Genomic DNA, 547057 nt, shown 5'->3' on the forward strand with positions numbered 1-547057 from the left:
AGGACATATGTGTAAACAGATCTTTTTGGATGGGTGTGTTGGGTTCCTTAGGATATAACCCCAAGATAGGAATTGCAGGATCATAGGGTAGGTCAATTTCTAGCATTCTGAGAATTCTCCAGACTGTTCTCCACAGAGGTTGGACCAATTCACATTCCCACCAGTGTGCAGGAGGGTTCCTTTGACCCCACAACCTCTCCAGCATTTGCTGCTGTTACCTTTTCTAATGTATGACATTCTCACAGGAGTGAAGTAGTAACTCATTGTTGTCTTTATTTGCATTTCTCTGACAATCAAAGACTTGGAGCATTTTTTCATGTGTTTCTTGGCCTTCTGGATCTCTTCTGTGGTAAATATTCTGTCCATATCCTCTTCTGATTTTTGGATGGGGTTGTTTTCTTATTGTTGAATTTGGCAAGCTCTTTATATATGTTGGTGATTAGCCTCTTGTCTGATGTATGGCATGTAAAGATCTTCTTAGCCCATTCTGTGAGGGGTCTCTTGGTTTGGGTAGTGGTTTCTTTTGTTGTGCAGAAGTTTTTTTATTGTATGGAGTTCCATAGGTTTATACTTGCCTCAGTCTTCTTTGTAATTGGATTCGTTTCATTGAAGATGTCTTTAAAATTGATGAGGAAAAGAGTTCTGCCAATATTTTCCTCTAAGTATCTGATAGTTTCTGGTCTAACATCTAAGTCCTTGATCCACTTGGAATTTACTTTTGTATTTGGTGAAATATAGTGGTTTAGTTTCATTCTTCTGCATGTTTCAACCCATTTTTTTCCAACACCATTTGTTGAAGAGACTTTGCTTTCCTCATTTAATAGTCTGGGCACCTTTGTCAAAGATGAGATATCCATAGGTGTGGGGGCTTATTTCCGGGCTCTCAATTCTATTCCACTGGTCAGTGTGTCTATTCATGTTCTGGTACCAAGCAGTTTTGATGACAATGGCCCTATAGTACAATTTGAGATCTCGGAGTGTGCTGCCTCCAGTTCTGTTCTTTCTTCTAAAGATTGTTTTGGCAATTCGAGGTCTTTTCTGGTTCTAGATAAATATTTGTAGCATTTGTTCTATTCTCCTAAAAATGTGGTGGGAATCTTGATGGGGATAGCATTAAATTTGTATATGGCTCTGGGTAGTATATTCATTTTGATGATGTTAATTCTTCCAACCCATGAACATGGAATATCTTTCCACTTCTTTGTATCTTTTTCAGTTTCCTTGAGTAGTGACTCATAATTTTCAGTATACAATCTTTCATTTCTTTGGTTAGGTTTATGCCTAGATATTTTAGTGTTTTTGTTGCTATAGTAAAAGGAATTGATTTACGGATTTCAACTTCTTCTAATTTAGTGTTTGCATTGAGGAATGCCACTGATTTTGAATGTTAACTTTGTCATCTGACACCTTATTATATTACCTGATGATTTCCAAAAACTTCTTGCTGGATTCCTTAGGTTTTTCTCTGTATACTATCATGTCATCTGCATGAGTTTGACTTCTTCTCTTCCAATCTGTATGCCTTTAATTCCTTGCTCCTCCCTGATTGCTATGGCAAGAACTTCTAACACTATTTTGAACAGTAATGATGATAGTGGGCAGCACTGTCTAATACCTGATCTGAGGGGAAATGCTTGAAGTTTTTCATCATTGAGTATGATGTTGCCTGTAGGTTTGCTATATATATATTCCACTATCTTCAGGAATTTTCCAACTATTCCCATTTTTGTAGTGTTTTGACCATAAAGGGATGTTGGATTTTGTCAAAGGCTTTCTCTGCATCTATTGTTATGATCATGCAGTTTTGGGGCTGGCTTTTATTGATGTGGTGGATCATGTTGATTGATTTTCCTATGTTAAAACAACCTTGCAGTCCTGGGATAAAGCCCACTTGGTCATGATGAACAATCTTTTTAATGTAGTGCTATATCTGGTTGGCTAGAACTTTGTTTAATATTTTAGCATCTATGTTCATCAGAGATATTGGTCTGTAGTTTACTTTTTTTGGTTGTGTCCCTGTTTGCTTTTGGTACCAAAGTGATGTTGGCTTCATAAAAGCTGGAATGGAGAATTCCACTGTCTTCAATCTTCTGGAAGACTTTTAAAAGTAGAGATATTAACTCTTCCTTGAAGGTTTTGTAGAATTCATTTGTAAAACCATCTGGTCCAGGACTTTTATTCTTGGGAAAGTTTTTGATAACTGTTTCAATTTCACTAGCTGTGATGGGCCTGTTCATGTTATCTAGTTCCTCTTTACTTAATTTTGGAAGTTTATAGGTATCTAGGAAATCATCCATTTCTTCCTGGTTCTCTAGCTTGGTGGCATATAGTTGTTCATAGAAGTTTCAGATGATATGTTGAATTTCTGCAGCGTCTGTTGTGATATTTCCTCTTTCATTTACAATCTGATTTACTTGGGTCTTCTCCCTTTTTTGTTTTGTGAGTCTGGCTAAAATTTTGTCGATTTTGTTCACTCTTTTGAATAACCAACATTTACTTTCGTTGATCTTTTGTATGGTTTTCTTATACTCAAAGTTTATTTCTCCCTAACTTTAGTTATTTTTGTTTTCCTGGTTGCGTTAGGGTTGCTTTGTTCTTCTTCTTCTAGGTCTTTAAGATGTGCAATCAGGCTGTTTATTTGTGCTTTTTCTTGTTTCCTAATGTGTGCTTGTATGGCTATGAACTTCCTTCTCAACACTGCCTTAGCTATGTCCCAAATATTTTGATAGCTTGTGTCTTCATTTTCATTGAATTCTTCAAACATTTTGATTTCTTCCTTGATTTCCTCTTTGACCCAGTAGTTGTTAAGGAGTGTACTGTTGAGCTTCCACATTTTTGGGACTATTACTAATCTTTTGTTGATTGTTAATTGTTATTTTAATTCCACTGTGGTCTGAGAAGATGCTTGGGATGATTTCAGTGCTCTTGAATTTGCTGATGCTATCTTTGTGGCCTTACATATGGTTTATCCTTGAGAATGACCCATGTGGACTTGAGTAAAATGTGTATTCCAGTTTCTTGGGGTGAATGACTCTGAAAATGTCCAATAGTTCTATTTTATCTATCTCCTCATTTAGCTCCCTCATGTCTTTATTGATTTTCTGCCTGGATGATCTGTCAAGTTGAGAGAGTGGGGTATTGAAGTTCCCTCCTATGACTGTGTTGCTGTTAATATATTGCTATAGCTCTTTCAGCAGATGTTTCATGTATTTAGATGGCTTCTCATTGGACCTAATAATTGTTAGGTCCTCTTGATTGACTGGTGGTGTCTCAACTGGTAAACTGCTGGACTGTTACCAGCCACTTAATCTCTCCCTAGCCTCCTCTCTGTCCATGAGCCACAAGTATTTGCACTCATGGGTGATTTGTTGGATTCTTGAAGTCCTTCTAGTCCTGTCTTGTTGCAGTCCCTGGTGGTCTCCTTTGGCATTCCTAGTTGACCGAGGAGAGGAGAGGAGATAAACCACATTCACCTTTTCTATCTTGCTATAGCAACCACTATTTTTTCTGCTTCTCTTAATGTGGATGGGTTACAAACTCCTGCATACACATCACCGTCTTTTTTGTTTGATTCCATGGCGTCATGTAGCCACAATAAACTGTACTATTGGGAAAGTTGGAAAATCCAAATTCCCAAATTTTTCTCCATAAAGAACTCTTTTAAACTACAAAATCCACAACAAGTTCCAGTACTTCTACTTGATTTGTGTAGCCCAGTCCCTGTAACATGAATTTTAGAACACTAGGATGTTTTATTTAAGAACATATCCTACTTGTACTTTATAGATGAAGACACTACATTTTGGAGACAGTGACGATACCCACAACACACAGCTATTCTAGGCAGAATCAAGATTGCAGCTGAATTGTGTTAACATTAAAAGTTTTTTATTTGTTATATTGCACCAAAGTAAAAGACTCTGGGGTAGGGTACGGGTTCAGATCCTGGGACATGATGGAAGAGGAGGACCCAGAGAGGATTGACTTGTTATGTGGAAAAATGAAAAATGTTACACATGTACAAACTATTGTATTTTACTATTTACTATAAACCATTAATCCCCAGTAAAGGAAATAAAATAAAAAGGTATTTTTATTGATACCTGCCACTTTCAATTTTATTTTGATAAATTCTGCTTATAAAATAACATAATTTTAAATTATTTATCTTTATAGTTGTTTTAAGGCTTCATGAGAAAAAAAATAAAATCTCACAACCATTTATAATTTTTGGTCAGGTTGAGTTACCTTGATGTTGACTTCTAATCCAGTTTTCAGTACACACACACACACACACACACACACACACACACACACACGCACATTAAAATACATGCTGAATGCTTATGAGCTGGATTGAACTTTTATTTATAAGAAAGAAACACTGACAAAAACAATAGGATAAGAGGAGTACAACTCCACAAAATTGCCAACACCAGAACTCCATATCCCATCCCCTCCCCTAATAGCTTTCCTATTTTTTATCCCTCTGGGAGCATGGACCCAGAGTCATTATGGGGTACAGAAGGTGGAAGGTCTGGCTTCTGTAATTGCTTCCCTGCTGAACATGGGTGTTGGCCAGGTCTATCCATACTCCCAGCCTGTCTCTCTCATTCCCTAGTGGGGTGGGCCTCTGGGGAAGTGGGGCTCCAGGAAACATTGGTGGAGTTGTTTGCCCAGAGAAGTCTGGTTGGCATAATGGTAGCATCTGGAACCTGGTAGCTGAAAAAAGAGTTAACATACAGAGCCAAACAGATTGTTGACTAACCATGAGCCTAAAGGCTGGAATAGTTCATATGAAGAGTTGGGGAGTCTCTATTTTGTAGATAGTTAGTAGTATGTTGTTCATCCTCCCTAGTTTTTCCATGTTGAGGGCAAGGTCCTATGCGGGGGGGGGTGGGGTGGTTATAAAGGAGTCTATTGTGTTTTTCCTGATAGAGATGACCAGTAACAATGGAGGCTAGGTCCATCATGTTTGTGTGGAAATCGCACGACTCCCTGACTAGGGCCCCAGCATCACAGCATCTTTGAAGAGCAACTCAAAAATCATTTTATATCATAAACAGGTCATGAGAACTACAAGCCAGAAAAAAAGGTATTCAAACCCAAGGATACATCAAAGTGTATTTGATGTGTAAGGCTACTATATTGACTTTCATAAAGAGAAAATCCTTATTTTTTCTCTGAAATTCTCCAGGAACCCATAGTACTGAAACTCAGTTCCAGAAGGCAAAGCAGAATAGAGACACCATGCCAAGACTATCAGAGATAAAATTCCAGACTGCCGGACTAAGGATTAAAAAAATGCATGCAGTCATTGGTTTATTTAATCTCTTTTATTACATACATTAAATAACAGAGCTTATTATTTTAATTTTCTCTTACTTCAGAGGCACAGTTAAAGCTGCAAAATTATCTACTTAGCAGATTTGTCTGCTTGCTGAAGATCTTTTGGCTGCAATAACATAAATGTCCAGTAATTGTATCTAATCCTTCCTTTTGTTCAAATGATTAGAAAGAATTATGTAGAGCCACAAAGAACCTTATTTCTATGATTTCCATTGACTAAAGTAAAAGACAGATTAAAAGCAAAGAGAATTATTAAAAAGTTGGTAGAAGGTGATATTTTATAAGTAGTCTTTGCTCAGAGTCTGATTTGGTGTCTGAGGAAGTGAAGCAAACAAGCTCAGTTGTGAACATCTGGCTACTATTCTAAAATATGTTTACCATCTACTCAACACTAAGTCACAGTCACTGAAGTGACAGCTAATTTTCACAATATATGAAAGCCACAATTAATGAAACTTGAAACCATAACTCAAATAGTTTAAAATGAATTAGCAACACGGATGCAATCATATTTGGCAAATACTTTTGTTCATCTCTCATCTCAAATTATCAGTGTCTAAAAGTTAGACATTACTTTTGCATATTTTGATATGTATATTTTATCTTAAATAGAGACACATGGCAGCACACTATAGAAAATATAATTCTAAATAAATCAGCAATCTGCTTTCTATGTCAAAATTTTCATTTTTACTTTATTTGAATTTTTTACAGATTTTTTTATTTCATTGAAGTCAAATTTCATTTAAATTGGTGTAATTTAACTTTCCTTTTTAGTTTTGTATGATTTGCAAGTTCTTCAGATTATTGCATTTTGCTGATATATCTATAACCTAACTTTATTCCCATTTAGGCAATAAACACCCGAGTTGAATATCTGAATATCAAGACATTACTACTTGAAATATTTTAACATAAGCTACTCATTTTCACATATTCATTGGAATATACATTTGCTTTACAAAATACATTTACAAAATCTTAAAACATTTTCAATCTTGCATTTACATTTCTGACATTCTAAAACTTCAATATATCTCAGAATTTCAGAATATATAGTAGAGGAAAGACTTTGAATAGAAAATGTTACTTTTGTTCTCTGTAATGTAAATGTATATTGTTTATGGTTTAGTCATTTATTTTTTATTGGAGCTCTAGTCATGCAATCAGTAAGGGCGCGGTAATTATACATTTATTTTTGATAGCGATAAACTGAAATTGAGAAGGAAGGGGAATAGATAAATGGAGAGAGACAGAGGGAGAGAGAGAGAGTAAGAGAGACAGAAGCAACTACAGAACTGTTTCACTGCCCATAACTTTGAGTCTTTCAGCACTGTAATGTGTGTGCTCAGCCAGGTGTATCACCACCTGGCCCCTCATGGTTTATGGATTTTATTATAATTTTTTAACAATTTCTTTTTTTATTTATAAAAAGGAAACATTGACAAAACCATAGGATAACAGGGGTACAACTTTGCAAAATTCCCACCACCAGAACTCTCTGTCCCATACCCTCCCCTGATAGCTTTCCTATTCTTTAACCCTCTGGGAGTATGGACCCAAGGTCATTGTGGGATGCAGAAGGCTGAAGGTCTGGCTTCTGTAATTGCTTCTCCACTGGACATGGGCATTGACAGGTCAATCCATACTCCCAGCCTGTCTCTCTCTTTCTCTAGTGGGGAAGGGCTCTAGGGAAACGATGCTCCAGGACACATTGGTGGGGTTGTCTGTCCAGGGAAGTCTGGTCAGCATCATGCGAGCATCTAGAACCTGGTGGTTGAGAAGAGAGTTAACATACAAAGCCAAACAAATGTTGACCAGTCATGGACCTAAAGGCTGGAATAGTGAAGATGAAGAGTTCAGGGGTGGGGGGTCCTCCATTTTGTAGATAACTAGTAGGCATATTTTAGTTAAATTCCAAAGGGCCTGTGGATATACTAGTTGTTTTTTTTTTTTTCCTTTTTCTTTTTGCCCCTGAGCCTGAAATCTGATATGCCAGTTGATATGCTGATGGATCCAAGTTATTGTCTGTGGAGATGATGTCATGGCTGGAAAAAGGACCAGAAAGCTGGATCAGGGAAGAGAGTAGCTTTCTAATACAGAAAAGGGGTATAAATATTATTGACTGTAAACCCCATTGAATTGATATGATCTGGGGCCCATAAGCAGCTTAGGAGCATATGTGACCTCTGCATCCCTGTAGATCTGAGCTCACATTCTGTGGTCATGAGTAGGAACATTCCATGCTGCCCCAATATCAACCTATCTTCCTCAGGTGTAGCATATAGTATGTTGTCTATCCTCCCTTCAGAGGATGGAACATTCTCTACTATGGTTGATCCAAGTTGAGGGTCAGATCCTATGGGGGCCCAAAAAGGGGTCTTTTGTGTTGTTCCTGATAGAAATGATCATTAACAATGGAGAGAGGGCTTTATTCGAGGTCTAGGCCCATCAAGTCTGTTTGGGAATCTCAGGACTCCACAATTAGGGCCCAAACTGATGGGATGGCCTGATAGTGACTAAAGAGTCATTTTTAAAATATGCCTGTCTCTTACTCTTATTCAGATTTTGCAGTCCTTGCTTTAATAAGGTTAGCTTTGGAGTGAGTGAGAGAACTGTAATAGGAAATAGGTGAGCAGGGCATCTAAATATAAGTAGACACTATTTCATTATGAACTTGATACTGACTCACTACAGACTATTGTGTATTTTTGCTTCCAGGTATATATTTTGCCCTAATTCATGGATGCATGTGAACATATGCCCTCTCTCATGGGACCTGGCCTATATCTAGGTTTTGGGACTTTGTTAGGAAGTGAACCTCCTGGAATGGAATTACAGAATACCATGAAAGGAAAGTTCTCACCTGAGTAATGAGGGTGAAGTTTTGACATTCCATGCCTGACGTCTCTGGACACAGTCTGAAGTGAAGCATGTTCAGGTGGTACTCATTGTATTGATTAGGTTGGGACTGGTGGATGCAATATCATTTAGTATGACTTAAGAAATGATGCAAGAAAGTGAGCCCCACCGCAGAGGTTCCAAGACTGGGGGAAATCCAGGCTCTATACAGGAAGTGGGAGGTTCCTGCTGTCTTAGGGTTTAAGAAGACAATAGATACTTATTGCTATAATCACATTGTTTGGCAGCTGGGTTAGCTTTGAAACATCTCTTTGTTAGGATCTGCTGTATCATGCACACTATCACTATATTTTATGTCCTTTGACAATTATTTGTATATAGCTATGCCACCAGTTGCTTCTGTTCTCCCTGGACTAATCTTTTAAGAAGGTCAGCATATCAAAGATTCAACCTCTGTATTAAAAAGACCCAGTCTGTGCTTAAAAAGTTTGAGACATTCAGTTTTTCCCCTCTCATATTACTTAAATAGTGATTTATATGACTACAAATTAATAGAAGTGTACATAAACACCATTCCCACCACCAAAAGACTGTGTTCCATCCCATCTCCCTTCCCTTCCCCCAACCCCCACCCCGAAGCTGAACATCCACCCTCACCCTCAACCCAGGGTTTTTAGTTTGGTGCCCTACTCCAAATTTAGTCAGATCCTGCTTTGAGTTTCCCTTTCTGTTATTCTTTCTCAATTTTGTTGATAAGTGGGATCATCCCATACTCATCTTTATCTTTCTGACTAAGCTCACCTAACATAGTTTCTTCTAGCTCCATCCAAGATGGGTCAGAGAAGGTGGGTTCATTGTTCTTTTTTTAAACTTTTAAAAAATTATTTAAAAAAGAAGACATTGGGGAGTCAGGCTGTAGCGCAGAGGGTTAAGCGCAGGTGGTGCAAAGCACAAGGACCGGCATAAGGGTCCCGGTTCGAACCCCGGCTCCCCACCTGCAGGGGAGTCGCTTCACAGGCGGTGAAGCAGGTCTGCAGGTGTCTATCTTTCTCTCCTCCTCTCTGTCTTCCCCTCCTCTCTCCATTTCTCTCTGTCCTATCCAACAACGACAACAACAATAATAACTACAACAATAAAACAACAAGGACAACAAAAGGGAATAAATAAATAAAATAAATATTTAAAAAAAAGACATTAACAAAACTGTAGGATAAGAGGGGTACAACTCCACACAATTCCCAACACCGGATCTCCGTATCCTATCTCCTCCCCTGATAGCTTTCATATTCTTTATCCCTATGGGAGTATGGACCCAAGGTCATTGTAGGATGCAGAAGGTTGAAGGTCTGGCTTCTGTAATTGCTTCTCCACTGGACATAGGCATTGACTGGTCGATCCATACTCCCAACCTGCCTCTCTCTTTCCCTAGTAGGTTGGGGCTCTGGGCAAGTGGAGCTCCAGGACACATTGGTGGGGTTGTCTGTCCAGGGAAGTCTGGTCAGCATCATGCTAGCATCTGGAACCTGGTGGCTGAAAAGAGAGTTAACATACAAAGCCAAACAAATTGTTGAACAGTCATGGACCTAACGACTGGAATAGTGCAGATGAAGTGTTGGGGGGTACTCACTGCAGACTATTGCGTACTTTTGCTTTCAGGTCTTTTTAATATAGGCTGAGTCTTTGATATGCTGACTCTCCCAAAAGCCTAGACCAGGGAGAACAGAAGCAACCAGTAGCACAGCTATATACAACATACTGGGTACTATACAGCAAATCCTAACAAAGGGATTTTTCAAAGTTAACCCAATTACCAAATAATGTGATTATAACAATAACTATCTATTACCTTCTTGAACCCTAAGATAGCAGGAACCTCACATTTCCACTATAGAGCCTATATTTCCCCCAGTCCTGGACCTTAGGGTGGGGCGCACTTTCCTGCCTGCTTCTCTCAATTCATATCATATAATATTGCATCCGCCGATCAAGGCAACGAGTACCACCTGAGCATGCTTCACTTCAGACTGTGTCCAGAGACTCCAGGTGTGGAATGACAACCCTTCAGCTTCACTACTCGGGGGAGACCTTTCCTTTCATGGTATTCTCTAATTCCATTCCAGGAGGTTCACTTCCTAACAAAGTCCCAAAACCTAGATATAGACCAGGTCCCGTGTGATAGTGCATATGTTCACACATATCCATAAACTAGGGTTCATTGTTCTTAATAGCTGCGTAGTATTCCATTGTTTATATGTACCACAACTTTAAATTTAAAAAACATTGATTAACTTTATTTATTGTATTGAGACAGACAGAGATGGGGGGGTACAGAAGGATAAAGAAAGAGTCACTTGCAAACCTTCTCCACCATTCACAAAGGTTTCCTCCTGCAGGTGGGGACTGAGGGCTCAGAACCTGGGTCTTTGTGCATTGTAACATGTGCACTCAACCAGGTGCATCACCACCCAGTGCCTTCATGGTTTAATTTTATTTTTAAAGTATATATATTGTTAAAATTGATTCTAAGCAGTGTCCATTGTGAAAAGGGAAATTTGTTATATGTAGAGATAGGAATAAGTCTCTTCATAAATTCAAGCATTTAATATTTTTTTGTATCTTATCACTGTATTTATTTATAAAAAGGGAGAGGACATGAACAGAATCTTCACCAGAGAAGATATCCAGATGGCCAACAGGCATGCAAAACGTAAGGACCAGCGTACGGATCCCGGTTCAAGCCCCCAGCTCCTCATCTGCAGGGGGTCGCTTCACAGGTGGTGAAGCAGATCTGTAGGTGTCTATCTTTCTCTCTCCCTTTCTCTCTTCCCCTCCTCTCTCCATTTCTCTCTGTCCTATCCAACAATGATGACATCAATAACAATAGCAATAATAACTACAACAATAAAAAAGGGCAACAAAAAGGGAATAAAATTTTTTAAAAAAGAAAAAATACTTAAAGTCACTGGTTATTAGAGAAATGCAAGTGAAAATGACAATAGGGTGCTACTTTAGGAGGCCAGACAGTGGTGTACCTGATAGTGTATACATTATCATATACAAGGGCTCAGGTTCAAGTCCCCAGTCCCCAACTGCATGGGGAAAGCTTCATGAGCTGTGAAACGGTGATGCACTTATCTTTTTCTCACTCCCTGTCTATCCATTTTTTTTAAAAAAATAAATCTTTTTAAATTGTCTTTATTTATTTATTGGATAGAGACAGCCAGAAATCGAAAGGAAGGGGGGAGATAGAGAGAGACAGAGAAACACCTGCAACCCTGCTTCATCACTTGTGAAGCTTTCACTGTGGGCTTGAACCTGGGTCCTTGTGCACTGTACCATGTGCTCTCAGCCAGGTGCTCCACCATCCCTCTTTTCCTTTCAATTTCCCTGTCTAAATAAGTAAATAAGGGGGAAAGAAAGGAGAAGAGAAAAACATGGCTGCCTAGAGGGTTGAATTTGTCTTCAAGTATTGAGACCCAGAAATAACCCTGGTAGCAATAATGGAAAGGGGGTGGTGGTGAGGTGATGGGTGGAGAGACTACTTCACATCTGTGAGGATATCATATCTCAGAAAAGATAGAAAAATGTACCAGCAAGGATATGGAGGGTAACAGCACCGTCTACACTACTTATAGGAATATAAATTGGTTCAACTCGAGAAAGAAAAAAAAAATCGAATACAGAAATGGGGGAGTAGGCAGAGGCCCGAGCGGGTCAGTTTGGCAGCCCGGCCCAGCTGAGAGCCTCTAGGGCTCCTAACTGAGGACTCTGCGCCTGCGCCCGCCCCACCGCCGCAGTCCCCCTTTTTTTTTTTTCATTGAGGAATTAATGTTTTACATTCAACAGTAAGTACATTGGTTTGTACCTGCATAACATTCCCCAGTTTCCCATATAACAATACAACCCCCACTAGGTCCTCTGAATCCTTCTTGGACCTGTATTTTCCTCACCCACCCACCCCAGAGTCTTTTACTTTGGTGCAATATGCCAATTCCATTTCAGGTTCTACTTGTGTTTTCTTTTCTGATCTTGTTTTTCAACTTCTGCCTGAGAGTGAGATCATCCCATATTCATCCTTCTGTTTCTGACTTATTTCACTCAACATGATGTTTTCAAGGTCCATCCAAGATAGGCTGAAAACAGTGAAGTCACCATTTTTTAAAGCTGAGTAGTATTCCATTGTGTATATATACCACAACTTGCTCAGCCACTCATCGGTTGTTGGACACCTGGGTTGCTTCCAGGTTTTGGCTATTACAAATTGTGCTGCCAAGAACATATGTGTACACAGATCTTTTTGGATGGATATGTTGGACTCCTTAGGATATATCCCCAAGAGAGGAATTGCAGGATCATAGGGTAGGTCCATGTCTAGCCTTCTGAGAGTTCTCCAGACTGTTCTCCACAGAGGTTGGACCAATTTACATTCCCACCAGCAGTGTAGGAGGGTTCCTTTGACCACACACCCTCTCCAGACAGCATTTGCTGCTGTTACCTTTTCTGATGTATGACAGTCTCACAGGAGTGAAGTGGTATATCGTTGTTGTCTTTATTTGCATTTCTCTGACAATCAAAGACTTGGAGCATTTTTTCATGTGTTTCTTGGCCTTTTGGATCTCTTCTGTGGTGAATATTCTGTCCATGTCCTCCCCCCATTTTTGGATGGGGTTATTGTCTTTTTGTTAAGTTTGGCAAGCTCTTTATATATGTTGGTTATTAACCTCTTGTCTAATATGTGGCATGTAAAGATCTTCTCTCATTCTGTGAGGGGTCTCTTGGTTTGGGTAGTGGTTTCTTTTGCTGTGAAGAAGCTTTTTAATTTGATGTAGTCCAATAGGTTTATACTTGCCTTAGTCTTCTTTGTAATTGGATTCGTTTCATTGAAGATGTCTTTAAAATTTATGCGGAAAAGAGTTCTGCCAATATTTTCTTCTAAGTATCTGATAGTTTGTGGTCTAACATCCAAGTCCTTGATCCACTTGGAATTTACTTTTGTATTTGGTGAAATACAGTGGTTCAGTTTCATTCTTCTGCATGTTTCAACCCATTGTTTCCAACACCATTTGTTGAAGAGACTCTGGCAAATGCTAGAAGAAGAAGAAGAGACTGCTTTCCCCATTTAATAGTCTGAGCCCCTTTGTCAAAGATTAGATGTCCATAGGTGTGGGGGCTCACTTCTGCAAAGTCCCTCTCTTGGCCAGATCTGCAGCAGAACGTGTTCCACGTTTCCAAGAGATCCATGGGCAGGAGCAAGGGCTGCAATGACAAATCACGGCGAGGAGCATCATAACGAACTGGAGGCTCTTGTAGTCCATCTACCCTGACTCCTTTACAGTATTATCAGAAAACCCACCCAGCTTCACCATTACTGTGACCTCTGAGGCTGGAGAAAAATAATGAAACTGTCAATATTACCCTCAAGTTTATGTACAGTGGAAAATACCCAGATGAAGCCCTGCTTTATGAAATATTCTCCCAGGAAAATCTAGATGACAGTGATATTTCTGACATTTTAAAATTATTACAGGCAGAAGAAAACCTTAGTATGGTGATGATCTTTACTTTAGTGACAGCTGTACAAGAAAAACTAAATGAAATAATAGATCAAATAAAAACTAGAAGAGAAGAAGAAAAGAAAGAAAAAGAAGCAGAAGCTGAAAAGCAATTATTTCATGGCACTCATGTTACAATTGAGAATTTCTTAAGTTGGAAGGTCAAATTTGATGCAAAACTCTTGGAAATTAAAAAGAAACAAATGAAAGAAGAAGAACAAACAGGGGAAAATAAATTAAGTGGGAAACAACAGTTGGAAATAGACCATAATCTGGACACATCTGATATATAATTCTTGGAAGACACAGGAAACAATGTGGAAGTAGAGGAGCCTTTGTTCCAGGAAACGGATGACTTGGAGCTAGAGGATGATGAGGATGATCCTGACTACAATCCTGCTGACAGAACTGATGGCCTCTTGTTCTTTTCAGCCTCCTTTCTCTTCTGGGATCTGCTACCCTTCTCTCTACCCAAAGGAATTAATCATTTGCCATCACTCATCATTCATTGAATACTAATCAAATTAAATGATTCCCTACATTTAAAACTCACATTTAGACTTGTATTACAATTCTGTTTTACAGATGAAGAAACTGGAACCCAGAGAAGTTATTTATACAAGGTAAAATCCAAAAAAAAAAAAAATCAAACACCAAAGAACATAATTTCATTATTCAGCTTTCTGTACAGATAGTACTCAGTGACCGGGAGGGATCAGAGCACCACCCCATAATCTTATTAGTTCTAGAAATAGAACCCCAGGCCTCACACATATAAGACGTGATTTACCACTGAGTCACCTTCTGAAAAACCAAAAGTCTGCACATTATCTTTTTTAAATTTTTTTGTTTTGTTTGTTATTGAGAGGGTAATGTGCAGTTATTGTTATTGGCACATGGGTACAATTTCTCATCTCACCAAAACAGTTGTTTGCAGAATACTCTCACTCCCCATTTAGGTCCATCATTGTGTACCAAGACCTCAAAGTCCCCACCCTACCAATTCCGTCTCTGCTCTTCTTCCCCATAGAGTGCTTTGCTTTGATGCAAATACACTAAACCCAGTATAAGTTTTACTTTGTGTTTTCCCTTTCTGCTCTTGTTTCTTAAGTTCTGCCCATGAGTGAGATCATCCTTATATTCATTTTTCTCTTTCTGACTTATTTCACTTAACATGACTTCTTCAAGCTCATGTAAGTTGCAGTGAAGAAGGTGACTTCATCAGTCTTAATAGCTGAGCTGTATTCCATTGTGCACCATAACTTTCTTAGCCACTCATCTCTTGTTGAACACCTACACATTATTTTTTACTCTCTTAAATCCCTTTAGTCTATAGATTCCCCTAATTCTTGGACTTTTATCTACTTTAAAATTTTTCTTATTATGGAAATGTGAAAGTAGAGAGTCCTTTGAAATAAATTAGGCACTTGACCTGGAGAATAATGCTTCTCATCTATTGATAAATTCCCAAGGATCCTAAATACATATTCTGATTTGTTAAGACTTGGGTAAGACCAGGGATATTGCTGTACGTCTATGTTCATAGCAGCACAATTTATAATAGCTAAAACCTGGAAGGAACCCAGGTGCCCAACAGCAGATGAGTGGCTGAGAAAGCTGTGGTACATATACACAATGGAATACTATGCAGCTATTAAGAACAATGAGCCACCTTATCTGACCCATCTTGGACAGAGCTAGAAGAAATTATGTTAAGTCAGCTAAGTAAGAAAGATAAAGATCAGTAATGGGATGTCCCCACTCATCAACAGAAGTTGAGAAAGAAGAACAGAAAGGGAAACTAAAAGCAGGATCTGATTAAATCAAGAGCAGGGCACCAATGTAAAAACCCTGTGGTGAAGGGGAGGGTGGCCATTGGGCTTCCCGGCACGGCAGGGGGTGGGGGGGCGGGGGTGAGTGGTGGGGACCGGGACACAGTCTTTTGTTGGTGGGAGTAGTGTTTATGTACAATCCTATTAAAGTGTGAACATATAAACCACTATTTAATTAATATGAGAGGTGAAAAACTGATATGTCTAGAACTTATTAAAACACAGACTGAGTCTTTTTAATACATAGGCTGTCTTTGATAGGTTGTCTCTCCCAAAAGCCTAGACCAGGGAGAACAGAAGCAACCGGTAGCACAGCTATATACAAGATGCTGGGTATTATACCCCAAACCCTATCAAAGGGACTTTCCAAAGTTAACCCTATCACCAAATAATGTGACGATAACAATAACTATCCATTGTCTTCTTGAACCCTAAGACAACAGGAATCTCACATTTCCACTATAGAGCCTATATTTCCCCCAGTCCTGGAACCTTAGGGTGGGGCCCACTTTTCTGCATGCTGCTCTCAATTCAAATCAAATAATATTGCATCTGTGGATCACAACCTAACCAGTGCAACGAGTGCCACCCCAGCATGCTTCACTTCAGACTGTGACCAGAGACTTCAGGTGTGGAATGACAACCCTTCAGCTTCATCACTTGGGTGAGACCTTTCCTTTCATAGTATTCTCTAATTCCATTCCAGGTGTTCCATTCCCCAATAAAGTCTCCAAACCTAGAAATAGTCCAGGTCCCCTGAGATAGAGCATAGGTTCACACATGCCCATAAACTAGGGGAAAAATATATACCTGAAAGCAGAAGTACACAGGAGCATGCAGGGTATACCCCCCCCCCCCCCAACACTTCATCTGCACTATTCCAGTTGTTAGGTCCATGATTGTTCAACAATTTGTTTGCCTTTGTATGTTAACTCTCTTTTCAGCCACCAGGTTCCGGATGCCAGCAAGATGCTGACCAGACTTCCCTGGACAGATGACCCCATCAATGTGTACTGGAGCTCCACTTCCTCAGAGCCCCACCCTACTAGGGAAAGAGAGAGGCAGACTGGGAGTATGGATCAACCAGTCAATGCCCATGTTCAGCGGGGAAGCAATTACAGAAGGCAGACCTTCCACCCTCTGCAACCCACAACGACCCTGGATCCATACTCCCAGAGAGACAGAGAATGGGAAGGCTATCAGGGGAGGGGATGGGATATGGGAATTGTGCGGAATTGTACCCCTCTTATTCTATGGCTTTGTTAATGTCTCCTTTCTTAAATTAAAAAAAAAAAATTTAAGTCACTGATACCATACTTGTATTTCAGATTAAGCAAATCATAGTATATTGGCTATAATCAAGGAAAAGAGAGTGAGACAGACAGACAGATGGGGGAAGTGGGGAGGGAGGGAGAGAGAGAGAGAGAGAGGATATGTTTTAAACCTTTCACTTGATTCTAACAGGCACCATCTAGGACTGAAAAATCACTTTTTTCTGATTTTCAAAATGGTTATATTCTCTCAATGTCTTCTTCCCTCCCATTCCCCTCCTCTTTCTCCTATTTTATTTTTCTCCATTAGGGTTGTTACTGAGGTTCAGTGCCTACATCATGCCACTACTCCTGGTGGCCTTTCTTTCTTTCATGACTTTTCTTTCTTCCTTTCCTTCTTTATTTCTTTCTCTCCTTCCTTATTTTCTGAAAATTGGTTATATTCTCAATATAGATCTTTTCTTGAAAAATTTTTCTGAACTTATATGAGTTCCAGGTGATAAGCTACAAAATGAATCAACTCCTGTTCATACCAGGAAACACTCACTCCTTTTATTCCTATGATCACTCTCCATCTACTATGTTTCCAGGGAAGCCCTTCCGGATACCTCAAACCATCTTTTGAATATTCTAAGCTTGTCACTTCACCATGTCTACTCCTTTGTGCTCTGGAAGTTTCTTAGGTTCTCTTGTGATAGTGGACATGGGCTTTTGATTGCTACAAAATTTTAACTTCTTTGAAACAATAGTGGGTTATACTTCTTTAAAAGGTATTCTCATTTTCAAAAGAAAAAGAAGTGTGAAAAGACTCGCTTTGCCAAACAGCAATTTTGCTGTAAATCTCCATGAGTCATGGAAAAGCCTCTTGAATGTTGTCTCTAGCCTTCAGGGGATGTCAGAATTGAACTATCAAAATTAATTAGGAAAATTAATAAAAAATTCAGCTTCCCTTCATCTTGCAAAGTTTTGCTCATCTGGGCTTGTCTTGATGGGTGGAGGCAGGAGAATCTGTATAAATAAAAAGAGTAGGATGTGCCAGACTTGTCACCTACCCAGGATGAAAGGCTGGTCAGATTTGTCTTCAAAGTTCTTCTACCCATCTGGCTTGCTCATTCTAATCTCTCCCCTTTTTAAAAGGTGAATTTTTTATTTAACTTAATTTTTGGTATACTCATATATTATGAATAAGGTCCATTTGTGGAAAAAAAAAAAACAACCCACAGATAAATGGGTAGACTTAAATCCAAGGGACCACATTCATTGTGGGCACAAGTTGTGACTTCACTATTTTTAGTTCAGGGTCATGCTGTCTTATAAGCTTGTAATTCCCCTCTGCCATCCCCACTGCCACACCACACACACACACACACACACACACACACACACACACACACACACACACACACACTGTCTTTTCTTTGCAGAAGAATCTTAATTTCTTTCCTTTGATTTTCAGAAATTCTAAAACATGGCAGGAAAGCCCAAGCTGCATTACTTCAATGGAAGAGGAAGAATGGAAACCATCCGGTGGCTCTTGGCTGCAGCAGGAGTAGAGGTAAAATCGTAGGCTTATTCATAGCATTTTCTTCTCAGGACCATTGAGACAATACTCAGGAAGCAATCATGGAAAATTATTTTTATTATTCCCAAACAAAAATTAGCTTAAGTATTGGACCTTGAGTGAAAGTATTTTTTAATTCCATTTATTTTGATAGGACAGTGAGTAAATGATAACTAAAGAAAAGACATCATGTTTAAAAAGAATTTCAGGCGGGAAATCTTTTCAGTGAAATCTGGTTAAATCCTATCTGTTCTACCAGAAAACAAATCCCTCCAATGGCATCTTGTCTGAAGAATTTTGATAAATTCCATGTTGCTCTTTATGTTCACCCAGAACTGTGGGCCCCTCGACAGTCTCACTGCTAGCTCCCCTCCTCCTTACCTTCAGGTGCCTAAAGAACCTAACTTGGAACACATTTGTCCAGATCTGAGATTGAGCTCACTTTGAGTTCTTGGAACTCTGGAGTTAACCTGGAGCTTCAGACACAAGAAATTTAGAGAATTGAAATCACAAACCTACCTATAGGACATTTTATAAAAGTCATAAGTAAGCTATAAATTTAGGATAAAATGTCTTTGGTAAAAGTTTATTCTTTATTTCATATAGAGACAGAGAAGCAGAGAGAATGAAAGAGACCACAACACTGAAGCCCCCCTTCTGTGTAGTGGGAGTCAGACTTAAATCTGGGTCATGCACATGGTAAAGGAGCACACTATCCACACGAATTATCTTGTTGCTTGAAGCTTTGTTTATATCTTATTATTATTATTTTGGATTTCTTATTAATGATTTAATATTGGTTTACAGAATTAGGGGTTAACAGAGGTATAATTCCATACCTTTCTCACCAGAGTTCTGTGTCCTCATTCCCTTCACTGGAAACTGTAGTAGTTCTCCCAAGGTCACAGATACAGGTTATTATTTCTATAAATATTTATCTATATTTGTATATATTTGCCATTTTTTCCTATAGTCTTGGCTTCTCCTCCCTTCCAAGTCACACCTATACCTTTATCTACTTCCAAATGTCCTTCCTCTCTTCCACTTCTCTAACCGATGTAATTGGAACTCAGAGCCCTCTGGTCATCTTTTCCTAACATTTCTCCCCCTCTGAGAATATGGACCAAAATTCTTTATGGGGTACAGAAGGTTGGGGTTCTGGCTTCTGTAATTGCTTCTCTGCAGGACATGGACATTGGCAGGTCAATCCATATACTTCAGTCTGTTTCTATCTTTTTTTAGTCAGGTAGGACTCTGAAGAGGTGAGGTTCCAGGTCACATTGGTGAGATCATCTCCCCAGAGAAGTCAAGAATGGAGTCATAGTAGCATCTGTAACTTGATGGCTGAAAGGTGGTAAGATATAAAGCAGGGCAAAATATTTAATAAACAGGAACCAAAAGGTACAAATAGAGCAGATGAGGCTAGAGGTCTTAGGGTGGAAAGATGTCAGGAAGTCTATTTTAGGTACGTTCCAAGGGGCCCCTTGACTTTAGTAATTTTTACTTGAGCTTGATAGCTAACAGGCAGGTAAAATTATAATAGCAACAAAATCTTACTTTCTTCAGTTTGAAGAAGAACTATTTGAGACACGTGAAGAATTTGAGAAATTAATTCAAGGTAAGACTTAAAAAATTTTGTTATTCTTTTTTAATTTTTCTCTAGTTTTATTTCTTACTTGCTTATCTTCAAATATATATATATATTTCTTTACTGTGGATTAATGTTTTAATTTAAAGTTGACAGTAAATACAATACTTTGTACATGCATAACATTTATTATTTTTCCACACAACAATACAGCCCCCACTAGGTCCTCTGCCATCCTGTTCCAGGACCTGAACACCCCCCCACCCCCACCCCAGAGTCTTTTACTTTGGTGCAATACACCACCTCCACTCCAAGCTCTGCTTAGTGTTCTCTCTTCTGATATTTTTCAACTTCTGCCGGTGAGTGAAATCATCCCATATTCATCCTTCTATTTCTGACTTATTTCACTTAACATGATTTCTTCAAGCTCCATCCAAGATGGGCTGAAAACAGTGAAATCACCATTTTTACTCTGAAAATGTCCAATAGTTCTAGTTTATCTATCTCTTCATTTAGTTCCTTCATTTCCTTGTTGATGTTCTGCCTGGATGATCTGCCAAGTTGAGAGAGTGGGGTGTTTAAGTTCCCTACTATTAACTGTGTTACTGTTAATATTATTGCTGTAAGTCTTTTTTTTTTACTGCTGGTTTGTTTTTCATTTTTTTATCTTTTATATTTTTTATAGTACAGAATTATATGTCAATAGGGGGTTGAATCTACACCATTCCCACCACCAATTCTGAATCTTCACTCTCCCCACTGTAATCCACCACAGTTCCCCTAACGTTGTAGACATGGGCCAACCATCTTCTCTACAACTGTCTTTCAACATTTATACATAGTTGCCTCTTCTTTTTCTGATTCAATCCTCTCTTTCCCTCTGAACCACTCATGACATCATAACTACCTCCATATGTCCCTCTCCTTTTCCTTCTCTCTCTCTGGGTGCTGATGGAGCTGGAGTACAGAGTCCTCTTATCTTCATCCTATCATTTCTCCCCCACTAAGGGTATGGATCAAGGTTATTTATGGGGAGTAGAAGGTAGGAGTTCTGACTTCTGTAGCTGCTTCTCCACTGAGTATGGGCATTGACAGGTCAATCCATACCCTCAGCCTGTTTCTATCTTTCCCTAGTGGACCAGAGCTCTGGAGATGCGAGGGTCCAGGACATATTGTGAGGTCATCTGCCCTGAGAAGTCATAGTGGAGTCATGGTAGCATCTGCAGCCTGGTGTCTGGAAGGTGGCATGACCTGAGACTATGGATTTTTTCCAGCTGTAGATTACGTGTCCAGTTCGATCTCTTGTGTACCATAGCTGTATCGGGGAGAGCAAAGGTCTGACTGCAGCTACTCCATAAACCATGCCTCCCAGAAGTCCTCTTGTGGTAGCTCTTTCAGCAGATGTCTGATGTATTTAGATGGCCTCTCCTTCAGTGTATAGATGTTGATAATCATTAAGTCCTCTTGATTGATTGATCCTCAGAGCACTAAGTAATGTCCATCCCTATCTTTTAAAATTTTATTTATTTTAAGGTCTGTCTTGTCAGATATGAGCTAGCTGTTCCTGCCCTTTTGTGTGGTCCACTGGCTTGTATGATACAGCCCCACTGCTAGACCACCAGGGTATAGATTTTCTCCTGAGTTTCCCGGCCAGCTCTCTGCCCCTCAATGTCAGCTCAGGGTCTCCTCCCTGCTGCTCCAGCCTCTGAGGGCAATAGCAAATAGTCACAGTTGTATTTAGTGAGTCTTAGGGGAATCCTCTCCTCCCTTCAGCAGTCTTTTTGTTGGTGAAACAGACTGGAGGTGGTTCCTCATCTGGCAAACTGCCAGACTGTTACCAGGCACTTGAAAGTAGATATGGGCTTCAGCCCCAGGAATCTCTCCTTAGGCTCACCAGTGACTTGGTCAGTTCCCAGAGTAGTCCCAGTCTCATCTTCTTGCAGTCTCAGATGATCTTTGATATTCTTTGTTTTTTAAAGAAGTTTTTCAACTGGGTAGAGTTGGAGGTCTAGGCAGAATTATGGTCTCTGGATGCTCTGGTGATTTGGTAGGTTCCCAAAGTAGTTCTAATCCTGTCTTGTTGCAGTCCCAGGTGGTCTCCTTTGATATTCCTAGCTGACAGAGGAGAGGAGAGAAACTCAGCTGCTGCTACTCTGTAGCTCTGCCGCCAGAAAAAAATCTTGGGAGTCAGGTGGTAGTGCAGCAGGTTAAGCACACGAAGATCAAAGACCAGCTGAAGGATCCTGGTTCAAGCCCCCAGCTCCCCACCTGCAAGGGGGTCACTTCACAGGCAGTGAAGCAGGTCTGCAGGTGTCTTTCTCTTTCCCTCTTTGTCTTCCACTCCTCTCTCCATTTCTCTTTGTCCTACCCAACAATGATGACATCAATAACAACAATAATAACTACAACAACAACAAAAATAAAAACAAGAGCAACAAAAGGGAAAATAAGTAAATATATATTTTTTTAAATCTTGTTATTCATAATGGTGCATTAGACCAAAGATGAGATGATCTCTTCACTACCACAAAACACACATATACATCTATACACAAATGTTTAAAATAAAAACAGTGGAAAGTTTATGGACAGTATCTACTATTATTATTTCTGTGTAAGGAAGGCAGCATTTGGGACTTGCATAAGAATGCAAGCTGGGGGAGTACTGCCTTCAGGTTTCCAACTTGTACTGATTCCAGTCTCACCCCTTTGCTTCCTCAGCCTTGAAGATGATGTCTATTTTCTGTAGATAATAACTCCATAGTCAAGCTGTTCTTTGTTGCCTGTTCATCCTTTAGGATCTGCTAACTTCTCTATACTAATTCTTTAGGCTAAAGTAGCTAGTCTTCACAGCTAATTTGGTAGCAAGGGCAGAAAAGACAAGATGGTTTTGTAAAGATTCAGTTCAAGAAATGAGAGACAGTGGAGAGGAAAACAGACTCAACCAGTTGTTAAGTGGGAAAAGTTCATGATCAGCTTTCAGCTTTTGTGTTGTTGCTCTTTTGAGGTAAAGCCAGACAAACTGACAGAGAAAGGTGAGTGTGTGTGTGTCTAAAAAAGAATTTGAACTGGATATAGAGTATTGCACCAAAGTAAGAGACTCAGGGGAAGGGAAGATTTTTCAGATCCATTGTAAAGAGCTGGGGGTAGGAACATAGCCCCCCAAAACAGAAAAATAAAAAGAAAAAGGTATATGTGTAGAGTGGAAGAAGGAGAAAATGAGAAAAGGAAAAGAGTGAGAATGAAATTCTTTGTAATGAACCATTCTTTCCAGTTAGTTTAGCTAATTTATTTATTGCCACTGGGCTTTTAGTTCATTTGTTGTTTTTGTGTGTGTGTGTGATTATGTTTCAAATTATCTTTATTTATTTATTAGATAGAAACAGCCAGAAATCAAGAGGGAAGGGGAAAAAGAGGGAGAGAGACAGAGAAACACCTGCAGCACTGCTTCATCACTCACAAAGCTTTCCCCCTGCAGGTGGGAACCACGGGCCTGAACTCAGATCCTTGCACATTGTGACTTGTGCTCAACCAGGTGCACCACCACCCGGTTCTTGTTTTTGTTTTTGATAGAGGGTGAGTGAAAGAAAGAGTGAGAGGTAAAGAGGAGAAACACCTGTAGCACTGCTTACTCCTCATGAAGCTTTTTCCTTTGGTAGTAAACTGGGGGCTTGAACCCATGTCCTTGCTTAGGGTAATGAGTTCACTCTACCAGGTGAGTTACCACCCACCGAGGCCCTCTAGTTTCTTTTTTAATGCAAAGATTTCTTTAAAGATTGGGAAAGGATGCCAAAACAAAGAGTTGTCATCCAGGTGGGAGATTACTGGGATTTTGGTTGAAGGAGAACAATGGGAAAGAACAGGAAATGTTTATACAGGATAGTGGGGGGAATAAAAGAATTCATAGAAGGAATATGGAGGGAGTTGGGCGGTAGAGCAGCGGGTTAAGCGCACTTGGCGCAAAGTGCCAGGATAGGCATAAGAAGCCGGGTTCAAGCCCCTGGCTCCCCACCTGCGGGGGGCGGGGGGGTGTCGCTTCACAGGCGGTGAAGCAGGTCTGCAGGTGTCTGTCTTTCTCTCCCCCTTTCTGTCTTCCTCTACTCTCTCCATTTCTCTCTGTCCTAACAACAATGACATCAATGACAACAACAACAATAACTACAACAATAAAAAACAAGGGCAACAAAAGGGAAAATAAATAAATACATAAAAATTTTGAAAAGCTTTTTAAAAAAGAAGGAATATGGGGAGTAGGGCTGTAGCGCAGCGGGTTAAGCGCAGGTGGCGCAAAGCACAAGGACCGGCATAAGGATCCCGGTTGGAACCCCGGCTCCCCACCTGCAGGGGAGTCGCTTCACAGGCGGTGAAGCAGGTCTGCAGGTGTCTATCTTTCTCTCCCCCTCTCTGTCTTCCCCTCCTCTCTCCGTTTCTCTCTGTCCTATCCAACAACGACGACAACAACAATAATAACTACAACAATAAAACAACAAGGGCAACAAAAGGGAATAAATAAATTAAATAAAATATTTTTAAAAAAAGAAGGAATATGGAGGGTAACTGCAAAGAATGCTTTAAATTGTAAGTTGAAGATAAATATCATTCCTTTGTAAGCAAAGAGTAGTAATGAAAAGGTTTTGAATCAAACCGTAAGACTCCAGGAAAAAATAATCAGGCAGTACCTAAGGGGGTAGGTAGAAGGGTCCTTTGGGCCTAATTAACAGTGTGTTTTTATAGTAGTTCAAAAATAAATATATTAAACTAATGCAGGTAGCCATAGGAATGGAGAATCAAGCCATGAAAAAGGGGTATCCTTGACCAGGAAAGGAAGTTTTGGCTCTTTCTTTCTTTCTCCCCCTCCAACTCCCTGCATTCTTTTGTAATCACAGAGGACTCACTATTGTGTCTTGCAACCTAAACTTATCTTTCTATGATTCAGTGCATAAACATTTCTCCTTTTTAGTCTTTAAAAACATTTCAATGTTTTTTTTTTTTTTTTCCTTTTTTGGTTCCATTTTGAAGCATCTTTAGGATCAAAGAGATTTTAGTTATGGGGCCAAGTGGTGGCACACCTGGTTGAGCAATAAATTACAATGCATAAGGACCCAGGTTCAAGCCCCCAGTCCCCACCTGCAGGGGAGAAGCTTCACAAGTGGTAAAACAGTGCTGCTGGTGTCTCTCTGTCTGTCTCCCATTTAATTTCACCCTCCCCTCTCAATTTTTCTCTGTCTGTATCCAAAGTAAATAAATAAATAAATACTGGCAAAAAAAGAAATTGGCATTTTAAAAAAGAGAGATTTTAGTTACCACTACCAAGGATTATCAATAATGCAACTTTCTTTTGTATGCTTTAAGGTGGAACTCTGATGTATGGACAAGTGCCCATGGTGGAAATTGATGGGATGAATTTGGTAGAAACTAGAGCCATCCTAAGATACATAGCTGCAAAATACAACTTGTATGGAAAGAACCTGAAGGAACAAGCCTGGTACATCAATCGCTTCTAATTTAGAATAAAATTAAGAAAATATAATATCTAGGTTTGTTAACAGTCATATGTAGTACAGTTCTTTAGAGGGTAACTGCAAATGTTTGTTTTTTAAACTTTTACAAGCATCTAACATACCAATGGTGAAAGAATAATATAATAAGCCCTAAATACACATCATTTACCTTTGGCGGTTACAATAACTACTGATAGCTTTTTGGCCAGTTATGCGGGATTTTTTTTCACTTTTGGATTCTATATTTAGTGCTAAGTAATTACCTTTCATGTGCAAAAATGCAAGGACAAAAAATAGGGAAGCTGCAACTTTTTTGTGAATCAACATTTGTCTCCACTAGGTGGCTGTAGCACCCAGAGGAAATCCCTGGCATGAAGTTGGGGGCAAGAGGGATCTAAGGAATTCTGAGACTATTATTGAAAGTGGTTGTTGGAAACCTCCTCATTATTCTCTGGAGATACTACATAACCTATCCAGGTTCCCAGGTGTTAATTCTCACATGCACACACCAGGCCTTTGGCAATGAACAGAGTTATTTCTACACAGTACAAACATATCTTACTGGGCAGGGGAGATAGCATAATGGTTATGCAAAGAGACTCTCACATCTGACCCTCCAACGTCTCAGGTTCAATCCCCCATACCATCATAAGCCAGAGCTGAGAAGTGCTCTGATAAAAAAAATAATATAAGACTTGGTTAAAAATAGTCTTAACTATAAACTTTTTAAATTCATTTTTTGGATAGAAACAGGAAGAAATTGACAGGAAAGGGGGAGATAGAGAAGGGGAGAGAGAGAGAAGAGACACCTGTAAGTACTGCTTTACTGGTTGTATAGCTTTCCTCCTTCTGGTGGGGACCTGGAACTTGAACCTGGGTTCTTCACATAGTTAACATGTATTCTCTATCATTAGGTATACCACTGCCTGGCCCCCTTGCCCATAGATTAAAAGATCAGCCCTAGCTCTGACAAGTTAGTTCACTTAGATAGTGTACCTGCTTTGTCATGTGTGCAACTCAGGTTCAAGTCCAGGCCCCAACTGCACTGGAAGAGGCTTCAGTGCTGTAGTATCTTTCCCTCTCTCTTCCTATCTGAAAAAGCTGACTCTGAGTAGAGAATCCTCAGTGATGACCAAATAAATAAATAAATAACCCAAAATGGTAAATTATTTACAGAATTAGAAAGCTAATAGTAGATAAACTATAAATAGTCCACTTTCACTCAGTGAAGTGTGTTCTGAATTTCTCATTCCTTAAACTATATTCCTCCAAAATACATTTATTTTTAGAAATATAGACTCAATTTTTTAAATACAGTAACATTTTAAAATTTGATATTTTATTTTTAAACCTGAAATAAGTTTTCACTTATTTTTCTGTGGCTCCTCACAGCTGTATTTGTGCATATTGCATCCTTTGAGTGCAATTTATTGGGCTTTCCTCTCTCTGTGTTTACTGTAAATTGATAGTTGTATTTGTAGACTTTATTTCACTGCTCTAGACCAGATTTTTCAGAGAGAGAGAGAGAGAGAGAGAGAGGAATTGGGATTGAACATGACACACATGACAGAAGAGATTCCCCTCCCAGGTATTTATCGACCCACATACACACTATATTATTGTTATCCTCACAATTGAACATGTTTGTGTGGCTTGTGAATGACAGTTTCCTTTACCTGGAACTCTTGATTTATCACCCTTTTTCTAGGATTGACATGTATGTAGAAGGATTGAAGGACCTGAGTGATATGATTATGTTTTTGCCACTCTCTCTGCCTGAGGAGAAAGATATGAATCTTGCATACATTCTTAAAAGAGCTACTATAAGATTTTTCCCTGTCTATGAGAAGGTAATAAATTTCTGTACTGCTTTAGCATTTGAATCAAGAGGCCAGAAAACCAACTGCATTGAATGCAAGAAGTTTAATTGGTGGATGAAAGATTATAAGATGTGTAGCAAAAACAAAATTTTTCCCCAGTGTATAATTATAAAGCAAATTTGTCTTTATTTCTCCCACGATATATATCCTAGTCACATGAATACATTTTTAACGAATTTCATTCCTAACTTCAGCACAATTTGTGGTTCTGGTGCTGCCTGCTTGATCTATTCAGGAGTGAAAGGGGATTTTTTTTTTTTTCCCTGCCACCAGGGTTATCATTGGGGCTTGGTGCCAGCACTACAAATCCACTGCTCTAAAAAGCCTTTTTTTTTTTTTTTAAATCAGATAGGACAAAGAGAAATTGAGATGGTGGGGATCTGCAGGCCTACTTCACCACTCATGAACTATAACATGTGCAAGTGGGGAGCAGGGATTTGTACCCCGGTCCTCATGCATAGTAACATGTGTACTAAACTGGATATACCACTACCTGCTCTCCATGAAAAAGGGCTTTATAAGTGAGCCAGTCTCTTGCCCTTATCCAGCTTTTGTAGTCCTTTCTATATCAGATGAGCTTAGACTTTCTCCCAGTTGTTAAAGGTCTAAGTTAACCTTAAGTTTTACTGCATTTATTTGTTTGATGTTTCTAGTAAAAGTTGTCATAAGGACAATAATTGCCCTTTAGTTGATATATATATATATTTTTTTCCCAGTACATTTCCTGGCCAGTTATATATAGCATTTCTTCTAAAGATTATCAGGGGGTGACAATAATGCTGATGCTGTCAGAAGAGATTAGGAGAAATACCTTATATACTTTCTTTTGGTAGTTATTTGAGTAGCTAGAGTGTTTGAGGTAAGTGAAGTAGGAAGTATGCTATGAGAGTGACTAGGCCTAAATAGTAAATATTTGATGAGACAATTTTGAATATATAATTTTTATTTATAAAAAGGAAACACTGACAGGAACCATCTGATAAGAGGGGTACAACTCCACACAATTCCCACCACTGGAATTCTGTATCCCATCCCCTTCCCTGATAGCTTTCCTATTCTTTATCCCACCGGGAGTATGGACCCAGGGTCATTATGGGGTGCAGAGGGTAGAAGGTCTGGCTTCTGTAATTGCTTCCCCACTGAACATGGGCATTGACAGGTCAATCAATACTCCCAGCCTGCCTCTCTCTTTCCCTATGGGGCAGGGCTCCAGGACACACTCTGGGGTCGTATGCCTAGGGAAGTCCGATTGGCATTATGGTAGCATCTGGAACCTATGATAAGACAATTTATGGTGCCTTCTATAGGCCTTTCTACTTGTTTGTCACACTTACTAGGTCTAAGTCTAATCACAGAGGCCTATTAAGCACTTATACTTTGAGGTATATAGTTGCTCCTGATTAAATGATACATGTATACATGAATCCAGTCCCCTAGGCACTAAACTATATCTAGGATCTGTAACTTTGCTAGGGAATGTGCCATTTGAAATGAAACTAGGTAGCCCCATGTGTTAAGAAAGGTCTCGCCAGACTATTGGGAGTTGGAAGGCTAAGATGTCAGTCCTGATATCTCTGGCTACAGTCTGAAGTGAAACATGGGGAAGTAGCACTGGTTGCATTGATTTAGTTGAGGTCAGCAGAGGCAGTATCACAGGGTTGAGGGTCAAGAGGAGAGGCATCAAGAAATACAAAGTCCCAGAGTTTCCAGCACACGAAGAAATGTGGATTTTAAAGAGAATGGGGAAGGTTTCTTGCAGTCTTAGAGCTTAAGAAGGAAATAGATAATTATTCTTATAACCTAGTTACTTGGGAGCTTGGTTTATTTTGAAGTCCTACAGTTAGATTTACCATACCATATCAGACCTCACCATGATTTATGTCAATTAATGCTATCTACATATATCTTAGATACTGACAGGACCATATTTGGTCTAACAATGTAAGTAACTTAAAATTTGGGGGGAAAAAGTTATTTTTAGAAATGCTTTAACAATTTAAGCCCAGTATCAGAATTCACTCAGTTTACAGACTTGAAGCACGAAGTAGACTAAATTAATATATACTCAGGCTGAAATCTAGGCAGTTACAGAACTTAAGATGTTCAGTCTATTTTTCCACTGACATATTGAATAGTGACTTACAAGTTTCTAAGTTAATAAGTGTATAGTTTAACACCATTTGTACCACCGAAGGTGCTGGGGAGTTAACCAGGATCCGGGGGGGGGGGGTTCTCATAAAAGTGAGTTAAATATGCTACCACTGTGAGAGCTGCCTAACCCTGCATGTTATTTCTATTTATTTATTTATTTATTTAGGAATTAATGTTTTACATTCAACAGTAAATACAATAGTTTGTACATGCATAACATTTCCCAGTTTTCCTTATAACAATACAACCCCCATTAGGTCCTCTGTCATTCTTCTTGGATCTGTATTCTCCCCACCCACCCACCCCAGAGTCTTTTACTTTGGTGCAATATGCTAATTCCAGTTCAGGTTCTACTTGTGTTTCCTCTTCTGATCTTGTTTTTCAACTTCTGCCTGAGAGTGAGATCATCCCATATTCATCCTTCTGTTTCTGACTTAATTCACTTAACACAAATGTTTCAAGATCCAACCAAGATTGGCAAAAATGAAAATGGTAAAGTCACCATTTTTTATAGCTGAGTAGTATTCCATTGTGTATATATACCACAACTTGATCAGACACTCATCTCTTGTTGGACACCTGGGTTGCTTCCAGGTTTTGGTTATTACAAACTGTGCTGCCAAGAACATATGTATAAACAGATCTTTTTGGATGGGTGTGTTGGGTTCCTTAGGATATCCCCAGGAAAGGAATTGCAGTATCATAGGGTAGGTCCATTTCTAGCCATCTGAGAGTTCTCCAAACTGTTCTCCACAGAGGCTGGTCCAAGTGACATCCCCACCAGCAATGCAGGAGGGTTTCTTTGACCCCACAACCTCTCTGGCATTTGCTGCTGTTACCTTTTCTGATGTATGACATTCTCACAGGAGTGAAGTGGCATCTCATTGTTGTCTTTATTTGCATTTCTCTGACAATCAAAGACTTGAAGCATTTTTTCATGTGTTTCTTGGCCTTTTGGATCTCTTCTGTGGTGAATATTCTGTCCATATCCTCTTCCGATTTTTGGATAGGGTTATTTGTTTTCTTGTTGTTGAGTTTGGCAAGCTCTTTATATATTTTAATCATTAGCCTCTTGTCTGATGTATGGCATGTAAAGATCTCCCATTCTGTGAGGGGTCTCTTGGTTTGGGTAGTGGTTTCTTTTGCTGTACAGAAGGTTTTTAATGTAGTCCCACAGGTTTAAGCTTGCCTTAGTCTTCTTTGTAATTGGATTTGTTTCATTGAAGATGTCTTTAAAATTGATGAGGAAAAGACTTCTGCCAATATTCTCCTCTAAGTATCTGATAGTTTGTGGTCTAACATCCAAGTCCTTGATCCACTTGGAATTTACTTTTGTATTTGGTGAAATATAGTGGTTCAGTTTCATTCTTCTGCATGTTTCAACCCATTGTTTCCAACACCGTTTGTTGGAAAGAGACTCTGCTATCCCCATTTAATAGTCTGGGTACCTTTGTCAAATATCAGATGTCCATAGGTGTGGGGGCTTACTTCTGGACTCTCAATTCTATTCCACTGGTCAGTGTGTCTATTCATGTTCCAGTACCAAGCAGTTTTGAAGACAATGGCCCTAAAATACAATTTGAGATCTGGGAGTGTGCTACCACCAGTTCTGTTCTTTTTCTCAATATTGTTTTGGCAATTTTAGGCCTTGTCTAGTTACAGATAAACATTTGTAGCATTTGTTCCATTCTCCTAAAAAACTATGTTTGGGATCTTGATGGGGATAGCATTAAATTTGCATATGGTTCTGGGTAGTTTATTCATTTTGATGATGTTAATTCTTCCAACCCATGAACATGGAATATCTTTCCACTTCTTTGTGTCTTTTTCAATTTCTTTGTGTAGTGATTCATAATTTTCAGTATACAAGTCTTTCACTTCTTTGGTTAGGTTTATTCCTAGATATTTTAGTGGTTTTGTTGCTATAGTAAAAGGAATTGATTTCTGGATTTCAACTTCTTGTACCTTAGTGTTTGCATAGAGGAATGCCACTGACTTTCGAATGTTAATTTTGTAGCCTGACACCTTACTGTATTACCTGATGATTTCCAAAAGTTTCTTGCTGGATTCCTTAGGTTTTTATATGTATATTATCATGTCATCTGCAAATAGGGAGAGTTTGACTTCTTCTCTTCCAATCTGTATCCCTTTAATACCTTGCTCCAGTCTGATTGCTGACAAGAACTTCCAACACTATGTTGAATAGTAATGGGCAGCCCTGTCTAGTACCTGTTCTGACGGGAAATGCTTCCAGTTTTTCACCATTGAGTATGATGTTGGCTGTAGGTTTGCTATATATAGACTCCACTATCTTCAGGAATTTTCCATCTATTCCCATTTTTTGTAGTGTTTTGATCATAAAGGATGTTGGATTTTGTCAAAGGCTTCCTCTGCATCTTTTGATTTTGATTTGTCTTGCTTTTATTGATGTTGTGGATCACGTTGATTGATTTACATATATTAAACCAACCTTCCACCCTGGGATAAAGCCCACTTGGTCATAATGAACAATCTTTTTAGTATACTGTTGTATCCAGTTGGCTATAATTTTGTTCAATATTTTAGCATCTATGTTCATCAGAGATATTGCTCTGTAGTTTTATTTTTTGGTTGTGTCCTTGTCTGCTTTTGGTATCAAAGTGATGTTGGCTTCATAGAAGCTGGAAGGGAGTATTCCAGTGTCTTCAGTCTTCTGGAAGACTTTTAAAAGTAGAAGTATTAGTTCTTCTTTGAAGTTTTTATAGAATTCATTTGTAAAATCATCAGGTCCAGGACTTTTATTCTTGGGAAGGTTTTTGATAACTGTTTCAATTTCATTAGCTGTGATAGGCCTGTTCATATTATCTAGTTCCTCTTTACTTAATTTTGGAAGTTCATAGGTATCTAGGAAATCATTCATTTATTCCAGGTTCTCAAGCTTGGTGGCATAGAGTTGTTCATAGAGGTCTTGCATGATATGCTGAATTTCTGAGGTGTCTGTTGTGATATCTCCTCTTTCATTTACAATCTGATTGGTTGGGTCTTCTCCCTTTTTTGTTTTGTGAATCTGGCTAAAGGTTTGTCGATTTCGTTCACTCTTTCGAAGAACTAACATTTACTTTCTTTAATCTTTTATATGGTTTTCTTATTTTCAATGTTATTGATTTCTGCCCTAACTTTAGTGATTTCTGTCCTTCTGGTTGCTTTAGGGTTCCTTTGTTCTTCTTCTTCTAGGTCTTTAAGATATGCAATCAGGCTGTTTATTTGTGCTTTTTCTTGTTTCCTAATGTGTGCTTGTATGGCTATGAACTTCCCTCTCAGAACTGCCTTAGTTGTGTCCCAAATATTTTGATAGTTTTTGTCTTCATTTTCTTTGAACTCTTCAAACATTTTGATTTCTTCCTTGATTTCCTCTTTGACCCAGTAGTTGTTAGGGAGTGTACTGTTGAGCTTCCATAGTTTGGGACTCTTACTAATCTTTTGCTGATTATTAAGTGTTATTTTAATTCCACTGTGGTCTGAGAAGATGTTTGGGGTGATTTCAATGCTCTTGAATTTGCTGATGCTGTCTTTGTGGCCTAACATATGGTCTGTCCTTGTGAATGACCCATGTGGGCTTGAGTAGAATGTGTATTCCAGTTTCTTGGGGTGAATGACTCTGAAAATGTCCAATAGTTCTATTTTATCTATCTCCTCATTTAGCTCCCTCATGTCTTTATTGATTTTCTGTCTGTTCTATCAAATCGAGAGAGTTGGGTGTTGAGGTCCCCTCCTATGACTGTGTTGTGGTTAATATATTGCTGTAGTTCTTTCAGTAGATGCTTGATGTATTTAGATGGCTTCTCATTGGGTGCATACATGTTAATAATTGTTAAGTCCTCTTGATTGACTGATGCTCAAAGCATTAAGTAGTGTCCATACCTATCTTTTAAAATTTTATTTATTTTAAAGTCTACCCTGACAGATATGAGAATAGTTGTTCCTGCCCTTTTTTGTAGCCATTGACTTGCATAGTAGTTTTCCATCCTTTCACTTTGAGTCTGTGTTTGTGTTGTTGATTTAGGTGGGTTTCCTGTAGACAGCATATTGTTGGGTTGCATTTTCTCAACCATCTTCCTCCTTTGTGCCTTTTAGTAGGTGAATTCAGGCCATTGATATTTATGCATATCAAAGATTAAAGATATTTTAATGCCATTCTTGTGGATTTTTAGAGTGTTCTGATAGGTGGCATATTTATGGTGGTCTGACTGTTTATAGGAGACCTTTCAGAACTTCTTTCAGGGCAGGCTTCGTGATAGTTGATTCTTTCAACTGTTGCTTGTCTGAGGTTTTGATGCCTCCATCTAGTCTGAATGACAGTCTAGCTGGATACAGTAGTCTTGGCTTAAAGCCTTTCTCGTTGAGCACTCAACAGATATTTTGCCATTCTCCTCTGGCCTGTAGTGTTTGTGTGGAGAATTCTTCTGTCAATCTTATGTGTTTTCCTCTGTAGGTGACTCTTTGTTTTTCTCTTACAGCCTTCAGGATCCTTTATCTTTATTCCTTTCCTTTCTAAATATTTTTGTTGGTGTCTTTAAGTCTGGGTTAATTCTGTTTGGGATCCTCTGGGCTTCTTGAACATTTATGTCTTTTATTTTGTCTAGACTAGAGAAGTTCTCAGCTATTATGTCCTAAAGAACACTTTGCTCCCTCCTTTCTCCCTCTGGCAAGCCAATAATGAGTATATTATTTCTTTTGAAGTCATCCCACAGGGCTCTGTTGTTGTTTTCAGTACCTCTTAATCTCTTTTTGAGATCTCCTACTTCTTTTTTAGTTGTCTCTAATTGATTCTTGAACTTGCTAATTCTGTCTTCAGCCTCACTTATTCTATTCTCTCTCCCTGGTACTGTTTTCTGGAGTTCATCTATTTTGTTACCCTGTTCTGATACTGTCATAGCTTGTTCAGTTAGTTGTGTTCTTAGCTCAGCTATTTCAGCTTTCAGAACTCTAATAACCTTGAGATAATTAGTGTTTTCTTCCAGAGTCTCATTTGTTGTTGCTGCATTTCTGATGACTATTCTTTCAATCTCTTTGCTCACTCCTGTGATTATTTCCTTAACTAGTGTTTGGATGTTGACCTCATTATTTTGTGCTTCAACTTTTGCAGGGCTTTCAGCTGGACTCTTGTCCTGGTTCATTTCTCCAATATTTCTTCTTGTTGTTTTAACCATTTTATATAGTACGTTATGAGGTCCCTCTCCCAGTACTTTTCAAATTACTGATTACTCTTGCCTGGAGTGACTTGTGTTTAAGTACGGTACTTACAGGGCTCATAGCTGTGGAAGTTGACGATTGTTTCAGTATTATTTTAATCCCTGATTTGGAGCACAGTGGCTTAAAAGCCTCTTTTGTTCTTTTTCTTCCCTGTAGGCTATGGGAGCCTGAGGACTTTTACACTATAAGTGGGCTTCTTAGCTTAATTAGTGACTCCTGACCAAGAGATAAAGCAAGGTGGGGCAGAGAAAATCCAGTGGTTATCCAAAGATACTCTCACAGCATTACTGCTAGGCCACCAAGGTATATATCTTCTCCTGAGTTTCCTCGTTAGTTCTCTGTCCCTTGGTTTCATCACAGGGCTTTCCCCCCCTCTGATTCAGATTTTGAGAGCAGTAGCAATGGAGACTCACATTTGCATTTGGTGAGTCTTAGGTGAGTCCACTCCTCTCCTCCCTTCTGCAGTCTTTTTGTTGGTGAAACAGACTGGAGGTGGTGTCTCAACTGGTGAACTGACGGACTGTTTCCAGCCACTTAATTTCTCCCTAGGCTCCTCTCTGTCCATGAGCCACACGTATTTGCACTCACCTGTGATTTCATGGGTTCCTGAAGTCATTCTAGTCCTGTTTTTTTGCAGTCCCAGGTTGTCTCCTTTGGTATTTCTAGTTGATCCAAAAGAGGAGAGGCTGTTCTTATATATTTGACATAGATTACTTATCCATAGTTTTATTTAGAGATTTACCAGGCCTTTGGTCCAAAATGGAAGATGGATAAAACTGTGAATGGTTTATACTTCAGGTATTCTCTAAACCAGTTCTTCAAAAAGTATGCAGAGATAATATATTCATTTGTAATTAGCATGTAATAGAGGAGACGTTTGCTTCACAAATTTACCAATACTGGCAATGGGATGGCTATTTAAAACTACTCCTCCCAGTAACTGAGGTTCATGTGAAATATTATGAAGTATTGATTTTCGTGGACAATAACATTGATAACAATGGTACTAATCATAATGCTCACCTCTTGAAAGTACTTGCTGTGTTCCAAACACTGAGTCATGCACTTTAACCCCATCAAAACTTCGTAGGTCCATGAAAGAGGTGCTACTGTGCTACTGTTATCCTCCCTTTACAAGTGGCACAGCCAGAGCTTAAAGTAGCAACCTAACTTCTCCTCTGTCATATAGCTAATAATAGACATGCACCCACACCCCCAACTCACAGGCACAAGTATCATATATCATAGTTTTAGGATTAGAAGAGATCTTAGTGATCTTCTATTTGTATTCAATAGATTTTTTTTTATATAAAAGTGACATTCCAGTCCCTGTGAGAATATTGTTCTTTCTCTAAAGAACAGCAAAACTAAGGGAGCTGCCTTGAGATAGTGGGAGGAGAGACTATCATTACAGACTGAGGAAAGCTACCAAACCAGGCTAACAGTAAAATCATCCTGTAAAGGTTCACAGGATTTCTTTCATTTCTTTTAGGTGAACAAACTATGTCCCTCTCCCCCACCAGAGAAAGGGAATTGATTTAAACTCATTCTGCCATCAGAGGCAAAAAGCGTATTAGGAGCCAGGTCTCTGAACTTCCAGAGAACTTCCTGCCAACTCATGCTGACTTTATACTAGATATGTTCATAAGTCTTCTACTTTCTCCTTCTCAACGATCATCCAGGCACTAAGGGACCATGGGCAAGATTATCTTGTGGGCAATCGACTGAGTTGGGCAGATATACAGCTCCTTGAAGTCATCTTAATGGTGGAAGAGTGTGAACCCAGTGTCCTCTCAGACTTCCCTCTGCTACAGGTACTATTAGCCAAGTAGTTCTCAACAACTACAAAGAGAATATACTTGTATCACTCGTTTATAGTACCACTCAGTCATTCAGTATCATTTAAGGACCTAATGACTCCCTTATGCTGAGACCTGCAGTAAAGATACAAAGGAACACACCTAGAAGGGCAGACAACCTCAATGTAGTGTGGTACATTTTAAAATTAAATGGGTAATCAAGTCAACCAGGTCCATATGGAGCAGACTTTTTGTTGGAATATTTTTTTACTGTTTTATTATGGAAGTCATGATTTACAAGCCAGTTGTCACATGGGTGCAACTTCTCCTTCTTGTCCTTAATAGGTGTCTGCACACCACTCCCACCACCAACCCAGGTCTGCCTCCACCATCATGCATTAGGACCCCACCCCCACCCCAAAGCTCTCTTAACCCCATTTCTCACCCCTCTACCTCCCCACCATGTCCTTGATCTTGCTGCAACAGCCCTAGGAATTTACCTAAAGAAAGCAAAAGCACCTACCCAAAGGGCTCTGTGTATGCCTTTGTTCATAGCAGCACTATACATAATAGCTCAAACATGGAAGCAAACAAGATGCCAAGCCACAGAGGTCAAGTTTTTTTTTTTAATATTTATTTTATCCCCTTTTGTTGCCCTTGTTTTATTGTTGTAGTTATTATTGTTATTGATGTTGTTGCTTTTAGATAGGACCAGAGAGAAATGGAGAGAGGAGGGGAAGACAGAGAGGGGAAGAGAAAGACAGACACCTGCAGACCTGCTTCACTACCTGTGAAGTGACCCTCTTGCAGATGGGGAGCTGGGGGCTCGAACCGGGATCCTTATGCAGGTCCTTGCACTTTGCGCCATGTGCGCTTAACCTGATGCACTACAGCCCGACTCCCTGAGAGGTTAAGTTTTAAAAGGTTAAGTTTTGCTGGAATGTACTAGAACTTTCATAAAAATGACTCTTGCATGTGTAATTTCACCTTGTTTGGTACATTTCTAATTCAAGGGGCCCGGGGGCGGGGGGGAGACATCAAGACCACAGTAGCAGAGCTTCCTTCCTGCTGTGTAACATGTTCCTTGTGCTAGCACTAGGCTCAGGGTCTCATTTAATATGGCTATGCAGGTATCCTACCTGGTGAGCTATCTCTCTGGTCTGCGTTATGTATATTCTAAAATTTTTCCAAGGTTAAATGAATTTTTGTTCAAAATGACCTTAGAAAGTGAAAATAATAGACAACTTAAATATCTAATAGCTGAGATTTGTCTACATAAATGAGGGTATATTTATCAGATAGAATTTTATATAGTCAGTTATGCTTTCAAGGGTAATTGTTTTATAATAAACAATATTCAAAGCAGTTATTAGAAAATGAGAACTTTCGTTTTTAACTTATGTCAAGACACCTTACAGTATTTGTTTTTATAAAAAGCATCTTGATAGGTATGACTTTTTACAACTAATATTATCAGGATACAAATCTTTAAGATGGGATCACCAGATCTATGTCTATGGGCATTTTTGTGGTTCTTGAGAAACTTTCTGCCATGTGCGCTTAACCTGCTGCGCTACCTCCTAGCCCCCTTCTTGAGAAACTTTCTAAAAGAGCACCATGACTTGACAAAGACACACAACATATAAAAACTCCAGTTTACCACAGTAGCAATGGGGAAAGTAAGTTTCAAATACTTTCTTATATGGAAAAGAATGCCTAATTTATAGTTTGTATTATTGGTTTTGCTGTTGTTTCTTCTTATGGATTGTATAAATGTGCATTTTTTAATTTTAGGAGTTCAAAGCAAAAATCAGTTACATCCCTACAATTAACAAATTTCTCAAAGCTGGAAGTCAGAGGAAGCCTCCACTAGATAAAGACGCCATCACAACTGTGAAGAATATATTCAAGTTTGAACAAGGAATGTTTCTTAAGAACATGTGTACTATCATAGCTGAATATTAACAAGTAAAGAGATTTAAATAACTCAATAAATATTTCACACTATATCTGTAGGACTTTCCAGAAAGTTGTAAGACCATCTTAATTAAACAATGGAGAAAACAAATAAACTACGTAATACTTGCCTTAAAGTCTGAAAACCTTTTCTGGTTTTCCTAAGACAATGAAACACTCATTAATCAGAATCTCCTAAATGAAAACTTATGAATTTTACTTACTACAAATGTGTAAAATAAGCATACAGGTAGATGTGAAGGATTTCTTCAAACAACAAAAAACCCCATACATCATCTTTGCCTTCTTCAACTACATTTTGTAAAAAGTCCAGGAAACAGCACAGTTTCAAAATAGTTTCATAAACTTTCAATCACTAGAGTACCTAACAGATTTAATTTCGATGATCAGTTTGACATTTATCTCTGCTCATATCATAATCATAGTTTGAGTATAAACTTTTACTAAGTTGAATCTGAAGATTCTTTCTCATCACTGTTGAGTGAGTAAGGTTATGTATGGAGTAGTCACTCATCATCAATGGCTACAGCCAGTCTGCTTGTGTTGAAAATCAAAAACGAATTAAAAAAATAAAACCCTCTAAAAACAACAACAAACAAACAAACATACCACCTCTTTGGCACCATCAGAATCTCTAAAACTGGGGCTGGGTGGTAGCCCACTTGGTTGAGCGCATGTTACAATGCGCAATGATCCGGGTTTGAGCCCCCAGGCCCCACCTGCAGGGGGAAAGCTTCACAAGTGGTGAAGCAGTGCTGCAGGTGTCTCTCTGTCTCTCCCCCTCTCTATCCCTCCCTTCCATCTCGATTTCTGTCTCTAACCAATAAAGATCATAAAAAATTTTAAAAATTAAAAAAAAAGAATCTCTAAAACTTAAAAAGAATTTGTTTTTATTAATATGAGAGAGAGAATACTAGAGCAGGTTGAGGATCAAACTTGGGGCCTTACACGTGCAAGTCTTTTTTTTTTTAATATTTATTTTATTTATTTATTGCCTTTTGTTGCCCTTGTTTTTTTTTTTTATTGTTGTTGTCGTTGTTGGATAGGACAGAGAGAAACGGAGAGAGGAGGGGAAGACAGAGAGGAGGAGAGAGAGATAGACACCTGCAGACCAGCTTCACCGCCTGTGAAGCGACTCCCCTGCAGGTGGGGAGCCGGGGTTCGAACCGGGATCCTTATGCCGGTCCTTGTGCTTTGCGCCACCTGCCCTTAACCCGCTGCGCTACAGCCCGACTCCCCTGCAAGTCTTTTTTTTTTAAGTAATTTTTCATTATTTAACATTGGTTTATAAAATTATAAGATTTATGGGGTATATTTTCACTTCTATATGTAAGACACCTGTAGACCTGCTTCACTGCTTGTAAAGTGACCCCCTGCGGGGGCTCAAACCGGGATCCTTGCTTTGCACTATGTGCACTTAACCTGGTGAGACCTGCCCCCCCCTTTGCAAGTTTATTTGCTTTTCATATTTCAAACATGAGTGAAACCTGGCAATTATTATTCATCTTATTTCATTTAGCATAATCACCTTCAGTTCATTCTGTCAGGATTTATTAAAATGAAAGTTTTTTTTAATTAATTAATTTTGTCTAGGTTTCCTATTTGAACTAGTTGGTTTCTAGCTCTTTTCTTTTTTTTTTTTTTTGACTCCAGGGTTATTGCTGGGGCTCGGTGCATGTACCACCAATCCACTGCTCCTGGAGGCTCATTTTTCCTTTTGTTGCCCTAGTTGTTTTATCGTTGTTGTGGTTATTATTGTTGTTGTTATTGCTGTTGTTGTTGTTGGATGACAGAGAGAAATGGAGAGAGGAGGGGAAGCCAGAGGTGGGGGGAGAAAGATAGACAGCTGCAGACCTGCTTTACCACTTGTGAAGCGACCCTCCTGCAGGTGGGAAGCCGGGGGCTCGAACCGGGATTCTTACGCTGGTTCCTGTGCTTTGCACCATGTGCACTCAACCCACTGCATTACCGCCCGGTCCCCACTCGTATCTTTCTGTCCTCTCTCCATTCTTTCTTTTTTTCCTTAATTGAATTATTTATCACTGAAAGTTAAACAAATTCTCTGAAAAGTCCATTGGGAAAGTTAATCAAATATATCAACTCAGATGTTAGTCGGGGGCTCTACCTGCCAATTCATTTACAAAGAATGGAAATTATATCTCTCCACAGAACCAACAGGATTGAAAATGTAGATTTTTATAATTCTAAGGGGTCTTACTGATCTTTTAATTCATATTCCTCAAGGATGAAAAACTCAGTCCTTGAGAAAGAAGATGATGTTCAGTCTGAGGCTTAAAATTAAGTGATCTGGAAATTGAAGTCTATACCTAAAAATGAAGTGGTGACTTGAGACACAATCATGGAGATAGAAAGATAGAGACCTCGGTTATGGCTTTAATGACCCTTTTCCCAGTGTTTTTCATTAATAACTGAACACTTAAATGTTAAATGGCTTGAATATATAAAGAAGATATTAAAATCAAACAAATGAGTTTAAAGCAGAACATCTTTTATTTGAATATTGCACATATTATTATTATTAGGACACAAAGCTTGCTGAGAACTGAATTTTTTTCAAGGAAAAGTAATGTTGGCAGGAATACAACTAGATGCAAAAAATATAATTTTTAATGTAATACAAATGGAATATAGATATGTTAGCATTCTCTAAAGTTTACGCCAGTCATTCCATTAATGGTTAATTGTAACTTAATTTAAATATACTTCACACAAGTATTTGAAATTGTAAAACAAAATGCCACACATAAAAAGTTAAACACAGAAACTGAAAGTGTGTATGTGTATGATTCATTAGATGCTTAAAGAGATGACTTTGACAACTGGAAAATAAAGTTTTTGGGTTTTGTTTCAAAAAAAAGGAAGAAAGAAAGAAGAACTAGGGCTTACATATAGAGGTGACAGTTTGCTTTGTTTCTAACTTAAATTAAGACACTAATATTTCATTTTGAAATTTATCTCTTAAAAACAAAGAGTATGCTCTGTCCCTTATAATGGACTGATGATGTAAATGTAGTTTGCAGGTCCTCCAGATTTTCAGAGCAGAAATAAGACAAGTCTCAGGATCATCATGAGGCTGCATTAAGATAAAAGGCACATGGAAGGTCATTTGCTTGTAGCATAAGACAGAAAAATTGGTACATGCCCACTATAACCTATATTTATACCTATTAATTCTGGTTTCCAGGGGTCTTTTTTTTTCTTTTCCCTTAAACAGTGTTGATCTTATCTATCTCTTATTCTACTGTTAATTCAGACATGACTGAATTAACCACTTTAAAAATATGTTCTGAGAGTCGGGCAGTAGTGCAGTGTGTATAAGCACACGTGGCGAGCACAAGGACTGGTGTAAAGATCCCAGTTCGAGCTCCCGGCACCCCACCTGCAGGGGAGTCACTTCACAGGCGGTGAGGCAGGTCTGCAGATGTTTCTCTTTCCCTTGTCTTTCCCTCCTCTCTTCATTTCTCTCTGTCCTATCCAACAACATTATCAATAATAACAACAATAATAACTACAACAATAAAAAATAAGGGCAACAAATGAAATAAACAAACATTAAAAAAAACCTAACTTTAAAAAAATATGTTCTGTAGTGAATGAGGAATATCAGAATTTGCTGGGGACCAGGTGGTGGCACGCCTGGTTAAGCATACCTATTACAGTGTGCAAGGACTTGGGTTCAAGACGCTGGTCCCCACCTGCAAGGGGAAAGCTTCACAAGAGGTGAAGCAGTATCTCTTTCCCTCTCTACCTTTCCCAACATCTCAATTTCTCTGTTTCTATCCAATAATAAATAAAAATAAAAATAATAAAAAAAGAACTTGCATGAAGATTTATATGAGAAACTTTGAAAAGTCAATAAATGAAAGCAACTTAATAGCAATAAGAAAGGTGACCCACTTACCCTACTTCAAATTTTTCCTAACATCAAGTATGATTTCTAGAACAGGGCTTAAACCTAGAAAATAGTCCTAAGTAGTCACCCTTCCTATCCCCAGATCAAACTACTAACATAATGCCTACAAACACATTAGAAAACACTATAGAAAGGCAGAACAAAGAAAAAACATGAATTGTACTATGATTCAGAGAAATGGACTATTAATAACTTAAAGCATTTCTTTCCACCCTGTTTTATACATATACCTTTAAAAATTGAGATTATACTGTAGTTGGTTTTTTTTTTTAATCCCATCTCTGTTTTCAAAAAAAAAAAAATACAAAACTTTATTTAGTAACCAGAAGAGAAGAGGATAAAAAGGATAAGAGAGCAAGTGAGAGAACCACAGCATTGCTCTGGCCTACATGACACTGGGGATTGAACTTGGAACTTACCTACGTGAGTCCTAGGCTCTACCACTGAGCCACCTCCCTAGCCACAATAGTTTTAAATCTCCTGCTATGTCATTAAGGTTTTACAGTGCCACTGATTTTTTTAATGTTTTTTTAAAAATTTTATTTTTTAATACTTATTTATTTTCCCTTTTGTTGCCCTTGTTTTTTATTGTTGTTGTAGTTATTGTTGTTGTTATTGATGTCATCATTATTAGATAGGACAGAGAAATGGAGAGAGGAGGGGAAGACAGAGAGGGGGAGAGAAAGACAGACACCTGCAGATCTGCTTCACCGCCTGTGAAGCATCACCCCTGCAGGTGGGGAGCCGGGGGCTCAAACTGGGATCCTTACGCTGGTCCTTGTGCTTTGCACCATGTGCACTTAACTGCTAACTGTGGCGTTACCGCCCAGCTCCTGCCGCTACTTTTTAAAAACATAATAAGTGATTATTATGCTCAATACTTTATTCAATAGACAGTCATTTATTGAAACATTTTCCTTCTGGCCAACTCTATACTATTTGTAATTTTTCAGTTTATCACAAGATATCCATTCTTACCACTATTAAACATTGTCCTGGATATTTGCTAGTGAAATCCGACAAGGAAGCATTTCAAAGGGGTCCACAATGGAAAGGAAGAAGTTAAAACTATCAATATTTGCAGATGACATAATATACCTAGAGAATTCTAAAGATTCCATGCCAAAACTGCTTGAAATTATCAATAAATGTATTAAGATAAGAGGATGCAAAATCAACACACAAATATGTGGCATTCAAATTCTCTACTTGAAATAAAGCTTCATTATTATTATTATTATTATTGGTATAGGCTTCTAAACCTAACACCTGCACAATTCCACTGTTCCTAAAAGATTATTTTTTTTCCACAGAGAGAGAGAGAGAGAGAGAGGAGGAGGAGGAGGAGAGGGAGGTGGAGGAGAAGGAGGGGTAGGAGGTGGTGGAGGAGGAGAATGAGGAGGAGAAGGAGAAGGAGGAGGAGGAGGAGAAGGAGAAAAAGATGAAGACACATTACTGAACTGCTCAAATGTTCACAGGGGGTAAATTAAGAGACCTTGAGAGCTGCTATATATCTTTTCAAAAACTATTACTTTTTTTCCTTAAAAACTGCAGCTGGTGGTCACTCTGTTCAACTTTCTCAAAATTGAGCTGCAAACTTAAATGAGCATACTTACTGACTTAGGTGAGAAAATCTTGAGAAATGTGACTGAATTTACTTCTTTAGTTTGAAATAAGACAAATGTATGTGAAATCAAGAGATACCGAGCAAATATGATAAAAAAAAATTCAGGTGCACATATATTTCAAAGACTGACTGAATGTCTAGTAGTTCAAGGCTTTTTCAGTCATGATTACTTTTGATCTTCCAGATTAAAATGGTCCAAAATTCAGTACTTCAAAGTGATGGCAGAAGCAAGTTTAGAACAAAACAGTTTTTCTTACCTTAAACCTGCAACCAGTCCAGCTGGCATTACCTTCTTGGATCTCTTAAATCTCACACCCATTATGGTGGCCAGGAAGAAAGCTGTAACTGAAAACCAAACCAGTGAATAAATCAGGGGTTCAAAAATGTTATCAAAGTTTATCTATTAAAAAAAATTTTTTTTTTTTTTAAAAAAAGGAGTCTGATGGTAGTGCAGCGGGTTAAGCACACATGGTGCGAAGCTCAAGGACAGGCATAAGGATCCCAGTTTGAGCCCCCGGCTCCCCACCTGCAGGGGAGTCGCTTCACAGGTGGTGAAGCAGGTCTGCAGGTGTCTATCTTCCTCTACCCTTCTCTGGCTTCCCCTCCTCTCTCCATTTCTGTCTGTCCTATCCAACAACAATGATATCAATAACAACAACAATAAAAAACAAGGGTAACAGTGGTCCGGGAGGTGGTGCAGTGGCTAAGGCACTAGACTCTCAAGCATGAGGTCCTGAGTTCGATCCCCGGCAGCACATGTACCAGAGTGATGGCTGGTTCTTTCTCTCTCCTCCTATCTTTCTCATGAATAAATAAATAAATAATTAAAAAATAATAAAGATAATTAATTTTAAAAAAACAAGGTTAACAAAAGGGAAAATAAATAAATATAATTTTTAAAAAATGTGTATCACTTAAGATTTTAAATACATATCAACTATTAAGCTGCCATTGAATTGTTCTTTTCATAAGAGGATAAAGCACTCTACCAAGCCACTTTATAGTTCAGCTTATCAAGATGGTTTTTAAGGAAACAAGCATGTTGGAATTCATTCCTGCTTCACAAATGGTAAAGCAGGTCTGTAGGTGTCTATCTTACTCTCCCCCTCTGTCTTCCCCTCCCCTCTCGATTTATCTCTGTCCTATCCAACAACAATGACAGCAATAACAACAATAATAACCACGAGAACAAAGATAAACAACAAGGGCAACAAAAGGGGAAAAAAATCCTCCAGGAGCAGTGGATTCGTAGTACAGGCACCGAGCCCCAGCAATAACCCTGGAGGCAATAAAATAAAATTTATTCCTGAAATACCTTCAAAAATAAAGTCTTTTACTTTAAAAAATGTATTTATTTATTATTAGATAGAGAGAAATTGAGATGGTTAGGAAGATAGAGAGAGAGACAGAGATACCTGTAGACATGTTTCACCACTCGTGAACCTTTCCCCCTGCAGGTGGGGACCAGGGGCTTGAGCCCGGGTCCTTGTGCACTGTAATATATGTGCTTAAGCAGGTGCACTACCACCTGGCCCCTAAGGTAAAGTCTTTTTCTAACTAAATTTCTACTTATCGAACCCACCTCTTGAAGGCTAACACTGTGTCTAACTCAAATTCCTTCAGGAGCACTTGGTCAAATACTTGGATCCTCATGAGGAGCCCAATTCAAGTTTAGTTAGCTGAATGTAAGGAAAATAACATGTTTTTTTTTTTTTTTTTAAGAAAGACCTAACTAATAAAATATTACTAGGAAAAAGGCTTCTGTACCATTCCATTTTGGAAAATTCTATGCCTAGAGACTAAATATCAGCAGCTTAAGTTGTATCAACAGCATTATATTGAGGAGTATCATACTAGCCTTTTAGGATCTCAAACAGTGGGAAGAGAGAAGTGACTTTAAGTAAAAGATGAAAACACTGGTGTCATAATCTTAGAATGATTTCAGTGGCTGGGAATGTAGTCCAGTGATACAGCCCATGCTTCAGATTTATGTGCTAGGTTTGATCCCTCAGACTGTTGCTTCCACAAATAAATAGCTTTCAAAGAAAACTCACTATACCTATGTTCACAGCAGCAAATTTGTAAAAGTCAAAACTTGGAAGCAACCCAAGTGTCCAACAACAAATGAGTGGCTGAGAAAGTGGTGGTCTATATACACAATGGGATAGCTATTAAAAATTATGAATTCATCTTCTTCACCTCATCTTGGTTGGAATTTGAAAGAATGAAGTTAAGTGAAATAAGCCAAAAAGAGAACAATGAATATGGGATGTTTTCACTCATAGAAGCTGAGAAATAACAACAGAGGGGGAAACATAAAGCAGAAGTTTGACTGGACTTGTTGTAGTGCACCAAAGTAAAGTACTAGGGGGTGGCGGTGGTGTTCAGGTACTGGAGCACAAGGGAGATATTTTGCAGAAAACTGAGAAATTTTACATCTGTACCAACAACTATTTGCTGTTGACTGTAAGCCATTAATCCCAATAAAAATGATTGGTAATAAATATATGTATATTGGAAGCATACATAGAAGTCTAGTGTATATTATCTTGCTTTACCTCCTGACACAATTATTTTAAATACCCTTAACTTCTATTAAAAATATATTTGTAGGGAGTTGGGCTGTAGCGCAGCGGGTTAAGCGCAAGTGGCACAAAGCACAAGGACTGGCATAAGGATCCCGGTTCGAACCCCGGCTCCCCACCTGCAGGGGAGTCGCTTCACAGGCAGTGAAGCAGGTCTGCAGGTGTCTATCTTTCTCTCTTCCTCTCTGTCTTCCCCTCCTCTTTCCATTTCTCTCTGTCCTATCCAACAACAACAACAATAAAACAACAAGGGCAACAAAAGGGAATAAATAAATAAAATAAATATTAAAAAAATTAAAAAAAAATAGATATATATATATTTGTAGACTTCCGGAGGCAGAGCTATGGAGCAGCAGCAGCTGTGTTTCTCTCCTCTACTTTCCCGGGACAACTAGAAATACCAAAGGAGACAACTTGGGACTGCAACAAGACAGGACTAGAATGACTTCAGAACCCACCAAATTACGTGTGGCTCGTGGACAGAGAGGAGCCTAGGGAGAGATTAAGTGCCTGGTAACGGTCCGTCAGTTCACCAGTTGAGACACCACTGTTTCACCAACAAAAAGACTGCAGAAGGGAGGAGAGGAGTGGACTTACTTAAGACTTACCAAATACAAATGTGAGTCTCCATTGCTACTGCTCTCAAAATCTGAATCAGAGGGGGGGAAAGCCCTGACACCAAGGGACAGAGAACTAATGAGGAAACTCAGGAGAAGATATATACCTCAGTGGCCTAGCAGTAATGCTGTGAAAGTATCTTTGGATAACCACTGGATTTTCTCTGCCCCACCTTGCTTTTATCTCTTGGTCAGGAGTCACTAATTAAGCTAAGAAGCCGTTTTAAAGTCCTCAGGCTCCTATAGCCTACAGGGAAGAAAAAGAACAAAAGAGGCTTTTAAGCCACTGTGCTCCAAATCAGGGATTAAAATAATATTGAAACAATCGTCAGCTTCCACAGCTGTGAGCCCTGTAAGTACCATACTTAAACACAAGTCACTCCAGGCAAGAGTGATCAGTAATTTGAAAAGTACTGGGAGAGGGACCTCATAACGTACTATATAAAATGGTTAAAACAACAAGAAGAAATACTGGAGAAATGAACCAAGACAAGAGTCCAGCTGAAAGCCCTGCAAAAGTTGAAGCACAAAATAATGAGGTCAACATCCAAACACTAGTTAAGGAAATAATCACAGGAGTGAGCAAAGAGATTAAAAGAATAGTCATCAGAAATGCAGCAACAACAAATGAGACTCTGGAAGAAAACACTAATTATCTCAAGGTTATTAGAGTTCTGAAAGCTGAAATAGCTGAGCTAAGAACACAACTAACTGAACAAGCTATGACAGTATCAGAACAGGGTAACAAAATAGATGAACTCCAGAAAACAGTACCAGGGAGAGAGAATAGAATAAGTTAGGCTGAAGATAGAATTAGTAAGTTCAAGAATCAATTAGAGACAACTAAAAAAGAAGTAGGAGATCTCAAAAAGAGATTAAGAGGTACTGAAAACAACAACAGAGCCCTGTGGGATGACTTCAAAAGAAATAATATACTCATTATTGGCTTGCCAGAGGAAGAAAGGAGGGAACAAAGTGTTCTTCAGGACATAATAGCTGAGAACTTCTCCAGTCTAGATAGCATAAAAGACAAACAGAATTAACGCAGCCTTAAAGACACTAAGACACATCATATCTAGAGTGGAAAGGAATAAGGATAAAGAAAGGATCCTGAAGGCTGCAAGAGAAAAACAAAGAGTCACCTACAGAGGAAAACATATAAGATTAGCAGCAGAATTCTCCACACAAACACTACAGGCCAGAGGAGAATGGCAAGATATCTGTCAAGTGCTCAATGAGAAAGGCTTTCAACCAAGACTACTGTATCCTGCTAAACTGTCATTCAGACTAGATGGAGGCATCAAAACCTCAGACAAGCAATAGTTGCAAGAATCAACTATCACCAAGCCTGCCCTGAAAGAAGTTCTGAAAGGTCTCCTATAAACAGTCAGACCACCATAAATATGATTAGAGAACACTCTAAAAATCCACAAGAACGGCACTAAAATATCTTTAATCTTTGATATAAATAAATGTCAATGGCCTGAATTCACCTATTAAAAGGCACAGAAGAGGAAGATGGATCATAAAACACAACCTAACAATATGCTGTCTACAGAAAACCCACCTAACTCAACAAGACAAACACGGACTCAAAATGAAAGGATAGAAAACTATCATACAAGCCGATGGCCCACAAAAAAAGGGCAGGAACAGCTATTCTCATATCTGAAACAATAGACTTTAATATAAATAAAATTGAAAAGAAGATAGGGATGGACACTACTTAATGCTTAGAGGATCAGTTAATCAGGAGGACCTAACAATTATTAATTATTAACATGTATGCACCCAATGAGAAGCCATCTAAATACATCAAATATCTACTAAAAGAACTACAGCAATATATTAACAGCAACATAGTCATAGGAGGGGACCTCAATACCCAACTCTCTTGATTTGATAGAACAGGCAGAAAATCAATAAAGACATGAGGGAGCTAAATGAGGAGATAGATAAAATAGAACTATTGGACATTTTCAGAATCATTCACCCCAAGAAACTGGAATACAAATTCTACTCAAGCCCACATGGGTCATTCACAAGGATAGACCATATGTTAGGCCACAAAGACAGCATCAGCAAATTCAAGAGCATTGAAATCACACCAAACATCTTCTCAGAACACAGTGGAATTAAAATAACACTTAATAATCAGCAAAAGATTAGTAAGAGTCCCAAACTGTGGAAGCTCAACAGTACACTCCCTAACAACTACTGAGTCAAAGAGGAAATCAAGGAAGAAATCAAAATGTTTGAAGAGTTCAAAGAAAATGAAGACAAAAACTATCAAAATATTTGGGACACAACTAAGGCAGTTCTGAGAGGGAAGTTCATAGCCATACAAGCACACATTAGGAAACAAGAAAAAGCACAAATAAGCAGCCTGATTGCACATCTTAAAGACCTAGAAGAAGAAGAACAAAGGAACCCTAAAGCAACTAGAAGGACAGAAATCACTAAAGTTAGGGTAAAAATAACATTGGAAATAAGAAAACCATATAAAAGATTAAAGAAAGCAAATGTTGGTTCTTCGAAAGAGTGAACAAAATCAACAAACCTTTAGCCAGAATCTCAAAACAAAAAAGGGAGAAGACCCAAATAAATCGGATTGTAAATGAAGATGAGATATCACAACAGACATCTCAGAAATTCAGCATATCATGGAGACTTCTATGAACAACCCTATGCCACCAAGCTTGAGAACCTGGAAGAAATGAATGATTTCCTAGATACCTATGAACTTCCAGAATTAAGTAAAGAGGGACTAGATAATATGAACAGGCCTATCACAGCTAATGAAATTGAAACAGTTATCAAAAACCTTTCCAAGAATAAAAGTCCTGAACCAGATGGTTTTACAAATGAATTCTACAAAACCTTCGAAGAAGAATTTATACCTCCACTTCAAAAGCCTTCCAGAAGAATGAAGACACTGGAATACTCCCTACTTCTATGAAGACAACCTCACTCTGATACCAAAAGCAGACAGGGACACAACCAAAAAAGAAATCTACTGACCAATATCTCTGATGAACACAGATGCTAAAATATTGAACAAAATTCTAGCCAACTGGATACAACAGTATACAAATGCTACAAAGGTTAATCTTGAACCAGAAAAGCCCTAGAATTGCCAAAACAATATTGAGAAGAAAGAACAGAACTGGTGGCAGCACACTCCCAGATCTCAAATTGTACTATAGGGCCATTGTCATCAAAACTGATTGGTACTGGAACATGAATAGACACACTGACCAGTGGAATAGAATGAGAGCCCAGAAGTAAGCCCCCACACCTATGGACATCTCATCTTTGACAAAGGTGCCCAGACTATTAAATGAAGAACACAGAGTCTCTTCAACAAATGGTGTTGGGAAAAAATGGGTTGAAACTTACAGAAGAATAAAACTGAACCACTATATTTCACCAAATACAAAAGTAAACTCCAAGTGGATCAAGGACATGGATGTTAGAACAGAAACTATCAGATATTAGAGGTATTGGCAGAACTTTTTTCTGCATCAATTTTAAAGACATCTTCAATGAAACGAATCCAATTACAAAGAAGACTAAGGCAAGCTTAAACCTATGGGACTGCATCCAATCAAAAAGCTTCTGCACAGCAAAAGAAACCACTACCCAAACCAAGAGACCCCTCACAGAATGGGAGAAGATCTTTTTATGCCATACATCAGACAAGAGGCTAATAACCAACATATATAAAGAGCTTGCCAAATTCAACAACAAGAAAACAAATAACCCCATCCAAAAATGGGGGGAGGACATGGACAGAATATTCACCAGAGAAGAGATCCAAAAGGCCTAGAAACACATGAAAAAATGCTCCAAATTTCTGATTGTCAGAGAAATGCAAATAAAGACAACAACGAGATACCACTTCACTCCTGTGAGAATGTCATACATCAGAAAAGGTAACAGCAGCAAATGCTGACTGGAGAGGGTGTGGGGTCAAAGGAACCCTCCTACACTGCTGGTGGCAATGTAAATTGGTCCAGCCTCTGTGGAGAATAGTTTGGAGATCTCTCAGAAGGCTAGAAATGGACCTACCCTATGATCCTGCAATTCCTTTCCTAGGGATATATCCTAAGGAACCCAACACACCCATCCAAAAACATCTGTTTACACATATATTCTTAGCAGCACAATTTGTAAAAGCTAAAACCTGGAAGCAATCCAGGTGTCCAACAACAGATGAATCGTTGATCAAGTTGTGATATATATACACAATGGAATACTACTCAGCTATAAAAAATGGTGTCTTCACCGTTTTCAGCCAGTCTTAGATGGACCTTGAAAAATTCTTAAGTGAAAGAAGTCAGAAACAGAAGGATGAATATGGGATGATCTCACTCTCAGGCACAAGTTGAAAAACAAGATCAGAAGAGAAAACAAAAGTAGAACCTGAACTGGAATTGGCGTATTGCACCAAAGTAAATGACTGTGGGGGTGTTTTGGGCGGGAGAATACAGGTCCAAAACAGATGACAGAGGACCTAGTGAGGGTTGTAGTGCTATATGGAAAACTGGGAAATTTTATAGATGTACAAATTATTGTATTTACTGTCTAATGTAAAACATTAATTCCCCAATAAAGAAATTAAATAAATAAAGAAAAAAGAAAAAATAAATCCTCCTAGCCATTGTCAGAGAAATGCAGATAAAGCAACAATGAAATATCATTTCACTCCTGTGAGAATGTCATATATCAGAAAAGGTAGCAGCAACAAATGCTGGAGAGATTGTGGGGACAAAAAAAATTATATATATATATATATATATATATATATATATATATATATCCAAAAGGCCAACAGACATGGAAAATGTTCCAAGTTATTGATTGTCAGAGAAATGCAAATAAAGATAATAATGAAATACTAATACTACTTCACCATTGTGAGAATATCATATATCAAACAGGATAATAGCAACAAATGTTAGATAGAGATTGTGGGATCAAAGGAACCCTCCTGCACTGCTGGTGGGAATGTCAATTTGTCCAACCCTTATGAAAAGCAGTCTTTAGAACTCTCAGAAGGATAGAAATAGACTCTAGAAATAGAATAGAAATAGAATAGAATAGAATAGAATAGAATAGAATAGAATAGAATAGAATAGAATAGAATAGAATAGAATAGAATAGAAATAGAATAGGAATAGAATAGAAATAGAAATAGAAATAGAATAGAAATAGAAATATCTCTATCAGGAAGAACACAATAGACCCCTTTGTGGGCCCCCATAGGACCTTGCCCTCAATGTGAATCAACAGCAGTAGAAAATGTTCCATCCAAAGGGAGGCTGCACAACCTACTCTATGCTTTATGCTACACCTGAGGAAGATGGGTCCTGATATTGGGGAAGCTTGGAACATTCCTATTCATGACCACAGAATTTGAGCTCAGATCCACATGGATGCAGAGGTCACATAGGTTCCTAAGCTGAACATGGGTCCCAGATCAGATCAAATTGATGGGGTTTACAGTCAACAATACTTATACACCTTTCCCATATTTGGGAGCTACTCTCTTCTCTGATCCAGCCTTTTGGTCTTTTCTCCAGCCATGACATCATCTCCCCGAAGACAATGACATCATCGAAAACAATAACTTCGATCCACCTGCATATCAGATGTCAGGCTTAGAAAAGAAAAAAAAAAAAACTAGTACAGTCATGGGCCCTTTGGAATATAACTAAATATAAGTAAAATCGGCCTATGATCTACAAAACAGAGACCCCAAATCTTCATCTGAACTATTCCAGCCTTTAGGTTCATGATTAGTCAACAATTTGTTTGGCTTTATATGTTAACTCTTTTTCCAGCCACCAAGTTCCAGATGCTACCATGATGCCAACCAGACTTCCCTGGGCAGACAACTCCACCATTGTGTACTAGAGCCCTACTTCCCCAGAGCCTTGCCCCACTAGGGAAAGAGAAAGACAGGCTGGGAGTATGGATTGACCTGTCAATACCCATATTTAGCAGGGAAGGAATTATAGAAGCCAGACCTTCCACTTTCTGCATCCCATAATGACCCTGGGTCCATACTCCCAGAGGAATAAATAATAGAAAAGCTATCAGGGGAGGGGATGGTATATGGAGTTCTGGTGGTGGGAACTGTGTGGAGTTGCACCCCTATGGTTTTTGTCAATGTTTCCTTTCTATAAATAAAAAGTAAAAAAAAAAAAGAACAGAAATAGACCTACTCTATGACCTAGCAATCCCTCTCCTGGGGCTATATCCTAAGGAAGCAAACCTATACATCCAAAAAGAAGTGTGTATTGTATGCCTATGTTCATAGTAGCACAATTTGTAATAATGAAAACCTAGCATATATACACAATGGAATATGAATCAGCTACTAAAAATAACATTCTTCTTCACTTTATCTTGGATGGAGCTTGAAGGAATCATGTTAAGTGAGATAAGCCAGAAAGTGAAGGATGAATATGGGAAAATTTCACTTACAGACAGAAGCTGAAAAATAAGAATACTAAGGGGAAACAGAATGTAGAACTTGGAACTAGGATTGGTGTATTTACCAAAGTAAAGGACTCTGAGGGGAGGGGGGCAGTTTCAGTCTCACCATGTGGGGGTTGAGGTAGGTCCTTTGATGATGGGAGCAGTGTGAAACTATACATTTATAACCTTATAAATAACTTTTAATATGACAGGGGAAAATATATTGAAATTTCAAGTTCTCTGCCTGTATTTTAGCCTGAGTATATATTTCTTTAGTCTAAGCATTTAATATAATCAAATTTATAAACTGATTGAATTCTGACTTTGGCCTTAAATCATTTAAGCAATTCTAAATGTAAATTTTTGTTTGTTTTATAAGAGCACTGCTCAGCTCTGTCTGGTGATTGGAGGATTGAACCTGAGACTTCAGGACACTGAAATGAGAGTCCTTTTGCATAATAACTGTTATGCAATCTACCCTCGTGCATAAGTTGTTTTCTTTATTATTGTTGTTTTAATATTAAGATGATATCTATAACCTTAGACCAGATAGACTGGGATCATAACATAAGATAATGTTATTAGTAGATATCATTAGGTCACATAAAGCACTGAGAGGTAAAGTATAGTAAGGCAGATCCCAACCCATGGGATTTTTCAAAGAAAAAGAAGCTCCCAACTAACTTGGTTATGATAATACTTATCTATTGCCTTTTCAAACCCTAAGACTAAAAGGAATCTTCCCCATTCTCTTTAATACTCCCAGTCCTGGAACCTTGGGGATTCTACTTGTATTTCTTGATGCTTCTCCCTCTAATTCCATACTCTGTTATACTGTCACTACTGACTTCAACTAAGCCAGTGCAACCAGTGCCACCATGTCACATTATGCCACCACTACCTTTCTGCTTTGGACTATATCCAGAGATGCCAAGCCGAAGATGTCAACCTTCCATCCCCAATAATCTGGTGAAACCCTTCCTAACACCTGGGACTACCGAGTTCCACTTCAGATGATGTTTTCTCAGCAAAGTTACAGATCCCAGATATAGGCTAGTGTCTACAGGACTTGGTGCATGTATACACATATCCATAAGCTAAGGGCAACTATATACCTCAAAGTAAAAGTGCTTCATAGTCCTTTGTGATTAGATGTAGAACTATTTAGCTGAGTAATCTTGGAGAAAGGCCTAAAGAAGGCACCATAAATTTTCTAATCAAACATTTATTACGTAGACACCTTCTTCTCTTACATTCTACTTCATTTCCCTCAATCACTCTGTCTACTCGACTATTAACATAAAAGTAAGAAAGATACATCTCTTAGTCTCTTCTGACAACATCAGCATTACTGTCACCCCTTGATAATCTTTAGAAGCTGAAGCAATTACAGAAGCCAGACCTTCTACCTTCTGCAACCCACAATGACCCTGGGTCCATGCTCCCAGAGGGATAGAGAATGGGAAAGCTATCAGGGGAGGGGGTGGGATATGGAGATTGGGTGGTGGGAATTGTGTGGAGTTGTACCCCTCCTACCCTATGGTTTTGTTAATTAAATTCCTTCTTAAATAAAAAATTAAAAAAAGAAGAAACACTGTATACAGTTGGCCAGGAGATATACTGGCAAAAAGTATTTATCAACTAAAGGACAATTATTGTTTCTATGAAAAACTTTTATCAGAATCACCAAACAAATAAATGCAGTAAAATTCAAGGTTAGCTTAGACCCCACTAAGATCCTAAGTGTATTTCCTCCCTAACTTAAGACCAGACCCAATAAATGTAACACCAGTTTGGATACAACAAATGACACTCAATGATGTAACAACTGGGAAAAAGCCCAAGCTTGTCAGATAAAGAAGGAACTACAAAAGATGGAAAAGGGCAAGAGACACAATTTGTAGTCTGTCAGGCCACTCCATCACCTTGGGCTTTAGTCAGGAAATCCTTGGATTCCCCCATAGATACAATGGGCCTAGACCTCTAATAGATCCCTCTCTCCACCATCACTGGTCACTTCCATCAGGAACTTCATCATAAGCCCACTTGAGAGCTTCTTCAGGATGTAGGCTCACTATGAACAGGCAACAGTAGGGACTGCCCCACTGTCCAAAGGGAGGCTGGGTCATCCTGCTCTGCTTCTTGAGAAAAACTGGCCCTGAAATGAGTACAGCCTAGAATGTTCCCATATATGACCATGGACTGGAAGCTCAGACTGATAGGGACTCAGAGGTTACACAGGCTCCTGTGTGAAATATGAATATATATGGCCCCTGGGTCAGCTCAATGAGGTAAACAGTTCATTCTATTTATATATTTTCTTCAAGTTTGGGAGCCACTCTCTGCCTTGATTTAGCTTTCTAGTCCTAGTCTCAACTCTGACAGCATCTTCCCAGACAATATTTTTAATTTATCTCCATGTTAGCTATCAAGCTCAAGCAAAAATTACCAAAGTCATGGGTCCCTAGGAACATACCTAAAATAAGACTTTCTACCTTCTTCTCACCCTAAAAATATTTATTCACATTTGCTCTATTCCTACTTTTGGGTTGCTGTTTATTAAACATTTTGTCCTCTTTTAGATCTTACAACATTCTAGCCACCAAGTTGCGGATGATGCCATGATTTCATCCTAAACTCCCTGGGCATATGACTTTACCAATGTGTCCTGGAACCTCACTCTCCAGAGCCCTACCCCACCATGGAAAGATAGAAACAGGCTGGGGGTATGGATCAATCTGTCAGTGTCCATGTCCAGTGGAGAAGCAACTATAGTAGACCTCCTACCTTCTGCTCCCCATAAAGATCTTTGGTCCATACTCCCAGAAGGATAAAGTATAAGGAAGCTTCCAATGGAGGGGATAGAATATGGAACTCTGGTTGTGAGAATTGTATGGAATTGTACCCCTCTTATCCCACAATCTTACTGATCATTTTTAAATCACTAAAACAAATAAATAACCTGTGAACTAAATGAAATAATGCAGGTCTATTTTTGTTTTGCTTTTTTTCCATAAAAACACAAACTGCCAAATACGCATTAAGGAGAGTTAGCAGAAAAACTGGATATAGCATCTTGACATTTCCAATTTTATCTTTTTAGTAACAAGTTCTTTATACACTTACTTTTGAGTTGGAAGATCTCATAGCAACATCATTCTTTTTGGGTATATTTAGAAAGGAACAAGAACTGTCATTAGTATTGACACATGCATTTAACCACTTATGACTGGATTAAATATCTTCTAATATACCTAGAGCAGGGTATAAAAAATTAACCCCTATAATTTGATTTTCCATAACTGGATAAATTGCCTTACTTACGCAATGACACTTTTACATCTCGCTTGTCATAAGAGACACGGTAAGCTCCATAGCCAGCCAAAACTCCAACAGAAAGACCAGCAATCAAGGATGGAACACCACCTGGAAGGAAAAGAGTGAATTCTCAAATAAAAGGAAATTTGTTTCCCATTACTTCAAGTTTAGCACATGCACTTTTAAGTGAATTTCTACTTGGGTAATGCAATTGAAGAAACACCTACTTAAAGTACAGGGTACTATATGTGGGTACTGTCTAAGAAATGGCTGTTTGATATTAGATCTCACATGTAAGTCAGGAAACCCAAATATACAGCAGCAGGAGGGTTAGCTCTGACCAGAATGAAGAAAAAAAAATTGTCCCTTACTAATGCTTTTGGATTGTATAATCTTGACTTCATTACAATCCCCTTTCCTTTTTTTTTTTTTTTTTCCTAGCTACCTTGTCTTGTTCCTCTTGTCTTTGCCTTTTTGATTTGGGATTGTGTAATGAAAACAAAATTCAATGACATTTTCTAGTAATAATACTTTAGAGAGGAGTTCTGTACATACCAGTAACTAATAAACCCTCTAGCCTCAAAGTCTCATGGCTCAACAGGGATGAAGAATGACTATACAGAGAATAGGGATAAGCCAGGGCATTGACACAGCTAGTCAGTCACCAACCTTCCCACTCACTCACCAGCATTTCCAGTCCTTGACCCATCCGTCCATCCACAGCATCAGCACTGCGACTAATACTGAGTACGTCTGTGCCAATGGGCAGTGGGCTACAGTATGCCACTGACATTGTAAGATGAGACACACACAAACTCATATAATTTTGAATCTATTTTATTTGACTCCATAAGGGTAGGATCAAGGCATCTCTATTTTAGAAATATCTCTAGGAAATTTAGATTGCAGCCAGGATTAGAATCACTGCAGGCAGGCAGGCACATACACACACACACAGTCGCACACTCCCACAGAATCACTGCAGGCAGGCAGGCACATACACACACACAGTCGCACACTCCCACACTGTGGTAGCAGCATCTTGAGCAAGAAGTTACAAAGTTATATATACTAGGTTTCAGTCCTAATTTTCTCACTGCCTATGGACTCTAACTAAATTATTTAGCTTCTGTGAATTTTATTAGTTGTTAAGCAGGTTGATTATTAACATCCACATCAAATATACAAGGGCTTATAATAATATAATTGGTGATTATATAAAACCTCTCATTACCCCCTCCTGAATTTATTCTCCAAACACATTGAAATAATCTTTTAAAAGCCCAGGCCTTCCTTCATTTCCCTTAGATATGCCAAAATATTTATTCCTTGAGGCTTCCAGACATGCTGCTCCTTGTCTGGATTGTTCTTCCTTGCAATGCTAACCCTACTAACTGTTGTTCAACTCTGCAAGTTTATGAAGTTTCAGTTCCTCAGATAATGTCAATGACCCACCATGAAGAACAAGGCCCTTTCTATCTCTGATCATATGGCATTATCTATTTATGTAATGCCTGTTCATGTCTGACACAGTGCAGGTTACACTCACCAAACTGGGTAAATACTGACCAAAAAACCTGTTTGGGTATTTTCTGTTATGAGTCACGTTCTAGAAGATTTCTGATAAGGGTACTGCAATTAAGGAGATTTAAACATTTTCTGGAATGCGTGACAGAGTTACCATTAAGTGTTTTGTTGCTTAGAGATATTATGGCTCTTTTCTAGGACCATGACCTGCCCATGGCTGCACTGCTGAGATGCACCTCATCTCAATTAAGTATGCACAGGGTGTGGTGGCATCTAACTTTGAGTCTTTGCAAGATCAGACAGCAAAGGGTGAGGATGAGGATAGGTTCAACCGAGATATGTATAGACTGGGAATGTTCTAGGAGACAATGAATTCATCCTACAGGAGGGAGAAACTGGGACAGTGGAGGCAACTTGACCAGAAAGCTAAAGATCCTGCCCCTTCCCTCCAAGTGCTGATGGGGTAGAATCTTGACAGGGAACAGACCAAAGGAAGTTAAAAGGTGAACATAAGAGCCTCCCTCACAAACATACTCTTGTGTTCTCTCAAAGCAAGAAACCTGCCTGCTCCTTTACTTCTTCTCTCTCTCCAGAGGCTGCCAAACTCAGACCTTGAACTGGAATAAAAAGGGATAAAGCTGGGGCCAGGTGGTGACACACCTGGTTGAGTGCATGTTACAATAAGCAAGGATCCAGGTTTGAGCCCCTGGTCCCCACTTGCAGGGGGAAAGCTTTGCGAGTGGTGAAGCAGAGCTGCAGGTGTCTCTCTCCCTCTCCCCTCGATTTCTGACTGTCTCTATCCAACAAATAAAGATAATTTTTAAAAAATTAATATTTATTTATTTCCCTTTTGTTGTCCTTGTTGTCTTTTTAATGTTGTTGTAGTTATTATTGTTGTTGTTGTCGTTGTTGAATACGCCAGAGAGAAATGGAGAGAGGAGGGAAAGACAGAGAGAGAGGAAGAAAAAGATAGATACCTGCAGACCTGCTTCACAGCCTGTGAAGCGACTCCCCTGCAGGTGGGGATCCAGAGGCTCAAACCAGGATCCTCACACCAGTCCTTGTGCTTCACACCACATGCACTTAACCCGCTGTGCTACCGCTCGACTCCCTAAAAAAAATCTTTAAAAAGGGCAATACTAAAAAAAAAAAAAAAATGTATAAGGTCAGGTTCAGCCATAGTGTTGAAGACAGAGTGAGTCTTCTAGCTAGGACACTGACTTCTTTTTTTCTTTTTTTTTTAAATTTTTTTTATATTTATTTTATTCCCTTTTGTTGCCCTTGTTGTTTTATTGTTGTAGTTATTATTGTTGTCATTGTTGGATAGGACAAAGAGAAATGGAGAGAGGGAGGGGAAGACAGAGAGGAGGGACAAAGATAGACACCTGCAGACCTGCTTCACCGCCTGTGAAGCGACTGCCCTGCAGGTGGGGAGCCGGGGTTCGAACCGGGATCCTTATGCCGGTCTTTGTGCTTTGCACCACCTGCGCTTAGCCCGCTGCACTACAGCCCGACTCCCCGGACTCTGACTTCTTGAACCAGAAAACACACATCAAAATCATAGCATCCTCTTGGTCCTACAACTCTTTAGAGACCAATGTGGGATATTGGTGAACCCTGAGCAGGCTCTGAGCTCAAATATCTTGTGTTCTGCCTCTCTCTCACTTCCTCTACCTCCAGCAAAGAAAATCTACTTACCAGATCTCTAACTCAACAACTATCAGGCTGTTACTCTAATTTAAGATTTGTAATTCTTTGCTTCACACCAAATATCACATTGGTATCACCTCTTTACCACCACTATTCCCAGTGGCTTTTCTCTAGAGGGTCTCCTGGCCTAAGTGCATGGAATTCGTGCCTAGAGAAGTGCTAAGTAAAAACTATCAGAGATGACTCACTTTCCCTAGAAACTTTAAGACAGAGATAACAGGCAGAGAGAAAGAGACAGAAACATCAAAGTTTCCTTCAATGTGGTGAAGGCCAGGCTATAATCTGGACTGTGCACATAGCAAAGCAACAAATAGTCTAAAAAGGTCTTTGTCCCCACTGACCCACAGACCCTCCCACTGACAGGGTAGTAGTAGCAGAAACAAATATATTATATCTCTACCCTGTTCCAGACACTGTGTAAAAGGTGTCTGTCAGAAGCTTCATTTTATTTAATCCCTAAAGATTAATTTACAAATGAGGCACTGAGGCACAGAAGTTAAAAACAGCTCACATGAGGATGCAAACTTAGCAATATGTCCTTTGCTTACACTGTATTATAAAAGTGAGCTCCTTGGTGAATTTGCAGGAACACTCAATGGGAGGGTCTTGCAGGAGGTCAAGAACTATATTGTGCAACTGGGAAACCAAGCCCTGAAATTAGAGACCTTATAGCTAATGTGTTTTCACTTTGTGGTTTGCTCATTTTATTGGAGAGAGCTGGGTTAGATTAGTACAGTAATTCACTTCTTCTATCCCTCCAGTCATCCCAACACACACGCACACACACACACACACACAGACACACACACACTTCTTCTTCCCATCATGTTAAAAAGCATTGGATCCGGATGCATTGGATTGACCTTCTCGTGGTGCATCCCGTGAGTACCCATTCATTGGGGAAACTGACGATCCTTCCTAGCCGACTGAATCCACATGGATCCCAGTCACTTTCAAAGCCAGCAACAAGCAGCTCCTGACAGCTTTCAACCTGACCTGTTGACTGGCTACGGAAGAAGGGCAAACGCTAGAAGAAGAAATAACAACCCCTATCAGAATTTTATTTTACTATTCTTTTTTTAAAGAGTTGTTATTTTATGAGGGAGAGGGAGAGAGGGAGAGAAAGGGAGAGGGACAGAGAGGGAGAGGGGGAGAGAGAGAGGGAGAGGGAGAGAGGGAGAGAGAGGGAGAGATACAGTGCTAGGAATTGAACCCAGGGCCTCACACATGCAAATTCTGTCCTCTATCCACTGAGGCATTTTCTCAGCTGTTCTAGCAGAATTTCAAACTGAGCCCTCTTTAAAGGAAATTATAAGAGGTCACTTATCTGGGGACAGGAGGATGGATCTGGATTAGAAAAGATGGGGAATGACCATCCTTTGAGTCACATGAATGTATCATCAAGTAGTACTTATTAAAAACTTCTCTTTAAACACAAGTAGAACCTCAACTGGAATTGGCATACTGCACCAAAATAAAAGACTCTGGGGTGGGTGGGTGGAGGGAGAGTACAGGTCCAAAAAAGATGACAGGGGACCTAGTGGGGGTTGTATTGTTATGTGGAAAACTGAGAAATGTTATGCATGTACAAACTATTTTATTTACTATCGAATGTAAAACATTAATCCCCCAATAAATAAACTTTAAAAAAACTTATCTTTGGGGTGCAGGCGTTGGTGGACACAGTAACACTCACATATTCCCATGTACAAGGACATGAGTTCAAATCCCTTGTCCCTATCTGTAAGGGGAAGCTTTAAAAACATCGAAGCAGGCTGCTAGTGTCTCTATTTTCCTCCTCTCTGACTCCCCTCCTTCTCTATTTTTCTTTGGCTCTATCAGATAAAACAAGGAACAACAACAACAACAACAACAAAAGACTGCTGAGAGTGGTAGGCTCATCATGCAGGCAATGATCCCCTGCAAAAAAGAGGGAAAAATATAAAAGAAAAATAAAAGATTATGAAGTATCAACTTCTGAGCAGTCACCTGCAGGTCTGTCTTTGATGTGATCATTTCCCCTCCCTCATCAAGGACATACCTACAAATGGTATACAACACTGAATGAGAAAATAAGTACAGACTTAAGATGAGCAGGAAATCTTGTAATACCGTCTATTCTGCCCCCTAGCTCCTCAAGTATTCTTCTAGTCCTGAACAGTTTATCTTTCCTTTTAAAAAAAAAATACTGTTTTTTAAGGAAATAATAATTCACAAGATAGCCGTTGTCACATGAGTCATTCCTCATCTTTCTGAGGTAGGCGGCTGCTTACCAATTCCATCATCAAGCTACAGTGCATTAGGTCTCCAAAGTCCACCTGATCCCCTCTCCTCCTACTTCCTCAGTTCTTGGTCTTACTACAACAGACTGGTGGGAAGGCAGTAATTCTGATAATCAGGAAAAACCATCTTCTTCACTCCACTTCAAACTCCCCAATGTCACAAATGTATAATTTCATGAAAATACAACACACAGGAATATGTCATACCATGAGTGAATAATTCTTTTTTTTAAAATATTTTATTTTTATTTATTTATTCCCTTTTGTTGCCCTTATTGTTTTATTGTTGTAGTTATTATTGTTGTTGTCGTTGTTGTTGGATAGGACAGAGAGAAATGGAGAGAGGAGGGGAAGACAGAGAGGAGGAGAGAAAGATAGACACCTGCAGACCTGCTTCACCGCCTGTGAAGCGACTCCCCTGCAGGTGGGGAGCCGGGGTTTGAACCGGGATCCTTATGCCGGTCCTTGTGCTTTGTGCCACCTGCGCTTAACCCGCTGCGCTACAGCCCGACTCCCATGAGTGAATAATTCTATTTTAAAACAAAGCTAAATGTAAAACTAAAACATTTGATTTTGTAGTGAAATCCCTTTATCAGCTGTTTTTTTTCTCCTTTCAAAAGGGATGAAGGGACAAGTTCAGATATAGCATCAAAGAATTTAACAACATTTCCTTTATATAATACAATATCAACATAATTCAGTTTTTTGATACTTAGGAGTATGTAAACAAACAAAATCCTCACTTGATAATAAGAAAAAATAGTTGTAAAGTGGTTAAACCATTCAATTACACAACTGATAGTGACATAATAGGAAGAAAGACCCAGAAGCTTCTTCCATGACACATCTAGAAAGTCCTTAATTAAAAAAACATATTTAAATTTACTTATCGGATACAGTCAGAGAGAAATCAAGAGCAAAGGAGGAGGCAGAAAGGGGGAGAGAATGTGAGACAGCTGCAACACTGATTCACCACTCGTGAAGCTTTCTTCCTGCAGGTGGAGAGCAGGAGCTGAACCCAGGCCCTGTGTATGGTAACGTGTGCTTAACCAGGTGTACTATTGCTTAGCCCTCTAAAATCCTTACATTTTAATTCAACTTACAGACCTGCAGATAATTCTAGCATAACCACCAGCCCCTTCTCCGCCCCCCCCCCCCCACCAAGTCTCTTTTGTGGAAAAACAAACAAACAAACATGGTTTGGACTTACCTCTTCGTTTATAATTAAAGATGCTTCCAAATGTCAGAAGCGCTGCATAACCAAAACCTATCAGGTCCATTGGCAATGTTGCGATTCCCAAGCAAGGGGGTTGGAATAAGATTTATAAACTAAAAAGAACACAGGGAGGGGGACAAATGTATATAAAAATGATATACACTCCACATCATTATAGAAATAAATTTTTCTAGCTTATTGGTAAAAAAAAAGTTCAGCTACTGTTCCTCCATCCTTATCACACTCAAGTACACCTCAGGTTGACTTTCCTTTCCTGTACTCTCAGCTGCTTATTTCCTTCAACTTCTCTAGGCAAGACTTCTGGTGTGCTTAGCTGGGTCTCCTCACTGGGCTAATAGCACAATCTCTTCCACATCTGCAATGTTTTCCCTCAGCTCTCTCTTGACTCAGCTGTGTGACCATGAGGTTATTGCTTTCCTGTGTGGTAGTAATTTGCCTCATTAGATTGTGGTGATAATTAAATGAACTGATAGAAGGCCTTAATAGTGCCTAGAAATCTCTCAGAAACACCATCCTCATTATTATTGTTTAGTCATTCACTCAATAGATTTTGGATACAGATATTTCATTATAAACAAGTATATATATTGTTAATAACATGGTTATGAAACAGTTCTGTGCTGGCAGAAACACTGATGCCTAATTAATGGTAATTGTGTGGGGGGGTGTCTTTAGGGTTATCACTGGTGCTCAGTGCCTGCATTATGACTCCATTGCTCTTGGAGGCCTTTTTTTTTTTCCCATTTTATTGCATAGGACAAAAAGAAATTAAGAGGGCAAGGGACAACAGAGAAGGGGAGAAATAGACACCTGCAGACCTGCTTCACCACTTGTGAAGCGACTCCCCTACAGGTGGGGAGCTGGGGGCTCAAAATTAATGGTAAATTATTAAAGAATATAAGGAAGCCCCTGGCTGGATGTTAGTTGCATGACCATACTATCCTCCTGTGCATCAAAGCAGCAGGTAAGAAACAAGTACAAGGGTGAGATAGTCTATGCAAACCCTGCCCAGGATTCTCTACAATGTAGGAGAAGGTATCCTGGGCATAGACTGGGGACATGGGACTGGTCACTAGATGGTTGTGACTCACCTCTAACACTGCTCCCTCCAAAGGGAGGCAAACAGATAATTCTAAAAAATTTCAACTTTCCAGAAACTTTAAAATTTTTGCAGCTTTTATTTTAAGATTCCAGGTGGAGATTTTATATCTTAACTTTTTTTGAACATCTTTTTAACAACCCAATTTCCTTCATAGGGAAAATTATAATAATCCACATATATAAACAGAACATTGTCTGAGATTTCTTTTCCAGTTTTACAGTTCTCTCACTGCTCATCAGTTAAATAGGCCTCTTAGTCTCTGTAACAGCTGATAACAAATTAACCCAGAAAAGTTTGGTGCTTATCTCATAATTAGCTACAATTTACTAGGAAGGATCCGAGGGAAGGGAACCCAAAGGATGAGAGGAGACGAAGAGATGGAATAGGAGGTAACATTGGAAGCTCCTCTGTGGGAAGAATAACAACAGACATATTCATCTGGGGTATGAGGAGACTGAACATACAGGAAAGACCTGTGTCCAGAAGTCATTTGTTGAGTGAATGATGAATAAACAAATAATAATAATGAGGATGATGGTCTTGCTGAGAGATTCCTAGGCACCATTTTAAAGCTTTCCATCAGTTCATTTAATCACCACCACCACAATCAGATGAGGTAAATTATTACACTACTATCACACAGGAAAGCAATAACCTAATGGTCACACAGCTGAGTCAAGAGTTTAGACTCTTAAAAGATCTCATTCCTAAGCACCGTCAAGCACTACAGTGGATAGATCATGGTACTTTGGGTGACAGCGAAGTGTGCTAACATGTTTTGAGAATATGTGAAATTGTAACCCTGGAATAAGACTTGTAAAAACAGCATTTTCTTAATCAAAAAATACTTTCGATGACTTAGTTGGCAGAAACATGAAAATCGCAAAATACAATCGGTGTTCTTCAGTTTCAAACTCTGAGCTAATCACTTCTGCTTATCCCCCTACACTGAACTCTCTTTCATCCTCTGATCTTTCAGTCCCAGGAGCATCTCAGGCTTTCTCAGAGCTAATAGCTTTCCACAGTGTTTGACTGGCTTCAAAGCCCACGCCATCACTAACTAGGCATGTGCCATAATCTATGTAACTCAGTTTCTCCAACTTTAAAAGAGATTAAAATGTCTCAAGAGTTGTGATATTTAAATGAGCTCATACTATAAAGCACTTTAACAGCCTGGTATACATTGAGAACAACAAAAATTCGCAGTTTTAGTCACTTTCATTCTTTTCACTCTTACATTCATTTTTTTCCCTTTATTGGGGGGATTAATGGTTTACAGTCAAGAGCAAAGTACAGTAGTTTGTACATGTGTGATAATTCTCAGTTTTCCACATAAAAATTCAATCCCCTCTAAGTCCTCCTCTGCCATCACGTTCCAGGACCTGAACTTTCCTCCCCACCCCAGAGTATTTTACTTCGGTGCAATACACCAACTCCAATACAAGTTCTGCTTTGTGTTTTCCCTTCTGTTCTTATTTTTCAACTTCTATCTATGAGTAAGATAATCCCATATTCATCCATTTGTTTCTGAGTTATCTCACTTAACATTATTGCTCCAGCTCCAGCCAAGATGAAGTGGATAAAGTGAAATCACCCTTTTTAATACCTGAGTAGTATTCCATTGTCTTACACCCATTTTTACGTTTGACACGTACAAGCCTAAAAAAAAGTATATAAATTCAGTACTTACTCCTCTCCTTAGAGTGATCTGTATCTTGTTCTAAGAAGCAAATTAGTCTATTCCTAAACCTTGTGAAAGGCTTCTGTACACACACACACACACACACACACACACACACAGAGAGAGAGAGAGAGAGAGAAACAGAGAGAGAGAGAGAGAAACAGAGAGAGAGAGAGAGAATTCAGATAACAATCATTCTTCTTGGGAGTCAGGGTTAAGTGCATGTGGTGCAAAGCGCAAGGACCCACATAAGGATCCCGGTTCGAGCCCCAGCTCCCCACCTGCAGAGGAGTCGCTTCACAGGCAGTGAAGCAGGTCTGCAAGTGTCTTGCTCTTCCCCTCTGTGTCTTCCCCTCCTCTCTCCATTTCTCTCTGTCCTATCCAACAACGACGACACCAAGAACAACAATAACTATAACAATAAAACAACAGGGCAACAAAAGGGAATAAATAAATCTTAAAAAAATAATAAATAATTCCTCTTGCTCATTCTCCAAGGTAGGGAGGGCCATTTCACCTGGTCAGAAGCTACCTTGATCGGGATGGGGACATGTGTGGGACTCAGAACATGCCCCTACTGTAAATGCAAAGTTCAGGACTTAAAAAGGCCAGGAGTCATCTTGGGTTCAATTCAGCTAAATGATTTATTGCAGCGCCTATCAAATCAGGCGATAGGACCCTGCTTTGCCCCAGTCCTGCCAAGTTTCAGAATTTTTCCATGAGCTACTATATAAAACACATTTCCACATGTTGAAGCTCAATAATTACCTACCTTCGAACTCCTCAGAACACATTTTGGAGTGAAGTCTGGGTGGTGGTGGCAAGAATTAAACCCGTGCTAAGCATTTTCAGTATTCTTTTTTCCTTTTTTAAAAAAATTTTATTTATAAAAAGGAAACACTGACAAAACCATAGGATAAGAGGGGTACAACTCCACACAACTCCCACCACCAGAACTTCGTATCCCATGAACACAATTCCCACCACCAGAACTCCGTGTCACGGGATACGGAGTTCTGATGGTGGGAATTGTGTGGAGTTGTACCTCTCAGTGTTCTAAGCGCCCCACCTCGCTCTCCCGCTCTCTCAGACTCCAGGAAGGTAAGAGGGAGCACGTGTGAGAGGTTCCAGAGCGTGGGAAGGAAGCAATCCAAGGAATTTTTAGGAGGAGAAAAGTGATCCCTACGGGAAAACACACCCCATCCCCAGGAAAATCTTCCCAAGGTCCTGGGCTCATGGTCTACTTATTTGTGTACGTTTGCAAGATGTTATGGTAAAGAAAGGTCGCAATCGCATAGTAGACAGCTCACCTGCAATTCCTAGAAGCTGGGGGAAAAAAAAAAAAATCGAGGGTTGGTTGCAGAATTTGGTCCCGGGCGTCCGGAAGCAATCCTCTGGGCAAGCGTCTTCCGACTCTGTACCTTACTTACTTCCCAACACTTTGCAGCGGCGGGCGGTTCCGGGCGGAGCCTTGCGGGTTGCACGCATGCGTCACATCCCTGCTGGCGGTTTCTGGGCTTCTCCTTCTGAGCAGAGCCGCTCTGCTCATTAGCCCCAGCGCCCACCCTGAGACCTGGAGGAGGGCGGGCCTGGCCTGTAGCTTTGCTTGCCTCACTTTCGGTCCTGGTCCTCAGCTTGACTCCAGGGTCTGCTGCCCCCTGCCGAATCGAGCGGGGCTGACAAGCATGCACAGGGAGTGGGCCCGGTTTTGTAACAGCCGTCTCAGAAAACCAAAGATCTTTTTGTTGTCTCCCCTCCTTTTTTTTTGCCTTAAAAAAAATTATTAGTGATGTAATATTGATTTACAAAATTATGAGATCACAAGGGTATAATTTTGCACCGCCCCCCCCCCACTAGAGTAGACATGTTGGGAATATCCTAGCTTTACAATCCAAACCTGGGATTTGCTAGAATTAAATATGTGAGGAGTAAGGCCTAGTGTGCCAGAACTGGAAAAAGCTTTAAATTTGCCGAGTTCCAAAATGACCCTTTTCCAGGTTAAAGCTGAAACTGACTTAGAATTATGCCTCCTGGCAATTTGTTCCAGTTTTGCCTTCTAGGATGCATTCAGTAACCCTTTTTATACAGTAACTATTGATAAATTTGAAGACGGTTGCCATGTAAGAGTCATCAGAAAGCATTTGAGCATTTGAGAGACATAGCAGAACTATGTCTCTCTGTCTCTCTTTCTTGCCCCCAGAGTTAATACCAGAGTACATTCCACCTTTTTCGAAGGTCTTTATTCTTTATATAGAAGATGAAAGAGAGAGGGGGAGAGAGGAGAGACACTTGCAGTACTGTTCCACTGCTAACTGAAGAGCTTCCCACACCCACTTGCAGGTGGGAACCTGAGATTTAAGCCCATGTCCTCACTCATAGATTGCTTCAGTACTTTTGACTGATGTGACCTCCAGTAAATAATACCTCTGCAGCTCTGTAACTGGGTTTAAAAGATGCTACTCAGATTAGTTACTTCCTGAGAGCCCCATTTCCACCCTGTAACTGAGGTATTAGAAACTGAAAACAGCCTTTTAAGATTTTTTACTCAAGATATTCTCACCTAAACCTAGCAGAATAATTCCTCTTATATTGTAAGAATTCAGTATTCTTTGGCACGTGGGAACAGGAAAGTTCTTAGGTAAATGAAGCCATCTTCCACCTCTCACACAATCAGCTGTTCCCAACTCCAGCTAATAATATGGTTAAATTATGAGGCAAAGGTGAATCAAAATCTCATTCACTTTCACCTGATTGTAACGCGTTTTATCCAAGATACAAGGCGGATCTCTTGACTTGTATGCATTTTCATCCAACTCTCTGTGTCACTGTTGAAACATATTATTTTGGTCAACTTTTCTACCAGTAGTGTTTTAGCAGAAACTCAAGGGGCTCAACCACTATTATCTACTAATGCTAATAATCTGACTCCCATCTTTTCTTTTTTTTAATGTATTTACTAATGAGAAAGATAAGAGAGGACGAAAGAACCAGATGTCACTCTGGTACATGTGCTGCTGGAGACTAAATTCAGGACTTCATGCTTGAGAGTCGGATGCTTTATCCACTGTGCCATCTCCTGGACCACAAAAGAGTAAGTTTCGTTTGTTTGTTTTACACTGGAGCACTGCTCAGCTTTGGTTTATAGTGGTGCAAGGGGATTAAACCTGGGACTTTGGAGCCTCAGGCATGAGAGTCTCTTTGCATAACCATTATGTTATCTACCCCCCTGACACTTATCTTTTCTGGAACTGACTCATTTTTTTTTAAGAATATGAGTTTGACTTTATTGCTGTTGGACAAATTCAATCTAGTCTTTTAAGCTACCCTTCAAATATGCAAACTGTGTTGTTGAGCAGAGTACAAGTGGATCTACCCCCTCAAATAGATCAACACAGTCTAGGAGATAACATCCAGAATCATTGGGGGTTTCTCACTTATAAACAAGTCCGCTGCTAGCCCTGTAGCTGTTATTAGGAAGTCATCAGATTATATATAAAGTGATGGAAGTGGCATTTCAAGGGTAATGTCCTGCCATTTTGATGCTGAAAATAATCCTCTCAGGAACTGAGTACAGCCTGTATTCTCCAAGTCTTAAGAACTGGAAAAATGGACTAGTCCTCAAGTAATGAGTAACATTCTGAAATCTGGGATTAGTGAGAGTGGAGCCTTAGCTCTGGAATCCGTTCACTTAGGTGACCTGCAGAAAAACTGATGTACTTTAGTTTCTCTTCAAAGACTATGAGATAGAAAATCAAAATCCTCTGACCTCTCCTACAAGCAATTAGGCTCTACTAAAGAACAAAGATACCAGGGAGGCCTACAAAGAAGTGATAGCTGTTTTGTTTTGTTTTGTTTTACCTGAGGGCTATTGTCTACCACAAGTCAGCCATTTTATATCCACACTAAAGAAATAGAATCTCTTTGGAATTTGCAGAAGCAAGATTCTGAAAGGATAATCACTTACAATGAAGACATTCCATGGTCCTAGCTAGGAATATTCTGGGCTGCACTCATTTCAGGACCAGCCTTCCTCAAGTAGCAGAGTATATTGACCCAGCCTCCCTTTGGAGAGTAGAGCAACCCCTAGCAACAACACTATCTTTTGTCTTTCTTAACTCAGTGATGGAATCATTATTGAATTTGTATAATAGTAACTGCAGTTTTTATTATCTGAACTCTTGGAAAGTAACCATGGTATTCACAACAAATTAAAAATTAACTAGCGTTGCCTTGATATAATACTAAAGCAAAGTTAATCCAAAGGTAAAGTCAAAGATGAATTATGAACTTTCACAATTATGATGCACTTAAAATCTCAGCATTCTAAGTGATGCAGAAATGTAGACCTGAGCCATTATTGTGAACTATAAATTATGGTTGCCAACATTAGTGGGCAACAGCAATAACGGAATGTAGATAATCCAGTTTTTTGTTTTTTGTTTTTTGTTTTACCAGAACACTGCTCAGCTCTAGTTTATGGTAGATATTGAACCTGGGTCTTTTGGTGCTTCAGGCATGAAAATCTTTCTGCATAATCATTGTATTATTTCCTCACTTTTGACAGTAAAGGCAATATTACCTTCAGTCACTCTTGGTAATATGTGCATTTAACTAGGTCAACTGCCACCGGGCTCCCAACACTTCCTCTTTAAGGACCACTGGATGAGTTTTGTGCTTTTCCTCCAGTGCTCCATATTCATTATCCAAAACTAGTGCCTTTAAGATTCCGGGGGTAGGGGGAGTGGCTCCCCACCTGCAGGGGAGTCGCTTCACAGGTGGCAAAGCAGGTCTGCAGGTGTCTATCTTCCTCTCCCCCTCTCTGTCTTCTCTTCCTCTCTCCATTTCTCTCTGTCCTATCCAACAACGACAACAACAATAACTACTACTACAATAAAACAACAAGGGCAACAAAAGGGAATAAATAAATGTTTAAAAAATTCCAGGGGTGGGGCTAGGTGGTAGTGTACCTGGTTGAGTGTACATGCTACAATGTGCAAGGACCTGGGTTTGAGCGTCCAGTCACCACTTGCAAGGGGAAAGCTTTGTGAGAGGTGAAGCAACGCTGCAGGTATCTCTCTTTCTCTCCCCTTACTCTCTTGATTTCTGACTGTTAACCCAATAAATACAGGAAATAAAAAGTTAAAAGCAATAACAACAAACTCAAGGCCCATTTTTACAGGGGTAAGAAAGCAAGCATATAGAGCTAGAGACCCCTGACCTTTCTATCACTGATATGTAGAACTTCTCCAGAGTATTTCTCACAGATTCCTCTTATCTAAAGGTGATGAAAACAGAACTCTGTCCCTGGTCAGCCTCAGGATCCACTGGAAAGCTCGATGGCCTTGATATCAAAATAGAGGCAAAGCTCATAACTGGTACCTTCTCTTGCTCAGCATCTAAGGGAAACTCGAAGGAGAAAAGGAACACAGAACTCAGAGAGCAGAAAGAAGTACCATCAAGAATGGCAGCCAGTCAAAGGAGAAGAAGCCAAATCATTACAAATGGCATATGGGCAGCACAGAGTATCCTTGTGGGTTATCTCCCCTGTGAGATGGGCACTCATCATAACTGGAAGTTACTTTTTGGTTTCATTTTAAAACCCACTTATCAAGCCTCTATCTCGGATGTGAGGGCGATCTGGCTGCGACATCTGTCACCCCATTGAGCGCCAGGGTTGATTCGGCTGATCTGGCTGGTTAGGCAGGTGTCCCCTTCCTCCCTCACTGCTCCATGTGCATCCCTTCCCAAGCTTTGCACTCCGTTGAAGAAGACGGCCTTCCCCAATAGAGACCAGTCTTCGGTCTGTCCAGGATACAAGAGTAGCTGCGTTCCCCTGCTAGAACCTCCAAACAAGCTCTCAAATCTCTATCTCCCCCATCACACTGACTGAGTCTCCTTCCCCTCAGCCCCCTAACACACACACACACCTTTTGCAAGCAGTATTTAACCTTTTATGGAAGTGAAAGAGTCAAGAGTAAAGCAAAACCAGCTTGAATACCAAACACAAAGTAGCCAAAATTGAAGAAGACAAATGCAAATAAAAAATATGTAATTCCTTGCAAAGGCAAAGCAAACAACTAAAATTCAAGAACATGAATTTAAAGATAAAATGTAAATCTCTCTATAGATCTTATTTTTATTTATTTGTTTATTTTTATTTCCTTTTTGTTGCCCTTGTTTTTATGGTTATTGATGTCGTCGTTGGATAAGATAGAGAGAAATGGAGAGAGGAGGAGGAGAAGACAGAGGGGGAGAGAAAGATATAGACACCTGCAGGCCTGCTCCATTGCTTGTAAAGCGACTCCCCTGCAGGTGGGGAGCCTGGGCTTGAACCGGAATCCTTACCGGTCCTTGTGCTTTGCACCACGTGAGCTTAACCTACTGCGTAACCACCCGACTCCCTTAATTTTTATTTATAAAAAAGAAACACTGACAAAAACCATAGGATAAGAGGGACACAGCTCTACACAGTTCCCACCACCAGAATTACGTATCCCATCCCCTCCCCTGATAGCTTTCCTATTCTTCATCCCTCTGGGAGTATGGACCCAGGGTCATTATGGGATGCAGACGGTGGAAGGTCTGGCTTCTGTAATTGCTTCCCTGATAAACATGAGCGTTGGCAGGTCGATCCATACTCCCAGCCTGCCTCTCTCTTTCCCTAGTAGGGTGGGGCTCTGGGGAATCTGAGCTCTGGGACACATTGGTGGGGATGTCTGTCCAGGGAAGTCTGGTTGGCATCATGCTAGCATCGGGAACCTGGTGGCTAAAAAGAGAGTTAACATACAAAGTCAAACAAGTTGTTGACCTAAAGGCTGGAATAGTGCAGATGAAGTGTTGGGGAGTCCTCCATTTTGTAGATAGCTAGTAGGCATATTTTAGTTATATTCCAAAGGGCCTGTGGCTATACTAGTGGTGTGTGTGTGTGTGTGTGTGTGTGTGTGTGTGTGTGTGTGTGTTTGCCTGAGCCTGAAATCTGATATGCAGGTGAATCCAAATTATTGTCTGAGGAGATGATAGCATGGCTGGAAAAGGGACAGAAAGCTGGATTAGGGAAGAGAGTAGCTCCCTAATATGGGAAAGGGGTATAAATATTGTTGACTGCAAACCCCATCGATTTGATGCGATCTGGGGCCCATATTCAGCTTAGGAGTCTATGTGACCTCTGCATCCCTGTAGATATGAGCTTGTAGATAATTAGTAGGCCTATTTTAGTTATATTCCAGAGAGCTCATGACTATACTAGTTTTTTTTTCCCCCTGAGTCTGACATCTGATATGCAAGTGGATTTAAGTTAATGTCTGGGGAGATGATGTCATGGCTGGAGAAAGGACCAGAAAGCTGGATCAGGGAAGAGAGTAGCTCCCAAATATAGGAAAGTTGTATAAATATTGTTGACTATAAACTCCATCGATTTATTTTAAAACCACTTCTATTTCTTTTTGAAGAAAGTGAAAATTGACTAACAGTGTACCATTATTCAGTTGCCTGTCCTGTGAAAAGGCAGCAGGGGGCACTAGATGACCTGATTTCCCTTAGTTATGCAAGCTATTTTAGTCTCATTTTCAAACAAAATTGTTTACTCTTAGGAAACAGGGATATTATGAATTTTAACAGTGAGAGCAAATGAAGATGTATTAGAAGATATACAAAAGTATACAATTTCTATACTAAAACCTGGTAACTAAAAGAATTTCCTGAAATATGTGTGGAGGAGGAGGTCAATTGTAGAAAATAAGGCTATTTTGCTAAGCACTGTGGAAGAGACAGGGCAATAGTAAGTGTCCACAAGGGACCACTGTCTCCTAGTCCTAGGTTTGCCATCTGGACCCATTTTAAGCACTGCTCATCTTGGATATAGGGTAGTGCCTCAGGCATGAAAGTCTTTTTGTATAACCATTATGCAATCTCCTGGCCCCTGGACCTATTTTTACCTTTGTACATGAAAAGGGACTTTCTGTACAAAAGCAGATTTGAGAGGTTACCAGAGATTTGGAATATTTCAATACACAATAATGACAACAATGAACATTTAATAACTACCTACTCTGTGTGTCTCTTAATGCTTACTTTCTAAGATTTCATAGGTGTCAGCTCTGTTAATCTTCACTGTAACCATCTGAGGTGGAGATATAATGCATCCTCATTTTAAAAGGATAAAACTGAGGCAACTTGTCAAAGGTTATATCAATAGCTGAGTCGTGTCAGATTCAGATACAGGAGTGTGCGTGCAGCCTATAAGGTCATCCTGCCTGATTTTAAAGAATGTTTTCATCATTTTATTATAAGGATAGAAATAAAGAAATTCCTACATTAAGGAAGTTTCACAAGTGGTAAAGCAGTGCTATAGGTGTCTCCTTCTCTCTTTCCCTATCTATCTTGCTCTTCCCTTTCAATATCCATCTTTCTCTATCCAAAATAATAAAATAAAAATAAATTTAGATAAACAAAGAAAGGAAGAAAGAAAAAAAGGAAGGAAGGAAGGAAGGAAGGGAGGGAGGGAGGCAGAGGGGAAGGAAGGAAGGAAGGAAGGGAGGAAGGAAGAGAGAAAATGACAGGAGGCTAGGTGATACCTCACCTAGTAGGGCACATACTTTACTATATTAAAGTAAAGTTGAAGTTCAAGCCCCTGGTCACTACATGGAGTCACTACACAAAAGAGAAGCTTCAAGAGCAATGAAGCATGATGGTGGTATCTCCTCCTCTTTGTCTCTCTCCCTCTGTCTTTAACCCTCAATTTGAAAACAAACAAACAAAAGCCATCAGAAGCAGTGGAATTGTGCATGCAAGAAGCCCCAGTGTAGCTCTGGTAGCAAAAATAAATAATAGGACCAGGAAAATAGTTCAGTTGGACAACCAGGTTCAAGCCTGACCCCCACCACAATGAAGGAAGCTTCAATGGCTGTGTTCTCTCTCTCTCTCTCTCTCTTTCTCTGTGTGTGTGTGTGTGTGTTTCTATATATGAAAAAGTCTGGAGTGGTGAAGCTCTGGTGATGACAAAAAATAAATAAATCGTGTGACATTATAGCTGGCACATAAGAAATAGCAATTGCTATTACTAATATTATTATTGATATTGTTATTATTTAGGAAATGGTCATTGCTTTCTAGGAGCTTTAACTCTAGTCAAAGAAGTTGGAAAGACTGATAAAGTATTAGAGAAGCTTATCTAATGGGAGAATGAGGAACAACAAATGATGTGTTAAAAGATGGGAACAGCACTGAACTAGAATAGGCAGGTCTGGGTTATTGTATCCCCTGACTAAAACTCTGTGTGAGCAACCTTCATGCCATTATTGAAGTCACTCTCTGCTAGAATCATGAGCCCAAAAATAAACTCACACATATACTACATTTAATCAGTGACCATACTATGGAGAAGAAAATCTCTTCAGCAAAAGACATTGGGGAAAGTGGACAACCATATGCAAAACACCAGAATAGGATTAATCTCCCTGAATATGGAAAACACATTCAGAGTGGATTAAAGATTTGTGTCTAAGATCCTACACCTTAAAATATATAGAAAACTACATAGGTGATATGATGTCTTTGGGGATTCCACTCCAACAAAAAGAAATAAACAGACTGGGATTACATGAAGTCAAAATTTCTACACACAGAGGAAATTATTGGCAAAAAATGAAAGATAGACTACTAAATGGGAGGACATGTTTGTACATCATATATCTGACAATTGATTAATATCCAAGGTTTAGGAAAATCTTCTGCAACTCACCTACAATAAAGCAATACAATTTGTAAAATGAGCAGATCTACCTGATTAGAATCTTCTCCAAAGAGAACCTACAGAAAGCCAACAATTACATGTAAAACTGTTCATCGCCACTGATTAGAGAAATGCTCAGCAAAACCATAATGAGATACCTGTGAGAATGGCTTCCATCAAAGATTGTTAACAAAAGTTTACTAGGGTCTGGAGAAAAAAGAATCCTCAAACACTATTGGTGAGAATATAAATAGGTGCAACCATTTTGAAAAACAGCATGAAGCATCCTCACAAATTTAAATAAAATGACCTCATGACCCTGTGTTGTTAAAATTCGGCGGCTCCAGCTGGCCAGGCTAGCTTCACGGGCGGGTAACAGAGATGACCAGAGACATACGGCTGGGCAGGGAAGCTGTATTTCTTTATTCAGGAACGATTCATAAACTAACCCAAACTAATCACCAAACAGAACTCTGCTTCCTCTTTGCCCCGCGACGGCGCCAAGCACTCTCGAACTCTGCAACTCTCCAACTCTCGAACTCTGGAACTCTGGAACCCTCCCGGGGTTCCTTGGGGCGGGGCCAAGCGGCCCGCAAAATTAGCAGGACTGATCCAATTTTCTTGGCGGGGGAGAGCTAGAACAAACCAATGTAAAACATACAACAACCCTGCAATTGCAACTTTGGGTATCATTTCAAATAATATGTAATTAGTAAGTTGAAAAGTTATATGGGCCAAGAGAGAGCATAATGGTTATGCAAAAGACTTTCATGTCTGAGGCCCAGTGTTCCCAGATTCAATTAATCTCTAGTACTACCATAAACCAGAGCTGAGTTATATGCACCCCAGTGTTTATTGAAGAATCATTTACAATAGCTAAAACATGGAAACAAGCAAAGTGTCTATCCAGAGTTTAATGGATAAAGAAATTGTATATGTACACAATGGAATACTATTCTGATATTAAAAATATTGGAGTCTTGGAGGTGGCTCACTGGATAAGTGTTTGACTTTGTTTTTTTTTAATTTTTTTATATTTATTTGTTCCCTTTTGTTGACCTTGTTTTATTGTAGCAGTTATTATTGTTGTTATTGATGTCATTGTTGGATAGGACAGAGAGAAATGGAGAGAGGAGGGAAAGACAGAGAGGGGGAGAAAAAGACACCTGCAGACCTGCTTCACCGCTTGTGAAGTGACTTCCCTGCAGGTGGGGAGCCGGGGGCTCGAATAGGGATCCTTATGCCGGTCCCTGCGCTTTGCACCACGTGCACTTAATCCGCTATGTTACCGCCCAACTCCCAAGTGTTCAACTTTCAAGCATGAGGTCTTGAATTCAGTCCCTAGCATCACAATATGCCCGAGTTATGCTCTGGATCTTTCTCTCATTGTCATAAATAGATTAATAAATCTTTATTAAAAAGAAAAGTTTAGGTTTTTCAATTTGCAGCAGAACATAAGGAGCTCAAGGAGGTTGTGTAAAGCAAAATAAGGCATTGGAGAGAGACAAATATAAATAGATGATTTCGCCTATGTGTGGAATATAAGGAAGCAAAGTACATGAGTGATCAAAATAAAATAATAATAAGCCAGTATTCATTAACAATGTAACTGAGATTGCCAGGAAGCAAGAGGCTGCTAATGAGAGGGTAAAGTGGGCCTAATGGATGGTGGTGGGTGTTTTAAAATTAACTGATTAATTAATAAAAGGTGGAAGATTGTGTTAAGCCAAAAAGAAAAAGTAGAGTGGAACTTTAATACACAAGGCTAATCCATTCATTTTCTTCAGATCACTTTGAGAAAGTTACCCTTAATGCAATAAAGTGGCATCTTTGAGGAAAAGTAGATTAGCTAGTCTGATAAGGCTATCTTTACTCATTACATTAGTGTTGCCCTGATAACACATTTGAACAATGTTTTTAATTTAAAAGGAAAAAAAGTTTCAAGAGATAGGTTAGTCCTGAAAAATAGACCATGATAGTATTTGGAAACATGCAATTGAGAAATTCAGTACCCTCAGCTGTGCAGTGGGACTCACTATAAAGTGAGGTTTTGTCCAAGTTTAATGAGAGGAAAGCATCTGCTTCCTCCCTCCCCCCCAATTTTCTTCATGTAGTTTGGTTTAAGAGGCTAATGTTGTGGCAAAATTAAATGGCATGTACAATGAGTATCTTTTCAAGAAGGGGCAAGTATATTAAGTTATTTGAAACTTAAGTCAGTGTGATAGAATATATGGGGATGGGTAGCATAATGGTTATGCAAATGGACTCTCAGGCCTAAAGGCTCCAAAGTCCCAGGTTCAATCCCCTGCACCACTATAATCCAGAGCGGAACAGTGCTCTGGTAACAAAACAAAACAAAAACAAATAAACAAACAAAACCAAAGAAACACATTTGTTTTACTGAGGGCAGATGCCTAATACCTGGTAGTATATGTATAATGTACCATCTCAGGATAGCTTTGAAAAAGTCCATTGGAATGAAAATGGAGAGAAGAGGGGGCCAGTGGTGGCAAATCCAGTTAAATTCACACATTACCATGGGCAAAGATCTGAGCTGGACCCCCCTGTTCCCTACCAGCTGGTGGGGGGAATTCTTGAGCAGTGAAACAGTGCTGCAGTTGTCTCTTTCCCTCTCTCCCTCTTTCCCTCCTTCTCCCATCTCCATTTATCTCTGTCCTATCAATTGAATTAGTAAAACGAACACAACAAAACAAAAAGGGAAAAATGGCTATAGGGAAGAGTGGAGTTGTAGTGCTGGTACTGAGCCTCAGCAGTAACTGGTGGCAATAAGAAGAAAAAGAAAAGAGAGAGATAAAAGAAAGGAAAAGAAAAACAGAGAAAAGAAAGTATTACTTAGACACTGGGGGTTGGAGAATTAGGTCTCAAATATGCGGTGCCAAGAATTGGACCTGGGTTCTTGTGTATGTGAGTCCTCTGTGCTACCACTGTGCTACCTACTCTGCCTCAGTAGGCTTTCTCACAAAGCAAAAGTTTTACATTTTTATGCAGTTAAATTTATTATTTTTCTTATATGTGCTTGACATTACTCATGGATTAATATTATGAACTGACAGTCATTACATCAAGAAAATGAAGCTCCTCATAAAAAAAAAAAAAACTATCCTATTAAAAACATTTCTAAGCAGATTTGGATGTTCACTTCTGGTGTGTGTGTGTGTGTGTGTGTGTGTGTGTGTGTGTGTGTGTTATAATTATGTTAACTTTCAGAAAATCTTAATAGTTACAGAGATGGTACCATAGATAGACAAATAAACTTAAAATTTACAAAGATATAGCGTCAAACTGCTTGGTTTATCAGACATGAGACATGCCCCTCTAAAGAAAAATCCCTCACTTATAGTTGCATGTAAATTATGTACATAGGGATTGTCTCTGAATTGTCATGTACAGGCCATAAACCTCACCAAAATAGTTTACTGAAAAAAAGGAAAAAAAAGAAAAGATAAGAAGAACTGTGATCATTATGGAAAGAGCATTGATGTCCCCATTCATTTGAATAGAATTGCAACTTTTCTACCTGAGAAATAAAAATGAGGAATTAAAAAAAAAATTTATTCCCTTTTGTTGCCCTTGTTTTATTGTTATAGTTATTATTATTGTTGTTATTGATGTGTCATTGTTGGATAGGACAGAGAGAAATGGAGAGAGGATAGGAAGACAGAGAGAAGGAGAGAAAGACAGACACCTGCAGACCTGCTGTTGTGAAGCAACTCCCCTGCAGGTGGGGAGCTGGAGGCTCGAACCGTGATCCTTACTCCAGTCCTTGCGCTTTGTGCCACATGCACTTAACCCGCTGCACTACAGCCCGACAAAAATGAGGAAATTTAAGCACAGGGCAGGAGGATTATGAGTTATGGATAGTGTGTTTCCTTATTTAGAATGGCTGGGAAGAAAGAACTTTTGTATAATCTGAGCAACAAATTTCCAGTTTTCTGGAGGTTTTCAGCCAGACCCTGTCCAACCACATAGCAGGGATGTTGGGAGAGGTAAGTCAGGCTCTAATTACATGAATTTTGAGATCTTATCCAATTATAAATGTAAACCTCTGACTTTATGACTCTTTTCCAAGGCAACCATAGAGAAGAGTAATAAAAGCAGAGTTGATCCCAAAATTTTTGGACAACTCACTAAAAGGAGTCAGATGACTGGGGATTTAATTAGTTCGATTTATAGAACTGTGAAAGACTTTGACTGGAAACTATCATGGTCTTGATAAGCTGATAATAAATTGTATTACATGAGTTGAACTATAATGCATTAATAAACTATGATGTCTCAGTGGCTGAACAAACCAGAAAATGTTTATTGCTTTCCTGTGCAAGTCCCTCTATGGAACATCCTTGTCAAACATACTTCTCCAAGTGATGGCTCAGCAATTTATGTCCTTTTATTTTGTTGAATGCCCTTTAAGGCATAACTTCTAGAGTCTATGTGGAAGACAAAGAGAGCTGAAGAAAGACATCCAAGCCCTGAGTGTTTCATGCATCACTTCAACTGATAGCCATTAGGCAGAATTGATCACACAGAAAACCCTGTTTTAAGGGACACTAAAAAATATAAGACAATATAAGACAGGCAAGATATCAGGAGATTTCAGAAGTTCCTGACACAGAGACTAACAGAAGCAAATCTACAGCCAACATCATACTCAATGGTGAGAAACTGAAAGCATTCCCCCTCAGATCAGGTACCAGACAGAGCTGCCCACTATCACCATTACTATTCAACATAGTGTTGGTAGTCCTTGCCATAGCCATCAGGCAAGAGCAAGAAAATAAAAGGATACAGACTGGGAAAGAAGTCAAACTCTTGGGAGTTGGTGGTAGTGCTGTGGATTAAGCGCACGTGGCCCAAAGCACAAGGACCTCATAAGGTTCCCCGTTCGAGCCCTCAGCTCCCTACCTGTACGGGAGTTGCTTCACAGGCAATGAAGCAGGTCTTCAGGTGTCTATCTTTCTCTCCCCTTCTTTGTCTTTCCCTCCTCTCTCTATTTCTCTTTGTCCTATCCAACAACGACAACATTAATAAAAACAACAATGAAAAAACAGCAAAGGCATCAAAAGGGAATAAATAAATATTTTTTTAAAAAAATAAGTCAAACTCTCACTATTTGCAGATTATATGATAGTATATGTAGAAAATCCTCAAGAGTCCAGCAAGAAGCTCTTAAAGATTATTAGCAACTGTAGTATGGTTGCAGGTTACAAAATTAATATACAAAAATCACTGGCATTTTTCCATATAAACACTAAGCCGAAGAAGATATCAACACATCAGTCTCATTCTCTATACTAGCAAAATCAATAAAATATCTAGGAATAAACCTAACAAAAGAAGTGAAAAACTTGTATACTGAAAATTATGGGAGTTGGGCGGTAGTGTAGAGTGAAGCAGAAGGACCAGAGTAAGGATCCTGGTTCAAGCCCTCAGCTCCCCACCTGCAGGGGAGTTGCTTCACAGGCAGTGAGACAGGTCTTTCAGGTGTCTTAAAAAAATTATTGCACCAAAGTAAAAGACTCTGGGGCTTGGGGGGGGATGTGGGGGATACAGGTCCAAAAAGGATAATAAAGGACCTAGTGGGGGTTGTATTGTTATATGGAAAACTGGCAGATGTTATGCATGTAGAAATTATTGTATTTACTGTTGAATGTAAAACAGTAATTCCCCAATAAAGAAATTTTTAAAAAAATTATGAGTCACTATTCAAGGAAATAGAAAAATGCACAAGGAAGTGTAAAGATAGTCCATGTTCATGGGTTGGAAGAATTAACATCATCAGAATGAATCTACTATCCAGAGCCATAGACAAATTTCATGCAATCCCCATCAAGGTTCTACCCATTTCTTTTTTTTAATATTGTATTTATTTATTAATGAGAAAGATAGGAGGAGAGAGAAATAACCAGACACCACTCTGGTACATGTGCTACCAGGGATTGAACTCAGGATCTCATCCTTGAGAGTCCAGTACTTTATCCACTGCGCCGCCTCCTGGACCACCCCACCCATTTCTTCAGAGAATAGGACAAAAGCTACAAAAGTTTATCTGGAACCATAAAATATCTAGACTAGCTAAAACAGTCTTGATAAAAGAGAACAGAGCTGGAGGCATCAGCAATCTAACTTCAAAACTGAAACAGACTCTTCATTCCAGGGACTAAGTGGAAGGAAAACAAAGAAGGAAAAAGTGACAGGCTTTGTGCCACTCTCAATCAGATGGGAAGGTTCCACTCCTTCAGAGTTTGAGGAACTTGTAGACTCTTAGAGGTTGGATTGTGTTTGAGGTTTAGGATAAGAAAAAAACTCTCTGAGTGTGAGGAGACTGTTTTGCACTTGTCAGGTCAGCACTAAAGGGTGCTTCTCCTATAACTGTTTCTGTCTTTGTCAATGCTCACTTCTAGCACTGGGGTTGCCTTGAGTCTAGATTAGGATATACCAGAGGAATAGAAGTAGTAAACTCATCACCAGTTTCGTAGCTCTTCAAATCCTGGTCTCCACCAGCCCCTAGTCTCCCTACTGATGTTTGCATTTCCTGATGAATGTCTACTCTTTATATTCTGTCCAGGCTTTATCTCTGTATTCTGTTACTCAACTATAGCTTATATAGAAGCACAATCTATCTTATTTCCTTTTATTCATCCTGTCCCTAGCACAGTGAAACAAAGAAGGGACCTGAGTGATGTTCATTGAATAAACAGAGTGAATATGAATGATTGAACCAATCAAAATAACGAGTTATTTATAAATATTTCATAAATGTTCATGTTACCAAATAACAAATTACTGATAACTAAGCCATAGTCAATTTTCCTCTCTTCTCTTTCTGGGAGGGTGAGGAATACCATATAAAGAGGCTTTAGTCTGCATTCTAATTTTTAATATAATCTTTAAATCAGATAGGTATATTTAAACACACAATGTCTCTTTATCCCTGGGAAGTATTTGGACTAAACAAGTTTAAATGAAATAGCTTAAACTCTGTTCATTCCTTATCCATTTTAGGATTAAAGTAAAATAAAAAACAAATGTGGCAAAGCTTCTTGACACCAGCAGTCTAGTTACCACCAAAATAGGCTGACCTGTATGTTTAAAAAGAATTCCGCAGAGCACGGTTGTTCATTCAGCTCCTTCATATAAATTATTGGATCCATTTACAATCTAATGTTAGAAACCCCACATAGTTAAATAGCAGCTCTTTCATTTCTGCTTCTTCATTCCTAAACTGCTCTGACCTCGGCCTGCAGCAGATCTTGGCAGATGCACCCCACATGAAATTGACCCAGCTCATCTTTTCCATTCTTGAAATTGGCTTTGACAGGGACCACAGGAGTCAATGGAACTTTTGTATATGGAAGATTCCCAGGAGGGCTAGGGAGGAATTGATGATTCATGATATAAAACATCCCATAGGGACTTTGCTTCCCTTTTAATTTTGTATCCGTGTGAGGAATATTGAAAACTGATGCTGGTGAGGACAAAATTCCCATCATGAGCTAAATAGGATCCCTAACAGAGAGGAAACACGAGCTTCTGAGAACCAGGATCCTTTCTCTTTACAGGGAAGTCACACCAATGGGGGGGAAAGGCATGTGGCCAAGTTAGGGTGCACACTCTAAAAAGTGTCAGGGACTTGACCCCTTCCAAAGAACATTTTTTTTCACTGTCTGATCTCAGAAGAACTAGTCAGCTACCTGCTCTGAGCTATCAAGTGCCGTTTCTGTCTGAGTCTACTCTACTCTGTTCAGTTTTTGTTTTCTCTGGATACTTGGGCTTTCTGAATGGTTTATTCTGTTACAGTTTATCATAGGTATGAATTGCATCCATATCTGAAGGTCTCTCTTATGGCAGGCTTGGCACCAAAAGGAGAAGTTAAAACCTTCCATAAGTCAAATCCAGTTCCAGAATGCTCCCGGGAAACATTCACATACTGTGGGCACAGTGGTTTGGGTTCCCCACTTTCGTAATCAGGGTTTTGTATTATTTACTGCAACCTGGAGTGTATTTGGTTATACAGGAATTTTTATCAACATGGGACTAGTCTGGACACAGAATTGACAACTTTCTCCTGCCAGCACACCCCCACAAGAATGGTAACATGCTGCGGCATAGTCTCTAGAATGTCTGTTAGACTGAGGTCCCTCCATGAAGTGGGCTCTTGAGGGACTGGAGCTTGCCCCCTTTGGGAACCCTCCCTGCATCTACTACTTTGTGGTAACTCTCTTAGTTCTTTTCATTTATGATTAAATTCAGCTAATGGAAAAGAGAATGTAAATACAGATTTTTCTTTTTTGTTTCTGTTTCTCCTTACTTTAGATAGAGATGGAGAAATTGGGAGACAGGCAGAAGAGGGAGGAGAAAGAGAGACAACTGCAACATGGCGTCACCTCTTGTCAAATGTTCCCTCTGCAGGTGAACCCGGGTCCTAGCACACAGCAATGTATGCACTCTACTGAATGTACCATGTCCTTGCCCCTTATAACCCAACTTTGTTTTACTGAAAACCTCTATTTCATCTGGTGACTGGATTTGAGTCTGTCTTTTTTTTTAAATTTTCTTAATTTTTATTTATAAAAAGGAAACAATGACAAAAACCATAGGATAAGAGAGGTACAATTCCACACAATTCCCACCACCGTAACTCCATATCCCATCCCCTCCCCTGATAGCTTTCCCATTCTTTATCTCTCTGGGAGTATGGATCCAGGGTCATTATGGGGTGCAGAAGGTGGAAGGTATGGCTTCTGTAATCGCTTTCCCGCTGAACATGGATGTTGGCAGCCTTTCTGTCTCTTTCCCTAGTGGTACAGGATTCTGAGGAAGTGAGGCTCCAGGACACATTGGTGGGGTCGTCTGCCAAGGGAAGTCAGTTCACATCATGTTAGTGTCTGGAACCTGGTGGCTGAAAAAAGAGTTAACATATAGAGCCAAACAAATAGTTGACTAATCATGAACTTAAAGGCTGAAATAGTGCAGATGAAGAGTTGGGGGGGGAGGGTCTCCATTTTGTAGATAGCTAGTAGTCCTATTTTAGTTATATTCCAAAGAGCCCATGACTATACTAGTTTTTTTTTCTTTTCCTGAGCCTGACATCTGATATACAGGTGGATCTAAGTTATTGTCTGGGGAGATGATGTCATGGCTGGAAAAAAGGGCTAGAAAACTGAGTCAGGGAAGAGTAGCTCCCAGATGTGGGAAAGTTGTATAAATATTGTTGATTGTAACCCTCATAGATTTTATCTGATCTGGGTCCCATATTCAGCTTAGGAGCCTATGTGACCTCTGCATCCCTATAGATCTGAGCTCACATTCTGTGGTCATGAGTAGGTATATTCCAAGCTGCCCCAATTTTAGGACCGGTCTTCCTCAGGTGTAGCATAGAGTATGTTGTCCAGCCTCCCTTCAGAGGATGGAACATTCTCTACCATTGTTGGTCCACATTGAGGGCAAGGTCCTATGTGGGCCCACAAAGGGGTCTACAGTGTTGTTCCTGATATAGATGACCAATAACAATGGAGAAAGGGATTGATTTGTGATCTAGGCCCAACATGTGTGTGTGGGGATCTCAGGACTCCCCGACTAGGGCCCCAGCTGATTGGGTGGCCTGATAGTGACTAAAGAGTTATTATTAAAGTATGCCAGTCTCTTGCCCCTATTCAGCTTTTGTAGTCCTTATTTTGATAAGGTTAGCTTTGGAGTGACTTAGGCAAGTGTAATAAGAAGTAGGTGAGGAGACCCTAGTTTTGAGTCCCAACACCACATAGAAGCATCATGGATAGCACTGGGAGAGATCAACAGCAGTGAAGCAGTACTCTAGTGCGCTTCTCTCTTTGTCTCTCTCCCCACAAAATAAATGAAAAAAAAATGACCAGAAGAAGTTCAGTTGTTATAACACACATATATGAGGTTCTGGGGGTTCATTCCCTGACAGTGCATTTAAAAAATGGAAGGATGATAAAACAGTTCCCCTGGATAACTTGTCTTCTTTGTCATGTGCATGTCCCTGATTCAAATCCAGTTGCCATTATACTGGAGGAAGCTTTGATGCTATGCGATCTCTCAGCCTCTCTGTCTCTCCATCTTTCTTTCTATTCAAAACAAGTCAGCTTGAGTAGTAAACCCTGGATACAACAGAAGTATTAGTTTGAATACATAAAAGTTGTATCTGTTACATTCATCTAAATGTGTTAATGTTATTGGTCAGATCCTGCTTACCATGGCTTAAAAAGGAAAGGGGAACAGCATAGAAAGGGGAAATAGCTGGACAAGGATAAACAATGCTTATGGGAGACATTTCTAGAACTTATAATGTCACTAGGATAAAAACAGTTACTTGAAGCAGATCCAATTATTTAAAAATAAAATAAGGGGGAGATTATGAAAAAGTGAGTTCAAGAGGGTATGTAGTAGGTGAAATCTTAGTTCATCTGCTACAACTGATTAGTAAGGTCTTAGATTAAATTGCTTAAGTTCAGTTTCCACAGACTTTGGTTATATATGTTCTCTGAAGACATTATATCAATTAGAATTCCATTGCAAGTGACAGAAAACTTAACTCTAACTAGATTAAACTGCTCAAGGAATAGGTGAGCTATTAGTTTTTGTAAATAGGAAGGTCTCAGGATAGTTCTGACTTCAAAAACAGCAAAATGCTCAAAAGATTCCACAAGAAGCCAGTTGTTTGTTATTTAACTCTCTGCTCTGTGTGTTGGCTTCATTTCAGGGCTATGCAAACTGGAAGAAGTCAGCCCTCACTCGATTCAATGTGTCTCCGTGGTTCAAGTTTGGATCTGAGGGTAAATCCAGCAGGTCAAACAAGCCTACCAAATGAGACTGATTAGCTTTGATTTGCCTCCCTTCAGTTAACTGCTAATCCCCGAACCAGTTACTGACCACAGGAGAAACTAATGCTCTGGGTAACACAACATCCCTAGGATGGAGTGGTGAGGTGCAAGCCAACACCACAAAACCACATAGGGATGGGCAGTGAGGAAGGATGCCCCCCCACACACACACACTAGACATTGTTACTGGAAACAGGGTAAATTAATAGGTACTGACCATGAAACACACACACACACACACACACACACACACACACACACACACGACACCAGGATCTCAGTTTCAGGATTCTTTGATTCTTTGAGGTCTATGGCCCAGAGTGCAGACAACGAAAGCCACAGCCTCCAGATTGCTCTCCAGGTGGAGTAACAGTTGGGTTTGGGGAGGAAGGAATCCCACTTTTATATGATGAGAAGACTGAGCTCCATTTCTTCAACAGCCCTAATTGGAAAGGATGTGCCTCCTAACAAAACAGTCTAGATTCTTATTACTCTATAAGAATACAATAAAACTTTCCACGCTCCTGCCTATCGTATCCCTCTACTCACCTCCAACTCTTTATTTGCCCCATCTGTCAATTGGGCTTCTTTCACCCAGCATACCTTATCTGAATTTAATTTGCTACCTTTCACTGTTTCACTCTTTCAATTACAGACTTGCCCACCCCCTTCTCTGTCTAGTTCTTTCTGAGCTTCTATCTCTGATTCTTTTTATTTTCTTTCTGTAATTCTCCCCTGTGGGAAGTGCAGATCCCCCAACCTAGGTAGAGGCCTGTCACTTCTACACTGAGTCTTGAGGAAGTAGACCCCAAGCCCGACTGGGCCTAAAGCCGTGTCCCTCCTTAACTCTGTACGCTGAGATGGCATGAGCTCAGGGCCAAGGGAACTTGCCTCCTTACACAACATACCCTAAAGGTTCCCATTTCCCATGCGTGACCTATACGTGATTTCCCTTTATAAGGCCATAACTTGGGTCTTTATAGGTTGGTAACTTGCCTTTGAGCCCAAGCTGGATATGAGAAGCAGGTATAACCTAAGAGCATGAATAAGGTGTACCTGGGGGTAATTAACATGGCGTGAGTGTCACGTGCTTTCCTCATTGGGTCCTATGTTACTATTGGATGGTGATCAGTATATCTAACCCTGTGTATGAACAATGAACGAGCTATCTCTCTGAAGCACTCCTGGAGGTTGGCCTAATTCCTCTGTACCTCACCCTCATTGCCGGTTCCTGGTTCCCTGTGTTGCTGCAGCCTCTCCGTTGGCTGGAGAATGCCCAGCAACACTCCTTATCTGCCTTATTCATTCACTTGCATTGTGTTTTGTTTTTGTTTTTACCAATCAGCAACTTGGAGCAGTTTTTCATGTTTGTTAGCCTTTTGGATCTCCTCTGAAGTGAACATTTTGTTCATATCCTCTGCCCATTTTTGGGTGGGGTCATTTGCTTTTTTGGTGCTAAGTTTGCTGAGCTCTTTGTGTATTTTGGTGATTAGTCTCTTGTCTGATGTATGGCATGTGAAGATCTTCTCCCATTCTGTGAGGGGTCTCTTTGTTTGGTAGTTTCTTTGGCTGTGCAGAAGCTTTTCAATTTGATGTAGTCCCATTGGTTTGTTTTTGCTTTAGTCTTCCTTGCAACTGGGTTTGTTTCATCAAAGATGTCCTTAAGGTTTAGGTGGGAAAGTGTTTTACCAATGTTTTCCTTTAAGTATTTGATTGGTTCTGGTCTAACATCCATGTCTTTGATCCATTTGGAGTTGATTTTTGTTTCTGGTGAGATAAGGTGGTTCAGTTTGATTCTTCTGCATGTTTCAACCCAGTTTTCCCAACACCATTTATTGAAGAGAGCCTCCTTCTTCCATTTAATACTTTGGGCACCCTTATCAAAGATTAGATATCCATAGGTGTGGGGATTTAGTTCTGGGCTTTCAATTCTGTTCCACTGGTTTTTGTGCCTATTTTTGTTCCAGTACCATGCTGTTTTGATGATGATGGCTTTATAATATAGTTTGAGATCTGGGGGTGTGATGCCTCCATTTCTGTTTCTTTTCCTCAAGATGGTTTTGGCAATTCTAGGTGTTTTCAGGTTCCAGATAAATGACTGTAGTTTTTGTTCTATTCTCTTAAAGAAGCTTGGTGGAACTTTGATAGGTATCGCATTAAATTTGGATATGGCTCTGGGGAGAATATTCATTTTGATGATATTTATTCTTCCAATCCATGAGCATGGGATGTCTTTCCATTTCTTGGTATCAGTTTCTATTTCCTTGAATGTTGACTCATAGTTTTCAGTATACAAGTCTTTCACTTCTTTGGTCAGCTTTATTCCTAGGTATTTTATTGATTTTGCTGCAACAGTGAATGGGAGTGATTTCTGGATGTCTTCTTCTTCAGATTTAGTGTTTGCATAAAGAAATGCCACTGATTTTTGTACACTGATTTTGTAGCCTGACACCTTGCTATATTGCCTAATAACTTCCAGTAATTTTCTACTGGATTCTTTAGGTTTTTCTATGTATACTATCATATCATCTGCAAATAGTGAGAGCTTGACTTCTTCCCTTCCAATCTGTATTCCTCTGATTTCTTTCTCTTGCCTGATTGCTATGGCAAGAACTTCCAATACTATGTTGAAGAGTAATGGTGACAGTGGACAGCCCTGTCTAGTCTCTGATCTGAGGGGAAATGCTTTCAGCTTCTGTCCATTGAGTATGATGTTGGCTGTAGGTTTGCTATATATGGATTCCACTATCTTGAGGAATTTCCCGTCTATTCCCATTTTTTGTAGAGTTTTGAGCACGAATGGGTATTGGATTTTGTCAAAAACACAGCTCAGTTCTGGCTTATGGTGGTGATACTAGGAATTGAACCTGAGGCCTCTAGTGCCTCAGGCATAAAAACATGTTGCATAAACCATCATGTTATTTCCTCACTGCTCATTCTTTGTTTTGTTTTTTTCTGTGCATTCAAACCTGCCTGTTTCACTTTTGTGTCACTTCCTTTCTCTTCTGCCTTGGTCTCTATTTTTCTAGAAAAGTTCTCACTGCTCTGGATAAGACTCTAAATGTTCACAGGTACTGCTTACTCCAGATATTACTCATTGAAGAGACCAACATTTTATAAGGAGAGAGAGGACTGGCTTTGAAAGGAGAGAAATTTAGAGGAAAAAAGAAGCACTGATGGGACATCTGAGGGTACAGCATTGTGAATAAAAAATTATTCAAGTTAAAAAAATACACATTACAGTACACACAGCAAATCAGAAGCTGCTTTCAGGCAAACACTGATATTTATTATATTTATAGTTGAGTTTGGTTGATGTTTTAAGTTTCTAACCTTAATTTTACTACCCTTCGTAGTTTCTTCTTGGATTTCTAAGCAATGTGGACATTTGTAAATAGTGTACAGCCTCAGTAGTATCACCTGCCAGTCTACAGCAGGGGCACTGAGTGAAATGAGTTTACCTTTGTGAGTCCCAGCTAGTAGACAATTCACTTCTATTTTCTACATGATGGCCAGGCCAGGGTTTGTTCCTCCATGGTTAAACACATCTCTGATGTCCATCTCAACAAAAGCTGACTTGGTGGGGCTGGCTGGTGGCACATTCAATTGAGCACACACATTACCATGGACCAATCTCCACCTGCAGGGGGAAGTTTCACACATGATAGAGTAATGCTGCAGGTGTCATTCTTTCTCCTTATCCTCTCCCCCTCTTAATTTATCTCCTATCATATATATATATATATATATGTATGTATATATATATATATATATATATATGTAAAAGTTGACTTAATAACATTTATCTGAAATTTCCAATTCAATCAAGACACCACCAGAATTTTTTTAAAAAAGTGAAACTGGGTGGAAATATCATCCTTAGAGGCTTTGTACTAGATTTCATTTTCATATGGATTTTAAAACTTGCTTAATATAACATCCAAAGAATACCCTTCCAATATTCAGTAGTTAATCTTTATTTAACTGTATCTCAATTTTCAAAGCATAATACATTGGCTTCTAAAGCCATCATTAGATTACCCCCCCTTTTAAAAATTTTATTTATAAAATGGAAACACTGACAAAACCATAGGATAAGAGGGGTAAAACTTCACACAATTCCCACCACCAGAACTCCATATCCCATCCCTTCCCCTGATAGCTTACCTAGTCTTTATCCCTCTGGGAGTATGGACCCAAGGTCATTATGGAGTACAGAAGGTGGAAGGTCTGTCTTCTGTAATTGCTTCCCCACTGAACATGGGCATTTGCCAGGAGCCATTTCTCTCCTTGATAGATGATAAGCTTTGAGACAATGGAACCCCTCAAGACAAGTGTTAATTCCCCCCTGGGCAGGCCATTTCCCCTCAGGTAAACCATTGAGTCAACTGAGTCAACACACTCAGTGGTAAACCACTGAGTCAACACACAGTTTGGTTTCCGCCATTTGTTGCAAGGAACATTCCGCTTTGAAGTTGCTCCCCCTCCCCCTCCTCCAGCATTCCCTCTCCTTCCCCAAAGCCTTATAATGCCTGTGAACACAATAAAATTTTGCAGCTTGATCAGAAACTTGTCTTGCTGTCGTTCTTTCGTGTCTCGTGTCTCTTTCATTCCAGGTCTTTTTGGGTTCCTAGCCCCTGCTCACCGCCCTGCTGGTCGGGGCAGGCACTGACATGTTGATCCATACTCCCAGCCTGCCTTTTAATTCAAATATCATTTCATTGAAGAAATGATGGGTTTATAAGATGTTTGATGTTTACAAGGGTACAATTCTACTTTTCCCCCAAAAAAAGGTTTATCGGTACATTTTGCCCTCAACCAAACTATCATCTTATTCCACCACAGGGACTTAGATTCCCAAGTTACCCTTTAGTAATCCTCACCCCCCAACCCCTTCTGAGTCCCTTGACTCTGCTGCATAGACTACAAGCCATTGAGAATTCAACTTATGGGCGGGGAGGTAGTACACCTGGTTGAACACACATTTTACAGTGCACAAGGACCCAGGTTTGAGCCCCCAGTCCCCACCTATAGGGGGAAAGCTTTGCAAGTGGTGAAGCAGTGTTGCAGATGTCTCTTTCTCCCTCTCTATCTCCCCCTACGCTCTCAATTTTTGGCTCTATCCAATAAATAAAGATAATAAAAATTTTAAAAAGAGAGAGAAAATTCAACTTATACTGTCCTTTATTTCCTATTTTAGAGGCCATCTGTGAGTGAGAGCATCCAGTATTCATCCTTTTCCTTCTGTTTTATCCTGCACAACATGGCTCCCTTTAGTTCTTTTCATATTGTAGCAATGAAGGTTATGTCATTATTTCTTACAACTTTGTAGTATTATATACATTGTGTATATATGCTAGGACTTCTTTAACCATTCATCAGATGCCCTGTACACTGAAAAATATTGTTTTAAGGTCATATAAACTTTTTTTTTTGCTTTAACACTGAATTGCTCTATGCTGGTTAGCAAGTAATATGAGTCCCAATATTCACATTCATTAAATAAAGAACAACAGGTGCCTGGCTTTGTATTTGGTACTTGGTAGGTACTTATTAAATGCATTTACTCATTTAAGACTGTGGCCCTCAGTCTTAGAAGCATATACTAGATTTTTTTTTTAAAAAAGGATTCATCCCAGATGTAGATTAGGCTTTAAAAAGTAGATTTTCTACATTTTATGTAGAAAATTCTGGGTCTGAGACCAAGCAGCAGTATTTTAAAGACAAAAAAAAAAAATTACCAAACATCCCATCTTCAGTGTGCAGCCAAGTCTGATAAACTGATTTAAAGGGTTATATTAGCTGTGTATTTTTTTATAACTAAAATAAAAACAAAAATGTCTGGTTTTTTATAGGTGTACCAGATACAGAATTAAAATGTGAGCCACAACTCCCCATAAATAATTCTCCCAATTCCCAAAAAGAACATATCTCTATATTCCAAAAATTACATGTTCCCCTAAGTTCATCAGAACTGAAAAAGTAACCCATAAAATGTTTTGTATTTGGCCAGTACAGCTCAATATGTACTGAATATTTTTCAAGTAGTGAACACCTTTGTAAATCAAAATGATTATGTCCAAAAAAAAAAAAAAATCCACAACTTCAAAAGACACACTGTAAGTAAATAAGACAATGCTTTGTAAATCAAAACAATGCTTTGTAAAACAAAATAAAAACTTCCTCCCCACGGAAGTTGGTGCCTTTAGGCACATACTCTGCCCAATTAATTCTGCTGAATGTCATCTCTCCTGTTGTCTTTATGTAAGGAAGAGTTGAAGAATCTGGAATATTGAATAGGAACAGGAAATCTGCAGTGATGTGGCAAGTTTACTGTAAAATTCTCTCCTAAAAAAGTAATTGTAGTGGTCAGCAATGCTAGCAAAAATATATGGGGCTAACAAAAAAAAAGTTAAACAAGCTTTGAAGTTGGTGGGATGTAGTATATTCAAGCTGAAAAAATATATATTTGATGTATTGGATGTTCATCAAAAACTTCTTTATTTTGATGATACTCTTGATACATACTGAAATAATATGTTGCTGTTTGTTGTTACTTGTTTGTTATCAGAATACTCTCAACTCTGACTTTAGGTGATATAAAGGATTGAACCTGAGACTTCAGAGACTCAGGTATGAAAAAACTTTTACATTACTATTATGCCATCTCCCCAGTCCTATTTTTTTTTAATTTCTTTATTGGGGGATTAATGTTTTAAAGTCGCCAGTAAATGCAATAGTTTGTACATGCATAACATTTCCCAGTTTTCCACATAACAATACAACCCCCACTAGGTCCTCTGCCATTGCGTTCCAGGACATGAACTCCCCCTTCCCCCCCAGTCCTATTTTTCTTTGTTCTTCATGCTTCACTGACTGTTCATCCTGGAAAAGGAATGCCAGTTCAGAAAAGAGATGTATGAAATGGGATCCAATTCAAGAAAGTCCACCCAAATGCCTCCTGTAATCTGTATTTTATTTTATGGTTAATGGTTTATACTATAGTGGTTGTCACATGGGAACAATTTCTCATATCACCAAGATAGGTATCTGCAAAACACTCTCACCCATAGCTTCTGTTCTTTTCCATCACTATGTACCGGGACCACCTTTCTCAGAGACCTTTGCTTTGGTGTAATATACCAAACCAGTCCAAGTTTTGCTTTGTTTCCCTTTTCTGTTCTTGTTTTTTAAGTTCTGCCCATAAGTGAGATCATCTCATATTCACCATTCTCTTTCTGCATTATCTAACTTAACATAATTCCTTCAAGCCCCATTCAAGATGAGGTGAAGAAGGTGACTTCATCATTCTTTTTTTTTTCTCTTTCCTTTTATATTGGGGGAATTAGTGGTTTATAGTCAACGGTTAAGTACAATAGTTAGAGTGGCACTGTGGAGCTCATGCACTCCAATACAGTAGTTGGTACATGTGTAAGATTTCTCAGTTTTCTGCATAACACTCTAACTCACCACCTAGGTCCTGCTTCACCAACCTGTTCCATGACTAAATACCCCAAACTCCAAAGTCTTTTACTTTGGTGCAATACAACAAACCCAGTCTAAGTTCTGCTTCATGTTTTCCCTCTGGTCGTCATCATTTTTTTTAAAGTTTTATTGTTGTAGTTATTATTGTTGTTGTCGTCGTTGTTGGATAGGACAGAGAGAAACGGAGAGAGGAGGGGAAGACACGGAGGGGGAGAGAAAGATAGACACCTGCAGACCTGCTTTACCACCTGTGAAGCGACTCCCCTGCAGGTGGGGAGCCGGGGTTCGAACCGGGATCCTTATGCCGGTCCTTGTGCTTTGCGCCACCTGCGCTTAACCCTCTGCGCTACAGCCCGACTCCCGGTCGTCATCATTTTAAATAGCTGAATGGCTTTCCATTGTGAAATAGGGAGTAAGTGAGGAGGGTATCTAGTTCTAAGTAGAAAATGCTTGATTAAGTACCTTATGGTGTCTTTTTTAGGTCTTTCTACTTGTTTGCTTCACTTACTAAGTCACTGTAGACTACCGTGTGCTTTTACCTTAAGGTATAAAAGGATACCTGTGACAACTGTACAATTCTTACTGTGGTGAAAGGAAAATTTTACAGTCTATACAAATATCACTTCCATCAATCACTCTAAGTTCAACCATGTCAGAAAAAGTAAGGACTACAAAAGCTGGATAAGAGCAAGAGACTGACACACTTCAGTGATGGCCCCTTTGGGTACTACCAGGCCACCCCATCATCCAGGGCCCTAGACAGGGACTCCTTGGATTCCCATATAAATATGATGGGCCTAGACCTCTAACAGACCCCTCTCTCTACTATCACTTGTCATCTCAGGAAAAACATCGTAACCCCTCTTGTGGGCCTCTATAGGACCTTGCCCTCAATGTAGTACAACAGTGGTAGAAATTTTCCTACTCTACGAAGGGAGATTGGGTTAGCATTCTCTACCACTCAAGGAAGACTGATCCTGAAGTAAGTGCAGCCTAGAATGTTCCTAGCTGTGACCATGGAACGCAAGCCCAGATGGACAGGGATGCAGAGGTTACACTGGCCCCCCTGTGCTAAATATGAATACATATAGGCCATAGGTCAGATTGAAGTAGTTTACAGTTAATGGTATTTATATACTTTTCCCATATTTGAGAACTTCTCTCTGTCTTGATCCAGCTTTCTAGTCCTATCCTCAACTCTGACACCATCTTCCCAGATAATACTTCTAGCCCACCTGCATGTTAGCTTTTGGGCTCAGTCAAGAATTAGTAAAGTCAGAGAAGGCTGGTAAAAACAAAAATTAGTAAAGTCATGGGCCCCCTGGAATATACCTAAAATAAACTTCCTAACTTCTTCCAACATGAAGACCCCTAATTTCATCTGCTATACTTTTACCTTTAGGTTCCTGATTATTGAACAAATTGCTACTTTATATCTTAATACTTTTCAGCTATCATGATGCCAACCTGACTTCCCTGGACAGAAAACTTCACCAATATCACCAATATATCCCACCAATAGAACCCCACATCTCCAGAGCCCTACCTCACTAAAGAAAGATAGAGGTAGGCTGGGAGTATAGATCAATCTGTCAACACCCATGTCCAGTGAAGAAGCAATTACAGAAGCCAGACCTTCCACCTTCTGCTCCCTATGATACTGTTTTTGTTGTTCATATGGAGAAGGAGATAGAACCCAGGTCCTCTCTCATGTAAAGCTGGTATTCTGATACTTTGCTTCTTATTTATTTATTTATTTGTTTTAATTTGTTTCAATGAATCCAGTGCTGATATCCCACTGAAATCCTTAGGAAGACTGAAAAATAATACCATTTTTTCAAACTATAAGACCTGTCAAGAGAGATAGAGGAGTGTTTTATTGCAAAGTAAACACGCAGTTGTTCTTAATCCTGACATGGGGGAATGAGTTATGACAGATATCATAAGTAGTTTATTGCCAGGAACTGATATTAGAAAATGGCCAGTCACAGCAAGGGAAGTGACTCAGTGGACAAAGTAAGTGTTAGATTCTCAGGCATGAGGTCCTGAGTTTCATTTCCAGCATTTCACATGCCAGAGAAATGCTCTGGTTCTCTTCCCCCCACCCACACACACACTCCAAATAAATAAATAATTAAAAATAAAGAAAATATCTACTCAAATACGGCAGCACGCTCCTTACTTTCTACTTTTTACATTTGAAATTTTATCTTAATAGAAAGATTTGTTTCCTTTCAAATATTTTTATTTAAAAATATTTTTTTTATTTATTTATTTTTAAAAATTTTTTTATTTAAGAAAGGATTAATGAACAAAAACATAAGGTAGGAGGGGTACAACTCCACACAATTCCCACCACCCAATCTCCATAACCCACCCCCTTCCATGGTAGCTTTCCCATTCTCTATCCCTCTGGGAGCATGGACCCAGGGTCGTTGAGGGTTGCAGAAGGTAGAAGGTCTGGCTTCTGTAATTGCTTCCCCGCTGAACATGGGCGTTGACTGGTCGGTCCGTACTCCCAGTCTGCCTCTCTCTTTCCCTAGTAGGGTGTGTCTCTGGGGAAGCTGAGCTCCAGGACACATTGGTGGGGTCTTCAATCCAGGGAAGCCTGGCCAGCATCCTGGTGGCATCTGGAACCTGGTGATTGAAAAGAGAGTTAACATACGAAGCCAAACAATTTGTTGAGCAATCATGGATCCCAAGCTTGGAATAGTGGAGAGGAAGTGTTAGGGAGGTACTCACTGCAAACTCTAGTGTACTGCTGCTTTCAGGTATATATTTTGCAGTAGTTTATGGATACGTGTGCACATAAGCTCTCTCTCACAGAAACTGGTGTATATCTAGGTTATGGGACTTTGTTAGAAAGTGAACTACCTGAGATGAAATTAGAGTGTACTATAAAAGGAAAGGTCTCACCCGAGTAATGAAGCTGAAGGGTTGTCATTCCACACGTGAAGTCTCTGGACACAGTCTGAGGTGAAGCATGTTGAGGTGGCAAGCGTTGCGTTGGTTAGGTTGTGATCGGCGGATGCAATATTATTTGGTTTGGATTGGGAGATGCATACAGGAAAGTGGGCCCTATCCAAGGGTTCCAGGACTGGGGAAGTAGGGGCTCTATAGTGGAGATGTGAGGTTCCTGCTGTCTTAGGGTTCAAAAAGACAATCGATAGTTAATATTATCATCACTTTATTTGTTAATTGGGTTAACTTTGAAAAGTCTTTTTGTTATGGTTTGCTGTACAGTATCCAGTATCTTGTATATAGCTGTGCTATTGGATGCTTCTAATCTACTTGGTCTAGGCTTTTGAGAGAGTCCGCATATCAAATACACAGCCTATATATTAAAAAGATTCAGTTTGTGTTTTGAGAAACTTTGAGACATACAATTGATTTTCCCCCTCTCATATTAATCAACTACTGATTTATATGTCTACATTTTGCTAGGAGTGTACATAAACACCATTCCCACCACCAAAGGACTGTGACCCATCCCTCCCGCCCACTCCCACTCCCCACTGGCCCAGGAAGCTGCATGTCTACCCCTCACCACTGGGTTTTTACTTTGGTGCCCTACTTACAATTTGATCAGGTCCTGCTTTTAGTTTCCCTTTCAGATCTTCTTAATCAACTTCTGTTGATGAGTGGGATCATCCCATACTCATCTTTATCTTTCTGACTTAGTTCACTTAACATAATTCCTTCTAGCTCTGTCCAAGATGGGTCAGAGAAGGTGGGTTCATTGTTTTTGATAGCTGCATAGTATTCCATTGTGTATATATACCACAGCTTTCTCAGCCACTCATCTGTTGTTAGGCACCTGGGTTACTTCCAGGTTTTAGCTATTATGAATTGTGCTGCTATGAACATAGGAGTACAAACCTCTTTTTGGTTGGGTGTTATGGAGTCCTTGGGGTATAACCCCAGGAGAGGAATTACTGGATCATATGGAAGGTCCATGTCTAGCCTTCTGAGAGTTTTCCAGACTGCTCTCCACAGAGGCTGTACCAATTTACATTCCCACCAGCAATGTAAAAGGGTTCCTCTGTCCCCACATCCTCCCCAGTATTTGTTGCTGCTGTCCTTTTTGATGTATACCATTCTTACAGGAGTGAGGTGGTATCTTAGTGTTGTCTTAATTTGCATTTCTCTGACAATCAGTGACCTAGAGCAGTTTTTCATATGTTTGTTAGCCTTTTGGATCTCCTCTGAGGTGAATGTTTTGTTCATATCCTCTGCCCATTTTTGGGTGGGGTCATTTGCTTTTTTGGTGCTAAGTTTGCTGAGCTCTTTATATATTTTGGTGATTAGTTTCTTGTCTGATGTCTGGCATGTGAAGATCTTCTCCCATTCTGTGAGGGGTCTCTCTGTTTGTTTAATAGTTTCTTTGGATGTGCAGAAGCTTTTCAATTTGGTGTAGTCCCATTGGTTTGTTTCTGCTTTGGTCTTCCCTGCAATTGGGTTTGATTCATCAAAGATGTCCTTGAGGTGTAGGTGGGAAAGTGTTTTACCAATGTTTTCCTCTAAGTATTTGATTGTTTCTGGTCTGACATCTAGGTCTTTGATCCATTTGGAGTTGATTTTTGTTTCTGGTGGGATAAAGTGGTTCAATTTCATTCTTCTGCATGTTTCAACCCAGTTTTCCCAGCACCATTTATTGAAGAGAGCCTCCTTTTTCCATTTAATCCTTTGGGCCCCCTTATCAAAGATTAGATGCCCATAGGTGTTGGGATTTATTTATTTATTAATGAGAGAGAGGGAAAAAGAGAAAGAGAACACTTGATCATCACTCTGGCATATGGGATCAAACTCTTTACCTTATACTTCCAAGTTCTGTGCTCTACCTCTATGCCACCTCCTGGGTCCCAAATCTTCCCAAATAAAAAAAAATTAAATCAAATATAATTTTTATACAGTGACATGACATATCTCAAGTACAACATATCTCAACTCATTAAGTATCCACAATTATGCTCATCTGTGTAATCCATACCTTATTACAATATAGGATATTGCTAAAATCTCCATAATACTGTTTATACCCAATGCCAGTCACTACCTATCCATAGAAACTCACATAGACAACCATTGCACTAGTTTATTCTGTCATAGACTGGTTTTTGCCAGTTGCATAACTTCATATAGATGAAAGGATACAGTTTTTACCTTTTGTACCTGACTTCTTTCAGGTACAAAGTGATTATAAATGTCATTCATCGATGTTGTGTGTATCCATTGTTCTATTGTTATGGTTGCTCTGAGTAGTATCATTTTGTATGAACATATTCATTTTGTTCATTCATGCTTCTACTGGTAGGCAATTGAATTTTCTTCTACTTAGTTGCTATTTTAAGTATTGAGGCTGAGAGTAAAAGCAAAGCAAAAAACAAAGTAAATATTATTGAAATCTGATTTTCCTCCTGGAGTATTTACTGTTAAGAATGAAGCTGCTATAACTATTCATGTACAGTTCTGTGTCTAGTGTTTTCATTCCTCTTGAGTAAATACTCCTAATAGTGTATTTGTTGGGTTATAGGGTGGAGTGCATGTTTAACTTTAAAAACAAACTGCCAGGCCAATTTTCAAAGTGATTGTACAATCTTGCCTTCCCACTAGTGACATATGAGAGTTCTCATTATTCTACATTCTTGCCCAAATACGGTGCTATCAGTAGTAGTATATCATTGTAGCTTTCATTTACATTTCCTTGATGACAAATGTTCAAGCATGTTTTTCTTACACTTACTGGCATAGCTTCTTTTGTGAAGTTCTTTCCTTTTTCCAGTATTTTGCCCAAATACTTTTTTGTCCAAATTTTTGTGTTTTTTTTTTTAGAAAACTGCTTTTATATATATATTAAATTATTTTCTCTTTTGTTGCCCTTGTTTTTCATTGTTGTAGTTATTGATGTCATCGTTGTTAGATAGGACAGAGAGAAATGGAGAGAGGAGGGGAAGACAGAAAGGGGGAGAGAAAGATAGACACCTGCAGACCTGCTTCATAGCCTGTGAAGCAACTCCCCTGAAGGTGGGGAGTCGGGGGCTTGAACCGGGATCCTTACACTGGTCTTTGTGCTTTGTGCCACCTGCGCTTAACCTGCTCCGCTACAGCCCAATTTCCCCTACTTGTTTTTGACTTTACATTATGTATTTTCAGAACCCAGAGCTAATCATCATTAACATTTTGAATATCATTTTTCTATATTTTTATTTATTTATGTAAACATGGTCTTCTGAAAGTGTAGTCATTGCCCCATTCTCCAAAGGGAAGCCAGGTCATCTAACACTGTCACTCTGGAAGACAGGTCCTGAATGAAAACAGCCTACAATGTTCTGAGCTGTGCCCATGGACTGCAAGCTCAAACCAACAGAGACTCAGAGGTTACACAGGCTCCTGTGCTAAATATTAGTAGATATGGGACCTGGGTCAGATTGATGTGGAAAAAAGTTCATTGTATTTATATATTTTTTTCAAGTTTGAGAGCTACTTTCTGCTCTGATGCAGCTTTCTAGTCCTATTCTCAACTCCGACACCAGGTTCCCAGACAATATTTTTAGTCCACCTGCATATTAGCTATCAAGCTCCAGCAAAAATTACCAAAGCCCTTAGGAACGTAACTTAAAATGGACTTCCTAGATTCTTTTTACCCTAAAATCCCTATTGCTATCTGCTTTATCCTACTTTTTGGCTCCTATTTATTAAACATTTTGTCCTGATTTATATATCTTATTGCCTTTCTACCACTGAGTTGTAGGTGCTGCTATGGTTCCATCCTGAACTCCCTGGGAAGATGAACTCACCAATGTGTCCTGGAGTCTCACCTCTCCAAAGCCCTGCCCCACTAGAGCAAAAAAAAAAAAAAAAAAAAAAAAAAAGGCTGGGGGTATAGATGAGCCTGCCAACACCCATGTCCAGTGGAAAAGCAATTACAGAAGTCAGAACTCTCACCTTCTGCACCCCATAAAGAATTTTGGTCCAGGAGTCGGGCAGTAGCTCAGTGGGTTAAGCTCACGTGGTGCAAAGCTCAAGGACCAGTGGAAGAATCCTGGTTCGAACCCCCGGCTCCCCACCTGCAGGGAAGTTGCTTCACAAGCCGTGAAGCAGGTCTGCAAGTGTCTTTCTCTCCCCCTCTCTGTCTTCCCCTCCTCTCTCCAGTTCTCTCTGTTCTATCCAACAACAATGACACCAATAACAACAACAATAATAACTACAACAATAAAACAACAAGGGCAACAAAAGGGAATAAATAAATATTTTTTAAAAAGGATTTTGGTCCATGTATCTTCACTATTAAATAGCGATGGTAGGGACTGCCCCACTCTCCAAAGGAATGCTGGGTCATCCTATTCTGCCACTCAAGGAAGACTAGCTCTGAAATGAGCACAGGCTAGAATGTTCCCAGCTGTGACTATGGATGGTGAGCTAAGTCAGACAGGGAGTTGGAGGCTGTAAAAAATTCCAGTGTTAAATATGAATAGATATGGGCCCTGAGTTAGATCATTATGGTAAACATCTAATTGCATTTACATATCTTCTTCAAGTGTGTTAGAAACTCTCTGCCCTCATCCTGCTTCCTAGTTCCACTGTCAACTGTGATACCATCTTTCCAGACAATATTTCTAGTCTACCCCCATGTTAGCTATAAAGCTCAAGCAAAGATTATTAAGACATATGCTCCTTGGAACATTCCTAAAATATACTTCCTAGCTTCCATCTACCTTAAATTCCCTACTTTTACCTGATCTATTCCTACTTTATGGTTCCTGTTTATTAAACATTTTCTCCTGTTTCAACCACCACATTCCTGATGTTACTATGATTTCATCCTGACTTCCCTGGGCAGATGACTTCACCAATGCTTCCTGGAGCCTCACCTCTCCAGAGCCCTACCCATTATGGAAAAATGGAAACAGGCTGGGGGGGGTGTGTGAATCGACCTGCCAACATTCATGGCCAGTATAGAAACAATTACAGAAGTCAGAACTCCCACCTTCTGACCCCAAAAAACATTTCAGTATATACTCCTAGAGGGATAAATAATAGGGAAGTTTCTAATGGAGGGGATAGGACACAGAATTCTGGTGGTGGGAACAGTGTGGAATTACACACTTATTACAATTAGACCACTTACCATCTTGTAAATCAATGTTAAATCACTAATAAAAAATAAAACATTAAAAAATGAATTTTGGTTCATAGTCCCAGGGTTAATGTTAAGAAAAGATGATCAGACGGCTCTGAACACCAATTCCATCAGAACCTGGAGAGAAAAGAGTGGGGGAAGGACACTTGGAAGTAGTTATTTGTGACTTGGAAAGGAAGGAAAGGAAAGATCATAGAAAAAAAAGAGGGTAGGGGTTCGGGTGGTAAGCACACATGGCGTGAAGCACAAGGACTGACATAAAGATCCCGGTTCAAGCCCTGGCTCCCCACCTGCAGGGAGTCCCTGCATTGAAGCACATCTGCAGGTGTCTTTCTCTCCCTCTCTCTGTCTTCCCCTCCTCTCTCCATTTTTCTCAGTCCTATCCAACAATAACACATCAATAACAGCAACAATAATAACCACAACAATGATTTTAAAAAAGGGCAACAAAAGAGAAAAAAATAGCCTCGAGGAGCAGTGGATTCATAGTGCAGACACCGAGCCCCAGCAATAACACTGGAAGCAAAAAAAAAAAAAGTGAGCAAACCCCATTATTTGGGGCCATAGTCAGGGAGTCCTGAGATTCCCACATAGACATTATGGGCCTAGACCTCAAATAGATCCCTCTCTCCATTGTTACTGGTCATCAAGAACATCACAAGGTCCTATGGGGGCCACCATAGGACCTTGTCCTCAATGTGGATCAACAATGGTAGAGAATGTTCCATGCTTCGAAGGGAGGCTGGACAACATACTCTATCTACCACCTGAGGAATCTGGGTCCTGAAATTGGGGCAACTTGGAACATTCCTACTCATCACCATAGAATGTGAGCTCAGACAACAGGGAAGCAGAGGTTACATAGGCTCCTAAACTGAATATAGGCCCTAGAACAAATTGATGGGGTTTACAATCAACAATATTTATATAGCTTTCCCATATTTGGGAGCTACTCTCTTCCCTGATCCAGCTTTCTGGTCCTTTTTCTAGCCATGACATCATCTCCCCAGACAACAACTTGGTTCCACCTGCATATCAGATATCACGCTCAGGAAAAAACTAGTATTGTTGTATGCTTTACATTGGGTTGTTCTAGCTCTCCCCCCGCCAAGAAAATTGGATCAGTCCTGCTAATTTTGCGGGCCCGCTTGGCCCCACCCCAAGGAACCCTGAGAGGGTTCCAGAGTTCCAGAGTTCGAGAGTTGGATAGTTGAAGAGTTGGAGAGTGCTTGGCGCCGTCGCGGGGGAAAGAGGCAGCAGAGTTCTGTTTGGTGATTAGTTTGGGTTAGTTTATGAATCGTTGTTCCTGAATAAAGAAATACAGCTTCCCTGCCCAGCCGTATGTGTCTGGTCGTCTCTGTTACCCGCCCATGAAGCTAGCCCGGCCAGCAGGAGCCTCCGAATTTTAACAACAAATGGCGCCCACGTGGATCTGACCTGCGCATCTCTCAGATAAGTGAAGACAATTTGGCTACCTATGTACTATGGCCTTCTCTTCTGCTTGTGAAGAGATCTCCAAAGGCCTCTGCTCTTTCTTCACGAGACTGTTTTGCTGTTTCTGGAACATTTATCTCTGGACCACTTTGTGGTTTCCACGTGCTCGGGCGCACTCAAAACAGCCAGATGAGTTGGGAAGAGCCAGTGGGCAAGAGGCGAGGCGCGGAGCTGCCTTTTCCACCTGGTGGAACAGCTAGCCAGCCGGCTGCGCCCAGACAACCCCGTGCACCACGCCCGCAGCCCTGCAGCCCCGCAGCCTGCAGGAGGCCGACGCCACCACACAGGAGCATGATGCCAACACGCAGGAGCCCGATGCCACCACACAGGAGCCCGATGCCAACACGCTGGAGCCCGATGCCAACACGCAGGAGCCTGATGCCACCACGCAGGAGCCCAATGCCAGCATGAAGGCCAGCCCCCAGGAGCCGGCTCTCCACCGCATGGCGCAGGCCACTGGACATGTGATCCCTCCATGCTGCTCGGCCACTGCGAGCAGGGCAGCAGACATGACAGGGCCATGGGGCAGGGCCGCGGCAGCCTATCATGGCCGCCACCCCTGGGCACCTAGGCCCACACCTTCTACAAGGCTGGCCCACCCGCCCTCGTGCTATGAATTCTGGAATGATCCCAGACCTCCCAGACCCCCGGGCTCCCTGCCGAAACTGGGCACACGAGATCTCCAGCTGCCGGTCTGGTCTGAAGGCAGACAAGCTGGAGTACGCAGAGATTTGTACAGAGATTGCAACCTGCAATTCCTAGAAGTGAAGTTGCCCAAGAGACCACCACTGGACAATGCACCCCCCCAACAACTAAGACAGTACATATCTAAATTCGTGTTTGAAATGACATGTCTTCGTAACAAAGGTTTCCCTCCTTGTGCATTAATGACCATGTTTATGTGTATGTTTAAAGTTTGGTAAACAGTAACTTTAAGGCTAAATTCTTACTAGACAAAGTTAAATGAAAAAGGTTTTCAACGTAATTCTCATAAAGATAAAATTAACTTACATTTAAAGTCTGAGGTAAAAATTAGTTAACAATCAATATATTTTAACTAAGTTGGTCTAAACAAAAGGTTAAATAGACTTGTTGATATGTAAAACTCTCGATTACCTTCTCTATTAGAAATGGTAGATTACACAATGGCTATGCTAATTATTCTCATGCCTGAGGTTTTCTTTCCTGTGCACACCTAGGGTGTGTCTCCATCTTGAATGGGTGTAACAAAAGGTTAAAAAGACGTTGTTGATATGTAAAAGTCTCAAATTCCTTCTCTATTATAAATTTTAGATTGTGCTGTGGTTATGCTAATAAGTTTTGTTTCATAGTAAGTAATTGCAGCCAGCTGCCTTTGGGACTCTAGGCCGTTCCCCACCCCCATGCAAATGCCTGTCGAGGCAAGTACGCCCCCCAGAGGCAAGAAATGTTTTTTTTAAGCTGATAAAGTTTTGCCCACAGAGGCAAAATATGGCCCCCTCAGGCCTTCCCTTGGCAGCACACTGGTTCTTGTTACTTGCTTACATGTTTCTCCATGTTTGTGCCAGTTTCTTTTTTAAAAAATGCCTGTACGATATAGGTTTCTGTTCACCCCACACCCTTGATACTGTAGTCATTTAGTTAAAAAGAAAAGGGGGAATTGTTGTATGCTTTACATTGGGTTGTTCTAGCTCTCCCCCCGCCAAGAAAATTGGATCAGTCCTGCTAATTTCGCGGGCCCACTTGGCCCCACCCCAAGGAACCCCGAGAGAGTCCCAGAGTTCCAGAGTTCGAGAGTTGGATAGTTGAAGAGTTGGAGAGTGCTTGGCGCCGTTGCGGGGGAAAGAGGCAGCAGAGTTCTGTTTGGTGATTAGTTTGGGTTAGTTTATGAATCGTTGTTCCTGAATAAAGAAATACAGCTTCCCTGCCCAGCCGTATGTGTCTGGTCGTCTCTGTTACCCGCCCGTGAAGCTAGCCCGGCCAGCAGGAGCCTCCAAATTTTAACAACATAGTATATTCATGGGCCCTTTGGAATATAACTAAAATAGGCCTACCAGCTATCTCCAAAACGGAGACCCCCAAATCTTCATCTGCAACATTACAGCCTTTAGATTCATGATGAGTCAACAATTTGTTTGGTTTTATTTGTTAACTCTTTTTCAGCCACCAGGTTCCAGATGCTACCATGATACCAACTGGACTTCCCTGGGCAGATGACCCCACCAATGTGTCCTGGAGCCCCACTTCCCCAGAGCCCCGCCCCACTAGGGAAAGAGAGAGACAGGCTGGGAGTATGGATCGACCTGCCAACACCCATGTTCAGTGGGGAACCAATTACAGAAGCCATACCTTCCACCATCTGCATCCCACAATGACCTTGGGCCCATACTCCCAGAGGGTTAAAGAATAGGAAAGCTATCAGGGGTGGGATACGGAATTCTGGTGGTAGGAATTGTGTGGAGTTGTACCCCTCTTATCCTACAATTTTGCCGGTGTTTCCTTTTTATAAATAAAAATAAAAATTTAAAATTAAAAAAAAGGAAAAAAAGGGGGTCAGGCAATAGTGCAGTGGGTTAAGTGCACATGGCACTAAGCACAAAAACCAGCCTAAGAATCTTGGTTCTAACCCCTGGCACTCTACCTGCAGTGTGGTCGCTTCACAAGCAATGAAGCAGGTCTTCAGGTGTCTGTCTTTCTCTCTCCCTGTCCATCTCCCCTCCTCTCTCAATTTCTCTCTGACCTATCCAACAACAACAGCAACAGGAATGACAACAATAATAATGACAACAACAAGGGTAAGCAACAAAATGGGAAAAATGGCATCCAGGAGCAGTGAATTCATAGTGCAGGCACCAAGCCCCAGCAATAACTCTGGAGGCAAATAAAATAAAATAAAAATAAAGAAAAAAATTAAAAAGTGGTCAAATAATATATATATGAATATAGATAGATAGTTATAAACATAATAGTCGATCCATATCTATGATCTTGGGAAAACTAGTTACCAATGGAGGGAATAGTAACAAAGAACTCTGGTGGTGAGAAAGGTGTGGAATTATACCCTTGTTATCTTATAATTTTGTGAATCAATATTAAGTCACTAGTAGGAAATTTTTAAGAAACAGTGTAGTCATACTGTAACTGTCCTGTAACTTTTTTTTACACTTAGCAATTGATCTCTATCAATAAGTACACATCGCAGCCATTACTCTTTTACATGAGTGAGTTTTATTCATTGTAACCCCAAAAGGGTACAAAACAAATAACTTTCAACTGTGAGTGGATGCAAAGTGTGAAGCAAACTTGTACATTAGATTACTTCTCAACAATATAAAAATATACATCATGATAATAACATGCAAAACCAATCATACTGTCTATACAAAAACAATATATACTATATAATTATCAATTATACTGAAAGAAGCCAGATGTAAGCACAAGTACAATCTATAATGAAAATATTAATATCGTATCAAAAATGAAATAAAATAAAAGAGATGCTGAGGTGCTGGTATAGAATGCCAAGAGGCAAGGTGGAACTTTTGAGGGTGATGAAAAATTTCTATTTGCTTTTCTGTAAGTCATAACTATAGTTTCACTAGGGTATATATGCCTGTGTCAGAACTTGTTGTTTTTCATTTGTCTTATTTAAAACATTTATTTAATACCAGCTCATTGAGGAAATGCTGATATCTGAGACCTGTTGTCACATTTCCCCAAGATAGGTGACAGTACACCTCACCTATCACCAAGTTATCATCCCCCTCCACTGTAGGACATTGGGGGCATTGGGCCTCAATCCCCTTTCAGTCTCATCCTGCAGGCGCCCCCCGTCCCCCACACATACCTTTTGTGTTCCTGGATCAGCTGAGGTATGCCACAGCTTATTAATGTTTTCCCCTGTCATTTTTGCCGGGCTGGCTTCGCAGGCGGGAGACAGAGACGATCAGAGACTCATGGCTGAGCTGAGAAGCAGTATTTCTTTATTCATGAGGGAGTGGGGATACGATTCAAAAAACTAATCTAATCTAATCACAACCCCATTCTGTCCTGCATCCTTCTCCGGTGGCAGCGTCAGGAACCAAGGGAGAATACTACATAGGATAGTAGGATAGGGGGCGTGGAGAAGGGAAGAGTGTGAACCAGCGAGGACTAAACCAAAATCTCCTGGAGGCAGGGGGAGCAAGACCAAACCAATGTAACAGAATGACCATGTAAATAGACCACAACGTCAAGCAATGTAACAGAAGGGGTCCCAGAAGCAGAACTAGAAGCATACCAACATTAACCCTTGCTTTATTTCTTAGTGGATGCATATTGCAAGCAAATTACAACCCAACAAAATTGATTTAGACAAAAAGCATTGCTGATTTTTTTTTTTTTAACTACAGGATATAGACCAGTCACAAAAAGAAATAAAAGCACTGGGGAAATAGTGCAGTGGTAATGCAAGGGGATGGGAATGTGAGAGGTCTCAGGTTCCAGATTTAATCCCTTGTACTACAATAGAAAAAACTAGAGTGGTGCCCTGGTTAAAAGAGCCATGTCTCACTAGGGAAAGATAGGGACAGGCTGGGAGTATGGATCCACCTGCCAATGTCCATAGTCATCAGAGAAGCAATTACAAAGTCAGACCTTCCATGTTCTGCACCTCATAGTGACCCTGGGTCCATGTTCCCAAAGGGATAAAGAATAGGAAAGCTTCCAATGGAGGGATGGGATATGGAATTCTGGTGGTGGAAATTGTATGGAATTGTACCCCTCTTATCCTATGGTCTTGTTGATGTTTTTTATTTTATAAATAAATATTTTAAAAGTTTCTGAAGGAAGAAAAGCAAGCATGACTGGCATAAAAAAGAGAACACTGAACAGTAAGAAACTTAGAAAAATATAAGTTAAGAGAGTATCAAGTAGTCCAGAAGGTGGCACAATGATAGGGTTTTGGACTCTCAAGCATGAGGTCCGAGTTCCATCCCCAGCAGCACATGTGCCAGAAGGGTATCTGGTTCTTTCTCTCTCCTATCTTTCTCATAAATAAATAAGATCTTTAAAAAGAGAGAGTATCAGTACTTTTAATCCACCTGCATATTAGCTATCAGGACCAGGCAAAAATTAGTAAAGTCATGGGCCCCTTGGAATATACCTAAAATAGACTTCCTAGCTTCTTCTGACATCAAGACCCCAAATCTCTTCTGCTATATTCTTACCTTTGGGTTCCTGATTATTAAACAATTTGTTCTGCTTTATATCTTAATGCTTTTCCGCCACCAAGTTACAGATGCTACCATGACTCCAACCTGACTTCCCTGGGCAGAGAACCTCACCAATGTGTCCTGGAACCCCACCTCCCCAGAGCTCTGTCCCACTAGGGAAAGATAGAAACAGGCTGGAAATATGGATCAACCTGTCAACACCCATGTCCAGTGGAGAGTCAATTAATTACAGAAGTCAGACCTTCCACTTTCTGCACCTTATAATGTTCCTGGGTCCATATCCCAGAGGGATAAAGAATAGGGAAACTTCCAATGGAGGGATGGAATACAGAGTTCTGGTGGTGGGAATCGTATAGAACTGTAACCCTTTTATACCACAATCTCACTGATCATCATTCAATCACTAATAAAAAATAAAAGAAAAAATAAAAAGAGGGTATCTAAAAATAAAATAAAATAATAAAAAGAGGGTATCTAAAGAAGCTGGAAAGGTGGCTCAGCAGGCATAGTGTCTGCCTTTTAGTGAGGAACCCTGTGTTCCTCTCCCCCACACACATGGCAGCAATAAGAACTCCATAGATGATTGAGTGGTGCCTTGCTCAGTGGTAGAGTACAAGTATGGGACTATGGACTCCATCTCCTGTGCCAAATTAAAAATAAAAGAGGGAGTGAATATGTAAAATTGGTGCACTTAGTAAATGTAGTTTGGGTCAAAGAAGTGACTCATTGCCTAATAGCTTACAAAATAAGGTTGAATAAATGGAATCAGAAAATCAAGTAAGGACAAGTGTGGAATCCTATGGGGGCAGGGATCCCATGTTGCTCTGTTCTCCTTTCTAGAGCTTAGTAATAAAACATTTTTTAAAAAAAGCAATTGAAGATTGAAATAGACACCAGATAAGTCTTTGTATCTTGGAGTATTTTTTTCTTTTTTTTATTTGGGAATTAATGTTTTACATTCAACAGTAAGTACAATAGTTTGTACATGCATAACATTCCCCAGTTTCCCATATAACAATACAACTCCCACAAGGTCCTCTGAATCCTTCTTGGACCTGTATTCTCCCCACCCACCCACCCCAGAGTCTTTTACTTTGGTGCAATACGCCAATTCCATTTCAGGTTCTACTTCTGTTTTCTTTTCTGACCTTGTTTTTCAGCTTCTGCCTGAGAGTGAGATCATCCCATATTCATCCTTCTGCTTCTGACTTATTTCACTCAACATGGTTTTTTCAAGGTCCATCCAAGATCGGCTGAAAATGGTGAAGTCACCATTTTTACAGCTGAGTAGTATTCCTCCATTGTGTATATATACCACAACTTGCTCAGCCACTCATCTGTTGTTGGACACCTGGGTTGCTTCCAGGTTTTGACTATTACAAATTGTGCTGCCAAGTACATATGTGTACACAGATCTTTTTGGATGGATATGTTGGGTTCCCTAGGATATATCCCCAGGAGAGGAATTACAGGGTCATAGGGTAGGTCCATTTCTACCCTTCTGAGTGTTCTCCAGACTATTCTCCACAGAGGTTGGACCAATTTACATTCCCACCAGCAGTGTAGGAGGGTTCCTTTGACCCCACACCCTCTCCAGCATTTGCTGCTGTTACCTTTTCTGATGTATGACATTCTCACAGGAGTGAAGTGGTATCTCATTGTTGTCTTTATTTGCATTTCTCTGACAATCAGAGACTTGGAGCATTTTTTCATGTGTTTCTCGGCCTTTTGGATCTCTTCTCTGGTGAATATTCTGTCCATGTCTTCCCCCATTATTGGATGGGGTTTTTTGTTGTCTTGTTGTTGAGTTTGGCAAGCTCTTTATATATGTTGGTTATTAAACTCTTGTCTGATGTATGGCATGTAAATATCTTCTCCCATTCTGTGTGGGTTCTCTTGGTATGGGTAGTGGTTTTTTTTTTGCTGTGAAGAAGCTTTTTAGTTTGATGTAGTCCCATAGGTGTATACTTGCCTTAGTCTTCTTTTTTAATTTGTTTCATTGAAAATGTCTTTAAAATTTATGTGGAAAAGAGTTCTGCCAATATTTTCTTCTTCTAAGTATTTGATAGTTTGTGGTCTAACATCCAAGTCCTTGATCCACTTGGAATTTACTTTTGTATTTGGTGAAATACAGTGGTTCAGTTTCATTCTTCTGCATGTTTCAACCCATTGTCTCCAACACCATTTGTTGAAGAGACTCTGCTTCCCCCATGTAATAGTCTAAGCCCCTTTGTCAAAGATTAGATGTCCATAGGTGTGGGGGCTCACTTCTGGGCTCTCAATTCTTTTCCACTGGTCAGTGTGTCTATTCATGTTCCAGTACCAAGCAGTTTTGATGACAATGGCCTTATAATATAGTTTGAGATCTGGGAGTGTGAAGCCTCCGGTTCTGTTATTTTTTCTAAATATAATTTTTAATAAAAATAAAATCTTTCAATTTAAAGGTACTTTCAAAAAGAAAAAATAAAATAAAATAAAAAAAAAAAGAAAATCAAGTAAGGCTAGAAATTTACTTCTTGTTCCATGAACTCTGACATCACTCTACATGGGAAGAAGTTTGGGAGTTTAATTATAATCTCATCAGGGTGAAAATCTGAGCTCCTTGTTTGGCCTTTGCTGGAAAAAAAAATGAGGGTGGGTTTGTCATTTTATTTTTTTCCTGTGGTGTCTGTCTGGTCTAGACTAGCTTATTTATTTTATTCTTTTTGCTTACTTTTAATTTTGTAGGACAGAAAAAATTGAGAGGGGAAGGGGAAGATAGGGAGAAAGGAAATCACCTGCAGCTTTGCTTCACAGCTTGTGAAGCTTTGCTCTTGCAGATGGCAGTTGGGGGCTTGAGTCCAGGCTTTTGTGCTTAATAACATGTGCACAACCACCAGGCACACCACCAAGGAGCTCTGATTAGTTTATTATTTTACAATTTTCTGTCTTCCCAGACTCTGTCTGTCTGTCACTCTCATCTCTATCTCTCTCTCTTCAATTCTAATGTTGATTTACAGGGTATTGTTGTCACAATAGTGCATTTCCCTCAGTAAGTATCAGTACATTTCAACCTCAACCAAACTATCACTTTATTCTACCACTGGGATTTAGATCCCCAACTTCCCCTTAGTAACCCTTCTTTTCTCCCTTTTGATTCTCCAAGTGTGTTGCAGCCCACTGAAGATTCATTCACCTTGTATTGTCCTTTGCTTTTTTCCTTAGAGCCTCCATGACTGAGGCCATCTGATTTATTTCACTCAACATGACTCCCCTGAGTTCCTACCGTGTTGTTCCAAGCTATCTCTTTTTTGGTGCTTTAGCTGAAGCCGGATACCTTCTAGGTGTGTGTGTGTGTGTGTGTGTGTGTGTGTGTGTGTGTGTGTGTGTACATGACTAGTATTTCCAAGTTGTTAACTTCTCCAGCATCTAGTCCAGGATAATGAAGCAGAGAAAACCAAAGGAAACCTTGACATCTTGAATTTCAGTTCCTGAGCTCTAAAAATGTTCTGCTTTCTCAGACCTTTCAGAGACTCTTTGTCTTAGTTTTATTCTGAATTTCCAGAGTTATTTTTTAGCTGTATTTATCAAGAAGCATATGGGGAAAGTACATCTATTCAATTTTTCTGAAATCAGAGCCATTTTTACTACTTTTCTTTTTTTTTAATTTTATTTATTTTCCCTTTTGTTTCCCTTGTTGTTTAACATTGTTGTGGTTACTGATGTCATTGTTGTTGGATAGGACAGAGAGAAATGAAGAGAGGAGGGGAATACAGAGAGAGGGAGAGAAAGTTAGACACCTGCAGACCTGCTTCACCGCCTATGAAGCGACTCCCCTGAAGGTGGGGAGCCGGGGGCTCGAACCAGGATCCTTACACCAGTCCTTGCACTTTGCGCCACCTGCACTTAACCCGCTGCGCCACCACCTGACTCCCACTACTTTCCTTTTTAAGTCATGCTAGATACCTTTCTTTTTATGATAGTTATAGGAGCTCATATATTCTAGATGCAAGTCAGATATGTGTTTGGATATTTTCTCCCACATATAGTTTGTTTATGTGATGTCTTAGCAGTAATTTTGATAAACAGAATACTCAGATTTCAATTAAGTCCATTTTATCAATTTTCTTCTTTTGTAATTAATGCTTTGTCAGACCTGACAAAGAAATATTTGTTGACCTCTAAAATACTAAAATAATTTATTTTGTATTTTTTCATTTTCAGAAAGTTTTTTATTTTAGTTTTCCACCTAAATTTACTGTTGTGTTTTACAAGATGTATGAATTACTATTAATCTTTTTCTTCATAGATCAATGACTGTTTCGGCACCATTTGATTAAAGCATTTCCTTTCCCTATTGAGTTTCTTTTCTACCTAGTCAAACATCGATATATGTGAGTCTACTCTTATTCTGTATTTTAGTCCAGTGATATATGTCTTTATTTCAACACCACAGTAAGATTTTTATCACCTTAGCACTACATAATCTTAAAAAAAGACTGTTACACCCTACAACTTGTGTTACACTGCTGATTTTTTTTAGAACCACTTTCTTTTTCAGGCATTCAAATTTCTTTAAAAATTCTTTATTTCAGTTGTTTTTTAGCTTTTATTTTTATTTATTATTATTATGAGTAGTAGTAGTATTTATTTACTGGATATAGAGAAAAAGTAAGGGGAAAGGTGGAGGCAGAGAGGGAGAAAGAGAGACACCTGCAGCCCTAGGTCCTTACACATTGTGTCATGTACACTCAACCAGAAATGGTGTGAGAAAAAGAGAAAGAGAAGAGAGAGAGGAGAAAGAGAGAGAGAGAGAGAATACAACTACACCCCTCATGTAGCTTCTCACCCTGCAGGTAGAGATTGAGAAACTGAACCAAGGTTCTCATGAATGGTAACATATAACAACCCCTAGGTGGTATTATTTTAGTTTTAAAATTTCAAAAGTTAATTTACTAATACATAGAATTACAATTACTTTTTCTATCACTACAGACTTAGGAATTCAGAAGGGAGAAGGGAAAACTAGTAAGGGGAGGCTGAGGGTAAAACATGCTTATCTGGAGAAAATGCACCCTTGTGACAACAAAAATGCTATAATGTCTTCAATAAAGTGATATTAAAATTGAAAAAATATTAATGACTTTTGTATACTAACCTTGTATACTTACACATTATTAAATTAATTTACTAGCTGTACTAGTTTTTGTTACATTGTCTAAGATCTTCTACAGATTTGGTCACTCCATCTGAAAATAACAGTTTTACTTTTTCCTGTATGATTTTTATGCCATTATTTCTTTCTGTTGTTTTGTTGCCTTCTGGTAAAAGTGTCTGAGACCTCTTCTGAAGTGGAGAGAGTAGACAGTTTTGATCCTGATCTTGACCATTAGGTAAAAAAAAAAAAAAAAATTAATACTTCACTACTACCTATGTTACTAGTTATAAACTTAGTATAGCTTTCCTTTATCAGATTGAGAAAGATTCCTCTTGCCCTTTGTTCAGTTGAAGGCTTTGTCATAAATGAGTGTTGAATTCTATCAAATGGTTTTGCAGCATCTATAACAATGACCATTTGGCTTTGCTTCTTTATTGCACTAAACTTTACCAGTTTGTATTCAAATATTAAACTACCATAACATTTCTGGTGTGAACCTCATTTGATTGTGAAGGCTATTCTTTTTCTAAGTTGCTGGGTTCTATCTGTTTAAAGTTTGTAAAGGACTTTAACATCTATGGTTAGTAGTAGTTTTTCTTTTCTGTGATGTCTTTCTTTCTGGTGTCCCCTCAGTTTTCTAAAATTAGCTGTATAAAATTTGTATAATTTCTTCCCTAAATATTTGAGCTAATTTATCAATGAAGGCGTGTGTGTGTGTGTGTGTGTGTGTGTGTGTGTGTGTATGTGTACACGTACTTGTTATGCTTGCTCCCCCTTTAGGAATTACAGTCTTACCTGGCTCTAGTTCAGTATCTAAACACAGTTATTTTATATAATTTTGTTTAGTGACGTGGTTATGTATAGTTGATGGGCTGTATGGTACCAGATACTCCATCCCAGTTAAGACAATATGTAGTAAGAAGTTTGCTTAAACTGATGTTATTACCAGGGTAACTGTTGATTCAATAGGTCCAATATCACTTCAGTATTGAACCCATTAGCACTTTAGCATATTGTACTAACCACATTTTTATTGAACCTATCTCAAAATTAAATACTAACATGCTTATTATAATTCAATTTTAATAAAGACTATTTAAGAATAGTCTTATTCCCACCACGTAGATTCAACAACTAGTAGTTTTACTCACTTTAAATGTGAAATATATCCCTGTATATGAAATCAAATGTAGGGAAGTAGTAATAAGTGTAGGTATGACTTAGTAATAAAAGGCAGGACCAGAGGGAAAAATGGGCATAATATATAAATGTAGACAGATAGTCATAGAAATAATAGTCAACCTACATCTGTCACCTTGGGAGAACTACACAGTTTCCAGTGGATGGAATGGGGACACAAAACTGGTAGTGAGAACTGTGTGGAATTATACCCCTGATATCTTATAATTTTAAAAATCAATATTATATCACTTCACTAATAATTTTTTAAGAAGTGGTAATGATATTTTATATAAATCTGTTGAGACAGAAATAGAGGGAGAGGTGAAAGAGACCACCAAAGCTTCCCTCAATGCAGTGGAGACTAGGCTTGACCTGGGTCACATTCATGCCAAAGCAGCAAACTATCCAAGTGAGCTATTTTGCCAGCTCCACACCTGACTTCCAGCTAATAAATTGCAACCTTACAGCTAGAAAGCTGCCCAAGGAAATCCCATGGCTTATCCTGCTAGCAAGGGGATCCCAGTGCATGTCCTTCAACCTTACTGACCCACTACCTACCAGACCCGTTATCCCACCAGCTCTGGTAATTTGTATTATCAATGTCTAACCTCCTTTCAGACTTAAGCTCATGCCCACAGCAATCTGTTGACTGCTGAGCACTTACAGTCTTGTAATCCTGGTCACCATTCAGGCTGGCTTGACTTCAGTGACATACTGTCTATCAAACACTTGCAACCCTGAACCCCGGGGCACTGCCCACACCCTTCAATCACAGATCTGTCACCTAGGTTTCACAGAGTACCAACTATGATGAGAAAACAGTTAAAGTAACCTGCACTGATGAATCAGGACAACTCCCTAAAAAAATTTCAAATGCAATAGAACTTTCTTAAAGACTTCAAAACAGTGGTCCTAAGGATGCTTGTTGCAATGATAATCTCAATGGAAGAAAATTTACAAAAATCAAAGAAAGTATGAGATAAAATATGAGAAATAAAAAGAACAAATTCCCTTGCCTGAAACACCAGAATTCCCAGGTTTAATTACTGGAATCACCAAAAGCCAGCACTGATCAGTGCTCTGATAAAAATTAAATTAAATTAAAATTTTAAAAACCACAAAGTTTATAAAGACTACAGGGGAGGGACACAATTGGTTAAGATTATATGTTGCAATGTGCTAGGACCCAGGTTCAAGCCCCCCGGATCTCCACCTACAGGGAGAAGTTTCACAAGCAATAAAACAGTTGTCTCCCTTCCTCTTTCCCTCCTTATCTCCCCTTCCCTCTCAACCTTTCTTTGTCTCTATCCAATAAGTAATAAATAAGTATAATTTTAAGACAAAAATCCCTAAAAGAAAACAAAGAGTATAGTAGCAAAACTAAACAAATAAAAGGGGATGGGGTGGGTAGATAGCATAATAATTATGCAAAAATGCTTTCATGGCTGAAGCACCAACAACCCCAGGTCCAATACCCAGCACCACCAAAACCCAGTGATGAACAGAGCTCTGATAAGAAATAAATAAATAGGGAGTCGGGCGGTAAAGCAGCAGGTTAAGCGTACGTGGCGTAAAGCGCAAGGACCAGCATTAAGGATGCTGGTTCGAGCCCCCGGCTCCCCACTTGCAGAGGAGTCACTTCACAGGCGGTGAAGCAGGTCTGCAGGTGTCTTTCTCTCCCCTTCTCTGTCTTCCCCTCCTCTCTCCATTTCTTTCTGTCCTATCCAACAACTATGACATCATCAATAACAATAACTACAACAGTAAAACAACAAGGGCAACAAAAGGAAATAAGTAATATTTTTTAAAAAATAAATAAAATAAAATGAGGGCACTACCAACAGAAAATAAGAAGTCAAAAGCTGGAGTGGTGAATTCAAAAATAGGGCAGACTGAACTAAGAACCATGTTGTAAAGCTAGTACTAAGCTTATCAGGTCTTCTCTGAACCTAAATTTACCTCCCTAGATGATCAAAATAGTTCAACTTCCTTATTGAAAGGAAGCAGAAGTATTAAACAAATGATAAAACAAAATTTTCAAGAAACTTTAGGAAGTTGTAGCTCTTACCTTTACTTAACGTAGGTTAAAAAGATTAACCACACTCACCACAGACTTTGGATGACTCAATCTGAAGGTCACTTCCCAATCTGAAGGAAATGGAGAAATACTCAGATCTTGGAGTTACCATGCACAACTATCGCAGCGTGGCCTTTGAAGAAGTAGATTTTTTTTAAATGGCATTCCAAATTGTAATAAAGACACTATAAGTAGAGGAAATAGTCTTAGGTATATTTATAATCAATATCTAAAGGCATATCCTCAGAGGAAAAATCAATGACATAAGTACAGTGAGTTTGAAAGAATGAACTGTTGTTTTCGACGGGTTATGTGGTTTTCGCCGGGCTGGCTTCATGGGCGGGTAACAGACGACCAGGGACTCATGGCTGGGTTGTATGCAGTATCTCTTTATTCATGCAGGACACAGCACAATCTAAGACGAGCCAAGCTGAACTCAAGGTACAGTACTATAAAACTCACAATGCTGTCTTTATATATACTTGCCAAGTAAGGTGGGAACAGGATGTGACATAGAGAGGGTGGAGAGAAAAGTGACTGGTAAAAATCAGAGTGTGACAAAGAGGGGGCAGATTAGGTGAGAATCCTATCACTGAACCACAAATGCCCTGGAGGGAGGGTGGAACTTGTTAACAGTGGTTATGTAAATAGAATGAAGTGGTTATGTAAATAGAATAGTGTTAAGCAGGGGGAATTTAAACCAAATGAAACAGAAGGGGTCTCATGCATACCAACAATGAACTAGCACTTGGAAAAAAGCTGTTACACACACACACACACACACACACACACACACACACACACACACACACACAATTTGGAAACGTGGCTACAGAATAGGAGCCATTTCAGACTGATTTCCTGATAAACTAGAAGAAAAAAAAAATCACCTGAAAACTCAACAAAATACATCCAGGATCTCTCCAGAAACTAAGTCATAGCTACCAAGTTGCAGATGCTACTACAATTTCATCCTGCTCACCGAACCAAACCTGTCTAGAGCCCTATTTCACTAAGAAAAGATAAAAGCAGGCTGGGGTATGAATCTACTTGCCAATGCCCATGTCCAGCAGAGAAGCAATTACAGAATCCAGAGCTTACACCTTTTACACACCATAAAGAATTTTGGTCTATATTCCAAGAGGGCTAAGTATTAAGGAAAAATCACCAGAGGGCTCTGAACTCCAATTCCATCAGGACCCAGAGAGAGAAGAGGGAAATAATAATAATGATGATAGTAATAATCTACTTGTGAAAGCTGATAAACTAGAAAACTATTACCTTGACATTAATAAAAGTAGATTTATCTACAAATAAAAAAATCAACTATTTCAAAAAGGAGTTGAACTGCAGGTTGTCTAGATGTTATAGAATGTGACAATTTTTTCCAAGTATAAGTATACATTTTTATGTTTTGACTCTAAAACACACTAAATGTTACAGATCATTTGTATGTATGATTAAAGCTCACCATAATAAAAATTACATGCAACAGGCTTTATACAATCCCCTCCCAAATATATCATAATGCAAATAAATAATGAATATGTTCATTTTGTTTATTACACCAATGAATTCTGTCACTGGCAAATTTTAGATATCATACTCTAAACTTTTTCCTAACATTCATCCACATCAAAATTAACTATTAGCAAACTGGAAGTCAAAGAATCCTGCTAATGATTACCAACAAATGCACAATAAAAAGATTAATGATATACTTTAATACAATGGATTACAAACCTTTAGTGTTTCAAAATTACTGGGAAGCCTTCAGAAATTCAAGTGCTTGAGGCACTGGGCTGCAGCATGGACCAGGACTCAGACTGACAGGGAGTTGCCCTCCCCCCAGCCCCTTCTAGGCTGCTGGTCAGGAGCTGAGGATGCAGGGACACCCACTGTGAAGGAGCTTGTGGGGGGGGAGGCACAACTCCTTCGCACATTCCCCTCTCTGCCAGGGCTCCCGCCTGAGGTCGGTTTTGCACACGTACTGACTCAGACTCAGACTCAGACTCAGACTTTCTAAGAAGTTTGCTGCAATGTGAATTAAAAAAAAAAAAAAATTCGGGAGTCGGCCAGTAGCGCAGCGGGTTAAGCGCAGGTGGTGCGAAGCACAAGGACCAGCATGAGGAGCCCAGTTCGAGCCCCGGGATCCCCACCTGCAGGGGAGTCGCTTCACAGGCGGTGAAGCAAGTCTGCAGGTGTCTTTCTCTCCCCCTCTCTGTCTTCCCCTCCTCTCTCCATTTCTCTCTGTCCTATCCAACAACGACGACATCAGTAACTACAACAATTTTAAAAAAAGAAATTGTACCCATATGTCAACAACTGTACTGTAAACCATTAATCCCCAACAAAAATGATTAAAAAAAAATTCAAGTGCTCCTCGGGCTTGACTTAATTTGCATGGAGCCAGTCATCAATATTTTTTATAGACTTTTAAACTAACTCACAAACATAAACTTGTGAGTTTTTAAAACCAGCAACTTGCTGGTTTTTACTGTTTTAAAAAAATTATGCAATCATTATCCCTATTCAATATTTTCATCTCTCTAGTAGAAACTATTAGTCAATCCCCATTTCTTACTCCTTCCTGTTCTTGGCAACTGCTAGTCTACCCTCTGTCTCTACTTTGTCTCTACTTCATATTTTATAAAAATGGACTCACGTGGGTTGAGGAAATAGCATACTGGTTATGCAAATGACTTTCATGCCTAAGGCTCTGAGGCCCCAGATTCAATCCTCAACACCACCATAAGCCAGAATTGATCAAGGCTCTGGTCATCTCTTTTACTAAAATAAACACAAATGCAAAAAAAATGAACTTATGCAATAGATGATCATTTGTAACGAATTTCTCCTGGTTAGTATAATATTTTCAAGGTCATACACATTGCATAGTAATCAGTACATCATTCATTCCTCGTTCATAACTGAATAATATTTCACTCTATAGCTATATCCTACTTTATCCATTCATCAGTAGATGAACTGTTGAACTGTTTTCTACTTGGTTATTACAAATATTTCAGCAATGAATATCCACAACAGCTTTTAGATACATGTATGTTTTTAATTATCTTGGTTATATATTTGAATTAAATTCATGGATCATCTGGTAACTGTTATTTTAACTTTATAAAAATATTTTATTTATCTTATGAGAGATAGACCAAGAAAGAGAGAGACAGAGGGTCGAAGACCAGTATATTGCTCTAGTCACATATGGTGGGGAATGTGACTTCCACTCTCATACATACAAACTATGTGCTCTACCTAGAGAATCATTTCACCTGCTGTTACTTTTAACATTTCAGGGAACTGTTATATGATTTTCAAAAAAAAGCTGCACCACTTCACATCCCCACTAGTCATATCTAAGTTCAATTTTTCTTCCTATATTTTCTGTCTTTTTTCCCCTCCGTCATTTATGCGGCTTCACCATCCAAGCTGACTTTTTCAGATAGAAGGAACAAGATAGAATGAAATAGAGAGAGACAGCAAGATGCCACAGCATCAAACCTTAACGCAGTGGGGGATGGACTTGACGGGCTCACATACATGGCAATACAGCACATTATTCTTACAACTGTTGGTCATTAGAGAAATGCAAATCAAAACTGTAGTGAGATACCTCTTTTCAGACCCATCAATAATTCTAAGTATTTTTTTGTATTCACTTGCAATTTATATCTTCTTTGAGGAAATAAATGTCTATTCAAATTATTTGCTCATTTTTAAAATATTTTATTTACAAAATTAAAAAAAAAATCAACAAGTCCATAGGATAAGAGGGGTAAAATTCCACACAATTCCCACCACCAGAGTCCCGTGCTACATCCCCTCCCTTGAAAACTTTCCTATTCTTTATCTCTCTGGGAACATGGACCCAGGATCATTTTAAAATTGTGTTCTTTCATATTAGTATTGATAAATGACATATAATTTAGAGATACATACTATTAAATATTTTCTTGGGGCCAGACAGTGGCACACCAGGTTAAGAGCACATAATAAAATATTTTCTCCATTCTGTAGATTCTCCTCTCCTTTTGAATAGAGTGCTTTGATGTACAAAATTTTGATGAAGTATACTCTGTTTACATTTGTGTTTTTGCTGTCTTTAGGATTAACTTTAAAAAAAAATTTATTCTGTTTTGTTGCCCTTGCTGTTTTATCATTGTTGTGGTTATTACTGTCATCGTTGTTGGATAGGAAAGAGAGAAATGGAGAGAAGAGGGGAAGACAGGGAGGGAGAGAGAAAGATAGACACTTGCAGACCTGTTGCACATCTGTGAAGCAACTCCCCTGCAGGTGGGGACCCGGGGTCTCAGATCGGGATCCTTATGCAGGTCCTTGCACTTTGTGCCATTTGCGCTTAACCTGCTGCACTAACGCCCGACTCCCAGTATTAACTTTTATATATGAAATTAGGAATCCAACTCCACGTTTTTTTATATTTGTTTATTTATTTTCCCTTTTATTGTCCTTGGTTTTTATTGTTGTTATAGTTATTATTGTTGCTGTTATTGATTTCGTTGTTAGTTAGGACAGAGAGAAATGGAGAGAGAAGGGGAAGATGGGGGGGGAAGATAGACACTTGCAGACCTCCTTCACCACTTGTGAAGTGACTCCCTTGCAGGTGGGGAGCCGGAGGCTCGAACCGGGATCCTTACACCGCCAACTTCACTTTTTTTTACTTTAATTCATTTTTTTTTGTATAGATGTCCAATAGTTCTTTTTTTTAAAAAAAAAAATTTTTTATTTATAAAAAGGAAACACTGACAAAAACCATAGGATAAGAGGGGTACAACTCCACACAGTTCTCACCACCAGAACTCAGTATCCCATCCCCTCCTATGATAGCTTTCCTATTCTTTATCCCTCTGGGAGTATGGACCCACGGTCATTATGAGATGCAGAAGGTGGAAGGTCTGTCTTCTGTAATTGCTTCCCTGCTAAATACATTAAGCATCATTAAAGTACAGTTGTTGACACATAGGTCCCTCTCATGATAACACAGAATGTAAAAACTTCTTAGAGGAAATAGTTTATAGAAAAATAAAAGCCTTTTGGTGGTGGGAATGGTGTTTATGTACACTCCTAGCAAAATGTAGACATATAAATCACTAGTTAATTAATATGAGAGGGGGAAAATCAATTGTATGTCTCAAAGTTTTTCAAAACACAAACTGAATCTTTTTAATATATATTGGCTGTGTATTTGATATGCGGACTCTCTCAAAAACCTAGACCAAGTAGATCAGAAGCATCCAATAGCACAGCTATATACAAGATACTGGGTACTGTACAGCAAACCCTAACAAAAGGACTTTTCAAAGTTAACCCAATTACCAAATAATGTGATGATAACATTAACTATCGATTGTCTTTTTGAACCCTAAGACAGCAGGAACCTCACATCTCCACTATAGAGCCCCTACTTCCCCCAGTCCTGGAACCCTTGGATAGGGCCCACTTTCCCGTATGCCTCTCCCAATCCATATCAAATAATATTGCATCCGCCGATCACAACCTAACCAACGCAACGCTTGCCACCTCAACATGCTTCACTTCAGACTGTGTCCAGAGATTTCACATGTGGAATGACAACCCTTCAGCTTCATTACTCGGGTGAGACCTTTCCTTTCATAGTATACTCTAATTTCATCTCAGGTGGTTCAATTTCTAACAAAGTCCCATAACCTAGATATACACCAGTTTCTGTGAGAGAGAGCATATGTCACACGTATCCATAAACTACTGCAAAATATATACCTGAAAGCAGAAGTACACTAGAGTTTGCAGTGAGTACCTCCCTAACACTTCCTCTCCACTATTCCAAGCTTTGGGTCCATGATTGCTCAACAAATTGTTTGGCTTCGTATGTTAACTCTCTTTTCAGTCACCAGGTTCCAGATGCCATCAGGATGCTGACCAGGCTTCCCTGGATTGAAGACCCCACCAATATGTCCTGGAGCTCAGCTTCCCCAGAGACACACCCTACTAGGGAAAGAGAGAGGCAGACTGGGAGTATGGACTGACCAGTCAACACCCATGTTCAGCAGAGAAGCAATTACAGAAGCCAGACCTTCTACCTTCTGCAACCCACAATGACCCTGGGTCCATGCTCCCAGAGGGATAGAGAATGGGAAAGCTATCAGGGTGGGATATGGAGATTGGGTGGTGGGAATTGTGTGGAGTTGTACCCCTCCTACCCTATGGTTTTGTTAATTAATCCTTTCTTAAATAAAAAAAAAAGAGAAAAAGAAATTGAAACCAAAAAAAAAAAAAAAAAGGATTTTGGAGCAATAAAAAAAAAAAAAAGCCAGGGAGATAGACTACAGATTTTTTTCCTTGATCTAATATTAATAACAATCATGCTTACTGATACAAAATTCATTAGAAATTTCAAAAATTAAATACATGGAAAAACACAGGGCTAATCTAGTTTTTATAATTTATCATTTTTTCTTTATTGGGAGATTAATATTTTATAGTCGACAGTAAATACAATAGTTTGTACATGCATAACTTTTATCAGTTTTCCACACAACAATACAAATCCCACTAGGTTCTCCTCTGCCATCATGTTCCAGGACCTGAACTCTTCCCCAGCCCCCCACCGCAGAGTCTTTTACTTTGGTACAATACACCACTCCAAGTTCTGCTTAGTGTTTTCTCTCCTGATCTTGTTTTTCAACTTCTGCCTGTGAATGAGATCATCCCATTTTCATCCTTCTGTTTCTGACTTATTTTACTTAACATGATTTCTTTAAGCTCCATCCAAGATGGGCTGAAAATGGTGAAATCACCATTTTTTACTCTGAAAATGTCCAATAGTTCTAGTTTATATATCTCTTCATTTAGTTCCCTTGTTTCTTTATTGATTTTCTGCCTGGATGATCTGTCAAATTGAGAGAGTGGGGTGTTTAAGTCCTCTACTACTACTGTGTTGCTATTAATATATTGCTGTAGCTCTTTCAGCAGATGTTTAATGTATTTAGATGGCCTCTTCTTGGGTGCATAGATGTTGATAATCATTAAGTTCTCTTGACTGATTGAACCTCTGAGAACAAAGTAATGTGCGTCACTCTCTTTTCAAGTTTTATTTATTTTAAGGTCTATCATGTCAGATATAAGCATAGCTATTCCTGCCTTTTTTTTTTTGTGGTCCATTGACTTGTATGGTAGTTTTCCATCCTTTCACTTTGAGTCTGTATTTTTCTTGTTGAGTTAGGTGGGTATCCTGTAGACAGCATACGGTTGGGTTATGTTTTCTGATCCATCTTCCTGTTTTCTGGAGTTCATCTATTTTGTTACCTTGTTCTGATACTGCTTTAGCTTGTTCAGCTAGTTGTGTTATTAGCTTAGCTATTTCAGCTTTCAACTCTCTAATAACCTTGAGATAGTTTTCTTCCAGGGTCTATTTGTTGTTTCTGCAAATTTCTGATGACAATTCTTCCAAACTCTTTACTCACTCCTGTAATTATTTCCTAAACTAGTGTTTGGATGTTGATCTCATTATTTTGTGCTTCAACCTTTGGGGGGGGGGCTTTTATCTGGACTGTTGTCCTGGTTCATTTCTCCAATATTTCTTCTTGTTGGTTTCACCATTTTATATATTATGTTATGAAGTCCCTCTCTCAGTACTTTTCAAATTACTGATCACCTCTTGCCTTGATTGACTTGTGTCTAAGTAGTGTAATTAAAGAGTTCACAGTTGTGGAAGTTGACAGTTGTTTCAATATTATTTTAATCCCTGAGTTGTAGCTCAGTGGCTTAAAAGCCTCTTTTGTTCTTTTTCTTCCCTGTAGGCTATAAGAACCTGAGGACTTTTTTTTTTTTTTTGTGAGGTAATTCAATTCTTTTTTTTTTTCTTCTTTCTCTTCTTCATTTTTTTTTTTAATTTATTTCTTTATTGGGGAATTAATGTTTTACATTCAACAGTAAATACAATAGTTTGTACATGCATAACATTCCCCAGTTTCCCATTTAACAATACAACCCCCACTATGTCATTTATCATCCTTCATGGACCTGTATTCTCTCCACCCACCCACCCCAGAGTCTTTTACTTTGGTGCAATATGCCAATTACATTTCAGGTTCTAGATCTTGTTTTTCAACTTCTGCCTGAGAGTGAGATCATCCCATATTCATCCTTCAGGAACCTGAGGACTTTTAAACTATAAGTGGCTTCTTATCTTAATCACTTACTCCTGACCAAGAGATAAAGCAGGATGGGGCAGAGATAATCCAGTGGTTATTCAAAGAGACTTTCACAGCCCCACTGCTAGGCTACCTAGGTATAGATCTTCTCCTGAGTTTCCTGGTTAGTTCTCTGTCCCTGGTGTCAGCACAGGGTCTCCCTGCCACAGCTTCAGACTGTGAGGACAGCAACAATGGAGACTCACAGTTGCATTTGGTGAGTCTCAGGGGAGTCCTTTCCTCCCTCCAGCTGTCCCCTTGTTGGTGAAACAGACTGGAGGTGGTGTCTTAACTGGTAAATCGCTGGACTGTTAGCAGCCACTTAATCTCTCCCTAGGCTCTTATTTGTCCAAGAGCCACACATGTGTGTTTGCATTCACCAGTTTGGTGGGTTCCTGAAATCATTCTAGTCAGGTCTTGTTGCAGTCCCAGGTGGTCTCCTTTGGTATTTCTAGTTGACCCTGGAGAGGAGAGGAGAGAAACATAGCTGCTGTTGCTCTATAGCCCCACCTCCAGAAGTCTCTTTTTTAAAATTTTTATTTATAAAAAGGAAACACTGACAAAAACCATAGGATAAGAGGGCTACAACTCCACATAATTCCCACCACCAGAACTCTGTATCCCATCTCCTCCCCTGATAGCTTTCCTTTTCATTTTTTTTAACTTTGACTTTTGTGGAATAAAATATATTTTTAAATATTGGAGAAATGAACCAGAACAAAAGTCCAGTAAAAGCCCCCCAAATGTAGGAATATTGAAGAATGAGATCAACATCCAAACATGAGCTCAGGAATTAGTCACAGGAGTGAGAGAAGAGTCTGAAAGTATTGTCATCAGAAATGCAGAAACAACAAATAAGTCTCTGAAAGAAAACACTAACTATTTCGAGGTAATTAGAGAGCTGAAAGAAGAAGTAACTGGGCTAAGAGCACAACTAGCTGAACAAGCTAATACAGTATCAGAACAGGGTAACAAAATAGCTGAGCTACAGAAAACAACAGAGGAGAGAGAATAGCATAAATGAGGCAGAAAACAAAATTAACAAGATCGAGGATGAATTAGAGAAAACTAGAAAGAAGTAAGAGATCTCAAAAAGAGACTAAGAGATACTGAAAACAAGAACAGAGACCTATGGAATGACTTCAAAATAATATGCATTATTGGCTTACCAGAGGAAAAAAGAGAGGGAGAGGAAGAAAGCATTCATCAGGACATAATAGCTGAGAACTTCTCTAGTCTAGACAACATCAACACATAAAGGTTCAAGAAGCCCAGAGGGTCCCAAACAGAATTAACACAGACTTAAAGACACCAACACACATTATATTTAGAAAGGAAAGGAATAAGGATAAAGAAAGGATCCTGAAGGCTGCCAAGAGAAAAACAAAGAGTCACCCACAGAGGAAAACCCATAAGAATAGTAGCAGACTTCTCCACACAAACACTACAGACCAGAGGAGAATGGCAAGAGATCTATCGAGCGCTTCATGAGAAAGGCTTTCAACCAAGAATACTGTATGCTGCTACACTGTCATTCAGACTAGATAGAGGCATCAAAACATTCTCAAACAAGCAACAGTTGAAAGAATCAACTATCACCAAGCCTGCCCTGAAAGAAGTTCTGAAAGGTCTCCTATAAACAGTCAAACCACCATAAATAGGCCATATATCAAAATACTCTGAAACTCTACAAGAATGACCTTAAAATATCTTCAATCTTTCTATCAATAAATGTCAGTGGCCTGAATTCACCTATTAAAAGGCATAGAGTAGGAAGATGGATCAGAAAACACAACCCAACCATATGCTGTCTACAGGATACCCTCCTAACTAAACAAGAAAAAACACAGACTCAAAGTGAAAGGATGGAAAACTACTATAAAAGCCCATGGCCCGCAAAAAAGGGCAGGAACAGCTAGTCTCATATCTGATATGATAGACTTTAAAATACATAAAATTTAAAAAAGATGGGGATGGACACTACTTAATGCTCAACAGATCAGTCAATGAAGAGGACTTAACAATTATTAACATCAATGCATCCAATGAGAAGCCATCTAAATACATCAAACATCTACTGAAAGAGCTACAACAATATATTAACAGCAACACAGTCATAGGAAGGGACTTCGACACCCCACTCTCTCAACTGGACAGATCATCTAGGCAGAAAATCAATAGAGACATGAGGGAGATAAATGAGGAGATAGACAAACTAGAACTATTGGACATTTTTAGAGTCATTCATCTCAAGAAACTGGAGTACACATTTTTTACTAATAAAAATAAAAAATACTTTGCTGTTTCTTTTATTTTCTTTTTTTTATCAGAGCCCTGCTCAGCTCTGGCTTATGGTGGTACAGGGGACTGAACCTGGGACTTCCAAGCTTCAGGTCTGAAAGTCTCTTTACATAACCATTATGCTATCTTTCCCTCTCTGCTGTTTCTTTTTATATCTTCCCCAAAATATTACACATTCCCAGAAATTCCAAGATACCATCAAATGTATCTACAGTCATTTCAAGTATGGAATATACATTTTACTCAAGTCCACATGGGCCATTCTCAAGGATAGACCATATGTTAGGCCACAAAGACAGCATCAGCAAATTCAAGAGCATTGAAATCATCCCAAATATCTTCACAGACCACAATGGAATTAAACTAACACTTAATAATCAACAAAAGATTAGTAAGAGTCCCAAAATGTGGAAGATCAACAGTACATTACTTAACAACTACTGGGTCAAAGAGGAAATCAAGGAAGAAATCAAAATGTTTCAAGAGTTCAATGAAAATGAAGACTCAAGTTATCAAAATATTTGGGACACAGCCAAGGCAGTTCTGAGAGGGAAGTTCATAGCCATACAAGCACACATTAGGAAACAAGAAAAAGCACAAATAAACAGCCTGATTGTACATCTTAAAGACCTAGAAGAAGAAGAACAAAGGAACCCTAAAGCAACCAGAAGGACAGAAATCACTAAACTTAGGGCAGAAATCAATAACATTGAAAATAAGAAAACTATACAAAAGATCAATGAAAGTTATTTTTTGGTTATTCAAAAGAGTGAATAAAATCAACAAACCTCAGGATCCCAAACACATTTTTGTAGAATAGAACAAATGCTACAAATGTTTACCTGGAAACAGAAAAGACCTGGAATTGCCAAAACAATCTTGAGAAGAAAGAACAAAACTGAGGCATCATACTCCCAGATCTCAAATTGAAGTATAGGTCCCTTGTCATCAAAACTGCTTGGTACTGGAACATGAATAGACACACTGACCAGTGGAATAGAATTGAGAGCCCAGAAGTAAGCCCCCACACCTATGGACATCTCATCTTTGACAAAGGTGCCCAGACTATTAAATGGGGAAAAGAGTCTCTTCAACAAATGGTGTTGGAAAAAATGAGTTGAAACATGCAGAAGAATGAAACTGAACCACTACATTTCACCAAATACAAAAGTAAACAAGTGGATCAAGGACTTGGGTGTTAGACCACAAACAATCAAATATTAGAGGAAAATATTGGCAGATCTCTTTTCTGCATAAATTTCAAAGACATCTTCAATGAAACAAATCCAATTACAAAGAAGACTAAGGCAAGCTTAAACCTATGGGACTCCATCCAATTAAAAAGCTTCTGCACAGCAAAAGAAACCACTACCCAAACCAAGAGACCCCACCACAGAATGGGAGATCTTTACATGTCATACATCAGACAAGAGGTAAATAACCAGAATATATAAAGAGCTTGCCAAACTCAACAACAAGAAAACAAATAACCCCATCCAAAAATGGGGAGAGGACATGGACAGAATATTCACCACAGAAGAGATCTGAAAGGCCAAGAAACACATGAAAAAATGCTCCAAGTCTTTGATTGTCAGAGAAATGCAAATAAAGACAACAATGAGGTACCACTCCACTCCTGTGAGAATGTCATACATCAGAAAAGGTTGCAGTAACAAATGCTGGAGAGGTTGTGAGGTCAAAGGAACCCTCCTACACAGCTGGTGGGAATGTAAATTGGTCCAGCCTCTGTGGAGAACAGTCTGGAGAACTCTCAGAAGGCTAGAAAAGGACCTACCCTATGATCCTGCAATTCCCCTCCTGGGGATATACCCTAAGGAACCCAACACACCCATCCAAAAATATCTGTGTACACATGTGTTGTTAGCAACACATTTTGTAATAGCCAAAACCTGGAAGCAACCCAGGTGTCCAACAACAGATGAGTGGCTGAGCAAGTTGTGATATATATACACAATGGAACACTACTTAGCTATTAAAAATGGTGACTTCACCGTTTTCAGCTAGCTGATCTTGGATGGACCTTGAAAAATTCACGTTAAGTGAAATAAGTCAGAAACAGAAGGATGAATATGGGACAATCTCACTCTCAGGCTGAAGTTGAAAAACAAGATCAGAAAAAGAAAACACAAGTAGAACCTGAATTGGAATTGGCGTATTGCACCAAAGTAAAAGACTCTGGGGTGGGTTGGGGGGAGAGAATACAGGTCCAAGAAGGATGACAGAGGATCTAGAGGGGGGTTTTATTGTTATAAGGAAAACTGATAAATGTTATGCATGTATAAACTATTGTATTTACTGTGGAATGTAAAACATTAATTCCCCAATAAAGAAATTTTTTAAAAATCTAAAAAAAAAAAAAAATGAAAAGACAATTCCCAGACAAGAAAACAGTTGCAAAAAAGCACATCTGATAAAAGACTATTATCTAAAATAAACAAAGAGAGCCTGCAGATAGTTGATCCAGTAGGTCACATATGTTCCATATATGTAGCCCTGGGTTTAAGCATTGTCACCATATGGAAGCACTGTCGACAGCACCAGGGGAGATCCATGGATGATGGAACAGTGCTGTGGTACTTCTCTGCCTGTTTTCTTGCCTCTCTATTACTCATTCAAAAGAAATGATGTGTGAAAAAAATTGAACAGAGAGGCTACTTGGATGTGGCACCACATGTGTGTGCGACAATTCATTATCCAGTGACACATTAAATAAATACACAAAAACTTTTTTCTTCCAGTCAGAATACTATCCACCTTTGGCATATGGTGATTCCAGGGATTTAAACAGGGACCTTGATGCCTCAGGCATGAAAGATTTTGTATAACTTCTAGGCATAACAACCACAAAGACTCTCTTTTTAAATTATTTGTTTGTTTTTTAGAGGAGAGGGGGAGAGAACCAGAGCCTGACTCTGCACATGTGATGTTGGTGGATCAAACCTCATACTTGAGAGTTCGACACTTTATCCACTGAATCACCTTCCAGATCACTATGTAAAACTCTTAAAATTCATCAACAAGATAACTTTTCAGAATACACCAATAACTAGAGCATATACCTCACCTAAGAAGCTATGCAGACAGAAAAGTATATCAAGGACCTGGAGGTGACTCACCCAGTAAAGTATTCATATTACCATGCGTGAGGACCTGAGTTCAAGCTTCTGGCCTCCACATGAGAGTGTCTGAATGGAGGAAGACTTACAAAACTGTGAACAGCACTGTGGATTCTCAATCTGTGTGGGTCTCTCTCTTTGCTATCTCTCTCTATGTCTTACTCTCTATCTAAAAATAAAAAAGATTCAACCCCACAGGCAAGTGAAACTAATGAAAGAATAAACAAATGGGACTACATCAGATTAAACGGCTTCTGCATATTGAAAGAGATTTCCACAAGGATATAAAGACAACGGAGCAATTCAGAGAATATATTTGCACATCACATAGCTGTGTATCTATACATGTACAAATATATCTAGGAGTGTGTAGGGGACTAGGTCAGGAGAGAAATGGTGGAAAACCTTTTAAAACAGCACTCAGAGACAAACCTCATAGGAGAACACTGAATAAGCTTCTAGAGGCAAATCCTCTGTGTTCTTACGTACTGAAAATCAGCTTTCAGAGTCTGACCTCCGTGGTGAACACATGCTGAAAAACACACAGCTCTCTGAAGTAACATGCAGGAAAAGCCTCCACTAACTGCTCCTGACCTTTTCTCAGACTAGATAATGGAAATAAATAGTCTCAAACCAAAAAGACAAATAATTACATAATTGGGTGAAGGATCCAAATTCATGGGGAAGTTTGCCAAAATTTCTGTATAACTATGCTCAAATAAATTTGTTCAGAGTTCTGTTCTGTTCTGTTGCTTGCCTCTGAGTGTTTCATTTCCCTGCCCTCATCAAACACTTGCAGAGCTGGACTCCTGCAGGGTGTGTGTGTGTGTGTGTGTGTGTGTGTGTGTGTGTGTGTGTGTGTGTGTGTGTGTGTGTGTGTGTGTGTAAACAAACACATAACATACAATTTGCCATCTTAAACATTTAAGTGTACAGTCTATTAGTGTTAATACATTCACATTGTTGTACAGCAGATACCTAGTAGGTTTTTCATTTTGCAAAACTGAAAACTCTGTATTTCCTGACACTCTCTTGTTCTCACCCCATCTCTCCCACTCTCACAGCTCCTGGTAACCACCATCTTACTTTATATAGAAAATCTATTGTATATACTTCATAAATGGAATAGTACAATATTTTATAATTATTTGTCCTTTTTTGTGACTAGGTTATTTCGCATAGTATAAGTTCTCAAAACTTATGTATGTTGTTGCATGTGACAGAACTTTTCAAGAATGAGTAATAGGGGCCAGGCAGTAGCACACATTTGGCCAAGGACTAGCTTAAGGACCCCACTTCCAGGCTCCTCCACCGCCCCCTCGAACTCAGCTCCTCACCTGCATGGAGGTCACTTCACAAGCGGTGTCTGTCTCTCTCTTTCTATGACTTCCCCTCCTCTCTCAATTTCTCTCTGTCTGTCTTTTCCAACAACAACAATAGCAACAACAACAACAAAATTAAAAAAAAAAAAAAAGGCCACCAGGAGCAGTGGATTCCTAGTGCAGGCAGCAAGCCCCATAGATAATGCTGGAGGAGAAAAGAAAAAGAGTAATATTCCATTGTATGTGTATATTCTAATGTGCATATATTATAGATGTTATTTAGATCAATGCAAATACCTCTTCAGGATACTGCTTTTAATAGTTTTAGGTATATATCCAGAAATCAGATTGCTGGGTCATATGGTGTCTCTCTCTTCTTCTCTATCTGAAATGAAGATAATGAAAAAAAGGTAGCCCAGGAACAGTGAAATTATGCACATGTGAAGTTCCAGTGCTACCAAAAAATACGTAAGTCTCAAGTTTCCACTTTGCTCACTCCCATCCTCTCCAGAATTAGTCAACACTTTTCAATTTATGCATCTTTCCAGAACTTGTTACGTTTATTCTCAGAAAAGATAAAGACTTGCGCACATTTAATTTTATTTTCTAGTTTCAATACATAAGTAGTGTCATTTAAGTAGTGTGATTTACTTCTTTGACTCAACTGCTCGACAGAGAGAAAGAGCCACTCTTGAGTACTTAGAAAATACCCACAAGAACTTTCTTTTTCTTATTGCACAGCATTCCAGAACATGACTACACTATTTTATTAACCTTCCTTCATTAATGGATGTGTAAGTTGTTGTTTATTTGCAGTTACAAGCCATGTTGCAGTAAGCATCTGTGTGCTTGCTTCCTGGGATAGAGAGTAAGTACTGGGATATTAACTGAATATTCTGATTTCTCATTGACTTTCTAATGTATATTCGAGGCCCTTGATCATTTTCATCATGAAATAGTAAAACAACAATGTGGTCCAGAATTATACTTTCTGACTTGAAATTGTTAACAAGCAGGCTCTGGCCGTTGTTTTCTCTGCTGGGCAGGGTGATTCCTGGAAACTTTATGTGAGGGAACAGCTGGTGTTTGTCTTTACCCTGAGCCATTTGACTTGGAACATGTACCAAATCATTCGGTTCCTGCACATCAAAATGAATGCCTGTTTCTTGGTACAGGTTAGTTGGTGGTTTTAAAAACTTGGACATGAGCCTCTGATTTTTGAGGGCTCAGTTCTATGTACTTGTGTTCCTTCATACAAGGGAGCTTTATGTAGGAAACCTTTCGTTACACCTTCCAAATAGGCCTCAGGAGAGAAGCAATTTCATCCAACCCACTAGTCATTACTATGAAAGCCTGAGTTGAAGTCAGTGAAACATACGTCCGACTCACTTTAAGTCTGCTCTCCCTTATCCCAGCAGTACAAATCACCTTTAAATATCCCTCACCCTTCCCCTTCGTTTACTCCTCATTTTTTAAAAACACTTTAATATTGTGTTTACTTCTTACATACTTATCACTCTAGGTCAGGGTTGGAAAATCTCATCTTACCACTGCAGCTAGAACATTTGTCACAGTAGCATTAAGTGCTAATTTTTAAATTGATAATTTTGTTTTATTTTATTATATATATATATATATATATTTTTTTTTTTTTTTTTTTTTTTTTTTTTTTTTGCCTTCAGAGTTATCGCTGGGGCTCGGAGCCTGCACCACGAATCCACTGTTCCTGGAGGCCATATTTTTCCCCTTTTGTTGCCTTTGTTGTTGTTGTTATTGTTGCTATTGATGTTATTGTTGTTGGATAGGACAGAGAGTAGGGGAAGACAGAGGGGGGAGAGAAAGATAGACACCTGAAGACCTACTTCACCACCTGTGAGGTGACCCCCCCTGCAGGTGGGGATCCGGGGGCTCAAACTGGGACCCTTACACTGGTCCTTGCACTATGTGCCATGTGCACTTAACCTGTTGTGTTACTGCCTGGCCTCCTTATTTTATTTATTTTATTTTATTTTATTTTATTTTATTTTATTTTATTTTATTACCAGAGCTTAAGAGATTGGGGGGGGGGACTTTGGAGGCTCAGGCATGAGATCTCTTTGAATAACTATATGCTATCTATCCCCTAAGTTGATAATTTTGTATGGCTCAAGAGTGATGTCATAAATATACAAATGACCCCTGGTAGAAAAAAAAAATCCCCCACTCTTGAGGTAGACAAAACACAGAGCAGCTTACAAATCTGGGTTTATGAGAAAGGATTACAGAAGACAAATCTTTTTCAATATTTTATTGATGAGTGTAGAGTAAATTTCAACTAAACAAAAATAAATAACATCTTATATTTTAGAGTCAGATAGTTCACTCTCAGATTTGATTGCTTTATAATAAAAATATTTACAATAAACTCTAGGATCTTGAGTCACATGCTCTGTCTGAGTCTAAGTTTTCTGTTCTCTAAAATGGGTATAACAATTACAATTGCACACAACACAAAGTCTTATGACTATGATCAGACAGTGACAGCTTTATTTTTTTATTATTATTTTTGTCATCACCAGGGTTTCTTTGCTCTAGCATGACATTATTTTTCAGATAGAGAAAGACAGAGACAGGGAGAGGGGGGAAAAAACACACAGCATCAGTATTTTCTCAAATGCAGTGGGTTGCAACCTCGAGCTTAAGTTGTATAACCCACTATTCAGGTGAGCTATTTTGTGAACCCTTGATAGTGGTTCTCTTCATGACAAAAATTGCATCTGAAATACCACTGAGTGGTATATTTTACTATGAGTTATTCATTTTTTTAAGTCCTACAAAAACTTGAATTCTGAAAAAAAAAAGTGACAGTTGAATTTCTCTTACTGTTAGGATTAATTCAGAAAAAAATGAACATTATTTTATTGAGTTATTTTTTTAATGAAAGAGAGAGAGAGAGAAAAAAAAAGATTATTACTCTGGCACATATATTGCCAGGGATCCAAGTCTGTACCTCTTGTTTGAAAGTCCAATGCTCTGGTCACTGTACCATCGATCAGGCCAGATTAACGTGATCTCAGTAGTAATAACGGAATAAAATATTACTTAACTCTCACAAGCACACCTTATTGATTGATGGGAAATGGGTGAAGCATCCTCTAGATGACAGCAAAATCTGGACATGACACTTGGCTACTTCAGATCTCAGCAGCAAAGAGTCCAGCAGTGGTGCAGTGGGTTAAGAGACATATGGGATGATCTCAAAAGAAGTAACATTCGTATACTTGGCCTGCCAGAGGAAGAAAGAAAGGGAGGGGAAGTAAACATTATAGAGGAAATAATGGAAGAAAACTTCCCAGACCTAAACAACTGAAAGGACATTAAGTTTCAAGAGGCCCACAGAGTCCCAAACAGAATCAACCCAGACCTGAAGACACCAAGACACATCATAGTTATAATGAAAAGAAGTAAGGATAAAGAAAGGATCCTAAAGGCTACAAGAGAAAAACAAAAAGTTACATACAGGGGAAAACCCTAAGACTATCAGCAGACTTCTCCACTCAAACTCTAAAAGCCAGAAGAGAATGGCAAGATATCTATGGAGCCCTCAATGAAATAGGGTTTCAACCAAGGATAATATATCCTGCTAGACTTTCATTAAAACTAGATGGAGGAATCAAAACCTTCTCAGACAGACAACAGTTAAAGGAGGCAACCATCACCAAGCCTGCCCTGAAAGAGGTTCTAAAATACCTCTTATAAACAAGAACATCACTATAATCCTTGCCATATATCAGAGAAAATAAAGAATTTTTGAATAATGGCACTACAACATATTCAAACCATAATATCAATAAATGTCAGTGGATTAAATTCACCCATTAAAAGGCACAGAGTGGGAGGATGGATCAGAAAACACAACCTAACCATATGCTGCTTGCAAGAATCCCATCTGATCCAACAAGACAAGCACAGACTTAAAGTGAAAGGATGAAAAACTATCATATAGGCTAATGGACCACAAAAAAGGGCAGGAACAGCCATTCTCATCTCTGACACAATAGACTTTAAATTAAATAAAGTAATTAAAGATAGGCAAGGCCATTACGTAATGATCAATCAACCAAGAAGATTCAACAATTATTAACATCTATGCACTCAATGAGGGACCATTTAAATACATCAAACACATACTGAAAGAACTACAAAAATACATCAATAGTAATACAATAATAGTGGGAGACTTCAACACCCCACTCTCACACTTATATCAGTGAAGCAGAGAATCAACAAAGAAACAAGAGATTAAATGAAGAGATGGATAGACTAGATCTCCTGGACATTTTCAGAGTCCTTCACCTCAAAAAACTGGAATACATATTCTTTTCAAATCCACACAGCACATCCTAAGGATAAATCACAAGTTAGGCCACAAAGACAGTATCAACAAATTCAAGAGTATTGAAATCATCCCAAGTATCTCTGACCACAGTGGAGTAAAGCTAACATTCAACAACAAACAGAAAATTACTAAGAGTCACAGAATTTCGAAACTCAACAACATACTGCTTAAGAACCGCTGGGTCAGAGAGACTCAAGCAAGAAATTCAAATGTTCCTGGAAACAAATGAAAATAAAGACACAAGTTATCAAAATATTTGGGACACAGCTAAAGCAGTACTGAGAGGGAAACTCATAGCCATAAAATCACATATTAAGGAACAAGAAAAAGCTCAAATAAACTACCTTACTGCACACCTTAAGGACTTAAAGGAAGAGGAACAAAGGGACTCTACAGCAACCAGAAGGACGGAAATCACTAAAATTAGAGCAGAAATAAACATCGAAAATAAGAGAACCATACGAAAGATCAATGAAGCCAAATGTTGTTTTTTTGAAAAATTAAACAAGATTAGCAATCCCCTAACCAGACTCACTAAAAATAAAAAAGGGAGAAGACCCAAATATTTGGAATTTATATTCCAAATATAAATATTTATATTTTATATAAAATATATAAATAAATATGCCTACTAGCTGTCTAGTAGGCATACTAAAATATGCCTACTAGCTGTCTACAAAATGGAGGACCTCCCAACTCTTCATATGCACTATTCCAGCCTTTAGGTCCATGATTGTTCAACAATTTGTTTGGCTTTGTATGTTAACTCTCTTTTCAGCCACCAGGTTCCAGATGCTAGCATGATGCCAACCAGACTTCCCTGGACAGACAACCCCACCAATGTGTCCTGGAGCTCCACTTCCCCAGAGCTCCACCCTACTAAGGAAAGAGAGAGGCAGGCTGGGAGTATGGACTGACCTGCCAATGCCCATGTTCAGCAGGGAAGCAATTACAGAAGCATACCATCAACCTTCTGCATCTCACAATGACCTTAGGTCCCTACTCCCAGAAGGATAAAGAATAAGAAAGCTATCAGGGGAGGGAATGGGATACAGAGTTCTGGTGGTGGGAATTGTGTGGAGTTGTACCCCTCTTATCCTATGGTTTTGTCAGTGTTTCCTTTTTATAAATAAAAAAAAAAAATCACACAGGAATCACACTGGTGGGAAACCCCTTTGATGTTCTAGTGGAAAAAAAAATACCATCTGAAGTCTGAGATGTGTAAGGTAAAGGAAGTAATTTCAGATGCAAAGGCAAATCCTCACACAGTGATAATCACCACGCTTCTTGTTCACCATCAAACACTGTTTCCCTCAAGTCTTGTTTACTCTTGAGGGCTTTCCTAACTCTCCACTGTCTTTCTAACAACTTCCTTTCTCCTGCTCATCTGGACTAGTTCTGCCTCAAGTCTGTACTGAAATGTCCCTGCTTGACAGGGACAACCTAGACCAGGATGGGTCCTTTTATTTCCTGGATTTCTAACTTAGTGTGTTGACCAAAATTATAATGATATATTAAATACCTTCTCCTAGATAGATTCAGAGCTCAGGAGAAGACATTAAATAGATCATTTATGAATTGTACTGCTAAGAACATAGATGTACCGAGATCTATTCAGATGGCTGTGTTACTTCCTTTGGAAAAATACCCAGGAGAGGAATTGCTGGGTAGAGAGATTTCTAGCATTTTGAGAAATCTTCAGACCATTTTTTCACGGGGGTTGGACCAGCTCTGTAATCATCAAAGTAATCATCAGCCTTAGTAATTTGCTATAAACCACAAAACATAGCAAAACTGATAATATGCCACTTTCTTTTCTAGATTACAAAAGACTACAATTTCTATTTGCTAGTTACCTTCTCTACCTACACGCTTTGATAAAGCAAGTCGCCATACTGGGAGATTTTTATGTGGCACGGTGACCTTACAAGGAGGTGAAGCCTTTGATATCAGCTAATATTTCTTTCATCTAGACTATTTTTTAAAAGTAGATTTTTTTTTAATCTTAACTATAGGCAGTTCATCAGACTCTGCTTTGTTGCTCTGCTGCAGGGAGGTCAAATTCCTATCAACTTAATAGTTAACATATAATTGTATGTAATCTCACATTGACTCACTCACCAAGCCCCACGCAAGTAGTTAAAATACTTAACTGTAATTAAAGAAAATAAATAAAAACACCTGTCCTCTACACTTTTCTTTTTGCCACCAGGATTATGACTTGGGCCTTGATATTGAGTGACTCTACCACTTCTAGCAGCCACTTTTTTTTTTTTGACAGATGGTGAAATAGAGGAAGATCAAAAGAAGTAGAGGCACTTGTTGCATTGCTTCACCAATCTTGAAGTTTCCCATCCCATCTGCGGGTGGGAGCCAGGGGCTTAGACTGTGTCCTTGTACTCAGTTAGATGCACCATTATCTACTAAGTATAGTACTCCTTCAAAAAAAAAAAGAAAGGAAGAAGAGAAAAAAGGAAGGAAAAAAAGAAAAAAGCCTCTTGTATTAAGTTGAGAAAATAGTTTTTAGGAGTACGGGCTATAGCCAAGTATTATTGCTGGTCTCCTAGAAAGCAAAACAATAAAGGTTTCCACAAAGTAAGAAATTTATTGTCCTAGATATCTGTCCAGGAGAACAATTAAGTTAGTACTCAGAAAACACTGTCTCCCAGACTGAAAGCAACTAAAGGTTGTTAAAAGGAGTTTTATAATGTGAAGACATGAAGGTTCAAAGCATTGGAAGCCAAGTTATTATCTAAAATAGTCCTCTGATGTCAACCTGATGAATAAATTAACATGTAGAAGGACAGGGTGAGTCCTTGTAAGGAACCCCCTGATGATGTCATTTTGGCAGATGATATTGTTTGGTATAACCATGAGAGAACAAGTTTCCTATAGTCTGTTTGATAGATGAGATTGTTTTCCAAGCCTTGGAAGAGTCAAGTGCTCAAATGGTACCTGCCTTTATGTTTTTAGAAAGGGTCTTGAGAAGAACGTTCTCAGGCTACCTGGTATACATATTATATTTGAGATATTTAACTGTATGTCTAGGGGTAAAGTGAACTGAATTAATGCAGTAATATATATGAGTATAGATTTAACTGTTCAGAAGTCAGAAATGTAGTGTATTTGGAACAGATTGTAAGGAAAAAAACAATATGTTGTTCTATGTCTGAGGAGGGTTAATTTAAAAGTAAGAAATATGCACTGCTCTGATAGACTCTATTGTTCTTCTGAACAAATATGTTTTTTCTATAATTGGCATCTTTTATTGACTGACTGTGCAATAAGCAAGATGACCCATTTTAAGTAATACCCTTAATTCAACAATAGAGAAGTGAATTCTATCACATGAGCTTGAGAGTAAGTGGTTCTCCAGTGAACCTTTAGATAAACTCACAGCTCTGGCCAACACCTTGATTATAATGTTATGAGAACACCTAAATCAAAGTACACATCTAAGCCATGCCCTGGCTTCTGATTCACAGAGATAGAGAAATAATAAATGTGTCAGTTTTTAAACCACTAAGTCATGGCATTTTTAACACTGCATGAAAATTAATATGGCAGACAAGGGGACAAAGGGATAAATGACTAAATGAGTATGAAACAAAAGAACTAAAGGGTAGTGAATTGGGACTCAGACAACTGTTAAGGCATTCATGCTTGATTATGTTTCTCTTAGCTACGGAATCTAAAGGTAAGATATTTAGGGAAAACTCTTCTGAATTTTTCAGATGAAAAATTGTGTCCATACCTATGGACATCTAATTTTTTACAAGGGGTCCCAAACTATCAAATAATGACAGAAGAGTCTCTTCAACAAATGGTATTGGAAAAATTGGGTTGAGACATGCCGAAGGATGAAACTGAACCACTAATTTCACCACACACAAAAGGAAACTCCAAATGGATATATAGCAAAACAATACATATTGGCAGAACAACACATCAGACAAGAGGCTAATAACCAAAATACATAAAGAGCTCACCAAACTCAGCAAAAAAAAAAAAAAAAAGGGACCGCATCCAAATATGGGGAGATAATATGAATATAATATTCACCAGAGATCCAAAAGCCCAAAAAAAATATGAAAAAATGCTCCAAGTCATTGATTGTCAGAGAAATGCAAAGAAAGATAACAATGAAATACCACTTCACTCTTGTAATGATGTTATACACCAGAAAGGACAGTAACAACAAATGCTGAAGAGGCTTTGAGGTAAAAGAACCCTCCTGCATTGCTGGTGGGAATGTAAACTGGTTCAATCCCTGTGGAGAGCAGTCTAGAAAACTCTCAGATGAACCCATCTATCCTATTACCCTACAATTCCTCTCCTGGTAGTATATCCTAAGGAAACAAGCACACCCATCTAAAAAGTGACCTCTATATACCTATGTTCACAGAAGCACAATTTGTAAAAGTCAAACCTGGAAGCAGCCCAATCAGCCAATAACAGATGAGTGGTTGAGAAAGTTGTGGTATATATACACAATGAAATACTATTCAGCTACTAAAAGTGATGAATTCACCTGTCACCTCATCTTCGGTGGAACTTGAAGTAGTCATGTTAAGTGCGATAAGCCAGAAAGGGGAGGATAAATATGTGATATTTCACTCATAGACAGAATTGGGAAATAAGAACAAAGAGGGAAACACAAAGCAGAACTTGGACTGGGTTTGGTGTATTGCACCAAAGTAAAGGACTCTGGGGAAGGTTGGAGGTAGATTTTCCTATCCTGGTGCATGATGGTAGAGGAGGGCCTAGGTGGAGGGTTAGTGTTTTGCAGAAAATTGAGAAATATTTCACATGTACCAACAGCTATATTTACTGTTAACTTAAGCTATTAATCCTCTCAATAAAAAAAACTAAGAGAATTGCCAGGTCAGAGCACCCATTTTTATACACAGGAAATATCTGGCATCATTTATAATGATTTGTGTTAGCAAATAAATATCAGAAATGCATTGTTCATGATGTCAATTCAGATCACATTTGTATCAAAATATACAGTGTTGCTTGAGAGGCTTTCATTTTAAATTGCTTTATTTTAAATCTTGGTCATAGTGACTCTCTTACAACAACTCTATCTCATATCTCACTTGCAATAGAATGAGAGAGTTTCATGTGATGTTGTAAATGGAAACAAACTTAATATATTGAAATGAGTTAATGAACTTTGATAATATCTACATTCCAGGTGTAAATTAAAAATCTCTGATAGTCACGGGCCCTTTGGAATACAACTAAAATATGCCTACTAGCTATCTACAAAATGAAGACCCCCCCCCCCCAACTCGTCCATCTGTACTATTCCAGCCTTTAGGTTCATGATTAGTCAACAACTTGGTTGGCTTTATATGTTAACTCTCTTTTTAGCCACCAGGTTCCAGATGCTAGCATGATGCAACCAGACTTCCCTAGACAAACAACTCCACCAATGTGTCCTGGAGACCTGCTTCCCCAGAGCCCTGCCCCACTAGGGAAAGAGAGAGAGGGTGAGAGTATGGATCAACCTGTCAACGCCCATGTTCAGTGGAGAAGCAATTACAGAAGCCAGACCTTCCACCTTCTGCACCCCATAATGACCCTGGGTCCATACTCCCAAAGGGATAAAGAACTGGAGAGCTATCAGGGGAGGGAATGGAATAAAGAGTTCTGATGGTGGGAATTGTGTGGAGTTGTATGCCTCTTATCCTATGGTTTTGTCAATGTTTCCTTTTTATAAATAAAAAAATCTCTGATAAATCTACAAATAATAACTTTATTAATAACATCTCAATTTATAATAACCCAATGTATTTTAAAGTGTCAACTCCCTCACAATTTTGTTAATTTCCCTGTTGTACAGTAATAAAAGGATGCCCCAAAATGTATATATTCCAGTGTGTATTTGTGTTTTAGAATCTAGTTTTAACAGACATCAGCAAGAATTTTATTTGCCTTCTTAAGTCTCAGTTTTGCTGCACTTGGGGAAATATAATTACTTCTGGAGTTTTCCTTAGGTGAAGCTTGTTTCAAGAGTAACAACTAAGTGCTTTATCAGAATGGCACTGTAACCTGCCCTAACATCTAATATTTATTTGTTCTCATATAAAAAAAAAACATTTGTTCTCCTTGATATTTATAACCATTTTAATCTACTCTTATCAGCCAGATTCTACTTCAATTGCTAGTTAAAAAATATCATGTATACTCTATGGAAATGCATAAATGGATGTGGCTCAGAGAGAAAGAGAGAGAGAGAGAGGCCCATTTGAAGAAATCTGGAGGGTGAGATCCTGAGCTTAAAGATGAGCTACTTTTACAAACTCAAAAATCATAATTTACAGATTAGTGAATTGCACTATTCCTTAAAATGCCCAACTTCTACAGAAGTTGCAGCACCAGCATTTTTAAAATTGTAATACTAGGGCAGTCAAGCAGTAGTAGATTAGAAATAAAAAAAATAAATAAACTGTGAGATTGTAATGGAAATGTAAAAAGACTGGAGTTTACACTGATACTCAGGTGTATTGAGAAAACCACTTGACCTTTTCACAGGCCCTTACCCACCGAAACACCTTAATCTACTGCAATACTACAATCTAACCCAATCAGTATTTGAGTGTAAATACTCAGATCTTCTAATTTCATTGTCTTTTTCTCTGCTTCTACATCATAGGATCAAGTTAGAAGAGTTCTAAAATAGCAGGCTAGCTCCTGGAAGCATCAAACCCCATCACTGCCCACTATCCTGCCTGCTGATCTTTGCATGCAGCAAAGTCGACCACAGGTGTTATTTAATAAACTTTGGTGGAGATCATAGTTGATTTACATGCACCAAGCATGGGCATGAAAATACTCCTGAAATCTGACAATTTTGTAAAACAATGTTAAATCTCTAATAAAAAGCTTTTTAAATACCCAGTCTCTTGGCCAAAGTTTGGAAATGATTCATATTTGCCTGGGCTCTGAAATATTTCTGTGTCATTAGTCTAGGTGATTAGCCCATGTTCTGTGGTTATCTCTGTCACACCAAGTTACTCTCAATTCATCTACCTTTTTAAAATTTTATTTTATTTTTCCTTTTGTTGCCCTTGTTTTGTTTTGTTGTTGTTTTAGTTATTACTGCTGTTGTTGTTGATGTCGTTTTTGGATGGGACAGAGAGAAATGGAAAGAGGAGGGGTAGAGAAAGATAGACACCGGCAGACCTACTTCATGGCTTGTGAAGCGACTCCCTTGCAGGTGGGGATCCAGGGGCTCAACCGGGATCCTTACGCTGGTCCTTGCGCTTCGCGGGATGTGCACTTAACCCACTGTGCCATCGCCTGACTCCCCATCAACTTTTTCTTATCTCACTGCATGAAGCAATTTCAGAGCCTGTTCTCCCCAAGGTCCCTGACATCCCCAACACTATATGGGAACTGAGACAGAAAGTTAGCTTGGGGGGGGGGGGTGTCAGATTGGTTAAGGGGTTAAGTGCACATGGCGTGAAACTTGAGGACCGGCTTAAGGATCCCAGTTGGAGGTGTGTGTCGTCCCCCCTTTCCGCTCCCCACCTGCAGGGGGGTTGCTTCACAAAAGGCAGGTCTGCAGGTGTCTATCTTTCTCTCCCCATCTCTGTCTTCCCCTCCTTTCTCCATTTCTCTCTGTCCTATCTGGCAACAACATCAATAACAACAATAATAATAACCACAACAATGATAAAAACAAGGGCAACAAAAAAGTAAATAAATAAATAAATAAATAAATAAAATATTTTTTAAAAGTTAGCTTAGGAGTGACAATCTCATCCAATGAGAATTCAATCCATGAATCAGAAAAACAAATAAATATAATGCCCTTGCCCTTGGTATGATCCTTCACAACACCTCCAGACCTACCTTAAAATGGGAAGTCATATAATTTTCTTCCCACAGCACATGACTATATATACTGCTCTCACAAGCTATTTATGTAAGAAAGGGAAATGTACTGATTATCTGAGAACCCTTGTTTGTCATAATCTCCTTCTTGCCAACCTTATGCTCAAGTTGAGAATTCATTGACACACAGTGTAAAGGAATGCACAAAAAAGACTTACGTCAAGATACATTTTAAAAATACTACATGTCTTCTACAAGTCCACAGGAAAGTTTTTATGTGATTTGGAATGATATTATGATTATATCTTGATTCTTTAATTCATTTAAATTGGATGCCAAATATATACTCTCATCTATAAAAAAAATGATGTGATTTCTACTGCAAATTGTAAGTATTATTTCATTTATAGGTTAATTAGGGAAAGGCAAAACTACAGGGATAAAAGCCAGATTGGCAAGTCCAGGCTGTGGTGCACTTGGCTGAGTACACAAGGACCCTGGTTCAAGCCCCCCTTCCCACCTGCAGAGGGAAAGCTTCATGAGTGGTGAAGTGGTCCAGGAGGTGTCTTCTTTCTCTCTTCCCTTCTGTCTCCCTTCTCCTCTAGATGACTTTCTGTCTTTATCCAATAAATAATAAAATAAAATAAACCAAACCAGATTGGTAGGTGCATGGGGCTATGTGTGAAGAGCAAGTTTTATGATACAGTGACCCGAAGGACCTGCTTGGAGTGGTGAAACTGTTCTGTATCTTGATTGTGATGGTGGTTACATGATTGTATCTATTAAAATTCACAGAAATATATACCAGAAGATGACGGATTTTATGATGCATAAATTAGAAGTAAATAAATCTTACTTCTATTTTAAAGAGTTCATATTCCCAAAATTATAGCTAATATTTATTGGACACTTACTAAATATTTTACTGTTCTATCACTTTAGTTGCATTTGCTTATTTGATATTCATAGTATTTGGAAGTTATTAATATTCCCCCTTTGTTAATGTTCTAGATAAGGAAATTGAGACTTAGAACAGCTAAGTGGTTTGCCCAAAACTGCACAACAAATACAGCTGGAATTTAGGCATAGATTGGTCTAAGGCCAAAGTCTGGGTTTCACCACTGCTATAGGGCCTTTAAGAATAAGCAAATTTCAAAGTTAACCCAATTAACAAATAAAGTGATGATAATATTAACTATCGATTGTCTTTTTGAACCCTAAGACAGCAGGAACCTCACATCTTTACTATAGAGCCCCTACTTCCCCCAGTCCTGGAACCCTTGGATAGGGCCCACTTTCCTGTATGCATCTCCCAATCCGAACCAAATAATATTGCATCCGCCGATCACAACCTAACCAAAGCAACGATTGCCACCTCAATATGCTTCACCTCAGACTGTATCCAGAGACTTCACGTGTGGAATGACAACCCTTCAACTTCATTACTCGGGTGAGACCTTTCCTTTTATAGTACACTCTAATTTCATCTCAGGTAGTTCACTTTCTAACAAAGTCCCATAATCTAGATATACACCAGTTTCTGTGAGAGAGAGCTTATGTGCACACGTATCCATAAACTACTGCAAAATATATACCTGAAAGCAGAAGTACACTAGAGTTTGCAGTGAGTACCTCCCTAACACTTCCTCTCCACTATTCCAAGCTTGGGATCCATGATTGCTCAACAAATTGTTTGGCCTCATATGTTAACTCTCTTTTCAATCACCAGGTTCCAGATGCCACCTGGATGCTGGCTAGGCTTCCCTGGATTGAAGACCCCACCAATATGTCCTGGAGCTCAGCTTCCCCAGAGACACACCTTACTAGGGAAAGAGAGAGGCAGACTGGGAGTATGGACGGACCAGTCAACACCCATGTTCAGCGGGGAAGCAATTACAGAAGCCAGACCTTCTACCTTCAGCAACCCTCAACGACCCTGGGTCCATGCTCCCAGAGGGCTAGAGAATGGGAAAGCTACCATGGGAGGGGGGGGATTATGGGGATTGGGTGGTGGGAATTGTGTGGAGTTGTACCCCTTCTACCTTATGTTTTTGTTCACTAATCCTTTCTTAAATAAAAAATTAAAAAAAAAAAAAAAGAATAAGCAAATTTAGACTGGCCAGTGTTTAAGCATCAAATCATCATTTATCTTTGCTATAGCTAACTCTTTTTGTAATCTTTGTTTTTGTTTGTTTGTTTGTTTGTTTCAGACATTTTTGCTGTCGGGTCAGAAAGTAAGTAGCAATTCACCTCCACACATCCCAGTGGTATATTTCTCCAACTGTCCTGATCCAATATCCTCCATGAGCATCAGAGGCCTATTTCTTCTTTTTCATTCTTTCTCTCTTCCTTCCTTTCTTTCTTTCTTTCTTTCTTTCTTTCTTTTTTTTTATTGATTTAATAATGATCAACAGGACCATAGGATAAGAGGGGTACAATTCTACACAGTTCCCACCACCAGAGTTCCATATCCCATTCCCTTCATTGGAAGCTTTTCTATTCTTTTTTTTTTTTCACCAAAGCACTGCTCAGCTCTGGCTGATAGTGCAGGAGATTGAAACTGAGGACTTTGTAGCCTTAGGCATGAGGCTGTTTGCATAACCATTATGTTTGCATAACAATTATGGTATCTATCCCCACCCAGTTTTCCTGTTCTTTATCCCTCTGGGAGTATGGACCCAGGATCATTATGGGGTACAGAAGATAGGAGGTCTGGCTTCTGTAATTGCCTTTCTGCTGGACATGAGCGTTGGCAGGTCGATCCATACTCCCAGCTTGTTTCTATCTTTCCCTAGTGGGGTAGAGCTCTTGAGAGGTGGGGTTCCAGGACATATTGGTGAGGTTGTCTGCCCAGGGAAGTCAGGTTGGTGTTAGGGTAGCATCTGCAACTTGATGGCTGAAAAGTGTTAAGATTAAAGCGGAAGAAATTGTTTAATAAACAGAAACCCAAATGTAAGTATATAGCAGATGAGATTTGAGGTTTCCATTTTGGAGAAAGCTAGGAAGTCTATTTTAGGTATATTTACTTTTTTTTTTTTTTTTTTTTTTTACTATTTTAGGTATATTTTACTTTTAACACACAGGTGGGCTAAAGGTATTAGCTGGGGAGATGGTGTCAGAGTTGGGGATAGAACTAAATAGAAAGCTGGATCAGAGCAAAGAGTAGCTCCCAAATATAGGAAAATCAAATAAATATTGCTAACTGTAAACCCCATCAATCTGATCTGGGGCCCATATTTAGCACAGGAGCCTGTGTAATCTCTGCATCTCTGTAGGTCTGAGCTGGCATTTGATCATAGCTAGGAACATTCTAGGCTGCATTAATTTCAGGACCCATCTTCCTCAAGTGGCAAAGTATTTTGACCCATCCTCCCTTTGGAGAGTGGGGCAGTTCCCTATCATTTTTCTTTCACATTGAAGGCAAGGTCCTGTAGAGGCCCACAAAAGGGTTTAAGATGTTGTTCCTGATGGAGATGATCAGCAGTGGTGGAGAGAAGGATCTGTTAGAGGTATAGGCTCATCATATCTATGTGGGAATCCCAGGATTCTCTGACTAGAGCCCAGATGATGGGCTGACCAGAGGCCTATTTCTATCCATGGTCTTCAGTAAATTAAGAATAAAGCACAGATCTGGGTGACTTGCTGGTTAGGCAAGCCCCTGAAGTATTCTGGGAGGTAGTGCCACCCACTCTAACTCAACTTCCTGATAGCCTCCCAATTTATATTCAGAAAACTGGAGAATTCACAATTCTAATCAAGATACCATGACAACCCTATATAAAAGATGGCAAAGAAGGAACAGGGAGACAGCACAGTAGGAGACTTTCATGTCTGAAGCACCAAAGGTCCCAGATTCAACTCCCAGCACCACCACAAGCAAGAGACGAGCAGCACTCTGGTCAAGAAAAGGGAGGTTATGTGGGCAGGTGGTAGTTGCACCTGGTTAAATACTCACATTATAGTGAGCAAGGACCCAGTTTCAAGCCCCTGGTACCCAACCTGTAGGGGGAAAGCTTACAAGTGGTAGAACAGGGCTGCAGGTATCTGTCTCCTTCCTTCTCTATTTCCTCCTCCCTTCTCAGCTTCTTTCTGTCTCTATCCAATAATAAATTTAAAAACAATATACCAGCTGGAGTTGGTGTACTGCACCAAAGTAAAAGACTTTGGGGTGTGGAAGGAGGGTTCAGGTCCTGGAACATGATGGTGGAGGAGGACCTAGAGGATGTTGAATTGTTTTGTGGAAAACTGAGTCATGTTACATATGTACAAATTACTGTATTTTACTGTCAACTATAAACAATTAATCCCCCTGTGAGAGATGGTTAGGTCTTCTCTTCAAAAGAACATGAATAGGGAGTCGGGCAGTAGTGTAGGAACTGAGCAAAAAGTAATAAATGTAAAATGGGATATAAACAGACAAATGAACCTAGACTCGGGCAACCCAAGGGTTAAGTAAGCAATTACAAGACAGGCCTGGGAGTCTGCAAGGCCTGAGATAAATACAAGGGCAGACTCTGAGAAAACAGCCTGGGAACCTGGAGTCAGGAAAAAGAGATAATTCCAAGGACAAAAAAGACCCCCTCCCCTTCCCTGCACCTGTGGGCTATAGATGTAAAACTGTCATGTAACCACATTGTGTAGCTGAACCTTGTCACATAGCCATGTAATCTGAAAGGTATATAAACCTTAATAGGACTTGGGTACGGGGTCGATTACCAGAGAGCTGGTGTGTCAGCCCCTCGGTAACTCGGCCCTAGCCAGCTAGAATATAATAAAGGCTCTCTGCTTTTACATCACCTTTGGTTCCTTGTGGATTTCTTTATATCACGGACCCAGGTACAAGAGTAGCGCAACGGGTTAAGCACAGGTCACGCAAAGTGCAAGAACCAGCTTAAGGATCCCGGTTCAAGCCCCCGGCTCCCCACCTGCAGGGGAGTTGCTTCACAGGTGATGAAGCAGGTTTGCAGGTGTCTTTCTCTCCCCCTCTCTGTCTTCCCCTCCTCTCTCCATTTCTCTCTGGCCTATCTAACAACGACATAAATAACAACAACAATAATAACTACAACAACAACAATTTAAAAAAAGGGGGCAACAAAAGGGAAAATAAAAGAAATTATGATTGTTAATTTAAAAAAAAAGAACATGAATAGAACAACTGTTTAGTACAAAAATTCTTTTTATAAATTATTATCTATGACCACCTGTGGCCAGTAGTTTTGTATTCTTTAGGTCAGCTCCTTGCAGTGCTTGCTAATCCTCCAGCAGACACCCTCAGACTCTCTTCCTCCTTTCCTTATTTAGGCAACAGGGAGACTGTGAGCTCTGAAGCCCAGCCCAGGGGTGAAGGAGACAGTTCTGCCTCAGGTATAAAAGATGGGAGAAGGGTGAAGGGTGAAGGGGTCGTGCTGCTGCCTAACAACCACTGTTGGCGGCATGCCCTTTTGCAAAAGAATAAATGCCTCACTTCAACTCCTTATTTTTTGCCTTGATAAGTAATTTTAATTGGACATCATTTACAACACCCCCAATAAAGGAAAAGGAGGAGGAGGAGGTGGTGGAGGGGGAGGGGGAAGGGAAGAGGGAGGAGAAGAAAGAAAGAAAATGGGAGTGAGAGGTACCAGACAGTGGCACACTGGGTTAAGTATACACATTATAATTTAAAGGAGAATTGAAATGTTTATATGAAAAAAGAAATATTTATATTAAAATTGACAGTCATCAGGTCACTTTAGAAATAAAATATGGTGGGAGTCGGGTGGTAGCATAGTGGGTTAAGTGCAGGTGGTGCAAAGCACAAGGACCAGCATAAGGATCCTGGTTTGAGCCCCCAGCTCCCCACCTGCAGGGGAGTCCCTTCACAAGCGATGAAGCAGGTCTGCAGGTGTCTATCTTTCCCTCACCCTCTCTGTCTTCCCCTCCTCTCTCCATTTCTCTCTGTCCTATTCAACAATGATGACATTAATAACTGCAACAGTAAAACAAGGGCAACAAAAGGGAATAAATAAATATTTTTTAAAAAACCAAAAAAAGAAAGAAAATATGGCAAACTTCTGCCAATTCTAGCTCATGCTTCCTCAAATAGCAAATGAATAAAGCACTATTTTTATTAGTTGACTGTGCTAGCACACCCCAGAAGGCAGGAAGTCTTCCCAACTGCTTTTCTCTACAATGGTCTGCTGTCTAGGGTCAACTATGGAGCTGGGTGTAAAACAGTGGTAAAATATGGCAACTTTGTGAGAACTCAGGACAAGGGATAGAAGCACCGGAATCTCATATGTGATATTCCCGTTCTCCAGAAGTGACTGCCAGAGAACTTATCACCAACAAAGCTATCAGGAATTGCATTTCACTATGGCAAAGGCTTTGGCCATATGCTGGATCCACTGCAAGAGAAATTTAAGTAGTCAAATCTCAATTTGTTCCTCCAGGGACCTTGACTCAGCAGATAATGCAAACATTCCCAGAGGGCAATGATCCACCCTAGCAAATACCACTTTGTGTTCTTATCCTAGGGAACAAGTTAGTTTTCCAGCACAAAGGGTGAGTCACAGAGGAAGGTGTAAGAGGGAGGTGCTCTGAATCCCAGGGAAGACCATCTGAGCCACAGTTCAACTCATCTGTCATTAACCTTTATTGGATGAGCCAGAGTGTAAAGAACCCTGCCCTGTAGCGAGAGAAAGGTTGCTCACATAAGGCAATTTAAAGGTCTATCTCATCAATCATCTCATCTCTGGCTGAGGAGATAGTATAATGGTTATGCAAAAAAAAAAAAAGTAGATGCCTGGGGCACCAAAGGTCTCCGGTTCAATCCCCAGCACCACCAAAAACCAGAGTTGAGAAGTACTCTGGTAATAAAATAATAATAATAATAATAAATAAATAAATAAAACTAAAAAGATCTAAACAAAGGTCTATCATCTCAAAAAATGTGCTGGTCCCTAATTCTCACTATAAAGGGCACCTGTTGGTACATTTGGTCAAGGTATGATAAAGATAACCAAGGCTGCAATAAGATTGGGTTTTAGATGGTGGGAGGGGTAGAGAGAGGTATGAGAGTTTGAACAAGGTTGCCAATAGGGAATGATAAACACCAAAGACAGAAAAAGCCAGTGTTGCTTTACAACCTAGAGCATGAAGGACAAAGGTTACTCAAAACTGAGTGGGACTCGTAAATAAACAACGAGATCAGCCAGGAGAGGGACAGATGAATTTTTACTACCAAACAGTAGGTGGAAAGACCTACAAAAAGATCCTTCCTGCAGTTTTGTTCCCTTAAACATTAAGAGCCACATGCTCAAAATGACGTGTGTAAATATGAAAGGTTATTGCTAAATTTAGAGCCGTGCCTTTCTCTGTTTCTTAGTAATTGTGTTGTTTCAACAATCTTTTATTCTGTTTAACAAATAGATGTTCGGTGACTGCACAAGTAAGCATAGTTCTTTGCAAAACATTTTGGTACCGGCCAAAAAGGCAGCAATTTTCTAAAATTGCTTTGTGCTCTCCATTCTTTGCTTAGAGCATTATAAAAGAAACTGTGCATTAAGAGGTAGAGAGACATACACAGAGAGACTAATATATACAAAGTGTGGTGTGGGTAAGAGAGAGCTGTTTATCTCAAGTTAGACTTCACTAACGACTCTGAAGACTGGGAATCTCTAATTTAAAGGAAAGCACCATGGGATGGAAAACCGAATTATAAAAGTCCCCTTTGCATGGTTTCTTCTATCCTTTCCAATCTCCCTCCTCCAACATGCCTTTTCTCATCTGTAAAATGTCAACACAGTTCACTGGCTCAGGTTGCCTGCTCATTGATTTGTAAATAAGAATCAAGATGGCAGAACATCATTTATGCAAACTGGACTTGCTCACAGACATAGAAATGAAAATAAATCAGACCTCAGGTATGATTCCAGGAAGCAGAGACTCACAGGTCTTCTCTAAACTTCCTTAAACGTCAAATAATGATTCAGAGTTGACTGCCCTGCTGGCTTGGTCTCTTTAACCTTCTTGTCTTCTCCCTAGTCCCCTAAGGTTTAGTAAACTGCAGGGTATATACCTGCTTCTGTAGCATCAGCCCTTAGATGCTACAGGTTCCATTCTGGTTCCGAGCACTAGGAAAAAGGAAAACCCTGCAGATTTGACAGTGGAGGATGTTTCTAAGTTGACCTTAAAAATAAAAAAAGTATATAAGATTAAGTTTCTCCATACTAGATTTTTTGGCTGGTTTTATAATATAATAAAGGTCATAAAAAAAGAGTGAACAAAAAGGGAGGGCATCAGAATAGTTCACTTGGGTAGTATGTGCTTTGTGAGCAACCCAGGTTCAAGCTCAGTGTCCACTGCATAAAAGGAAGTTTCAGGGTGTGTGTGTGTGTGTGTGTGTGTGTGTGTGTTTCTCTTCATTTCCACTTGTCTCTTTCTTTAAAAAAAGGAGGAGAAGGAGACAGGGAGGAGGAGGGGAAGGGGAAAGAGAAGGAGAAGAAGAAAGGAAAAATAACAAAAGAAACATACAATTTGGGAGTCAGGCGGTAAAGAAGCAGCGGGTTAAGCGCACATGGCACAAAGCACAAACACAGGCACAAGGATCCCAGTAAGAGCCCCCGGCTCCCCACCTGCAGGGGAGTCGCTTCACAGGTGGTGAAGCAGGTCTGCAGGTGTCTATCTTTCTCTCCCCCCCCCCCGCCCTGTCTTCCCCTCCTCTCTCCATTTCTCTCTGTCCTTCTTCTAGTCTTTGCCCTTCTTCCGTAGCCAGTCAACAGCGTCAGGTTGAGCCTGATGTAAAGTTTCGAGACCTCCTTTGAATCTGGAGAGGTGGCAGTCGTTGACTATGTGGGTCATAGTCTGTCTGTAGCCGCAGGGGCAGTTCGGGTCGTCTCTGGCTCCCCAGAGATGGAACATAGCGGCGCACCGGCCATGGCCTGTTCGATAGCGATTGAGGAGGGCCCAATCATAACGTGCTAGGTCAAAGCTGGGTTGACGCTTGCAGGGGTCTGTGATGAGGAGTTTGTTCTAAAGAACAAACTCTCTGTCCTATCCAATAACAACAACATTAATAACAACAACAGTAATACCTACAACAATAAAAAGGGGCAACAAAAGAGAATAAATAAATATTTTTTAAAAATAAGAAGAAGATAAATACAAAAAGAAACATACATTTTTTTCCCTACAAGTTCACTTGTAGAAAATTTGGGAAGGTGGTCCGGGAGATGGTACAGTGGATGAGGCATTGGACTCTGAAGCACAAAGTCCTGAGTTCTATCCTTGGCAGCACATGTAACAGAGTGATGTCTGGTGTTCTCCCTCCCTCTCTCTCTCTCTTCCTAGCTCTCTCATTAATACATAAATAAATAAGAACAAATAAAAATCGACCCCCCCCCTTTTTTTGCCTCCAAGGTTATTGCTGGGCTCTGTGGCTACATTACATATCTACTGGTCCTGGAGGCCATTTTTCCCCTTTTGTTGCTCTTGTTGCTTATCCTTGTTGTTGGATAGGACAGAGAGAAATCAAGAGAGCAAGGGAAGACAGAGAGGGGGAGAGAAAGACAGACAGACACCTGCAGACCTGCTCACCACTTGTGAAGTGATCCCCCTGCAGGTGGGGAGCCCGGGGCTCAAACCGTGTCCCCTATACCGGTCCTTGCTCTTTGTGCACTTAACCTTCTGCACGCTACTGCTCGGCCTCCAAAAATCAACATTAACAATGCTTTCTAATAATATTATGTATTCAGATCAAAGTCACCTATATGGATGTATGGAAAAATATAGCATAATACTATTGTTTCCATTTGTTCTATAATATTGCCCAAGGCTCTCTAGGGAATCTTCCTCCCTTTACTTTGCCCTCTGACCTAAACATAAGACTACTCTTGATGGGAGAGGAAGGGCAGGTAAAATAAAATAAAATAAAATAAAATAAAATAAAATAAAATAAAATAATAAATACAGTGTCACAATCCATTCTCAATTATTTGGAATCATATAAAACAATGCTAGAAAATGTATCTCTCTTAATTTTATTCTAATTAACAGTTTTGGTGGAGGAATGGGATGAGGCTGCCAAGAAAAACACAGAAACATTGCTTCTTCCAGAGTGACCCTCCATTCAGCAGTAGGAACCTTCTAGAAAACACAGACTCTGGGACCCCACCCCAGTCCTACTGATTGAATTGTCATGTTCATGAGATCATGAGATCCTGGATGCTTCCAAACTCTGCCTGTTAAGTTTATGAATTCACTGGTCTGTGGAGGCTTGGTCTAGCTCTCCTCAGGTGGTATTGATTGTTGGGATTTGTACATAATGTTCACACCTTCTTGATGTTGAAACTAGCTATAAAAATTTCACCTTCATGGAAGTAAACACCTTCTATTTAAGCTACAAGTATGCATTCTTTAGGGAAAACTCTTGAGTATTAATTTTTATCTTTTCCTTCTGTCATTCCTTCCTTTCTCTTCTCCTCTCCTCTCCTCCCCTTCCCTCTGCTCCTCTCCCTTCCTTCCTTCCTTCCTTCCTTCCTTCCTTCCTTTCTTTCTTCCCTTCTCCTCTTCTCTGCCCTGCCCTGCACCCCCCCCCCCTTTTCAGAGCGTAGGTTGGCTCTGGTTTATGGTGATACCTGAGACTGAACATGGAGCCTCAGAGCCTCAGGCATGAAGTTTGTTGTATAAACCTCTGTGCATTTTCTGAACATCTTGTGTGTGTGTTTTTTTTTTTACATGCCCTGTTAGTTGTTGGGTGCCACAAATGGAAGTCAAAGGAAGAGGCCAACCCATCACTTTCTTTTTTTGCCCACAAAATACATTCCAGGGGCAGAGCTATAGAATTTGCAGCCCCCTTGTGTTATAAATTACTCACTGAGTTTGAGACAAAAGAGTCTCACAACATAGATCTTTAAATTTTACTGGAACCAAAAAAAAACTATAGTCCTCTTCCCCCCACCCCACACACACATCCCTCTTGCTGTCTCACCCCTTCCACCAATGTGTATCTGCCTTTGTTTCCTTATCAAAAATATTGAAGAAATATTGATGAGTTTGTCCACCAGGGGGCCTTCATTGATTTCAACCCTGCTCAGACAGGACTTAAGATTGCAATATGCAGGGAGAAAAAGAAATGATAGAAGCCAAAACAGTTGTGTCTATCTGGGCTGCCAGCCACAACTATGTGTGCGCATCAGAATGTGTGTCATAGCAGCTCAGACAAAGGTCCCTAGAGGCCTGTTTCAGTTAGGTCTTCCCTGAAATTTCAAACCAGGAGGCGTTCCCAGCAGCCATCTGAAGCCAGCTGTGAAAAACAGCGTCACCCCTTTCTAGGACTAGCTGCACTTATGAAGTGTCACTTCTGTCTCTTCCTCTTCTTCTCCTCATTTTCCTTTCTTTCTTCTTCTTCTTCCTCTTCTTCTTCTTCTTTTGTATACTATATATTTTAATTACTGTTAATTTTCTTTCTTTAGTTTTATTAGGTGGTGCTTTTTAATTATTTATTAATTAGGGTATCACCTTTATTTTTAATAATGTTTTATAATAAATACAGTTGTTATTGGTATATGTATCCCACACTCAGGGAATGCTCAGTAAAAAGAAATTATTGCTTTTGTTAAAATATTTCATAAAAGTAGGTAGCAAGTTATGTCAGAAAACCTGGAAAGTCAGTGTAGAATCCCAAATGGTGTGGGTTGTAGTTCTGGGTGTGCCTTGAACCAACCTTGTGTAAGATTTATGAGCCTCACTTTTCTTCATCTGTAAAACATATGTGATACTATGAGGCTTTTTGTTCTTGTAGCTAGCAATTATGAAACACTAAAAGTGTTACTAAGCACTGTTATAATTTTCTCTTGCTTCTTTTCTTAGTTCACTTTATCTTTACTACGTCCCCATTTGACAGACGAGGAGGGTGAGGCACTGTCAAATCCAAGCAGCCTTGACCCAGAAACTTATCATTGGGATTCAGTGTCTGCATGATGAATTCATAGCTCCAGGCAGCCATCCTCCCGCTTTCTTTTCTTTGATAGGACAGGAGAAAATGAAGGGGAAGAGAGAAAGAGACACTTGCAGCACCGCTCCACCACTCATGAAGCTCCCCCTCTAATAGACAGGGACTGGAGTCTAGAATCCTGTGCTCACACATAGCAATTTATATGCTCTAATAGATATGCCATCGCCTGCCCTTTTTAAAAAATACTTCTTACTGTGAAGGATAACGTGGCATAATGATGATGATGACAATGATTATTATTATTATTGATTTTTATGTGAGCACTGCTCAGCTCTGGATTATTGTGGTACTGGGAACTGAACCTGGGACCTCTGATGCCTTTTTACATAACCATGATGCTATCTCCCAAGCCCAAAGATTATTATTTAACCAAATATTTTGGCATTTGGTCATTAGCTGGGATCTTTAACATGTCCTGGTAGGGCATGGGGTTTGGTGGTTGCATTAGATAGCTTTTATTTTATTTAATTTTTTAATTTCTTATTAGTGATTCAATAATGATTGATAAAAGATTGTAGTATAAGAGGGGTACAATTCCCACCACCAGAGTTCCATATCCTCTCCCCTCCATTGGAAGCTTACCTATTCTTTATCGTTCTGGGAATATGAACCAAAGATCTTTTGGAAGGCAGAGGGTAGAAGGTCTGGCTTCTGTAATTGATTCTCCACCGGACATGGGTGTTGACAGGTCGATCCAGCCTGTTTCTATCTTTCCCTAGTGGGGTTGGGCTCTAGGATGGTGGGGTTCCAGGATACACTGGTGAGGTCTTCTGCCCAGGGAAGTCAGGTTGGCATCATGGTAGCATCTGCAACTTGGTGGCTGAAAAGTATTAAGATATAAATCAGAACAAATTATTTAATAATCAGGAACCTAAAGGTAAGTGTATAGTAGGTAAAATTTGGGGTCTCCATTTTGGAAAAAGCTAAGAAGTCTATTTTAGGTATATTCCAAGGGGCCCATGACTTTACTAATTTTTTACCTGAACCTGACAGTTAACGTGCAGGTGGGCTAAAATTATTTTCTGGGGAGATGATGTCAGAGTTGGAAGTAAGTTGAATCAGAGTTGAGGATAGGACTAGAAAGCAGAGAGTAGCTCTCAAATATGGAAAAGTATTTCAGTACCATTAACTCTAAACCCCATCAGTCTGACCTAGGATCCATGTCTATTCATATTTAGCACAGGAACCTTTGTATCCTTGTCAGTCTGAGCTTGCATTCTGTGGTCATAGCTATGAAAACTCCAGGCTGCACTCATTTCAGGACCCGTCTTCTTCCAGTGGCAGAGTATGTTAACCCAGCCTCCCTTAGGAGAGTGGTGCAGTTTCTACCATTGTTGTTCCACATTGAGGGCAAGGTCCTATAGAGGCCCACAAGAGGGGTTATGATGTTGTTCCTGAGATGACCAGTGATGGTAGAGAGAAGGATCTGTTAGAGGTCTAGGCCTATCATATATGTATGGGAATCCCAGGATTCCCTGACTAGGGCCCAGGGTGATGGGGTGGTCTAGTAGTGAAAAAAAAGGCCATCATTAAAGTGTGTTGGTCTCTTGCCCTTATCCAGCTTTTGTTTTTCCATAAAACGGAAACATTGACAAAACCATAGGATAAAAGGGGTACAACTCCATACAATTCCCACCATAAGAACTGTGTATCCCATCCCCTCCCTGCCGGGAAAGCCTGAGGGTGCTTCTTCCCAAGCAAGCGTTCTCTGGGTTGGCGAGGACTCATCTGGAGCCAACCTAGGCTGCTGCGTGGGAGAGGGATCAGGAACTCGTGCCGGGCTAGTGTCACAGGAGATAGACTCTGGAACTCTTGGAGCTGGAAAGCAATCCCAAGTGTGTTAAAACAGAAGAGCAGCTGTATATAGTCACCAAGTAGGGTGGAAACAGGATGTGACGTAGAGAAGGTGGAGTGAAAAGAGACTGGTGGAAATCAGGGTGACTACGAGAGGGGGCGGAGCAAAAAGACATTGTGAACCAATGGGGATTAAACCAATGTCCTGGAGGCAGGGTGGTGCTTAGTTAACAGTGGTTTATGTAAATAGACCGCAGCTTTACATGGGATTAAACCAATGCCCTGCAGGCATGGCAGTGCTTAGTTAAGCAGGATTAGAGACAAAGACTTTAAGTGGGGGGGGAGGGCTGGCATACTACCCAACACCTCCCCTGATAGCTTTCCTATTCTTTATCCCTCTGGGAGTATGGACCCAGAGTCATTATGGGATGCAGAAGGTGGAAGGTCTGGCTTCTATAATTGCTTCCCTGCGGAACATGGGCATTGATGGGTCGATCCATACTCTCAGCCTCTCTCTCTCTCTCTTTCCCTAGTGGGGTGGGGCTCTAGGGAAGCAGAGCTCCAGGACATACTGGTGGGGTTGTCTGTCCAGGGAATTCTGATTGGCATCATGTTAGCATCTGGAACCTGGTGGCTGAAAAGAGATTTAACATATATAGCCAAACGAGTTGTTGACTAATCATGAACCTAAAGGCTGGACTAGTGCAGATGAAGAGTTGGGGGTCTCTGTTTTGTAGATAGCTAGTAGGCCTATTTTATAACTATTCCAAAGGTCCTGTGACTATATTAGTGTTGTTGTTGTTGTTTGTTTGTTTTTCCCCCTGAGCCTGAAATCTGATATGCAGGTGGATCCAAGTTATTGTCTGGGGAGATGGTATCATGGCTGGAAAAAGGACCAGAAAGCTGGATCAGGGAAGAGAGTAGCTCCCAAATATGGGAAAGATGTATAAATACTGTTGACTGTAAACCCCATCGATTTGATGTGATCTGGGTCCATATTCAGCTTAAGAGCCTATGTGACTTTTACATTCCTGTAGATCTGAGCTCACATTCTGTGGTCATGAGTAGGTTTCAGCTTCCCCAATATCAGGACCCATCTTCCTCAGGTGTAGCATAGAGTATGTTGTCCATCCTTCCTTCGGAGGATGGAACATTCTCTACTGTTGTTGGTCCATATTGAGGGCAAGATCCTATGGGGGCCCACAAAGGGGTCTATTGTGTTGTTCCTAATAGAGATGACCGGTAACAACGGAGAGAGGGATCTATTCAAGGTCTAGGCCTGTCGTGTCTATTGGGGAATCTGAGAACTCCCCGATTAGGGCCCCAGCTGATGAGGTGGCCTGATAGTGACTAAAGAGTCATTTTTAAAGTATGCCAGTCTCTTGCCCTTATTCAGCTTTTGCAGTCCTTGCTTTGGTAGCTTTGGGTGGTTTATGGAGTAGCTGCAATCAGACCTTTGCTCTCCCTGATAGAACTATTAAACACAAAAAGAGACCCAATTAGACACATAATCTACAGCTGAAAAAAATCCACAGCCTCAGGTGGTTGCCAGCATGGTTGAGGAAAGAAGAGTGGGTTGGAAGACACAATTGGTCAAAAGAAGAGCTCTGGGTTGATGGCAATCGGCACCAACCTATGCCATCTTGGACAGTGACACAGTTAGCAGACTACCCCAAAGAAAAGAAATTGGAGCTAAGGACCACTCAATCTTTGACTTGGGGTTCTGTTCACTTTTGTTTTTTCTCAGTCTGAGTTTATGACAAAGACAAAATTCAGTCCACAAAGTAGCCCAAAACACCCCTCCCCACCACCTACAACCGCAGATTCAAATAAGTGAAAAGCAAAGACCACAACAGCATCACCTGCTGGCCAACATAACCAACACCATACATGCAAAAGCAAAGAAGCAGAAAGTTAAATAGCATGTCACATCAAACAGAAAAGTAAATCAGATGAAATCCAAGAAATTCCAGATACAGAGAGTCTATCAGAGACAGACTATAGAAATCTTATGAGAACTTTACAAGAATATAAGCAAGAGTTGAAATAACATTTTTCTATGGAATTTGATAAGAAGCTACAAAGTGTGAAAGAAGAACTCAAAGCAGAGTTCACTAAGCAGTTAAACAGCATGGAGGAAAATTTTCAAACAGAACTGCAAGGACTGAAAGACATCTTTAGTGCAGTTCAATCTCACATAGGAAGCTTAGGTAATTTCATTGGGGAAGCAATTACAGAAGCCAGACCTTCCACCCTCTGCAACCCACAACGACCCTGGATCCATACTCCCAGAGATAGAGAATGGGAAGGCTATCAGGGGAGGGGATGGGATATGGAGATCAGGTTATGGGAATTGTGCGGAATTGTACCCCTCTTATTCTATGGTTTTGTTAATGTCTCCTTTCTTAAATAAATTTTTTTTAAAAAAGCTTAGGTAATAGACTCACACATGCAGAAGAATTTCCAATCTAGAAGACACAATTATCCCACTCTTTCAATTCAAAGATGAGGGACAGGAAAGGTTTAGAAAGAATGAAGCTACTCTCTCTGAAATTGCAAACTCCATAAAAAGGTTGAATATACGAGTTATAGGGATACCTGAGGAAGCAGACCAGGTCAAAGGTCCAGAGGTAATTTTCAGAGAAATTTTAGATGAAAATTTCCCTCACCTAGGCAATCCTCAGACTATAGCTATTTTGGAGGCAGATCAATCACCCAGGTTCACAAATCCAAAACAACCAACACCAAGGCACATTACTGTAAAATTATCAAAACTCAACAACAAGGAGAAAAAATTGCAGGCTTCTAGGGAAAGGAAAGAAGTTACATATAAAGGGAGAATTATCACACTCTCATCAGACTTTCCTTTACAAACCCTAGAGGCAAGGAGAGAGTGGAATGATATATTCAAGGCACTAAAGGAGAGGGAATTTCAGCCACGAATTTTTGTATACTGCGAAATTATCCTTCAAGTATGAGGGAGAAATAAAGATATTCACAAATACTCAAAAACTAAAGGAATTTACCACAATCAATCCCAACTTACAAGAAATACTGAATGGAGTATTTTCATTCTCAGTGAGGTGAACAGCAGTGGACTAGAAACAAAAACATAATAAAATAGAAAAGAACAACAAGCAAATAGGGGAGAGAATTAAAAGACAAAGAAGCCTTATCAAATATTTGTTAATCGAGATCAACTTAAAAAAGACTTTTCTAGATACACAATGCTAGTTATTATACACAGGGTAGCCACAAGACAAAACAGGAAACAGAGATTTACAGAGAACACAAGAAAAATTAGTGAAGAATTCACTACAGAAACTCATCCACACAATAGGTTAGATAGAAACAAATGGGCAAAGACTTAACAATTTAAAACAAACTTAAAACAAAAATTAGAATGGACATAAGTAAACCACATCAATAATCACCCTAAATGTGAATGGCCTAAATTCACTTGTCCAAAGACTCAGAGTAGCTAAATGGATTAAAGAACAGGATCCATCCATTATATGTCTTCAGGAAATACACATTCAAAGAAAAGACAGACAGAAACTGAATATAAGAGGTTGGAGCAAGATGTTCCAAGCTAATAACTCAAAAAGGGCGGGGGGGCAGGGACAGCTATTCTATTCTCTGATAAAATAGACTTTCAGGCAAAGAAAGTAATCAAAGATAGAGAAGGACATTACATAATGGTTAAAGTATCAATCCAACAAGAAGATATAACCATCATTAATATATATGCCCCCAACTTAGGAGCACCCAAATATATAAAACACTTACTGAATTCAAGGAAGACATTGATAGCAACACAATAATAGTAGGAGATTTCAATACACCACTCACAGCAAGAGACAGAACATCTGAACAAAAAATCAATAGAGAAATAGCGAACTTAAATGAAACCATAAATGAAATGGATCTAATAGATATATACAGAACTTTCCATCCTAAAAGTAATGAATACACATTTTTGTCAAGGACACATGGAACATTTACAAGTACTGACCATATGCTGGGCCACAAAAACAGTCTAAACAGACATGTAAATATTAAAATTATAAAATGCATCCTCTCAGACCATGAAGGCATGAAACTAGAAACCAACCAAAAAAGGAAATTTCCCCAAAGCCTAGAGATAAACTATATGCTGCTGAACAATAAATGGGTCATTGAAGAGATCAAAAAAGAAATTAAGTATTATCTTGATACTAATGTAAATGAAAAAACCAGTTACCAGACCCTGTGGGATGCAGCAAAAGCAGTGCTGAGAGGGAAGTTGATAACAACACAGGCCCACATTAATAAACAGGAAAAATCTCTAGTAAACAACCCACCTCAATCAACAAGTAGTGGAGCAACAAAAAAAACCTACCATCAGCAAGAGACAGGAAATAGTCAAAATCAGAACAGAAATCAACGAAATAGAAAATAAGAAGACCATTACGAAAACTAATGAAACCAAGAGCTGGTTCTTTGAAAGGATAAATAAAATAGATAAGCCATTAGCTACACTCACCAAGAGAGAATGATATGGTAAACTCACGCAAAAAATGAAGGAGGAGATAATACAACAGGTAAGGCAGAGATTCAGAAGATTATGCAAAATACTATGGACACCTGTATGGAACCAAATTTGACAACTTAGAAGAAATAGACATATTCCTAGAGCCATACCCACTACCAACCTTGACTCAAGAGGAAGTAGATAAACTTAACAGGCCAATCACTAGAAAAGAAATTGAAGCAGTAATCAAAAGCCTACCCAAGAACAAAAGCCCGGGTCTTGATGGCTATACTAATGAATTTTACAAAACATTTAAAGAAGAATTAACACTCATCCTCCTCAAACTCTTACAGAAAATAGAAGAGGGAACACTCCCAAATATATTCTATGAGGCTAACATCACCCTAATCCCCAAAGCAGGAAAGGACCCCACCAAAAAAAGAAAACTATAGATCTATATCCCTGATGAATATCTATGTGAAGATCTTCAACAAAATTTTGGCTAATTGAATACAACAATATATTAAGAGAATAATCCATCAAGATCAAGTGGGATTCATCACTGGGAAACAGGGACGGTATAATATCCATGTCAATAAAAGTAATCCACTACAATAGAGAACGGGAAAGCTATCAGGGGAGGGGGTGGGATATGGAGATTGGGTGGTGGGAATTGTGTGGAGTTGTACCCCTCCTACCCTATGGTTTTGTTAATTAATCCTTTCTTAAATAAAAAAAAATTTTTTAAAAAAGGAAACAATATTTCATCGATTTGAACAAAAGGATTATTTCCCTTGTCCTTAGCTGGTATACCAACTTCAGTCTCAGAAAGTACATAGACTTGTTTATGCATTGTCTGGTTGAGAAATGACTAAGATTTTATTCTGGACAGGGTCACTTGGAAGGCTTCTTGGCAGTGGTCAAATATTAATTATGATACTATTTGGGGCTATATGCTGGGATATTGAAAGCCCAGTTTGAATTGTTTTCAGCAGCTTACCGCATTGCCTCTGTGATGAGGTTTTCTTTTACACCTCAAATTTTCTATCACAATTCAAAGGGGAAATTTTTGATCAGAAAATATAATAAGCTGTAATAGTAAGAAAAAATAGAAGTCAGGAAAAGGGAAAATAAAAAAATGAGGGGCCAGGTGGTGGTATATGCTACCATCACGCAGTTTGAGTCAACCCTACCCCCTACTCCCGCCTGCACCCCACCTGTTGGGGGCAAGATTCACTAGTAGTGAAGCAGGTCTGCAGGTGTATATTATTATCTTTTGCTCTCTATTTCTCTATGTCCTATCAAGTAAAATGGAAAAAAAAAAATGCTGCCAGGAGCAGTGAATTTCTTGTATTGACCCACAACTCCAGTGACAATTTTGGTGGGTAAAGAAAGTCTTGGCAATTTTTTTTTTGCCATCTCAGAGCTGGGGGATCCAATGTAGCTATATTATAATGAGACAAGTGTGGCAGAATTGGTATCTTACAGTGTCGTTAAAAGAAGTCTGACTCTAGTGGTGAAGACTGGAATTATACCCCCGTTGTATGACAATCTTGCTAATCATCATTAAATCACTAATAAAAATCATTATCAAAATTTAAAAAAAAAGTAATCCACTATATCAACAAATGGAAAGATAAAAATCACATGATTCTATCAATCAATGAAGAAAAAGCATTCGACAAGGTATAGCATTCATTTATAATAAAGGCCCTTGAGAAACTGGGAGTGGAAGGAAAATTCCTTAACATAATAAAGGCTATATATGATAAACACACAGCTAATGTCATAGTCAATGGGGAAAATTTGAAAGCTTTTCCCCTAAAATCAGAACTAGACAAGGGTGCCCACTGTCACCATTTTCATCCAAAATAGTTCTAGAAATCCTTGCCATAGCAATCAGACAAGATATCAAAGGAATACAAACTGGAAAAGGATGAAGTTAAACTCTTATTATTCGCAGATGATATGTTGATATACCTAGAAGACCCCAGAAACTACTGGAAATCATCAATAAATTCAATAAAGTAGCAGGCTACAATATCAATACCTATAAATCTGTGGCATTTCTTTATTATGGAAAAGATAGGTCAGAAGAAATTAAACTGAAGGAAGCAATACCATTCACAACTGAACACAAGAAGATCAAATCCCTAGGAATAAGTCTAACAAAGGATGTAAAGGATCTTTTTAAGGAAAACTATAAGACACTGTTAAAAGAAATAGAGGATGACGATGATGCAAAGAAATGGAAGAATATCCCCTGTTCATGAATTGAGAGAATAAATATCATTAAAATGGCAGTTTTGCCAAAAGAAATCTATAGATTCAATGCACTATTAAAATCCCAATGATATATTTCAAGGAAGTTGAACAGATTATTCAAAAAATCATGTGGAATTCTAAAAAACCATGAAAAGCAAAAACACTCCTAAGGAAAAAGAAGAAAAATAAAGGCATCACAATACCTGACTTTAGGTTATACTACAAAGCAGTAGTAATCAAAACAGTGTGGTACTGGAACAAAAATGGTCATATGGACTAATGGAATAGGATAGAGAGCCCAGAACTTAATCCATACATATACAGATACCTTATATATGACAAAGGGACCAGATCTGCCCATTGGAGGAAAGAAAGTCTCTTTAACAAATGATGTTGGCAGAATTGGACAGCCACATGTAGATAAATGAAACAAAACCACGATTAACACAATACACCAAAATTAACTCAAAATGGATCAAAGATTTGGATATCAGACCTAAAAGTATAAAATACATAGAAGAACATATTAGTGAAACATTTCATGACATTAACACTAAAGACATATTTGGAGACTTCACCCCATAAGCAAAGGAAACAAAAGCAAGATTGAACAAGTGGGACTACGTCAAATTAAAAGGCTTCCATATATCAAAAGAAAACTCCATAAAGATAAACAGGAAACCCAGTAAATGAGAGAACATATTCACATATCATACTTCAGATAGACATGTGATATCAAACATCTATACAGAACTCATTCAGCTCTACAAAAAGAAAAAGAACAACCCAATAAAAAAGTGGGCAGAGGACATGCATAGACAGTTCTTCAAAGAAGAGATACGCATGGCCCACAGACATGTGCAGAAATTCTCTAATTCACTCATCACCAGAGAAATACAAATTAAAACCACACGTAGATACCACCTCACACCTATAAGAATGGCCTTCATCAACAAAACAGAAGAAAATAAATGTTGCATCTCCAGTGCTCTGGTCCACTAGGGAGAGATAGAAACAGGCTGGAGGTACGGGTCGATCTGTCAATGCCCATGCTCAGCGGAGAAGCAGCTACAGAAGCCAGAACTCCTACCTTCTGCTCCCCATACACAACCTTGATCCATACTCCCAGCGAGGGAGAAGTGATCGGATGAAGATAAGAGGGCTCTGAACTCCAGCTCCATCAGCACCCAGAGAGAGAGAAGGAAAAGGAGAGGGACATATGGAGGTAGCTATGATGTCATGAGTGGTTTAGAGGGAGAGGATTGAATCAGGAAAAAGGGGGTTAACTATATATAAATGTGGACAGATAGTTGTAGAGAAGATGGTTGGCCCATGTCTACAACTTTAGGGGAACTGTGGTGGATTGCAGTGGGGAGAGTGAAGATTCAGAACTCTGGTGGTGGGAATGGTGTGGATTCAAACCCCTGTTAACACGTAATTCTGCAATTTAAAAATATACAAAACAAAAAATTTTTTAAAAGTAAGGTTAGCTTTGGAGTGATTGAGGGAAGTGTAATAGGAAGTAGGTGAGGAGTGTATCTAAGTCTAAGTAGACACTATTTCATTATGAGCTTTATACTGACTCACTGCAGACTATTATGTACTTTTGTTTTCAGGTATATATTTTGCCCTAATTTATGGATACATATGAACATATGCTCTATCTCATCGGACCTGGTCTATATCTAGGTTTTGGGACTTTGTTAGGAAGTGAACCACCTGGAATGGAATTAGAGAATACTATGAAAGGAAAGGTCTCACCCAAGTAATGAGGGTGAACGGTTGACATTCCACACCTGACGTCTTTGGAAACAGTCTGAAGTGAAGCATGCTGGGGTGGTACTCATTGCGTTGATTAGGTTGGGATTGGCAGATGCAATATCATTTGGTATGACTTGAGAGAAGCATGCAGGAAAGTGAGCCCCACTCTAGAGGTTCCAGGACTGGGGGAAATATAGGCTCTATAGAGGAAGTGGGAGGCTCTTGCTGCCTAAGGGTTTAAGAAGCCAATAGATAGTTATTGCTATAATCACATTATTTGGTAATTGGGTCAACTTTGAAAAATCCCTTTGTTAGGATTTGCTGTATCATACTTATCCAGCTTTTGTAGTACTTACTTTATCTAACATGGATGGACTTAGAGTGATTGAGGGAAGTGAAATAGGAAGTAGGTGAGGAGGGTATCTAGGTCTAAGGAGAAAATACTTGATTAAGCGTGTTAGATACCTTTTAATAACTGAATATTATGCACTGATTTGTGTCCCACAGAATGATGGATGCTAGTCTTAACACTCAGAATGTGATTTTATGTGGAAATGGGGTCTCTACAGAGGTCATCAAATTGAAATGTAATAATTAGCGTGGGTCATAAACCAACATGACCAGTGTCATTATAAAAGTGAAAATTTGGACACAGAAGACCATGTGATGCTGCATAGGATGTATGCCATATGAAAAAGTGAAAGGTCATCTCTACCAAAGAGACACTTGGGACAATAAGAAACTGGGAGAGAGGCATGGAAAAGATCTTCCTCTGTGCCTTCAGTTGGAACATGATCCTGCCAGAGCCCTGATTTTAAACTTATCTCCAGAATTATGAGGTCAAAACATTCTGTTCTTCAAAGTCATCCAATTTGTGGTACGTTGTACAGCAGTCCTAAAGAAACAGATAAACATACTAAGATCAAAGAAAGTAGAGATGAGGTAAAGAAAGAAAAGATGAGTGGGAAAATCCAGGCTGATAGTGGGTGATAAGAGAATACTAAGAAGAAGGATCAAATCATCCTATGTGTGCAAGCATAGGTTTAACAGCATGAAAAGTGATCCATGAGTTTTCCAGTTTGGAGAGATTTCCTCTATATGAAGATCACACTAGAAGCAAATCAACTATTTTTCTTCTTCTTTTGTTGATCAGACCATTGTTCAGCTCTGGCTTATAGTAATGCCGGGGATTGAACCTGGGATAAAGCAAACGAACTCTAAATCATATTCATTCTCCACTGAAACAGGTAATAATGACGAATCTTCTCTCTGATTGCCGTACTGAATTCATAGCCTTTTTGCTCGATGGCAGAGAAAGTGAGATACAAGGAATTATATGTCCAAAATCCTTTCACCAGTGAATAACAAATGAGATTGGAATTGGGGTTTTCTGACTTTTAGCCTTGTGGTAGTGTGTTTTGTTCTACCAACTCTCAAAGGCTTATATATATTTTGAATCTAAAGATTCACTCTGTCACCAAAGATTTCATGAAATTGCGTTTTTGCTTTTATAAGATTACATTGTGAATACTTTTTTTCTAAGAGACTTTTGATTTAAATATAACATATATACATACATGTGCTCAGAGCATAAGCGTGTCTACAACCATGTAGGTGACACCAGACAAAGAAATGGTCTATCATTTGCACTCCTGAAGACCTCTCGTCCCTTCCAGTGACTGAGACCAACAAAGAAAACTCTATTCTGACTTTAAATCACAGATTGGTTTTGTCTGGTTTGGGGTTTTTTTTTGAGTTTGATATAAATGGGATTTCACAGTATTCTTTTATATAAGTACCGTGCGCTAACCAATTGCGCCACTAGAGCTCCCACAGTATTCTTTTGTGTCTGCCTTTTTCAGTTCTACAACATGTTTGTGAAATTTGTGTCTTGCATATAGAGCCGTTAATTCTCACTACTATAGAGTGTTTCATAGTCATGGATCCTCTGAACCAAATCAGGAAGTATACAGAGAAGCGAGGAATATTTTGAGATCACTCAAATCGGTCTTTAAAGAAAAAAAAAGTTTATATATACCATAACTTTCTTTTTTTAAATTTTTTTAAATCTTTTTTTTATTTGTTATTGGATAGAGACAGAGAAAAATTGAGAGAGATGGGGGATATATAGAGAAAGAGAGACAGAGAGATGCCTGCAGACCTGCTTCACTGCCCTTGAAGCGACTCCCCTGCATGTGGGGAGCTGGGGGCTTGAACCGGGATCCTAACTGGTCCTTGTGCTTTGCGCCACCTGCACTTAACCCACTTTGCTACCACCCAACTCCCTTACCATAACTTTCTTAACCAGTCATCTATCATTGGACATCTGGGTTACTTCCAGGTTTGTGTTTTGTGTTTTTTTTTTTTTGGTTTTGTTTTTTTGCCTTCAGACTTATTTCTAGGGCTTGGTGCCAGCACCACAAACTCACTGCTCCTGGAGGCTATTTTTCCCCCTTTTGTTGCCTTGATTGTTTTATCGTTGTTGTGGTTATTATCGTTGTTATGGTTATTATCGTTGTTGTTGGATAGAACAGAGAGAAACAGTGAGAGGAAAGGAAGACAGAGAGGGGGAGAGAAAGATAGACACCTGCAGACCTGCTTCACCACCAGTGAAGCGATTCCCCTGCAGGTGGGGAGCCAGTGGCTCAAACCAGCATCCTTATGCCGGTCCTTGTGCTTTGCGCCATGTGCACTTAACCCACTGTGCTATCGCCCGACCCTCGGTTTGGACTATTTCAAACTGAGCTGCTATAAATATAGGTCTTTATAGTCTTTGGATAGATTCCCTAGGAGAGAAATGGTGGCATCTACCCTAGTAGATCCATTTCTAGAGTTCTGAGGAACCTCCAGAATGTTATTACTCAGCTATAAGAAATGAAGAAATCTTCATTTTTCCCCCATATCTTAGATGGAAATTGAAAAGATAATATTAAGTGAGATAAGCCAGAAGAATAAGGACAAATATCAGATAATCTCACCTATAAGTGGTACTTGAGGTGGAAATTTGGACTGGGTCTGGTGTATTGCCCAAGGCAAAAGAATGAACTAGGGCAAGTGGAGGTGGGAGGGATTCAGGTCCCTTAGGTAACGAAGGTGAAGAGATACTTGAGTTGATGGTGGGTGTGGTATATAGAAATCATTCATGGGAGATTAGAAACTCTACTCATGTATCAACAACTGTCCTGTAAACCATTATTTCTCCAACAAAAATAGTTAAAAGATAATTAAATTTCTCCTCCAATAGTTGATATATATATGAAAAGTAAAGTAAATGTAAATGTTAAAACAAAAAGTAAGTTAATCTTTATAACCTGGATCCAATTTATTAGCCATTTGTTAAAAGCCATTTTCCTAGATCACTCCCTCAACATTTCTTTTCCTATTTGCCTGGATTTCCACACCTTTTGTCACACTGGGGTGACCCTCTCTGGATGGGTGAGACTGGACAGGTGGATGTTAACTAGCTGTGTTTTACCTGAGTGAACCTATCATATCCTTTGGAGAACTCAGAGCTGGGCCTGTCCCTTAGTTGATCAGGGCTCTGCCTATACCGGCAGCGGCATCATTGCTATCTTTACTTCGCAGTTAGATGTGTTGCCTTTCACATTTGAAATTTGGGAGGTAATCTCTCTAGTCTGAATCAGGACAGCTCCTGCAGTCTCAAGCCAGCCAGAAGCAGAACAGAACAGGCAGAAGTGAGCTGGTTCCCTGACCAACCTCTCCCCTTATGACCAGTGCTCAGTCACTCCCTCAGCTTTCTAAGGCTCTGGCCTTAGTTCCCAAGAGTAGATTGGCTGAAAAGGGGCTCCTTTTCTCCTCTCATTTTCTCTCTTTGCCAGACCACAATTGATCCTGATTTCTACACACTGATCAACCTTTCTGGGATTTTCTTTTTGCTGGTGTCACTGACTTAACCCTCCCAAATGCAATTATAGGGCAGCCCCAATACAAATCATCTGGCCAGTCATTCTGAGCCCAAGCCCATATATGGTACAGTCAAGGATAGCATAGCACTGAGGCTAATGCAACACAGCTGATTCACCAGCTGTCCCTCTCCCTCCCTTAGCTGGGCCTGCCCACTTCACTTTCCAGTGACATCAGCACTGATCCCAGAACAAAAGGTTAAGATAGCTAAAAGGCAAGACTTCTTTGTGGCTTTGGAAGGTTATGGGACAGTTTTGACTGGTAGGCTGTCCAATTTCTGGGAGGCTGTCTTTTCTGGAATGTAACAGAATGGTTAACATGATTGGTGCTTTTCTTCAATATTGCTCTCTTGTGGATGTGTTTGGGGTGGGAGTAGACAGTTATAAATCAAAGGCTTGCTCAAATGCAATCTCCAGGACAGTTTTGAGCTGGAAGAAGTATAGGGCCCCGCCCAGATTCTGGGCAGAGTTTTCAGTATTCACAGTCCTTAGTTGGAGCCTTGGCTCTTTGGTCTCCACCCTCAACTTTTCCTTTCTTTCTTTCTTTCTTCTTTCTTTCTTTCCTTCTTTCTTTCTTTCTTTCTTTCTTTCCTTTTTTGTTTCACATTAATTTTTTAGAAAATGCTTTTCTAAATTAAATTTTTCATTGGCTCCAATATTGTTGATTTGCAATTATATATAAATTTGAGAGTCATGGAGGTTGGGAGATAACTTACGCATAACACCAGCTTTCCATGCTCAAAAAGTTGGGATCAAGCTTCTGGTGCCACATGGAAACACTACACACAGCACCTGGGGAGGATTCTTTCTCTCTCCTTCTGTCTCCATCTAAAATTAGAAAGGGGGGGGAGTCGGTCGGTAGCACAGCAGGTTAAGCACATGTGGCGCAAAGCTCAAGGACCAGCGTAAGGTCCCAGTTTGAACCCCCAGCTCCCCAAATGAGTCAGCAGGTCTGCAGGTGTCTATCTTTCTCTCCCCCTCTCTGTCTTCCCCTCCTCTCTCCATTCCTCTCTGTACTATCTAACAACGACGACTTTAACAACAACAATAACAACAAGGGCAACAAAAGGGAAAATAAATATATATAATAAAAATAAAATTAGAAAGGGAGGCCTGGTGGTGGTGCACCTGGCTGAGTGCACATTTTACATTGTATAAGGACCAAGGTTCAAGCCCCCCAGTACCCACCTGCAGGCAGGAAGCTTCACGAGTGGTGAAACAGTGCTGCAGGTGTCTCTCTGTCTCCCTCTGTCATCCCTTTCCCTCTCATTTTCTGGCTGTCTCTATCCAATAAATAAATAATGATAATAAAAATTAAAAAATAAAATAAAATTAGAAAGGAAATTTAAAAACAAATAAAAAGACTGCCAAGTGTGGAAGAATTTCAGAAGGGCAAAGCCCTAGAGAAAAAAAAAAAAAGAAGGGGCCAGGTGGTGACTGCACGTTACTATGCCAAAGGACCCAGGCTCGAGTAGTACTTGCAAAGGGGGACAGCTTTGCAAGTGGTGAGGCAGTGCAGCAGGTGTCTCTGTCTCTCTCTCTCTACCATCCTCTCCCCTCTTGATTTTTGTCTGTCTCTATCTAATAAAGATAATATAAACATTTTTAAATGAAAAGAAAAAATATATAGTGGTTTCATATCTCTATCACTGTTTGATACGTCACTGTACCCACCATCAACACTCTAGTGCCATCACACTATCAGAATAACACCCTTTCCCCTTTCTCTCCCCCTCTGTTTTCCTCCTCCTTCCCCTGTGGTAACCACCATATTTTCTTTAGAGTATAAAAGTTGTTTTGAGTGTGATTTGTTAGTTAATTTTCTTTCACTATTTATATGCTGAAAACAAGAAAACCATCTGGGTAACTGTCTTTCATTTTCTAACTTCATTCATTTAGCATAGTTACCCCAAGTTCCACCCATTCTGCCCAGAAAGGCAAGATTTCAATATTTCTAGTAGCTGAATAGTATCCCTTTGAATAAATATTGCAATATATATTACATATGTATGTGTGTACACATTATTTTTCATTTTCCTAGGTATTTAAGTTTCTTTTCTTTTTTTAAAATTTTTATTTATAAAATGAGAAATACTGACAAAACCATAGGATAAAAAGGTCACAATTCCACACAGTTCCCACCACCAGAACTCCATATCCAATCCCCTCCCTTGATAGCTTTCTTATTCTTTATCCCTCTGGGAGTATGGACCCAGGATCACCATGGGGTGCAGAAGGTGGGAGCTCTGGCTTCTGTAATTGCTTCCCCACTGAACATGGACATTGGCAGGTTTATCCATACTCCCAGCCTGTCTCTCTCTTTCCCTAGTGGGGCAGGGCTCTGGGGAGGTGGGGCTCCAGGACATATTGGTGGGGTCATCTGTCTAGGGAAGTCAGCTTGGTATCATGGTAGCATCTGGAATCTGGTGGCTACAAAAGAGTTAAGATAGAAAGCAGAGAAAATTGTTGACTAATCATGAACCTAAAGCCAAGAATATTGCAGAGGAAGATTTGGGGTCTTCATTTGGAAAAAGCTAGTAAGTCTATTTTAAGAATATTCCAAGGGACCCATGACCATACTAGTTTTTGCCTGTGCCTGACATCTAATATGCAGGTGGACCCAAGTTATTGTCTGGGGAGATGGTGTCATAGTTGGAAAAGGAACTAGAAAGCTGGATCAGGGAAAAGAGTAGCTCCCAAATATGGGAAAGATGTATAAAAATTGTTAAGTGAGCTAAGTCAGAAAGATAAAGATGAGTGGTCCGGGAGGTGGCGCAGTGGCTAAGGCACAAGACTCTCAGGCATGAGGCTCTGAGTTCAATCCCTGGCAGCACATGTACCAGAGTGATGTCTGGTTCTCTCTCTCTCTCTCCTCCTATATTTCTCATTAATAAATAAAATATAAAAAAAAAGAAAGATAAAGATGAGTATGGGATGGTCCCACTCATCAACAGAAGTTGAGAAAGAAGAACAGAAAGGGAAACTAAAAGCAGGATTTGAATAAATCTGGAGTAGGGCACCAAAGTAAAAACCCTGGGGTCAGGGTGAGGGTGGATATTCTGCTTCCTGGGGCGGCGCGGGGGGGGAGGGGGGGGGGAGGGGAGGGGGGGTGGGATACAGTCTTTTGGTAGAGGGAATGGTGTTTATGTACACTCCTATTAATTTGTAGTCATATAAATCACTATTTAATTAATATGAGAGGGGAAAAATTTATTGAATGTCTCAAATTTTTAAAGCACAGACTGAATCATTTTAATACATAGGCTGAGTCTTTGATATGTTGACTCTCTCAAAAGCCTAGACCAGGGAGAACAGAAGCAACTGATGGCACAGCTATATACAATTAATGTCAGAGGATATAAAATATGGTGATGTTGGGTATTATACAACAAAGGGATTTTTCAAAGTTAACCCAATTACCAAATAATGTGATTATAATAGTAACTATCTGTTGTCTTTTTGAACCCTAAGACAGTAGGAACCTAATATTTCCTCTATAGAGCCTATATTTCCCCCAGTCCTGGAACCTCTAGAGTGGGACTCACTTTCCTGCATGCTTCTCTCAATTTATACCAAATAATATTGCATCCGCTGATCCCAACCTAATCAATGCAACGAGTACCACTTCAGCATGCTTCACTTCAGACTGTTTCCAGAGACTTCAGGTGTGGAATGACAACCTTTCAGCTTCATTACTCTGGTGAGACCTTTCCTTTCATAGTATTCTCTAATTCCATTCCAGGAGGTTCACTTCCTAACAAAGTCCCAAAACCTAGATATAGACTAGGTCCCATGAGATAGAGCATATGTTCACATGTATCCATAAACAAGGGCAAAATATATACCTGAAAGCAAAAGTACACAATAGTCTGCAGTGAGTACCCCCCCCCCAACACTTCGTCTGCACTATTCCAGCCTTTAGGTCCATGATTGTTCAACAATTTGTTTGGCTTTGTATGTTAACTCTCTTTTCAGCCACCAGGTTCCAGATGCCAGCATGATGCTGACCAGACTTCCCTGCACAGACAACACCACCAATGTGTCCTGGAGCTCTGCTTCCCCAAAGCCCCACCCTACTAGGGAAAGTGAAAGGCAGGCTGGTGGTATGGATCATCCAGTCAATGCCCATGTTCAGCAGGGAAGCAATTACAGAAGCCAGACCTTCCACCTTCTGCATCCCACAACGACCTTGGGTCCATACTCCCAGAGGGATAAAGAATAGGAAGCTATCAGGGAGGGGATGGGATACAGAGAGCTGGTGGTGGGAATTGTGTGGAGTTGTACCCCTCTTAATCCTATGGTTTTGTTAATGTCTCCTTTTTTAAATAAATTTAAAAAATGTTAACTGTATACCCCATCGATTTGATCTGGGGCCCACATTCAGCACAAAAGCCTATACATCCTTTGCATCCCTGTAAATCTGATCTTACATTCTTTGGTCATTGTTGGTATTTTCTAATTCTGCTTTTAAAAACCCCTTCTGTTTCATTTGGTTTAAATCCCCCCCTGCTTAACACTGCATTCTATTTTTTTTAATAATTTATTTCTTTATTGGGGAATTAATGCTTTACATTCAAAAGTAAATACAATAGTTTGTACATGCATAGCATTCCCCAGATTCCCATTTAACAATACAACCCCCACTATTTCATTCATCATTTTTCATGGACCTGTATTCTCCCCACCCACCCACCCCAGAGTCTTTTACTTTGGTGTAATACTCCAATTCCATTTCAGGTTCGACTTGTGTTTTTTTTTTCTAATCTTGTTTTTCAAATTCGGCCTGAGATTGAGATCATCCCATATTCATCCTTCTGTTTCTGACTTATTTCACTCAACATGATTTTTTCAAGGTCCATCCAAGATCGGCTGAAAACGGTGAAGTCACCATTTTTTACAGCTGAGTAGTATTCCTCCATTGTGTATATATACCACAACTTGCTCAGCCACTCATCTGCATTCTATTTACATAACCATTGTATTCTATTTACATAACCACTGCCATCTATTTACATAAATCACTTTTACATTTACATAAAGCACCACCTTCCCTCCAGGGCATTGGTGGTTTAGTGGTAGAGTTCTCACCTGCTCCACCCCCTCTCCTTGTCACACCCTGATCCTCTCCTTGTCACACCCTGATTTTCACCAGTCACTTTTCTCTCCACCCTCTCTGCATCACATCCTGTTCACACCCTACTTGGGAAGTATATATAAAGACAACATTGTTCATTTTAGTTAGTTGTTAGTTTAGTCTAGCTTGGTATAATTGCGCTGCGTCTTGCATGAATAAAGAGATACTGCGTACAGCTCAACCATGAGTCCCTGGTCGTCTGTCTCCCGTCAGTGAAGCTCAGCCCGACATATGGTGGCCAAACAGGGACTGAAATAAGCCCTGAAACATGGACCGGCATCAACGTGGGACCTAACCCACCCATCGCCCAGATAAGTAAACTTGGCTAACCATCCACCATGGGTTGCCTTTCTACTTATGAAGAGGTTTGCCAAAGCCTCTACTGTTTCATTATGAGACAGTTTCTCTGTCTCTGGAACATTTTACCCTGGGTCACACTTCGGTTCCCTGACTGGGAACTTTGGTTTCTTCTGACCCTAATCATAGAGCTTGGGAGATGCGCTGAGATTTCTCCTTGGACTTTCTGGATTCCCTCTCCCATGTTTCCTGAGGAAAAGGACTACATTTTGCTCCGGGCCACAATTTGGTTCTTTATGACCGTGATCGTAGACCTTGGGATATGCATGGGAATTTCCACTGGAACTTTCTGGACTTCTTCTCGCATGTTTCCCATGGAGAAGGACTACTCTAATTTGAGGAGCGTTCTCCAGTACCCTGGCAGTCCCCAAGAATGTAGACATGTGGTTAGGTCTACTCTCCTGATTGGATTCTGATGGGAAGACACTTTTAAAAGTAGATGCCTGAAGCAATCCAGCAGGAACAGTCAGAAGCACCCTAAATGGAATTTTGAAGAGCTTTTTGGACTAGGACGCCCTCCGGGGACTCTTAATGCTACATGGTGAGATCTGTTTCATAAGAGAGTGATTTGAATGACTGAATTTTTGTTTGACATTGACTTAAAAAAAAAATGCTAGATGCAGCCATGATTTCTAGAGACATCCAGAAACAATCCAAAAAATTGTTTTTTCCCTCCTTTGATTTCTTTTTTACGTCTTGGCATAAGTCTGAAACGTTTAATCCTGAAACGGTATGAGTTATGGGTGGGGCAGATAGTGCAATGATTATGTTAATTATTCTCATACCTGAGGCTTCTACCGTGGTTCTTCTGTTTACCTTTCCACATTTTATTGAGTTTAAACTGTTTAAACAACCTTAAAATCATACTAGAAAGGACTTCCAATTATAATGGAGTTATCAATTATAGTAAACTTCTAATCTGCTACAAGTTTTGTTTGACAAGTAAGTGAATTTCAGCTGTCAAGTCTTCACATGAAAAAGCATCTACTCAAATGAAAATTTCTGGAAATGCATTTGGACCCCTGTTCTCTGACATCGCCCACAAGATGGAATGACTACAACGCACCCCCGGAAACCAATGATGTGACCTGGCATGACCTGAAGAAACAGATTCACAGACTCCAAAGCTCACTCTCTACAGAAAAGCAGAATTCTGGTGGCCGACATTCCCCATTGAGACAGACATTCAGCGTTTCATCCCTTGGCATTTTCTTCCGTGGTCATCTACTTTGAACTGACACTTCCATCGGACTTACTGGTACACATTGCTGTGTTTCTCAAAGACTAACTTTAGCCAGAGCCTTGGGACTTCATAGGCCATGTCCCCTCGCCTGCAGGCTCTGTTCCCAGAGTCAGAAAACACTCCCTCCTTATTAGGTTATGCCCACAGAAGCAGGAAATGCCCTTTGAGGCAAGAGATGCCCACAGAGGCATGAAGCGCCCCCAGAGGCAAGAAATGCCCTTTCGCCTGCTAGGCCTTGCCCTTTGAGGCAGAAAATACCCCCTCAGGCCTCCCCTTGGCATCACATTGGTTATTGCTGCTTGCCTATTTTGTTTTCCATGTCTTATGCCAGTTCTTTTTAAAATGCCTGTATGATATAGGTTTCTGTTCACCCCTACACTGCTATTCCCCTGACAGAGATGAAGCCTTTTACAGACATTGACCCAGTTATATATGGCCATAAAGTAAGAGAGATGTTGGGGAATTGTGAGGATGTGGTTGAGCTTGGAAGGGCTTGAGCTTGAGGGGTGTGTCAATCCTGTTAGTCTCTCTCTCTATGGAGAGGTTGAGCAAGGAGGGACAGTAGAACCCCAAAAAGGTGTGCCTCTTATCAGTCTCCCTGCCTCACAAAGTGCCCCACAATCCCGATACTATGGTCATTAGTTAAAAAGAAAGGGGGAATTGTTGGTATCTCCTAATTCTGCTTTTAAAAACCCCTTCTGTTTCATTTGGTTTAAATCCCCCCTGCTTAACACTGCATTCTATTTACATAACCACTGTATTCTATTTACATAACCACTGCCATCTATTTACATAAATCACTTTTACATTTACATAAAGCACCACCTTCCCTCCAGGGCATTGGTGGCTTAGTGGTAGAGTTCTCACCTGCTCCACCCCCTCTCCTTGTCACACCCTGATTTTCACCAGTCACTTTTCTCTCCACCCTCTCTGCATCACATCCTGTTCACACCCTACTTGGGAAGTATATATAAAGACAACATTGTTCGTTCTAGTTAGTTGTTAGTTTAGTCTAGCTTGGTATAATTGCGCTGCGTCTTGCATGAATAAAGAGATACTGCGTACAGCTCAACCATGAGTCCCTGGTCGTCTGTCTCCTGTCAGTGAAGCTCAGCCCGACAGGTCATGGCTAGGAACATTCCAGGTTGCTCTAATTTCAGGACCTATCTTCCTCGGGTAGTGGGTAGAGTATGTTGTTGTCCAACCTTCCATTGGAGAATAGAACATTTCCTACTATTGTTGATCAGCAATGAGGGTCCTATAGGGGCCCACAATGGGGTCCATTTTGTTGTTCCTGATGGAGATGGCCAGTGACAGTTGAGAGAGGGATCTGTTAGAGGTCTAGGATCATCATGTATGTGTAGGAATCCTAGGACTCCCTGACTAGGGCCCCAGGTGATGGGGTGGCTTGGTAGTGACTAAAGAGTCATTGTTAAAGTATACCAGTCTCCTGCCCTTATTCAACTTTTGTAGTTCTTACTTTGACAAGGTTAGCTTTGGAGTGATTAAGGGACGTGTAATAGGAGGTATGTGAGGAGGGTATCTAGGTCTAAGTAGAAACTATTTCATTAGGTACTTTATGGTGTCATTTTGGGTCTTTATACTTTCTTGCTACATTTATTGACTTATTACTGCAAACTATTGTGCACCTTTGCTTTAAGGTATATGTTTCCCCCTAACTTATGTATATGTGTACAGATGCCTTATCTCATGGGCCCTGTTCTATATCTAGGTTTTAAGGTTTGTTAAGAGATATACCACCTGAACTGGATAGAATTAAGGAGTCCTATGAGCTAAGAAAGGTCCCAACAGAGTAATGGAGCTGAAGAGTTGACATTCCACGCCTGACATCTCTGGACACAGTCTGAAGTGAAACATGCCGAAGTGGTACTGGTTGCATTGATTGGGCTGGGATCAGCAGATGCAGTATCTATTGGTATGACTTGAAAGAAGCATGCAGGAAAGTAAGCCCCACCCTAGAGGTTCCAGGACTGGGAGAAATATGGGCTTTATAGAGAAAGGGGTAGGTTCCTGCTGTCCTAGGGTTTAAGAAGGCAATAGATAGTTATTGCTATAACCAGATTATTTGTCAATTGGGTTAACTTTGAAAACTCCACTGTTAGGATTTGCTGTATCATTCAAGACCTCATCATAATTTATGTCCTATTATGCTATTTACATATAGCTGTATCTTATAAAGGAACACCAACAGTTGCTTCTATTCTCCCTGGTCTAAGCTTTTAAGATATTTAATATTTCAAAGAACAAGTCATTATTAGAAATGTATTAACAATTTGAGCCTACTATTAAAATTCAATCTGATTACCAATTTGAAGTTTTAAATGCATAGATTGAAGGAACATATACTCAGAGCTATGGTCTATGCATCAAAATGAATATTCTATCCAGAGCCATATACAGATTTAATGTGATACGCATCAAAGTCCCACCAAGTTTCTTTAAGAAAATACAAAAAAAATTACAATCACTTATCTGGAACCAGAAAACATCTAGAATCACCAAAACAATATTGAGGAAAAGAAACAATGGAGGCATAACATTCCCAGACCTCAAACTATATATAAGACCATCATAATCAAAATAGCTTGGTACTGGAACAAAACACTACCAATAAAAACTTCCTTACTCACCCCTCCTGAGTAAGACATTTATTATTTATATTTTTCTGGCCCTTTATTTACCTTTTTAAGGTTTATTTATTTAGTTAGCTATTATGATGAAAAAAAGAGAGAGTAAGAGAGAGAACCAGAGCATCACTCTGGCATATATGATATCAGGATCTCATGTTTACAAATCCAGTGTTCTATTCACTATCGTTTCCTGAATTGTTTTTTGTTTGTTTGTTTGTTTTGTTTTGTTTTACTTGTTTGTTTTCCTGAATAGTTTGTTAATCTTTGTCAGCAAACCACTTACTCAAGGGGCTCATAAAGAGTGGCTCACTCCTTACTCTCAAGGTGGTTCTTGTGAAATAAAAGAGCTAAGTCGTGCAGACCTTATGTTGGACACCATCTTCTTTAAAATGCTAGGGACTGGACATTGAAATCATAGTGACTTTAATTAGCATCCCATGTCACTCTAAACAAGTTTATTAATGGCCTTTCATCATTTGCAACATCTCAGAAGAGTGTCACTAAAATTGAATGATTGGGAGGGAAACAGTTCACTAGAATAAGTACCTTATTGTACCTGGCATAATCCAATTTGGGATTGTTCTTTGAGATTGGGTGACAGGCTAAGTTTCCACAGTGTGCTGACAAGAATCCATAAAACATGGGAGGATGCAGATGGCTAAAGGGTTTGAAGCCAAAAAAAAAAAAAGGTGGGGAGAACTACACAGCAGAACAGAGAATCACAAAAGGTTAAGGGTATGAAAGTTGTATGCAGTCATTCTTGGTTCTAACTTGTCTGGTCATTAGACATTTTAAATGCCATCCCTGGTGACTAATAGGAGGCCTGACAGCCCACCAGAGATCACCCCCATTAAATTAGAATCCAGGCCTGAGAGGGAAAGACTCAGAGAATGGACATACAGGTTGCCAGCCTCTGGCTAAGCTTCTAGAGCTCCACTCTGAAAGAGGCTACTTAATTCATATTGTCAAACCTGAGATCTCTTTGGTTGTAAGACAGACCATTATTTCCCAAACCACTGTGAAAGAAAAAGAGCTGCTGAATAAACAAAGGCAAGACATTGATTGTAAGATCAATGCTAAATGATTAAGATGTTAAAATGAGAAGAGTACATCATAGAATCGACCAAATATGAAACCATAAATCTTCCAAAGGTAAAACATTAACTCTTAGATGCTAGCATCTCAGTCAGAATTGGCAGGAGAGAACCACATTAGTTTCCAGGGAAACAGGCACAGGTGAGAAGGTGACGTAGTCTGGGGTAGTGGGGCCTCCTTGAAGCCAAGGTAAAATATGTGGACTCACTCCTGCAGGCAACACACAGTTACAGAGTACAGATAGCAGGGAAGTACGATATCTCTGATCACATGAACCCTAGTACGTGAAACAGTATTTATGACTCTCTCTTATCGAAGCACTTTCCTCTAGCCCAAGAGAATTAACATGAAGCAAGGTCTGCTTCAGTAGTGCACACAACCCAGGTTTGAGGCCAGCCACCGCTGCACTGGACAAAGCAGGTGCACTCTCGTGGTGAGCTATCTTGCTGGCCCTGCATTCATTCACTTTTGTCAGTGGTCATCAGTGGATTTGTCTTTGTCATCTTTCTCTTAGTAAAGAGCTCAGTTTGCCAAGCATGATGTGCAAAATATATGAGTTCCTTGAGTCATTGGATGGTGGGAAAAAACCTCTTTGCACCCACCCTGGAACTCTGTCTTAGGGTCCCGGGGGGCAGCAGTAATTGCACTAATGGTCTGGTTTGGACCCAGGACAACCTTGCACAGATGGAGAATTTGGAAGTCATGGGGGGAGGGCTGGGGAAAGACAGTGTAGTGGTTATGTAAAATGTTTTTCATGCCTGAAGCACCAAAGGTCCCCAGTTTAACCCCAGCACCACCGTAAGTTAGATTACAGAAGTGATCTGGCAAAATAAAAAAGAGTCAACAATAATTTAACCTGCTTCATCCCTTTATGTGACGTCAGGTGAGTCTAATAGTTTTAGGCTTCTGAGGGGCTTTATAATTAGAGAAGGGAAAAAAACAGAGCATCACTATGTGGATTATAATATTTCAATCTACAAAATTTTTTTCTCTGATGAGAAAACAGATCCTCAGACAATGAGAGTGACTGGCCTAAAGTAACCTGCTTAAGGAGTGACCAAGGCAGGACGGAATTTAAATCTGCTGTCAACTCCGAAGCACAGCAGGAGAGGCAGCCTGGTACATTTGAGGTCTCCCTCTTACTAACCCCAAGGCTTTGCCTAAGTTACTTAACACTGGACTTGAATCTGTCTCCCCATCTGTAAAATTGAACCTGTTGGTAGTACCTACTTCAGAGACTTATGAGGAACAAATAAGTGTTAAAAATCCATACAAGGGCTCAGAAAATTGCCTGCCAGCTCGTAATGGCTGCTAAGCAGTTGCTGTTGCCATTATTCTGCCACGTGATCTCAGATTGCCTCTGTCAACTTCTCTCCTATAGAGCTGGAAGTCTGAACTTTGAGATTTAGGGACAGAGGCATCTGTGGAATTTGCTCCCCTTGCTAATCTGGCAAAGTCAATAAATCATTTTGGTTTAACCCCAGAAAAGCCTCTCTGGAGATGTTAAATCATGGTATGGGACAGTTGCATGAGAATGCAGAATGAAGGGAAAGCCAGAGGCCCAAATGGGGAAGAGAAGGAGTTTTCCAAGGTCTAGGGATCTAGCTGCACGTGAATGGGAAAGGAAGGGGTACTAGAGTCATAAGGCTCCTGGGTGGGTGCTCTTGGCATGTAAACAGTTTGTGGAAGGCCAGGACGTGGGATATGATGTGGGCCTTCCGTACTCAAAAGGAAGGGGACTCGGAGCTATGAAAAGAAGCATTTTCTGCAGAGCTCAGGAAGGGCCTCTCACAGGGGATTTCCTACCCAGGGCTCCAGGCTTTGGCTGCCTTCCCAGGGAAAGGTGGTGTTTGTTGTAGGGAACTTACACACTGCCAGGCTTCAGTTTAGTGATGAACGGTGCCCACTCCTGTCTCGGGCACTGCCGGTCTTCCCGCACCTTGTACAGCTGGAAACAAAATGCTCTTTGCTTGAACCTCACACTTTAGATATCTTCAGTGCAAGTTAGTAGGAGGGAACACTGAGATTGGGACAAGAGTGGAAGGGAGGGGATGGAGTGATAAGAATAATGCTGGAAGGAGGGGAGGTGAGCACTCTAAAGGGCCTGAAGAGTGGACAGAAGTAATTTACAATGAATGAGGATGGGGGCCTGAAAACAAAAGGGGACTCACTGGGTAGGATGAGTGCCCTGTCACAAACAACCCAGGTTTGAATGGCACCTCAAAGCAGAGCTTGATTCATTCTAATTCTCTTGGGCTAAAGCGGTCCTTTCTGCTTTAAGATGGAGCCATGAGTACTGTTTTGGATAATGGGGCCATATGATCAGAGATGAAGTCACACCTTCTTTCTGTCTTTCTCTTTTTCTGGATGAAAAACCAAGCCTGAAGTGAAAAAATGGCACATATGTGAGACCCTGCGTCTTCAAAAATAAATAGAATGATAACAGATAGATAGATAGACAGACAGAGGAACATGTTCCTCACAGGAAAACATTTGTGTGGCTCTAAGCTGCAGGTGATCTCAGACCTCTGGACACACTAGCATCATGAGTGAAGGTAGTCTAGTCTAGTCTAAGGGAAAATCTCCTTAAAGAAAATCATTTGAAACAGAAAAGGCACAATCAACTAATTCCCTTTTCCCCAGTCCCAAAGAGTACAGTCTACACTACTGAAAAATCACATCTCAAAAGCAGTGCACACTTTCTGACAGCATCTGCCAAGGTTTCTGATGAGACGGATAGGAGGAACGTGTTCAATTTTCATGTTGTATAACAAGCAGATGCGGTCCTTAAACATCTGTTTGGGCAAGATGACAATGACATTATTTCTAGAGGCATCAAGCTGCAAGTACAATCTATTTTTATTCTCTCATACTCTCTTCTCTATCTATACACAGTCTCATTTATTTTCCCTCTCCCCTCTCTTTACTCTCTGGCATCTCCCTCCATTCATGTTTATATACATACTCTCCCTTATGCTCTCCTCTTTTTCTTTTTCTTTTTTTTTTGTTTAAATATATTTATTTATTTACTTTCCCTTTTGTTGCCCTTGTTTTTTTATTGTTGTTGTAGTTATTATTGTTGTTGATGATGTCGTCGTTGTTAGATAGGACAGAAAGAAATGGAGAGAGGAGGGGAAGACAGAGAGGGAGCGAAAGATAGACACCTGCAGACCTGTTTCACCACCTGTGAAGCTACTCCCCTACAGGTGGGGAGCCTGGGACTCAAACTGGGATCCTTAAGCTTCGCTCCTGCCAAGTGCACTTAACCCGCTGTGCTACCACCCGACTCCCCTCTCTTCCTTCCTGTTATCAATCTCCTTCGTGCCCTGTGCAGCTTGCAGAAGCCTATAGGAATCACCATCCCATCAGGGGGAAGGGCTACTAAGAAGGCACCATGGCCAAGGGAGCGAGTTACTTGAGATCACTGGAAAGAAGAGCCCTTGGGTCTCCCTTCAGCTTTTGGCATGTGCAACTACAGTGGGATATCTTCCATTTGTCAGAAAGATTCTGTTAACCCTATCAGAGAAAACTCTGGCTCTTTCTCATGCCCAGCCTCACTGACAGAGAATCAGGAGAGACAGTAATGTGACCAGCTAAATCTCTGCCAAGGAAACAGCAGATGGAAAGGGTTTAATGGAGTTAACATCCAAGAACCTTGGCATCATAACTGGATATATAAGTGATTTATAGAGGAATGAAATTTTGATTTTTAGAATCTGAGCACAAAGAATCAAAATACACAGTTAAAGTTCAGAGGAAACCTTCCTTGTGTTTCTAGATTTATTCACTTAGTCAACAAATACTCATCTAGCACATACTGTGTAGCAGAGAATGAACTGGTTAGTAAAGCACATAGGTGGAAAGGTATGGTTGCTGTCTTTTGAAGCCTTGGTGTCTCCACTAAAGTAAAATTCTATGCAACTACAATTAGCTTTGATCTTGCGCATGTCCCTTGAATGGAAGGAAATTCCCTTTGAGGCTACTTCACTGTGGAATTACTGATTCAGCCCTCTATCTATCCTTTCATATATATATGAAAGGATAGATATAAAGAGTCTACCACTCCTGGCAGCCCTCTTTTCTTTCTCTTTCTTTCTTTTTTTATTTATTTATAAAATGGAAATATTGGAGGGGGTCAGGCGGTAGCGCAGCGGGCTAAGCACATGTGGGCAAAGCGCAAGGACTGACGTAAGGATCCTGGTTGGAGCCCCCAGTTCCCCACCAGCAGGGGAGTCGCTTCACAGGTAGTGAAGCAGGTCTGCAGGTGTCTATCTTTCTCTCCCCCTCTGTGTCTGCCCCTCTTCTCTCCGTTTCTCTCTGTCCTATCTAACAACAACAACAATAACTACAATAACAACAAAAAACAAGGGCAACAAAAGGGAAAATAAATAAATAAATATAAAAAAGAAAAATTTTAAAAATAGAAATATTGGAAAGACTATAGGATAAGAGGGGTACAATTCCACACAGTTCCCACTACCAGAAATCCATATCCCATCCCCTCCCTTGAAAGCTTTCCTAATTCTTTATCTCTCTGGGAATATGGACCCAGGATCATTATGGAGTGCAGAAGGTGGAAGGTCTGGCTTCTGTAATTGCTTCTCTGCTAAACATGGGCATTGGCAGGTCAATCCATCCTAAAATGTTTTCTCTCTTCTTTCTTCCTTTTTTCTTTCCTTCCTTCTTTTTCTTCTCCTCCTCCTCTTTAAATTTTTATTGCCACTAGGGTTATTACCTGGGGCTCAGTGCCAGCACTACAAATCAACCACTCCCAGCAGCCATTATTTCCCTTTAGACAGGACAGAGAGAAATTGAGAATGGACAGAGAGACAGCAAGGGGAAGAGAAAGATAGACATCTGCAAACCTATTTCATCACTCATGAATCAGACCTCCTGCAAGTGGGGAGCAGGGCCTCTATCCCAGGTCCTTGCACTTGGTAATGTATGCACATAACAGGATGTTCCAACACCTGCAACCCCCTTTTCTTAATTAAATAGGGGAGGAGAGGGGAAGGTAGAGAGAAAGAGAGAAGACCCACAGACCTGATTTACCACTTGTGAAGATTCCCACTACAGGTGGAGATCAAGGATTTGAACATAGGTTCATGTGAATAGTAAAGTGTGCAATCAAGGAGCCAGGTAGTGGTGCACCCAGTTGAGCACACGTTACAATATACAAGGACCTGGGCTTGAGCCCCCAGTCCCACTTGCTGAGGGAAAGCTTTGTGAGTGATGAAGCAGTGTTGCAGGTGTCTGTCTCTCTCCCTCTTTATCTCCCCTCCTCTTTCCATTCCTGGCTGTCTCTACCCAATAAATAAATAAATAAAATTAAAAAATTAAAATTAAAAAAATATTTATTTATTTAGTCTCTTTTGTTGCCCTTGTTGTTTTATTGTTGTAGTTATTTTTGTTGTTGTTACTGATGTCATTGCTGTTGGATAGGGCAGAGAGAAATGGAGAGAGGAGGGGAAGACAGAGAGGGGGAGAGAAACATAGACACCTGCAGACCTGCTTCACCATTTGTGAAGCAACTCCCCTGAAGGTGGGGAGCAGGGGGCTCGAACCAGGATCCTTAAGCTGGTCCTTGTGCTTTGCGCCACCTGTGCTTAACCTGCTGTGCTACCACTCGACTCCCTTAAAAAACTTTTAAGTGTGCACTCAGTTGGGTGCACCACAACCCAACCCCCTCTACCCACCCTTTCACACACCAATCAACCACCCTTCCAATCATCTATTCATCTATTTCCATACCCAACCACTCACCCTGCTACCCACCCACCATTCTGTCTCTCCCTTCATCCCCTTATCATCCTCCCAAGCATGCAGTAAGAGGTCAATTATTAGCTTGGTTGGGATCAGGGCACACCCAACCATTTATTGTACAAAGATAGAACACTGATAGGTGCATGGTGTGTACACTTGATAACTCACAAGTGAATGGCTCCTCTTCACTAGACTGTGGTCTGAGAAGTAGAGATGAGATGAATTTCAAAGACTTGTAACAACAAGGAAGTGCTTAAATTTAATCAAGTGTTTCCCTTTCTTTCTCTATATTCTAGAATAGAATTACTCAAAGCAGGCAGGCATGACAATTTCTAAAGTTCTCTTTCTACAGTTCTTGCCACTGAGTATTTCCTTAATGTGACAGCCACTGTGCCCAAAGGTGCCACTCTGATAATTACTTTTTTCTTCCTGAACACAGAATACTAAAAATAAGCATTGTTGTTGTTGGTTTAAGTTTCCAGTGTGCTTTCCATCAAAAGATGCTCCCCAACTTGCAGAACTGAGTAGAAATTAATGCCAGGAATTATCCCCTTTGGTTCACAAATATTCTATTTTGGTATTTTTCTGGTTGTGGGAACTTGGACTACAATAAACTCACTTCTAACGTAAATCTGAGTTGTTTCTCTTTTTCAAAATTTCCCTCTTTCCATCTGAGCATCTCTAATAATACATTTCTTAGTTAGCTGGAATTAATCAAATGGAAAAGAGGAAATAAGGGTCAGTGGTTAAAATGCTGAGCTGTCAGGAGTCCTGGTTCCCGAGTCTTGTATGGCAACTGACTCACAAGCAGACAGTGACAAGGGACTTGTTTTTTCTGAGTTACTGCTTGTCTGCTAAAGAAAGCAGGCATAGGATAAAGAGATAATGCTGGGGGGGTGGGGGGGGAGAGAGAGAGACACCTGTCCTAGTTCCAACATTTAATTCATTAACTGCAGCAAGTTCCTGGGTTTCCTTTTTCTAAAATGAGGGCAAAATCTATGATCACTGAGGTCACTGTTAATAGATGGCATATTTAATACCCAAAGTCAATAATTTTAAGGCCCTGTTACTCTATATAAAAATTTGGAAATAATCATCAAAACAGTAATAATAGCACTGAAACAGTAATAATAGCACATGAAACAGTAATAATAGCATGACATGAAACAGTAATAATAGCACTTTGTATAGGTCCACCGTTTGAAAAAATTTTTTAAAGTTTTTTTTAACTTTTATTTATTTATTTTATTCCCTTTTGTTGCCCTTGTTGTTTTATTGTTGTAGTAGTTATTGTTGTCATCGTTGTTGGATAGGACAGAGAGAAATGGAGAGAGGAGGGGAAGACAGAGAGGGTGTGAAGCAACTCCACTGCAGGTGGGGAGCCTGGGGCTCGAACCGGGATCCTTACCCAGTCCTTGCGCTCGGCATCACGTGTGCTTAACCCACTGCACTACCGCCTGACTCCCCCACCATTTGAAATTTTAAGAAACAGAAACTTCAAGTAGTCTGTCAGCATGACAGAATCAAAGTAACAAGTTCTGTTTCTTTGTCTTAAATCACTGCAATATCAGCTCATTTCTGGTTTGTGGCTCAAACATAAAAATATAAGAATCTGTCAAACAATGGGGTATAGGCTTAACTGTGCTGAAAACTTAAGTCCTCCTCCACTATCATGCCTACTCAAACTTCTCTAACTCCCCACTATTAGGGGTTGACTACATATATGGCATTCTTAGGATTAACTTGCATGTAGAACACAACAGTTATCAAAAAATAAAGACTTAATATATGTTATTATTATTAAAATTTCTATTTATTTATTTACTTATTTACTGGACATAGACAGAGAGAAATTGAGAGGGAAGGAGGAGACAGAGTGAGAGAAAGAGAGACACTTACAGCACTGTTTCACCACTCATGAAACTTTCCCCCTACAGGAAGGGACATGGGGTTTTGAATCTGGGTCCTTCCACACTGTAATGTGTGTGCTTTTACCAGAAAAGAAAAGTTACATCATTATGGAAAAGTTACATCATTATGGAGACACTCTGGTGCTGTGGTCTCTCCTCTCTGTTTCCCTCTCTTTCTCTTCACCTCTCTATCTGAATGAAAAAAATCAATCTGGGAACAGTGACATCACATGTGCAAGGCCATAGCTCTTCTAAAACAAAAACAAAAAATACAGCCCTTCCCTTCTCTTCCTTGTCTAAATCTTGGTGCTTATTACATGATAGATACCTAGAATTGTCACAGCTACTTTATAACCATGAGGGACAAGCCTGAGGTAAATGCAAAAACAGAGTGGCAATGCAGGAAGACAATAAGACTCATCTTTGATGAACCACTTACCTCCAAGAATGAACCAACTCAGGAGTTCTTGTTAAGTGAGAAAGACACTGTCCATTTGTTAGGGGTAGTAGTGACTTTCATACCAACTATAGTGATAAAATTTCTCATTCAAACATTCATTCAAACAATATTTGATGAAAACATTTTATGTGGGACTCTTGTCCTAGGTGCTGTTGGAATACGATGTTGAGTGGCTGAATTTCTGCCCAAGGTTGCACCACCCAAAGTGAAGACTGGAGAGGCAATAACACTTTGAAAAATATATTGATTATAGAAGAACTTGCTGCCATTTGAAAGGTATGTACAAGGTGTCTGCACATGCCTCCAGTCTAGTGTCTGGGAGACAGCTTGGAGAAGGGTGAAATATCTGTTATTTATCTTGAAGGATGGTTATCTTAAGGGCAAAATAGAGGGATCAAGGGCATTGTATGTGGAACATAGACACAGAAGTCAGAAATCACAAAGTCTGTCCTAGAAAAAAGGCTAGTCCTATTTAGTTGAGAGATGGTGTTGCAGAACCATTATCAGGCACATCTGGACAGGCAGAGAGGGGCAGTTGGTCAGTGTTATGCTCTAGAAACCCTGAAAGGCACCAGTGTGGTCCACTAAAAGGAACGCTAGGCTGACTTACTGGTCTGAGTTCTGGTTCAGCTACCTACTAATTATGTAGCCCTTGGTTATTCATGTGTCTGAGAACAGCTACAAGAAGAGGTTGGTAATAAGTGCCTTGTCTTCCTCAAAGAGTGACAGTAGAGTGCAATACAAACGTGAGAGATTATTATTTCCTCTCCCTTCCAGAAGTAACTATATATTCACCCATTCTGAGGTCCCTGCCCTAGGTCAGAGTCCTTCTGCCTGATGCTGGAGTTGCTCTTTAGTCTCCTTGATTTCATCAGTGATCTCTCTTATTTATATTTTTAGTATGTTCTTCTCTCTATAGTGTTTCGTTTTTAATTTTTAAAAAAATTTTATTGTATTTACTGGATAAAGACGGCAATAAATCAAGAGGGTAGGGGGAGATATAGAAGGAGAGAGACAGAAGCCCTGCTTCACCATTCACAAAGTTTTCCCCCTGCAGGGGATCAGGGGCTCAAACCTGGGTCCTTGCACACTGTAATATGTGCACTCAACCAGGTATGCCACCACCCTGCCCCTTTCTCTAAAGTGTTTCTTCTCTGTTTTTAAACACAATCCAATCTTAGGAGAGAGAAAGAAAGAAAAAAAATTGAAGATCCTTCTTTAGATTGTCTATATTCTCTAAGCACAATCCATTTATTTTTTTTTAATATTTATTTATTCATTTTCCCTTTTTGTTGCTCTTGTCTTTTTATTGTTGTAGTTATTATTGTTGTTGTTATTGATGTCTTCTTTGCTGGATAGGACAGAGAGAAATGGAGAGAGGAGGGGAGAGAAAGATAGACACCTGCAGACCTGCTTCACCACCTGTGAAGCTACTCCCCTGCAGGTGGGGATACCTAGAATTGTCACAGATACTTTATAACCATGAGGGACAAGCCTGAGGTAAATGCAAAAACAGAGTGGCAATGCAGGAAGACAGTAAGACTCATCTTTGATGAACCACTTACCTCCAAGAATGAACCAACTCAGGAGTTCTTGTTAAGTGAGAAAGACACTGTCCATTTGTTAGGGGTAGTAGTGACTTTCATACCAACTATAGTGATAAAATTTCTCATTCAAACATTCATTCAAACAATATTTAATGAAAACATTCTATGTGGGACTCTTGTCCTAGGTGCTGTTGGAATACGATGTTGACCCTTATGTGGGTCCTTGGGCTTTGCGCCACCTGCGCTTAACCACTGTGCTACCACCCAACTCCCAGCACAATCCATTTCTTATATCCTCACGATGCCTACCATGAAGCCCAATCCAATGTTCAATGAAAAGTGGGCTCTCCTCTGCAGGACCTTGTCCTCACTTCCCTGGGCAGAGGACCTCACCAGAGTGTATTGGAAACCCACCTCCCCAGAGGCCCACCCCACTAGGGAAAGATAGAAAAAGATTGGGGGTATGTATCAACCTGTCAGCAGAGAAGCAATTACAGAAGCCAGACCTTCCACATTCTTCTCTCCATAAAGATCTTTGGTTCATACTCCCTGAAGGATAAAGAATAGGGAAACTTCCAATGAAAGGGAGGGGATGTAAAACTCTGGTGGTGGGAATCGTATGGAATTGTACCCTCCTCTCATATTATAATCATGTCAATCATCATTAAATCACTGATAAAACATAAATAAATAAGTGGGCTCTCGAAAGCTGGGGGAGGGATTGACTGGAAAATGTCCATGCCCAGTGGAGAAGCAATTATAGATGCCAGAACTACTTTCTTCTGTATTCCAAAAAGAATTCTGGTCCATACTCCTAGGGGGGTAAATGTTGGGGAGATGACCAAAGAGCTCTGAACCACAATTCCACTGGGATTCAAAACATTTGTCACTAAGGAATCTTTGTTCTCATACCATCACTGAAAAGAAAGAGAATCTGAAAAACACCAGAGGAAGTCTGGCACTTAATTGATAGCAAAGAGGGGAAAAGAAAGGACACTTAGAAGTATTAGGTGACTTAGAAAGGAAGTGAAGGCTGTGACTTAAAAAGGAAGTCAAGGCAGGGTTGTAGAAGTGAATAAAAGTGGGCAAAAATATAGATAGATGATAGATAGATAGATAGATAGATACAGATACAGCTATAGATATGTAGATATATAGTCAACCCATATCTGTGACCTTAGAAGAATAACTGCAGTTTCTGCTGGAGCGGGGGTGGGGGCACAGAACTCTGGTCATGGGCATGGTGTGGAATTCTACTTCACTATTGGGGTTCCTTAGGATTCTGCTGACCTCCAGTGTTTTCTCACTCAGCATACCTAGAGAAGAACATTTACTGAACCTCCTAATTTTAACTGTCATATTGCACATGAACCCCAAACACCTTTAATCCTGCCCCCCCCCAAATCCAATTCAACAGTTTACAGCTGCCCAGTCTCATCATCACTTTGGATGTTCTATGACTCCTCAATCTGGGCCAGGTGGAGGCCATCTTTTTGACCTTTCTCATGTCTGCTTTTTCTCTGCTGCTATACACATCCTCCACTGCCAGTAGTGCAACCCATCACTTATGTCATCTTAGCCCAATATGTTTATGCCTCTAATTCTTGCATACTTTACATTAAAGCAGTCACCCAATCCAACCAGATAATCCTTGAAATGTGTAAAATAATTCATCTCTCTTTTATTCTTTTTTCTAACATAGATATTTATTATTTTCATGTGAGAGACGGAGAGTGAGAAAGGAGATAGATAGAGGTCTGTAGGTGGTACACTCAACTGAGTGTACATATTACCATGCACAAAGACCTGGGCATAAGCCCCTGCTCCCCACATGCAGTGGGGGGATGTTTCATGAATGACACAGTAGGTCTATAGGCATCTATCTTCCCCTCCCCTCACAATTTCTCTCTGTCTTATTAAATAAAACAGAAAAACAAAGATAGCTATATAGACAAACTGACTGACTGACCAGCTGAGCTCTGGCTTACGACAGTGTAGAAGATTGACTTCTAGCATGGAACTCTTGTCCTCTAACATTGAGCTATCTCCTGGGTCCACTTTATTCTTTGAGAAGTGGTCATTTCTTTACTGGACAGCTAAAATAATCCCTCCCTGACACCACTCTTTTTAAATGGCAATCATCTTCCCTATCTCTGATAGTTCTTTCTTTAAAGACAGACTTGGCTTCTGGGGAGACGGCTGAGCAGTAGAACGACTGGTATGTGTGAAGTCCTAGGTTCTCTTGGCATCACATGAAAAATAAGAAATAGAAAGCATGGAAGAAAAAAATCATTATCAATGATAGAGTGATGCTTTGAACTCTCACTAAAAAAAGAAAAAAGAGGGAGTTGGGCGGTAGCACAGCAGGTTAAGCGCAGGTGGCGCAAAGCGCAAGGACAAGTGGAAGAATCCTGGTTAGAGCCTCCAGCTCCCCACCTGCAGGGGAGTCGCTTCACAGTTGGTGAAGCAGGTCTGCAGATATCTTTCTCTTCCCTTCTCTGTTTTCCCCTCCTCTCTCCATTTCTCTTTGTCCTATCTAACAACAATGGCAACAATATTAACTACAACAACAACAACAAAAACAACAAGGGCAACAAAATGGAATAAATAAATACATAAATATTTAAAAAAAAAAAGAAAAAAGGGCAGATTTGGTCATGGCCATGCTAAAAATTTTTTCAAATCTTCCCATTCTTTGAAGAATAAAATCAAAAGTTTTAATTTTTTTCAGCTTCACTGATATATAACTGACAAAACAATAATATATTTAAAGTATATATCATGATTATACACACATACATACATACATATATACATTAAAAGTCATGTTTTTTTACATGTAATTCAAAAGTCAGCTTCACCTTAACTCACCAAAATTTATCTTCCATTTGTTTTCTGCATTCTTTGACAGTAAAATTATATTATACATAAGCTTAGTCTAAATGTCTTCTCAATACCTCAGAGAAAATGAAGTTACCTTTACTTAACTTTTATAACATATATATTTCAAGTTGTTCTTAGAGTCACTATGTCACATTGAACTGCAATAGTGTCTCTCTTCTAAAAGCATATAACCTCCAACAGGAATGTTGCTTCATAACAAATGACAACCAGATTCATAGACTTCCTAATAATGCATATGCTAGGGCTGAGTGGTGCTCTGATTTCTTTCTCTCGCTCAAAGAAAAAAAATGGAATAGACAGTTTTCTAAACAGATACACAGCCTGTAAACATTTGAGGAAATGCTCTGTTTCAGTCATTATTAGGGAAATGCAAATTAAAAACACACTGACACTCCACCTTACATCAGTAAGAATGGCCTTCATGAACAAAACAGAAAATGATATGTTGAAGGGGATGTGGAGAAAGAGGAACTGCTGGTGGAAATGCAAACTGGTTCAGTCATTATGGAGAATAGTAAGGAGAATCCTTAAACAAACAAAAAAATGAAAATAGCTTATAATTTAGCAATACCATTCTTAGGTATTTATCCAAAAGACAGGAGAACACTAATATGCACTCCTATGTTCATAGCTGCATCATTCACTATAGCCAAAATATGAAAGCAACCTAAATGTCCATCAACAGATGACCGGATAAAGAAGTTATGGAGCATACACTCAATGGAGTACTACTCAACAATTTAAAATAATGATATTTGGTATAAGAGTCCAGGTTCGAGCCCCAGGCTCCCCACCTGCAGGGGGGTTGCTTTGCAAGCGGTAAAACAGGTCTGCAGGTGTCTATCTTTCTCTCCCCCCCTGTCTTCCCCTCTTCTCTCAATTTCTCTGTCCTATCCAAAAACAAAAACAGCAATAACAACAATAACAACAGCAACAACAATAAACAACAAGGGCAACAAAAGGGGAAAAATAGCCTCCAGGAGAAGTGGATTCATAGTGTAGGCACCCAACCCCAGCAATAACTCTGGAGGCAAAAAAGAAAAAAAAAATGGTATTGTGCTCATTAGGACAAACAGAACTGGAAGTGACTATGCTTAGTGAAGCAAGAAAGTGAAAGGCAATGACTAATTTCACTTATATGTAGACTATAAAGCATCAAAACACATGCTCTTGCAACAAACAAAAAGTAGCCAATCCATCTCTAAGATTTTGGAAGACCTATAGTGGTTATCTTTGCTGGGTGGAACAAAGTTCTTTGTTCCAAAAAGAACTTTGGTGGTGGAAAGCTATGGAATTATGCCCCTGCTGTATTATAATTTTGTAAATTACTAATAAAAAATAAGAGTCTTCAAAAACAAAGAAACCAAAAAACATTTATTATTTCACAGATGCTGTGGGTCAGGAATTTGGGAGTAACTTACCTGGCTTATCTGCTGGTGCTGGGTCTCTGGTGAGATTGCAGTCATGAGGTCAACTGGGGCTGGAGGATCTGCTTCCAAGGTGGCTCACTCCCATGTTTGACAAGTTAGTACTGATTGCTGATGGAAGGCCGTGGTCCCTTGCCATGTAATTCTTTATATATGGCTGCTTGAGTACCCCTACATAGCTGATAACTCCCCAATGAGTAACTGATCTAAGACACAGAAAAAGTTTTCTCCTTTTTATGACCTAGACTCCAAAGTCACATAGCATCATGTATGCAATGTCCTAGTACTATGGTGTTAATTATACCTTAATAAATATCCTATTTATTAGAAGAAAGCTGTTAGTTTCAGTCTACACTCAAAGCAGGGACAAGGAAATTAATCCCCAGCTCTTGAAGGGTATTGTCTCCAATAACTAGCACAGTATTTAGTAAGTGTAATAGTTGCTTCAAGGTAATTGATAATGTTATAAGGAAAGATACTGGAAGAAGGAAAAACTATTTCCCCCCCATTTTATTAATGATTTAATAGTGTTTTTACAAAATTGTAGTATTTTAGGGGTATAATTTTACACACACACACACACACACACACACACACACACACACACACTTTCCACACAAATTCTGTGCTCCCTGCCCACTTGTACAGTTTTCAGAAATTCTAGCAGTTTGGTTACCTTTTATCCTTTTCTTCCTTTCTTTCTTTCTTGTTCTTTTCTTTCTTTTTTCTTTTTTTTTTTTTTTTTATCAGCACACTGCTCACCTCTGGCTTATGGTGGTGTGGGGAATTGAACCTGTGACTTTGGAGCCTCAGGCATGAGAGTCTCTTTACATAACCATTATGCTATCTACCCTCTGCCAGTTACCTTTTATTTCTAATAGAGATTATGAAGTAAGAATCCAAAAGGACTTCATGATTGGATTAAAAGGATTGGGAAGGATCTGAAGATGATGTTAAAAAACTAGTACTTGGAGATTGCTGTGAAATAAGCACCTAGTACTTCTTCCATGGACTCTTAAGGAGATAAAATATCAAACTATGCATTCAAGGATGCTGTATCTAATTGTTAAGTTTTATTTGAAAGTCAAGCTCTGGCAGTGAGCAAGATAAGCTTAATCTAAATCAATCTAACACAGAGGTTATAATACTTATCCCCCAGGATTTTAGTCTAGAAATATTTTTAAAATATGCTACTAACTTAATTTTGATGAGGTGGGGGAAATGCAAGAGAGGAAGTGACACCAGAGCATTCTTCAACTCTGGCTTTGTGGTAGTGCTGAAAATTAACCCTGGGAACTCAGAGCCTTAGACATACCAGTCTTTCACATGGCCATTATGTTATATCCCTAGCCAATTAGTCTACATATTTAATGTTGAGAGGTTGACATCTTTATTTTCCCACCACAGCAGCCTCTCTTTGGTGATGGTCATGTGGAAACAGGAGGGAGTGAACTATTTGGTTGAAATGAAATGCTGACATTCTGGTTTTGATTTACAAATAGTCCAATTTAATGGGGTTGAACCTAAGGGATGTAGCTGCAATTTTGAAAATTTGAATGACACGGCTGGGAGGTGGTATAGGGGGTAAAGCACTGGACTTATAATAATCATGAAGTCCTGAATTTAATTCCCTGCATTGCATACGCCAGAACAGTGCTCTGGATCCTCTACTATTTTTTTGGTGTGAACTGGAAGTTGGGACAATGACTAGAGTATTGGACTTGGAAGCGTAAGGCAACAAGTCCCATCCCCCACATTGTAAGTTCTGGTTCCTTCTCTTTCTCTTATGCCAATAAATAAGTCTTTTAAAAATTGAAATACATTTGCACAGGTGGAAAATTGAACTATTCATATTTTGATCCAATTATTCTTCTCAAAACTAAGGGCCAAAGTTTAAAGAGTTTAAGGCCAACCTTCAAGTTAATTGAAGTTTAGTCCCATATAGGCATTATTTTTCCATTTCTTGGGTCAAACAGAAGGTTTAAAGGCCAAAGTCTGTGTGCTAAGTTTTTGTATTCTAAGGCTGTATGGAGAAAGCTTAAGGTGTAAAATTTACCCAGGAACTAGATAAGTCCGGTCTCAATCACATTTCACATAGTGTGTGATTTTAGAAGAATATTATTTACTTAGAGGTCACATAGCTGAGGACTTAATAAAAAGGAACTAGGAATTTGTGTTTTTTTACCTCTAGATATGAGTTTTTCATTATTGGTGGAAGAAATTTAATATTTGCCGACATAGATTAATTTATTAAAAATATCTTTTGTCCTCCCTAGGAGTACTGTTAAAATTTGATATTAAATAGAAACTTTCAATGAGAAAGTTCCTTTTGTCCTTTTATTTCCCCCTTCAGTGTTTTTCTTCGTCAAATCAATTAATACTGAAGGTAAACTCTGAGTGAGACATTTATAAGAAATGACAAGGCTCTCAAAACGTTAGAGAACAAAATTGCATCCATCCATCCACTTCCCAGACTGGAATGCAAGCTCCCTAGGGCAATTCCCCCCACCCCCATATTCCCACCAATCTGAACCATGCCTGGATTGAATGCTCTCAATAAATACTCGATTAACTGGCCATTCATCTGTCATGTGTGCAGAGCGCGGTGGTCAGCGGGAAGGTCAGCCTGCAGTTTCCCTCCCTGCACGGAACCTGCGCCGCTCGCCACGCTTCAGCGCCGCAGCCCGCAAACCCGAGAATATCCGGCTGATCCACCCGCCCCGGGGACTGACCCGCGGCCTCCCGGGCCCTTCCCTTCCCTTTCCTTCCCTTCCCGCAGAGGAAGGAGCGGGCTCAGAGCAGTGGGAAATCCGGGCCCACTTCCTGTCCCGACAGGGCCCGGCCTCCGCGTGGCCCGCGGCCTTCTCCTTCCACGCAGGAGGCGCGCGCACAGGCGAGCCGGGGGCCCCGCGGCGGGCGCGCGGCTGCGGGGTGAGCACGACCTGGGTTGGCTCACGCTGCGCCGGCTCGCCTGCCCGCCGACCCCGCCTCCGAGCGACGCGGCGGCGAGAGGGTTAAGCGCGCGGGGGGCGGGGCCGCGGCAAGAGCCCGCCGCGCTGAGAGCCGCCGCGGGTGGGGAGGGGGCTGCGGCCGGGGGCGGTTCCGGGCGGCGGGGGCGGGGGCAGGGGGAGGAAGGGGGCGGGGCCCTGGAAGTTGCTGGGCGCTGGGCGCTGGGCGCTGGGCCGGCGGCGGGGCGCGAGGACTAGCGGCGAGCGGCGAGCGGCGAGCGGCGAGCGGGCTGCGGGCTAAGGGCTGCAGGCCGGTGGGCGGAGCGGGCCGGGGCTGGAGAAGTTTGCGCGGCGCCGGCGCTTGGGGAGCGCAGGGTGCGGGGCCCCGCCGGCCGCTGCGCGCCTGCTGCCATGGCTTTTCGTAGGAGGACGAAAAGTTACCCGCTCTTTAGCCAGGAGTTCGTCATCCACAACCATGCGGACATCGGCTTCTGCTTGGTGCTCTGCGTCCTCATCGGGCTTATGTTCGAGGTGAGCAGGACCCGGGATCCGGGACCTGGGAGGGGTGGTTGTGGTGGGGGCTGCTTCGTTTTAGTGATTCCTTGAGGTTTTGTCCCAGCAGGTCCACCAGGTCTCAGAGCCGGGGGCGCCTTGCTGCCATGGACGTTATCTGCACTCCCGGCTTTGTGCACTGGGTCGTCCCACCTAGTCTGTTAGCCCAGACACCACCCCTGCTCTGTGCCAGGCCATAGGTGCCTTGTTCGTTCCCCCTCCCCATACACACCTTCACCCAATCCCCCGTGGGCACCCACCATAGGCTGCGATTCTCTCTGCAACCCTGAATCCCAAGCCTGGCTTCGAACCAACTGTAGCGCTGCCACCCTGGCTTAATAAGCGGGATTTCCTCTTCAGTGACCAGGAGCCAAACCCGGAGACTCCCAGACCCGAACTCATTGCACAACTCCCTTTCCCCAGCACCGGCTGCCAACCCATCTGGGCTTTTCTAGTGGAAGAGACCCCTACCCTTTACCACCTCCCGCCTGATATGCTAAGTCTTTTGCATTATCAACACCGAAATATTCTCAGGCTGTTCACAGCCCCATCTCAGACTGTACGCCAACCCCATCCCCAGCAGTCTTCTGCCCCTCACCTCCTCTATCCCATCTTTTTTTTTTTTTTTTTTTTTAGTTTTCCCCTCTCATGCCTAAAAGTCCAGTGTTCATACACCCTCTTTCACTCTGTGAACTATTTAGATCTGTGGCAAACCCAGAATTCCCTTACAGGGCCATGGAGAGGAACAGGGATAATCCCACCTTTTAGGGAGAATGGCAGTCTCTAGGGGTGGGAGAAAGAAGATAAGATCCTTCCCCTAAAGCATTGTGCTGGTGTTGGCCTCAAGGAACAGAGTGTTTTAGTAGCCTCTTTGAGGTCAGAATGCAGAGGAAGGGGCTAGCTGATGGGGAAAATGCCCTACTCTAAGAGTTAGAAAAATATGATATTCAAAAGTGAAAAGTAGAGAAACTGGACCGAGGGTAGGGCTTGTTGGAGCATATCTTATCTCAAGAGTGAAATATATGCGTGATACTCCCCTCTCACCCTGGTCTCCTCCGGGTCTCCTCCAAGGCAGTTCTTGTTCTTCCTTCTGGGCAGGGTTGCTTATCTGTGTTCTCAGGAATGGGATACAAAGCTGGAATCACAAACTGCTTTGGAGATGAGGAATTGCTTTCCTGGCCAGTTTCTCGTCTTGTAGCCCCCTATCCCCAGGTTCCCTGTCTCTTGCTTCCTGTCTTCTCCTTAAAGATAAGAGTCCTTCTTTGCCAGTGAAGCTGCCCTCAGGTGGCCTTGTGGTCTTTAGGAAATAAACCTGAGACTTGCAGTCTGCAGTCACTGGAATGCAAGAGTATCAGCAGTACTCCTCTGCTTCAGTCTCTCCCCCACCCACCCCCACACTTCTTTCATGGCATATGGGACAGGGTTTTGACAGCCAGGGTCATCTTTGTGTCCTAGTCCCAGTTCTGTCACTAGTCTGACCAAACCCTGACTGCAGCCTCAGTCCAACACACAGTTAAAGAGGTTAATTGGACCCTTTTTGCTCTCAGGATTATTGTATGGTTTATTGGAGATAGACTCTACAAGTGTGAAACCCAAGTTACCAGCCCCTAAAAGCCCCATGATTATTGACAACGATAACCGTTTAAGGAAATAACGGAATTTGTCCCGGCAATACCCTCAATAGCTGTTTGCTGTCTTCCATTCTAAGCTTCCCGGTGCCATGTCACCAGTCTTGGAGGGAGTGGCTGGAAAGACACATGTGACAGTTATAGATCTCAGAGCCACACTCTCTGCAGCAGGCAGAGTCTCTTGCTTTCTCTGCTGTGTGTATGTGGTGTGTGTGTGTGTTTTGTTTTTGGCATTTGTTAAGGTGTGTGGTTCTGCCTGCTTCATCTTTGCTTAGAAAGAGTGTTCCAACTTGGTACCTCTTTTCCTTCTTGCCTCTTTCCTTGTAGAACTTCCTGTGTACTAACTCTGCAGCTCTGTGGCAGTTGCAAAGTCTAGGAGTCTTACTCCCTGTCTGTACCTGACATAAAAGACTTGAGGTGAAGAAGGGGGGAAAATAGCAAGTACCTTGTCCTCCCCTTCTTTAGCACTGGACTGGACAGTGTGGAAAGGGTTTTGGCTGAAATGTGTGCAGGCTTCTTCTTCCCTCAACAGCTACAATGTCTGGGTTACATGCAGGTTGCCTCCTTTCTTTTATTTTCAAGGCACTGGGGCTTCCTTCCAGTATACGTGATTCTACCACCTCCCATATTATTTTTATTTTTTTTCCATATTCCATTTCAGGTAGAGAGACATACAGAGGGAGGGTAGTGTAATGGTTATGCAAATAGACTCTCATGCCTGAGGCTCTCAGGTACCAGGTTCAGTCCTCCACACACCACCATAAGCCAAAGCTGAGCAGTGCTCTGGTAAAACAAACAAACAAACAAACACAAAGCAAAACAAACAAACAAAAAACCCAACAAAGTGTTCTGTTCTCTCAAGCATCCCATTTGGTCTAATTGAGCTCGGCTAACCTTTTCTCTTTGACAGAACAACTTTGAATCTGTGTCGTGAGGGAGCTCTATAAATATTTATTGAATAAAACACACACACAACAATAACACATACAGAAAGAGGGTGGAGAGGGAGAGAGAGAATGAGAATGAATGAGTGTGAGACACCACAGCCTTGCTTCAGTATTCTTGGAGCTTCCCCTGGTTCCATGATCTTCCCAGGTGGTGTTGGCACTTCAGTCCAAGGCTTCAGACATAATTAGGCCTGTGCTCTGCCTGGTGAACTCCTTGTCAACCCACAGTGTCTCCTTTTAAAGGTTGTAGGGACCCTGTATCTGCGCCAATATTGGAGAAAAAGGACCATGCCCAAACCTTATGAAGGATGTGTGTTATATTGTTAGACCTGTAGTAGGTTTCCATTGTCTCTGTGCACCCGCTGACTGACTCTTTAAAGAAATAGGCATATTTGGGGATTCCCCCACCCTGGAAACTCTGTTCTCCCTACCAAATAAGAGCAGAAACAGCCTGGTTTGCTTGTAGGGACTTTCAGAGTAAGTCACCTTCACATTTGGAGGAAAGACAGGGCAGGACTTCCTACATATTATTTAGGTGTTGAGGGTCCTTCCCTAGAGATGTAGTGTGTGTAAGGATGTATGTGTTAGGAGACCCTAGCACTTAACAAATGTGTTTCTCTGAAGTGAGAACAGAAGAAGGCAGGAAGAGAAGGAGGAGAAAGGAAGTGAATATTCGTTTCATGAGTTTCTACTGTGGGTAGGCTGGGATTCCTTTTAGAAGCTGATTGAGGAAAACTCAGTTCCCATTCTTCCTACAAAGAGCATCTCCTAGGCCCCTCCTTTTAATGGGGGTCCCTCGTTTAAACTCTGCCAATGAGTTTGGTCCTTCTCCCTCCTCCCCTGAGCCTTAGCATCCCAATGGGTCTCCACCTCTTTCTCTCTTCTACCCCACTCCTTCCTAGTCAGTACTCTAGTATCAGAGGCGCTGTTGTTTCCACTGGGGAATTGTACAGACTTAATATCTGTCCTTTGAGAGTTGATGACTCTAAACTCCTTCTCTTGGGATCACTTTCTTCCACATAAAAGGGTACCTGTCCCTCCTTCTGGTCTGGTTTTGGACTATCCTAAAAGACACCTTTTCTCATTTCCAAGGTGGGGGCAGCTTCTCCAGAACCCAGGTTTTCTTTCCCTTTTACAGGCTGTTTGGAATAGAGCTGTTCTGTGTAGCCACAGCACTTGGCTGAAAAAAATGTTAGGAATGTGGAGCTTTATTTTCCCCCTCCTTTCCTTCCAGCTTTCTCTTCCTTAACTCTGCTTTCTGGAGAGAGGGTGCAGGGTTGGGAGGAGTTCTATTCCACAGTGTGGCCCTTAGATCCTATCTGAGGTGGAGTGCAGCCTGCCTGGTGACTGCTGTCTGCCCTTTAAGGCAGCCACTTGAAGTGTGTGTGTGTGGGGGGGATATGAAAGCAGTCTTCCCCTCCCTTCCCCTTTTCCCTTGCTTTCCAATGTCCCCCGTTCAGTGCCACGTTTCAAACTGAGCCAGGCAGGAAAAAAGGAAAACTCTTTCATTAACGAGTGGAGCATGACAAAGGGGGTGGGGGGGCGGGAGGGGGAGTAGGAACAGAGAGAAAGCAATTTGTGCATTACCTCTAAAAGGCCATTTCAAGATAGAAACTTGAAAAAAAAATATGCGTTTGTTCCAAAGCTCCTTTGCAGGTGCTGGTACTAGGTGGGCAGTAGGGAAATACTGAAATTCTGGGCCTGTCATTTGTAGGATTTGGTTTCTGTTTGGTGTGTGGTGATTTAAGGGTTCAGAACCCCTCAGAGTTTTGGGGCAGCGACAGACTTTTGCTTTTTAATTGTCTGCTAGCTGGACAGCCACCCTCGTGCCTCCTTTCCCTTTTAAGAGTTGCGGTCGAGTTAACCTCTGCTCCAGGAACTACCAAGTCTTCCCTGTTCCTGACACCGTGACTGACTTTTCAGGATGATGTGTTTGTTCATTGCATCATAACCTGTTACTACACGGGTTCCATGGCACCAGTTCACATCCTCCTAGATATATTTAACAGCCGTGAAAGGAGACTGCTTTATCATGTCAGGGCAGCAATTGAAAACAGTTCGGTGCGTATGATAATGTAAAGAGATGTGCAAACGGTGCAGATTTATAGCTGTGGATATTTGTCCTCTTACTTTGATTAATTTCTAATGTGATTAGAGTTTACAGTGTGCCAGCTTATATAGTTCCTATCCAGCCTTTGACAGAGTCCATCCATGGCATGTTAGAGAAATCAGGAGAAACCGAGAAGGGTCACTTGTTCTCTTGGGTGCTTTTCTGTGGTTGAATTTCTACATGCATTGCTCCATGATCTGAGCAACAGAGCAGAAATCTGGAGCTGGTTTTCCTTCTGGTCAAGACCCAGGTATAACCCTGACCTCTGGGACATGAGGGCACAACATCCATCCCTGTTTCTCTCCTGAGCAGAAAGAAGGTAATATCCAAAATGGTAGCACTGATTCCTAAGTAAGCTTTTTAACCCTAACTGCAGGATGAAGACTGATACCTGTCAAAATATCCAGTACTGTGCTTTGCACTTAGGCACATAATGATCTCAGTGACCATGCTGACAACTATTGCTGTGGGCTTCATTGTTGGGTTTGTGAGTATACCATTCACCACCAGACCAGCTAGTGGGGAATCCTGGCTCTGTTTCACCTTAAATATGGCCTCCTTTATGTGAGGCCTTTGCCCAGGTTCTCTGCTGCTAGCAGTCTGTTCTCTAATCAGGACAGTCTCTCTATGCTGAGTTCCTCTTTCCCCCAGGGAATATGTATTTGCTATTCAAGAGAGGGCACCTGCTTTTTTTCTGACAACCCTCTTAACTAGAACAGGGGTTGTGGGTGCCTGAGAGTCATAGTGCTGCCACCACTAGTTTGTGGAGGACTGAAAACCATGAGGAGACTGTCCCACAAGCTAAATAGGTGCCACTTTTCTCTTGCTCGTTCTGTCTGAGCCCTCCATTGCTTGTTTTCCAGGGCCACAGCTCAGTCTGGTCACAACAGAGCTCCTTAGTCCTGACTGTTTGCAGAGGCACACGTGTTGCTATGGTGAAAACTTCACTCTGGCAGACACGAGCTCCTTTTTGATCTGCTGCTTCATGAACGGTGGGGTGGGGGTGGGGGATGTAGAAATCATTCTGAGGCATAGCTGATGTACCTCCTGTTCCCACCCTGATAAATGATGAAGCCAGAGGGTTGATAAGACTGGTTTAGAGTTTCCAAACTCCGGGAGTGCTTTCTAATCAGTGAGAGTGCTATTAGCAGACTTTGGTGGGAAACTTTACTGATACTATCTCTTAACCTTTTCATCCAGCACTGTGTATCTGGTATACATTGGTATAACCTAATGGTTAAAGAAAGGAGGAAGGGGGATGGGGGTAGGGAGCAGGAAACTACTAACATGGCTTCTGACACAGTCCTGATTTATTATTATTTTCTGCCAGGCCTTCACTTCTCTGGGCTAACTGTTACAAATAGAAAGAGAGAGGAGAGAGAGACAGAGAGACAGACAGAGAGAGACAGCACAAGACTGAAGCTTCCTCCAGTATAGTGGGGGTCAGGTTCGAACCTTGGTCCTGTGTATGACAAAGCAGACACACTATCCAGGTGAGCTGTTGGGTTGTCGGAAAAGTCATGATGCTTTTTAGCATAGAAAAACATGGGGGGAAAATATATGTCATGACTTTTCCGACAATGCCATATTTTGCCAGCCCCTGGCCCAACTTATCCAGTGAGCAAACCTTTACCTATTACCTAGCCTGTTACTAGCTTTTGTTTACCTCCCCTGTCTCAAATGCCCTTTGGTGGAAGCAAACCTAACCGAACAGCTGGTTAAGTAGAGGGTTAACTGTGTGGTTTAAAGAGCTTTACAGGCTGCTCCTCTGGACAGTGTAGATTTCACCCAGCTTTTCAGCAGAAGAGAAGGAACCATGTTGTGAGTGGGAGAGCTGAGAGCCCCCGAGAGCCCTCCTGTGCGTTTGTGGGAATCCAGGGTGAGGTGAGGCACTGCTCTGTGGCTCCCTGCCAGAGCCACGTTGCCTCTTGCTGGCTTCCCTTCATTCATCTTGAGTGGTTGGCAGCACTGTACATCTGTGAAATGCTTTACTAGCCTCACCCTGTAATCTGGATGGTTTATGGGGGTTGTCATACCCATCCAGAGCTTGGCTTCTATTGGAAAAACTTGGCCAAGGACCATCCCCTTCGAGTTTTAGAGTTGAGCCAAAATGAGAATCCAGCAGAGTCTGGTTTGCATTTAGAGCTCACTCAGCTCTGTTGTGTCCCTGAATGGGGCGTCTAAGGAATGTAGCCACAGGCTGCTTTATTTTTCTTTGTCTGAGAGGTTTCTGTTTATTACCTGGAAGCAAATCTGCAGGTCATTGTTCCACTTGCAGACTTTCCTGCTTGCTGTAGTCAGTTTTGTATTATCTCTCTAATAGAGACTTCAAGAGTATGACCCCAAAATGTGTATCACATGTAAACACAGGCAAATGGGCAGAGGCTTTGCCTACTGCTAAAGTTAATTCTGTCATTAGCCAACATCTTTTAAAGAAGAGCTGCCCAGGCAATTATATTTTAATGCCCTTATCATCAAATTAACATTGTGGCCATAGCTCTAGGATGCATCTTTTCTTCACATTTTATAAGTTTAAGGAACAAACTAGAGGGAAATTATTACCCCAGAGGCTTGGAGATTTGCCCAAGACAATAGAGGGACTATTCCACAGACCTGGAAATTTGAACTCAAATCTTCTTGATTCAAGTCCATTTTCTACACATCTGCTCACCAGAATTCTAGGTTTTGCTTTTAGATGCTGTGAATGTGCAGAAGGTTTGAAACGGTTCGGTCCTTCTTAAGAATGCTGCATTCATTTATTTGGTAACTGTTTATTGAGTGCCTGTGTTGAGCTCCAGGAGTATAGATTTATAAGGTTCAGTGCCTGTTCTCAAGCAGGTCACAGTATGGTAGCTTAAAGCTGAGAAACTATTGGTGGGTAGAAAAGTTCAGTCTTGAACTTGATGTAAGTAGCAGGTACGACTGCAAACCTACAGACTCTTGGACCTCAACATCTAACTGTTAATATTGGAGGAAGTGGGTGGTTTATTGAATGGAGACCCCCACACCCTTAGTGTGAGTTGTCAGTAGTCAGAGGACAAGATTCGTAGTGACTCCTGACAACTTGTGAGGCACAGCTGGTAGGTTCTCTTGTACGCTACAGTGGTTTGAGAGAGTGAGCAAGCAGTGAGTATGTATGTCTGCACAGGTGTGATGTTTAGTATGACGGGGCCTTTTATAATTGTAACCTTGGTTGTGGTTAGGAGAACTCTTGCACATGGCTTTTTAAGATTTACAACCTCAAACCCCAGCCTCATCTGTAATGCTTTTTTAGGTTGGTCAGGGTGACAGTCACACCTGGGGGGGAGAAGGGGGAACAGTCCTCTAAGCTTCAGTTGTCCTGCCTTAAAGAAGTGTTCTTAATAAAATTCCTGAATTTTGTTAAGAGTCACAGCTCTTTCTGTCATCTTTATTATAAAAGTATAAATACTCTTTTTTTTTTTTTTTTTAGAGAATTTTCAAAAAGAGACTGTTTTAGTGACCCACCACCACTGTGAAAACTTTTTTGTGGCTTTTGCAGCAGAGAGAAAGATGTACTCTACCACAGGGCAGAGTCAAGATGTAATTTCTACAAATGTACTTCAGTTTGCTCTTTTTAAAAAATATTTCATTTATTTGTTATTGGATAGAAACACAGAGAAATTGAGAGGGGACAGAGAGATAGAGAGGGAGAGAGACAAAGATACCTGCAGCCCTGCTTCACCACTCATGATGCTTTCCCCCTGCAGGTGGGGACCAGGGGCTTTGAACTTGGATCCTTGCACACTGTAATGTGTGAGCTTAACCAGGTGTGCCACCACCTGGCCTCCTTCACTTTTCTCTGTTGACCATCTCCTCCTTGCTTTGAGGAGTGCCTAGCATCATGCTAAGTAGTCAATAAATATTTATCTTCTGGTCTGTGTGCCTGGTGCAGTGCTGGAATCTACCAACAAGAGAGCATCAAGAACCAGTGAAACCTTGATTTCAAATTTAGAGGTACCAGGCATGTATTACCAGTACCTTTTCCAAAGATTGAGCTGTCTGGGTGCTCCTGACCTGGAGGGAAATCCAAGGGTAAATAGCCTTCCCTTCAGCAATTCCTGGAGTCCTGCAGGAAATCTCTGGGCCAGCTTCACAATGCCTGGTTTCCTGCTAAAAAGAATTCTTCAGTACTTGGAGCAGAATTGAACTTTTCAGACCCTATGTTTCTGGACTTTAGAGTGTATTTAGTTATGTAGCATGACTTTGTACTGGGTCAAGTTTTGACCTCAGTGGGCAAGGAATAACTTGTTACTATAGATTTTGTGATTGTTGTTTCCAAGAAGAGTAAAAAGAAACGAGTGATAGCTGTTAGGTAAAAGATTTATTTATTCATGAAAACCAAAGCATCACTCTGGTGTATATGACACAAAGCATCAAAAGTGAATTCAGGATTTTGAGTGTGTAAAACCTAGTGGAGCAATTGGTGAGAAGAGAAAACATCTGTACGGAAAGGAATCGGTCGGTCAGGATATAGGCGGAGGTAGGTTTGGTTTTGTGTCTTTCTTGTTAAAGGTCTTTAGGTCTTTCCAGGGGACTAGGGAAAAGCAAGAAAAGATCACTGCCTTGGTAGAATGGCCATTGTGGTCTGCTCTGCCAAGTCAGGTTGTATCACACTAATTCTTGCAATCAGTGGTTCAGGTCCCAGGTCTTGAGAGTGTTGTCACACTCTGTGATATACTCATCACAGAACATATATACAATTTTCTCTGGTTCTGTCTTTTTTTTCTTTTTCTTTTCACTTCAGTAGGATGAACACAATGCCTGAGTCCTCACCTGTGATTTGTCTCTTCATACCTCAGACCCTCCTGATGAGTTAATACCCTGATATTTATAAGCACCCACTTCATTTCAAAGACCTTTTCAAATACTTTGACCAAGCAGTGTGCTTTCTTCCCTGAAATTACAAGAATGGGTTAAAGGCATTCCAAGGGTGGAGAAAATGTTGTGAGAAGATACATTTGTATTTAATATTCTCCTGAAGCTGTAATTCAAGTGGGGATTATCCATTGCATTTAATGTTTGAAGTACCACAATTTTTTGACTCATCAAAAGCAGTGTCTGTCCTTGTACCATTCAGTATAGTAGTTGCTGCCCACATTTGCCCATTTAAAGGCAAACTCATTAAAATGAAATGACAAATCACTTATCCACACTAGCCACCTTTTCAAGAGTCCACTTGTGTAGAGAACATTCTGATCATCATGGAAATGTTTATAGGACAGCACTAGTCTCTACCTTGCTTTCTGAGTTTTTGTTTTTATAGAAATAGATCCACACAACTGTTGTATAGCTCTCTTAAGAGATGGTTAGAGACTGTGAAATCTAGTGGTCAGTCATGGCCTCCAAAACCAAACAGTTTCAATTCTAGTTTTTCTGTGTTCTAGCAGTGCCATCTTGATCAACACTTTAACCTTTGAATGCCAAGTTTTCTTATTAATAGAATGGGAATAATATATCATAGATCCATTAGGGGGATTAAAAGTATTAATACAGACATCACATTTAGAAGAAGATTGGCACACAAGAAAAAGCTCAAAACATGTTACCTGTTGTCCTTAGTATAGCCAAAAAGTGTTGGCATAATGAATAGCTCAACCTTGTGGAACTGTCCTTTGTGGCTGCTTCATCCATTAGGAACATAATTGAGGAACAGGATGTAAGAGGAGGTCCCAGATAAGCCTAATGGTGGCCCTAAACCAATGTACTTTGTGACTTGTGTACTTCACATCTTGCACACAGCCTTTTACACTTGTGTTACTTACAGTTATATAAAACTTAGTTGGTTCCTAAGACCACAGAAGAAAGAATAAACTCAAATGGGAGATGTGACTGGGGTAGTTAGACTGGTGATAGCTGACAGCTGTGAGGGCTGTGTTAAGTATTATTAAATACTGAGAAGTCAACAGGAGTGGGGGTAAAAAAGAAAACCCACAAATACCTGGTATTATTCAGTATATGAGCAAACAGTTTCAGCAGATGCTGAAGTTATTATGATAGCCTAGTACAGTACTATACGTGATCATAATGATTACCTTGTCATCATTTCATGCAAAATTAAGGGGTATGTACTAGCTTCAGAAAGCCTTTTAGAAAGATTTCTATCCATAATGATTAGTGTCAGAACTTCAATATCTGGATCTCAAATAATATAGAACATTTGGCTATCTAGAACGATTTAACCTAAGAAATTTCTGGTGAGACCCAGTTTATAGCCCTGAAGTAAAAAAGCAAAGAAACTTTTTTTTTTTTTGAGATTCTTTTTTTTTCTTTTTTTTATTTAAGAAAGGATTAATTAACAAAACCATAGGGTAGGAGGGGTACAACTCCACATAATTCCCACCACCCAATCTCCATATCCCACCCCCTCCCCTGATAGCTTTCCCTTTCTCTATCCCTCTGGGAGCATGGACCCAGGGTCATTGTGGGTTGTAGAAGGTGGAAGGTCTGGCTTCTGTAATTGCTTCCCCACTGAACATGGGTGTTGACTGGTCGGTCCATACTCCCAGTCTGCCTCTCTCTTTCCCTAGTAGGGTGGGTCTCTGGGGAAGCGGAGCTCCAGGACACATTGGTGGGGTCTTCAGTCTAGGGAAGTCTGGCCGACATCCTGATGACACCTGGAACCTGGTGACTGAAAAGAGAGTTAACATACAAAGCCAAACAAATTGTTGAGGAATCATGGACCCAAAGGTTGGAATAGTGGAGAGGAAGTGTTAGGGGGGTACTCACTGCAAACTCTAGTGTACTTCTGCTTTCAGGTATATATTTTGCAGTAGTTTACAGATACGTGTGAACATATGCTCTCTCTCACAGAAACTGGTGTATATCTAGGTTTTGGGACTTTGTTAGAAAGTGAACCACCTGAGATGGAATTAGAGTATACTATGAAAGGAAAGGTCTCACCTGAGTAATGAAGCTGAAGGGTTGTCATTCCACATGTGAAGTCTCTGGACACAGTCTGAAGTGAAGCATGTTGAGGTGGCAATCGTTGCGTTGGTTAGGTTGTGATCGGCAGATGCAACATTATTTGGTATGGATTGGGAGAGGCATTCGGGAAATTGGGCCCTATCCAAGGGTTCCAGGACTGGGGGAAGTAGGGGCTCTATAGTGGAGATGTGAGGTTCCTGCTGTCTTAGGGTTCAAAAAGACAATCGATAGTTAATGTTATCATCACATTATTTGGTAATTGGGTTAACTTTGAAAAGTACTTCTGTTAGGGTTTGTTCTACAGTACCCAGTATCTTGTATATAGCTGTGCTATTGGTTGCTTCTGATCTACTTGGTCTAGGCTTTTGAGTCTGCATATCAATTACACAGCCTATATGTTAAAAAGATTCAGTTTGTGTTTTGAAAAACTTTTTTTGAGATTCTTATCCAGCCTAGGAACTATCTTCATTCAACACCAGGCACTTACTCAGTCATTCAGTTGTCTTTAAAAAAAAAAAAAAAAATTTAGTAAGTACACTTACACTGAGTAAGACACTGAAATCTGAAATGGAAAACAATTAATGTAGTTTTTTTCATTTTTATTAGTAATTTAACAGTGTTTTGCAAAATTAGAAGATTTCAGTGGTATAATTTCACATCTACACTTGGTGTATGTAATTCACCACAGCCTCCACTAGAGTTTTGCAATCCTCTCCCCCTCTCCCCAGCCAACACAGTTCTCAGAAAGTCCAAGAGAAAGTTTGTTACATTTTTTTTTTCTAGTAAGCTCATTTGCTAAAGTCATCTGTATTCCATCTGGTAGTTTTCCTTCACTTCTTTACTTATTTTACTTAGCGTAACCACCTCCTGTTCTATTCATTTTGTTTCAAATGATACAGTCTCATCTTTTTTTAATTGCAGGTAGAATTCCATAGAATTTGTAACTTATGACTTCTTTAAAAATTTTTAAAAATATCACAACTATCTCCATATGTCCTTCTAAGCCACTCATAGCATCATAGCTACCTCCATATGAAGTCCCACTCCTTTTCCTTCTCTATCTCTGGGTGCTGATAGAGCTGGAGTTCAGAGCCCTCTTATCTTCATCCTATCACTTCTCCCCCGCTGAGGGCATGGATCAAGGTTGTTTATGGGGAGCAAAAAGTAGGGTAACTCATAACTTCTTTATCCAGTTATCTGTCCATGGGCATTTAGCTTGCTTCCATATTTGGCTATTGTAAATAGTGAAGCTATGAGTACAGAGGTGCAAATATCCTTTTGAATTAGTGTTTTCAGACCATGAGGCAAACGCTAGTAGTAGTAGTAGTAGTAGTAGTAGTAGTAGTAGTAGTAGTAGTAGTAGTAGAGCATGAGGCATATGCCAAAGTTTGGTGTTGCTGGATCATAGGATATTTCATTTTCATTTGCTGAAGAACTCTCCAAACTCTTTTTTCCATAGGTACCACACCAGTTTGCATTCCCACCAAAAAAAAAAAAAAATCCCCTGCTTTTTCCACAAGTGCTGTACCAGTTTGCATTCCCACCACAAGTGTAGCCAAGTCTCTTTTTTCCTCTACATCCTGGCCTACACTTGCCATCTCCTGTTCTGTTGATGTGGACCAAGCTAGTATAGATAGCTTGCTTTCTTTTGACCATTTTTGGAGCACAGTCTTTGTTCCTTGAGTTGCATGGGTCCAGATACTCCAGGAATGACAATTATGGCCTTGTCAGATGTTCACCAAGCACCTACCATACCTTTAGTCTGCAACTTTAGCTGTATTTAACTTCACCAGTATTGCTGGTCTCAGTCCCACTGGTTGGATTGTTGTTCACATGGCCCAAGGGGGGTGAGTCTAGATTGGACTGACTCTGATCTCTTGCCCCTTCATTCTGCAAATACTGACTAACCAGTGCTTTAGTACAAGGCATTGTTTTAGATGTTGAGAACACAGAGGAAAACACACTGAGGCACAGTCCCCACTTACAAGGAACAACCTTACCATCAAGCAAGGAAGACAAATGAGAGGAGTTAAGTATTCCAGTTGAGCTAACATATTGATTGGTCCTTTGTGTCTAGCACATAGTGATGTTCATTTACTAATTGTCTGTTAGAAGGGGAGTTGTAGGAACGCATTAAAGGGGCTCCTCTTCAGCAGAGGAGTGAAGGGATACTAGGTAGAGCTGAGAGAGAAAATTAGGGAGAACAGTACATAAGGAGTAGCCATCCTTGTGAATTCACAGTGATGAAGAGGGGATGGGCGGGTGTGAAGCATGGGTACTCAGCAGAAAAGTGTCAGGTATTCTGGATTTGGGAATTGGGGGAGAAGAAAGAAAGAAGGGAAGTGAGGCCACTTCACAGAAGGCCTGAGGGCTGTGCTGACTACTTGAGATGAGTTTGCTCTGGAGACTTCATGGAGGGTGAGACTGGAGATGAAGAATCTTGTCAAGAGACTGTGGCCCTGATTCATCTGAAAACTTCTCCTGTACCACCCCCAGTTTTGGGCTGGGCTTTCAATCAGGAAGTATTCGTGGAACCTACACATTTGAATTCTGTTGTTGACATTCAGAGACTCTTGAAACTGAAAGGTATCCTGACTCCCAGCTCTCTTTCCCCATATGGTTTATATGACCCAGGGAAGCAGAAAGAAAGTTGTGATGGGGCCAGCAAGAGCAGTTAGAGGTGCCAGAAAGAGGAATTTGGCAGGATAATTCACCTGGATAGTGTACCTGCTTTGTTATGCTCACAATCCAGGTTTAAGCCTGACCTTTGACATACTGGGTGAAGCTCTAGTTCTGGGTATCTTTCCCACTCTTCTTCTGGAAGGAGAGAGAGAGAGAGAGAGAGAGAGAGAGAGAGAGAGAGAGACTTGGAGCTGTGAAACCCTAGTAAAAAAGTTTCCTTAGATGTTAAACTGTAAGTTGCCCATTGATGAGGTGTTGCCCATGACCATTAATATCATTCTGTTTTACTATCTTTTTTTTTAATTCCTTTATTAGGGAATTAATGTTTCATATTCAACAGTAAATACAATAGTCTGTACATGCATAACATTTCCCAGTTTTCCATATAACAATACAACCCTCACGAGGTCCTCTGTCATCCTTCATGGATCTGTATTCTCCCCACACACCCACCCAAGAGTCTTTTTACTTTGGTGCAATACGCCAATTCTAGTTCAGGTTCTACTTGTGTTTTCTTTTCTGATCTTGTTTTTCAACTTCAGCCTGAGAGTGAGATTGTCCCATATTCATCCTTCTGTTTCTGACTTATTTCACTTAACATGAATTTTTCAAGGTCCATCCAAGATTGGCTGAAAACGGTGAAGTCACCGTTTTTAAAAGCTAAGTAGTGTTCCATTGTGTATATATATCACAACTTGCTCAGCCACTCATCTGTTGTTGGACACCTGGGTTGCTTCCAGGTTTTGGCTATTACAAATTGTGTTGCTAACAACATATGTGTACACAGATCTTTTTGGATGGGTGTGTTGGGTTCCTTAGGATATATCCCCAGGAGAGGAATTGCAGGATCATAGGGTAGGTCCATTTCTAGCCTTCTGAGAGTTCTCCAGACTGTTCTCCACAGAGGTTGGACCAATTTACATTCCAGCAGTGCAGGAGGGTTCCTTTGACCCCACAACTTCTACAGCATTTGCTGCTGTTATCTTTTCTGATGTATGACATTCTCACAGGAGTGAAGTGGTATCTCATGGTTGTCTTTTTTTGCATTTCTCTGACAATCAGAGACTTGGAGAATTTTTTCATGTGTTTCTTGGCCTTTTGGGTCTCCTCCATGGTGGATATTCTGTCCATTTCCTCCCCCCCATTTTTGGGTGGGTTATTTTTTTCTTATTGAGTTTGGCAAGTTCTTTATATATTCTGGTTATTAGCCTCTTGTCTGATGTATGGCATGTAAAGATCTTCTCCCATTCTGTAAGGGGTCTCTTGGTTTGGATATTGGTTTCTTTTGCTGTACAGAAACTTTTTAATTTGATGTAGTCCCATAGGTTTATGCTTGCCGTAGTCTTTTGTAATTGGATTTGTTTCATTGAAAATGTCTTTAAAATTGATGCGGAAAAGAGTTCTGCCAATATTTTCTTCTAAGTATCTGATAGTAGTGGTCTAACATCCAAGTCCTTGATCCACTTGGAATTTACTTTTGTATTTGGTGAAATATAGTAGTTCAGTTTCATTCTTCTGCATGTTTCAACTCATTGTTTCCAACACCATTTGTTGAAGAGACTTCTTACTATCTTATGTTGATTTTTTCATGACTTTATTACTGAAGTGTTTCTAGAATCCTTAAGAAAGGTAAATATTGGGAGTTGGGCTGTAGCACAGTGGTTAAGCGCAGGTGGCGCAAAGCACAAGGACCAGCATAAGGATCCCGGTTCAAGCCCCCGGCTCCCCACCTGCAGGGAAATTGCTTCACAGGTGGTGAAGCACGTTTACAGGTGTCTTTCTCTTCCATTCTCTGTATCCCCCTCCTCTCTCCATTTCTCTCTGTCCTATCCAACAACGAAGACATCAGTAACAACAACAACAATAATAAGTATAACAATAAAACAACAAGGGCAACAAAAAGAGAAAATGAATAAATAAATATATTTTTTTAAAAAGGTGAATATTGGGAGTTGGGTGATAGTGTAGCGGGTTAAGTGCAGGTGGGGCAAAGCGCAAGGACTGGTGTAAGGATCCCAGTTCGAGCTCCCAGCTCCCCAACTGCAGGGGGGTCGCTTCACAGGTGGTGAAGCAGGTCTGCAGGTGTCTATCTTTCTCTCCCCTCCTCTGTCTTCCCCTCCTCTCTCCATTTCTCTCTGTCCTATCCAACAACAACAATAACTACAACAATAAAACAACAAGGACAACAAAAGGGAATAAATAAACAAATAATAAAAATTAAATTTTTTTAAAAAGGTGAATATTTCTTTTATGCCTGCCTGTTTTTCTTCCTTCTTTCCTTTCTTTCTTGTTTGCCACTAGGGTTATTACTGTGGCTTGATGCCTGCACAACGAGTCCACAACTCCCAGTGGTGGCCTTTTCTCTCTCTCTCTCTCCCTTTCTTTCTTTCTTTCTTTCTTTCTTTCTTTCTTTCTTTCTTTCTTTCTTTCTTTTTCTCTATATAGAGACAGAGAGAAGATTGAGACTATATAGAGAAATAGAGAAGGACAGAAAGGGTGAGAAACACCTGTCGTATTGCCCCACTCCTCTTTGTGGAGAGGCACTAGGGGTTAAAACTCAGGTCACCTTGCACATGGGGAAGTACATACTGGTATACCACTACCCAGTTCCCAAAAGATGTTTTTTATCTAGTGTGATCTGTAATTGTAATTTTTTTTTTTAAAGTTGAACCTCAGCTTTCCCCATCACCTTTTATATTTTCAGCTAAAGCAGCCCTGAGGAAGCTCATGCTGAAGTACTGTGGCCTTACCTAGGGAAGCTACTGTAGTTTCAGTGCAGAGAAGGCTGAGGGAAGGCAGCTTCTCTGGAGAAGGCTTTTCTAGTTGGTATGAGAGGATTGGGAAGGGGGAGGTATGCTGACCTCTGTACAGCTGAGTACAGACACAACCTGTATATAACATTCATTTACAAAGTTACTGAACACTCACTGTGTACTGGAATCTACTTGGATTTTGTCAACAGTGTACCTGGCAGGGGTGTCAGTAAATAGTTTTTAGAAGTGTAGTTGACAGAATGAGAACTAGTTGACCTCCTGTGTTGCTTCCATCTTTAAACCTTTGCTAGGCCCCCTAGAAACAGATACAGCATTTTTCCTGCATCTGATTGCCAGTACCCTAGTCAGATACCTGGAAAGATCTTCTTACCAAGGCCTACTGGTAATCTCTCATAATTTTATTACATGCCCCTACCCCATTTTTTTTTCATTTAATTGCCACCAGAGCTATTGCTGGGGCTCTGTGCCAGCATGACAAATCTACTGCTCCCAGATTTTTTTTTTTTACCAGTAAGGCAGAGAGAAATTGAGAAGAGAGGGGGGAGATAAAGAGAGTGAAAGACAGAAACACCTGCAAGATGACATCTCCACTTATGAAGCTTCCCTCCTGCAGGTGGGGAGAGCCTTGAGCTTGGGTCCTTGTGTATGGTAATGTGAGTGCCGTGGTTTACATAGTTCCCAGAATCATGAACTAAAACAAGCATATGTGTCAGACCAAAAAAACCTGCAGAAACATCACTTCTCTTTTGTTGCTTCTCCTGGTGCCATGGCACTCTCCCATAATGCTGGCCTCCAGCTTGGGCTATGCACATGCAAGGCATATGCTTTACCAACTGAGCTATCTTCTGGTCTATTTTTACTGCTTTTTACATTTTTTTAAATATTTATTTTCCCTTTTGTTGCCCTTTTTATTGTTGTAGTTATTATTGTTATGGTTATTGATGTCATCGTTGTTAGATGGGACAGAGAGAAATGGAGAGAGAAGGGGAAGACAGTGGGGGAGAGGAAGATAGACACCTGCAGACCTGCTTCACTGCCTGTGAAGCTGCTCCCCTGCAGGTGAGGAGCTAGGGATCCTTACTCAGGTCCTTGTGCTTCACATCACGTGCGCTTAACCTGCTGCACTACCACCCGACTCCCTACATTTTTTAAAAAAAGATCTTTATTTACTTATTGGATAGAAATAGCCAGAAATTGAGAGGGAAGGAGTGATAGAGGGAGAGAGACAAAGAGACACCTGCAACACTGCTTCACCACTTGCAAAGCTTTCCCCCGAAGGTGGGGACCAAGGGCTCGAACCTGGGTCCTTGCACACTGTAACATGTGCACTCAGCCAGATGCTCACCCACCCCTCCAGCCCCCCACTCCCTTTTTTTTTTTTTTTATTGCTTTTTAACCCTTAGTTCAGACCCTTGACTCTCACTCAGAAAGTTATAGTATGACTTAACTTGGCTTTAGCCTTTCATCTAGTCTTTTCTCCTTCATTGTCAACATTGCTACCACTGACTGACTTCAAGCTCACAGTAAGTAATATCCTTCTCCATGGTGCCTCTGAAGTCTGGGCTGCTTGGCATGGCATCCAAGACCCTCCTGCAGTTTGGGCAGACTGTGTCCTTCATCTCTTCTGCTCCTTGCTCAGTTGCCCAACTTCTCACCACAAACTGTACTGCTAACTTTTGAGAATCATATTCAATAGACTGCAATCCAGTCATCATCATCTATGATTTAGAGGCAGATATCACAGAGCATGTGCCAATTTTCTTGAATTCTAACCATATCTTATGCTGACTGTATGGACACACTAAAATACATGTGACATAGCTCTTGCTCTGAAGCTATTACTTATTTGAAACAAGCTAAGGCTCCTTTTATACTGAATGGATTAATTAAAGGATAGTATAGCCACTCAGTGGACTACTCTATAGCTGCTTAAAAGAGCATAAGGTCTTATCTTCACATATGGACATGGACTGATGTCTGAGGGGAGAAAAGGTTATAGATTAGAAATATAGAATGAGCCATTTTAATAAAAAATTTATTTTTATATATGCTCAGGCAAAATCTGGAGACAGGAAATTATCAATATTACTTATATTTCTAAGCAGTAAGTTATAGCAGATGTCAGCAATCAACGTTACATGTTCTCTTTCAGATATTTTCACAGTAGGTGTGTGTAACTTTTTAACGCTCCTCTCAATTCCATTTGGCAATAAAGGAACTTGAAATAAGCATTGCATCTGAAACACTAGATATCATTATAGGATATAATACTGCATATCAGCATTCTGCTATGTGTCAGATAAATTTGTGGTTAATGTAGTAAGTAATACTACAAACTGTCTTAAGCCCAGAATTGAGAGATCCTTTATAGTCTGACCATCAGGCAAATTTTATGAAAGAGAGCGGGGTGTGGCTTGAGCCCTAAAGGCTGATAACATTTGTATAGCACTTAGCAGTACACTGAGTCAGAGATAACACATGTGTATTTGAGTGCTTGTGCCAGGCACTGTAGTAAGTACTTGACCTTTGTTCTTTCACTTAGTACTCACAGTCACTCTGTAGAGTGGATACTGTGGTTATTCCCATTGTACAGATGAGAGAATTAAGAATTAGAAAGACTTTTTAGCTTGACCAAGCTTTCCTTGCTCATAAATGCCAGAGCCAGAATTAAAAATACATCTCAGAGCCAGAGTCCTGTACTTTATTTATTTGTCTAAATATGTTTTATTTATTTTGGATAGAGACAGAAATTAAAAGGGAAGGAGGAGATAGGGAGAGAGAAAGAGAGACATCTGCAACACTGATCGACCACTTGTGAGGCTTTCCCTCTGCAGGTGGGGAACAGGGGCTTGAACCCAGTTCCCTGCACATGGTAACATGATCACTCTACTGGTTGCTCCACCACCTGACTCTGTTTTTCTTTATTTTTTTAATTGCTACCAGGCTGATCGCTAGGGCTTGGTGCCTGTATGATGAATCCACCACTCTTAGCAGCCATTTTTTCCCTTTCTTTTTTATTTGATATGACACAGAGAAATTGAGCTGGGGGAGGATAAAAAGGGAGAGAGAAAGAGAGCCGCTTGCATCACTGCTTTACCACTTATGAAGCTTTTCTCTTGCAGGTGAGGATAGGAGGCTTGAACCCAGGCCTTTGTGTGCTCAACCATGTGCGGCATTGCCTGCCCTCCCTTGGTCGTGTACTTTAATATAAAAAGAAAGAGACCAAATCTTAGAGACTTATGTTGCCCCAGAATATATAGATAGTAAATTGGGGGGTCAGAGTCTGGCCTCAGATATCCCAAATAACCTGTCACATCTGTTACCACTGATATTTACTGCTGTGAGTGAGTTATGTGCTGTGGAAATCCCTTGGGGTGAACATGGGAAGGGAAGTATGTGCAGTTCTCCTTTCTTGGAAATTCATATGTATAAACTTGCCCAAATAACATACAGTATTTCCCATATCTTCTGACCATATCTTTGTAAAGTAGTAAATGCAACTAAATAGTATTTTCAAAGCTACTAATTATAGGACTGGGTGATGGCTAGGTAGTAGGATTTACATGTTACCAGGTATAAGGACCCAGGTTCAAGCCCCAGGTCCCTACCTGCAGAGAGGAAGCTTCATGAGCAACAGTGTGGCAGGTATCTCTCCTTCTGTCTTTCTTTCTGCCTTTCCTTCTCCACCTCTCTTTGTCTTTTGCACTCTATAAAAAGAAACGAAGAAAGAAAGAAAGAAAGAAAGAAAGAAAGAAAGAAAGGGAAAAAAAGGAGAAGAGGGGTAGGAGGGAGAAAGAAAAAGTAGCCACTGGAAATTAGTAGAGTGGCCTTTCCTGGATGTATTTGGAACTGTTGTGTCTAACTACCTACATACTTTGATTGAGTCTTCTTGCTTTAGAATACCTGCCTGGGACAATCAGTGTCTTACTTGTTTTTTACTTCTGTCTCATTAAATCTTCATTCCGTGTTGATAAGTGATCCATTTAAACCCTCTGCCATACTTTTTGAAACTCAAATTATTCAACCTACCCATTTTATATACTGAGTATAGGAAGGACCTGAGTGTTGTCACCTTTTATTTTCTATTCTGGATGTTGGTAAAGTTCACATAGCACTAAAAAGTATCATTGCAATCAGTGAAGTGTTAAGTAGTGTTAAGCACATTCACATTACTGTATAATCAATTCTCTGGAACTCCTCAACTCAGCTCATTCCACAAACATTTATTGAGTGAGTACTTAGATCTTTGAAGATGCCCAGAATTGAGCAAGAAACACACTTTGGGCAGGGAAGATAGCTAATTGTGTTAGAGCACAGGATTTGCATTCTATAGGCCCCAGAAGTCCCGGGTTCAATCACTGGCACCACCATAAACGAGCTGATCAGTGCTTGTGCGTGTATAATATAAAATTAAATCTTTAAAAAATAAAAATAATTTAAAAATTCATAGAAACATATCTTGTGACAGCCCTGTATCTAGCTAGCCTGTGTGGCCCAGGATTGGAGAAGGCTTTTTGCAAACACCAGGACTTTGCCAAATCCTAAATCAATGTTTTGCTCAAATTCAATGACCTCAACCTTCCACCCATCCTGTTTAAACCAAATTCACATTTCCTGAGCTTGCAAAATCATCCTCCTCCAGGGAGAAGTAGTCTGTGATTATTCCTAAGCACCTTTTCACTGTTGTACATCTCCAAAATGACCATAGTGATGTGGCTCAAGTCCCAGACTAAGGGCATGTATAAAACTGAGCAGATTGGAGAGGATTGGCTCCAGGTTACTTTTGGTCTTGTGCATTTCCATGGAGACCTTTTAAGAGTGAAAGACAGTCGTGGCATTCTTGTCCTACAGTACAGAGAGCTCTTCATAGAAAAGGTTTATTGTGATGTTTAACTTGCAAACTCTCCTAAATACAGCTTGCAGGTTTGAGAGTCAGTTTTGCCTTGGTCATTTGAATATGTACCCTGATTCTCTGTTTCATATTGCCAGGTTGTTTGAGGCTTCTAAAAGAGTGAAGTGTTTTAGGAGTTGAAAATGCAGGCTTTAAATTCAAATTGCCCAATTTTTTTATCTCCCTTCCTTCACTAGCTACTTAACTGTGGCCCAGTTGTTTTGTCAGTAAAATGGGAATGAAAATAATTGTACCCCATCTCATTGAGCTTCAGAAAAGATGAAGTGAGCTAATTTTGCATGCACAGCACTTTCACAGAGCCTGGTATCAGCCACGATCCTGTTAGTCATTCATGAACAGTAATCAAGTCCATGACTATTGAAGTCATCATTGGGTAGCCATTTTTCTGCTCCTTTCATTTTCATACTGCAGTGCTGCTTAATCCAAGGGACATGCCCAGTTATAAAATACATGTATCACATTTGTGAGGCCCCAAGTTCAATACCTAGTGCTCAACAGACAAACAAGAACACTGCTGCAGTAATCTGTACATTCTAGTGCACTGATTTCAAAACACCATGTACATGGTCATACTCAATGCTCTTTGGGCCCTGAACCATTAAGAAATGTGCCGACTGGTCCTTTTGCTGAGAGTATTTCTTTCTAACAGGCTCTGAACTCTAATCCCAAGCCCATGGGGGTCCCCATGAATGCCCTCTGTCAAGTCCCCAAAGTTGCAGAACCACCCCCTCATGTTTTTCCTTTCTTTAAGTTTAAGACCATGTGGTTTTAGTACTGTTACTTCCCTAGTTGGAAGAAAATTTGTGAGGACAAAATTAAGTAGACATCAGCCTCTCAGGATATTTGATGTGGTAGCATTATCATAGCTTTTTTTTTTTTTTTTTTTTTTTTTTTTTTTTTTTTCCTTTTGCCTCTAAGGTTATTACTGGGCCTCAGTGCCTGCACTATGCTCGCTCCTCCTAGAGGCTATTTTTCCCGTTTCGTTGCCCTTGTTGTTACTGTTATTGTTGCCATTGCTGTTTTTGTTGTTGGATAGTACAGAGAAAAATCAAGAGAGGAGGGAAAGAAGACATGTTGGAAAGAAGCGGGGAGAAAGATAGCCATTTGTAGACCTGCCTCACTGCTAGTGAAGCAACCCTCCTGCAGGTGGGGAACTGGGGCTCAAACCGGGATCCTTATGCTGGTCCCTTTCAATTCACTCCATGTGCACTTAACCCACTCCACTACCGCCTGGCCCCCAGCATACATATTTTTTTAAATGATAAAATTTCTACATTTTGAGTGGCTTTTGTTGAAGGACTAGTGTTACTTCTTGAACACTACATTTATAAACAGTATTCCTCAGTTCTTCCTCTTGGCATAGCTGGTTTTATTTCTACTCTGTTCTTATGCCTGGGTGCTGTTATTCTTCGTGATTGTAATAAAAAAGGCAAAGACCAGCTGGGCATGGTGACATGCATGCCTGTAGTCACAGCTACTCAGGAGGCTGAGGCTGGAGGACTGCTTGAGCCCAGGAGTTCTGGGTTGTAGTGAGCTATGCCAATCGGATGTCCGCACTAAGTTTGTCATCAATATGGTGACCTCCCGAGAGCCGGGGGTGGGGAGGTGGGGGGGTTGGTCACCAGGTTGCCTAAAGAGGGGTAAACTGGCCCAGGTCAGAAAAAAGGCAAAGACCAAATGCAGACTTTTTTTCTGCTCAGTGTTATATCCAAATCTTGTGAGATGTTAGCATTTGTAAGAGATGAGGTGGTCCCTAAATGCCTATTAGTAAGGTGTCAGTTAGTTCAATTTATTGGGTTGGTAGAAAAGTCATATGTTTTTCTGTGCAAAAATGCATCATGATTTTTCCAACAACCCAATAGATGTTGACTTAATATCGATATAAAATGTAATGGAATGATGTCCAAAATATTTGATCGTGTTTTTTTTTTAAATAGATTTCAGGATACCATATTTGTGTGGGTCTTTTTATCTAAAAATTTAGATATAGGGCTGGCAAAATAGCTCACCTGGGTAGTGTGCCTGCTTTGCCATGTAGTTGACCCAGGTTCAAGCTTGAGCCCTACTGCATGGGAGAATGCTCAGTGCTGTGGTGTCATTTATTTATATTTATTTATGTTTCATAGTGGGTTAGAAGATTGTAAGATTACAGTGTATATAGGATACCAGTTCCACAGAGGTTGTAGTGTCTTTCCCTCTCTCTGTGTCTGTCTCTCCCTCTGTTTCTCTCTCTCTCAGTCTGCAAAAAGTCAACCTGGTGAAGCTCTAGTGAGAACCAAAATAAAATTTGAATTTATTTTATTTTTGTAAAAAAGATAAAAAAAAAAAAAACTATGTAGAATCAGTAACAGCACGCTAAATGGAATGGTTGCCTTGCCATGAATATGACCCAGATTTAGGCCTCGGTACTACATGGGAAGTTCTTTGGCACCAGAGGAAGATCGAGCACTGTGGTGTCTTTCTCTCTGTGTGTGTGCACCTCTGTCTGAATGAAAAAGTAGTCTGGAGCAGTAAAATCAAGCACGCACAAAGCCTTGATTCTACAAGACAGAGAGGGGGGTAGGGGGGGGAAGAATAAAATGAAAACAATCTTCCAAATATCATCATTGGTTTGCTTGATGTGATAGAATTTCTAGTAATTTTATTTTATTTTAACCCATGCTTGGACCTACTCATCCTCCTCCCCCTAGTGAAGGGTGTTATTTTGATGACCAGAAAAGGCACATTAAAGCTGTTTTCATTTCCATTTTTGAAGTGGAAAGTTTGAATTAGTGACAGAGCCTGTTGCTTAGAGATGAGGAAAGGTGACTGGAGAGAGGGGGTGGAGGTTGTTGTGTGTGTGGTGGGGGGTAGGAAGGGGAAGCTTGAAGCATTAGAAAGAGTAGGAGAAGGGGGTTCAGCAGAGCAGTTAGGGGATGCTGGAAAGATAAGCCTCTGCCCTTGAGCTGAGAGATGTCATTTCCACCTACAATAAATAAAAGCTCTGCTTTGTTCTGAAGTCTTTTGAAAAGTGGCTCAGAAGGAAGAGTGAGGTATTTTAAGTCATTGAGAGCAGTTCATACAGAAGCACCACAAATAAATAAATAAATACACAAGTCAGGATTGACTCTTAAGTGGAAATGAAACTCCTCACGTCCAGATATGAACTGAACAAGTCACATGAGTGAAATGGCCTGTGGTAAACATATAAACTGTAAAGAAAAAAAAAAAATCAATCGAAAATTTAAAGTTTAAACCCCAACACAGTAGTTCATTGTTGCCCAGTTAGCTGTTCAGGGCTGTGGAAATGAGCTACCTCGTCCACTTTGGGGTGAGACCTGTTCACTTTTGTGTATGGGGAGGTGGGATCCCCCACTTACCTTCAGGGTGGAGTCAACAAAGAGGAGGAGGGAGCAGGCACTGCAGTAAGGGTCAGTGAAGTTACAGGACTTAGGTACACTGAGGAATATTAAGACACTTTCTCTTTCTCTGTTGATAGGCAAAGGCTAATGCCTCTGCTTCCCTGCCTAGACTTATACATGAAGTTGGTGCCTGACCTTTCTAAGAAACTACTTGCTATTTGGTGGAAGGTGAGCTGGCTATCTTATCAATGTGTATTTATTAAAGCTGACTAATGTTGTAGGAAGAATGAGGCAAGGGACAGCTTTTAGCCATGGGGCACCAGTCGTTCCCCTCTAGAAGGCACATAGACAATGATAAATGATGGAGCAATGATGGAAAAAAAAGCAAGAAAGCCAAGTAATTGTTAAATGATTTCCTCAGCAATCCTCTTTAATTCTGTCCTCTCTGTCTACCCTGAGTGAGCTGAACAACTCCAACTCAAGAGTTAGTAAGGGCAGAATTGCAGAATAGGGATTTTTAACACAGCTCATTTTAAATTCAAAGTGCAGCCCCCCTTTTAGCAAGCCCCCCCTTTTCTTTTTATATGACAGAACAGAAAGAAACTGAGAAGCGGACAAGGCGATAGAAAAGGAGAGAGAGAGAGAGAGAGAGAGAAAGGGGCAACTTCAGCACTGCTTTATCGCTTGTGAAGCTTACTCCCTGCAGGTGGGGACCCGGGATTTGAACTGGAGGTCTTTGTATTTGGTAATGTGTGTACTCAGCTGGATGTACCACTGCCTAGTCCTAAAATCTAGGATATTAACTATTGTATTTTTCTGCCTTTCAGCAAGGAAACATGACTGCTTCATGTATGAGGATAGGAAGCAGCTGGGTGATGGTGGGGAGGATGGCTTCCAGAGGGTGTTCAGACAGAGGTAGCCCTCAAAAGATGGCCCAGGCAGTGACATAAATGGAATATAGAGTAGAAAGCTGGAATTCCAAGTAAGAAAAAGCATTCAGAGAATCAAGGAAAGCATAGAGATACAGTGCTATAAAAAGTTCCTGGACCAGATTGGTTTGGGAAATGTAATGTGACACAAGTTACTCTACTGCAGAATTTGTCAGCGCCTTAAGCATAGTAGTAATCAGTGTTGTATATCTGTGCCAAATGTTCATTGATCCTGGAGATTATGTGATGGAATACTGTTCTATACGACAGTTTAGGACACCCAGGGCTATCATTCTGAGTTTGGGAGGGTAATGATATCCAGGGGTGGAGAGGGAAGGCGTTCAGGAGTATTAAGTAAAAGGGCTAAACATTATATTGTAAACAGGGAGAGCCATGAAAATGAGTGTCTATAGTTTATATTATGTATAACCTCACTTCCATTTGAGATGGTGGGAGGGAATGAAGGAAGGTGGAGTACTGATGCTGACAGTCCTGTTAGAAGTCTCTTTTGCAGGCTAGTGAGAGGTGAAGTGAAGCTTTTCAGTAGCTCTGGAAGGAAAATGCTGGATTTAATGACACAATAAAAAACCAGCTCAACAGCCAACAGATTGTTAGGGAAGATGGGCAGCTCTTAAAAGCAGCCTGGAATGTGGGCAAAGTCAGGGATGTCTCCTGAGGTTTTTTTTTTTTTTTTGCCTTTCAATACATTAAAAAATTATTAGTGATCTAATAATCATCAATAAGATTGTGGAATAAGAGGGGTACAATTCCATATGATTCGCACCACAAGAGTCCTGTATCTCATCCCTTCCATTGGAAGGTTCCTTATTCTTTATCCCTTCTGGAGTATGGACCAAAGATTTATATGGGGTATGGAAGGTGGAAGGTCTGGCTTCTGTAATTGATTCTCCACTGGATGTGGGCATTGACAGGTCAATCCATATTCCCAGCCTGTTTCTATCTTTCCCTAGTGGGGTAGGACTCTGGGGAGGTGGGATTCCAGGACATATTTGTCCAGGGAAGTCAGATTGGCATCATGGGAGCATCTGCAATTTGATGGTTGAAAAGTATTAAGATATAAAGCAGAACAAATTGTTTAATAATCAGGAACCTAAAGGTAAGAATTTAGCCGATGAGATTGGGGTCTTCCTGTTGGAAGAAGCTAAGGAAGTCTATTTTAGGTATATTCCAAGCGGCTCATGACTTTACTAATTTTTGCCTGAGCCTGACAGCTAACATGCAGGTGGGCTGTTAGTATTGTCTGGCAAGATGGTGCCAGAGTTGGGAATAGGACTAGAAAGCTGGATAAGGGTAGAGAGTAGCTTCCAAATAATGGGAAAATTATTTAAGTAGCATTAACGGTAAACCTCATCAGTCTGACCTAGGGTCCATGTCTATTCATATTTAGCACAGGAGCCTGTGTAACCGGTACATCCCTGTTGGTCTAAGCTTGCATTTCATGGACATAGTTAGGAAAATTCTAGACTGCACTCATTGCGGGACCAGTCTTCCTCCAGTAGCAGAGTATGTTAATTTAGCTTCCCTTTGGAGAGTGGGGCGGTTTCTACCATTGTTGTTCTAGAGAGCACAAGTTTTTTAGAATATAAAAGTAAAGCTAATTTGCATGCTGAATGGGAAGTTGAGGATATGCTGCTTCAGTGAAGATGTAGGAGAAGCCTCTGGAGAAAGATATGAATATGAAAAGCAGATCTGAAAGCCACTGGAAAGGACAGCCAGTGTGGCAGGGACTCCCAAGGGAGCAGAGTCTGAAGTTTGAACTCTGCACTTGAATATATTACTCCCTGTCTTAGAAACATGTGAAAGAAGCCTGTAAAATATAAAAAATCCTGGGTTTGGGCAGTAGTGTACTTTGTAAGCAGGCACATGTTATAAAGTCAGGGATCTGGATTTAAGCCTCCAATACCACCTGCAGGAAGGAAGCTTCAGGAGTGGTAGATTAGTGCTGCTGGTGTCTCTCTGTCATCCTCTCTAGCTTCCCCTTCCCTCCCAATTTGTCTCTAACTCTATCCAAAATAAGTAAATAAAAATAAAATAAAATAAAATAAAATAAAATAAATATAAAAGTCCTGAGTCAGCAAGGCTTCACAGGAAGTTGATGGCTGATCTCTTTAAGACAGGTCTTTTTTCTGCTCTCCAGTGCTACCTACTTCCTCTTCTTAGTTATATCTATTATCTATCTATCTATCTGTCTATCTATCATCTATCTATCTATCGGGGACAGATATTTGCAGATGCTTCTGTAGGGCTGCAGGTGGCCTTTCTAGCAGGTGTAGCCACCCACACCCACTAGGACTTTTGACTTCAGAGTGTTTTCAGTACCCACACTCGCTACAGAGTAGCAAAAAGCCCTGAATGGCCTTGTCTGGCTGTTTCCTCCTAATTCCTGCCCTATGGGCTTTGCTTGGGGTATGGGGGGGAGCCTCAACTCTCTTAAGACTGAAAGCATGGCTATCCTGGATTGCTACTCTCTGTGCCCTCCCCCACGCCTGGTCTGGGGCTGAACATGGCCCAAGGCCTGCTTGTCAGCACGTGGCTTGGGTTTCCCTGTAACGTTCACAAATTGGGATCGAGAAGGATTGAGTGTCTGTGCTGTCTGCTCAGACTGAGCCTCTCTGGAGCAGCCAGCTGTGAACCTTTCAAAAGGCTGTGTGTAATTGGTTTGGGAGGTGGGGGGCGGGGAGACTGAGCTGGGGACAAAGAAGTCAGTTTTTTAAAAGGAGAGTAATAAATGAATCTAACAGCCTTGGGCCATGTGGGTGGGGCGTGGTTGTGGGGCACGGTGGACACCCCTGTCCTTTTCCCTTCATACTTTCCACTTCCAGAGCCCTCTTGGCCAGTGCCTCCTGACCCCTGCAGACCCCCTCTGTGTAAATACAGCCTCTGTCTCCCATCCCCTTGCTCATTACACATTCCTTTAATCTGACCCATCTCCAGGTCGCCAGCTGGCAGAGACTGAGCAGATTCCAAACCCCAGCTGGTGCCAGAGTGTTTACACGGACAGGCAGGAAGGCTTGGCAGACAGCTTGCCCCCAGGCTACTCAGCTCTAAGAAAAGGTAGAAAGACATCCCAGAGATAAGTGGCACATTTGTTTGCAGGCTTCACGCCTCACTCTACTCTCTCTTCTCCTCAGGCCCACCCTCACTCCAATTTCTGTTCTCTCATGAAAATAAATAAATAAGTAAATAAATGGGAAAAATACTCTCTTTGTGTCAGGGGAGATACTGGGATAGGGATTCCCTCGTTTATCTCTTTGGCTCAAGTAAGCCTTTTATGTAGTGCACCAAAGCTGAGAAACTTTGAGGTCCTCACTGGAGCAGGTCAGGTATTATTTAAAAAGCTTTATCTATTAGTATTCAAGTCAGTCCCCACTCACACTGAGTATGTTTTTCCAAATTCAATACTGAAAGGCAAGTGGTGGAATGTTCCTGAAACCAGGCCTCAAGACTCATTATATGTAGCCTGAGGTTGATGGTGTCCACACCCTCTCTGGTTCTCAGAAAAGGCCCTTGAGACACCTGGACAGATGGTCACAGATCCACAGTGTTGGTTTGTCTTGATCAGAGTTTGTGTGAAATCAGTTCCAGGGGGGTGTCCAGTGCCAAGAAAGCTGTTTCTGCTAATTTTCAACATCATTGCCACTAAGAACTTATTGGGCCCTTAGAGTATAGCTGTTTGTCTACTTGTGACTAGTTTCTCAAGGAGTGTTACCAGCATGTGTGTATGGGCTGGAAGTCAGATTTGCAGGGCCCAGTTGCATTTGCCAGTGGTTTTATCATTGATGTTATTATCACATGGTGTTAGTATCAAGATTTTTACTCTAGGAGCATAACTACCTCTGTCAGGGTCTCACAGGAAACAGAGTAATTAGAAAAAGGTTATGGAAGGCACTGTTAACAAGTGTTTGGATGAGATATAGGAAGACAGACAAGGGATGGCAGAGCACTCCAGGGTTTATAGAAGTGGGACAGTAGCCCTAAGGCTGAAGAGATTGGAGGTGATGTGGATACATCTTCTGAAGAGGTACGGCAAAGAGAGAACAACAGAGAGGTAATGGTAGAAAATGCTGTCGCTAGGGCAAGCAGCTAGACTTTTGATAGAGGAGTCAGTGCTACATCTGCCTGGCAGGGAGGGAGCCAGGTATGAATTACTCACCTAGTGCCCTCTAATCTCGTGTGGATTCAGCTGAAGCCAGAGTTCCAGAAGTTTGCTGATACACTTCCCAGAGGTCATCCTTTATTTATTTATTTATTTATTTATTTATTTATTTATTTTGTAGGATGAAAAACAGACCTAGAGGGGTAAGTGCAGACTTATCCAACTCAGCAGCACTACCAGATTCTGTTCTAACTCCTATTTGAATGCTGCATACTTAGGTCCAAAGGCAATCAGCAAGGATGGTAAAGTGAGAGTTTGAAATACTGTAAGCTCTGACAGCAATTTTGTTGGACAGATGTTTCCTAGTTGCATTAAGAGAAGTAGTGTCTACTTCTCAGATCTCCATTATGCTACTTACTGGCTTATCTCTAGTGAGATCAGGGCCATCCTTGCTTTTTAAAAGTGGCGGAACATTTAATGTCTTTATTTCCACCTTGTGCAGTTAGTTCATATAATACTCAAGTGTCACTTAAACTTTTTTTGTATGAAAATTGTTATTCATATTTGAAATTTTTTTTTTTTTTATAAAAAGGAGACATTGGCAAAACCATAGGATAAGAGGGGTATAACTACACACAGTTCCCACCACCAGAACTCTATATCCTATCCCCTCCCCTGATAGCTTTCCTTTTCTTTAATCCTCTGGGAGTAGTGACCCAAGGTCATTGTGGGATGCAGAAGGGGGAAGGTCTGGCCTCTGTAATTGCTTCCCCGCTGAACATGGGTGTTGACAGGTTGATCCATACTCCCAGCCTGCCTCTTTCTTTCCCTAGTGGGGAAGGGCTCTGGGGAATCGGAGGTCCAGAACACATTGGTGGGTTGTCTGTCCAGGGAAGTCTGTTTGGCATCATGCTAGCATCTGGGACCTGGTAGTTGACAAGAGAGTGAACATATAAAGCCAAACAAGTTGTTGAACAATCATGGACCTAAAGGCTGGAATAGTGCAGATGCAGATGAAGAGTTGGGGGGCCCTCCATTTTGTAGATAGCTTGTAGGTATATTTCAGTTATATTCCAAAGGGCCTGTGGCTATACTAGTTTTTTTTTTTTTCTTTCTTTTTCTTTATGCCCCTGAGCCTGAAATCTGATATGCAGGTGGATCCAAGTTATTGTCTGGGGAGATGATGTCATGGTTGGAAAAAGAACCAGAAAGCTGTGTCAGGGAAGAGAGTATCTCCATAATATGGGAAAGGGGTATAAATATGTTGACTGTAAACCCCATCGATTTGATGTGATCTGGGACCCATATTCAGCTTAGTAGCCTATGTGACCTCTGCATCCCTGTGGATCTGAGCTCACATTCTGTGGTCATGAGTAGGAACATTCCAAGCTGCTCCAATATCAGGACCCATCTTCCTCAGGTGTAGCATAGAATATGTTGTCTATCCTCCCTTCGGAGGATGGAACATTCTCTACCATGGTTGATCCAAGTTGAGGGCAAGGTCCTATGGGGGCCCACAAAGGGGTCTATTGTGTTGTTGCTGATAGAAATGACCGATAACAATGGAGAGAGGGCTTTATTTGAGGTCTAGGCCCACCATGTCGGTTTGGGAATCTCAGGACTCCCCAGTTAGGGCCCCAGCTGATGGGATGGCCTGATAGTGACTAAAGAGTCATTTTTAAAATATGCCAGTCTCTTACCCTTATTCAGATTTTGCAGTCCTTGCTTTGATAAGGTTAGCTTTGGAGTGAGTGAGAGAAATGTAATAGGAAGTAGGTGAGGAGTGTATCTAAGTCTTAAGTAGACACTATTTCATTATGAACTTTATACTGACTCACTACAGACTATTGTATATTTTTGCTTTCAGGTATATATTTTGCCCTAGTTTATGGATACATGTGAACATATACTCTGTCTCATGGGACCTAGTCTATATCTAGGTTTTGGGACTTTGTTAGGAAGTGAACCTCCTGGAATGGAATTAGAGAATACTATGAAAGGAAAGGTCTCACCCAAGTAATGAGGGTGAAGGGTTGACATTCTATGCCTGACATCTCTGGACACAGTCTGAAGTGAAGCCTGCTGAGTTGGTACTCCTGTTCCTTAGGTTGGGATTGGCAGATACAATATCATTTGGTATGACTTGAGAGAAGCATGCAGGAAAGTGAGCCCCACTCTAGAGGTTCCAGGACTAGGGAAATACAGGCTCTAACTTAAACCCATTTTCTTCTCTTATCCCATTGTTTTGCACACTTATCAATCAGAGACCAAGAGGGGTTTCTAGAGTATTGTAAGTAGAACTCTATTTACCATGTCCAGTTACTGTTAGTTTTTGTATATCTGTATCCAACAGGAAATTATTTACTTGACAGTTTCACACAGAGGAACTCAGAATCATTAGTTAATTAACATGATACTTTTTTTTTTTTTTTAAAAGAGTTTATTGGCTGGAAAAAGTTAAAGCATTATCTCCCTTACTTTGAGGGAAGCAGTTGTTTCTTAATCTTGACTAGAATCATTTTGGGAAGCAAGGTTTTGAAATTCCTATAGCACTAGAATAGATAACATCCTCATTGATGGACTTAGTAGACAAAGATAGCTGACTTTTGGGGCCTCAACTGCCTTTCAAGTAATTGGACAAATGAATGATGATACAGAGGAAGGATTCAAGGAAGGGAAGAAAGAAGGAAGGGAGAAAAGCAAGCAAACTTTAAGGAGACAGAGCTGGATTTCCTCGCCTGTTTCCTTTTCAGACTAGTTTGCTTGAATTGGGGACAGCTGAAATCTAAAGTCAGCTCACAATGTGTATGGTCCTTCAAGGTCTCTCTGTCTTCTATTAAGCTAGATGATTCTATTTTGAGGCCTTCCCTTGAACAATTTCAATATCATAATGATTCTTTTCGAACCCCCACCTCTCCTCTCTACTTCTCTACTCTCTGTATGTCTTTCTGGCTTAGCTTTCTCCCTCCCAGAGGTCTTCCTTGAGAGGATCCCCAAATTTCCAAATTCAGAACAGTTCCCTATAGTTATTGAATTCCATCTTTGTACCCAGGATCCTGGGGTGTAAAGGTAGATGAAGTCATAGTCTGTCTTGAGAAAGGAAAAGAGCTTCTACTTGTTATTTGCCTGATTGTGTCCTGATTCAGGACATTTTTTTCTTGTCTTAAGGCTAGCCCTGTGGTCAGGAGGAAATAGCTCAACTAGTAGAATACAGGTCATACATGCCTGGTTCAGTCCCCAGCACCCCATATGCTGCTGTGGTTCTCTGCCTTCTCTCCCTCTGAAATGACACATCCTCTCTCTATTACATGACTTTAATAATAAATCTTTAAAAAACTAACTACATATAATAAAGCCTTGCTTTGATCACTCGATTTCAGGGCAATTAAAAATACCGATTGTATCGTCCAATGGTCTTGGGTTCCAGTACTAGTTCTGTATGCCTTTTGGCAAGTTTGTTAAACTTTTGGAGTCTTGCTTATTCTGTACCTCAGAGCTTCAGGGAAGATTAAATGAGATAATGTCTAAGTGTTTTGAGTGTCCTTGGTCTATGGAAGGAGGTCAATAAACAGCATCAGCAATGGTGCAGTAGTTCATTCTAGTGTTGGAGGTTAAATGAGGTAATCCCTGCCTGCTTGGTGTTTAGCACTGCACAGTGCCTGGCATTTAATAAGAGCTCACACATTAGTTGTTGTTCCTCTTAGGGTTGTTGAGGTTCACATGAGGTAATCATGTAGTGACTTTAATGCTGCCTGAATTGCAGTAAAGAGTGATCAGTTTTATCATTTCTGAAATAAATACATTAACAGCCTTGTTCCTGACTGTGGTTTCTGAGACATGCCAGAAGGAAGTTGGCTTTATAGTTGTTTTATTGTTTTCATCTCCTAAGCATTGTGCTTTGCCTAGAGCACACACTAAAAAAAAAAAAAAAAAAAAAAAAAAAGTGTAGTTGAAAGATTAGCTTTATATTTTTAAGAATTTTATTTTTTCTAGAGACAGTACCAAACAAAAACATGTTTCTGGGGTATGAAACTATCTTCCCAGCCATTTTTTGCTTTTGCTATTTTGCCCACAAATGCTAATCATATGTATGTGTGTGTGCGTGCGCACACACACACACACGTACACACTTCTGTTATTTTCCTCTTTTTGGAGCCTGAGCCTCATACACATATATTTAATATATATTTCACATATATTTCACAACTCCCAGGTCTCTTTTTCTTTCAGATGGAGAGACAGAGAAGGACACTGGAGTGTTGGAGGTTTTTTTTTTTTTTTTTTTTTTTTTAGAATTTATTTATTCATGAGAGAGATAGGAGGAGAGAAAGAACCAGACATCACTCTGGTACATGTGCTTTCGGGGATAGAACTCAGGACCTCATGGTTGAGAATCCGATACTTTATCCACTGTACCACCTCCTGGACCACGGAGCTTCTGTCAGTGCCATAGCACCTTGTATGTGGTGCTGGGACTCAAACCAAGGTCACATACACAGAGAGCAAGGCATATGCCCTACCCAGTGAGCTATATCTCTGGTCCCCTCATGCTTTCCTTGATATATATTATATTATATTATATTATATTATATTATATTATATTATATTATATTATATTATATATATTCAGAATACCCATCATGGCTGTCATAACATCCAAGAGAAAGCCCTGGAATCAACCCTGTGGCTGTGGTAGTGATCTCTGCAGATCTTAGAATGTGGATCCTGGCCCACAGTAGGCATTTACCTGCACAGCTGTGGGTTTGACCAGACAGGCTGATAGACTGATAGAAAGCTGGAAGCCTCCTGATAGCTCTTCGGCCAGCTTGCTAGCAGTTCTTGGCCTTGAAACCCGCAGAACAACCATCTTCCCCAGAAATTCATCCAGGTAGCCCTGCCTTTCTCTATTGGGAAATGAATGACAGTAAAATAGTGGCTGCTGAGAGTAGTGATGTCCATGGAAAGGGCTGGTTAAATAACAGAGGCATCTCTTAGTTCTGTTGTGACTATCATGAGAGTGTACACGTTAATTTTCTCTGTGCCTCTCTCCCTACAAGTCTTTCACATTCCTCTTTAATTTCCTCCACCTTCTCTGAGTTACTTCAAATCAAGGTGTGATGACTGAACAGCCTCTCTATACTTAATGTCTGTATCTGGGCAAGTGCCAGAACTTCAGAGGGAGTAGGGATGTTGAGGAACTGAGAGGTGGTGTGTCCCCACAGGGGAGCAACCCAAGCCACTGCTGCCTTTGAGAGTCTCTCCTCACAGTTCTCATTTCCTAAGTAAATACTCTTTGAGTTGATATCTGCCTCTCCAGTCTCCCTCTCCCCTACTCCCTTTACTTTTTTACTTTTTTGCATATCCAACCACTTTTTTTTTTTTTACGGTCTTTTTCTTCATCATACTTAAGCTCTAGCTTTTCCCATTCCTCTCTGTCTATCCACCCCATTTACTTCGTGGCCACCCCAAGGAACAATCCAGATTTCCAACTCCACTCTTCCGTTTCCTGTTCACCCATGGCACAGCCAGCTTCTGCCACCCTCCTTTCTTCCAACATTGACTCACCAAGGCCCTGAGCAACCTCTTGTCCCCAAGTCTGATAGAATCTTCATGCATCCTTTCACTCTACAACTATTTATTGAGGCTGTACTGTGAGCTGAGTCATGTCAGAAAGACAAACAATGAAGGCTGCTGTCCTTGTTGTAGCCTCATTTCAGTCCCAGGTCAGTTTGACCTCCCTGGAAGTTCATCAGTGCTGAGCTCTGACTCCTTGCAATGTTCTCTCTTGGCTGCTGGGGCTTGTAGGTTTTTGGTGGCCTGACTTTACATCTCAGTCTCCACTTGCTTCCCCCTGCCCCTTTTTAGCCTGAACTACCATTGGTTTCCCTCAGATGCTGTTGGTGCTGCTATACCCTGATAGTCTGAGTAGCTATTGTGAACCTCGCATATTCTATTTAAATTACAGTTGACCCTGAACAACATGGGGCTTCGGGCACCAAACCCCTTGCAGTTGACTGACTGTGTGTAACTCTTGACTCTCCCCAAACTTAACTACTAGTAGCCTCCTGTATGCCCTAGCGATAACTGTTGATTGATACATATCGTATATGCTATATACATTCTATAGTGCACTCTTAAAATGAGCTAAAGAAAATCTTTTTTGTGTGTTTTTGCTCACTGCAAATATTTATTTTATTTTACTTAATTTTATTAGTGGTTTAATAATGATCAACAAGAGTGTAGGATAAGAGAGGTATAATTCCATACAATTCCCATCACCAGAGTTCCGTATCCCATCTCCTCCATTGGAAGTTTCCTATTTTTTTTATCCCTCTGGGAGTATGGACCAAAGATTTCTATGTGGTGCAGAAGGTGGGAGTTCTGATTTCTGTAATTGCTTCTCTGCTGGACATTGGCAGGTCGATCCATACTCCCAGCCTGTTTCTGTCTTTCCCTAGTGGAGTAGGGCTCTGGAGAGGCGGGGTTCCAGGACACATTGGTGAGGTCCTCTGTCCAGGGAAGTCAGGTTGGCATCATGGTAGTATCTGCAACTTGAACAAGAGTGGAGCACTCCTCTTGAGTATCCCCTCACTTCAATTCATTGTTCTGTCTAGCATTACCTTCACTCATATCTGCTATTGTAGCCCTTCTCCATCCCCACAGCTCCCCCTCCTCATTCTTTATCTTTTCTGAGTCAGCTCTTCACCCAGGCTTGATTTTACCACTCCCAGACTGAATTTGTCAGTTAGATAGGTGTGGGGAAAGAGACACACAGATATATAGAGAGAAACAAAGCATTAGAGCTTTTTTTCAGTGCATCGCACTCCCATATGGAACCAAGACTTGAACTTGAGTTGTGTGCATAATAGCAGGGCATGCACCCTGTGAGATGAGCTGTCTCTCCAGCCCTGACATAGACCTTAAAGCTCCTTCCTAACTGGCCCCTATGCTTCCTGGCTTCCCAGCCTTTCCTGGCCCATCCTCTAGTCTGTGAGCAGACTAAACTCTCTGCAGTAGCAATCTCATTGTACTGTCCTCCCTTTAGAAAACCTAAGTGGCAGAGGATGGTCAGTGTTACACCCAGTAGAACACATATATTACAATGAACAAGGGCCCAGGTTTAAACCCCCAGTCCCCACAAGCAGTGAAATGGTGTTCTCTTTTTCTCTCCCTCTCAATTTCCCCATTACCTCTCAATTCCTCTCTGTCTGTGTCCAAAATAAACAACATAAGATAAAATATTAAAAAGAAATAAAACCTAAGTGGCTCACAGGTTCAATCCCATGCACCTCCACAAGCCAGAGCTGAGCAGTACTATAGTAGAGGGAGAGGGAGAGGGAGAGGGAGAGGGAGAGGGAGAGGGAGAGGGAGAGGGAGAGGGAGAGGGAGAGGGAGAGGGAGAGGGAGAGGGAGAGGGAGACGTCACTAAGTGGTTACCTCCCACATGTAGGATGTAGTCCAACTTTTATACCTGCCTTAAGGTACTTCATAGGGACTTGGTTCCTGCCAGTCTTTCTGGGTTATCACCACCTTACACACAGCAGTCATAGGAATTATATTTTTTCTACTTTTCTCCTGTGGGCAACTCCTGCCCTGTATCCTTTTAGCCTGACTGTTCCTTCAGAATACAGATCAAGTACAGCGAACCTGTCTGGTGAAGTTCTTCATGTGGGGGCTAAGGGTTACATGGCCACAGTTCTTCTCTCAGTCAGCAGGTGTGGTTGTGGTGGGGAGCAGGGGTTGGTCTCAGCTGCCTATATATATATATATATATATATATATATATATATATATATACATATACATATATATATATATATGTATATATATATTCTAATAGTGATTTTGTTGTGCTATAGAGGAACTTTTGCATTCTGATTTATCTGGCTGGGATTTACATTTGACTGGTGTGTTCCTTGCCTGGGAGGCTATTCATGATGGGGACTAGGGGGCATTCTTTTATCTGGGAGTTGAGGGGGCAAAGATTGTAAAACTGCATGTGGTGACTGTGGAGTCTTGGGATTCAAGGAAGGGGTTCCAGATTTCCTCCTAGGTGCTCAGGATTCATGGAGGACTGTGGAACTATGGCATTTGAGGAGTCTGGATCTGTCTTCCTTCCCAGCACTTTGTTGGGACTGACTCTCAAAGGCCCTCCTTTAATCTTCCCTCCATAGGCCGTGGCCTTGTGTCCATCTCATTGTATATGTACAGTCAACAGACAGAGCTGTGGCTGAAGAGGAGAAGGAATAGAATTGCATTCTGCCCCCTCCACTTCGCATCCACAACAGGCTAGTCTGTCCTCTCTCCTTCCTTATGTGTGTATCTGTGAGCCTATGTGTCTGTGTCCTTCCCCTCCTGTACACACTGCTCCTGTGTGATCGTCTTGCATAAAAATCTGTGCTTCTTTCTGTAAGGTCACTGGTGTCCCAGACAGTTCTTGCTCCTTCTATCCCCTGAAAATACAGTTGTTGAAGGTGGTGTGTTGCACATTGTCCTTGGATCAGGGTACCATTAGCTGCCTGTTAGCCTATAGGGACCAACAGACTGAGCTCAGACCAGGGTTCAGCCCTTTTATTTTTTTCTTTCTGGGCCACATGTTTTGGGGTCACAGTCAGCCTCCTGGGGTGCTATGGGGTTGTGATGGAGACTGGCCTCCTAGGCTGAAAAGAAAAAAGAAAAACACTCTGCACTTCATAATATTATTGACAATAGCACTTTCAACTAGGAAATGAAATTCTGGTGGTAACCAAATGGCTGTGTCTGTACATGTCTGCATGAAAGAGATAAATCTTGGAAAATGGCATTTAACCTAAATGTTGACATTTGCTGGGACTTTTGCTTATTTGGTTTAGGAGTGTGGAGAAACTGGTTTGTAGAAAAGTTTGGGAAATGTTAACTTCAGACCATGCCTCTGGGTTTAGATCTTATTTTCTTACTGATCCACGTGTTCTAGCCACCCCTATTCTTTTTTTAAGTTATTGTTTTTCTTTGCTACTTTGAAGATGATTTTGAATATCCCCTGGTGGATATTATTTGCTGACAGACAAGGATATTTAAATGCTGGATGTTTTTTCATTAACCTCCTTGGTCTTGATCTAATTTGCTCGAATCAAATCATCATTGTTAAATTCTACAGATGAGATGCCCTTGTGCAGGTGTTCGTTTGCAAGACTTTGTAGACTCATGCAGAGTAGGCTAGAGGCCAACCCAGAATTTTGTCGTAATGCATGTTTCATGGGAGCAGGATGCTCTGTTGTAACAGGGTGTGTTTGTGGGGGTAGGGGGTAGGAAATAAAGGGGCTTTATATTCACCTGTGTACAAAGCCTATGCCTCATCTCGGTTTCTTAACCATCTGTGGAAGAGCAAGACTTTACTGATGCTGGAATGGTAGATACCACAATGAGCATGTTGCTGTTTTGAGTAGAGAGCATTCCCTTCTCAATTTCTCTCTGTCCTATCAAAAATAATGGAAGAAAAGAAAAAACAAAAAAATGGCCACTGTGCAGTGAATTTGTAGTATAGGCACCGAGCCCCAGCAATAACCCTGGTGGCAATTTAAAAAGGGGGGGGGGCAGGCGGTGGCACACCTAGTTAACTGCATACATTGCAGTGCGCAAGGTTGTAGGTTCAATCTCTTGGTCCCCACTTGCAGGGGGAAAGCTTCACAAGTGGTGGAGCAGGGCTGCAGGTGTCTCTCTGTCTCTCTCCCTCTGTCTCCTCCTCCCCTCTCAATGCTTCTCTGTCTCTATGCAATAAATAAAAACATTTTTTTAAAAGTTTAAAATACTGTTGTAAAAAATTCTTTTTTTTTAAAAAAAAAGTCATCTCTTTTTGGTCTGTTTTGATTTTTAGGATGATACTTCACCAGAGCAGGTGGTTTTTGTCCAAAAGGAAAAATATTTTGTGTGTGTTTTTACAATACCCACAGTGCAGTCTGAACTTTGCCATGTGATACAGGAGCAATACATCCTAAGTGATATTTTTAAAAATAGCTTTGAGTGAGCACCTCTCTGTTTACATTTAGCTTTTAGTTTCCAGGAGAAATAGTGAATACGTATCCTGTACTGCCCATATAAAGGGAACAAATTAGGGAGGTGAAGGAAAGTGAAGCATGAAATTAAATAATAGTACTAGAGTTACTGATCCAGAGTGCTCTTTTGAAGAGGAACAGTGGAAAAATGAGGTTATATATGTATATAATATATACTTTTTAAAGAAATGTAGGCAAATGTGTATATTTTATCCAAGTCTATCCATAAGCACATAGTATGTCAAGTTCGCTATAGAAGTACAGACTGCCTAAGTATGAAGTCTTATAATTATGGTGTGTGTAGAATGGAAGTAGGGAGCACTCTCCTTAAGTGAACTCCTGTTTTTAGTAGTTGAGATGAACAGCATGGTAGACTCAATCCTCATCTATATCTGTATCTTTTTTCTAAGTTCAACTTTAGTATCATGTTTTATAATCTGTTTTGTCGACCTCTGATTCATCACTGTGAGTTTAATCCACTTCATCTTATAGTAATTACCATTAAGGGCACTTCAGACATTTTAGTCTTTTGTTTTTATGGGTTTTATCTTTTTTTTTTTTTTTTTGTCACTCAGTTGATGTATTATTGCCTTCTGTGCTTATTTACTAGTGAAACATTTTGATTTTTTAAATTTCATTTTGTGGATACTCTATAACTATTTTTAAGGATTTCTACTATGAAAATTATATTTAGCACCCAACTAAATAATTTTCATTGCTGCATATTATTGAAAAAAATTTAAGTCCAACTTCACAGATTCTTAACAACTTCAGGTTTTCAAAGGACCCTTTCTAATCCTTCTAAATCCTTTTAAATTATCTTAATTTAAAATTCAGACTTTACTATTGATGAATGTAATTAAGCAGGTAATACAATTTTATTATAGCTCTCCTGATTTTGTTTTTGTCAAGCATGTGTTATCAGTTTTTAATCAAATATAAAACTTAGCATGGCTGTTAATACTGAATCTTTTCAACACATACTTGCCACTAGTCATCCAAAATGGAGAATCAAGAGTGAAAAGCATTTCTGTTTTGGCTGTATTTGCCTCTTACTGTGTCAGAGAGGAACCACAAACTCTTGTCTGTCCAGTTTGAGCCTTAAAAGAATGCATGCAGGTGATCCACTGAACAAGTGGGATGCCCCTGAAACAGAAACCTGGGAGCAGTCATTCCAGGGAAGAAAGACTAAAATATTCTCTTTTTTTAAAAAAGAAGATTCTTCTCCATCAAATTGGATGTGACTTTCTGATGTTTTCCTATCTGGCTGAAATTTTCCTAGTCACTCACTGCCTCAGCATAAAGATGCAAAATCAACTTTGGGAAAGTCTGAGCAGAGAGCATCTGGCATCCTGAGAGCAGGCAGAACTGGCCTGGTGGACACTTCACTGAGTTTTCCCTGTACCAATCTAAGGAAGCAGGAAATCAGAATCTTTGATGTCCTGGGGGCTATGGTTTGGCCACATGCTACTCTGTTGCAGCCTCTGTTGGGAGCAGTGGCTCTATGGGACAGACAGTTTGGAGTGGAGCTGCTTCTGGGAACACAAAGCCTAATACCCTCTCCCGTCCTCAGTGGTTCTCCTGCCAACACAGCTCCTTCTAGGTGGCAACGTGTATGTGTGTGTCTGCCAGAAAATTAACAGAATAAGCCAAATCAGAGAAGTGAATGCTGCCTAAAAGGAATGTGTAGAGACTAATTTTATCCTAACCTTATTTGTTTGTTTATTTATTTATTTTCCTTCTTTTATCTTTGGTGCTCAGTTACCAACTTGCAGTGAAGAGCAAACAGATTGGGGTACCTGGCAAACTGTGCTCAGAGTTGGGGGAGGCGGCTAAGCTGGTGGGTTAGCAGAAGAGTGAGTCCTTGCTCTCTCTCTGCGCCAGACATAACTGATAGCCAGACCTGGTCTTCACAAGGCGGAGAATCATTAACGTATTTCAGACTTTTGGGAACATCTCTCAGCAGATTGTCAGTATAAGTTTGTGTTTCTGATGTGACAGGTAAGTGGAATCTAGAAGTGATAAGTAACCTTTTGGAGTTGAGAGTGAGAAGGGCCTCTAAAATCCTCCTTACAAACATACATCATCATCATCATTATTAATTTGCTTTTTTGTTGGGCTGTATTGCATGTGTGATTTCATCTCTTGGGCCAATTCTTTTATTCAGATATAGAGACACCACAACACTGGAGATTCTCTTAGTGCTGCCAGGTACTCCCATGTGGTGCCAGGGCTTAAACCTATGCCATGATCATGGCAGGACATTCACCTTACCAGCTGAACTATGTCTTCATCCCTTCCATTTTTTAAAAAATAAAATGGGAATATTACTATCAATGGTATCTACAGTGTAGGATCATTGTGAGAATTACGTGAGATAATTTGGATAAAGCATTTAGAGGCCTGCCTGACACCGAGTTAGCACTTGATAAGACTAATTACCGTGGTCTGGGAGGTGGCACTGTGGCTAAGGCACTAGACTTTCAAGCATGAGGTCCTGAGTTCAATCCCCAGAAGCACATGTACCAGATTGATGTCTGGATCTTTCTTGCATCCTGTCTTTCTCATTGATAAATAAATAAAATCTTAAAAAAAAAAAAAAAAGACTGGGAGTTGGGCAGTAATGCAGCGGGTTAAGCGCACATGGCGCAAAGCGCAAGGACCAGCTTAAGGATCCCGGTTCGAGCCCCTAGCTCCGCACCTGCCGGGGAGTCGCTTCACAAGCGGTGAAGTAGGTCTGCAGGTGTCTATCGTTCTCTCCCCCTCTGGCTTCCCGTCCTCTCTCGATTTCTCTCTGTTCTATCCAACAACAACAACATCAATAACAACAACAATAAAAAACAACAAGGGCAACAAAAGGGAATAAATTAATTAAGTTAAATAAAAACAAAAGACTAACTACCATTATTGTTGATATTTTAATGAGTAAGAAAATTGGAGTCATAGAGGCAGACTATGTTGCCTGAGGTCACCCTGAACTGCCCCATAGTGGAACCAGGACAAGGATAATCTCCATTCGCTACACTTTACTGGAAGCAGTCCTTTCATCAACATTCTTGGTCTAATTGCAACTAAGAGCTCAGATTCATGTGCTCCTAATAGAACATGGCATGTGGAACGGTTTTGGTTTTGTTATGACTACACAAGCACACTCAATGTCACTGCCTTTGTGCCTGGTGATGCCCTGTTTTTAGTTAAAAGTTCAATGAAGCGCTCTTCTCTCTCTCTCTCTCTCTCTCTCTCTCTGTGTGTGTGTGTGTGTGTGTGTGTGTGAGGGTGACCCTTTCTACATAATTTAGTGTTCTCATTTTGCAGTAGTGTATTAGCACATTGTCACTTTTAACCTTTCACCCACTGAGCCTGGCCTTTAAAATGCTATTAAACTCAATAATGCTTCCTATAAACAGCCTTAAAGGGATGGGAAATAATTGGAATGACATTTTTTAATAGGCCTGTGTTTCTCAGCCTTCTGTGCTACATGAACCAGACCAGCACTTGAGGAGCAGAACTAGTGTATTGTTTCGTTCCTGGTCTAAGTTTGGGAGGGGGTTATGAAATGAAGTTTTGGTATCTCCAAGTCCAAATGCTTCTAAAATGCATAGTGAATTCTCTTTCTGTCTCTCTCTCTTTTTTTTTCTGCAGAAGTGAAATGGATTTTCTTTTAGTGTTATTTATTTATTTTTTAGTTACAGGATGTGCCTCCAGGAGCTGATGCTCCCTCCTTTGTCAAATAGCTCTAAAAAAAATCTTAGTCAAATTTCTGGCTACCTTTAGCTAGAGACAGACTTCACTGGAATGTACTTTTGTGATCTACCACATTCTTTTCTCCTTCTCTGCTTTCTGTATATTTGGGGGAGGGGATGGTATCTCTTGCTTCTATTTTACATTGTCATTATATTTTTATTATGTATTGTGTATAGCATTTGTTTGGGTAATACCTTTAAAAATTTATATTTTTATTTATGAGAGACAGACACCAGAACGCTGTTCCATCATAAGTAGTGCTGGGGACTGAACCCAAGGCCTTGTGTATATTAGTCCTATGTTCTACCTGCTGAGTCATCTCCCTACCCTTGGGAATAGATTCTTTTTATTTATTTATTTACTTATTTATTTAAAATCAGGTTGAATATTGCCTTTCTGCCTGTAAAGCTGTGAATTCCTAGGAGTCCACTTTATGCCTCTGTGCCTCATTGTTTAACTTCTTCCATAGAAAGAGGAACCTGCCATGATGTTGCTGTTACATATTTAAGTGGGAGCGAGCACTGTTGTCTCAGAAAAGATTAATATTTTGGGATCTGCTTCTTATGTGAAGGGACTGGGGATGGAAAAATACTGGAATCTGGTATTTTGCCTTAATCAGAGTTCTAGGTCCTATTCTTTCAGAATCATGTTCAGAAAACATTTGTTTAGCATTATATTATAACTGGTTACGGTATTGGTTCATCAAATGGGTACATATGAGCGAGTTTCTCCTCCTCCTTTTTTTTTTGTCACCAGGGTTACCACTGGATATCTGTGCCTACATGGTGACTCCACTTCTCTGGTAACCATTTTTTCCCTTTTTGGTTTTTCTTTTTTATTTGATACGACAAAGATAAATTGAGAGGGGAAGGGGAGATGGAAAGGAAGAGAGAAAGACACCTGAAACCCTATTTCACTACTGGTTCTTTGAAAGGATAAATAAAATAGATAAACCACTGGCTAAACTCACAAAAAGAAAAGAGAGAAAGCTATGATAAAAACAGATGGGGGGGCAGGCAGAAGTGCACCGGGTTAAGCGCACATAGGACGAAGTATTAAGGACTGGCGCAAGGATTTCAGTTCGAGCCCCGGGTCCCCACCTGCAGGGTGGTCACTTCACAAGTGGTGAGGCAGGTCTGAAGGTGTCTATCTTTCTCTCCTCCTCCCCTCTCAAATTCTCTCTCTTATCCAAAAAAAAAAAAAAAATTCAAAAATAGCCACAGGAGTAGTGGATTCCGTAGTGCAAGCACCGAGCCCCAGCAATAACCCTGGAGGCAAAAAAAAAAAAAAAAAATCAGAAATGAAAGAGATGAAATTACAAGTGAAGATGGGGAGATATAAATATCATATGTGAATATTATGAACATCTCTGTGGAAATAAATTGGACAACCTAAATGAAATGGATGCATTTATAGAATCATACCACCTACAGAGCCTAACTGAAGAGGAAGTAGTAGATAGCTTAAACAAGCCAATCACTAGTTTAGAAATTGAATCAGTCATCAGAAACCTTCCCAAGAATCAAAGTCTAAGTCCAGGCTGCTTTACAAACAAATTCTATCAGACTTTCAAAGAAGAACTAACACCTATTCTCCTCAAGCTATTCCAGAAAATTATAGAATATGCATTATTTTCAAGTGCACATGGAAAATTCTCAAGGGTTGACCATGTGTTGGGACACAAAGACAGCCTTAGTAAATGTGTGAATATTGAAATAATAAAAAAGTATCTTTTCTGACCATGCGGTGGTAAGGTTAGAAATCAATCACAAAAAGAAACAAAGAAATATACCCAAACTATGGAGATTGAACAATACATTTCTGAATAATAGCTGAGTCACTGAAGATATCAAAAGAGAAATTAAAAATTACTTGGAGAACAATGAAAATGAAGAGCTCATCCTGTGGGATGCAGCAAAAGGGAAATTTATAACAGTTTATAAGAGGGAAGTTTATAGCATAGCAATACAGGCCCATATTAACAAACAGCAAAGATCTTAAGTTAGCTTCCTAACATCACAACTGAGTCAGTTAGAACAGAAGCAATAAATATCAGCAGGAGATAGGAAATAATCAAGATTATAATTATAAAATAATTAGAAATTAACGAAATAGAATCCAGAAAGATGACCCAAAAGATTAGTGTAACCAAGAGTGGGATTATTCTTTTTTTTTTTTTTTTTTTTTTTTTTTAAAGTTCCAAACCAGTAATGGCTTTTATTGCATCTTTTAAGAGATCACACATCATCCATTATTTTGCTGCTTGTGTGGTTGGACACCATAGAGATTATTCATCAGCCTGCTGAACTGTTCCTTTTTCAGAAACATAGATACCATCCAAAAATTTCCGGATATCTTTGTTTTTAACAGTTGTAGCTTGCTGAATCAATGCAGCTGAATTTGATACAAGTTCGATGTCATTTCCTTCAAGAATTAATTCATCTTTCTGGGCTTGCGATAGTGAGCATGCAACACCTGACCTCATTCGAACCCTGCGTATGTATTTTTCTCCCAAGAAGTTTCTGATTTCAACAAGAGACCCATTCTCCTGAATAACAACGTTAATAGGGAAGTGAGCATACACGGACCTCATTTTGTATCGGAAGCCCAGTGTAACACCCTTGATCATGTTCTGTACATGGCTGCAGATAGTGCGGACAGTAGCCAGTTCCTTTCTATTTCCCCACCATTTGTCAACTCGGAGCCGCTTCTTTTTCTTTCCGAGGAGACTGAGCTCCACGTTGATGTGGTTGAAGTCCCTCCGCAGGGTGCCTCTGGGGCCCTTCACGATGACCGTGCGGCCCTTCAGAGAGATGTCGACATTCTCCGGAATGTCGACGGTCTGGTTGCTGAGAATAGTCTTCATTCTCGCAGTAGATGCGGCAAAGAAGCGGGATTATTCTTAACATTATTTAGATCAACAGACGATGCATTTCATTTTTGCCACCACTCCTATCACCAAAGGTCTGTGTCCCCATCCCCATCCCCACCCCCATAGATAACCCCTTCTTCTTCTAGCGTTTGCCCTTCTTCCGTAGCCAGTCAACAGCGTCAGGTTGAGCCTGATGTAAAGTTTCGAGACCTCCTTTGAATCTGGAGAGGTGGCAGTCGTTGACTATGTGGGTCATAGATAACCCCTATAGTTCCCCTACAGGTGGACTATATACATTTACATGTACACTCACAGAGAGTTTGTTTATTTGGCTGTTATTTATAAATGTTAAGCACTAGAGGTAATCCTCTGGAAAATAATTGATCAAAAATACTGGTATGTTTAAGGGAGATTTTATTTTGTAACTGCTTACTTGTATTTGGGCATTTAACATATAGACATCTGAGCTACACATTTTACATGTAGCTATACTTCGGATATTTTCATGTACATTAGATAGATCTGTGCTTTTGTCTATATGAGACTATAATAAACATTTGGTTAACAGAGCTAAAAAGTGATTCAAATATGTTTAATAAGTTGCTACTATTGATGACCTCACAAGTGTGTCTTGGAACCTCAACTCTCCAGAGCTTTACTCTATCCCAGTAGGGAAAGATACAAACAGGCTGGGGGTATGGATTGACCTGCAAAGCCTGTGCCCATCAGAGTAGCAATTACAGAAGCCAGAACTCTCATCTTCTGTATCCCATAAAAAATTTTGATCCATACTCCCAGAGAGGGAAAGTTGACCAGAGGACTCTGAACTCCAATTCCATCAGAACCTCAAAGACAGAAGAGGGAAAAGGAAGGATATTCTCAAGTGGCAGTAGGTACAGTTATCTCTGAGAAAGGAAGAAAAGGCAGGGCCATAGAACATGGGCATATATATAAATATAGATAGATATAGAAATAATAGTCAACCCATATCTGTGATCTTGAGAAAATTAATACAGTTTCCAATGGAAGGAACGGGATGGGGTAGGAAAGGTATGGGATTATACCCCTTGTTATCTTAATAATTTTGTAAATCAATACTAAGTCACTAATAAAATAAAAAAATAATAACTTGCCACTATTTAAATTTTTTTTCTCTTTTAATTTCTTGCCTCAAATTGTGTACTTGAGTATACAAGCACGTTGTATATAACCAAGTTGAGTAGATAGTGTTAAGTTATAATGTTAAAGTAAAATAAACTTCAAATGGATAAATGCATTAATAGAACTTAGAAAATTGGCACTAGGCATGGGGCAAGAGACATGAATATGGGCTTAAACAGAATATTTTATTTTTCACTTAACATACTTCTGAATTGTTCCAGCTTTTTAAAGTAAGTTAATTTAATTCTATGAAGGACACAGAAGACTCTAAGACAGATTGATTGGAGACTTGCCCTTGGGGTAAATGAGATGAGATAGTTACTATATAACTGACCGTGACTTGACTACACGTTGGGATGCTCTGAGGAGCTTGATGACATGCCGGTGCCCAAGAGGGTCAGGTTTAATAGGCTGGGGGTGGCCTGGTATATTTTTAAAACTACTCCCCCCCCCCCCCCCGCACCCAGGGATTCAACTGTATATCTGGGTCTAGCACTAGCCCTCCAAAAATTGAATAGTACTGAAGTGGACTCTTGCTAATTTAAGAAGACTCTTTGGGGAGTTTACATAAATTGATGGGAGCTCTGGGGCATATAGGAGCAGGGCTGTGGGAACCATAGCAATATATATGATGTCATGCTCCATTCCTGCCTGAGATTTCAAGCCCAGATGGGGGCATCCAGTTGCTGGCTTCTTATCCTGGGAAAAGCATCTAAGCCTTTCATCCTTCTGGGAGGAAGATGGTCCCCAAATTGGCTGCTGACACATAGTTGTGGAAAGATGTCAGGGAGGGAAGAGTGAATATTGGTTAGTCAGAATCCCATAGAAGTCCATTCCACTCCAGGGCCATAAACAATGAATGTGTTTCCTGGATGAAACCAAAATGAGAGATTTTTGCCCAAGGCAGAGTACAGTGTTTGCTAAATATTTTCTTTTTAACTGTCTTCCTGCTTTCCTCCCATTTTTTTCTTTTCCCATTTCTTCTTGCTTCCTCTGATCTTACTGTGCAGGAATTTCAGCCTGAGAAGATAAAGTTTTTCCCCCAAAAGATTTGTAGCTAACAGTATAGAGTTAGGTAGTCAGGTCAAGAGTGATGAAGGTGTAAGCAGAACATCTCCCTGTTGGCTCTAGTGCTCCTGTTATCAAGACTGAGGTGGCCATGATGGGGCTTAGTGGTCTTAGAGGATGGATAGATATCAAGGAGAAGGCTCTGGGTGACTTGAGTGGGGAAACTCACAAATATAGTCCAGTAAATCTAGCAACACAGACTCAGCTTTTGACTTTTTCCCAGGGGGTCAGTACTATGTGCCTTCACTCACTGAGTACCTGTGGGCTAGGGTATGAGGAGAGATGAGACAGTATCTTTCTTGTCTTCAGGGACTGATACTAGAACTGTAGGACTCTATAGAAATGATTATGTGGAATGATGGTACAATGGGATATGGGTCAGAACTTCTGGAGGAAGAAGAAAGCCTATTGTAGGAGCAGGCAGGGGACTGGGGCTTGAACCCCAGTCCTTGAGCATCACAACATGTCCCCTCTACCCTGTGCACCACCACTCAGCCCCAAACAAAATGTTTTGATGGAACAAAGTACATCTGTCCCAAAGGAAAAGAAGTGTGTCAGGAACACACTTTAAAAAAAGTCTTAAGTTACCAAAGTAATAGGGTTTACAGATGGAAGGGAAAAGAAAACCCAGATGTTTAGATAAGGTTTGTTTTCCAGAGGATCTTTTCATACCTAGTCACATTTGGCTTTTTCACTGGGAACTTGACAGAGCAAGTCTAAGGCAAGATCACACATGATTGAGAAGGTTGGCTTATTGTTGCATGCAAAGAGCAAGTGACAGCTTCAGAGACATGGGTCTTGCTGATGGGGAGAGTTTTGCTCTTTTATGGAGAGAAGAGGCTGAGGATACTAAGCTAACCCCTCTGGGTGTGTCATACATCCAGTGTCTTGACTAGTTACTGCATCATTGTCTCATTTCCATGCCCAGTGTGTTTGCCCCATGCTCAAAGATTGGCCTTTGAATCCTTTTGTGTAGAGGGGAACCAGCTACTTAAAAACAAACAAACAAAAAAAACCAAGATTTATTTGACCAAATGATCTTTCTTATAGGCAGGTATTCATAAATAGGGACAGAGAGGGAGAACATGAGGGAATTTTGTGGAAATGTACCCCTCTTATCATATGGTCTTGTCAGTATTTCCATTTTATAAATAAATAAGAAAATGTTAGAAAAGAAAAGAATGATGAAGTCATCTGAAGTACTATTTCTGACTACTGTCCATTGTACAGTCTAGGAAAACTCCAGCTAGGTCTTCAGTTTTTTGTGTGTTGTATACTGCTCTGCTCTTCCATGCTCTTCTCTTCTCTTTGCTATTTGCTTTTTTTTTTTTTTTGGCCAGTTTTTATTTGTGATTAATAGTGGGTTATAATATTGTAATATTACAGGGTACAGTTCCACGCCATCCCACCACCAAAGTTCTGTGTCCTCACCTTCCCACCTCCCTAAGATAACTGCCATATTTCTCACAAAATCTTAGAAGTTGGTTCTCTTTTCTTTTAATTACCTTTATTTATTTATCAGCTAGAGACAGCTAGACATTCAGAAGGGGGGAGATAGAGGGGAAGAGAAACAGATACCTGCAGAGCTGCTTTACTTGTGAAGCCTCCCCGCTACAGGTAGAGACTGGGTACTTGAACCCAGGTCTTTGTGCACTGTAACATGTGTGCTCAGTCAGGTGCACCACCACCTGGCCCTAACTCTTTTCTCTTTTTTTTTTTTTTTCAAGTTGATGTGTATCAGTTCTCTGGAACTGTGAGTGAAACTCCCCAGTAGTTGTCTTTCATCTCTTTACTGACTTTGCTAATCATAATCACCACAGTTACATCTATTTTGTCCCAAAGGACACAATATTGTCCTGCCTTTTTTTAATTGCAAAGTAGTGTTTTATGGAGTATATATTTTCCATAACTTCTTTATCCAGTCATCTGTCAATGTGCATTTAGGCTGCTTCCACTCTTTGTCTATTGTGAATAATACAGTCGTGAACTTAGTGGTACAGATGCCCCTCCCTTTAAATTAGAGTTTGCCTGTCCTTTGGATAAATGCACAGGAGTGGTATTGCTGGATGATAAAGATATTCTTTGTTTGTTTGTTTAAGAACTCTCCATATAGTCTTCCAAAGGGGCTGCACCAGTTTGCCTTTCCAGAAGCAGTGTAACAGAGTCCCTTTTTCTCCACAACCACGCCAATTCTTGTCATTTCCTGTTTTGTTGGTGTAAGCCATTTTCACATGTATAAGGTGGAATCTCAGTGTAGTTTTAATTTGCATTTCTCTGTTTATCTTCTCATTTTTGTCATCTACAATGCTGGGTACCTAGAACTAACTCAATAAGTACTCGGATGAGTAAATGACTGACAAATTTATATCCTAGCTTGTGAGCTCACAACTATCCACACACGTACCCCACTTCATCTGTAGTGTCAACCATCTATACACTTTACAAGACTCAGGATTGTTTTCTTTTTAGTGTAGATTTTGGAAGGGGTATCATTGCAGCAAAATGAAACAGGCCTGGTTCTAGTTCTGCATTTGATAAAATCCTCCCTTGAAGAGGTCTGTAGTCAGAGATGTAAAAGGTCTGGGTTCTGGGGTTGGTAGCAAGGTGCCACTTGTTTCTGTGGATATAATCAAGAAGATAAATTGGAATTTTTCTCCATTATTTTACAGGTCACTGCCAAGACTGCCTTCCTATTTATTTTACCTCAGTATAATGTTAGTGTGCCTTCAGCAGGTAAGAAAAGCATTTCTTTCTATTTTTCCTCCCTTAGCACTGTTAACACCAAAAGACTGGAAAACATTTTTTTCCCCTCTGTATATGTGCGATTTTGTTTTCAGACATTTAGACCCAATACTAAGCAACCTACCACTGTGAAGACATTAGTTGCAGGCTATGTCCAGCCCTGGCCTGTGACTCCCCAACCTTGTGGTTCTCAAATTCACTACAAAAAATCAGGCATGATTCCTTGTAATCAGTTACAAAGCACTCAGTGCTTTGATGCATGAAGGAGGAATTTTTCATGTGCTGAGTCTGATTCTATTATATTCACTTTGTAGTGGAGAAGTGAATTGTCTTTTAATTGACTTTTAGAGTGAGCATTCTTTGTCTTCCTCCACCTAAAATTAGTGAGGGACTTCGGTGGCAAATCTTGTAACTCATGGAGGATATAGCTCACCAGGCCCCAACAGTCTCTGTGGCCAGATTGTGGGGGAAACCTTGCTTCTGGGGCTGCCAACTCATTCCTTCATCCAGGAATCAAATTGAGTGATGCTGGCAAAAGAGGAGGAAAACTCCATGCTTATGAATGAAGAGAATGGGGATTCAGTGTCAACCGTGTGTAGTCAGGAAATAAGGCAGACACCCCAAGACTCAATGCAGCCCTGGTAAGCATAGTGAATTGCCTTGCTTAGTGCCATGATGTATAAGGTCAAATTCAGCTGTCTCTCTATTCTTGTTTCTTAAAAATCCTACTAAGAGATACCACTAGACCCAGATGGGGAGCGGGGACTTGAACCTGGGTTCTTGCACATTTGACTTAGTGTTCCACCTCCTGGCCCCTTAACTTTTTTTAATGTTCAAAACAAAATTTGCCATGTTAGCCACCACCACCACCACCTCTTCCTCCTTTTCCTTTTTTCCCCCTTCTGTATATGTATGGTTTGTTTCAGACATTTAGATACTGTGTGTGTATGTGTGTGTGTGTGTGTGTGTGTGTGTGTGTCTGTGTGTGTGTGTCTAAGGCTTCACTGCATGGGGTTGACTTTTCAGCTAGAAAGAGGGAGATAACACACACAGCAGGTGAGCTATTTTGCCAGCCCCATCTAAAGTATTTTTAAGTGTGTAGTTCAGTGGTATTAAGTACACTCACATTATTATACTCCCACCACAACTCTGCATCTCTAGAACTTATCTTGCAGAACTGAAACTCTACCCTTAAACACTAATTCCTTATTCTGGTAGTCACAGTTCTTTCTGTTTCTACGAAATCGACTATTCTAGGTATCTCATGTAAGTGAAACCATCTAGTATTTGCCTTTTGGGGATGGTTAGATTTTATTTTTAAATAAATATTTTCAAAATAAATTTACATGAGCAGCACATGGCTCTCAGGAGAAATTTATAAAATACAGATAAATATAAAGAATCATACACGGCACTGCTACTTAGCAAAATGTACTGTACACATTTGACATTTCATTTCATAACCCCACTGTTTTTGCTGTTAGCATATGATGAACCTTTTTTCATATCTGTAATTATTATTCCATTTAAAAGCATTTTGAAAAGCTGCAAGACATTTCTTAGTTGGAATTTTATTCCAAATTATCTGTTAGGTGTTTAAATTTCCAGTCCTTATTGTTAAGAATGCTGTAGTAAACTCTTTGCCCAAATGCATGATTATTAGGATGAATTCCAAAAAATGGGATTTCTCAGCCAAGCAACATGTGCATTTAAAGGTTCTGATATATATTTATTGTCACTATACATATGTATTGTTAAAAATAATGTCATTTAATTTCTTTTTTAAATTGTGATTCCTTTGTTATTTATTTACTTCTTAGATAGAGACATAGACAAGTTGAGAGGGAAGGAGGGGTAGAGAGAGAGAAAGAGAAAAGGAGAGAGACCTGCAGCATTGCTTCACCACTTGTAAAACATCCCCCCTGCGGGTGGGGACCAGGGGCTTGAACCTGAATCTTTGCATACAATAATGTGAGCTACCACCTGCCCCCTCCCCCCCATATAGTTTCTGATGGTCTAGAAATCTATATTTTAAAGTGTTTTTTTTTCTTTTTGTCTCCAGGGTTATTACTGGTGCTAGGTGCCTGCACTACGAATCGATTGTTTCTGGTGGCCAGTTTTTCTATTTTATATGACTAGAACAGAAAGAAATTGAGAGAGGAGAGGGAGATATAGGAGAGAGAGAGTCAGACATCTACAGACCTGCTTCATTGCTTGTGAAGTGTCCTCCCTGCAGGTGGGAAGCTGGGGGCTTAAATCCAGATCCTTGTGCAGGCCCTTGTGCTTAGTACTATATGAGCTTAGCTGGGTGTACTGGTCTCCCAAGGTTTTTTTGTTTTGTTTTGTTTTCTTGTAAATATAAAATCAGTAAGCTTTTTTGAAATGTCAGAATGCCAGCTTAGTGACTTATAAAGAAATACCCAGTTGTCAATTTGTTGTGTCTCTATTTTCATTACATTTGTCCCCAAAGCCTATTTATATGGAATGCCAGATCATAACCCCACCCTGCTTTATCAATTTACAGTGAGAGAGTATTGTCCTGGGAACCACAACAGTTGATATACATGTGATCATGACATGTTCCCATTCCAGAAAATACATTTGCAAAGCCAGATCATCTTGAGAGGGTTGATCTTGTTGTTGTTTAAAACATCCCGTGAGAAATTAGTAGAGAAGTAAGTTCCTGAAAGAATCTATCCCTCTCACAGCCCAGATGAAATGTGTACACTTTATGTTCTACAACTGAACTCAGACTCTCTGAGCATAGAGAGCTCCCCTACTGTGCTCTGGAATCGTACACTATTAAATATACCATCTCTTCATTTGTTTATTTTAGATAATTAACCATTTCAAATAAATATTTGGCTGCCAGGCCCTGGGCATAAAGGAATTTCTAAAACACATCTGGCCTCTGACTCATGGAGTTTATAGTTTATTAGAGAGGGATGAATAATAAATAAGTAAACAATAAATTATTAGAGTTCTGATGAGGGTGAAGAAGGAAATAGACAAGGCTGGCTACGTGATTTAAAAAAATAGCATGATGACAGATGATTATTAGAAGCTGATGTTTGAGCCTAGTGTGTGTGAATACATGTGTTGGGAGTCTGGGGAGGAGTTCTGAGCAACAATACTTTATGCATTAGGGATCATGTGCAAAGGCCTTAGGTGAGAAATAAACACCTTGTTTTGAACAAAGGCCAATGTGATTGGAACCAATTAGTGTTAGCATTTTTCTAGGGTGAAGTTACTTAATTCTTCTCCTGAAATTCTCCTCTGTGCCAGAGGAAGGACTGGATAAAGGTGGAGGGACATTATATTCTGTACTCAATTTGAGGTTTCAATTACTTTTAGAAAGAAAGGATAAAGTATTATTGAGCAGCCTATCTTTCTTTAAATCTTGCCATTTGGGGCTGTTAGAAATATGACAGGCAAATAATCAGGAGAGACAATGAAATCAAAGCAGCCTGCTTAATTTTGTTTTGAGCTCCTTAATCACTATCACAGTACAGTGTGTTTGTTTTGTAAGCAAACTTCATGTGGGGGTGGGGGGGAGTTTACGATAATGGGTCTGTTGAGGTTGCAATTTCACCTTTCTCCAAATCTCTTTAACGCTAGAAGTGCTTAGGAATATATCCTTTTATATGTAAACTAGGTAAATTCTGATTTCTAAGGTTTCTTCTTAAGTAGCAAATATCTTTCACATCTGGTTAAGTATTGGTAGCACAGTGACTGTTCTTACAAAATGGTCTACCATTTCTGATGCCCTGTGTCATCTTGTCTCTGCTTGGGTTTTCCAGTGCTGTGGGAGTAGCTAATAGTAATGGTGAGTTTCCTGCCTGCTTTGCTTTGCTTGCTCTTCTCTGGTTGCTTCTTCCTTGCTCCCAACATTTGTTTACAGGTCTGCAGCAACAGCAGGACCACAAACTGAGTAACAGAAATGTATTATCTCACTGTTCTACATACGTGAAGTTGAAGATCATGGAGTCTGTACAACTATGCTTCTTCCTTTGCAGGCTCAAGGGAAGGGTCTGTCTCAGGCCTCTCTCCCAGATTCTGGTTCCTTCACTTTTGAGGCAGCATGGTGCCAGTCTTCACATGGCCATTTGCTCTGTGTCCACAGCAGTCTGTGTCTGAATTTTCTTTTATAAGGCCATCAGTCACGTTGGATTAGGGACCCTGTTCTCCTCCACTATGACCTCATCTTAACTAAATTACATCTGTAACGACCCTATTTCCAAATAAGGTCACATTCTGAGGTGCTGGGGGTTAGGACTTTAACACAGGAATTTTGCAGGGATATAGTTTAACTCATACTCCAGCTGTTTGACTTTGTCACACTATAAAGAACTAGTTCAGAAAATGAAGCTCCATTCAGACTGTTGCACTGAAAGAGGAAATAGGCACAGTATTGCAGTAATTAGTAAATCCTTGGTCTGGGGAGTTAGCATAGTGGTTATGCAAAGACTTTTTAGGCTTAACGCTCCAAAGACCTAGGTTAAGTTCACACAACCATGATAAACCAGAGCTGAGCAATGCTCTGGTTTAAAAAAAAAAAAAAAGTGTATCCTGGTGGAGGAATCCTTGTGGTTTTCCTTTGGGTTAAAAATGATGCAGTCAAATGCTCAAAAAAAAAAAGATGAGCAAGAAATGTTCCTTGTTACCAAATCTATTACTCCCGTAGTTTCCACAGTCATTTCTGTTAGACTTGCCAAATTAAGAATGGAATATAATTGTACTAGAAAATTATTCTTTCTTTATCTGAAATTCCAATGCAATGGACAGTCTTATATTTTATCTATCAACCATGCATCTGGCCCAGTTCTGGCAAGTAATAAAATATCAGGTTTCTGGTCTTGCCTTTAGATACTGTGAGACTTCTTTCTGATTAAATGCCCTAAAATATCTAGTATTATGGCCAGAAATATATAGATGGTAAAAGGTTAGAAAATCATAGAGGTTTGATTCTTCTCCCCCACCCCTACCCCCCAAACTCTAGGCTTACTGGCCTTCTTTCTGATATAGACCAAGTGGTACCAGATGGGCTAGGAATTCAGTGCTATTTCAGGCCTCGTAGATAGATTTACTGAATTATTTTGAGCATGTAACTCCTCCACCTGCCAGACTGAATGATGGTCACTGGCTAAACCCCACCGTGTTTATAAGGCAGCCTGGGTAAGAGTCTTGGTAGCTGTAGCTTTCTTATTCCTGCCTGTTGCTACACACCTCAAGCCAAATGAATGAAGGCATGGAACTTTTCAAGAGAGAGAGTTCATTTTGCAGTAATCAAAGTGAAGTGACAAGATCCATCCCCTGGCTGTTTGGCTTCATTGTCTCCAGCTGCTCTCTTGCATTTCACAGCTGGAAATGCAATGGCCATAGACCTCCCACACCATGGTTTGGTCATTGTTCCCATAGTCTCTTCTGGAATGAGACACACTGCTTCATTAAAACAACTGCAGACAGATGGTTTTAAAGACTCATTCTGCTGAAGGCTTTTGTCCAGGACTAAAGAGTGTTTTTTGTTCCCTGTGCTGGCTGGCAGGAATTACTCACATCTCATGGTTGTATCATGTACTTGAAAGATTGACATCACATATTAAACTGGACCTCTCTTTGTAAGATGAACTCACAGGGAACACATAGGGAAGAGACAGGTGGGCAACTGGGGCTCCGGAGATGGAAGCCTTATTTGATTACAAATGAAAGCTACCTAACCTGTGGCCTGTGCAGCTGCAGGAGATTGAGACTTACCTAGCCTGGCCCAGCCCTTCCACAACCAGGGAATCAAGGGACAGTGAGCTGATTGACATTACCAAAAATTCTCCAGTAAAAATGGAGGAGTGCTCTCACAACTGATACAGCATGAGGAGCCAGGGAAGCTGTGAGAAGACTGGGTTTGCCAAATGGGACAGTGGTCTGAGGGGGGCCTAAGAGACAGAGATTTAACTTTGTTGAATTCCTGGGTCCAGGCATACACCAAAATTCCTTTTGACTCTAATGTCCTGTCTGTCTGTGTGAATAAGCCAAAATTTTTAGTGTCTTAGGCCTTATTAAGCAGATATGGGGGGGGGGGGAAGCAGGGAACCTCTGACCCCATACTTAAAGTCCATTCTAGACTTTTTTCTTTTAAAAATAAACTGGAACTTACTCATAGTTGATTTGGTCTGTTCTTAAATATGTATATGTATACGTGTGTGTGTGTGTGTGTATTTGTGTGTGTGTGAAAGTATGTGTTATGGGGGAAAGGGGAGCCAGCGTTGGTTCCCCCAACATTAAAAAGTTTGCATGCATTATCTCAACAAAGAATTGAGGAGAGAGCATGATTTTTCAGGTACTTTGAATTTTATTTGGTAAAATTGAGAACATTCACATGTTAAATCATGAGAGAAAGAGAGAGAGAGAGAGAGAGAGTAAGAGAGCACATGTTACCACTTACATGATGGTCCAGGCAGAGAGAGAGAGCAGACAGAGAGCCCATGCAAGACCAGGGGGTCTTATCTTTAAAACCCGGGCCACGCCTCCACCTTTCCAAGCCACACCTATAACCACTCTTATTTTGGGGGCCTTACTATACTGTACCCTGCAGGTATTCTTTGTCTCTCAACATATGTATATCACAAACTGGGAGGCTATCAGCAACAGAAACTTACTTTTCACACTTCTAGAAACTGCAAGTCCAAGATCTGTGGTTAGGTTAGTTTCCTCTAACAGGTCACAGAATTTTTTTGTCCTCTTATGGTAGAGGGGGCATGGGAGTTTGGTGAGGGCTCTCATAAAATGCAAATCCAACTGAGGAAGGCTTTAGTCTCAGACCTCAAGCACTTTACCCATAACATCACTACTTTGAGCCTTAGAAACCCAACGCAGAGGGTCAGGCAGTAGCACAGCGGGTTATAAGCACATGGTGCAAAGGTGTAAGGATCCCAGTTCGAGCCCCCCCACCCCCCACCTGCAGCGGAGGGATCGCATCACAAGCAGTGAAGCAGGTCTTCAGGTGTTTATTTTTCTCTCCCTCTCCCTGTCTTCCCCATCTCTCTCAATTTCTCTCTGCCCTATCCAACAACAACAGCAGCAATAATAATGACAAGAATCACAATAACAACAATAATAAACAACAAGGGCAACAAAAAAATAGCCTCCAGGAGCAGTGGATTCATAGTGCAGTCACTAAGCCCAGCGATAACCCTGGAGGCAAAATGAAAAAAGAAAAGAAAAGAAAAAGAAACATAATGCGAAGACTATTTCATTTTTGAAATGTAACAGTTGTGCAGAAAAGTGGAAAAACTCAACAAAAGTGTGAGCTCAATGAATTTTCACAAAGCAAACACATCCAGGTAACAGGCTCCTCAGAAGTGGCTCTATCCAGCCTAGACTGAATGTTGCCAGTAGTCTGCTCCAGCCCATGGACTACGACTACTGTGGCTTTTTCAGAGGTTTAAGTAAGTAGAACCTCTGAGTTGCTGTGGCTAATTGTTAACCAGGCTGAAGCATGGGAACAGAAGTGGGCTGAAGCCTGCTGGTGGCATCTGAGGCCTACTGCTCCTGCTGACCTTTCTCCTGTTGCTTCATCTTTCCTGGGCCATCATCTTGTTTTCTCCCCACAGCCCCAAACTCAACACACACACACACTCTGACCTGTACTGCATCTCTGTGCTGTTGCTTTTCCACAGTCTCCTTTCCTCTGATAAAATTTTCGATTTAGCTAGAACAAATTTTTTCTTAATTGTTGTTACTGAAGTTCTTTTTTGTCTCTGATTTAACAGTAGGCATACTAACTTTTTTTTTCAGCTGTGATTTGGGGAGGGTGGGGGGGTGTATTTGATCTTTGAGGATTGATTTTTTTTTTTCCTTACAGCTTTCAATGACTCATAAAGAGTCACTGAAAAAGTTCACACCTCCCCCCACCATTGTCCCTTTTGTTTGTTGTATGTTTTCTGTGCAGGGTGGCTATAAGTGGAAACCACAGGTCTGTGAGCTGAGTGTCTGTTCCACACCTTGGAATTAGTGTTAACATTTTTTTTTTATTGATGGCCACAGGTACAGCGTATAAAAAGAATGATAACAGCCAGAAAACACTAGGCCCTCTAACTTTGAATTTTTTTTTTTCCCAGCCATGGTTATTGCTGACGTTCAGTGCCCACACCACAAATCCACTGCTCCTGGCAGCCATATTTTTCCTTTTTTGTTGTTGTTGTTGGATAGGACAGAGAAACTGAGAGGAGAGGGGGAGAGAAAGATAGATGCCTGCAGACCTGCTTCACTACTTGCAAAGTGACTCCCCTGCAGGTGGGGAGCTAGGGGCTCAAACTGGGATCCTTGAGTGGGTCCTTGTGCTTCACACTCTGTGCACTTAGCCCCCTACACTACCACCCAGCCCCTATAATTTTCCATAATACTTCTTTCATTTCTATTATACATACTCACATTTTTTTTCTTGTCTTCCTTCCTTAATAGAAACTGGTGAAAATGTGTGCCAAATCAGCCAACATGGGGTTAAAATAATAATTTTAACCACCTCTCAGCTACATCTTTCATTTTTCTATACAACCTAGGGAGAAGAAAAAGAGAAATATGGATATGTATGTATTAATTTTCCAGATCTGTCAGAACAGAGTATCAAACTGGGTAGCTTAGAGAATAGGAATGTATCATCTTAAGTTATGGAGACTAGAAATCCAAAATTAAAATGTTGGCAGAACTAGTTCCTTTGAGAGCAAGGAGGGTATTTTAGGCCTCTGTCTTTGGCTTGTCAAAGGTCATTTTCTGCTTACATGTTCACAGCATTTTCCCTCTGTGTGTCTCTGCATTCAAGTTTCCCACTTTACAAGGAAACCAGTCCTATTTAGGACCCACCCTAACTTATGACCTCTGTAAAGACCCATGTCCAAGTAAGATCACCTTCTGAGAAGTACTGGTGATTAGCAAGCACTCCAACATCTTTTTTGTTATTACTGAGTCAGTGGGGGAGCCATAATTCAACCTCTTAACAGTGTGTGTCCATGTCATAGTGTACATAGAGTGTGTAGTGAAAATGGTTTACTCTTCTAGGTTGGGAGGTCAGGGAAGTGTGATCTGGCCCTTAGGGAGGTTGTGGAGACCAGAATGATAATCCTCCCTTCCAGGCTTTGTGGCTGCCCCATGTCTCTCCTCAGCTCTTTTCCCTGAATTTCAGGGAGTGGGTAGGCCTTTGGGTTTTAGCAAATATACTTCTCAGTGGTTTGAAGGGGAATCAAAAAGCACAGGGGCCTCCAGGTCCCGGGCACACAGTTATCGTTGACCTCTAAGCCTTGGCTGCTGCGTCTGTAAGATGGGGCTGATACTCAGGATTCCTGGGAGGGTTAAATGATATCACTCATGAGTTGTGTTCACTGTGGTACCTGGCATAGAGTATACTATGGTTTATAGCTGTCATTTGTGTTTATTTGTTCTAAATGATCTGTGTGTGTTTGTGCATGTACATATGCGTGGTCAACACAGTAACTGTTCTATTCCTTTAGCTTCTGATTCTTTTGGTCACAAGCAGTCTTAGTGATATCCTAGATTTGTGTAGCATTTTACACTGTGTGAGTAAGCTATCTAGTCCTTCCTTATAATTTTATGAGAGCAGGTACAGTAGCCCTCCCGAATCCTTAGGGCACATGTTCTAAGTCCTCTGATGGGTGCCTCAACACCAAATAGCACTTGTATTTGCCATGTTGTTTCCTGTCCATACATACCAGTGATAAAGTTTAATTTATAAAGTAGACACAATAGATTGCCAACAGTAGCTAATAATAAAATGGAACATGAAATTATAGCAGCACATGGTAAAAATAAACGTTATCTGAATATAGGCTCTCTGAAAACATCTTACTGTACATAGTATCTTTGGAATGTGGTTGACGGCAAATAACTGAAGCCATTGCAAGTGAAACTGTAGGTCAAGGGGCATCTGCTATCAGTGGCATATCCTCATTGGTCTGAAGGGTAACTGAGGCAGAGAAACCTGGGTCACACACTAGGAAAGTGGTAGCTTCACAAATGGGGTTCAGACCTCTGCATTGCCTGATCTGAGCTCCTAAAGAAAAAAAAAAAAGAATAATAAAGTAACCAGGGAAGTGGGGAAGTCAACATGATTTAATTTTATTTATACAAACCTGGAGGGACTTGAACATTTATTTATGTAAAGATTCATTTATCGATCCCGAGCAAGGCTATGGAGTAGGAATCATTTCAGATTGTGCTCCTGATAAACAACAAAAACTCACCTGAAAACTTAACAAAATACTTCCATGATCTCTCCAGAAACTCACTAAGCCACAACCACTAAGTTGAGGATGCTACTACAATTTCATCCTCAACTCCCTGAGCAGATGACCTCACCATTGTCTCACCTCTCTACAGCCCTGTCCCACTGGGGAAAGATAAAAGCAGGCTGGGGGTATGGATTGACCTGCCAATGCCCATTTCCAATGGAAAAACAATTACAGAAGCCAAACTTCCACCTTCTGCACCCCATAAACAATTTTGGTCCATACTCTCAGAGGGATAATAAGGGAAGATGACGAGAGGGCTCTGAACTTCAGTTCCATCAGGACCCAGAGAGAGAAGAGAGAAATAAATAAATAAATACATACATAAATACATAAATGGAAGGGCACTCGGAAGTAGTAAGTGTGACTTAGAAAGGAAGAGAAGGCAGGACCATAGAAAAAAACGGACAAATATATAAAAATATAGATAGTTATAGAAATAATAGGGGGCCAGGTGGTGGTGCACTTAGTTGAGCGCACATGTTATAATGTATAAGGACCCAGGTTTGAGTCCCCGGTCCCCACTTGTAGGGTAGAAAGCGTTGCAAGTGGTGATGCAGGGCTGCAGGTTTTTCTCTGTTTCTCTCCCTTTTTATCACCCCCTTCCCTCTCGATCTCTGGCTGTCTCTATCCAATAAATAAATAAAGATAATAAAACACAAATAAAATTAGAAATAATAGTCAACCCATATCTGTGATCTTGGAGAAAACTAATGCAGTTTCCAGTGGAGAGAATGGGTACACAGAACTCTGGTAGTGGAAAAGGTATGAAATTATATCCCTATTATCTTATAATTTTGTAAATCAGTATTAAATCAATAAACTTAAAAAAAGGTGGATTTATTAACGAAGAGATAGGCATCACTCTGGCATATGCAGTGTTGAGGATTGGACTTGGGACCTCATGCTCTCTAGTCCTGTGCTCAACTTCTGTGCCACCTCCTGGACCACTAGAGATTTATTTAAAAATTTATTTTAATAGAAAATGTACTTACATAATTCAGAATATAAATTTGCATAAGGTTGAAGTATGCCCTTACCTCCTTCCCACCAGAAATCTTCTTATTAAGAAAAGGGCCTGAACAAATACCAGATGATCTCACTTATAAGTGGAACTTAGGGAATAAACCTGAAAAGGAAGACACAAAGCAAACCTTGGCTGGGCAGGGCAGAGCAGGGCATACTACACCAAAGCAAAAGACTCTGGAGAAGGAGGGGTTGGGAGGGAGTGAAAAGGGTCATGGGATATTGATGTACTCAAAGGTCAACAACCATATTGTAGACTGCTAATCCTACAATTACAAAAATAAGGAAAGAAGGGAGGGGGAGTGGGAATGGGAGGGAGGGAGGAAAGTTCCTGGGAGAGAGAGAGAGATTGTGCTGGTTATGTAAAGTATCTTTCATGCCAGAGGTACCAAATGTACTAAGTTCAATCCCCAGCACCACCATAAACCAGAGTTTTGAGGTTGTTAAGCAAGGAAGGGAGAGAGATAGGGAGGAAGGAGTCTTATTTGTTCATTATGATGAGTGAATGAAATAGCAAATATATACATTAAGGGAAAACAACACCTTGTACTAATCTTTCAATTGAGAACTCAAGGTAAACAATGAAGAATAAAGTTATTCACTATCTTCTCCTTTAATTCTACGGTTAGAGGTCACATAGTGAAAATTTCTTGTGCTCTGTGAATCTCAGAACTAAAACTGTCACTGTCATCTTCTGCAAGTCTGCCACCCATGCATCCATACAGTTCATCTGGTACTGGGTTTATAAAAACTTGGTTTTGTATGCAGTTAGTGTCTGTTTAATGATTTAATTAAAATGAACTCTTCCTCCCCCCCCCCCCCCCCCCCAGAGCACAGATCAGCACTGGTTTATGGTGGTACGGGAGATTGAACCTGAGACCTCAGAGCCTCAGGCATGAGTCTGTTTGCATAACCATTATGCTGTCTATTCCCCCCTCCCCTTAAAATGAACTCTTCAAGAAAAAAACATTTTATTTATGGAGCAGAAGTTATTTCCACCCTGCCTTCCCTTCCTTTTATACCTCCAGCCCCTGTGAGCACTCATTAATTCCTGTGCACTCTTTAGAACTGGTCTCACCTTCAGTGCTTCTTTGTATAAGCACAAATATGTTATTTTTCTTTTCTTTTCTTTCTCATGTAACAGTGCACTTGTATGTCCCCCACTGAATAATCCTGGATGTTGTTTCATATCAGCACTTAGAGAGCTTCATTATTTTCTTCAGAAATGTTTCAAGTCATAGCATGTGCAGTAAAGTGCACATGTTCTTAAAAGTGCACACTGTGCTTTCTCAGCCATTCATCTGACTTTCTGACTTAGCTCACTTAACATAATTCCTTCTAGCTCCATTCAAGAGGGTCAGAGAAGGTGGGTTCATTGTTCTTAATAGCTGCATAGTATTCCATTGTGTAGATATACCACAGCTTTCTCAGCCACTCATCTGTTGTTGGGCACCTGTGTTCCTTCCAGGTTTTAGCTATTATGAATTGTGCTGCTATGAACATAGGTATACACATATCTTTTTGGTTGGGCATTATGGAGTCCTTGGGGTATATCCCTAGGAGAGGAATTACTGGGTCATATGGAAGCCTTGTGAGAGTTCTCCAGACTGCTCTCCAAAGAAGTTGGACCAATTCACATTCCCACCAGCAGTGCAGAAGGGTTCCTCTGTCCCCTCAACCTCTCCAGCATTTGTTGCTGCTTTTCTGATGTATGCCATTCTCACAGGGATGAGGTGGTATCTCAATGTTGTCTTTATTTGCATTTCTCTGACAATCAGTGACCTGGAGCAATTTTTCATGTGTTTGTTAGCCTTTTGGATCTTCTGTAGTGAATGTTCTGTTTATATCCTCTGCCCATTTTTGAATAGGGTCATTTGCTTTTTTTATTGCTAAGTTTGCTGACCTCTTTGTATATTTTGGTTATTAGTCTCTTGTGTGATGTATGGCATGTGAAGATCTTCTCCCATTCTGTGAGGGGTCTCTTTGTTTGAGTGATGGTTTCTTTGGCTGTGCAGAAGCTTTTCAATTTGATGTAGTCCCATTGATTTGTTTTTGTTTTAGTCTTCATTGCAATTGGGTTTGAATCATCAAAGATGTCCTTGAGGTGTAGGTGGGCAAGTGTTCCACCAATGTTTTCCTTTAAGTATTTGATAGTTTGTGATCTAACATTCAGGTTCTTGATCCATTTGGAGTTGACTTTTGTTTCTGGTGAGATAAAGTGGTTCAGTTTCACTCTTCTGCATGTTTCTTTTTCTTTCTTTTCTTTTCTTTTCTTTTTTTTTTTTTTTTTTGCCTCCAGGGTTATTTCAGGAGCTTGCTGTCTGCACCACAAATCCACTGCTCCTAGACCATTTTTTTTCTCCTTTTGTTGCCCTTGTTGTTTTATCATTGTTGTGGTTATTATTATTATTGTTGTTGTTGCTGTCATTGAATAGGACAGAGAGAAATTGAGAGAGGGGGAGAGAAAGACACTTGCAGATCTGCTTCACCACTTGTGAAACAACTACCCTGCAGATGGCGAGCTGGGGGCTCGAACTGGGATCCTTACACTGGTCCTTGTGCTTTGCGCCACGTGCGTGCGCTTAACCCACTACGCTACCACCCGACTCCCTCTTCTGCATATTTCAACCCAGTTTTCCCAGCACCAATTATTTTTTTTTAATTTTTTTTTGTATTTTTTTATTTATTCCCTTTTGTTGCCCTTGTTGTTTTGTTGTTGTAGTTATTATTGTTGTTGTCGTTGTTGTTGGATAGGACAGAGAGAAATGGAGAGAGGAGGGGAAGACAGAGAGGAGGAGAGAAAGACAGACACCTGCAGACCTGCTTCACTGCCTGTGAAGTGACTCCCCTGCAGGTGGGGAGCCGGGGCTCGAACCAGGATCCTTATGCCGGTCCTTGTGCTGTGCGCCACCTGCGCTTAACCCACTGCGCTACAGCCCGACTCCCCCCAGCACCAATTATTGAAGAGAGCCTCCTTTCTCCATTCGGCTCTTTGGAATATAACTAAAATAGGATTACTATCTACAAAATGGAGACACCCCCCCCCCCCCAACTCTTCATCTGAACTGTTCCAGCCTTTAGTTCATGATTAGTCAACAATCTGTTTGGCCCTGTATGTTAATTCTTTTTTCAGTCACCAGGTTCGACCTGCCAATGCCCATGTTCAGCTGGGAAGCAATTACAGAAGCCAGACCTTCCACCTTCTGTACCCCATAATGACTCTGGGTCCATACTCCCAGAGGGATAAAGAATAGGAAAGCTATCAGGGGAGGGGATGGGATATGGAGTTCAGGTGGTGAGAATTGTGCGAAGTTGTACCCCTCTTATCCTATGGTATTTGTCAGTGTTTCCTTTTAATAAATAAAAATTAAAAAAAAAAAAAGTGCACACTATGCATGCCTGCATATGTGACTACTCATGAACCCAGCAACCAGGTAGAGCACACTCAGCTTCCTTGGGCCCCTTTCTAGTCAATACCCTCCCAAAGCAACCACGGTCCTACTTCCTAAGTCTCATGATTGTTTTCCCTGCTCTTGGTCTTCATTATTCTCTGATTTAAGAAATAAAAGATAGTCACATTGTTTACATACACCAGTATTTCAGAGTGCCTAAGAGTCTCCAGATGGAGATTGTGTTAGTCATGGACAACAGTCCTGCTCTGACTCAACAGACCTGCAGTAAATATGCAGTAATCTTTATTTCTAAACCCACAGATGGTTCAGAGCTGTGGTTCAGAGCCACACTTTTGAGTAGTCCCTGTGTTTTTTTTTTTAATTTTTTATTTATAAAAAGGAAACATTGACAAAACCATAGGATAAGAGGGGTACAACTTCGCACAATTCCCACCACCAGAACTGTGTATCCCATCCCCTCCCCTGATAGCTTTCCTGTTCTTTAACCCTCTGGGAGTATGGACCCAAGATAATTGTGGGATGCAGAAGATTGAAGGTCTGGCTTCTGTAATTGCTTCCCTACTGAACATGGGCATTGACAGGTCTATCCATACTCCTAGCCTGTCTCTCTCTTTCCCTAGTGGGGATGAACTCTGGGGAAGCAGAGCTCCAAGGCACATTGGTAAGTCCCTGTGTTTTATAACTGGTTTATTTCACCATTTCTTTACAGATGGAAACAGTTTGGATTGTTTCTGTGCATTAATTATTGTTTTAAAAAAAAAAAGTTCTCCAACACATAGCCTTGGAGGTAGTTATTTTGAAGTAGCAATAAATTCCCAGAAGTGGAATACCTTCATCAAAGGGTCAGTGCATTTATAATCTTGATAGAAATCACCAAACTGCCCTTTTAAAGAAGTGACACATTTTGCATTTCCACCAGTAGAGTGTGAATGATAACCTGTTTCCCTATGACCTCAGCAAGAGTGCATTGTTGAGCTTTGGATTTTTGGCCAATCTGATAGGTTTGAAATGGTTAATTCATTGTAGTTTTAATTTGCATTTCTCTTTTGTATAAGGTTGAACATCTTTTTAAGTGTGCAGGGACCATCTGTTTCTTTTTCTTTTCTTTCTTTTTTTTTTTTTCTGTAAATTGTCTATCCATGTGCTTGGACAGTTTTTTTTTTTCCTGTTGAATTTTTAAAAAATCTTTCTGATCCTCAAATTCTGGGAGCTTTTTACAAATTAGCAAGATTAGTCCTTTGTTTATGGTAGTTTGTTTATATCTAAATTCTGGATGTATGTATGCTGTTAAAGTTTCCAAATAGTGTAGAAACAGAGTTGACCATAAGCATAGAAACTATAGAGAGTTACCCCTCTTGTCCTGTGGTCTTGCCAGTGTTTCCATTTTATGAATAAAAATTTGGAGAAAAATAAACACACTATAGAGAGTAAATGTCACAAAATCCAGATTTGCGGAGATTTGGAAAGAAACTGAGGAAGAAGGAAGCATTCAAGTTGTACAGTGTTGCTCTTTAAAACACCAGGTTTTTCTGGACAAATACAGAAACCTTGCTGGCAGATGCCCAGACTCAAATGACATAGATATGCAGAACAGATGGATGGATGGCTGCAAACCAGCTCAGGTCAGAGGAGGAAGTTGGAGACTGTACGGTAGCACAGGGGCAAGATCAGAATGTGTAAAGGCAGATGGGAGAAGCTGTTTACAGATGACACCAAAGGAAACAGGAAAATACCTATTAGTCCTAGGAAACAAAACAGGATGTCAATAAGAATGTTCTTCCAAAAAAAAAAAAAAAAGGGGGCAACTGCTTACAGAGGCTGCCAAAGGAGCCAAGGCTCTATTATCATTATGATTGTCATCATTATTTATTATCTCTCTTTTTAAACTAAAATGGAGGAGAAGCAAAAAAAGCAAGTGTCATTTTTTTTTTTTTTAATGGGAGTTGGGTAGTTTGCTATAGTGGGAAGACCATTCTTGAAGTTGCTTTTGTGTAAAGGTAGATTAACTCCTAAAGAAGGGCAAGTTGACATACTCAGAGAAGAAGACTCAAAATACTGGTGTTGGTAAGGACTCAGGGGTCTTCATTATTGGTGGCTGCAAATTGGTGGCCCATAGTATGTATTCTTTGGCCAGTGTGGTTGGTATTGGCCCATAAAGAGTTTCCTTTCCTTTTCTTTTCTCTTTTCTTTTCCTTTTCTCTCCTTTCTTTTTTTTTAAGTGTTGAATTAGTCACTGGCATTTGAAAAATCAGATAGTTTCAGATTCAAAGATCTTTCCCCTTGGCTTAAAACATGTCACTTCTGTTCACAGTAGGCTGCACCCCTGCATTGGCCCAGACACACCTTTCCCACTCCTCCCGTTGCTCCCCCGCTCCCACATGCTCCCTGCAATTTTCTACAATCCTTGATTTTCTCTACTGTCTCCCAACATTGAGACTACTGTTGATCATGCTCTCCACCATAGTACTGACTTTTTTTCATTTTTTTTTAAAGATTTTATTTATTTATGAGAAAGATAGGAAGAGAGAGAAAGAAACCAGACAACACTCCGGTACATGTGCTGCCAGGATCGAACTCAGGACCTCATGCTTGAGAGTCTGGTGCTTTATCCACTGTGCCACCTCCTGGACCACTGTTTTTTGTTTGTTTGTTTGTTTGTTTTTATAAGGCAAAAAAACCAAGTGGATCTAAGCTGCTCTCAAAGGAAAATGTGAAAGATAGACCAAGAGGTTATGCATTTAAAGAGAAATCATGGAAAGCATGTTGTGGAAGCAGAGAATTGTATGTTTGGCACAACAGACCCCGGGTGCTGAAAGGCCCACTGGGCTTGCACACAGGTGTTACCTGAGTCCCCTCAACAGTTTGATGCTACTCATGACCAGCGTCATTACTCTGGCCTAATGTTGAGAGGTGTGCTGAAAGTTTCTCTTCTGAGAAACCACTACCAATTTGCTTGTTTGTTTTGTTTTGCTTCCAGAGCTCATGGAAGATAGGGACAGTCTTTAAAGAGCTCCATCTTGGGTGCTGGGTGGGGCACAGTTAAACAAACATAGCGTGAAGCCTAAGGATCCCAGTTCAAGCCCCCGGCTCCCTACCTGCAGGAGGGTTGCTTTACAAGCGGTGAAGCAGGTCTGCAGTTGTCTTTCTCTCTCCCTCTCTGTCTTCCCCTCCTCTCTCCATTTCTCGCTGTCCTATCCAACAACAATACTACTAACTACACTAACAACAATAATGATAACATCAACAATAAACAACAAGTGCAACAAAAGGGGGGAAGTGGCCTTCAGGAGCAATGGATTTGTGGTGCAGGCAATGAGCCCCAGTGATAACCCTGGAGGGAAAAAAAAGAGTTCTACCTTGGGTACTGAGGGAATTTTTCTTTTTCTTTTTAAGATTTTTTTTTATTATTATCTTTATTTATGTATTAGATAGAGACAGCCAGAAATTGAGAGGGAAGGGGGTGATAGGCAGGGAGAGAGATAGAGAGACACCTGCAACACTGCTTCACCACTTGTGAAGCTTCTCCCCTGCAGGTGGGGACCGGGGGCTTGAACCTGGGTCCTTGCACACTATAACACATGAGCTTAACCAGGTGCGCCACCACCCGGCCCCTACTAACTACACTAACAACAATAATGGTAACATCAACAATAAACAACAAGTGCAACAAAAGGGGGGAAGTGGCCTTCAGGAGCAGTGGATTTGTGGTGCAGGCAATGAGCCCCAGTGATAACCCTGGAGGCAAAAAAAGAGTTCTACCTTGGGTACTAAGGGAATTTTTCTAAATAAAAAAAAAATCAGTGAACAACTAAGCATTGTAGAAAAAAAAATCAGAAAACATTCATTTTTTACAGCCTCCTGGAAGAGTACTAAGTTCTACCATCCATGGCTCTGTGGAAGGTAGAAGAGGACAACCCTGTTTATCTTCCTTTTCTGATTGAAACCAGAAAGACAGCAGACTAAGGAAAAGCAGTCGAGATGGTTCATAAGAATCAGAGAATAGCTATTGAGTATTCCGTATAACGTTGTTTGTTATGATTGTCAGGGACAGAGATCAAAAGAGCAGCTCATTGCCAGTAAAGACATTGAAATGAGGGGTCTTACTGACCCTGAGGAGGTGTGTGGTGTGTGGACAGGAGCACTAGACACAGACCTGAAAATAGTCTGTGCCATTCAACTGAACTCTGTTTTCTCTGTTCATCTCATGAGACGTTACAAGGACCAAACAGGATAACACATGTTGAAGAATTCTGAAACAATGAAGAAGAGCTAGAGAAAGCAGATGAAATTCTAGAAGGAACCTAAGAATCACTACCCTTACACACACACACACACACACACACATACACACACACACACACACACACACACACACACACACACACACACCACACACATTGACCCAAATTTGTCTTCTCACCATTCCTCTGCACCATCCTAGTGCAGGGTACCCCCTCACCACACCCTGTTTGAAATGCCCACTAGCTTCCACTCTTTGTCTTGAAGCCCTTCTTTGTGGCAGGAAGAGTTATCTTCATAAATATGTGACTACAACCCTCCAGTAGCTTTCCACTGCTTTTCCAGTAGACCTTGCCACGACTGTTCAAGAGGTCCTTTGTAACAAGACCCTCTTACCCTGACTGCCTGCTCCAACTGCTCTCCAGCTTCTCTCTGTTCCTCAGTTACTCATTGGATCATCTTGTGGTGCTTCAATCTCTCTAGCCACCCCACCCCATACACCCCTACACCAGCCACCACACCCTCTCCCTCCTTTTTTTTCTTTTTCTTTTTTTTTTTTTTTTCCTGTGATAAGTTTCTCAAAGAGAGTGTTCTTCCTTGTGATTTACCCCTTGGCTTTTGGTTCACTTAAGAACACTTACAAATGAAAAAAAAAGAACACTTAGCACACAGAGCTTCGTGTGTGTGTGTGTGTGTGTGTGTGTGTGTGTGTGTGTGTGTGTGTGTGTAAGAAAGAAAATATTATGCTAAAATATAGATAACAAAATTTACCAAGTTAAGTGATATGAAGTACCTTCACATTGTTATGCAGCCTGTCTTCAGGCTTTGCCATTTAGGTCCAGGTGGTGGCATACCCAATAGAGTGCACACATTACCATGTGCTACTACCCAGGTTCAAGCCTATGACCCCACGTACAAGGGGAAGCTTCATGTGTGGAAGCAGTGCTGCAGGTGTTTCTTCTTCCTCCTCCTCCTCCTTTTTCTCCTCCTCCTCCTCTCCCTCTCCCCCTCCCTCTCTCTTCCTTTCTCCCTCTCTCCCCCCCTCCCTCCTCCCCCCCTCTTGAAGAAAGAACAAAATGAATACAATGAGCAGTGGTGTCCCAGTACAGGTGCCAATCCCAGTTAACCCTGTTGACAAAGCAAACAAAAACAACAACAAAAAAAGCACTCCCCATTCTTCTCTCTCCTGTTCCTGCCATCCTCCATTCTGCTTTCTGTCTCTAGGAATTCACTATTCTAGGAACATCGTATGATACAGTCACAGAGTGGCTTTCTTTTTTTTTTTTTTTTTTTTTTTTTTTTTGTGACTGATAGACATCACTTCCCTCTTCCTTTCTAAGACTGAAAAATATTATGTTATGTGTATATACCACATTTTGTTTGTTCATCCACTAGTAGACACTGCGTTGATTCTACCTTTGGCTATAGTGAAAAATGCTGCTGTGAATATGGGTGTACAAATATTTCTGTAGTCCTCACTCTTAGCTGTTTTGACTATATAAATGGAATTACTAGATCTAGAAATGGAATTACTAGATCATATGATAATTAAATGTGTGTGTTGGGGTGGTGGTGGGGAACTCTGACTGGGAGATGGTTCAGCTGGTAAGCTTGGGAATTGCAAGCATGAGATCCTGAGTTCTACTCCTGGTACCACATTGCCAGAGGGCCATTCTGACACCTCTCTCTCTCTTTGTCTCTCTCTCTCTTCCTCTCCCCTTCTCCCCTCCTTCACACACAAAATAAATCAATCTTTTTAAAGATTAATTTAAGAATGCCTATGCTTTCTATAGTGACTACACTATTTTACATTCCCATAAAGTTTTCAATGCATCCTTGCCAATACTTGTTATTCTTTTAATTTTGTCATTCTAATGGGTATGCAGTCAGTGGTTTTGATTTACATTTCCCTAATGATTGTGGTGTTATACTGCTTCATGTACCTTGTAAGCTATTTGTATGTCTTTGGGGAAATGCCAGTTAAGTCCTTTGGGAATCATAGAAAATATATTGGGGGAGTCGGGCAGGAGTGCAGCAGGTTAAGCACAGGTGGCACAAATACAAGGACCAGCATAAAGATCCTGGTTCAAGCCCCCAGCTTCCCACTTGCAGGGGAATCGCTTCATGGGTGGTGAAGCAGGTCTGCAGGTATCTGTCTTTCTCTCTTCCTCTCTGTCTTCCCCTCCTTTCTCCATTTCTCTCTGTCCTATCCAACAACAACGACATCAACAACAACAATAGTAACTACAACAATAAAACAACAAGGGCAACAAAAGGGAATAAATAAATATTAAAAAAGAAAATATATTGGTATATATTACATTCTATAGGTTTCAAGTATGCACCACTGAAAGCAGCATATGTGCCCCTGTTGTCCGTTTCCACACCCCTCACCAGCCTGGCTTTTCCCTTCTGGCAACTACAAATTGGCACTGTCATGTGAAAGTTTATTATTGTTTTATTTCATTAATTTATTGATTTTTTTTGTATGTATAAATACCTATGGTAATGTCCTCCTGTTTTTGTCTTTCTCTAGCTTACTTTACTTAGCATGATAACCTTTTAGGTTCATCTGTGTGGTTATAAATGGGAGGATTCCATCTTCCTTTGTAGCTGAATATTATTTTCACAATCTTCACCACCTCTTTCTTCATTTTTTTAGTTATTGAGCACTTAGGTTGTTTCCAGCTCTAAGCTTTTGTAAATATATTGCTTTTCCCATTAAAATTTTTTATTATACTATATAGCTGTTTGCCTACTGTGTTTTAAGTATATGAAAATTTTACATGTAGTTAGTAGGTTCCAGGAGGATAGGACACTTAGTAAGCCAGGAGATAGACCTAACTTGTTCACTCTCTCTCCCTTCTACCTGCTCAGAGCCTTATATATGGCTCAGTGGTTGGTGAGCAGTCATGCATTAACTGTTAGCAGTAAAAGGATGAAAATGTTTTGTTTGTTTGTTTAAAGAAGGACTCATGTGCAGGGAAACCTCTTTGGAATGAAGAATGATGGAGGTGACCCTGAATAGACTTTAAAATGAGCAATCCCGAAGTCTTGACATGTTATTTCACTACATTTGGACTGTGCATATTTAGTTGAGTCTAAATCCAACTAATTTGTCTAATAATCCATCCTGATGATGCAACTTTGCATGTGTACAGCTGTTTTATAGTTTGAAATTATGCTATGATCTAATTAGTGTCCTTTGATCTTCCCTTGTGAAGGCAGGAAAATGTAACCCTAGTTTCACAGATGGAAGAGGAGAAACTGGAGGCCCAGTTTCTTGTCATCTCTTCTCCCTATCCAGTATCTTCTCCTTCTGCCCTTGGTGTCTGTGTTACCCTGCCAGACCACCTCATTTTACCAGTTCTCTGTCCCTCAGTGTCCTCCTCTGTCTGGTCTCTCTTCTTCTTCTTTTTTTTTGCCTCCACGGTTATCACTGGGACTTGGTGCCTGCACTATGAATCTACTGCTCCTGGAGGCTATTTTTATTTCTTTTGTTGCCCTTGTTGTTTAGCGTTATTGTTGTTGTTGTTATTGCTATCGTTGTTGTTGGATAGGACAGAGAGAAATTGAGAGTGGAGGGGAAGACAGAGGAGAGAAAGACAGACACCTGGAGACCTGCTTCACCACTTGTAAAGCAACCCCCCCCAGCAGGTGGGGAGCCGGGGGCTCTAACCTGGATTCTTGTGCTGGTCCTTGCACTTTGCGCTGTGTGTGCTTAACCCGCGGCATTACCGCCCAGCCCCCTCTTTCTTCTTTAATTCAGGTCTCCAGTGCCCCTTTCTTAGATCTCTGTGACAGCTTCCTAACTGGTATCTTTACTTTTAGGTTGTTTACTGTTACCAGAGAAAATTTTCCAAAGACCCAGATTTCATCATTTCCCTGTTGAATTTGAATTCTTTGATGTTTGATGTTGTTTTTAGAATAAAGTCCACATCCTTTCATACAGTGCAAGCACCAGGCCGTTCATCGAGGTTTCATCACCCTTCATGACTGCACCCTATTGACCATGGCACCCAGCCTTTTTCTCCACATGTCATCCAATGTCACCCTGATCTGTTACCCCAAGTCCTCCTCCTTAGCAGAGCCAGACCTCACCTGCCGTGACTCATGTAACTGTACTCGCCTCCAGGTGCATCGACAGGGCAGCTATATCTTGTCAGCATCCTCACTGTTCTGTGTAAAGCAAGGGCAGTTTCTTTTATCTCCACATTTCATTGGTTCACCAGACCCGCTCAGAGTAGACCTAGGAGGACAGTAGGAGGGAGAAGAGAAAGTCCCCCTCTCCCCCCACACAAACCACCTACAGTCACATCCTCCTTGTCTGGGTTGGAGGAAATCAGGGTCTGACTTGCAGAGTGACCCAGTCAGTGCTGGGTGGTTTCAGGGCCACCCTGAAGCTCCTCATCCCAGCCTCCCTCCTGGTAAAGGCATCCTGCAAGAGAGATGACTCATGTGTGTGACTCAGGACTGTGGCAGCACAGCAGAGAAGGCAGACTGCCTCTGCTGGGGGAAGGGCAGACAGGCCACCCAGACACATGCCAGGAGCTCTGCAGCCCAGCGGCCTGCTAACTGGAATGAGCTGTCCAGTCTCCTGTGTCTGTGGAGAGAGGCATCGGTAGCAGAGCTTTACAAGGCCTTTATCTGGAATCCGGTCTAATTGACTATTAAATCATATGCCAGTAAAACTACTATTTATTGCAAATTTTTCCACACTGGTGGGCACTGTGATAAGATCTCACTATTTGTCTCCTTTCATCCTCATACTAAGACCACGACGATGAAAATAAAAGTAAATACCTATGCATTACTCACTATGTACCCAATGCTATTGTAGACATTTTGTACTTATTAAGTCATGTATTTGTAATGCAGGTGTCGTCGGGTAACTTACAGCCAAGCCCCCCATCCCCACCCACGCGCCCCCTTTTGGGGTATTTTCAGGTCCTTTCTTGTGTTAGGAAAAGACTTATCCAAACATGAGGATGACCGGTAAACACAGAAACCATGATCATGTTAAGAAAATTTTTATTAGAAGAGTAATTAAGAATAGGTTTACTTAGGAGAACAACTTGAATTCCAGCACAGACATTTTAAAGATTTTTAAATAGATAAAGAAATAAAAAATACATCTCCAACCATCTTCCACCCCCACCTTCACCCCCAGGGAGTGGGGTGGTGTGATTGGGTCCTAGCTAATCAACACTTAAGTAGCAATGAAGCTGAGTGAGTCACGGGGCTGGTTTTTAATGGCCCTTCTTCTGTCCCACCCCCTTCATTGCTTATAACTGTACAGACTGTCTTGTACTGTTGACTTTCCTTAGTAATTGGTTCATCTGACACAGGTAAAGATCTGCTGGGCAGTGGTTTTCAGGTAGTTTTGGCTACTGGTTTGTACCAATCTGCAAATCTCTTCTTATACAAAAGTCCAGCACCCAGGGTACATATCTGCCTCTACTTATCTCTATAAAACAAGTCCTGCTGTTATCTTCACTTTATAAATCAGGAAACTAGAGCACAAAGAGGTCACACATAGAGATGCCCCAAAGTCACCAAGACTTGCGAGTTCATGCTCTTAACTACTCCAAACTATGCTCCCTCAGTGACGCATACCTACTGTCTCTTGTTTCTTACAGTCCCATTTTAAAGGGAGGAAATTAAAGCTCAGAGAGTTTAGTCAAAGAGAAGGTAGTCACACTGTGAGTGAGTAGTAGAGACTGGTTGTCTCTTCAATGTCTGATTTTTTTTTTTTAATTTTTATTTACAAAAAGGAAACACCGAGGGAGTTGGGCGTTAGGTAGCGCAGCAGGTTAAGTGCACATAGCATGCAGCACGAGGACTGGCGTAAGGATCTGGGTTTGAGCTTTTGGCTCCCCACCTGCAGGTCCCTTCACAGGCCGTGAAGCAGGTCTGCAGGTGTCTTATCTTTCTCTCCCCCCTATGTCTTCCCCTCCTCTCTCCATTTCTCTCTGTCCTACCTACGACAACAATAACTACAACAACAATAAAAAAACAATGGAAAAAAAATAAATGTATATATATATGTAGGAAACACCGACAAAACCATAGGACAAGAGGGGTACAACTCCATACAATTCCCACCACCAGAACTCTGTATTCCATCCCCTCCCTGATAGTTTTCCAATTTTTTAACTCTCTGGGAGTATGGACCAGATCATTATGGGATGCAGAAGATAGAAGGTCTGGTTTTTGTAATTGTTTCTTGCTGAGCATGGGCATTGGCAGGTCGATCCATACTCCCAGTATGTCTCTCTCTCCCTCGTGGGGCAGGGCTCTGGTGAAGTGGGGCTCCAGGACACATTGGTGGAGCTGTCTGCCCAGGGAGGTCCAGTTGGCATCATGTTAGCATCTGAAACCTGGTGGCTGAAAAAAGAGTTAACATATAAAGCCAAACAAATTGTTGACTAATCATGAACCTAAAGGCTGGGATAGTACAGATGAAGATTTGGGGTCTCCATTTTGAAGATAGCTAGTAGGCCTATTTTAGTTATATTCCAAAGGTCCCATGACTATACTAGTTTTTTCCTGAGCCTGCCTCTGATATACAGGTGGACCCAAGTTGTTGTCTGGGGAGATAATTTCATGGCTGTAAAAAGGACTAGAAAGCTGGATCAGGGAAGAGAGTAGCTCCCAAATATGGGAAAGGTGTATAAATATTGTTGACTGTAAACCCCATCGATTTGGTCTGGGGCCCATATTCAGCTTAGGGGCTTATGTAACCTCTGCATCCCTATAGGTCTGAGCTCACATTCTGTGGTCATGAGTAGGAACGTTCTAAGCTGCCCCAATTTCAGGACCCATCTTCCTCAGACTAGAGTATGTTTATCTAGTCTCCCTTCGGAGGATGGAACATTCTCTACTGTTGTTGATCCACATTGAGGGCAAGGTCCTATTGGGGCCCACAAAGGGGTCTGTTGTGTTGTTCTTGGTGGAGATGACAGGTCAATGTCTGACTTCTAACCACTGCTTTTTCCTCCTTATACTCAGGAAACGTGGTCATCAGGATATGTGATGTGCTTGGTTCTCCTTAGCCCTTCCCACTTCCCAAGAGTTGACTGCAAAATTTGAGACTTGAGAGTTTTTGCAGTAGAAGCTCTTTCTTTTTAGTCTGGAGTTCTCTCAGCGGGGAAGCATTAATCTGCACATCCTGCTTTGGAGCTCTTCAGTTTGGGGTCCTAGTGCATTGCCTCATTTCAGGAATGCTGATGGAGCTCTCATTCCCTCCACAGATAGCGGTGAGACCGTGTACTACCACTACGGGCCGAAGGACCTGGTCACAATCTTGTTCTACTTCTTCATCAGCATCATCTTGCATGCAGTGGTTCAGGAGTACATTTTAGATGTAAGTAACCTGCCCAGGTTCTTAGTTCAGAAACTGGAGAGAAGAGTGACTTAGAGAAGCTCACCTTGGAATGAGCTTCATTTACAAGCTATGCTTTGTCCTAGTAACTGGACTTCCTGGGCCAGGCCACACTTTTGACCAGAAGCCCAAGCTGTCTGTACTCGCATTTTTTTTTTTATTTATAATAAGTAAAAGGGGAGAAAACTACCTGAAAATATGACATGTGCATGAATCTACCGATAGAACTCTAAGCTCAAGACATTATATCTTTTTTTAAAAGAAGTTTTAAAAAATATTTATTTATTTATTCCCTTTTGTTGCCCTTGTTGTTTTTATTGTTGTAGTTATTATTGTTGTTATTAATGGTGTTGTTGGATAGGACAGAGAGAAATGGAGACAGGAGGGGAAGACAGAGAGGGGGAGACAAAGAGAGACACCTACAGACCTGCTTCACCACTTGTGAAGCGACTCCTCTGCAGGTGGGGAGCTGGGGACTCGAAACGGGATCCTTACACGGGTCCTTGCACTTTGCGCCATTTGTGCTTAACCCGCTGTTTTACCGCCCAACTCCCTCAAGACATTATATCTTAACTGCCTCTCAAAATAGTAGGTACACAGTAGGCTTACAAAAAAAAAAATAACTTAGATGAGAGCTAGTTTTACACTTAAGCCTTCTCATGGGCAACAAATAGGAATTTGAAACCTACCCATACCATTGCACACATATTAATATGAGGAATTTTCTTTCTCATTCAGAAAATCAGTAAACGGCTTCATCTCTCCAAGGTTAAAAACAGCAAGTTCAATGAGTCTGGACAGCTGGTCATCTTTCATCTCAGCTCAGTGATATGGTGCTTCTACGTAGTGGTGACGGTGAGTGGTCCTCTGGCGTCTCTGTAGGAGTGGCTGAGTCAGCATGCCTCTTGTTTTATTGCTAGTAAAATAATTGCAAAGTGTGGCTGTGGGAGAGGTGACTAAGCAGGTAGAACACACAACTTGGCAAGTGTAAGACTCATAGCTCCTTCCTGGCCCTGCATCTGCCAAAGCAGAACAGTGTCCTAATCTATCTCTCTGTCTGTCTCTGTCTCTTGCTACTAAATAAATAATTTTTAATGTTTTTTTAATCATCACTGGGCCTTTATCACTCTATGCCAACTTTTTCAAGTAGAAAGAAGAGATAAAACCAAAAACAGATATACAGAAGGAGGGGGGCAACACAGCACCAAAGCTTCTTTCCAGTGTGGTGGAACCAGGCTCAAACCTCAAGTCACACGCATGGCAAAGGAAGTGGACTATCCACATGAATTGTTGTGCAGTCCCAGCAACTATTTTATTTTTTAAAAAATATTTATTTATTTATCCCCTTTTGTTGCCCTTGTTGTTTTATTGTTGTTGTTATTGGACAGAGAGAAATGGAGAGAGGAGGGGAAGTCAGAGAGGGGGAAAGAAAGGTAGATACCTGCAGACCTGCTTCACCGCCTGTGAAGTGACTCCCCTGCAGGTGGGGAGCTGGGGGCTGGAACCGGGATCCTTATGCCGGTCCTTGCACATTGCACCACTTGCGCTTAACCCACTGCGCTACCGCCGGACTCCCAATTATTTTATTTTTTAAAATAACTGCAAAGATTTTCACAGAAAAGTAAAAAAGAGTAAGGTACCATGGGGAAACTTGGAGCAGTTTCTTAGAACTGAAGCTGCTTTTATGTCCTTATGTTATTGTGGTGAGAGAGGCCAAATGATATAGATGCCAATTTATAGCTCAGGAGAGTTTATGTGGACAAGGTCTTATCCACAAAGAAACACTTGTTATAATTATGATGTGATGATATAGTAGTGAGACCAGATATCTATAGATAGAAATTCATTTCAGGAGCTACAGTGGCGTAATCGGTTAGCGCACATTACTTATACAGAAATTCATTTCATAGTAACAACTGTTTGATAAGTCTTAATCTTTATTTCAGTGCCCAAGTTACAGGTGAGAGAAACTCAAGTTCACATTTCATAGAGTGTGCGCATGGTTACTTGGCCTTGAAGTAGCAAGGATAGGGCTTGGATTTGGGGCTTCATTGGCCTCAAATGAGCCTGTGTCACACTATCCACATTACAGATCCTGTGAGAGTGGATGCCATTCCTACAAATGCCTGAAGACCAGAGAGTTTATCTACCACCCTGTTCTACACAATAAGACATTTATTTCTGACTACCTTTGATACAGTAATCTTCCTTCATATAAAGGAATATGGACAGCCTTTTTGCGTTCATGGTAACAAAATTGAGCCTGTCATGCTAGAAAGTGTTTTAATTAGTAGCTCCTCGCCCCACGCCCACACACACCTGTCTGCTACCTGGTCTCTCTCTTGAGCTAGATTTGTCCGGTGAGATGTTTAGGCCTAGAGTTTAGAAAACTCAGTGACCCTGTGACCTTTTTAGTAGGGTCCTCTTCCTTCTATCCTCTCGCCCTGCCCTATTCCTTTAGCAATGTTGATGAGATTCTGCATCCTAAGCACACTGTTGCTAAGCAGTTCAGAGCTAAACCCTCAAAAGTAGGTATCAACCTGCCCTTTTGTATCTTCCTTTTATTTCTGTTATTTAAGAAGTTTCCCTAAGCTGATCAGTGGAGATTTTAAATGAGGGGACCTAAGACTCAGAGCCATCCAGACAGACCTGCCATATTATTCTCTCCTGAGGGCCCACTTTATAATGGGGTGTTGTGTGTGTGTGTGTGTGTGTGTGTGTGTGTGTGTGTGTGTGTGTGTGTGAGCCAGCGCCCCCTGCTGTTGTGCACAGACACCTTGACCCTTAGGAAATCTAGGTACTTAAGAAATCCAGACCTCTCTCTACTGCTTGGCATTTGGTTAATCCTGAGTTGCTTTGGAGCAGAGCAGCCTCAGGACATCCAGACCTTTAACTGAGAAACATTGCCTCATCCCTGAATCACTTCTTCCCTTTCTCCCCCTTTACAGTCCATCCCAGCTGGGACACATTGAGACCAGATTTGGGGGCCAACAGCCAAATTACCTAACACCCCTTCCAGACAGCAGAAAAAAAAAAACAAAAACATTCAACTGCTCTGCTTGTGCTTCTCTCAGTCCTGCAAGAGCTTGAAAATATGATGTTAGTTGGCTTGATTAGTTCATTAGTTGCACTTCTTTTAGGAGAGCTCATAACAGGCTTTTATTAAGGTGAGAGACAGTTCCTCCTCACCATCTTCAAAAAGGAATGGTGACTGAAGGCACCTTGGAAAGCTCTTGTGACCCCGTTCCTACCCCAGTCTGTTTCAACTAAAACATTCTGCCTATAGTAACAGGAATTAAAGAAAAAGACAGTGTAAGGAGTTTGGGGTTATTGTGTTTTCTTTTTCCCCAAGAACAGAAAAAAAAATAAAAATTAAGTCACTTATCTTGATTCTGTTTCTTTCACCCTCTACAGTAAGTTTGTTAGTATGTCCTGTCAACCCCACCTACAGAGCATGTTGAAGTTCTGTCATGCTCTTTGGATACCATGCACTACCCTCAATATAGCAGTTCTATCAAAGATGTTTCCCCCAGGGGCATTCAACAATATGCTGCTGGCATCTAGTGGGTATAGCCCAGAGAAACTATTGCATATCATGTCCTACAATGTACAGGACAGAGAATCTCCGCAGCAGAGAATTACAGGCTATATGAAACTGGAATCTTCCTATTTGGTTATTTTGCAGGCCTGCAAAGATGGATAAAAAATATTTTATATAATTTGATGGCAGTATTATCCTCAGATCTCCCAAAATAAACTACCAAGAAAGTATCACAGGAAAGTTCTACTTTCAGACAGCAGGGAATAACTCTAATCAGCCACAAAAGTTTAAGAATCCTGGTGTATAATCCTTGCCACCCTCTTCTCTTGGCTGGACTGCCAGAAGGAGGCAGTTTCTATACCTGTACCCTGCTGCCTACACCCATTTTCTCCTCTGCCAGACAGCAATTTTCAAAATATAAACTAAACCCTGCATATCATTGCTTGTCTTTGCACATCTCTCTCATATGCCCTAGGCCTCCTGCTGACCCCTCTCTTCACCCTACTGCCCCTCTGCTCAAGCACATCTTCCCCTGCCAGCCAGTCCTCCCTATCCAAATCCCTGTCGAAATGCTGCCTCTTCAGAAGACTGCCCACCCACCCTCCAATTTGCATCTTCTGCACTGTGCTCATGACTGTGGCATTTTCCTTGTTCCGGTGTTTTCCCTGCAGTGTATCTCTCCCACCAGACCCTGAGTTCTTGAAAACAACCCCATATTCACTGCAGTGTCTTTAGTTCTGTGCTGACACATCCTCAATGCTCAATAAATATTGACTAAGAATGAATGGCCTACAAATGTACCCCCCCACATTCAACAGTTTTTTTAAAAAAAAATTTTATTTATTTATTAATGAGAGGGAAAGGAAGAGAGAGAGAAAGAACCAGACATCACTCTGGTACATGTGCTGCCAGGGATTGAACTCAGGACTTCACCCTTGAGAGTCCAACCCTATATCCACTGCACCACCTCCCAGATCACTCTTCAGCAGTTTTTGATTGTCTTTGTGAACATCATAATTGATCCTGTTTTTTTAATTAATGAATACTGCACACAAGCTTTAAAAAGAAAGTAAAAATTAACTCCAAATTCATCATTCCTCCACCCCAACCCCAAATAACCAGGTTTATTCTGATGTTTAATTCAGACATTTCTCTCTGCATTTAAACAAGCAAAGTAATGGCAGTGTGGCTGGGCCAGGCAGTAATTTTTTTTTTTTTTTTTTAACCAGGGGGAGGTATTGAACCTGGCTCTTTTGAGCCTCAAGCATGAGAGTCTCTTTGCATAACCATTATGTTATCTACCCCTGCCCCCAGGCAGTAATTTTATAAGAATGTCTGTCTCCTACTTTTAATCTACCTTTGAATGAACTACTCATTGTTCTGGGAAACAAAGCAAAACAGTAGTTGATGGAACATTCTACTGGGGAAAGCAGTATGGGTGGGCATTTGCCCCATCCCCACCCTCCTCACCGCCCACCACCATCTGACTTTCTTAGGATGTCTCACTTCACATTTTAAAGCCTTAAGTCCAGTGCTCAGGCAGCATCTGGCAGAGGGAATATGCCTGACTCTGCTGCTTGGATCTAAACTGGCTTCTACTAACAGGTTCATCATTTGGAGTCCATTTTTAGTGTATAGTATTTCCCAGAGGAGGAGCAACATAGGTATCTCTGGATCAAGGTAGCAGCTAGTTGTGTTCTGACGGGATCTTGCTGTTTCTGTGATTATTTTTTACTCATACACAGAGAAGGACTGCTGGGGAAAGGATGGGTGTTGTGTTTTCAGCTTGCCCAAGGCTCACACAGCTCAGAGGTCCATCTCTAGAGTCAAATTAGAACAGAGGATTTGAAAGACCCTTTGCCAGTGCCTGTTGGTGAATGGGATTGGAAGTGGGGGTAACAGAGCTTCTTTCTCCCATGAGCCACCTCGAGTACTTGGTGTGTTAGAGCTCTGATGTGCCCCCAACCACAGGCCTCCCTCAGGCAGCTGCTGGCCCAAGGTCTGGAAAAGACTGTTCTTGAAGGAGTGAGTCATTTTTCCTTTGGCTCCCTTTGCTCCCCACCCTCCCTACTGCATAGTCCCTGTAGACTGGACATTCACAGCAGGCAGCATTTTTCTGGGGGGAGTTTTCTTTGCTTATTGGCTTCAAAATGCTGGCTTTTTTTTTTTTTTTTTAATCTCTTAAGTAAAAAGGCCAAACCAAGGAAGGCTTCTTTGTAAAATTTCAAGCTCACTGGATTTCTCTCAGTGTTTCACCTCTTAGCCACCCTACCCCCACCCCCTTTTTTTTTTCCTTGACAGACATTTCTTACTTGATGCCAGAGGTACCATTTTCCTCCTTAAACATGTTGCTGCTGCTTCTAAGAAAGAGTATGCTCTTTGATTTTTCTGGAATAAGTTAGTGAATAGGAGAGTGAGCTGAACACTGCCACATGCCCTGAGTCCCATATTCTGATGAAATGGGGAGTATTGAGGGCAGAGATGGGACGCAGCTGTGTGAGTGTAGAAAATCGCTCCTCTCCCTCTCAGATGCCTCAGAATCTTCCATCTCTGTACTTCAGTGTGTAGGTGACTGAGGAAAAGAGGGTGATAGCAGTGAGAAGAAACCAGATAATGTGAGCGTTTCAAGTGAGACCATTTCCTTCAAGCCTGAGGTGTCTGTGGACTACACTGGTGCACATATCTGATTAGCCCTAACAAGTGATGGATTGGAGCTCCCCAAACTGTGGACTCAACATTTATTTCTTGGAGGGTGGGTGGATGAGCCCTTACTTGGGAATACAGCTGAGAATCCAATGGACACTACTCTAAAGATCAGCTCACTAAATCATACTGGCCTCTTGTTTCTCCTGAGCACTGCTGAGCCTCTCACCCTTAGTCCCAGTGAGAATATTTCATCTTCTTATTCTGTTCGTCAAAACTACCAACCATCTCTGCTTCTTTCTCACTTTTGAAGCAACCAGGTCTGAGATTATTGGACCAGGAGATTGGTAGCTCAGCTCAGATTTTAATGGTGCTGCTGAAACACACACACACACACACACACACACACACACACACACACACACACACACACACACACACACACACAAGAGCTCCTTCCTGTTCTTTCATCTCTCTCTTTCTAAAATGAGATTGTATGCTAACCTGACTTTATTTGAGTGACACCTAGGGCCTTTTAATTTTTCTTCTCAGATGAAATTACTAACTAAAGCACTCATCATTATTCATTCATTTATCACATTTGTATTAGACTTCTATAGTTTGCCAACTTTCACTATGAATTGTTTCACTTTGTGTTTTGTATTTGTAATCTTGAATTGGGAACTCATCGTGATAAAGGGAGGGGGCGGGGGGCCAGGGGAAGACTTATTTCTTGAGAAAGAGGCCAAAGTGTTACTCTATAGCATGTGTTGTGTAGGGACTTAAAGACTTCCTCATTTCAGGTTCTTATGTTCTACCCACTGAGCTACTACCCCGATCACTTTAACAAGGTTTTTTTACATATGAAGATCCTGTGAACCCGTGCAAGTGTGTCCCACTGATTTCACTATCCCCCCCACACACACACATACCAGTAAAATATTTTCTTAGCTTAATGTAGATTCCTGGGCCCCAGAGCTAGCATAAATTTGAATTTCATGCTCATGTGAAAGCAAACCAGATATTTATTACACATTTTCAGAGGTTATTGCTTTTACTGTCATCCTGGGCCCAGGGTGAGCAGACATTTTCATCTCCCTGGTGGTGACCTAGCTCTTTCTAGTCTACTCTGTCTCTGAAGCTGTAGCCCTTCAAGAGCCCTAGTTTTATACAAGAATCTCTGTTTCTGCCTCTCAAAGCACCACATGGTTCTGAAATCCTTGGCCCTACAGCCTCAGCTTGCTGCTCTGGCTTTTATCTCTCTACCCCTTTGGAGACCTCAGTGTTTTCTTATTGTGATTTCAGCTATGCATTCAGATGTATATTTGTTAGATTTCATTTAGCATTTCTAGACGCTTGATGATGAGAGCTTTCAACTTTCCTCTCCCACTGGACTAGGTGCTAGAGAGTCAAAGAAGGACTAAAAAAGTAAAGAAAGTACAAAGTAATGGAGTCAGCTGGCAGTAAGGAAGCAGTGTGATAAGAGCCACACTTACAAGGAATGTGGGATGAGGGCTGTGGGGTCTTGTCATTTTTTTTTCTGTTCACAGTGATGTAAAAAACTAGATGAGGCTTTTTGTTTTTCCAGTCAGTGTTGATTTAAGAGTCCATTTGCTTATTCACTCTACAAGCATTTCCTAGTATTCTACATGCCCAGCGTAACACTGGACACTGTCAGTAAACTCACATTTATTTCTAACAGTAACATTCTGAGGGTATTCTTGTCCTCATTTGCAGAAAGCCAGCTGAAGCTTAGAGACAAGACACTCACTTTCTCAGAGACTGTCCCCAGTAAATGTCAGACCCATGCAGACAGGGGTCTTCTAAGGCCAGAAGCAGAACTCTTCCTACCATCGCTCTCTCTTGGAAGATAAAGAAGTGGGCCAAGTGCCAGCCTCAAAACAGTGGTCTTTTGTTTGCAGGCCTCCTGCCCTTTCTACCTTCTGGTAGCTGAAACATAGGTATCTGTAAACCCATAGACCCATTAGAACTTCAACAAGTCTGACATCCATGTCTCTTCTCATCCACTACAGGAAGGATATTTAACAAACCCAAGAAGCCTCTGGGAAGACTACCCGCATGTGTACCTCCCGTGAGTATTCTCTGAGGTGACTTCCTTAGTCCCTGGGGAACAACAAGGAAGCTTGCTGGCTCCCACACCCAATTGTGGCCAATACACGAGGGAGCAAGGTGGCATATGAGGATCCTCGAGCTGGCTGGGTTAGGGTGTGGTGTTGGAAAAAGCAGACTACTCAGGGGACCATTTTGCTCCCATTCTTAGCTGAAGATTCCCAAAAGGAGTTGTCACCTGCGATAGTCCCTACCACAGAGCTGGTGTCTTAACTTAGATTCCTGTAACAGACTCCTCTTGACCGGGTGGGTTAACAGACTCATGGTTCGGAAGTCTGAAATGCACAAGATCAGGGGACTGGCAGCTTCAGGGTCTGGTGAGGTCTGGTTTCCTGGTTCTCAGATGGCCACACTGTGGAAGTGGTTCAGGAGCTCTCTGTTCTAGGGTCTCTGTTCTCAGGCCTCTACCTTCGTAACTACCTCCTCTCTCCATCTGCAGAAACATCACATAACAGGTTAGAGTTGGGAGTTGGGCAGTAGCGCAGCAGGTTAAGTGCAGGTGGCACAAAGCACAAGGACTGGTGTAAGGGTCTCGGTTTAAGCCCCCAGCTCCCCACCTGCAGGGGAGTCGCCTCACAAGTGGTGAAGCAGGTCTGCAGGTGTCTGTCTTTCTCTCCCCCTCTCTGTCTTCCCCTCCTCTCCCTATTTCTCTCTGTCCTATCTAACAACGACGATATCAGTAACAACAACAATAAAAAAAGAAGATAGAAGATGAGCATCTCTATAAATGAGCTTTGTACCTTCTTGGTGACCCACTTACATCCTAGCACATGCTCCCACCTGCCCCCCCCCTCCCATGAGTGATGCTCATTCAAGGCACCAGCCTCAGCATCCCCTTCAACACCTGCCTGGACAGGACACCTGGAGGGCAACAGCTGGATCCCTGAAGGGACTACACCCTACCTTCCCTCATACCTTTAGAACAGTAATAGCAAAAGGCTCATAGCTGAGTTAGATCCTTCCTTGGCCTCTCAGTTTTCTCAACTAATCATGCCATTGTCATCTGTAGAGCAAGGCCTTCAGACTCAGTTATGGTGCTCACCAACCTCCCCCAGCTCCTGCCCTACCCTCCTTGGTCCTTGCCTCTCCCTCCCTGCCATGGTTGGTAGGCACCCAAGTGGAGTGTCCCTAGAGGGACATACATATATGTCCAGCCCTTCCCTCCTGTGTGACTGGCTCCCTTGTCTCCAGCTTCCAGGTGAAGTTTTTCTATGTGTGCCAGCTGGCCTACTGGCTGCATGCACTTCCTGAGCTTTACTTCCAGAAAGTACGCAAGGTGAGTATCTACTTGCCCCTCTTGGAGGTCACTGGGCCTCCACTTTCCTGCTGATACCAGCCATCCTATTGTTCTAGAAGCACAGTGGTAGGTGGGGATGGGACATGTATGTGGATGGGCTAGGTCAAATGCTGAGTCAACCTCTGTAGGCTTCCATTGAGAACCACCCATGCCCACTTTCTTTTTTTTTTTTTATTTAAGAAAGGGTTAATTAATAAAACCATAGTGTAGGAGGGGTACAACTCCACACAATTCCCACCACCCAATCTCCATATCCCACCCCCTCCCCTGATAGCTTTCCCACTCTCTAGCCCTCTGGGAGCATGGACCCAGGGTCGTTGAGGGTTGCAGAAGGTAGAAGGTCTGGCTTCTGTAATTGCTTCCCCGCTGAACATGGGCGTTGACTGGTCGGTCCATACTCCCAGTCTGCCTCTCTCTTTCCCTAGTAGGGTGTGTCTCTGGGGAAGCAGAGCTCCAGGACACATTGGTGGGGTCTTCAATCCAGGGAAGTCTGGCCAGCATCCTGGTGGCATCTGGAACCTGGTGATTCAAAAGAGAGTTAACATACGAAGCCAAACAAATTGTTGAGCAATCATGGACCCAAAGCTTGGAATAGTGGAAAGGAAGTGTTAGGGAGGTACTCACTGCAAACTCTAGTGTACTGCTGCTTTCAGGTATATATTTTGCAGTAGTTTACATAAGCTCCCTCTCACAGAAACTGGTGTATATCTAGGTTATGGGACTTTGTTAGAAAGTGAACCACCTGAGATGATATTAGATTGTACTATAAAAGGAAAGGTCTCACCCGAGTAATGAAGCTGAAGGGTGTCATTCCACATGTGAAGTCTCTGGACACAGTCTGAGGTGAAGCATGTTGAGGTGGCAATCGTAGCGTTGGTTAGGTTGTGATCGGCGGATGCAATATTATTTGGTATGGATTGGGAGAGGCATACGGGAAAGGGGGCCCTATCCAAGGGTTCCAGGACTGGGGGAAGTAGGGGCTCTATAGTGGAGATGTGAGGTTCTTGCTGTCTTAGGGCTTAAAAAGACAATCGATAGTTAATGTTATCATCACATTATTTGGTAATTGGGTTAACTTTGAAAAGTCCTTTTGTTAGGGTTTGCTGTACAGTATCCAGTATCTTGTATATAGCTGTGCTATTGGATGCTTCTAATCTACTTGGTCTAGGCTTTTGAGAGAGTCCGCATATCAAATACACAGCCTATATATTAAAAAGATTCAGTTTGTGTTTTGAAAAACTTTGAGACATACAATTGATTTTCCCCCCTCTCATATTAATTAACTACTGATTTATATGTCTACATTTTGCTAGGAGTGTACATAAACACCATTCCCACCATCAAAAGACTGTAACCCATCCCTCCCGCCCACTCCCACCCCCCACTATCCCAGGAAGCTGCATGTCTACCCCTCACCACAGGGTTTTTACTTTGGTGCCCTACTTACAATTTGGTCAGGTCCTGCTTTTAGTTTCCCTTTCAGATCTTCTTAGTTAACTTCTGTTGATGAGTGGGATCATCCCACTCATCTTTATCTTTCTGACTTAGCTCACTTAACATAATTCCTTCTAGCTCTGTCCAAGATGGGTCAGAGAAGGTGGGTTCATTGTTCTTGATAGCTGCAACATCCCACTTTCATGGAGAGACCTTGGTCTTTCTTGAAGTCCTTTAGAAAAAAAAAAAAGAAAAAAAGAAAAACTTTCCTCTGAATTATTTTGAAAGCTCTATTCCCCAGTTCCTGATTCTCTTTTCTCAACCCACCCTCAACCTCTGACCAGAAACCAAAGCTGCTGCCTCATCCTTAGACTTAACAGCTGGATGCACAACCTCTGGTGTGACCTGCGGACACCTGTGTCTAAGCACCAGCTCTGTGTCAGCCCTCCACATCCCTCTCTGCTTTGCCTGCCTTCCTGCTTCTTAGGAAATGGACACAATGACCAACGGCTTCTCTTATTTGCAGGAGGAAATTCCTCGCCAGCTGCAGTACATTTGCCTATACTTGGTCCACATAGCTGGAGCATACCTCTTAAAGTGAGTGATACCCTGGACCAGCCAGGTTTCCATTACCTGTTTATATCCAATCATATGTCTACTAATCCTTTTAAGTTTCAGGCTTTTACCAGGTGTCTACTGTGTGCTGAGGACCACGCTAGGACCTGGGAATACAGAGATATCTGGTAGAAGATTCCTTTACTCTGAGCTCTTTCATTCTCAGCCTCATAGGAAAGACATAGCTATAGACCTAGTAGAAGGATAAGTTAGTATGGTAAGCACTGTGATATGATATATGTCACCTACAGTAAGAACCAGAAAATAGACTACTCAGTTTAAGGATGTTAGGTTGTTGAGTGGAAGACAGCCCAATGCTGGGCTCCTGCCACAGGTACCCAGTAGTGTTATCTCTAGGATTCCATTCACTCTGATTTTTCATTAGTGATTTAATATTGATTTACAAAATTATAAGATAACAGGAGTAAAATTCTACATAGTTCCCACCACCAGAGCTCTGATCCCCAGTCCCTCCATTAAGCTACAGCAGTTCTCCCAAGGTTGCAGATTACTGCATCCAGGTGTCCCTCCCCTTTTCCTCCTCTCTCTCGAGTTCCTGATGAACTTGAAGTTCAGAGACATCTGGTCATCTTCCTCCATACTGGGAGTAGGGATCAAAATTATTTGGAGTGGGGGGTGTAGGAGGTGGGAATTCTGGTTTCTTTAATTGTTTCTCCACTGGACATGGTTGTTGGCAATCCATAACCCCATCCTATTTTGGGGGTAGGGCTTTGGAGCCGTGAGGTTCTAAGACATATTGGAGAGTTTGTCTGCCCAGGGAAGTCAGGATGGAATCACAATAGCCACACAACACATGCTAGAGTAACGCTTTGGTCTCTTTCTCATGAAATAAGTTTCCCCCCGGCCCCCCACCCCCTCCCTTTATCACGATGAGTTCCCAATTCAAGATTACAAATACAAAACACTAAGTGAAACAATTCATAGTAAAAGTTGGCAAACTATAGAAGTCTAATACAAATGTGATAAATGAATGAATAATGATGAATGCTTTAGGTAATTTCATCTGAGAAGAAAAATTAAAAGACCCTAGGTGTCACTCAAATAAAGTCAGGTAGCATACAATCTCATTTTAGAAAGAGAGAGATGAAAGTGTGTGTGTGTGTGTGTGTGTGTGTGTGTGTGTGTGTGTGTGTGTGTGTGTGTGTGTGTTTCAGCAGCACCATTAAAATCTGAGCTGAGCTACCAATCTCCTGGTCCAATAATCTCAGACCTGGTTGCTTCAAAAGTGAGAAAGAAGCAGAGATGGTTGGTAGTTTTGACGAACAGAATAAGAAGATGAAATATTCTCACTGGGACTAAGGGTGAGAGGCTCAGCAGTGCTCAGGAGAAACAAGAGGCCAGTATGATTTTTTTTTTTTTTTTGTCACCAGGGTTATTGCTGGGGCTCAATAAATCCACTGGGGCACTGTGAACCCACTGCTCCCAGCAACCTTTTAAAAAAAATTTTATTTCACAAAACAGTGAGAAATGGAGAGGGATGGAGGAGAGAAAGAGAGAGAGACACCTGCAGATCTCCTTCACCACACATGAAGCCCCCCCCCCCCCCGCAAAGGTGGGAAGTGGGAACTTGAACCTGGGTCCTTCCACATGGTGATATGTGCACTCCACTAAGTGTGCCCCTGCCCAACCCCCCTTCAGTGTAATCTTGAAGGAAGGTCTGAGTGGACAACTCAGGTTGAGGCATGAAGTACAAGAGGCTGGCACATGGAGAGCTCTGTAGGCAGCAGGAACCACAAGTGCAAAGGCCCTGAGGTGGAAGTGAATGTAAAAGCCAGTGTGACAGGAATACAGAAAAGGAGGCTTGAGATGAAGTCCATGGTAGGGTCATATTGGAGTTCAAAAATCATGTGAAGACACTGGAAAGTTTTTACTCTGTACACTCAACCTATCTCAGGATGCAGTGGCAACCCTGATCAGTTTTGTACTTCTGTCTGATGGAGTGGAGTCAGAGAAGTCCTTACTTATCACTGCCCTCCAGTGTGCTCCCATATCATCATGCCCACTTCCTGAAGCCCTTGTGTGTCTGTAATTTCATTTTGCAGTGGTTTTTCTTGTTGTTGTTGGCAGAGGGGGGCATTTTTCTGAGCTACATCTACCTACAAGCGATTTAAGAAAGTAACAGTTGGATGTGAGGGCGATCTGGCTGCGACATCTGTCACCCCATTGATCGCCAGGGTTGATTCGGCTGATCTGGCTGGCTAGATGGGTGTCCTCTTCTTCCCTCACTGCTCCATGTGCGTCCCTCCCAAAGCTGCATGCTCGGCTGAAGAGTACGGCCTTCTGTCGAAGGTTTATGAGTAGCTGCGCTCCACTGCTAGAACCTCCAAACAAGCTCTCAGGACAGTCAGTAACAGCATCATGTCTGGAATTAAGTAGAGGGGTGCTAATTCTCTTAAGATGTTAGTTGAGGGGTTGGTGGTAGCACAGCACATGGCACAAAGTGCAAGGACTGGTGTAAGGATCCTGGTTTGAGCCCCCGGCTCCCCACCTGCAGGGCGGTTGCTTCACAGGCGGCGAAGCAGGTCTGCAGGTGTCTGTCTTTCTCTCCCCCTTCTCTGTCTCCCATCCTCTCTCGATTTCTTTCTGTCCTATCCGGCAACAACAATAGCAATGACAACAACAATAATAATGACAACAACAAGGGTAACAACAACAAGGGCAACAAAATGGGAAAAATGGCCTCCAAGAGCAGCATATTCATAGTGCAGGCACCGAGCCCCAGCAATAACCCTGGAGGCAAAAAAATAAAAGATGTTAGTTGAGGAGTAGCACGCCTTTTTTTTCTTTTTATGATATGTTTGGTTTCCTTCTTCTTCTTCTAGCGTTTGCCCTTCTTCCGTAGCCAGTCAACAGCGTCAGGTTGAGCCTGATGATTGCTTGTTGCTGGCTTTGAAAGTGACTGGGATCCATGTGGATTCAGTCCGCTAGGAAGGATCGTCAGTTTCCCCAATAAATGGGTACTCACGGGATGCACCACGAGAAGGTCGATCCAATGCATTCCTCATGTACCTCTTTACTGAGAAGACTTGGACATTGAACAGCCAGCAGTGGAAAGCCCTTTTATTTCTCTCTCTCTCTCTCTTTCTCTCTCTCTCTCTTTTGCCTCTAAGATTATCAGTGGGGCTTGGTATCAGCACCATGAATGCACTGTTCCTGGTGGCCATCTATCTATCCATCACCCTTCCTTCCTTCCTTTCTTTATTATTATTTTTTAATTATCTTTATTTATTTATTGGCTAGAGACAACCAGAAATTAAGATGGAAGGGGGAGACAGTGAGGGAGAGATAGAGAGAGACACATGTAGCCTTGCTTCACTACTCACAAAGCTTTCCCCCTGCAGGTGGGGAGCAGGGGCTTGAACTTGGGTCTTTGCACACTGTAATTAATGTGTGCACTTAACCAGGTGCACCACCGCCTGGCCCCCCTTTTCCATTTTTCTTTTAATAGGACAGAGAGGGGAGGGAAAACAGGGAGAGAAAAAAATAGACACCTGCAGATCTGCTTCACCGCTCATGAAACATCCCCACTACACGTGGAGATCGGGAGCTTGAACCTTGATCCTGGCACATAATACTATGCTGGCCCCCCAAAAAACTTTTTCCTTCTCTAGTAAAGCTCAGTATCTGGTTCTGAGCACCTTTTCTGTGCCTAATCTCAGCCTGGGTGATAAATGCAAGGTGATAAAAGCCTAGAAGAGTCTAAGTCAGGCTCACTAAGGGAACACAAGGCTTCTGACTCAAGTAAAACAGGAGTAAAGCCAGAGTTACAAAAGTAGAAAACTTCTTGAAAGGGGTACAGGAGGGCTGACTCTGAAGGGCTGACGCAGGTCAGCTGGGTGGAGTTGGAATGGAAAACAGGGCCCAGGGCATTGTCTCCCTTACCCCTATTCTTTATGATATCATGTGGGGCTGGGGGAGACTGTGAGATTTATCTGTCTCTCTTCAGCCTCAGCCGCCTGGGACTGATCTTGCTGTTGCTGCAGTACTCCACCGACTTCCTCTTCCACATGGCTCGACTCTTTTACTTTGCAGATGAGAACAACGAGAGGCTGTGAGTAGTTTCTTGGGGGCTGGTCTGTAGTGATCTCCTGTGAGCCTGGCTGGTGGCAGGGGTCCTGCCCTGGGTGGGGGGACTTACTCCCCTTCCCTGCAGGCAGACCCCTGAGGTGGTGGTGGTGGTGGTTATTGTTATTATTGTTGTTGTCATTGAGCATCTTACTCTAAAGCTCTGAGCCATCTACCACCTTACTCCACCACCCCTGAATCCTTTTCTCATTTGGGGCCACTCCTGGAGAAGTGGGTGAAGGCCCCCTCAAAAACCTTCAAGATTGACATCCCTTTTCTGCCTCCTTGAGCAGGTTCAATGCCTGGGTTGCTGTGTTTGGGGTCACCCGCCTCTTCATTCTCACCCTCGCCGTGCTGGCCATTGGTTTTGGACTAGCCCGAGTGGAAAACCAATCCTTTGACCCTGAGAAAGGGAACTTCAACACTTTGCTTTGCAGGTAAGTTGAGCAGAAGTTCCAGGCTACAGAGTGGCTACCCAAATGCTGCCAGACACCCCCTGAGCTTGCCACAACTTCCATGAAAGATCAGCAGTCACGAGTCACCTTCACAGTGGTTTCCAGCTGGACAATGCTGGCCTCAGCCCCAAGGGGAGAGCAGAGAAAACAGTCCTGTTTCATCTAACCATCTTCGCCTCCTAGGACTGGCTTCTCAGCCTGTTGTCAGGGTTTTGAGCCTATAAGGAATGTGCTCTCCTACTGAGCCCTCACCCTGGCCATCCTGGATTCTCTGTGACCATGTTCTCAATAGCTTGACCAGCGACTTCTCATGGCAGTGAAGAAACCATTGTGTTACCATGAGACACTTAGACCTGGATGGTGACTTGCCCAGGGTTACTCTTCCATTGTTTTTATTGCCACCAGAGTTATCCCTGGCACACAGCGCCTGCATGGCAAATCCACTCCTTCTAGCAGGTTTTTTTTTTTTAATGTCTTTTATCTTTGATCAGACAGAGAGAAGTTGAGGGGGGAGAGGGAGATAGAGACTGTTTCACCACTTGTGAAGCTTTCCCCACAAATAGGAAACTAGGGGCTTGAACCAGAGTCCTTGCATACAGTAACATATGTGCTCTACCAGGTGCGCCACCTGCTGGCCCAGTTGCTCAGCTTTTAATGACACGCTGGATGAGGAGCCATTCTTCTAGAATTATTTCTGATACATTTTATTTAACTCATTTGAATTTTTGTAGCATGGATGAAGCTTACGTGGGTCATATTCTGGACTGTGGGTTTCAGATACAGACCATGCCAGACATAGGGAATCAGAGTGATCATGGAGCTGGATGTGCGACGTTGGCCTCTCTGTCCCTGTCTACCTAGTCCCCCTGAAGTGTCACCACCCCTAATATGTGCTAGAGAAGACTGGCTGTAACCCACAAGCTCTTCCTGGTGGTGGAGATGAGGCAGGAACAGGAGCGGCAGGATTCTGGGCCTTGTCGCCATCATGAGCTTGAGGCTGTAGGCCTGCACCCACTGTGAGCCCTCCACCCTGCCCCTCTGCAGGCTCTGCGTGCTGCTGCTGGTGTGTGCTGCTCAGGCCTGGCTTATGTGGCGCTTCATCCACTCCCAGCTGCGGCACTGGCGAGAATACTGGAACGAGCAGAGTGCCAAGCGCAGAATCCCAGTTGCTCCCAGACTACCGACCAGGCTCATGAAGAGGGAATCTGGTAAGTGGCAGAGCCAGAGGGCAGAAAGCAGATAAAAGTCTTTCTAGGATGAGTGGGGAGGAGTCAAGGCTGTGACTCCTCGGGCTCTTCCAGACCAGCCCTGCCACTCCTTTTTCTGACTCCTTCTGGGCCTGGGGTTTCTCAACTCCTACCAGGACCTGGCACGTGGCTGGACATGGGCCAGGAAAACTTGTGGATGGGACAGAACCTAACTAGGTGGGGAGCCTTCTTGGTCATGACTAAAAGCAGAGCAGCAACTAGAACTGGCAGGAAGTGTGTCCTCAGTGTGGCTTCTGGACCCCAGCTGAATTCCTCCACCTGGTCTCTGTGCGGCACAGTAGCTCTGTCCTCTCCTGCCCTTTCATTCTGTGTGAAGTCTGCCCCCTGCCTCCCAGATTACTGACTCTCCCTTTGTCTTCAGAAGTGGTTCAAGGTGACACGGTGACCAGTGGGCGGTAGGAGTGGGTCACCCACTTCTTTGACCCCGGCCATACACTCCATTAACCACTGCCTATGTGCACACTGGGCCCAGGGGCACTGCCAGCCTAGAGCTTTCTGCCCAGCCTGAGGGCCTGTCTGCGCCAGGATTGACTTTCTGACTCACCCGCCTTCTCTAGGCAAGGCCTGCTTGGCAGAGGCTCCTGTGTGTTTAAACCAGACACGTGTGACTGGGCATGTCAGGGAGCCAGGCGTGGCTGCAGGGTTGTGGTGTGAGTGGCTGCAGCCTGACGTGACTCCGAGCAAATCCATGGAGGTGTTGGTGACAGTGGGAAGGCAGCACAACTTTTTTGCCAGGGGAGTGGCAGGCATCTGAGTGAGACTTTGTCCCATGGCCTTTCCATCTGCTCACTTCCACTCCTTTCTCCCTGAGAGCAGCTGTTTTAGTGGGTTGGCGCCCTACAAGGGAGCCTGTGAGAAACTGAAGACACCTCAGTGTTTAAATAGCTCCAGCCAGCTCTAGCCCCAGCCTGAGGCTTGGGTGGGCAGGTCTCTGCCTCATCCCTGCACCCTCCTGCTGAAAGACAGAAAGCCACCACCTGAAAGAGGGCCACTGATGACAAGAGGGAGAATGCAGAGTTCTCGGGAGCTACCTGCTGGTTCCAGTTGCTATCAAAGCTGCAACCTGGTGTCCCTCTGACTTGTCCTGTGCATAGCAGTAGGGCTGCCCTGGGTCCTCCCTCCATTCTTCTGCTCTTGTCTTCACAGAAACACCATGTCTGTCTCCCTTCACCTCCTAGGTTACCATGAAAATGGAGTGGTGAAAGCAGAGAATGGCACCTCCCCACGGACTAAGAAACTCAAGTCTCCTTAAGGCCAAAGTGCTGAGAACAGGAAATCTCTCGAGGGGGGCCCAGCAGGGAAGCAGGGAGCCCCAGCCTCTTCACTGCCTCCCCCTTCCTACTCCTGAAGCTCCTTCTCAACCGCAGAAAACCTGTTCTTCGGGCAGGCCTTTTCTTCTTTCTTGGCTTTCTCTTCTTACTCTTCCATAAACCATTCTCAATAAAACCAAAAATCTTACCCCTCTCTTTCCCTCTCTCTTCCTCAAGCCACCTGATGTGCTCACCTTTGTCCTATGTAGAGCTTGTCTTGAAGCCCAGATTCTCATCTTTCTGTTGTCTTCCTTTTCCTTCCCTTCATAGATACTTCTCTCTCTCTCTTCATTTCATTTACTGTGCAATTTTTCTGTGTCTGATTTTTACAATGAGAGGGAGCTAAGATCACAGTCCTCGTTATCCAATATCAGCTCGCAGGACCTGTCAGAGTCTGGAAGCCTCGTGCCAAGGAGCCTCTGGGCTGGAGCAGGCACCTTGGTGGTCCCTGCACAGATGAGCAAGAAGAGGAGAGACCTCTTGGATCATAATCTCCTCGGTGCTGATTAATTGATGAGATATATTGTTCCAATTCTGCATGCACCATCTTGAGACCCACCAGTGCCATCACTAGTTGCAAAGGCATTTAGTTTGGGGACCTGCTGACTCAACTTTGAAGGGTGGCATTAACTGTATTGAGTCCCTTGGCTCGAGAGAACTCACCAGTCTTCAGTCCCAGATTGGAAACCAGCCTGCTGTCACTTTGTGGGGGACATGCTTCAGGAGGGCATGTCTTCCCATTCTTGGGAGAAAGAGTAAAGCATATGGAGCAGCAGACTCTTCCAAAAAGGCAGCACAGCAGAAGTGGTGGAGGAGTCCACCAAGGCCTTTCTTCAGCCGCACCAGCTGCAGTCACTTTTTCAGCCATTCACCAGCATTCAAAACCAAATCAATCAGCAGCTAGCAAAGCAGTCAGAGCTGAGCTGGGCTGGTCCTAAAGCCAGATCCTCCCAGCTCTGTCCAGGCTGACTTCATCACTCTCACAGCAGGAACACTAAGCCCCTTGCTGGCCCCCTGGCCACTGGGGAGGGCCACCTAGGCCATCCGCTCTTTCTGGACTTACATGTTGAGTGTTCTTTGAAACTGTCCTTGTCATCTGCTAGTGTGTGAGCACTACCTACCGCATGTTAGACTATCCGAAGCCAGGGCTGACTCAGACTTGCTCTGCTGGCCAGGTGAGCAGCCTCAGCCGTGCCCTCAGGGGTCTTTCATCCCCCTTCTCTTGCCTTCCCTCCCCTCCCCTCCACCCAAAGACAAAGCTTCCAAGTCTGTATGGTGCCTTGTGAGTATATCCAGAAGGGAAGATAAGTTTTTCAAAGGTCCTAACTAAGACCACTTGAACTCTGTACTAAGGCAGTGGGGAATAGTTCTTGGTGGGTATGCAGTAACCATATCACTCATGTGCTTGTCCTTGTCCAACGTAACAGGAGAAACCAAACGTTGGCTTATTATCCACAAGGTGAGGAGATAGGGCTTTTTATTAGGGCAGCTCCCCTTCTCTATGTCCCTTGTGTCAGAGAACATTTTGATTGACCAGTTATTGGCCACTGTAGGTGTCCTCTCTCTGTTCCAGATAAGGTTGCAGAAGTGGAAAAAATCACCCATTTGAGTACCCTTAGGAAGTGGGACAGCATTTCTGAGAAGTGCTTATTTCTCCTGCTCTTCCCTCCCCTCCCCTGACACCTCTCTGAGTAGTAGAGTAGAGTACTGGCAAAAAGGGTGGTTCATACCAATCCACTAGACTTGGTCCCAAATCCCTTAGACCTAACCAGTCCAAGGCTGCATTTGGGGTCAGGGTCCTGCCTTGCTTGTGGCTTTTTTGGGGGTGGGGGTGGATGGTAGGGTTCAGCCCCCAGGTGACTAACCTCCTAGCCTGGTGTCCTGTGTGACCCTTGTGTCCCGTGTGAGCTTTCATGGCAGGAACACTGCAGGGCAGGCTTGCAGAGTAGCGTAGCTGGGGTGGTGGTGATTGAGCAGTTGATGGTGTCCTGCCATCAGGCAGCTCCCCTGCTCATGTATGTGGCTGAGTGTTATTAAAGCCAACATACCTTTGCATTTTCTAAGTCTCCTACAAGCTTGCCAGCACTGTGCTCAAGAGGCAGTATCTAACTTGGGGACAGTTTAGCTTTTGTCTCCTAAAAACCATTTAGTGATAAGTTAGTAAGATCTCCTCTGCTGTGTTAAAAACAACATAAAAACACAACCCTAAGGCCATGAATAAGGTTAGCAAGTGACCAGCCAGACTTCAGGAATGAACTGAGGGGACTGGAGGGAAAGATTAATTGGAAGTTTTTTGTCACACCACCAGCATTCCTGGCACCTTGTTTCAGAGCAAAGCCTAGTCCTTGGCAGGTGGGCTCAAAGCATGTTGTTACCAAGGGCTGGAATGATTTGGTTTAACCTCTTTCTGTGAGGGCTTTGGGCAGGCTTATCCTGATTTGGCCACTTTGGCAATTTTCCTCACCCTTAATCACACCCATTCCCCAAATGCCAAGCCATCTGCAGGCCCGCCAGGCACAACCAGCTCGAGAGGCCAGCACCTCACCATCCACCGAGAATAGAGCAGATGCCAGTCTACCTCAGCCACTGCTGCCTGTCCTTCAGCATCACTGACTGGCATAAGCGTGTGAGGAAGCCAAGCAGCCAACAGTGGCAGGAGGGTGAGGTCCTGTGCTGGGCAGATCTTATGCTGCCTGTGCCCCTCCCCCTTGGAGGCTCAATAATGGGAAGGTTATTTTTACCGTCCAGGCTCTGATGGCCGGCCACACTATTAATAAGTTACATGTGCTGTTCTGAAGGTAGAAAAAGATTCTAGGGGAAATGGGGAGCAGGCTGAGCCAGGAATTCTGCTTCTCTTAGTCTAGGCCTTTCTAGCTCGTGTCTGGGCTGCTGGGCCCAAGTTGTTACCAAGAACCTTTTCCATTTATGTCCCTCAGCAGAACTTGCCAACATTTCAGACAACTGTGTGCTGACCGCCTTTGTAGATGTCTCTCTTTGCTGGAATTTCTCAGACCCTAAAAACCCCAGACCTGGATTTGGGTTTCTCTGATTTTTTTTCCTAAGGGGTGAATAAGAGTTAGGAGCAGAGAGTATACCTTTTCCCAAGATCCACAGCAAAACCAAACAAACAAACAAAAAACAAACAAACAAAAAACAAACAAACAAAAACCTTCCCTGGGATGCCCCATGTAACTGGGGGAGCTTGCTTTGGACTTCTTTTATAAGCCTCAGCCTTCCCCCACTGGTTTCCCTATCCCTTAGGGAGAGAAGATGCAGAGGCCTTAAAGAGAACTAACTCCCCTCAAGAAGGGGAGCATCACTAGGAAACTTCATTCATTCGTGAGCTCTTGGGGCATCCTCTCTAGTGAAGGATGTGTCAAAGGCTTGTGAGTCAGCATAGTTAAGTGATCTTCCACTCCATTCCTCAGTAGGGAACTTTGGACATGAATAGGATACATGGGGAAAACTTGAAACCCCAAACAGAATCCCTCTGTCTCTGTCTCAGGGCTGGCCCAGTGAGGAAGCCTTGACCAACTTCTCACTCTTTTACCCCAGTCCTCACATGAATATTGAAATTAACCTCTTAAAAGGCTGAAAAGACCTCCTTGGCTGTCTCATGTCTGGCTTACTCACTTTTGTTTCAGTGGATTAAGAAAAAGCACTGAGACTTAGTGGTTTTGTGGCCTCTAGTGCTTGGCATCCCCTCTAGAATTTGCCATCAGCAGATTCCATTCTTTTGCAGAAGTGCCTTACTTGCCTGTGGTCTTCTGGCCTCACTTAAGCCTAAGCTGCCAGGGTATAGGGCTGTTTGCCTCCTACAGCCAAAGAACACCTGACCCTGGTATATTGACATGTAAAAGGGACAAGGATTGCGACAGTGTAGCCTCATTTTGTTTCTCAGCCTCCCCCTCCCCTGAACTCTGTTAGGGTTTGGTGTCCTCTGTTTTGCTTCTGGCTCCTCCCTTGTGGCTGCAGACACTGAGGAACCAACCTCAGGCACCTGTGCCTCCTCCTGATTTTAGTAGACACTAAAGCCCCTGGTGTCTCTGATCACACACCTTGAACCCTGTTTTCCCAGTGCCCACCAGAGTACAAAGAAAAGGTGCTGTGCCTATGTAGCCTCTTCTGAGTTGTTTTGCTTTCCATTCAACCCAAAGTTGATATGTTACAGGTGTTTACTTTTACTTCCCAGTCACAAGTGTTAACTCATAGATAACCTGTCTAAAGGTGGATATAGTCTGGCTGTTGCAGAACTGTTTTGAGCTCCTGATTCAGTGTTACTTTGTATTAGTAGTGGCTCCCCTCTCCCCGCCCCTTGCCTTCCTGCCCTTTTCTTGCTCTTCCGGGTTGTGCAATAACTCTCCCAGCCAATGGTCTCTCCCACAGGCCTCTCTGTTCCTGACAATGCTGCCCTGCAACTGGGGAGGGAAGGGGCCGATGGAAGGGGTAGTGTCATCCCCTACAGAAGAAATGTTAAGCCACTGTCCTTTTGTTGCTGTCATTCACATGGTCCTGGGTGGGCTTCTGCGACACTCTAGTAGAACATGTAGCATTGTCTTCAGAAGTCCATGTAGTTTAAAAAAAAAATCTATTGAAAATACCCTCGTGATAGGGCATTAAGAAGTAGTGTCTAGAAGAACTAAGATCTGTCATGACACCCATGCCATCACCATCACTCTGCCTAAAAGCATTTTGTAGTTTCTTGTTCATGTGAAGGAGATTTTTCAGAGTGCCAGCCCCACGTGGACAGCCCCATTAACCGGTTAGCACCTGGCTGTGGTTACAAGTACCATCATGTTGTTAGGTACAGATTTCAGTGTTTATGTGATGAGACTATCAACCTCATTTTTTCAGTTCCTCTTATTTATTAAACATCTGAAGGGAGAGCTGAGGCTGCTGGTGCCCTGAGCAACTCATAATGCAAATGTGGACAAATTGTCTGTTTTTCTACTTTAGCCTGTTCATGTTATGGACCAAATTCAACAAGGAACTCAAGGAACATTTGTAACTGCCATATTGTATTTATGCTTTCATGTAAAAGGTTTTGTTTTTTTTTTTGGGCGGGGGGATGCTTTTTACTTTCAGTGAACTCTTTTCAGAATCCTTTTCCCACTGTTTCTGTCTGGTTTTAGAACAAATTACAGTTTTGTATGGATTTTTTTAATGTACATTTTGAAACAAATGATCAACAATTATTTTTAAAATAACTGAATAAAAGGAATAGAATTATCAGTCCTAATTGTCTCTGGTATAATTCCTTGTTTTCTTTTTTTTAATGTGTGTTTACCCTTTGCTTGCACTTGAAAATTTTAATGCACATCCATGTTAGCCCTACATCTAATATCTTTCACTGTATTAGTCATTTCTTATATATCTTTTGATATATGTGTTCATTCTGATCATGTGAAATAGGGATTGGAATTAAGGATGGAGAGAACTCAGGTGGTGACACACTTAGCAGAGTACACACATCACTCACAAAGATACAAATTCATGCCACCTGCAAGGGGGAAACTTCTTGAGCAGTCGAGTGGGTCTTCTCCTTCCCTCCCTCCCTCTCTCTGTTTCAACCTCTACATTAAAAAAAAAAAAAAAATTAAAGGAAAAAAAGGCAAGCCCCAACAGTAACCCCGGTAAGGAAGAAGAGTTAGTAATACTGAATGTTACTTAGAAGTATGATTTTTTTTTTTTTACCAAGTTATGAAACTCATTTTAACATCTGGGGCTCAGCATCCAAGGTTCAGTCCCTGGTATCACCCACCATAAGCCAGAGCTGGACTGTACTCTGGTTAAAATAAACTTTAAAAGGGTAGGGGAAATAGCTCACCTGGGTAATGGACCTGCTTTGCCATACATGTGACCTGGGTTCAAGCCCAGCCTTCCAGCATTGGAAGAAGCTTTCATGCTATGGGTCTTTCCTTCAGTCTTTGCCTGAAAAAGTTGGCCCGAAACAGTGAAGACCCAGTGACAACTAAAAAATTAACACATAATAAAATAGGGACAGGGGTAGATAGCATAATGGTTATGCAAAGAAACTTGTGCCTGAGGTTCTGAAGTCCCAGGTTCAATCCCCCACACCATCATAAGCCAGAGCTGATCAATGCTCTGGTAGAAGGGAAAAAAGAGAGATAAAGAAAGGAAACAACAATAACAATATAGGGGGCCAGCTGGTGGAGTACCCAGTTAATTGCACACAGAGTACTAAGCACAAGGACCCAAGCAAGGATCCAGGTTTGAGAATCCAGCTTCCTGCCTGCAAGGGAGACATTTAACAAGCGGTGAAGTAGATCAGCAAGTGTCTGTCTCCCTCCTTTTCTATCTCCCCATCGTTTCAATTGCTCTCTGTCCTATCCAATAAAATGGAATAAATGGCCTCCAGGAACAGTGGATTCATAGTGCCAGCACCGAGCCCCAGCGATAACCGTAGAGGCAAAATAACTAAATACATAAATAATACAGCATTCTTAAAAATGCTGATTCTTTGACGGTACCTGAGTATAAAGTATAAAAAGTAGGGTTTTCTTTAACATGAGGTTTGCAGATAAAAAGCTCTAGAAGAAAGCACACTACATTTGATGATTTTTCTGTTACTCAAGTCCTCTGGTTTGGGAGACATGAATTTAAATTTGTGTATGAAAGTCATCAGCATCCAAGTGCTAGTAGAATGGTGAGCAGTGGGGATTACTTGGCTCCGTAATCAGATCCGTAATTGCCCACAGCAGTTCACTATGAATTTTTGAGAACCGCTGTCAAGAGCTCAGGAGATGAGAATAAGGGGGAGAGGATTCAACAGGAACATTTACTTAAGATGAAGGCAGTGGTATTCATGGAGGGCAAGCTTTGGTGCAGACTTGGGTTTCATTCCTGCTCTGCTAAGAGCACCAAGTATTTAACCTTGGGTGGAACAAACAGCTTGTTTGTTTGTTTCTGTGTGAGTGGGATGGTGAAGTTTAAGCATATGTTTGTGATATAAATAGAACAAATTATAAATGAGCATGCACACAGTCATGGACTAGTAAGTTCCGGAGACACTTTGATTCACTAGACACTACACAGGGATGTCTTCTTATCTGTCTGAAATACCTTCAAAACCTATAGACTTTTTTTTAAAAAAAATGTTTAATGTATTTTATTTATTTGCATTCATATTGAATAGAGGCAGAGAGAAATTGAGAGGGGAGGGAGAAATAGAAAGCTGCAGCACTATTTCACCACTCGTGAAGTATTCCCCTGCAGGTGGGGTTTGGGGACTTGAATCCTGGAGCCTTCCACATGATAACATGGATTTAACCAAGGGTACTACCACCCAGCCCCCAGACTTGGGTTTGACATACCTTAATTAGATGATATTTCCCAGGCTTCTTGATGGTGCAGAGTGTAAACTCAAAGCTTGCAGTGACTAACTCACTCCTAAGGTAGATTTTAGCCCTAATCCTTAAACCATGTTAAACCACCTTAAACTCCCTCTTCAGTTAGGCGTGACAACCACAGCTACTACTGAACCTCTACTGCAAATGATTATAGGTGATGTTTAGTGTTCTCCTGTCTCAGCTCTCTGGGAACCCATTTAATGGACACTATTTCTTCTTCCTCATTGCAAGCAAATACTCAGTACTCTTCATTCACCTGAACTAGAACTCCAGATACATTTCAAATGTGATAATGGCATAAGGTAGCATAAGTGACATCTCGCGGCTGCCTTGCCATTCAAGATTGACATAGGAAAAGTAATTTATCCTAACCTTTATGGATCCTATACTTGGCTGCCTCATGTAAACTAGCAGACTATGTGGACACCACAGAAATGAGTTACCAGGCTCTAGTTTTGTGTGAAGTTGTTTTGATACCTGGCTATGGTGCTGGCAGGTTCCAATTTCTGTATCTTAGATAAAACTGGAAGAGTATAGCAAGCTTAAAGAATAGATATCGATATCGATTGTAGCCAGGTGGTAGCACACCTGGTTAAGCAAATGCATTGCAGTTCGTGAGAACATGGGTTCAAGCCCCTGGTCCCCATCTGCAAGGGGAAAGCTTCATGAGCAACAAAGCAAGGCTGCAGGTGTCTCTCTGTCTCTTTCCCTCTCTACCACTCCCTCCTCTCAATTTCTCTCTGTCTCTATCCAATAATAAACAAAATACTTAAAAAAAAAAAAAAAGAATAGATATCAACTTGCAGGGAGGAAGCTTCAGGACCAGTGAAGCAATGTTGTTGGTGTCTCTCTCCCTATCTCATCCCCACCCCTCTCAATCAGTCTCTGTTCAGTAAATAATTTAAAGGAGAAAATCAAAGAATATATGCCAAAAGTGTTAACAGTATTTAAGACAGCACTCTCAGATACTTCTAGCAATTACAGTAGGACAGAATTTAAAAATTTTTTTGTTTTTATTATTTTTTATTTTCCCTTTTGTTGCCCTTTTTTTTTTATTGTTGTTATAGTTATTGTTGTTGCTGATGTCATCATTGTTGGATAGGACAGAGAGAAGTGGAGAGAGGAGGGGAAGACGGGGAGAGAAAGAGAGACACCTGCAGACCTACTTCACCGCTTGTAAAGCGACTCCCCTGCAGGTGGGGAGCCAGGGGCTCGAACCAGGATCCTTACATGGGTCCTTGCGCTTCACGCCACATGTGCTTAACCCGCTGTGCTACTGCCTGACCCACAGGACTGACATTTTAGTCCTGGTCCCCATTATGTGGAAAGGGTATTGGAAAATAAAAGGACACTTGTTAGAGCTGAGGCTTAGAAAGACAATGGGCCCCTGGATCTCAGTGGTAGGTAAAAGGATGCTAATAAAGACTTTTCTTAATGTCTCCATTTTGGCTAAGGTCCAAAATAGGTTAAGTGACTGTGTCTGCCACTGACTGGTATAGATCCATATAAGACTTGAAAAAAGATCCTAAGTTTTCACCAATCTTCCGTCTTTCATGGGAGGCCCAGGTGATGGAGAAATTATTGGAGAGTGCCAATTTTTTTAATCAGTACATAAATCCATTCACAAGCTTTAACAGACTCAGCTTGACATATATTTGTTGGGAGTTTGGAGAGCACACAATTTTAGCTCATTCTCGCCCAAACAAGTTTCATGGGGCCTGTTGGGCTGCCTAACTGTACAGTCCAGTGCACTGAATAGGGAGACTGAAACCAAGTGGATGTCCTAGGAGTGCAGTGTCACCCTGAAAGGGTGAGGAGGAGTTTGGAGAGCGTGCATGGAAAGAACCCACAGTCAGTTGGAGGCTGTGGCTTCTGCATTCAAAGATAGTAGACTGAGAGATTTCCCTGTGGGAAAGTATCCTAAGAACTCCTTTAAAAAAATAAATACATAAAATAATAAAAGTTTCCTTGGTAGAGATTTTAAAAAGTCAGCCATTAGAGCTGATGTTTCCATTGAAGGCAGGAAAAAAAAAAAGCTAATGTCAAAGGTAGGCAGGAGGAATTCCTTTAGGAAGCATCTGTTTTTTATTCTATAATACTTGGGCCTTTAATGGATTGAATGAGACCCTCCACTTGGGGAAGACCACCTGTTTCACTCAGTCTACTGATGCAGATGTACATCTCATTCAGAAATGCCCTCACAGACAAATGCCCTCATAGGCACAGCCAGAATAACATTTGACCAAATACCTAGGCACCATAGCCCAGTGAAGTGGATATGTCCATTACAACACCTCTACCTCTCTAAATCAGACACCAGTTTTGGTTTCTACAGGATTCCAATTTATTTTGGACCTCAGGGACAGAACTGAGGAAGAATTATACTTTCACAAGCTCTATAATTGTCTACACAGAGAATGCATATTAGATTTCGAAGTGTGGGTCTGACCTCAAAGAATGGCACTGTACTGGCCAGGTCAGTGTGAGAACGCACGAACAAAGTTAAAATAGTTGATCCTGTCTTCTCCGTGAGTGCACATTCTGATTAACTGCAGAAAGAAAAAAGGCAGAGAGAGCAGGTGAGACAGATATTCAAGGATCCCTTCAGCTCACAAAGTAATAATGATCCCCAGCCTTTGTAAGCCAGTTTAGGGTTTCTGAATCCTCAGTTGATCTTGTGACCCTAGTAAGTAGGTCCTATGTTATGCCCATCATACACTTAGTGAATCAGAGCATTTCAAATGGAGAAAATGGCTTGCCCAAGATTTCAGAACTAGCATATTTATAAGGCGATTATCACTCCACATTGTTTTGTTTTTATATTCAGACACAAGACTTTGTCCACACAGTCTTTGCAGAATAAAACTCTTTAAAATAAACAGATCAGGGGGGTCGGGCGGTAGCGCAGCAGGTGGTGCGAAGCACAAGGACTGGCTTGAGCATCCTGGTTTGAACCCCTGGCTCCCCACCTGCAGGGGAGTCACTTCACAAGCGGTGAAGCAGGTCTACAGGTGTCTGTCTTTCTCTCCCCCTCTCTGGCTTCCCCTCCTCTGTCCATTTCTCTCTGTCCTATCCAACAATGAATGACATCAACAATAATAATAATAATAACCACAATGAGGCTACAACAACAAGGGCAACAAAAGGGGGGGAAATGGCCTCCAGGAGCAGTGGATTCATGGTGCAGGCACTGAGCCCCAGCAATAACCCTGGAGGCAAAAAAAATTAAAAGGGTGGGTGGAGAAAATACAGGTCCAACAGGTCCAAGAAGGATTCAGAGGACCTAGAGGTGTTGTATTGTTATATGGGAAACTGGGGAATGTTGTGCATGTACAAACCATTGTACTTACTGTTGAATGTAAAATATTAATTCCCCAATAAAAAAATAGAAAAAAAGGAAAAATAAATAAATAAAAGATTTCAACCAAAAAAAAATTAAAAATTAAAATAAGCAGATCATTGTTATCACAGTCTAGGAGAACTGAGTTACATTACCATTTGAACCATGTTGCCTAAAGCTCAACTATAAGTGGAAGTAAACTGATTTGCAATGGCTGTCTTTGTAAGACTTGTGCAAATCCCTCCCACCCACTCCTTCCCCATCCCACTTCCCCACTAACTGCCATTCCTCTCTCCCACTTCAAGTCACACACAGTACAAATATTTAAGACTCAACAGCTAGTAATGCTTTTGAGTGGATATAGCACTAGACAGCACAGAATGGTTAGTAAGACGTCAGTGCTGAAAGATGGCAACAGAAACAACTCAAAGTTAAAGGCATGTTTGTCCCAAATGAACAAATATATTTCTACTTGCCCCCCCACACACACACATGCCTTGTTAATGTCTATGCAAGGTTCTCATCTGCACCCCAATCATTCCAGCCATAAATAAGTCTTTCCCAAATGATTCTTAACTTCTGGACACCTCTTTCACCTCAAATACCCTTAAGAAGTCTACACCACCTCAATGTTCTTAATCAGTTAAGACGGCTCAATAAGACACAGTCATGAGCAATTGTGACGAAAACTTTTTTTTTCTCACTTCTGGAGAAACCTTGAGGTCCCCCCCCCCCTTCCTTTTCATTATAAAGGAATATATATGGCATGAAACACTATCTTCACTGCTGAGGAGTCTAGGAGACCATTTATGCTATTTCCTTCATAGCTGGTCATTTAACCTCTTCCAACACATGGTACAGCCCCAAACATCTTGACACCCACATCCATTCTAGGGAGTACTACTGATGCACTATAGTAAGTACTGGCTGTGCCCTTTGCCCTTTTGCTCTTCCCACTATCCTGCTCAGTCCAGTGGTGTTTGCACCCCCCACTAGCAGCTGTTCCTCCCTGATTGCTTCTGTTGCCCTCTTTTAGCACTGATGTCGGCCATTCTGTGCTGTCTAGTGCTATATCCACTCAAAAAGAGTTATCCTCTGCAGGCCAGGAAGACAGTATAATATTTGTGCCTGAGGATCTGAGGTTCCAGCTTTAGTCTCTGGTAGTCCCTAAGCTAGAGCTGATCAGTGCTCTGAATTAAAAAAAAAAAAAAAAAAAAAGCCCTGTAACATCAATCAGAAAAGAAAACCAATGCTAAAATCCTATGGGGGCATACCATGCTCAGAACTGATTTGACCTCTGAAATCTTACCCAGTTAAAACAAAATACACATACAATTGCCTTTGGGAGAGAACTAAGGGTGCTCAGCCTCTGCAATCAAGCCAGAAGCATGCTTCATACAGACCTCTTTAATCAAGGAGTCATCAACTGGGATGCTGAGAGAGTCACAAATTTTAAAGAACATCTCTTTATCCACAAATCCTGAAGCTTCTTTGTCCTGGTCTTGAAATGCTTCGCAAATATTGTCTTTGTATGGATGGCCTTTGAATTGCTTTTGGATTGTATCTATTAATGCCTCCAGCTCTTGTACACCTGGACCCTCTTCAGTTCGTTTGCTATAAAGAAAGGAAAAGAGTGACTACGTATAGTTTTGTTCTTGACCAATCTTATCTCAGTGACTAAAATTCCCACTTGGTGAAGTAGGAGAAGTCTCTAATGAGAAAGAGCTTCAAGGCTGAGCTGATCACCAACTGACCACTTGCCTGCAGGGGCTAGATGATGGCAACCATTGACATTAGGAAGGTCTGATTGGGGACATTTTTTTCTTTTTTTTTTTAGTTTTTATTTATAAAATGGAAATATTGACAAAACTGTAGGGTAAGAGGGGTTTCTACACAATTCCCACCTCTAAAACTCTGTATCCAACCCCCTTCCTTGATAGCTTCCCTACTCTTTATCCCTCTGGGAGTATGGATCCACAATCATTGTGGGGTGCATAAGGTGGAAGGTCTGGCTTCAGTAATTGCTTCCCTGCTGAACATGGGCATTGGCAGGTTGATCCATACTCCCAGCCTTGGGCACAGTTTTTGAACTGCAGCCCAGACACCCTCACTGCCATCTTTTTTTGAAATCACCGAACTACAAGGCTAAATCTAACACCATCACCACTCCCATTCTGGTGTTTGTAAAATTTACATGACACTCTCTATACACTACTTCAGATCTGCATGATTTATATGACATCATAACATAAATTCTGGGCCAGGTGGTGGTGCATCAGTTAAGCACACATAGTACAAAGTACAAGGATCCACGCAGGATGCTGGTTCAAGCCTTCGGCTTCCCATCTGCAGGGGGGTTGCTTTACACGCAGTGAAACAGGTCTGCAAGTGTCTGTTTTTCTCTCTTTCTCTCTACCTTCCCCTCCCCTCTCAATTTCTCTGTCCTATCCAAAAAATAGAAAAAATGGCCACAGGAGCAGTGGGTTCATAGTGTAGGCATCAAGCCCCAGTGATAACTCTGGAGGCAAAAATAAAATAAATTCTCGCACTGTATGTTAATAAGATACACTATGATCAAAATTATAGTCAATAATATGACATGAATACAGAAACTATGCAGCCAAGTGCACTTGTACTTTCAACATTACTTTGTCTGAATTTTGTGAGAGGTTACCTATGAAAATTAAGAGACGGCTTTATGAGTGGACTGAGAAGCATAGGCTTAGCGTTCACTGAAATGGAGACCAGTAATCTGGAACATTACAAAGAGGGTGGTCTACTATACCTCTTCCAATTACAATGAGGATAATTTGAAGGTTGATTTCAATTCCCTCTGAACATGAAAAAAAAAAAAAGCTGAAAAAGGGGAGTCGGGTGGTAGCGCAGCTGGTTAAGCTCACGTGGAGCAAAGTACAAGGACCAGAGTAAGGATCCCGGCTCAAGCCCCCAGCTCCCCACCTGCAGGGGAATCACTTCACAGGCGGTGAAGCAGGGCTGCAGGTGTCTATCTTTCTCTCCCCTTTGTGTCTTCCCCTCCTCTCTCCATTTCTCTCTGTCCTATTCAGCAATGATGACATCAACACAACAGTAATAACTACAACAATAAAACAACAAGGGCAACAAAGGAAATAAATGAATATTAAAAAAAAAAAGCTGAAAAAATTAAAAGACTTGTAGAGGGTGGTGAGATACCTTGCCCAGGAGGGCACCTCTTTTGCCATGCGGGTGACCTAGGTTTGAGCCCCCAGTAAACCACATGAAACATATGGGACTAGGTTGAAATTCAGTGATGTGATTTCTCTTCCTATTGCTTTTCCTCTCTGTCTCTTTCTATCTGGAAAAGTCAGCCGGTGATGGTGTAGCTGCACTGACAAGAGCCAAAATAAGTAAGTAAACTAAAAAAGTAAATAAATAAAATTCTTCTACATTGTTCTCATAAGTTAGTTTTCAAACAAAATGAGATCCAAATAAACTCCTCCCCCTTTTAGGGATAAGACAACAGATTCAAAGGCCTTAGTGACTTACCTTAGCTCTCACATCAGAGGCAAGGCCAAAACTGGCATCCTACCCAAGCTCTAACCTGTTCTTTCCTTCCTTCCTCTTCAGGGATAAGAAGACAGATTCAAAGTTATCTTAACAGCTTGCCCCCTATTTCAGGCCAGAGGGCAAGACCATAACTGACATAACCCACTCAAGCTCGAACCTGTTCTTTCTTTTTTTTTTTTAATTTTTAATATTTATTTATGTTGTGACCCCGACAGGAGTTTGGAACTATTAGCATATAAGTGATGACATCTGCTGGAGGAGGAGACATAGAGGGGAATGCATAAAAAGAGGAGGAGAGAGCAGCTCGCTTTTGGGATCACCTTTGCCACAGCACATTCCTCTTGGTTTAGGATATTGGACTTATCCTCACACATGGTGGTCTTAGGTGACTTGATTGCAGACTTGAACTTTGCCTATTCTCTTAATTAGAATCACTTCTTCATGATTGTTGTACTTTCTAAATAAATCCCTTATTGGTTTAATCTTATATGGGTCTATGTGGTTCTGCTATATCTGGAGCCCAATGTGGGGCCCGAACCCACCACCCTGAGATTAAGAGTCTCATGATCTACCAACTGAGCTAGCCGGGATTTTTTTTTTAAGATTATCAGTGGCCCTGCAAGAGTTGGAGATTGTTAACCAGAGCCTTTCATCGAGGTACTTGACTCGCATTAAACTGAATCACAGAGTCCACTTAATTGTGCTTAGTACTCCTCATAGCCCTACAGGTGTCTTAGGTCAATTTGATCCCGAGTTCCAGGTAATAGAATGGCTCTTCCACATTCTCCAAAAAAGAAAGCGGCAACCTTAGTGGATATGAAGATCTCTCTTATATCCCAAGGAAGAATTCACTCATAACAGCTCACTGATAAAGACCCCAATGTAATTCACCCAGGTTTTACTAAACATGATTTTAATAGGGTTATGCTTTTTCAGGAATCTCTTCAAATTGCCTTAGCAGATTACCTGGGAGACATAGAATTCACTCTGCCTAATGACAAACTACTCAGAGGTCTTGAACTATTACCTATCTGACTCTACTTTTGCATATTCTCCAAAGCTTTATCTAATGTATCCACAGTTTTTGTTGATGGTTCAGGAAAAATGGGCAAAGGGGCATTCACCTGGAAGAGTGATTCGCAGTGGCATCATTTTTTGACTGACCCACAGACTTGAACCCAAAAGAGCAGAGCTCGCAGCAGTGATCGCAGCACTCCAGCACTTCGACAAGGAGCCTATTAATATCCTAGCTGACTCTGCCTATGTGGTCGACCTGGTTAAACATATTCACTCTGCCTTACTCTCAGATGCTAATGACCCTTCTCTCTTACAGATGTTTCATACTCTCCAACGTCTTATCCGTAGCAGAACCTGCCCACTTTTTATAACCCATATTCATTCCCACACAGGTCTTCCTGGTCCCCTTGCTGAGGGAAATGATAGAGCTGACAAATTAGTCATGCTTGCTACATTAAATATGGCCACTACTCCTCACTCCCTTTTTCACCAAGGTGCCAAAGCCTTAGTTAAGCAATTCGATATCGCCCTAAAACAGGCATGGGCTATCATTCTGGCATGCCCAGATTATTAAGCCATTGCCCATAATTCTTCTCCCTCGATAAGTGTTAATCCCAGAGGGATCTCCAGTAATGAATTATGGCAGATGGATGTTACACACATCCCTCAATTTGGTAAGATGAAATTTGTTCATGTTTTGGTAGATATCTTTTCAGGTTTCATACATGCCACCTGTCAGACAGGAGAGAAGGCAATCCATGCTCGTAAGCACCTCCTATCGGCCTTTGCTGCTAAAGGCATCCCCATAAAACCAAAACTGATAACGGTGCTGCATATATTTCTAAAACCCTTGCACGTTTTTTCTCTCAGTGGAATATTAAGCATGTAACTAGCTTATCCTATAATCCCACTGGACAAGCTATTGTAGAATGCTGTAATGCCCTCCTAAAAAGATCCTTAAACAAAAACAGGGGAATATCGACATGTCATTATTACCTCAGGAACAATTACACAGAGCTCTTTATACATTGAATTTCTTAAATTGAAATTCCTCTAATTAGACAGCTGCTGAATGTCATTTTGCTCCACAGGACCGTTTATTACCAAGACCACAAGTCCTGTATAAGGACCCATTACAAGGGAATAATTGGTTAGGCCCTGCTCCCCTACTGACATGGGGTAGAGGGTATGCCTCTGTTCTTTCCCCAAAAGGTGCATTGTGGTTACCATCACGTCTAGTGAAACCTTTCCATGAGCTGGCCAAAGACAAACCCCAACTCCATATCGGAGATGTCCTTGCTGAGGATAAACTCTCCTCTGAAGGCAAAGACAAAATATAGAAGACCAAAGAAACGCCCCCATCAAAACTCCCAAAACAACCAACCTTGCCCACCACTTCAAACCCTGACAGCCTCTCCCATCACATGGGGAAGTGTGAAACGTCTGACTGAAGAGGCTACTAAAATATTGGATGAAGGTAACAAGCCACACACGTCGGAAAACATGATAATAGCAGTCATGACTCAGATAGCCATTAATTCTGAGAAGAAATGGGTAAGCTATTACCTCCTCATTGTTCTCTTTCTCTCCTTACTCTCTCCTGGTACTGGATTTGTTTACTGGACTCATGTGATAACCCCCCCGTGTTTACATTACACACCTGGGGGGATCCAGAGCCTCCAATCTCTTCCAATGACTCCTCCGTTACAGGGGGTGAATGGCTTCCACCACCAGACAGGTTGGTAGAATGTACAAACTCCTGTGCCGGTAAAGGCTATCACCAGGGGTGGCATCTTTTAGAAACAGATTGGTATTTCCTGATGGAAGAGCTTCCATTTTGTTTTACTACTAATGAACAGCCAGAATTCTGTGTTAAACTAACTCATAAGTGGTACATGAGCCACATTTATCAAGGTGTAGACAAATCAGGCAGGCCATGTTAGTATAATCAAACATCAGGCTTTTATCAAAACCACAGGAGTCATGGGAAAAAGAGAGACAGGTATTGGAAACTCTAAACCTAATGCCCCTCTCTGCACAACAAAACTGTTCCCTCTGGATGGAGATCCTAACTTCTCCTGGGAAATATGCAGATCTGTTAATTATACCACACAGACTCTAAAAATTAATGGACTATCCAGAACTGGGGGCCCCAAGGATTATTAATCCAAGACTCCAAAATGTGGGATTATCCCCTGCCTTTTAACTATTCCGAGTCAGATATTAAATGGAACCTCGGATTGGCTGGACCTTTACTCCGTTTAAACAAATCCGGTCTATTATCCTCAACCAAAAAACACATTTGGAGAGCTGGACTCCCCTTTTTTCCAAGAATTCTGAGACAAATTTATCATAGCCAAACTGGAAAGATATCATGGGTTCCTCAGGATTCCATTCAAGAAATTATGATCTATACTTCTCGACCCTATATCTTTGCTATGATTCATAAGTATGATAAAACCTCTCTTTTTAATCCTCACTCCTTCCACAAAAAAAGGGCATGCCACATTTAATGTCACACTTCCAGCTAACCAAATCTGGCTTACTCCTTATGTCACTCATCCAAATATTACACGCCTCAATATATCCCACTTATTTATACTCAAACAGAGAGCTGAAGCCTGGCTACCCGTCAATCTAACCCGAGAGTGGACAGGTGACTCTGCCGTGGCTCAGGTTGTTATAGCCTTAGAACACATTCATAGGAGCAAGAGATTTTTAGGATTATTAAAAGCATCTATAATTGCCATTACAGCAATTGCTGCTACACCTTCAACTGCTATCGTAGCACTGTCTCATTGTGTGCAAACAGCACATCAGATGAACGCATACTTTCAAAACACGACCTCTGAGATGTTGTTAGCCCAAACAACAATTGATCAAGAAATCCTGAAGACACTTGATGCCTTTAAGGCTGCAGTCTCCTGGCTGGGAGAACACCAACCAGCAGGCATTGTGGATGCTCACTAAATTAACGTGTGACACAGAATATCATTCTATGTATATTACCCAAGTACGTTTCAATTACTCCCAGTCTTGAGAAGATGTTCAGAGGCACCTTCACGGGGCCTTCCATGACCATCTTGGATGAGATATAAATGATCTAAGTAAACAGCTAAAATCACAATTAGACAGACTCAAGTCTGAAGCTAGAAATATGACACTCAGCAATTTAGATGATCTGGCATATTGGCTAAACTCCAAAAACTGGTTTACTGGACTCAACCTCTGCATATGGGTGTTATTTGGAGCAGGTTTACTACTCTTTCTGCTTTTTTTTTTTTAATAGTTCTACGATTCCTCTGCAAACTCCTCTCAAGAACACAATGAGCTGAAGCACAGATTGCAGCAGTCCAACACCCTGCATATGCCATGATTGCCACCCAGGAGCTTCTTGAACTTGGAGACGCCTCTGTAAATCTCTGTTCTGAGCTTCCCTGAGTGATGGACCATCTCTGGGTTAGACACAGATACTAGACCACAGGTCTTCAGGCTAACAGGGCCTTATCTGATACCCAGTTATTGCACCCACACTCTGGGCGGTGAATGCAGGGCTTTCAGGAGTGACCCTAGCATCACTGAAGACTTGCTTGCTTCTCCCATGCTCATACAGACTGTACAGCTCGTCTATGTCTATAATCAGAAGTGGGGAATTGTTGTGACCCCGACAGGAGTTTGGAACTATTAGAATATGAGTGATGACATCTGCTGGAGGAGGAGACATAGAGGGGAATGTATAAAAGGAGGAGGAGAGAGCGGCTCGCTCTCTTGCGGGATCACCTTCGCCACAGCACATTCCTCTTGGTTTAGGATATTGGACCTATCCTCACTCATGGTGGTCTTAGGTGACTTGATTGCAGACTTGGACTTTGCCTATTCTCTTAATTAGAATCACTTCTTCATGATTGTTGTACTTTCTAAATAAATCCCTTATTGGTTTAATCTTATATGGGTCTATGTGGTTCTGCTATATATTTATTCCCTTTAGTTGCCCTTGTTTTATTGTTGTAGTTATTATTGTTGTTGTTGTTACTGATGTCATTGTTGTTGGATAGGACAGAGAGAAATGTAGAGAGGAGGGGAAGACAGAGAGAGGGAGAGGAAGACACCTGCAGACCTGCTTCACCGCTTGTGAAGCGACTCCCCTGCAGGTGGGGAGCCGGAGGCTCGAACCAGGATCCTTACGTTGGTCTTTGGGCTTTGCACCACGTGTGCTTAACCTGCTGTGCTATCGCCCGATTCCCTCTAACCTGTTCTTTCAAGTATGTCCACCTAACTCTCAGGAACCTCTCTCCTTCCACACCTTCACGATAGCAATCCATCTTTACTTTTTTTCTTGCATATAATATCCAAAACTATCCCTTTCAAAATAACTTCTTTTTAGCCCATTTCCCCTCTTTACTTTCTGGGGACCCTTGCTCAGGAATTATAAACTAGTATAGCCTTTTAGGAATAGTCTGGTGTCGTATGCTTTACATTGGCTTGTTCTAGCCCTCCCCCTCCAAGAGAATTGGATGAGTCCTGTTAATTTCGCGGGCCTGCTTGGCCCCGCCCCAAGGGACCCTGGGAGAGGGTTCCGGAGTCCGAGAGTTCCTGAGTTCCCCAGTGACAGAGTTCCTGAGTTCCGGAGTTCGAGAGTGCGAGGGTGCGAGAGTTTCTGAGTTCGAGAGTAAGGGAGAGGGTTCCTGAGTTCGAGAGTGCCAGAGTTAGCCAGAGTTCCTGAGTTCCCCAGTGACCGAGTTCCTGAGTTCCGGAGTTCGAGAGTGCGAGGGTGCGAGAGTTTCTGAGTTCGAGAGTAAGGGAGAGGGTTCCTGAGTTTGAGAGAAAAAGAAAGAGTGCTTGCGCCGCCGCAAAGAGACAGCAGAGTTCTGTTTGGTGATTAGTTTGTCTTAGTTTGTGAATCGTTGTTCCTGAATAAAGAAATACAGCTTCCCTGCCCAGCTGTTGTCTCCGCGTCTCTGTTCACCACCGTGAAGCTAGCCGGCCCGGCAAGAGCCTCAGAAATTTTAACAACAAATGGCGCCCACGTGGACCTGACCTGCGCATCTCTCAGATAAGTAAAGACAATTTGGCTACCTATGCACGATGGCCTTCTCTTCTGCTTGTGAAGAGATCTCCAAAGGCCTCTGCTCTTTCTTCACGAGACTGTTTTGCTGTTTCTGGAACATTTATCTCTGGACCACTCTGTGGTTTCCACTCGCTCGGGCGAACTCAGAACAGCCAGCGGGAAGAGCCAGCGGGCGGGAGGCAAGGCGCGGAGCTGCTGTTTCCACCTGGTCAAACAGCCAGCCAGCCGGCTGCGCCCAGAGAACCCCGCGCACCGCGCCAGCAACCCCGCAGCCCCGCAGCCCGCAGGAGGCCTACGCCACCATGCAAGAGCCCGATGCCAGCACGCTAGAGCCCGATGCCAACATGCTGGAGCCCGAGGCCAACATGCTGGAGCCCGATGCCAACATGCTGGAGCCTGAGGCCAGCCCACAGGAGCCGGCTCTCCACCGCGTGGTGCAGGGCACTGGACGCGTGATCCCTCCACGCTGCTCTGCCACTGCGAACAGGGCAGCAGACATGGCAGGGCCATGGGGCAGGGCCTCGGCGTTCTATCATGGCCGCCACCCCTGGGCACCTAGGCTCACGCCTTCTACAAAGATGGCCTGCCTGCCCTCTTTCTATGAATTCTGGAACCATCCCGGGCCTCCCGGACCCCCGGGCTCCCTGCCAAAACTGGGCACACGAGATCTCCAGCCGCCGGTCCGGTCTGAAGACAGACAAGCTGGAGTACGCAGAGATTTGTGCAGAGATCGCAACCTGCAATTCCTAGAAGTGGAGCTGCGCGGGAAGCCACCTCCGGATGGTGAACCCCCCCCCCAACAACTAAGACAATATAGATTTAAATTCGTGTTTAAAATGACATGTCTTCGTAACAAAGGTTTCTCTCCTCGTGTATTAATGACTATGTTTATGTGTATGTTTAAAGTTTGGTAAACAGTAGCTTTAAGGCTAAATTCTTACTAGTCAAAGATAAATGAAAAAGGTTTTCAACGTAATTCTCATAAAGATAAAAATTAACTTACATTTAAAGTCTGAGGTAAAAATTAGTTAACAATCAATATATTTCAACTAAGTTGGTCTAAACAAAAGGTTAAATAGACTTGTTGATATGTAAAACACTACCTTCTCTATTAGAAATGGTAGATCGCACAATGGCTATGCTAATTATTCTCATGCCTGAGGTTTCCTCTCCGGCCCACACCTAGGGTGTGTCTCCATCTTGAATGGGTGTAACAAAAGGTTAAAAGACATTGTTGATATGTAAAAGTCTCAAATTCCTTCTCTATTAGAAATGTTAGATCGTGCAGTAGATATGCTAATAACAAGTTTTGCTTCATAGTAAGTAAGTTGCAGCCAGCTGCCTTTGGGACCCTAGGCCGTTCCCCGCCCCCATGCAAATGCCCGTCGAGGCAAGTAGCCCCCCAGAGGCAAGAAATGTTTTTTTTTTCAGATATGGCCCCCTCAGGCCTTCCCTTGGCAACATGCTGGTTTTTGTTATATATGTTTCTGTTCACCCCACACCCTTGATACTATAGTCATTTAGTTAAAAAGAAAAGGGGGAATTGTCGTATGCTTTACATTGGCTTGTTCTAGCCCTCCCCCTCCAAGAGAATTGGATGAGTCCTGTTAATTTCGCGGGCCTGCTTGGCCCCGCCCCAAGGGACCCTGGGAGAGGGTTCCGGAGTCCGAGAGTTCCTGAGTTCCCCAGTGACCGAGTTCCTGAGTTCCGGAGTTCGAGAGTGCGAGGGTGCGAGAGTTTCTGAGTTCGAGAGTAAGGGAGAGGGTTCCTGAGTTCGAGAGAAAAAGAAAGAGTGCTTGCGCCGCCGCAAAGAGACAGCAGAGTTCTGTTTGGTGATTAGTTTGTCTTAGTTTGTGAATCGTTGTTTCTGAATAAAGAAATACAGCTTCCCTGCCCAGCCGTGTGTCTGGTCGTCTCTGTTACCCGCCCGTGAAGCTAGCCCGGCCAGCTGGAGCCGTCCGAATTTTAACAACAGTCTGGAAACAAGAAGCAGGAGGGGCAAATACACAAAGCATTTGTTGCCTTTGAGCTGACATGAAGTCAATTCACAGAATTTGTTTTAACAGTGGTGCTGTTTTAAAATAGAGCTATTTAAATCCTCATTTGTGGGTACCCAATCCAAGACACATTTTGTAGCAAAGATGCAAGACCCAAGGAAAGGCTTACCGTACCTATGAGGTAACAAAGAAATACGGAGGTCAACTGATTATCCTTAATAGAAACTGTCTACTGAGAGGTGGCTTGGTTTCCAACCTGCTAGGTATAGACTCTGTCAAGTCCTCTAAAGACCTGCCTTTATATTCCATAAAACAAAATGAGCATTTTACAGTGTTTAATTTCCCATTGGTAAGAGAGAGAAATGTCTGTATTAGAATATTTTACAAAGCGCCACCTCGAACTGAATGGAATTCATATATCTTCTTAAAAAACCAAAACCCGGGAGTCAGCAGTAGTACAGTGGGTTAAGCGCAGGTGACACAAAGTGCAAGGACCGGAGTAAGGATCCCAGTTTGAGCCCCTGGCTCCCCAGCTGCAGGAGAGTCACTTCACAAGCAGTGAAGCAGGTCTGCAGGTGTCTATCTTTCTCTCCCTCCGTCTTCCCCCCTCTCTCAATTTCTCTCTGTCCTATCCATCAACAACAATAAGAATAACTACAACAACAACAATAATAAAACAACAAGGGCAACAAAAGGGAATTAATTAATTAATTAATTAAAGATTATTCTCCTTAAAAAAAAAAAAAAAAGAAAGCAAAACCTACACTCTTGTTCCATCTAATGGTATTTAGAATAAAGTGAGAACAAATCTTTTGATACTACCAATGTGTTAGAGGCAAAGTGTGGCCACTTCAGTGTTACCCTTTGGCCTTAGTTCTTGATCCCTTATCCAGGACATTCCCTTAGCCTCAATGAAGGTGAACTCATTCCAGGACAAGCAGTCACTTGTACAGAGAGCTTCAGGTGTCAGGAATCCTCTTTCTCTCTCTCTCTCTTCTTCCTACCTTCCCCCCTTATTTCCTTCCTTTCCTCCTCCTCCTCTTTCTTCTCCTTTTTTAAAAATACAAATATTTTCTTCCTTCCTTCCTTCCTTCCTTCCTTCTTCCTTTCTCTCTCTCTCGCCCCCAGGGCTATCACTAAGGCTCAGTGCCTGCACTATGAATCCACTGCTCCTGGAGGCCATTTTTTTCCATTTTGGTTGCTCTTTGTTGCTGTTATTGTTATTGTTGTTATTGCTTATGTTGTTGGATAGGACAAAGAGAAATGGAGAGAGATGGGGAAGACAGAGGGGGGGGGAGAAAGGCACCTGCAGACCTGCTTCACCGCCTGTGAAGCGACTCCCCTGCAGGTGGGGAACCAGGGGCTCGAACCGGGTCAATTTTTTTTTGTTTTCTATTGCCACCAGGGCTATTGCTGGTTTAGTTAAAGTTCTGGCACTATGAGTCCATTGCTTGTGAGGCGACCCCCCTGCAGGTGGGGTGCCAGGGATTCAAACTGGATCCTTACGCTGGTCTTTGTGTTTAGCACCATGTGCACTTGTGCCACTACCCAGCCCCCTCTTTTTTTTTTTTTCGATAAAATACTTATTTTCTTTAGAAAAGAAATTAGGGGTGACTGCGTTATCTATTCCAGACAATAAATGTAGGTAGACATTGCTGAATAAACCCTTTTAAAATAAGAGAGACATGAAGAGATGGGAATTTCCATCTTTTTTTCTTTATTTTCATACTTCCTAGATTCTTGTGGCCACAGATTGACAAACATAAAAAATACCAAACTATTTACTAAGTATGTCTAATCAGTACACTAATTCTGGAGTATGTATCAGACATTAGGTTCCATGAAAAATATATAACTCCACTTGGTTAAATTAATGTAAATTTGTCAATGTCAATTAAGGGCTTTGAATAAGATAATGGTGTTGAACATGAAAAGGAGAAGTCAGAGGCAAGAGCTATTACAGGATAAATGTTGTGCAAAATAGGAGAGGTCAATGATATCTCCAAGTTCTGGTGGTGGGAACTGTGTGGAGTTGTGCCCCTCTATTCTATGGCCTTGTTAATATTTCAATTTTATAAATAAAAATTTTAAAGTGATATCTCCAAAGTTTTCTTTTTAAATTTTTCTTTTTTATTTTGTCTGAGAAGTTTTATAAGTGTTAAAGAGGGTTTTCTGAGTGAGAAGGAAAGAGAGAGAGCAACACTCTGGCGTATGTGGTACTAGGGATCAAACCAAGAACTTCAGGCATGCAGGTCCTGTGCTCTGCCAGCTTAGCATTTCTCCAGTCACTCTCCAAAGTTTTAAATTAAACAAAAAATAGTGCACTGATGTGACTAAGAGGAAAAGAAATTTACATTTACTGCTTGTTTCTTATGTGCTATGTAATATGCATACGTTTTACATATGTTATTGTAACTCTTTGGTATATCACTTTAGGAGACAAAAATAACAAGGAAAAAGCAACAGCAGATGTGCTAGAAAGATAAAATTGCCAACAGTTTGATTTCTAGTTGTACAAAATGTGAGGTGCTGGTGCGTCAACTAGATGAAAATACCTTTTAACTAGCAGACAGGAATGTAAGAAAAGAATTAGACAAATGAAAAAGAGGGAGAAAAACATTAAGATACTCTGCAATGAGATATGACTATCTCAGACACACGCAAATGGAGTGCTACTCAGGTGAAAGAAATGAAATCTCCTTTTACATATCTTGTATGGAGTTTGAGAGAATCGTGTTAAGTGAGATTAGCCAGAAGGAGAACTAACATCAGATGGTCTCACTCAAGTTAGAAAAGAGATAAAGTAGGAGTCAGGCTGCAGCGCAGCAGGTTAAGCGCAGGTGACACAAAGCGCAAGAACCGGCGTAAGGACCCCAGTTCGAGCCCCCGCTCCTCACCTGCAGGGGCGTCGCTTCACAAGCGGTGAAGAAGGTCTGCAGGTGCCTATCTTTCTCTCCTCCTCTCTGTCTTCTCCTCCTCTCTCCATTTCTCTCTGTCCTATCCAACAACAACGACATCAATAATGACTACAACAATAAAACAGCAAGGGCAACAAAAGGGAATAAATAAATAAATATTAAAAGAAAAGAAAAGAGATAAAGTAAGAAAGGGGAAATACAGAGTGAAGCCTGGGTGCATCCACTATGGACTATGGACTATGGACAAGCTGGGGGAGTATGTATGTGCATGGAAGAGGTAGCAATAAAAGAGGATGAAGGGGGGTTGGGGAGAGCTTGGAACTATGTGTGCTTAACAGGGTGTGTCATAGCGCAGCCAGCAGTGTTTTTCTAAGTAAGTGTGCCTTACTATGTATTAGAATACAGCCACATATATGCATTTATATATTGTACATGGCTACTTTAATTTAAAAAAGATAAAACTAATTATTTACAACAGAGATAGTGTGGCACACATGCCTAAGTCACTAGTTATCTATCTCTTTACAGACATACACACAAAAATTTGTCAACCCTAGCCCTAGAAAATTTTCTCTCCCTATTTTATATTTGTTTAAGGATTTGTTTGTTGATACATGGTGAAAGCTCAACCATCTGTTGAGTTGGTGAATAAATGATAAGATGACATTACATTCAGAAACAACTAGTGTGACTTTCACAAAAGGCAGTTTATGGAGAGTGTTTAAATTCTTGAACAGTCAATAAAAAGAGGCAGTTACATACACAAACAGACAAATCAAATATGGAAAAATGAGAGTGAGCTACTTATCTCTCACAAGAAGATAAAGAGATGAGAGCACAGAAATATGTTATGATTAAGAGAAAACTGAAGATGCTCATATTGGATATAATCTCATATTTGAGGTCATCTAAAAGTGAATCTAAAAAAAAGTGAATCTAGAAGAGCCTAGGGTTTAAAGAAAAAAGAAGAAAAATCAGAATATTTGGAAACATCTACATAGAGAAAGTATCTGAAAATGAAAAAGGAGAGCATTAGAAGGACCACTGAACAGCAGATGATGATCTGAAAGCTGAAGAGGATAAAAACTACTCCTTACTCAGATATTAAGAATAATGAACTCATTTTCTGTGATCCATCTTGGATGTAGCTAGATGGAATTATGCTAAGTGAGATTAGTCAGAAAGACAAAGATGAGTAGGGGATGATCCCACTCATAAACAGAAGTTGAGAAAGAATAGAAAGGGAAACGCAGAACAGAATCTGACTGAATTTGGAGTATTGCACCAAAGTAAAAAACTCTGGGGGGGAGGGAAGTAGATTTTCAGCTCCACTGTAGGGATTAAGGGTAGGGACACAGACTTCTGATGGCAGGAATGGTGTTAATATATAGTCCTATTAATCTATAGTCTTATAAATCACTATTTAATCAATATGAAAAGGGAAAAATAGATTGAATGTCTCAAGCTTTTCAATGCATATACTTCATTTCTGAGCATATATTCCTTCAGTCTAAGCACTTAAAAGTTTCAAATGAGTAAACTGAATTTTAACACTGGGTTTAAATTGTTAATGTATTTCTAATAATAACTTTTTTTGAAATATTAAGTCACCTATAATCTTAGACCAAGGAGACCAAAAGTAACCAGTCTTGTCAGTATATAAGATATAGTTATTTGTAAATAGCATTAAGTGACAAAAATCATGGTAATCATGGTTTTGTATAGTATAGTAAACCCTAACCATGAGACTTTCAAAATATACTAAGTTCCCAAATAACTTGCTTATAATAATAATGATCGATTGATTGCCTTCTTAAGCCTAAGACAGCAAGGAAACCTTCTTGTTCTCTATAAACTCGTATTTCTCCCAGTCCTGGAACCTCTGGGACTTTGCTTATTTTCCTGCATGCTTCTCTAGATCCATACCATTTGATTATGCGTCTGCTGATCTCAAACAAATCCATGCAACCAGTGCCACCTCTTCATGTTCCACTGCTGACTGTGTCCAGAGACAACAGGCATGGGATGTCAACCCTCCAACTCCAGTACTTGGGTGAGACCTTTCCTAGCTCATAGGACTCCTTAGTTCCATTTTTAAGTGTTGACCCTTCCTAACAAAGTTACAGAACCTAGATATAGGTCAGGGCCCATGAGATCAGGCATATGTGTACATGTATCCATAAGTTGGGGGGAAATATATATCTTAAAGTAAAAGTGAACAATATTCTACAGTGACACAATAAGTGCAGTAGCAAGTAGCAAGACCTAAAAAAAAAAAAAAAAGACACCATAAGGTACTTAATCAAATATTTTCTACTTAGACCTAGATACCCTTCTCATCTACTCTGTTCAGATAAAATAGGGACTACAAGAGCTGGATAAGGGCAAGAGGCCAGTGCACTTTAATGATGGTTCCTTTGGTCACTACAGGCCACCCCATCTTCCAGGGCCCTGGGAATCCTTGAATTCCCATGTAGATGATGAGCCTAAACCGCTTAATAGATCTTTCTCTCCACCATCATTGTTCATCTCCATCAGGAACATCACCACAAACTCTTTTGTGGGCTTCTATAAGACCTTGCCCTCAATGTAGAACATCAGTGTTAGAAATTGCCCCACTCCATCAATAACAACAACAATAACTACAACAACAATATAAAAATGGGGGGGGGCAACAAAAAGGAAATATAAATTTAAAATATTTTTAAATTTTTTTAAAAAGAAAAGAAATTGCCCTACTTCTGAAGGGAGGCTTGGTCAACATACTCTGCCATTCGAGGAAGACTGGTCCTGAAATGAGTGTAAACTAGAGCTTTCCTAGCTATCACCATGGAATTCAAGCTCAGACTGACAGGGATGAAGAGGTTACACAGGTCCTGTGCTAAATGTGAACAGACATGAACCCCAGGTCAGATTGATGGGGTTTACAATTAATGGCCTTTATATACTTTCTCCAAATTTGGGGGCTTCTCTCTGCCCTTATCCAGCTTTCTAGTCCTAGCCTCCATGCTGACACCATCTTCCCAGACAATACTCCTAGACCACCTGCATGTGAGCTGTTGGGCTCAGCCAAAAACTCGTAAGGTTATGGACCCTTTGGAATATACTTAAGGTGGACTTTTTAGCTCCTTCCAACACGAAGACCCAAAATTTCATCTGTTATATTCTTACCTTTTGGTTTCTGATTATTAAACAATTTGTGCTGCTTTGTATCTTATGTTTTTCAGTCACGAAGTTGCAGATGCTACCATGACACCAATCTGACTCACCTCACCAATATGTCCTGGAACTCCACCTCCCCAGAGGCCTACCCCACTAGGGAAAGATAAAAACAGGCTGGGGGTATGGTTCAATTTGTCAACACCCATGTTCAGTGGAGAAGCAATTACAGAAGTCAGAACTTCCACTTTCTGCACCCCACAAAGATCTTTGGTTCATACTCCCAGAGGGATAAAGAATAGGGAAACTTCCAGTGGAGGGGAGGGGATATGGAACTCTGGTAGTGGGAACTGTATGGGATTATACCCTCTTATACCACAATCTTGTCAATCATTATTAATCACTAATTCAAAAAGTTGAAAAATTTTAAAAGCTACTCCTGATGAAACAAGAATAATATATGTGAACATATGAGTGTATTTGTTTCTGGTCTATGTGGAGATTTTGAGAGTGGGTTTATGAGCACTTAAGTCTGACTTTGATATAATGCAATGAAGACATCAAAGTAAAAAGAAATTTCTGTGAAATCCATATTCAATTGCCCGTGCACTGCTTTAATTTTCTGGCTCAGAGAAAGAAAATTGCTAACTCCAAATTTCATCATCCTGTAACTGACACTTGATACAAAAAAACTCAGGTCTGACAAGAGCTCAAAATCTTTTGCATTACACCTTGAAATTATTAGTCAAATAAAGGACTTGTATTTTCTAAGAGTATGATTCCTTCCAGATGGGACAAGTTAGAACCAAACACAGAATAATTGGAAGACATGAAAATTATGGCACTTGAATTCAAATCATCTTCGAGTATTTTCTCTCATTTTCTTTAATCTCTCATCTCTTAACTCTCTCATCTCACTTCTCTCATAACAAGAGGCAATGTGAGAGTCAAAACAAGGATATCAATGGATCTCTTAAGCCTAGCTCTCAATTTTTTCTTTAATTTTTTTGTATCTTATTCAAGTGCTTCAGTGCTGTCTTTTTCTAATTACTAAAAAAGAAAAAACAAAAAAACTCCATTAGTAGTATGCTAAAGCAAGAAGCTTTCCCGTGTTTCAGTTTTGAAATAAATATGAGGAAATTACAGAAAAACACTTTGGAAAAGTGAAAAATATTGAGTTTAATCAAATTAATGTATTATCATGATCAAAGGCAGACCCTTAATACTTCCCAGTCATTGGGGGGTGGGGTAGGGATGGGTGGGTAGGATGGGTCACAGTCTTTTGGTGGTGGGAATGGTGTTTATGTACACTCCTATTAAATTGTAGTCACATAAATCACTAATTAATATGAGAGGGAAAGATTGATTGTATGTATAGAACTTTTTAAAGCACAGACTGAGTCTTTTTAATACATAGGCTGAGTCTTTGATATGTTGACTCTCTCAAAAGCCTAGACCAGGTAGAACAGAAGCAACCAGCGGCACAGTTATACACAAGATGCTGGGTATTGTTCCCTGAGATAGAGCATATGTTCACGTATCCATAAACTAGGGCAAAATATATACCTGAAAGCAGAAGTACACAATAGTCTGCAGTAAGTGCCCCCCCCCCCAACACTTCATCTACATTATTCCAGCCTGTAGGTCCATAATGGCTCAACAATTTGTTTGGCTTTGTATGTCAACTCTTTTCAGCCACCAGGTTCCAGATTCCAGCATGATGCTGACCAGACTTCCCTGGAGAGACCACCAATGTGTCCTGGGGCTCTGCTTCCCCAGAGCTCCACCCTACTAGGGAAAGAGAGAGGCAGGCTGGAAGTATGGATCGACCAGTTAACATCCATGTTCAGCGGGGAGCAATTACAGAAGCCAGACCTTCCACCTTCTGTACCCCACAATGACCCTGGGTCCATACTCCCAGAGGGATAGAGAATGGGAAAGCTATCAAGGGAGGGGATGGGATATAGAGATCTGGTGGTGGGAACTGTGTGGAGTTGTACCCCTCCTATCCTACGGTTTTGTTAATGTCTCCTTTTTAAAATTAATTAAATAATTAATTAAAATACTTCCCAGTCACCAAACTAAGATTCTTTTATACATTTGTCCTCCCACTTCCCTATATAGTAGCCACATGTCATTTATCCAGAGACTTTTTTTTTCCCAAAGGAACTCTGATTTACTGCTGATGTGAACACAAACTGGTGCAGCCCCTACAAAAAAAAAGTATGAATACTCCCTTAATAAAAGTATAGAGAACTTCTGACCAAGATAGTGGAGGACTAGTAGGTTCTGTTTTCTCTCTTCACCACCATTACAAAAACTACAACATTCATGTAGAAATCAACACAGAAATGAGCTTTGGGCTTAGATAAGCTAACAACAAGGGGGCGAGGGGAGCCCAGAATCCAGGCAATGAGGACAGAGACTTTCAGATCAAAGGTAGGCTCCAGCTTGGTTCCACACTATACAGTCAGAATCCTGCTGCCACAATCATCCCATCCACTCTACTGGGTTCTTATCACTGCTGCACTCTTGACCCAGTTGGCTACACCTGCTGCTGTGGCTCACCCAGGGTCAGATTCTGCCACTGCTGGTCACCATGACTAAGATGCTTCTGTGGCTGCCACTCAGTTCTGACTAGACCCTTGCCACTGTGCCTTCATTGCTATGGTCACCCATTGAAGCCGGCATCTGTTGCTGCTGCCTCTGTGTTCTGGTTAACTTTGCTACTTCCTGCCCAGTCACATATCAAGGGTTCTATAACAATTCTATATCCACACTGGATGTGATTTTCCTGAGTGAAATAAATAAAGAGATAAAAAACCAAATGTTTTCCAATCATATGTGGAATTTAGACAACTGATGATGCACATGAACTTGCAAAAATAAGTAATTAAATGCAAACTGAAGCAAGCGAACTGTTTCTAAGATTTGTGAAAACTATGGTGGTTATCTTTGGGAGGCAGGAGGGTGAGAACACAAAACTCTTCGTGATGGATGTGGTGTGGAACTACATCCTATATTCTTACAATCTTGGAACCTACTATTAATCACAAATAAAAAATGGATATTGAAAAAATAACATTTTTATTTTTAAAAAAACCCTTTTTTTTTTGGACCCTAATTCCACTGGGACCAAAAAAGTTAGTCACCAGGAATCTTTGTTTTTGAAAATAAAGTGAGTCTGGAAAACACCAGAGGAACTGTTTCCCATATCTGAGAGAGAAGAAGAAAAAGAAAGGACATTCAGAATTAGTAAGAGGTGTAGGTGTAGGAAGTAAAGGCAGGACTGTAGAAAAAAAAATGGGCATACAGATATAGATAAAGACATAGGCAGATACATACAAATATAAAGTCAGCCCACACATCATGACCTTAGGAGGACTATTTATTTCTGTTGGAGGGGGATTGGGACACAGAACTGTGATTGTGGGAATGGTGTGAAATTATACCCCTATAATAATTTTATAAATCACTAATAAAAATTTATGTAAAACTAGTTTGTTTCAAAAAACTACGATTAAGGGGAAAATGAAAAAAGAATAATGAAATCGTAAATATCTAGGATCTTGCAATATTACTCCTAGGCATTTATCTGAAGGACAGAAAACAATAATTCAAAAGGATCTATGTATCCATACATATCTAGCCACACTATTCACAACACCCAAAATATGAACTCAGTCTAAATGCCCACTGACAGCTGACTAGATAAAGAAGCTGTTGAAAATATTCTCAATGGGCTACAACTATCATTTAAAAAATTATCTTACAAGTTTGTAAATCAATATTAAATCACTAATTTAAAAAGTAAAAAAAAAAAGAAAACTACAGTGTTTGAGACAAAAAGGATGGAAGCTCATTATGGAAGCTCATTATGCTGTGTAATCAGAAGTGAAAGAATATGAGAAGGTGACTTCACTCATATGTGGAATATGAATAACTAAGGCAAAGTTGTAAAAGAATAACCAAACTGATCTTAGACTCTGAGAAGTATGTGACTTGTGAGTCAGTCAGAGGGGATGATTTAATAGCACTGATACTTTGGTGCTGGATGTGGTGAGTTATATAATTACATGTTGGTGTGAAACTATACGCTTAAAATCTTACAATATTGTAGTAGGGGTGGGAAACATCTGGCCCACAGACTGTGTACAGACTATATGGTCTGGCCCTGCCAAGGTAACTGGAGCTTTTTTCATAGCAATGCTAAGTGTTAATGTTTAAGTCAGCAATTTTGTATGACCCATGAATGATTTCATAGATAGCCAATGGCCCTTTGTAGACAAAAGGGTTCCTGGAGTAGGGCACCAAAGTAAAAACCCTGGGTTGAGGGAAAGGGTGGATTGTTCGGCTTCATGGGGTGGGGGTGGGGGCTAAAGGAGGGGGGAGGATGGGATGGGACACAGTCTTTTTGTGGTGGGAATGGTGTATAATTTGTAGTCATATAAATCACTATTTAATTAATATGAGAGGAGAAAAATTTATTGTCTCAAACTTTTTAATGCACAGACCATAGGCTGAGTCTTTGATATGTTGACTCTCTTAAAAGCTTAGACCAGGGAGAACAGAAGCAACCAGTGGCACAGCTATATACAAATAATGTCAAAGGACATAAATTATGGTGATGTTGTGTATGACACAGCAAATCCTAACAAAGGGATTTTTCAAAAAGCTAACCCAATTGCCAAATAATGTGATTATAGCAATAATTATCTATTGCCTTCTTAAACCCTAAGACAGCAGGAACCTCCCGCTTCCGCTATAGAGCCTATATTTCCCCTAGTCCAGGAACCTCTAGGGTGGATGCTTCTCTCAACTCATACCAAATGAAATTGCATCTGCCGATCCCAACCTAATCAACGCAATGAGTGCCACCCCAGCATGCTTCACTTCAGACTGTATCCAGAGACATCAGGCATAGAATGTCAACCCTTCACCCTCATTACTCAGGTGAGACCTTTCCTTTCATAGGATCCTCTACTTCTGTTCCAGGTGGCTTACTTTCTAACAAAGTCCCAAAACCTAGAAATAGACCAGGTGCAATGAGGGCATATGACCACATGTATCTATAAGTTAGAGCAAAATATATACCTGAAAGCAAAAGTACACAATAGTCTGCAGTGAGACAGTACAAAGTTCATAATGAAATAGTGTCTACTTAGACTTAGATATACTCCTCACCTATTTCCTATTACATTTCTCTCACTCACTCCAAAGCTAACCTTATCAAAGCAAGGACTACAAAATCTGAATATGGGCAAGAGACTGGCATACCTTAACTATGACTCTTAAGTCACTATCAGGCCACCCCATCAGCTGGGGCCCTAGTCAGGGAGTCCTCAGATTCCCAAACACACATGATGGGCCTAGACCTCGAATAAATCCCTCTCTCCATTGTTATTGGTCATCTATATCAGGAACAACAAAATAGACCCCTTTTGTAGGCCCCCATAGGGCCTTGTCCTCAGCTTGGATCAACAATGGTAGGGAATGTTCCATCCTCCAAAAGGAAGCTGGACAACATACTCTATATTCCCCCTGAGGAAGATGGAACCTGAAATTGGGGCAGCTTGGAATGTTCCTACTCATGACCACAGAATGCGAGCTCAGATCTATAGGGATGCAGAGGCTACATAGGCTCCTAAGCTGAATATGGGACCCAGATCACATCAAATCAATGAGGTTTACAGTCAACAATATTTATACACCTTTCCCATATTTGGGAACTACTCTCTTCCCTGATCCAGCTTCTGGTCCTTTTCCCAGCCATGACATCATCTCCCCAGACAATAACTTGGATCCACCTGCATATCAGATTTCAGGCTCGGGGAAAACAAACAACAACAACAACAAAAAAAAAAACTAGTATACTCACAGGCCCTTTGGAATATAACTAAAATAGACCTACTAGCTATCTACAAAATAGAGGACCACCCCCCCCCCACTCTTCATCGGCAATATTGCAGCCTTTAGGTTCATGATTAGTCAACAACTTGTTTGGCTTTAATATGTTAACTCTCTTTTCAGCCACCAGGTTCCAGATGCTAGCATGATGCCAACCAGACTTCCCTGGATAGACAACCCCACCAATGTGTCCTGGAGCTCAGCTCCTCCAGAACCCCACCCCACTAGGAAAAGAGAGAGGCAGGCTGGGAGTACGGATGGACATGTCAATGCCCATGTTCAGCGGGGAAGCAATTACAGAAACCAGACCTTCCACCTTCTGCATCCCACAATCACCTTGCATCCATGCTCCCAGAGGGATAAAGAATAGGAAAGCTATCAAGTGAAGCGGTAGGATGCGGAGTTCTGGTGGTGGGAATTGTATGGAGCTGTACCTACCTCTCTTATCCTATGGTTTTCTTAGTGTTTCCTTTTTATAAATAAATTTTTTTAAATATTTATTTTATTTATTTATTCCCTTTTGTTGCCCTTGTTGTTTTATTGTTGTAGTTATTATTGTTGTTGTTGTTGTTGGATAGGACAGAGAGAAATGGAGAGAGGAGGGGAAGACAGAGAGGAGGAGAGAAAGATAGACTCCTGCAGACCTGCTTCACCGCCTGTGAAGCGATTCCCCTGCAGGTGGGGAGCCGGGGTTCGAACCGGGATCCTTATGCCGGTCCTTGTGCTTAGCGCCACCTGCGCTTAACCCGCTGCGCTACAGCCCGACTCCCTTATAAATAAAATTTTAAAAAGGGTTCTATATGCCTGTTTATCAAAGTTGTTAAACAATTTAAAAAGTTAATTTTGCAAAAAGTGTTTCACAATTTTTTATATATTTTTTAAATTAAAATGTATTTTTATTTTTAACCACTTTATTGTGAAAATGTTTACCTGCAAGACTTCTCTTTGGTTTGTTTGTTTGCCTGTGGGGCTTTACTTGGGCTTCACACTTTTGAGATTTTACTGCTCCCAACATTCTGTTTTCATTAAAGACAACAGATGGAGAGAGGAGGAAGAGAAACATGAGACACTGCTTTGCCATTTGCAAAGTTTTACCTTTGCTTGGTGCTCTCTGTGGTGGTCAGGGGCTCATAATCAAATCCTCACACATAGTAAAGTCTGTACTCTACCCTATGAGCTAACTTCTTACAACCTCTCCTTGCAAGAACTTTTTATCACCAAGACAGAAAGACCTCCCAACAGAATGAAAGATACACATCAGATAAAGGGTTAATAACCAAAATATATAAACAACTCACTAAACTAAGCAACAATAACCACAAACTTTAAAAATGAAATAAGGATATGGGACAGAATCTTTACCAAAGAAGAGATTCAGATTGATCAACAGACACATGAGAAAATGCTCCAAGTCACTGATTACCAGAGAAATGCAAATAAAAACAACAATGAGATACCACTTTACACCTGTGATAATGTTATACATCAGAAAGGACAGAAACAAGCGTTGGTGAGTGTTGTATGCCCTCCCTGGGTGAGGATGTGGGGATAAAGGAGACATTCTATACAGCTGGTGGGAATGAAAATTTATTCAACCCCTTTGGGAAACAGTCTGGAGATTTCTCAGAACACAGAAATGAACGTCCCCTATGACCCTATGATTGATATTATCCTATATTTGACTTTCTTCTTCTGGCTTCTTTCATTTAAGGTGATTCCCTCCTGTTACATCATGTTACAGCAAAAGAGATTTCAACATTTCTGACAACTGTCTTGTGTAATTATACTACAACTTCCTTAGCCACTTATCTGTTGTTGGACACATTTAAATTAATCATAAAGATTAATTGTAATTGAGAGTTTTTTCTTTCTCAGTAGTAAAGTAAGGCAACACATTTGCTTTCATTTTATTTTCTCTATATAGCTAATAGAACAGAGCATTTCATATTTTACAACTCTTTCTCCTCAGGAAATGTTCAACATCTCATTCTCATTCTTCCTACTATTCTTGAGACTCTGGGATTCTGTGAGGTCAAAGCTCTACTCATAAAATACAGAATCACAAAAGAGAGAGAGATACCAAGCACTAAATAATTAAACCAAACAGCAAATAACAACAACAACAACAAAAAAAACCTGAATCATTATATTTACTGTTTTACTCTTGCTTTCTCACAGATGCTGAGTGGAATTTCTCATAAGTTACATGACACATGATATCACAGCAGTCATAAAAGAATAGATGAATTCTATTAATAAAATTAAGCACTAATGAGACTTGGAAAATGTAAAAATAATGTCACTCTTAATAGACTTACTATTTGAAAAATAGTTATTTTCATAAAAATAGACTGCACTAACATGAAACCAGTTTATGTTTAAATAAATTAACAAATATTTTAAATTTTATCACATAATTTCCAATACGCTAAGAGCCAAGAGCTACTAAGCATATCTACAAAAAAATCTTTGAGGTTTTCAATTACTTTTAAGAATATAAATATGTTCTGAAACCAGAAAGTTTGAGGATGAGTTGAATGAATGCTTCATCTAAAGCCAGTTGTTTTGAGTGCTAAATTCTATGTTCTCTTACATACCACACAAAACTCCCCTCCCCCCCAAAAAAAAGAATTATCACTGTTTCCTTCTCTGCAGAATCATTCTCACTTACATAGAAACATGATATTACTTATTCTATATTTAAAATTCACTTCATTTCTCTTCCAGAAACTCCACATTTCTTTGCTCCCCACTGCACCAAGCTTGATTAAAAGAGTTGTCTAGACTTCTGGGCTCAAATTATTCTTCTCCTATGTTGGTATGCTTCTAAATTCTGCTTCTAAGACCCCTTCTGTTTCATTGGTTTGGTCCCCCCTGCTTGGCACTGTGTTCTATTTACATAGCCACTGTTAACTAAGCAGAAAAAAAAAAAAAAAAAAAAAAAAAGGTTGAGGGAGGGAGAAGGGGAGAGGGAGAAGGGGAAAGGGAGAGGGAGAAGGGGAGAGGGAGAGGGAGAAGGGGAGAGGGAGAAGGGGAGAGGGAGAAGAGGAGAGGGAGAAGGGGAGGGAGAGGGAGGAAGTAGAAGGGCTATTTATAGGGCAACAGCCAGGAAGTGACATGTGGGACAGGATTGGTTGGGAAAAGCACTTGGGGATACCATATTAACTCGTGGAAAGTGGCACTGGCCTGAGTGGACATCTGCACAGCACTCCTATTTTCTTTCTTTTTTTTTTTTAAGGTGGTTCTTTTTAACCTTTTAAAAAATATTTTATATTTATTTCCTCTTTTGTTGTCCTTGTTGTTTTATTGTTGTTGTTATTGATGTCGTCAATAACAACAACGTGCATGTGCAAACTATTGTATTTACTGTTGAATGTAAAACAGTAATTCCCCAATAAAGAAATTAAAAAAAAATCAGTAACTGTGAGGAATTGCATAGTATAAATTCACTGTCAGATTTTCAACTCAGTAATCAACTAACAATTCACATCATGATCAGTGGCAATCATATCATTTCTTCCAAAATCTGTTGGTGATAACTAGGCCACTAAGCCTCTGTTTTTCACACACTGATCAGAAAAGTATATAGTTATGTTACTTCCTTGACTCTCAGTGATAAATTTCTGCAACTTTTTACAAAAATGGATAAGGGAAGAGGAAATTATCCAACGAAGATAAAACTGCAGCAAAGAAAAAAAAATCATGATGCTATAAGAATCATTTTGATAAAATATAATGGAGTTACAAAGAAACAGCTGACTGTGGTGATGCTGACACTAATGCTGATGCCATTCAAGAGATTTTCCATATGCAGCCAGAGGACTAACCTTTTACATAAATAAGGAGAATGATTGTAATGACAAGAATAAAGCTAGTCCTGATGCTATAAAAAAAAAATCACATTAAAAGACCTCTTAGAGAAATTTTAGAATCATTAAATGTTGGGGGATATTTCCCAACATTGAAAACATAAAATAATAACTTTCTAATTTTAGAAAGTAATGTGACACAGAGTCGCGCCATAGCATAGTGGGTTAAGCGTGGGTGGCACAAAGTACAAGGACCAGAGTAAGGAAACTGGTTGGAGCCCCAGGCTCCCCACCTGCAGGGGAGTCGCTTCACAGGTGGTGAAGCAGGTCTGCAGGTGTCTATCTTTCCCTCTTTCTATCTTCCCCTCCTCTCTCCATTTCTCTCTGTCCTATCCAACAACAACAACATCAATAACAACCACAATAATAACTACAACAACAAAACGATAAGGACAAAAAAGGGAATAAATAAATATTAAAATAATAATAAAAAAAAGAAAAAAGAAAGGAATGTGACAGTTTGCCAAGGCATAGTACAGATGCTCACTCTGTATCAAAAGTTATATGATAAAAGACAAGCACTATTCAAACTACTCTTGATAATTTTTTATCAAAAATAAAACATTTTAATTCTCAATATTTGAAATTACAGTTTAAATCATAAAAATTATACCCATATGACAACTGTCCTATAAATCATACATCCCCTGATAAAACATAGTTTTAAAAAATGATCAGATGACTAAATTTTCCCACAGATTATTGCAATTGTTTGGCAAGGTAATTTTTACTCTTCCCTCCAAAAAAAAATTATTGAACTTCTGTGTAAAAAGATAGCTGCCCCAGACTTCCCAGGCTGTGGCAGGCAAGGCGGGTGTGCTGGGCATTGTCCTCGGCCTGGGAAGGCGGCTCCTCTGCCGGTTGCAGAGCGCTGCTGGGCGGCCAGCAGAGGACCGGAAGGGAGCACTGTAGCTCGGGGGCTTTCTCTTGGGAGTCTCCGGGGATCACCGCTACCCTGAGGGTGGATCCGAGGACATCCTTGAGTACAGCTCTCATTGGATCAAAAGGACTTGGAGCTAGTTTTCATCTTTGAGAAATCCTTTAAAAAAGCTTCGGGGGGGGGGGGGTTTCCCAGAAGATGGCGGACTGAGAAGCTGCTAGTGGCTGAGCTCTGACCACATCTCCTGGAAACGGTAGGATTTTCTGCCTTTAGCAGGTCTGCCAATAAGGGGTCCTAGCGGCGACTAGAGGTGACTATAACTTAATTTGGGTTAAGAATTAGAGTAGGGAAAAAAGGGGAAAAAAAAAAAAGAGATAGCTGCCAGGAGTCGGGCAGTAGCGCAGTGGGTTAAGCACATGTGGTGCAAAGCACAAGGACTGGGTTAGGATGCTGGTTCGAGCCCCACCTGCAGGGGAGTTGCTTCACATGTGGTGAAGCAAGTCTGCAGGTGTCTCTCTTCCTCTCTACCTCCCCATTCTCTCTCAATGTCTCTCTGTCTCTACCAATAACAAATAAATAAATAATTAATTTTTAAAAAAGAGAGATAGCTGCCTATACTTTCTTCCAGGATGGCACATCAACTTGTTATTCTTTTTGCTTCCTTAGAAGTCCTTTTCTGTTTCCTTAACTCTTAATACTGAACTGTAAAGTCCAGTCCTAGAAACTAGTCTCTTCCCTTATAGAAACAGGTCTGGGGTATGAATCAACCTGCCAACACCCATGTCCAGTGGAGAAGCAGAAACCAGACCTCCCACTTTCTGCACCCCATAAAGCTCTTTTGTCCATACTCCCAGAGGGATAACATATAGGGAATCTTCCAGTAGAGGGGATGGGATATGGAACTCTGGTGGTAGGAACTGTATGGAATTGCACCCCTCTTATACCACAATCTTATAAATCATTATTAAATCACCAATTAAAATTTTTTTAAAAAAGAAACTAGTTTCTTTCCTTCTATAAACTTCTTTAGAGATTTCATCCAGCCCAGGGCTTAACTATCATCAATAGGCAAACAACTCTCATACTTGTCTCCATAACGTATCTTTCACCTGGATTCTAGATTTACACTTACAATAGCCTATATCATAACTTCACATGGATATCTAATTGATACTTTAAACTAGTATATCCACAACTGAAATCTATCCCTCAGAGCCCCTCCCACCATCACTACCTCCCCCCAAAAAATTCCCTAAAACCTCCTATATCCCCAATGCATATCTCCCCCACCTGTTAATGCAAACTCCTTTCTGCCAGTTTCCCAAGATAATAATCCTGGAGTCACCCTTAACAAACTCCTTCTCTCTTTCATTCACTATATAATTTTCTGAGCTTCTATTGACTTCAAAATATATCCAGAATCAGACTTCTCCCTAACTTTACTGATAATATCCTTGTCCAAACACCAGTATCTCTTGCCTAAATTACTGCAATATTCTGACAAATCTCCTTCCTAATCTGTTCTCAGTTTAACGGTCCTTTGAAAACATCTGTCTAGTTTTGCCACTGCTCTATTCAGAATCCTCACACTAGTTCTCCATTTCACACATAGAAAAACCAAAATCTTTACAAAGCCTTAGTAGGTCCTATACTATCTGGTATCTTGTTGCTTTTTTAGCACCATCTCCTAGTCTTTCCTCTCATTCACTCTATTCCAATCACTTCTACTGGCTTACTATTTGAGGCAGGTTATTAGGGTAAGACCTCAGGGTCATAGGACTTATTCCCTCTTTCACAATTCTTACAATTCTTCCTCCAGATAACTAACTACTTTGCTATCTCTCCTAATCTTCAAGTGCTTGTTGTCACCCTCTCAGAGTGTGTCAACTACCTCTGATCAACTGTCCCCAGAAATGCTTATCACCCTGTCATTTTGCTGTATTGTTCTCAACTGATATGCTGTATAACTTACTTAGTTGTGCTGTTTACTGACTCTCCCACTGCCCAGAAGGTCAACTCCATGAAGGCAACAACTTCTTGTCTAGTTTATTTACTGAGAAAAGTCTGAAAGTCTAGTGATAATACCTGACACACATTACCTTATGTATGTATTCATTACTTATATGCTGGATAAATTATGTTGAAAAACTTTCAGAGTACAAGTTGGTGAGTTATTTTATCTGGGAAGGGAATTGTTTTGCCCTGCACATACTCAGGTTCAAGTCCCAGACCCCATGGCATTGTAGGAAACTTCAATGCTATCCTCTCTCTCTCTCTCTCTCTCTCTCTCCATCCCTCCCTCCCTCCCTCCCTTTCCTTTTCCCTCTCCTTCTCCCTCTCCCTCTCTTTCTCTCTCTCTCTCTTCCTCACCCTGGAGTTTTGCTGAGGCTTCATGTCTATGTGCTTCCATCCATTACTCCTGGTGGATTCTTTCTTTCTTTCTTTCTTTCTTTCTTTCTTTCTTTCTTTCTTTCTTTCTTTCCTTTTTTCTTTCCTTTCTTTCTTCCTTTCTTTTTTCGTTCCTTCCTTCCTTTTTTTAAAGATAAAGGGTGAGGCACATGGAGGGAAATAGAGAGGGGGAAAAAGAGATACCTCAATACTGCTCTCCTTAGGAAGTTTCCTCTTTGCATAGTATTCTCATCTGGTAACTAGAGACTAGAACCCAAGTCCTAGCACAGGTAAAGCGTGTGCTCAACCAGGTGAGATATCTCCTAGTCTCCTGGTTCTCTATCTCTGAAAAAGTTATCCTGGAATAGTGAATCCACCAATGGTTAAAAAAAAAAATCAAACTACTATTTATTATATTGGGTCCAGAGCAACATCTGTGGATATCTAATAACTGACAAATATGTCATTAATAACTATTTTCTGAATATTTCATATGTGCCAAAGTCAAAATAAACCACAGATAGTCAGACATACTTTTCTGAATCTGATGCAGGGGATTCTTGCCTCTGAAAACGTTTCTGAATTGATAAGAGTGCCTCTGGTGAATACTGGGCAGCATTGCTCTCCATGTATTTCAAAACATACTCATCTGTATCCAGGATAATGAACCGGTGACCAAACACTGTGAAGAAAGAGAACTATACTTCACTTCCTTATGTTTCTATAAAATAGACAGGAGTAATACTGACCCTCTAGTGACAAATTCACTACATTGATGATCTGGGCTAATAAACTCTTTCACCAGTTTTCTAAACCAAACCAGTGTTCAGTGTTTAGAAAGCTTGCAGTAACCTCTCTAGCCAATTCATGCAACTATTTAGGGTTTAATGAAGAGATATACACTGTACCATATACATGAGCATACTTGCCTTAAACTCAGCTAGAATATAGCCTAACTGCCTCTTTCAAGAGTTAACAGAATTAAATTCTAACTAAGAAGAACCCATTCATTCACTTGGTTGATAAGAAGCCTAAACTGTGTTTAGACCTACCTTCAATCACAGCACCAATGAAGAAGTCACTGGGGCTATAGTAGACAGGATAGTCCACTGAAGAGTTTGGTTTAACAACTTTAGTTCTACCAAGGTACTTGCCCCCAATGATACCAGAATTCCGAACAGGAGGCTCAAAGATACTAATCATATCAGTGGCTAGAAAGTAAGAGAAGACAAATCGGCGGTCCTTGTCTTCTGGGATGGGTGATTCCTAGAAAAGTGGAAAAAAAAAAAAAGAGGATAGTGTGAAAGTTTATGATCTATTCAGTTACTCCAGACCTAAAAAGGACAAAGTATAAAGTGCAACTCCCCACACACAAGTACCAGGAGTTTGAGCTCTCTCTCCCCACCTGCACTTCACTAGTAGTGAAGAAGGTCCACTTGTGTTTCTCCTTCTCCCTGTCTTCTCCCCCTCTCTGTCTCCTGCTCCCCTCTCAATTTCTTTTTGTCCTATCTATAAAAAATAAAGAAAAAACAAAAGGAAAAATGGCTACCAGGATCAGTGGGTTTGTCATGCACACACTGAGCCACAGTGATAACCTTGGTGGCAAAGAAAAAAAAAAATCTCTCTAGTATGTGAAATAGAAATGAGTAATAAGAAGTTGCCAGAATAAGACCTCTTGGCTCACATAATGTGAACACAAAAGTTTAGTCTATTTATTTATTTATTTATTTATTTATTTTCATGAGAGAGACAAAGAGAAGGAGACAGACCACAGCAATCTGGTCAGGCACTTAGGTCCTCTGCTCTAATGCTTAGTTATCATACCAGACCCCAAATTTTAGTTCTTTAAGTATATATATATAGTCAATTCCAGAGCCTGACCACTTGGGACTGACTTTGTTTTTTTCAGATCAAAAGACAGACAGACAGACAGACAGACAGACAGACAGAAGGAAAGACCACAGCACCAAAGCTTTCCCAGTGCAGTGGAGGCTGGGGTTAAGCCTAGGTCACACACATGACAAAGTAGGTACACAATCTAGGTGAGCTACTTTGCTGGCTCTCTTTCTCTCTCTCTCTCTCTCTCTCTCTCTCTCTCACTCACTCTCTCTCTCGCTCTATTACTGGGGGTCAGTGCCTGAACTACAAATCCACTGCTCCTAGTGACCATTTTTTCCATTTTATTGCCCTTGTTGTTGTTGCTACTGCTGCTGCTGCTGTTGGATAGGACAGAGAGAAATAGAGAGGGGGAGAGAAAGATACCTGCAGACCTGCTTCACCACTCCTGAAGCGACACCCCCACACACACATCCCAGGGGGTTCAAACCAGGATCCTTATGCTTGTTCTTGTTTCACACCTTGTACACTTAACCCACTGCACTACTGCCTGGCCCCTGTACATGTTTTTAAAAGGAAAATTTTAGAAGAATTAAGTAATAGCTTCACAGCCATCGACAAGGAAAATAACAATGGTAAAGTATCACTGACTAAACCACTGGCCTCATTCAAATTTCACACACTGCATTTAATCACTGTTTCTCTTTAATCTTCTCCAATTTGCAATAGTTTTTCAGTCAGCATTTTTCTTTCATGACCTTGGTTTATTTAAGAGTACTGGTCAATTTATTTGCTAAATGTTCCTCAGTATCTTCTGCTTATATCTTTGGGAAATGTCACAGAGAAGCTCTCCTGTCCTCTTATTGCATAGAAGGGGTTCATGATATCATTACATCTGCTAGGTATAGATGCTGACCTTGATTTCTTGGCTAAGATAATATCTATTAATGTTTCTCCCCTATAAAGTTAGCATCTATACCTTTGCAGTTAACAAATACTGTGAGAGATACTGAAACTATAAAAATGCTGTTTCTTCTCAATGCTTTCCCCACTCATTTTAGCATCCACTGATAAATTTTATCTGCAACAACTACTTAGGTAGCATGTGTAGGCTACATATGAAGCCTAGAAAGGTCTTTTAACATTTGTTGAATGAATTAAGTAACAACTAAACATACATTCTTCCAAATACATGCCTCATGCACTACTATGCATATACAGGATTATCAGGGGTGTCACTGGCAACTTCCATCAGGAATGTCATCATAAGACCTTTTGTGGGCCTCTCCAAAACCTTATCCTCACTACAAAGTAGCAATGGTAGGGACTGCCCCACCCCCCTCTCCGAAGGGAGGCTGAGTCAGCCTACTCTGCTACTTGAGGACCACTGAAATGTAGCCTAGAATGTTCCCAGCTGTGACCATGGACTGTGAGCTCAGACTGATAAGAACTTGGAGCTTACACAGGCTCCTGCACTAAATATGAGAATATATATGGGCCCCAGATCACATCGATGTGGTTAGCAGTTACTTGTATTTATATCCTTTTTTTTTTTTTTTTTTTAAATTTGAGTGTTACTCTCTACTCTAAACCAGATTTCAACTTCTGTTCTCTACTCTGATACCATCCTCCCAGATAATATGCTAATCCACTTCCATGTTAGCTATCAAACTTAAATAAGATTACTAAAGTCTTAGGCCCTTAGGAACATACCTAAAATAGGCTTCCTAGCCTCTTTCCACTTTAAGTTCCCTATTCTCATCTGCTCTATTCCTACTCTTTGGTTCTTGTTTATTAAACTCTTTCTCCTGTTTTAAATCTTACTGCCTTTCAGCCACCAAGTTTCAGATGCTACTATGATTCTGTCTATCTTCCTGAGGCCATTTTCCTCACCAACATGTCCTGGAACCACACTACTTCAGAGCACTACCCAATTAGGGAAAGATAGAAACAGCCTGGGGGTATGGGTCGATGAGCCAACAACCTAGTCCAGTGAAGAAGCAATTACAAAAGCCAGAACTCCTTCCTTTTACACCACACCACCAAAAAATTTTGGTCAATACTCCCAGAGAGGTGAAATGTGACAGAAAGATGACCACAGGGTTCTAACCCCCAATTCTACAGAGACTTAAAATGTTTGCACCAGGAATCTTTCTTTACATACTATCACTGAAATGGAAGAGAATCTAGAAAACACCAGAGGAAGTCAGAGGCAGCTTTACTTCTCTGAGAGGTAAGAAGAAAATGGAAGGACATTCAGAAGTAGTAATAGGTATAGGCCTGACTTATAAAGAAAGTGAAGGCAGGGCTGTAGAAATGAATAACTCTCTTCCTTGATCCAGCTTCTGGTCCTTTTCCCAGCCATGACATCATCTCCCCAGACAGTAACTTAGATCCACCTGCATATCAGATTTCAGGCTCAGGGGAAAAAAAAAAAAAAACTAGTATAGCCACAGGCCCTTTGTAATAGAACTAAAATAGGCCTACTAGCTATCTACAGAACAGAGAACCTCCCTCCAACTCTTCATCTGCACTACTCCAGCCTTTAGGTTCATGATTAGTCAACAACTTGTTTGGCGTTATACATTAACTCTCTTTTCAGCCTCCAGGTTCCAGATACTAGCATGATGCCAACCAGACTTCCCTGGATAAACAACCCCACCAATATGTCCTGGAGCTTAGCTCCCCCAGAACCCCACCCCACTAGGGAAAGAGAGAGGCAGACTGGGAGTATGGATTGACCTGTCAAAGTCCATGTTCAGCGGGGAAGCAATTACAGAAGCCAGACCTTCCACCTTCTGCATCCCACAATGACCTTGGGTCCATGCTCCCAGAGGGATAAAGAATAGGAAAGCTGTCAAGGGAGGGGGTAGGATGTGTAGTTCTGGTGGTGGGAATTGTGTGGAGTTGTACCCCTCTTATCCTATGGTTTTGTCAGGCTTTCCTTTTTATAAAAAATAATGAAAAAAAGAAATGAATAAAAGTGGGCAAAAAATAGATATACCTGTTAAAATTTTTTGTGTTATCTTTATTTATTTATTGGACAAATTCAGAAAACGAGGGAAAAATAATAACAACAACTATATAACAACAATGGCAACAAAAGGGAGTATTTTAAAAAAATCATTATTCTGTCTCTCTAGAACATCAAATCCTGATTTTTATGTTCTTGTAAGTTTCTCTAAAATTCTTAGCCAGTGCTCTAATCTAAACCCTAAATACTTTACCAGAATGTTTTTACTTTGACACCAACCTCCTTACTTGGGTTTAGCATATTTGATTTTTCTCAGAACATGTGCAATATTTATCTGTATTCAGTGGAATTTCATTCTATTTGTCTCTGATCATTTCTCCATCATACTCTTGTGTGTGTATTTATACACAGTTTCCCTTTTGTTGCCCTTGTTGTTAAATTGTTGTTGTTATTATTGCTATTTTATTGATGTCGTTGCTAGATAAGACAAAGAGAAATGGAAAGAAGAATGGAAGACAGAGAGGGGGAGGGAAAGACAGACACCTGTAGACCTGCTTCACCAATTGTGAAGCGACTCCCCTGCAGGTGAGGAGCTGGGGGCTTGAACCTGGATTCTTATGCCAGTCCTTGCACTTTGCGCCCCCGTGCGTTTAACTCGCTGCGCTACCATATGACTCCCCTGTCATACTCTCTTCTTTTGAAATGCCATCTTTCCTTTTTAAGTCCCCACCTCACTCCTTAGTCCTTTTCATTCTTTCTTTCCTCCTCCATAGTAGTTGTGATGAAACAAATAAGTATACTTTATTTCACCAAATAGGTAGGAGAAAACTTGAAAATTTCTGTGACCAGGTGTCACTTTTTTTTCTTTTCTATATACAGATGGCCCCTACTATTTTATTAATATTTCTGTTGATTTTCTTTCTTCATTCCTTTCTTTTTTCTTTATATACATAGAGAAAACTTTTTAAAATGTATAAAATTCAAACAATTTCCATAAAAATGGCCCACTGAATAGGCAAAACAGCTCAATTGGATAATGCACTGATTTACCATTTGCATGACCCAAGTTTGAGACCAGCCCCCCACTGCACTGAAGGAAACTTTGGTGCTGTGGTTTCTTTCTCTTTTTGCTTCTATACCTCTCTCTGAAAAGAAAAAGTAAAAACATTGATTATTATCAGAACCTAGAAAATACACTTGCAGTAAAATTCAGTCCCCTAAAGAGAAAGAGAGGGGGGCGAGGGAGGGAGATTGGGAGAGAGGACTATCTTGTGTTAAGCTGTGGTTTTCTTTAGTTTTATACAAAGTAGGGGTATATAAGCAGTTATGGTTTGTCTACTTTTATTAAACTTTATATAAATGGAACTATATAATATAAATATTACTCTTTTTGATACTGAATTCTTATAAAATCTTGTATGAATTTTATCATTATTTCATACAGATACAGATCATTACATTTCTTTTTTTTTAATTATTTATTTATTCCCTTTTGTTGACCTTGTTGTTTTATTGTTGTAGTTATTATTGTTGTTACTGATGTCCTCATTGTTGGATAGGATATGAGAGAAATGGAGAGAGGAGGGGAAGACAAAGAGGGGGAGAGAAAGTCAGACACCTGCAGAGCTGCTTCACTGCTTGTGAATCGACTCTCCTGCAGGTGGAGATCATTTCTTTTTAGTGCATTTTTTAAAAAATCTTTATTGTGGAATCTTTTATAGAGGGTGAGATATAGAGAAGTAGGGAGAGTGTGTGTGAGAGAGACACAGAGAGAAGAAGAGTTACCTGCAATACTATCTTATCAACCGAAGTTTCGACCCTGCAGGTGGGAACTGGGGATTTGAACACGGTCCTTGAGCACACTAGTGTGTACACTTAGCCCTCCACCCAGCTTCAGCTCATTAATTTTCACTGTTGAACAGAATTCAAATTATTATATAAATATGATAAATGATATAATTTATTTATCCAGACTGTGGAAGATGGATATTTAGATCTACTTTGAGTCATAATGAACTATGCTTCTGTAAACATTGTTATCTCTTGTCTCATATATTGTGTACATTTTCAGCACAATCTAATGTAAATTATTATGCCAAACAGTTTACCACAGTGAGTGTGTCACTGAATGCATGAGAGCCCCTATTGTTCTATATTTTCATTATCAGATTAATTATTCTGGGGGTGAACAGGGGTGACTCACTGTGGTTATAATTTATTCTTCCCAGATTACTAAAGGCACTTTCATATGTTCATTGGGTCTTTTTAAAAAATATTTTGTTCTATGAAATACTTGTTGAAGTTTCTTGCTCATTTTCAAAGTAATTTTAGAAAATTCTTTATATATTGCAAATATAAATTACTGATAGATTTCTGTAGTAACATCATCTCACATTTTGACTTTCACTTTTTTTTTTACTCTTTTAATGGTAATTCTCCATTTTGGTATAGTCACCTTCTAAAACAATCATGCTTTTTTGTACCCTGCTAAGGAAATCTTTTCCTACTATTATATTATCATTAAGAGCCTTTAGTGGTTTACATTTTGTATTTAAACATTTAGTATACTCAGAACTGTTTTCTTTTTCTTTTCATTCTTTTTTTTTTTTTGGTGTGAAGTGGCATCATGTTTTCTTATTTTTCCCATGTTATGATATGTTTCATATGTTATGATATTATTTATTCAATGAACTTTTTTCTACAGTGCCATATTTGTCATGTGTCTTAAGTGTGTGTGATTTTGTTTCTGGGCTATGAACTCATTTACTGATCTAATTATCTATCTGAGCCAATGTCATATTTTCCTGATTGTTGTATGTAACCTTTTAGCCTTTAATGATATTTTATTGAGCAAATTCACCCATCTTTTTCTCTAAGAGCAATTTATTTTTGATGTTTTACATCTCCATACATAGGATCAAATTAACAAGCTATGCAAAAATATAAACTCTACCCTGCCAATGCCCATGTTCAGTGGGAAAGCAATTACAGAAACCAAATCTTCCACATCCTACACCCCATAGTGACCCTGGGTCCATACTCACAAAGGGTTAAAGAAAAGGAAAGCTAGCAAGTAGGGCACTTAGCTCAAGGACCAGCATAAGGATTCCAGTTGGAGCCCCCAGCTGGCCCCACCTGCAGGGGGCTCATTTCACAAGCAGTGAAGCAGGTCTGCAGGTGTCTATCTTTCTCTCCCCCTCTGGCTTACCCTCCTCTCCCGATTTCTCTCTGTCCTATCCACAGCAATGACAACAACAATAACAACAAATATGATAACAACCAAAGCAACAAAATGGGGAAAAAAACCAGACTCCAGATGCAGTGGATTCCTAGTGTAGGCACTAAGCCCCAGAGATAACCCTGGAGGCAAAAAAAAAAAAAGAATAGGAAAGCTATCAGAGGGGATGTGATACAGAATTCTAGTGGTGGGACCTGTGTGGACTTGTACTCCTCTTATCCTATGGTTTTTCTGAAGCTATAAATCATTTAGTGATTTCCTATATAACACTGAATGCCTAACCAATAAGCATAGCATATCCCTTTATTTACTTTGGTGTTTTAAAATTTTTCTCTCAAAATATTTTAGGTAATACTACTTTTTGTTTGATTTATTCCTAAGTATTTAATAATTTATTCTTAGGCATTCATTTACTTGCTTAACTTATTTAACTGATTTATTCCTAGGTATTTAATTTTGATGCTAAATGGCAGTTTTTTATAACTTACTTTTGTGTTTTTTGTTGTTTACACATTGACTTTACTAACAGTGGAGATTATTTTTATTTATTTATATACAGTTACTCATTCTTAGATAGTATCAGTTCTACTTTTTTCCTTTTCAATTTTGCTTTAATTTTAAAACTATAATTTTAAACTATAATTTTGCTTTCCTTTATTGTTTTATTGCTGTAACTTAGGCCTTTAGGACAATGTTGGAAAGAAAGAATGATAGAGATCACTCTTGCCTTATTCCTAATTTTAGAGGTTATACTTTCAACATATCATCACAAGGCACACTGTTGTAGATTTTTGATAGCTGTCTTTTATTAAACTATGAAGATTATCTTTTATTATCTATATACTATGTGTTTTGTTTTAAAACTAATACAGATTAATTTTTATCAAATACTATTCTGCATCAATTTCTCCTTTATTCTGTCTGTGATAATTTTGCAAAAATTGGTTTTGTTTTTCTCTGCTGAAATTCTTAATCCTATTGTTTATCTCCATAAGCATGGAAAATACAGTGGGTTTTGTTGTTGTTGTTTTTGTTGTTGTTTTGTTTTGTTATGTCCCTCCAGGGTAATCACTCAGTACTTGCACAACAAATCCACTGCTCCTGGAGACCATTTTTTCCCATTCTGTTGTCCTTGTTGTTATCATTGCTGTTGTTGTTGGATAGGACAGACAGAAATCGAGAGAGGAAGCGAAGACAGAGGGAGGTAGATAGATACCTGTAGACCTGCTTCACTGCCTATGAAGCAAGCCCCCTGCAGGTGGGAGCTGGGGCCTCAAACTGGGATCCTTATGCTGCTCCTTGTGTTTTGTGCCATGTGCTTAACCCTGTGTGCTACCACTTGGCCTCCAAGGTTTTTTTGGTTTTTGTTTTTAAGTTTTAGTTTGATAACATAAGTACTTAAAAGTCCCTAGGTTGTATTGTTGTGTGGAAAACTGAGAAATGCTATGCATGTATAAACTATTATAAAAAATAAATAAATAAATAAGGCCCTAGGGATATATGTCTTATACCTATTGTTCTAGTCACTTTCGTTCATGTCATCTTGCTATGCATGAGCACCCTATTGCCAAAATTGATGTTTGAATGAATAGTTAACATTTTATTTCTTAAATCACTTAAAAAATCTTTTGAAGTATGATAATACTATCTTCAACTACTTTAAATGTTCTTGTCTGGTGTGAAGTAGGAAGATTAGTCATTTTAAATCTTAGTCTGATTTCTGAAATTGAGATAATTCAAAGATATTCTAAAGGTACACAATAGTCCTTTTAAGAATTAGCCATTCATGGAGTGAAAGCATAGAATTTACCAAAGTTTGCCTTTGATAAACAGTAAATGTCTGTTTTCATTAGTGCATTTTCTAGAGTCAGTACACATAACCAAAAGAAAAAATATGGCCCTATTTGTCAGGCTCACTTTGCTGCTTCAGAAAATTTTCCTGGCTCTTTCTCAGTGATTCTCAACATATAGTTATTTGTTCAGTACCTTCAAATATATACACTGGCAGTTGTTTTCAGAAAAGTGTGGATCAAAATTATGATTCCTATAATATTTATAATAATAGTTATTATTATTTTCCAATAGGGTTATCACTAGAATCTGGTGCCTGTATGATGAATCTACCACTCCCAGCAGATATATATATTTCTTTTCTAGAGAAATAAGGGGGATTGGCCTATAGCACTGCTCCACTGTTTGTGAAGCTACCCTGCTACAAATGGGACCAATGGCTTGAACCAGGTACTTTATCAGGTGCTCCACTGTCCGTATCTGACCCAAATTATCTAGTCTATTCATATCACTGCTAATTAGAAGACCTCTACCAATTCCTCAATCTTTTGTGATAGATCCTATTTACGGAGTTTTTTATTTTTTTATTTTTTTAAGATTTATTCAGTAATTTACTAATGAGACAGAATCAAAGCATCACTCTGGTACATGGGATGCTAGAGACAGAACTTGAGAATCCACTGCTTTATCTGCTTTGCCACTTCCTGGGGTACTGACCAAGTTATTCATAAGTATAGATGACAGTCATCAAAACAAATTTATTTCTTTATCCTCATTTATCAACATTGAGTATTATTAATATTAATTTTATAGTCAATTATTGAATTTTTAAGAACTTTTAGGTATGAAAGGTAAATTTATAGTTATGTAGTTTACATAACTTATGTGAATCCTTTCCATTTTCATAACTTAAGTTTCAGATTGGTTTTCCATCAAAGGAGAGACACGGGGACTTCTGGGAGGTGTAGCCATGGAGTGCCAGGGAATGGATCAGATGCAAAAAAAACAACAAATAGCTACAACTACAGACCTTAACAAAATCCACCAGCTGTAGCAGAGACATATGCAGCCACAGCCACTAAGTTGCAGAGGCTATCATGATTCTATCCTGCCTTTCCTGGGCAGATGACCTCGTAGGTATGTCTTAGAACCTCACCTCTCCTGAAAGGAGGTGGGAAAGATAAAAACAGGCTGGGGGTGGAGGTATGGGCTCATGGAGAAGCAATTATAGAAGCCAGATCTCCCACCTTCTGCACCCCAAAAATAATTTTGATCCATATACCAGTGGGAGAGAAATGATAGGGGGAAGATGACCAGAGGGCTCTGAACTCCCAACTCCAATAGAGCCCAAAGAGAAAGGAGGAAAAAGGGGAGGGGGGAGAACATTTGGATGTAATAATAGATGTATGTGGGACTTGGAAAGGAAGAGAAGATGGGACTTTAAAAAAGGAGGCAAATATATATAGGTATAGACAGATAGTTATAGAAATAATAGTTAGCCCGTATCTGCAATCTTGGGAGAACTGCTGTAGCTTACAATGGAGGGAATGGGTCTGCAGGGCTCTGGTGGTGGAATTATTGTGTAACTCTACACCTGTTATCTTCAAATTTTGTAAATCAACATGAATGCTATATCCTGCTAGACTGTCATTGAGACTAGATGGAGGCATCAAAACTTTCTCAGATAAGCAACAGTTGAAGGAATCAACTATCACCAAGCCTGCCCTGAAAAAAGTTCTGAAAGGTCTCCTATAAACAATCAGACCACCATAAATGTGATATATATCAGGACACTCTAAAAATCTACAAGAATGGCATTAAAATATCTTCAATCCTTGATATCAATAAACGTCAATGGCCTGAATTCACCTATTAAAAGACACAGAATAGGAAGATGGATCAGAAAATACAACCCAACAATATCTCAACCCCAAAAAATCTATCCAAAAATAAAAGTCCTGGAACAGATGGTTTTACAAATGAATTCTACACAAACTTCAAAGAAGAACTAATACTTTTACTTCTAAAAGTCTTCCAGAAGATTGAAGACACTGGAATACTCCCTGCCAGCTTCTATAAAGCCAACATCACTCTGATACCAAAAGCAGACAGGGACACAACCAAAAAAGAAAACTACAGACCAATATCTCTGATGAACATAGATGCGAAAATATTGAACAAAATTCTAGCCAACCGGATACAGTAGTATATCAAAAAAATTGTTCATCATGACCAAGTGGGGTTTATCCCAAGCATGCAAGGTTGGTTTAATATATGTAAATCAATCAATGTGATCCAACACATCAACAAAAGCAAGACCAAAAACCACATGGTCATATCAACAGATGCAGAGAAAGCCTTTGACAAAATACAACATCCCTTTATGATCAAAACACTACAAAAAATGGGAATAGATGGAAAATTCCTGAAGATAGTGGAGTCTATATATAGCAAACCTACAGAAAATATCATACTCAATGGTGAAAAACTGGAAGAATTTCCCCTCAGATCAGGTACTAGGCAGGGATGCCCACTATCATCATTATTATTCAGCATAGTGTTGGAAGTTCTTGCAATAGCAATTAGGCAGGAGTAAGGAATTAAAGGGATACAGATTGGAAGAGAAGAAGCCAAACTCTCCTTATTTGCAGATGACATGATAGTATACACAGAAAAACCTAAGGAATCCAGCAAGAAGCTTTTGGAAATCATCAGGCAATACAGTAAGGTATCAGGCTATAAAATTAACATTCAAAAGTCAGTGGAATTCCTCTATTCAAACACTAAGTTAGAAGAAATTGAAATCCAGAAATCAATTCCTTTTACTATAGCTACAAAAACAATAAAATATCTAGGAGTAAACCTAACCAGAAGTGATATACTTGTATACTGAAAATTATGAGTCACTACTTAAGAAAACTGAAAAAGACACAAAGAAGTGGAAAGATATTCCATGTTCATGGGTTGGAAGAATTAACATCATCAAAATGAATATACTACCCAGAGCCATCTACAAATTTAATGCTATCCCCATCAACATCCCAACCACATTTTTTAGGAGAATAGAACAAATGCTACAAATGTTTATCTGGAACCATTACCTAGAATTGCCAAAACAATCTTGAGAAAAAAGAACAGAACCGGAGACATCACACTCCCAGATCTCAAATTGTATTATAGGGCCATTGTCATCAAAACTGCTTGGTACTGGAACATGAATAGACACACTGACCAGTGGAACAGAATTGAGATCCCAGAAGTGAGCCCCCACATTTATGGACATCTAATCTTTGACAAAGGGGCTCAGACTATGAAATGGGGAAAGCAGAGTCTCTTCAACAAATGGTGTTGGAAAAAATGGGTTGAAACATGCAGAAGAATGAAACTGAACCACTACAAATATAAATTCCAAGTGGATCAAGGACTTGGATGTTAGACCAGAAACTATCAGATACTTAGAAGAAAATATTGGCAGAACTCTTTTCCACATAAATTTTAAAGACATCTTCAATGAAATGAATCCAATTACAAAGAAGATAAGGCAAGTATAAACCTATGGGACTACATCAAATTAAAAAGCTTCTTCACAGCAAAAGAAACCACTATCCAAACCAAGAGACCCCTCACAGAATGGGAGAAGATCTTTACATGCCATATATCAGAGAAGAGTTTAATAACCAACATATATAAAGAGCTTGCCAAACTCAACAAAAAGACAACAAATAACCCTATGCAAAAATGGGGGGAGGACATGGACAGAATGTTCACCACAGAAGAGATCCAGAAGGCTGAGAAACACATGAAAAAATGCTCCAAGTCTCTGATTGTCAGAGAAATGCAAATAAAGACAACAATGAGATACCACTACACTCCTGTGAGAATGTCATACATCAGAAAAGGTAACAGCAGCAAATGCTGGAGAGGGTGTGGGGTCAGAGGAACCCTCCTACAGTGCTGGTGGGAATGTAAATTGGCCCAACCTCTGTGGAGAACAGTCTGGAGAACTCTCAGAAGGCTAGAAATGGACCTACCCTATGATCCTGCAATTCCTCTCCTGGGGATATATCCTAAGGAACCCAACACATCCATCCAAAAAAATCTGTGTACACATATGTTCTTGGCAGCACAATTTGTAATAGCCAAAACCTGGAAGCAACCCAGGTGTCCAACAATAGATGAGTGGCTGAGCAAGTTGTGGTATATATACACAATGGAATACTACTCAGCTATAAAAAATGGTGACTTCACTGTTTTCTGTCGATCTTGGATGGACCCTGAAAATTTCATGTTAAGTGAAATAAGTCAGAAACAGAAGGACGGATAAGGGATGATCTCACTCTCAGGCAGAAATTGAAAATCAAGATTAAAAAAAAAAAGTAGAACCTGAAATGGAATTGGCATATCACAACAAAGTAAAAGACTCTGGGGTGCATGGGGGGGTGAGGAGAATACCGGTCCATAAAGGATGACAGAGGACCTAGTGGGGGTTGTATTGTTCTATGGGAAAGTGGGGAATATTATGCATGTAGAAACTATTGTATTTTCTGTTGAATATAAAACATTAATTTCCCAATAAAGAAATTTTAAAAAATGCATAAGAGCCCACTAAACTGAGCAACAGCAAAAAAGACAGTCCTGTTCAAAAATGAGGCCATGGATCAGGCAGTGGCACACCTGGTTAAGCGCACACTCTACAGTATACAAGGACTTGGGTTTAAGCCCCTGTTCCCCACCTGTAGGGGAAAAGCTTCACAAGTACTGAAGTACAGCTACAAGTGTCTTTCTGTATCTATCACTCTCTATTTCTCCCTCTATTTCTCTGTCTCTATCCAATAATAAATACACTAAACAAAAAGGTTTTTTAAATGAGGCCAGAACATGGACAGAAACTCTAACAAAGAAAAGATCCAGAGAGTCAACAGACAAATCAGAAACTACTCAAAGTCACTAATTATCAGAGAAATGAAAATAAGAACAACAGTGAGCTACCGCTTTACACCTGTGAGAAAGGTGAAGAAAGGACAGAAACAAGCAACCAAACAAATGACAGAAGCAACAAATATTGGTGAGGATGGGAAGATAAAAGTTATACTTCTACACCACTAGTGGGAATGTAAATTGTTCCAGCCCTTGTGGAAAAGAGTCTGGAGATTTCTCAGAACATAAGACTGGACCTACCCTTTGACTCAGCAATTTCTTGACTGAGGATTCCCAAATGAAACAAAAACAAAGAAATACACACGCACTTATGTTCATAGCAGAAGTCAAAACTTGGAAACAACCCAGATGCCCAATGACAGATGAGTGACTAAGAAACTTGTGGCATATATACATAATGGAACACTACTCAGCTGTTAAAAAATAATGAAGTCATCTCCATTGCCTCATCTTGGATGGAACTTGAAGGCATAATGTTAAGTGATATAAGCCAAAAAGCAAAGAACAAAGACTGGATGCTCTCATTTGTAGGTGCAACTTAAGAAAAAACATAGAGGGGAAAAAAAAAAGAGAGGGAAAACACAAAAGTTGGATTGGATGGGGTCTATACAGCACCAAAGCAAAAGACCCTGGGGAAGGAGAGGAAGGGAGAAGTTAAAGACAGCCTGGGGTTCCTGGTTCATGATGGTAGAAAAGGACCAGTTTTGTAGACAGAGAGATGGGAAATGCATCCATGTTTCAACAACTGTACTGTAAACCATTAATCCCCCAATAAAAATGATTTAGAAATTATGTTGTGATATATATGTGTATATATATATATATATATATATATATATACATATATATATATTTAAATAGTACTCAGCTTTAAGGCAAAAGCTTTACTTTAAAAAGAGAGAGAGAGACCTGGGATAAATGTTACCTTCAGATGTTGTGAAATATAAAATGGGTATATTACCTAATACCTGGAGGAGATGTATATGTATATAATTTATTCATTTGACAGTTACTGAATATCTATAAAATCTAGAAATATACAATACATGCCTTTCTGACCAGGCAGTGGTATATCTGGTACAGCACACATGTTATAGTGCACAAAGATCTACGTTCAAGCCCCTTTCCCCCACCTGCAAGGAGGAAGCTTCAAGAATGGTGAAGCAATGATGCACATGTCTCTCTCTCTCTCTCTCTCTCTCTCCCCCTCCTTCCCTCTCAAATTCTGTCTTTGTAAATAAGGGGGCTGGGTGGTGACACAGCTGGCTAAGCACACATAGTACTAAGTACACATAGTACTAAGCACAAGGACCCACGCAAAGGATCTGTGTTAGAGCCCCTGGCTCCCCACCTGCAGGGGGACGCTTCACAAGCGGTGAAGCAGGTCTGCAGGTATCTCTCTGTCTTTCCCCCTTTGAGTCTTCCCCCTCCTCTCTCAATTTCTCTCTATCCTATCCAGTAAAATGGAAAAAATGGTTGCCAGGAGCCATGGCTTCGTAGTACTGGCACCAAGCCCCAGCAATTACCATGGAGGCAAAATTAATTAATAGACTAATTAATTAACAATACCTGTCTTCAAGGAGATTTCAGCTGCTATATTTTGGTCTTATATATTCAATTATTATTATATATTCAGTTATACTCAGTATAATTATACTCAGTATATTCACTATTATATATTCGGTAAGTCCCCTGAATATTAATGGTAACTCAGACAACTTGGTAATAATGCAAAACCCTCATTAATCAGAATTCTAATGCTATGGGATGTCTAGTTCACCTAGATTTTGCTTGAATGCTCTCTTTTTAATTTTTATTTATAAAAAGGAAACAGTGACAAAATAAGAGGCGTACAACTCCACACAATTCCCGCCACCAGAACTCCATATCCTATCCCCTCACCTGACAGCCTTCCTATTTTTTTTTATTTGCTTCCCCCCTTTTGTTGCCTTTGTTGTTTTTTTATTACTGTTGTAGTTATTATTATTGTTGTTATTGATGTTGCCATTGTTGGATAACACAGAGAGAAATGAAGCGAGATGGGGAAGACAGAGAGGGGGAGAAAAAGACACCTGTAGACCTGCTTCACCACCTGTGAAGTGACAACCCTGCAGGTGACGATCTGTGGGCTGTAACCAGGATCCTTACAGGCCTAGACCTTGCGCTTCACGCCACATGTGCATAACCCACTGCGCTACTGCCTGACCCTCAGATTTTCTATTCTTTAACTCTGGGAGTATGGACCCAGGGTCATTATGGGGTGCAGAAGTGCCGGGATAGCCTGAGGGTGCTTCTTCCTGAGCAAGTGTTCTCTAGGTTGGAGAGAACTCAACTGGAGCCAGTCTAGGCTGCAGCGTGGGAGAGAGATCAGGAACTCATGCAAAGATAGTGTTGTAGGAGATACACTCTGGAACTCTTGGAGCTGGAAAGCAATCCCAAGTGTGTTTACTTCAGAAGAGCAGCTGTATTTATACTCGCCAAATAGGGTAGAAACAGGATGTGACATAGAGAGGGTGGAGTGAAAAGAGATTGGTGGAAATCAGGGTGACTATGAGAGGGGGCAGAGCAAAAAGACGTGTGAGCCAGTGGGATTAAACCAATGCCCTGGAAGCAGGGGGGTGCTTAGTTAACAGTGGTTTATGTAAATAGACTTCAGCTTTAAGTGGGATCAAACCAATGCCCTGCAGGCATGGTGGTGCTTAGTTAAGCAGGATTAGAAACAGAGGCTTTGGGGGGTGGGGCTGGCTGGAATACTACCCAACACAGAAGGTGGAAGGTCTGGCTTCTGTAATTGCTTCCCTGCTGAACATGAGCATTGACACATTGATTAATACTCCCAGCCTGCCTCTCTCTTTCCCTAGTGGGGTGGGGCGCTGGGGAAGTCAGGCTCCAGAACACATTGGTAGGGTCTATTTTTCATCATTTTTCTAAAATATACTAGTCAACCACATTTTCCTTCCTTTCTTTTTCAGATCATGTAGAGTCTGAAGAATCACTTGGCCTCTCCCTATTCTCAATCCTTAATCCCAGAAGTGACACATTTCAGTTCTTGCTGTTTACATTCATACTTAGAAATCAAATGCTTAAATTTCTATTTCTACACGTTTGTTCCATTTTTAATGACACTATCCTTTGAATTCTGACTAGTAATTGGCACCAAATAATTCTCCCAGTGAAAGCAAGATTCAAGACTAGAATATGTCTGTTTCCAAATTTATGCTTCTCCTTACCACTTGCTATAAGCTTTCAAAGGCAACACCTGTTAAATCAGCATGATTCCAATTATTATATTAGAATCTGAAATGCATAAAACTATATTTCATAATCAATGCTGAAAATTATTAAGACATGAGTGGTTTGGGAGGTGGCACAGTGGATATGGCATCAGACTCTTAAGCGTGAGGTCCTAAGTTCAGTCCCCGGCAGCACATGTACCAGAGTGATGTCTAGTTCTTCTCTCTCCTCCTATATTTCTCATTAATAAATAAATAAAATCTTTTAAAACAATTACTAAAACACAACCCCTACCCTCACAGTATACCTGAAAGATACACAGGCACATATATAATTTGAGTCTATCAAGTTTTCATAAATATTTACTAACGACAAAAACGGCTTCAAACTTTGATTAGAATGAGCTCTAAGAAAGATTTGGGGAGGGAGTCGGCGGTAGCGCAGGGGGTTAAGCGCAGGTGGCGCTAAGACAAGGACTGCTGTAAGGATCTGGGTTGAAGCCCCCGGCTCCCCACCTGTAGGCGAGTCACTTCACAAGAGGTGAAGCAGGTGTGCAAGTGTCTGCCTTTCTCTCCCCCTCTCTGTCTTCCCTTCCTCTCTCCATTTCTCTCTGTCCTATCCAACAACAACAACAACATCAATAATAACTACAACAATAAAACAACAAGAGCAACAAAAGGAAATAAATAAAGAAAAGGAAATTAAAAAAAGAAAGATTTTGGGAGAAACAGAATTTACGTTAGGTTTTTGGTGCAGAGGTACCATACTTAGTGATATTTAATTATTTTTTATTTTATTTATTTAACTTATTCCCTTTTGTTGCCCTTGTTTCATTATTGTAGTTATTGTTGTTGTCATTGTTCAATAGGACAGAGAATGGAGAGAGGAGGGGAAGACAGAGAGGGGGAGAGAAAGACACCTGCAGACCTGCTTCACCGCTTGTAAAGCGACTCCCCTGCAGGTGGGGAGTTGGGGCTGAAACCAGCATCTTTACGCTGGTCCTTGGGCTTTGTGCCACCTGTGCTTAACCCACTGCGCTACCGCCTGACTTCCACTTAGTGATACTCAACCTGCCTTAGTCCAACTCTGACAGCTGATACTCTAAAAGCTTACTAGAAAATTAGATAATTGTATACAGTATATAAAGGTATCCTCACCAGTGCAGCCAAATAACGAAGCACCTTGTTATCATTCAGCAGCATTTTAATAACATCACTTTTTGGAGCTTTTGGAATCAGGACAAAGCAGTTCTGAGCAGAGTCTTCAATTAATCCATAACCATTATAAGGAGGTAATTCCTGAAAAAGAAATACAGAAGAAAGAAGTAAAGCACGGGTTAGCAAGGCATCTCACCTGGATAATTCACTCACTTTGTTGTGCATTGTCAGCCACACTAAGGGGAAGCTTCAGAGCTGTGTTGTCTTCCTTTCTCTGTCTCTAACATTCTATTTGAACAATGTCAGCCTGGACAAATGAGACTCCAGTGATGACTAAGAAGGAGATGGAGAAGCAGCAGAAGCAAAGTACATACAATTTGAGATAAACTATGTCTTCAAGTAACCACGTTTCTTTGAATAAATAAGGAGAACATGATTCAAAAACTATTTTTTTTCTTTTTTGCCTCCAGGGTTATCACTGGGGCTCGGTGGCTACACCACGAATCCACTCTTCCTGGAGGCCATCTTTTTCCTGTTGTTGTTGTTACTGTTATTGTTGTTGCTGGATAGGACAGAGAGAAATTGAGAGGGAAGGGGAAGACAGAGGGAGGAGAGAAGCAAAACCCCTGCAGGTGGGGAGCCAGGGTCCTTACACTTGGTACTATGTGCACTTAACCCACCCTCAAAAACAATCTCTGTATCTAAAATTGTGCTTAGAAAAAAATAACATCGGGAGGTGGGAGTCGGTCGGTAGTGCAGTGGGTTACGCATACGTGGCTCAAAGCACAAGGACCAGCAGTAAGGACCCAGTTCGAGCCCCGCCTCCCCACCTGCAGGAGTGGTCGCTTCACAGGTGGTGAAGCAGGTCTGCAGGTGTTGTCTTTCTCTCCCGCTCTGTCTTCCCATCCTCTCTGTCCTACCTAAAAATGACGACATCAATAACAATAACAATAGTAACTACAACAATACTAAAAAACAAGGGCAACAAAAAGGAAAATAAATAAATAAATAGAAAAAATAACATCATGCCTGATCAAACTTGATCTCTGAAGCTATACAGGGTCACACCTAGTTTTTGGATAGGAGGGGGGAAAATCTTACATTATCATCTTTTTATTTATATCTTTTATACTATGATTACTGATGGTAGAAGTGACTGATGAGCACAAAAGAGTAACAGATCTAGAATGAAACTATTGCTGATGTCATTGACCCTTTACTGCCAGATCAGGGATCTGATTCTGCTTCCAAACCTAATTCTAGCCCTTGTGGTCATCCTTGTAGTTCAGTCTGTGACACCTTAGTGGTAAAATGTAGGCCTCAGCCTGGCAGAAATCTGATCCAAATGCTATTTTCCTGGCCTATGGCGGGGGGGGGGGCGTGAATGTTAGCATATGAAAACGTGTGGTCAGGATGCTGAGATTTATTTATAAAAAAAATTATTTATTGGGAGTCAGGTGGTAGTGCAGCAGGTTAAGTGCAGGTGGCGCCAAGCACAAGGTCCGGCGTAAGGATCCCAGTTTGAGCCCCCAGGTCCCCACCTGCAGGAGGGGTCGCTTCACAGGTGGTGAAGCAGGTCTGCAGGTGTCTGTCTTTCTCTCCCCGTCTTCCCCTCCTCTCTCCATTTCTCTCTGTCCTATCCAGCAACAACATTAATAACAACAACTACAACAATAAAAAACAATAAGGGCAACAAAAGGGAAAATAAATAAGTATTTTAATTTTTTTAATTATTTATTTATTCCTATTGACCTACATATTTTTGTTCATCTCAAACAAATAAGCAGTCAGCCAAAATTGGGTTTATCCAGAAACAATTAGAGCATAAAAAAAATCAGGTAGGAAATACAACTTTACAGCAAGACACTTACTTGTACATTTGCCTAACATGAAAGAACAAAAGGGGGGAATGGGACAAAGGGAGAGAGAGAGTGAAAGAAAGGAGAGAAAGAAAAACAGAGAGAGATAGAAAAAGAGAGAAAGAGGAAGGGAAGGATGAACTTTCATATTATTGGGAAAGACATTCTCTCCTTGAGTGAGCTCTTGCTAGCCAGTGAGAAGGAGCTTCACTCCCTCTAGCTAGCAATGCAAAGTAACATCACTTCTGTTAGGATTCTGAAGATGAACTGATTGTACATGAATATAAACTCTCCTCTAGCCTCTGGCCATCATTTAAATATAGCTTCTAAGTACTTCCATATTTCTAGTATCTTTATTTCTTGGTTTTTTTTTGCCTCCTGAAAAGAGATAACAGCCATGCATTTTAGATGCAAACTGTCTCTCCTCATAGGGCTTTTTCTTTCTTTTTACCATTTTATTGCAGGGTTAATGGTTTAAGTATAGTTGTGGGTACAATTTCTTACCTCCCTATGACAGGAACCTGCAAAATACTCTCATTCTCAACTTAGGTCGTTTTCCAAAAAGGTAGTATTTACATAATATCTGAAATGTTGATGGCAATATAGCTCAATAGAGATTACCTGTATTTTCCTCCTCTCCTGAGGAGAATTTCAACAACATAAGGAAAAATCCACATAGAAATGGACCTGAGGGGCCTGGTGATGGCACACCTGGTTGAGTGTAACATTATCATTATTATGTGTGAGGACGTGGGCTCTAGTTTCCAGCTCCCAGCTGCAAGGGGGAAGTTTCAGAAATGGTAGAGCAGTGATACAAATGTCTCTCTTTGTCTCACCCTCTTCTCCTTCCCTTTTTCTGCCTTGTTTCTCTCATTCTCTTTCATATAAAGGGAGGAATACATAAAGGAAGAGGAAAGAAAGGAGAGAGCAAAGAGAGAAGACTAAGACTCTTTCTAGTGAAGCAGGAAACAACATACCAAAACAAATTTCAGATGCAAAATTTGGCAAATTAGCATAAAAGAGTTAGATGAGCTTAATTTTTTTTCAGTAAGGCTCCATGAAGAGTGAAAAGCATGACTCTAGGATGCTGAGATGTATTTACCGAAAAATCTTCGGTAGTTCAGATGCTGTTTCCTTTCTTGTCAATTCAAGGTAGACTACAGCAGAATTACTTCTCATTGACTAATTTTTGCTACATTTTCTCATCAAACTCAGCTTGTACCACGCTTTCCTACTATAAATATCTTCCCAAAATTATTTACTATAGATTTTTTAATTTCTTTATTGGGGGAGTAATGTTTTACAGTTGATAGTAAATACAATGGTTTGTACATGCATTTCTCAGTTTTCCACACAATATAACCCCCACTATGTCCTCTGCCATCCTATTCCAGAATCTGAACTCTCATACTATCCACCCCAGAGTCTTTTACTTTGATGCCATACACCAACTCCAGTCCAAGTTCTGCTTAGTGTTTTCTCTTCTGATCTTTTTTCAACTTTTGCCTATGAGTGAGATCATCCCATATTCATCTTTCTTTTTTTATTATCTTTATTTATTTATTGGATAGAGACAGTCAGAAATCGAGAGGAAGGGGGAGACAGAGAGGGAGAGAGACAGAAAGACACCTGCAACCCTGCTTCACCACTCGCAAAGCTTCCCCCTGCAGGTGGGGGCCGGGAGCTCGAACCTGGGTCCTTGCACATTGCAACATGTGCGCTCAACCAAATGCGCCACCACCCAGCCCCGTATATTCATCTTTCTGTTTCTGACTTATTTCACTTAACATAATTTCGTCCAGCTCCCAAGATGGGCTGAAAATGGTGAAATTACCATTTTTAATACCTGAGTAATATTCCATTATGAATAGATAACCACAACTTACTCAGCCACTCATCTGTTGTAGGACACCTGGGTTGCTTCCAGGATTTTCTATTACAAATTGTGCTGCTATGGACATAGGTATACACAAATTGTTTTGAATGGGTGTGCTGGGTTCCTTATGATTTATCTCCAGGAGAGGAACTGGAGGGTCATAGCTACTAGGTTCACTTCTAGCCTTCTGAGAGTTCTCCAGACTGTTCTGCACAGAGGTTGGACCAAGTTACAATCCCACCAGCAGTGCAAGAGGGTCCCTTTGTTGCCATAACCTCTACAGCATTTGTTGCTGCTATCTTTTTTGGAGTATGACATTCTCACAAGAGTAAAGTGATATCTCTTTGTTGTCTTTAGTTGCATTTCTCTGACAGGCAATAACCTGGAGCATTTTTTTCATATGTTTCTTGGCCTTTCAGATCTCTTCTGTAGTGAATATTTTTTTAATTACCTTTATTTATTGACTAGAGACAGCCAGAAATCAAGAGGGTAATGGATAGGGCAAGAGACAGAGAGACACCTGCAGCACTGCTTCACCACTCACAAAGCTTTCCTCCTGCAGGTGGGGACCGGGTGCTCAAACCCAGGTCCTTGCACATTGTAATACCTGCACTCAAGCAGGTGTGCCACCACTTGGCCCCTGTAGTGAATATTCTGTTCATGTCCTCTCCCCATTTTTGGATAGGGTCATTTGCTTTCTAATGGTTGAGTTTGGCAAGCTCTTTATATATCTTGGTTATTAGCCTCTTGTCTGATGTATGGCATGTAAAGATCTTCTCCCATTCTCTGAGAGGTCTCTATTTGGGTATTGGTTTCTTTTGCTTTGCAGAAGCTTTTTAATTTGATGTAGTCCCATTGGTTTATTCTTGCCTTAGTCTTCTTTCAATGAAGATGTCTTTAAAATTTATGTGGAAAAGAGTTCTGCCAATATTTTCCTCTAAGTATCAGACAGATTCTGATCATTTAATCTATTTTATATGGACACTTTGAACAAACTCAACTCAGTGATCCCTGGTTCTCTGTGTTGGCCTCAAATGAAAGCAACCAGTGTTCTCATCACAAGCAGCATTTATTGCAAAACAACACGAGAGGAGAGGGCAGACTAGTGAGTTCATTCATTGTGAGACTCATGTGCAAGTCTCCAGATCAAATATCAACAAGTAGTTACCGGAGGAACTCCTCCTCAGTTCCACCGAAGGAAAAACAGTGAGAGATTCAAGGTATGCTGAGTTCTGTTAACTGCTGACTTATATTTGCTGACCTCATTCACATAAGATTCTAAATACTGATATTCACACATCTATACTAATATTCACACATCTATAACAGGATATCCCCTTAAAAAAGCAGTCACTCTGCCATGTTCACCTAAGAGTACTGGTCTCTATCCACTGTCTGAGGCTTTAGTCTAAGTGGCTATCATGGCTGAAATATATCTAGTGGATCCAGTAGATAGATAATGACCTAATTTGTTCCTAAAGCAAAACCACTTTTCAGTGACTACACAAGTTTTCATGGACAGAGACTCTGGGTGAGCAACATTAGCTAATCATTTCAGTTTCTCTGAAAGTTGGGCAGAAATGCACAGTGGTGACATCTAAACTTGTTTGCATTTCTCATTAGTACACAGTGACATCAGCCTGGACTTGGGGGGTGAGATGGGTGGAAATTAAGCAGTAAACCTCTGAGTAACCTTTCTCTCAAAACTCTTTTGGTTTTAACAGGCCCCTACCTGTTTCTCTCCACCCCCCACCCCCAAATGTTTCTGAAGACATTCACTGATAACAGCACAAAAGCCTGGGGTACTGGCATCTCACTTGTCATATTCCAAGCTATTGTTCAGGTCATGTCCTCAAACTGATAAAACTACTAGATTATATTCCTGCTTATGTGACATCCACCAGGTTTTTCTTGGGTTTTCTTATGAAGCAAGTACACATGGAGACTAGTCCTACAGTCCATCATATACTGCTTTCAGAGGCCACTTCCACAGTAGATTAATTCCCCTAGTCTAGACTCCTTCCTTTCACCACATCAGCATGTCTCCATATGGAACCAGCCTGATGAGAATACAACAAAACCATATTTACTTATTCCTGGAAAGTGTGGTGCAACAGAGAAATGAAAATCATAGAGTAAAATGAAAGGTACCTCGTCATCTTCTACTTCCCTTCCTACTCCTATTTTCTCATGCTGAATTAGTCACTATTAATATTATGGGTGGCTATTCCTCCAGGTTTTTACTTAGTATAGCTAAATATTGTGTACAATAACTTACAAAAAAAAAAAAAGGGAGTTGGGTAGTAGTGCAGTGGGTTAAACAGGTGGCACAAAGTGCAAGGACCGGTGTAAGGATCCCGGTTCAAGCCCTCAACTCCCCACCTTCAGGGGAGGAGCTTCACAAGTGGTAAAGCAGGTCTGCAGGTGTCTGTCTTTCTCTACCCCTGTCTTCCCTTCCTCTCTCCATTTCTTTCTGTCCTATCCAACAACAATAATAACTACAACAATAAAACAACAAGGGCAACTAAAGGGAATGAATAAATAAATAGATATATTTTTTAAAAAGATCTTAAAAAAAGTACCACATCATATACATACATATATATATATCCAATAATTTTTTTAAAGTATGGGTATTTTTCCATGCTACTATACATAGACATCTTCTTTATCAGTCTTACCATATTCTAATTATATGAATGAATATACTCTAATTTATTCTGACAACCTCCTTATACTTAATTATAATATAATATAAACATATCTTTTTAAAAAATGTTTAGATAGAGATAAGGAGAAACTGGGGTGGGAGGGAGAAATAGAGAGGGTGAGAGATTCCTGAAGCACTGCTTCACCACTTGTGAAACTTCTCTCCTGCAAGGGGAGACCAGGAACTTGAATTCAAGTCCTTGCACAATGTAACACATATACTCTAGCACATGTACCACCACCTGGCCCCATACATATTCTTTTTAAAGTTTTGTTTGTTTATTTACTTTTATAAGAGTGAGAAAGAAAAACAGTGAGGCCACAACACAGTTCAACTCTGTTATATAACTATACCAAAGACTGAACCTGAGTCCTCTGTGAACTTGGTATTGAAAGTTCTACACTCTAACATCGAAAAATCTCTCTGCTCTCACATACATTCCTATAGTCCTTAAACCAGTGTTGGTATGCTTCTAAAAACCCTTTCTGTTTCATTAGTTTAATACCCCCTGCTTAAAACTGTATTCTATTTACATAACTACTGTATTCTATTTACATAACCACTGCAGGGCATTGGTTCAATCCCCACTGGTTCATGATATGTTTTTGCTCCGCCCCCTCTCCTTGTCATACCCTGATTTTCACCAGTCACTTTTCTCTCCACCCTCTCTGCGTCGCATCCTGTTCCCACCCAACTGGACTAGTATATTTATAAGGACAAGATTGTTTGTAGTACTTTAGTTTAGCTTAGCTTGGTATAGATTGTGCTGCGTCCTGCATGAATAAAGAGATACTGCGTACAACCCAGCCATGAGTCCGGGTCCTCTGTTACCCGTCCGTGAAGTCAGCCTGGTGAAAACAACAAACCAGATGTTCTTTCTTTTTTTCTTTTTCCCCACACCAGATTTTCTAGGTCAAGAGATATGCAATGTTTACTCTAAAAATGTTAGATGATGGGAAAAACTGCATTTTCAGAAAGTCTTTTCTTACTGGTACTCCCATTGACAGTACACCACACACACACACACACACACACACACACACACACAATGCTCATTCACATCAGAGAAAATACTAGGTATTGTAAGCTTTTTTTCTTAAATCAAATATATTTAAAACCTCATTATTTTCACTTCCACTTCTTTGATTATCAGACTGAAGTCTTTTCATGTTCACTTCTCAGTTTTATTTCTTCTTTTGTGAAATGTTCGTTTATACGTGTTGCACATTTTTCAGTGGGCATTCACTTAATAGTCTTTTTTTTTTTACTGTTTTTATTTACTTATTATTAGATAGAGACAAAGAGAAATTGAGAGGGGAGGGAAGACAGGGAGAGAAAGAGACACCTGCAGCCCTACTTCACCATTTGTGAAGCTTTCTCAGTGCAGGTGGGAACTGGGGGCGTGAACTTGGTCCTTGCTCACTATAATGTGGGTGCTTAACCAGATGCACCACCACCTGACCCCTCTTTTTCTTTAATTTCTATATCAAAATATTAATTCTCTCACTATACTCAGAACTAATGTTCTCTTACCTGTTTTACTGGAGGTGGTTCCTTCTTGCTCACGTCAATACTTGGCAAATCTGCGATTCCAAACTTTTCTTTGTAGTACTGTCGAGTAAATGGGTCACAATCATAAATGAAGAAAGTTCTACCACGGATAGTGACTGTTTTCCCAACGATGAAATCCTTAGCAGTATACCATTCCAACACCTCTTGATCAGATATTTCCAATACACACTGAGGGAAGGTCTCTAGTAGAAGATAAGAAGGAGGGAGGAAATAAAAAGGAATATAAAGGAAAAGATAGATAGCTCAGCAATACTGAAAACCTGAGCAAGTGCAGTCTTTGCTCTCATCAACAGTCAGGAATTCCTCTACATAATCAGCCAAACATAAGGCTATGTTGGTAAAACACATAAATAATACAGCAGATGTTTTCTATAAAGTGTCTCTTCCATATCCCACTCAAAATATATGACTAGAGGTCACTAGTCTTGGGAAAAGTAATACTTAAAAGAAATCATTACAGAAAGGAAGGGTAAATATCCCCCTAATAGACTATTAGATCTATAAGGGATATAAAACATTTAGTTTTTCCACTCATTTATTCATGCAACAAACTATCTGTGAATATATATATATATATATATGTGTGTGTGTGTGTGTGTGTGTGTGTGTGTGTGTGTGTGTGTGTGCGCGCTACCTATACACTGCTAAACACTGCAATGGTAATAATTAATAAGGATGGAGTTCCTGCTGCCATGGAAAAACATTCTGGGGGCTGGGTGGCAGTGCATCAGGTAAAGTGCACATAGTATGAAGTATTGGGACCTGCACAAGAATCCTGGTTCCTCAGTTGCAGTGTGGTCACTTCACAAGTGGTGAAGCAGGTCTACAGGTGTCTGTCTATTTTCTCTACCTTCTCTATCTTCCCCTCCCCTCTCAATTGCTGTCATATACCCCTCCCAGAAAAAAGACAGACAGATAGATAGATAGATAGATAGATAGATAGATAGATACAGACAGACAGACAGACAGACAGACAGACATCCTGTTTGGAGCATCACATACTAAGAAATTATACAAGTAATAGTGATCACTCCTACTAGGACAGCCTAACTTAGTCTTGAATATAGTATGAGGGCCAGTCAGGGAGAATACTGACTCCATTAATCTGTTCATTTGAGAAAACAACAGAGTTTCAAACATAAAGTCAGCACATTTTTGGAATAAATCTAATTTTCTCACACCACTTTATGAGAAGAGTTTATTTGTTTAAGGTTGATTCCCTATGGCATGTTCTCCATGGAAAGAACAGGATAGTCAATCTGGTGAAGTGCCAAGTTATCTAGCTGTAATCACAATATTTAACCCTAGACACTGACCACAGGGTCATGAGAGTTAGGCAGGTATTCTTCTAAGCAATGATGGTCAAGATGGAAACATAAGAAAGAAGTCAATGTTCTGCTAAAACAAAGAGAAAAGTTTGTGAACTTTAGCCCTTGATCATGTCAAAAAAGGTCTGTGGGATGGGTAAGGTGGAGGTGGATAATATAATGGTTATGCAAAAAAGATTTGCATGCCTAAGGCTCCAAAGCCCCAGGTTCAATCTCTCACACTACATTTCAGAACTGAGTAATGCTCTTGGGGGAAAAAAATAATAAAAGCCTGTATTTTCCTAATTACACATTTTAAAAGGTCTATAGGTTGGGACCATATGGTGGCTCACCTAATGTAGTACATAGGTTCAAGCTCCCAGTTTCTACCTTCAGGGAATGGGGAGGATGTTTCACAAGCAGTGGAATACTGCTGGTGTCCCCTCTTTTCTTTCCATATCTCTCTCTCTCTCTCTCTCTCTCTCTCACCTTCTATCTAAAAGAAAAAAAAAAAGTGGTCCAGGAGGTGGTGCAGTGGATAAAACATTGAACTCTTAAGCATGAGGTCCCAAGTTCAACCCTTGGCAGCACATGTACCAGAGTGTTGTCTGATTCTCTCTCTCTCCTCCTATTTTCTCATTAATATAATCTTTTTTTAAAATGCCCAATAGGAAAAGAAAGATATCCTTGCAGGCATGAAGTCCCAGCAATAACCCTAGCAGGAAGAAAAAAAACCCATAAAAAATGTTTCTTCCAGTATTTAGCATAAATTGTTAATATTGGTATTCTTATTTCTGTCTAGTCCCTACTATTTTTTAAATTATATTTATTTATTTGATAGAGGCATCCAGAAATTGAGAGGGAAGGGGGAGATAGAGAGACACCTGCAGCCCTGCTTCACCATTTGAAAGTCATTAGAAAAGATAATTAACAAAATTTCAAACCCTAGTGCCTCACGGATCAACAGCTGAATAGAAGACTTGTGGTGAGTTACTCGTTTTCTGACATTACTCACCATAAATTGGTAATCTACAATTACCTTCAACAAAGACAGAACCTTTACAGTTCCTGATGTTTTAACTCCAGTCATCATAAAAATATAGTTTTGATTCATATTAACTGCTAAAAGAAAAAAAACAGGAGTTCTAAACAATGCCTTCATAATTTACTATTGCTGTCCAACAGAAACTTTTCATATGGAAAATCAAAACTAGCACATTAGTTTCAATGCCAAGGAACTAAAAAAAAAAACGATTCTACAGGAGGCAACATATAAGAACGTGGCAAGCACTTGTCAGACTATTCTGAACTAACATGCAGATACAATTGTTACCTGAGAATGCAAGCTGTGCTAGCAATTATTCTCATTTCTCAAAAACAGAAAGATTTTTCAATGTCAGCTTTCCTACTTTTAAAATATCACTGTTTAGTCCCTTTTATTCTCTCTCAATCATTACTTTCTCTCTAACATGTAGCCTATCTAATGTACAGCTTTTTAGTTGTATGTATACTATGTATACTATCTTGTATTTTAATTTATATAAATGTTACTGAATAATGTACATTATTTTACCTTTTTCTATACAGAATGATGCATTAATGTGCATCAATTTTGCTTTCTTATACATTCTTTTTTAATAAATATTTTTATTTTTATTTAACTTATTATTGGGTAGAGACAGAGAGAAATTGAGAGGGGCAGGGTAGGCAGTGGAGAGAAACAGAGAGATGCCTGCAGCTCTAATTTACCACCTGTGAAGCTTTACCCCTGCAGGTGGGGAACTGAGGCTTAAACCCAGGTCCTTGTGCATTATAACGTGTATTTAACCAAGTATACCACTATCTGGCCCTCCCCTACATTTTTTGTTGTTGTTGTTGTTGTTACCAGAGCACTGCTCAGCGGTGGTTTATGGTGGTGCAGGGGATTGAACCTGGGACTTTGGAAACTCAGGCATTAGAGTCTCTTTGCATAGTCATTAGGCTATCTACCCCCCTACATTTTCTATATTATGTCTAACTACTACAAATTTATCAAAATATACCTTCACATTTGGTTTACTTCTTTTCCCAATGATCACAATCTTCAATTCTTTTTTTTTTTTTAATTTTTTATTTAAGAAAGGATTAGTGAACAAAAGCATAAGGTAGGAGGGGTACAACTCCACACAGTTCCCACCACCCGATCCCCATAACCCACTTCCTCCCATGGTAGCTTTCCCATTCTCTATCCCTCTGGGAGCATGTGAGAGAGAGCTTATGTGCACATGTATCCATAAAGTACTGCAAAATATATACCTGAAAGCAGGATTACACTAGAGTTTGCAGTGAGTACCTCCCTAACACTTCCTCTCCACTATTCCAAGCTTGGGATCCATGATTGCTCAACAAATTGTTTGGCTTCATATGTTAACTCTCTTTTCAATCACCAGGTTCCAGATGCCACCAGGATGCTGGCTAGGCTTCCCTGGATTGAAGACCCCACCAATGTGTCCTGGAGCTCAGCTTCCCCAGAGACTCACCCTACTAGGGAAAGAGAGAGGCAGACTGGGGGTATGGACCGACCAGTCAACGCCCATGTTCAGTGGGGAAGCAACTACAGAAGCCAGACCTTCTACCTTCTGCAATTCAATTCTTTTTCATAGTTAACAATGTATTATTAAAAGATAATTGTAATGGTCAAGAAATATATATGAGTAGGCTCAACTTAGTCTTTAAAATCCAATTTGCTTAAAGCCTCTAATTTCTTATTTGGGTACCAGTTATTTCCACCAGATCATTTTGAAGTCAATGGAATAAAAGCAAGTAAGGGATAGAAATTATGGAAAAGTCCTTTTTCAAGAACACGAGATCACACCAAAAGTCTTACAAATATAAAGGAAATGATCACATTGGTTAAGTAATGCCTTTGCAAACCCGAAAAGGTTCCCAGTCACAGAGGGTAGGCTGAGTAAACATACCTGCATTCTCCACCAAAATTTTTGGCATGCGTTGTCGGTTCATCAGGAGTGGGAAGGGATCACGCCCATTGTTCCGTTCATGGACCTCTCGAATTTCCACTGTGTCGTCCATCAGATAGTAATGAATGATATAGTTCCGACATTCACCAAACATGCTGTCGGTATCATCCCAGATTGCATAGAATCGAAGGACCTTTGGGAAATCCAAAGTAGTGACTTTAAGAACTCAACAAGTGGGCGGAGGGTAGATAGCATAATGGTTATGCCAACAGATTCTCATGCCTGAGCCTCCCAAGTCCCAGGTTCAATCCCCCATACCATAATAAGCCAAAGCTGAACAGTGCTCTGGTTAAAAAAAAAAAAAAAAATCAATAAGTGGGGCTGGTAAGGTAGCTCATTTGGATAATATACTTGTTTTACCATAGGTATAACTGAGATTTGAACACAGTTTCATTGTTGTTGTGTTGTCTTTCTCTTTTTCTTTCTCTAAGTATTTTATTTATTTTAATGAGATAAAGAAAGACAGCAAGACACAGGAAAACAGACAGATACAACACACCAGAGCACTGCTCAGCTCTGGCTTATAGTGGAGATGGGGATTGAGCCTGGGACCTTAAAGCCTCAGGCATGAATGTCTTTTAGATAATTATTATGCTATCTCCCCAGCCCTGTCTTTCTATCTAAAAAGTTGGCTTGGAGCAGTGTAGCCACAGTGATAATTAAAAAAAAAAAAAAAAACTTTTAAAAAAATAATAAATACATTTTGGAAAAATTTAAAAATTCATTAAAGTAAAAGAGAATTCTACAAGTGGAGAGTTTATCATTTTTTTTATTTTTTATTTATAAAAAGGAAACACTGACAAAAACATAGGATAAGAGGGGTACAACTAGGGCAGGGGTAGATAGCATAATGGTTATGCAAAGAGATTCTCATGCCTGAGGCTCCAAAGTCCCAGGTTCAATCCCCTGCACCACCACAAGCCAGAGCTGAGCAGTGCTCTGGTAAAAAAAAAAAAAAAAAAAAAAAAAGAAAAGAGGGGTACAACTTCGCACAGTTCCCACCACCAGATCTCCGTATCCCATCCCCTCCCCTGATGGCTTTCCTACTCTTTATGCTTCAGAGAGTATGGACCCAAGATCATTTGTGGGATACAGAAGGTTGAAGGTCTGTCTTCTGTAATTGCTTCCCCTTTTAGCATCTCTATGTCAGACAATAATGAAAGTAACAGCTAGAAAGACTATAAAGAAGTCTCAGGGGAGGTGGGTGGGCAGTCTGGCACTGGGCTAAGTGCACATAGCACTAAGTAGAAGGCCCTGAGCAACAATCGGGTTGGAGCTCCTGCTCCCCACCTGCAGGGTGATCACCTCCCAAGCTGCAAAGCTGATCTGCAGATGTCTTTCTTTTTCTCTCACTCTCTGACTCCTCCTTTCTCAATTTCTCTCTGTCCTATCCAAGAAAATGGAAAAAATGGGTGCCAGGAGCCATGGCCAGCAATAACCCTGGAGGCAAAAGAAAAAGAGAAAGAGGGAGAGAGACATCTCAGCTGGCTTTTTTTTAATGAAGAAATATTTACCAAGGATACAAAAACATCTGAAATTATGTACCAGATTTTAACCGCTGGAAAGTAGTAATTAATAGTAGTTTATAACTTATGCTAAGAAAGAATTCACTTTGCTTCAAAATATTGGTGAAAGAAAAGCTGAATTGAAAGAGCAAGGGGCCCTCTACACAGTGGTTTATGTGTATTAATAAAGGTATACGTGAATGGTTTATAAGTAATTAGTGTAGAACTAATTTTTCTTTATTAGTTTCTTTTATTCTGTCAACACAGTCTTTAAATACAAAATATTAACAGGTAAGATTCATATACAGAATGTATTTAAAAGTCCTCACTAGTATTGGTGTAATTTTCTTAACTAAAAGGAACTTTGTTTTTGAGAGAGAGAAAAAAAAAAGCAGCAAAGTACTACTGAGGGTGATCTCTACCTTTTTTGTCTTTTACTTTAGTACAAAAAGGAGATGATAAGTCTGTCTATACACACCATCCCACAGGGATCAGACAGGAAGGTTGAAATAGAGCTGGAAAATACCCAAAACATTCTGTACTCTTTTGTTAATGTGAAATTTACAAGGAAGCATCTGCAATGTAATTTTTATAAAATAACTATCTTAACATTGCCAACTTACATAAATGCAATAGATTTGAAATTTCCCAGTGATTCATTTACGGTTTCCCAAAGCACTCCATGGGAACTCACATTTGGGAAAAGTAGTCAGCTGAAGGTGTAAAGTGGGAAGCAGATGTCATAGTGGAATCGTTATATAAGATTTAAATATTTAGTGGAAATGACAAGACACAACTCCACAATTTTCTTTGCATCTCTAATTTAACATCTCTATATTCCACCTCTAGATGAAATCAAAAAGATAACACTGTATCCAAATGGTCAGATTAAACATGTAAAATTTCAAAACACACCTCTACAAAGATAACTTGCTAGTAAATACATGACACATTTGGAAATTCAGTAAACTACTGAGGTGCATAAATTACTTACTTGTTTGTCAAAGGTGAGAAACTGCTTGAGTTGATCAAAATCCGATGGGGTGACATACTTACGAAGAGGCTGCTTCCGGAGTTCTGTGTAAGGATCAAGAGCCATCTTCTCTGGCGGATTTAACTCAATTCCCTGACTTTCCAGAAATTCCTAAATAATTCAGATTTTCAAATGACTATCTTTCTTGAAGGTTCTTAAAATAATAGATCACATAAACTAAGTGTAATAATAATTTCTGTGCCATTGCCCCATTTAACCATTAGCTTTTGCTGCTTGCACATTTTTTTAGCAGTACTTGTCTCCAATTGACCCAATTCTGTAACGCAGATAGTTGAATTCTATATTTTATATGGGTTACATTATGTATATTATATGTTACAAAGCTACTAGAAAATATGCTTACTTGTGCCACCAAGCTAGAGAACCTGGAAGAAATGAATGATTTCCTAGATACCTACCAACTTCCAAAACTAAGTAAAGAGGAAGTGGATAACATGAACAGGCCCATCACAGCTAATGAAATTGAAACAGTTATCAAAAATCTTCCCAAAAATAAAAGTCCTGGACCAGATGGTTTTACAAATGAATTCTAAAAAACTTTCAAAGAAGAACTAATACCTCTACTTTTTAAAGTCTTCCAGAAGATTGAAGACACTGGAATACTCCCTGCCAGCTTCTATGAAGCAAACATCACCCTGATACCAAAAGCAGACAGGGACACAACCAAAAAAGAAAACTACAGACCAATATCTCTGATGAACATAGATGCGAAAATATTGAACAAAATTCTAGCCAACCGGATACAGCAGTATATCAAAAAGATTGTTCATCATGATCAAGTGGGGTTTATCCCAGGCATGCAGGGTTGGTTTAATATACGTAAATCAATCAATGTGATCCACCACATCAACAAAAGCAAGACCAAAAACCACATGGTCATATCAATAGATGCAGAGAAAGCCTTTGACAAAATACAACATCCCTTTATGATCAAAACACTACAAAAAATGGGAATAGATGGAAAATTCCTGAAGATAGTGGAGTCTATATATAGCAACCCTACAGCCAACATCATACTCAATGGTGAAAAACTGGAAGAATTTCCCCTCAGATCAGGTACTAGACAGGGCTGCCCACTATCACCATTACTATTCAACATAGTGTTGGAAGTTCTTGCCATAGCAATCAGGCAGGAGCAAGGAATTAAAGGCATACAGATTGGAAGAGAAGAAGTCAAACTCTCCTTATTTGCAGATGACATGATAGTATACATGGAAAAACCTAAGGAATCCAGCAAGAAGCTTTTGGAAATCATCAGGCAATACAGTAATGTGTCAGGCTATAAAATTAACATTCAAAAGTAAGTGGCATTCCTCTATGCAAACACTAAGTTAGAAGAAATTGAAATCCAGAAATCAGTTCCGTTTTCTATAGCAACAAAAACAATAAAATATCTAGGAGTAAACCTAACCAAAGAAGTGAAAGACTTGTATACTGAAAATTATGAGTCACTACTCAAGGAAACTGAAAAAGACACAAAGAAGTGGAAAGATATTTCATGTTCATGGGTTGGAAGAATTAACATCATCAAAATGAATATATTACCCAGAGCCATCTACAAATTTAATGCTATCCCCATCAAAATCACAGGCACATTTTTTAAGAGAATAGAACAAATGCTACAAATGTTTATCTGGAACCAGAAAAGACCTAGAATTGCCAAAACAATCTTGAGAAAAAATAACAGAACCGGAGGCATCACACTCCCAGATCTCAAACTGTATTATAGGGCCATTGTCATCAAAACTGCTTGGTACTGGAACATGAACAGACACACTGACCAGTGGAATAGAATTGAGAGCCCAGAAATGAGGCCCCACACGTATGGACATCTAATCTTTGACAAAGGGGCCCAGACTATTATATGGGGAAAGCAGAGTCTCTTCAACAAATGGTGTTGGAAACAATGGGTTGAAACATGCAGAAGAATGAAACTGAATCACTGTATTTCACCAAATACAAAAGTAAATTCCAAGTGGATCAAGGACTTGGATGTTAGACCAGAAACTATCAGATACTTAGAGGAAAATATTGGAAGAACTTTTTTCCGCATAAATTTTAAAGACATTTTCAATGAAACGAATCCAATTACAAGGAAGACTAAGGCAAGTATAAACCTATGGGACTACATCAAATTAAAAAGCTTCTTCACAGCAAAAGAAACCACTACCCAAATCAAGAGACCCCTCACAGAATGGGAGAAGATCTTTACATGCCATACATCAGATAAGAGTTTAATAACCGACATATATAAAGAGCTTGCCAGACTCAACAACAAGACAACAAATAACCCCATCCAAAAATGGGGGGAGGACTTGGACAGAATATTCACCACAGAAGAGATCCAAAAGGCCGAGAAACACATGAAAAAATGCTCCAAGTCTCTGATTGTCAGAGAAATGCAAATCAAGACAACAATGAGATATCACTTCACTCCTGTGAGAATGTCATACATCAGAAAAGGTAACAGCAGCAAATGCTGGAGAGGGTGTGGGGTCAAAGGAACCCTCCTGCACTGCTGGTGGGAATGTCAATTGGTCCAACCTCTGTGGAGAACAGTCTGGAGAACTCTCAGAAGGCTAGAAATGGACCTACCTAGCTATGACCCTGCAATTCCCCTCCTGGGGATATATCTTAAGGAACCCAACACATCCATCCAAAAAGATCTGTGTACACATATGTTCTTGGCAGCACAATTTGTAATAGCCAAAACCTGGAAGCAACCCAGGTGTCCAAAAACAGATGAGTGGCTGAGCAAGTTGTGGTATATATACACAATGGAATACTACTCAGCTGTAAAAAATGGTGACTTCACCGTTTTCAGCCGATCTTGGATGGACCTTGAAAAAATCATGTTGAGTGAAATAAGTCAGAAACAGAAGGATGAATATGGGATGATCTCACTCTCAGGCCGAAGTTGAAAAACAAGATTAGAAAAGAAAACACAAGTCAAACCTGAAATGGAATTGGAGTAGTAATTACACCAAAGTAAAAGACTCTGGGGTGGGTGGGTGGGGAGAATACAGGTCCATGAAAAATGATGAATGAAATAGTGGGGGTTGTATTGTTAAATGGGAATCTGGGGAATGTTATGCATGTAAAAAAAAAAAAAAAAGAAGTAGAAACGCAAAGCAGAAATTGACTGAGTTTGGAGTATGGCACCAAAGTAAGAAAGCAGAAGTATACTAGAGTTTGCAGTGAGTACCCTCCCTAACACTTCCTCTCCACTATTCCAAGCTTTGGGTCCATGATTGCTCAACAATTTGTTTGGCTTTGTATGTTAACTCTCTTTTCAGTCACCAGGTTCCAGATGCCATCAGGATGCTAGCCAGCCTTCCCTGGATTGAAGACCCTACCATGTGTCCTGGAGCTCAGCTTCCCCAGAGACTCACCCTACTAGGGAAAGAGAGAGGCAGACTGGGAGTATGGACTGACCAGTCAACGCCCATGTTCAGCGGGGAAGCAATTACAGAAGCCAGACCTTCTACCTTCTGCAACCCTCAATGACCCTGGGTCCATGCTCCCAGAGGGATAGAGAATGGGAAAGCTACTGGGGAGGGGGTGGGATATGGAGATTGGGCAGTGGGAATTGTGTGGAGTAGTACCCCTCCTACCCTATAGTTTTGTTAATTAATCCTTTCTTAAATAAAAAAAAAAAAAAAAAAAGCTTACTTGGAAGATGGTACAATAGCTGGTTTTAAATATGAATTCAGACCAGTGAAATTTAGTTAAAAATACAAGAAGAAAGCTAAGTCTGGGATTGCTTACACCATGTGATTCATATTAGATATGAGACAAGCTGCACAATGGTATGGTAAAACTGAGCTAAAGTAAAATCCCTGGACTGTCTTTGTTTTGTGCCATCATGGTCATCACTGGAACTTTGCACCTCTGTTAGTGGTGGACTTTTTTTTTTTAAGATAAAAGTGAAAGGGAGAGAGAAGAGATACCACAGCATTGCCCCACTACTCCTGAAGCTTTCCCTTTGCATGATGCTCCCACACGACACAGTCGAGGCCTTGAACCTGGATGCTCACTCATGGTAAAATGTACACTCTACTAGGTATACCATCTTCCAGTTCCCCAAATTGCCAACTTTTTAAGTTACTTAAAACAGGTATATAACTAATTCCTTCCACCAGGGGAAGAAAAAAAAAGGCATACTCATTGATTATTTTAGATCAGAAAATATTTTAGCACAATAAGAAAGAGAAGTCAAGTGCTCAGCTAAGACAAGAAAAAAAAAAAAAGGAAAGTGTCTAAATTTGAAATGACCTTAGATTTAATTTTCCTAATTATGAATAAAGAAACAGTATATAGAGTCACTATATCATTGACTACAACTTGACATTTCATCTTAAAATCACCACAGTAAAGTACCTTTGGAAATCAGGGGATAAGAAAGAAAACTGTTTCATGGGATGTATTCACAGTTTAGAATGAAAATGAACCTGAAATCTGGGCTTCTTTTTGCAATTGTGAAGTTAGCATTTGGAAAATTCAATTTAAAAAATGTAGCACTCAGGACCCAAATGTTTGAGTAACTTACGATCTTAGCATTTAAGATTTTATAGGTAGTTTCTAGTATACTCTCAATATTAAAATATTAAGAGGCTGGGTGGTGGTGCATCCTTTTGTGCAAACATGTTACAGTACACAAGGATCTGGGTTCAAACCCCAGGTCCCACCTGTAAGCTTCATGATTGGTAAAACAATGATGCAGGTCTCTCTCTCTCTCTCTCTCTCTCCCTCCATTCCTAATTTCTCTGTCTCTATGCAATAAATAATAAATAATAAAATTAAAAAGCAAGTTTTAAAAAGAAAATACTAAAATATTATGACCTTAATATCTGTTAAAACTGGACTAGTATTAATGACTAACAATAAATTTCCTATCTCCCAGACCAGAAGGCAGCTCACCCAATAGAGCATGTGCCTTACCATGCATGAAGTACTCTGGTACCTCTACCTCTCTCAATCTGAAAAATTAAGAATTGAAAAATTAGGGAGTTGGGCGGTAGCACAGCAGGTTAAGCGGATGTGGCACAAGGACCAGTGTAAGGATCCCGGTTCAAGTCCCCAGCTCCCCACCTCCAGGGCAGTCGATTCACAGGTGATGAAGCAGGTCTGCAGGTGTCTATCTTTCTCTCCCTCTCTGTCTTCCCCTCCTCTCTCCATTCTCTCTGTCCTACCCAACGACGACGACATCAAAAACAACTAAAATGTTAAATCAACAGGGGCAACAAAAGGGAATAAATAAACAAATAAATATATTTTTTAATTTTTTAATTAACCTAGGAGTGGCACCACACTAAAAATTTTTTTTCTCTCCCTTTTATTAGTGTAGTAGGAACTCGAGAGGTAGGTAGCACAGTGGTTGAAGCCTTAGACTCTCATGTATTATTATAGCAGGATTATACATTAAAGTGCTTCGTGGGTCTTTTGCTCCTTTCTATCACTCCCAACAGATAAATGGCTCCCTGCTAACCTTATATTAGGAACTTTGTCAGGAATGTAGAAGCGTTCTAAGGTTGACTATTGTTCTTGTCGCTTGGAAAAACCTAACTCTTTAGATTATTTTGAAATATCCTCAAAAGAGAGAAAAGAATTTAATGTCCTTGAGGCTAAGAAGACAGAAAGAGAAAAATCCCTCCAGGACTGCCCCATTCTCTGAAGGGAGGCTATGGCATCCTTCCCTGCCACTCTAGGAAGACTGGTCCTGAAATGAGGGCAGCCTGCAATGTTCCCAGCTGTGACGATGAGCTGCAAGCTCAGACCAATAGGGACCCCGAGGTTACACAGGCTCCTGTGTTTAATATATATATATAGGCCCTGGGTCAGGTGGATGGAGTTAACAGCTAATTTTATTCATAGATTTTTATTTTTGAAGAATGGGAGCTACTCTCTGCCCTAACCCAACTTTCTAGCCCTTTTCTCTTCTCTGACACCATCTTCTCAAAACAATATTTTTGTCCAACTTCATGTTCTATCAAACTCAAGCAAAAAACTATGAAAAATTCCTAAAATGTACTTCCTAGCTTCTTTCCACCATAAGGTCCCTGTTCTCATCTGCTCTACTCCTACTTTTGTTTCCTGTTCTTTAATCATTTTGTCCCACTTGTAGCCTTTATATCTTGCTGCCTTTCAGCCACAAAGTTACAGATGCTATCATGATTCCATTCTGACTTCCCTGGGCAGATGACCTCACCAATTTGTCATGGAACCTCAGCTCTCCAGAGCCCTACATCACTAGGGAAAGATAGACACAGGCTGGGGGTATGGATAAACCTGCCAGCACCCATGTCCAGTGAAGAATCAATTACAGAAGTCAGAACTACCTTCTGCACCCCAAAAGTAATTTTGATCCATACTCCAGTGTGGGAGAAATGATAGGGGGAAGATGACCAGAGGGCTCTGAACTCCAACTCCATCAGGACCCAAAGAAAAAGGAGAAAAATAGGAGAGACATTTGGATGTAGTGATAGGTGTACATGTGACTTGGAAAGGAAGAGTGGATGGGACCTTAAAAAGAGGGGGGATATATATAAATACAGATAGATAGCTGTAGAAATAATAGCTATTTATCTGCAACCATGGGAGAACGACTGTAGTTTACAATGGAGAGACTGGGGATCCAGAATTCTGGTGGTAGGAATAATACCGAGTTGTACCCCCCGCCCCCAAATATCTTGTAATTTTGTAAATCAATATGAAATCACTAATAAAGAAAGAAAGATCCCTCCACATTGGAAAACAGACAAGCTGGTGGGTCACAGGAAAGCAAAATTTTACACATTCTCTGCAGGGGTACTTTCAACAAAAACAGTCAGTAAGGCACATTCAGTCACAGGGATTAAGCTTTTCCCAGCCATATCTAACACTGTATGTATCTTGGAAGTGCCTCTGGTTATTGGAAAACACTACCCCTACAACCTTTTTAGGTTCGGAATGCCATTGCTGCTTCCATTCTTAGGGCTAGAATCTACAGCAAAGCTGAGGGTAAACTGAAACAATCCAGTTGGACTGGTGCTCAAGTAAGTTTTTAGTTACCTTTTAAAAACAAAACACTATTTCTCACACACTAACATTTAGGGAACAAGAGTCATAGCTGCCAGAGTAGCAGTAATTTTCATAAAGATAAGCTTTAGGAGCCAGGCAGTAGTGCACCTAGATAAACATACACATTACAGTGTGCAAGAACCAGGTTCAAGCCCCTGGTCCCTACCTGCAGGGGGAAGTTTCACAAGTGGTAAAACAGGGCTGCGAGTGTCTCTCTGTCCCTTTCCTTCTCTACCTCTCTACCTCCTCCTCTCAATTCCTTTCTGTCTCTATCCAATAATAAAAATATATTTAAAAATTAAAAACTAACAAGATTAGCTTTAGATCTCTAACTTGGAGCTTTATATTTTGTAACAGGCTCAGTTCTTTCTATTCACAGGAACAAATATCTTAGAGCAGTGAGGGAAAGGTGAGATGGAATAGTAGTGATGATATATTTGAATAAAGATGGTATATGTTTTCCCACCTGCAGGAAGAAAGCTTCAGAAGTGGTGAAGCAGTGCTGCACGTGTCTCTCTGTCTCTCTCTCTCTCCCTCTCCTTCTTCCTCTCTCTATCTTGCCCTCACCCTCAATTTCTCTCTGTTTCTATCCAATAAAAAAAGAAAAGATGGTATATGTCTAACCCACACCATAAAGACAACCATCTTTGTTATTCATTCATAGCTCGAGCCCTAAAGAAAATCAAACTAAATAATAATCATATCGATTTTAAATTGGGAAAGGAGTTAGTTACCTTCTATCCTAACAGACAGTGTTAAAAGCCTAATTAATCTAACCACTAGTGCCAGGATACATAGTTTTAATCAATTATCAATCACTAAATTAACTACTCCTCATTATTCACCAATTCTGTATTTGCAAATTTATTTACTTGATATTTATTTATACCTGTAGCCCTTTTGCCTTTTGTTATCCTTCACAAATGTCCTATTAGTGATCAGATTTCTGGATTGCCTAACAAGATGACATTCTGTGTTTTTGTTTCAGCTTTCTTACTGAAAGTGGCCTTTCTGTGGTTTATTCAGTCACTTTAGTCACTATTGTTCTTTGTTTTGATGTTTTTACTGTCTAAAGCGCACCCAAATTAAATGCTGAAGTATTGTCTCACAGCCCAAAATGACTTTGATAATAAAGAAGTGTTGAAAAGTTTTAGTGCTGAAAGCCTAAAAATGATATATTATTGTAAAATAAGGATAGGGAGCTTCTTTTTTTTTTTTTTTAGCCAAGGTTCATTTGGGTATTTATAACATCATTCACAAGCCAGACAAAATTATCAACTTAAAAAATAGCACTTAATGTTATGAGAACAGTTCCCAGATTTATTAATTTTGAGTCTAGCCTGTGGTTGCCTTAGCAAAGCCAGACCAAATAATTTATAACCCTGGGCTAAACATTCCTCACCCCTGTTGTAAAACAGTGGTAAATCAATATCTTAATTTTTAAAAAAGAAAGCTGTAATATGTGCTTAATTACACTGAACTGTACTCTAAAAATGGTTAAAATTATCAAAGTTTTATACTGCATTTATATTTACCACAACTATTTAAAGGTCACTATGAAGTACCTTAAGGAGAAAATATGTGTGTTAGGTAAGCTCCATGCAGACCTGAGTTATAGAAATACAGATAAAACAGGGTTATGTATTGATCTGTTGACGAAAATGATCTGACCAAGGGTTTATAGGGCCCTAAACCTTGCTTCTGAGGAGAAATGATTCCATGTTTACAAATTCGGTTTGTGGCAATTTTACAAAACAGAGTGGGCCACACATAATTATAAGACCTGATACATAATGGCTTACATCAATGATTCAGTGACCATGTTACAAGTGTTCAAACTGTCCACAAAGACAAAATTATAAAAATAATTGTAACATCTTAAAGTTTACATAAACATTTAATAATTTCTCATTGTTGGTACAAGTCTGAAAATGCCTACGATTAAAAAAAAGAAAGGACCTCCCATACCTGAAAATAGACAACAAAACATGTATGAAGGGGACAGTAGCTTAAAGATGGATAGAACCTTTACCTACATTTTTATGTTATGAGAAATGATTTATTTTTTTATATAGCAGTCGATGAAGCTGCTCGATTCACCATCAGTGGATTCGATTTAATATGCTATAATCTCCATCCTAAACACGGCCGAGCCATCTATGCCAAATCGTGTCTTGCGGACGTTTACCATACGGCCTCTTCGACCTTCTACGACTCCATTACTATTGGAACTATTCAGCTTGTCAACATATATAAGCCTCCCAGTGCCTCATGGGATAATGAGGTCCTGCCTAGCCCGAATCACCCAGCCGTTTACGTTGGAGACTTTAATAGTCATCACCAAGACTGGGGATATTCCTCCACTCGTGCTGACGGCTCTATCTTAGCCAACTGGGCTTCAGCGAATGACCTCTCCCTATTATATGATCCCAAACAGCCAGGCTCTTTTCACAGTGCTATATGGAATAAAGACTCATCACCCGACCTGTGCTGGATTAGCACAGTCAACGGCCAAGCCTTTCCTGCTACGAGACAAGTTCTCAAGATCTTCCCGCACAGTCATCAACGCCCAGCTATCATCCACATTGGTCTCCAGCTCCCACTGATTCTGTGCTCAAAGAAACTAAGATGGAACTTTCGGAAAGCAAACTGGTGTCTGTTCAGTGATCTTACCAACAAATCTATTCCTGCAATTCCAATTAACTCTATCTCCTCTGAAGATTCCTACAGGCGCTTCCGCCAAGCCATCTTCAAAGCAGCTTCCCAAGCCATTCCTCGTGGGAGACGTGCTAACTATACGCCTTGTCTTGATGCTGAATAGGAGCAACTACTAAAGCAGTATGATGAGTATGATGTGGCTGACCATCTCATTGCCTCCCTGGATGCAGCACACCAAGCCCGCTGGCAACAACTCACGGAAAGTCTGAACTTCACCCACTCAAGTAGGAAGGCCTGGAAGCTTCTTCACAGACTGGGTGCCGGTAGCCAACCCCCTCCCGTCTCCCATCCTCCCGTATCTCCAAACTCAGTAGCCAGTCACCTAACTCAAGTTGGACGTGCTAAGATCGACCCAGTCTGGAAAAGAGAAATTTCCCACAAGTGGTCATCCCACTTCCGGTTATCTTGTCCATCTCCAAAACTCTCTCCCTTTACACTGTCTGAACTGGAAGACGCTTTGAAGAGGGTTAAACCGGGAACAGCTGCTGGCTATGATAACATCACCCCAGAACTCATTCTTAACCTGGGTCCCACGGCAAAGAAGTGGCTCACTTCATTCCTGTCCCACATCTTGGAATCTGAGTCTATGCCCAAAGTTTGGCGTTGTGCGAAGATAATAGCGGTTTTGAAACCAAAGAAAGACCCAACACTGGCCGTCAGCTATAGACCAATTTCTCTCCTTTCCGTGTGTTACAAACTCCTTGAGAGGCTGCTTCTGTCACATATCTCTCATCTTAGAGAGAAATTCCTATCACCCGCCCAAGCTGGTTTCTGCCCAGGAAGATCTACCTGCGAACAAGCCCTGGCCCTCTCAACTTACATTGAAAATGGATTCCAGAAGAATTTAAAGATGGGTGCTGTCTTTGTTGATCTCACAGCAGCCTATGACATGGTCTGGCACCGTGGTCTCCTAGTCAAGATCTCAAGATGCCTGCCTCCATGGGTGGCCAACACTATATCGTTTCTTCTCCAAAACAAAAGATTCCGGGTGCATCTGGGTGACAAGTCTAGCAGATGGAGACTTGTCTCAAGTGGCCTCCCCCAGGGCTCTTTTCTGGCTCCTACGCTATTTAATATTTACATCAATGATCTCCCAGAAACTTCTTCAAGGAAGTTCATCTACGCCGATGACATCTGCTGTGCAACTCAGGCATCAAAGTTCGACATCCTTGAGGAAACACTCACGAAAGACATGTCTCTGATATCTGATTACTGTAAAAAATGGCGACTAATCCCTAGCACTGCAAAAATGGTATCATCTGTTTTCCATCTACACCATGCCTCGGCCTCGCGTGAGCTTAATGTGCAGCTTGACGATACGAGAATCTGGCATGAAGCCCAGCCAGTGTATCTTGGCGTTACTCTCGATCGCACTCTGTCATTTCACAAACATCTCATAAAAACTGCAGCAAAGGTGGGCGCGAGGAATAACATCATTGCAAGACTGGCCAGCTCCTCATGGGGCGCGAGCGCTTCCACACTATGATCATCATCACTGGCATTATGCTATTCCACTGCAGAATACTGTGCCCCAGTATGGTTCCGTAGGCCCCATGTCCACCTGGTCGATTCCAAATTATATTCCTCCATGAGGATAATTTCTGGAACCATCCATTCCACCCCGGTTCCATGGCTGCCAGTTCTTAGCAACATCGCCCCGCCAGATATTCGTCGGGATGCGGCATCATCTAAGTTCATTTCCCACATCTACACTTGACCGCACCTGCCAATATACGCGGATATCTCTGCCCACCCTGTCCAACGCTTGACGTCTCGTCACCCAATCTGGTCCCCTATGCCTACACTGAACTTCTCTGTTCCAGACTCTTGGAAACAGAGTTGGCAGTCAGCTGAGGTAAAGAACAAACACCTCATCACAGACCCCTGCAAGCGTCAACCCGGCTTTGACCTAGCACGTTATGATTGGGCCCTCCTCAATCGCTATCGAACAGGCCATGGTCGGTGCACCGCTATGTTCCATAGCTGGGGAGCCAGAGATGACCCGAACTGCCCCTGCGGCTACAGACAGACTATGACCCACATAGTCAACGACTGCCACCTCTCCAGATTCAAAGGAGGTCTCGAAACTTTACATCAGCCTCAACCTGATGCTGTTGACTGGCTACAGAAGAAGGGCAAACGCTAGAAGAAGAATTTATTTTTTTCAAGTCAGTTTTTTTTTTTTTGGTCATTAATAGTGGTTTACAAGAGTGTATAATTATAAGGTATAGTTCCACACACCTCTTGTCACTGAAGTTATGTGCCCCACCCTCCTAATGGTAATTACCATAGTTCTCACAAAGGCTTAGAGACAGTTTATTTACTTCTGGGTTTAGGGGTCTTTTTTTTTTTTTTTAAGTTCATGTATTTCCATTCTCTAGATGTCACATATGATTTAAACCTTTACTTTCTATATTGCTTTTCTCTATTTCTTTGGGATGACATGATGCCACAGCTTCTTTTTATTATTATTATTATTATTATTTTCCCCAGAGCAAGGCTCAGCTATGGCTTATGGTGGTGCAAAGTATTGAACTAGAGATTTTGAAGCCTCAGGCTTGAGAGTCTCTTTGCATAACCATTATGCTATCTACCCTCCACCTCCTTTTATTTTCTTATATCTGTATTTTGTGATAAGGCCACTATTCTTTTTTATTATTATTATTTAAAAACGAGACATAAATAAAACCATAGGATAAGGGGTAAAACTCCACATAATTCCCACCACACCAGATCTCTGTATCCCATCCCCTCCCAATAGCTTTCCTATTCTTTATCCCTCTGGGAGTATGGACCCAAGGTCATTGCGAAATGCAGAAGGTGGAAGGTCTGGCTTCTGTAATTGCTTCCCCGCTGAACATGGGCGTTGACTGGTTGATCCATACTCCCAGCCTGATATGGCCACTATTCTCTCTCTCTCTTCTTCTCTTTCTCTTTCCCTCCCTCCTTTCCTCCAAATATATGTGTGCATTCACTTTACATTGTCAGAAATTCATATTTATGTTATAGAGAAAGTAGAGGCTTTTCTCAATATAGAAAAGGCTCTCCTTTTAAAGTGGTTTATTTCAGAAATTCATGAAGTAGCAAGTTTCTCCAAAATATAGCAAGCAAAATTTACAAAAACATATACATATAACACAATATATATATAACACAATATATACATAACACACATATATATAACACATATATATAACATATATATATATAACACAATATATATATATAACACATATATATAACACAAAGAAAATTTAGGCTTCAATCTAGTAACAGAGGCAGTATTATTTTTGTAACCTAAAACTTTAAATAAATGGTCTGCTATCTATTCCATGTTTCCACCCCAGTAGGGTTACTACCTCCCTCACTCTCTGTCTGAACCAGCATTTCAAATGTTTTCTTTTTGGTTGTCAGGGTTTTCCCTGAGGCTTCTTGCCTATATGAGCCCACTGCTATAGAAAGACACATTTTAGTTATAGATATAATTTTATTTTTAGATAAATACAGACAGAAATTGAGAAGGGTGGGGGGATAGAGACAGGGGAGGGCGAAAGAGTGAGACTCCTGCAGCACCATTTCATTCTTGTAAAGCTTCCCACTCTGCAGGTGAGAAGCAACGGATTCTTGCACACAGTGTAACATGTGTGTACTACTGAGTGTGCCACCACACTGTTTTTTTTCTTTTAAGTTTTTCTTAGGGGAAGGTGAGAGAGAGAGAGAGAGAGATAGGAGGGAAACCACATCACTGTTCCACTATTCCTGAAGCTCCCTCTTGGCAGGTGCACCTGTGTGGTAGTGAGGGGCTCAAGTCACATCTTCACACATGGCAAACTATGCACTCTACTGGGATATATATCTCCTGGTCCTTTCACTTGTAGGCTTATCAAATGATTCATCTCTAAAACAATACATATCAGTATCATTTTGAGGGGGGAAATTATGTCACTGAGTACTGTCCTATCAGCAAATATCAATATACATACAAAACAAATTACAGAGTCTTCTCTTAGTATAATAAGTGATGTACACCCTTCTAGGAATTAGAATAATGCTTAAAGTACTACAACATACAAAAATATGTACTATACCTGTGTGAAATGGTCACAGTCAACAATGTGGAAAGTTTTTCCATAAATTGTAATGTTTATTCCTCGATTTAGGTCTTTCCAGTGGTAATGGTTTCCAACATCATTCTTGGGAAGTCTCTGGCGTTTGATTAACTTGCCTTGAGGAATCCCAGAGTTTTCCACAATGGGTTCCATGACAGACATACTGTCATCTTCCAGATAGTAGTAAATGTGCACTTGACGAATCCTATAATGTTCCTCTGTTGACATGGGAACATCTTCTTGGAAATAGGCATCAAATTTCAGTACCTTTAATAGGTATGGGAAGGTGATAAGACATTATTAATACCTCATCTAAAAACATTTTTGAGTACCCTCCAGTAAAAAGATCTGACAATTAATAATTCCTATCTTCTAACATATATGTTGCCAAACTGCATTCTAAACAAACGTACTGCTTTCAACAAAACTTTCAGCACATCCAAGGAAACCAGCAGTAAACTTAAAGGCAAATCTAGTACCTGGGAGAAAATATTTGCTAATCATATATATAACAAAGGGTTAATATCCTAAAAAAGAAAAGTCAAGAAATTTCACAACTCAGAAACAAAAATAAAACAAACCAGTTTGGAAATGGATCGAAGATGGGGGGGGGGGGGGCAACAGTAGTGCAGTAGATTGAACGCACATGGTGCCAAGCGAAAGAACCCATGTAAGGAACCTGGTTCAAGCTCCACGTTCCCCACCGGCAGGGTGGTCGTCTCACAGTCGGTGAAGCAGGCCTGCAAGTGCCTATGCTTCTCCTCCCTTTTCTGTCTTCCCCTCCTCTCTTGACTTCTCTCTGTACTATCTAACAAGGGGCAACAAAAATTGGAAAAATGGCCTCCAGGGAAAAGTCATAGTGCCGACACTGAACCCCAGCAATAACACTGGAGGCAAAAAAAAAAAAAAAAAAAGAAAGAAAAGAAATGGGCAGAAGATCTGAAAATGTATTTTCCAAAAAATATATAAAAATGGCCAACTGTTATATAACAAATGTTCATTATCATTAATCATCAAGAAAATGCAAATCAAATAAATAACAAGTGTTAGAAAGGACAAGGAGTGGATTTGGGTGGTAGTGCAGAGGGTTAAACGCACGTGGCACAAAGCGCAAGGACTGGCAAAACAATCCAGGTTCGAGCCCACGGCTCCCACCTGCAGGGGAGTCACTTCACAGGTGGTGAAGCAGGTCTGCAGGTTTCTATATTTCCCCCTCTGTCTTCCCTTCCTCTCTCCATTTCTGTCTGACCTATCCAACAACGACAACATCAACAATAGTAATAGCTACAACAATAAAAATAAAAACAAATGGCAACAAATAAATACATATTTTAAAAAAGAAAGTCTTTAAAAAAAAAAAAAGGACAAGGAGAAAAATCATCCTTGTGCATTCTTGGTGGGGAAATAAATTGGTAATCTGTGTACTCAACCAGGTGTGACACCACTCAGCCCCAGGAATATAAATTGGTATAACCATCATGGGAAACAATACGGAGGTTCCTCAAGAAAAAGAGGGAGGTGGTATGGAGAGAGTTCAATGGCGATATTTCCATTGACATGTGCACCATCAGGTTTGAGATCTGGCACCAAATGATGGTGTTAAGGCAGGAGAGTTAAGTTCTGATGCTGTAGTGTCTCTTCCTCTGTCGTCTGCTTATCTGAATGAAAAAAATAAGTGTGCTGAAGTGGTGAAATTATACATGTATAAGACCCACATTCCAGTAATTTCACTTCTGACCATTCAGCTGAAGAAAACAATAACAGTAACTTCGAAAAAATGTGCTTGCGGATGGATAAATGTGTATGTATATAGTGTAATACTATGCAACCTTACAAATGAAATCTTTCCATTTACAACACTAAGAATGGACTTCAAGAGCATCATTATGCTAAGTGAGATTAGAGAAAGACAAATGCCATATGATATTTCTTATATATGGAATCTAATAAAACCACACACAACAAAGGAAAAATGAAGTTCATGGGTTCAGAGAATAGACTGGTAATTGGTAGTTGTTAAAAGTGAGTATGGGTGGGAAGGAGGAGATACGGGCACGGGGTTTCAAAAGGCAAAAATATAGGCTACAGAAATACCATAGTGCTTATGCAAAAATATTTTCATCCCTGAGGCACCAAAGGTCTCAAGTTCAGCCTCTAGAACCAGCATAAACCAGAGCTTAGCAGTGTTCTGGTAAAATAATAATAATAATAATAATAACTTGAAATGCAGAAACAAAATTTTTAAAATCAGCCTAGAAATAAAAACAAGTGTGCAGATATTTTTTTTCCAGAGAAATGACAAATCAGAGCTATGGCTTGGGCAATAAATCAAGCAATAGATCTTCTATAAGAATAAAAGCCAAGAACAAATTTAATTAGAAAACATTAAGGGGGTTGGGCGGGAGCACAGCAGGTTAAGCACAGGTTGCTCAAAGTGATGTTAAATTCGGAGGCTCCAGCAGGCCAGGCTAGCATTGCGGCGGTAGAGAGAGACAGAGACTCGAGGACACACGAGGCTGGGCTGAGAAGCTGTAGTTTAATCTTTATTCATGAACGGGCAAATCACCACACCATGTGCTTCCCCATCATTCTCTCTCCGTACTTGCCTCGATGGGCATTTTCTAGCATGGGGGGAGGGTGAGGCCTAGAGTCCCAAGGCATGGCTGCAGTCAGTCTTTGAGAAACCCAGCAGCATAAGGGAAGCTGCTAGTTTTGTGCAAAATGTCCGTGGTGTACCAGTGAGTCCGATAGAAGTCCAAAGCAGGTATCCACCAAAGAATTGCCAGGGGGTGAATTGTTGTACGTCTGTCTCAATGGGGAATATAGCCATCGGAATTCTGCTTTTCTGTAGAGAACTTGACAGCTGCAATTCACTTATTTATGAAACAAAACTTGTAGCAGGTTAGAAGTTTACCACAATTGATAACTCTATCACAATTGGAAGTCTTTTTTAGTATGATTTTAAGGTTGTTTAAAGTTCAAACAATAAAATGTGGAAAGGCAAAGATGAACCATAGAAAGAAAAAAGCCTCAGGCATGAGAATTATTATCATAACCATAGCAACCTAACATTTCTAATTGAGAAGGAATTTGAGACTTTTACATATCAACAACGTCTTTTTAACCTTTTGTTACACCCATTCAGATGGAGACACACCCTAAGTGTGCACACTTTTTTTTTTGACCAACTTAGTTAAAATATGTTGATATTTAAACTAATTTTTACCTCAGACTTTAAATGTAAGTTAATTTTATCTTTATGAGAATTACCTTGAAAACCTTTTTCATTTAACTCTGTCTGGTAAGAATATAGCCTTCAAGTTATATTTTTAACCTTAAAGTTAATGTTACCAAACTTTAAACACACACGTAAATATGGTCTTTAATACACAAGGAGAGAAACCTTTGTTGCGAAGACATGTCATTTTAAACACGAATTTAGATCTGTAATGTCTTAGTTGTTGGGGGGGGGGGGGGGTTTACCATCTGGAGGTGGCTTCCCGCGCAGCTCCACTTCTAGGAATTGTAGGTTGCGATTTCTGCACAAATCTCTGCGTATTCTAGCTCCTCTGCCTTCAGACCCGAGCTGAGGATGACAGCCAGGGGGCCCAGTTTCGGCAGGGAGCCCGTGGTCTCCGGGTGGTCCAGAATCTGCCCAGACTGCATAGCAGGAGGGCGGGTGGGCCAGCCATGCAAAAGGCGTGGGCCGAGGTGCCCCGGAGTGGCAGCCAGGATAGGCCGCCTCGGCCCTGCCCCATGGCCCTGCCATGTCGGCCAAGCAGCGTGGAGGGAGCCGGCGCCCAATGCCCCACGCCACAGGGTGGAAAGCTGGCTCATGCGGGCTGGCGTTGGGCTCCTGCGGGCTGGCGTTGGGCGGAAACCATAGAGTGGTCCAGAGATAAAAGTTCCAGAAACAGCGAAACAGTCTCATGAAGAAAGGGCAGAGGCCTTTGGAGATCTCTTCACAAGAAGAAGAGAAGGCCATAGTACATAGGTAGCCAAATTGTCTTCACTTATCTGAGAGATGCGCAGGTCAAGTCCACGTGGGCACCATTTGTTGTTAAATTCGGAGGCTCCAGCAGGCCGGGCTAGCGTCGTGGCAGTAGACAGAGACAGAGACTTGGGGACACATGGCTGGGCTGAGAAGCTGCAGTTTAATCTTTATTCACGAACGGGCAAATCACCACACCATGTGCTTCCCCATCATTCTCTCTCCAGGCTGCTCCTGGGACTCTGGATGTCCTTAGCATAGGGGGTGGGGAGAAAGCGGGGGGGGGGGGGAGCAGGCACGAAACTAGCAAGGGCCAGAGGTCGGGGGGAAGGGGAACAAACCAATATGAAACATATCAACACAAAGCACAAGGACCAGCGTAAGGGTCCCTGTTCGAGCCCTGGCTCTCCACCTGCAGGGGGTCACCTCACAAGCGATGAAGCAGGTCTGCAGGTGTCTATCTTTCTCTCCCCCCTGTGTCTCCTCTTCCTCTCTCCATTTCTCTCTGTCCTATCCAACAACAACATCATCAATGGCAACAATAACAATAATGACAACAAGGGCAACAAAATGGGAAAAAATGGCTTCTAGGAGCAGTGGATTCATAGTGTAGGCACTGAGCCCCAGCAATAACCGTGGAAGCAAAATAATAATAATAATAATTTAAAAAAAGAAAAAGTAAAGACCAAGAGCCAGACTAATACAACAGTCAATAACGTGTTAATAGTTAACATGCCATTTAAACTATGATAGTGGTAGAGAAAATAGAAGTGTAAGAAGAGACTTGGCAACTCACTGAATGTGGGAGCACTAAAAGGATGAAAAACTAAAAAAAAAAAAAAGACTCAGGCTTTAATTAACATCTGTGGTTTAAAAAATACAGTTAAGTGCAACTCTCTGGAGAAAGAAAATGAGTCAGAAACATGAAGAACTTGAGGTGCCAACCATGGATTCAGGTGAAGCTAGCTCTTGGCCAGGGGATATAGCTTTGTATTTACAACATATTCAGAATTGGAAGTAAATACTGAGTTTTCTGTCTTGTGGTGACAGTTGAAACCATAAATGGTGCAATCTCTCAAAAACATATTTCTCAAGAATTAGAAGAGATCTAGAAAATGTGTATAGATAAAATGTGAGGAGAAAGTGCATTCAGAGAAGAAACAAACAGAAAAATCAAGAGAGTGAAGAGTCATGGAAGCAGGAAAAAAAGTAGGGTTAAAGAGTAGGAAAGCTATCAGTGGAGGGGTTGGTATATGGAGGTCTGGTGGTGGGAACTGTGCGAAGCTGTACCCCTCTTATCCTATGGTTTTGTCAATGTTCCCTTTTTATAAATAAAATTTTTTTTTAAATACGCAGAGTTTCAGGAAAGAAAGGAGTCAAAAATAGCAGATAATATTGATATAAATAAGTCAAGAGAATGAATGATGGCAAAGAAAGCCTCCCCAGATTTGGCAAATAAAAAGAATTGACCCTGGCAGTCGGGCGGTAGCACAGCAGGTTAAGTGCACGTGGCGCAAAGCACAAGGACCAGCACAGAGATCCCAGTTTGAGCCCCCGGCTCCCCACTTGCAAGGGAGTCGCTTCACAAGTGGTGAAGCAGGTCTGCGGGTGTCTGTCTTTCTCTCCCCCTCTCTTGTCTTCCCTTCCTCTCTCCATTTCTCTCTGTTCTAACGACGACGTCATCAGTAACAACAATAATAACTACAACAACAATAAAGATGGGCAACAAAAGGGAAAATATATAAAAAAAATAAACCCTAGATAGTTGACCTCACCAATATGTTCTGGAACCCCACCTCTCCAGAGGCCTACCCTACTAGGGAAAGATAAAAACAGGCTGGGGGTATAGATCGACCTGCCAATACCCATGTCTAATGGAGAAGTAATTACAGAAGCCAAACTTCCCACCTTCTGCACCCTATAAAGATCTTTGGTCCATATTCCCAGAGGAATAATGAATAGGGAAACTTTCTTTCTTTTTTTTAATTTACTTATTCGCTTTTGTTGCCCTTGTTTTATTGTTGTAGTTATTATTGTTGTTGTTGTTGTTGGATAGGACAGAGAGAAATGGAGAGAGATGGGGAAGTCAGAGAGGGGGAGAGAAAGATAGACACCCGCAGACCTGCTTCACCACTTGTGAAGCGACTCCCTTGCAGGTGGGGAGCCGGGGGCTCAAACTGGGATCTCTGTGCTGGTCCTTGTGCTTTGCACCACGTGCTTAACCCGCTGCGCTACCACCCAACCCCGGTAGGGAAACTTTCAGTGGAGGGGTGGGGTACAGTGGAGGGGTGGTAGGAATTGTACCCCTCTTATCCCACAAAATCTTTTCGATCATTATTAAATCACTAATTAAAAAATGGGGGTAAAAAGGACAATACTGGTTATTTAGAATAAAAAGTTTTCATTTTTGAGATTGAAGAGAAATTAAGACTGTAAGTCCTCTGGCCATCAAGTGAGGAATAAAATGCTGTTGCTTAAAAGAGAAACAGGGTGGTCCAGGAGGTGGCACAATGGATAAAGTATTGGCTTGTCAACCTTGAGGTCTGGAGTTCAATCCCCGGCAGCACATTACCAGAGTGATGTCTGGTTCTTTCTCTCTCTCTCTCCACCTGTCTTTCTCATGAATAAATAAATAGTTTTAAAAGAGAGAGAGAAACAGGGTCAAAAGAAGCTGTTTGAGGACAGGATAGAATAATCCTAGGTGGAAAAATTGTCACTAAAGCATTTGAAATGGAATTTAAAGATGAAAAACATTAAAGAATTACATTACTTACTAAGGCAGGATGGGAAGTTAACCTAGGAAACAGAAGAGTGTGTGTAATGAAAAAGAAAATTATCTGGGAACAAAGAAAGAAAATGAAGGTTTTAATAGTATGTGTCCTGAGCTTGATCACTTAAATATGGAAGGTTTGGGACCGGGTGATGGTACTCTCAGTTCAAGAAGGACCCAGGTTCAAGCCCCAGCTCCCTATCTGCAGGGGGGAAACTTCAAAAGTGGTGGAGCAGTGCTGCAGGTATCTGTTTTTTCTCCTCTATTTCACCCATCCATCTCAGTTCCTGTCTCTAACAAATAAATAAATATAAACATACAGGAAATACCAAAAAAAAAATTAAGATAAAGAAGTGGTTAACTGCACATCTCACCATGTGCAAAGACCTGGGTTTGAACCCCTGCTCTCCAACCATCAAAATATTTCCTCTATAGTCTTCATTTTTCACTAGTCTTCCAATGTGTTTTTGTTATGTGAGTTGCCTTTTTTTATTGATATTCTTTCATCATCCTTGTTTTTCTTGGCCATGAGCCTCTTTTCCATTAATTGGAAGTAGTTTTAACCCAGATCTTCCAGCAGAATAACTGGTGGGACTTTTCAACAAACTTAACCACCTCAACCTTCAAGCCAGATTTTTAGATGATTATTATGTGTAAGTGAATGTGAGAGCTTCTGTCCAGTTTCTAAAAGCTAGCTTTCTTCATTTGTACCTAACCTGTTTCCCTTCCAGTTTTACTTGTTATTTTTAGATATAAATTTTAACAATTTAGTAATTGTATTTCACCTTCTTACTAGCTTCACCAGGCATAACCAATCCACCTCCTGTTCCATCCATTTTGTCCTGAAGGATAAATATCTTCTTATCACAGTATAGTTTCCTATTGAGTATATATCCTGTAACTTCTTTCTCAAGTTGTCCTTCATTGGGCATTTAGGCTACACTCCTTGGCTATTGTAATACAGGTATGAATATAAAAGTTCATATGACCCTTAGAATTAGTCCTTTAATATCCTTTGGATATATCTAAATGCATACTTTTATATCTTATTTATTTTTTTTCTTAATTAAATCAGAGTTTTTTAAATTTTATTAGTAATTTAATGATGATTAAGAAGACTGTAGGATAAGAGGGGTACAATTCCATACAATTCCCACCACCAGAGTTCCATATCCCATCCCTATCAATTGGAAGGTTCCCTATTCCTTTTCCCTCAAAGAGTATGGGCCAAAATTCTTTATGGGATGCCAAAAATTTTAAGAATAACCAGAAATCCACAAGGTAGCCAATATATCTAGATATATTTGGTTACTTTTTGTACCCTCCTTATGCTTTATGTTTTAGTTTTTATTTTTATTGTTGGGCCTTGGTGCTGGCGCTAAGAATCCACCTCTCCTAGTGGCTATTTTTTCCCCCAATTTTTCCCCTTTCTTTTTTATTTGACAGGACAGAGAAATTGAGAGGGAAAGGGATATACATAGAGAGAAAGATAGACATCTGCAGACCTAGTTCACTGCTTATGAAGTGTTCCTCACCCCCTGTCTTGTCACCACCACCACCACAGTAGGTGGGGAGCAAGGGCTCAAGGAGCCTGTCCTTGCTCATGGCAATATATGCACTTAACCAGGTGACGCACTGCCCGGCCCCTACTCTTTCCCTTTAAAAAAAAAACCAAATTATTAATGAGAAAGATAAGAGGAAAGAGAAAGAACCAGATATCACCCTGGCACATGTACTGCCGGGAATCGAACTCAGGACCTCATGCCCAAGAGTCCAAAGCTCTATCACTGCGTCACCTCCCGGACCACCTTTTTTTTTTTTTTTTTTGTATGGTTATTTTGAATCAAATCTGAAATGTTCCCTGGAATGCAAGAAAGAATGAAAAGAAAAAGGAAGGGAGCAAGGGAGGAAGTGAAAGAGGAAGGCAGGCAGTCTGGAAAAAACAAGTAATAGATGAAGTCTTTGCCATCTTGGTATATTTTTAAAGATTTTTTGTATAGATTAAGGATCTTATGATCATTATAGAAAACAGAAATCTTTAAATAGTAGCTCACAGAGCATATATACTCAAGAGTTAAGATTTCATACCACTTTTCTTCAACTGTATTTGAAAAGCATTAGAGTTAAGTCTACAGGGAATTATAGTCTATAATTGGTTCTCTGACTAAAGAAAGCCCCTTTCAGTCCTGAGTTCAGCTGTTTATGACTAAGAGTTGAAGCATTTGAACAATTTTTTTCTAAGAACATTCTGGTAAACCTGTGGTTTATGCTTGACTTCTCTGCAAACTGTTGGATCTCAGAAATTTGAATTCAAAGTTGCCCCCAAACCCCAGATGATACCTTTTTGTCAAAAGCCACATGTGCAGGAATAAACTGTGCAGGTGGGGCCTGCTTAGGTTCTCCATAAGTTAGAGCTGGAGCCTTATTTGCCAACTCATCTAGGTCAGCCTGGGAAAGCTGGTTGACTGGAAGCCGCTCCCCGCCTATTCCAACTGTTGGACGTCGAGCAATAGCATAGCCATTTCTGTAACCCAGAGTCTGGCTTCTATGAAAGGCTGTTTTCTGAAGAAGATAAATGAGTCATTAGTAACATGTTATAAATATTTTTTAGATGAGTTAATGTTTAAAACATATAATTTAAATCCTTGCTCGTAACATAGTAAAGTTTACATAGATAAGAAGTTTCTTGCATAATAAACTAACATACTTGTCCAAGAACAAACTGGGAAGCAGCAGTCTAAGTCTAAAATGAAATTTAAAGCCCTTCTCCAAAATGCCCAATTTTACTACTAAATCACTTGCACAGAAATTAGAACATTATCTCCTCTATAGTCTTCATTTTTCACTAGTCTTCCAATTTTTTTTTTCATTTTTTTCTGGTGGTCATGAATAATAGAACCTAGAATAACTGGTACTGTGAAATGAATTTTCATTTGAAATGAAAGGAACTTATTACAAATGATATATTCACCCAACTCTTTGAAAAGCAAGAGATATTATATATTTAGTCTCAAACTCAATAATTCTCTGGTTGCTTAAGGATTTGATCCGATTTAGGGAGTAAATGAAAAAGAAGCCATTACTATTAATCTCATTGAAAGGAAAGGGGTCATGAGAAATGACTTGAGGTATACATCAACAATTGGAATGTTCTAAGAAGGGTGGATACATTCTTGTATCCAGACAAGGCATAGTGAGTAGGGAGCTGATGTCCAGAATTTGATACCCAACATCCCATGTGCCAGAGTGATGCTCAGCTTCTGCCTTTCTCTGCCTCCCAATATCTTATGTCAATAGAAAACATTTTGGGGCCAGGTAGTGGTGCACCTGGTTGATCACACATGTTATAATGCATATGGACCAAAGTTCAAGCCCCCACTCCCCACCTGTAGGGGGAAAGCTTCACAAATGGTGAAGCAGTGATACAGGTGTATTTCTTTCTGTCTCTCTTCCTCGTTATCTTCCCCATCCCTCTAAGACTTCTCTGTCTCTATCTAACAAATAAAAATAAATAAATAACATTTATAATGTGGCAAATATACCAAGAATTAATTACCAGTAACAAAAAATCAGAGCAGATTAATAGAGAGTAAGGAAGTTAGGTTAGTAATTAAAAACTTCCTAAGGGAGAAAAGCACAGAATCACATGGTTTCACAGTATTATACCAAGCATCAGAAAAACTAGTATCAATTCTAATTCTTAAACTCTTCCAAAAACTTGAAGGGAATAACCTCAACTCAGTTTAAAAGGCTAGTGTTATCCTAATGCCAATTTCAGATTAGTGCACTACAAAAAAAAAAAGAAAGAAATTACAGAACAAAGACCCAATATAGATGCAAAATATTTCAACAAAATATCTTCAAACTAAGTTTAACAGAACATTAAAAGGTTCATTGAATATTACCAAGTGGGATTTATCTCTGATACATCACATTAAAAGCATAAAAGAAGATATGTTTTCTTTTAAAATATTTATTGGATAGAGGGAGATATAAATCAAAAGGGAAGGGGGGAGATAGAAAAGGAGAAAGAAAAAGAGACACCTGCAGCACTGCCTCACTGCTTTGTGAAGCTTCCTACCCTGCAGATGGGAACCAGGGATTTGAACCTGGATCCTTGCATGTTCTAACACACGTGGTCAACCAAGTGTGCTACTGCCTTACCCCTACATCAAAGATAGAAATTGTATGATCATCTCAACTGACGCAGACAAAATAGCAGACAAAATGCAAAATTTTTATGATTAAAAAGCATGTAAGAAATTAGGGATAGAAGGTATATACCTCAGCAGAATAAAGATCATATGTGATGATTCAATAGTTAACATCATGCTCATTGGTGAAAGGGTGAAAACTGTTTTTCTAAGTTTAGAAACAAGACTAGAATGCCCACTCTAACCATTCTGATCCAACATAATACTGAAAGCCCTAGCCAGAACAGTTAGAAAAGAAAAGAATATTTAATAAAATTGTCTCTGTTTGCAGATGACAAGATCTGGTGGTACAAAATCAACGCACAGAAATTAGCTGTGCTTTTCCACACAAAGTATATTTTCAAAGAATTAAAGAAAATCATATTAATATCAAAACCAAAATATTACTTAAGAATAAAAGCAATCAAAGAAGAAAAAAAAAAGAACAAAATACTATAAAACAAACTGGTATTACTGCTCATTGGTGAAAGGGTGTATTTTGCTAAATGAAATAGGTATTTTGAAGGTATTTTGCTAAATGAAATGTCAGTCGGAGAAAGACAGTATGGTGTCACTTAGATATGAAATCTAAAAAGCCCAAATCCATAGAATTAGGGAGTCAAGTGGTGGTTAGTTACCAGGAACTGGAAGACTGAAAGGAATGGAGAGAAATTAGACAATGCGTACACATTTCTAGCTTCTTTAGTTATAAGATGAAGTAGATCTATGTGGGGGTATAGCATAATGGTTATGCAAAGAGACCTTCATGCCCGAGGCTCTCAAGTCCTAGGTTCAATCCTCCATACGGCCGGCCATAAGCCAGAGCTAAGTAGTGCTCTGATTAAAAAAAAAAAAGATCCATGGTTGTTCAACAATTTGTTTGGCTTTGTATGTTAACGCTCTTTTCAGCCACCAGGTTCCAGATGCCATCAGGATGCCAGCCAGGCTTCCCTGGACTGAAGACCCCACCAATGTGTCCTGGAGCTCTGCTTCCCCAGAGCCCCACCCTACTAGGGAAAGAGAGAGACAGACTGGGAGTATGGATCAACAAGTCAATGCCCATGTTCAGTGGGGAAGCAATTACAGAAGCCAGACCTCCCACCTTCTGCAACCCACAATGACCCTGGGTCCATGCTCCCAGAAGGATAGAGAATGGGAAAGCTATCAGGGGAGGGGATGGGATATGGAGATTGGGTGGTGGGAATTGTGTGGAACTGTACCCCTCTTATCCTATGGTTTTGTTAATGTCTTCTTTCTTAATTAAAAAAAAAAAAATTAAAAAGAAAAAAAAAGATGAAATAGGTCTGGGGATCTAATGTACTATACTGTATTATACTATACCATAATGTACTATGTACTTGAAAGTTTTTAACAGAATAAATTTTAATGTTCTTAGCACAAAAATGAAATCATAGGACTAGAAATATAATTCAATGGTAGAGTATATGTTTTGCATCTATGATGCCCTGGTTCTAGTCCCTGATAATGCATGTGGGGACACACACACACACACACACACACACACACACACACACAATGGTAATTATGTGAGATAGGACAGCAGTGTCAGCTTAATCACATAGCACTAGTTTAACCCTATGGAGGTAATAATTATGCAAATAAGTGTATCATCTGAACAGGTTGCAAACTTCCAAGTTACACAATGTCACATGTCAATCACATCAGCAAAACAAAAAATGGGGGAAATAGGGGCTATGTTAATTTTGTGGCATACTTTTTCAGTTCTTTGTAATGTTGGGTTACTTTTAAAGCAATACATATGCAAATATAAATACACATACAGACATACATGTATATAATTTAGGGTTAATAAAGTTTATATTAATGAAAAAAGGACTTTGTAGTTTCTCTACAACCCAAACTACAATTTTTCAGGATCTGCACTAACATGACAGGAAAAATTTCTTTTGCTAAGAGAGATATGGGCTGTGGACTTTCCTTAAGGGTCTCCACACATTCAGGGTCACAAGTCAGTTGATTGGAGCTGATTCAGATATATAACACACATACCATAGAACAAAATGAGCTGTTAACTTCTTCATCAGATAACTTCAAGCTCCTCTACTTCCACCTCTATAGAAGCTGCTTCATTTACTTTTCCTTTCAACACAATTATCTCTACCATCCCTTAACTTTATTAATGAACCCTCAGGCCTCCCCACCACTCTATGTCCTTATGGTTTACCTTTCAAGTGTCCTGAAAGTTAAACATCCTTAATCCATCAGTGCTTCAGAGAGTGACCATATTTGTCAAATTTCAAATAAGTCAAACTGGTTGAGACTTGGCCAGTGTATTTGAAATATGAAACATATCTAAGGAACTTGAAGTGTGGTAATATGTGTTCTCAGAGCATGACACTTTCTACTTCATATCTGGAACTTAAGTCAATTCAACTCTACCTTATGGGTAATCCACAATCATCAACACCAAATGTTTAGGCTGTTCCTGTGTAAGGTGGGAATCATGCCTACAGCATTTTCGAAATTATGTAAAACTGTAAGTTCCACTAAAATGAAAAAATCTACAATGTTGTGTATTAATACAGGAATATTTATGAAGAGTTTAGAGTACAAAGTACCTCAGCAAATCTTCAAATTCAATTCATTTCCCCATGAAAAATAAAGACGTGTTTGACCTTACTTTTGTGAACAAGAAGAGGAACTTACCATCTAAATTACTCAATAAAATAAAGAGAAATGTTATTATGTCATCTACGGTATATAATGTTATCTACTGATCTATATTGATATAGATCCTCCAATAACACATATGTCAGTAACCATGTAAGAAAATAAATACTAAATAACTTTGTCAAGGGCTAAACTATGTCAAGAATGAAAAAAATACAAGTGTTTTTTTCCTCTTCAATTGTATCTAGAGTGTGCAACTGAAAACACAAAGTAGGGTGGTCCAGGAGGTGGCGCAGTGGATGCCAAGAGGTTCTGAGTTCAATCCCTGGCAACACATGTACCAGAGTGATGTCTGGCTCTTTCTCCTTCCTCCTAGGTTTCTCATTAATAAGTAAATAAAATCTTAAAACACACACACACACACACACACACACAGTAGGCAAAGCACAGAGAAAAAGAATAGGGATACGGAAAGGAAAAAAAAAACCAACAACTCAACTATGGTTGAGGGAGCTAGGATCATATTAACTTTTACAAAGAAGATAAAGAGAAGAGGAAGGCGGACAAGTGTTGAAAGTCTACCTTTTAAAAAGGAATAACTGAGGAGTGAGACTGGATGTAGAAAAAGAAGTGCTGGAAAGTCATGCGGTAGCGAAGCAGGTTAAACGCATGTGGCGCAAAGCGCAAGGACTGGCAAGGATCCCGGTTCAAGCCCCCGGCTTCCCACCTGAAGGGAGTCGCTTCACCGAGGTGAAGCAGGTCTGCAGGTGTCTATCTTTCTCTCCCCCTCTCTGTCTTCCCCTCTTCTCTCCATTTCTCTCTGTCCTATCTAACAACTAAAACATCAATAACAACAATAATAACAACAATGAAAAACAACAAGGGCAATAAAAGGGAAAATAAATAAATATTAAAAAAAAATTTTTTTAAGTGCTGGACAGAAAAAGGTTGTAGTTTCAACAATGAAAAATAACAAGGGGAACAAAAGGGAAAATAAATAAATATAAAAAATTTTAAAAAAGTAAAAGAAGCGCTGGACAGAAAAGGGATGGAGTTGGGTAAAAAAGTATAACTGAGGGAGTCGGGCGGTAGTGCAGCGGGTTAAGCGCAGGTGGCAGGTGGCACAAAGCACAAAGACCTGTGTAAGGATCCCGGTTCCAGCCCAGGTTCCCTACCTGCAGGGGAGTGGCCTCAACATGCCTTGAAGCAGGTCTGCAGGTGTCTGTCTTTCTCTCCCCCTCTCTGGCTGCCCCTCCTCTCTCCATTTCTCTGTCCTAGCCAACAACGACATCAATAACAACAACAACAGTAACTACAACAACAATGAAAAACAATAAGGACAACAAAAGGGAAAATAAATATAAAAATTTTTTTTAAAAAATTCTGGTTCGAGCCTGTCTCCCCATCTGCAGGGGTGTTGCTTCACAAGCGGTGAAGCAGGTCTGCAAGTGTCTGTCTTTCTCTCCCCCTCTGTCTTCCCCTCCTCTCTCCATTTCTCTGTCGTATCTAACAACGACGACATCATCAACAACAATAATAATAAAAAACAAGGGCAACAAAAAAGAAAAATAAATATTTAAAAAAATTTTTAAAGTATAACAGAATGGGTGAGACAGCAGAAAAGAACGGGGAGTGGGGGAGGAGAGAGTAAGTAGAAATGGCAAGCAGGTCAGAAAATAGATGGAGCTGGGACTGGGAGAGATTATTGGTTCCAGGTTTCAGATGAGCAAAGTGTCAGATTGGAAGAGGGGTGGGAGGTAGAAGAGTTTAAGGGTAAAGCTGGGCAGAGTATTGTGAGAACGAGGTAGGAGGCTTTAGAAGGTGGGGAAAGACAGATACAGAGAAAGAAGCATCAGGATGGGAGGGGACTGAGTAGAACTGGAGACAAGGATGCGAATAAAGAAGGGCAGGAAAGTGGGAAAACTAGAGATGGAGCTGACTGCAAAGAAAGGGAGAGAAAGGCTGGAGCTGGGTGAGAGAGGAGGAGGGAACAACAGAATTGAAACCAAATGAGAACAGCGCTGGGGGGAAGAGGACAGGGTAGAAGAAACAGAGGAGTCTGGAGATACACTAAGCGGCTGACCATCTGAGATGGGACCTGGGGGGTGGACGGATTAGTCCTCACCGTGGAGTCATTAAAGGACGTGCCCGGAAGAAAAGGCAGGCCATGCACCGGGTTGGACGCCATCGCAGCTAGCTACCAAAGCAGCAGGATTTAGGCTTTCTGGTTGCTCCGGAAACTAGCCGTGTGGGCCCGCCCCTAAGTTTCCATGGTAACGCTAAACATCCGGAGTGTCCAGCAGTGAGGGGCGGGGCCTGAAGAACAATCGTGGCAGGTTCCTCCGCGCTCTCATCGCGGGAATCTGCACTCTCGCGGGAAAACAGCACCGCGAAACCGAGGCGAGTGGGGTGTGTTGCGGTTTCTCGGCCCGCCCCGGCCCGCCCCGGCCCGCCCCGGCCCGCCCCGGTCCGCCCCGGTCCTCCCCGGCCAATCCCGGCTGGTCCTGTCCCGCCCCGGCCCGCCCCGTCCCGTCCCGTCCCGTCCCGTCCCGTCCTGTCCTGTCCCGCAAGGCAAACAACCCCCCACCCATACACCCCCCGGGCGCTTGAGGGCTGTGGACACAGCAGGAAAGCAGGTCTGGATGAGCTCGCGATTCCACTGTTGGGCACTGTTGTTTAGATGAATAACCCTGGAAGAAGAGTTCCTTCCCACTATGTCGCTTCTGGTCTCGCTCAGCCGATGTCAGACAAAAAGTGGACAGCTGTCCCATTTCATAACCAAGTGAAAGCTTGCATTTATTCCCCAGACCTGTCCTTCTAGGGTGTAGGGACTGCGGAGTATTTGATCGTTTTTGGGTTGTCCAGTGAACTAAATGCAGTCATCTGCTAACCCTCCCATGAATGATTTTTTAACTACCTTCACTTTTCTTTTTTTACTATTTTTATTTTATTTTATTTATTATTGGATAGAGACAGAAATTGAGAGGGGAAATGGAGATAGAGGAGAGAGACAGATGCCTGCAGCTCTGCTTCACCACTTGTGAAGCTTTCCCCTTGCAGGTGGGGCCACCTTCACTTTTCTTTATCCTACTGTCAATCCCTGCAGTTCTGCACCTTCTCAGTTCCTTTGACAGGACTTTGGGTATTTCTTTGCTTCTGGACACTTAATATTTGTTGATTAACGGGTGCTTAATCTCGGTCCTTCAAATCTTATCTCTATACTTATCTGCAACTGCAACAAAAAGATCAGAATCACAAGGGGAAAAACGCGCTTTGTTCAAAGCACACTGAACTTTTTGTTCAAAGGGAAAAAACTTAAGTGGTAAGGAGCAAGGAAGGTGCAACAAGGTACTGGTGGGAGTGGTGTGCAGATATCAGTCATGGAGAGGAAAGATATTGTACCCATGCACCAATAATTGCCCTGTAAACCATTATTTCCTACAATATATAAAAAAAGATTTTATAAAAATGAAAAAAAATAATATGAAATAACATTATAGGTATTCTTGCTTTTGTATATTACTCAAAACTTGTTTTTGTCTTTCAGTAGTGTATATTTTGTTTTTAAATACTTTTATTTATTGGCCAGAGATAGAGAAATCCATAAGGAATGAGGAAAGATAAATAGAGACCCACCTCCCCCAGTCTTGGAACCTTTAGGGTGGGGCTCACTTTCCTGCATGCTTCTCTCAATTCATACCAACTGATACTGCATCAGCTGATCCCAACCTAGTCAATGCAAAACCACCTCAGCATGCTTCACTTCAGGCTGTCCAGAGACATCAGACGTGGAATATCAACCTGCTTCAGCCTCATTACTCCGGTGAGGCCTTTCCTTTCTCGTATGATTCCTTAATTCCATTTCAGGTGGTTCACCTCCTAACAAAGCCCCAAAACCTAGATGTAGACGAGGGCCATTGAGATAGGGCGTATATACACATATATCCATAAATGGGCATATATATACACATGTATCCATAAATGAGTGGAAAACATATACCTGAAAGCAAAAGTGCAAAATAGTTTGCCATGAGTCAATAAATGAAGCAAGCAAGTAGACCTAAAAAGACACCATAAAGTACCTAATGAAATAGTTTCTATTTAGACCTAGGTACCCTCCTCACCTACTTCCTGTTACACTTCCCTCAGTCCAAAGCTAGCCTTATCAAAGTAAGGACTACAAAAGCTGTAAAAGAAGGGCAAGCGACTAGCATATTTTAATGACTCTTAAGTCACAATCAGGCCACCCCATCAGCTAGGGCCCTAGTCAGGGAATCCTGGGACTCCTACACAGACGTGATGGGCCTAGACTTTGAATAGATCCCTCTCTCCATGGTCACTGGTCATGTCCATCAGGAACAACATAATGGACCCCTTTGGGGGCTCCCATAGGACCTTGCCCTCAGTGTGGATCAACAACGGTAGAGAATGTTCCATCCTCTGAAGAGAGGTTGGATGACACACTCTACCACTTGAGGAAGATGGGTCCTGAAATTGGGGCAGCTTGGAATGTTCCTACTCATGACCACAGAGTGCAAGCTCAGTCCTACAGGGATGCAGAGGCTACATAGGCTCCTAAGCTGAATTTGAGCCCCAGAGCAGATCAAATTGATGGGGTTTATAGTCAACAATATTTATACATCTTTCCCATATTTGGGAGCTACTCTCTTCCCTGACCTGGCTTTCTAGCCCATTTTCCAGCCATGACATCATCTCCTCAGACAATAACTTGGTTCCAGCTACATATCAGATGCCAGGATCAAGCAAAAACTAGTATAGTCATGGGCTCTTTGGAATATAACTAAAATAGGCCTACTAGCTATCTTCAAAACGGAGACCCCAAATCTTCATCTGCACTATCCCAGCCTTTAGGTTCATGATTAGTCAACAATTTGTTTAGCTTTATATGTTAACTCTTTTTTAAGCCACCAGGTTCCAGATGCTAGCATGATGCCAACCAGACTTCCCTGGGCAGAAAACCCCACCAATGTGTCCTGGAGCCCTGCTTCCCCAGAGCTCTGCTCCACTAGAAAAAGAGAGCGACAGGCTGGGAGTATGGAACGACCTATCAACGCCCAGGTTCAGTGGGGAAGCAATTACAGAAGCCAGACCTTCCACCTTCTGCATCCCATAATGACCGTGGGTCCATACTCCCACAGGGTTAAAGAATAGGAAAGCTAGAAGGGGAGAGAATGGGATACAGAATTCTGGTGGTGGGAACTGTGTGGAGTTGTACCCCTCTTGTCCTATGGTTTTTGTCAGTTTTTCCATTTTATAAATTAGAAAGAAAAGACCCACCTGCAGTAGTGCTTCAATGCTGGTGAAGCTTCCCCCTGCAGGTGGGTACCAGGGTCTTGAACCTGGGTCCATGCAAATTGTAACATGTGCCCACTATTGCGTGTTGTGCCTGAAGAGAAATCCAATGTCATCTACCAAACATTTTCAGGAAAAAAGAAAAACAAAACAAGAAGAAAAGAAAAAGCTATCAAAACTGAGGAAATTAAGAGAATATAAACAAAAAGCAAGCAAAATCCAGGTGCCTAGAGATTGAGTTCCTTAAATGTGAAGTGGGAGCCAGTGTGAAAATTTTCTTTTTAAAACAGATGTTTCTGATTCTGAATCAATTTAGGAGTACAATAGTCTGATACAAAGGGCTTACCCTCATATCATGTGTAGTTTGCTGCCAAAACACACAGCAGCTTTAGTTTTATTGCTTGCTTGTCAAAGCAAATCCCTCTCTCCCTCTCACTGTTGGGTTTCATGAATGGGTGTGAAACTGAAAGGGCCAAGGACATGAATCCACTAGTGGCAGCTGACACTGTTATTGGTGGCTGTCTGCCACCATTTTTCAATAGTTTTGCATACTAGTAGTATTTCAGTTTTGAAAAAAAATGATTATCATCTTTTAAAGAGATATATCCAAGTATGTTTGTGAAGAAAGTAAGATGTCTAGGATATGCATCAGAAGTAACATGGGGAAGAATGAATGAGCAGAGAAATAGATAAAACTAGATTTCCAGTGGGCATCATTGTTGATGTGATTCCATCGAGGTTCACTATACAAGCATGTCTACATTTGACTATATGTAAATCCTGATTTTATCATTTTTGAGCTCTGCCATCCTGTGGGGGCATCTTAACCTTTTCTTTACTGTAGACAAGCCAAATTATATTCTTCACTGGTAGTAGTATTATTAAATGAGTTAATAACTAACATACACATAGAATTCTCCACTACTTCCAGCAGGGTGCTATGAGTTGTATACAAATATGTCTTCTTGCTCCATGGGTTCCCTAAAGTCTTTCACCAGAAAAGAGCTCTCTGCCTTTGGGAGGAGTTTCTCTACTAGAAATGGGTAAAAATATGTATTTATTATTATTATTATTATTGATTTATTTTCTCTTTTGTTGCCCTAGTTGATTTTTATGGTTTTCGTAATTATTGTTGTTGATGATGTCATCGTTGTTGGATAGGACAGACAGAAATCAAGAGAGGAGGGGAAGACAGAGAAGGGGAGAGAAAGACACCTGCTTTACCGCCTGTGAAGTGACGTGTTTCACCACCTGTGAAGCGACTCCCCTGCAGGTGGGGAGCCAGGGGCTCAAACTAGGATACTTACTCCAGTCCGTGTGCTTCGTGCTAAGTGCGTTTAACACACTGCGCTACCGCCCGACCCCCTGTAATTTTGTTTTTGTACAGTAGTAGGAGATTCTGCATGGGTATTAATGGGGTGCAAACCCCTGGCCACTACATGGTAGCACCTGCATCAGAGAAACAAGAGAAACTTCATGAGTAGTAAAACAGTGTTGTAGTGTGTCTGCTCTTTCTGCCTCTATCTGGCTGTCTCTGTTGTCATCTTTCTAAGGGAAGGAGAGAGGGAGAGAGAGACAGAGAGAGACAGAGAAAGAGAGAATGAGAATATGCTGGGAGCAAAAGAACCTGCAAGCATGGAGCCACTGTGAATTAATGACTCTGGTGACAAACAAAACAAAATACACTGGATCAGTGCACTCTACCTCAAAGGCCTGAGTTTCTGTTGGATTTCACTACCAAACAGTCAGATAATCATGGACAAATTTACCTCTTGTAGTTGATTCGTCACTTGTAAAAGGGGGACAAAAATAGTATCTACTTTATTTGGCTGTGTGAGAGATGAATGAAAGGATGTTAGAAAAAAGCTCAGATAAGGATTTTTGCAATTAGTAAGCACCAGAGAATGTAAACTGTTAGTGCTATTATTATTCTTAGTTTACAGACTGTTCTGGATGTTTTATTGCCTTTCTGCCCAGAGGATCACCCACAGTGCAAACCAGTGCCAACAGAACAAGGAAGCACCCAAAACTTGTCTGGGAAGGGGAAGTCAGATTCCAGGCATTTTAATAACGCTCTCGGAAAAGAATGCTGTAAACATGTACATATATCCACAAAACATAAATCTACAAGACCATATGTACAAAAGGAGTGACTTTTAAAATAAGCCATTTTTAAAGATTTACTCCTTTCACTCAAAGCTTTTTTAAAAAATTTTATTTATTATTATTTTTTTTAATTTAAGAAAGGATTAATTAACAAAACCATAGGGTAGGAGGGGTACAGAGAATCCTGCGAAACTTCAATAATGAACTATATGCCACCAAGCTAGAGAATCTGGAAGAAAGGAACAATTCCTAGAAGCATATGCCCTTCCAAAACTGAACCAAGAAGAACTACAAAATCTAAATGCACCAATCACAGACAAAGAAATTGAAACCGTTATTAAGAATCTCCCCAACAACAAAAGTCCTGGACCAGATGGCTCAACAAACGAATTCTACAAAACTTTCAGGAAACAGTTAGTACCCATACTTCTGAAGCTTTTCCATAAGATTGAAGAAACAGGAATACTCCCTTCCACCTTCTATGAAGCCAACATCACCCTGATACCAAAAGCTGATAGGGACAGAACAAAAAAGGAAAACTACAGACCAATATCACTGATGAACATAGATGCCAAAATATTAAACAAGATCTTGGCCAACCGGATACAGCAGCATATCAAAAAGATTGTTCATCATGACCAAGTGGAATTCATCCCAGGAATGCAAGGCTGATTCAACATCTGTAAGTCAATCAATGTCATTCACCACATCAATAAAAGCAAAGCCAAAAACCACATGATTATCTCAATAGATGCAGAGAAAGCCTTTGACAAAATCCAACACCTATTCATGCTCAAAACTCTACACAAAATGGGAATAGATGGGAAATTCCTCAAGATAGTGGAGTCCATATATAGCAAACCTACAGCCAACATTATACTCAATGGACAGAAGCTGAAAGCATTCCCCCTCAGATCAGGGACTAGACAGGGCTGTCCACTGTCACCGTTACTCTTCAACATAGTATTGGAAGTTCTTGCCATAACAATCAGGCAAGAGAAAGAAATCAAAGGAATACAGATTAGAAGGGAAGAAGTCAAGCTCTCACTATTTGCAGATGATATGATAGTATACATAGAAAAACCTAAAGAATCCAGCAGAAAATTACTGGAAGTTAGTTATTAGACAATATAGCAAGGTATCAGGCTACAAAATCAGTGTACAAAAATCAGTGGCATTTCTTTATGCAAACACTAAATCTGAAGAAGAAGACATCCAGAAATCACTCCCATTTACTGTTTCAGCAAAATCAATCAAATACCTAGGAATAAAGTTGACCAAAGAAGTGAAAGACTTGTATGCTGAAAACTATGAGTTGCTACTCAAGGAAATAGAAACTGATACCAAGAAATGGAAAGACATCCCATACTCATGGATTGGAAGAATAAATATCATCAAAATGAATATTCTCTCCAGAGCCATATATAAATTTAATGCAATACCCATCAAAGTTCCACCAAGCTTCTTTAAGAGAATAGAACAAACACTGCAGTCATTTATCTGGAAGCTGAAAACACCTAGAATTGCCAAAACCATTTTGAGGAAAAGAAACAGAAATGGAGGCATCACACTCCCAGACCTTAAACTATATTATAAAGCCATCATCATCAAAACAGCATGGTACTGGAACAAAAATAGGCTTACAGACCAGTGGAACAGAATTGAAAGCCCAGAAATAAATCCCCACACCTATGGACATCTAATCTTTGATAAGGGGGCCCAAAGGATTAAATGGAAGATGGAGGCTCTCTTCAATAAATGGTGCTGGGAAAACTGGGTTGTAACATGCAGAAGAATGAAATTGAACCACTTTATCTCACCAGAAACAAAAATCAACTCCAAATGGATCAAAGCTTTTTTTCTAAATTAATCCCCTGATCCTGGAGGCCATCCCCACCCCCCATTTTGTTGCCCTCGTTGTCGCCATTGATAGTACACAGAAATCGAGAGAGAGGAGGGGAGATAAAGAGGGGGAGAAAATGACAGCCACCTGCAGACCTGCTGATTCACCACCCTTGAAGTGAGCCCCACTCCTGCAGGTGGTAGATGGGGGGTCGGGGGCTCAAACCAGGATCCTTGAGCGGGTCTGTGCACTTTGTGCCATGTTCGCTTAACCCACTGCTCTACCGCCCAGCCCCCCTCACACACAAAGCTTTTAAAATTTATTTTATTTTAAAAGTAAAAATCTCTGGGTGGAGGGTAAGGGTAAATGTTCAGCTTCACTGGGGGGGGTCGAGGGAGGGGCACAGACCTTTGGTGGCGAGAATGGTGTTAATAGACACTCCTATTAACTTATAGTCTCACTAATCACTAAATTAAAAAATTATTTATTTTGATAGGACAGAGAAAAATTGGGATAGGGAAGGACACCTGTAGCAATGCTTCGCTACTTGTAAAGTTTCCCTCCCACAGGTGGGGTCCAGGGGTTTGAACCCAATTTCAAGTAATGTGTGTGTTCAACTAGGTGTTCCACCCTTAACCCCAGATTTGTTTATTTCTTGAGAGAGTGGGAGAGACATGTATACTGTGCTGGGGATTTGAACCTAGGACCTCACACATGCGTGTCCTGTACTTTACCCCTCTTGATCCACTTCCCTGGCCATACAAATGAAACCAATCAATGGCAATGTGACTTTGTATAGATTTTAGGGAGCATAATTATCTTTTTTTTAATTTTTATTCTTTTTTTTTTTTTTGCCACCAGGGTTATAGCTGGGGCTTGGTGCCTGCACCATGAATCCACTGTTACAGGAGGCTATTTTTTTTTCTCCTTTTGCGGTCATTTTTTTTATCATTGTTGTGGTTATTATTATTGTTGTTATAAATGTCATTGTTAGATAGGACAGAGTTCAATGGAGAGCAGAGGGGAAGACGGGGGCGGGGGATGAAAGATAGACACCTGCAGATGTGCCTCATTGCTTGTGAAGCTACTCCCTTGCAGGTGGGGATCTGAGGGCTCAAACTGGGATCCTAATGCTGGTCCTTGCACTTCATGCCATGTGTGTTTAACCCAGTGTGCTACCGCCCAACCTCCTTAATTTTTATTCTTCATTTATTTGATAGATACAGCAAGAAATTGAAAGGTGTGGGAATAGAGAGGGAGTGAGACAGAGAGACACCTGCAGCAACGCTTCACCACTTGGGAAGCTTTCCCCCTGCAGGTGGGGACCAGAGACTTGAACCTACCTCCTTGCTCATTGTGACATGTGCTCAACCAGACATGCCACCACCCAGCCCTGCATAATTACCTCTATTACTGTAAATAGGGTGATATGCTATATCTAATTAGTAATTAGTCTCTGTAGAATAGCTCTCCTGAATTTCTTTTTTTTAATATTTATTTATTCCCTTTTGTTGCCCTTGTTGTTTTATTGTTGTAGTTATTATTGATGTCATTGTTGGATAGGACAGAGAGAAATCGAGAGAGGAGGGGAAGACAGAGGAAAGATAGACACCTGCAGACCTGCTTCACCATTTGTGAAGTGACCCCTCTGCAGGTAGGGAGCTGGGGACTCAAACTGGGATCCTTAATCCAGTCCTTGTGCTTTGAGCCACCTGTGTATAACCCTCTGTACTACCGCCTGACTCCCTGCTCTCCTGAATTTCTTTGGATATTATTCTCCCCCACCGTGCTCCTTCTTGAAGATACAGTAAAAGTAAAAAATCTTCTAAGACTTTCACTGTTCTAATCAACTAATCTTCTCTGCTGTCTAAGCTGGTGGTCTCCTGTGATTTCTATTGTGCTCTATCTTCCAGACCCTTGTCTTCTTTCAAAACTACACACTCAGCTCATCCTTATCTTGGCCTTCTTCGCACTATTTCTTAACTTCTAACATAATATCTGATTTATTGTTCATTGTTTCCTCCCCTACTTTCAGCACCACAAGATATAAGCTTCCAAAGGGCAGGGACTTGTGTGTTTTATCCATTGTTATATCTCTGTTGCTTCAAACAAGGTCTGGCACCTAGTGGAGTTCAGTGTTGCCTTGGTAGAGATTTTAAAAAGTCAGCCATTAGAGCTGATGTTTCCGTTGAAGGCAGAAAAAAAAAAAAAAAGCTAATGTCAAAGGTAGGCAGGAGGAATTCCTTTAGGAAGCATCAGTTTTTTATTCTATAATACTTGGGCCTTTAATGGATTGAATGAGACCCTCCACTGGGGGAGGACCTGTTTCACTCAGTCTACTGATGCAGATGTACATCTCATTCAGAAATGCCCTCACAGACACAGCCAGAATAACATTTGACCAAATACCTAGGCACCATAGCCCAGTGAAGTGGATATGTCCATTACAACACCTCTACCTCTCTAAATCAGACACCAGTTTTGGTTTCTACAGGATTCCAATTTATTTTGGACCTCAGGGACAGAACTGAGGAAGAATTATACTTTCACAAGCTCTATAATTGTCTACACAGAGGATGCATATTAGATTTCGAAGTGTGGGTCTGACCTCAAAGAATGGCACTGTACTGGCCAGGTCAGTGTGAGAACGCATGAACAAAGTTAAAATAATTGATCCTGTCTTCTCCATGAGTGCACATTCTGATTAACTGCAGAAAGAAAAAAGGCAGAGAGAGCAGGTGAGACAGATATTTAAGGATCCCTTCAGCTCACAATAATAATGATCCCCAGCCTTTGTAAACCAGTTTAGGGTTTCTGAATCCTCAGTTGATCTTGTGACCCTAGTAAGTAGGTCCTATGTTATGCCCATCATACACTTAGTGAATCAGAGCATTTCAAATGGAGAAAATGGCTTGCCCAAGATTTCAGAACTAGCATATTTATAAAGACATTATCACTCCACATCGTTTTGTTTTTATATTCAGACACAAGACTTTGTCCACACAGTCTTTGCAAAATAAAACTCTTTAAAATAAACAGATCAGGGGGGTCTGGTGGTAGCACAGCAGGTGGTGCGAAGCGCAAAGAATGGCTTGAGCATCCTGGTTCGAGCCCCCGGCTCCCCACCTGTAGGGGAGACACTTCACAAGCGGTGAAGCAGGTCTGCAGGTGTCTGTCTTTCTCTCCCCCTCTCTGGCTTCCCCTCCTCTCTCCATTTCTCTCTGTCCTATCCAACAATGAATGACATCAACAGTAATAATAATAACCACAATGAGGCTACAACGACAAGGGCAACAAAAGGGGGGAAAATGGCCTCCAGGAGCAGTGGATTCATGGTGCAGGCACTGAGCCCCAGCAATAACCCTGGAGGCAAAAAAATTAAAAGGGTGGGTGGAGAAAATACAGGTCCAAGAAGGATTCAGAGGACCTAGAGGTGTTGTATTGTTATATGGGAAACTGGGGAATGTTATGCATGTACAAACCATTGTACTTACTGTTGAATGTAAAACATTAATTCCCCAATAAAAAAAGGAAAAATAAATAAATAAATAAATAAAATATTTCAACCAAAAAAAATTAAAAATTAAAATAAGCAGATCATTGTTATCACAGTCTAGGAGAACTGAGTTACATTACCATTTGAACCATGTTGCCTAAAGCTCAACTATAAGTGGAAGTAAACTGATTTGCAATGGCTGTCTTTGTAAGACTTGTGCAAATCCCTCCCACCCACTCCTTCCCCATCCCACTTCCCCACTAACTGCCATTCCTCTCTCCCACTTCAAGTCACACACAGTACAAATATTTAAGACTCAACAGCTAGTAATGCTTTTGAGTGGATATAGCACTAGACAGCACAGAATGGTTAGTAAGACGTCAGTGCTGAAAGACAGCAACAGAAGCAACTCAAAGTTAAAGGCATGTTTGTCCCAAATGAACACTACTTGCCCGCACACACGCACATGCCTTGTTAATGTCTATGCAAGGTTCTCATCTGCACCCCAATCATTCCAGCCATAAATAAGTCTTTCCCAAATGATTCTTAACTTCTGGACACCTCTTTCACCTCAAATACCCTTAAGAAGTCTACACCACCTCAATGTTCTTAATCAGTGAAGACGGCTCAATAAGACATAGTCATGAGCAATTGTGACGAAAACTTTTTTTTTCTCACTTCTGGAGAAACCTTGAGGTCCCCCCCTTCCTTTTGATTATAAAGGAATATATATGGCATGAAACACTATCTTCACTGCTGAGGAGTCTAGGAGACCATTCATGCTATTTCCTTCATAGCTGGTCATTTAACCTCTTCCAACAGATGGTACAGCCCCAAACATCTTGACACCCACATCCATTCTAGGGAGTACTACTGATGCACTATAGTAAGTACTGGCTGTGCCCTTTCCCCTTTTGCTCTTCCCACTATCCTGCTCAGTCCAGTGGTGTTTGCATCCCCCACTGGCAGCTGTTCCTCCCTTACTGCTTCTGTTGCCCTCTTTTAGCACTGATGTCGTGCCGGCCATTCTGTGCTGTCTAGTGCTATATCCACTCAAAAAGAGTTATCCTCTGCAGGCCAGGAAGATAGTATAATGTTTGTGCCTGAGGATCTGAGGTTCCAGCTTTAGTCTCTGATAGTCCCTAAGCTAGAGCTGATCAGTGCTCTGAATTAAAAAAAAAAATGCCCTGTAACATCAATCAGAAAAGAAAACCAATGCTAAAATCCTGTGGGGGCATACCATACTCAGAACTGATTTGACCTCCGAAATCTTACCCAGTTAAAACAAAATACACATACAATTGCCTTTGGGAGAGAACTAAGGGTGCTCAGCCTCTGCAATCAAGCCAGAAGCGTGCTTCATACAGACCTCTTTAATCAAGGAGTCATCAACTGGGATGCTGAGAGAGTCACAAATTTTAAAGAACATCTCTTTATCCACAAATCCTGAAGCTTCTTTGTCCTGGTCTTGAAATGCTTCACGAATGTTGTCTTTGTACGGATGGCTTTTCAATTGCTTTTGGATTGTATCTATTAATGCCTCCAGCTCTTGCACACCTGGACCCTCTTTAGTTCGTTTGCTATAAAGAAACGAAAAGAGTGACTACGTATAGTTTTGTTCTTGACCAATCTTATCTCAGTGACTAAAATTCCCACTTGGTGAAGTAGGAGAAGTCTCTAATGAGAAAGAGCTTCAAGGCTGAGCTGATCACCAACTGACCACTTGCCTGCAGGGGCTGGATGATGGCAACCATTGACATTAGGAAGATCTGATTCGGGACACTTTTTCTTTTTTTTTTTTTTTAGTTTTTATTTATAAAATGGAAATATTGACAAAACTGTAGGATAAGAGGGGTTTCTACACAATTCCCACCTCTAAAACTCTGTATCCAACCCCCTTCCTTGATAGCTTCCCTACTCTTTATCCCTCTGGGAGTATGGATCCACAATCATTGTGGGGTGCATAAGGTGGAAGGTCTGGCTTCAGTAATTGCTTCCCTGCTGAACATGGGCATTGGCAGGTTGATCCATACTCCCAGCCTTGGGCACAGTTTTTGAACTGCAGCCCAGACACCCTCACTGCCATCTTTTTTTGAAATCACTGAACTACAAAGCTAAATCTAACACCATCACCACTCCCATTCTGGTGTTTGTAAAATTTACATGACACTCTATACACTACTTCAGATCTGCATGATTTATATGACATCATAACATAAATTCTGGGCCAGGTGGTAGTGCATCAGTTAAGCACACATGGTACAAAGTACAAGGATCCACGCAGGATGCTGGTTCAAGCCTTTGGCTTCCCACCTGCAGGGGGGTTGCTTTACAAGCAGTGAAACAGGTCTGCAAGTGTCTGTCTTTCTCTCTTTCTCTCTACCTTCCCCTCCCCTCTCAATTTCTCTGTCCTATCCAAAAAATAGAAAAAATGGCCACAGGAGCAGTGGGTTCATAGTGTAGGCATCAAGCACCAGTGATAACTCTGGAGGCAAAAATAAAATAAATTCTCGCACTGTATGTTAATAAGATACACTATGTTCAAAATTATAGTCAATAATATGACATGAATACAAAAACTATGCAGCCAAGTGCACTTGTACTTTCAACATTACTTTTTTTAAATTTTTTTATTTAAGAAAGGATTAATTAACAAAACCATAGGGTAGGAGGGGTACAACTCAACACAATTCCCACCACCCAAACTCCATATTCCACCCCCTCCCCTGATAGCTTTCCCATTCTCTATTGCTCTGGGAGCATGGACTCAGGGTGATTGAGGGTTGCAGAAGGTAGAAGGTCTGGCTTCTGTAATTGCTTCCCCGCTGAACATGGGCGTTGACTGGTCGGTCCATACTCCCAGTCTGCTCCTCTCTTTCCCTAGTATGGTGTGTCTCTGGGGAAGCTGAGCTCCAGGACACATTGTTGGGGTCTTCAATCCAGGGAAGCCTGGCCAGCATCCTGGTGGCATCTGGAACCTGGTGATTGAAAAGAGAGTTAACATACAAAGCCAAACAAATTGTTGAGCAATAATGGACCCAAAGCTTGGAATAGCGGAGAGGAAGTGTTAGGAAGGTACTCACTGCAAACTCTAGTGTACTTCTACTTTCAGGTATATATTTTGCAGTAGTTTATGGATACGTGTGAACATAAGCTCTCTCTCACAGAAACTGGTGTTTATCTAGGTTTTGGGACTTTGTTAGAAAGTGAACCACCTGAGATGGAATAAAAGTATACTATGAAAGGAAAGGTCTCACCCGAGTAATGAAGTTGAAGGGTTGTCATTCCACACGTGAAGTCTCTGGACCCAATCTGAAGTGAAGCATGTTGAGGTGGCCATCGTTGCATTGGTTAGGTTGTGATCGGCAGGTGCAATATTATTTGATATGGATTGGGAGAGGCATACGGGAAAGTGGGCCCTATCCAAGGGTTCCAGGACTGGGAGAAGTAGGGGCTCTATAGTGGAGATGTGAGGTTCCTGCTGTCTTAGGGTTCAAAAAGACACTTGATAGTTAATGTTATCATCACATTATTTGGTAATTGGGTTAACTTTGAAAAGTCCTTTTGTTAGGGTTTGCTGTACAGTACCCAGTATCTTGTATATAGTTGTGCTATTGGATGCTTTTAATCTACTTGGTCTAGGCTTTTGAGAGAGTCCACATATCAAATACATAGCCTATTAAAAAGATTAAGTTTGTGTTTTGAAAAACTGTGAGACATACAGTTGATTTTCCCCCTCTCATATTAATTAACTAGTGATTTATATGTCAACATTATTTTTTCTGAATTTTGTGAGAGGTTACCTATGAAAATTAAGAGATGGCTTTATGAGTGGACTGAGAATCATAGGCAGCGTTCACTGAAATGGAGACCAGTAATCTGGAACATTACAAAGAGGGTGTTCTACTATACCTCTTCCAATTACAATGAGGATAATTTGAAGGTTGATCTCAATTCCCTCTGAACATGAAAAAAAAAAAAGCTGAAAAATGGGAGTCAGGTGGTAGCGCAGCTGGTTAAGCTCATGTGGAGCAAAGTACAAGGACCAGAGTAAGGATCCCGGCTCAAGCCCCTGGCTCCCCACCTGCAGGGAATCGCTTCACAGGCAGTGAAGCAGGGCTGCAGGTATCTATCTTTCTCTCCCCTTTGTGTCTTCCCCTCCTCTCTCCATTTCTCTCTGTCCTATTCAGCAACGATGACATCAACACAACAGTAATAACTACAACAATAAAACAACAAGGGCAACAAAGGAAATAAATGAATATTAAAAAAAAGAAGCTGAAAAAATTAAAAGACTTGTAGAGGGTGGTGAGATACCTTGCCCAGGAGGGCACCTCTTTTGCCATGTGTGTGACCTAGGTTTGAGCCCCCAGTAAACCACATGAAACATATGGCACTAGGTTGAAATTCAGTGATGTGATTTCTCTTCCTATTGCTTTTCCTCTCTGTCTCTTTCTATCTGGAAAAGTCAGCCTGTGATGGTGTAGCTGCACTGACACGAGCCAAAATAAGTAAATAAACTAAAAAAGTAAATAAATAAAATTCTTCTACATTGTTCTCATAAGTTAGTTTTCAAACAAAATGGGATCCAAATAAACTCCTCCCCCTTTTAGGGATAAGACAACAGATTCAAAGGCCTTAGTGACTTACCTTAGCTCTCACATCAGAGGCAAGGCCAAAACTGGCATCCTACCCAAGCTCTAACCTGTTCTTTCCTTCCTTCCTCTTCAGGGATAAGAAGACAGATTCAAAGTTATCTTAACAGCTTGCCCCCTATTTCAGGCCAGAGGGCAAGACCATAACTGACATAACCCACAAAAGCTCGAACCTGTTCTTTCTTTTTTTTTTAATTTTTAAAATTTATTTATGTTGTGACTCTGACAGTAGTTTGGGACTATTAGCATATGAGTGATGACATCTGCTGGAGGAGGAGATATAGAGGGGAATGCATAAAAAGAGGAGGAGAGAGCAGCTCGCTCTCTTTCGGGATCACCTTTGCCACAGCACATTCCTCTTGGTTTAGGATATTGGACCTATCCTCACACATGGTGGTCTTAGGTGACTTGATTGCAGACTTGGACTTTGCCTATTCTCTTAATTAGAATCACTTCTTCATGATTGTTGTACTTTCTAAATAAATCCCTTACTGGCTTAATCTTATATGGGTCTACGTGGTTCTGCTATATCTGGAGCCCAATGTGGGGCCCGAACCCACCACCCTGAGATTAAGAGTCTCATGCTCTACCGACTGAGCTAGCCAGGATTTTTTTTTTTTTAAGATTATCTGTGGCCCTGCAAGATTTGGAGATTGTTAACCAGAGCCTTTCATCGAGGTACTTGACTCGCATTAAATTGAATCACAGAGTCCACTTAATTGTGCTTAGTACTCCTCATAGCCCTACAGGTGTCTTAGTTCAATTTGATCACGAGTTCCAGGTAATTGAATGGCTTTTCCACATTCTCCAAAAAAGAAAGCGGCAACCTTAGTGGATATGAAGATCTCTCTTATATCCCAAGGAAGAATTCACTCACAACAGCTCACTGATAAAGACCCCAATGTAATTCACCCAGGCTTTACTAAACATGATTTTAATAGGGTTATGCTTTTTCAGGAATCTCTTCAAATTGCCTTAGCAGATTACCTGGGAGACATAGAATTCACTCTGCCTAATGACAAACTACTCAGAGGTCTTGAACTATTACCTATCTGACTCTACTTTTGCATATTCTCCAAAGCTTTATCTAATGTATCCACAGTTTTTGTTGATGGTTCAGGAAAAATGGGCAAAGGGGCATTCACCTGGAAGAGTGATTCGCAGTGGCATCATTTTTTGACTGACCCACAGACTTGAACCCAAAAGAGCAGAGCTCGCAGCAGTGATCGCAGCACTCCAGCACTTCGACAAGGAGCCTATTAATATCCTAGCTGACTCTGCCTATGTGGTCGACCTGGTTAAACATATTCACTCTGCCTTACTCTCAGATGCTAATGACCCTTCTCTCTTACAGATGTTTCATACATTCCAATGTCTTATCCATAGCAGAACCTGCCCACTTTTTATAACCCATATTCATTCCCACACAGGTCTTCCTGGTCCCCTTTCTGAGGGAAATGATAGAGCTGACAAATTAGTCATGCTTGCTACATTAAATATGGCCACTACTCCTCACTCCCTTTTTCACCAAGGTGCCAAAGCCTTAGTTAAGCAATTCGATATCGCCCTAAAACAGGCATGGGCTATCATTCTGGCATGCCCAGATTATTAAGCCATTGCCCATAATTCTTCTCCCTTGATAAGTGTTAATCCCAGAGGGATCTCCAGTAATGAATTATGGCAGATGGATGTTACACACATCCCTCAATTTGGTAAGATGAAATTTGTTCATGTTTTGGTAGATACCTTTTCAGGTTTCATACATGCCACCTGTCAGACAGGAGAGAAGGCAATCCATGCTCATAAGCACCTCCTATCGGCCTTTGCTGCTAAAGGGATCCCCCATAAAACCAAAATTGATAACGGCACTGCATATATTTCTAAAACCCTTGCACATTTTTTCTCTCAGTGGAATATTAAGCATGTAACTGGCTTACCCTATAATCCCACTGGACAAGCTATTGTAGAATGCTGTAATGCCCTCCTAAAAAGACAGATCCTTAAACAAAAACAGGAGAATATCGACATGTCATTATTACCTCAGGAACAATTACAGAGAACTCTTTATACATTGAATTTCTTAAATTGCAATTCCTCTAATTAGACAGCTGCTGAATGTCATTTTGCTCCACAGGACCGATCATTACCAAGACCACAGGTCTGTTTAAGGACCCATTACAAGGGAATAATTGGTTAGGCCCTGCTCCCCTACTGACATGGGGTAGAGGGTATGCTTCTGTTCTTTCCCCAAAAGGTGCATTGTGGTTACCATCACGTCTAGTGAAACCTTTCCATGAGCTGGCCAAAGACAAACCCCAACTCCATATCAGAGATGTCCTTGCTGAGGATAAACTCTCCTCTGAAGGCAAAGACAAAATATAGAAGACCAAAGAAACGCCCCCATCAAAACTCCCAAAACAACCAACCTTGCCCACCACTTCAAACCCTGACAGCCTCTCCCATCATATGGGGAAGTGTGAAACGTCTGACTGAAGAGGCTACTAAAATCTTGGATGCAGGTAACAAGCCACACACATCGGAAAACATGATAATAGCAGTCATGACTCAGATAGCCATTAATTCTGAGAAGAAATGGGTAAGCTATTACCTCCTCATTGTTCTCTTTCTCTCCTTACTCTCTCCTGGTACTGGATTTGTTTACTGGACTTATGTGATAACCCCCCCCGTGTTTACATTACACACCTGGGGGGATCCAGAGCCTCCAATCTCTTCCAATGACTCCTCCGTTACAGGGGGTGAATGGCTTCCACCACCAGACAGGTTGGTAGAATGTACAAACTCCTGTGCCGGTAAAGGCTATCACCAGGGGTGGCATCTTTTAGAAACAGATTGGTATTTCCTGATGGAAGAGCTTCCATTTTGTTTTACTACTAATGAACAGCCAGAATTCTGTGTTAAACTAACTCATAAGTGGTACATGAACCACATTTATCAAGGTGTAGACAAATCAGGCAGGCCATGTTAGTATAATCAAACATCAGGCTTTTATCAAAACCACAGGAGTCATGGGAAAAAGAGAGACAGGTATTGGAAACTCTAAACCTAATGCCCCTCTCTGCACAACAAAACTGTTCCCTCTGGATGGAGATCCTAACTTCTCCTGGGAAATATGCAGATCTGTTAATTATACCACACAGACCCTAAAAAATAAATGGACTATCCAGAACTGGGGGCCCCAAGGATTATTAATCCAAGACTCCAAAATGTGGGATTATCCCCTGCCTTTTAACTATTCCGAGTCAGATATTAAATGGAACCCCGGATTGGCTGGACCTTTACTCTGTTTAACAAATCCCATCTATTATCCTCAACCAAAAAACACATCTGGAGAGCTGGACTCCCCTTTTTTCCAAGAATTCTGAGACAAATTTATCATAGCCAAACTGGAAAGATATCATGGGTTCCTCAGAATTCCATTCAAGAAATTATGATCTGGGGAGTCGGGCTGTAGTGCAGCGGTTTAAGCGCAGGTGGCGCAAAGCACAAGGACCGGCATAAGGATCCCGGTTCGAACCCGGCTCCCCACCTGCAGGGGAGTCGCTTCACAGGCGGTGAAGCAGGTCTGCTGGTGTCTATCTTTCTCTCCTCCTCTCTGTTTTTCCCTCCTCTCTCCATTTCTCTCTTTCCTATCCAACAACGACAACAACAATAATAACTACAACAATAAAACAACAAGGGCAACAAAAGGGAATAAATAAATTAAATAAATATTTTAAAAAAAATTATGATCTGTACCTCTCGACCCTATATCTTTGCTATGATTCATAAGTATGATAAAACCTCTCTTTTTAATCCTCACTCCTTCCACACAAAAAGGGCATGCCACATTTAATGTCACACTTCCAGCTAACCAAACCTGGCTTACTCCTTGTGTCACTCATCAAAATATTACACGCCGCAATATATCCCACTTATTTATACTCAAACAGAGAGCTGAAGCCTGGATACCCGTCAATCTAACCCAAGAGTGGACAGGTGACTCTGCCTTGGCTCAGGTTGTTACAGCCTTAGAACACATTCATAGAAGCAAGAGATTTTTAGGATTATTAAAAGCATCTATAATTGCCATCACAGCAATTGCTGCTACAGCTTTAACTGCTATCGTAGCACTGTCCCATTCTGTGCAAACAGCACATCAGATGAACGAATACTTTCAAAACACGACCTCTGAGCCCAAAACAACAATTGATCAGGAAATCTTGAAGAGACTTGACACCCTTGAGGCTGCAATCAACTGGCTGGGAGAACAACCAGCAGATATTGTGGTTGTGCACTAAATTAACGTGTGACACAGAATATCAGTCTATGTGTATTACCCAAGTACTTTTCAATTACTCCCAGTCTTGGGAAGATGTTCAAAGGCACCTTCATGGGGCCTTCCACGACCCTCTTGGATGAGATATAAATGATCTAAGTAAACAGCTAAAATCACAATTAGACAGACTCAAGTCTGAAGCTAGAAATATGACACTCAGCAATTTAGATGATCTGGCATATTGGCTAAACTCCAAAAACTGGTTTACTGGACTCAACCTCTGCATATGGGTGTTATTTGGAGCAGGTTTACTACTCTTTCTGCTTTTTTTTTTTTAATAGTTCTACGATTCCTCTGCAAACTCCTCTCAAGAACACAATGAGCTGAAGCACAGATTGCAGCAGTCCAACACCCTGCATATGCCATGATTGCCACCCAGGAGCTTCTTGAACTTGGAGACGCCTCTGTAAGTCTCTGTTCTGAGCTTCCCTGAGTGATGGACCATCTCTGGGTTAGACACAGATACTAGACCACAGGTCTTCAGGCTAACAGGGCCTTATCTGATACCCAGTTATTGCACCCACACTCTGGGCGGTGAATGCAGGGCTTTCAGGAGTGACCCTAGCATCACTGAAGACTTGCTTGCTTCTCCCATGCTCATACAGACTGTACAGCTCGTCTATGTCTATAATCAGAAGTGGGGAATTGTTGTGACCCCGACAGGAGTTTGGAACTATTAGAATATGAGTGATGACATCTGCTGGAGGAGGAGACATAGAGGGGAATGTATAAAAGGAGGAGGAGAGAGCGGCTCGCTCTCTTGCGGGATCACCTTCGCCACAACACATTCCTCTTGGTTTAGGATATCAGACCTATCCTCACACATGGTGGTCTTAGGTGACTTGATTAAAGACTTGGACTTTGCCTATTCTCTTTTTTTTTTTTTTTTTTCCTCTGCATGTTTTTTTTTTTTTAATTTTTTATTTAAGAAAGGATTAGTGAACAAAAGCATAAGGTAGTAGGGGTACAACTCCACACAATTCCCAACACCCAATCCCCATAACCCACCCCCTCCCATGGTAGCTTTCCCATTCTCTATCCATCTGGGAGCATGGACCCAGGGTCGTTGAGGGTTGCAGAAGGTAGAAGGTCTGGCTTCTGTAATTGCTTCCCCGCTGAACAAGGGCGTTGACTGGTCAGTCCATACCCCCAGTCTGCCTCTCTCTTTCCCTAGTAGGGTGTGACTCTGGGGAAGCTGAGCTCCAGGACACATTGGTGGGGTCTTCAATCCAGGGAAGCCTAGCCAGCATCCTGGTGGCATCTGGAACCTGGTGATTGAAAAGAGAGTTAACATATGAAGCCAAACAATTTGTTGAGCAGTCATGGATCCCAAGCTTGGAATAGTGGAGAGGAAGTGTTAGGGAGGTACTCACTGCAAACTCTAGTGTAGTCCTGCTTTCAGGTATATATTTTATAGTTTATGGATACGTGTGCACATAAGCTCTCTCTCACAGAAACTGGTGTATATCTAGGTTATGGGACTTTGTTAGAAAGTGAACTACCTGAGATGAAATTAGAGTGTACTATTAAAGGAAAGGTCTCACCCGAGTAACGAAGCTGAAGGGTTGTCATTCCACACGTGAAGTCTCTGGATACATTCTGAGGTAAAGCATGTTGAGGTAGCAATCGTTGCTTTGGTTAGGTTGTAATCGGCAGATGCAGTGTTATTTGGTTTGGATTGGGAGATGCATACGGGAAAGTGGGCCCTATCCAAGGGTTCCAGGACTGGGGGAAGTAGGGGCTCTATAGTGAAGATGTGACTAAGCTGACAGAAGCTGACTAAGAAGATCTGAAAGGGAAACTAAAAGCAGGACCTGATCAAATTGTAAGTAGGGCACCAAAGTAAAAACCCAGTGGTGAGAGGTAGGCATGTAGCTTCCTGGGCCAGTGGGGGGTGGGAGTGGGCGGGATGGATGGGTCACAGTCCTTTCGTGGTGGGAATGGTGTTTATGTACACTCCTAGCAAAATGTAGACATATAAATCAGTAGCTAATTAATATGAGAGGGGAAAATCAATTGTACGTCTCAAAGTTTCTCAAAAGACAAACTGAATCTTTTTAATATATAGGCTATGTATTTGATTTGCCTATTCTCTTAATTAGAATCACTTCTTCATGATTGTTGTACTTTCTAAATAAATCCCTTATTGGCTTAATCTTATATGGGTCTATGTGGTTCTGCTATATATTTATTCCCTTTAGTTGCCCTTGTTTTATTGTTGTAGTTATTATTGTTGTTGTTGTTACTGATGTCATTGTTGTTGGATAGGACAGAGAGAAATGAAGAGAGGAGGGGAAGACAGAGAGAGGGAGAGGAAGATAGACACCTGCAGACCTGCTTCACCGCTTGTGAAGCGACTTCCCTGCAGGGGAATGGTATTTAGAGTAAAGTGAGGTGGTATTTAGAGTAAAGTGAGGACGAATCTTTGATACTTCCAATGTGTTAGAGGCAAAGTGTGGCCACTTCAGTGTTACCCTTTGGCCTTAGTTCTTGATTCCTTATCCAGGACATTCCCTTAGCCTCAATGAAGGTGAACTCATTCCAGGACAAGCAGTCACTTGTACAGAGAGCTTCAGGTGTCAGGAATCCTCTTTCTCTCTCTCTCTCTTCTTCCTACCTTCCCCCCTTATTTCCTTCCTTTCCTCCTCTTTCTTCTTCTTCTCCTTTTTTTAAAATACCAATATCTTCTTCCTTCCTTCCTTCCTTCCTTCCTTCCTTCCTTCCTTCCTTCCTTCCTTTCTCTCTCGCCCCCAGGGCTATCACTAAGGCTCAGTGCCTGCACTATGAATCCACTGCTGCTGGAGGCCTTTTTTTTTTTCCATTTTTGTTGCTCTTTGTTGCTGTTATTGTTATTATTGTTATTGCTTGTGTTGTTGGATAGGACAAAGAGAAATGGAGAGAGATGGGGAAGACAGAGGGGGGAGAGAAAGGCACCTGCAGAACTGCTTCACCGCCTGTGAAGCGACTCCCCTGCAGGTGGGGAACCAGGGGCTCGAATCGGGCCAATTTTTTTTGTTTTCTATTGCCACCAGGGCTATTGCTGGTTTAGTCAATGTTCTGGGACTATGAGTCCATTGCTTGTGAGGCGACCCCCTGAAGTTGGGGAGACAGGGGTTCAAACCGGATCCTTACGCTGGTCATTGTGCTTAGCATCATGTGCGCTTATCCCACTGTGCCACTACCCAGCCCCTCTTTTTTTTTTTCCAATAAAATGCTTATTTTCTTTAGAAAAGAAATTAGGGGTGACTGTGTTATCTATTCCAGACAATAAATGTAGGTAGACATTGCTGAATAAACCCTTTTATAATAAGAGAGACATGAAGAGATGGGAATTTCCATCTTTTTTTCTTTATTTTCATTCTATGGGCAGAGGATATGAAAAATACATTCACCTCAGAGGACATCCAAACATATGAAAAACTGCTCTAGGTCACTGATTGTCAGAGAAATGCAAATTAAGACAACATTAAGATACCACCTCATAGAATGGCATACATCAAAAAGGACAGCAGCAACAAATGCTGGAGAGGTTGTGGGGACAGAAGAACCCTTTTACATTGCTGGTGGGAATGTAAATTGGTACAGCCTCTGTGGAGAGCAGTCTGGAAAACTCTCAGAAGGCTAGACATGGACCTTCCATATGATCCAGTAATTCCTCTACTGGGCTTATATCCCAAGGACTCCATAACACCCAACCAAAAAGAGGTGTGTACTCCTATGTTCGTAGCTGCACAATTCATAATAGCTAAAACCTGGAAGCAACCCAGGTGCCCAACAACAGATGAGTGGCTGAGAAAGCTCTGGTATATATACACAATGGAATACTATGCAGCTATCAAGAACAATGAACCCACCTTCTCTGACCCATCTTGGACAGAGCTAGAAGGAATTATGTTAAGTGATCTAAGTCAGAAAGATAAAGATGAGTATGGGATGATTCCACTCATCAACAGAAGTTGAGTATGAAGATCTGAAAGGGAAACTAAAAGCAGGACCTGATCAAACTGTAAGTAGGGCACCAAAGTAAAAACCCTGTGGTGAGGGGTAGACATGCAGCTTCCTGGGTCAGTGGGGGGTGGGAGTGGGTGGGAGGGATGGGTCACAGTCTTTTGGTGGTGGGAATGGTGTTTATGTACACTCCTAGTAAAATGTAGTCATATAAATCACTAGTTAATTAATATGAGAGGGGGAAAATCAATTGTATGTCTCAAAGATTTTCAAAACACAAACTGAATCGTTTTAATATATAGGCTGTGTAATTGATGCAGACTCTCAAAAGCCTAGACCAAGTAGATCAGAAGCAACCAATAGCACAGCTATATACAAGATACTGGGTACTGTACAGCAAACCCTAACAAAAGGACTTTTCAAAGTTAACCCAATTACCAAATAATGTGATGATAACATTAACTATCGAGTGTGTTTTTGAACACTAAGACAGCAGGAACCTCACATCTCCACTATAGAGCCCCTACTTCCCCCAGTCCTGGAACCCTTGGATAGGGCCCACTTTCCTGTATGCCTCTCCCAATCCATATCAAATAATATTGCATCTGCCGATCACAAACAAACCAACGCAACGAGTGCCACCTCAACATGCTTCACTTCAGATTGGGTCCAGAGACTTCACGTGTGGAACGACAACCCATCAGCTTCATTACTCGGGTGAGACCTTTCCTTTCATAGTATACTCTAATTCCATCTCAGGTGGTTCACTTTCTAACAAAGTCCCAAAACCTAGATATACACCAGTTTCTGTGAGAGAGAGCATATGTTCACACATATCCATAAATTACTACAAAATATATACCTGAAAGCAGAAGTACACTAGAGTTTGCAGTGAGTACCTCCCTAACACTTCCCCTCCACTACTCCAAGCTTTGGGTCCATGATTGCTCATCAATTTGTTTGGCTTTGTATGTTAACTCTCTTTTTAGTCACCAGGTTCCAGATGTCATCAGGATGCCGGCCAGGCTTCCGTGGACTGAAGACCCCACCAATATGTCCTGGAGCTCAGCTTCCCCAGAGACCCACCTTACTAGGGAAAGAGAGAGGCAGACTGGGCGTATGGACTGACCAGTCAACGCCCATGTTCAGCGGGGAAGCAATTACAGAAGCCAGACCTTCTACCTGCTGCAACCCACAATGACCCTGGGTCCATGCTCCCGGAAGGATAGAGAATGGGATAGTTATCAGGGGAGGCGGTGGGATATGGAGATTGGGTGGTGGAAATTGTGTGGAGTTGTACTCCTCCTACCCTATGGTTTTGTTAATTAATCCTTTCTTAAATAAAAAAGAAAAAAAAGAGAGAGACAGCCAAATAGACAGACAGAAGGAAAGACGACAGCACCAAAGCTTTCCCAGTGCAGTGGAGGCTGGGGTTAAGCCTAGGTCACACACATGACAAAGTAGGTACACAATCTAGGTGAGCTATTTTCCTGGCTCTCTCTCTCTCACTCTAGAGAGAGAGAGAGAGAGAGATTTCAGGATTATCACTGGGGATCAATGCCTGAACTACAAATCCACTGCTCCTGGTGACCATTTTTTCCATTTTATTACCCTTGTTGTTGTTGTTGCTGCTGCTGCTGCTGCTGTTGGACAGGACAGAGAGAAATAGAGAGGGGGAGAGAAAGACACCTGCAGACCTGCTTCGCCACTTGTGAAGTGACACCCCCCCACACATATCCCAGGGGGTTCAAACCAGGATCCTTATGCTTGTTCTTGTTTCACACCTTGTATGCTTAACCCACTGCACTACTGCCTGGCCCCTGTACATGTTTTTAAAAGGAAAATTTTAGAAGAATTAAGTAATAGCTTCACAGTCGTCGACAAGGAAAATAACAATGGTACAGTATCACTGACTAAACCACTGGCCTCATTCAAATTTCACACACTGCATTTAATCACTGTTCCCTTTTAATCTTCTCCAATTTGCAATACTCAGCATTTTTCTTTCATGACCTTGGTTTTTTTTTTTCCTCCAGGGTTAATGCTGGGCTTGGTGCCTGCACCATGAATCCACTGCTCCTGGAGGCCATTTTTCCCCCTTTTTGTTGCCCTAGTTGTTGCAGCCTTGTTGTGATTATTATTGCCATTGTTGATGTTGCTTTGTTGTTGGATAGGACAGAGAGAAATGGAGAGAGGAGGGGAAGACAAAGAGACAGGGGGAGAGAAAGATAGACACCTGCAGACCCGCTTCACCACCCATGAAGCAACTCCCCTGCAGGTGGGGAGCCGGGGGCTCAAACCGGGATCCTTACCCTGGTCACTGCGCTTTGTGCCACATGCGCTTAACCCACTGCGCCACCGCCCGACCCCCATGACCTTGGTTTTTTTTAAGAGTACTGGTCAATTTATTTGCTAAATGTCCCTCAGTATCTTCTGCTTATATCTTTGGGAAATGTCACAGAGAAGCTCTCCTGTCCTCTTATTGCATAGAAGGGGTTCATGATATCATTACATCTGCTAGGTATAGATGCTGACCTTGATTTCTTGGCTAAGATAATATCTGTTAAGGTTTCTCCCCTGTAAAGTTACCATCTGTTGTTGAGCCAGATGTTGTTGAGCGCGGGCCACGGAGAAGAGAGAGGGGGTCCGGAGTGAAGAGGAAACACAAATCTTTATTTGCGCTGGCACCTCAGAGTTGGGTGCTAGAGAGGCAGGTTGGGCCACGTGGAGGTAGAGAAAATGGCCGCCTCACGCAGTAACCTTTCCTGCGTCTGAACACTGGAGTGGAGCACTGGCAAGAGAGCGAGATGCGGAAGAAGAAAGGCTTTTATAGGAGTAGCTTTCATGAGAATGAGAAGGGAGAGGAGTAACCATAACACTCCAGGATAGGATGATAACTCTCGTGAGAATGGGAGGGGGAGGAGTAACCAAAGCACTCCAGATATCGCGTGGATATAGACAATGCCCTGAGGGCACAACATGGCAGAACAGGCACTCCGAGAATGTCCCAACTCTCGCGGGAACTAGTAGTAGCCTGAGGGGAAAACATGGCAGATGTGAATGCATCTGCACAATTTCCCAGCATCTCCCCCTTTCCTTTTATCTAATGCCCAGGGCAACAGTGCGTAAAGTCTGTGAACTACTCAGGGTCAGTCTATGAAAAACCAGCAACATGAAGGGAAAAAAGCTGCTGTAAAATTGTCTAAAGTGTCCAAAGGGTATACCAGCAAGTCCTCTCAGTCCAATGTAGGTGACTAGGGGGAGAAATGGCAGGGGATGAAATGCTGCATGAGGAAGGTCAGCCTCTGGAATTCTGCTTTTCTGTAGAAAGTGAGCTGGAACTGCCAAAACGTGACAGGTCAAAGCAAAAGCAGGAAAAGCAGACAGGCGGTAAAAAGGTTCTGTCCTTGGAGTCTGTGAATCAAGTTCTTCAGATCGCGTCAAGTGACATCTAGGGTTTTGGGGGTGTGCCACTGTAGTCGTGCCATCTAGTGGGTGATGTCAGGGTGTGCAGGGGTCCAGATGTTTTTTTTTTTTCTTTCTGGGATTCCTGTGGAAGAAACACAAACAATCTGCTTCTCATGGTTAGCAGGGCTGTTGTTAAAATTCGGAGGCTCCAGCTGGCCGGGCTAGCTTCACGGGCAGGTAACAGAGACATACGGCTGGGAAGGGAAGCTGTATTTCTTTATTCAAGAACAACGATTCATAAACTAACCCAAACTAATCACAAACAGAACTCTGTTGCCTCTTTCCCCCGAGGCGGTGCCAAGCACTCTCTTGCCTCTTTCCCCCGTAGCGGTGCTAAGCACTCTCTTGCCTCTTTCCCCTGTGGCGGTGCTAAGCACTCTCGAACTCTGGAACTCTGGAACTCTCTCAGGGTTCCTTGGGGCGGGGACAAGCGGGCCCGCGAAACTAGCAGGACTGAACCAATTTTCTTGGCAGGGGGAGAGCTAGAACAACCCAATATAAAGCATACAACACAGGGCATCTGATTTGAATGCTTTATAGAAAAAGAGGTTTGGTGCCTTGACCAACTGAGTATTGGGGGATGTATCTTTCCCATTCATTTATGATTATATTTTATATTATTTGTCATGGTAGTCAGCCATTATCTGGAAGGTCCTGGGTGATTCATGGGGAAAAAGAACTTATCTTTTAACAAAGACTCTAAGGTGTAAGGAAGTGGGAACTATCTTATCCCCGTTTTTTTTTTTTTTTTGTATCTTTCCTTTGTTGCCCCAGTTGTTTTATTGTATGTAATTATATTGTTGTTATTACTGATATTGTGGTCATTGGATAGAACAGAGAGAAATGGAGAGAGGAGGGAAAGACAGAGAGGGGGAGAGAAAGACACCTGTAGACCTGCTTCACCACCCATGAAGTGATTCCCCTGCAGGTGAGGAGCTGGGTGGCTCAAACTGGGATCCTCAAGCCAGTTCTTGCACTTAGCGCCACCTGCGCTAAACCTGCTGCACCACTGCCCAATTCCCAGGAACTATCTTTCAACATAAACTCTATGGCCATGCCAATAGCAACCTTGAGGGCACATGTGGCTCCCCACATGTCCCCCTGTCTTATATCATGTTTTGATGTTTGGCGGACTTTGTTTTGTGGCATGGTGGACTGTGCCTGTCTTAGGTTGGGGATCAGCCTTCTGTCCTACCCCTTCATTGGAACACCTGGTCATTTTTGCCCAGTAGTACCAGGTGCCCTGTCTTAGGTTGACTGGATAGTGCTAGTTTCCTCTTACCCGTCATTGGCTAGCCAGCCCTCTACATGGTGGACGTTCTGATGGAGGGGGGAAAATCCTTCACAGCAACTCAATATTCTGCCATGTCCAGCCTATGATAGTGAGTTTGTATAGGTTGCATCTTTATGGCATCAATCTGTTGCCGCAAAAGGCCATGAGCTTGTTAAGAATTATAGGACCGTGGTCTGGGAGGTGTCGCAGTGGATAAGGCATTAGACTCTCAAGCGTGAGGTCCCAAGTTCAATCCCTGGCTGCATGTGTACCAGAAAGATATCTGGTTCTTTCTTTCTCCTCCTCTCTTTCTCATTAATAAATTAATTAGAATGTTTAAAAAAAATTATAGGACCTATTGTGAGCAGAAGAAGTAAAACAAGCTAGGGTCCTACAACTAAGGGTAGACAGGTAAGGAAGGGGGAATGTATCTATTGTTTGAAGAGGTGGGATCATATCTCAAGTCTAAGGGAAGCAGTCAGTGGATGTGATGTCTAGGGGAACAGCCATTTGTCTTTTGGGGTAGTAAAGGATGTCTGTGGCATGGGTGATGTTATAAAGGGAAACATCTTTAAATTGTTGGCTGACAAAGGCATGGCTTATGGTGGCAAGACAAGATACCCCAGTTAAGTTTACAAGACTATGTGAATGTTGTTAATTCACATAGGTTGGATATGGAGGAACTTCTTACAGTTTACTACCTTACCATATGAACAGATGATTCTTCATATGAAGGGTTGATAGCTGTACTCACTTACTTGTGAAAAAAAAAAAAAACTTGTAACAAGTTAGAGGTTTACTATAATTGACTTTGGACTATTAGCAGACTCAGGTTACTTAGAGAGTTAATGCATGTTACTGTCAATGGTTTGAACATTTAGAGTACTTCTGAGCAGATGGGTCATACAAAAATTTTTGGTCATTCAGCACACTCACTCACAAAACACAACTGGCCAGTCATAACATAAGACATTCAGAGAAGGTGTAGGAGAGAGGGCTCTGTGAGCCAACTTTTGTAGGTTCTGCCATGTCATATTATGGATCCTGAGATGTATCCTGCATCTAGTTCTCTTGTATTTCTTGTTCTTCAGGGATAACAGTGCCATCATGAGGGTATTGTCGGACATGGCGGGCAGGAACCCAGACAGGTTTAGAGTAATTATGAGGGAAAATGCATGCAAAACCTCTTCCCATGGTCAATAGGGGGTCAGGCCCTTTCTAAATTTTATCAAGTTGGTCTTTCCATTTGACCTTAGTAGATGGGAGAGTAGATGATGTTTGCCAGTGAAGAATAAAAGGAGGTAAGTCCGAGTTATTGTAAATATTAAAGAGATTTAACGTAGTTAAGGCTTTTGCTAGCTGGATGTTGGGGGGTACATTCCTCCTTTATCTTTATTTAATTGAGCCTTAAGGGTTTGATGGGCCCTCTCGACAATGCCTTGTCCCTGTGGATTATAGGGAATGCCTGTGGTATGAGTAATGTTCCAGAGGGAACAAAAATCTTTAAATTGTTTGCTGGTAAATGCATGACCATTGTCAGTTTTCAGTTGAAGAGGTAAGCCCATCACAGCAAAACAGGAGAGCAATGGCTTATAAGCTTTTTAGAGCTTTCTCCTGTCTGAGCTGTTGCCCACATAAATTTAGAAAAGGTATCAATTGAGACAAACACATATTTTTGTTTGCCAAAGTTTGGTATGTGGGTGACATCAATTTGCCAAATAGCGTTAGCTTTTAAGCCTCAGGGGTTAACACCAAGAGTCTGAATAGCAGGTGTTTTTATGAGACTTGCACAGGAAGAGCATGTAGCTGGGATATGTTTTAATTGTGGTAACGGAACATCAGGAAATCGAGCTCAAAGGCCTTTAAGATTAACATGGGTTAGGGAATGAAAGTCAGCAGGATCAGAGACAGAGACTAGGAGAGCTCCTGTGGAGGCAAGGCGGTCAGCTGCAGCATTCCCTTCGGACAGGGAACCAGGAAGAGGGCTGTGGGAACGAAGGTGCTGAATATATAGTGGTTGGGTTCGAGAAGACAGCATAGAGGTGATTTGAATCAAGAGAGGGGAAAGTGGGTTGTCATCAATTTTCACATAAGAATGAGCAAGCCATGGGAGTAAGTTAACAGTATACACACTGTCAGAAAAAATGTTGAAGGATTCTAGTACAGCTTTTAATGCAAGGAAAACAGAATAAAGTTCTTTGTACTGAGGGGAATTCTCAGGAAGCTCAGTAAAGAGAGGTTTAGGAGATTGTCTGGGTAATATATAAGGGCAGCAGCTCCCTTTTTTCCACCATCAGTGAAGACTGTAGGAGCAGAAGGAATGGGATCTCAAGAGAAAAGTTTAGGTGCTAGTAGAGGAAGAAGAGGTAAAGAAGCTATCAATTTATTGGAAGGAAAATGGTTATCTATTTGTCCTGGAAACCCCATGAAGCTTATGGCAAAGTGGGAATGATGGTGTATGAGCCACTCTGTATCTGTGAGAGAAAAGGGCAGAATAACTAAATCCGGTTCTTTCCCTAAGACCTGCACAGACCTATTTCTCCCTTGGCGAACCATGAATGCTAACGCGTCTATCTCAGTGAGGAGTCTTGGAGTTCCTCCTACTGGCGTGTGAAGCCACTCAAGAACCCCATGGTCTTGCCACAATGCCCCTACTACTGTGGGGGTGGAGTTAAAGATTAGAAGGTTTACTGGAGAAGAGGGAGAGAATCAAACAAGGTGCATGTCCTGGAGGGCCTGGTTAACCCTTTCCAGTGCCGAGAAGGCCTTGGGAGTTAACTTATGTTTTGAGGAGGGCTGTTTGTTTCCTTTTAACAAGTCAAACAGTGGTTGGAGGCAGCTTGTAGGCAGATAGAGATACTGCCTAAGCCATTTAAATTTCCTAGAAAACTTTGTAAAGAAGCAAGAGTAAGGTCAGAAGGAAAGGTGACGTTAGGTTTTAAGGGATGAATTTGCATTAAAGAAATCTCTGAACCTAAGAAAGATATTGGAGGAATTAGCTGTATCTTCTCAGGAGCTATATTATAATGCAGGAATGAGAAAATCACGTAAGGCATAGAGATCTGTATCTGATTTTCCCCATATTAAAATATCATCTGTATAATGAAAAACATTAAGGCCCTTATTAATATATGGGACAAGGGCAGATTTAACAGCCTCCTGACAAATTGTAGGACTATTGGCATTACCCTGGGGCAGCACCACCCATTCACATCTGTCAGCAGGGCTGGCATTATTAATAGAAGGAACAGAGAAGGCAAAACATTTACAATCTTGCAGATGCAAGGGAATAGAGAAAAAAATAATCTTGTATATCAATAGCTATGATTAGAATTCCTGTGGGAATTGCAGAAGCAAGAGGCAAACCCGTTTGGGGGGAGCCCCAGACCTGCATGGTTTTATTAACTGCACAGAGATCTTGAAGGAGGCGCTATTTTCCCGAGCGCTTTTTAATCACGAAGACAGGAGTATTCCATGGGCTTCGAGAATGGCGAATGTGTCCCAAGGACAACTGCTCTCGGAAGAGCTCTTTTAAAATTTCTAGTTTATCCCTAGGTAAAGGCCACTGTTCCACCCAGACTAGCTCATTAGAAAGCCAGCTTAAGCGGGGTGTTTGGCTACAAACAGTGGCATTTAGTATTGGGGGTGCTGATTAGACCCAGAGTGTAACGAGTGTTACACTCTGCAGAGGCATCTGTGGATACCCTAACATCAAGACATTCCAGAATATCCCTGCCCAGTAGGTTGGTGCTAATATTAGCTACCAAAGGGCAGAAGTGCCCAGTAGAACCTTCCGGGTCTTCCCACACAAGTGAATCTCGTGTGCGAAATGATTGGGACATCCCTCCTACTCCATGTATACTGGGTCCAGGGATGAGTTCCCAATCTTGGGGAACCTCTTCTTGCCTTAAAATCGTCTTTGCTGCCCCCATGTCAATCAAAAATTTGAAAGGAATATTTTCAATCTCTACTGTCACAGAAGGGTGACCCCGTTCTAAAACAGGAGTGGTCCACAAAATCTCAGGCCCCGAATTTGTACCATTCAGGGGAGAACCATCTTTATGAAATTGGGACCAACAATCTCTCTTCGAATGAAACCCCTTACAACATCTTGGACAAACAGTACTTGGCCTCTGGCTCCCTGACTGAAAGCAGGGTTGCTCTGACTGGAGGCATGGTCGCTCTAACTGGAGGCGGGGTTTCCCTGACTGGAAACATGGTCGCAAATATCAGGACATTGGTTATGCCAATGTCCTTGGCGACCGCACTGAAAGCAGGCCCCGATTTGATTACGTGGGGTAACTGCATAAACCTGTGTCATAGCAGATGCCCCATAATTGTCTGATGTAAGTTCCTGTGTCATTAAAATCCAATTATCTGGGTGTAGGTGTTTAAGATTAAGGCATGCCTGACGGAATTGTGGTATCATGCCTTCCCAGACAATAGAGCACAGGAGTGGATGTCAGGATTATAAACGTTTCTCTCTAAGCTTGTATTCACCCTTGAGATGAAGCTCACTAATGATTCATCAGTGCCTTGGCGAAGAGAGTTAATGGGAACTGACGAATCTACATTGGGTGGGGTCACCCTTTCCCATGCTCATGTTGCGCAGATGCGTACCTGTTCAAAATAACTGGTTGGAAACCTGGCTTCTGCCTGTTGAGCTCCAGATTCATAAGCTCCTTCTCCAAACAAAGCATCAGAATCCCATTCTACCTGTTTGTTACTATTTTCCTGCGACTGTCTAGAGCACTCATCGCGGAAGCATGCCTTCCACTGTAGGTAGAGGGGGTCTGGGAGTGCAGCACGAGCCAGGTCCTTCCAATCCTGGGGCGTGTTAAGATGGTGGTAAAAACTCCTTAAAATGGACTTGGTCCATGGAGCGTGCCATTCGTCCTCCCTGACTGCTTTCCTGAATGTTCTCAGTTCTTTAGAGGAGTATGCCGGCCATGGCTAAGGGTTTTGTTTAGAAGGGGCCACGTTTACCGGGAAGGTGTGGATTTGGATCGATGACACTGGGGAGAGATCTACGGAAGTGGAAGGTGCTGTAGTGGCAGGGGAAACTGAACACTTATCTACAGGGATGGAGCTCTTGGGGTGGACTGCAAATGGTTTAAGGTCCTTAAATGCTGAAAAAATATCCTTTAACTCTTGTATCTCAGCCACAAGGTCTTAATGATGAGGGGTCAGCAGGGGGAGGAGTCGAAGGAGAGGAAGCCACAGGGTCTCTTAATGATGAAGTATTAGCAGGGGGAGGAGTCAAAGAAGTTGAAGCCGCAGCAAGAGAAACCGAACCCGTGTCTGTGGGGACAGCTGGGGGAGGGGTCAAAGGAGCGGCCGAACACGTGTCTCCAGGGGCAGTGGGGGAAGGGGTCGTGGAAGGGGAAGCTGCCGCAGGAGAAACCGAATACGTGTCTCCAGAGGCAGCGGTTTTGGGGCTGACTGCAGATTGCTTAGGGTGTTTAAGTCTTAAGCAAATATCCTTTAACTCCCGTATCTCAGCGTCAAGTTCACTTAACCTTTTGGCAGGAGGCCTTGTACATATCCTGAAAATAGTAAATATAACCATGAGAACCCACGGTGTAGCGAAAATTAAAGTGTCTCTGAGATCAAAAGCCTGTCCCAGGAGAGAAGGATAGAATGTCTGGGACACCTCCTCATAAAATGGAAAACATCCCATGGTGGGGGGAAACGCAGGGCCACAGAGGTGGGTGGATGCCACTTACCTATGTCTGGGCGGCTTTTATGGACCTCAGCTGGGCGTGAGTGTGGGATACGTTGAGCGCCAGATGTTGTTGAGCCAGATGTTGTTGTGCACGGGCAGCAGAGAAGAGAGAGAGGACGGGTCTGGAGTGAAGTGGAAACACAAATCTTTATTTGTGCTAGCACCTCAGAGTTAGGTGCTAGAGAAGCAGGTTGGGCCACGTGGAGGTAGCGAAAATGGCCGCATCACACAGTAACCTTTCCTGCGTCAGAACACCGGAGTGAAGCGCTGGCAAGAGAGCAAACGAAAACGTGTGGAAAATGAAGGGTTTTTATAGGAGTAGCTTTCACGAGAATGGGAAGGGGGAGGAGTAACCATAGCACTCCAGGATAGGATGATAACTCTCGTGAGAATGGGAGGGGGAGGAGTAACCAAAGCACTCCAGATATCCCGGGTATATAGACAATGCCCTGAGGGCACAACATGGCAGAACAGGCACTCCAAGAAAGTCCCAACTCTCGTGGGAACTAGTAGTAGCCTGAGGGGAAAACATGGCAGATGCGAATGCATCTGCACAATTTCCCAACATCCATCTATACCTTTGCAGTTAACAAATACTTTGAGAGATACTGAAACTATAAAAATGCTGTTTCTTCTCAATGCTTTCCCTACTCATTTTAGCATCCACTGATAAATATTATCTGCAACAACTACTTAGGTAGCATGTGTAGGCTACATATGAAGCCTAGAAAGGTCTTTTAACATTTGTTGAATGAATTAAGTAACAACTAAACATACATTCTTCCAAATACATGCCTCATGCACTACTATGCACATATATGATTATCAGGGGTGTCACTGACAACTTCCATCAGGAATGTCATCATAAAACCTTTTGTGGGCCTCTCCAAAACCTTATCCTCACTACAAAGTAGCAATGGTAGGGACTGCCCCACCCCCCTCTCCGAAGGGAGGCTGAGTCAGCCTACTCTGCTACTTGAGGACAACTGAAATGTAGCCTAGAATGTTCCCAGCTGTGACCATGGACTGTGAGCTCAGACTGATAAGAACTTAAGGCTTACACAGGCTCCTGTACTAAATATGAGAATATATATGGGCCCCAGATCACATCGATGTGGTTAGCAGTTGCTTATATTTATATCCTTTTTTTTTTTCAAATTTGAGAGTTACTCTCTACTCTAAACCAGATTTCAACTTCTGTTCTCTACTCTGATACCATCTTCCCAGATAATATGCTAATCCACTTCCATGTTAGCTATCAAACTTAAGCAAAGATTACTGAAGTCTTAGGCCCTTAGGAACATACCTAAAATAGGCTTCCTAGCCTCTTTCCACTTTAAGTTCCCTATTCTCATCTGCTCTATTCCTACTCTTTGGTTCTTGTTTATTAAACTCTTTGTCCTGCTTTAAATCTTACTGCCTTTCAGCCACCAAGTTTCAGATGCTACTATGATTCCGTCTAGACTTCCCGAGGCCATTTTCCTCACCAACATGTCCTGGAACCACACCTCTTCACAGCCCTACCAGATTAGGGAAAGATAGAAACAGCCTGGGGGTATGGGTCATGAGCCAACACCCTAGTCCAGTGAAGAAGCAATTACAAAAGCCAGAACTCCTTCCTTTTACACCACACCACCAAAAAATTTTGGTCAATACTCCCAGAGAGGTGAAATGTGACAGAAAGATGACCACAGGGTTCTGACCCCTAATTCTTAAAATGTTTGTCACCAGGAATCTTTCTTTACATACTATCACTGAAATGGAAGAGAATCTAGAAAACACCAGAGGAAGTCAGAGGCAGCTTTACTTATCTGAGAGGTAAGAAGAAAATGGAAGGACATTCAGAAGTAGTAATATGTATAGGCCTGACTTATAAAGAAAGTGAAGGCAGGGCTGTAGAAATGAATAACTCCCTTCCTTGATCCAGCTTTCTGGTCCTTTTTCTAGCCATAACATCATCTCCCCAGACAATAACTTGGATAGACCTGCATATCAGATTTCAGGCTCAGGGGAAAAAAAAATTATATAGCCACAGGCCCTTTGTAATAAAACTAAAATAGGCCTACTAGCTATCTACAGAACAGAGAACCTCCCTCCAACTCTTCATCTGCACTACTCCAGCCTTTAGGTTCATGATTAGTCAACAACTTGTTTGGCGTTATACATTAACTCTCTTTTCAGCCACCAGGTTCCAGATACTAGCATGATGCCAACCAGACTTCCCTGGATAGACAACCCCACCAATATGTCCTGGAGCTTAGCTCCCCCAGAACCCCACCCCACTAGGGAAAGAGAGAGGCAGACTGGGAGTATGGATTGACCTGTCAAAGTCCATGTTCAGCGGGGAAGCAATTACAGAAGCCAGACCTTCCACCTTCTGCATCCCACAATGACCTTGGGTCCATGCTCCCAGAGGGATAAAGAATAGGAAAGCTATCAAGGGAGGGGGTAGGATGTGTAGTTCTGGTGGTGGGAATTGTGTGGAGTTGTACCCCTCTTATCCTATGGTTTTGTCAGGCTTTCCTTTTTATAAAAAATAATGAAAAAAAGAAATGAATAAAAGTGGGCAAAAAATATAGATATATCTGTTAAAAATTTTTGTGTTATCTTTATTTATTTATTGGACAAAGTCAGAAAACGAGGGGAAATAATAACAACAACAATATAACAACAACATAACAGCAATGGCAACAAAAGGGAGTAAATATTTTTTTAAAATCATTATTCTGTCTCTCTAGAACATCAAATCCTGATTTTTATGTTCTTGTAAGTTTCTCTAAAATTCTTAGCCAGTGCTCTAATCTAAACCCTAAATACTTTACCAGAATGCTTTTACTTTGACACCAACCTCCTTACTTGGGTTTAGCATATTTGATTTTTCTCAGAACATGTGCAATATTTATCTGTATTCAGTGGAATTTCATTCTATTTGTCTCTGATCATTTCTCCATCATACTCTTGTGTGTGTATATATACACAGTTTCCCTTTTGTTGCCCTTGTTGTTAAATTGTTGTTGTTGTTATTACTGCTATTTTATTGATGTCGTTGTTAGATAGGACAAAGAGAAATGGAAAGAAGAATGGAAGACAGAGAGGGGGAGGGAAAGACAGACACCTGTAGACCTGCTTCACCAATTGTGAAGCGACTCCCCTGCAGGTGAGGAGCTGGGGGCTTGAACCTGGATCCTTATGCCGGTCCTTGCACTTTGCGCCCCCCAAGCACTTAACCTGCTGCGCTACCATCTGACTCCCCTGTCATACTCTCTTCTTTTGAAATGCCATCTTTCCTTTTTTTTTTTTTTAGTATTTATTTCCTTTTGCTGCCCTTGCTTTATTGTTGTAGTTATTATTATTGTTGTTGCTATTGGTAGTTGTTGGATAGGACAGAGAGAAATGGAGAGAGGAGGGGAAGGCAGATAGGAGGAGAGAAAGACTCCTGCAGACCTGCTTCACCGCCTGTGAAGCCACTCCCCTGCAGGCGGGGAGCCGGGGGCTCGAACCGGGATCCTTCAGCCGGTCCTTGCGCTTCACACCACATGCGCTTAACCCACTGCACTACCGCCATCTTTCCTTTTTAAGTCCCCACCTCACTCCTTAGTCCTTTTCCCTTATTGTCATTCTTTCTTTCCTCCTCCATAGTAGTTGTGATGAAACAAATAAGTATACTTTATTTCACCAAATAGGTAGAAGAAAACTTGAAAATTTCTGTGACAAGGTGTCACTTTTTTTTCTTTTCTATATACAGATGGCCCCTACTATTTTACTAATGTTTCTGTTGATTTTCTTTCTTCATTCCTTTCTTTCTTCTTTATATACATAGAGAAAACTTTTTTAAATGTATAAAATTCAAACAGTTTCCATAAAAATGGCCCACTGAATAGGCAAAACAGCTCAATTGGATAGTGCACTGATTTACCATTTGCATGACCCAAGTTTGAGACCAGCCCCCCACTGCACTGAAGGAAACTTTGGTGCTGTGGTTTCTTTCTCTTTTTGCTTCTATACCTCTCTCTGAAAAGAAAAAGTAAAAACATTGATTATTATCAGAACCTAGAAAATACACTTGCAATAAAATTCAATCACCTAGAGAGAAAGAGAGGGGGGCGAGGGAGGGATATTGGAAGAGAGGTCTATCTTGTGTTAAGCTATGGTTTTCTTTAGTTTTATACAAAGCAGGGGTATATAAGCAGTTATGGTTTGTCTACTTTTATTAAACTTTATATAAATGGAACTATATAATATATATATATTACTCTTTTTGACACTTAATTCTTATAAAATCTTGTATGAATTTTATCATTATTCCATACAGATATAATATAGATCATTACATTTCTTTTTTTTCTTTTTTTAAAAAAATATTTATTTATTCCCTTTTGTTGACCTTGTTTTATTGTTGTAGTTATTTTTGTTATTGATGTCATTGTTGGATAGGATAGAGAGAAATGGAGAGAAGGGGGAAGACAAAGAGGGGGAGAGAAAGTCAGACACCTGCAGACCTGCTTCACCGCTTGTGAATCGACTCTCCTGCAGGTGGAGATCATTTCTTTTTAGTGCATTTTTTAAAAAATCTTTATTGTGGAATCTTTTATAGAGGGTGAGATATAGAGAAGTAGGGAGAGTGTGTGTGAGAGAGAAACAGAGAGAAGAAGAGATACCTGTAATACTATCTTATCAACTGAAGTTTCGACCCTGTAGGTGGGAACTGGGGATTTGAACAAGGTCCTTGAGCACACTAGTGTGTACACTTAGCCCTCCACCCAGCTTCAGCTCATTAATTTTCACTGCTGAACAGAATTCAAATTATTATATAAATATGATGAATGATATAATTTATTTATCCAGACTGTGGAAGATGGATATTTAGATCTACTTTGAGTCATAATGAACTATGCTTCTGTAAACATTGTTATCCCTTGTCTCATATATTGTGTACATTTTCAGCACAATCTAATGTAAATTATTATGCCAAGCAGTTTACAACAGTGAGTGTGTCACTGAACGTATGAAAGCCCTTATTGTTCTATATTTTCATTATCAGATTAATTATTCTGGGGGTGAACAGGGGTGACTCAATGTGGTTATAATTTATTCTTCCCAGATTACTAAAGGAACTTTCATATGTTTATTGGGTCTTTTTAAAAAATATTTTGTACTATGAAATACTTGTTGAAGTTTCTTGCTCATTTTCAAAGTAATTTTAGAAAATTCTTTATATATTGCAAATATAAGTTACTGATAGATTTCTGTAGTAACATCATCTCACATTTTGACTTTCACTTTTTTTTTTTACTCTTTTAATGGCAATTCTTCATTTTGGTATAGTCACCTTTTAAAACAATCACGCTTTTTTGTACCCTGCTAAGGAAATCTTTCCCTACTATTATATTATCATTAAGAGCCTTTAGTGGTTTGCATTTTGTATTTAAACATTTAGTATACTCAGAACTGTTTTCTTTTTCTTTTCTTTTGTTGTGAAGTGGTATCATGTTTTCTTATTTTTCCCATGTAGATATATGTTATGATATTATTTATTCAATGAACTTCTTTCTACAGTACCATATTTATCATATGTCTTATGTGTGTGTGATTTTGTTTCTGGGCTATGAACTCATTTACTGACCTAATTATCTATCTGAGCCAATGTCATATTTTCCTGATTGTTGTATGTAACCTTTTAGCCTTTAATGATATTTTATTGAGCAAATTCACCCATCTTTTTCTCTAATAGCATTTTATTTTTGATGTTTTACATCTCCATACATAGGATCAAATTAACAAGCTATGCAAAAATAAAAACTCTTTACCCTGCCAATGCCCATGTTCAGTGGGAAAGCAATTACAGAAGCCAAACCTTCCACATCCTACACCCCATAGTGACCCTGGGTCCATACTCACAAAGGGTTAAAGAAAAGGAAAACTAGCAAGTAGGGCACTTAGCTCAAGGACCAGCATAAGGATTCCAGTTGGAGCCACCAACTGGCCCCACCTGCAGGGGGCTCATTTCACAAGCAGTGAAGCAGGTCTGCAGGTGTCTTTCTCTCCCCCTCTGGCTTACCCTCCTCTCCGGATTTCTCTCTGTCCTATCCACAGCAATGACAACAACAATAACAACAAATATGATAACAACCAAGGCAACAAAATGGGGGAAAAAACCAGACTCCAGATGCAGTGGATTCCTAGTGTAGGCACTAAGCCCCAGAGATAACCCTGGAGGCAAAAAAAAAAAAAAAAAAAAAAAAGAATAGGAAAGCTATCAGAGGGGATGTGATACAGAATTCTGGTGGTGGGACCTGTGTGGAGTTGTACCCCTCTTATCCTATGGTTTTTCTGAAGCTATAAATCATTTAGTGATTTCCTATATAACACTGAATGCCTAACCAATAAGCATAGCATATCCCTTTATTTACTTTGGTGTTTTAAAATTTTTCTCTCAAAATATTTTAGGTAATACTACTTTTTGTTTGATTTATTCCTAAGTATTTAATAATTTATTCTTAGGCATTCATTTACTTGCTTAACTTATTTAACTGATTTATTCCTAGGTATTTAATTTTGATGCTAAATGGCAGTTTTTTATAACTCACTTTTGTGTTTTTTGTTGTTTGCACATTGACTTTACTAACAGTGGAGATTATTTTTATTTATTTATATACAGTTACTCATTTTTAGATAGCATCAGTTCTGCTTTTTTCCTTTTCAATTTTGCTTTAATTTTAAAACTATAATTTTAAACTATAATTTTGCTTTCCTTTATTGTTTTATTGCTGTAACTTAGGCCTTTAGGACAATGTTGGAAAGAAAGAATGATAGAGATCACTCTTGCCTTATTCCTAATTTTAGAGGTTATACTTTCAACATATCATCACAAGGCACAATGTTGTAGATTTTTGATAGCTGTCTTTTATTAAACTATGAAGATCATCTTTTAGTATCTATATACTATGTGTTTTGTTTTAAAACTAATACAGATTAATTTTTATCAAATATTATTCTGCATCAATTTCTCCTTTATCAGTGATAATTTTGCAAATATTGGTTTTCTCTCTGCTGAAATTCGTATCCTATTGTTTATCTCCTTAAGCATGGAAAATACAGTGGGTTTTGTTGTTGTTGTTGTTGTTTTGTTTTGTTATGTCCCTCCAGGGTCATTGCTCAGTACCTGCACAACAAATCCACTGCTCCTGGAGACCATTTTTTCCCATTCTGTTGTCCTTGTTATTGTTGTCATTGCTGTTGTTGTTGGATAGGACAGACAGAAATCGAGAGAGGAAGCGAAGACAGAGGGAGATAGATAGATACCTGTAGACCTGCTTCACTGCCTATGAAGCAACCCCCCTGCAGGTGGGAGCTGGGGCCTCGAACTGGGATCCTTATGCCGCTCCTTGTGCTTTGTGCCATGTGCTTAAGTGCTACCACTTGGCCTCCAAAATTTTTTTGTTTTTTAAGTTTTAGTTTGATAACATAAGTACTTAAAAGTCCCTAGGTTGTATTGTTGTGTGGAAAACTGAGAAATGCTATGCATGTATAAACTATTGTAAAAAATAAATAAATAAATAAATAAATAAGGCCCTAGGGATATATGTCTTGTACCTATTGTTCTAGTCACTTTCGTTCATGCCATCTTGCTATGCATGAGCACCCTATTGCCAAAATTGATTTCTGAATGAATAGTTAACATTTTATTTATTAAATCACTTAAAAATTGATTTCTGAATGAATATTTAACATTTTATTTATTAAATCACTTAAAAAATCTTTTGAAATATGATAATACTATCTTCAACTACTTTAAATTTTCTTGTCTGGTGTGAAGTAGGAGGATTAGTCATTTTAAATCATCTTAGTCTGATTTCTGAAATTGAGATAATTCAAAGATATTTTAAAGGTACACAATAGTCCTTTTAAGAATTAGCCATTCATGGAGTGAAAGCATAGAATTTACCAAAGTTTGCCTTTGATAAACAGTAGATGTCCGTTTTCATTAGTGCATTTTCTAGAGTCAGCACACATAACCAAAAGAAAAAATATGGCCCTATTTGTCAGGCTCACTTTGCTGCTTCAGAAAATTTTCCTGGATCTTTCTCAGTGAGTCTCAACATATAGTTATTTGTTTAGTACCTTCAAATATATACACTGGCAGTTGTTTTCAGAAAAGTGTGGATCAAAATTATGATTCCTATAATATTTATAATAATAGTTATTATTATTTGCCAATAGGGTTATGACTCGAATCTGGTGCCTGTATGATGAATCTACCACTCCCAGCAGATATATATATTTCTTTTCTAAAGAAATAAGGGGGATTGACCTATAGCACTGCTCCACTGTTTGTGAAGCTAACCTGCTACAAATGGGACCAATGGCTTGAATCAGGTACTTTATCAGTGCTCCACTGTCCGTATCTGACCCAAATTACCTAGTCTATTCATATCACTGCTAAATAGAAGACCTCTACCAACTCCTCAATCTTTTGTGATAGATCCTATTTTCAGGAGTTATTATTATTTTTTTTTTTAGTTTTATTCAGTGATTTACTAATGAGACAGAATCAAAGCATCACTCTGGTACATGGGATGCTAGAGACAGACCTTGAGAATCCACTGCTTTGTCTGCTGTGCCACTTCCTGGGGTACTGTCCAAGTTATTCGTAAGTATAGATGACAGTCATCAAAACAAATTTATTTCTTTATCCTCATTTATCAATATTGAGTATTATTAATATTAATTTTATAGTCAATTATTGAATTTTTCAGAACTTTTAGGTATGAAAGGTAAATTTATAGTTATGCAGTTTACATACTTATGTGAATCCTTTCCATTTTCATAACTTAAGTTTCAGACTGGTTTTCCATCAAAGGAGACACACAGGGACTTCTGGGAGGTATAGCCACGGAGTGCCAGGGAATGGATCAGATGACACCAAAAAAATAACAAATAGCTACAACTACAGACCTTAACAAAATCCACCAGCTGTAGCGGAGACATATGCAGCCACAGCCACTAAGTTGCAGAGGCTATCATGATTCTATACTGCCTTCCCTGGCCAGATGACCTCGTAGGTGTGTCTTAGAATCTCACCTCTCCAGAGCCCTACCCACTAGGGAAAGATAAAAACATGCTGGGGGTGGAGGTATGGGTTCACCTGCCAACACCCATGTCTCATGGAGAAGCAATTATAGAAGCCAGATCTCCCACCTTCTGCACCCCAAAAATAATTCTGATCCATATACCAGTGGGAGAGAAATGACAGGGGGAAGATGACCAGAGGGCTCTGAACTCCCAACTCCAATAGAACCCAAAGAGAAAGGAGGAAAAAGGGGTGGGGGGATAACATTTGGATGTAATAATAGATGTATGTGGGACTTGGAAAGGAAGAGAAGATGGGACCTTAAAAAAGGAGGCAAATATATATAGGTATAGACACATAGTTATAGAAATAATAGTTAGCCCGTATCTGCAACCTTGGGAGAACTGCTGTAGCTTACAATGGAGGGATTGGGGATGCAGGGCTCTGGTGGTGGAAATATTGTGTAACTCTACACCTGTTATCTTCAAATTTTGTAAATCAACATGAAATCACTAATAAAAATGTAAGTTAAAATGCATAAGAGCAGGGACTTCCGGAGGCGGGGCTACAGGCAGCAGCAGATCTCCTTCTCTCCTCTCCTCTCATCTCCTCTCACTCCTCTCCCCTCCCGGATCAACTAGGAATACCAAATGAGACCACCTGGAACCGAAAAAAGACAGGACTAGAACAACTACAGGAACCCACCAAATCACCAGTGAGTACAAACACTTGTGGCTGGTGACAGAGAAGAGCCTAGGGAGGGATTAAGTGGCTGGTAACAGTTTATCAGTTGAGACACCACCTCCAGTCTGTTCCACAAACAAAGGCAGACTATGACCCACATAGTCAATGACTGCCACCTCTCCAGATTCAAAGGAGGTCTCAAAACTTTACATCAGGCTCAACGTGACGCTGTTGACTGGCTACGGAAGAAGGGCAAATGGAAGAAGAAGAAGGAGGAGGAGGAGGAGGAGGAGGAGGAAGAGGAGGAGGAGGAGGAGGAGGAGGAGGAGGAGGAGGAGGAGAAGAAGAAGAAGAAGAAGAAGAAGAAGAAGAAGAAGAAGAAGAAGAAGAAGAAGAAGAAGAAGAAGAAGAAGAAGGAGAAGAAGAGGCAGCTAAAGGGAGGAGAGGACTACCCGGAGACTCACCAAATGCAACTGTGAGTCTCCACTGCTGCTGCCCTCAGAATCTGGAGCAGTGGCAGGGAGAGACACCAAAGGACAGAGATCTAACCAGGACACTCAGAAGAACACATATACCTTGGTGGCATAGCTCTGGGGTTGTGAAAGTCTCTTTGCATAATCACTGGATTATCTCTGCCACACTCTGCTTTATCTCTTGATCAGGAGTTAGTGATTAAGCTAAGAAGCCTACTTATAGTTTAAAAGTCCTCAGGCTCCCATAGCCTACAGGGAAGGAAAAAAAAAAAAAGAGGCTTTTAAACCACTGAGCTCCAACTCAGGGATTAAAATACTATTGAGACAACTGTTAACTTCCATGACTGTGAACCCTTTAATTAACTTACTTAGACACAAGTCAATCCAGGCAATAGTGGTCAGTAATTTGAAATGTACTGAGAGAGGGAACTCATAACAGTATATAAAATGGGTAAACCAGCAAGAAATATTGGAGAAACGAACCAGGACAAGAGTCCAGCTAAAAGCCCCCCAAAGGGTGAAGCACAAAATAAGGAGTTCAACATCCAAAAACTAGCTAAGGAAATGATCACAGGTGTGAGTAAAGAATTTAAAAGAATTGTAATCAGAAATACAGGAACAACAAATGAAACTCTGGAAGAAAACACTAATTATCTCAAGGTTATTAGAGAGCTGAAAGCTGAAATAGCTGAGCTAAGAACACAACTAGATGAACAAGCTAAAACAGTACCAGAACAGAAGAAAAAAAAATAAATGAACTCCAGAAAACAGGAGAGGGGAGAAAGAATAGAATCAGTAAGGCTGAAGACAGAATTAGCAAGATCGAGGAGGAATTAGAGACAACTAAACAAGAAGTAAGCAATCTCAAAATGAGATTAAGAGATGCTGAAAACAACAACAGAGTCCTATGGGATGACTTCAAAAGAAACAATATACACATTATTGGCTTACCAGAGGAAGAAAGAGAGGGAGAGGAAGAAAGCATTCTTCAGGCAATAATAGCTGAAAACTTCTCTAGTCTAGACAACATCAAAGACATAAAGATTCAAGAAGCCCAGAGGGTCTCAAACAGAATTAACCCAGACTTAAAGACACCAAGACACATCCTATTCAGAATGGAAAGGAATTAGGATAAAGAAAGGATTCTGAAGGCTGCAAGAGAAAAAGCAAAGAGTCACCTACAGAGGAAAACCCATAAGATTAGCAGCAGACTTCTCCATACAAACACTACAAGCCAGAAGAGAGTGGCAAGATATCGAGTGCTCAATGAGAAAGGCTTTCAACAAAGAATGCTATATCCTGCTAGACTGTCATTCAGACTAGATGGAGGCATCAAAACCTTCTCAGACAAGCAACAGTTGAAGGAATCAACTATCACCAAGCCTGCCCTGAAAGAACTTCTGAAAGGTCTCCTATAAACAATCAGATCACCATAAATACGACAAGAATGGCATTAAAATATGTTCAATCTTTGATATCAATAAATGTCAATGGCCTGAATTCACCTATTAAAAGACACAGAGTAGGAAGATGGATCAGAAAATACAACCCAACAATATGCTGTCTACAGGAAACCCATCTTACTCAACAAGACAAACACAGACTTAAAGTGAAAGGATGGAAAACTTACAAGCCAATGGCCCACAAAAAAGGGCAGGAATAGCTATTCTCATATCTGACATGATAGACTCTAAAATAGGTAAGATTAAAAAAGATAGGAATGGACACTACTTAATGCTCAGAGGATCAGTCAATCAAGAGGACTTAACAATTATTAACATCTATGCACCCAATGAGAAGCCATCTAAATACATCAAATGTCTACTGAAAGAGCTACAGCAATATATTAATAGCAACACAATCATAGTAGGGAACTTCAACACCCCACTCTCTCAACTTGACAGATCATCCAGGCAGAAAATCAATAAAGACATAAGGGAGCTAAATGAAGAGATAGATAAACTAGAACTATTGGACATTTTCAGAGTCATTCACCCCAAGAAACTGGAATATACATTTTACTCAAATCCGCATGGGTCATGCTCAAGGATAGAACATATGTCAGGCCACAAAGACAGCATCAGCCAATTCAAGAGCATTAAAATCATCCCAAGCATCTTCTCAGACCACAGTGGAATTAAACTAACACATAACAATCAACAAAAGATTAATAACAGTCCTAAAATGTGGAAGCTCAATAGTACACTTCTGGGTCAAAGAGGAAATCAAGGAAGAAATCAAAATGTTTCGAGAGTTCAATGAAAATGAAGACTCAAGCTATCAAAATAATTGGGACACAGCTAAGGCAGTACTAAAAGGGAACTTCATAGCTATACAAGCACACATTAGGAAACAAGAAAAAGCATAAATAAACAGCCTGATTGCACAGCTTAAAGACCTAGAAGAACAAAGGAACACTAAAGCAACCAGAAGGACAGAAATCACTAAAGTTAGGGCAGAAATAAATAACATTGAGAATAAGAAAACCATACAAAAGATCAACAAAAGTTAATGTTGGTTATTGAAAAGAGTGAACAAAATTGACAAACCTTTAGCCAGACTCATAAAACAAAAAAGGGAGAAGACCCAAATAAATGAGATACTAAATGAAAGAGGAGATATCACAACAGACACCGCAGAAATTCAACATTTCATGCGAGGCTTCTATGAACAACTATATGACACCAAGTTAGAGAACCTGGAAAAAATGGACAAGTTCCTGGATACCTACCAACTTCCAAAACTAAGTAAAGAGGAAGCGGTAGGTATCTATCATCACAGCTAATGAAATTGAAACAATTATCAAAAATCTCCCGAAAAATAAAAGTCCTGGAACAGATGGTTTTACAAATGAATTCTACAAAACCTTCCAAGAAGAACTAATACCTCTACTTCTAAAAGTCTTCCAGAAGATTGAAGACACTGGAATAATCCCTGCCAGCTTCTATGAAGCCAACATCACTCTGATACCAAAAGCAGACAGGGACACAACCAAAAAAGAAAACTACAGACCAATATCTCTGATGAACATAGATGCGAAAATATTGGACAAAATTCTAGCCAACCGGATACAGCAGTATATCAAAAAGATTGTTCATCATGACCAAGTGGGGTTTATCCCAGGCATGCAAGGTTGGTTTAATATATGTAAATCAATCAATGTGATCCACCACATCAACAAAAGCAAGACCAAAAACCACATGGTCATATCAATAGATGCAGAGAAAGCCTTTGACAAAATACAACATCCCTTTATGATCAAAACACTACAAAAAATGGGAATAGATGGAAAATTCCTGAAGATAGTGGAGTCTATATATAGCAACCCTACAGCCAACATCATACTCAATGGTGAAAAACTGGAAGAATTTCCCCTCAGATCAGGTACTAGGCAGGGATGCCCACTATCACCATTATTATTCAACATAGTGTTGGAAGTTCTTGCAATAGCAATCAGGCAGGAGCAAAGAATTAGAGGGATAAAGATTGGAAGAGAAGAAGTCAAACTCTCCCTATTTGCTGATGACATGATAATATACATAGAAAAACCTAAGGAATCCAGCAAGAAGCTTTTGGAAATCATCAGGCAATACAGTAATGTGTCAGGCTATAAAATTAACATTCAAAGTCAGTGGCATTCCTCTATGCAAACACTAAGTTAGAAGAAATTGAAATCCAGAAATCAATTCCTTTTACTATAGCTACAAAACCAATAAAATATCTAGGAGTAAACCTAACCAAAGAAGTGAAATACTTGTATACTGAAAATTATGAGTCACTACTCAAGGAAACTGAAAAAGACACAAAGAAGTGGAAAGATATTCCATGTTCATGGGTTGGAAGAATTAACATAATCAAAATGAATATACTACCCAGAGCCATCTACAAATTTAATGCTATCCCCATCAAGATCCCAAGCACATTTTTTAGGAGAATAGAACAAATGCTACCAATGTTTATCTGGAACCACTACCTAGAATTGCCAAAACAATCTTGAGAAAAAAGAACAGAACCGGAGGCATCACACTCCCAGATCTCAAATTGTATTATAGGGTCATTGTCATCAAAACTGCTTGGTACTGGAACATGAATAGACACACTGACCAGTGGAACAGAATTGAGAGCCCAGAAGTGAGCCCCCACACCTATGGACATCTAATCTTTGACAAAGGTGCCCAGACTATTAAATGGGGAAAGCAGAGTCTCTTCAACAAATGGTGTTGGAAAAAATAGGTTGAAACATGTAGAAGAATGAAAGTGAACCACTGTATTTCACCAAATACAAATATAAATTCCAAGTGGATCAAGGACTTGGATGTTAGACCAGAAACTATCAGATACTTAGAAGAAAATATTGGCAGAACTCTTTTCCGCATAAATTTTAAAGACATCTTCAATGAAATGAATCCAATCACAAAGAAGACTAAAGCAAGTATAAACCTATGGGACTACATCAAATTAAAAAGCATCTGCACAGCAAAAGAAACCACTATCCAAACCAAGAGACCCCTCACAGAATGGGAGAAGATCTTTACATGCCATACATCAGACAAGAGTTTAATAACCAACATATAAAAAGAGCTTGCCAAACTCAACAACAAGACAACAAATAACCCCATCCAAAGATGGGGGGAGGACTTGGACAGAATATTCACCACAGAAGAGATCTAGAAGGCCAAGAAACACATAAAAAAATGCTCCAAGTCTCTGATTGTCAGAGAATTGCAAATAAAGACAACAATGAGACATCACTTCACTCCTGTGAGAATGTCATACATCAGAAAAGGTAATAGCAGCAAATGCTGGAGAGGGTGTGGGGTCAGAGGAACCCTCCTACACTGCTGGTGGAAATGTAAATTGGCCAAACCTCTGTGGAGAACAGTCTGGAGAACTCTCAGAAGGCTAGAAATGGACCTACCCTATGATCCTGCAGTTCCTCTCCTAGGGATATAGCCTAAGGAACCCAACACATCCATGCAAAAAAATCTGTGTACACATATGTTCTTATCAACACAATTTGTAATAGCCAAAACCTGGAAGCAACCCAGGTGTCCATCAACAGATGAGTGGCTGAGCAAGTTGTGGTATATATACACAATGGAATACTACTCAGCTATAAAAAATGGTGACTTCAATGTTTTCAGGTAATCTTGGATGGACCCTGAAAATTTCATGTTAAGTGAAATAAGTCAGAAATGGAAGGACGGATATGGGATGATCTCACTCTCAGGCAGAAATTGAAAAACAAGATCAGAAAAAAAAAAAAAGCACAAGTAGAACCTGAAATGGAATTGGCGTATCACAACAAAGTAAAAGACTCTGGGGTGTGTGCGTGGGGAGAATATAGGTCCATGGAGGGTGATAAATGACATAGTGGGTGTTGTATTGCTATATGGGAAACTGGGGAATATTATGCATGTAGAAATTACTGTATTTTCTGTTGAATATAAAACATTAATTCCCCAATAAAGAAATTTTTTAAAAATGCATAAGAGCCCACTAAACTGAACAACAGCAAAAAAGACACAGCCCTGTTCAAAAATGAGGCCATGTAACAGCATATCATCTGCAAATAATGATAATTTAACCTCATTCTTTCCAATCTGATTCCTTTGATACCTCTTTCTTGCCTGGTTGCAATGGTGAGGACTTTTAGGACTATGTTGAATAGAAATGGTGAGAGTGTCATAGGCCCTTTCGAGTATCTACAAAACTGAGACCAACGAATCTTCATCTGAACTATTCCAGCCTTTAGGTTCATGGTTAGTCAACAATTTGCTTGGCTTTATATGTTAACTCAATTATCAAATAATGTAATGATAACAATAATTATCCATTGTCTTCTTGAACCCTAAGACAGTAGGAACCTCACATTTCCACTATAGAGCCTAAACTTCCTCCAGTCCTGGGACCCTAGGGTAGGGCCCACTTTCCCGTATGCTTCTCCCAATGCTTATCAAATAAGATTGCATCTGCTTATTGCAACCTAATCAACACAATGAGTGCCACCCCAGCATGCTTCACTTCAGACTGTGTCCAGAGACTTCAGGTGTGGAATGACAACCCTTCAGCTTCATCACTCAGGTGAGATCTTTCCTTTCATAGTATTCTCTAATTCCATCCCAGGTGGTTCACTTCACAACAAAGTCCCAAAACCTAGATATAGACTAGGTTCCAGGAGATAGAACATATGTTCACACGTATCCATGAACTAGGACAAATATATACCTGAAAGCAGTAGTACACTAGAGTTTGCAGTGAGTACCCCCCAACACTTCATCTATACTATTCCAACCTTTGGGTCCATGATTCTTCAACAACTTGTTTGGCTTTGTATGTTAACTCTCTTTTCAGCCACCAGGTTCCAGATGCCATCAGGATGCTGGCCAGGCTTCCCTGGACTGAAGACCCCACCAATGTGTCCTGGGGCTCCGCTTCCCCAGAGAACCACCCTACTAGGGAAAGAGAGAGGCAGACTGGGAGTATGGACTGACCAGTCAACGCTGATGTTCAGTGGGGAAGCAATTACAGAAGCCAGACCTTCCACCTTCTGCAACCCACAACGACCCTGGGTCCATGCTCCCAGAGGGACAGAGAATGGGAAAGCTATTGGGGAGGGGATAGGATATAGAGATTGGGTGGTGGGAATTGTGTGGAGTTGTAAACCCCCCCCCCATCCTATGATTTTGTTAATGTCTCCTTTCTTAAATAATTAAAAAAAAAAAAGAAACTGGAAAAAAAAAGAATAGGAAAGGTATCAGGGAAGGGGATGGGATACGGAGTTCTGGTGGTGGGAATTGTGTGGAGTTGTACTCCTTTTATCCTATAGTTTTTGTCAGTGTTTCCTTTCTATAAATAAAAATTTAAAAAAAGAAAAAAAATGAGGCCATGGATCAGGCAGTTGTGCACCTGGTTAAGCGCACACTCTACAGTATACAAGGACTTGGGTTTAAGCCCCTGTTCCCCACCTGTAGGGGAAAAGCTTCACAAGTACTGAAGTACAGCTACAAGTGTCTTTCTGTATCTATCACTCTCTATTTCTCCCTCCCCCCTCTATTTCTCTGTCTCTATCCAATAATAAATACAATAAACAAAAAGGTTTTTTAAATGAGGCCAGAACATGGACAGAAACTCTAACAAAGAAAAGATCCAGAGAGTCAACAGACAAATCAGAAACTACTCAAAGTCACTAATTATCAGAGAAATGAAAATAAGAACAACAGTGAGCTACTGCTTTACACCTGTGAGAAAGGTGAAGAAAGGACAGAAACAAGCAACCAAACAAATGACAGAAGCAACAAATATTGGTGAGGATGGGAAGATAAAAGTTATACTTCTACACCACTAGTGGGAATGTAAATTGTTCCAGCCCTTGTGGAAAAGAGTCTGGAGATTTCTCAGAACATAAGACTGGACCTACCCTTTGACTCAGCAATTTCTTGACTGAGGATTCCCAAATGAAACAAAAACAAAGAAATACACACGCACTTATGTTCATAGCAGAAGTCAAAACTTGGAAACAACCCAGATGCCCAATGACAGATGAGTGACTAAGAAACTTGTGGCATATATACATAATGGAACACTACTCAGCTGTTAAAAAATAATGAAGTCATCTCCATTGCCTCATCTTGGATGGAACTTGAAGGCATAATGTTAAGTGATATAAGCCAAAAAGCAAAGAACAAAGACTGGATGCTCTCATTAGTAGGTGCAACTTAAGAAAAAACATAGAGGGGAAAAAAAAAAGAGAGGGAAAACACAAAAGTTGGATTGGATGGGGTCTATACAGCACCAAAGCAAAAGACCCTGGGGAAGGAGAGGAAGGGAGAAGTTAAAGACAGCCTGGGGTTCCTGGTTCATGATGGTAGAAAAGGACCAGTTTTGTAGACAGAGAGATGGGAAATGCATCCATGTTTCAACAACTGTACTGTAAACCATTAATCCCCCAATAAAAATGATTTAGAAATTATGTTGTGATATATATGTGTATATATATATATATATATATATATATATATATATATATATATATTTAAATAGTACTCAGCTTTAAGGTAAAAGCTTTACTTTAAAAAGAGAGAGAGAGACCTGGGATAAATGTTACCTTCAGACGTTGTGAAATATAAAATGGGTATATTACCTAATTCCTGGAGGAGAATGTATATGTAAATAATTTATTCATTTGACAGTTATTGAATATCTATAAAATCTAGAGATATACAATACATGCCTTTCTGACCAGGCAGTGGTATATCTGGTACAGCATACATGTTATAGTGCACAAAGATCTACGTTCAAGCCCCTTTCCCCCACCTGCAAGGAGGAAGCTTCAAGAATGGTGAAGCAATGATGCACATGTCTCTCTCTCTCTCTCTCTCCCCCTCCTTCCCTCTCAATTTCTGTCTTTGTAAATAAGGGGGCTGGGTGGTGACACAGCTGGCTAAGCACACATAGTACTAAGCACAAGGACCCACGCAAAGGATCTATGTTAGAGCCCCTGGCTCCCCACCTGCAGGGGGACGCTTCACAAGCGGTGAAGCAGGTCTGCAGGTATCTCACTGTCTTTCCCCCTTCCAGTCTTCCCCCTCCTCTCTCAATTTCTCTCTGTCCTATCCAGTAAAATGGAAAAAATGGTTGCCAGGAGCCATGGCTTCGTAGTACTGGCACCAAGCCCCAGCAATTACCCTGGAGGCAAAATTAATTAATAGACTAATTAATTAACAATACCTGTCTTCAAGGAGATTTCAGCTGCTATATTTTGGTCTTATATATTCAATTATTATTATATATTCAGTTATACTCAGTATAATTATACTCAGTATATTCACTATTATATATTTGTTAAGTCCCCTGAATATTAATGGTAACTCAAACAACTTGGTAATAATGCAAAACCCTCATTAATCAGAATTCTAATGCTATGGGATGTCTAGTTCACCTAGATTTTGCTTGAATGCTCTTTTTAATTTTTATTTATAAAAAGGAAACAGTGACAAAATAAGGGGGGTACAACTCCACACAATTCCCGCCACCAGAACTCCATATCCTATCCCCTCACCTGACAGCCTTCCTATTCTTTTTTTTTATTTGCTTCCCCCTTTTGTTGCCTTTGTTGTTTTTTTATTACTGTTGTAGTTATTATTATTGTTGTTATTGATGTTGTCATTGTTGGATAACACAGAGAGAAATGGAGCGAGATGGGGAAGACAGAGAGGGGGAGAAAAAGACACCTATAGACCTGCTTCACCACCTGTGAAGTGACAACCCTGCAGGTGAGGACCCGTGGGCTTTAACCGGGATCCTTACAGGCCTAGTCCTTGGCTTCGCACCACATGCGCTTAACCCGCTGCACTACTGCCTGACCCTCAGATTTTCTATTCTTTAACTCTGGGAGTATGGACCCAGAGTCATTATGGGGTGCAGAAGTGCCAGGATAGCCTAAGGGTGCTTCTTCCTGAGCAAGTGCTCTCTAGGTTGGAGAGAACGCAACTGGAGCCAATCTAGGCTGCAGTGTGGGAGAGCCATCAGTAACTCATGCCAAGATAGCGTTGTAGGAGATACACTCTGGAACTCTCGGAGCTGGAAAGCAATCCCAAGTGTGTTTACTTCAGAAGAGCAGCTGTATTTATACTCGCCAAGTAGGGTGAAAACAGGATGTGATGTAGAGAGGGTGGAGTGAAAAGAGACTGGTGGAAATCAGGGTGACTATGAGAGGGGGCGGAGCAAAAAGACATCGTGAACCAGTGGGATTAAACCAATGCCCTGGAGGCAGGGTGGTGCTTAGTTAACAGTGGTTTATGTAAATAGACTTCAGCTTTAAGTGGGATCAAACCAATGCCCTGCAGGCATGGTTGTGCTTAGTTAAGCAGGATTAGAGACAGAGGCTTTAAGGCAGGGGGGCCTGGAATACTACCCAACACAGAAGGTGGAAGGTCTGGCTTCTGTAATTGCTTCCCTGCTGAACATGAGCATTGACACATTGATTTATACTCCCAGCCTGCCTCTCTCTTTCCCTAGTGGGGTGGGGTTCTGGGGAAGTCAGGCTCCAGAACACATTGGTAGGGTCTATTTTTCAACATTTTTCTAAAATATACTAGTCAACCACATTTTCCTTCCTTTCTTTTTCAGATCATGTACAGAGTCTGAAGAATCACTTGGCCTCTCCCTATTCTCAATCCCTAATCCCAGAAGTGACACATTTCAGTTCTTGCTGTTTACATTTATACTTATAAATCAAATGCTTAAATTTCTATTTCTATACCTTTGTTTCATTTTTAATGACACTATCCTTTGAATTCTGACTAGTAATTGGCACCAAATAATTCTCCCAGTGAAAGCAAGATTCAAGACTAGAATCTGTCTGTTTGAAAATTTATGCTTCTCCTTACCACTAGCTATGAGCTTTCAAAGGCAACCCCTGTTGAATTAGCATGATTCCAATTATTACATTAAAATTTGAAATGCATCAAACTAGATTTCATAATCAATGCTGAAAATTATTAAGACATGAGTGGTCTGGGAGGTGGCACAGTGGATACGGCATCGGACTCTTAAGCATGAGGTCCTGAGTTCAGTCCCCGGCAGCACATGTACCAGAGTGATGTCTGGTTCTTTCTCTCTTTCCTCCTACATTTCTCATTAATAAATAAATAAAATCTTTTAAAACAATTATTAAGACAAGACCCCTACCTTCACAGTTTACCTGAAAGATACACAGGCACACATATAATTTGAGTATATCAGGTTTTCATAAATATTTACTAAAGAAGACAAAAACCGCCAAAAATTTTGATAGAATGAGCTCTAAGAAAGATTTGGGGAGGGAGTCGGTGGTAGCGCAGGGGGTTAAGCACAGGTGGCGCTAAGCACAAGGACTGCTGTAAGGATCCGGGTTGAAGCCCCCGGCTCCCCACCTGCAGGGGAGTCGCTTCACAAGAGGTGAAGCAGGTGTGCAGGTGTCTGCCTTTCTCTGTCTTCCCTTCCTCTCTCCATTTCTTTCTGTCCTATCCAACAACAACAACAACAACATCAATAATAACTACAACAATAAAACAACAAGGACAACAAAAGGAAGTAAATAAAGAAAAGGAAATTTAAAAAAAGAAAGATTTTGGGAGAAACAGAATTTAAGTTAGGCTTTAGGTGCAGAGGTACCATACTTAGTGCTATTTAATTATTTTTTATTTTATTTATTTAATTTATTCCCTTTTGTTACCCTTGTTTTATTGTTGTTGTCGTTGTTGGATAGGACAGAGAATGGAGAGAGGAGGGGAAGACAGAGAGGGGGAGAGAAAGACACCTGCAGACCTGCTTCACCACTTGTGAAGCGACTCCCCTGCAGGTGGGGAGTTGGGGCTGAAACCAGCATCTTTACGCTGGTCCTTGGGCTTTGTGCCACCTGTGCTTAACCCACTGCGCTACCGCCTGACTTCCACTTAGTGATACTCAACCTGCCTTAGTCCAACTCTGACAGCTGATACTCTAAAAGCTTGCTAGAAAATTAGATAATTGTATACAGTATATAAAGTTATCCTCACCAGTGCAGCCAAATAACGAAGCACCTTGTTATCATTCAGCAGCATTTTAACAACATCACTTTTTGGAGCTTTTGGAATCAGGACAAAGCAGTTCTGAGCAGAGTCTTCAATTAATCCATAACCATTATAAGGAGGTAATTCCTGAAAAAGAAATACAGAAGAAAGAAGTAAAGCACGGGTTAGCAAGGCATCTCACCTGGATAATTCACTCACTTTGTTGTGCATTGTCAGCCACACTAAGGGGAAGCTTCAGAGCTGTGTTGTCTTCCTTTCTTTGTCTCTAACATTCTATTTGAACAATGTCAGCCTGGACAAATGAGACTCCAGTGATGACTAAGAAGGAGATGGAGAAGCAGCAGAAGCAAAGTACATACAATTTGAGATAAACTATGTCTTCAAGTAACCACGTTTCTTTGAATAAATAAAGAGAATATGATTCAAAAACTATTTTTTTTTCTTTTTTGCCTCCGGGGTTATCACTGGGGCTCGGTGGCTACACCACGAATCCACTGCTCCTGGAAGCCATCTTTTTCCTGTTGTCGTTGTTACTGTTATTGTTGTTGCTGGATAGGACAGAGAGAAATTGAGAGGGAAGGGGAAGACAGAGGGGGGCGAGAAGCAAACCCCTGCAGGTGGGGAGCCAGGGTCCTTACACTTGGTACTATGTTCACTTAAACCACCCTCAAAAACAATTTCTGTGTCAAAAATTGTGCTTAGAAAAAAATAACATCAGGAGTTGGTAGTCAGGCAGTTGCGCAGTGGGTTACACATACATGGCTCAAAGCACAAGGACCAGCGGTAAGGACCCATTCGAGCCCCGCCTCCCCACCTGCAGGAGTGGTCACTTCACAGGTGGTGAAGCAGGTCTGCAGGTTTCTGTCTTTCTCTCCCCCTCTGTCTTCCCATCCTCTCTCCATTTCTCTCTGTCCTACCTAACAATGATGACATCAATAACAATAGTAACTACAACAATACTAAAAAACAAGGGCAACAAAAGGGAAAATAAACAAATAAATAAATAGAAAAAAATAACATCATGCCTGATCAAACTTGATCTCTGAAGCTATACAGGGTCAAACCTAGTCTTTGGATAGGAGGGAGGAAAATCTTACATTGTCATCTTTTTATTTATATCTTTTATACTATGATTACTGATGGTAGAAGTGACTGATGAGCACAAAAGAGTAACAGATCTAGAATGAAGCTATTGCTGATGTCATTGACCCTTTACTGCCAGATCAGGGATCTGATTCTGCTTCCAAACCTAATTCTAGCCCTTGTGGTCATCCTTGTAGTTCAGTCTGTGACACCTTAGTGGTATAAAATGTAGGCCTCAGCCTGGCAGAAATCTGATCCAAATGCTATTTTCCTGGCCTATGGGGGCGGGGGCGTGTATGTTAGCATATGAAAACATGTGGTCAGGATGCTGAGATTTATTTAAAAAAAAATTATTTATTGGGAGTCAGGTGGTATTGCAGCAGGTTAAGTGCAGGTGGCGCCAAGCACAAGGTCCAGTGTAAGGATGCCAGTTGAGCCCCCAGGTCCCCACCTGCAGGAGGGGGTCGCTTCACAGGTGGTGAAGAGGGTCTGCAGGTATCTGTCTTTCTCTCCCCCTCTGTGTTTCCCTCCTCTCTCCATTTCTCTCTGTCCTATCCAGCAACAACATCAATAACAACAACTACAACAATAAAAAACAATAAGGGCAACAATAGGGAAAATAAATATTTTTTAAATTTTTAATTATTTATTCCTATTGACCTGCATATTTTTGTTCATCTCAAACAAATAAGCAGTCAGCCAAAACTGGGTTTATCTAGAAACAACTAGAGCATAAAAAAATCAGTTAGGAAATACAACTTTACAGCAAGACACTTACTTGTACATTTACCCAACATGAAAGAACAAAAGGGGAGAATGGGACAAAGGGAGAGAGAGAGTGAAAGAAAGGAGAGAGAGAAAAACAGAGAGAGATAGGAAAAGAGAGAGAAAGAGGAAGAGAAGGATGAACTTTCATATTATTGGGAAAGACATTCTCTCCTTGAGTGAGCTCTTGCTAGCCAGTGAAAAGGAGCTTCACTCCCTCTAGCTAGCAATGCAAAGTAACATAATTTCTGTTAGGATTCTGAAGATGAACTGATTGTATATGAATATAAACTCTCCTCAAGCCTCTGGCCATCAATTAAATATAGCTTCTAAGTACTTCCATATTTCTAGTATCTTTATTTCTTGTTTTTTTGCCTCCTGAAGAGAGATAACAGCCATGCATTACTGAGATGCAAACTGTCTCTCCTCATAGGGCTTTTCTTTCTTTTTACCATTTTATTGCAGGGTTAATGGTTTAAGTATAGTTGTGGGTACAATTTCTTACCTCCCTGTGACAGGAACCTGCAAAATACTCTCACTCTCAACTTAGGTCATTTTCCAAAAAGGTAGTATTTACATAATATCTGTAATGTTGATGGCAATATAGCTCAATAGAGATTACCTGTATTTTCCTCCTCTACTGAGGAGAATTTCAACAACATAAGGAAAAATCCCCATAGAAATGGACCTGAGGGGCCTGGTGATGGCACACCTGGTTGGGTGTAACATTATCATTATTATGTGTGAGGACCTGGGCTCAAGTTTCCAGCTCCCAGCTCCCAGCTGCAAGGAGGAAGTTTCAGAAATGGTAGAGCAGTGATACAAATAGAGATTACCTGTATTTTCCTCCTCTACTGAGGAGAATTTCAACAACATAAGGAAAAATCCCCATAGAAATGGACCTGAGGGGCCTGGTGATGGCACACCTGGTTGGGTGTATCGTTATCATTATTATGTGTGAGGACCTGGGCTCAAGTTTCCAGCTCCCAGCTCCCAGCTGCAAGGAGGAAGTTTCAGAAATGGTAGAGCAGTGATACAAATGTCTCTCTTTGTCTCACCCTCTTCTCCTCCCCTTTTTCTGCCTTGTTGTTTCTCTCATTCTCTTTCATATAAAGGGAGGAATACATAAAGGAAGAGGAAAGAAAGGAGAGAGCAAAGAGAGAAGACTAAGACTCTTTCTAGTGAAGCAGGAAACAACATACCAAAACAAATTTCAGATGCAAAATTTGGCAAATTAGCATAAAAGAGTTAGATGAGCTTAATTGTTTTCAGTAAGGCTCCATGAAGAGTGAAAAGCATGACTCTAGGATGCTGAGATGTATTTACCCCAAATCTTAGGTAGTTCAGATGCTGTTTCCTTTCTTGTCAATTCAAGGTAGACTACAGCAGAATTACTTCTCATTGACTAATTTTTGCTACATTTTCTCATCAAACTCAACTTGTACCATGCTTTCCTACTAGAAATATCTTCCCAAAATTATTTACTATAGATTTTTTAATTTCGTTATTGGGGGAGTAATGTTTTACAGTCGATAGCAAATACAATAGTATTTACGATAGTAAATACAATAGTTTGTGTTGTTTTGTGTGGGTTATGTTGTTTTCGCCGTGCTGGCTTCACAGGCGGGTAACAGATGACCAGGGACTCATGGTTGAGCTGTAGGCAGTGTCTCTTTATTCATGCAGGACGCAGCACAATCTAAGACGAGCTAAGCTAAACTCAAGTACCCTAAAACTCACAATGCTGTCTTTATATATACTTGCCAAGTAGGGTGGAAAGAGGATGTGACATAGAGAGGGTGGAGAGAAAAGTGACTGGTGAAAATCAGTGTGACAAGGAGGGGATCAGGGTGTGACAAGGAGAGGGGGTGGAGCAAAAACATATCATGAAACAGTGGGGATTGAACCAATGCCCTGGAGGGAGGGTGGTGCTTGTTAACAGCGGTTATGTAAATAGAATGAAGTGGTTATGTAAATAGAATAGTGTTAAGCAGGGGGGATTTAAACCAAATGAAACAGAAGGGGTCTCATGCATACCAACAAGTTTGTACATGCATTTCTCAGTTTTCCACACAATATAACCCCCACTATGTCCTCTGCCATCCTATTCCAGAATCTGAACTCTCATACTAACCACCCCAGAGTCTTTTACTTTGATGCCATACACCAACTCCAGTCCAAGTTCTGCTTAGTGTTTTCTCTTCTGATCTTTTTTCAACTTTTGCCTATGAGTGAGATCATCCCATATTCATCTTTCTTTTTTTATTATCTTTATTTATTTATTGGATAGAGACAGTCAGAAATCGAGAAGAAGGGGGAGACAGAGAGGGAGAGAGACAGAAAGACACCTGCAACCCTGCTTCTCCACTCGCAAAGCTTCCCCCTGCAGGTGGGGGCCGGGAGCTCGAACCTGGGTCCTTGCACATTGCAACATGTGCACTCAACCAAATGCGCCACCACCCAGCCCTGTATATTCATCTTTCTGTTTCTGACTTATTTCACTTAACATAATTTTGTCCAGCTCCCAAGATGGGCTGAAAATGGTGAAATTACCATTTTTAATACCTGAGTAATATTCCATTGTGTATAGATAACCACAACTTACTCAGCCACTCATCTATTGTAGGACACCTGGGTTGCTTCCAGGATTTGCTATTACAAATTGTGCTGCTATGGACATAGGTATACACAAATTGTTTTGGATAGGTGTGCTGGGTTCCTTATGATTTATCTCCAGGAGAGGAACTGCAGGGTCATAGCTACTAGGTTCACTTCTAGCCTTCTGAGAGTTCTCCAGACTGTTCTGCACAGAGGTTGGACCAATTTACAATCCCACCAGCAGTGCAAGAGGGTCCCTTTGTTGCCATAACCTCTACAGCATTTGTTGCTGCTATCTTTTTTGGAGTATGACATTCTCACAAGAGTAAAGTGATATCTCTTTGTTGTCTTTAGTTGCATTTCTCTGACAGGCAATAACCTGGAGCATTTTTTTTTTCATATGTTTCTTGGACTTTCAGATCTCTTCTGTAGTGAATATTTTTTTAATTATCTTTATTTATTGGCTAGAGACAGCCAGAAATCAAAAGGGTAATGGAGAGGGCAAGAGACAGAGAGACACCTGCAGCACTGCTTCACCACTCACAAAGCTTTCCTCCTGCAGGTGGGGACCGGGGACTCAAACTCAGGTCATTGCACATTGTAATACCTGCACTCAAGCAGGTGTGCCACCACCTGGCCCCTGTAGTGAATATTCTGTTCATGTCCTCTCCCCATTTTTGGATAGGGTCATTTGCTTTCTAATGGTTGAGTTTGGCAAGCTCTTTATATATCTTGGTTATTAGCCTCTTGTCTGATGTATGGCATGTAAAGATCTTCTCCCATTCTGTGAGAGGTCTCTTTGTTTGGGTATTGGTTTCTTTTGCTTTGCAGAAGCTTTTTAATTTGATGTAGTCCCATTGGTTTATTCTTGCCTTAGTCTTCTTTCAGTGAAGATGTCTTTTATAATTTATGTGGAAAAGAGTTCTGCCAATATTTTCCTCTAAGTATCAGACAGATTCTGGTCATTTAATCTATTTTATATGGACACTTTGAACAAACTCAACTCAGTGATCCCTGGTTTTCTGTGTTGGCCTCAAATGAAAGCAACCAGTGTTCTCATCACAAGCAGCATTTATTGCAAAACAACACGAGAGGAGAGGGCAGACTGGTGAGTTCATTCATTGTGAGACTCATGTGCAAGTCTCCAGATCAAATATCAACAAGTAGTCATGGGAGAAACTCCTCCTCAGTTCCACCGAAGGAAAAACAGTGAGAGAGATTCAAGGTATGCTGAGTTCTGTTAACTGCTGACTTATATTTGCTGACCTCATTCACATAAGATTCTAAATACTGATATTCACACATCTATAACAGGATATCCCCTTAAAAAAGCAGTGACTCTGCCATGTTCACCTAAGAGTACTGGTCCCTATCCACTGTCTGAGGCTTCAGTCTAAGTGGCTATCATGGCTGAAATATATCTAGTGGATCCAGTAGACAGATAATGACCTAATTTGTTCCTAAAGCAAAACCACTTTTCAGTGACTACACAAGTTTTCATGGACAGAGACTTTGGGTGAGCAACATTAGCTAATCATTTCAGATTCTCTGAAAGTTGGGCAGAAATGCAGTGGTGACATCTAAACTTGTTTGCATTTCTCATTAGTGCACAGTGACATCAGCCTGGATTTGGGGGGTGAGATGGGTGGAAATTAAGCAGTAAACCTCTGAGTAACCTTTCTCTCAAAACTCTTTTGATTTTAACAGGTCCCTACCTGTTTCTCTCCACCCCCCACCCCCAAATGTTTCTGAAGACATTCACTGATAACAGCACAAAAGCCTGGGGTACTGGCATCTCACTTGTCATATTCCAAGCTATTGTTCAGGTCATGTCCTCAAACTGATAAAACTACTAGATTATATTCCTGCTTATGTGACATCCACCAGGTTTTTCTTGGGTTTTCTTATGAAGCAAGTACACATGGAGACTAGTCCTACAGTCCATCAGATACTGCTTTCAGAGGCAACTTCCACAGTAGATTAATTCCCCTAGTCTAGACTTCTTCCTTTCACCACATCAGCATGTCTCCATATGGAACCAGCCTGATGAGAACACAACAAAACCATATTTACTTACTCCTGGCCTAACAGACTGGTTTGATCTACAGATGGTGTGATTCTCCAACTGAACTGAAGATATCCACTTAATATCTACATATGTAAACCATGGGCCTAACTTGGGCTTTAGTTTTATCCCTCTAGACCCTACCACAACTTCCCATTTCTGCTTTTCACCTGTGTTGTTCTGGGCTTAAATAACTGAAGTGTAATGACTAAGGAGAATTATAAAGTTTTTAAGTGAAGTTCCACTACTCATTGTCAACAGAAACTTACACAGAGAAAATTATTATAGAGAATTAACTGAAAATAATAAGCTGGCCAGAGACTACAATTAGTAGACACATGTATGGATATAGAATTTGTTTTATTGGGAGTCGGGCGTAGCTAGCAGGTTAAGCGCAGGTGGCACAAGCACAACGATTGGCATAAGGATCCCGGTTCGGGCCCCCGGCTCCCCACCTGCAGGGGAGTCGCTTCACAGGCGGTGAAGCAGGTCCGCAGGTGTCTATCTTTCTCTCCCCCTCTCTGTCTTCCCCTCCTCTCTCCATTTCTCTCTGTCCTATCCAACAACGATGACAGCAATAACAACAACAACGATAAACAACAAGGGCAACGAAAGGGAAAATAAATAAATAAATAGAGAAAAAAATTAAAAAAAAAAAAGAATTTATTTTGTTTTAACCAGAACACTGCTCAGCTCTGGCTTATGGTGGTGCGGGGGGACTGAACCTGGGACTTTGGAGCCGCAAGCATAAGGGTCTCTTTGCATAACTATTATACAAACTTCCCCTGCCCCCAGTTTCATTTTTAAGTGACTGAGATAGGGTAAAGTAGATGTCTGTTCACATTTTTCTTTTGAAAAGAGTTTAGTGACATCATTTTATACAATGACAATACAAAATTGGTCCTCAGATACTAACACTCTATTTTATATATGGGGAACAAAAAGAGGGTTTGTGAGTTGTTCCTGACTCAAACAGGTAAAACAAGCATTGGTACTTTTCAGTCCCTAATACTATGTTTAATATTTCAGGTACTCCTTGAATTAGCTGTATACTGTGGTTTTTAAAATATGCAATTCTTACCTGAAGCTGTAAAACATAGGGCTCAGCTAAAATTCTGAAGTTTTATTATTTCAGAGCATTAAAATCACTCTGAGATAACTTTTACTTTATAGTACTTTTATGGCACACAGAACTAAATTTTATTCAGTGTGATTATAGGGAAAGGTATGTTGTAATGAAAGTCATCTTCCAAAACTGTCAACTAATTAGACTTTTGTTTTATTCCCATTAATACTTAAGTGAAAAGGTTTAGTAATAGACAAGGAAAAAGGAAATGCCTTAGGGATCTCAAACTTTAAAAGGTGTCTTTCTTGGTTGCCAAAGTGGGAAAAATAGAAAGTGTGGTGCAACAGAGAAATGAAAATCATAGAGTAACATGAAAGGTACCTCGTCATCTTCTACTTCCCTTCCTACTCCTATTTTCTCATGCTGAATTAGTCACTATTAATATTATGGGTGGCTATTCCTCCAGGTTTTTACTTAGTATAGCTAAATATTGTGTACAATAACTTACAAAAAAAAAAAAGGGAGTTGGGCAGTAGTGCAGTAGGTTAAACAGGTGGCACAAAGTGCAAGGACCGGTGTAAGGATCCCGGTTCAAGCCCCCAACTCCCCACCTTCAGGGGAGGAGCTTCACAAGTGGTGAAGCAGGTCTGCAGGTGTCTGTCTTTCTCTACCCCTGTCTTCCCTTCCTCTCTCCATTTCTTTCTGTCCTATCCAACAACAATAATAACTACAACAATAAAACAACAAGGGCAACTAAAGGGAATGAATAAATAAACAGATATATATTTTTTTAATTTAAGAAAGGATAAATTAACAAAACCATAGGGTAGGAGGGGTACAACTCCACACAATTCCCACCACCCAATCTCCATATCCCACCCCCTCCTGAGATAGCTTTCCTACTCTCTATCCCTCCGGGAGCATGGACCCAGGGTCATTGTGGGTTGTAGAAGGTGGAAGGTCTGGCTTCTGTAATTGCTTCCCAGCTGAACATGGGTGCTGACTGGTCAGTATAGTAGGGTGGGTCTATGGGAAAGCGGAGCTCCAGAAAACATTGGTGGGGTCTTCAGTCCAGGGAAGCCTGGCCGGCCTCCTGATGACATCTGGAACCTGGTGACTGAAAAGAGAGTTAACATACAAAGTCAAACAAACTATGAAAACTATGAGTCTCTACTCAAGGAAATAGAAACTGATACCAAGAAATGGAAAGATATCCCATGCTCATGGATTGGAAGAATAAATATCATCAAAATGAATAAATAGATATTTTTTTTAAAAAAGATCTTTAAAAAAGTACCACATCATATACATACATATATATATATGCAATAATTTAAAAAAAGTATGGGTATTTTTCCATGTTAAAATACATAGACATCTTCTTTATCAGTCTTACAATATTCTAATTATATGAATGAATATACTATAATTTATTCTGACAACCTCCTTATACTTAATTATAATATAATATAAACATATCTTTTAAAAAATGTTTAGATAGAGATCAGGAGAAACTGGGGTGGGAGGGAGAAATAGAGAGGGTGAGAGATTCCTGAAGCACTGCTTCACCACTTGTGAAACTTCTCTCCTGCAAGGGGAGACCAGGAACTTGAATTCAAGTCCTTGCACAATGTAACACATATACTCTAGCACATGTACCACCGCCTGGCCCCATACATATTCTTTTTAAAGTTTTGTTTATTTATTTACTTTTATAAGAGTGAGAAAGAAAAAAAGTGAGGCCACAACACAGTTCAACTCTGTTATATAACTATACCAAAGACTGAACCTGAGTCCTCTGTGAACTTGGTATTGAAAGTTCTGCACTCTAACATCAAACAATCTCTCTGCTCTCACATATATTCCTATAGTCCTTAAACCAGATGTTCTTTCTTTTTTTCTTTTTCCCCAGACCAGATTTTCTAGGTCAAGAGATATGCAATGTTTACTCTAAAAATGTTAGATGATGGGAAAAACTGCATTTTCAGAAAGTCTTTTCTTACTGGTACTCCCATTGACAGTACACCACACACACACACACACACACACACACACACACACACACACACAATGCTCATTCACATCAGAGAAAATACTAGGTATTGTAAGCTTTTTTTCTTAAATCCAATATATTTAAAACCTCATTATTTTCACTTCCACTTCTTTGATTATCAGACTGAAGTCTTTTCATGTTCACTTCTCAATTTTATTTCTTCTTTTATGAAATGTTCGTTTATACGTGTTGCACATTTTTCAGTGGGCATTCACTTAATAGTCTTTTTTTTTTTTTTTTTTTACTGTTTTTATTTACTTATTATTAGATAGAGACAAAGAGAAATTGAGAGGGGAGGGAAGATAGGGAGAGAAAGAGACACCTGCAGCCCTACACCTTCACCATTTGTGAAGCTTTCTCAGTGCAGGTGGGAACTGGGGGCGTGAACTTGGTCCTTGCTCACTATAATGTGGGTGCTTAACCAGATGCACCACCACCTGACCCCTCTTTTTCTTTAATTTCTATATCAAAATATTAATTCTCTCACTATACTCGGAACTAATGTTCTCTTACCTGTTTTACTGGAGGTGGTTCCTTCTTGCTCACGTCAATACTTGGCAAATCTGAGATTCCAAACTTTTCTTTGTAGTACTGTCGAGTAAATGGGTCACAATCATAAATGAAGAAAGTTCTACTACGGATAGTGACTGTTTTCCCAACGATGAAATCCTTAGCAGTATACCATTCCAACACCTCTTGATCAGATATTTCCAATACACACTGAGGGAAGGTCTCTAGTAGAAGATAAGAAGGAGGGAGGAAATAAAAAGGAATATAAAGGAAAAGATAGATAGCTCAGCAATACTGAAAACCTGAGCAAGTGCAGTCTTTGCTCTCATCAACAGTCAGGAATTCCTCTACATAATCAGCCAAACATAAGGCTATGTTGGTAAAACACATAAATAATACAGCAGATGTTTTCTATAAAGTGTCTCTTCCATATCCCACTCAAAATATATGACTAGAGGTCACTAGCTATACACTGCTAAACATTGCGATGGTAATAATTAATAAGGATGGAGTTCCTGCTGCCATGGAGAAACATTCTGGGGGCCGGGTGGCAGTGCATCAGGTGAAGTGCACATAGTATGAAGTGTCGGGACCTGCACAAGAATCCTGGTTCCTCAGCTGCAGTGTGGTCACTTCATAAGCGGTGAAGCAGGTCTACAGGTGTCTATTTTCTCTACCTTCTCTATCTTCCCCTCCCCTCTCAATTGCTGTCATATACCCCTCCCAGAAAAAGAGGGGGGGGGTGAGAGAGAGAGAGAGAGAGACATCCTGTTTGGAGCATCACATACTAAGAAATTATACAAGTAATAGTGATCACTCCTACTAGGACAGCCTAACTTAGTCTTGAATGTAGCATGAGGGCCAGTCAGGGAGAATACTGACTCCATTAATCTGTTCATTTGAGAAAACAACAGAGTTTCAAACATAAAGTCAGCACATTTTTGGAATAAATCTAATTTTCTCACACCACTTTATGAGAAGAGTTTACTTGTTTAAGGTTGATTCCCTATGGCATGTTCTCCATGGAAAGAACAAGATAGTCAATCTGGTCAAGTGCCAAGTTATCTAGCTGTAATCACAATATTTAACCCTAGACACTGACCACAGGGTCATGAGAGTTAGGCAGGTATTCTTCTAAGCAATGATGGTCAAGATGGAAACATAAGAAAGAAGTCAATGTTTTGCTAAAATAAAGAGAAAAGTTTGTGAACTTTAGCCCTTGATCATGTCAAAAAAGGTCTGTGGGATGGGTAAGGTGGAGGTGGATAATATAATAGTTATGCAAAAAGATTTGCATGCCTAAGGCTCCAAAGGCCCAGGTTCAATCTCTCACACTACATTTTAGAACTGAGTAATGCTCTTGGGGGAAAAAAATAATAAAAGCCTGTATTTTCCTAATTACACATTTTAAAAGGTCTATAGGTTGGGACCATATGGTGGCTCACCTAATGGAGTACATAGGAACAAGCTCCCAGTTTCTACCTTCAGGGAATGGGGAGGAAGTTTCACAAGCAGTGGAATATTGCTGGTGTCCCCTCTTTTCTTTCCTTCTCTCTCTCTCTCTCTTTCACCTTCCATCTAAAAGAAAAAAAAAAGGTGGCCCAGGAGGTGGTGCAGTGGATAAAACATTGAACTCTCAAGCATGAGGTCTCAAGTTCAACCCTTGGCAGGACATGTACCACAGTGTTGTCTGATTCTTTCTCTCTCTCCTCCTATCTTCTCTTTAATAAATAAAATCTTTAAAAAAAAAATGCCTATTAGGAAAAGAAAGATATCCTTGCAGGCATGAAGTCCCAGCAATAACCCTAGCAGGAAGAAAAAAAAAAACATAAAAAATGTTTCTTCCAGTATTTAGCATAAATTGTCAATATGGTATTCTTATTTCTGTCTAGTTCCTACCATTTTTTCAATCATATTTATTTATTTGATAGAGGCATCCAGAAATTGAGAGGGAAGGGGGAGATAGAGAGACACCTGCAGCCCTGCTTCATCATTTGAAAGTCATTAGAAAAGATAATTAACAAAATTTCAAACCCTAGTGCCCCAGGGATCAACAGCTGAACAGAAGACTTGTGGTGAGTTACTTGTCTTCTGACATTACTCACCATAAATTGGTAATCTACAATTACCTTCAACAAAGACAGAACATTTACAGTTCCTGATGTTTTAACTCCAGCCATCATAAAAATATAGTTTTCATTCATATTAACTGCTAAAAAGAAAAAAAACAGGAGTTCTAAACAATGCCTTCATAATTTCCTATTGCTGTCCAACAGAAACTTTTCATATGGAAAATCAAAACTAGCACATTAGTTTCAATGCCAAGGAACTCAAAAAAACGATTCTATAGGAGGCAAAATATAAGAATGTGGCAAGCACTTGTCAGACTATTCTGAACTAACATGCAGATACAATTGTTACCTGAGAATGCAAGCTGTGCTAGCAATTATTCTCATTTCTCAAAAACAGAAAGATTTTTCAATGTCAGCTTTCCTACTTTTAAAATATCACTGTTTAGTTCCTTTTATTCTCTCTCAATCTTTACTTTCTCTCTAACATGTAGCCTAATGTACAGCTTTTTAGTTGTATGTATACTATGTACACTATCTTGTATTTTAATTTATATAAATGTTACTGAATAATGTACATTATTTTACCTTTTTCTATACAGAATGATGTGCATTAATGTGCATTAATGTGCATCAATTTTGCTCTCTTATACATTCTTTATTAATAAATACTTTTATTTTTATTTAACTTATTATTGGGTAGAGACAGAGAGAAATTGAGAGGGGCAGGGTAGGCAGAAGAGAGAAACAGAGAGATGCCTGCAGCTCTAATTTATACCACCTGTGAAGCTTTATCCCTGCAGGTGGGGAACTGCGGCTTAAACCCAGGTCTTTGTGCATTGTAACGTGTATTTAACCAAGTATACCACTATCTGCCCCCCCCTTTTCTTTTTGTTGTTGTTTTTTTGTTACCAGAGCACTGCTCAGCGGTGGTTTATGGTGGTGCAGGGGATTGAACCTGGACTTTGGAACCTCAGGCATTAGAGTCTCTTTGCATAGTCATTCGGCTATCTACCACCCTACATTTTCTATATTATGTCTAACTACTACAAATTTATCAAAATATACCTTTACATTTGGTTTATTTCTTTTCCCAATGATCACAATCTTCAATTCTTTTCCATAGTTAACAATGTATTATTAAAAGATAATTGTAATGGTCAAGAAATATATATATGAGTAGGCTCAACTTAGTCTTTAAAATCCAATTTGCTGAAAGCCTCTAATTTCTTATTTGGGTACCAGTTATTTCCACCAGATCATTTTGAAGTCAATGGAATAAAAGCAAGTAAGGGATAGAAATTATGAAAAAGTCCTTTTTCAAGAACACATGAGATCACACCAAAAGTCTTACAAATATAAAGGGAATGATCACATTGGTTAAGTAATGCCTTTGCAAACCCGAAAAGGTTCCCAGTCACAGAGGGTAGGCTGAATAAACATACCTGCATTCTCCACCAGAACTTTTGGCATGCGTTGTCGTTTCATCAGGAGTGGGAAGTGATCACGCCCATTGTTCCGTTCATGGACCTCTAGAATTTCCACTGTGTCGTCCGACAGATAGTAATGAATGACATACTTCCGACATTCACCAAACATGCTGTCGGTATCATCCCAGATTGCATAGAATCGAAGGACCTTTGAGAAATCCAAAGTAGTGACTTTAAGAACTCAACAAGTGGGCGGAGGGTAGATAGCATAATGGTTATGCCAACAGATTCTCATGCCTGAGCCTCCAAAGTTCCAGGTTCAATCCCCCACACCACTATAGGCCAAAGCTGAACAGTGCTCTGGTTAAAAAAAAAAAAAAAAAAAATGAATAAGTGGGGCTGGTAAGGTAGCTCATTTGGATAATATACTTGTTTTATCATAGGTATAACTGAGATTTGAACACAGTTTCAGTGTTGTTGTGTTGTCTTTCTCTTTTTCTTTCTCTAAGTATTTTATGTATTTTAATGAGATAGAGAAAGACAGCAAGACACAGGAAAGCAGACAGATACACACCAGAGCACTGCTCAGCTCTGGCTTATAGTGGAGTTGGGGATTGAGCCTGGGACCTTAAAGCCTCAGGCATGAATGTCTTTTAGATAATTATTATGCTATCTCCCCAGCCCTGTCTTCCTATCTAAAAAGTTGGCTTGGAGCAGTGTAGCCACAGTGATAATAAAAACAAAACAAAAAAAAATAAAAAAATAATAATAAATACATTTTGGAAAAATTTAAAAATTCATTAAAGTAAAAGAGAATTCTACAAGTGGAGAGTTTATCTTTTTTTAAAATTTTTTATTTATAAAAAGGAAACATTGGGAGTCGGGCGGTAGCACAGCGGGTTAAGCGCACGCGGCGCAAAGTGCAAGGACCAGCGTAAGGATCCTGGTTCAAGTCCCCAGCTCCCCACCTGCAGGGGAGTCGCTTCACAGGCAGTGAAGCAGATCTGTAGCTGTCTGTCTTTCTCTCCCCGTCTCCCCCTCCTCTCTCCATTTCTCTCTGTCCTATCCAACAATGATGACATCAATAATAACTACAACAATAAAACAAGGACAACAAAAGGGAATCAATAAATATTTAAAAAAATTAAAAAAAAAAAAAGGAAAAATTGACAAAACCATAGGATAAGAGGGGTATAACTTCGCACAGTTCCCACCACCAGACCTCCGTATCCCATCCCCTCCCCTGATAGCTTTCCTACTCTTTATCCCTCTGGGAGTATGGACCCAAGATCATTGTGGGATGCAGAAGGTTGAAGGTCTGGCTTCTGTAATTGCTTCCCCTTTTAGCATCTCTATGTCAGACAATAATGAAAGTAACAGCTAGAAAGACTATAAAGAAGTCTCAGGGGAGGTGGGTGGGCAGTGTGGCACTGGGCTAAGTGCACATAGCACTAAGCAGAAGGCCCTGAGCAACAATCGGGTTGGAGTTCCTGCTCCCCACCTGCAGGGTGATCACCTGACAAGCTGCAAAGCTGATCTGCAGATGTCTTTCTTTTTCTCTCACTCTCTAACTCCTTCTCCTTTCTCAATTTCTCTCTGTCCTATCCAAGAAAATGGAAAAAATGGGCGCCAGGAGCCATGGCCAGCAATAACCCTGGAGGCAAAAGACAAAGAGAGAGATAGAGAGGGAGAAAGACAACTCAGTTGGCTTTTTTTTTAATGAAGAAATATTTACCAATGATACAAAAACATCTGAAATTATGTACCAGATTTCAACATCTGGAAAGTATTAACTAATAGTAGTTTATAACTTATGCTAAGAAAGAATTCACTTTGCTTCAAAATATTGGTGAAAGAAAAGCTGAATTGAAAGAGCAATGGGCCCTCTACACAGTGGTTTATGTGTATTAATAAAGGTATACGTGAATAGTTTATAAGTAATAAGTGTAGAACTAATTTTCCTTTATTAGCTTTTTTATTCTGTCAACACAGTTTTTAAATACAAAATATTAACAGGTAAGATTCATATACAGAATGTATTTAAAAGTCCTCACTTAGTATTGGTGTAATTTTCTTAACTAAAAGGAACTTTGTTTTTGAGAGAGAGAAAAAAAAAGCAGCAAAGTACTACTGAGGGTGATCTCTACCTTTTTTGTCTTTTACTTTAGTACAAAAAGGAGATGATAAGTCTGTCTATACACACCATCCCACAGGGATCAGACAGGATGGTTGAAATAAGAGCTGGAAAATACCCAAAACATTCTGTTCTCTTTTGTTAATGTGAAATTTACAAGGAAGCAGCTGCAATGTAATTTTTATAAAATAACTGTCTTAACATTGCCAACTTACATAAATGCAATAGATTTGAAATTTCCCACTGATTCATTTACGGTTTCCCAAAGCACTCCATGGGAACTCACATTTGGGAAAAGTAGTCAGCTGAAGGTGTAAAGTGGGAAGCAGATGTCATAGTGGAATCGTTACATAAGATTTAAATATTTAGTGGAAATGACAAGACTCAACTCCACAATTTTCTTTGCATCTCTAATTTAACATCTCTATATTCAACCTCTAGATGAAATCAAAAAGCTAACACTGTATCCAAATGGTCAGATTAAACATGTAAGATTTCAAAACACACCTCTACAAAGATAACTTGCTAATAAACACATGACACATTTGGAAATTCAGTAAACTACTGAGGTGCATAAATTACTTACTTGTTTGTCAAAGGTGAGAAACTGCTTGAGTTGATCAAAATCCGATGGGGTGACATGCTGATGAAGAGGCTGCTTCCGGAGTTCTGTGTAAGGATCAAGAGCCATCTTCTCTGGCGGATTTAACTCAATTCCCTGACTTTCCAGAAATTCCTAAATAAATTCAAATTTTCAAATGACTATCTTTCTTGAAGGTTCTTAAAATAATAGATAGATCACATAAACTAAGTGTAATAATAATTTCTGTGCCATTGCCCCAGTTAACCATTAGCTTTTGCTGCTTGCACATTTTTTTTAGCAGTACTTGTCTCCAATTGACCCAATTCTGTAACGCAGATAGTTGAATTCTATATTTTATATGGGTTACATTATGTATATTATATGTTACAAAGCTACTAGAAAATATGCTTACTTGGAAGATGGTACAATAGCTGGTTTTAAATATGAATTCAGACCAGTGAAATTTAGTTAAAAATACAAGAAGAAAGCTAAGTCTGTGATTGCTTACACCATGCGATTCATATTAGATATGAGACAAGCTGCACGATGGTATGGTAAAACTGAGCTAAAGTAAAATCCCTGGACTGTCTTTGTTTTGTGCCATCATGGTCATCACTGGAACTCTGCACCTCTGTTACTGCTGGACTTTTTTTTTTTTTTTTTTTAAGATAAAAGTGAAAGGGAGAGAGAAGAGATTCCACAGCATTACCCCACTACTCCTGAAGCTTTCCCTTTGCATGATGCTCTCACACGACACAGTCGAGGCCTTGAATCTGGATGCTCACCCATGGTAAAATGTATACTCTACTAGGCATACCATCTTCCAGTTCCCCAAATTGCCAACTTTTTAAGTTACTTAAAACAGGTATATAACTAATTCCTCCCACCAGGGGAAGAAAAAAAAAGGCATACTCATTGATTATTTTAGATCAGAAAATATTTTAGCACAATAAGAAAGAGAAGTCAAGTGTTCAGCTAGGACCAGAAAAAAAAAAAAAAAAAAGGAAAGTGTCTAAATTTGAAATGACCTTAGATTTAATTTTCCTAATTATGAATAAAGAAACTGTATATAGAGTCACTATATCATTGACTACAACTTGACATTTCATCTTAAAATCACCACAGTAAAGTATCTTTGGAAATCAGGGGAAAAGAAAGAAAACTGTTTCATGGGATGTATTCACAGTTTAGAATGAAAATGAACCTGAAATCTGGGTTTCTTTTTGCAATTGTGAAGTTAGCATTTGGAAAATTCAATTTAAAAAATGTAGCTACTCAGGACCCAAATGTTTGAGTAGCTTACGATCTTAGCATTTAAGATTTTATAGGTAGTTTCTAGAATACTCTCAATATTACGATTTTATAGGTAGTTTCTAGTATACTCTCAATCTTAAAATATTAAGAGGCTGGGTGGTGGTGCATCCTTTTGTGCAAACATGTTACAGTACACAAGGATCTGGGTTCAACCCCAGGTCCCCACCTGTAAGCTTCATGATTGGTAAAACAATGATGCAGATCTCTAGGTCTCTCTCTCTCTTTCTCTCTCTCTCTCTCGCTCCATTCCCAATTTCTCTGTCTCTATGTAATAAATATACATACAAAACAAATTACAGAGTCCTCTCAGTATAATAAGTGATGTACACACTTCTAGGAATTAGAATAATGCTTAAAGTACTACAACATACAAAAATATGTACTATACCTGTGTGAATTGGTCACAGTCAACAATGTGGAAAGTTTTTCCATATATGGTAATGTTTATTCCTCGATTTAGGTCTTTCCAGTGGTAATGGTTTCCAACATCATTCTTGGGAAGTCTCTGGCGTTTGATTAACTTGCCTTGAGGAATCCCAGAGTTATCCACAATGGGTTCCATGACAGACATGCTGTCATCTTCCAGATAGTAGTAAATGTGCACTTGACGAATCCTATAATGTTCCTCTGCTGACATGGGAACATCTTCTTGGAAATAGGCATCAAATTTCAGTACCTTTAATAGGTATGGGAAGGTGATAAGACATTATTAATACCTCATCTAAAAACATTTTTGAGTACCCTCCAGTAAAAAGATTTGACAATTAATAATTCCTATCTTCTGACATATATGTTGCCAAACTGCATTCTATTAAGCAAACGTACTGCTTTCAACTAAACTTTCAGCACATCCATGGAAACCAGCAGTAAACTTAAAGGCAAATCTAGTACCTGGGAGAAAATATTTGCTAATCATATGTATAACGAAGGATTAATATCCTAAAAAATAAAAGTCAAGAAATAACACAACTCAGAAACAAAAATAAAACAAACCAGTGTGGAAATGGATGGGGGCGGCGACAGTAGTGCAGGAGATTGAACGCACACGGTGCCCAGCGAAAGAACCCATGTAAGGAACCCGGTTCAAGCCCCAGGTTCCCCACCTGCAGGGTGGTCGTCTCACAGTCGGTGAAGCAGGCCTGCAAGTGTCTTTGCTTCTCTTGCCTTTTCTGTCTTCACCTCCTCTCCTATCCAACAAGGGGCAACAAAAATGGAAAAAATGGCCTCCAGGGAAAAGTCATAGTGCCGACACTGAACCCCAGCAGTAACCCTGGAGACCAAAAAAAAAAAAAAAAGAAAGAAAAGGGCAGAAGATCTGAAAATGTATTTTCCTAAAAATATATAAAAACGGCCAACTGATATATAACAAATGTTCATTATCATTAATCATCAAGAAAATGCAAATCAAATAAATAACAAGTGTTAGAAAGGACAAGGAGAAGAGTTGTGTGGAAGTGCAGCGGGATAAGCGCACGTGGCGCAAAGCGCAGGGACTGGCACAACAATCCAGGTTCGAGCCCACGGCTCCCCACCTGCAGGGGGGTCGCTTCACAGGTGGTGAAGCAGGTCTGCATGTGTCTATCTTTCCCCCTCTGTCTTCCCTTCCTCCCTCCATTTCTCTCTGTCCTATCCAACAACAACAACATCAACAACAGTAATAGTTACAACAATAAAAATAAAGGGCAACAAATAAATACATATAGAAAGTCTTTTAAAAAAAAAAGGAGGAAAACCATCCTTGTGCACACTTGGTGGGGAAATAAATTGGTAATCTGTGTACTCAACCAGGTGTGACACCACTCAGCCCCAGGAATATAAATTGGTATAACCATCATGGGAAACAATACGGAGGTTCCTCAAGAAAAAGAGGGAGGTGGTATGGAGAGAGTTCAATGGGGATATTTCCATTGACATGTGCACCATCAGGTTTGAGATCTGGCACCAAATGGAAGGTGTTAAGGCAAGAGAGTAAGTTCTGATGCTGTAGTGTCTCTCCCTCTCTCTGCTTATCTGAATGAAAAAAAAAATGTGTCCTGAAGTGGTGAAATTATACATGTATAAGACCCACATTCCAGTAATTTCATTTCTGACCATTCAGCTGAAGAAAACAATAATAGTAACTTGGAAAAAATGTGCTTGTGGATGGATAAATGTGTATGTACATAGTGTAATACTATGCAACCTTACAAATGAAATCTTTCCATTTACAACAGTAAGAATGGACTTCAAGAGCATCATTATGCTAAGTGAGATTAGAGAAAGACAAATACCATATGATATTTCTTTTATGTGGAATCTAATAAAACCACACACAACAAAGGAAAAATGAAGTTCATGGATTCAGAGAACAGATTGGTAACTGGTAGTTGTTAAAAGTGAGTATGGGTGGGAAGGAGGAGATATGGGTATGGGGTTTCAAAAGGCAAAAATATAGGCTACAGAAATACCATAGTGCTTATGCAAAAATATTTTCATCCCTGAGGCACCAAAGGTCTCAAATTCAACCTCTAGAACCAGCATAAGCCAGAGCTTAGCACTGTTCTCGTAAAATAATAATAACTTGAAATGCAGAAACAAAATTTTAAAAATCAGCCTAGAAATAAAAACAAATAAGTGTGCAGATTTTTTTTTCCAGAGAAATGACAAAATCAGAGCTATGGCTTGGGCAATAAATCAAACAATAGATCTTCTATAAGAATAAAAGCCAAGAACAAATTTAATTAGAAAACATTAAGGGGATTGGGCGGGGGCACAGCAGGTTAAGCACAGGTGGCCCCAAGGACAAGGACCAGCGTAAAGGTCCCGGTTCGAGCCCCGGCTCTCCACCTGCAGGGGGTCACCTCAAAAACGATGAAGCAGGTCTGCAGGTGTCTATCTTTCTCTCCCCCGTGTCTCCCCCTCCTCTCTCCATTTCTCTCTGTCCTATCCAACAACATCATCATCAATGGCAACAATAACAGTAACGACAACAAGGGCAACTAAATGGGAAAAAATGGCTTCTAGGAGCAGTGGATTCATAGTGTAGGCACCAAGACCCAGCAATAACCCTGGAAGCAAAATAATAATAATAATAATTTAAAAAAAGAAAAAGCAAAGACCAAGAGCCAGACTAATACAACAGTCAACGTGTTAATAGTTAACATGCCATTTAAACTATGATAGTGGTAGAGAAAATAGAAGTGTAAGAAGAGACTTGGCAACTCACTGAATGTGGGAGCACTAAAAGGATGAAAAACTAAAAAAAAAAAAAAAAAAAAAAAAGACTCAGGCTTTAATTAACATCTGTGGTTTAAAAAATACAGTTAAGTGCAACTCTCTGGAGAAAGGAAATGAGTCAGAAACATGAAGAACTTGAGGTGCCAACCATTGATTCAGGTGAAGCTAGCTCTTGGCCAGGGGATACAGCTTTGTAGTTATGACATATTCAGAATTGGAAGTAAATACTGAGTTTTTGTCTTGTGGTAACAGTTGAAACCATAAATGGTGCAATCCCTCAAAAACATATTTCTCAAGAATTAGAAGAGATCTAGAAAATGTGTATAGATAAAATGTGAGGAGAAAGTGCATTCAGAGAAGAAACAGAAAAATCAAGAGAGTGAAGAGTCATGGAAGCAGGAAAAAAAGTAGGGTTAAAGAGTAGGAAAGCTATCAGTGGAGGGGTTGGTATAAGGAGGTCTGGTGGTGGGAACTGTGCGAAGCTGTACCCCTCTTATCCTATGATTTTGTCAATGTTCCCTTTATATAAATAAAAAAAAATTTTTTTAAGTAAGCAGAGTTTCCGGAAAGAAAGGAGTCAAAAATAGCAGATAATATTGATATAAATAAGTCAAGAGAATGAATGATGGCAAAGAAAGCCTCCCCAGATTGGCAAATAAAAAGAATAACCCTGGCAGTCGGGTGGTAGCACAGCAGGTTAAGTGCACGTGGCACAAAGCACAAGGACCAGCACAGAGATCCCAGTTTGAGCCCCGGGCTCCCCACGTGCAAGGGAGTCGCTTCACAAGTGGTGAAGCAGGTCTGCAGGTGTCTGTCTTTCTCTCCCCCTCTCTTGTCTTCCCTTCCTCTCTCCATTTCTCTCTGTTCTAACGACGACGTCATCAGTAACAACAATAATAACTACAACAACAATAAAAATGGGCAACAAAAGGGAAAATATATAAAAAAAAATAAACCCTGGATAGTTGACCTCACCAATGTGTCCTGGAACCCCGACCTCCCCCCGAGGCCTACCCCACTAGGGAAAGATAAAAACAGGCTGGGGGTATAAGACCGACCTGCCAATACCCATGTCTAATGGAGAAGTAATTACAGAAGCCAAACTTCCCACCTTCTGCACCCCATAAAGATCTTTGGTCCATATTCTCAGAGGAATAATGAATAGGGAAACTTTCTTTTTTTTTTCTTTTCAATTTACTTATTCGCTTTTGTTGCCCTTGTTTTATTGTTGTAGTTATTATTGTTGTTGTCGTTGTTGGATAGGACAGAGAGAAATGGAGAGAGGAGGGGAAGACAGAGAGGGGGAGAGAAAGATAGACACCCGCAGACCTGCTTCACCACTTGTGAAGTGCAGGGACCGGCGTAAGGATCCCGGTTTGAGGCCCCAGCTCCCCACCTGCAGGGGAGTCGCTTCACGAGCGGTGAAGCAGGTCTGCAGGTGTCTATCTTTCTCTCCCCCTCTCTCTCTATCTTCCCCTCCTCTCTCCATTTCTCTGTGTCCTATCCAACAACAAAGCAACTCAACAATGGCAATAATAACCACAACGAGGCTGCAACAACTGCAGCTGCAACAACTGGGGCAACAAAGAGGGGGAAAAATGGCCTCCAGGAGCGGTGGATTCATGGTACAGGCACCAAGCCCAGCAATAACCCTGGAGAAAAAAAAAAAAAGAGAGAAACAGGGTGGTCCAGGAGGTGGCACAATGGATAAAGTATTGGCTTGTCAACCTTGAGGTCTGGAGTTCAATCCCCGGCAGCACATTACCAGAGTGATGTCTGGTTCTTTCTCTCTCTCTCTCTCTCTCCACCTGTCTTTCTCATGAATAAATAAATAGTTTTAAGAGAGAGAGAAACAGGGTCAAAAGAAGCTGTGTGAGGACAGGATAGAATAATCCTAGGTGGAAAAATTGTCACTAAAGCATTTGAAATGGAATTTAAAGATGAAAAACATTAAAGAATTACATTACTTACTAAGGCAGGATGGGAAGTTAACCTAGGAAACAGAAGAGAGTGTGTAATGAAAAAGAAAATTATCTGGGAACAAAGAAAGAAAATGAAGGTTTTAATAGTATGTGTCCTGAGCTTGATCACTTAAATCTGGAAGCTTTGGGACGGGGAGATGGTACTCTCAGTTAACAAGGACCCAGGTTCAAGCCCCAGCTCCCTATCTGCAGGGGGGAAACTTCAAAAGTGGTGGAGCAGTGCTGCAGGTATCTGTTTTTTCTCCTCTATCTCACCCATCCATCTCAGTTCCTGTCTCTATCAAATAAATAAATATAAACATACATGAAATACAAAAAAAAATTAAGATAAAGAAGTGGTTAACTGCACATCTCACCATGTGCAAAGACCTGGGTTTGAACCCCTGCTCTCCAACCATCAAAATATTTCCTCTATAGTCTTCATTTTTCACTAGTCTTCCAATGTGTTTTTGTTATGTGAGTTGCCTTTTTTTATTGAGATTCTTACATCATCCTTGTTTTTCTTGGCCATGAGCCTCTTTTCCATTAATTGGAAGTAGTTTTAACCCAGATCTTCCAGCAGAATAACTGGTGGGACTTTTCAACAAACTTAACCACCTCAACCTTCAAGCCAGATTTTTAGATGATTATTATGTGTAAGTGAATGTGAGAGCTTCTGTCCAGTTTCTAAAAGCTAGCTTTCTTCATTTGTACCTAACCTGTTTCCCTTCCAGTTTTACTTGTAATTTTTAGATATAAATTTTAACAATTTAGTAATTGTATTTCACCTTCTTACTAGCTTCACCAGGCATAACCAATCCACCTCCTGTTCCATCCATTTTGTCCTGAAGGATAAATATCTTCTTATCACAGTATAGTTTCCTATTGAGTATATATCCTGTAACTTCTTTCTCAAGTTGTCCTTCATTGGGCATTTAGGCTACTTCTACTCCTTGGCTATTGTAATACAGGTATGAATATAAAAGTTCATATGACCCTCAGAATTAGTCCTTTAATATCCTTTGGATATATCTAAATGCATACTTTTGTAACTTGTTTATTTACAATAAGGAAATTATGTTTTTTCTTAATTAAATCAGTTTATTTTTTATTTTATTACTGATTTAATGATGATTAACAAGATTATAGGATAAGAGGGGTACAATTCCATACAATTCCCACCACCAGAGTTCCATATCCCGTCCCCATCAATTGGAAGGTTCCCTATTCCTTTTCCCTCTCTTAAGAGTATGGGCCAAAATTCTTTATGGGATGCCAGAGTTCAAAATTTTAAGAATAACCAGAAACCCACACGGTAGCCAATATATCTAGCTATATTTGGTTACTTTTTGTACCCTCCTTATGCTTTATGTTTTAGTTTTTATTTTTTTCTTTTCTTCAATATTGATTTATTCCTTTTGCCCTTATTTTATTGTTGTAGTTATTGTTGTTATTGATGTCGTTGTTGTTGGATAGGACAGAGAGAAATGGAAAGAGGAGGCGAAGTCAGACAGGGGGAGGGAAAGATAGATACCTGCAGACCTGCTTCACCACCTGTGAAGCGACTCCCCGGGCTCGAACCGGATCCTTACACCGGTCCTTGCGCTTTGCGCCACCTGCGCTTAACACGGGGCACCACTGCAGGACTCCCTAGTTTTTACTTTTATTGTTGGGCCTTGGTGCTGGCGCTATAAATCCACTTCTCCTAGTGGCTATTTTTTTCCCCCAATTTTTCCCCTTTCTTTTTTATTTGACTGGACAGAGAAATTGTGAGGGAAAGGGATATATATAGAGAGAAAGAGAGACATCTGCAGACCTAGTTCACTGCTTATGAAGTGTTCCTCACCCCGTCTTGTCACCACCACCACAGTAGGTGGGGAGCAAGGGCTCAAGGAGCCTGTCCTTGCTCATGGCAATATATGCACTTAACCAGGTGACCCACTGCCCGGCCCCTACTCTTTCCCTTTAAAAAAAAAAATTATTAATAAGATAGGAGGAAAGAGAAAGAACCAGACATCACTCTGGCACATGTGCTGCTGGGAATCGAACTCAGGACCTCATGCCCAAGAGTCCAAAGCTCTATGACTGCGTCACCTCCCGGACCACCTTTTTTTTTTCTTGGTATGGTTATTTTGAATGAAATCTGAAATGTTCCCTGGAATGCAAGAAAGAAAGAAAAGAAAAAGGAAGGGAGCAAGGGAGGAAGTGAAAGAGGAAGGCAGGCAGTCTGGAAAAAACAAGTAATAGATGAAGTCCTTGCCATCTTGGTATATTTTTAAAGACTTTTTGTATAGATTAAGGATCTTATGATCATTATAGAATACAGAAATCTTTAATAGTAGCTCACAGAGCATATATACTCAAGAGTTAAGATTTCATACCACTTTTCTTCAACTGTATTTGAAAAGCATTAGAGTTAAGTCAACAGGGAATTATAGGCGGACAAGTGTTGAAAGTCTACCTTTCGAAAAGGAATAACTGAGAAGGAGCGAGACTGGATGTAGAAAAAGAAGTGCTGGAAAGTTGGGCGGTAGCGAAGCAGGTTAAATGCATGTGGCACAAAGCCCAAGGACTGGCAAGGATCCCGGTTCAAGCCCCCGGCTCCCCACCTGAAGGGAGTCGCTTGACAGAGGTGAAGCAGGTCTGCAGGTGTCTTATCTTTCTCTTCCCCTGTCTGTCTTCCCCTCCTCTCTCTATTTCTCTCTGTCCTATCTAACAACGACGACATCAATAACAACAATAATAACAATGAAAAACAACAAGGGCAACAAAAGGGAAAATAAATAAATATAAAAATTTTAAAAAAAAGAAAAAGAAGCTCTGGATAGAAAAAGGATGGAGTTTCAACAATGAAAAACAAGGGGAACAAAAGGGAAAAATAAATAAATACAAAAAAATTTAAAAAAGGAAAAAAAGAAGCGCTGGACAGAAAAGGGATGGAGTTGGGTAAAAAAAAATATAACTGAGGGAGTCGGGCGGTAGCACAGCGGGTTAAGTGCAGGTGGCAGGTGGCACAAAGACCTGTGTAAGGATCCCAGTTCCAGCCCAGGTTCCCCACCTGCAGGGGAGTGGCTTCAACATGCCTTGAAGCAGGTCTGCAGGTGTCTGTCTTTCTCTCCCCCTCTGTCTGCCCCTCCTGTCTCCATTTCTCTCTGTCCTAGCCAACAACGACATCAATAACAACAATAACTACAACAACAATGAAAAACAACAAGGGCAACAAAAGGGAAAATAAATACAAAAAAATTTTTTTTTAATTCTGGTTCGAGCCTGTCTCCCCATCTGCAGGGGTTTTGCTTCACAAGCGGTGAAGCAGGTCTACAAATGTCTGTCTTTCTCTCCCCCTCTGTCTTCCCCTCCTCTCTCCATTTCTCTCTGTCCTATCTAACAACGATGACATCATCAACAACAATAATAAAAAAATAAGGGCAACAAAGAAGAAAAATTAATAAATATTTAAAAATTTTAAAGTATAACAGAATGGGTGAGACAGCAGAAAAGAACGGGGAGGTGGGGGAAGAGAGAGTAAGTAGAAATGGCAAGCAGGTCAGGAAATAGATGGAGCTGGGACTGGGAGAGATTACTGGTTCCAGGTTTCAGATGAGCAAAGTGTCAGATTGGAAGAGGGGTGGGAGGTAGAAGAGTTTAAGGGTAAAGCTGGGCAGAGTATTGTGAGAACGAGGTAGGAGGCTTTAGAAGGTGGGGAAAGACAGATACAGAGAAAGAAGCATCAGGATGGGAGGGGACTGAGTAGAACTGGAGAACAAGGATGCGAATAAAGAAGGGCAGGAAAGTGGGAAAACTAGAGATGGAGCTGACTGCAAAGAAAGGGACAGAAAGGCTGGGGCTGGATGAGAGGGGAGGAGGGAACAACAGAATTGAAACCAAATGACAACAGCGCTGGGGGAAGAGGACAGACAGGGTAGAAGAAACACTAAGCGGCTGACCATCTGAGATGGGACTTGGGGGGTGGACGGATTAGTCCTCACCGTGGAGTCATTAAAGGACGTGCTGGGAAGAAAAGGCAGGCCATGCACCGGGTTGGACGCCATCGCAGACGCAGCAGCTAGCTACCAACGCAGCAGGATTTAGGCCTTCTGGTTGCTCCGGAAACTAGCCGTATGGGCCCACCCCTAAGTTTCCAAACATCCTGAATGCCCAGCAGTGAGGGGCGGGGCCTGAAGAACAATCGTGGCGGGTTCGTCCGCGCTCTCATCGCGGGAATCTGCACTCTCGCGGGGAAAACAGCACCGAGAAACCAAGGCCAGTAGGGTGTGTTGCGGTTTCTCCCCCGCCCCGCCCCACCCTCCCCCACCCCGCCCCACCCTCCCCCACCCCTCCCCACCCTCCCCCACCCCTCCCCACCCCGCCCTGTCTTGCAGGGCAAACAACCCCCCACCCACCCCACACTCCCACCCACCCCCCAGGCACTGAGCTTGAGGATTGTGGACGCTTCTTCTTCTTCTAGCGTTTGCCCTTCTTCCGTAGCCAGTCAACAGCGTCAGGTTGAGCCTGATGTAAAGTTTCGAGACCTCCTTTGAATCTGGAGAGGTGGCAGTCGTTGACTATGTGGGTCATAGTCTGTCTGTAGCCGCAGGGGCAGTTCAGGTCGTCTCTGACTCCCCAGCGATGGAACATAGCGGTGCACTGGCCATGGCCTGTTCGATAGCGATTGAGGAGGGCCCAATCTTAACGTGCTAGGTCAAAGCCAGGTTGACGCTTGCAGGGGTCTGTGATGAGGTGTTTGTTCTTTACCTCAGCTGACTGCCAACTCTGTTTCCAAGAGACTGGAACAGATTAGTTCAGCGTAGGCATAGGGGACTCTGGACGCTGCAGGAAAGGAAGTCTGGATGAGCTTGCGATTCCTCTGTTGGGCACTGTTGTTTAGATGAATAACCCTGGAAGAAAAGTTCCTTCCCGCTATGCCGCTTCTGGTCTCGCTAGCCGATGTCAGACAAAAAGTGGACAGCTGTCCCATTTCATAACCAAGTGAAAGCTTGCATTCATTCCCCAGACCTGTCCTTCTAGGGTGTAGGGACTGCGGAGTATTTGATCGCTTTGGGGTTGTCCAGTGAACTAATTGCAGTCATCTGCTAACCCTCTCATGAATGATTTTTTAACTACCTTCACTTTTCTTTTTTTACTATTTTTATTTTATTTTATTTATTATTGGATAGAGACAGAAATTGAGAGGGGAAATGGAGATAGAGGAGAGAGACAGATGCCTGCAGCTCTGCTTCACCACTTGTGAAGTTTTCCCCTTGCAGGTGGGGCCACCTTCACTTTTCTTTATCCTACTGTCGATCCCTGCAATTCTGCACCTTCTCAGTTCCTTTGACAAGACTTTGGGTATTTCTTTGCTTCTGGACACTTAATATTTGTTGATTAACGGATGCTTAATCTCAGTCCTTCAAATCTTATCTCTACACTTATCTGCAACTGCAACAAAAAGATCAGAATCACAAGGGGGAAAAGCACACTGAACTTTTTGTTCAAAGGGAAAAAACTTAAGTGGTAAGGAGCAAGGAAGGTGCAACAAGGTACTGGTGGGAGTGGTGTGCAGATATCTGTCATGGAGAGGAAAGATACTGTACCCATGCGCCAATAATTGCCCTGTAAACCATTATTTCCCACAATATAAAAAAAAGATTTTATAAAAATGAAAAATAATAATATGAAATAACATTATAGGTATTCTTGCTTTTGTATATTACTCAAAACTTGTTTTTTTCTTTCAGTAGTGTATATTTTGTTTTTAAATACTTTTATTTATTGGCCAGAGATAGAGAAATCCATAAGGAATGAGGAGAGATAAATAGAGACCCACCTCCCCCAGTCCTGGAACCTTTAGGATGGGGCTCAGTTTCCTGCATCCTTCTCTCAATTCATGCCAACTGATACTACATCTGCTGATCCCAACCTAGTCAATGCAAAACCACCTTAGCATGCCTCACTTCAGACTGTGTCCAGAGACATCAGACGTAGTATTTCAATCTGCTTCAGCCTCATTACTCCGGTGAGGCCTTTCCTTTCTCGTATGATTCCTTGATTCCAATTCAAGTGGTTCACCTCCTAACAAAGCCCCAAAACCTAGATGTAGACGAGGGCCATTGAGATAGAGCATATATACACATATATCCATAAATGGGCATATATATATATATATATATACACATGTATCCATAAATGAATGGAAAACATATACCTGAAAGCAAAAGTGTAAAATAGTTTGCCATGCGTCAATAAATGAAGCAAGCAAGTAGACCTAAAAAGACTATAAAGTACCTATTGAAATAGCTTCTACTTAGACCCTTAGATACCCTCCTCACCTACTTCCTGTTACACTTCCCTCAGTCACTCCAAAGCTAGCCTTATCAAAGTAAGGACTACAAAAGCTGTAAAAGAAGGGCAAGCGACTAGCATATTTTAATGACTCTTAAGTCACTATCAGGCCACCCCATCAGCTAGGGCCCTAGTCAGGGAATCCTGGGACTCCTACACAGACGTGATGGGCCTAGACTTTGAATAGATCCCTCTCTCCATGGTCACTGGTCATGTCCATCAGGAACAACATAATGGACCCCTTTGGGGGCTCCCATAGGACCTTGCCCTCAGTGTGGATCAACAACGGTAGAGAATGTTCCATCCTCTGAAGAGAGGTTGGATGACACACTCTACCACTTGAGGAAGATGGGTCCTGAAATTGGGGCAGCTTGGAATGTTCCTACTCATGACCACAGAGTGCAAGCTCAGTCCTACAGGGATGCAGAGGCTACATAGGCTCCTAAGCTGAATTTGAGCCCCAGATCAGATCAAATTGATGGGGTTACAGTCAACAATATTTATACACCTTTCCCATGTTTGGGAGCGACTCTCTTCCCTGACCTGGCTTTCTAGCCCTTTTTCCAGCCATGACATCATCTCCTCAGACAATAACTTGGTTCCAGCTACATATCAGATGCCAGGGTCAGGCAAAAACTAGTATAGTCATGGGCTCTTTGGAATATAACTTTGGAATAGGCCTACTAGCTATCTTCAAAACGGAGACCCCAAATCTTCATCTGCACTATCCCAGCCTTTAGGTTCATGATTAGTCAATAATTTGTTTAGCTTTATATGTTAACTCTTTTTTAAGCCACCAGGTTCCAGATGCTAGCATGGTGCCAACCAGACTTCCCTGGGCAGATAACCCACCAATGTGTCCTGGAGCCCTGCTTCTCCAGAGCTCTGCTCCACTAGGAAAAGAGAGCGACAGGCTGGGAGTATGGAACGACCTATCAACGCCCAGGTTCAGTGGGGAAGCAATTACAGAAGCCAGATCTTCTACCTTCCACCTTCTGTATCCCATACTCCCACAGGGTTAAAGAATAGGAAAGCTATCAGGGGAGGGGATGGGATATGGAATTCTGGTGGTGGAAATTGTGTGGAGTTGTACCCCTCTTATCCTATGGTTTTTGTCAGTTTTTCCATTTTATAAATTAGAAAGAAAGACCCACCTGCAGTAGTGCTTCAATGCTGGTGAGGCTTCCCCCTGCAGGTGGGTACCAGGGTCTTGAACCTAGGTCCATGCAAATTGTAACATGTGCCCACTATTGTGTGTTGTGCCTGAAGAGAAATCCAATGTTATCTACCAAACATTTTCAGGAAAGAAGAAAAACAAAACAAGCAAAAAAAAAAAAAAAAAGCTATCAAAACTGAGGAAATTAAGAGAATATAAACAAAAAGCAAGCAAAATCCAGGTGCCTAGAGATTGAGTTCCTTAAATGTGAAGTGGGAGCCAGTGTGAAAATTTTCTTTTTAAAACAGATGTTTCTGATTCTGAATCAATTTAGGAGTACAATAGTCTGATACAAAAGGCTTACCAACTCATGTCATGTGTAGTTTGCTGCCAAAACACACAGCAGCTTTAGTTTTATTGCTTGCTTGTCAGAGCAAATCCCTCTCTCCCTCTCACTGTTGGGTTTCATGAATGGGTGTGAAACTGAAGGGGCCAAGGACATGAATCCACTAGTGGCAGCTGACACTGTTATTGGTGGCTGTCTGCCACACCCAGACCAAAGAGTTTCTTTACTACTAACTCTCCCTCTTCTGCTAATTACGTTTATTTCCCTTTGTCTATTTATGTAACTTTTAAAAACTATTGTCTGTTGGCATTTTGCCTCAACCCAGGTGTTTAGTGCATTGAAAAATGAGCTAACAGTGTTGAAGTTACGCAAGACTTTTAGAATAGCTGTCCTTTGAATTTTATTTTAGCCCCTAATCTAGGATGGAATACAGCTATTGGGAGAATGCTTGAAATTGCAGATTAGACCTGCTAAGGAACATTCTTCAGTGTTTTGTTCTGAGTTCCCAGAATAACTGGTAACTATAATAATTGTTGATGCTTTATGTTTAAACATTAAACTTTTACCATTGCTTTACTCCCTCCTTTGCCTCCTTCTTAAAGTGAATTCCATGGTTTTAGGAATGAATTCAAAAATCCCTTCTTGACCAACCAAGCAATTAGTTACACTTGGGGCTATACTATCTGGATTGGTCAGGGAAGAAGCCTCGGGAACTGGAAAGGATGAGTCATAACTAAGTCTATTGTCACTTGTGGTATCTGATTCTATTTGAGAAGCTTCTAAATGTGTTTCTTTCCTAGAAGAACATGATATTAGTTAAGTGGTTAAACAACAAAATGTATTGCAACTACTTTGTGTCCCCTGAAATACAAGGTGAAGAAAAACTCTTTTGACCCCTGAGTTCATAAAAATGCCATCACCTTTGAATGGGGAAGGCCTGGCAGCTTTGCATTAGTGCTGCAAAACACAGGAGAGCTGTTAAACCATGAGAAAGTTTGGTATAGTTAAAATTTTTTATATCTGACTTCTCCTAAACATAGCTGCTCAACAGGGTTTGAACAACAGGCAGCGTTTCAGTATAAGAACTGGCAAAAACCTGATGATCCCTAAAAGAGCCACAATTTGGAAACTGTTCACTAGGCCTGGAATCAAAAAACCACAGAGATGTTGTATGCCATTAGCAGGTGTTTCATAACTTGAGGAATGCAAAAAAAGAAAAAAAAAACAATTGCAAGTATCAGTCTGTCAGCAAGCCAAACAAAAAAGAAGACCTCATGCTGGATACTCACCTTTGGAGTGCTGATGGGGCATTTCAAGCTAACAGATAGCTGTTAGAGGCAGTAACTCTAAAATAGTTATAAGTAAAGTTGTTTTTTGAGTTTGAGTTTTAAGAATAGTTTAAATATAGTTGCTTTTTGCCCTCCTGCCCAGTGAGGTGGAAAACTCCTTGCCCTTTTCCCCTCAACAGAACCTAAAAGGCCATCAATTATTTTGACAGACCCTGCAGCGAACAGGCCTCCTCATGACCTCTGCAACAGAATACTGTTACCAGATAGTTAAAACAGATGGCCTGATAAATGATGGCCGGCCTGATAAATGATCAGGCTTTAGCTAGGTTTGAAATGATTAGATATAGGCTGATAAGGTGATGTGTTCCCCCCTCCCTGAGTGTAGTCTGAATTCCTATAAATTGTATGGTTTGAGCTTTGTTCAGGGTCGAGCTGGCAGACTGCTGTCTGTTGCTACTCGGCCCAGATTGCAATTCGTGAATAAACATCTTTTGCTTCTTACAGTGGATGGTGGTTTGATTTTGCTCGCTAACAGTAGCTCAAGCAGAAGTCTGAAGAAAATGCCTTCTCCCTTTCTCTCTCTCTCTCTCTCTCATCTTTGCATCTTGCCAAGAACTGCTTCATACCGAATTTGTTTTCAGTCCTGAGGCATTCTTCAGTACCTAATCATAACACAAATTCTAAATAGACAGGTACGTGCATACTTGTGTGTGCATATGTATGTGTGTGTGTATGTGCATGTGTGTTGGATTTTTCTGCAGTAATTTTGGTGTTCTACTTCCCTCTGTTGGATAGAAATAGTAAGTGAGGTTTCTGAAAAAATAAACCTGATTACACACTTAGATGTTTTGAAGTGCTGGGATTTGAGTAGGGTATAAAGATGGGAATCAGTGCAGAGAAGTATCCCTCAGAGCACTCTGGAGCATTTATCTTCATATTCCATAGTCTCCAGATAGCCTTTACTAAAAACAAACAAAAAAATGCCATCAATTTGATATTTGCAAAATATGGAAAAAGTAGAAAATACACACGCACACACCTGTCTGTTTAGAATTTGTGTTGTAATTAGGTACTGAAGAATGTCTCAGGATTGAAAACAAAACAAATTCTGGGTGAAGCACTTCGTAGAGAGATGGTAGAGAGAGAGAGAAAAGGCATTTTCTTCAGACTACTGCTTGAGCTATCTGTGGTTTGCAAGCAGATTAGTTTTCTTTTTTATTGGATAGAGACAGCCAGAAATTGAGAGAAGGGAGAGATAAATAGAGAGAGAGAAAGAGAGAAAGACCTGCAATGCTGTTTCACCACTTGTGAAGCTTCCCACCCCTGCAGGATGCAAGAAGATTCTAGAGCAGATTTAGCAACCACAGAAAATCTTGAATGGATATAAAATTACACAGTTTTGGTTTAGATTAGTTTAAGCCTACTATGGGCTGTTACTAAGGATCTTTGGAAAAACCTGTGTTTCTAAAGCCTCTTTCCACCCTAAGTCAAACTCATCCTAAGACTCATTGATTCAGTTGTAATTTGATTCCTTCTGGAAAAGCCTGTCAAACACTATGTGCTGGGTATAGCACATATTTCCAGAGAATGCAAATTTCATAAGGACAGGCTCTTTGTTTTGTTCATTGCCATTTTCACTACTCCCATTCATAGTGCCTGGCACCTCATAAATACTCAACAAGTAATTATAAAATGACTAAGACAATAAATAAACGATGGTGTGGAAATCACCCAGCGCTATTCAAACTGTTAGTTAATCCCATTAGTACATCTTAAAATCATTTTAACAAACTGTGATGGCCAGAATTAAAGAAAAAAGAGAAGGGTGGATGGGCAGTAGTGCAGTGGGATAAGTGCACATGGCACGAAGCACAAGGACAGGGGTTCCAGTTCCGCCTCCCCACCTACAGGGGGGTCGATTCACAAATGTTAAAGCAGTTCTGGAGGTATCTTTCTCTCCCCCTCTTTGTCTTCCCCTCCTCTCTCAATTTCTCTCTGTCGTACCCAACAACAACGGTAGCAATAACAACAATAATAATAACAACCATGAACAACAAGGGCAATGAAAGGGAAAAATAGCCTACAGGAGCAGTGGATTCGTAGCCCCAGCGATAACCCTGGAGGCAAAATAAATAAATAATAAAATAATAAAGGAAAATAAATAAAGGAAAATAAAAAAGGAAAAAAGAATCAAAATTATTTCCTTATATGGAAGAATAAGTGACTGAAAGAAATTCAAGATATATATATATAAATAAACTCATAGTGTGGGTATTCTTGTCACAGTTAAAAAAAAAACTTGGAAAGCAGTTGGCACAGACAAGTCCACTCACTTTGCTAATGATTAGGAAATTGTCAATGACTGACTCCCCATCAAATATTTCTAATACTCTGTTTCAGTCCTCTCACAGCTGGGAAATATAGCCCTCATTCAGTACCAAGGGACTAGCTTGGTATCCTGCTTGTGAGACAAGTTTGGCTTAATAAAACTCTTAGCAACAGCTTTACAGAAAGGAGCAGTATTACTACCCCTGTAATGACAAAAATATTGTTAGAGTTTTTGACTCCAAACCTGAGCTAGAGGGTACTCCATTAATTGAGGTAAACAAGACCTTGAAACACCGAAAAAATTTCCTCTCCCTGTGACATATCACAAGCATCCTTTTTTCACTGTACCCATACAGGAATATTAAACAAAATACTAAGACAGTTTTTTTTTTTTTTGGCCTCCAGGGTTATTACTGGGGCTCAGTGCCTGCACCAGGAATCCACTGCTCCTGGAGGCTATTTTTCTCCCTTTTGTTGCCCTTATTTTATAGTTGTTGTGGTTATTATTATTGTTGTTACTGATGCCATTGTTGTCAGATAGGACAGAGAGAAATGGAGAGAGGAGGGGAAGGCAGAGAGGGGGAAAGACAGACACCTACAGACTTGCATCACTGCTTGTGAAGCGACCCCCCCACCACCACTGCAGGTGGGGAGTCGGGGGATTGAACCAGGATCCTTACACTGGTCCTGGCGCTTAGCGCCACGCGCACTTAACCTGCTGCACTACCGCCCGACCCCCACTAACACAATTTTAAGAGCCATATTTATGAACAGTTTGAACTTGGACAACTTATTCAAGTCTCTTATTTTTTTCACACCTAATGATGAGAAGCCTAAATCAGAACTGAAGATCATTAATTACTTTGGAACCGTGGAAACATTTTGAAAACTATGGTTCTGTCTCCTCCAGATATAAATGTTCACGTGTGCACTATAATGGACCTATAATCTAGGATCAAATGTCCTAATTGTTAGGCCTCCCTTCTCTAAAACCTTCAAGAAAAAGCAGTCCAGAAAAAGAATGGTGTAGTTGATTGAGAATGTTTACTTCAGAGAGCTCTCTACTGAACAGATGATTTTTAAAAATTTCTTTATTGGGGAATTAATGTTTTATATTCGACAGTAAATACAATAGTTTGTACATGCATAACATTTCTCAGTTTTCCATATAACAATACAACCCCCACTAGGTCCTCTGTCATCCCTCTTGGACCTGTATTATTCCCCCCACCTACCTACTCCAGAGTCTTCTACTTTGGTACAATACGCCAATTCCATTTCAGGATCTATTTGTGTTTTCTCTTCTGATTGTTTTTCAACTTCTGCCTGAGAGTGAGATCATCCCATATTCACCCTTCTGTTTCTGACTTATTTCACTTAATTTTTCAAGATCCATCCAAGATGGGCTGAAAATGGTGAAGTCACCATTTTTTATAGCTGAGTAGTATTCCATTGTGTATATATACCACAACTTGCTCAGCCACTCAGAACAGATGATCTTTTATTTTTTGGCCAACAGATGAATTTCAAGGGAGGAAAAAAATGGACAGGGGAATCTATAGATTGAAAGAGACTTTAGTGACAAATCAGCCAATTGCAATGTGTGGGTTTTACTGGGATCCTAGTTCAGACGAATACTTAAAATGTAGTGGTGATATTTAAGAGGTCACTGGAAATTCAAAATACTGGATATTTGATGATGTTAAGGGATCATTTTTCAATAGTTTTGCATACTAGTATTTCAGTTTTGAAAAAAAAATGATTATCATCTTTTAAAGAGATATATCCAAGTATGTTTGTGAAGAAAGTAAGATGTCTAGGATATGCATCAGAAGTAACATGGGGAAGAATGAATGAGCAGAGAAATAGATAAAACTAGATTTCCAGTGGGCATCATTGTTGATGTGATTCCATCGAGGTTCACTATACAAGCATGTCTACTTTTGACTATATGTAAGTCCTGATTTTATCATTTGTGAACTCTGCCATCCTGTGGGGGCCTCTTAACCTTTTCTTAACTGTAGACAAGCCAAATTATATTCTTCACTGGTAGTAGTATTATTCAATGAGTTAATAACTAACATACACATAGAATTCTCCACTACTTCCAGCAGGGTGCTATGAGTTGTATACAAATATGTCTTCTTGCTCCATGGGTTCCCTAAAGTCTTTCACCAGAAAAGAGCTCTCTGCCTTTGGGAGGAGTTTCTCTACTAGAAATGGGTAAAAATATGTATTTATTATTATTATTATTGATTTATTTTCTCTTTTGTTGCCCTAGTTGATTTTTATGGTTTTCGTAATTATAGTTGTTGATGATGTCATCGTTGTTGGATAGGACAGACAGAAATCAAGAGAGGAGGGGAAGACAGAGAAGGGGAGAGAAAGACACCTGCTTCACTGCCTGTGAAGCGACTCCCTTGCAGGTGGGGAGCCAGGGGCTCAAACTAGGATATTTACTCCAGTCCTTGTGCTTCGTGCTAAGTACGTTTAACGCGCTGTGCTACCGCCTGACCCCCTGTAATTTTGTTTTTGTACAGAAGTAGTAGGATATTCTGCATGGGTATTAGTGGGGTGCAAATCCCTGGCCACCACATGGTAACACCTGCATCAGAGAAACAAGAGAAACTTCATGAGTAGTAAAACAGTGTTGTAGTGTGTCTGCTCTTTCTGCCTCTATCTGGCTGTCTCTGTTGTCATCTTTCTAAGGGAAGGAGAGAGGGAGAGAGGGGGAGAGGGAGAGAGAGACAGAGAGAGACAGAGAAAGAGAGAATGAGAATATGCTGGGAGCAAAAGAACCTGCAAGCATGGAGCCACTGTGAATTAATGACTCTGGTGACAAACAAAACAAAATACACTGGATCAGTGCACTCTACCTCAAAGGCCTGAGTTTCTGTTGGATTTCACTACCCAACAGTCAGATAATCATGGACAAATTTACCTCATGTAGTTGATTTGTCACTTGTAAAAGGGGGACAAAAATAGTATCTACTTTATATGGCTGTGTGAGAGATGAATGAAAGGATGTTAGAAAACAGCTCAGATAAGGATTTTAGCAATTAGTAAGCACCAGAGAATGTAAACTGTTAGTGCTATTATTATTATTAGTTTACAGACTGTTCTGGATGTTTTATTGCCTTTCTGCCCAGAGGATCACCCACAGTACAAACCAGTGCCAACAGAACAAGGAAGCACCCAAAACTTGTCTGGGAAGGGGAAGTCAGATTCCAGGCATTTTAATAACGCTCTCGGAAAAGAATGCTGTAAACATGTACATATATCCACAAAACATAAATCTACAGGACCATATGTACAAATGGAGTGACTTTTAAAATAAGCCATTTTTAAAGATTTACTCCTTTCACTCAAAGCTTTTTTTAAAAATTAATCCCCTGATCCTGGAGGCCATCCCCGCCCCCCATTTTGTTGCCCTTGTTGTCGCCATTGATGTTGTTGTTGGATAGTACACAGAAATCGAGAGAGAAGAGGGGAGATAAAGAGGGGGAGAAAATGACAGCCACCTGCAGACCTGCTGATTCACCACCCTTGAAGTGAGCCCCACTTCCGCAGGTGGTAGATGGGGGGTCGGGGGCTCAAACCGGGATCCTTGAGCGGGTCTGTGCACTTTGCACCATGTGCGCTTAACCCACTGCTTTACCGCCCAGCCCCCCTCTCACACACAAAGCTTTTAAAATTTATTTTATTTTAAAAGTAAAAATCTTGGGTGCAGGGTAAGGGTAAATGTTCAGCTTCACTGGGGGATCGAGGGAGGGACACAGACCTTTGGTGGCGAGAATGGTGTTAATAGACACTCCTATTAACTTATAGTCTCACAAATCATAAAATTAAAATATTATTTATTTTGATAGGACAGAGAAAAATTGGGATGGGGAAGGACACCTGTAGTAATGTTTCGCTACTTGTAAAGTTTCCCTCCTGCAGGTGGGGTCCAGGGGTTTGAACCCAAGTTCAAGTAATGTGTGTGTTCAACTAGGTGTTCCACCCTTAACCCCAGATTTGTTTATTTCTTGAGAGAGTGGGAGAGACATGTATACTGTGCTGGGGATTTGAACCTAGGACCTCACACATGCGTGTCCTGTACTTTACCCCCCTTGATCCACTTCCCTGGCCATACAAATGAAACCAATCAATGACAATGTGACTTTGTATAGATTTTAGGGAGCATAATTATCTTTTTTTTTTATTCTTTTCTTCTTTTTTTTTTTTTTGCCACCAGGGTTATAGGTGGGGCTTGGCGCCTGCACCATGAATCCACTGTTACAGGAGGCTATTTTTTTTCTCCTTTTGCGGTCATTTTTTTTTATCGTTGTTATTATTATTGTTGTTATAAATGTCATTGTTGTTGGATAGGACAGAGAGCAATGGAGAGCAGAGGGGAAGACAGAGAGGTGGGGAGAAAGATAGACACCTGCAGATGTGCTTCATTGCTTGTGAAGCTACTCCCTTGCAGGTGGGGATCTGAGGGCTCAAACTGGGATCCTAATGCTGGTCCTTGCACTTCATGCCATGTGTGCTTAACCCAGTGTGCTACTGCCCAACCTCCTTAATTTTTATTCTTTATTTATTTGATAGAGACAGCCAGAAATTGAAAGGTGTGGGAATAGAGAGGGAGTGAGACAGAGGGACACCTGCAGCAATGCTTCACCACTTGGGAAGTTTTCTCCCTGCAGGTGGGGACCAGAGACTTGAACCTACCTCCTTGCTCATTGTGACGTGTGCTCAACCAGACGTGCCACCACCCAGCCCTGCAAAATTACCTCTATTGCTTGTAAATAGGGTGATACGCTATATCTAGTTAGTAACTAGTCTCTGTAGAATAGCTCTCCTGAATTTCTTTTTTTAAATATTTATTTATTTATTCCCTTTTGTTGCCCTTGTTGTTTTATTGTTGTAGTTATTATTGATGTCATTGTTGGATAGGACAGAGAGAAATCGAGAGAGGAGGGGAAGACAGAGGAAAGATAGACACCTGCAGACCTGCTTCACCATTTGTGAAGTGACCCCTCTGCAGGTAAGGAGCTGGGCGCTCAAACTGGGATCCTTAAGCCAGTCCTTGTGTTTTGAGCCACCTGCGTTTAACCCTCTGTACTACCACCTGACTCCCAGCTCTCCTGAATTTCCTTGGGTGTTATTCTCCCCCACCGTGCTCCTTCTTGAAGATACAGTAAAAGTAAAAAATCTTCTAAGACTTTCACTGTTCTAATCAACTAATCTTCTCTGCTGTCTAAGCTGGTGGTCTCCTGTGATTTCTATTGTGCTCTATCTTCCAGACCCTTGTCTTCTTTCAAAACTACACACTCAGCTCATCCTTATCTTGGCCTTCTTCGCACTATTTCTTAACTTCTAACATAATATCTGATTTATTGTTCATTGTTTCCTCCCCTACTTTCAGCACCACAAGATATAAGCTTCCAAAGGGCAGGGACTTGTGTGTTTTATCCATTGTTATATCTCTGTTGCTTCAAACAAGGTCTGGCACCTAGTGGAGTTCAGTGTTTATAGAGTGACTCATATGAATCCATATTTACTTATACATATTGGGCCTTGAGTCCAATGAAGTTGTCTCCAGTGAGTTTCTCTCTCTCTCTCTCTTTGAGGGCTTGACCCAGAAAAGCATTTCACAGAATTTTTTCAACACAAAAGTTAGTGTCACTGGCTTAGTTCACAAACCAGTATCTCAACCCTCAGCTCCATCAAATCACCTATCTAATGAAATGTACACCAAGCCAAAGACTGTTGATTTCTGTACTTTATGAAATTAAACATTAATTTATTTAAGATTTCTAGTTCTGAGTTGTTTTTTTCAGAACCATTTGTTGTCACTGGGCTTTTCACATCTGTGTGATCCCCTCATTCCCAGCATATTCCTTCCCCCCTGCCATTTTCACATTTCCTTTATTTTACTAAGCACTGTGTGATTTGGAAATAGATAACTTTTTAGAAATCTGTTTACTTTTTCAAAAAAGCTACATAGCTTTTATAAGGCAAAAAAACTTTAAAAAATATCCTATAGTCAAAGTTATATCACTTTTCAAAATTCCTGGAAAATTCAATTGTTTAAATAACTGACAATCCAAATCAAAGATGGGCCAAGGGTTTGCATTATTTTGTCTAAAATCACAAATGTTGGATAAGTGTCTCAACCCAGGACTCAGAACTGTTTTCAAGAAGCCATGACTAGAGAATGAAATTTGACTTTAAAATGTAGGCCACCAAGGGCTGGTGACCAGTGGACCTCCAAGGTTTCTGGAAAGACTGTGAAATACAAATGACGCTTTACCTGGCTACCAGTATATAGTGTTAAATCACTTTAATCCCCAAAGAAACGATACAGCTCTTGACTATTCAGGCGGTATTCGGGAGTAAAATTGAAAATGAGGTGAAGCTGAAGTATGCACAATGGGTAAACGTGCTCCCACACACTAAAAAGAGCTCTACAAATATTTGGTGTTGATGTTTCTGATTAGCAGGCATTGAGTTTAGCTGAAAGAAAAGTGAATGTGAGTTTAAACATCACCACTAGGTGTGTAACTTTGAACCAGTCCCTCCCTCACTTCCTTAATGTGTTTTCTAGCTTAGTGGATTTTTCTTTTGGCTTTACCTCATGATTATGTAGACACTGAGATGTGTGTGGAAATGTTCTAGAAAGCATAATGCAAGATAAAATCTGAGTAGTTCTGTAGTGCAGTCGATCATCAGAGCCTTCTTGGAGTCTAAGAATACAGTGCAGTGCATATCTTCCTATTAGAACCATGTCAGATAAGGAAGTCCTAGCCACCAAAATGCTTCCAAATCTACTATTTAAATGAATTCTTTTTAATTCAATGACTTTCTCTCTCTATTAAAATATTTCCATTAAAATTCCATTGGAGATAAAGAGATTAGGCTCTTTAAAAAGAGGCAACCAGAGTGCAGCATACTGTTTCCAATCTAACAAATCATGAACCTGAACTCAGCTTGGAATCTTGTATTTCTTTCCCTGAGACTAGGATAACATAAATATAGCTGGGAACTCCATACTCTCTGTGGAAATAAAGAGGTTTTCTTTGTGTCTCAGTGTGCCACAGATACCCAAGACTAAATTGAAACAACTAGAGAGCAACGAGGGAGGCTGGAGAAGCAATTAGAGTAAGGGTTAAGGTGGTCAGACGACAACCTTGCTGGTTGGAGAGAACTTAACCACCGCCTTGGGGTTAAGGGAGAGAGTTCAGTCCATTTGGAAAGGTCCCATTCTATAGTCATCCCCCTTCTTGTACATGCCTGATTTCATTTTAAAAGGTCTGAGCCTCCTGTGGGTTTGCCAAGCTATCTGGCCATCAGGCTGTAACTGGGACCAAGACCTGGGGGATGAGGGTTGCTAACATGACCCAAAGTGAAAAGATGTCAGTTACATTTAGCAGCCTGCAACCTCTACATCAGGATCCATTTTTTTCTTACTACAGTATTTTCATATCTAACAAATATCTGCGTTCAGTTGATGCTCATAAATATTTGCTGAGCCGTTAGCTAAAGAGCAGTTATACTGTTAAACAGCAATACAGAAGCATCTCCAAACTGCCTAGTACTCCTTGCAATCTGTTTGGGCAAGAGGGATATCCGTAATTCTACCAGTTGATCCTCTAAGCCAGGAATAAGGAATGCCTGTAGCTGTATATGTTCCACGAAATCAGTTGTTCTGGCCCTACCAAAGCAACCACAGTTTTTCGTTTCTTTGTTTTTACATGTTGACATTAAACACTAATTTTTAAGTGGATAGTTTTGTATGATCCAAAAATTGTGTTATAAATATCCAGATGGCCCGTGGCAGAAACAAAGCTTCCCCACCTCTGCTCTAACCAGAGAAATGCTATTTTCTTACTGTTGTTGTAACTAACTGTACTGGAACCTAGTTCTTCAGTGTCCCAGAGAAGCACCTTTACTATAACTGTTTAATTAGGGATTTGAGATGTGTGTATAACTAGGATGTTTGGGTAGAAAGCAGTGTTCTTCTGTTTTGCTTTTTTCTGTTTCTGAGACTTTTCTAATTCCAGGTGGATAGAAAGAATCCTGCTCTCCTGGTAATGTCTGAATAGTCTTTCAGAAAGGTCTTGTCAAAGTCGTCCCTGTCAAGGCCTTGCCAAAGAAATAAAGTAGCTGTTGACAGGACAACAATCCAAATATAAAATCTGTTTAATAGTCATTGGTATAAGTAGAGTTATATAAATAGAAAATAGTTCCCTTTTTTTTTTTTTTGCCAGACAATCAAGCAAAAACATTAGGACCAACACAATTAGTAGTAGTAGGCTGAGACCTTGAGACAACAGTAGTGCCCTCTCTGAATAAAACATGAGTGCCATCTAGAGGATCAATTTTAAATGACAGTGCAACATCTGAAGAACCTATTGTTTTTTAAAATATTTATTTTCCCTTTTGTTGCCCTTGGTGTTTTATTGTTGTAGTTATTATTGTTGTCGTCATTGTTGGATAGGACAGAGAGAAATGGAGAGAGGAGGGGAAGACAGAGAGGGGGAGAAAAAGCTAGACACCTGCAGACCTGCTTCACCTCCCGTGAAGCGACTCCCTTGCAGTTGGGGAGCTGGGGTTCAAACCGGGATCCTTACACTGGTCCTTGTGCTTTGCGCCACGTGTGCTTAACCCACTGCGCTACCGCCCAACTCCCAAGAACCTATTGTTTTTAAGCACTGAAGCATAATTTATGAATAGAGGATTAATAGAGGCAGGATTGAACCACCTTTACTCCACGGTCACAGCGCCTTCAAGCTTTTGGTAGACGACAGAGAACATTGTTATTGAGTGAGGTACTTTTCAGCCAAAAAGCTGAAGATAATACTCTGAAGAGTATCATCATTAACTCACAAGCAAATATGGGTCAGGAAAGTACTATTCAAGAAGCATGCAAGCAACAATTGGGTTGTTGAACATGAAAGACAGATTCGTGTCATTTTTCTATGCAAAAATGAATCATCACTTTTCCAACAACTCAGTGTGTCCTCAGTTTGTTGTATCCCTTCCTTACCAGATTGCACATAAAATCTATCAGGAATTATATTCACAGGCTATAAATGACTGATAGTTTAGGTTTTCAGAGGCATTTACATTTTAAGAGCTTGAGAATTTTAGCTGAGAAAGATAAAAACAGTGTAACTGCGAGGGGGGGGTGGTCAGGTGGTGGTGCACCTGGTTATGCACATAGAGTGCTAAGCACCAGGATATGCACGAGCCACCTCTTCCCGCCTGCAGTGGTGAAGCAGGTTTGCATTTGTCTCTGTGGCTCTATCTCCCCCTCCCCTCTCAATTTCTCTGTCTTATCAAATGAAAAAAAAAAGACCACCAGGAGCCATAGTGCCAGCACCGAACCCCACCAATAATCCTGGAGGCCAAAAGAAAAAAAGAAAAGAAGACAGTATAATTGAGAATCAGTAAATGTCAGCTGCTAGCTGTGGTAGAATAAGATAACCATCACTTTTGTTAAATAATTAATCCTTTTACCATACTAGGTCTGTCCCTACCCATAAATTCATTTTAGTGAGCATGTCTTTAAAAAGCGTATTCAACCCCTGAAAAGTGTGAGTAGTTAAAAAGTATCTGCATTTTCTGTTTATATATTTCTAAGCAGATACTGGTATCAGTATCAGTAAGGTAGTTTCCTACCTCAGTGCTTCTCAAATATCATTCATGGAAAACCTTCTTTAAAAAAAAAAACCCAAAACAATCACTTGTATAGATGATACTTGCACACATTAAAGCAGAAATTGTATGGCAACATTTAAAAGCTTAGTCTCTCTCTCTGTGTGTACTTACCACAGACCCTTGATAGTGTGTAGGTATGTGGATGGCATCCTCTTATTTTTTCTTTTCTTTTTTTTTTTTTTTAAAAAATCCTTATAGTTAGCCTAAAGATTTCTGATCACTAGGATCACCTGTTATATTCAAGAGCTTGCCTTAACATGTTCTTTCCACAATAACAAACATTTCAAACACTTCTTTGTTCACATTTTAAATTGACCTTCACTTGTAATGCATTTGCCCAACTTCCCCCATTCCCTTATCTAGTTCACCAAGTTCAGTTTTGCCAAACCTACATGCCATGAAATTGGCCTTGATTCCAGTGGCTTGTGTCTGACACTAGAACAGCACAGAAGTTCAGGTATTAAAATATTAAAAGGAACAACTCATCTAGCAAAACTGAAACAACATACACTTTCCTGATACAAAGATTATTGGAAAACTTCAGAATTATTTTTTGTTTGCAGGGGGAGTAAGGAATGGGGCTCTGGGAATAGAGACCAGGGGTTCATACATGCAAAGCACATGCTCTACTACTGAGCAATTAATACATCCCTGGCTCACTGAATATCCCTCTCCTACTAGTATAGGTTGAAAGAGAAATAATTTTTTTTTATTGAGAAGTAATTTTACTGTCCTAAAGATTCTTTCATCTGGTTGAAAAGAAAGAATTCTTTTCCTCATACAGCATGATCACCCAAAACTGAAAAATCCGTATGGCTACACATTAAGTGTACACACATTTCTATTTGTAAGGCATAAAATTCATGTATCTCTCTCAGAAAAGGGAGGAAAAGTAAAAGTTACAGGTAAGTGAGCAATAGAAGAAGTGCATCAAATTGGAATGAAAGCAAACTTTCTCCATTTTTAGTAAATAGGGATTTTATACTGATAGCAAATGTAGTTTCTGAGAAGGCTTCATGACCCTTCTATCAACACAGCCCCCTTCACTGGATTAGTGCAGAAACCAGTCCTCAGAGAGGGCTGCATGACCAGAACACATAGAAGCTGCTGGGCAGTGCTATTCCACAAAGAATATTCTGGCAACAGAGCACTTAATTCACCGTTATTATCTAAAGGAGCTTTCAGGGACCAACACAGTGAACACAGATGCTTAGCTGTGCAGATAGGCTTGGCTATCTTAAGAGTTTTGCACTAAGCTGAGGCCCAATTGCCTGCTTGATGACCCTGGCAGTTAGTTATATGGGTTCTCTTAAATAACAATTTCACTAAGGCATCCTTATATCCAATTCAGTTCATTCTACAACATTTTTTGGTTAAGATCCGCAAATGATTTCATAGAGCAAAGCCAAGATCTTCTTGCTTGTAAGACAGCCCTAATAAATCCCAAGTAATCCTGTATAAAACAGAAGGGTCCCACAATACCACAGTAGACAGGCTTGTTGGGTGGGCCTCCTGGTGGTTCTTGGCACTGTGCTATCTGTTACAGCTTATATTAGTATTATACGATAGCAAGTTTCTTGAATATCTATGTGGATCCAAGCATTCTCTCCAAGGATGACTGCTTCATAGTCTTCTGTATTACCATTCAAGGTATAGATGAGAATGAACAGCACTTTTAACAGCCAGTCAGACATCATCCTGAGAAAGGGGTCAGTGTTAGAGTGGAAAAGACAGTAGGGAGCAAAAATCAGATGAATCTGGATCCTGGTTCGAGCCCCTGGCTCTCCACCTGCAGGGGAGTTGCTTCACAGGCAATGAAGCAGGTCTGCAGGTGTCTGTCTTTCTCTCCCCCTCTCTCCATTTCTCTCTGTCCTATCCAACAACAATGAAATCAACAACAACAAAAATAATAACTACAACAACGACAACAAGGGGATTGATTCATGGTGCAGGCACCGAGCCCCAGCAGTAATTCTGGAGGCAAAAAAAAAAAAAAAAATCAGATGAACCGAGTAGTTCTTTATGTGTAAGGGTTTCACTGAATCATCTTGAAGATTCCTAGTTCTCCACCCTTGACAATCAAAAATCCAGATGAAATTAGGTCATTGGCTCAAGCTTACTTATTCATTTACCAAAACCAATTCTGTGAGATGTTCATTCCAATACAGTATGGAACAGTCAGCTGCTTACTTTCCAGTTTGATTTAATGATCTCTTCAGCTCTAGGACTCATCTCTGAAGCCACATTCAGAATTCTAAGAACTGTTCAGGCATGCTGACTACCGTACTTCAGTGTCCAGTGAAGTTTAGCCAAGACCTCTTCCCTTCTAAGGCCATGACCCAGAGGAAAAAGAAATACTCCTTTTATTAACAATAAAAATACCTCTTGGATTATTTTGATTTTCCACTGCTACAGACACAGCATATCCTTGGAAACAGGTGTTAATCTAAAGCCAACAGCATAGAGTCAACTCCTATTCTTGCATCAAGTTTCTCCCAAATTATGACAGACCAGTTCAACACATCGCTTCACCTTTAAGCCTCAGGAGTCTTTCTTGGTCAGTTTGACCTTGACTTTGTGCCTCAGAAGGGCTGCAGTGGCAGCACTGCAGGCAGCCAAGAAGAAAAAGGAGAGGCAGGCTGAATAGACGGACAGGGGTCCATGGCGCTGCAGGAAGATTTCCTGCCGCCCCTGGTAGTCCAGGAGGATAGCCTCCATCTGGGAGAGTGTGCAGACAGACAGAAAGGCATGGAAGATCTGGTGCCCATGGCCGACGATGTCACAGGAACCTGGGAAATACTTCTCAGGAACTGGGCAGGAGAAGAAATAGGCACTGACCAGGAAGAAAAGGATCTGGAGGGTGTGGTACCAGGCTGCCTGCTCTTGGCAGCCAGCCAAGTGGCAGAGGGCCACACGGTGTGCAACAGGACTGATGTCTAGAATGAAGGCCAGCCCCGCAGGCACCACCTGACAGATCTTCCTCATTATTGGATAAGGCCTGCGGTAACGATACTTGGCATAGCAACAGCCAGCGCAAGATAACCAGCCACAGAAAGCGGCAGCTGGCAAGAAAAACAGCCAGAACCGTTCATACCAGGCCTGGTCAGAACTGTAGAAGAAGTGGGCCAAGGCACTTCCATACTGGTAAACGCTCACGCCAACATAGTCCACAAAGTAGAAAGTATAGTGGGAGAGCTCTGACTTGGACTGGAGCAGGTGGGCCAGAAGGCTGCAGGTGAGGTACGTGATTGAGGACAGGATAAAGAGGAGCAGGGGAAGGGAGTGGGTGGAGGCCCAGGGTAGGGCTTCAGCCTCAGCAAAGGCCCAAAATCGCAGGAGGACAGCCAGAGCTGCCAGCAAGTGGGTCCAGACATTGACGACCTCGTTGTGTTTCTGAAAGAGGCTGAAGAAGTAGTAGCGCCACTCGTGTCCTGTAGGACGGTAGCCAGTGTGGATGTAAGGTTCCCGGAAGAGCTGGGGCACGTCTGTCTCTGGGACAGTGCACGGCATCTTGGGAAGACCATCCTCCAGGATCTTGGGCAGGCGACGTAGCTGTTGCCCACTTACAGACAGAGTACTCAGGCGCTCTAGGATGGCGGTCATCATGGCTCCAAAGCAAGGCCTGACAGAGGAACAACCTAAGGTAAAGAAATCAAAATCCACAAGAAAGTCATTAGAGAAGGACTGAGCTAGAAAGCAAAGGAATTATAGTTTTAGCGGGTCTTCTGATGCAGGAGTTGGAACCCAGGACCTCATAAATACTTCTGGTTTTCTTTTCCTTTTGTCTTTTTGACTTTGCATACATTTTTTAATAGTAACCTTCTTTTTTTAATCACTGTATTGAAAGAATGTTGATTTATAGAATTGTTGTTACAAGGGTACAGTTTCACATCTTTGTTGGTATGCTTCTAAATTCTGCTTCTAAGACCCCTTCTGTTGCATTGCTTGACGTTGTAGTCTATTTACATAATCATTGTTTTCATTGGTTTAATCCCCACTGGTTCAAGCGCTATTTTCCTTCTCCCCACCCCCTATCCTACGTACTTCCTCTTCCTGATACTTCCGCCTCAGGAGATATAAAAGACAGGGCTTTCTAATGAAGAGAGATTAGATTAGAAGAGATTAGATTGTTGAACTGCATCCCCGCTTGTCAATAAAGATTGAACTGCGTTCCCAGCTCAGCCATGAGTCCCTGGTCATCTGTCTCCCGCCCATGAAGCTAGACCGGCACATCTTCCCAAGATGGGCGTTAGCACACCTCACTCTCCACCAGACTATCATCTTCTTCCACCATAGGGTATTGGGTCCTCAACTTTATCAACATTATCTCCCTCTTTACCTGCTGCAGCCCATCTATGGTAACAGGCCACAGACAACGGGTTTTCTCAATGGTATGCCAAGTATAGCAGGAGAGGCAGTGAATTGCAAGGCAACTCTGAAGTTCACTTTCTTCATTTCTAGAATGATGGATTTGTTTCCTTACTATCTTGATATTCTGATCTTGTCTCTACTGCCCACTATAGTATGAGGCAGTCATATCTCAGAAAATGATACATTTTGAGGAGATTGCACCAATAAGCTCTCCAAGCTGTGACACTGGTGTCAGCAACATAAGCTCCAACCCTGTATCCTCCCACAGACAAATGAAGATTCCAATCTGAACTTTGTCATCTGAGAAGCAGAGTTAGTGATGAAGATGCTCCCTCACAGGCATGATGTAATGGCTATCAAGTATTTAATACAGTGCTCAGTTACAAGTTTAGAAAAACATGTGTCATTACTATGACCACTACTGGTGAGGGAGCCCAGTGAAGGTCACATGTGGAGGATGTACTGCCTGTTACATACCTACCTATTTCTAAAATAGCCCTTGTAACTGTATTGAATCATTTGTTTAGTGAGCACTGACCAATGCTTTCCTATCGGGCAGGTCATGAACTAGTATAGCAAAACATAAAGAGATACTTACCAAGGATTTACAGAGTCAGTCAGAAAGACAGAAAGAGAGAGACTAAGAGAAAGGAAACAGGCACCAGAATATCTTAATTAAAAAAAAAAAAATCCAGGATTGCTCAACAATTTGTTTGGCTTTGTATGTTAACTCTCTTTTCAGTCACCAGGTTCCGGATGCCATCAGGATGCCGGCCAGACTTCCCTGGATTGAAGACCCCACCTATGTGTCCTGGAGCTCAGCTTCCCCAGAGCCCCACCCTACTAGGGAAAGAGAGAGGCAGACTGGGAGTATGGACCGACCAGTCAACGCCCATGTTCAGCGGGGAAGCAATTACAGAAGCCAGACCTTCCACCTTCTGCAACCCTCAATGACCCTGGGTCCATGCTCCCAGAGGGATAGAGAATAGGAAAGCTATCAGGGGAGGGGGTGGGATATGGAGATTGGGCGGTGGGAATTGTGTGGAGTTGTACCCCTCCTACCCTATGGTTTTGTTAATTAATCCTTTCTTAAATAAAAAAATTAAAAAAAAAAAAAACTAGATTTAGGGGACGGACGGGTGCATTGGTTAAGCGCACACATTGCAGGGCACAAGGACCCAGGTTCAAGCCCCAGTCCCCGCCTGCAGGGGGGAAGCTTCACGAGTGAAGGGTCTGTCTCCCTGTCTCCCCCCCTCTCAGTTTCTCTCTGTTCTATCAATTGAAACAAATGATAGATAGATAGATAGATAGATAGATAGATAGATATATCAAACCCAAGGGGCCAGGTGGTAGCGCACCTGGTTAAGTGCTCACATCACAGGGCACAAGAAAAAAAAAAAAAAAAAAAGGAGAGGCTAGGTGGTGGTGCGCCTAGTTAAATGTATATACTACCATGTGCAAAGACCTGAGTTTGACAACCGCCCCCCCCGCTCCCCACCTGTAGGGGGGAATGCTGCTTCACAAGTGGTGAAGCTGGTCTTCTCTCTCCCTCTCTAAATTTCCCTCCCCCTCTCAATTTCTCTGTCCTGTCAAATAAAATAGAAAAGAAAAAATGGCCGCCAGAACAGTGGATTCATAGTGCAGCACTGAGCCCCAGAAATAACCCTGGTGGCCAAAACAAACAAACAAACAAACAAACAAAAAAACAGGCAGGGGAAGACAGCATAATGGTTATGCAAACATAGTCTCAAGCCTGAAGCTCCCAAGTCCCAGATTCAATCCCTCATGCCACCATAAGCCATAGCTGATAACACACACGATGCTTCTGCTGTCAGCCAGCAGAGGGATCCAAGCGGCTGGCATGGATCCAACTGCCCTGGGCAACAGTTAATGATGAAGCACAGAAGGTTAACAGACAGGGACAGGAAGATGGGAATGCATCTTACTTTCACCAAGCCTGAGAAGGCAGTGCTTCCATAAAGAGGCTTCAAAGGGCCAGCTGTGAATCTGATGGCATATTCTGGAGGAAAGTGCACACTACCATTATGATCTTGAGGCAGGCACACTTCCCAACCTTCCCAGACACTGCTCTAAGGATCACTTCCCTTATTCCTGACCTCTGTCCTCAGGCACTACTCCATCAGCTGATCAAGATGTTACCAGAGAATACACTGCCTTGCACAGGTTATATTTCAATTCCTCTGCTGAGACAGAAATATAAATCTGCCTTAAGAATTATCATGGACTGAGGTTGAGAGATCTTTGTGCCTTATCATGCTTGCAGCACAGGTGAGAGCCTTGGCAACACATGGAAGATGCCACGGCACTAGGGGAAGTTCCATTACTGTGGTATCTTTCTCTCTTTCTGAATGAAAAAACCAGGGAGTCATGAAATCACATATGCCAGAACCCAGCCTGGAAGTGCAGGGGGGGTGGGGGAAGTCATGAAATAGAGAAGCTCAAATCTTAATGATTTTGATCAACTAGACAGCTTTAACAGAATAGTATTCTAAGCCACAAAGGTCACAGAGAAAATATAAGGCCCTTACTTCAAGCAGCATATAAGAAGAGTTAAAGTTCATGGAGCAACAGCCAATACTACTCTTGGCAAACAGGTGAGTGTTAAAGAGAGTGAAATACAAATGGGTTTTTACAGAGAAGGTTACAGTGGGACACCCTGGGGCAACCGTGGAGAAAATGAGACCTAGTTCTGAAAGGCAGGGCAGGGCTTCTATAAATGAAGGAGTCAGTTACAAGCCATTCCAGGAAAGGGGCAAAATATGAACACAGGAATGATGTGGTTTTCTCTTCGAGCCCATGAGAGTAGAGGTGAGGAAACAGGTTCACTAAGTGACATGACATTGCCCTGGGAGCTTAGATTTGATGGGAGTTCATCTTTAAGTTTGAAAACTTTCAGTTGGTTCTGTCTCATGTAAGCTCTGGGAGGTTCATACTGCTGATCAATGTCTTTCTTTGACTGGATGACATCACCCTCTTGGGTCTGGTTTCTCTCTCTCTCTCTGCACCTGGGGTTTCACCTTGTGTACTCTTTCCATATCTGCACTACTTCTCACACAGGTATCCCCCCTTTGCTATAACTAGTATAGGTATTAGATGATTCCTCAGTAACTTCAGCCAGTATTTAAATACCAGTATTCAAATTTCTTCAACTGAATGTCTTCTGGCAGTTCCAAACTCTGTATCTTCAGACTTCTTTGATCCAGACTTACCCCTTCATCCGACATCAAATAAGTCACCTAGACTCATTTTTATTACAATAGTTTTCAGCATCCATTCACCTTTTTCACTGCTACTTTTCTCCCTACATTCACACCTTCAAAATGGACTTACGCTGATGAGAAGAGCAATCTCATAACTGAACTTTGTTCAATTGATAATTCCCTTATCTCACATTCTCTAGCCTTCACTGTGCTGTTCCTAACTACTCTGGTGTTATAGTAGAAAAGCAAATCCCTGATCAGCATAACACTCCCCAGCACCCCTCAAAAATCCCTCAATAATTCACCTCTGTTTATAATACAACATAAACCCTTATAAGTCCTTCTGTTGACCTTTGTACTCCAGTCTTCTACCGTGGGGCCCACACCCCAGGATGCCTTGACAGCCTGGACATAATACTAGGAGTTTTTAATTTTTTAAAATTACCTTTATTTATTGGATAGAGACAGACAGAAATTGAGGGGGAAGGAGTGCTGGGCTAGGGTGGGGGTGCCTATCCAGGGAGTACTCTCTGGGTTGGAGACAAAGCAACCAGAGCCATCCTGGGCTGATACTCACTCAGTGATGCGAGAGAGATGACTTATGAACCAAGCTTGTGGCGGCGAGGCAATGCAATATCTTTATTGATCAGAGAGCCAAGGGTTTTAAAGGGCAGACCCGGAAGTGGCAAGTCAGAATTGGAAATGGCTAGGAAAGGGGCAGAGAAAGGCAAAAGGGGCTGGAAAGGTAGGAACTTCCTTAGCAACTGTTGTGAGGGTTTTAACTGGTAGGATTAATAATACCCTGCAGGCAGGGAGGGCATTGAGGGTAGAAAGAAGATAGATCAAAGGAATGGAATAGGTGGGGATTTTTCAGGCAAAACAATGATTATGCAGATAGGCCATAGTATCAGGAATGCAGGGTGGAGCAGGGGGAGCTGGCTTAATGTTTTAAGGACTGCCAGGATCCTGGAGGAGGAAAAATGCAGGGTGCTTTGTGAAGCTCCTCACAATTTCCTGACATCTCCCCCCTTTTTAAAAATCTAATGGCCATAGTATCAGGAATGTGGGGTGCTTTGTGAGGCAGAGAGTCTGATAAGATGGAGCAAACCTTTGGGGTTACTCCTGTCCCTCCTTGCTCAACCTCTCAGTAGAGAGAGAGACTGACAGGATAGACACACTCCTCAGGTCAAACCCTGCCAGGCTCTACCACATCCTCACAATTTCCCTACATCTCCCCCTTTCTTTTTATCTAATGGCCATATTTAAATAGGTCACTATCTGTAAAAGACTCCATTTCTGTCAGAGGAATAGCAGTGTAGGGGTGAACAGACCTTTTGGGCAGAAACCTGAATGATATCATGCAGGCATTTTTAAAAGAACTGGAACAAGATAGGGAGCAATAAGTAAGAGTAGCAAGGGCCAATGTGAGGCTGAGGGGAGGCCTGGTAGGTGGAAGAGGGTGCTGCCTGATAGGTACAGGAGTGGGGGCCAGATAGGCTGAGGGGTGAGAGGGGTGATCTGGCATTGTAGGGTCCTGAGACAGCTGGCTGCAAAGTCTATGGACTACTATAGTCACTCCTCGACAATTCTAGCAGTGTAAAGGGAGTGTCCAAGAGCTCCACCAGCAAGTCTGACAGAAGTGTCAGTCCAATGCCAATGACCAGGGAAATAGACACCACACATGTTAACTTCGTGGGGGAAGACAGCCTCCAGAATTTTGCTTTTCTGTACAGAGTGATCTGAAACAGCCAAAAGGTGACAGGTGAAGCAGAAGAAGGAAGGGCAGCCAGTGATGGATGAGAGAAGGGCAGTAGGAAAGTTTTGTCCTTGGACTCTGTGAATCAGATTCTTCAGATTGTGCCAGGTCACATCATGGGTTTCGGGGGGCATTGTAGTTATGCCATTTGTGGGTGATGTCAGAGGGCAGGGGTCCAGATGGTTTTGGGGATTCCGTATGAGCAGCTGGTTCTTCATGTGAAGGCTTGACATAGCTGTAATCATTTACTTGTGAAGAAAAAACTTGTACCAAGTTAGAAGTTTACTATAATTGATAACTGGATGATTAGGATTGGTTTAAATATCTTTGTAATTTTGTAAGGCCTTTTTAGTATGATGTAAGGCTGTTTAAATAATTTAAGCATAATAAAATGTGGAAAGGTAAAGAGAAAAACCAGAGTTAGAAGCCTCAAGTATGAGAATCATTAGCACAACCATTGTGTGATCTATCATTCATCCAGGCTCATTCTACCTCTTTGAGATGGTATTTGAGAGCTTTACATATCAATTACGTCTTTTCTACCTTTTGTCACACTCAGTTAAGATGGAGACACACCCTAGGTGTGTGATACCTATTTTAAAAGACTCTGAATTTTATTTTATTTATTTTATTTTTTTATATTTATTTTATTTATTTATTCCCTTTTGTTGTCCTTGTTGTTTTATTGTTGTAGTTATTATTGTTGTTGTCGTTGTTGGATAGGACAGAGAGAAATGGAGAGAGGAGGGGAAGACAGAGAGGAGGAGAGAAAGATAGACACCTGCAGACCCGCTTCACCGCCTGTGAAGCGACTCCCCTGCAGGTGGGGAGCCGGGGTTCGAACCGGCATCCTTATGCCGGTCCTTGTGCTTTGCACCACCTGCGCTTAACCCGCTGCACTACAGCCCGACTCCCAAGACTCTGAATTTTAAAGAAAATAAATTTAAAGGTTATCCTATTTAGCCTTGTGTAGCAGTCTCTGTACAGCAGGATCTTCAGACCAAATTTAGTTAACGTATATTGATTTGTAACTAATTTTTACTTTAAACTTTAAGGAAACTCAGGTTACTTAGAGAGTTGACACACATTAGTGACAATGTTTCTTAGAACATTTACAATGCTAGATAGATGCCAGATTTGTTGTGGATTAATTTCCACAAGATCAGTTCACAGGGCATTTTTGGGAGCCCTCCAAAAATGTCCTGTAACTCTTTTTTAGTTAAATATATAGACAATTTGTATTTTAATTTTTGAGATGAAGAATTGTCACATTAAATATTTAGACTTTTACTTTAAGTACTCAGTTACTTTAGCAAATTAATTTTACCTTTATAAGAATTGTGTTGAAAACTCCTTCATTTAACTTTTCCTGGTAAGAATGTAGATTCAAAGTTACACTTTTAACCTTAAAGTTAATGTTTACAAAACTTTCACACACATACACATATAAACATATAGTCTATAACACACAAGAGGAGGAAAACTTTTGTTACAAAGATATATCATGTCAAAACACAAATTTAGACATGTACTGTCTTAGTTGAACCATTTTTACTTACAGTTTTCAAGACTAAAAGTTTCACATTTATAACAAGACTTAAAAAAAATCAAAAGAGGAAAAAACAAATTTTTAGGACTGTTTCTGGATGTCTCCAGAAACCTCTGCCACGTCCGGCATTTCCATATAAGGTCAATTAAGTTTTAGAGTACCCTGAACAAAATGGGTCGTACAAAAAATTCAGTCATTCAAATCACTCACTTACAAAACACAACTGGCCAATCATAGCATGGAGCAGTGGTTTAGCTGTAGAATTTTTACTGGAATAGTGACAGCAGACTGTTTGCCTATCCTGATACTTTCAAAGGGTGATGGGTAAAGCAGAGGGGGCAGACAGCAAGCTTAAGATATTCAGAGAGAATGAGGGAGGAGAGAGAAGTAGTAGGGAAGTTTTGTTTTTGGGCATTTTTCCAAGACAGGAGTAGCCCACAGAGCACTAAGCACTGTGTCTGGGGTTTCTTTTGGATGCTGGGCTGAGGGCTGTCCTACTTCCAGTAAAAGTGGCAGACGGGAACCATTTCTATGAAACGTAGCCCAACAATCTTTCCTCCAATGAAAACCTTTCTGGCATCTAGGACAAAACGTTGGGGGCTTCTGGGAACCTGGTCGGGGGCGGAAGTTACGCCTAGGACTGGGGCACTCATTCTGCCAATGGCCAGAACCGCCACACCTAAAGCAGTCCCCTTTTTGCTTCTCTAAAATGGCAGCAAAGGCTTGTGCCATAGCTAAAGCTTGGTGGGTTTTAGAATCGATCTCTTGAATTGCCACAATCCATCAGTCAGGGTGCTTGTCTTTAAGACTGAGGCACGCCTGATGAAAATCAGAAAGTATTCTGTCCCAGACTATAGAGCACAGGAGAAGGAAATGGGTATCAGGATCAGAAATCTTTCTCTCCGAACCTGCTTGGACCCTGGTAATCAATTTAGCTAGGGATTCATCAGGTTCTTGGCGAAGGGAGAGAATGGGGACTGAGGCTGCTCCCGTGGGGGGCCTTAACCACTCTCATACTTGTAATGCACAGAGGCGTACCTGATCAAAATAGCTGGGGGGCAATTTTACTTCTGCCTGCTGGAGACCTGTCTCCCAATGTCCTACTCCAAAAAGGGCCTCAAAATCCCAGTTAGGCTGGTTCTGACTGTTCCTGAGGGATTGCTGCAGGCATTCATCCCTGAAAAAGGTTTCCCCATTGAAGGAAGAGTGGGCCTGGGAGCATAGTGCAAGCTACATCCCTCCAGTCTTGGGGAGTGTTAAGGTTCTGGAGAAGGCCTTGTAAAATAGATCTGGTCCATGGAGAGTGAACTCCATCCTCTTTAACCGCCTGGTGAAGTTCCTTAAGATCTGTGGAGGCATATGGATACCATGCCTGAGGTCTCTGTCTGTTGGGGCTAACATTTACTGGGAATGTGTGGACTTGCTCTGCAGAAAAAGCTCCGTAATGAAGCCAGCAAAGGTATTCTGTATCTGACAGCAGTGTAGCGGTGGGGGGAGGAGCCAAGGTAGGTGGAGCTGCAGAAGCGGCGGGGGCAGCTGGAGATATGTCTGCCGAAAAGGGAGCTGCTGGGTGAAGTGCATAGGGATTACGGTGGGTCAGGACTGGGGCAGGTGGGGAGACAGGCTCAGGAGGTTTTGCTTTCTCTGGAAGGCGTGTATGGTGCTGGGCAAACAGAATGACCTTCTCCTTTAAATCTTGGATGGCAGCCTCAAGGTCCCTTAGACTGGGGCCATTTTCCAAGTTAGAGTTGCCACTCTCTGCAAGAGACATGGGAGAGGGAGCCAGGGAAGTCTTAGGGAGAACTTACTTGGTCTTTTTGGGAGGGGCCCTGCATATCTCCTGAAAGTTGCGATCATGGTCAAGAGGGGCCAAGCTGTGGCCCACAGCAAAATGTCTCAGAGACAGAGAACCTGTCTAGTGGAAAAGGAGTAGAGGATTTGGGGATCCTCTTGATAAGAAGGAAGGTTGCCCATGACAGAGGGGTCTCAGGAAAATAAGAAGAGGGAGAAAAAGAACTGCAGTGCCTTCGTAAACACGAGCCTGTGGAGAGTCAAGCGGCCATGTACTTAACTGGGGCTGGGGAGCCTTCATACGTCTGCCGCTTGTTTGGAGCTGAGGGGGGTGCCCCACATTCAGGCGCCAGATACTGGTATAGCATGAGGGTGCCTCTTCCAGGGTGCGTATTCTCTGGGTTGGAGAGAAAGCAACTGGAGCCATCCTGGGCTGCTACTCACTCAGCGACGCGATAGAGTTGACTCATGAACCAAGCTCATTGCAGCAAGGCAATGCAATATCTTTACTGATCGGAGAGCTAAGGCTTTTAAAGGGCAGACCCAGAAGAGGCAAGTAAGAAATGGAAATGGCTAGGAAAGGGGCTGGAAAGGTAGGAACTTCCTTAGCAACTGTTGCAAGGATTTTAACTGGTAGGATTAATAATACCCTGCAGGCAGGGAGGGTCTTGAGGGTAGAAAGATAGATCAAAGGAATGGAATGGGTGGGGATCTTTCAGGCAAAACAATGATTATGTAGATAGGCCATAGTATCAGAAATGCAGAGTGGAGCATGCTTAATGTTTTAAGGACTTCCATGCTCCTGGAGGCAGAAAAATGCAGGGTGCTTTGTGAAGCTCCTCATAATTTCCCAACAAAGGGGTGATAGAGAGGGAAACAGAGACAGACACCTGCAGCTCTACTTTACCACTTGTGAAGCTTTCCCTTTGCAGGTGGGGACCAGGGGCTTGAACTGGGGTCCTTGAGCACTGTAACAAATACTGCGAGTTTTTTTTTTTCCCCAAAAAATACCATACTAAATTCTCTGCATGTTTCTAGCACATGATAACAACCTCAGCACCCTCTGGTCCAATAATTTCAGTTCATCAACACTGGCTGGAAGCAGTCATGAACCCTGCCAGGAAGTTTTCCCTAACCCCCAGACTGGGGTTAGGACTCCCCAGTCCCTGTTTACCCTGGCCTTGCCTCCTTAGCGCTCTTTTCTCCTGGCACCATGCCCACCTGAATACTTGCTCACTTTCTTATTTTTGACTACCTCTTTGGGAAGGGAGGGGAGGGAGAGACACAGGCTGTGTCCAGCACAAGTTCCCATGTCTAAAATGACATGTCAAATAGCTATAAAGCTGATAATTACTTATGGAATGCATAGTTCTTTAGGATTAGATGCCTATATTATCTTCTTTTCCTGCACCATAAAGTTGAGGCAAAATAATAATAATAATAATGGTTTGAGAGTCAGAAGGGCTGGCTGTTAATACTTGTTTTACTCAATTATAAGTGTATCTCTGGTCAAGATACTCAAGTAATCAATGTTACTTTCCTCATAAATAGGGTAGGATGCAGTGATTCCCTGTCTCCATCTCTCATAAGAAAAAATGAATTCCTAAGAATGGAGTGGTTAGTCATTGAATAGTTCAACAGGCAACACACAAGTTCCAGCAATATATGAACTAAGAGTTTACAGAATTGATTATAATATAGTAATCTACATGATTGATTTTAATGCAGTCTTCAAAAACTTAAAAGGAATTTAATTTTTTTTGGATACATCTCTGGAAATCTTCATACTACCTCTCCGGTTGCAATATTAAAAGTATTAATTTGACTAAGTTTATGATGAAATTGAAATTAAAAGTTTTATTTATTGAGCAATGGACTCAATAAGTGTTTAGAAGAAAGTGTTTTAAAATGTTACAATATACCTTGGATTATCTGGGGGTCTAATTTTAACGTTTTGTCAGGTGTTCCATTAAAATTAGTTGTACACCTGAAGTTTGCTATCTGAAAAATGTTAAAGCTCTATATTTAAGACAATAAAATCACTTGGTATTCATGTCATTTGATCTCGAAACCAAATGGCAGTGCTCCAAAGCAATGGTGTTCACTGATCTATGACAAGAACCTTATGAGAACACAAAATATGGAGTAACTGATTCTACGGAAAAATACTGAATAAAGAATTAGATGTTCTGACTTCTAGTTCTGGCTCTACCACTAACTATGGGACTTTATAAACAATTTCAACATCTCTGTTCTTCAGTATGCTTGCCCATAAAATATGTATATAACCTCTCTAAGTTCTGATACTGTGAAATTCTACAATTCATTTAGGTCATGTTTCTTTTTGAGCTGACAACCAGCAGTGCTAAAATTATCAACTAACCAACAACATGACATCACCTCATGTCACTGTGGGTGGGAGTGGGGATTCACACAGATGGCAGTCGGGTAGCCTGCTGGTTGTTGGACAGGCCACAAAAGAGCAGCAGTTCCCATCAGAAAAAGCAGAGGAAATGCTTCCACAATCCACAGAAGCCCAGTTGTATACATTATTGCATAACCATAAATAGCTGAGAAGGAACATCACCCAAAATGTCAGCTTGGTGTCCTTTTATAAGGATTGAAACCATGCTTTAAGCAGCCTTTGTTCTAAGCAGACAGAGGCAGAGTTGCAAACAGCCTCAAACGCCTCCAGGACTTCCACAGCAATCCATCAAGTGAAAGTCTGCTGGGCCCACACTAATCTTTGTAAGTTACATCTGCCAAGTGTCATATCACTGTTTATAAAGTCACATTTTAAAGAGTGGCACTACCCACAGAATCTTCTTAGCACAAAGAGTTCTAGCAGGGATTCAGAATCACCAACAGTCAATCCATACTCCTCTCCCCTATATTTAAGAAAACCTAACACAGGGGCTGATTGGTGGTGCACCCCATTAAACACACGTTACAATGCACAAGGACCTGGAAACATGACCTTAGTCCCCACCCAAAGGGTGGAAGCTTCTTGAATGGTGGAGCAGTGCGGCAGGTGTCTCTTTCTCTCTTCCTATTTCTCCCTTCCCTCTTGATTTTTCTCTACATCTACCCAATAAATAAATAGCAAAATGAGATGACTTAATAAATTATGATAAATCTATTCAACAGAATTTTGTACAACTATTATATAAAATGCATGATTTTTTGGTTTGTTTTACAAAGATGCTCATAGCAGGGCAGGGCAGTGGCACATCTGGTTGAGTGCACATATTGCAATGCACAAGGTTCAGGTTCAAGCCCCTGGTCCCCACCTGTAAGGGGAAAGCTTTGTGAACGGTGAAAGCAGGGATGCAGGTGTCTCTATTTCTCTCTCCCTATCTCCCTGTCTCTAGCCAATAAATAAAGATAATAAAAAATAAAAGAAAACAAAGATGCACATAGCATATATGCATGTGGCATTGTTTTTTCCTTAGAACAGCAACTAGCACACTGAACAGTGACCAGCACATAGTAGGCTCTCAGCCAAGATAAGTGAATTCACTCAATAAGTGAATTAAACACTTTGTTTTACACAGCTGGGACCTCATATGTGCATAATTTCATTGTCTCCAGGCCACCTTTCCATTTAGATAAAGGAACGAAGAGAAAAAGGAAGAGAAAACACAGCACCAGAGCTAGTAAGCATATCATACTAGATAAAACTAATAGGATTAATCTAGGTGGGCCAGGAGGTGGTGCATCCATTGAGTGCAGCTGTTAACCATGTACAAGGAACTGAGTTCAAGCCCTTGATCTCCACCTGCAGGAGGGGAAGCTTCATGAATGGTCAAACAGGGCTACAAATGTCTTTTTCTCTGTTTCTCTGTCTCCCTCTCTCCTCTGGTTTTTCCTCTGCCCAATAAAATAAAAGAAAGAAGTGAGGGAGTCGGGGGTAGCGCAGTGGGTTAAGTGCACGTGGCATAAAGTGCATGGACCAACGTAAGGATTTCGGTTTGAACCCCCGATTTCTCACCTGCAGGGGAGTCACTTCAGAGGCGGTGAAGCATGTCTGCAGGTGTCTATCTTTCTCTTCCCCTCTCTGTCTTCCCCTCCTCTCTCTATTTCTCTCTGTCCTATCGAACAAGGACGACAATAATAACTACAACCAAAAAAAAAAAAAAAAGCAAGGGCAACAAAAGGGAATAAATAAATAGAATTCTCTAAAAATAAATAAATAAAAAGAAGTGAGAGAAAAAAAATTAACCCAGCATACCTGCCATAATATATGCTAACAAATTTGGCGTAGGAGAGGGGGCAGGGAGGTTAGAGGAAAAATAATGTTTTCTCTACTATTAAGGCAGCAATTATGTTCTCTTAAAGTATTAAAGTAAGTACCCACAATTTTGTCAAGACTTTTCCCGTAACACTCAAACTCAAATAGCCTTAATTGACCATGTGGGTGCCTGGTATGATTGAATCTCACTTTTATAAAGAAGATGAGATATATATTATGTGCACCACAAGAATACATGTCATATTTTGAGTTCAATAACACCCCCTCTCCTTGCTCACACACACACTACTGAATCTTTTCTTTTGCAGCTCCCCATAATATTGATGAGAGGAAGCAGGAAAGACTTGCTGCTGCAGCTTGGGCAAGAGCAGCAGAACAAAGTATCTCCCAGTGCCTTCCTTCTCCAGCTTGTACTCTGGCTGGGATGCCTATGTCTTTTTCATTGCTACTTCCCAAAGCTTAGCCCATCCCTTCACTCGAGCCCTGAATACATCATTAAAGATCACAGTGCGTCTTCCACATACAAAATAGTCTCAAGTGTTTCACTCCAGTGGGAGAATTTGGAGTTTCTGGGTACAGTTGAGAATGCACTGAGAAATCCAAGGTCTATCACCAGGTTAGCTGGATGAAATGACCATTTCTCTTTAGAGACTTCTTGTTTGGGCAAATGTAAGCTCTGCTGTCTGAAGTGCTTGCTAATTAAAGTCTAGGGACAGGAGTCCCCTTAGAATGTCCATAAGAGTGTAACTATCAGCTTCATTAGGTGTGTGGTTTGGCTTCAGTTATGCAGCCTCTCGGGCTGATCTAGCCTACAGGAAGCTTCATCAGTTATCCACAAACCTGCTGGGACACAGGCCAGCTCAGGTGAACCTTAAAGAGAGCTGCAGATTTCCACTGGCAGGAAATCAATCTTGGAAATTCATATTCCATAGCAAAAGGATATAATAACAAATGAAGTAGAGACTGGAGCACAATGTAAATAAAGAATGGAGTGCTTCCTAGTGATTAAACAACGCTTTTGCAGCTAACGCAGTAGTATACTTTCCTAGTGGTCTCATGATCCAGTGCTTTACATTCCATCAGGAATCAATCAAGCCTATCACTTCATTTTCAGCTTCTCAAGACCTTAGCTCAGTTCCTCATTGTTCATGAAGGCTTTTCTGTGTCATCTTGACTTTTTCTCCCTGAACACTAAAGTAAAGTGTTGGTATGTAGTAACTATACCAAACTTTCTCATGGTTTAGCAGTTTTCCAAATCCCAGCAGAACATCTAGATCTTCTCCTTCTTCACTGTTTGTGCAGGGGTGGGGGGGTTAGACATTGCAATCCTGTCTATTTTTAACTATTAGTTTGCAAGCTCCTTAAGACAGAAACACTGATTTATCCATCCTTTATTTCTTCTATCAGCAATTATTAAAGGCTTCCCAGAGTGCATCAATAGGTGATTGTTAAAAGACAAAATGAAAGGAGACGCTCCTTTGCCCACTTTGCTTCTAAAGGTAAAACTGCAGCGCTAATAGATAATGAAAATATTAAGTACATTTTCCAAAAAGAAACAACATTTGAGTTGGATGTTATCTCTGTGTAGTTCATCTACTTGGCAGGTGTTCTAAACAATATTTCAGTGTTAATCTAATTTCCAATTACCAGATCAGTTTGGGTCTCTTTCCTCCTACAACTGGTGCTTTTGTGTCCAAGAACACCCAAGCAAAATTGCAGGAAATAGAGGTCAGGCAAAGAGAAAAAAAGTGAAATAACATTGAGCAGGAGTTGCGAGATCTAGATTTTATTATTGTTGTTGCTGTTGTCACATAGAAACGGGCAGAAAATCTTGTGAGAATGTCATACATCAGAAAAGGTAGCAGCAACAAATGCTGGAGAGGTTGTGGGGACAAAGGAACCCTCCTGCACTGCTGGTGGGATATAAATGGGTCCAACCCTTGTGAAGAGTAGTCTGGAGAACTCTCAGAAGGCTAGAAGTGAACCTATCTATGACGCTGCAATTTTTCTCGTGGGGGATATATCCTAAGGAACCAAACATATCCATCCAAAAAGATGATTTGTGTCTACCTATGTTCATAGCAGCACAATTTGTAATAGCCAAAACCTGGAAACAATCCGGGTGTCCAACAACAGATGAGTGGCTGATTAAGTTGTGGTATCTATACACAATGGAATATTACAAGATCAGAAGAGAAAACACTAAGCAGAATTTGCACTGGAGTTGGTGTATTGCACCAAAGTAAAAGACAATGGGGTGGGGGAAGTTTCTGGTTCTGGAACATGACGGCAGAGGACCTAGAGGGGGTTGTATTGTTATGTGTGAAACTAGGAAATGTTATGTGTGTACAAACTAATGTATTTTACTGTCGACTATAAACTATTAATCCCCCAATAAAGGGGAAAAATGAAGAAGAAAAGGGCAGAATAAATTATCTTGGTTTCTTTAACCAAGTCACATGTAGTCTCACCAATGTTCACAGTATCCTTCTATGTCTGGCTAAGCCTGCTTCTCTCTCAAAGTTAAGCTCATACAATGTCTTCTGTGAGGCTCAGCAACAGTTACAAGCAGAATTAATCATGTCCCGTTATATCCCTTTAGCATTATGTGTCTTCCTTTATGTGAAATTCACTGAGTTGCACAAGGAAGTTGCTTAAAACATTAAAAAAAAATTCTTTTTAGTTTATGCTACTTGACTGTGAGAATAAAGAAGCATAGAGGCTTCAAATGACCTAAAGCAAATCAGTCCCAAGGCACAGATGGACTCCACTACTTCTGATTTCTGTATCCCAAGATCCCAGATGTTGGGCAGTACGCCAGCTTCCCCCTACTTAATGCTGCGGTCTATTTCCATAACCTGTTACCTAAGAACCACCCTGCCTGCAGGGCACTGGTTTAATCCCACTGGTTCGAACTGTCTTTTCGCTCCGCCCCCTCTCCTAGTCACACCCTGTTTTCCACCCTACTTGGTGAGTATAAATACAGCGGCTCCTCGGATTAAACACACTTGGAATTGCCTACATGCTCCGAGAGTCCCAGAGTCTCTCTCCTGCGATGCTAGCCTGGCAGGAGTTCCTGATCCCTCTCCCACGCAGCAGCCTAGGTTGGCTCCAGTCGAGTTCTGTCTAACCCAGAGAGCACTTGCTCGGGAAGAAGCACCCTCAGGCTATCCCAGCACCCAGACACCTATATTTCATTAAAAAAAAAAAAAAAAAAAAACTCCATCAAACATGAATGGAAAAGGAAGAGTCAAATGTGAAGTGGTACTTGGTAGGCCTCTGAGGCTGGTTCATTGCAACATCATAGGCATGGTACTTAGTACCTCCTCTCCCAAGATATTCCATGACAGTTCTCCTAAGCAGCTTTCTGAATACCCCGCTCAACGTTCTGTTCTAGTTGTATAGCCTTTTCTACAATTTGAAGTAGAGTTTCATAATTGGCAGCTGATCCAATTAAAAATCATTATTCCAATAGAAGAGCATTATTTGAAAAGTTAACCCAGTTTTAATCAGTAACTAAAAACTCCCTGTCTTTCATATTCACTGCCAATCCTAAATTCTATGAAGGTAGTTATTATTTATCAATTGGAGTTACTTTTAGCTCCAAGATCTCAGATCTCAAGTTCTTCCTTCCTCATTACAATACTCTTTTATTTTTCAGATTTTTAAAATTAGTTATTTAATAATGACTAACAAGATTGTAAATATGTACAATTCTACATAATTTCCAGTATCAGAGTTCTGTGTTCCATCCTCTCTACTGGAAGCTTCCTTATTCTTTTTTGTTTGTTTGTTTTAATTTCTTTATTGGGGGATTAAGGTTTACAGTCAATAGTAAAATACAATAGTTTGTACATGTGTAACATTTCGCAGTTTTCTTTTTCTTTTTCTTTTTATTTTCCCTTTAGTTGCCCTTGTTTTTTGTTGTAGCTATTATTGTTGTTGTTATTGATGTTGACACTGTTAGATAGGACAGAGAGAAATGGAAGATAGAGAGCGGGAGAGGTAGACACATGCAGACCTGCTTCATGGCCTGTGAAGTGACTCCCCTGCAGGTGGGGAGCCGGGACTCGAACCTGGATGCTTACACGGTCCTTGAGCTTTGCGCCACATGCACTTAACCCACTGAGCTATCACCAGATTCCCACACTTCCCAGTTTTCCACGTAACAATATAACCTCCAGTAGGTCCTCCTCTGCCATCAGGTTCCAGGACTTGAACCCTCCCCTCCCGCACCTCACAGAGTCTTTTACTTTGGTGCAATACACCAACTCCATTCCAACTTCTGCTTAGTGTTCTCCCTTCTGATCTTGTTTTTCAACTTCTATGAGTGAGATCATTCCATATTCATCCTTTTGTATCTGAATTATCTCACTTGACATAATTCCTTCATGCTCCATCCAAGATGGGGTAAAGAAGGTGAAATTACCATTGTTAATAGCTGAGTAGTATACCACAACTTACTCAGCAACTCATCTGTTGTTGGACACCTAGGTTAGGAAACTTCCCTCTTAGCTATTCTTTATCCCTCTGGAAGTATGGACCAAAGTTCTTTATGGGGTGCAGAAGGTGGAACGTCTGGCTTCTGTAATTGCTTCTCCACTGAACATGGACATTAGCAGGTTGATCCATATCCGTCAGCCTGTTTCTATCTTTCTCTAGTGGGGCAAGGCACTGGAGCAGTGTGGTTCCGGAACACATTGGTGAGGCTGTGTGTCCAGGGAGGTCAGGATGGCATCATGGTAGCACTGCAACTTGGTGGCAGATTATTGGATACTCCTGACTTTTAACTGAATTATTTCCTGAAACCCAGGAGCATACTCTGGGCTGCTAATAACCTCCAGCTGCTACTTTTCTTCTCTTTAGATGGGCTGGGGTGGGGGGCTGGATGATAACACATCTAGCCCACAGGCTATATATGGCGTATAAAATTATTTGGGTAACTATAAGCAGGATTCAGAATTCAATAAAATCTAGGACCTTTATTTTTCATAACAACATTAAGTGTTATTTTTTTTAATTTTTAATTTTATTTATAAAAAGGAAACACTGACAAAACCATAGGATAAGAGGGGTACAACTCCACACAATTCCCACCACCAGAAATCCATATTCCATCCCCTACCTTGATAGCTTTATGTTGGGAAATTGTGCAGATGTGAAAATTGTGCAGTCCCTTTATCTACATACCAATATTTTGCTTTGTCTTATAAATGACTAAAGGTCTCCCACCACGTTATCCCCTCAGGTTATTGCTAATTCTGGCCAGCTAAAATCACAGCAACGGTAGCTAAGGAAGTTCCCAGCGTGCCTTTTTCTTTTCTCCATCCCCTTTCCTAGCCATCTCCATTCCAACTTGCCACTTCTGGTTTTATCCCATAAAACCCATTTCTGTTCCTGGTTTTACCCCTTTTTCTCTCCCATGTCCTGACCTGGAGAAGGGCTGGAGTGCAGAGTGGGAGGCGGCCATTGCGGTTTGGCACCACATGGCTTAACCACTGTGCTCACACTTGACTATGGGGCTCCTGTATCAATAAAGAATTGTATTACCATGCTGCCACGAGTTCCTCTCTTCTCTCTCTAACGACACAAGCCCGGCAGCTTTATTCTTTTTTTTTTCACCTTTTTAAAAAAAATTATTTATTTATTCCCTTTTGTTGTCCTTGTTGTTTTATTGTTGTAGTTATTATTGTTGTTGTTGTTGGATAGGACAGAGAGAAATGGAGAGAGGAGGGAAAGACAGAGAGGGGGAGAGAAAGATAAGACACCTGCAGACCTGCTTCACCACCTGTGAAGAGACTCCCCTGCAGGTGGGGAGCCGGGGGCTCGAACTGGGATCCTTGTGCTGGTCCTTGCGCTTTGCACCACCTGCGCTTAACCCGCTGCGCTAAAGCCCGACTCCCGTATCCTTTTTTTTTTTTTAATATTTATTTATTCATTTTCTTTTGTTGCCCTTGTTGTTTTATTGTTGTAGTTATTATTGTTGCCGTCATTGTTGGATAGGACAGAGAGAAATGGAGAGAGGAGAGGAACACGGGGAGAGAAAGACACCTGCAGACCTGCTTCACTGCTTGTGAAGCAACTCCCCTGCGGGGAGCTGGGGGCTCCAACCAGGATCCTTATGCCGGTCCTTGCACTTTGCGCCAGATAGCTTTATTCTTTATTCCTCTGGGAGTATGGACCCAGGGTCATTGTAGGATGCAGAAGGTGGAAGGTCTGGCTTCTGTAATTGCTTCCCCGCTGAACATAGGCGATGACAGGTTGATCCATACTCCCAGCCTGCCTCTCTCTTTCCCTAGTGGGGCAGGGTTCTGGGGAATTGGAGCTCTAGGACACTTTGGTGGGTAAGTGCTTATTTTTAAGTTGATAATTTTTGTACAGCTCACAAATGATGTCATAAATATCTAATGGCTTTTGGCAGAAAAATGATGCCCCACTCTTGCTTTAGACCTTTCACATCACAGGCACCCCAACCAGACTGGATTGAGTACCAGTCATTCATTTTTTACCTTTTTTTAAAAATATTTATTTATTCCCTTTTGTTGTCCTCGTTGTTGTAGTTATTATTGTTGATGTCGTCATTGTTGGATAGGACAGAGAGAAATGGAGAGAGGAAGGGAAGACAGAGAGGGGGAGAGAAAGATAGACACCTGCAAACCTGCTTCACCACTTGTGAAGCGACTCCCCTACAGGTGGGGAGCCAGGGGCTCAAACTGAGATCCTTACGCTGATCCTTGTCCTTTTGCTTAACCTGCTGCGCTACCGAGCCACTCCCCCATTTTTTACCTTAGTCAGTATATTACTGGCTTGTGGTTATGTGGGTACTCTTGTTTTATCCCTTGAGACTAAAAGTTTCCCATGGACAAAAATTTCTATGTATCACATAGCATTAAAGAGGTCAGTGCTTTTTGCTATCAGTCTGGAAAGAATTCATAGAAGGAATTCATCCCTCCTTCCTCTATTAGTCCCTGTGACCTAAGTAATTGTATAGTAACTTCCCAGTCTGGGGAAAGAATCAAGAACGTGTATTCTGAGCGGCTGCTAATTTTCAGGGGACAGGACTGTGGAGGGGGGCAAAGGTGCCTGTAGAAGTATTCATCTCCCCTCCAAATTCAGTTGGTGTTCGGGCAGGCATGCTGCAGGGTTTATTCCTGATTACAAGCAGAAATTCATGCCTTATTATACTTCTTTATTGTTAAGACATGGAAAAGTGTGAAAAAGTCACTTCAAGGACATAATGCTGGGCCAGCAAGACAGCTCACCTGGATAGTGTGCTTGCTGTTATGGGAACAGCCCACGTTTGAGCTTGGCCCCCAACACATAGAGGAAAACTCTGGTGTGGTGTCTTTCTGACTGTCTCTGTCTCTGTCTTTGTATCTGAAAAAGTCAGGCTGGAGCAGTGAAGTGTCAGTGATGTCTATATTTGAAAAAGAATACAATGCTGTTTGAGACTCCTAAAATTGTTCATTTCCTGACATTACCTTATGCCAGGGCTGAGCAGTACTCTGGTCATCTCTCTGCCTCCTCTCTCACACTCATAATAAATAAATCTTTCTTTAAAAATTGATAAATAGGGAGTCAGGCAGTAGCGAAGCGGGTGAAGCACACATGGCATAGAGCGCAAGGACTGGCATAAAGATCCTCCTTAAATCTTTTATTTTCATTTATTTTTTAATTTTTATTAACCAGAGCACTGTTCAGCTCTGGCTTATGGTAGTGCGGGGGATTGAACCTGGGACTTTGGAGCCTCAGGCATGAGAATCTGTTTGCATAACCATTATGCTATCTAACCTCCGCCCAGGCGTAAGGATCCTGGTTAGAGCCCCTGGCTCCCCACCTGCAGGGGAGTCACTTCACAGGTGGTAAAGCAGATCTGCAGGTGTCTGTCTTTCTCTCCCCCTCTCTGTCTTCCCTTCCTCTCTCCATTTCTCTCTGTCCTATCTAACATCAATAACAACAACAATAATAACCACAACAATAAAAAAGGGCAACAGAGGGAAACTAAATAAATATAATAAATAAAATAAAATAATATTTTTAAAAAATTGATAAATAGGGGCCAGACAGTAGCACACCCAATTGAGTGAACCCATACACATGTACTCAGGTTCAAGCCTCTGGTCCCACCTGCCGGAGGGAAGCTTCATGAGCGTTAAAGTAGTGCCACAAATATCTGTCTCTCCTTCTCTGTTCCTTCTCCTCTCTAAATTTCTCTCTGTCCTATCAAATCAGTGGTTTTTTGTTTGTTTGTTTGTTTGTTTCTGTTTTAAGCACCATAGGGGGCTGTGTGCTGGTGCACCTGGTTGAACACACGCTACAATGCACAAGGATCCGGATTTGAGCCCTCTGTCCCCACCTGCAGGGGGAAAGCAGTGCTGCAGGTCTCTCTCTATCTCTCCTCCTCCCCTCTTAATTCCTGACTGTTTCTACCCAACAGTCTTGTGTTTGAGAAGGTGGTTTAGTGGCAGAGTACAAGATCTGTATGTGTGAGTCCCTGGGTTTGATTCCATGACTCTATATGCCAGAGTGGTGCTTCAGTGTCTCTTTCTCTCTCATAAAATAGAAAACTTTTTAAAAGGAGTACAATGTTGTAAGGTCTGAACTCCAATTCCATCAGAACCCTGAGAGAGAAGAAGAAAAGAAAAAAAGAAAGAAAGAAAGAAAGAAAGGACACTTGGAAGTAGTAATGGATGTAGGTGTGACTTAGAAAGGAAGAGAAGGCAGGACCATAGGAAAAAAATTGGGCAAACATATATAAATATAGATAGATAGTTATAGAAATAATAGTCAATCCCTATCTGTGATCTTGGGAAAACTACTGCAGTTTCCAATGGAGGGAATGGGGATTCGAAACTCTGACGGTGGGAAAGATGTGGAATTAAATCCCCGTTGTTTTATAATTTTGTAAATCAATATTAAATCACTAATAGAAAAGAAATTATTTACGCAAGAAAAAAAAGTGTTGGCAAGCTGATACTTGATATTGCCAGCCTTATAAAGCAGTAATATGACATATCCAAGTCACAGGATTTTTTTTCCCCCACAAGAACATAATTTCTTTTGCTTTAATTCAAATCATTGCATTTGTCACAAGGCAAAGCACACTTTATATTCTTTTACTCCTTAAAATAATTTTAAAAAAATTTTATTTATAAAGTGGAAACACTGACAAGACCATAAGTACATTTCCACACAATTCCCACCACCAGAACTCCATATCCCATCCCCTCCCCTGTTAGCTTTCCTATTCTTTATCCCTTTGGGAGTATGGACCCAGGGTCATTATGGGGTGCAGAAGGTGGAAGGTCTGGTTTTTGTAATGGCTTCCCTGCTGAACATGGGTGTTGACAGGTTGATCCATACTCCCAGCCTGCCTCTCTCTTTCCATAGTGGGGCAGAGGTCAGTCACAGAATTTTTATAAGCAGCTCACTATTCCATGCCTTCTGATCTACCAGATAGAGAATAACTGAAATGTACACTTGAGTTGCCATCCCCAGCTATGGGTTGATGGAAAGATGAGCCCAAGTCCTGAGAAACCTAGTCTTATGAAGGAGCTTTGAACTCACTGGAAATATGCTAAACAAAAAGCAGACTTATAGCAATTACTTACAAAAAAAATAATAAATAACCTCTGACCATTGTTTTCCAGTTACTGAATTTTATTTTAGAAAATGCCAGGTAAGGGTGGAGGTTAGATAGCATGGTTATGCAAAGAGACTCTCATTGAGCCTGAGGCTCCAAAGTCCCAGGTTCAATCTCCTGCACCACCAAAAAAAGCTGAAAATGCCAGGTGTAAAAACTGTCATTTCACTGTACAAAGTCTCAAGTTTCAGAGAATATCTGATTATAATCTGTGAGTGCTACTGAGTGCCCAAATTCTTTTTATCCAATTGAGTTGAAATGCTCAACGACTAGTTTCTGCCCTAGCTGCCCACCAACCAAAACTTTACTTTGTTTTATTTACTTATTTTTGCCTCCAGGGTTATCGCTGTGGCTCAGTGCCTGCACTATGAATCCACTGCTCCTGAGGCCATTTTTTTCGTTTTTTTTTTTTTTTAAGAACTGAGAGAAATTGAGAGTTGAAGGGAAGATAGAGGCACAGCGAAAGATGGTGACCTGTAGACCTGCATCACTGCTTGTGAAGCGACCCCGCCCCCTGCAGGGGGGAGTAGGTTGCGCCAACCCGGATCCTTGAGCGTGTCTTTGTGCTTCCTACTATGTGACCTTAAACTGGTGTGCCACCGCCCGACCCCCCCCCCGCCCCCGCCTCAAAAACTTTACAGATAAACATCTCAGTGCTTGATTTTGTGAAGAATAAAATAAAGAGAACAGAATAGGTTAGAATGCATTCCATATAGGATAAGTGTCTTGGGAGCCAGGTGGTGGCACAACTGGTTAAGTGTACACATAACCGTGGACAAAGGCCTGGGTTCCAGTCCCTCCCTGCCTGCCTGTAGGGGAGAAACTAACTTTACAAGCAGTGAACTAGGTCTGTAGGTGTCTCTCTTCCTTTCTCCCTCACTACTTCCCCCTTTCCTCTCAATTTCCATCTTTCCTATATAATAAAAATAGAAAGAAAAATAAAGGTAAAAACTGTCACCACCGGGACTGATGGATTCATAGCGCAATCACCAAACCCTAGTGATAACCCTGGTGGCCATGAAAAAAAAAATCTTGAAACTCCTTGTTGCCAAAATAAATTATTCAATCACTGCTTGGCCACTGCCATACACCACCTGTGGGCTGTGAAAGATTTAGACACACATAATAACAACAGCCAAGAGACAAAAACCCTTCTAGTCTTTGTGCAGATCTCATCTTAAATAGGCTTCCCTGAGCAATTAGAGAAGGCAGACCTTCCACCTTCTGCACCCCATAATGCCCCTTGGTCCATGCTCCCAGAGGGATAAAGAATAGGAAAGTTACCAGGGGAGGGGATGGGATGGGGAGTTCTGGTGGTGGGAATTGTGTGGACTTGTACCCCTCTTATTCTATGGTTTTTGTCTGTTTCCTTTTTATAAGTAAAAATTATATATATAAAAAAATAGGCTTCCCTAACTCCATTATTTTAATGCTGTGTTCACCTCCTCTCCAGCACTCGAGACCCTTTTCTTTGTTCTCTGTAATCTTCCACTTTGTGATTTATGAAATTTTATCATAATTTCAATTTAGTAAATATACCTTACCTAAAATCATCATATTGACTGCTTTTAAATGGGTCCTTGAGCACTGTAACATGTGTGTTCAACTAAGTGAGTCACCACCCAGCCCCTTAACCTTCCATTTTCTATTAATTTATTTATGTAATTAATTTTATTTTACAAAATTACACATCAACAGAGGTTTAAATCCACACCTTTCCCACCACCAGAGCTCTGAATCTTCAGTCTCCCCACTGCAATCCACCACAGTTCCCCTAAGGTTGTAGACATGGGCTAGCCATCATCTAACTATGCGTCCATATTTATGCATAATTGCCCCCTTTTTCTCCTGATTCAACCCTCTCTCCCCCTCCAAGCCACTCATAACAACAAAACTGCCTCCATATGTCCTTCTCCTTTTTCTTCTCTCTCTCTCTGGGTGCTGATGGAGCTGGAGTGCAGAGTCCTTTTATCTTCATCCTATCATTCCCCTCCACCCCAATGGGATCAAGGTTGTTTATGGGGAGCAGAAGGTAGGAGTTCTGGCTTCTGTAATTGTTTCTCTGCTGAGCGTGGGTGTTGACAGGTCGATCTATACCCCCAGCCTGTTTCTATCCTTCCTTCATTACCCTTCCACTTTCTCAAATGGCTGGAATCATACAGCACTTGTCATTAGTAGATGGATCTTCGTCTATTTTGTCCACTGATGTATCCCTGCACCCACAGCAGTACTTAGCATACAGCGAGTATTTAGTAAATAAATAAGACAGACAAGGCATAACCACCTTTACTTTCTTTCTATTGAATATATCAAATTCTCAATCTGATTCTGATCACACACAATACATTTATCCAAAGTAGGACACTTTGAAAGCACTTATTCTTTTAACAAATACTTGCTGAGTATCCACTATGTGCCATTATTACATTCAATATTATTCTGATGGAAATTCTGAAGCACATAGAAATGAAGTTTTCATTTTGGCCAGCTCACAAGAAATCTACAGAAAAAGCAAGGAAAGAACATGTAGTACATAGAAAAAACTTACCTGCTATCTAGAATCCGGTATATATTCAGTGCCTACTTGATAGCTCTTCTAAGCTGTAACAAAACACCTGAAAATGAACACAGCCAAAAGAGAACTGGCCTTCCTCCTCTAAATTTACTTGCAAGGGGTAGGTGCTCCTTGTTCCTGTCCCGGCAAATGGGTACAGCCAGGTGCTCAGGTTTTCTCATCTTAACCTGGTCCTCTTCATCTAGTCACCAATAGTAAACATTTAGCTTTTGTTCTATGCTAGGCAGGTGAGTTCTGTGTTCTCTGAATATTAACATATTTACTTCTCATAATTCTATGGAGTACAGAGGAAACAGGTTGTGGCCCTTTACCCTAAGATACCCAGTCATGAAGTCACAGTGCCGGAATCCATACACAGATAGTCTTACTTCAGAGGTCATACCTCAATTTTCTTTTCTTTTTTTTTTTCCAGGATATGCTATTTAGTTCAGTTTCATCTACTGCAAATCATTATAAAATGTATTAGTTCATTGCCGAAATAGCTCAGTTGGGAGAGCGTTAGACTGAAAATGTGTTAGTTCATTTTTCATTTATTCCCTTTTGTTGCTCTTGTTGTTTTGTTGTTGTAGTTATTATTGTTGTTGTTGGATAGGACAGAAAGAAATCGAGAGAGGAGGGGAGACAGAGAGGGGGAGAGAAAGAGAGACACCTGCAGACCTTCACCGCTTGTGAAGCGACTCCCCTCAAGTGGGGAGTCGGGGGCTGGAACCGGGATCCTACTCGGGTCCTTGTGCTTTGCACCACCTGTGCTTAACCCGCTGCGCTACCGCCCGATTCCTATTAGTTCATAAATTATTTAACTGTATAAGTGAGTACTATTTTGCTAATTCAAAACCTTCCAGATCCTAATTCCCTTCTGAATATTGGTGGTCAGTCATACAGTCTGGATGAAGGAAGTACCAGTGGTCTAAAAGATTAGATATTGACTATGGTGAGTCAACAGGAAGTTTTCCTTAAACAAAAGCTCTAGCAGGGCTTTATTTTCCTGGGTTCTGATTTTTTTTCCCCCTTTCAAATTGTAATGCCAGTGAAAATGTGTTTAACTGAGAACCACCTTGACTAATCAAACATTTCCTGTAGTAAATACACTCTCAACCTGAACAATGCACATCCATTATAGAATGACCTATAATGACTGCTGGGAATGGTGGATTCTTCCTTGAGGTTGTATTGATTTTAGAGGCAAAGTGAATTGGAATGCAGAAAGCCAAATTCTACTCTCATTAAATTAAATAAATCATATATTTAAAAATAAACCACAGTCCTTCTGGTGCCAGTAGCGCCATCTGCACACTAAGAATAATTAAGACCAACAATTGAGATTTTAAGATTAAAAAAATAGTGGTCTGGGAGGTGGCGCAGTGGATAAGACTTTGGACTCTCAAGCCTGAGGCCCTGAGTTCAATCCCCAGCAGCACATGTACCAGAGTGATGTCTGGTTCTTTCTCTCTCTCCTATCATTTCTCATGAATAAATGAATAAAATCTTAAAAAAAAAAAAAGATTAAAAAAATAGTAACAGTCACAAGCCTAAAACAAGATGATTGGTCCAGAAAGTGTCTTTCCTACGTTTTAAGTTTATCTAGTATCAGATAACCAATATTATGCAGGTTCATTATTAGGTAAACATTCAAGTAAATTCTTTTTAAAGAAGCTGATTTTAAAGTCAAAGGGGTACATTTAACAATCCTAGGGTTCATTTAGAAAACAAAAGAATTAGTACCAGCCAGAAGCTTTTCTGGAAAGTTTCACAGAACGTATGGTCTTGGGAAGAGACAAGAACTTATTGTTAACAGAAAAATTCAAAGTCAGTACACATAGTTTCATTCCTATGGCCTCTGAACTCCCATAAAAAACTGTAGTATCTACTGAAAAGTGGCAATTATTTATCATCTATTTCAGTCATGCAGGTCACTCACCCTACCTCCTGAGAAATCAGTTACTTTGGATATTCCCAAGTAACAGCAAACAATGGTTTTGGGCCTCTTGTTTATATGATATGTAAAAAGATGGCAAAAAGTAAAGAACAACAGTAATCCAGAAGGGATTCTGTTCAAGTATGACTTTTATATACTTGCTGCTCAGTAAATGTACACACCTAAGAGAAGAGGCCTCTAAATGTAACCTGTTTGTTAAAAGACTTTAGAATATGTGGTCAGTTTGACATTTTGTATGGATTCACCACCAGTAGCCACTTGAAAATTTTGAAATGGGAAAGCACCTCGGGCTTGTCCTTGCTGTTAGAGCAGAGGATTCCAAAATGATTTCCTCTGGTTAAAAAAAAAAGGACGCTGATTAAAGCAAGAGAAAAACCACACTGGTACAGACAGTGTCTCAGTTTAACCACCCACAGAGCAGCCTGGTATGCTCAGTCATTCTTCCCTGGCCTGAAGCAGCTTGTACATTTTCCCCTTTCACAGTTTATTTATTAGACAGTAAAGATGATATAGTGACTTTAGACTGTTCCAAGCCACTCCTACATCTGAGTACATTATCTATTAATATTATAGGGATATAAATACTTTAAACTGCCTCAGTCAAGGATACTTTATGGACATTATCTTAATACTCTATTCTTCACAAGTGAAGAAAAATGTATGTTGAGAGTGAGTTACTTTTAATTAGGCTTGCCTAGGAATCTCATAAAGTTATACAGAATCTCAATTCAGTTTCAACTGTTAAATCAGATTGGGAACTCCTTAAGGACAGTCTCTGGGGGTTTCCGTTTCCTTTTTATTTTCCTTGTGAGCTAATCATTCTATTTCTCCCAGAAGAGAGAATGACTTTAATTAGCCTAACTGACCAATCAATCTAAAAATCTATTATGGGTTTTTTTTAAAAAAAGAGTCTGGGGGGGGTTTAAACGCAAACATTACCATGTGTAATTATCCAGGTTTGACCAACCCCCTCCTCCTCATTGCAGGGGGGACACTTCATCAGTGGTGAAGCGGCCTGCAAGTATCTATCTTTCTCCCTCTCTATCTCCTCTTCCCTCTCAATTTCTCTTGGTCCTATAGGAAGGAAGGAAGGAAAGAAGGAAGGAAGGAAGGAAGGAAGGAAGGAAGGAAGGAAGGAAGGAAGGAAGGGAGGGAAATGGATGACCACTGGGAGTGGTGGATTCCTAGTGCTGGTACCAGGTAACAAAAGAAAGAAAAGAAAAAGGAGAGTCTTGATTTCAAAATCTTCTACCAACTTTTAACATTCAAAAAAAAAAAAAATCCCCTTGTCAGGTGCCAGGAGACAGCTCACCCAGTATGGTTCAAGGACTTGAGTTCAAGTCTCTAACACCATATGGTGGCACCATACATGGCACCAACAGGAAACTCCTTGAGCAGTGAAGAAGTGCTGTGGTCTTTCTCCTTGTCTTTCTGCCTTTCTTTCTGACAAAATAAATAAATAAATGGAAAAATCTGCTGAAAGCATACAGGTTTGAGCCTCTAGGAACAATTTAAAAACAGATAATAAACAAATAAGTAAAAAGTCATCTGCTTTCCAAAAAAGGTTTAGCAATAAGAGTTCCCTTCCATTTAATCTACTTCTTGATGAAACAGGACAGAGGACTGGTCCCTAATAGTAGCCTAAAGTAACTATGATTCAGACATAAAGGACCACAGATTTAGTGCTAGAAGGGCTTTAAATAGGGCCAGGTGGTATGTAGCTGGTAGAGCAAACATGTTACCATGCATAAGGATCTGGGTTCAAGCCCCCAGTTCCCACCTAGGGGGTAAGCTCACAAGTGGTCAAACACTGCTGGAGTTCTCTCTTTCTCCCTCCTCCTCCACTTCCTCTTCTTCCTCCTCCTCCTCCACTTCCTCTTCTTCCTCCTCCTCCTCCTTGTTCTCTCTCTCTGTCTCTGTCTCTGTCTCTCTCTCTCTCTCTCTCTATATATATATATATATATTCCCCTTCCTTCTCAGTTTCCATTTCCATCCAAAAATGAATAAAATAAAATATTAAGAAAAAAAAAGGATTTTAAAGACTACTTGGGAATTGGGTAAGTAGATTTCAAGCTATGCCAACTTCACTGGTAAGTCTTCCTAGAGTCTTGTCTTGAGAGGCATTCTATTCTGGCACAGAACTCAGAGGGAAGGTGCTGTGATCAATCTGTGAAGTCTGACACCAGACTTCTGCGGGAGACCAGGCTCAGGAGGGAGTCTTGGCACAGACGTATTTATTTACCATCCCTGAGCATCTTTAGGAGAGAAATCCACACAAACAGCAATTCAGTGCTTTCTCCACTTGCTCTTTTCTAAGAATAAATCATATCAATAGTAAACAAAATTTTCTTCTGTTTAGGGAAAACACATACTATTATCTCTGATGAGTCAATATGCAGTTAAAAGTGATGGTAATAATAATTACTTAATTATATTTTATCTCATTTTACATACCAGGTATTTTATCCAGTATTTCATGTGTGTCAAGTGAATAGGTTTCATTCTATTTAGTCACTATTGGTTTTTTACATTATTCATTCTTTTAAAATGTATTTTTTAAATTTATTTTCCCTTTTGTTGCCCTTGTTTTTTATTGTTGTTGTAGTTATTATTGTTGTTGTTATTGATGTCGTCGTTGTTAGACAGGGCAGAGAGGAATGGAGAGAGGAGGGGAAGACAGAGAGGGGGAGAGAAAGACGCCTGCAGACCTGCTTCACCGCCTGTGAAACAACTCCCCTGCAGGTAGGGAGCTGGTGGCTCGAACCAGGATCCTTGAGCTTTGCACCTAGTGCTCTTCACCCTCTGTGATTAAAATGTATTTTTTAAGGGGTCAGGCAATGGCACACCTGGTTAACTGCACATACTACAGTACGCAAGGACCCAGGTTCAAGCCAAGGCCCTGGAGGAAAGCCAAGCCGCCTGCAGGAGGAAAGCTTCATGAGTGGTGAAGCAGGGCTGCAGGTGTCTCTCTGTCTCTCTGTTTCCCCTTCCCTCTCAATTTCTCCCTGTCTCTATCCAATAATAAATAAAGAAATAAAAATATTTAATAAGAAATGTAAAAAAAAGTTCTCAAAATATTTGCAACAACAAATGATACAGAAAATGCATGTTCCTATCTGGGTTGCCCTGGAGAGAGCCAATAGTGTAATTTCTAGGTTCTTCCTCAACTATATCCTGACAAATAACATCTATTAGCACTCCATGGGGGAGAGGGTTAAAGAGCTGGGTAGTTCTCCAGCACCTAATGTGATTGTGTAGGGATGGGGTAAGACACAAAACAGGGTTGAGAACCACACAAATAAAAGTCAGTGGGTCCCCGCCCCCCACCGCCCACCGCCAAAAGACAATATTAAGCTGAAAAGTCAATGCGATTTTTATCTTGATAGGATAGAGAAGAAATTTCATGAACTTGATCTAGCAAAACTCACCTCCCTTAGCACTGATGCACCAAGAAAAATGAGATGTGGGGGTCGGGCGGTAGCACAGCGAGTTAAGCGCACATGGGGTGAAATGCAAGGATCCCGGTTCCAGCCCCAGGCTCTCCACCTACAGGGGAGTTGCTTCAAAGACAGTTCTGAAGCAGGTTTACAGTTGTCTACCTTTCTCTCCCCCTCTCTGTCTTCCCCTCCCCTCTCCATTTCTCTTTGTCCTATCCAACAACAACAACAACAATAAAAACTACAACTATAAAATAAGGGCAACAAAAGGAAAATAAATGAAAAAAAAGAATGAAAAAAAAAGAAAGAAAAATGAGATGCTTCCTTTCATAGTCAGTTTATATAATCTCCCTCTCTCCCCTGAGGTGGGTTTGGATACCACAGGCCACATTAGGTCTCTGGAGAGAGCTGGCCTCCCAATATCTACTGTGTGTTGTCAGCCAACTGGCTCCCAGGTGAGGAGAACATTTTTGGCAGTAACAGTAGTACACAGCAGGCAAGAGACTTGAAGAAAAGGCAAGGGAGAGGAGGCAGGCATGTGATTCTGGAGACAAATAAACACAATTAGCTGTGCTAGAAACAAACTGAAAGACTCAGTGGGGAGACTCATATTTCTTCTGCCAAGAGAGAAAACCAAAAGAAAATTCATCTTAAAAGAAACCTCGACTTCCCTTGGCATTCGTCACCCAACAACAGTAATGCTTTCTCTCAAGTCCTTTTCACTGTGGATTCCCTTAAAATTTCACACTTTGTCACAACTATGGTTTACTGTTTTATAAGTTTTGCTGTTCAAACAGAATCCACTAATATTTCAGCCTTTTTTTTTTCAGTTCTACAGATTACAATTCTAAAATCTTTCACAGTCACTCTGTCCCTTGTACCTAAATAGGTACAATTTGAAGCATAAATCAGGTGGGTTAAAGTCATAAAATCAACAGTCATGGCTCTGGAAGTCAGCATTTCTCCTGCACAAAAAACCATACAGTGTGGAGGTTAATAGCATGGGCTCTGGAGTTAAGAAACTTGGATTTCAACCCTGATTCTACCACTAAGCATTTAGGTGACCCTGGACAAATACTTTCGCTTCTTAGTGTCTCACTATCTTTGTCTATAACATATGGGCACACTGGCACCTAACAGGATTGTTGTGAAGTTCAAAGCATTAAAGTAAATATGTTTTTCTGTTTTAGAACTACATTCTGAAATCCTCACAAATAATGATATTGTGCCTCGGATTTGTCTCAAAGTCATCTGGCGAGTAGGCATACATACAGAATAGGTTGGTCGTAAGTTGATAATTATTGAAATTGGGCAATGAACACAGAGACTTTCTTACACTAATCTGCCTATTATTGTCTATTTGAGATTTTCTATAACAGTAATTTTAAGAGACAACATTATTTGTGCAAAACTGCTCATACATAACATGTACTCTATAGTTGTAACATGGTACAGAACAGGTCTTTTAAATTTTTTTTATTTGATAGTACAGTGAGAAATTCCATATGAGGGAAAAAGAAGGAGAAAGAGAGTCAGATAGGGAGGAAGAAAGAGAGAGCGACTTATAACACTGCTCCATCACTTGTAAAGCTTCCCCCCTACAGGTAGGGACCAGGAACTCGAGCCTGGATATTTGTGCACGGTAAAATGTGTGGTGTGCTCAACCAAGTGTGCCAATCCCTGGCCCTTAGTGCAATCTTCACAACACAGTTTCTAGGTCAAAGAGATTCTGTGATAGCAATCTGTCTCTATAGGGAGAGGGGTGAATTCTGGAGCCAGCAAAATGAAGAGGGAAATCAAGAAGTGGCAGACACAGTAAGAATGTTCCTGCAACTCTCACACAGTCACTACTGTCCAGTCATTTCTCCATCAAATCTGTTTGAAATTGACTACTAGTTCGCAATGCTTTGCAAGTTCTCTATATCAACCATCCACTACACAGTTACAGTCCTGTACCTTTTAGTAAGATGCTCACAATTAAGTCAGAATTTCAAGTCAGTTTTTAGATGAGGTTGTGGGTGGCTTCAATGACAACAACTATCAACTCAGCTAGAAAGCAAAGCATTTGCAAGTTTTGATGAGCTGTTTGACATATTTATAGGTAGTTCTGTAGGCTGCAAGCATATGAAATACGGAAATAATAATCAGTACACACACACATACACACACACACACACAGTGTCATTTGTCCCTGTCACGAGAGCTTCTGGTAGGTTGGGGAACTACATATATAAATTCAGAGTCAGCTCCCAAACTTTTAGTTTCTGGAACTTCTTTCATAGGGCAAAATAAATAGGATGAACAGGGAACTCCAACCTAAATGATTTCTAGTCTAGAAATACATTCTAAAGGAGGCTAACTCAACGCAAACTCATCTACCCTATACCCTCTGCTATCCCAGCTCTTTTTTAAAAATCTTTTAAAAAATATTTATTTATTTATTTATTTATTCCATATGATCCAGTAATTCCTATCCTGGGGTTATACCCCAAGGACTCCATAACACCCAACCAAAAAGAGGTGTGTACTTCTATGTTCATAGCAGCACAATTCATAATAGCTAAAACCTGGAAGCAACCCAGGTGCCCAACAACAGATGAGTGGCTGAGAAAGCTGTGGTATATATACACAATGGAATACTATGCAGCTATCAAGAACAATGAACCCACCTTCTCTGATCCATCTTGGACAGAGCTAGAAGGAATTATGTTAAGTGAGCTAAGTCAGAAAGATAAAGATGAGTATGGGATGATCCCACTCATCAACAGAAGTTGACTAAGAAGATCTGAAAGGGAAACTAAAAGCAGAATCTGACTAAACTGAAAGTAGGGCACCAAAGTAAAAACCCTGTGGTGAGGGGTAGACATGCAGCTTCCTGGGCTGGTGGGGGGTGGGGGTGGGTGGGTGGGATGGGACACAGTCTTTTGGTGGTGGGGATGGTGTTTATGTACACTCCTAGTAAAGTGTAGTCATATAAATCACTAGTTAATTAATATGAGAGGGGGGAAATTAATTGTATATCTCAAAGTTTTTAAAACACAGACTGAGTCTTTTTAATATATAGGCTGTGTAGTTGATATGCGAACTCTCTCAAAAGCCTAGACCAAGTAGATCAGAAGCAACCAATGGCACAGCTATATACAAGATACTGGGTACTATACAGCAAACCCTAACAAAAGGGCTTTTCAAAGTTAACCCAATTACCAAATAATGTGATGATAACATTAACTATCCATTGTCTTTTTGAACCCTAAGATAGCAGAAACCTCACATCTCCGCTATAGAGCCTATATTTCCCCCAGTCCTGGAACCTTAGGATGGGGCCCACTTTCCCGCATGCCTCTCCCAATCCATATCAAATAATATTGCATCTGCCGATCCCAACCTAATCAACACAAAGATTGCCACCTCAACATGCTTCAGCTCAGACTGTGTCCAGAGACTTCACATGTGGAATGACAACCCTTCAGCTTCATTACTCGGGTGAGACCTTTCCTTTCATAGCATTCTCTAATTCCATCCCAGGTGGTTCACTTTCTAACAAAGTCCCAAAACCTAGATATACACCAGTTTCTGTGAGAGACAGCATATATTCACACGTATCTGTAAACTACTGGAAAATATATACCTGAAAGCAGAAGTACACTAGAGTTTGCAGTGAGTGCCCCCCTAACACTTCCTCTCCACTATTCCAAGCTTTGGGTCCATGATTGCTCAACAATTTGTTTGGTTTTGTATGTTAACTCTCTTTTTAGCCACCAGGTTCCAGATGCCATCAGGATGCCGGCCAGGACCGAAGACCCCACCAATGTGTCCTGGAGCTCTGCTTCCCCAGAGATCCACCCTACTAGGGAAAGAGAGAGGCAGACTGGGAGTATGGACCGGCCAGTCAACGTCCATGTTCAGCGGGGAAGCAATTTACAGAAGCCAGACCTTCTACCTTCTGCAACCCAACACAACCCTGGGTCCATGCTCCCAGAGGGATAGAGAATGGGAAAGCTATCAGGGGAGGAGATGGGATATGGAGATTGGGTGGTGGGAATTGTGTGGAGTTGTACCCCTCCTACCCTATGGTTTTGTTAATGTATCCTTTTAAAAAAAAATAAATTAAAAAATATTTATTTATTTACTTATTTATTTTTGTTGCCCTTGTTGTTTTACTGTTGTAGTTATTATTGATGTCATTGTTGTTGGATAGGACAGAGAGAAATGGAGCGAGGAGGGGAAGACAAAGAAGGGGAGAGAAAGATATGTACCTGCAGACCTGCTTCACCACCTGTGAAGCAACTCCCCTGCAGGTGGGGAGCCAGGGACTCCAACTGGGATCTTTACACTGGTCCTTGCGCTTTGCGCCATGTGCGCTTAACCCACTGTGCTACCCCAGCTTTCACATTTACTAACTAGAACTGGCCTTGGGCTTGCCACTTCATTCTCTGCCTTCTCACTTGTAAACTAGGACACCATCCTCCTCAAGTTGTTTCAGGAAGTAGACACAGTCTAAACAATGGACATTCTACAATGCTCGGTATGTAGCAATTAGTTAACACATCATAGCTATTGTATGTCTATGTCTTTATGTTCACATGGACATATTATTATTATCTTCTTTGGAATTTATTAATAATTAGATGCAGTGGTTCTCCAGGAGACATACAATGGCTACATAATTGTAAAGAGCTGAGAATTCTCTATTTCATAGGACACAATTTTGATGCAGCTGTATTCAGACCTGTCATATACAAGACTATGTTACTGTAAATACCTGTTTGCTTTCTCCTATGTGATTCTCCTTTCTTCTGTAAATGTCTTGTAACAATGTATTTTTTTTATTTAAAAAAATGGGGTTGAGAGTGTACAAGACATCAGTGTAAGAAGTTGCAAGTTTGACCCCTGGTGTACTACAACCAGCCAGAGATGAGTGGTGATGATCTAATAGTGTTTTTTTTAAAGGGGGGGAGTAGGGGTATAGCATGATGGTTATGCAGAGAGACGTCTGAGGCTCACACGTCCCAGGTTCAATTCCCCACACCACCATAAGCCAGAGCTGAGCAGTGCCCTGGTTAAAAAAAAAGGCGGTGGTGGTGGTGGTGGTGGCTGGGGTTAGATAGCATAATGGCTATGCAAAGAGACTCTCATGCCTAAGGCTCCCAAGTCCCAGGTTCAATCCCCTGCAACACTATAAGCCAAAGCTGAGCAATGGTCTGGTTAAAAAAAAAAAAAAAAAAAAAAGGCTATGAGATAGCTCTCCCAGAGCACACTCCTTGTTATACCCTGGGTTCAAACCCTGGTACCACAAGAGAGCACCATGGGTGACAGAAGGGGGAATCCAGAGATGATGAAATGGTACTGTGATATGTCTCTGTGCTTTTTATTTCCGCTCTAAGTGAAAAATGAAAAAACAGGGAGTTGAGTGGTAACACAGCGGGTTAAGCGCACATGGCTTGAAGTGCAAGGACTGGCGTAAGGATCCAGTTGGAGCCCCAGGCTCCCCACCTGCAGGGGAGTCGCTTCACATGCAGTGAAGCAGGTCTGCAGGTGTCTTTCTCTCCTCTCTGTCTTCCCCTCCTCTCTCCATTTTCTCTCTGTCCTATTCAACAACAATGACAACAATAAAACAACAAGGGTAACAAAAGGGAATAAGTAAATAAAATTAAAAAAATAATAAAAATAAAATAACAAAAAAGGGGGGTGGGAAGGCAGGGAAGGCTGCTGCTTCATATATATGCTTCATAAAAATTATTTAAAAATAAGTAGGGAAAAATCTATCATAGGCATTCTTTTTTTTAAGATTAAAAATATTTATTGATTGATTTATTCCCTTTTGTTGCCCTTGTTGTTTTATTGCTGTAGTTATTATTGCTGCTGTTGTTGGATAGGACAGAGAGAAATGGAGAGAGGGGTGGAAGACAGAGACAGACACCTGCAAACTTGCTTCACTGTTTGTGAAGCTATGCCCCTGCAGTTGGGGAGCTGCAGGCTCAAACTGGGATCCTTATCCCGTTCTTGTGCTTCGTGCCACATGCGCTTAACCCGCTGTGCTATCGCCGGACTCCCAAATCTATCATGGGCATTCTTATTCTAAGAAGTACTTGCTAAATGGCCACAGTATACAAACTGAGTTGGACAATGGATGAGATGGATGTAAATAATAAAACCAGATTTCCAGGTCTGGGAGGTGGCACAGTGGGTAAAGCACTGGACCCGTAAGCATGAGGTCCTGAGTTTAGTCCCCGGCATCACATGTGCCAGAGTAATGTCTGGTTCTTTCTCTCTCTCCTGATGTCTTTCTCATTAATAAATAAATTAAATAAATAAATAAAACCAGATTTCCATTAGCAAAAACCCTAGTGGAAATCTAATGGGAATCTTGGCTTCTCTAGGGAAGTTTGGGAATAATTTAAAATCTTCATCTTATCTTAAACCTTACCTAAACCCAGCACTCTCTCTACACATATTATGATTTATTTTTCTTCATAACATCTTTCACTACCTAAAATTATTTCCTGATTTACTTGCTTATTGTCTGTCTTTCCTTCCCCCACCCACATACCCATAGTAAAATAAGTTATGCTACATGAAATCCAGGGCCTTGATCACCCCTATTTCCAATATACGGAACTATGCCAAGCATATTGGAGAACCTACACACACACACACACACACACACACACACACACACACACACACACACACACACACACTAATAAATGAATGATTTCCCTTTTCTTCCTCCAAACACTAACATCTGAAACCCTGCCCTGTGTATTCCTTTTGTAGTTGACCACTGTGATCCAATGCAGGAGACAGTATAAATAAATAAAACAATGCAGTGCATAACATGTGAAGTGGTGTCATATGATTGGAAGAAAAATGAAATGATTTCCTCAGGCCTCCCACACACCATTCTGATTTTTGTCTTCATGCTGTTACGCTGTTTCTCTCATCAGAATTCTCATTATTACTCTTTTCTAAATGCTATCCCTCTTTCAAGACCTCACTTAGGTCATTTCTCCTGAAATAATACTCCCAATGATGTGGGCTCCCATGACTGGTATTCCTTTCTAAACTGAGTGACCCACTACCTGTGCTGCCCAGTCTAGCAAACAACTAGAGTTTAATATTTTCTTTTTCTTTCCCTGAGAAAGATTTGATGCTCTAAATAGGCACCTTAAGGACAAGAAGCTTTACGCTTCTCTTGTATCCCTCAGTGTCTCACACAGTGTTAGGACCTTATTAAGTGGGTCAAAAACTCCCATTAGATGAACTGCCAGAGTCCCTGCTTCTCTGTTGCCCTGGCATGCTTCCACTTACTCCCCACAAATATCTACTTCCTCCTTCTGCTTCCTCACAAGCACTCCTCTGTCAGACTGACTCTCCAGCCCAAAGATTTAAAATATGACATTCTCAGCGGCAGAAAGTTGTCAAGGGACCCTGAGAACTGATACTAGCAAGGTGACATTATTTCTGAGAATATAATCCACAAACAAGATGTTATCATTCAGTATGTTTTAATGAAAAAAAAAAAAAAAAGTCCACATAATCCAAGACATACCTGTAGCACTTCATAAATTAACTTGAATCTCTTCGCTAAATTTCTTTGTCAAAATTTGATGAATAAGTCTCCAACTTTTTGAAATGTTGCCCAGATTCAATGACATTCTTGGGATTTTATTAGAGCCTGTCTGTTTGGGTGACATTCTGATACTGTAGCCAGTTTCAACCTTGGCATCAATCCATGCATAAAACTGATAATTTACACTTTCTAAAATACTCAGTGATCCTGGCAACTCAAGAGGGTAATATCTTGGTCTTACTTAAGTGCAGGAATAGAAAAGCTAAGGATATTTTTGGAATGAATTTCTTAGATGAAGCTAAATACATCATGAAAAATACATCAGAAAAATAATTTTCTGATTCAAGACACATTATAATACCAGATTGGTTTTATATTATTTCTCCTTCTTTTCCATATCTTGAACAACTTTACTAATTTTCTTTAGAGTAAGTTTAAAAAGAAAAGGATGAGAAAAGTTTTCACAAACAAGGCTAATTTCTCATAATATGTAGTCTACAGGCCATATTTACATATACATACATATATATATCTGTATATTTTAATCATCTTCAACTGGTTTCTGTAAGTGTAGTACTACAATTTTCTTCCTGACCATAGATATAGCTCAAATCTCTTTGGTATTCTCTTAAAACTCAAGAGAAAAAAATAGGGCAAATAGTTTCAAGCTACTAATAAAATGTAATGATTCTCTCTATGCCCTGAGAATAAAGAATTTTCCTTCTCTTTCTGAACCTTGGATTGCATTACCCTATAAGGATAAATGTCAGGGCTCTCAACATTAGCTGTATTTCAAAACCAGTGAAAAGAAATCTTCTTACATATCAACAGCCGTATCACTAATCTTTAAATCCAATGGGAACTGACTAAAATCAGGAGGAAAATCAGCTGAAAAGGGAGGGCACTTGGCCTTGGTTTTTTTTTTTTTTTTTTTTTAAGGAGTAATGTTATAGAATCTTAAATTTCCTTTCACCTTTAGGCTAGTATTGACCATCATGATTACTCACTCTTTCAACAAATCCCATTCTGATATAGCACTCACTAGGAAAACAGAGATAATTTAATAGCTTTCTAGACACCTCAGACACACAGAGAAGTCTGTACCCTCCCAGACACACAAGTCTTCCTTATGCCCCAGGCTGTCAACCCAACCCAGTAGATTTAGAGCAGAGAGCATTCTCCACCCCTTCTCCCACTTCACTTTGTGGAAAGGTAGTTTGTGAATGTCATGTGGAATAATGTTTAGTTTAGTTCTTTCACAAAAGAACTAAGAACCCTTTGTACTGGCATCAGGAGTCATGATACAGTCTTCCTCCATACATCTTTGAAGCAGAGTCACCCATAAAACTTCCCTCAAAATAGGGGGTTGCATTTTTGCTCATCATGCTATTCCCAATATTTAGGCTAGATCCTGGTCCTCAATGTATGCATGTACGTATGTACAAACTAATGCATGAAATAACAATTCTTTGCTTTCTAGACCACTGAGAAGTGCATCAAGTAATCATTTCACAAGAATTAATGTCCAGCTTCTTCCTTAGCCAAGAGTACCCAAGCCATGCCATAGATTACAGTAATTCATGGTATTAACTATAACAAACAGCCTGGGCAATGTTTCAAAGTAGATCTGGGCAGCACAGTTTTCGTTCCTTAATCATTGGGGATGAGAAGGGTTCTTGCCACATATATAAGAGAAGTCAAGTAGAAATTGCAAGTACTAGCATGTTACTTGCTAGACTGAATACCCATGTCCTTCCTGAATTCTTATGTTGAACCACTAACCTCCAATGTGATATCTGAAGATACGGTCTTTGGGAATAATTGGGCTTAGATGAGATCGACAGAGAGGGATAATGCTCTTCTTATTAAGTAGAGGTAAAAAGAGCTCATGGTTTCCTGCTCTTTGGGTTCTGCCCTTCCTTCCTGTCTCTACCATGTGAGGATGCAGCAAGAAGTTGGCCAATCTTCTGGCATCTTGATCTTGAACTTCTTAATTTCTGTTGAGGGGGCAGGTGAGATGGCTCAATGTTAAAATTTTGCATGCATGAGGTCTTGGGTTAGAGCCCCACTACCACATGACAGCAACAGAGGGAACTTCTTGGAAACAGAGCATGCTTTGTTCTTTCTGTCTTTCACTTACACATAAAGGATAAAATAGAAAAACTGGGTCAAGGAAGTGGCTTAGTGATAGAGCACATCACCACAATTATCTGTGGAGCAATTTAAAAATCTGATTCCCTGGGCCCTCCCTACTGAGTGAATCAATGGTTCTTATAGTCCCTGGTGATTCTATTATACATACAGGACAGAGAACCACAGAAGTAAGCTTACAGCTAAAAACCCATTTTGTTATTTACATCTGTCCTCCCTCCCCCATGGTAAAGTAACACCACCCCCCCAGACCCCCCCAACTGAGGCTCTGCTGGTTACTGTGAGCACATCACAGTCATGCGGCTCCAGTGTAAATAAACCAGGAAAAAGCAGAAAGGAATGAAGATCAAAGTGACGCCTGGATTTCATGAAAAGCTTCCATTTTGCTTCCAGATGGCTGGGTAACTTCATGCAGAACAAAAAGCAAAATGAATTTAAGAGGGTTCTCTTGGCAGTGAAGAATTTTTTGCTTAAGTCAGAGGAACTAAGGAAAACCATCAAACCTTGTTGTCTACTCACTGAGCAGAGAAAAGCCCTTAACTATGTAGAAGGAGTGGAGCCTGGAGATAAACTCAGTAGGAGGGGACTTCCCAGGCAGGCTTTCTCAACCCTCCTTCTAGGTGTAACCTAGACAAAACAAACTCCTTTCAACTGAAGTTCCTCTTTCCCCTACATGAGTGGTTGTGGAGAACTGTCCTGTTCACCTGTTGGACATTATCTGCAGCCTACACTTGTTCAAGCAGACCAGGACTAGAATGCAGAAGGAACCAATTCTGTCCTGCCCAATTCTTTAGGGAATGAGGATGGAGTCAAGAAACTTAGGATGTGGTTGGGGAGGCACCTCAGCAACTCTGTATGTGTGAGGTTGCAGGGTAGACCTTTGACATTGCACATGATGAAATGATGCTGTGGTCTTTCTCCCTTTCGTAAAATATAAAATAAAACAAACTTTTGAGAAAGAAAAAAATAATCAAGAAGAAACCCAGATTGTTTCTGAGCGCAGTGGTTTTTTTTTTTTTTTTTTAAAGTTGTACTGTCTCAAGTATAATTCTGTCATATTAACCAGACCTAATATTACAATGTGCCATTTATTGGGCAGCTTTTGCTGTGATAAGCACTTTATAAACACTGCCTTATCTAACTCCACAGAAATACTTTTTTTTTTTTTGCTTCCAAGGTTATTGCTGGGGCTCGGTGCCTGCACCACAAGTCCACTGCTCCTGGAGGCTACTTTTCCCCCTTTTATTGCCCTTGTTGTTTATTGTTGTTGTGGTTATTATTATTG

General features: G+C 40.7%; 7 protein-coding genes, 1 long non-coding RNA gene and 1 pseudogene across 10 annotated transcripts in view; 4 read left to right on the forward strand and 5 right to left on the reverse strand.

The window, feature by feature from the left end:
- Nucleotides 1–14525, forward strand: part of LOC132538300 (uncharacterized) — a 16085-nt gene extending 1560 nt beyond the window's left edge. The window contains exons 2-3 of the long non-coding RNA XR_009549698.1: nucleotides 10855–10918; nucleotides 14349–14525. This is a non-coding gene — a long non-coding RNA (uncharacterized LOC132538300). The remainder of the gene's footprint in view (nucleotides 1–10854; nucleotides 10919–14348) is intronic.
- Nucleotides 13473–14359, forward strand: LOC103107717 (RWD domain-containing protein 1-like; annotated as a pseudogene).
- Nucleotides 14526–19998: 5473 nt separating the features above from the next.
- LOC103107718 (glutathione S-transferase-like) lies at nucleotides 19999–38612 on the forward strand. Its single transcript, XM_007516524.2, has 5 exons — nucleotides 19999–20045; nucleotides 25368–25500; nucleotides 27225–27366; nucleotides 36462–36593; nucleotides 38373–38612. Exons 2-5 carry the CDS (start codon nucleotides 25379–25381, stop codon nucleotides 38541–38543), a joined length of 567 nt encoding a protein of 188 aa, XP_007516586.2. The 5' UTR covers nucleotides 19999–20045; nucleotides 25368–25378; the 3' UTR covers nucleotides 38544–38612.
- A 2317-nt stretch (nucleotides 38613–40929) lies between these two features.
- Nucleotides 40930–68285, reverse strand: TMEM14A (transmembrane protein 14A). Its single transcript, XM_007516510.3, has 5 exons — nucleotides 67972–68285; nucleotides 63852–63970; nucleotides 57129–57230; nucleotides 44374–44461; nucleotides 40930–41649 (listed from the first exon to the last, which is right to left on the reverse strand). Exons 2-5 carry the CDS (start codon nucleotides 63919–63921, stop codon nucleotides 41610–41612), a joined length of 300 nt encoding a protein of 99 aa, XP_007516572.1. The 5' UTR covers nucleotides 63922–63970; nucleotides 67972–68285; the 3' UTR covers nucleotides 40930–41609.
- A 130701-nt stretch (nucleotides 68286–198986) lies between these two features.
- Nucleotides 198987–301766, forward strand: TRAM2 (translocation associated membrane protein 2). Its single transcript, XM_007516512.3, has 11 exons — nucleotides 198987–199374; nucleotides 251326–251389; nucleotides 277625–277737; nucleotides 278494–278610; nucleotides 285973–286031; nucleotides 287261–287345; nucleotides 289327–289397; nucleotides 293383–293487; nucleotides 293795–293938; nucleotides 295001–295164; nucleotides 296403–301766. The coding sequence occupies exons 1-11, from the start codon at nucleotides 199255–199257 to the stop codon at nucleotides 296474–296476; spliced, it is 1116 nt and encodes a 371-aa protein (XP_007516574.1). The 5' UTR covers nucleotides 198987–199254; the 3' UTR covers nucleotides 296477–301766.
- LOC103107702 (large ribosomal subunit protein uL6) lies at nucleotides 245753–246448 on the reverse strand. The gene has a single exon (XM_007516511.3). The coding sequence runs from the start codon at nucleotides 246419–246421 to the stop codon at nucleotides 245843–245845; it is 579 nt and encodes a 192-aa protein (XP_007516573.1). The 5' UTR covers nucleotides 246422–246448; the 3' UTR covers nucleotides 245753–245842.
- Nucleotides 301767–306224: 4458 nt separating the features above from the next.
- EFHC1 (EF-hand domain containing 1) lies at nucleotides 306225–484470 on the reverse strand. 3 transcript variants are annotated; one of them, XM_060190045.1, is made up of 11 exons: nucleotides 484335–484470; nucleotides 395049–395270; nucleotides 385927–386214; nucleotides 372002–372151; nucleotides 369443–369635; nucleotides 365140–365360; nucleotides 357162–357302; nucleotides 339046–339259; nucleotides 338528–338675; nucleotides 308648–308858; nucleotides 306225–306453 (listed from the first exon to the last, which is right to left on the reverse strand). In XM_060190045.1, the coding sequence occupies exons 1-11, from the start codon at nucleotides 484395–484397 to the stop codon at nucleotides 306382–306384; spliced, it is 1923 nt and encodes a 640-aa protein (XP_060046028.1). In that variant the 5' UTR covers nucleotides 484398–484470; the 3' UTR covers nucleotides 306225–306381. The 3 variants fall into 3 exon arrangements, with proteins under 3 accessions (XP_060046028.1, XP_060046027.1, XP_060046029.1); XM_060190044.1 differs by lacking the exon at nucleotides 484335–484470 and adding an exon at nucleotides 401679–401824; XM_060190046.1 differs by lacking the exons at nucleotides 395049–395270; nucleotides 484335–484470 and adding an exon at nucleotides 401679–401816.
- On the reverse strand, nucleotides 411295–467719 carry LOC132538115 (EF-hand domain-containing protein 1-like). Its single transcript, XM_060190047.1, has 4 exons — nucleotides 467642–467719; nucleotides 457484–457624; nucleotides 413681–413891; nucleotides 411295–411523 (listed from the first exon to the last, which is right to left on the reverse strand). Exons 2-4 carry the CDS (start codon nucleotides 457516–457518, stop codon nucleotides 411452–411454), a joined length of 318 nt encoding a protein of 105 aa, XP_060046030.1. The 5' UTR covers nucleotides 457519–457624; nucleotides 467642–467719; the 3' UTR covers nucleotides 411295–411451.
- Nucleotides 484471–499980: 15510 nt separating the features above from the next.
- The window catches only part of PAQR8 (progestin and adipoQ receptor family member 8), a 56403-nt gene continuing 9326 nt past the window's right edge, over nucleotides 499981–547057 (reverse strand). Inside the window, exon 2 of the mRNA XM_007516516.3 lies at nucleotides 499981–505155. Coding sequence (XP_007516578.1) covers nucleotides 504059–505123 — 1065 coding nt within the window. The 5' untranslated portion in view covers nucleotides 505124–505155 and the 3' untranslated portion in view covers nucleotides 499981–504058. The remainder of the gene's footprint in view (nucleotides 505156–547057) is intronic.

The sequence above is a fragment of the Erinaceus europaeus genome, chromosome 4 (genome assembly GCF_950295315.1).
Source record: "Erinaceus europaeus chromosome 4, mEriEur2.1, whole genome shotgun sequence".
Taxonomy (NCBI): domain Eukaryota; kingdom Metazoa; phylum Chordata; class Mammalia; order Eulipotyphla; family Erinaceidae; genus Erinaceus; species Erinaceus europaeus.

Coding starts and splice junctions, on each gene's coding strand:
- LOC103107718 (XM_007516524.2), top strand. CDS start 25,379: ATGTATGGACAAGTGCCCATGGTGGAAATTGATGGGATGAATTTGGTA. Junction 27,367..36,461: donor TTTTCCCTGTCTATGAGAAG/GTAATAAATTTC, acceptor ACGATCATCCAG/GCACTAAGGGACCATGGGCA. Junction 36,594..38,372: donor CAGACTTCCCTCTGCTACAG/GTACTATTAGCC, acceptor TTTTAATTTTAG/GAGTTCAAAGCAAAAATCAG.
- TMEM14A (XM_007516510.3), bottom strand. CDS start 63,921: ATGGACCTGATAGGTTTTGGTTATGCAGCGCTTCTGACATTTGGAAGC. Junction 57,231..63,851: donor CTTTAATTATAAACGAAGAG/GTAAGTCCAAAC, acceptor TTTTCCTTCCAG/GTGGTGTTCCATCCTTGATT. Junction 41,650..44,373: donor GGACTGGTTGCAGGTTTAAG/GTAAGAAAAACT, acceptor ATCTTAATGCAG/CCTCATGATGATCCTGAGAC.
- TRAM2 (XM_007516512.3), top strand. CDS start 199,255: ATGGCTTTTCGTAGGAGGACGAAAAGTTACCCGCTCTTTAGCCAGGAG. Junction 199,375..251,325: donor TCATCGGGCTTATGTTCGAG/GTGAGCAGGACC, acceptor ATTATTTTACAG/GTCACTGCCAAGACTGCCTT. Junction 293,488..293,794: donor GATGAGAACAACGAGAGGCT/GTGAGTAGTTTC, acceptor CTCCTTGAGCAG/GTTCAATGCCTGGGTTGCTG.
- LOC103107702 (XM_007516511.3), bottom strand. CDS start 246,421: ATGAAGACTATTCTCAGCAACCAGACCGTCGACATTCCGGAGAATGTC.
- LOC132538115 (XM_060190047.1), bottom strand. CDS start 457,518: ATGATAACAAGGTGCTTCGTTATTTGGCTGCACTG. Junction 413,892..457,483: donor TTCGTTATTTGGCTGCACTG/GTGAGGATAACT, acceptor GTTTCTTTATAG/CAAACGAACTAAAGAGGGTC. Junction 411,524..413,680: donor ATGACTCCTTGATTAAAGAG/GTCTGTATGAAG, acceptor TTCTTTCTGCAG/TTAATCAGAATGTGCACTCA.
- EFHC1 (XM_060190045.1), bottom strand. CDS start 484,397: ATGGCGTCCAACCCGGTGCATGGCCTGCCTTTTCTTCCCAGCACGTCC. Junction 395,271..484,334: donor CGTCCTTTAATGACTCCACG/GTGAGGACTAAT, acceptor TATCTTCTTCAG/AAAACAGCCTTTCATAGAAG. Junction 308,859..338,527: donor CCTGCATCAGATTCAGAAAA/GTATGTCTGACT, acceptor CTTTCTTTATAG/CAAACGAACTGAAGAGGGTC.